Here is a 576,716-nt window from a genome sequence, read left to right on the forward strand (position 1 = left end):
CTTCATGAAAAGCATACAACCATGTTGTATGTAATTTTCTTGAAAACAAGTATTCTAACTTAAATACTCACTTTCAGCAGTCATGCACACAAAGAGAAAGGAAATAAGATAATATCTTTTCCTTTTTTCCAGGAAAAAATGGTCACTGACAGAAATTGTCAGTGCTACCTTTTGCCATAGACATACTTCTCTTTAATGGGTCGTTTTCTGTCCTTTAAAGGGAAAGGAGGCAAAAAGGGAGATAGAACTGGTTGAGTTCTGAACCCATTAGGCAAGCAAGCATAGCAGAGCTCTATCAGTATAATATGACAAATATTTGCATAAGCTTTTGTAAGGTTTTTTCATCCTTGAAGCTCATGAAAGAATACAGAATAGGTTATCAAAAACAAACAAACAAAAAAAAACAAAAAACAAAGCAAAAAAAAAAAAAAAACAACCAAAAAACAAAGCTAGACTCTTCTATTTTCTAAAATATATTTCTTAAAAATCTTTCTAAAATTTTGCATTTCTTTCCACAGCTGCATGCAAATTTACTATGCAGCACAGAGCAATTTATCATGAGCAATGTAAGCCTGTAAGAACAGATGATGACCAACCTTTACAAAACCTTTAAATAGTCACAGCACATATTTCTATGGAAACTGGAAAAGATTTCCTGGCACACAGGCCTGTTTCTAGTTACTGATCGTTTAACAAACTTCAGCTTAAAAAAAAACTATTTTCTTTTTACACATAATGTTTTACCATTGATCATAGCCTCTATTTTCAAAGTGTGATAATTATTTAAATCATAAAAAATAATTAAGTAAGCACACTTGTAACAGCAAACAGAGAAAGAAGTAAACATCTTGCCTCTAAAAGGAAATTCAACAAGAAGCATCACAACAATTCCGAAAGTTGTATTGATTTAACTTTATTATATTTCAAAACAAAATTTTAAATTGAATATCCAGACTTCTTTTCCTCTTATAACACTGAGATGGGGCGAGGTACAAGATTGATACAAATTTTGCTTTTTGTTAGAATTTTACTACTTTTGGAACTGCATAAAGATTTTCCTTTAGTATTCCGCAAGCATGCTTTTGTTTTATGTTTGCCTTTCTTCTCCTGTGACTGAAGTTTTCAGACAGAGTGAAAAATTAAACACTGGAAATTTATCTTGTGGTGCATTTTGAAGATTGATGAAACCCTATCCACCTTGAATGACATACTGAATACATGGAACTGCAGATGTGGGAGCTATGAAGTCAAACAGCTAAGTTATTTGTGATTTATAAGCTCGAGAAGGCCTTACATCAAAACAGCAGGAAAGGCTATCATACGGTCTAGAATGAATCCTGCTTCTTAGCAAACAGGAAAATGCCCCTAAGAGCTAAAGTTGATTTAAAGGACGTAATCTTCCTGCAGGTAAAAGCATCCCCCTATTGCTACTTATTCTAAATGAGGCCTTCAGTTTTCTTCCTAGCACCAAGCATTTCTTGGCTTCTGATGGATTTATTGCTCTCCTGCCTGTTTCCAGCAAACACTTCTCTTCCCCAAAGATGAGATTAGTCGCCTTAGACTTTTAAAGGTGTAGTATTCCATAATGTTGAAATCTTAAGTGACATGCTGGCAAATTACAGTAGGTACAGCTTGTCGTGATCTGAGCTTCAATTACAGCTTGTGTTTAGGCAGCTGCCCAAAAAGCTGACCTTGAGATAAAGAATTTCACTCATTACTCTATCTACGTAGACTCATACAGCTATATGTCTACGTCTATTCTCCATTTTATCATAAATCTCTAAACACGGTTGACACCCTGTCAAGTGATGTGAAACAATGCCACAGCAACACCGCATTGGCTAGTACAAAGTTCTTCACAACACCAAAATGGGAAAAGACTCCTTCATTTTCCTTCTCCTGCTATGTGTCCCACATCTTACTAAATGCACGCATACACACCCTGTCCAGTTTGTAGTTGTTGTTATTTCAAAGAAAGGCGAATTTACCACCACTTGTGTGCACAGACACACTCCTTGAATCCCTGTAGTTCCACAGGGATAACTTCCCATGTCTATACTCCAGTTGTTGTGAAAGACTGCACTGATGTAACTGAAGAACTCAAGTTTTGGTTGGACAACACTAGAGCAGAGTGACAAACAATAGGTACAGAGGAAGCCTCTTTTTCTTCACCTGTCTAAAGCTATTCTGTATGTATTACAGTAGTATTTTCTGTAAAATTGAATCATGGAATCACCAAGCTTAGAAAAGACTTGCAAAATCATCCAGTCCAACTATCAACATGTCACCAGTATTTCTCCACTAAATCGTATCCTTTAGTACAACACTTGTTTCTTGGACGGAATGAGTTGCTTCTAGGATTCGTGAAGTATCTTGGCCTGTTACAACGGCTAGTGCTAAAAACAATAGCCAGCTTCAAAAGCAAACTAACTAACTAACTAACTAATTAACAAAAACCCTATAAAAACAACCCTCACACAAAAATATAAAGGAAACTACACAACGGCTCAGCTCATATAATTAACACTATTTGTGTGACATTTTCCTGTACTGCCTCAGGTGCTTTAAAGGGGTCTCCTATCTCAGGGCGTTCTCAGATAAATTAATAAAGAGGGACTGATGCTAGGCAAGAATGAAGACAGGAAAACATTGCAGCAAAGGACATGCACACAAAAACATAGAACAAGGTATGTGCAGTTGCCACTATGCTGATAAGTATCTTCTTTTCCTACAGCTTTTCAGCATTACTTCCAACTCCTTTTTTTCCAGTTACTTTGCTGGGGCTTTCTGGGGTTAGGTTTCTTGTTATCAGGCTTGGTGTGTTTTCTGGGGGCAGGCAGAAGCGAGTTTTACCTCACGATCTGATGTTTGAGACAATTTTTCACATGATTCTACCATAAGGTTCTATTTAACAAGGTTATGATTATGTTGCCGGGGAGATTTAGAGAAGTCACAGATCCTTATTTAACTTTTCAGCTGTCATACTCAGTACAAAAACTGATTTGATAAAGACTCCGGGGAAAGCCTAAAGCTGTGTTACCTCCCGAGAGCACAGAAGCTAAGACTACTATAAACACTTGAACAGAGTCCCAACAACTTAAAAAGAGGTCACTGTCACAGATAAAAAGGTTGCCAGTATGAATGTTTCTGTGATGGCAATTCCCAGAGAACATGTTATTAATCATAAGCGAACAAGTTACTGTGCTGCTAATTTTATTTTTAACTGAGTGAAGAATTGTGCAAAATTTTTCTTAAGATTTTTGGCTTTGTCTCACACCGTAATTAGTGATTTTTTTTCTTAAAACAATCTACATGTTTCTTACTGTATGTTTTCTCACTTTACAGAAGAGGCAAATGGACTTTTTTATAATATATTGCTTTGATCTAATAGTAATAATTATTGAATGCCGTGAAATTACAAGGCTCTTAGGGCCATGACCTTATTCAACTAATCATATAAGTATAAAACAATCTGCTAAAAAAATTGAAAGTTCCATAATGATTTAGTAACATGGACATAGTAGAGAACAGAACTCTAGCAGTGACCGTAACTACACCACAAAAATCTCACTTGCTGAAAACTGTAGCAGTTCAGTCAGAGTTCACAGCTTCCAGGAAAATATTATCTGCCTGATCGGCAGGCCAACTTGTTGGGAGCATTTTTTTTTTATTCACCTTATTTCAATAAGACATTAAAGTTTTTGAAAACTATTAAGATTATTTCCCTTTGTTTTCTTTTATAAAGATGACTGCACAAATTCTTTCTATTCTACTAGAACAGCAGGATCTACAAGGGATAAATGTGACCAAGAAAATGTGGTCATGGGAGACCTTACCTATTGTGTTGGTTTTTTTTCCTTCATTCAGAGATGGAAGGTAAAATAAGCACATATGCATGTAATAGAATAGAATATCCAAAAATGTCTGAGACCTTCTGTCTCTAATTATTCTGGGGAATCCAAACCTTCAACAGGCAGGTTGGACTAGATGGCTGTCAGAGGTCCCTTCCAACTTCAAGGATTCTATGATTCTATGAAATTCACTTTGTTAATATGGTTCCAATGGGGAAGTATACTAGAACTCAAAACCACCAAATAATAATGCTTTTATAATCAGCAATCTTTGGATAAAATGCACTGTGCATAAACAAATTGTCCCACTGTCAATTTAATTAAGATGCATGACAAGGCTGTGGTTTAAACCACAAAAACATATATGTTTTCTGTCCAAACAGCAAGAAGGGCAGAGTTTCTGCATCTCAGCCCCTTCAGCTGGGTCCATCCAAGTGTGCAAGCAAAAGCATGTTGTGACAGGCTTTCACAAATGCAGCAAAACTCTGGCAGATGAACCTCCATAGCTCCTCTTCACAGAGTGTTAAAGCTTCATAGAAGTGGTAGAATAGAGGTGTGGAGTCACTCATTCCCCCTCAGAAGTCTCATCACTGCTGACATTTAAGACTGGTGGAAAGAAGGCTGGACTAACATACAAGGCAGATGTTTTGTTCAGGTGTCCAAAGCGATATCTTTTGGTTTATGATTACCTTTTCTGTTAATGAAATTGAACTGCAAGATCAGCTTAGGCATTCTGATCTTGAAAGCCAGGATTAAGCAAGTATCAGATTTGGAAATTACAACTACTTGCATATTGTTACTGAGCAACAGGAAAAAAGACTCTGGGGTAAACAGACAACCATGCAAATTCCTTGCGGTGATGTTTCACAGACTTTGCTACAATAACAACTGTTAATTAAATCCATTCAACTATAACATACTGAGGAATCACTGACTTAATTTAATGAGCATTTAACATTTTAAATTATTAGAGAACAAAAGCTACAAAAACAAACAAAAAAACGTTAATCAAATGTGTTATGTTTCTGCCACTAACTTCTGTAGATTTCTTATAAGTAGCAATCTAATTCAGCTTTGCCACTATGGAAAACAAATAAATTCATTCCAAAGTCAGAGGAACTTTTCATGCCTGGCAAAGTTCACACTAATAACTGATAGCTAATAAGTAATAACTATTCTTCTTGGTGTCGTGAATTTATGCAGTAATGGATCAATACAGTCTCATCGTCACTAAGGATGTCTTTTATTTGAGGTCTTTTTTTTTTTTTTTAGGTTCCTTTTAAATTCCTTTTCTCGCTTGAGAAGATGGTGCATTTCCCCATTGATGTGATATTCTATCTGTGACAGACCTTAGCATTCAGGATACTGTACAACTACTGATCACATTAAATTCCACTGCTTGGAGTCAGGGAGCTCTATAAAACTGATGCATCCCTGTAGTAACCACTTACTTCATTGCCAGCATCTAGATGCAAAGTCTGGGGCAGGAAACAGTGGCAATTACTTCCACTGGCGTTGGTAAAAGCTCATAAGAAATTCAGCCTGGTTTGATGTTGCCAACAGCACATTGTTTGGTACAGGAAGACAGCCCTGCAGTGTTGACTCACAACGTAAGTCACCTAAATGTCAGTGGCCCTTTTCTGACATCTGAACATTGTTGGAAGATGTTGGAACTTCATCACTAAGCTTTCAGATGTCAGATCAATCAAGCATTTCAGCTTTTTTCATTGGTACATGTATATCCAGACTGCCCTGGTGAGGGAACGGCACGTCCAGGAAGTCCCCAAAGCTCTGTCTTGAGAGCTGACTGGTCACCAACTGTGGAGAGGCACAGGTTTCTCTGGTGCTGTTTTTATAAACCACTTTGTGCAGTAACAACTAATTTTTCCAAATTCGTGTTTATACAATTTAGAAAAAAAAGTAAAATGCAGACCATTACATATGACACGATAGCTATCTAAGGACTATCCCCATGTTGAATTACATACTTATCTGTCTTGATGGTGGAAGAAAATAGGAGGTTCCGAAAGCCTGTTGTGTCTTGTTCGTCTTTCATATATTTGAGTATGCAGTTAATCTATGTAGCAGTCAACCTAATGAATTAAAGATCACAGTATAATTAGACTGATTTCAAAGAATAAGAGAAAGGCTCCATAGCTTATTAGTATGATAGTATAACATAGGTACCATAAAAAAACAAAAAACAAACAAACAAACAAAAAAAAAACCTGAAAAGTCACAGGGACTACTGTAAAAATGAAGAATAGAACCTCATTTAGTGTAGCACAGATAAAAATCACATTCCTGGAAATCTTATTTTTAATATTTCGTTACATCTTTGCATTCTTCCCAACATTCATGTCTTAAGCTACGTGGAAAATGTACATGTAATGAATATTCACTCATCTTGAAATCAGGGAGAGCACAACAAATTTCATTGAAATTGATTAGTGTTTATAAAGATCATCACTGGTAAAACAAAGTGAAAACAATTTTTTTTTTTTGTTCCTGTAAAATGCAACTACCTTTTATATCCTCAGTGAAGATGTGAAAAAATTACCCAAGATACTGTTATCATTTTGTGGCTGTGACTGTGCAGCAATTGTTAAGTTCCTATTACAGTTAAGCTCATAAAAGGATTTAGTCCTAAAAGTGCATTTTGCAGCTTGCCATGGATTTTTATTAAACTCTGAGAAGTAAATTACTACAGAAAGACTCCAATATTAAACAATTTTAAGTTGTCTGGGAACTATTGATTAGCTTTTCACTAACTGAAATAAAAATCATTAAATAGAGTACAACAAAAAATAAAGGAGATAATATTGTTTTTAGTAGACAAGAATGTAAATATATTGCACACCTTTGTAAATGATTAGATCAAGTCCTTTATTATTGATGGCAACTGATACCACAGCATAAAGTACAATAATCATGAGGGAAGTAGGATGATGGCAAGGGAAGACTTTTGTAGTGGTGCTGGAGCAGGTCCAGAGAAGGTCAACAGGGCTGGTGAAGGGCTTGGAGAATATGGCCTACAAGGAGAGACTGAAGGAACTGGGGCTGTTCAGTCTGGGGAAAAGGAGGCTGAGGGGAGACCTTACTTCTCTCTTCCAATACCTGAAAGGTGCCTCCAGTGAGAGCGGGGTTGGTCTCTTCTCACTGGTGACAGGTGACAGAACGAGAGGAAATGGCCTCAAGTTGTGCCAGAGGAGGTTTAGGTTGGATATAAGGAAACACTTCTTTACAGAAAGGGTTGTTAAGCACTGGAATAGGCTCCCCAGGGAGGTGGTTGAGTCCCCATCCCTGGATGTGTTTAAGAACCATTTGGATGTGGTGCTCAGGGACATGATTTAGCAGAGGGCTGTTAGAGTTAGGGTAGGATGGTCAGGTTGTGGTTGGACTTGATCTTTAAGGTCTTTTCCAACCTGTGTGATTCTACGATTCTATGATCCTTGCTACTTCCAACAGGTAAAGAAACAGTATCAGAAGGGAAAAAAAAAAAAGAAAAAAAAAAAAAAACATACCAAAACAAACAAACAAAAACCAAAACCAACAACAACAAAAAACCCCTGTATGAACACTTATATCAAGTTGTATCAGATTTCTTGAATTTCTTCACCTTGACTTGAGTGCAGAATACTGGGGAAAAATAAAAATGCAGATTATCTTGTCTGCTAAGGCAAAGCTGTTTATGTAGAGCACAAATTCTGAGCTCTCTTAAACCAATTTCAATAGACTTTTTCCAACATTGGTTTGTTTTAGACTTTGTGTCATGAAAAAATTTCTGCAATGTCAGTCAAAAAGCAGCTTAGAAATGGAGAGAGATGTAACTGAAGTCAGCTGCACGTTCTATCATCAGGTCACTCCATCATATCTTTCAAGTCTACTCTTTCCTTTTTCAGGGTGAAAGCATATCTGCGCTTTTTCTGTATTACACAAGAATGCAGATTTCAAGAATGTTTATATATACTAGTAAACCAGTATAAAATAGAACAAAGAGTAGGAAATCCTACTCATTTCCCTGAACTAAAGGAAATACTGAAGGAAAAGCACTGCTGCCTGCTAAGGTCGAAAGCCTTGAACATCAGAATTGCCACTGTGGCAAAGAACACAGCATTTTCTTCTCCACAAATCTTGTAGAATCAGAGCCTAAATTCTACCTTTTTAACTCCTTTCAAATATAATGCATATGCCATTGTAATAGACTACACATTTGCTAACCAGTCATGTAGTTTTTCCAGGTCCTAACACATATTGGTTGTATTTGAGACACGTTCACATAAATATTCTCAACTGTTTTAAAAATGTATAAAAACACCTACACACACACACACACACAGAGCCACTATCTACCAATCATCTCCATGTATATACTTCAGGTAAAAACAAAGTAAGTTCTCTCTTAATTTAATTTTTCAATCCCTAAAATATTAGCATCAGCATATCTGTTAGTATCTGATATCTGAAATATCTGTTGACATTTCAAAATATTTTCTTTCTACTGGATGAAAAATTTTTTAAGAAGGAGCCATTTACTTCCTAATTCCTAACTAACTATTGTAAAATAATAATTTCCTTATTTCCTTCCTTCCTTCCTTATTTCCTTCCTTCCTTCCTTCCTTCCTCCCTCCCTCTCTCTCTCTCTCTCTCTTTCTTTCTTTGACTGGAAACAGCTTATTTCACAATCTGTATTCTTCAGCCATTTATTTTTCATCAACTTTTCACAATTATTACTAAATAATGAATTTAAGAAGATGATTATAGGCATGGCTGCTATTTCATAACAATCAAACTGACTCCCTTAACATGACAGAGCAGCTAATAAAGAACACTAGTGTAAACTGAAGGCTTGTCCTAGGAACAGTGCCCTGATAATGTAATAATTTATTGTTCCCATCAGGCTTCATTACTGTTCCTGAATTTATTCAATTCTCCTCATGACTAGCACAGCTCTGAAAAAGTACCATTAGGATATATCATCTGGCTTGCCACCATGAGAATTATAACCAGTTAACTTCAGTCTAAAAGTAAACTGAAAAAAGAAATCTAAATCACCTTCACCTACTATTTCAATGTGTTAGTTCTTTGTTACAGTTAAAGTTTGTGCCACTCATATAATAGTACTGCAGAGCAACACTGGGATTTTGGAAGTGACATAAAGATTTTTAAGGTGTACACTGTGATTTTTTCTCCAATACAGAGGCTGAAGAATGTAAGTTTTGGAAAACAAAACGAAGATTGAAAATAGCTAAGCACTTCTGGTGAATATTTCAGATTTATATCTGGATTGATTTCTTCTCTTACTAAAGGTTTCAACATGAGAAAACCAAGCAAAACAGTAGTGTTGTAGAAAAAGAGCATTGTATTGATGGTCATCCTTCTAAGTAATAACATAATCAGCAGATTATGAGCATTTTAGGAAAAAAAATAATTACAAGCCCAACACTACAACTAACAAGTCAATATATAGCATCTTTGATGAGTGAAGATGAAAACATGCAATGGTAAATCTAACGATAATCTGTATTTTTACTGCATATTTCATCTTCCCTTGTATAGCACAAATTAAGTTACAAAATATTTCAGTGACTGTGAGCATCTTCCCCTTTATTTTCTCCCGTAGTAGAAGAGTTTGTTTATATACAGACTGCATGAGAAAAAGAAATCACCATATGGCACTTAATTCTTAAAAACAAAGGCAAATATCTTTCTTGTTACGTTCATTCACGTGTGTGATTGTGATCCCAGGGCAAAGATAGATGACAGACTCTTGTGGATCTCCAAAGAGTTTTGATGGAAATTGTAAGTTCAGAGATTTCATTTTTACCAACTATGGCCTGCAGCAATAGCACATCATTTTCAAACAGTGCACTGAATAAAAGATAAGTACAAATATCACCAGGATCAATAGCCTGGGGTTTTATCATTGTACTGTAATTACTAACATAATTTAGCTTAAATGTTATCTAAAAATGAGTTTAATTACCTAAAGGGAGCGGAACAAGGAAATAGAGTACAAGTTTAAAACAAAAACAAAAATATTATTTTCTCCCTTAAAGAAAAAAAACAAACAAACAAAGGCCTCCCAAATATTTAATATTTACCTGAAACTATTTGCTAACCAAATCAGACATTGACATTTCTATTTGATCCAACATGTTCAATTTCATGAGGCAAACTGGAAAAGACTAAGAAAATGTGTTTTTTATATACTAAGTATTTGCTAGAAAACATTTATGTTTTCCATTGATGTTATCTTCCTATCTGATAGTGAAACTATTATGTATTTTACTAAAGAAATTCCATAGATGAATCCCCTTTTGTTATTCCCTAGGTAACTCTGCTTTATATTACACCATCACGCTTCAATCCTGACTAGTAAAAATGGTCTCTTCTAGAAACAAAAGTAATTGAGTCCACATCCTCAGAGGAGTGAAGACTGACAGTTGTCCTAATCATTCTAATTTTTAAAATTGTGTTATTAACTAAGCCAAGTTAATAACAACTAACCAAATCAACTGAGAACACGTTGTTTGGGGTTTTTTGCAGAAGCTAGTAAAATAGAGTACTTGTTTGTTTCATGTAATATGCTTGGAAAACAAACACTGAAATTGCTCAAAGAACACTGAGGCAAATTTTCAGTAATGTGATATAGCTCTTCACCGCGGTCTGATATTCAAAGCAAGATTGACTTTATTAGATTTAGTCTATCTTCATTATTTAGAATTATACATGTGGCAATTAATGCTGCCTATCCCTACTAGAGCAAATATGTGATTTCTACTAAGTTCAGGAAAAAAAGATCCATAAAATAAAATCTTCAATAGAAAGTAATCAGCTAATTAACTAAACTCTATACTACTCATGTAAACAAACTAGAACTATTAGAACAATTCATTAACAATTAATGTATGCTTATCTCCAGTCCTAGCTTTGAAGCTAAAAATTGTTGGCAATTCCAATATTCATGTAAACCTAAAATAACCTTATCTAAATTACTTTTCCATAGCTTGCCTTTAAATACAAACATAAGAACTAAATACACTACTCTATTTCTAGCCATGAATGAAATGCCATAACCTCAATTTAAGAAAAAATGTTCTGAAAGAGCTCACCCCGAATCAAAATGCAATTCAAAATTACTGCAGTAGCAACAAGCAGGAAAAAAAATATAATAACAGGTTGATGGAGCAAAATTCAGATGACAAAATTAAAGAAGATGACAGTGGGAGCTAAAGCAATATATTATCATTCAAAAAAGTGAAATACACTTCTGCATTTTTTAAAATACAGGGGCAGCTGGAATGATTGAGGGATAATAGCTTAGAGATTTCTGTTATCTCCAGACCTTCTTTTCCCACTGTAGCACAATAGGCAGCCATTTCCCAAATGTTTTTACACTGGGAACTAAGCCCTTGGCAACTGGGAGAACAAACTGCTTTGCTTCCCACACTAGTGTTTCAGCATCAGCATAGATAGATAGATAGCTGTAGTATTACCTATCAAGATGCATACACATTTGTTATTTGTGATTTAAATACTTGTGAGAAGGTGAGAGGCAGTTGCCTAATTTAAATAGCAGAGGAGGTAGTGATGTGATTTACTCTTGGCTCTCAGTTATTTTCTCTTGTGATTTCTTTTAAAAAGCACATTGATACTCCATGAGTCATTGATATTTATTGATTTGCAAACAGTTGACTTTCAGTGCTTTTCCCATTTTCTTCCTAGATTTTTCTCTGCATCTGGAAAATATCTGATATCATGGTGTTTCTGTTTTTATTTACTCTAGTTGTCTTTAATACTAAACACTGAACTGAATTCCTGACATCAGTAACATTTTGTTGTTTTGACACGATAAGAACACTCTACATAATTTGCCATGAATGTAACGTTTCATATTTGTTTACTCAGAAGCAATAGCAGAAACTACAAACAGTAACACTGTTTGATAGAACAAATTCTTAGCTACAAAACAATTTTTTGTACAATTTTACAAAACACCACTATTAGCTCTGGATTTTCACCAGTGATGAAAAAGAGCTTGCAGCCTGTGCTTGTAAAAATCTGCATGGCTATCCAGAATATGGCTCATGTTTCATGTTGCTTTTCATAGAATCATGGATTCACAGTGTGGCCTGGGTTGAAAAGGACCTCAAATATCATCTAGTTTCAGCACTCCTGCCATAGTCAGGGTCGTCAACCACCGGACCAGGTTGCTCAGAGCCACATCCAGCCTGGCCTTGAATGCCTCCAGGGATGGGGCATCGACAACCTCCTTGGGCAGCCTGTTCCAGTGTGTCACCACCTTCTGAGTGAAAAACTTCCTCCTAAACACCTCCTGACACCACTGAAACTCACCACCCACCTCCTCACTGTGCTCACATTCACTGTTTGCTCTCCATAAATCAATGAATATCAGTGGATGCCATTCTTTTCTTGTATGAAGGAATTCAGTGACACACTTTTGCTTCACCCACATTACCGTGTCAGACACCATTCTGTCAGACTGTCCCTGCACTGCCATCTGTTGCATGGCAACAAAGTGTAATAGAACATTTGTGGGAAGGTTTGACCTCTACTGCCATATCACCACCATCTCCGTCTGATGTTGTGGACCAACATAATAAAACCAGAGAAATTAACTTTGGAGCAGTCCTTATAAATACCTCAAGTGACAAAGCGCTGACAGAAGGAAGCCTTTGAGATAGCAGATAATATGCGTGAATCCACAAAAGCTGTGTGGCATGATAATATGTCTAGAAAGTGACAGCTTAGTTGCTGTCACTTGTTTGGTTTTCTTTTTTGTTGTTGTTGTTGTTGTTGCTTTGTTTTTTGGGTTTTTTATCTGTTTTTTGTTTTTTTTGTAGGTCACTTTCTCAGTGCCTACATAAGATGATGATGCAGGATGCACAGTTCTAAGCTAAGAGCTGAAGCTTCCTTAGCTCCTGAGTACTTCTGTATTTATAATCACAGAGACACATAAATGCAGCTATTTGTTCTCATTATGAAGAAAGCATATGCATTTCCTCCATCCCCTGAAAAACTTTCACCATTACATGAAGTTTTTGCTGTTTCAAAATAATGTTCTCCCTTTTATGTCTGAGAAAGTCAGTCAATTAGTTTCTTTGATAGAAACTAAGAGTACTTCCATTAGCAGTGTAAGCACAAAACTAGAGATATTTATAACGTTTAGAATTAAAGACTTCATTTATCCAGTAATTTTTCAAATAATTATAAACAATAGAGTCTCCATAGACCTCACAAGTTAGAGCTACTGTCATTTATTTAGACAAGAAAATTAACAAATAATTGTCAACAAACCAGTCATCTTCCCCCCAAAAATATTTATGTATATATTTCTCCTCAACAATTAAAGCCTCTGTGGGATCAAAACAATTTTTGAAAAACATGTTTCTGGAAGCAATTAGATATTAATTTAATTGACAGGATTTAAAATTCATATTGAACATTTAACATTTTCCACATGGTAATTGCAGTTATCATTCATGTCTATCCATGTACATTATTTGAATGGAAAGAAATAATCCATTATGTATAGTAAGAATGATAGCTCATAGACAAAATAGTGAAAAAGAAAGAGAGAAAGAATCCTCCCACATCCCAAGAGAGCCTACAGCTTTAAATTTTTCATTTTATTTCACTTAGTTACTGAGAAAGATAAGCTAATACATTCCAGAGACAGCAATCTATTCACACAGGTCCCTTATGAAAAATATTCATTTATTTTATAACTCGTGTTTGAAGAGACGATTGCTGAAGTTGAAAGCTATTGGTATATCACTGAAATCTGCTAAATGATCTGTATTAGAAGACTGGAAGTTGCCACACGCTATGTTTTATGAAGATCTTTCAACTGTTACTTTTGAAAGGTTCTGTGTCTTTGACCCTTTCTTACCAGTTACACATTAGACCATCTTGTTTGTACAAATCCTCTATCCCTTATACCACTGCTGTCAATGCTTTCATCCTAAGTTCTCAGCTGCATGCAAGTTGTATCCCGAGAGGAAAAAACCACCATCCTCTGAATTGTGAGAGTGAGGCATTCTTGCATGTAAGAACAATAGTTACACCTCTTCTAAGTACTGAGAGAAAATGTGTAACAATTACTACTAGATGGAGACTTAAGCAAGTGTGGATACACAAGACTACTTGATGACTATTTTTGTAGCATATCCATAGATAAACCGTACTTGTTGCATAATCTCCATAGTACGCCAATTTTGCATATTTTTAAATATTCCCTAGCCAAAGGTTGTCTTCTCTATAAAAGGCCAGGCATAAAAGCAAAAGCCAAGCTCCTACTCATTTCTACACATTTCTCTAAACTCTCAGTTACACATTAGAGAAAAACAATGTACAAAGGTAGTTCACAGTCCCAGTATAAATACTATTTCGATACCATCTTAATTCTGCAACAGAGTCATCTATGAGAAGAAAAGTCTGCTCTTTACTTTGGTTTTTGAGGAAAGCGTGTTAACAGAATTCACTGCAAATAATATAAGTCAAACCATACATTCACCAACATGATTAACTAATTTAGAATGCTGTAATGGAACTTATATGAAGAACCGACGCAACAGATGAGAAAACTGAGTGGATGTGAAGAAACATAAGTACTTAAATTCCACCTTTAATTATTTTAATGGAAAATAGCAAGGGTTTCAATGGTTAATAATCTTCCTAGTGTTCTAGTTAGAAAACTTAATTTCAGTATTTTTGCTTTTCTTTTTCTTTTTTCTTTCTTTCTTTTTTTTTTTTTTTAAAGGAACTATCACATTGAGGCTATGTGGAAAAGAAAATAACAGAATGGCCAATTAAGAAGAATACCTGTAAAGGTGCTAATAGAAGTATTTATATACTATTGCAATACAAATTCAGCCTTTAAAATCAGAATTAGCTTTAATTCATTCACAACTTAATGACTGCAAGGATTACAACTATATTGAAACAAGAGATGAAAACTAAGTTATTTGTACTTTCCTTTAGATTTTGTGTGAGTGAGAGGGGTGTTTTTTCTTACCGTCCTCAACTTCAAACCCTTAAGAACTACAGAGAAATATTTAAACAGTTATTCATTTATCACTCTCATCTGTTTCTGAAACTAAAATAATATTGCTGAGTGCAAGTATTCCTAAAGAGTTCCCCTCAGGAATAGCTTCAGACAGGTTCACTTAAAAACTGTTCTAGCACTTTATATTGTTTACTTATATATTTGAAGGGCACATTTAACAGAGTCTATATGTTATTACCACAGTTTTTCTTCCCATAGGTCTAGCATGCTTGTAGAATAAACTACCACAAGTACAGTATGCCAAATTCTGCAGTTTTCTCCTTAAAAATACTGGTCTCTGTATAGATTGCCAATAAACATTCAAACATGATACCCCTTCCACAAATAAAAGCACAACTTTTTCAATGAAACAAGCAAACAAAAAAAACACTATTATGAGATGAATATCCTCTGAGAGACCTTATTGGTCTACAGTATAGCTGAGGAAATTATAGTTGCTATGGTTCATTCATTAGGCAGATACCAAGACAGAAAGCTAGATGACAGAGCATGTATTCTTAAACTGTGGCAGACAATTTACCTCAGTATCATAACCTTCATTGAAAAGAAAAAGGATCATTAAAAAGGAAGATGTGACTTCTACTCTCTTCACAAATCATATTTTATTGTTATTCTTTTCTTTTTTTTCCTACATGGGCATTTGAAAGGTATACATCATAAATTTTTATGATTACATGAAGTGGGTAATATTCCAAGAAGGTAATAACTTTATAAATTGTAGAGAAATGAATGGCAAGTAGATTGTTGCTGCCGACTTTTAGATAAAGCCTCCAATGACATCAATCACTTTAAAAGACTTTTATTCAAATGCTTGTGCTCAAAAACGGAGCACTGGAACAGGCTGCCCAGGGAGGTGGTGGAGTCTCCTTCTCTGGAGATGTTCAAGACCTGCCTGGACGCCTACCTGTGCGACCTGCTGTAGGGAACCTGCTTTGGCAGGGGGGTTGGACTCGATGATCTCTGGAGGTCCCTTCCAACCCCTACAATTCTGTGATTCTGTGATTCTGTGAAAAGTCGTCTTAAATACAGAGCACTCATTGCTTAATGCCAAGTCCAATGGACTCTTCTTTATTGCTGATAGCATTTTCAGTCTCTTACTGTAAATTTTTTGCAAGTTTTTTTCCATCAGAAAACTTAGAGGAACTACCCAAAGAATTCAATCACATGGACATGTGGAAGCACACTTAAGTAAATGGTTCTATCGTTCTACTACAAAAACCTCTCTCATTAATGTGAATGTCTGCTAGTGGCTATGTGACATGTCATTGTTTTGGGTTTTCCTGGACAAATGAGTTACAAATCTGTACTACAATGATCATATTCAACTTTGGTGACATTTTGCACATAGCTGCGTGTACCACATGTTCAGTTAACATAAAATGGTATCTTAAACAGAAACAGGATCAACCACGACACTCGTTAATATTTCTTCTGTTATAAGACCTCTTAACAACACATTTTACTTACTGATAATAAATTAAAGAATATGAAAAATAGTGTTCTCCATAATTTACATAAAAAATAGAGGTGATAAAAAACAACCCTGGGCTGCTGTCTTCAATCCCTTACCTCCATAAAAACAAAAACATACAAATTCCTGCACGACTCCGAAATTTCTCTACCACTCCTCTCTCCCCTTCCAGAGGTCAGCTATCTAGTTTTGGGAGGACACAGCTGAAAGTTCAGAAAGTACATAGACTACAGCCAAACAGGCAAGAGTGAAAAAGGCAGAACAACTATCAGAGGTAAGTTTTGCAGCATCTAAGGAATTTGACAGGAAACCACCAATATGCAAGTGCACAAATTTAAAGAAAATATAAAGATTTCGAATATGGCAATCCAGCAGCAAGGATGATCAGTTCTAAGCAACAACACAAACTAACTCTTCCAGATCTTATCGACTAAAGCCTGACCAATTAGGATTTATTTGATGTCAGAGCAAGCATACTAGTATTTAACAAGTAGCTAGCTTAGTTTCATCTCAGGCACATTTACCAGAAAGCAATTACTTTACAGTTTTACTCATGATAACTTACTTCATTCTCTCTGTCCACAAGACAAGAACTATCCCAAGTGACCTGGACAGTGAAACCTGCACCCAAGATGACTGCCATGGTCAGGATCAAGACAGGCCATTATATTTAACCAAAACCCACATCCCTGTTGACCTCAGTTTTTTCCACTGTTTGCTACATTATGCAAATCTTCGAAATCAGATGGAAATTAAGCACAAGTAAATAACTTGCAGGAAATCTCTAAAATACTCTGAGCAAGATCCAGTGCTGAAATTAATAGTGATACTTGCTTAACACCTTATTTTTTGTGTTTGGTTTTTGTTGTTGTTGTTTTCTTTTGTTTCTTTTTTTATGTCAGTATCTTGGCTTCCTTTAGTAGGATATATTGAAGGTGTGTTAAGATTGCTGTAAGACCATCTCAGATGCCCTGCTCAGGTGCAAGAAGAAATACCATCTATGATGAATAGAAACAGGCAAACCATGGCTTTTCCTATCATTCAGAAGTTTCAAGCCTCAGTTCTACATTAAACCACTCCCAGCAATGGGTAGTATAATGGTGTTGGTCAAATACACAACTGGTAGATAACTGTGCTGTTCTTATAGAAAACTATTCAATGAAGAAGAGACCAGAATATCAAACAAGAAGCTTGGAACATTTTTGCTCATTAGTGATTCAAAAAATGGTCTTTCCAAAAGAGTAAAGAAAAGAAGGGACACAAGGTATTTTTGTACCTAAAATAGACAGCTGAAGGGAATACTAACCAGGAGATACATAGGAATTAGAAGAGCTTCAAATTATCTAACAAAAAGAAAATGGATTTTACTTTGGGAATTTGAGAGAAGTCAGTGAGCTAGAGGATTAAAGAGAAGTCTGTTGGTAGATTCAGGACTGCTCCAGGCAGGCAGAGAAAAAGCATTTGCAGTCACGTAATTATTACAGTTAGTCCTTCCACACTGAGCACTCCTTTCACTTTATGAAACGCTGAAGTAAATTTATGAAGGTCTGGTTCCTGTTTTGCCCTGGCTTCTTGTCTTCAGGGAAAAAAATCTGTATGTGTAAGCCTCAGCTTTTGTGCTGATGAGCTAGAGAAGAAAAAAATGCTTGCAGTTTCTATGAAAACAACAAAAAAAAAGAAAAACAGTTACAACTTTCATTATACAATTTATCCATGTATGTAACCTGCAATATTATGTGAGACTGCATAAAGTTGAAATGCCAAGCACTTCCTTACTCATTTCTGTATATCAGCTGTAAGATAATTTGCAGTGTCAGAAATATATTTTCAGTTTGAATAATGCTAGAATCTCTGCTACGACTATAAGGTTTGAAATCTGAACTCCACTGAGGTAATGAGTGATTTCAGCTCCTCTACCCAAATCCTGTGTATTTCCATGAAATGTACAAGATTACAGCTGTGAATTTTAACTATTTGCACACTACCAGTCTAGCAAATCATTCTATGCAGGATGTAAACTTAAAATGGACCCCTCCACAACCATATTTACAAAGAATGAAAATGCAATTAAGAAGTACCTCAAGGTACAAACTGTTCATGAAAATTACTAATCATCTTTCATTCATAGTATCTCCAACTCTCTTGTTAATTTTTGTTATTAAAAGTCGACTTGCACATAATTTTACAGTCATAGTATCTTACTGCCTGTGTGGATGCATTGAGCAGACCTCATGCATGGTAAAATAAGAACAATATAGAAGATTTGAAAGACAATTAAGAAATGTGGTCACTTTTAAAAATTATATATAGTTTCATAAATCTATTACCTTTCAGAATGCAGTTAGTTAACAACAAATAGGGTTGGTCTGTGACAAACGTTTAATTGAAGCCCTAAGAAATTTGGCAATTTACTTGGATAGAGTAGTACTGGCAACTGTCTCTCACAGAGTAGAATCTATTTTCTCATTCAGTTTGTAATGTTATAAAGCATAAATCACTACAACTGTTGTTCTACTATGGAACACAGTGGTAGCTGGAGTTGTGTTCAGGAAGACAAAAAAAATTAATGGATATGTCATACCTACAAAAGTGAATATGGAAGGGCTAGAGGAATGCTTCAATTCATTTACTATGTAAAACTCCTGTTGGATTGCAGATTTTCTCATTTTCTATATGGATCTTTGACTTTCCTGATAAGGAGATCAAGACGGTTGTACAAACGTAAAATTATAAAGAGTTGGTCTTAACAAAGGGTTTCATTAACTAAAATATTTCTATGAGGTGGTATTTTTACATTTGAAATTTCATCTTCATATGAATTTCAACCAATTTAACTAACCAATCCTTTATGTTGAGGAAATCTTACATTTAGAAGATCCATATTACCCCTGGGAACAGAGATGCCTTAATAGTAAGTTACAATTTTATGCTTCTTTACCAAGAAAATATCAACTAAGCGTATCTACATTTAATTTCAAATTATATGAATAAGAAAAGCTAGAGGGCATGCACAGACACCAAATATTTAATTAGATATAGCCTTAAAAAACATCTTTAAAATCCCTGCAGTTGCATCACTACTTTTTCCATTAAAGATTTTCCTGCCATGGAGCACTGTACCACAAACACTTGTTACTTCTTTTTTAATGCAGGAAAGTTGCTTCCAAGTGCTGTTGTCTGTTGTTTCTCCCACCTGTCCAAAAGCACACTTTGTTTGATATCTTTTATAAATAAATCAACTAAAAAAAAAACAACAGATACCAACAACTAGTAGAACCCCTGATTCACTATCCTTTCAGTCTATATGTGATTCAATTATTAACAGTGTTAAAAGTATCAGAAGTTTTTCAGCACATTCACCATATCCAGAGAATTGCAGACAACATGTCAAGTAGGACTCTCTGAAAACCAGGTTTCTCCCCAATATTATTTTTTTTCCTTAAATTTTATTGTCTCAATGAAATATTTCAGAATCTGTCTTCAAATACAGAAACAATTAGGATTGACTTTTTTTTTTGGTAGAAACTTCTAGTCAACTTTTTTTTTTTTTATTTAGTAATAATATTAGTAACAATTCAGTCTTCAGAATACTTAAGTTGGATAATTTTACATTAATATAAATATGGTGATTTTCTGCATTTTTTAAGCATCAACTAGAGTTCCACACAACACACTCTCATCATTTAATATACTGAGATAAAATATTAATAAGTCTAAGTAATAAAACTAGCAACTGTGCTTCTAAATTAAAAACAACAGCATTACAAAGGTAAATTCATCCTTTGCATATGCTCTACTGCTAAGCTTCACAACGGTCTGGCATTGTTATATCATTAGCTGTGTTGCACCCCTCTAAAAGCTACAATTTATTCTGTAATTCTAAGTTATCTCAGTGGCCAAGTCCTACCAAATCTTATTCTACATACAGTTTTAATATTAACGTCCCAAAAGAAAGCAGTCTATTTCAGCTGTTTAAAGTATTGTTAGAATTCAACATTCAGCAGCTGTTGAGTCAATTTGCATCACATCAGGGTTCTCTGCTCTTCTGCACTCCATAAAATCTGAGGCAGATTTGTTCTTTACAAGAGCAATGACTCTGCTGAGAGCTTGTGACAGGGGGAGTACACACAATGACCAAGTTGTAAATTTTATTTCTTGACTTGTGAAATAAAATCTAATAGAAATCAATTATCCGTATCATAAACAAAAAAAAAAAAAAAAAAAAAAAAGGTAATCTCTGACACTCAAAAATTTAATATTATATATTAGATGTAGATATAATGCATATAATTTTCAGATATTCACTTAAAGCATAAAATATACTGAATCAAAAAAAGGAAAACTTATGGTCCAAGATCACTAGGATGAACTTTGCAGCACTGTGGCTTTTGTTGTAAGCAAATATAATGAAAGCGCAAGAGGCACACGTGAGAAAGGCAGAACACTACAAAAGTTTATGTGAAAAGACCAGAACACACCTGTGACTATGGCAGCACTGCTTATCCACTTCACTTAACACTTCCTTTCCTAGAATTAGACAAGGTTACTGAGAACCATCTTACACCATTTTACTGGCGATAGAAAAGTGATGATATCAGAAGCACTTAAAGAAGGGACGAAAAGAAATATATCTACTACAAAAAGAGAAGAAAAGGAGATTCTGCCAAATTTGTCAATTTTTGCTTTACAAAGCAATCCTGCAACTATCCACAAGTGAGAGTACTGATCGACATCAACTGGTAAATGGATTTGGACAAAGTGTATTCTGCGTACATCATTGAATGCAAGTACTCATCATTAAGATCAAAACTTTCTGCTTGCCAGCAATTAATCAGCATAGCACTAAAAAATAGACTACTAAAGTAATTGTCAGGTTGGTATTTTGATTTATTTTTTTTCCCACTTTCAAATGAAAGCCTGTAGATTCTGTATTAAATGCTATCATAGTAAGCAGTAGGAAGATTGGCAGGGATTTAATGATTATTATACATCTAACAATTACATAAATTCCACCAGACTTACATCCCTGATCTGTTATCCACATTCTTATTGCTAACATTTTTTATCCACTCATTTAGCTGCTTTTTCTTACTCAGAAGCATAATTTTAATGAGATTAGTGGTTTTTAGCTTCAGCTATTTTCATTGAAATTTGAATTTTCATGACTGTAAAGATAGTCTTTTTATGGTAGACTTTCAATATGTTAGTGTGCAAGTTTTCCCTTACTATCTTATTGATATCAGTAATTATTTAGTTCTGCCTACACCTCATGGGAAGAAATAAGGAAAGACGACAATCTTTAAAATATCTAGGACCACATAACAAAAGAAGTGTTCTTCATTAGATAAAATGCAAAGCTCTTTTTAGCTTCATCAGATAATTAAGAGGTCATAAAAAAAAATAAACATTCTGTATACAGATATAATACAGATAACATACAATTTTAGAATGTTATTATTTTGGTAGATCTGAAGATCATGGCAAAGTTCTAAAGGGGCCTGCCTACCTGAGAAGGTAAAGTAAACAGCTAAGCAAATCCTAAAATCATTTTTTGCAAATTATTTGTAGTATACAGCTAGAGAGTGTACATTATTTTCTATCTGACCTATTCCTTTGCATAGCTCCTCTCCCTTGTTTTCCACACCCCTTGCATCCCCAGTACTTATATACTATCTTGTATCGCTTCTTTTTAAATCTGCTTAATTTTTTTTAAACAAGATTAAGCAGGGTTCAGTCTGCATTTCAGCTTTTTAACATTTTATTATTATTATTATTGATTAAAGAAAGTAATATCTCACTGAATTGTCTAGAAAGGAGTTAATTTTTCTTTCTATAGCTGACACATTACAGGAACATTGATTAAGTGCATATATCCCCATGTCTCACTGAAGAAATAAGACTATTCTATTTCAGTGAATATTTTCCCTCAGAAAGGTGTTGCAAGTCTGTCCTCCTTTTAAGGAATACAGATTTACTTCTTTTGGAAATGCATTCTGACTGACTCCAAGACCATGTGCAGTGCAATGCAAAAAATCAATACTCGAATAATTTTCAAGATACTTGAAAGAAAAGCCAAATCAAAAATAATTCAAGTAAACAAAAAACCAATGTATGTTGGTAGGAATTTCAGAAGCAGTATTTTTAAACATAATGAATCATAACTATAAGTTACTTATGGATGTGTACAGAGCTGCATCTTTGCAACCACACAGGATTTGTGTCCAACTACAAGTACATCAGGAAAGAATTTTCCAGTGACTAACAGGATTTCTTCCAAGTAACGTCTCCTTGTTTGTGATCACCTTACACATGACTGTCTTTTATCCCTTCTTACCAAAGCTTTTGCAGCAAGGCACATAGAATCATAGAATCACTCACATTGGGGAAGATGTTAAAGATCATCGAATCCAACCATAACCTAACCACACTACCCTAATTCTAACTAGCCTCTGCTAAATCATCTGCTAAACCCTGACCACATCCAAACAGTTTTTGGCATGGATAATGCTAACGATTTAGTGAGTGGGTAGTAATGGTGATAGAAGGATGGTTGGACTAGATCCTTTCCAACCTTGTGACTGATTCTATGAGTCTATGATTCTTAACTTTTAATATTTAATTAACTTTTTAGCTGTAATATCAAACCACAATTCAATATAGGTGGAAGGTATTTAGTTTAACAGAAATTATCATTTTCTTCAGTAGTTCTTATGTTTTGCTCTTGCCTTTCAAAAACCCTCCAGTCCCAACCAATTTCATTGTACTTGAAGGTTTTATTCCCCCATTCTCCTTTAACTTTGTTTTTCCAAGTTATCACTACTGATGAATAAGGAAATTATACCAAACTTTTAAAGAACTGATTTACATCAAAATCCCTATAAATACTGAAACACTGACAACAGACAATTTGGTGTGCAGCTTTTCGCACATACAGTATCTAAGTACATTTTTTCCTCATTGCATGGGAAAGATACAAAAGCAGTATGAAACACATTGTTTTTATGCAAAGATGGTAGTAGGTTACTGACAGCAAAGTAGGCTTTTCAGACTACATCCAAACAGCAATTAAAGAAGTACAAAACATAAAACATCAGATTATCTAATGCACTTGGGAAAGGAGATCGGAGAAAAATTGTAGCTGTTCAAAATATCCTTCAGACTTTACTCAATCTGCTTTCTAACTTACCCTAGTGTAGGCCAATTGTGCCAGTATCTCTCCTTAACTACCCATACATCACTCAAATTTCTGAGTGTCTCTCAAGCATTTCAAGTACTTCTTTGCTTCAGTAGTCTGATACTTGAAACACTGAATAAAGTGAGTTTCACAGAAGTCAGCTGAGCCAGGAGTTTACTATTTTATACCACAGGCAGCGTCCTCTTCAACTGCAAGAACAAGTCAGCCAGCTCCATGAATATGTTCAGCAGATCAGAAATTTAACTACTATACCCAATTCTGTATTCTGCTTGTATTACAAGTACCTTTTAGCTTTCAGTAAATAACATCCATCTTCTCTGGCCTCACACACACTCTAATGGGAGCTCACAACTGATTGTTTTATGTTGTTGGTAAACTAGATCTACTTGTTAACACCCAGCAACATACTCTACTGCAAGATAATTTGCAGTTCACGTGCTATACCACGCAAAGTCTCAGAATTTGTCTGCTTTAATGGAGATAGCAATATATTGTTGCATTTATTACTTCACTTGTATTTATGCAAAGAAGAGTAGTTGAAGTTAAACTCATGCACGTACCCAGCATCAACAGTTACAGTAAGAAAGTAGCTCTAGATTCTAACATTTACCTATCTAACAGAGGAGTTAAATAGAATAACTTCTCAACACATTTTCATACAAACTATACCACATCTAGCTTGTGACCAGCAGGTCAAGGGCAGTGATAACACAAGTTAAGTGACAGAAAAACGTACAGAAACACATAAAGAAATAATCCTATGGGTAACTTATAGTTATAAAAACAACCATGAAATGGCATGACTCTTTTTCCTCTTAGTTGTGACTTAAAGACATCCATAGGGGGGGAATGATTGTAAGACACAAGAAAGTATTTAATGCCTTTCAATATTCAAATCACACAGAAACACTCAGCAGACATTTAGAACTGTGAGTGGTCACAGCTTTCTATGTGTTCTTCTGTTACTACAAGCAGCTAGATACAATTTATAATTTTAGGCTGTTTAATTAGTCAATATGCATCATGAGATTGTTTCCCAGTGAAAATTTTCTGAACAGACCATTTTTTAGAAACTAATAATCCCTAAATCTTCTTAGAATTTCAAGCTTACAGAGGTCCTAGAAGATGTTTTAATTAGCTTAAATTGAGGCAAATTTGACAAGAGGTGAAATAGATGCAGAAAGAGGACGCTGTCAGACATGACACACTTCTGTGTTTTCTAAATGTTTATTTCTCACAGAGTTTTCTCTCAGGTAATTTTCCTCAATTTCATTAAATTCATCTTTCCCTTACACTGTTTTTCCATCCTAGCATACTTGTTTTCCCTCTTTATTAATAGCATACTTTGCAGTGAGCAGCTAAATAAAACAATGGCTTGGATGTTTCATGGGAAATGATAGAATATATTTTGAAAAATTAGGAAAACATATCAGTATATATAATAAGTTGAACACTGTAAAAAAATTATGAACTTGCACAGATCTTGGGAAATATAGCTTCAGATTACATATTCCATTTTGTTCTGAAAAAGTTAATTAAGTAATTTCCAGTTTTTCTCATGAAAAATAAGTAGAAAACGAAAATAGTAGACTGCATCATGCATGCATGATACAAATTGAATACGTGGGGGAAAAAGAATGACATTTTTAAAATTTGTGGTCAACTGAGCTGCATAATGAACACACTGTTTAAAATCTTCTGATTAAAAAAAATAAGCAAATGCTCTAAGAGATTCAGCTAGTCATTCCAGGATAAAAGAAAACAACTGTGCAGTCAGATATCCACTGGGATATATACAACTCAGTCTAATCCCCTAAGAAAAAAATATATGTGCAATAGGCTACCGTTAAGATAAGAGCTGTATCAAGTATGGAAAAAGAAAGAAACTAGCATTACTATTCCCAGCTTGATTTTTTTCCTTGGAGATGTATATTTTCGAAATAATTATTAAAAAAAGCACATTGAAAAACTAATGGCATATGTTTGTTCCTTCACACTTCACATAACTTGCTGTTTCTGTTACTAGTTTGGACTAAGTTAAATGCTTCTCAGCACTGAAGAGGAAAGCACTGGAAAAGAAAAAGAATTGATTATCTTAATTCATCAGGTGGGAAAAATAAGGCACTGAGTGACAGAGGGCATTCCTGAAGCTTTTACACTTGAATTTGATACATTGACAGCTTTGTGGCAAAGAAAATGCACCACTGTATTTTTAATCAGTTTGGTTGCATCTCTCAAACATCTTCAGCTCAGGCTCTTTGTTTAAAAGTGTTTTTTCAAACACTGCAGAAATAAAAGGAAGGTTTCTCCCTCTGCAACTTTTTTTCCATGCAACTTGTATAAAGATCTTTCTGTTGCCTTACTTGCTTAAGTCCTTCAGAATATGTTTTAAGATATCTTCAGTATCTCCAGCAAGCAATGAAACGAACAATATATATATGTATGTGTGTGAGAGAGAGAAACATGCAAAATAGCAAAGCAACATTAAAAAAACCAGAGAAACTAAACAGTTAAACCAAAATTTGTTTCTGAAGATTTATTCCAATGAAGTACTGAAATTCTTTAAAATAAGAGAACTCTTGGGCTTCATCTGAGTATTTTAATTAAGTGGAAGTGCCAAAATCCAAATCTTAAAATCATACTTCCAGTCCTGAGTTTCCCCAGGTACTAAATGTGATATGATAACATGTCACAATGGAAGGGAAAACAACAGGAAGCAATGAGCATATTGCTGAGCAGAAGCACTCAGGAGTGCTATGCATGCACTTCCTGCACTTCTTATCACATAACTTAAAACAGGACTAATTGAAAAGTGTGTAATGCAATTTGATCTGCCAAATATTCCTCAAGGTTTTAGTGATAAAACCCTTTGCAGATATCTTATCCTTATTAAGGCAGTATATGAGATGGAGTGAACATTGAATTCCAATTTTTACTGTTAACGTCTTAGTATATTTACCTATAAAAGTTCACTTCAGATAATCAAAGTGACAGTCAAAGTGCAAACACAAAGTTCCCAAAACATAAATAAGTCACAGAACTGTATGGGATGGAAGAGACCTCTGGAGATCACCTAGTTCAACCCCACTGCCAATGCACATTCCCTAGAATAGGTTGTACAGGAAAGCATCCATGTGAAGTTTGGATATTCCAGAAAAGGAAACTCCACAACTTCTGTGTGTGGCCTGTTCCCATGCTCTGCTTGCCGTGCATGCTCTGTCACCATCAAAGAAGTTCTTTCTCACACTCAGATGAAACTTCCTGTGCTTCGTTTTATGCTCATCACTCCTTGTTATGCCACTGGACATCACTGTAAAGAGCCTGGCTCCACCCTCTTGACACTTGCCATTTAGATGCTTATGAATAAATATTCACTCAAAGCTTTTCAAAACATATTCTTAAAACTGCAAGCTATGTAAGTTTTTCTTGAATTAGATAAAGTCACAAGCACACTCAAAACCAATGTGATCATGATTACATTTTTACCTCAAAAGCTCATAAAATAGAAGTCATAATAATAATAACACCATATTGGTGAAATAGTTTCTTAGATTTGAAGGCCAACTTCTTTCCTCCAGGTTTAGCTATTGTACTTGCTGCTAGAACATCCTCAGCATCCAGGAAGTGTAATTTTGTATCCTTCATTGTAATGCTGATATAATTCCAGTTTGTCATTTTATCTTTTGTATATATTTTTTTCCACAGGTGAAATTCCGTTGGTTCTGTCATAAGATATATTAGCCGATTATAGTACTTGAGTGCCCTTTGAGCAACAGGTGACTTAGTGGACAATGCTTCCTCTCTCAACTTACAAATCCTTCCAAGTGGATTAACCTACCCAGCCAGTTTTACAGAGCATTCTGACTAAGAGGTCCCACATGCACACTCATGAGATCCACCTGATTAGCAGTCTGACCCTAAAATATTAATAGCATTTGAAAAGTTTAACCTGATGCAGCTTTGATTAGAGACTTACTTTTGCCCTTACTACACATCTTTTATTCTTCTCAGGAATAAAGGTTTGACTGATATCAAAGGGTAGTAGAATGAATAAGATGTAAAGAATGCAAATGAAAAATCACTGATAAAGAAAAGGATTATGCTGGAGCTGCAGACAAAGGTTAAGAGAAATATGCTATTAACTCTGATGTTAAGAAAAAGTGTTGCTCAGAAACAGATGGGCCATACTGCTAATGTTTAAAATCTTCAGTCTCAGGTTTCCACTATACCATGCTAAAACAGCATGTTCTTCCCAGAGAAGATAATGACCTCCTTTTACTACAGAACCCTTACCCTATCTCTTGACAATATGGTCTTCCTCAAATATTCATATAACAAAAATTACTGCAGTAAACAAATTGGGAAAACTTTTCTCCCACCACAGGATTTGATTTTTAGAATCTTTCCCTTTATGAATAAGGTCTCACTGTGAACTACTGTATACTTCTCTACTTTTTCTGTAACAAAACAGGATAGGCTTGTTATTTTTAAAGCTTGTGATCCTAACCCACATTAGCATAGCTGTATCTTCAATTTATCTATCCCTTTTAGGGAAGAAACTACGAAGTTTCATATTTTACTTTGTCTCTGTGAATTCAGGATCAGAAAATAGTTACTAAACTTTAGTGACTCCAGTCACATAAAGAATTACATTTTCTTTCACAGCATTTAAATTGAGTTACTTGCTGACAAAAAGATTCTATTTTCATTGTGCTTACTTTATTTCCTCATTTCTATGGTCATGCTTTCATCACTGCCTACCTTAACCTCATTAGCTAATCTGCTTGGAAATCATTTTGGATCATACTTGTCCAGAACAGATAAATTCCACTGCACGGATCTGATAAATCAAGGGGAACACAGACTTGATTACAACAGATTTTATATCAGATTCTCAGTAACAGTTTTCCTCAAGGACTGTCATGTCACATACATAAGCCTCCGTCAGACAAACACGCTATTTGTAAGGAAGGTTATTCTGTAATCAGTTACTAGGTCATGCTTTTCTGATGGATTCCAGGTGTTCTAGAAGTATTAGTCCTTCTCTACTCCTAGGTCTTTATTTCTCATGACAACTCAAACCAAATCACTAAAACATGAAGTACAAATAAAAGAACAAATCTAGACAGGAACTGAGAAATTATATCATGGAGATACTAGAATACCATTCAGCTCTTCTTAAACAGTATGCCACCATGCTCAGGAATCTGATCTAGGTGGTTGTCGTGTGCCACCAGTGAAGTCTTTATCCTATCAACAACTTGAGCAAATGTTTTAAACAGATCCACCCACTCACCTGCTGAATTCCCTTTTCATCAGCCCAGTGCAAAAATGAAATACACCTCTTCTTTCCAATAAGATTATATATAAAAAAAAAAAAGTCGGATTCCATTAGACAATGCACTGCTTTAGATAGATTCTTACATTTTTCAAAACAGTAGTCAAAAATACATTTCTTGATTAACAAGTTGTTCCATGCATGTTTGCTGTAAACATTCTGTAGCATGCATAAGATTTATTTGTTCAGCATTCTGCGTATAACTCCTTCACAGCTCTGCCAGCCATAAGCAATGTTACTCAATCCTCCCTTTCACAACAGCAATAAACCATAGTTTCCTTCCAGATTTGGTCGCCCATCACCAAATACTTAGCCCGTTTCTAGTAACAAGTTTACTTTTGGGTAAGATTTTCATGAAATAGCAAACTAGGAAGCATTATGAGAGAGGAACTGTGGAGGACTAAAAGAATAATTCAAGAGGGGTGTGTGCAAGGGAGAACTGTTAATTCCACTGCCAAACTACCAAAACTTCCCAGATCTCTCAAACAACAAAGCCAAAAAATAATCTCTGCTCCCCATTCTCCCCCAACTTTTGGTCTGGGGAGGTAGGTGGGAACAGTGAATTTCAGATTTGGCTTACGCCACTGAAAAGTCTCGAACCAGCTTTCAGGAAAGGAAAGTCTTAATTATTCTCTAGTGTCTAGACATATTAAGCCAGGTTGTACAGCAGTGTCATTCTTAAGTGGGGACTCACATCTTTGAATCCTCTTCAGGATTTAAGCGCCTAAATCCTTTCTTTCACTTCAAAAAAAGCTCCCAGAGGATGAACAGGTGATAGAGGTCATTCAGCTAACAAACAGAACAATAATTAAGCCAAGTATACTTATTTTTTATTTAAAAAAAAAAAAAAAAAAAAAAAAAGACTAAGATCTGACACAGTACACAGCAGGAATCTTGATGCAGAATTTTGGATTTCCATTGAAATTCTGAACAAAATAACCATGATAGATTTGTAAACCAAGAAGCTTTGATGAATCTAATCCTCAGCATAATGTTCACCACAACCTAAAATGATATCTGGCCTTTTTTTTTCCCCACTAAATAAAAAGCGAAGAGCTTAAGCATTCATTTAATTCATAAAACATAAATTGCTATGATAATTGTGGAAGAGATCATACTTCTATTTTGTATGGCTGTTTTCTAGTCTTTGCAGGGTAAAATTTCTGAGGCAAGTAAATCCTGGTTTTGACTGACCTAACATGACAGGAGAAAAAGAAATTGTGACATAATTTTCCAGTCAGAACGACATATAAAGAGGACAGCAGTTTTGCTTTACTAAAAGCCAGTCCAAAAAGAAGCGTGACCCTTCATTTAGACTCCACCAAGGTTTTTAACTTGGAACTAAATCCAAGCGTGTCTCTTGATTATGCAAAGGAGGGCATTAAATCCCATGAATAGAACAAAGATCAAGTTCTTACGCACTGACAGCCACAAGAGTGTGTGGTATGTTTCAGAAAAATATTTCTGTTTGCTGCTGACTGTCAGAGAAGCCTGCCTTCCCTAGCTTTCTACTTCATCATCCAAAGAAAGCCTTGCAGCATAGATCATCACTACTGGAACAGCTGAGCAACTGACTATGACCTCCTAACAGAAGAAAGAGTTTAGTGTACATCATAAAGGCATGTTGTTCATTTTACTTGATGAAATAGTTGCCACCCTTCTGACAAACCTGAACAAGCACTCTGACTTTCATTTATACAGGTACTGCGAAAATACACATGAGCTTCACACTACTCTTCAAAGGTATGAATTATATTCCCTCTTTCATGGATATTTATGAGCTTAGCCATCATGCAAACAGAAATCGATATTTTCAACTCTGCCTAATCCTGAAGGAAACCCCTTTGCTGATTGAGGGTACAGCTCCTTTTCTCACCCTTCATATAACAAGGAGAGAAACCTTGGATCAGTATTATCAAAAAGCATTCCCTTAACAGTTTTCCTAGGCCTGATTATGAGCACTCTCAGTATACTCTTAAGCTACATGCATTCATCAAAGGCAAGCTGTGCCCCGAATGGTTTTTCCCTTACGCTAGCCTCATAACTAGAATACTTATCTAAAGAGTTGAAGATAAGACTGAGATCTCTTTTTCAGGAAAGCTCCCAGGTACTTCTACACTGCAGTCAAGATTTAACAGTTGTTCACTTATTTGGATCTACAAGCCAGTTTTGAAAGCACAGAGGTAATCACTGTAGCAGTGTAACTACTCAGTACTTATCCCAATACTGTTGAGGTTCAAAATGCTGAGTTGCATACTGCCAGAAGTTGCTTGGCAGTATCCAGGTGGCCAATTGTAAATGATTTGGTGTACACACGAATAAGTTTTAAATGCATGCACTCTGTTTGGAGGAAGAAAAAAAAAAAAAAAAACAACATAATAAAACATTTACTTTTTTAAAAGGGGTTCCAGATAAAAATCTTGTGAAATTACCACCTGGAAGATTGACGTACACCAGGAAAGGCAGCAGAAACTACCATAAATGGGAAAGTGAGTAAAAACAATAAAGAAAGATCCCCAAACCGCATTAAAAGGAACATTGTTAAGTATGATATCAGACAAAGAAAAACTGTCTTTATAAGGGTCAAAGAGCAATGTTAGGTTTGGGAAGTGTCTTTTAAAATAGTTTTCAAGGTCGTGGATAAGAGAGATCTGGCTGATAGAGTCAGCTACAAGTCTCTCAACAAGATTAGTTCCTAAAGGCTCTTAAAGAAACTAAGTAGTCATGGGATAAGAGAAAGATCCTAACATCATCATACAATTTGTTTGAAGATTGGATAAGGTGAATTTTCATAACAGAGATTTGCTGTGAACAGGATTTGACATGCTCTAGGTTACACACTATTCAACATTACAGATGACTTGGAAAAGGAAAAAAAAATACTGTTGTGGCAGAAAGGATGAAATTATATTGTTCAAAATAGAAGAGCTGAAATTTTTACAAAACCGGGTAATAAACTGGCAAATGAAAATGAACATAAGTATTGAGTGATTCAAGGTGAGGAATAGAAATTCTAGCTGGCTATGCATTGGCAATGTGACTAAATTGGTTAATGCCTAGCAGTAGTCCCTACAAATTAAAGCATTAGGAATTTGGTATATCCTTGATATTACGATATCAAAAATCAAAACAGATCTGAAAGGGCTCAGAAGCCATAGAATGAATTAAGAGCTCAGGAAAATCCACAGTTGAAAGGCACATTCTAAAAAGTATTTTCAGAACACATTAAAAACGAGCTACAAGGAAACACTTCTCCCAGAAACTGTAATGTTAACTTACAAATGATTGGTGAAAGAAGTCTTTAAACATAGTGCAACAGCTTGCTCTGACCATAGAAACCTTCATGTATGCTCTGTGCAGCTCTTACACAGTAACAAGAAACTAAATTTAAATCAACAGTAATCCTTTAGATGTTTAGATGTTGCAAGAATAATAAATAAAATAAGTAATAAAGAATAAAAATAGCAAAAGTGAGCATTGTTTGATTTCCAAAATAATTCTACATGTTCACAAATAATGCAACTCCTTGAATACTTCAAGTGAAACACATAATGTTAGATCTACGTTTTAAAAGGCCTATCTGAAGGACTGTTGAATAATAGAATAGTGTCTATCATTGCAAAAAGTCTTACTGAAATCGGTTGGACCGTTTTGTTCTCAGACTGATAAAACATGAAAAAGGTTCCTTATTTCATTTTGCAGTCATACAGCATAGCAAAGAACACACAGGCAAGAAAAGCATTTGACGCCAACCCTCTCTAGCTAGAGAACAGAAAGTGGGATGGGGAAGGTCACACTTTGACATCTGCATATAGAGGCTTAGAAATAAGCAATACCTTCAAGTTCCTTAAATTACAGTTCTTCTGGATATCTGAACAAAACTCTTTCCCTTTCCACCAGATAATATATATTGCAATTTTCTTGTATCTTCTTGTAATGTAAAAAGATCCCTTACAGACTACCTAAAATTCCAAAGAAACAGAGCTAGATGTGACCCCCAGTCACAGTACAAGCAGTCACCACAAACAATAGTGTTTGCAAAGTATTGATAATTCTAAAGACTCGCAAAACAAATGTGTAAAAAGAATTAGGTATTCTACTGAACTTCAAAGGAACGAAGCAGAGAAGGCAAGACTAGGTAGATTAAGGGATTATGCAGTCTGTTAACTCTATGACACATTTACTTCTGCTATTCTAGATGCAGTAACCTCCACAGTCACCGCAGGAGGATTTGGCTTACCTGGAAAAGCTTTTAATCAAACCTAAGAAGTATGCAAACTTGCAATTTTTTTCCTGTCAGTTGTATTTTACAATAGGAGCACGTTTCCAAGGCTATGATATGACAGGAGAGAACTCACCTTCCTCGCATTCAGGCGATAAAGAGTACCCACCTCAATGCATAGCAAGACCCTGTGATGCTGTCCTGTCTGGCACCAGAAATAAAATACCAACAGGAAAAAAAAATAACATGAGGTGTGATGATTAACACCAGTGAAAGAAGCCACCAACAAAATTAACCTGTGAGAAGCTGGAATCTAATGCTAGAATTACACTGGGGAACACTAGGACTGTAAGTCTGCAAAAGGTCAGTAGCTGAGGCACACTTCAGCTCATCAAATGAGAGAGTCAGCTCAGGTAGAATTTTCATTTTAAATTAATGAAAACTCCAGAGAAATATAGAATTGCTTTTTCCTTTCTCACAAATTTGAGCAAGAGCAAATCCTGGGAAACCTTGTTTCTCAGTCTTGCATCTTTTGTTGTTGCTGTCATCCTTAATAGTAAACTGTGACATGCTTAGCAATCAGTAGCTGTTGTGCAGTCATATGCTTTTACCAGAGGAGAATATTTTCTGTATAGCAGAACTATTCTAGTGCCTGCAAATGTTTTGACAGACACTTAGAAAGAGCCAGACAAGTATTTTCTTTTTTATTTATATGTCCTTTACACATTTTAAGAAATTCAAAAGTCTTGGCTAATCAAAAGACTGATTTAAATACTGTTTTTCCTTTTAAGTCACAACACATTTTTATTGATTCACTCCTAGCCAGAATTCAAAATTATAGAAGCATGATCATCTTTCTTGGTAAGTAGTTCTGTGTTACTACTGATAATGCACACTTGGTACCAAAAAGAAGACTTGAGTGTAAATGCCATACTTAGTGTTCAGACCTTGGTCAAACAGCAACTGAGTGATGTTTAAGTCAACACATAAACTGTAATGTTTGCAGGAAGATTTAGACAAAGTGGTGATGAAATCAACGGGGAAGAATTTATCTTCCTTTAGAGCTCAAAGCTGTTCTTCAAATCAGTGTCTGAGATAGAAAAAAACAAAGCTGAAAATTTCATGGCATAAAGATCCTGTAGCAGTACACAGAACTGTTAGAGTGGGAAGGTACCCTTAAGGCGTATCTTGTCCAACTTCCCTGCAATGAACAGGGACATCTACAGCTAGAAGTGAGAATTTAAATCTTTGCTATTGTTAAATTGAAAATAAACGTTTTTGATAAGAGTTAGATTTCACAGTATTTCTCATAATAAGTAATTGAAACTACTAAGTTCAGGATAGTTTTAGACGGTTCTCTACTTTCAAAGCATGCCTCAGATATTTATAAATCTCTCACAATTTCATCAGAGTGAAATAAAACCCAGGGAATAGTGCTAATCAATGCAGAAGTGTAACAGGGTGAGCTGTCTGCAGGACTGTAAAGGACTGTTTTGTGCTGTAGCACAACTGCATATGCATTTGTGTCATTATGCAGTGAAATGCCACAGATACCCTATTAGACTCAACAGATCACACAAATGTTGTCACTCCCAGCTGGGACAAAAAGTGATCCATATCTTCCAGCTAATATTATTTTACAGAATTAAATCTATGGTACACCTCCAAAACCATCAGCAAAATAACTTGTTACTTTTGGCTTCCAATTTGCAAATATATAACTTTCATAAGTGGTGAAACTTTCTACTACTTCAAAGCTTTGTAATATTTCTGTTTCTCCAGAGTAATTAGTAATGCTGAGCTGTTGTTCTGATAGGTGCTGCTGTGAGATTCAAATATTACAAACATACTCCGATTTTAGTCATAGTTTTTAAACAGGAAGTAGTACGTTGGCTGTTCAAAGTATTACAGATGATTTACTCTAAAACACATTTCAAAGTTTTGGGTCATTTCATCCTTTCACTATAAAATGTTTTTCTGAACACCAAAAATCACAGAATATATCTACTTCCCTAGCCAAAAGAAAAATCATGACCTTAGCTGTGGTGTGTATTAAAATATCATGGCCAGAAGTTGAATAGATTTGCTTCAAGAGCTCATCAAGTTTGAAAACTATCGTAATTTAAAAAGTGCATTATTATAACCCAAGAAAATCCTGTACCTTTAATTGGGTAAACATTATTTGTTAAGGTTACAGTAACTTCAGTACGCAGTAATCAAAATGTTTATCCTTACTTATATTTCAGTGATTTTTAAAACTAATCTATAGGTAAAAGGTTTTTGTTTTGTTTTGTTTTTGTTTATAACTGGGAAAAGGTAAAATTGTCTGAAGAACTGTCTAAGTGTGGATGACAAAAATCAGGTCATGCATGTATTCCCCAGTTACTTTACTGCTTCTCGAGATAAAACCTCTCAAGAGAAAGCAATTAAAGAAAAAGCTCATACTACTCAGTATAAACTAGTCATACATATTTTAGATTTAAGACAGACTGCATAAGATTATGAAATAGCCTTCCAGAGTCACCTGAACAGAGGTTAGTTGTTTCATGAAAATGTTGGCATGATATCACTTCCTGCAGCAATGACACAACTGCGATGTCTTTTCTACTGATGGATGACCTGAAGTCATACCATGAAACGCAGCTGTTGAACTTCTCTTGTGTACATTACGACCAAGAAACCCAGTGCTATGTATAAGATTTCTTTCCTGACTGCATTCAGGTCTGAAATGAAATAAAACATCATTTAGAATTACCTTACCTCACATTTGAAACAGTTATGATTTTAGAGTTTCCTGAATTCATTTACATGGCAATTCCTAAGCAGCAGATACTCAGCTTTTCCTGGAAACACCATAAAATTTACAACTTAAAAAAAAAAAAAAAAGAAATAGTCACTTTTAGAATCCTCACTCTACACTTCACTCGTAGGTAAATCCCAGCACAAAGATGATGTTACTTAAGTTTAACGTTAGCAAACACAAAAGAAGAAGAAAAAAATCTCTGAAAGAATAATAACCACTGAATATTGCAAGCTGTTCAAGGGGAAAAAAAAGCCCTGACGTACTGAGCTGTAATGTTGCACTTTTAACTTACAGTTATAGTCCTGAAATTACTATATTAAAAGATAGCCATCTTCAACAAACTCAAGTGAGAATGGTCTGCATTTCAACTGATCACTGTAATAAGAATAATTCCCAATTAACACAAATTACTATCAAACCAAATAGTTAAAGCTTACTGTGTCATCAGACACAGATATTTTTAGGTATTTCTACATATTTTAAGATATCTTCATGAAAACAGAATGTAAATAAATCCCACTGATATATGCAAGTATCCAGAAGAATTTCAGTTTAAGGGAAAAGCTCCAGTTTCTATGGTAGTTTGTTCTGAGTACTGTGACATTCTAGTGTCTTCCAGATGGAAAAGCATTAAAACATCCATACCGAATGTAAGCCCTAAAGTAAAGGATTACACTGATAAAGTCAAGTAGGTGCCTCTACAGAGGAGTTAAGATAATCCACAGGAAAAAAAAAGAAAAAAAAAAAAGACTTAAACACAAGGAAAAGGACCGCTCAAGTTAGATTTGACATTAGCTACTGAAAACCCCACAAAGTATTAGACTGCTGTGTTCCTTCCTGGGATTCTTACCATGTTCCATTAGATGCCAAAGGATTACTTTGCTGGCAAAGAATACCCAGTAGGTTCTCCTAATTCTGTAGAACATAGATGCTCACGTGCATGAAATGTGGAAATCTTAACCACAATGCTAAAAAAAATAAAAAGTTACCGAACAATACTCACAGTATAAAAGTAGTAAACTCAGGGGAAAGATACTGCAGTAATTTCCCAGTGGCTGAGAAAGAATTGATTCCAGGTGTTGCAATTAGTTCATTGAAATAAGCAGATAACAGTAGAGAATACCAAATTCCAAGGCTGATTTATTCACCATTATTTGTATGCCTGAGCAGGTGTCTTGACAGCAACATCAGCAGCAAGTTTTACAACTCACAGGTGTAATACCCCTTTCAGATCTCCAGCAAAGGCAGCTGTGTTTGAACAGCTTCAGCCTGCCAGCAAACAGCTCCTCATACTCCTGCTTTTCCCAAGACACTGTTCCCAAAACTGCTGCAAGCTTGTTCCACTCTCTTTACAAGTAAACTAGAGGCTCTTTGTGCTTCCACACAACCACAACCTTGTTTAATGTATTCCTTTTTGGCTGCTGCAGAGGTAGCAGAATCAGCAGTTCCCTGGCATGTATGTAAGTATTCTATTTGCAGTCTGAAGTTTCCTCAAATACAAACTGTTCCCAACTGCAGTGAAAAGTTTGGAGTTGAGCACAGAACTTATTAATCCATTTTAGATGCTCATAAATGCCCATTACCTAACTGCACAATCAATAAGGTATCTGCCTTTATGCCATCTCTGTGAAAGACTATTATCCTGATTTTATAGAGTGCGACATGGGAAATTAGAGTCCTGAATGTAGATTATACAACCATGACGTGAGTGACTGTTTCTTAAACAAAGGAAATAATTTACTGGTTTAAACAGTATTAAAAGGTACCTCACAGCTCCACAGAACTACCTACTAAGTATAAAACAAATACAAAGTTTTCTCTGTGGTGAAGTTGCTTCATTTTAGCACATAAGAGAACAGTCTCAAGTTTCAATATGGAATCCTATCCTATTCTATTTCCTGTGGAAGTGAAGAGCCATCAAACACAATTTACCTGTGTTCTCAAACCAACTGCTACACTTCAATTTGTTGTCATCTTTCAACAGCACGAACCGTGTTTAAAAGCTAGACTTTATATTTTAATCAAGTACTTGAACAGTGGAAAAGAAATTTAGAGGAGAAAAAGGTTCTTTATTATATCTCTAATTTAATTATCAAAGAAAAACAGTGCTGAAGCAAACTGAGAATCTATTAAGCCCACCACCACTGACTTACCAGTGAGTGTCAGTGCATCGATTCTGACCTCACTCAGGTAAAGACATGCCGCAGGTTTATCGTTCCACCAGTTTTCATGATCTATCCTTGCAAGGTCCCTCTAGTCTACATACAAAGGCTAAGTGCTTCTTGCTGTTGGATATGTGGCCCAGCTATCCCAAGGAGCGGTGGCGTGAGGCCAGCGGAAGACAAAAATTACTGCTCACTGAAGGTATAGATTCTAAGAAGAGCATTTTAGATCTAGTGAATTTCTTCCTAACACGTAAGTACATCAGAAGTGCAGCTTCCTCCCATCGTTGTGATCTCTGTTCCTCAGATTGGCAACTGACTTAACTTTACAGACAGAGAGACTACCCCTTGTCTCATGTAACTTAAAAGTGAGCCTTCTGGCTGGATAAGAGAGACAGATTCCAATGGGAGATCCATCTGTTCTTACTCAGCTAAAAGGAAGGTATCTCTGATGCCAAGATTCAAAGGCAGAATAATGAAAATAGGGTGATGTGGAGGAGCTTCTTTACACTGAATGATGCTTATTATCCCCTAGGGGATGTCTTTGATGTTAAGCTTCAAATTTTCTTCCCTCAACAGCAGCAGGTTACATGTTCATTAAAATAACTCGATTTCATTATATAATGATATTTTACTATTAAATATGCTCAGTAATTACTATCCAGTTACAATTCATTCAGAAAAATATTGGAAAAACTAAATAGGACTTCATAAACTGACTCTCCCAACCTCCTCCAAATTCACCTCCATGACATTTATATGAAACATGTATTAGAAAATGTTGTAGAGATTGTTTAGCTCCCCAGTGGCTGAGGGGGGATAAGTTAAATATATATTGGCAACTCTCATGTATCCATTTCTCATACAAAATAAGAGCAAATCAAAGGGAAAAGAAAGGATACAGTTCCATAGAAACAAGTCTTTAGAAATTGCTCAGTCTGATATTTGCTATTGCTAAGTTCATGAACAGTCCAAGGCTGGCAACTACAATGAGCATGCCTGAAATATGAATACTGTGCTCTGGCTGAAAGCAAGCCACAAAACTACCTCAGTATTAAACTGTAATACAGTTTCTGAAGCACAGTTCAGCTGAAGTCCTGAAAGGAAAACACCTGTTAATACTTAGAGCTTGAATAATTGGGTTAGATTGAAAGGATAAATGCTTTTATAAATCCTTAGCAAATTTCTCAGTGTGTGGTGTTGTTAGACTTAAAAACTTATTCAAGTCTGTTTTACTTACTTATTTTCCCTTCTTCTTCCCAGGGAGTCCATTTAGGATTGAATTACCCTTCTCTCTTTCTGCAATAGAATGAAACTACTGATATATAGCAAATAAGCATAGTAATCTCTGCTCATCTATTGACCTAAGGCACTCTTGTAGCATTTACTGCTAAAACCATGAGATAAAAAGATTTTTGTTATTCAGAAACTTGTTCTCGCCAACATACATCGCAATCAGAATGAAAGAATGGAATTTTATATTAAATCCTTCACCCTGATTGAGAAAAACAGCTGTCAAAACTCAAGCAGATTTTTGACCTACTAATAGTAACCAAAGAAATATTTATGAGCAGCCACAAGTTGAAAAGCCGACTCATGAAATTTGACTGTTCTTGAATCAAGCAATTGTGCAAGAGTGACTAAGATAAAGCTGGGGAAACAATAAAAACACAAGAAAACTCCATTGGCTAGTCTGACGGTTTGCAAGAAATTTTTGTTTACTTTTTGTATAAATGGGCAATTAGAACTGCATTATTGCTGGAACTTCAGTCTCACAGCAGCAGAGCCCATGCCCTCTGGAAGTGTCCATTTCATGATCTTGAAAACAACGAAGATGATAAACACGTTCACAGTAGGGGATCAGCTGGTCTGCTAACCTGTCCTTTGGGACTCAGCATTCTATTTCTCAGAGCTGTCAGAAACAATGTGGAGTATTTTGAAGGTTTTGAGGTATCTATCATTCACTGTCCTCCAGGACTGCATAGAGAACAGGAACGCAGTTTCATGAGAAAATATTAAAGTTATCATCCCACACCAGAACAAAAAAAAGACCTCAGCAGAAGACACAAAAAAAAAAACAGTTATAAGCCCAGACTGTCACCAACACAGTGGGTTTGAACACCCATCTGAAGCATGTATTGCTGAAAAGCCAGACAGAATGAGAGTTTGGACCAGTTTTCTTACTGCTGACTTCTGCTCACCACATTCCATTGCACTACAGCCTCCAACAAACAACAGTTTTTGTAAAATACAATACATTTCAACAAAATTGATTATTTTCCTGATAAGGAAAGATTTTTCAGTGTAGTTCCTCACCAATTAGCAAGTACATCTTTGGCCCACTCTATTTTGTTGAGGATAGATAAATGCTGTGAATGCCCTTCAGTTTTAAATTTGAAAAGCTTCATGATGGCTGTTACTGTTAAAGGCATTTGGCAGCTGCTGCCTATGATAGAGAATGCTTTGTGATGTTTACTGTGTTCTTCTGTACATATATTTAAAGAATAATTTAAGAACTCGGGATTTTTTACATATCTGTCATAATCAAAGAGTATTTTAACATATAAGTTTACATAAAAGTTGACATAATTAGATTTTTGCCAGTGAAAAAAATGCACACAAATACAAATTGAACTTTCAATCTTATCATCTACTTTCTGTTCCAACTTTTGTTGCTGTTTGCTTTGGGGAACTGATTTTTTTCACTTTCAATTGAAATATTACTTTGAAACATATCAATGTCAGAATAATATCATGGTTCTCTCATACTAAAAACTTTCAACGCATTCAGTAATATTTGAGCATAAATATTTTTAAACGGTACTGTTAAATCCATGCTAAATCAGCTGTATCTACCAGCTTAAATCATTACCAGTCTCTTCAGTACTGCCTGTCAGGCAAAGATCCATTTGGAGATCACATCTCCCAAAATCAGGCATTTGAGCCAGGTTTCTAAACTCTCATCACAGTCAGTAGATAGCCATGAAAGCTAATGGATTATGCAATTTGGCTGACTAGTCGCCACCGTACAGAATGGCTCCAGCTCAGTCTAGAAACAACTGGTAAATCACACTTTTCTGATACTGAAGGGGGAAGAAAAGCACAAACACAAAAACAGCAAACAAAAAACCTAACCACACGCAAGAAGGAACTGGAATCTTTGACAAACGACAAAAAAAGCCAGAGTTGTTATTCCTTTATTCTTTTTTAGCCAGTGAATACTTATAACACTTTTTAATGTACAATTTGAACCATAACCTTATCCATGGGAATCTTTGGGAACAGAAACCTCAAGCTTCTGCCTTTTTATTCCAAGAATATTCAAATTATATTCTGTTAACTACTCTTCAATGAATGCTGTCTCTTTTAAAAAATGCATTACACTTCAAAAATATTTCAGTTAGGCTGGTAAAACATGAGATGCTCATGAAGATTATCTCCAATTTCTTCAACTTTTAAAAATGAAGAGATGTTGGCCTAAAGTGCATTCTTTGTGAAAGCAACATCACCTGAGGCTCTCTTCTTTCTTACCTGGGAGCAAGAGAGTATTTCTACATAGAATATACTCTTTGTATACAGCAACCCTGCCATATGCGACTCCCTGCCATTTAAAAAGCATATTTTATATCTGTTTCTGGCCTCCTGCTTTTAAAGGACATAACTTTAATGGAGATTTTAAATGTTCATTATGTACTGAAGAGTGCTACAAGAGTCATTTGGAATTATGCATCTCATCTGTGGAACTGAAATATGTTTCTTAGAAATAAGAAACACTGTAGCTTTCTCTCGTAAAAGGAAGAATACCAATACACCGTAAGGAGAGATCAGCTCCAGTACAAAATCCTCAGTGTTTTCAATAGATCATATTGTAATATGGTCTATTCAGAAAATTTCAAAGCAAGAAGCATAGGGAAAGGAATTCAATTCTCTTTCCTTCCTTGAATATGGTTAAAAGCAGTTGATTCTGGAATGGGGGGTTGGGAAAACAGTGGAGGAAAAAAAGAGTAACAGAAGAAAGAGAATTTTGATCCAGATTATCCCTGATCTTGACCCCATCTTTCTTCATTCTTATTATAGTTTTGTGAAGAACTCTTGTTTTCCTCCATTTTACTTATTTTTTTCCTTACCAGATTACGTACTGTATGGGAACTGTTGAGTCGCAGCCTGAACCACTGACTGAACACCTGGAGAAAGGAGCCCCTCAGCCTTGGGAGCACAGGTGAAGGCAATTCAGCTGTGTGACCAGAAGGGGTGGAGACTGGCTGCGCCTTTCTTAGACTCCATTTATGGGCTGACTGCCACTATTCTGTAGTTTACTCAGGAAGAATAAATCTTCTTTCTGCAGCTCTGATTATATACTGGTGTGTGATTTAACTGAGAGTTGAAAATTCCACATCACGTGGAGCTTTTGAACAGGTTATCACTATACAAAATGTTTTCAGATATTACATGCTAAAAGAGCTCATTGCACCCCAAACCATCTATACTGCTATGATTTAATTCTTTCTTCCATCTCTGATTGCTTGCAGGAAGGTTGTCAGCTCCATTCTGAGGCTCTGCCCTGAAGCATCAAGCTGTCTTTGGAGGTAGTTTTCTATTTTTAAGAGGTTGCTGTACACTTTGAGTACTCAGACTTAGAGACTGCTAACCACAGGCTATTCAGAACACATTGCACCACTTCAAGTTATAAATAAAGAGAAACCACACTGAAATTCCTGAGAGACACATCAGTTCAAAGGCAAAAAGTTAGAAAAAAAACCCTACTAATTCCACCTAACACTACCTTGATTCTATTGACTCTTCAGAACTATGATCCTTTACATCCTTAAAATCATCAGCTCATATCAAGCATACATTAAGAACTATTGTACACAACATACCTCTGAGTACAATTTAAAGACTAAACGATGAAAGTCTTTCGAAAGTAAAGAGTTAAGATCCATTCCACAACTGTCTTTGCATCCTCCTGTGATAGACTGCATCTTCATAGAGCAGCTGGAACTGTATACTTTGTTCCTTGCCTAACACGAAACGGAAAAATATCCCACCCTACATCAAGGCATGTCAAACTTAAAAGAAAGGAAGAAGTAGCCCTCCTTTCTTTATTTTAAAATCTCAAACACACACAAAAAATCCACCTAAATTGCCTCAGCTGTGCAGACACTCCCTTTCAGGAAACTCATATCACATGAAGAGAGATTTGCAAAGAGTGGATTGTAGTTTCAGGTGGTTCTTACATCCTTTCAAAGGTTTCCATAAGAATTATTTGTTCTATGAAGGGGAAAATAGAAGATAAAACAAAATGATTCCTTAATCCAAATATCTACGTAATCGTTAAACATAATGGACATAAGCTTGCTACACATATCAGTAACAAGCAAGCTCTGTAGTCACATGAAAATACGGTGTCTGCTGGAAGATGGCTATAATGAAGAAAATTTCTGACTACAAAAATTTTTGACTACAAAAAAAAAAGAAGTATATTTTCAGAATCACACTTTCAAAGGAAATTGATTGGTTTCTGTATAACAAATACATACTCGTTTTCTGGAGAGCAGAATAATGCCCAGTAAAAATAGAAGAAACAGGCAGGGGTTTCAGTTTAGCTGGATAAGATTGTAGTTCAAATTTTTGCTTAGCTTTTGTTCTGAGTAGAGTCAAGACCTGTTGTCCCAGGTAGTCCCAGTTGCAGTCACTCATCTACCACCTTACCAGCTGTTCCATTCAGTAGTTAGCTGAACCAAAGAGAAGAATGACCTGTGTGGTCAGAACATGCCTGAGTCAAAGACAAAAATGAGTGTTCTCAATCCACAAGCACAAACACATGAAGCTGTAATAGAAAGAGTATTCTCAGGTGTTGTAGAAGATATTTTTAGCTGTGTTGTGCCCTAAGAACATTATCAAGGAAATTACTCCTAAGGATAATATCATTTGTATTAGGCTTAAAGGAAGAAAATGCCATTAACAATTGGCAATACTAATCGTAATGATGGGAAGGGGAATCATTAATGATATTTCTGAAACCTCTCACTGACAATGCAATAGGGCAATAAAGCTCTTATTAAATAGCAGTGGTCGGTAACTGAGATGGTATATCTTTAATGACACAGTTGTTCTTCATATTTCAGTCATTCTGAATGGGGCTGCAACATGAGCCTTACTGTCTTGACATAATTTCTAGGTGACAGCCTAAGAAACGTGTGTCTCATAAGCAATCAGGGCTGATGCTTTCCTTTTCTGCTGCTCTGACCAAGGAGAGTAAGAAATGACTACCAAATACTTTTGTAACAAAACACTTTGTTAGCAAAAATTCACCTTTTGTGTGCTCCAATATGCAATGACTTTGGTAACATATAGATAGGATATTCTCACTGCTGATACGATGGAGGTAATACATTTGGAGTACAAATCAATTTTGACTATCCAAACTAATGTTAAAAGACTGTAATCAGTTTATTTTTGTTCTAGAAATAGTAAAAACTTTTTCACTAATACTAAAGATTCAACTGATCTCCAGCAGTGATTTAATAGAAGCCAGGACTTGTACTTTAAGAAACACATTAGAAAGTGGGAAATAAGAAAATAATCTTGTCCATGTTCTGATAAGGATTTAGGGGTTTTCTGAATTGTAGATTCTAACCAGAGCTTTACTTTTAATAGTAATTGAAAAAAACAAGGCCCAAGAATACATACTTAACATCTGAATAAGAATAGAAGGGAACATTTTGCTGTTTCCATAAAAAGCCTTCTGGTTCTGAAGTTATCTGTTATAAACGTCATGAAAGGAGAATTAACAAATGTGGCCAATTCCTTGGCTATTTTTTTAGGCAAGTCACATTTTCCAATGCATTTATTTTAGAGAAAATACTCTGGAAAATTCCTAGGGAAACAGAAGCCTCTGAAAGCAGCTGGGGAAAAAAATAATCAAGAATCATTAAGAATAGGGCTGTTACAAGTGTAACTCTCATACATACATTTTATTCTTTTTTTCTGAAGGAATCTGATGGACAGACTTGTCATTACAGCCAGAATTTGCAGCATGTTTCATCATCCAAATGCACTGACTTAATCTGTCTCTTTAATACTTCTCAAGTCCCAGAGGGTTTTTCAGAATGTAGGAAGCTTCTGTTAAACAAATTTCCCACTTATCACTTGTCCAAATGAACTGACTTTCTAGCTCGAATGTACGTTTTATTCCAGCAGGTAGGAGCTGCTAATACTGTATTAGAAGAAAACTCCCCTCAACCAACAGTAGAATAGCAATCTAGTAGTAGTCCTCATTTCTAATTTGCTTATGCTGAAGCACTCCTAAAAGTTTAGGTATCATTCAAATCTTCTGCTATTTTTCATTGTAAATATCAAATGAATGATAGGTGGCATTACAGATCTCAAACAAAACATTATGAGCTTTGTTCCAGCAGTTCAAAAACCAAAGACAATCAGTGCTTCTAAAATTTTCTTCCACTCTTTTGTGCTTTAATATGTGTAGTATGTGTAGTATGCTAAAATGTGTAGTATCATAAATTTTAATTATTCTGAAGGGTGAAATTTAGTATTGACAATCCATTTTTTAGGAGGAATTGAAAGAATGCAGTGAAAGGAAAGGATAAAAAGTGAAATAGTTGTTCTCAATTCTGATCTGGAGGTGACAGTTTGAAAAGGAGATGGGTATGTTACAATCACGTAACACAGAAATGTTACAGCAAAAGTAGAAGACAGCATGACATACAGAGCCAGGAATTTATTTTAAAAATGATGTTAGCAGTCTAATTAAAATACAGCCAACTGATTAGCATGGTTACATTAATATTAACACATAGTCCAAATTCTTACTGAAAAGCCCCACTGGTAATGTCACTAAATTTACTATACGAAAAGCTTACTAATCTCTTCTGCTTTTCTTTCATGTTATACTTACCGATCACACATTTCTTTGGGTCACAAGGCTGGTGTACTAATCTCCGTCAAGGAGAGGTAGGAGAAGAGTTGCAGTAAATCATCAGCATCCTGAGTGGGGTTTTTTTGTCCACTGAGATTTCCGTTTAGGTTTGGGACCCTCCTGCCTTGATACTCGTGTTCACTTCAGGCTGTTTTTGCATGCTTTCTTATTATAGTCTACTTTTTCCTGTGGTTCCCAACCCAAGTTGGAAAGTTGCACCGTAGCCTTTCTCAGATTTATTTGCTTTGAAAGGCTATTGCTCTTTAGACAACGAATGAATACCCAGGTCCACCAGACCTTTACAGCAAGGAGTATTCACAGCACCTATACTAAAAGAAGCTAGGCAATAATCACTAGAGCACCAAAGGACTATTAAAATGAACTAAAATCAGCTCAGACTGAGGCAAGTTCAGACAAGACCAGAGATACTGTACTTATCAGATCAATATGAAACCTTCAGCCTTTTCCTGGTAATGTCAATGGTCATAAATGATGGGCTACAGATAAGGAAAATATTGCAATAATGGTCAGGAGAAGAAAACTGTGAGGTCCAAGAGACAGGTAAAAATATATTACGGCACTTAAAGCACTTTGGAGGCGAAAAAAGATGAAGGATTTATGGATCCCTGTACATGAAACTGATAGATATAAGATTTGCTTTCAAAACAGTCACTTCCAATATCCTAAACCTGAAGATGCATTCTCTGCTACGTTACATAATGCCCAGCCAGAAAAAAATAGGTCGAGTAACAGCTTCACCACTAGATGGCTGCATTGTTTATTAGAGCATGTCCTCTAAGAGATTTTTCTGTGGGAAAGCTTCTTCAGAAATAATTTTCTCTCTTACTGAGCAATAACACATCTTTGTGTTCATGGCTAAATAGAAATGAACATCTGGAGAGAAAAAAAAAAAAGTGGAAAAAAAAAAAAGGATTTAACTTGCTATGATATATGATAAAACTTTGAGAAGGGAAACAGATCAGCTGTTAAACTCTTCTTCCTTTGGTGAACCTTTCAAAATGAAAGGCATATTCCTTCTCTGGTCTAAAACAGATGAAATGTGTAGGTACTAATTGTTATTTACTGCTTGATCTCCCCAGAGTAGCAAGTACTGAGCTCTAGCTTTGCACTTATATACACAGCTTTAGATTCAAGGAAGGAATTCTACAAAGAATGATCAAAGGAGGAAATGTCCACGTAACTTAAATAGTCTATGGTAGTAGATGAGCTAGCAGACAGACCTGGCTAACGAAAGATATCTTAGTTCTCATGGAAATAAGGCAAAATCTGGCATTCTCAGATGCAATAGCAAAGTAAGAAAATAAGGATATGATTCCAAATCCTGCAGGAGCTGAGAGCAGGTGCCTCTGCAGAAAAAGGATAGCAGACGTTTGGCAGTGTCTGTGCAGACAGAACTCCTGGTTCTTGACAAATTCTGCAGTCATCCAGTCCCCTGCATCAGCACAAGACTTAGTTTCCAATGAGGCAATACCTTCCACTCAGTGGGGGAATGGGGAGGAAAGAGGAAAAGGAGGGGAAAAAAAATACCTGGAAATATCCTGCTGATGGTTGTCACCTTACTTGCCTGAGACAGTGACGAAAGCTGCTGCCAAATGCAGATGCCCTTTGGTATCTTGTGCTGAGTGTGCCCATAGATCCCACTGAGTCTTCAGAAGGTTCCAGGATAAAGATGCTTTCTTCAAAATGTCACACTGTGTTTTCGCTTAGCAGAAAAACATGATCCTATGGCACACAGCACTGGGATTAGAGAATATTAAGGGGGGAAATACTTAATCTTTCAGATGTTATAAAACAATGGAAAGCTACCAGAGAATTGCCACTACTGTGACTGAGGCTTCCAATTAGCTGATTAAAACCTTCTTTTATCCAAGTAATACCAAAGTTTTAACTGGAGTCTAACAGTACGAATGTGCCAAATCGAGGAAGCCCCATTTCCCCTGCCCACAGGGCTTTTGTCTGTTTTTCCAGAGATAAGAGACAAGTCACAAGAGTTACTTTGTGTAGCAGAGGAGAAATTTTAGCACTTGCTAATTATCTCCATGAGAGTGGCTGCTATTTCAAGGAAAGAGTGCAAATATCCTTCTGATTTTTGCATTGTCATTTATTTATACTGCTTAATAAGACGAAAACAAAAAGTGACATCATTTCCTGGTATAGGTTTGTTTCTACCCATATTTCTTTTTTCATATGATGTTTTTAAACCTCATGGATCTGAAGCAGTCAGTATTTGCTCAAGCTGCCCTTAGACCAGCCCTGACAGCCATCCCTGCAATCTGCAGGCACTGGCTGGGGATAGCTGTGATTCCAAAGGAGTTCCTCCCCTAAACAAATATCCCTTTCCTCCCCAGTAAAATGGTTGCCCAGATTATACTTATTCTAGTAATGTATGAGTGATGTTGTCTAGATGTTGTACATGTTTTTTGTTTGTTAGTTTGTTTTTTTAAATTCTGTGTGACTGGATTTTGGGTTAGCAGGGCACAAGAGACTTTAGTGCTTAAAGCATTTACATTTTCTCAGAAAACTCTCATTTTTGTGCTGTCACTTCCACATGGTGTCTTATGTGCTAGATGTACAATATATAACAATCCCAAGTCCAAAATTCGGATCCATAAAACCTGTGTTTATCTACCACCAGAAGTTCAGCCCCTAAATTATCCTCTGCATGTTGGCTTCCTCCGGTACATCTTCTGGAAGACAAAGAGCCTGTTTCAGGGCATATCAAGATCTCACTATATTTTAACAGTGCTAAGCAATTTGAGGATTTATTTCAGGCTTAAGTGTCTACAGAGCAGGCCCTTTTTGTCAGAGGAGGGTCCAATTCTTCAGTGTTCTTACCCTGGCTTGACACCATCCTAATAAGAAGTTTTCCAGTCTCGCACACAGATCAAATGAACAAATAGCTGTCCAAAGCATCCACTACACACAAGTCCAAAAGGTGCCTCCTGGAAGCTCAGAAACTGCTGCCTTGCTTTTTTCATTATTTAGTTATTAATTTATTTGTTTGTTTTTATGTTGGGAGGGTAAAATGAGAAAGGCCATCCAACTGATGGCCTCTATGACTCTTCCTCAAGACACTAACTCTCCCCATGCTGTGTTAGAGGAGCCATGCTTCCAGCTGGGAATTCCACTTCTCCCTCCAGTTTGGTGTTGGGACACTAAGTTTTATTTCAGTATAGCCTCTCATCATCTATGCTTCGTTAGAGAAATGCCTTGAACTGTGTTAAGCATGTGCAAATACTGAGATGACAGATAAACCTCCTGATGAATTCTACCTTTTAGCAAGCTAGGACACATAGGTGCCTGTTTCAATTTATTTGGAGAGAACTCTCTAATTTAGCATAACAGACATTCTTTAGTTGTATCTACTTTGGATGAAGCCACCATTTCTTCTTTGTACTGCCTCTGAAACATGTGGCTGAGCTGCACTGAGACATGTTTTCATGTGTTTTCAATCTTTCAATTAAAAGTCTATCTCGGATCAAATACACTTGAAAAACAAAGTAAAGGTAAAAGTTTCCTTTTGATTCAAGGTGCCCTGGCTTTTTTTACAAGTAGTTAAAGCAAACATAAGTATTTTTAACTCCTTTGAGAAAATTTCCTCAGCTCAAACATCAGTGCCCTTTGGAATTCAGTTAGACCACATGGATGGAAGAACTGTATATGATATTTGGTTTGAGATCTGAAACAGATGTTTACTTTCACCACTTAACTGAGCTCAGAAACACTGAGTTTTCTGTGCTGAACTGAAGTTAGTGTTGCAACTGCTTGCCTCTAGCCTCAGTCAAGATGCACTGAGCAACGTGTGTTACTGTTTCCCTGTAATTCTTAGCATCTCAAGAATACAAAATAGAAGGAGGCAAACAAGGGATGGAAGCATTGCAGAGCTTGTTACTTGTTTGCTACTATGCAGATCTTGCCTGATGTGCTGATGTCTCACTTTTACAGAGGTAGGAAAGTGCTTCTTCAGCACAAGACTGAGGTTAGCCAAAGCAAATATAGCTTAACACAGCAAAGAAATTAAAAGCAGTAATCTGTGGAAGTACCATTATGGAAGAAATTGGGATATAACATAATAATGGTTGAGAGAAAATAATATGTCCTTTCAGCTAAAACTAGTTTGAACAACAAATACAACCAGAACAGTCAAGCTGATCCAATGGGAAAGAGCTTCACTGCTGCCATAGCAGTGCTGGAGATTGTCTTCAGGTTTACAGGTAAAAAGAGGACAAGATAGCTGGAATACCAACCCAGAACCAAGCAGTGGAGGAGAGAACAAGGTGGGATAACAGTCCAGGCTGAACTGAGTAAATGACACAGTTCTGCTCTGAAAGAAATATCGGAAGAAAATCTTTGCTTGGAAAGAGTTTCCTGAAGATACATTTGCAAACTGCATCTAAGTACAGTTTGTAAGCATATCTGATTAGCTAATCTTTACAGTAATTACAGAAGAAACAGTTACTTATTTGAAATGTTAATTTAAAAGCACCTCAAAAGCAATTTTGCACTAACCTGGAGACTTAGCTCTTCTGTCCTTTATTTATGCAATAATTTCTCCCTGAGCTATGCTCAATATAAATACAGTCTTTTCTACTTCCCCATTGTGTATGCCTGCATCGTGAGCAGTAATTTGATGAAAATAGCATGATGATTATTCTTTTCATTTTCTATTATTACACTTACAGCTTGTATTATCTCTCAAAGGGACTGTTCATGTTAAAATCTGCAATGCACAGCTTGCACAGGAAGCTAGGAAAAAAAATCCTTTTTCAAAAAGTGACATAATTTTACAGAAATAAAAGTATATCTTTCATTGTCATAACATGATGAATACTGTGAAAAAATTGTGCACAAAGTACTCTGTTGATGCTTTGCTTTAGCGTATTTTTCTAGTTTTAACAAGGTTCATGGGCAATGAATATGTGACAGTACAGAAAACTTGCAGTAGGTAAAATACAGAAATGCTTGAATGAAGGCATGTACAGAGCCAGCTGGGAAAGGAAATCTTGTTTTAGACTAGAAGGAGGTTCTGAGAGATGGTGAGTTATGGTTTATATCTTTTTCCTCAAAAGGAAGAAGAATTCCAAAGTATCAGCAGGAAAACCTTTTGGGTATTCTGTCTTTCCCTTTTCCTTTTCCTTTTCCTTTTCCTTTTCCTTCCCTTCCCTTCAATATATATCCAATTAAAAGGAAAGCGTATACTAAGTTTAAATGATTGGACAAAATTATATAAATGCATATACATAAAATAACAAAGTTAGAGAACCACTGTCCATTCTTCTGCAAAGGTAAAGGACTTACTACCTCATAAAGATTAAAAATAAGAACATTATGACTAATAGCAAGATTCTATTTTTTCTTCTAGTAGATTAAAATAAGAAGAATGTTAATATTCATAAGCTAGAAGAAATGATTTTTCATGCATTACTTCTAAAGAGAAAAAGGCAATTTCAGTATCATTCAGTCTTTTACCAGTAACTGAATTTGTCAAACTTTGTGAAGTATATAGCTTACTGAAGACAGCTTTAACGTCATTTTTAAAATACTGGCACACCAAACATGGCATTTAACCCATTAAGTGGTGACAGATAGAAGAGATTCAAGTGAAATATGTATTTTTATATACTGGTTATGATTCTTTATAAAATAAATGTCAATAGATTTTCCTGTTTAGCACATTGACTTGTTAGTAGTTCTTTCAAGAGTTATTTTCACATTACTATAAATATATATATATATATATATATATATATATATATTTCTAGAAGCTGATTTTAAGAACTCGTGTCAAGGAATGTAAATATCTCTGCCTTGGAACTGTAAAATTCTAGTTTCACTCCTGTATTGCAGAACCACCACACTCTTCTTTCCCCATTAAAAGAATGACATAGATTACTAAATTCTTTGTTGCTAGTACTATGTACATCAATGTACTGATGGACAGTGGGCTGAATATGAGCCAGCAGTGTGCCCAGGTGGCCAAGAAGGCCAATGGCATCCTGGCTTGTATCAGAAATGGAGTGGTGAGCAGGACCAGGAAAGTCATCCTGCCCCTGTACTCGGCACTGGTGAGGCCTCACCTCGAGTGCTGTGTTCAGTTTTGGGCACCTGAGTACAGAAAGGACATGGAGGTGCTGGAGCAGGTCCAGAGAAGGGCAACAGGGCTGGGGAAGGGCTTGGAGAATATGGCCTGCAAGGAGAGACTGAAGGAACTGGGGCTGTTCAGTCTGGGGAAGAAGAGGCTGAGGGGAGACCTTGCTGCTCTCTTCAAATACCTGAAAGGTGCTTACAGTGAGAGCGGGGTTGGTCTCTTCTCACTGGTGACAGGACGAGGGGAAATGGCCTCAACTTGTGCCAGAGGAGGTTTAGGCTGGATATGAGGAAACACTTATTTACAGAAAGGGTTGTGAAGCCCTGGAATGGGCTGCCCAGGAAGGTGGTTGAGTCCCCATCCCTGGATGTGTTTAAGAACCGTTTGGATGTGGTGCTCAGGGCATGATTTAGCAGAAGGTTGTTAGAGTTAGGGTAGGATGGTCAGGCTGTGGTTGGACTTGATGATCTTTAAGGTCTTTTCCCACCTGAGCAATTCTATGATTCTGTGATTCCACTATGTTCTGCTGAATGTAATGTCTTCTCTGAAACAGTTTCTAATGCTAACTTAATTACGATTTTGACCGTTTCCTCTAAATTTAATTATTTTAGTGAGACTATGATGCTTATATTAGTTTTGTTTTTTTTTTTTTTTTTTTTTTTCTCTCTTTAGCATGCCATAACACATATAATCTGAACAGCTGCACTTGGATAGCTGTTACCAAGGACACACTTGGGTGAATGCATTCATATTTGGACATACACTGTCTCAGAGCACTTGAGACCTTATCTACAAGGCTGTACCTCCTTCTTCTGAGCTATTTTTCAAATGCTTAGAAAGGAGCATTTACCTTCATGTATTTCATCTTGGATAAGACCTATTATCAGCTTGGGATTTCCTGGAAGCCAAGAAATATATTTCAGATTTCAAAATGACAATATCCTTGGTTTAAAATGAGATGTTCAGAGCTAAGGATTACAAGTGACAAGATGTATTTCTTTTCCAGGTTTTCTTAGACTATATTTCATTTTAGCCTTGACACCAGGGCTTTTCATTTACTAACATGTAGTTGATTACCTGTTGTACAAGTTCAGTCAGAAACTTAAACTGAACTAAATTATGACTGGCATTATTTCCATTCCCAAATCAGAATCTTAGAGCTATGAGAAAATTCAGGTTGGAAGCTAATAATTGGACTTTTAGATCCCTAGTACAATGCTCAGCTCAAAGCTCCAGTTGTAATCCAGCTGTCTTGAAAACCTCCATGGGCAGAGACTGCACAACAATCCAGTGCTTGGTTGTCCTCACAAGAAAAAACTTTTCCCTTCTATCCTGCCTGAAACTCATTTCACTTTATGCAGCTGTGTCTTGTCATCCTGGCACAAACTGCAATGAAGAATCTGTTTTCATCTTTCTGATAACCTCTCCATAGTACCAGCAGGTTGCTAATAGGTCTCCCCGAATATGTCTCCTCTCCAGGCTTAAAAAGCCCTTAATTTCAGTTTCTCCTCGTAGGACTTTGAGGAGAAAAGTAGAAACCAGGCTTCCAGTTTTTCCTTTCACTCAGAGCAGTGCTTTCACTCTGGATATCTGTATTTAAGAAAGCCTTCACCTGGAACAGGCATGGTGATGACCATGGTGATGAAGCACTTGTCTAACTTCACCAAAATAATGGTGAAAAGTGTGACAATTGGTTACACATACAGTCTGGAAAATATAATAAAAAAAGCAGTATTATTTTTGAAGACAAAGAATAATATTATGACATGGTCAGAAATAAATTTAAGTTTCAGTGTTTCAACAGAGCTTGGAGGGTTATGAATGATTCTATAAATAAATGAAAACATTGGGAAAACAATTCTGTAATAGCAGCTCTATAAACACTAATATTTTGTCACATGCATTCCATCGGATAACAAATTTTAAAGGAAATAAAGCCACTGTTTGTATATTGATCCCAGATTTAAGCATTTTTCTAGTTACTTGTGTGAAGAAGGAAGGTACAGGTTTTTGGTTTGCTTTTAAATAATGTTCACCATAATCTTATCCATAATCTTCTTTATACTAGGCTTACTACTTCCATTAAAGCACTGGATTTGGCCACAATCTATCAGAAGCAGAGTATCATCAGGCTACATTGGTACGTGACGCTTGAATGCTTAGTGCTAAGTTAGTGGGAAGTGGCTCAGGCTTAGGTGTTGCTGCTAAATAGCTGTGGAGTGTACTGCTAAGAGCCCTTTCTGCCAATGGAAAACACTGGGTAACTGCTTAGAGAAGTAGAGAATGAAAGAGACGGTCTAGAGGTAGCTAAGGAAACACAGTGTGAGTTCCCTGCTACGACTTCAGGTTGTTTCTTCTCAGCTTGAAGGAGCCCTACACTGTTCTGGATTTGAGTTGAGAAAACTAAAAATTGCCACAGAGACTCTTTTGAAGGCAAAAGATGTGGTCTTACTTGTCTCTTAAACTGTTGATGCAGAAAGAGCAGGGAAAGGTTTCTTTCTTCTTGTACCCTAATTCAGTACTGATAGCACTTGACTTGATACAGTCTAATTAAAATCCACACATTTATGTGATAAAATTAAATCAGACAAAACTGGTATTTGTTGACGTATAAAAGAGCCTATAAAGCTTATCCAACTGTACTGGTTTTCCTTAAAGTTGTTTGAGTGAACGACTGCCAGAATAGGGGCAATTGAAAATGCTACTGAATACAATTCTTAAAATATTCACTAGGAAGTTACCATAGTAACTAACTGATTCATTTTTCAAAAAAAAAAAAAAAAATTTGAAATGCATTACAGACGTTCTCTTCAAAATATCTTAAAAAGGGGAAAACATAGCAAGTACAAATGATTGATAATAACTTTTTCCAGAATTGAGACCTATCAAATTATTTACCAAATATCCTGCACAGTATCATGCTACTGTTCAAATATAAGTTAAAAACAAATGTCGAAAATTAAACTGAAAATGCTCTTTCATAGAATCATAGAATGGCCTGGGTTAAAAAGGACCTCAAATATCACCTACTTTCAACCCCCCTGCTATGTGCAGAGTCACCAACCACCAGACCAGGCTTGGCCTTGAATGCCTCCAGGGATGGGGCATCCACAACCTCCTTGGGCAACCTGTTCCAGTGCCTCACCACCCCAAGTGAAACACTTCCTCCTAATATCTAACCTAAACCTCTGCTGTCTTAGTTTGAAATCATTCCCCCTTGTCCTATCACTATCACCCTCATAAACAGTCATTCCCTCTCCTGTTTATAAGCTCCCTTCAAGAATCGGAAGGCCACAATGAGATCTCCCCGAAGCCTTCTCTTCTCCAACCTGAACAAGCCCAGTTCCCTCAACATTTCCTCATAGGAAAGGTGCTCCAGCCCTCTGGTCATCTTGGTGGTCCTCCTCTTGGACTCGTTCCAAGAGCTCTGCATCTTTCTTGTGCTGGGGACCCCAAGCCTAGATGCAATGCTGCAGATGGGACCTCACAAGAGCCGAGCAGAGGGGGCGATCACCTCCCTGTCCCTGCTGTCCCCACTCTGTTGATGCAGCCCAGAACACAGTTGGCCTTCTGGACTGCAAGCACACACTGCTGGTTTATGTTCAGCTTCTTATCCACCAGGATCCCCAAGTGCTTCCCGCAGGGCTGTTCTCAAACAGTTCTTCTCCCATCTTGCATAAACACCTGGGATTACCCCGACCCAAATGCAGCACCCTGTACTTGGCTTTGTTGAACCTCATTACTTTCACATGGGCCGACTTCTCAAGCCTGTCCAGGTCCCTCTGGATGGCTTCCCTTCTTTCCATCGTATTGACCACTCAGCTTGGTACCATCTGCAAACTTGCTGAGCTGCACTTGATGCCATCATCTGTGTCACTGATGAAGATGCTGAAGAGCACCGGTCCCAAGACCGACCCCTGAGGGACACCACTTGTGACCGGCCTCCACCCTGACACAGAACCATTGATCACAGCCCTTTGGCAGTGACCAGCCAACCAATTCCTAAGCCTCCGAACAGTCCACCCTTCAAATCCATACCTCTCTAATTTATAGAGAAGAATATGATCAGGGACCATGTTAAAAATTTTGCATAAGTCCAGGTAGATGATATCCGCCACCCTTCCCCCATCCACCAAAGCCATCACTCCATCACAGAAGGCCAACAGATTGGTCAGGCACGATCTGCCCTTGGTGAAGCCATGCTGGCTGTCTTGACTCACCTCTTTATCTCGTATGTGTCTTAACATAGATTCCAGCAGGATCTGCTCCATGATCTTCCCAGGCACAGAGGTGAGGCTCTCTGGCCTGCAGTTCCTCAGGTCTTTCTTTGTCCCTTTCTTAAAAATGGGAATAATGTTTCCCATTTTCCAGTCACCAGGGACTTCACAGCCACAGTTTCTGTTTAAATCAAACTGAGTATCTTTAGCTAACTCAGCAAAAATACGTTTTTATATCAATAAAACCTTTATAATTTGTAAATTGAAATTTTGATACTGTAAAGATGTAACAAAAATGCTGTTTAATAACACAAAGGAATACCATATTCAAACTCAGATGTTTTTTCATAGAAGTTGAATCTTTCCATGAAGAGTCACTATTTAAAATTGAAATCATACAGTGATACTTAAATATTCATTTGCTCTTTATCACTTTTCAAGATAGTCTTACCTCATGATATAGTATGAGCAAGAAGCTCAGTAAAAAATCATATACTTTTAACCTTATTGATATAATTCATAGCAATAGATAGAATACTTTGAAATTTGGGTAATCATTTTTGCTATTGAATTTCTTAGACATGCTGATAAAATGTATTTTTTATATTTGCAAAGACATATTCATTTTGGACTTATGCACTCTACCTTAGCAAAGGAAATTCCTTAATCACAATCCCCGCTGAAGAGCACTGTCGTATCCTTGCATTGTATTTTTCTCAAATTGATTAGCATGAAGAAACACAGGGGAAACTGGGCAGCTTTAACAGAACTTGGTTTCATCCATTTCGTCTCCATTATCTTCAACTTCTTTTCTTTAATCATTTTCTGCAAGGAAATTCTAAATCTCAAAGGTTTATAACAGCTTGTGGAGTAAAATGTAGGTTTGATTTTTTTTTCCTCTGCTTACAGCATCAATCAGAAAAGAGAGGAATTTAAACTAACTTGCTACACCTGGGTTTGTTTTAAGAGAGAGCTGAAATACCAAAGACAGTGTTTGATTTCTCATTTATCATTGGGGTCAGAAGAACTCCTGGACTACAGAAACCTATTTCAATTCCGTAACAAAGGGGAAAGAAACAAACTACGGTCTTTGAGCTATTACACTGGAAAATCAAGAAGCTGGCAGTTTTCTTTACCAAACTGCCTTAGCTAGACTCAGAGATATTCTTAGGGAGGCATTAGAGAAATTGATTTTAAACAAGAATTATAAAGTGATTGGGAGAAATTGTATATTCGATGCCTGTAATATTTTGACATCACAAAATCTGTTAGGTACAGGGGTCTCCTTTTTCATAAAGTAACACGTTTTATCTACATTTTCAAGCTCCTCTGATTGTCCTAGGTTGTTAATACAAAAGAATGAGTCAATGCCAAAACTGACAACAGCTGTGCATTTTGAGATTGATTCTAAGGGATCATGCAACATGGGGGAAGGGAAAGGGGAAGGAGAAGGGAGGACCTTACCTTATAGCAGCCTTCTCGAACCTAAAGGGGGTCTGCACAAAAGCTGGAGAGGGATACTTTATCAAGGAGTGTAATGATAGTGCAGTGTGCAATAGTTTTAAACTAAAAGAAGGTGCCTAGATGCCTAGAAGTGTTCAAGGCTTTGAACAGCCTGGTTTAGGAGAAGGCATCCCTGCATGTGGCAGGGGTGGAAGGAGGGGTGAACTTGCCGGACTTTAAGGTCTCTTCCAACTCAAACCATTTTTGGGATTCTTTGATTCTATGAAAGGAATTTTGGAATTTCTTTATTGTAAAGAGATCCAATTCTTATCTTTAATTGTTAATGCTTACATAAAGAGAGGCCAAAGCACATATATATTCCAAGTAGATTAGTATACACTGAACAGATTGGATAGGGAGCTATTTAGCTGTGCCGCTTGAGTGGCATGCATCTTGGTTTAGGCTCATATGTTTGTACAGCTTCTAGACTAAATGTCTTTGGCTTCAGGACCTAGGCATCAGAATACATGTCTATCTGCACTCTAATTACTTTGTGTCTACTTGATTAACTGATAAGCTTTCCTCTGTAGCAGCCAAATAAAAATTCCAGTTAGTTAAATCCCTCTACAAAATTTTCTTTCCATGTATCATGTATTATGTATTTTACATATATTTGTTTTACACATCAAAAGGCAGATTCACTTCCTTCTACCTTGCTTTCACATAAAATACATGTTAAATGCCACTCCAATGTGGCTACATTGGAGCATTCACCAAAATCAGAACCATTTAAAATTTATGGGGTTTATTCTTCTTTTATCAAGCATTTTCTACATACAGAACATTCACGTGGTGCAAGGTACAGAAGAAAAATGCATGAGACAGACTACTGCAAATAAGTGAATAACGGACAGTTCACACGACTCTTGTTTGTTCACAATGGAGAAAGGTTGTTGAAAAGGAAAACAGATTCAGTAACTAGAAATGTAAGCAGACTCTTAATTCAGTTAAATGTACCTACCAGGAGATTTGCTCAAGCTAAAGAGAGATTTACTGTATCACAAAGGGCAGGATGCTAAATGTACACAAGATTACAATGCTAGAAAATTCCAGATTTCTAAATTTACACAATCTAAATCAGGGTAAAATTTTGTTTAAAAAAAGTATTTTTTTTTTTTCAATTTCCTTCTGAAAAAGGAGGTCAGTTTAAGAGCTTATAAGCATTCCTTAGCAAAAACATAATAAAAATAAAAACACTCCCAAACTTTTAAGTCATTGCTCTAAGTCTGGATAGTTGTTTACTGCTGGCTTTCTTATCCTACTGATTATTGTTATTTTATTTCTGAGAATCTCATTTTTCCCATTTAGATGTTTCCTCATCATTACAATTAGAATTCTATGTTAATAAACAAAAAAAAAAAAAAAAAAAAAAAAAGATTTTGATGGTGGAGGTGGGTTTTTTGCATTTTTTTTTCACTAGTCCAATTGGATGCATGAAATAGAAAATTTGCTGAGTTACCCAAATGGTTTAATAAATATGCATCAATGGTATAATGAATAAGAAAAAAAATATAATCTACTTGTTAACTTCAATTCTCTGAGTTTCCAGCTTCCTAAAATGTACACATTTTTTAAAAAATATCAGTTTTCTTGTCAGTAAAAGTAAAGCTTTGTGTAGTCAGATCTCAGAATTTGGTTACTCTGAATAAGTAAATGCAGCGGTTCTCTGTAGTAGAACTCAGACTCCTTACTGATGGAACTCTGTGACAGCTGAAAAACCTAACATCTATTCTTTTTCTTAAAAAAGAAAAAAAAACACAAACAACCAGCAAAACAGCTTTCTCAATTAAGACTCGTCATAAAGATAAGCTTCTTGAATTTCACTGATCAGAAAACTGTGCACTGCAAATATAATTTCTCTTTTTTCTCTTTCTATGTCCCAAAGCTTGAGACAAAAATTTGATAGTAAATGTTTCTCTCCAATGATAGGCAATCCTGTAGTCACAATGGGAATAATTTATACAATTTCTATGCTTTACCTTTCTTGTGACACTTTCACTTCAAGGCACAAAAATATTAAACAGTGAACTGACAAAACAGGACATCCTATTTCAGTTTAAGGAACAAAAAGTTGTACATCTCTCATTTTGTGTCTGAAGCAAAGCAAACCAATATTTGAATAATATTCAATTCTTCCATTTACAAATGCAAAGTATCATGTTAAATTCCCTGAAGCTTTATGGTTTTTCCTATTTTCTTTAAAGTAATGCATGGTATTTGTCATCAATTTCAATACGTAGTAATTCCAGTCAACCAATACAATCTTGGTTGATATTTAATAAGGCTACCATATTAGCAAATAGCTGTTGCTTTAGTAACTTATGTGGAAATTGACTCAAATTGCATTCAAGTCAAAGAAATATCAGGCATAGAAGGGTCGAACAATTTCAAATGAAATTGGTGTAAATTTAAAGAATGCTATAATTTAAGTGCAACGTACTGTAAAACTATTAATTCAGCAAATATTCAACATAGATTCTTATGCTTCCCCAACCCAAATTACTGTGTTGCCTCTCTCAACTTCAGTGATTTCACAATTTAACTTATTGAGGCGTCCATCCAGGATAAACAGAGATTCCTTGGAAGGGGTCATGAGATACTGACCAAAAAGGCCACTGTCTTTTATAAGACGGTTCTTACTGTTCCAAGGCCATTCGCCTGCCCTGACAGGCTCCTTAAGACTCTTCACCATCTTAACCTTTCCAGAGGAGAGCTCCACAAAGAGAACGTCAGTTTGTGTACTGGAACTACAGTAGATGTTGTATTGATGAGCTTCAGTGAATGATGGCTGAAAAGCTACATCAGATATGTGCAAATTTGTGTGAATGTCAAATGAATCTTCTATTTCTCCTCTCAACGTTATGGTCTGGATCCTCATGAGACCCTTTGCATCATCAATGCTGACAAGGTAGTGTCCATCTGGAGAGACGTGTGGTCTGCCTGTTACATCGCCATTGTATCCAATCACAGAATCAGTAACACTATCCACTATAAGCTGTGGCAGAACAGCACCAGTGGTATCAGGTTTACAGTAGATAAAAAATAATCCTCCAAGATGTGTATAAGCCAGGGACTGAGGAATGCAATTATAATCCTTTAAACTAATTGTCTTGATGTACGACATTGTTTCAAGATCAATCTTCTGGAGCGTGGGCTCATCTTTATGAAGAATAAATCCAAACCTGGAAGGAAAAGCACAAAGTCAAAGAAAGAGGTATTGTATGCATCATGTCCAAATGTGGAAAGGCAACATAATAAAGTACATGAGTTAATACTTGCAGCAGTGTACAAATACAATTTAGCTTCAGATGTTCCAGAGATGAAGCATTTTATATTATTTAATTTTCAGTGTTCTTGTAATTATATTTTAAATTGTGCCAAATAAAATATCTAAAAATCATTTCTCTGCTTAATTGGCAATGTTTTATTTCTATAGACTCTAGGGGGAAAGTAAACATTACTCTGAATGTCTATTCAGTTAAAACTTTTACAAAAGCTAGGTGGAAGAAAAATATTAAATATCAATAGATAATACATCCCACAAGCTTTTATTCACTTCACATTCTTCTTCAACTTTCTTGGGAATCAGCTTTATCCAGAGCTCATTGTTATTCAGATAATTATCCTAATTTTTCTCATTCTAATTCAGCAGAAATGAATATCGTAAAAGGATTTAAGTTTATGCCTCCCAACTACCCAAAACTCACATTTCTTACATTTTTAAATGAATCTTTATACATTTCAATATATTCAAGGAGTTCTCACTGAACATGAATAATATGATTAAACCTTAAAATTCTAGAGCTTAATGTTTGTAGCATTTTAAACATATACTATATGACTATTCTGTGTTAAGCTGTAAGTTCTAACTGCACAATTTTTTGATTGCATGTATGCAAAAGCCAGTGCTCTAAATACTGTAAAGTTATGTCAAAGTTTATTAGTCTTGTTTACAATCTAAGGACCGTTCACAGCACTCCTCTGAAACAGCTGTTTTCCTTTGGCACATTTCTTAACATTTTACTTTGAATCTTTGATCACTACAGTGAAACGTTCTTGCTGCTGTGTGATGACATTTAATCTAAAAATACCTTTCAGATCCTATCCATATGAAGAACCACAATGTTTCAACAACCGAGTGGTTGAAAATAGTTCAAAATTTCACATTATACTTTGCAAGCCCAACATATTCAGTAATCCTTGATTAAGGAAAAAACATGCAGAAAGATTTCAGGACACTGCTCAGCCAGTTCCTCAGATATGGTAGGTTTAATTATATTTGTTCTTCTTCTTACCAAACGTGTACAATTTTCTGGAACATTTTTTAATTTCAGCCCTACTTTCCAAAATCCTTGCATCCTGCTTCAATATTATTGGACCATAGTACTGCAGAATAATTTCTGCCTTTTTTTTTTTTTTTTTTTGCCTGAATGAGTATTAAATCAGGGCTAGCTACCACTGTTGGTTATTAATATTATTTTCTTATAATGTTAACAGTCCAAAGAAATTTTCTAGTTCAAACTTTAAAAACTCACAATTTTAGACACTGATATAACGTGGAAAACTTTAACCTAGAGGTAAGTGCATTAAAAGATCAGCTATGGTAGCAGAATATTAATATGGTGAACTTAAGTAGAAGTTTTAACTTATAAAGCATTTTACAAATATCACAGTAAGTGAAGCAAGAAGCTGAGTGACTTCCCTATGGCTATATCATGATCCGCTGGCAAAGCCAGGGTGATGATACCATGTCCAACACATTTTTTTTTTACTGATCATGATACAGGTTACCCAAACCAGTGCAAATGAGATCTTAAGAGAGATAGATGGGAATAAGTGCAAATAACCAAAACACATCTTTTTTAATAGATCATCACAGATCATGAAATCCTGATTCAAAATTCACTTGACTGTGTACAGCAAGGATCAGTTGCAAATAAATTTTAGCCCACTGTCCAGTAACCTAATTGCTGCCTTCTAACAACCATGTGCATCTGTCTGTACTGCCTTCTTTCCAGCATTATGAACATCTTGGCATGCCAGTTTGTGGATACACTGTGTAGTGTGGTTGACACACATGAATGACATCCAGAGAGACCTAGACAGGCTCAAGCAGTGGGCCCAGGTGAACCTCATGAGATTCAACAAATCCAAGTGCAAGGTCTTGCACCTAGGTTGTGGCAATGCCCACTGTCAGCACAGGCTAGGGTATGTAAAACTGGAGCACAACCCTGCCAAGAAGGTCCTGGGGGTACTGGTGGATGACAAGCTGGAAATGAGCCAGCAATTTGCCCTCACAACCCAGTAAGCAAACTGTATCCTGGGCTGCACCAAAAGAAATGTGGCCAGCAGGTCCAGGGAGGTGATCCTGCCCCTCTGCTCTGTGTTAGTGAGTCCTCACCTGGAATACTGCATCCAAGCGTGGAGTCCTCAGTGTAAGAGAGATGCGGACCTGTTGTACATGTCCAGAGGAGGGCCACAAAAAATGATCCCGGGGTGGAATACCTCCCCTGTGAGGACAGGTTGAGGGAGCTAGAGCTGTGGAGAAGAGAACACTCCAGGGAGACCTGATAGCAACCTTCCAGTATCTAAAGAGGGGCTATAAGAAAGAAGGGAACAGATTCTTCAGCAGGGTCTGTGGTGATAGGACAAAGGGAAATGCTTTCAAAAAGAGGGGAGATTTAGATTGGATATAAGAAAAAAGTTTGTTATGATAAGGGTAATGAAGCATAGGAACAGGCTGCCCAGTAAGGTGCTGAATGCACCTTACTCATTCCTGGAGACATTCAAGTTGAGGCTGGACGGGGCTCTGAACACCTGATGTAGTTGATGTAGTCCCTGTTCATAGCAGGGGAGTTGGACTAGATGACCTTTAGGGGTCCCTTCCAACACAAAATAATCTACGATTCCATGGATTCTAAGGGAAGCTTTGAAGTATAAAGATCAGCTGGAAAAAAGAAAGAAAGAAAGAAAGAAAACCACCCCTATGTAATAAAATAGTATAATTTACCAGATTGTTAAACAATGAATTATCAATACTAAAGTGTTGCCTTCCAGTGGTGTGCATAATCCCAACTCAGTGGGGACGTTTCACAGAACTGATATTAGTGGCGTTTTATTGAGAATTTAATACAAACAGCAAGTGAATGAGCTGAGCTTCCACTATTCCACTGTTTGGTTGTCATTTATCTTTTTGCTTCTTTCACTTAAAGTAAAGCCAGACTATTTTGAGTGGGTAAAGAAGTTGGCACTGGAACTCTATGTTTCATTCTGTCTTGTGGCTAGCTGAATTCAATCCCCAAAGCTACCATAATCTAATAACTTTTCAGAAGCACTTAGTTTTCCAGAAGGATTAAAAAAACACAGCCACTCATAATCATGCAATGAAATTGTGCCTGTCGCCTTTGTGCTCTTAGCCTGTTTTTTTATGACTAGGCTGTTGGGGAACAAGTGATACTTTAGAGTAACTTCACTTTTCCCAAATGATTTACAGATAGATGGTGGTGTGCTTAATGCAAAATTTCTGCGTATAAAGATTGATATTCAGAAGTCTCCCACTGTTCATTAAACCACGATCAATATTTATGAGAATCTCAACCCTCATGTCTCTTCTATGCAGTGAAATCATACACAATATTCAACGGCATATAAAGGCATTTGTCAGAGTGCATATTGTGAACTTGTGCAGTTCAAGCCTTCAAGATACGAGAGCAAATCTTCACATTTCCAATTCTTTATTTTTACAGTTTATGCATGTGGGAAACTGTAGCCTGTGGGCATAACACTCCAATTGGAGTACATACTAGATCTCAGAAATCTGAGATTGTTTCTTACTTTACTTACTGTATATGTATGAATAATAAAGATTTTAATACCAGACTTTCAACAATTTCAATCACATCAAAATTTTTCAATCACATCATGACAAACTGTCAAAAAAGAGAAATCTGAATAATTATGCTTAGCAATTCTACAGCACTTTCCATCTGAGGAATGCACTGGGTTTGGCTGCGATGGAGTTAATTTTCTTCATAGCGGCTCAGATGGTGTCATGTTTTAGATTTGCGACCAAAACAGTGCTGTTAGAACACTGTTGCTATTGCTGAACAGTGCTTATACAGCAGCAAGGCCTTTTCCATTTCATCTTCCCCTCAACAAATAGGCGGAGGGTGGAAGAGTCTGGGATGCAGCCAGGACAGCTTTCTCCAGTTGACCAAAGACATTCTGTGCCATATAACATCATGCTCAGCAATAAAACTCTCTCTGAACAGCCACTGCTTGAAAAACTGGCTGATTTGCAGTGGTGACTCATGCTTTTGCATCACTCTTTTTTTTTTTTTTCACTCCTTCACTTATTAAATTGTCTTCATGGTGAACCATGAGCTTTGTTGCTTTCAGCTATCCCATTCTCTCCCACATCTCAGTAAATAAAAGTGAAGATGTGTGGTGGTTCAACTGCCAGCCAGGGTCAACCCACAACAAGCAGACATTAGCAGTCTGTGAAAACTAACGAGCTTTGCAATACCAAGATGAAGGGAGATGGAGAGAAATAAGTTACATGACTTGTCCAAACTAACCGAATGGAGACAGGAAGAATATCCTAAAAGGTGTTAATTGCAAAATGCATTTTTTCAACAGTGAAGTCCACATGAATGAGTGCCCTATTTTCCTGTTTTTGGAGGCATTGGGGGCAGGTGTGAGGAAGCAATAAAAAAACTACCCTCATAATTAAGAGTGGAATAATTAAAATGAATAAAGTTAAGAGCACGTTATAAAAGATTGAAGAATCACAGATTTGTAAGCAATGCAAGGGACCTCTGGAGATCATTTAGTCCAACCCCACTGATAAAGCAAGTTCCCTACAACAGATCACATAGGAAAGTGTCCAGAAGGGTCTTGAATATCTCCAGACAAGGAGAATCCACGGCCTCTCTGGGCAGACCATTCCAGTACTGTGTCACCCTGAGAGAAAATACTTTTTTTTTTCTGTTTTCTTCTTTTTATTTAGATTTTTTTCCTTTTTATCTGTAAAGGATAAATTTCAACATTCTGCAACGTAAAATATCAGAAAAATTGCTTTCAGGTGAAATTAATATGAAAACTGACATGGAATGTATTCACTTTCTTAAATATTAGTGACATTTTTGTTTAGTAGAAAAATATACAGTGCAGACAAATGACTTCATTTATTTTAATGCTATAGCTAGAAAAAAAAGTCTTGACACTCAATTACTAGAGTGTAGTTTAAGAATGGAATTTAGTATTCAGATTTAGGTAATTGTAAGTCAGTATGTAATGCAAAAGCAGGGAGCAGTTAACTTTAACAAACAAAAATTCAACTACCGTGTTCATCAGCTCTCATGAAAATATTTATGCTCAATTTTAAGAGGAGGCAGCATGCTTAGACTTCCATCTAGAATGGCAGTGACAGAATTTTGTGTATTCTGATAGATTTCAAGTAATACACCTTAAAAAAAGGTGCTTCAGACTAAGCACATTTGCAAAATGATTACAGTGCCACAGCCGCCAGTGTAATTTAGAATTATAGTTTTTTTTTTATAATCTGGTCTTTTCATCAGCGTATTAAAAAAATGATACACAAACTAAGAAAATGTAAGTGACAAAACCAATGCGTGACAGGGTGCAAGATAATACTGAGACCTTTAGCTATAGAACTAGGGAAGATCTTTTTTTTTAACGGGAAGTTCTAGTCAAATAAAGTATGAACTAACAGTGGAATAGATATTCCATACAAAGTTCCGAAATCATGTGAATTCTGACATCACCTCTTCAAAACAGTTTTTTGCAAGGTACTGTTTTTTCCAACTTTCATATTGCACAGGTAAGATTCCATCTCCTATACCCAAAGAATAGCTGAGCAAGAAGCTAGCGTGGAGCTGTCAACAAGAAGCAAACTCACAACTGAGTTTCCCAAACGTTGTTATTTTCTTCCAAACGGTATGCATTATTTATGAGCGCAGCTGTATTCATCATAGAACAGGAAAATGTCTAAATACTGGTTAAAAAGTAATGACAACACAAGGCAAGCCTGAGGAAATGAGATTATTATTGTTGTTATTTCTGAATACTTTAACATAAAAATGTATCTGTGGTTGAGCTCAGAAAAATTGACAGAGTGGAAAATTATGTAAACACTGATATCCTCCTCCTTTTTGTTTCTGGCCCTACATCCACAGATTATTTCCCTTCAGTCAATAGCCATTTTGTGAAAAAGATCTGAGATCAAACTCTTAAGTAATGTTCTCAGAACAGAAAGCAAGTAAGAGGCAAAGCGAACTAGATGAACTACAGTGAAAATTATTTGTACCACGAAGGAAAAACCAGTACTTTGATACAAAGTACAAGTTTTTAACCTGTTCAACTCAATTCAATAAAATAAGAAACATTATGCACTTTACCTCAAGTGAATAACACTGATGTTTAAAACCGTTCTTAAATTCTACTCATTAGGGACCATTACTCAAACTTGTGCAAAAAAAATAAAAATCAAAATCAAATAAAAAAATCAATATAGAATCCATATAGTCCTGCTTCTACAAATCTTGACCAAATTTGCCCCAAGAAAATGCCATTCTCTGCTCACGAGCGGTCTGTTAGATGATTACGATAGGATTACGGTAGACTCCGATTCTATAAAGATCTAATCTGCCAATGTGGGAAAGTACTATTTAAACAAAATTCTAAAATAAAAATGCGTTAAATATCAAATCTCTTTTTTTCTCTGATGAAATTATGAGTAAATTATCCACTGTAGTTCTGAAGAAGACATCAGCAAGAAAGTAAAATGATTCAACACTGACATTACTTTTCTTCATTAAAATTATTTCTCACTCTATATGTATAAATAGATGATTCTCAGGAAGACTGTTTTCACTGATCTATTTATTTATTTGTTTTACTTCATAGAGGCCTTGCATTCAGATCACTGAAATCATCACAAAGTTAATTTTTCTCTTTTTGCAATAAATCTTTAAAATAAGTTTTAATATACATTATTTATTCTTCTTTTCTATATATCTTCTGTGCTATATTGCACAAATAAAATACTTATCTCTAAATATTTTATCCATAAATTTAGATTCAAATTAGACCATTAGAAATCAGAAAGACTTCCAAAATGAAAACTATCAGCATTGCAAGGGCACACATCTTCCCCTCTGGATGAAGAAATTGATTGCTCCCAGAATAGTTCATTGATGACAAGTTGCTGAGAAACATCTTTAATTTCTGCAGTTCAGGAATGGTTGTTTGGATTTTGTCTGTTGGTCAATCAGCATAAAAGTTGTTTTACTTTTGGGTACTGCAACAATTTTTGACCTTAGAACTTTCCCTAATTTTGTTCCAGTTGTTCATCATGACTTTAGGCTTCATATTTCTGTTTTGCAGCAGAATAGGCTCCCCCCTGTACCCGTATTACTCTGTTAAGCACAGAATCTTCCTATCACAGTAAATGAAATGTTTAAAACCCTGTCAGAAAAAGTTATAAATAATACTTTCAGCAGTAACACGTGACTATGATAACGTACCTCTGAAACCTTAACATAGTAGTTCTAAGGAACAGAAATGAGAAGATAACAGAGTCAGAATAAGAAAATCAAAAACAGAAGAAAAGGTTGCGAGGTCACCCTGATGGAAAACGAGCAATTTCTGCCTATAAAAACAGCATCACTTTCATTTTTATTAAATGAATGAAAAGGTCAGTTCAGATATAGAATAAAATTAAATGGCAGGTCTCTTTTACTACTATTTTTTTTCTCCTCTCTCTTTCAGTTTTAGACTGTATCTGCAGAGCATTTAAACCATATCTCACTAGAGATCTACAGAAGTGAAATGGAATGTATGTTGAAGAGTATGTCCAAACAACCAATATCAAGAAACTATTAAGAAATTTCTCCTCCTGCTATGCTGGATTCTTCAAACAGTTTTTCAGGCTCCATTGGAAGAGCTCACTTCTTTTAACATGGTCCAAACAGTCTGGGATTTTGAATCATGTATGCACCACTGCACACTGTAAGAATTGTCCTGGTATTTCAGGGTAATACTTTCATAGGTAGTAATGAGAGTAATAAAATACTCTCCTCAGAGTCCATGAGTTGTCTGAGGCTTCTGTTACAATAGATGTAAATGAAATACATTTTCACTATTGCAAATTGGTTACAGTATTCACAAGAAAATAATCCAGGACATTTTATGACAAAGAAAGTGTATTTTTAGAATCCAGGAATATACAAATTATTTGTGCTTTAACTGAACTAATTCTCGGGGGGGGGGAGGGGGAGAAAAAAAAAAGAAAAAAGGAAAAAAATTAAAAAGAAAAAAAAGAATAGGAAACAAATGTGTTTTTTCCTTGTATATTTTAGAAAAGGTGAGCAAACAGTTTAACAACAACCAAAAATTACTTCATTGCATAAAGAGTGAAAGTCAAGGAAAGACCTAGATACACTGACACAGTGAACAAAAGACATTCCTAAAAATAGCCTTGAATGTCAGTACAAGGAATGACAGAATTAAGATCTGGCACACTAAAAAACACAGTAACAGCATGGTGGGCAGATGTCATAGAGAATGCATAGGAAAAATTACACAGGCCAAAATAAATAGTCAGTTCTTGTAGAAAATGAATAATGAGGTAAAGATAAGGAATTTAAAGGTGATAGATTATTTATGTCAAAACATTCCTCAGAGGTCCTCATTTTCAAAATGAAGCTCACCTACTGTGATATCAGGGGACATAACAACATTGAGAGCAACAACAAACAGTAAACTTTACAACTTCTTTCTTTGGCCCCATATCTTCTCTCTTTTTTTTTTTTTTTTCTCCCACTAATGACCCCAATTAAAATAGCACTAGACTAGACTAAAAAATAGCAGACACTTTCAAAACATGACTGATTTTTTTGGCACATAAAAGCATAAGAGATGACATTTATACTGTAAATATAAGATCAGCATGGGAAGAACTGAGGCACGTTGTGACAAAGTTGCTGTGTTAAATTATTAATGCATAGGGGTATTTTTTTGTTGTTATCATTGCTGTTAAGATGGAAGTCAGAATAGTTTATCTACAAGGAAATATTGCATGTCGACACTTGGGAACATATGGAATGAACACAGTCAAAACAGAGTCTACCACTGCAGATTTTGAAGTTTTCTTTGATTCATATAAATACATAAGCATCTCAGCTTTACTAAATATTAAAATATATAATTTATCATAATATCAAATAGAAAAGAATGTCCTGAATATTTTTTTTCTAAATTCTCGAAGTTACGAATATACAAATAAAATTTTGCAAATTCATTTTCACCATTCCAAATACACGAGCCAAAATACAAAATTATAAGGGCTGCTTTGAAGAAAAATAAATTTCATAACAGGCATACATGGCATGATGTTTGACAATTTTAAAGTAATTGAGTTTTGGAAGTTAATCAGTAAACATACAAAATCTTTGTTAATTCCATTATTTTAAGATCATCTCAAGGTTAGATTAACCCTTATAGATTGATTTATTTGGAATACCAATGAGGATTTAAAGTAAAACATAAGGAATTTTCTATTGCCAATAGTAGCTGAGCTTTCTGAACTGAATCTTTCAATCTGTATGTCCTCCATAATATCTTTAGAACAAAGATGCTGCAAAATTTACTATTTAAAGTAGAAGGATGCAGAAAAAAGAGTTCTTGCTGTCTTATCTCCTTCTTCCTGAGAAGTTCCTTTGAGCTTATTCTTTAAAAAGAATAAACATAAGGACCAAAACAGTCCTTCTTTATGTGGGGGAATACAGAGAGGGAAGGAATGGCTACAGGATTCCCATTTAACACTACCATCACAAAGACACAGGTTACAGAGATGGGAGATAGTACTGCAGGAGCCCCTAAACCTGTGTGTGTGCATTGCTACCGTGAAGGATTTACTGTATGATTCTGCAGTCATCATTAGACATTGCAGTTAATTGCTACATCTTTGATGATTGCCCTGCTGCTAATGACCTGCTTTCTCCAAATCCTCAAGCTTTCAAGTTTTCACTCCTGTAGAAGTACCTATATTTATAGCTTAATGACTAAGAGCAGTTTGCAAACTTCTCTATTCCTGTAAAATCGCATCTTCTTAATTTAATTTCTAAAATATTAAATTATCTTGCATCTTTGAGCTAAATTACATTCTCTACATGAAATATTCAACCTCTTTGCTCTCTAGTTGACTTCACATTTACAGCTTTTTTTTTTTTTTTTTTTTTTGACTTTTGAAACATTTGAATAGGAAGTCCTTTCTGATTACACCAGACTTCTGAAATAATATTCTCTGTGCATACTTTCATAAAAATATTGAAAATTCTCTCACAGTCCTTCAGCTATTTCACATCTTTGTACAGGCTTAAATTCTGGAATTAAATGTGAATTTCTCCATCCAAACTTACAAATGTATTGAGTCACCACCCCACAAGGGCATTTAAATTTCTCGTTGGCACCATACTCCAATTACCTCTTAAAGAAAAGCTTAGTTTTTGGAATGTGCTGAACAAATGAATAAGTATAATTTTAGAAAGAATGCTTCCCTTATTATCCTACATAACAGAGAAATAAGAGAGAGAAAAATTAAAACTGAGAATATTCAGATCCTGAGCCATCTCACCAGTGAGTTGATTGTTCACTCTTCTACTTGTTAACTCAGATAACTGTATTGCATTTAAAATACTTGCTAAAAGATTAAACCATCTAAAAAGTTAGAGTGACTCTATTACAGTGAGTTCATTTAATATTGCTTTTGAAACATTTTACAGCAGTGTAATGATAGACCTTAATTTATTCCAATTATCTTTTGTTCACTTCAATTTATGAACAGTGAAGCTGAAATAATCAGCACTTTTGCTCCTTAGGCTTCTAATAATATATTTTCATGAGTATTGTACAAGTCATCTTTCTACAGCCATCCCACATACTAATTGCAAATGTCTATTTTTATGGTAAGAAATGGGTGTTAGCAGACAACTAGGGACAAGATGATTGGTTGCACTGAACTGCTTTGGCACAAAGAGTACTTCACTGATTAAAATTTTGTTCTCAGTAAACTAATAAGGCAAAATAGGAAAAAAAAATAAAATATGTATTCTCAATTTCTAAACGTTTCAACTACAGCAGGAATAAGATTTGCATGTATATTCCCCAGAAAAGATCTTGGGACTTGTATCACCTACTGCAGATTAACAGACTCCGCTCTGTCCACTTTTGTAGCCACAATATCTGACTACTTTTCAACACAACTGAGTGGGGAGTTGGGAATTTTTTCAAGCAGTCTGTGTTTGAAAACATGGACATAAAAAATACCAAGCTTTATATTCACTCATCCTTGTGCTGTAATTTTTCATAAACTGGCTGTGAGTTCACACGTCAGAGGCAAAACAAAGCAGATGAAGACAGAAGGACAGGTTGTAATAGTCTATGTTTACATAAGCAAACGTAATGAAATTATAAATGTAAATAAGAAATTTAAATGCAAATTATAAATTTGAATATAAATTTCTCCCCTTTGAAATCTTCAGGCTTCCAACAGCCAGTCTAAACAAACTCCTTTCAGTGTTCTTCTTATTATTATTCATTACTGGTTTGTACCATAGCCTCCTTCACTGATTTACCAAGATTTTTGTCTCACTATTAGTGGCTGGAATAAGAAATTCAAGAAAAGCTTTGGGAAACGGTCTGTAAGCAAAGTTAGCATTTTATTAGTTTTGTGAGAAAGAGAAGGATTTCTATGCCCCTCATCAATACTACAGAGCATCCCCTAAGTGTCAACACATGAACTGCTCCTGGTCAAAAAAATATATATATTTAATCTAGAATTAAGCAATCTATATTTTTAAAGCCATACCATGGGGTGCCAAGCTATTCTACTTATATAATATAATAAACAGCAATTTGCTATCTGTAAACATCAGTAGGTTAGTCTACACATTATTAGGGAGGTTAATGGCAATTTTGTTGGTTTTACTAAAACTAGTATTATGTGTTGTTTGTTTTATATATCAACAGTTATTTATTGCAAAAAGATTATAGCCAAAAACTGGCTTGATTTCTAATGGTATTTGCTCAAAACTATTCAGCCCTTATCTCAGCAGTGAAAGGCAAGTTTGACTGGATCTTAAAACAAAGGAGACATTGCTCATAATATCACTCCTCCCCTCAGCTAAGAGGATAAAGAACCTGTCACCATGACCCTTCAGCTAAAGGTAGCTGTGACTCACCACACACAGATGAAAGCAACTAATTGACCTACTTAGACAGAACACCAATTGCCAAAATGATTTCTTCACTGTCTTTGGACTAGGCCTATTTTTCCTGGTCCCTTTCCCTAAATAATGTTTACCCCTACTGATTTCTGTCGTAACTACATGAAAATTAATGTGTCCAAATATCAGTTTTGTTTTACTGATCCTTTTATACTGCATATCACTGTGCATATATCAAAAATAGTTAGGATAGAATACATAGAATAGAATATTACTATTATGATAGAACATGTATCTCATAAACTTATTTGCCTGTACCATATAGAAATGTACAATTAAACAAAACAATCATTTTTAATAATTCAAGACCATTTTTTCCCTGTCATGTCTTTGACTCTCAAAGACTTGCATACATTAATATAACTTTAATTAAATTCATTTAACATTATGTAAAAGCGTCCAACAGGATCCCTCAACTTAAAAGTTGTCGAAGGAGACACTGAAATGATTTTCACTGTAGATGACTACTTGCCTCAACTGTCAATGCAAATCTCAAATGTCAGTGGTGATGGGTAAAGAATCTGCAGGGAGCTACGCAAGTAGGAATCACCAGCTGTACGTTCCTTTCATGATAAAACTCCACAACTTTGTCTTCCCCAGGGCAATGAAATAATAATAAACATCAAATTTAAATAGTAAGAAGGCTAGTCAACCCAGCACTTGGTAATTTATGAAGCAGTAGGTTGCGTTCCCTCAAATCATGCTGCTACAAATATAGCAGGGTGGGTTTTCTGTGGTTAAGAGTAGGGTCTGCAGATTAGTTCAAGGACACAATACGAATTTATCTATTCAGTTAAAGCAATGTGGCAATAATGGCACTTAAAGTCACTTTCTATTCAGCCATATAAATTTACACATGCCTTTCTGAATTGCACATGGCTGATTGCTAATTCCTTGTTAGCTAAGTTCTGTAGAAAATTAAAAATATTCTTTTTCATCAGCAACCTCTTTAGGAGAAACAGAATGTTTTTTTTTGGATACAGAAAAATAGATCAATTACAGATAAATATTCCTAGACTCTGGAACCAGATGTAGAATCACCTTAAATTTGAGGTTTTTGCTTTTAAAGGACTACTAGTCACTGAAATAACTAACTGTATCTTTACAGTTGGAGACACACATTTACATATGACTTGAGATTTTAGTTAAATGTGCATGTTGTTTTCTTATAACTGTAGAAAAAGTGAGATCATCCTAATAAGTATTTCTATAGAAAGTTGAACTTGAAAGGGTGGAATAAGCAAATGTTAATTATATGAAGAGGCCTTTCGAACTGCAATAGGTCTGTGCCACATTGCAAAGAACCTAACAGTCCAAAGCATACAGAGTGCTAATGAATATCAAGGCAAGGTTCAGATGTACAGATGGCAGAATTTTTCTATTCTAACCAGCAGAAATGTTACAGAAAACATATCAAATGAAAATGAAATTATCAAAAGAATAAATTGAATACAAGATGCATTTAATACAATATAGCAAAAGCAAACACTTTCAGAAGTAGAAGACATTGGTATCATTTCCAAAATAAGATCTATGCTCCTAACTTAGAGAACTATCTGAACGTTATGGTTATTAATTCCCCAAGTACACCTCAGATGGTATTACATCTCAACTTTAGTATGTAGAGCAAGGGACTTATGAACTTTCATTAAGATAAGGAAAAAAAAAGCAACAAACAAAAACCAACCAATAGATTACGTCAATAAATGTGTTTATTCGTGTAATTTAAAGAGCTTTCATTTAGCCTATTAGTATTGTATATGAAAAAGGGTCTTCCAAAGCAATACTGAAGGTGCATGGTCTAATATTTTCAAGATTGTTTTTACATTATATTTTTTTTGGAGACAGCATTACAGTTCATTTCAAAGTCAAATAAAACTCAGCCAAAACTTACCTTATATGAGTAATGATGAGGGTTGTAGCAGGAATGAAAAAGTCATCCACTCTGTCAAACTGCTTTCCCACTGGCTGAGTATGGATTGTGTGATGAGAAACACTCCCACTGGCTTGTGTTATCACCTACATAAAGTAACATTATTACAAACTATAGAAATATTCCTTCAAAGTTTAATCTATATCTAAATAGATTTGTAGAGTATTGCCTCTTTATTCCACTTCTGTTTTATTCTTCAGCCATGAGAAGGAATGCAAATGACAGTGAATAAAGCTGATCAGCATTACAGATTTCAGAGAATTGTTGCATGCTAGACAATCTATTCTTCATGTATACTTTTTTTCCTCTTTTTTCCTACCACATTTACATTCTATAGCAGCCTTTAGTGCACACCAAGATTTTTGTCTTTTTTCATACTCAGCACTAGAGTGGGAATGTTTCTTAAGCACTTCACCCAAGTGAAAAGATGAAATGTTATCAGCTGATCTACAGGAAGCTATGGCTACATATGATCCTAAGTCTTCTCAAGCATAAAGAGATCCAACATAGCATATATTGAATATATTGAATTGGTTGCAGTTTATGCATACCTTGAGTTGTTACGAATAAATTTTCTTTGAATTCTCAAATCTTGAATGTCATCTGAGGTAGAATATTATGGGTGAGTAAAAGACAATCTTATATTAATAGCTGCTATGATGTTCATTTTTGCGCATTTGAGACTGGATTTAAAAAAAAAGGAGTTGATCATGCATCATTCAAGGAAAAACAAGACTGAAAATGAATGCTTCCTCTAAAACAGGATATATCTGACTCAATTACTAGTCATTTTTTTGGGGAGGAGTGACAACCAAACTCCCACAAATTACTTTACTCACTTACAGTTACCAGGAGTATAAAAAATCATTTTCAAACACTACTCATTTTTCTGTTTGAGCTCTATGGTTGATTTTTTTTCTTATTCCTTATGCATTTAAAAGACAAATAAGGACTTCACTGACTTCTAAAGAAAAGGAAAATAAATTGAAATAAAAAGTAATTTTGAAATTATAACACAAAGAGTATTACTGTATTCTCATGGGATTACTTTAAATTATAAGAAAGGAGAGGAAAAGCAGAAGAGAAGCACAGCTTCTTGAAATGTTTCTTTGGTGACTGTCCCTAGGCGTGCTGCTGCTGAGGAAGCATGGGAAAAATAAGGATTCTTATTATTTTATATCTTAAAAAAAAAGTCCCAAACTCAAAGCAATCAACAATAAATAATGTTGGAACTCTTAGCTTGTCAACTCCAGAACATCAACATAATCTTAGTGAAATATGAATATATGCCTAAAATCCATGGTATCCTCTGATTAGGAGCAAAATCATCATAAGCAGCATATCTGTTCTCAGAAGACTGGCAGACTGGAAAAACATGCCATTAGTTTTCAGCTGTACTCTGTTACCCTCCATTGAATCAGCACTTACATTTCTAAGTAAAAGCGTAGAAAATCTCTTAACACTTTCCCAGCAAGTTCAGTTCTTTCCGGTTTCCTGAAAACATTTTCCTACCTACATAAATATTCAATTTATTTAGATTTCCTAGTATATGATCAATCTGATCAACATACTCACTTGCAAAGTTGGTGAATTCTTCTCCATGTTTCCCCAGCTCTGCACCCAGACTTGATCATGTGACTTATCATAGTGTAGTTTCACTGGAACGGGATCCGTACTTACTGCCTGCGAGTAGAATAAAATGAAACTCCTTACTCTTGATCACATGTTGAAAAGAAAAATAATAGATGACTATGACTAGACATGCATATCCTGATGTGTTCAGATTATATTTAAAAATTACATTGTCAGATGCTGAAAAGACCTCTGATTAATTCAGCCACTGAATTGCTGAGGCAGTGATTTTTAGTCATTATATTTATTCATTATGTTTATGTCTTTTATTTTTTTCTAATATTTTTTTCTAATAATTCTAAAAAAATATTTTTATTCATTATGTGTATTCATTATGTTTATGTTATTCATTTATTCATCATTTTATTCATTATAAAATTTGGCATCAAAAACATATTATATTGGGGTTATTAGGAAACTGAAAAAAAAAATGTTTTAAATCCAAACAAAAAATGCTAACCTTCCTTCCCTACATTTTCTCATATCATACATATCAATTTAAAATCTATAAAATACTGGAAAACAACTAAAAAGGGAAGACTATTCTCAAGCTCCATACTAAAGTCAATGCAAAATATTCCTACATAGCCCTGCCCAAACAATGTTATTGCACTCTTTTTAACTGGATATGTTTTTTTCAAGTTGGCAATATTATTAAGTACATAAATGTTTTCCTCACAATTTCTACTTTTGGAAGAAGTGATCAGTACCAAGCTGTTTTCCATCCTTGAGTTTTGTATCCAAAACTACAGACCTTTTAGGCATTTAAGGTTTACGCTTTCTTTATTAGGAGAAGCACTGAAGATTCCAGAGATATGAAAAGTGAGGACAGAATATTTCAATAAGAGACATTCTCCATGAGGCAAACAACTGTAGGGACTACTGTTCTATCTTCATCATTAAGGCAGCAAAAATAAGCGGAAATTGCTTTTTAGTCTCACCATTATGGAGCTGTAAAGCACAGCTTGTTTATCAGTTTGTCAAGGAGAATACCAGCTGGCTAATTAAGTGAAGGTAATTTAAAGTAATGATGTAGATCCTCAAGATAATGCTCTAATGGCTGGCTGAGGCTGTTGATGATACTTAACTGTACTCCTGAGGTGTTGCAAGCCACAGATTCATCTGGAAGAAAAAAAAAAAAAAACAAAAAAAAAAACAACCCTACCATTTTTACCTTTACCTTTTGAAAGTGGTAATGAAGCCAGGTTGCTCACTGGCTCATTTAAAAACAAAGATGCCCCTTGAAAAGGCCATTTTTGTTTGGTAACACTTTCTGCTTCAAGTTAGAAGACAAGTAGTCTAAAACAATACTTGGGCCACTGTCTAGTTAATTTGCTGAGGTGTATCAAATTTCCATTTAGCTTCCTCAAATGAAGGTCTGACCCATGCATCGCTGCTGAATGAGCATAAGTTGTGTTCAGGAATTAGGCCATGGTACTGCCTGAAGGAGAAGAAATGCCTGTGTAGTCAAGCATGGACAATGCAACTCCTAAGAGCCTGCTGGCAGCAGAAAGATTCTTGGAGTTTTGGAGACATGTTTTCACAGCTGTTCTGGGCTATCCAGGCTAAACTGCCATCAGCACACTGTACTAAACAGTGATGAGCTCTGGTTACATCGGCACGCCTTGAAATCATCCCTCTTAATTTCCTACTGCACAATTAGAGGTTCCTCTGTTTCAAGAATTTACAAATGAAAGAAAAGTATCTGGCTAAATCAGAAAATCTATGCACCATTCATATTCACAGTTTGGAAACATTTATTTCAATGTAAAATATCTGCTCTAGGATCTTCTTCAAGCGCTTATTTTGATAGCTATATTTATATATCAGAGAAACAATGAACCCTAAAATCTAGGTGTTATACATATGCACCTGATACACACCTCTTTTACATTAACTTTTATAGTAAAAATGAATAAATGTAACATATGCACTCATAATAGTACTTCAGACAAGCAACCATAGTAATCAAAATCAAATCAACATCAATTTTATAAAGAACACAGTTCCACAACTTGCAGCCTTTTCAATTATGCTTCTAGCTGTCTTTGGGGTTATTTTATTTTGCACCTTAATGGAATTGTTACCATTGCATCCTGCTCAGATCCAAAACACAAATTTTTCCCCACGTTTGCTTTTAACATATTTTTTGAAAGTGTGTTGTTGCACAGAAAAGCAATTTCTTCTTTAAGACATACAGTAGAAAAAAATATAGTGTATAGTATCCTCTATGCTAATATATCATATATTTTAAAAAATAAAAAAATCGGAGTCCAGTAACTAAAATTCTCTTATTTATAATTAGCTTAGTATCTATTTTCCAAAACTAATTTGTATTTTGATGTGGGTTTTTTTTTTTGTTGTTTTTTTTTTTTTTCAATACGGGGCAGCACTGTATATTATCAAAATAGCCTGTTCTGACTGAGAAGTTAAATTCCCTTCTTTGCTTCTCTAGCCTTAGTGTACGTGCATATGATAAGCAACATTTAATACCTAGGAAAATTCTTGCTGCCTACAGAAAACAAAACCAAAAATGAACATTCAATATTGAAGTAAAAGGAAGACAGGGCCATGCCTGCTATATAATAAAAAATGGTGAGCAAAGCATTACTTGACTTACTTGTCAGCAGATTCCAAATTTGCTTCCTTTGATTCTGAAAGCAAACTGTGAATCAGCAGTTTTATTTTTTATGCTCTTATTCTATGTATAAAAGATTGTACAGGTTTTGTGCTTTCATGATTGATTCATTTTATTGCAACAAACATTTTTTTTTAAAATAAGTTGATTCTAAATATCAGCGAGGTTAAGCATAGCACCATTCAAGTCCCACAATACTTTTCCCACATCTTTCAGAAAATATACCCTTGGAAATTATTTTCAGTTTAGTAATGAATAGCAGAAATTTTGCTCTGCTGCATATTAAGCATTTTTAACATGTAAAACAACAAGAGAATTTCTCATTAATATCTGAGTATCCTAGAACCATAAAAAGCGAGAATTCCATTTCTATAAAAGGTTCCACAGATGGTATAAACATTCTGTGGATGCCTGGACATATTAAAAGCAGTTTTAAAGCAATGCTATCCCATCTTTTGAAATCAAATTTCTTTTATTTTTGAAAGTGTGAAAGTGGAAAGTAATATAGTTTGGTGGGTTTTGGGATTTTATTTTCTCAATATTATCATGAAGACTACTGAATGAAATGACAGGAAGCATGAACATTGATGTCTGAAGTACAAAATTATAAACATTAAATTTATTTTTATCACATTAATTCAATTTTAAAATCACACTTTGCTGCAAATTCTTTTAAAATTTTACACTACAATATTATACATATATATGTATATATATGTATATTAATGTATATATGCATATATATACATAATCTTTATGTATATATATCATATATCATATGCATATATACGTAATCTTTAAAGATTTTCATTCATTTATTTACAAAGAAGGCAAGAGATATGAAGAAAATCTCTAAGTATTTTTATTAAGAATTTAGATTAGAATTCTAATACAAATCCCTGTTATATTTAGCTAAAGAACATCTGTTTCTTATGAATGTCATAATACTGCAAGTAGCTCTGTAGATGTGATTATTTGTAATCATTTATATGACTAAAATTTGAATCAGAAGACTTAACACGGTGCCAAAAGTTCTGTGTCAGAAAACCTCATGCAAATGTTCTTGTTTTCAGAGAACAAGTTATTAACTAGCTTCAGACTTCCTTGCACAGGAAATAACTTTAATTAAGAAAAAGCAGAGTCCTCTTATTTAAGCACATTTGAAAAAGTTTTATATGACCTGCACTGTACTAAAAAGAAACAAAATAAAAAACAAATGAAACAAAAAATAAACAAGCCCCAAAAGACTGTTGACAGCCCTGAGCTGAAAGCCTATTTATTTTATTTTATTATTTTATCTTACTTTATGTTTTGCCACTGAAAGTGAAAGAGTACTAATCTTTCAGGCAGATGCCATTTGATTAGAAAGACTAAAGACTATATAGTGAAATAGTCTATTGTATGTAAAGAAAAAATAGAGTAACATGGTAAGAACCGTAGGCAGAAAACAAATAGCAAAAATAGTTTGATTTTACCTCAAAACACAAATGTTTTGAGTTTTAAATAATCTCTTCACATTCAGGAAATCTTTAAAAATGTACTGGATTTATGGCTATTACTTGCTGGAGGCATTCTTACACATATTTGGCAATTCAGTATAAATCTGGCTTAACCTCATAGTACAATGATATCACCAATAATGCATTGATGCTATAATAAAAAAATGCACAACACATTAAAGAATTTAAGTAAGTGAGAAGGCAAAAGCACAGTGGTCATAGTTGATTTCTATAGCGTCAACTAAACATCAGTTCTCTTTCAACTCAATGGGACTACTGATGCTCAGGCTCTGAAGCAATCGAACTTCTTCAAAATCTAACAAGATACTGGCATTGTTTCTCCAAAATGTAATGAAGAAACTTGTATATAAATTAGACATTAACTTAAAAACTACGAATAAATACCTGTACAACTTTCTGAGACTGTACATCAACAATAAGCACTCTGTCAAGTGTAGGTTGAGTCACATAAATGAACTTGTCTTTTACATTTACAGCAGTTGCCCAAACACACCGTTGAACAGAATCACCATCAGCTTTGGGACAAACTTCATCCTGCATTTCAATAGAAACAGAAAAGTGTAAGAATCGAAACAGGTAACAATGCAATAGGAAGACAAATTACAGCTCTTTTTTTTGTCCAGATATATGCTGGGCATTTTGTCCAGAAGGATAGTGTGAGATATGGTACTGAAAGAATAGGAAAGTAAGTTCATTAAAGTGGACTTTTTCTTCTTAAATTCTTGTTGGCTGTGACCAGTGACCACGTATCTTTTATGGAACAGTGTTTTCCAGAAGTAGATGATGAATTTCAGTGCTAACTTTTCTGTTTCATCAACATTCTTCGCCTGCTGTGCCTCTTTGCATTTGAGAAAATACACTCTATAAGTCAAAATAAAAAATAAATCAATTTCCAGCTTTAACTGAAGGAGTTTCTTAACAGGACACCAATAGCTTCTGCTTGTAATCGCATTTTACTTAAACTTCAACTAACAGAAGATCTTTCAGAAACCACATTGATAAGGAAAGGTTACTAAACTCAGGTTCCATGGGATGGCACATAATCAGGAACTTAGTCATAAATAAAAAGAGTAGGATTCATCTTGCACTGCTAAAATGTCATACCTTGAAGGAAAATGTTTAAAATCTTTTTCTGATGAATGATAGGTACGGTTACAAAGCAAACTTTTATTCTTAAACATTGCTAAAAGCCTTTCATTGCATAAAGTGAGCTGCCAACATAAACAAGTGTGCTACTAGTATTTTGAGCAATCATCAGATAAATCGCAATTTGCCTTCTGTGAAAATGTCACTTCAGATGGAAGGCTGTTTCACTGATCTCAAACTGCTTTATATTTGCCCTAAATATGCTTTGTCACAGCTCAATTTTTATCTAAACAAATAACTAATTCAATATTGCATGACACAGTACTCTTGCTTCCTTGAAGAGCAATTCCTTCAAATAATGTGTATCTAAATTCCTAACTCTATCACGTGTCACATTTTTCTGTCTTAGGAACTGACCTTAGTTCAACCCATTTTTTTGGTGTTATGATTTCTACAGAGATAAGTTCAACGTATCTGCAAAATAGCACTAACTCTTGTTGGAGAAACCCAAGTTTCTGTCACATCATTTACAGCAGCATAAAAGCGTAATCATACTTACTGGTTCTAGAATATTGTTTATATTGTTATTAATTCTTACATTCCAAAGCCAATTCTTTACACCCAAACTGGAAAAAATTAAAAGTAAAAACAAAACTATGTTTTGACAGTGAAAAATATGCCTAAATTCTCACATCTGAAAAAAAAATATTTTTCCCAGCATTAATTGGTTTAGGTAGTAATTTTTTTCCCTTGTTATTCAAACTCACATTTATCTGGATACTCCAGAAATAGCTTCTATCAATGGAACTCAAATCTTACTTTTGAAAAGTTAACAGTTATCTGATTAGATAGTTCAGATTTCTATAAGTCTCTATGTTAATTTCCCCAGTGGTTGAATTAAAATAATTTCTCCTTAAAATCTAAGCATAAAACCAACAGTTTCTTCTCCTAATTAAAGTATAAGCAATTTGCTTTTTCCTAATTTATTCTCTCTGAAAAAGCTAAAATCTGATAAAATATTAATTTATTTCATTGTTTTTTTTTCTCCCCAGACTTTTTAATAAAAATGTTACTCGCCCAGCATCAAGCCAGCAGATGGAGGAAAATAAATCCTCAAAGAAAGTTTTTCAAAGTAGACTGGGACAACAAATCCTCAGGAGAAAACACATGCTTGCAGATTTATATGTGCTAATTCCTTGTCTATAAATCTAGACTTATCGCACAAGAGTACTCAGTGTTTTAACGAGAATTTGAGTCATGATCTTTGAACAGTATAGTAAAAAGTTTATCCATGCTTCATCAGCTAATGACATCAACAGTTCAGGAGAGTGCACATATTAAGGCTTAAATTTATGTATCACCTATTCCACATTAACTTACAACAATAAATTGTACGTGACAAGTATAACTATTATTCAATTATTTAAAAAAATCAGACTCAGGACCTTTTTGTCTTTCGCTCTCTTTTATTTTCCCTCTACTAATCCTGCACTTAGTATGCTTCCTGCATTGCTTAAGTGTAATCAAAATAAATTTCTATGTAATAACTAGCATGTGTTAATGTCACGTCCGTTGGTAACTTTGTTCTGCTATGTTGTTACATTTTCAAAATCAATTATTATGAAATTTTGATTCCATCTTCCACAGATATTCAACTTCAGGCATTCAAAGTTTCAGTTTATTGAAATATGGTCTTTATGTTCTATTTCTCTGAATAAACAAGAAATCAGGGTATTTTCCGACTGATTTCAAAGACGTTTTATAATTTCTTTCCTTTCCTCCCCAGAAATAGGGATTCACTGGAAGAAGAGAAGGGAGACATCTTTCCATAAAATAAGAATTTAAAGGCTTTAGATAATATATGCAGAAGATAAATAGAGGTTGCATATTAGATAGAGAATATATATATATATATATATATATATATATATATATATATATATATATATATAATAGAGGAAAATGACCCGTACACAACAGGATGAGAAGACACTTAACAGCTGAATGATTGTATTTGGAGCATGTTTAGAGGCATCCATATGATAATAGGTTTAACAGCTGTCAAAGCAGATAACCTGCATAAGAAAATGGAAATATGTCTATTTCCATCCCTATTATCAGTATAAGTAGAATAAAACTCATTTTTTATTTGGTACTTATTGAGAAAATTCCAGTAATTTAAGTAATTCTGGGAAGAACTGGAGGAAGCTCTTTAGAACTTCCTGGGAACTATGATGGTCCTACAAGACACCAAGTCTTTTCCTTCACTTTAAACACAGTAAAAGCCTAATTTATTCCCATTTTCCCAAATTCCATAAATTTATTTAGTCACACAGTAAAGCACTTCACTGTACTGACACACAGTTGCATAAGAGGCAATTAAATATTCAGATAAGAGTTCTCAAGTATATTATTACTGAGAAATTATATTTACTTTTAGCAAAATTAGCATACCTAAATAAGTGCTTGGCTAACTACTACACCATTCATCCACAGTACAATGTGAAGCTAGGCAGAAACACCAAATTCTTTCAAAGGAGTTCAGCTAAGTGTAACTCTATTTTGTTGACAAGTAAACGGGAAAGCAGAGGAAGAACACTGCAGTGTTGTGTGTTTATCAACTGATGAACCTAAACTGCACTGCAAAATTTATGTATGGTCCTAGACTTCAGCAAATATTTGTCAGTGAAATGGGTCTACTGGGCCTTTACTAATCACTTGAACATGTCATTGAGAAAAGTGTGAAGAAATGGAAAAATGATTTCCTGTAGGTATTTCTTAAGAGGCAAGCAATGAAGATTTTATTAGCAACAGACAGAATAGACGGGAAAGGCTGAATAAAGTGACCTAAAAATAAACTAGCACCTCTAATTAGTTAAAGTTGTATGACAGTCAAAGAGAATTAATAGTGAACAATTTACAACATGGGCTCCTACAAATAAATGAACTTGATAAAAATTTGACCTTGGGATAAAACTGAACTATTTTGTTATCTTTGCTTAGAAAGAAAACAAACAAACAAACAAAAACAACAGATTTTCCAAAGAGGGTGAAGAAGAAAAGATATTCTGCAAAGGAAGCAATAGTTATCTAAATCTTCATAGTCAACAAGGTTTTTCAGTAATGTAGTATTATATATAGTAATATTAGCAGCACATGCAGGGAATTCTTTCAAATTCAGATTTTCATATATATATATATATTTATTTTTAATGGAAAACAATAATTTTCCTTTTTTCTTTTACATTATGCAGATCTGTGAATATAGGAATCTAAGAATATATATCAAACATTTCTGCAAGAATAAAAGATCTAGCAACTTTTGTAATAGGTGAAGGAAAAAGTTTTCGGTGTTCAGAAGAATAAGTGGAAATATTATTGAAATTAATGGGTGCAATGTATGCATGCAAACACAGAGTTTTACTTCTGGCTATAAATGTACCATAGATACCAGATATTCAAAATACAAATCTACATCTACTTAAAAATGAAAGCTGTATAGTAGTCTGCTTTCCTGGTCTTTTTTTTTTATAGCAGTAGAAGGGGGAATCAATTGCTATGTTAATTTATGTTTGAAAATAGCAAAAATAGAAAGAAGTCTTACTATCCATCCTGATAATTACCACATTTCAATAAAAATACACTTGCACTCTGGGCTGCACTTCAGACCAATAAAATCTTAGCAGACTTCTTAAATAATCAGCTTTTGAATTCAACAGCCATAAAAAAGCTCTTTGGCTTTTTTTTTTTTTTTTTTTTTTTGGCTATGTCAACCTGATTTCACTTTAACTGCAGAAACCAAGGTATGATTAGCAGTTCAAAGTATAATTATTCACACTAAAATAAATCTTGCTGTTGAATACAGCAGTCTTTGACATCAATAATGATAACTGAAGAGGCAAAAGCCATTGAGACAGCTCTGCTGCTACTTCAGTGTTTTAGGTATTAGCCAAAAAAACTGTGCAGTTATGGGTTATTACACACCTTTTTTTTTTTTTTTTTCCCTCATTTCAAGGACATTCATTTAAATTCAAATGAGAAAAAGTGAATACAGTGACTGGTCCCAAGTTGGTTTGAGAGCATGTATCAAGTCAGTTAATTATTTGATTAGCAGGGAAGAAAAAAAAAGCAAATAAACAAATAATGGAAAATGCTTTCATATAGTAATACATATGGAAACACTTCATAAGTGCACAGAGTTTGATGATATCAGCTGTAAAATTATTGAAACTATACTAACTGTAAGTGGGAGTCAAAGTGTCAATTGTCCCTACTAACTCCAGTGGAGCTCTAAGCATGTTCATGAGGATAGGGAGTTGCCTTATGATAACCAGGAGTTTAATACAGACATCAAAAGACTTGGTTGAACGATATAAACAAACATACAGTGGAGAAAAAGAAACCTTTAACAACAGTGACTACTGTCCCTTTATTTAACAGAGAGAATGTGACTCACAGAAATCTACATAAATGCAGGTAAAAAGAGGTGGGATGGAGGGAAATAACGACAAGAAGATGGAGAAGATAGAGTGCTGTTAAGGAAAAATTATGAAGAAGAGAGAGAGAGAAAGAGAGAGAGAGAGAAGAGAGAGAAAGTGAGAGAAAGAAGAAGAGTACAAAAAAAAAAAAAAGCAGAAGGAAAATATTCAATCTAAAAGATTGAAAATTTGAACTTGACCAAAGACACAGCAAATTTTGAGTCCAACATTTTAAGCTATATATTAATTGGGAAGACATGTCTGAATTTATTAAACAGGTAACATGAAACTAGCATTTCTTAATTAAAGGAAAACTACACTTGAAAAAATACTACCAGGAAATTAAAAAGAAGTTAAAAAAAAATAAAAATAAAAAACAACTTGCCTGAAAACTGAGGAGTTTTTCACTAGGCTTAATATGTCTCTGAAATTCACATTCCACTGGTTGTATGACTTTGATTCCATCTTCATAAAAAACATAAAACATGTTCCCAATTCCCAGACCTTAGGAATAAAAACACATTGAAATGTACAAAATTAAATAATCACAAAAAAGAAAGTCCTGGCATTGAAGTAAAACTCTCATCATATTACTGGCAGAAGATCAGTTTGTTAATATGTATAGTTCTAACACAACCAGTCCTATGGGATCTCCCTTCTGTAAAACTGAAAAATCCCTCTTATGTTATTCAGAATTTTGCATAATTTTCTCCATTGGCAAGAAGGTGTCTTTATGAATACAGAGCTAGAAACACAAGCTATAGTTTGACAGCTGCAGAAATGAAAATTGTCTTGTGAAATCATTTACACTGAAATCAAATTCACCATGTATTTGTATTTTTCCTTTTCCGAGAGAAGAGTTAAAATAATTTCAGTATCACATCGAAACTTCAGTTCTGAATCTTTCTTAAAATTCTTTGTTATATTCTTTCACTTAGAAAAGGATTTATTAAAAGCTTTCTTCTTAGTTTACCATGTGTTAATTAAGATGACTGTTGTTGATTTGCTATGTGGATTTGATGATAGATGATCAGTTGATATACTATGAAGAAAAAATTCATTGTACTTAAAAAATTACATTATAATAAACTCTGCCAACTTAAACTGTGTGCTACACTGATATAAATGTAGATGTCTATTAGGTGCAGGACCTAAACTTCCTTTTGGCTTAACAATATTTGATATAAGATCACGAGAATAAAACCCAGGAAAAAAACATATTTGATTCTTTGCTTATTCTGAATTCCAAAGGGAAAATTATGTGAACAGGAAAGGAAAATAATATCAAAAAAAATAATGAGAACATTAAGGGTGGGAAAAGTTTGTATATACATTCATATATGATATAGGTGTACATATGTGAGTACATATACACAGATTAACAGCCACATTAGAAATCAGACAGATACTGAAGTCATTTAAAAGTCAAGATGATGCACAAGGCAGTCAGGCTATGCCTAGAAAGAGCAAGTTTGATTATCTTTCAAAAATCTTACAGAATCATTCCCATTTCTAGCCAAGTTTTTCTAAAATAGAGGGCAAGTCTCAAAGCAGTTTTCCTAACTTTCCATCAAATACGTCTACTAATAGAACAGCAAGAAGCAAGAGAGGGGGTTGTCTATACTGCATTATGTGTAGCACAGAAGCAGGCTCACGTTCAAAGAAAACTTGACCTCGTGGTTTTTTCTTGAGCATAGACAATATCTTGAGAATATTGCACTTGGTGCAATGTACTCAGTTTAGTTTATGAGATACTTCCATATGCCTTTGCTGGTAAAAAATATAATCTAAGTGATAAAACTTGTCAAAATCTTTCTTTAGAAAATGACTGACAGTGTGTCATAAAAGAACAACTGGAATTGTAGATATGTCTGAAGTTAGGCTAGTTTTCCTAGTAAATAGTAAAGATCAATAGCTTACTGTATCTTTACGATAAACATGTGTAGCTAGTCAGGGACAAAATAAGGTCTTCCCTTCTCTCCTCATTGCCTAAAGCGTGTTATTAGCAGAATGTGAGGAGGAAAAGTCCATAGTGATAGAGATTTAATAAACTAGCCTGAAAAATTCTACATCAGTTGCCAGACTACAAGTCAGGCAAAATAACACAACCCAAAGTTTTATGGCTTTATTTTATTTTTATATCCAGTTGACAACATTCACCAAACTCTTATTCAAAGTCAGAGAAGGAGACACAATAAGTAATGTCTTCTCTCCTGAGTTAGGGCAAAAGTAAGGAACTTTTACCTGTGGATCCAATGAAATAATCCCCATATTTGTTATGACCCTAAACTTTTTCTTTAAGCTTCTGTCTGCAAATATCTATGTAAATCTCACTTAGGCAAATTGCTTCTTTATAACTAAAGGAGCTGCTCCTCTAAAGACATCTGATGCAATTTTGTAGCCCTCCCTTCCTTCCTCCCCAGCAAAACCAAAACGCTTTTATATTAGAGTTTCTGTGGCAGAAGCACAACAATAAGTTTGAGTGTATTTACTACAGTTAGACAAATTTGAATCTACATTTAAAACTAAACTTTTGGGAAAAAAAAAAAAGAAATATATATATATAGTGGCTTTGGATTTGTTTGTATATATGTTAATATACTGATATAATTATTCTTGTGTATTATTGTATTACATCCTAATGTATCTTCAAGTTCCTTTCAGATTTTTTTATATACAATATTTTCTGGTTCTGTACAAGAGAACTCTTTGATGGATACCTGCCAAGTAAGCAGAGGGAACACCACACATTTTAAAAATTTATGATAATTGCATCTGGTTGTTTATCAGTGCAATTGATTGAAATTGAACACATCATCTGCAGTCTGCAAGGCCAACAGAGCAAGAGTGTCATACCTGAACTCAAGCTGTAATCGGGCAACCCCCTGAAGAACTGGTAAAACAGTATCATATATTTAAAAACCCTTGCTCATGTTTTTAAACACATTGATAAATGCTGAAGCTTAGTATGTAGTTATGCAAAAGAAATATCAATATTTGGAATCTTTAAATTAATTTAAAATACATATTTAAGAAACACCTAGAAATAGCATTTTTAGCACTAGTTCACAGCAAAGCCTAGTCCACTATTTAGTATTACCAATATTCCACTGAAAATACTTGAAACATTTCCTATTCCTGAAATACATGAATCCTGAACTGAGATATAAGATCTGGCTGCTTAGAGAAAAGATATGACAACTCATGACAAGGCTTACATTTGATAGTGTTCCATGGTGATACATTTTTCTTAGTTTATGTCAGAAAAGATTTCATATATATATATATATACACACACAAAAATTAATACCTATTTTTGCTTTCCATGCTTTTAAGACTTGATACTGTCTGTGTATTTGTATTTATCCTTTGCTCTGTCACAAAACAAATCACAAACCTTCATTCTCCTCTTCAATACTCAGAAATCCTTCCTGAGTGTATACATATAAGGAATAACATGCCTTGTCTCATTAAGAAACAGCAGAAGCCTTGATTTTAGCAAAAATATTTAAAATTATGATTTGAAGAAATAAGAATGATTCAGAGAAGAAAACCAAGCTCAACAATATATAGTCAGATTTGTTGGAAGATTTATCATATTCGCAAACAAAAGCTTACATTTTAAATCAGATTTTTTTGTTGTCACTCTTTGAGCAATTCTCTAAAAACTTTAATCAGTTTATTTTCTCCACCCTCCTCAAAGGGAAAGGCAAGTCACAAAGATACACATACATACAAAGGATTATTTTCCACTACACTTTTTTCTTAAGACCAAATTCCCTCAAATATTGCTTAGAAAAAAAAAGGTTATTACTGTAACTGTAGTCTATGAACAAGAACAACAAACAACAACAACAAAAAAAACCACACACGAAAAAACACAAGGAACATTAGAAGATCACTTCACTGCAATACAGAAAAATATGAAAGAAATATATTAGTACCTTGCTCTCGCCACAATATATTTGCAACTGCAGCATGAAAGGGAAACAAAGAGCAGAAAACACAAATGAACAAGAAAAAAAGAAAACAACACAAAATGATAAATCACTTCTGAAATAATTAGGATGCTTTAACCTCTGATTCACTAAAATCTGAAAATCAATGGAAACAGTGGATTAACAATAGGATGAAACAAAGTTTTCTGTGCCTAGCAGTAAAGTAAAAAACAAAAAATGATTGAAGTTAAAATGAATCTCATCCCTCCCCATCCTCCCCCACCACCCAAATTGACTCAATTAGCCTTCAATTGTGTGTTTCATGATTCACTATTAAAACAAAACAAAAACACATAAAACACATGGAATTACACATACGTGTATTAGGCACATTAACTGGAGGTGACATAATTTTGGTCATTTCCTTTAAGCACCACTGAATTTTGAGATTCATTTCAGAACATAGTTATGAGAGAAACATGCAAAGCCAACATGCATTTAAAATGTTCTTCTGCACTGCTGTAGCATATCTATGACACTGAAGATGAATTGGTGTATGATATTTGACTCTAACTATATTCAAAAGAACACAGTTTGGGGGGGGGGAAGGTGAGGAATACAAGCTGGCATGGCAAGTATGTGTTTAATATTCAGTTTCCATGAAAATGCGAGTTGCATTTTATCATCTTGTTTGGTGTTCAGATTTTAGACCTTTGAGATCAATGAAAACTAATTATGATAATTTACTACTCTGTAGCTTTTTCTTCCTGAGGAGAAAAAGAAGGATTAAATTGTGAAAATTTTAAATCTTTATAGTTCAGCATAATACGGAACACATTGTTTAAAATGCCACACATGCACACACACACACACACAAACAAACAAAAAAAAAGTGTTTTATAATACAGTAGTCTTAAGAAATAAAGAAAATTTTAAAGGACAGAAATACAGCACAGAGAACACACCACTTAATGGGCAACAAAATTGTGATGTTCATTGAAACACAATGTCACAAAACTAATTAATGTAAGTTAAAAGGAAAAGGTCAGAAAAATTATTGAAAGAGATATTATTAGAAACAATGTTGGTTACTTAAGCCTGAGAATACACACAAGAACCATAATTATTTCTGACAAGCCCCAAATACTGTGGTTTTTCCCAAGCACCTTTTAGTGGGCACTGTTGAAGTCAGGACTTTGTCCTCGACAGGCTTTCTGCCTTGTGCAGTGCAGCATTTCTCTCATTCTCATGCTCTGCCAGAATAGACAGATCATCAATGGATGGAGAGGCCCTTGGAGAAAGTTTCAGTCTACTTTCTTAGAAGCACATGGGTCATAGTCTTGGCTAACAGTCATTAGGCTTTATTTTTTCCTCTGACTCTTCTATTTTTACTTGACTGCTGATTTTGTTTCATTAATTGTCTCAACAGAACTACTTCATTATGTGACCTTAGACATGGTATTTAAACTGTGTCACTCAGTTACTTCTCAATATAGTTAAGGTGACGATTACTTTTTAACCTTAGTGTGTTAAGTGTACAAATTAGAGATAATAATATATAAGTAGAAAGCAGCAGTGAAATGAAAAAGTGCTAGAATAAAATTTTTCACATTTCCACCACAGAACTTAAGTACCTTTCTTTCAAAATGCTTAGTCTGCATTCTGTTTATTATCTTTAAAACAGCTTAATTATATGACTTAATAGTGCTAGGTGTACATTATTTTCAAATGTAATTGTTGCCTTGAGTCACTAGGATCCAATAAACTTCCAAAGGCCAGTATTAAAGCAGCATGCCATCTTGTCTCCAATTCAGGCAGAGCACTACCCCCTTTACATCATGAGGTAGAATTTCTGTTGGTTGAATTGCTGCTAGAATCAAAATGGGACAACATATTTGAAATTTATTTCTCAATCACCTACTTTTCTACTTGCTCTTCTGATTTCAGGACGTAGATTTCAAAAGACCATAACTTTGAATAAAGTATCGACTGCAAAAGCTAAGTATGCATCCTCTACAAATCCAACTTCTCCAAATGAAATTTCATGGTGACTCTTTCTAACAATAGTATGGCTGCCAAATTTAGATCATTCAATGTATTTTGCTCCACGTGTGTTTTGGAACCCCCAATCTTCTTCCCTGTATGCCAGTGTCTATATTCAGATGATGGTTCCATTTTTTTCTTGGAAATCTTATATATGTGTATTGTTGTTGTTGCTCTTTCTGAAATAAAGCAAATTAATTTCCCCAGGGAAAGCAGGAGGATTTTCTATAAAATTAGTTTTCTCTTCACAATATGAGTAAAGAACCATGTAATTACTGTCATTTGATGTCCTATAAGTTTTGCCATTAACATCTACCTTTTATCAGTCTTTTTTTTTTTTTATTTTTTCTTTTTTTTTTCTTTCTTTTCTGGAAGTAACATAGGAAAGAAAATAAAACATAATTGCAACTATTCAACTCTGAGGAACCACATGAGATCAAATCAACTGATTTAAGATTTGGAGTACAGAATGTATTCATGTTAATGCAAAATTAAATGTATGAGGTTCTGAGCCAGATGATGAAAAAACAACAGTTAAAGGAGATTAAAAGGGTGCTTAAAAAGCCTGGCTCATACATTTTAAAACAAACAAATTAGCCAGAAGAAAAATGAGACGTTTCAGAGTACAATATAAAATTACAAATGCCTACTATCACTTTACCTAATAAAGGTCAAGAAACCTCACTTAGTTTTTAAACTGTGCCTATTACTTATATTCATGAAAGATCTCCGGCCTTGAAACAAAGACTTCAATGCTGGTCCAGCCACAACCCCTGCAGATGCTGATTATGTTAAAGAATATATTGTTTTGCTTTCTTTAAGCTTAAAAACCATCAGCATCTTCAAACACATCCTATACTCAATTATCACACATACTTACAAACTTTAAAATTTACATATCCCTGAAAAACTTTCTCAATTTAAGACAGAACACCGCCATCTGCTCTTGTGCCTTATTACCCTAATTTGTTAAAAGAAACATATTCAAACAACATACAACTATTAAATATTAGCAAGGATACATCTGCAGCCTAGCAGAAGACATTGCATTTGAAGACTTTGAACAGGCCACAGCTTCTGTGTTGGGCCTAGTATTTAAAGCCTTGACAAGTTCGTGTGTTAGCACAAGTAGGGGCTGAAACAGAATATGCTGGAGCACCCTATGACACTGGTGAGTGTTATAACAGAGCAGGCTGTTTTCAGTCTCCCAGGTGGAGATATTTGGTTTTGTTTGTGAAGCAAGGTAAAAGCCAACACAGTAAATATATATATATACGCATATATATATTTTTTATTCTATCTTATTGATGTGTCTATTTTAACACACCATTCACAGGCCCGTCATATTAGTAATCATATTTTTTAATTTTGTATACACTAGCATCACTTGCTTCAATGGTAACTACCTAAGAAAATGCTCAATGATCTTTTAAATCTATCTTTTTTTGTTGGTTTCTTTTTTTCTTTTTAATTAAAAATTGCCATTCTTTTGTATTTACTTTATGATCTACAGTTAAGCAACTTGGTCTTCATTTCTTTTCTCCCAGTGTTACACATTCTGAAAGCTAAATAAAAACATTTTCATTGACTGTCACTTAAGCAAAATGGGTATCAACTAAACCTTAACAGCTGACGTATCTCCTCGCTTGTCATGATAAATAAGCAGTGCAGTTCAAAATGGCCTTTGGAATGGGAAAAGACCAGCATCGTATGTCATATATTATTCCAATAAACAGAAGAAAATAAACTCTTTCAAAATATGGATTCCGAGTCATTTACTTTTATTCCACATTTGTTTCATCCAAATACAAGGTTTGCATTTAAAATAGTTACACCTTTAAATGTATAAAAAAGCAATTTCAAGATGTTTGAAGGGATGTGCTCTGCATACTTCACTGATAGCCAATACTAATGGCACGGACAACTAACCTGCTTAATATCCTAGATGCATCATAAGAAGAACTAACCTGTTATATTCCCTTTTTCTCATTCCCTTACTTTAACCTGTTGCATAGTAAAGCCTTGTCTGGCAGCTGAACCACACAAATTTATTACTATCTTCTTTTTTTAAAATAATAGTGCTGAAAGTGAAGATAAGGTTAAGGTGATCCACCTTTTTTTCAGCATCCACTGTCAAGCAGAACGAAAACATTTACTGAGTTATCTGCTTTTAATTTTATTCTTATTCTATGTGAAATTCAGATTTGACGGGTTTACAAACAAAAGCGTAAAATGTAAGTTAACACATTTTTTCAGAGTTATCTACTGACTGCATCAACTTTTATTAACGTGAATATGTCAATACAAATTCTTTGAAATTCTATTCTGTTCTCCTGAACATGCATTTAAATTTCAACTCAGGTTGGGCAAAAATAATAACCAAACATTTTTCTGAATACTAAACTCTTATTTGTCAGTTTGAAGTCAAAGATGAACACTTTGCTTTTGGTCAAATGTGAAATTCAGTCTCAGATGAACTTTTGGACATTCAGCTGATTTAATATATGTAATTTTAGATTGGGTACTCATATAGGACAAAATATTTCTTTATACATCCCTATTTTAATATACACTCTTATAGGAGAGTAAATATTCAAATCTTTCAATAAATGATATCATATGGATTGGTATGATTAGCAGGAATTTGCTCCTTACCTTCAATGTTAATTTTTCTCTGATTTATTTTCTAAAAGAATTCTTTTCTGGTAGCACATTAACTCAATAGAGACTACAATAAAAGGAAGAAAAAATGGCTCATGAGCTGAATTTCTGCCCCATACTTGCAAGCTTGAAATAAAGTCTTTGTCTATGATGCATTCAACAAGTATAAACTTGTTTAGCACTGCCATAAAATAAAATGCCAGCATAAATTATCTCTGAGAAAATTAGGTTAATAGGTATCATTCAGTATAAGATGTGACAGGAAAATTCTATTAAAGTTGCATAAAGCCTTTCAGAGAGAATTTAGGCCATAAATCACAGTCAAAAGGCTTTTAGTCTCACTCTGAGCTTTAGAAAGTGGAGATGCCTACTTGCTTATGATGGCCATAAAACAATGAGACAATAGCATACACATCACATAAACTCTTGCTAGGTGTTAGGACAATGACATTTCATTAAAAAGGCAATGTGATAAAAGCAGATCTACTTAATGGCAAGGCACAAATATATTATTTAGTAAATACAGCACCAAGACATGGTGCATGAGACAATTTTTACACTGATCTGCATAACTTGATGAAAGGATTTGCAGAACTTGCTTTGCAATTTAGTGGGGACAATGACATAGTGGTTGATGTCACAGTTATTCTAACTGAATAATACAAGATCCTGTGATTGATAACCAAGAGTAAAACTTCATGAATATTAAAGCATCATCGAGTAATATCAAATTACTGAAAATGCCTTAACAACATTATTTGATAAGATTTTTATTATGACAGCTATCTCCAGGTGCATGTGTTTGTCACAGTAAAATTTAGAATAAATCTTAAGGAGCAAGCTAAACTATATTTTGGAAAACAAGATTTTGGAAGACATCAAGATAAATGAAAATAGTTCAACTAACAAAGTAAAAAAGAATGACAATTTTTTTATTTTTATTTTTTTTTAGCTTTAAAAAGTTTTTTTAGCTTTCATGATCCGTGATTCGAGTTTGATAGGATTACGCTAAAACAAAATGTAGAGGAAATCTAACCCAAACTAATGCACCTGACAAAGTCAGGGAGAAAGAAAATAAATAAAAGGATTTTTCAAGCTACTCCAGTTAAAAATATTTTACAAGGATGGAAGATAATAATTTTATGTACCTGAAAAATCACTCTGGGAAACATTCCCTTCCCTTGGATGATCTGGTTTTTGGGTTTGTTTTGTTTTTCTCAGTACTGTCTTTTTTTTTTTTTTTTCCTTAGAGCACTAGATTAAATTGATGTACTCTATTCTAGCAATGTAATTAATTTGAATTAATCCCAAGTGAGGATCATTTTTTCTCCCTATCTCTTTCCAAGCTCAGGAAATGGTATTTATATTTATCCTCTGTAACCATGCATTATATTCCCTATTCAGCTATTACTTTTAATAAAATATGAAATACATTCCAATGGTCCAAATACTTCGTAAATATAGCCTAAATACAAAAACAAAGAAACAGGAAAAAAAACAGCAGATGAAAGCTGCCATTGTTGCAGTTTCTCCCTCCTCTCCTCGTGGTTACCATTGCGATCTGCATCTATAAAAAGGCAGTAACAAACTGCCCAGTCCACCTTCTTCAATATATTATTTAGTTACACTGTCAAATTACCTGCTCTATATTTTTGTTCTTCGAGTATTCCCAAAGTGTTTCAGTAAAAGTACGTTGAAAACCTTTACTTGCCTTGTGGGTTCAACGAATTGGGTGGATCCAACCTGCATTTGTGACTACCAAATTAAGGCACTGGCATAAATCAGCACTGCAGCTGTCAAGAATTTGTGCATTCTCACTTTAAACTGCTAAATTCAGTCGCATGGTGAAGAAAGCTGTCCGTTGATAAAAGAATTGAGGGTTCTTTAACGTGCACTTGCATACACTGCAAGCTAGAAAATGAAAAGCCAGTTTTATCAGTTACTGCATAGGTGATTACTATTAGAAAAAAGACCCCACTTACAAAAGGAAAGAAATAGTTTTTAAATAATAATAATAAAAAACCAGCCTTAGTTACACTTAACTTCTAATTATTCTAGCAGAAATTGTTCCAGTAGCTTCGTATTCCTTTACACCAATGCAGCAGTGAAGGCCCTGGATAATTATCACAAATGGCTGCTAGAGGTAAAAGAACACGATCTTGACTCCAGAGCTACTCAGGTTTCAATTCTACTGTTATAAACCAGATTTTGTTAATGTTATCTTGGCAATATTATTCCATAAGTATTTTTATATTATATTTCCATAGAAGCAGGATGGTAAGTGAAAACAGGAGGTTGATTAAATAATTTACACCCTACAAAGCAACAAGAGAAGGTAAATCACATATATATACTCAAGATAAATAGTATTTAAAAACTGGCATAAAAATAATTCCTAAATTAGTTTCCAGGAGGTGTTTGGTCTGCTGCTAGGAATTTTGAACAAATTTGAAGTATATAACTATGTTCAAGCAGAGCACTACTACATGTTCCTATGTTGTTCCCCTTCCATTCCTCCCAGCTCTCTGAAACATCATGATTCAGGTAGCTGCAGCCTAGTTAGACTGGAGTGTGTGTCCTAGACAGAAGAATAGACAACACTCCCACAGAATTCAATTCAGTCAGAAATTAAAGGAAGAAAATATAATTACAGGCTAGCTACTATGTTCTAATGGAAACCAGCTCTTGTCAAACAAATATGATTATATTCTCTGATCTAATTACGATTTTAGAAACATAAAAGTTCAATAGACGCAAATCAGGATTTTGCTTAACAACTAATTTGTTACCACAATTTTCTGATTACATATTAGAGTTAAACAATGGTAGTAATGTACACATTAAGTGTATTAAAAACTGGCAATCTGATTGACCTGAAAAAGTAGTTTTTACTGTTATAATATTAGTAAATATTAGTAAATATACATAAACTTCTGCTGATACTAAGACAAAAGCAAAGGAGTGAGTGGATGTAGAATTCAAACATCACAATGTTTGTATTTCTTCACCTACAACAATAAATAAATAAATAAAAATCCATTCGGTTTTGCAAACAGCCTTGCCTACTTTTAAGAAAATTTTATCAAAACTAATTAACATCTACTAGCCAAAAAGACACTCCAACTCCTATGATAACTGTTTTTCATGAGAAACTTCTACTTTGTGTGAGAGAAACATTAATATTTAGTGATGGTACAAACACAGGGCAAGAATAGTTAAACAGTAATTCATTTGGACAAAAAGAAAGAAATGAAAGGAAGAACTGAATTCAAAAGGGAAACTTTAAACACAGTTCTGCAGTAGTGAAACAGATTTGTTAATAGAGCAAATTAGAAAGAGAAATAGGAAACTCCCCATCTCTGCATCTTTAATTCAGGCCTAGTTGCACTTCTGGGAGGACACACTTTAGGCAAACAAAGGGTTAAATCTGTATTTTGGAGTAACAATTTGCAATTTAATGTCTTGTTAAATGGAGAAGATAGATAAAAAGGTTCTGTTATGAATCCATAAAATATCTCTTCTGAAAAACCAAACTACAGCGGAAAGAAACTAGAACAATGAAACCAAAACCAGATTTTAAACTGGTATTTGTATAACAAATGTAATTATACCAGAGACTCCTTTCAACACAGATGAGTTGTCTCAGGTGTTTGTAGAGGAGCTTGAACGGGCTGCCCAGGGAGGTTGTGGATACCCCGTCCTTGGACGTGTTCAAGGCCAGGTTGGACGGGGTCCTGGGCAACCTGATCTAAATGTGTATGTTTGGTGGCCCTGCTAGGCAGGGGGGTTGGAACTACATGATCCTTGAGGTCCCTTCCAACCTGGGTGATTCTGTGAGCTTGACAACTGAGAAGACTGTAGTCTTCAGTGAGATTTAGACCAAGTTGGTGACTCTTAGAATGTTTTTACTAGATACATCAATGATCATCCAGCTGTCATCCAGCTCAATGAGATCACTTCTAGTTGGTTTTACTGCAGATTTGAGTTAAAATGGAATTTAAAAAAAATGAAAATAATTTCCAGTCCTTAGAGAATTAAAACAGAATAGATAATGCATTTAGTAAATTTTTAGACGCTTCTGTTCTAGGAAAGGGATGTAAAGATCAATTTATGGCGTATGCTGTTTTGTTCTTGTTGACTATAAAATTCATGATACATTAAAATGCACATTGTGAAAAGCAGTTTAAAGAATCAGTAAAGAAGATTCTAGAAAAATAGAAGTAATTATTTTCTTTATGAAACCAATTTGCAAATTACTATAAAAATATGAATATCTAGTGGTAAAATCTGACAGACTGCTTTATGCTTTTATAAAATGCTGTAATGATAATAAAGTTTCTAGCTACAGTAAAGCATTTTCACGAAACACTGGCTTTCAGCTTAAGACCAAGTTTTCACAGGTTAAAATATCATCTTCAAGAAAGATTACAAAATTCTAACATTTCTCAGGAGAGAGGAAAGGAGAGCTAAGATCACATGATAAAACACATGCACACCAGGAAGAAGGATAATGAGAGAACTGAACTTGTACATCTCTGGAAGAAGGCTTAATGGAACCTAATAGCAGTGATCCAACACCTGCAGAGGTTTGCAAAACAACAGAACAAGTCTCTTTGTAACAGGTTCTACAGTGATTGGTATCACTGGAAAAAAGCAGGCTTTCAAACACACAGGCCTTTCTTCAGGTTTTATACAGATACAAAATACCTCAAAGACTGAAAAATAATGACTACCGGGAGTTCAATTTCATGACATTTACACACTTAGACTTGAGAAATCAAGTAACTACTAGAGATGACAAGAATGATACGAGAATAACTAGAAAGATCTATCCTAAATTATTTCACAATATATTCTGTTTCGACATATAATCCTTCCTTTGATTGCATTATCTTTTCATTTTGCTACTATCATCATTCTTTCCACAATACACTAAAGGTTTGCCCTTTGTTTTGTTTCCTTAGAAGACACATACATGCATTAAATGTGTATGTAACTAGTGCTATAAACTTGAAATCCTAACAATCTGAAAACATTTTCAGACATACAGATGAAAAGTCTATTTGTTTATTATTTAAGTCTAATTATTTGTAATTCACTTTAATTCAAATAGAGGTACTGGCGCATGTAAGATTTTCTTTTAGGAGTTGTTTACACTAGCAAGATTTATCCATCCCCAAAGGAATGACCTACCTATGTCAGTTCTGTTGTAAATATTCAATTCTCAAAAACCTGAATACTGAGTTTTCCACACAAAAAAATTGGTGATGTGTTACAAATCAGATTTCACAGATGACATCCAAAAATTTAGCTTATTATGCAAAGTAGCATTTGTAACGAAAAATGTTCAGACACATGGAAGCAGTTGATTGGATACATTAAAAAATGAATGTTTCCTTTTATTCTTAACTATCTAGGAAATAAAAAGATACATCCTGGTAAAAATGGAACTACACCCTTATGTTCACAATGTTGCATATAAAATCACTGTCATGTTCAAGGCAGTGTAATGACAGTTTATATTTTAGAGCACTGCTGTTAAAAATTCTACCTTTTCAATAGCCAATCAAATCAATGCTTTGAAATTTATTTATTTATTTATTTATTTGCTATAAGCTTTATTTTGCATCAAATTTTAGAAATAGGGAACCTCAGATTAACTGACAAGCTAGTCGGAATCTGTTCTACTTTTGTTCCAAAGCAATATTCTACTATAAGAAGGGAAAACACAAACAAATAAAAGCCACCCAGAAAACAGAAACTAACAACATTAATAACAACAAAAAAATATCACCCAGAACTTCATTAAACTTGATTATAAAGATAAATGTCAGCTAAATTCCTTAAAGGACGATAAAAGTAAAATTGGGGGACGAAAAGCCCGAAGTCTCATGCAAGCACTTTTACTTATGTAATTCTCTTCTTTAATAATTCCTACGTTTTTCCATGAACCAATTTTTTAAGATAAATATAAAGAGAAAAGCGTTAATAGTAAAGCCCTTGTACTTCACCATAACAGCTTCCAAAGCTTCCAATTTACAACTAGAGGATGTTAAAGCATGTCTTGCCAGCAGTGCTCATTGCATGGTATGTAATTTTACAGATCATGTAAAGGTAGTTGATCTGAAATTATTGGATCAAACAATACTTGAAAATGGTATTTTGCATAATTATCTCAGATCAGGTCTTTTGGAAACACAATAGTTTAGATAACCACAATATTTGGAACTTGGACAGCTGCATATAAAGGTTTTATCGTTGAGGTCAAACAAGTCTTAAGAAACCATAAACAAATTCTCATTTGTCAAGGCTTTGTAATTCGACAACATTCATAACTCGTTTCACAGATTGCAAAAGGCAAATGAAAGTGACCGATCCACTTCATATCACCAGTATTAGAAATTTAACATGATCAAACAAGTTATTTATGCTCAGCTGCCTTCTCAACTGCCTGAGGAGTCATTTTTGTGACACTTAAAAACAACCGTTAAGAATCATGAAACAACGGTTATAATTAGCATTACTGAAATCAGCTAAATAACGATATTAAAACTGTAGGTATAAAATTTCCTTCCATGGAGGATTTCCTCAAAACATATAAAATTTAATAAAGCTCTGGAGCTGAGCATATGGAACCAAATTCAGCATCTTACGAGAGGAAGTGTCAGACAGATTTGCAGTGCTACTAATCCTGCCTGCAGTATTTTCTGTTGAGTACTCATCACTGTTGAATTATCTTTACTATGTGTATTTCCAGAAAATGTGTGCTATTGATAAAAATAACTGGTTTAAAAGAAAAAGTCAAAAGCATGTGAACTCAGGAATGATGAAGAGAATATGTACACAGACAAATAACAAGTAAAATGGGTTTATAAGTGCTGCTACCATCCCATGAAGGATAAAGAAAAACAGTTTACATTTTTAAGACAGATTTCTATGGCAAAGTGAACTCCTAACTTCATAAGCAAATGCAGTCAACTGCTGCTTCACATTTCTGGAGAGCCACAGTTAAAAGGGCAAAAGACAGAACGGGCAAACTGGAAGTGATCTGGACCTGATTTAGACATGCTGAGTACTCTCTGCAGTAGAGATCAAGTCCAGCAATGGCAAGATATCATGAGGGCAAAGTCTGACTCTTGATACATGTCAAGAACACATACACATTTTTTTTCTTTTTTCTTTGATTTCCCCTTGAAACCACCTTGAAACAGAACTACTGTTTTTCCTTATTTAGGCATCTTTTCCTTCTTAAAAGGAACAAACGTGTCATGAAGAAACCACTCAAACTGTAACAGCAATTTTAAAAAATATGCCAATTCACAAAAGGATTCAGAGATTCAATTTTATTTCTAAATGAGGTTCACACTCTGCCTTTTAGGTATTATTTACCTATTTTTTAATAATAATTTCACATTTAAGTGAGGGCTGCATGTTTGTTGTTTTTTTTTTTTACTTCCCATAGTACTTACGGGTCTTTCGAGCAGAATCTTCTACAAAAAGAGAAGAAATGTCTTCATCCACTCCTGCTTCATTCTTTGCAATGCAAGTATATGCTCCTGTATCTTCATAGCGCACGTTACTAATGTGCACCTCACTGCCATTTGCTGAAAGGAAGGAAAATTCAACGTACAGGCATACTAAAATGCTTTCAGATTAAACACTCAAAAGGCCTTCTCCATTCATGCTAATTAAACTGTTTTCATTCCTGATTTCATTACTTGGAGACGTGCCAAATCCAATCAAAAGGTGTTCAACTGGGTAGTGAACTGCATGCACTATTATTCATCCTATGGATACATGCAATATCTCACTTGATTCTGGAGTTTGGATGTAAACATCTACCTGATATTTTATATAGATTTAAGTGACTATGGTCATATTTAAAATCAACTATGTTTCATTAGGTAGCGTTTTGTCTATTACCACCCTATTACAAGCTTTACAAACAATAAGGCAGGTTTCTATGAAATATAATGGACTACATTTTCAAGATAAATAATACAGAATTGTTCCTAGCAACCAGAAGCCCCTATGATTGCTTTTTTGTCAATGAAGTATGACAGAAAAAAATTGGTACTTTGGAATACCTACATCAGCATAGGAATCTATATGAAACTATACTCTAGAATAATTTCAGGAGTATTTTCAGACTAATCTTGGACAAAGTAAACACAAATGAGTTTTGCACATGCAAAATAAGCATTAGCACACAAATGAGGAGTTGTGCACCAGCTTGAGTAGGAATAGCAACAGAATCCAAATTTCTCAAGCAAAGGTTTTCTTAAATATTGTCATGTAAATAATGATGTGAACAATGACTCACTGCATTGTAAGTGTAGCATGCTTGTTCAGCTGTAAGATTTCAAAAACAACTTTCTAGAAATTCTATAACATGGACTAGAAGGGACACTAGGTCATGGTAAAAACCTCCCTCTGGATCTATGGATAATATGCTATGTCTAATGCATAGACAATTTAGCTCTGGGACAGGAAAAGCTCAGAGAAACTATAAAACTTTATCTCCTATGAGTACATTCAGGAACACAGAATTAAATTGTGCTTTGCTGGTTTGTTTGTTGGTTGGTTTGTTTACAGAAGAAACATTCTAATTAATTAATCATAAATATGTAATATGGAGGCAAGGGAACAAAAACAATCTTTCCACTCAAATCCCTGAAGGGGAAATCAACAGAATGCTGCCATGAAAGATGAGACCACCAGGAAGAGTCTAGCACATTCTACTCATAGTAGAAAATCTTTCTGTTAAGGAAATTGTTCACACATATTCAGGACAGAGAGCTGTGAAAGCACAGAAGACTCTACCGAAGCAGTTGCCATCTATCTGTCCCACTCTATCACTGCAGCCTTATTTCTGTTCTGTTTTTTGTTTGTTTGTTTTTGCAGAAGAATGAGATGATATTTTGAAGATAATACGGATATCATAAGGTTTTTTCTTCAATGGATGATCAAAGTTCACCAGAAGGACTACAGACAAATGCCATTCTGGATAGTTTCACTGAAATCTACAAGCCCTAAAGATGATAAAAACTGGCTTTTACCATTGTTTAGAAGTTAGATTTCCCTTCAGTTGTGTAGGTTTCAATGTTCTTTGGTTGCTTTTGGTTTATTCTAGTTTGCTTTTTTTAATTGTTATTGAGTACCTTTGCATGACCTTTGAGGTCTGCTGAGACCCCTCATAAAAGAGCAAATCCATTTCATATATTTCGCCTGCTGTCCTTTTAGCCATCAGCTCCCTACTTCTCACTGAGATTCTTACAGTCAAAAAAACTCCTGTTTTCAACTGAGCCGCAGTAGAAGTCCAGTATCAATTTAAATCTGGGCTCATGAAAAACAATTAGATTACCATCAATGCATAGTTACGAATAAAATATGCACAAAAACATTGCTTCCTAATTTAAATAGAAATTCTGAATACACATTGAATGGTAGAAATGTACTTGCTGTGACAAACTCCAATATTGTAACTAGAACTGGGTTTTGGGCTGTTTCTTGTACTCAGAAGCTACATATCTTTTAACTAAGAAAAGCTACTGGAATTTACTGGTGATTCTGTTACAGTGTAAACCTCTTATTTTGATTACAAGAAAACAAAGTACATGCATGCCTTAGGAAGAAATTTCAAGATACTGCCTAAAATGTTTTAACTTAGACTTCAACCCTTGTTTAAAACTAGGCAATAAGAATACCAAGTAGAGAAATCTACAAGCCCTCATAAAGCTTTTGCAACCTGTAGAAAACAATAAATACGCCCATTTACCTTGAAGAGTTAGCTGTTTAGATAACTTCGGAGTGATATCAATTCCATTCTTCAGCCAGCCAAGTTGTGGGTTAGGAATACCTTCAGCGTGGCACCGAAGGCTAGCTGTCACTCCTGGCTCCCTTGCCTGACTCTCTGGGTACACTCGGATGACTGGTGGAACTGAAGTTAGAAAACAAATATAATTTAGGGAAAAAAATAAAGTATTATTTTCATTTTAAAAAATCATTACAAGCAATTCTAAAGACTCCTCCAGCTATATACAATGACAGTGCAAAACACAGATGTGACATTAGTCACATATTCACTCACATTCAACACGGAACTCTATCAAGTAAATTCATGAAGTAGAAAATGTTCTGTGAGAAAAATTCCTTTTAACCGTGTCAGAGAAAAGCCTGAATTCAGTATTTGGGAGTTGAGTAATAAGATTTTTTCCCTTAAATTTCTTTAGAAAATACAAATAATTTAGAGCTAGGAAGCAGCCACCTGTGTACAGAGAGGGTCATCGTCTTATTCCACAAACCTTTTATTCAACACTTTCAATCCTATCTATTAAAGAGAGTATAACTCTCTTTAAAACACCTAACAGTAACCCATCCTTGTAAAACACAGATAACCATGGTTATGATACCTATCATTACCTTTAGTTTATACTTAATTACAACATTCTGAATTCATGTGAAAATTCCAAGTCTCATCTAGTAGGTATTAACATTGTAAACTTTTATGCCTTCAAAAAAACTTCTGGCTCACTTAATAAAATGTATGGCACTGAATTCAATATATGCTACACAACTGCAAGAACTTCTAGATCTGATCCTATTTTTCCTTTTTACTTTATTTAACACAACGTTTCTAGAATGAAATTTGAATTTTACACACATACAAAAAAGTAAATATACTGTCATACAGAATACTTGGTATTGCATTCTTTTTTAGGCAGATCAGCAAAACAATAAATTATTAACCATGTACAGAACAGTATATGTTGCCATTTGGGGGATAAATTAAATTAATATTGTACATGCTTTATATGGTAGCTAGATAACTGTGAATTTTACCATAGAGCATCTCACATATCTGAATCTGAGGCTTAATCAGATCAGCTAATCTTACTTAAGTGCTGATACTAAAGCATTTGGCTTGAATGGTTTATTTTTTAAATCTAAGAGAAGTAGAGCTCAGACTAGTTCTTCCCAGCTTGATCATCAGCAAAATGTAAGAACTTGTGACAGCACTTTTAGAAGAATTGGAACCTTGCTGCAATGCATGCTTACCAACAACAACAACAAAAAATCTGCTGCATAGTGCATCAGTACTGGCTTATGACCTGGAAGAGGAGGACATACTCGTATTGGCAAACACTGATTAATCAAGATTTAGCAGTATTGCTGTGTTGAATTTTTATATGAGTAATTGGTGATATTCTTCTTAATTACACATAGAGAAAACTATCTTGAAGTTCTTTCTAAACAAACAAAACCAAACAAACAAAAGAGCAACTACTTTTAATGAACGTTACAGTAGTATGTTTATCATCCAAAGATTTGTTTAATGTAGCTTTAAAAATGTGGAATACTTGGCTGGTGTCAAAAAACACAGCTGGATAGAGGATGAAATATCAGTTGATAATGAAAGAAGATAACAAGATCAAAAATTAAGTGTGTCTGTTTTGGCAAGAGATTAAATATTTTCAAACGCTATCCAACTGTTTACAAGAAATATCCCAGCATGCTGTCCTATTACAGCATAGAAATGCCTCAGATTTCTAGACTGCAAGAAATACACATATGTACGGCATCTCAATTAAGACATAAGAATCAGAAGGTTTCAGGGATATCTTAAACCCAATTATAGATGAGAGTCTTTTCAAACAATATATATGGAAAATTACACATAACTCCAGAAGAGCAAGTACAAAAATATATTAAGAAAATTAAAAAATTGAAAGTTGTGGCTGCTAATTGCTTAGACTACCAGCTATGAGCAGCACGTCTAAAACAGTGATTTAGGATTTCCACTGAGTTTCTGGAAGGGAGTGTACACAGATGTCTCTATTTCTCTGCTCATATCAAGCCTAAATTTGTCATCCATGTTCCCCCTCTAAATGTTCCCTGTTACCACTCTCCTGTGGGATCTGTGTGATACACTGTCCTTCCCACTGTGTTCTTAATTTCAAAATCCTCTCAACTGTATGATTGCCTGGCTTTTTCAGTACCTTATCTCCCAGACTAATTCTGCCTCTCTTCCAAGGGTCCAATCTTAATCTCTGCCCTCTTCAGCATTTCTTGACAGGAGGTTCTTTAATGACCTATGTCCATGTTGCAGATTTCCAGTGCATCAAACCCAAGTGGTTTATTTCTCCATTTTACCCGAAGAAGAGCAAGGAGTTCCATTGCCTTAGAGAGGGTACTGCCATCACTGAAGACTTACAAGCAACATGACAGTTTAAACCACTGATTGCAAGGCACTGCATACCAAATATCTACTGTAAGATACTGTTTGTTTTGTGCCAGTAGAATATTACTATTGCATATGAAAACTTGTGGGAACTTCACCACCATGTTCCAACCAACTTCTACTTGAGTGAATGAGAAAAGAAGCCTTCTATCTGTCTAATTTTGGATTTATTTTTTTTTTTCCCAAGGAATCAGGGAACAAGGAACAGGTGCGACCTGGTGTAGGGAACCTGCTTTGGCATAAGGTTGGACTCAATGATCTCTGGAGGTCCCTTCCAACCCCTACAATTCTGTGATTCTGTGAAAAGAAATTATTAATTTAGCTTGGGCAAAAGGGTGATCGTCCCCCCTCGATTCCACTCTCGGAACACCCTGAAATTAAGCTTTTAGCATTTGAGATTGGTATTTGTTTGTGAAAAGAATCACCCTGACATAAATCCAGCAGTTGGCTCCTCCTTGTTTTCTTCCCGAATCAGATTTTCTATGTTAAATACACCACTTCAATATAGGTTTAATAATTATGTGCTTTTGGAAAAAAAAAGTCATTTTACAAGATTGCACATACCACTGGGAATGCATAACACCTGGACACATAAACCTGAACTTCTAGGCTCACAAAACCTCTTGGAAGAAGCTAACAGTCATATATTGCCCATGAAATGTATATTCCTGTCGGTAAAGCATGAGTTAAACAACTTTCTTAGTATCAGGTAAATTAGACTGCAGGGTACTGAAGTGTAGTAGCTTCAGTCAGTGTAGCTTATGTTGTCAGAAGGATTCATGATTAGCAGAATCATGAATAACACAAATTTGGACGAATCCTGAATTAAGCTCAACAAGACACATCACCTTGTTGCCTCCAACTATGATGAATGTATAACTATTCAGTTATTCTTTCAATTGTTATAAAAACTGCTGAAGACTATTTCAGCCAGGAATAATAGGAAAAAAAAATAGGAAAGAAACAGACTGTTCAAGTTGTCTGGAATCCAGAGAGAATGCATTTGTTTAAGAAAGTAACATAATGTACTTTGTTCATCATATTCTTCCATTGCTCAGTATGACAACTCTTCTCTTTGATTGAACTGATATTTTGCTTTGAAAAACAAAAATGATAAACTATTCCTCAGACACTATAAAACATTGACTTATATCTGGCTGAGGATCTAGACTCTTTCATTACCTTAAGGTACTAAAACTTTTCTTTCCAGTACGCCTCTGTCTTAGCACTACATTGAGGAAAAAATCTTGTCACCTTTCTGCAAATAACTTGCCTTGAGTAAGTTCACGGAGTAGGATACCATCATTAGTAATACACCGAAAGATAAACATTACTGTAGTACTATGTCTGTTTCTAGAGTAGCTCTGAATCTCAAGACAGACTTCCTTTTTGTTTGTAATGTCTAATGACCTTTTATTTCTTTCTCTTTTGCTATAAGCAAAATATTACAATTTATTACTTAACTTCTGATTTTCCATTTAACTGATGTATACTCTTTATTTTGCCTTAAATAGCTGAATATTAACATATAAAGCAAACGAATATATTAATATGTTAAAGGGCATTTTAGAAACAGGTGGCTCTCTACTTATTAAAATAACCATTACAAGAAAATCTGAGTTATTTACAAGGGTTCACTACTTTGTTTGGAAAAAAAACTCTACCAGCATTCCCTAAAAACTTTTTGAAATATGCTGTGGAAAAAAAAGAGTCTAACAGTCACAAAAGAAATTATACAAACATTTGTGAAACAGATGACTCACCTCTGTATTTATGTTCTATTTGCAGAAGATTCTTTTTAGAGAAAAGACAGACCTTAATGATAAATTGTGGAGTTGATATTACAGATATTTTTGGGGAGATGTAATTAGATAGCTCCTCTTTGTCTTCAGTGATATTAAGACCACAACATATCCATCTATCGTTATCTAAAAACAGACTTCCAAATTCATGGGTTTTATGATATATCATGTCAACAACACTGAAGGAAAAGTACTTGATGGCATGAATTTCATTATCACAAATATACAGAAGAGGAAAAAAAATCAAAATGACAGGCTCAGACTCTCATTATTGTAACCATTTGATAAAAGAAAGACTGTGGGGAAAAAAAATGGCTTTTGGTGAAGCTGAAGACTCAGCAATTTCGTGAATGAATATGACCAAATCATTTTAGTTTTTAGAAAGGGCATTTTGAAAACCTTTTCTGTTGAATGACTTTTTCCGTGTTCAATCAAGCAAAACCGGGCTGCTTCTCTTAAATATGTCAGCAGTGTCAGTCACTTAGATCATATAAATGAATCCCTATATAAGTGATACACCTATGGAATTTATATTCTGCATAGGGAATTATTCAGAAGTGCATCATAAATTTAAAGCAGAGATTTCAATACTGCAGATGTGTTTTTGACATAGGAATGTCCATTATGAGTTGACGTCACTATTTTAATACTTAACGCATAGTAGGAAAAATAGTTTTTGTAGGTAGGTGCTATAATTCAAACTAATCTTATCAGCACCTCCTCTATCTCCCTGAACAGAAGAAAAAAATCACATATAAGTCTTAATAAAATGGATCAATAATACAGTCACAAAACTCACATTGTGAAAGTTTTAAGTATAATCTAAATGCTATTAATTAGTATTTTTAATGAAAAAATACTCTTGAACTATTATATCTTTGCTGATATTTTTTTACATACAATTTATAGAAAAAAGTTAGATATCTACTTATAATATTGCTTACCATATTTACTTACTGTATTATTTAAAAAACATTATACAGAACTTTCACTCCAAAAAAACGTTTTCTACAGCACTGATTATCTTTATCTTTTTTAAATACTTCAGTGAAAGTTCATTATTCATACATGTACAAGGTTTGCATTACTCAATGCAAATAATATAAATATTATTTCTTTAAAAATACAGATTTCACAGATTCACAGAGATTCTTTGATACTAATGGAATCAAAAATTTCAAATCTAATTACATCGTTTTCTGTGAACACTCACATTAGATCTTTGAGATCAGAGCCTCATTAGTCATTGACTTTTGTCTAAGTCTCCCGTTAATACTTATATCATTAGTCATTATCACAGCTACAAGTACTGACCACCATGCCTGTTCTTAGGAAGATTACTTCTTAGAAATACAGATCTAAAGTATGAAACAGCTGTTCATTTGACCAAAGTTTAAATCTTCATGGTTTTAACCCAAATTATCTATAATGTTAACAGCAGATGATACAGCTGAGCTATGGGGTTCCTTTCCTTTCTCCCTTACTCTTCTAGAAATCAGATTTTGGAACATAAAGTGTTATCTTTCACCAAAAGAAAAATAGCATTTTATGACAGATATTTTGTCACCAGAAATACCTACAGCTGCCCTCCTTTACCTGTCCCATACTATGGTCCTTAACGTCCTATTTTTACAGAAAAACTTATTTGAGTTTCGCCTCACTGAGGACTGAGTTGAGCCAAGAAGTAAAACATATAGAACACAAGTGTTATAAATTTTGCAAGATTACTAACATATTGGCATAGGTATGGAAGGAGCTAACAGAAGCACAATTTTTTTTAATAAATTAGGGTAGAGCAGATCACACAAAAGAGGAGAAAGTTGTCCAAGGACCTTCCAGTATGTCCAGTTCATTAAAAATCCTGTTATATTTGCAGGAATTTAAATGAGCAAACTGTAGTTCAGTCTTTCTATTAGTCAAGCCAGCATTTAATATCTCTCTTTTTAGATGACAGAAAATTCCTCCAGATAATATGAAAGGAGAAAAAAATGCTGATGCCATGTATTAGCTGGGTGAGAACAGTCTATTTACAAAGTGCTTAAAATAATTCATAAAGTTGAAAATTGGGAAAAAAAAAAAAAAAAAAAAAAAAAAAAAAAAAAAAAAAGAGAGAGATGGGTCAATAGATATTCCAAATTGATTTCCTGGAAAAATACAATTACAAAATTGACATTTAGGAAATAGCAAGCAAGCACTGAATATCCAAGTCATTCAAAGCATGAAGGATGTTAACAAGTAGAAAGTGGGAAAAAACAAGAAGCTGTTAAGAGTGAACAATATAAAAACGCTAGTAAAATAATCTAAGCAACTGCATTTGGTGTGATTGTCAATAAAACATATATGAGGAAAGATTCCACTATTCTCTGACAAAAGATGTCAGGAGAAGTGAAGTATGATATTTGTTAATGCAACTGTCTAATAATACCAAAACCAAGAATGATAGTAGTGTCTACATTTAAGAAGGAGTAAAAGAGCAAAGTAAACAAGCAGGAAAAAAATTGAGCTTCAACATGATTCTGGACAGGATTAAGTATGAACATGAAACGACAAATGCTTTTAGTTTAATGTGGGGAGAAAGGTTTAAGAGCCAGAAAGAAAAATAAGAAGGATAAAGCAATAGAAAAACAGAAGGTCATCCAAAACAAACGAAAAAAAAGATTTAAATTTCACTGGAGATGAAGTACAGCGGGACTAGTGGTACGCCAATGGAGATGAACAATTATTTAAAATAGTTTAGAAGAAAAAAGAAAAAAAGATGTAGGAAAAAAGAGCTAGGAGCACCATAAACAACTGTAGTTACATCTTGTCCAAGACAGATCACCAGTTGTCTCCCTCCTTTGAGATACTCAAAGGATTTCTTCACATTAGCCTGAGCAAACTCAGTGAAGGTGTCCGTTTGAGCAGTGAGGTTGGATCAGATCCATAGGTTGCTTCCAACTTAAGCTATTCTGTGATTCTGTGATACTGAGGCCAGGAAAACGGTCTTTAGAACTTGAACGGATCAACATTTTACATTCAGATGCCCCGAATTAAAAATCATGTTTAGATATCAAAATAGTAAAAGCAAAATATAAGTCAAATTTGCAATCAAATTTTAACTAGGGCATTTTTAGAATTATTTTCCTAGATACAACAGTATATAAATATGGGGGCTAGAAGAAACGCCTTCCATTTATTACAATAGCTCACAATGCAAGAGGCAGATGTTGGCGGTATGGCAGTAGGGTTTGAACCTTCCCACCAACATTCTGTTACACGTTGTTGCCATACAACAGTTGGCAGCGGAGTGGCAGTCTGACAAAATGGAAATGTGTCCATGTATTTCCATCGGAACAAAAAAGGAGACATTACTTCCAGTGTGACCTACATGTATTTTTCTCCTGGTAACATGCTCAGGTGCCCACTGTGAAGAGGAAGTCTACTGCACCAACTTACACTTTTTAATAAATTTTATTCTTACAGAAGTACTAAACGAACGTGATTTGCTAGGTAATTTACAGAACAATAAATATAGGACTTTTTTTCTGCCTAAGGTGTATTAAAAAGACTTTTAAAATAGGCAAGAGCAGATCTGCTTAACAAAATCGAAATTCTAATCTCTTATGACTTAGTAAATAGTGCATTTTCCTTACCATTCACTTGAAGAATATGAGTTTGATAGAGTTTATCATAGCCATCAGCATAACAGGTGTAATTTCCCATATGAGTTGTAGTAACCTTAGTAATGTACAAGGACCCATCATCTCCAAAATCCTACAAGGAAAAATTAAAAACAAGGTTATCATAATTACATCTGTATTTCTACATTAATTATGCTCTTCATTTTTGCAACAAAGCTGTAATGCTAATATCAAATGCTCAGCCAGAATAACTGACAGTAACTGAAATCCTGATTATGTTTGGAAACGGCAGAGGCTTGTATTAGGTCAGTAAAAGAAAATACTACTTCAGTTTCAAATTCAGAAGTACTAAGAGAATATATTTGTTTATTTAGCTATGATAGTTATTTGCAAAAGAGAAGCTATTTTTGGTTTGAATCTAACTAGATAAAAAAAACCTAAACTTCCGCACAAATTAACAAGGTAAATTATATCCTTTGGAAGGAAGTGTAATTAAGCCAGTTTAAAAATAATGTTATCTTAAAAGACAACCCTAAAAGAACAGTCTAGTAAAATCTAGCATCTGTAATGTTGATGTTAAGTATCATTTACTTAACACAAACGAGTTTCCATGTCAATTACTGTAAAAAAAAATATGAAATAATTAGTACTCTCTGTTAATTTTTACTTAGGCTAATAACAATTTGTTTGACTAAAAATACCTTTACAAAAGTGAACTTCTTCATAGTATTCTTTGAAAAGTCTAAGCTACGACATGCTTGTAAAATAGTAATGAGCTATAAGAAAAACTCATCTATATTTTGCAAGTGTGGGCTTAAGCAGTAAAGGGTTGATTATCATAGCTCTTTTCTAATTAAATGGATATCTATGTTATGATCTCCCTTCATTTTTCAAATACACCACTGATAAAACATCTCTCTGGATATTTTACTCAAATATATCAGTTTTCAACAGGATTTGCCCTGTGACGTTGTGATTTCTTTACTCAAAGCAATTTGGCTTTAGAGAGGGATTTTGCTTTTGTTTTAGAACTACAAACTAGATGTGTCTGGCTTACTATTAGTATACTGAGTTCAGTATTTGTTTTGTTAATTAAAGCAAACAATTCATTCAGTGAAAACAAAATACTGTAATCAGTGTTTGGAAAGCAATGATGAAGCATAGACAGAGTTCTCTGAGATTAAACTGTGACACATGCTTAAGTGCTTAATAGAATAACTCACAAGCTAGAGTCACCCACAGAACCTGTATCCATACAGGCACACCGATGAACACCGTTGAATCCGAGGTTTCAAACATTAACATAAATATTACAGGAAAAAAAAAAGAGATGATTTTACCTTTAGAAAAAATATTTGATGACCTTAAAAAGAGGGCTAGAAGTTATGTTTTATGATAAATAAAAAAGCATAAATGTTCAAATATACGTGACATAATTCTTCTAAAATCAAATAAACTAATTATTTTTTTTCATCCAGAAATTAAAAAGATAGAATTGAATCATTATTTTAACAATGATTCCACTACAGCTCTGCTCTGTTGAGGAGCTCAACATTTAAGAATCACGATGTGCGTCACGAATAACAAGTAAAAGAACATGGAAAGCAAGCATTCATTTGGCAACTAATCTTTACTTAGTCACCTTAGTGTGTAGTACAACACAAACCTAGAAGGAAAGGAGGAGGAAAATAAATACTATGAAGAAATTTGAGAATGACTGTATAAGGACTAATCCAAGATATTTTAAGCTTTCCCTTCTGGCTCAAGAGAGAAAACAAAACCTGAATTTCTTACGAAAAAAAAAATGTTGCATACTTTCACTGTTGTATACTGGAGATGGAATAAGGACAAACCAATCTGGTCAGAATCACTTCAATGAAGAGCCAGCCCAACAGAAAACAGTAAATCAAGTCAAAACTTAGAGAAAAAGAACACAGTATAACATATTACATAATTGTAATATACAGTAATATAAACTGTAACATACAGAAAGCTGCAGTATCATTCTGTCAATAAGGAAACAAGGAAATCATGCCGTAATTCAGAACATCAAACTAAATCTCTAACTCAGATTTTGGGGAAATCTTTGTGCATGTCCTAAGCTTGCCTTACAAATACTCTTTATAACCTACCTAAAAGTGGACTTTGTGATACACAGACAGTGGCTATTAGTTGAATTCAACAGGATTTGTTTGCATTCAGCAAACCTTAGAAAAAGATTCATGTTTCTCTTATTTTAAATCAAAATAACTCTGTATTAAGTAACCTAAACAGTGGTGTATGGTTTTTCTGTTATTCTTATGAATACAGTAAGGACTGCTGTTTAATTACATCAGGAAACAGTAACATCTAGCATCAAATGACAGCATTCATTATCCTATGGAAAACCTGCAGCAGCTTTGCACTATATTGGTTTTGCTATTTTGAAATCTGATGAGGTTAAATGTTCCCTCAGAACACAAAGACAAACCACAATAAAAAGTGCCATAAAACTCCACATTCTCATGAAGTCACTTATATGAATCACCACATTATCTTATACATAACTGCCCAGATAGAATTTGTTTGTCATGTACTAAGTATATGAATGTTGCTTATACATCTGAAAGTAATGCCTCCCATTTTATTATATTGGAGCACAATGTCAGAGGCAGATGTTGGTGGCATGGCAGTAGGAGTTGAACCTTCCCACCAACATTCCTTTACATTTTGTTGTCATGTGGGGCAGAGGGGCAGTCTGAAAAAATGGCATTTGACATGGGAGCGTGTCTAAAACAAAGGAACAGAATTGAATCCCTTCATGCAGGAAAAATGGCACCGGCCGATATTCATCAACACTTGTTCAACATTTATGGAGACCAAACAGTGGATATTACTGCACTTCAACAGTGACAACAGCAATGTGAAAGACAAATCATGTTTCTGATAGCCACATACAGCTGTCACACTATGAAATTAAGAGCAGCTCAACTAGCTTATCCATGTAATTCAGTGGATTATGACCAGGGAACTGCGTATTGAGTTAAATATTTGCTTCAGTGCATTGGAGGCAACGTTGTTGGTGGCAACGTTGGAATATGGCATCAGGTGGGTCCCATGAACGGTCAAAGAAACAGAAGGAACATAATAGGCAAGTTTGTCAGGACCTGCTGTACAAATACAAGGTGAAGGTGACAAAAGATGAAGTGACGTGCACTGTCTTTTGGGATAGGAAAGAGGTGATCCTCCAGGATCTCCTGGAACCTGGATAAAACATCCACATTGTTATGACACTGACTAAGCTGAAGGCTCAAACTTCCAGAACCAGGTCAGAGAAGAAGACAATCTTTCTTTTGCAACAAGACAATGTCAGGCTTTATTTCCAATATTGGCTGAACTTTCCTGCCACACCTACCACACAGTCCAGATTTAATGCCTTCTGACTTCCACCTGTTTGGGCCAATTAAAGATGGACTGCGTGGGCAACATTTTCTCAGTAACAATGCCATAATAGCAGCTGTGAAAAAGCGAGTCTGCTCTGCTAGAGCATATTTTCTGAAGAAAGGCATTAAAGCTCTTGCTCATTGCTGGCAAAACTGCTAACACAGCTAACGGTGATGACTATGTTGCAAAAACACGTTCTGTTGCTGAGGAATAGCATTATTGTGCTCAGTATCTATTAAATATCCAATAGCATCATTGCCCTCTTTGTATCAATTGTAGTTTCCATGGAAATAAATAGGAGGCTGTCATGTTTTATGATTTTTGGTTATTGGTATTCTACATCATAACATCATGTAAAGCACTGGGAGTTAAAGAGTTAATGCCCTACCTCTGTGGACCACCAATTTTCTGAATATCTGGCTCTCAGTAGAGAACAACTACATACCCCAGAGGACTTCACAGAGAGAAAAATAAAGTTCCTGGCAAGTTACAGGACTCTCTCTCCAACTCTCTCTGCCTGGCAGGGTGTGTGCGTGTTCCCCAGCTGTTACACCTTCAATTCAAAGTATGGCCTTCGGTTTCAGACGCTCTCTCATTTAATTTGATTTATTAGCCTCAGTTCCAATTATATTGCGTTATCTTGTATTCCGATATCATAGACAGTACATTAAATTTCCTCCTCAGATCGTTGCTGCTTTTCTGTTTTTAGGCCCATATACCATCTCCCTACCCATCCTTTTCCCCTTCCCCGGGGCGTGGGTCCTCCCTTGCCCCACTAGTCATAGAACCAGGCTGAACCAGCCCATAAACCATCAATGCCTCTCCCTCTCCTCCCTTCCCCTTTATGGTCCTGTGGGCCTGCTGTCCTTCAGTCATGGACTCATTACTTTTGGAGCAGTCCTCACATGTATGAAAACAGTACATATACGCTTAGAAAGACTTTGAATGGAGTTCCTATACAAAATACTTTTAACACTACAGACCTAAAACAAAGGGAGTGATGTATGTCCAATGGTGTACTTTGCTCACAAACAGAAATAAAAATACTGAAAGCTTGCATGCTAGCATAGCAGCTTCATTTAAAAGGAGGCTAGACCAGCTTGCCAAACTCAACATCACTAAGAAAAAACTTCTGACATAGAGCCTTTAGGCAAACACTGAATACAAATCAATCTGAACTAAGCACTTAGTATGAGCTGGAGTATTTGGCAAAGGCCGTATTACACAAAAAGTTGAAACCTGCTGCAGTTTTTATAGCAATCTTGGTTATTTTTAAAAATCATCACTCATCTTGCCTTTGCTCAAACCATTAATACAATGTTCCATGTTCATCAGACTAATCTTTTATCACAAGAAAGCTTCACTGGGTAAGGTGTCAGTGAAACAAAGGGCTATTCAGCATACACTGACTGAAACTAGTTATATTGGAACAATTACTTTTTTACCTCTCCATGGTGATCGACCATGATGACGACTTTTAGCACTAGTCTTTGTCCACCCAGGCAGTGATATAAACAAGACGGATCATACAGTGCTCAGAGAATCCGTAAAACGAAGTTTCAGAATACGAAATATGCAAACAGAGTACATACAAGTCTTGTATTTTCTACACATTATGGGTAGTGAGATATTTATGCTTCTTCTTTACAGTACACGTCACATTTTGCTTGATCTACTCTGCCTCCAAGTAATAGAAACAAGAACGGAAATTCCCTATTTCCTACAAGGAACGTGAACAATGTTGTATTTCTGATAACAGTGAAGTAATTATTAACGTTTACTAAAATAAATGTCTTATTAAATTTATTAATCTATATTAACATTTTCTAATATTAATATTTTCTGTTAACAAAGTAAACTGATTATGTTTAGCTATTTTGTTTTTACTAAATACTCTCTTTTGTTATACATGTAAAGTTTGTCATACACTACTTGCAAAATTCTTGACGAATTACATATTATTTTGAGGCAAAGTACTTAAATATATATTTACAATATATAAAAAAGTTGATTTTTTTTTAAAGCAAAAATATGCACTTTCTATTGCACAGTTTGAAACCCATATGAGTTTAAAACCCATAAACTCATAAACCATCTCAATCAGAGTATTGCAATGAGTCATAACCATATTCTTGTACTCTCTGAATTGATACTAAAAGGTTATCTCTTTTGTGAGAAATCCACTGCTTCAATTTCATCACTACATCAATCATAACTTAAGGCCTTTGACATGGTCCTGCATCACATCCTTATCTCTAAATTGGAAAGGTATGTATTTGAAGGCTAGTTATTCATTGGATAAAGGGTTGGCTGTATGATCACATCCAGAGGGTTGCTGTCAATGGGTCTGTGACCAGCTGGAAGCCAGTCATGAGGGGTGTCCTGCAGGAATCTGTCTTGAAATGAGCGCTCTTGAACATGTGTTTATTAAGAACATAAAACAGCAAGACTGAAGTGTACTCTCAGCAAGTTTGCTGATGACACTAAGCTGAGAGGTACAATTGACACAACAGAAGGAAAGGACACCATCCAGAGTGTCTTGGACAGGCTCAAAAAGTAAATACATGATAATCTAATGAGGCTTAACAAGGCCAAGCATGAGGTGCTGAACTTGAGGCAATTCCAGAAATGAGTACAGAATGGGAAAAAGACCTATGTAAAGTATTTACAGATAGACATTACAATAATTCACACTAAATTTAGGAAAATCTCTAGTTTCACCTGTTCTGAAACAGAATAATGAAAAGATTCTAACCATTGAGACTATGAGGTGATTCATATTCAAACAGAAATGTTCTGAATACAGACTTCTGTAAAATAAGTTCTAGAATTCTTAAGGTGGATATATAAATATGGCATAAAAATGACAAGATTGATTACATTTAAATACGGTACATAATTTTGGATGGCAAAAGAGAAGTTAGGCTATACTAAAGTAGATCATCAATAGAATTTAGAAATGAATGGAAATACAGTACTAAGACTACAAGTAGATAGATCACTGAGCAATTTAATTCAGACAAATGTTGAATGCCATCACTTGAAGTGTATCACAAATAGCATCATGTTTTGGAATCCTATCAGAGTTCACAAATTAAGTAGGTTTGATCTAGATAAGTAATTTGCTTTGGTCACTTTGGTGAGTAACAGTACTGGTGATATTATAGGTTGGCGTCAGGTTATTTTGTTTTGTTTTTGTTTCTTTTGAGTATTTACATATTGTCTAGGTATACTAATGAAACACTTCCAGAAGATTACTTTTTTTTCTTTCTGCAGTAAATATTACTGCAGACAGTTAAGCAAAATTCCTAGTAGGTAATTACGCTCTACTTGTCATCTTTCTACCTCCTGGGATGCTTAGGAAGAACAAGCAAAGACAGTTATTAATTAATTAATTTTATGTTTAAGCATTTTTGCCTCCCTGTTTAATAAAATAGACTCTCAGATATCCAAGCACTTCCGTTCTTTCATTACTGGGGATGTGACCCTCCTATTTAACATTGCATAAAAAGGCTTTAAAAGTTAGGAGTATGAGCCACAGGAGACCATTATTAACAAAGCATCTTCATCATACTTTAAAAAAGACTGACCTTAACTACTAGCTGCAGATGAGGCCAGGCTGCTTTCTGACATTGGGGACTTTGTTTTAAAATAATAACCTGAAAAGCCTGATATATTTCCTGCGTTCTTTACACCTATTTCAATAGCAGTGTGCTGCAGAATGAATTGGAGAAATCAGAAAAATCTTAATACGTTTTCAAAAAGTGAAAATCATCAGCTGGCTCAAAATTAAGATAGTCACCATCATAAAAAGATGTATATAAACCTTAAACTTCTGCAGCAATTATGGCTTTGAGTAAGCTAGAGTTACAGAATTTGCATGTCCAGATTATCTTAACAGGAATCAGTACGTTTGAATGAAACCACACTGCAACTTTTTACCTCACTTCATTAACCAGAAGATTACAGATCCATAGTGGTACCTCATTTAAGTGCACCTTTGCAATGTTATATAAATGTTATGATGCACAGCTTACGGTGTTATGATCCACACTCTGAAGTAGCATTCATTAGACGATTAAGGAAATCAGATCTTTTCAATATTCAGAGAAAAAAAATGCCAGGTCTTGCAAGTCTTACACATACTCAACGTTTTCTTTTGGTGTGATTTATCCTGCTACTAAAGAAGTAATTATGACTCCAAATCAGATTCCAAAAAAGAATAAAGAAGAATGGAAGCAAACTCCCCAATGAAATAACTATACTGGTGAGCAAATACATAAATAAGCTAAAAGTATATAAATAAATTAAAAAAAATTAGAGATTGATAAACCTGATCAGCAGCTTTGACAGCATTTTCAGTGCACTTTTAAAATCAAGCAAATGAAATTGGTATTTGATATCAAACAACAGAGAAAAGGTAATAAAGTCTTATCCTGAAGTATAAAATGAGTATAAAGTCATAAGTACAAATATAACAAATTATGTTTTCAAACATTGTCATAAAAATTCCATAATAACAATTTAACAAAACACAAAGAGAAGTTTGTATGTAGGGTCATACTATCTCAATGGAGTAGGCAGTGTCAAAGGGAGATATTTTTTTTGAGATTCCCCTGACAATTTTGCTAGGAATAGAAAAGGGATAAAGGATGGGAAGCTGTAAGTAAAAGAGAAGCTGTCAGAAGCCCTTTCTGAGAACTAAGTTTAATAGAATGGCTTGGGTTGTAAGTAACCTTAAAAATCTAATTGAAGCACCAAGCATCTTGCCATGGGGACAGAGTTGCCACCCACTACATCTGGTAGTAGATCAGCTGCCCAGGATCCTATCCAAACCAGGATTGAGCATCCTCAGTGATGGGGCATCCACAGCTTCTCCGGACAACTTGTTCCAGTTTCTCTCTACTTTCCAAGTGAAAAAGTGCTCAATGATCTAACCTAAATCTCCTCTCTTTTAGTTTGAAACTGTTCCCCCTTGTGCTATCACCACCAGACCACATAAAAATTCTGTCTACCTCCTGTTAATAAGTTTGTTATAAGTACTGGAAGGTGACAAAAAATGCTCTTAGAAGCCTTCTCTTCTCCAGACTCAACAAGCCCAGTTCCCTCAGCCTTTTCTCATTGGAGAGATGCTCCAGCCATCTTCGTATCCCTCTTCTGAACCTACTCCAACAGCTCTACGTTTTTTTTGTGCTGGGAGCCCCAGACCTGGGCACAATATTGCAGATGATATCTCACAAGGTGTCACAGTTTTATGATTTTTTTTATCACTATTCCACATCATAACATCATGTATTTCACTGGGAGTTAAACAGTTAATTCTGCAGTTCCGCGGGTTGTGGATAGTTCTGGGTACCTAGTGCCAGAATAGAAGAACGACCTACAACTCCCAGAAGGCTTCATTATTTCGTTGCCTCTCAGAGGGAAAGATAAAACTGTTTGGGAGATATGGGACTGTCTTCCTACTAGTCTCTGCCATGCATACTCCCTAGCCATCTCTCCTACAGTATTAGAGTATGGTCTTCAGTTTTTGGAAATCTCATTTATTTATTAGCTTCGATTTTAATTATATTCTATCATACTGTGTTATCTTGCATTCCTCTATCACAACTGGTTTTCTCCCTTAGCTCGTTGCCACTGCTTTCCTCCTCTGAGCCCATTTCCCTATCTACTCCCTTCACCTTTTCACATGGCACAGGACCATGGGTCCCTTGCTCCATCCCTTTAGTCACAGAACTAAACTGAACTGGGACAGAACCATGACACAAGCGCTGAGCAGACGTTGGCAATAATCTCCCTTGCCCTGCTGGCCAACCTAGGATGTAGACTTGAATATGATATCAAAAGTAGAAGCTTAATTTGGAAATTAATTTTAATGCAATGAAAAATGAGATGTTTTGAGAGAAAGATAACCTATATGTAACTTCAAAACCACAAATTTTGCCTTTCAAATAGAAATATTAAATGTTTTCAATTAAGGTAGTCTAAAGAAAGAGATCATTAGTTTTCATTAAAAAGTAGATCAATCTACACTCCTTTAAAAATCTACTAATTTAAGAATGTTAGCAGATGTTAAACTTCATAGGTGAGCAAGTCATTTAAGTAGATCTTGTACAAATGTAAGAACAGAGGGCAGACTGCTTGTAAGAGAAGTGCTAGGAATAGGAGAACAACTGAAGGCAAAACTAAAGGAAAAATTCAAAAATGAAATATAAAAAGCATTTTAAAAGCAAATGAATTTATATGAGAAAAACATTAGGCACTGCATTTGGGGAAAAAAAAAATCTGTTATTTTTAATTTTCCCATAAATATGAACTTTGTTCTGCAATGAATAATAGTTTATATATAACTCAAGCAAATTGAAAAGAAAAATCACAAATTTAAGATTCAGGATCACGGCAAGAGAAAGCCCTTATAGATGCATACTAAAATATCAGTAAAAAGTCTGAGTCCATACTGAGTCGTAGCACAAATGAATTACAATTTAAATAAAGTAAAATTTGCAGAGGCACAAAATTTTTCATGGTTTAATTCAGGTTAATGCTGATCACCTGACTTTTATCAGTTTAAATGAAAAAAAAACCAAATAGCAAGGCACACAACTTTCATAAAGTTTAATCATTTATACAATGAGAAGAGTTTAGGAGCACTAAAGACTCCTAAAATTGGCTATTAAATGTTATCATATCATTGTTCATATTTAACCATACATTAGTGGCTAGACAGAATTCTCTAAATTATTCTATTTTTTAAAAAGCAGTGATTAAATAATATTTGTGTTCTCAATCCTTGGAAGTCAAAGACATATTGTTCTGAATTTGTCACTCCCAAAACAAATAATTTAACTTGTATTGAAAATTGCACAGTACAAAAACTTAATTTCCACACTATACGAATTATCATTTCCCTTGATTTACAAAATCACATTGTCACTACTACTTAATCTGATTGGTGCCATATATGCTCACTTCCAGTAACATGATCTCTGATGCATTTTGCTGGAAAAAAAAAGTATTTATCTGCCTCCCTAGATCAACCCCTGTCACTTATTTTTTCCCAAAACAATACCACAACTTACACAAGATTATTATTTTTCAGATGCACACATGTGGTTGTTATATAGCTGAGTAAATTGATAATTCCCAGTGCTAACCAAACATTTTAGATTATAACACAGTCACAGCAAATCACAGAACACATTTCCTCTGCAGACATTTGAAATTATACAAGGGCTTAAAGCATTTGAATGCTTAAAATCGTCTGAATAAGTACAACACATTCTTTGGTGGTTAAAATGCAACAGACTGAAACACGCTATATTCCCTCTGCATTTGTTCTTTACAAGTCAATATTTAAGTACTAACATAATTTCCCATATTGAAATATAAAATAATTCGGTTTTGTCAAATTATTTTTCTTCTCCTGAAGGTTTTATTTTTACTACATTGCTTGAACAGATACTGAATAATAACTACATAAGAACCTGAAATAAATGTGAAGTTGTAAGAGTATCTGATAATCTAATTTCAGAACATTATTGAATGACCAAAGAAATACAAGGAGAATTTTTTCTTAAAGGAAATAAAAAGTGTGAGTTCAAATCAGTGCAAACAGTGGAATGCATAAAACAGATTTTGAAGAAAAGAGACTCTGGGACCCAGTTAATGTTTTTATGCCCAATCTTTTTTTTATTGTTTCTGTTCGTGCTTTGTTTCCAGGCTCCATTAATTCTTTCTTCCACTGTTTGTTGGCTTATCTGCATATCAGATCAGTATCACCTACATTAATTCAAGTGCTACATATTTTTAATGCCTCACCTCAGGGATATTGGATCTGTCACTCCCTTTGAATCATAATTATTAATATTAATGGACTAAGATCTAACGTTCTTCTTCAAAAAGCACTTTCAAGCATTCCATTTTTCTATGATTTTCTTAAGGTATATAAAGAAATGACGAATACATTCACCTTGAGAACTATACTTCTGTCACTGGAAAAATTTACTCCGTTTCATTTCTACTGTAGCCATACACAAAATATACACACAGAGCTCACCCCCAAACTTCTTAAATAATTCCACTCTGTGCAGGTATGAATACTAAGTTTTTTTCCAGAGATGAGCAATACCTCATCTGCTTTTACTTCCACAGCATATTCTAGCTGTCTTGCAAATTCTCTCAGGGCGCAATTTGTCGACCTTCTTTTGGGAATTACCTCTTTGCTTGGTCTATTTATTTGCTTATGTTTATGGTTGTTAAGCCAGTACATTGTCACACAGCCTTTCACTCCTACTGAATGTACAAAAATTCAGCCAATTCTAACAATTTTAATTTTCTCCCTTAGCTTTTGATCTCCAAACACCACTTCAAACTGACTTCAAATTAGGCACTCCGTGAGTCTTCAAAAAATCCATATTGGACTGCATTCCAGCTGTTATAACTAACAAAGAAGCATGGTAGGCTGGCCCTAGCTAATAAGCAAGCTCCCAGTCAGCACTTGCTCATTCTCCATATCAAAGAGAGAGGGAAAGAAAAGGGGAGTAACATGAATGAAAAAATTTGCAGGTAAAGACTGCCTCCTTACTACCATTATGGGAAAATTAGACTTTATCTACTGGAAAACTAGCTTAATTTATAACCAATTAAAGTAAAAAAAAATAATTAGTAACTTAAATTGTAGGAAACACAAAGATGAACTTTATTAAAACAACAACCTTCTTCTGCAGTTTCCCAGGCTCAACTTCATTTCCCAGTGGTTCCCTAGTGCACTCCCTACTGGAATATTTTCTGTGGTTTTTTGCTTTATTTTTGTTTTTTTGTTGTTTTTTGTTTCAATTTTCATATTCAAGATGTTTGTATCAAGCTTTGAAAACACTTGCTCTTTTCATGTTTGCAAAAACATTCAGTAGAACGTTTCAAACCAAAACGAAGTTGTTACATTCATCATTTCCATTCATTTCCCTTTTATTTCTCCCTATATACGTATTACATGTTCCTATTTCTACAGCTCACTGCATGTATTCTAATTACAAGTGGTGAGGAAAGAACTCCAAAATCATTATTTATGACCATCATGAATATTTACGGAATGCTAAAAAATTCTGCAGAAAAGAAACTGCTGAGTAAGGGTAAGACACATTTGAATATCAGTCACAGAACTGCAGGGTTTGGAAGGGACCTCAAGAGATTGAAACCAATCCACCTGCTAAAGCAGGTTCCCTTCAACCTCAGTTGCCCTAACCTTCAGTTAGGCATCCAGACAGGTATTGAATATCTCCGTAGGAGGAGATCCCACAACCTCTCTCTGGGCAACCTCCTCCAGGGCTCCATCATCCTTACCATAAAGAAGTTCTTCTGCATATTTGTATGGAACTTCCTATGTTCAAGTTTTAGGCCATTAATCGTTGTCCTATCGCTGCATACCACCGAAAAGAGCCTGGTCCCCCCTTTTTGCTCCCAGCCTCCCTTTAGATATTTATAAACATTGATCCAATCCCCTCAGTCTTTTCCTCAATCTGAACAGACTCAACTTACTCAGTCTTTCCTCATACAGGAGATGCTCTACACCCCTTACTACCTTTGTGGCCTTTCATTGGAATCCTAGGATCCTTCACGCTTCGTTAATGCACTTCGGGATACCATCTAACTATGATTATACTTATTAAAATAATTAAACTAATGAGTATATAAAAGGAATTCTTCAGAGCACGCTGGTTTCATCCTAAGCCTCTGCAATGGCTAAACACTACCGCTCAAGTGAGCTGAGCTTTGAAACCACCCCTTATTTTATAAAGCATTACTCCACAGGAGTTAAATTAATGAACAAATCTGATATAAAACCAGCAAGTAAAACAAAATGAAGGTTATATGTTAGTACAAATGCCACCTTAGAAATAAAAGCATTCACTAAAAAATAAATGAAATATTTGATTGTGATGATACTCTACACATAGAAGAGCTGCAGTGAACTCAGACACATACTAGTCCGAGCAAGTGTAACCCTATGTTGGTCCACATTTTGTAATTCTTGTACTATAAGATGATAGCCAAAACAAATTGAACGTACAAGAAAATAAAACTCAGCTGAAAACTTGTTTTGAGAGCTCTACCATAACATCTGTTTTTCGTTTCATTTTTTTCCCTCCATATTTGGAGGTCATGGCAAAGTTAGGTAGCAGATACTTTCCTAACAATAGATTTAGAAGTTGTACTGACATTCAGTGGAAATTCCTTCAGTCTGCTGGATACACGGAGGAATGATCAAAACAACCAATTTTGTAGTAGGAGTTGTACTAAGGTAAAAGTATATTTTCATTCAAATATGAGAAGATAATATTATAAAAGTGATCTATTTACACTTTGTTACAATGAACTGCGCTTTATTACAATGACCTACTTGTGCTAAATAATAATTAATTCCTTAAAACATTAACTTCTCCTAAATATTTGAAGCCTATATAGTGCTGAATGTACAATACCAAGTTGCAGTTTTGTCTTCATACGTTTATGCTGTCGTACCTACTACCTTTAAACATTTGGTCTGTGAAATGTTTTCATTATTTTTAACACCAAAAGTTTTGCAAACAATTTCAAAGAAAAACAGTTTGGTAGGCATTTTATTGCTATTATTTTGTTTTGTTTTCCTTATATACAGCCATATGACTAAAAACATACTGAGTAGGAATTAGTTAAACATCAGTTCTCAGTTCTTCGAGCAAAGGTTTTGTAACAAACTGTTAAATAGAACTCTTTTACTTACACTGATATCTTCCAAATCTAAGTTATTCAGAATGACATTGTTCCTCTTCCAGATGATGGGAGGTCTCAGAACGCCCTGGATGGCACAACTTAAGACAGCACTTTGTCCTACTGTTGCTGCAGTAGTGCTTATTTTTTGGTCTTCTGGCAAACTCAGCTGAACTACCTCTGCAAAAGATATATTGTTTGTAAGGTTAATTTGCTAGCAGCTTCATAAGGTTAATTAGTATGCAGCTGATAATTTATAAATAATTTTAATTGGAATCAAAGAAAAAAGACTTTCCAAAAACCGCAGGAAGTTCAGAGCATTTCAAATAAAGGTCACCATGGCATTTCAATTAAATTGACTGACAAGCATGATTCCATAAAGAGAAGCATTTAATATGAAAATGAATTTGAGAGGTAAGACTACAACAAACATAACAGAACGTATCTACAATCAGACTCCATAAGTTATTTAACAGTTAGGCCAATGCAGTACAGTAGCCAGCATCTTCATTTAACTAATGTGACAATACTGCTGTTAAGAGTCATTCATTTCCAGAAAAGAAAAATATTAATGGAACACAGTGTGCAAAAGATACAAGACTGAAGTGGGAATAGACAAATGTGAACTCTGCTTTCAGAATATAAAATTAAGGTATGAGCTTTCTTTTCTGATATACCAGTTTTTATGGAGGATTTCCACTGACTGTGAAAGCACAAGTTCCTGATAAAACTGATATTAGTGTTCTCTTCCATTTGAGTCACAGAATACTCATTAATCATAGTCAAAACATGTTCGTTTACGTCAGTTCTAAAAAACAGTGTAAAAAGAATTTGCACTATGCTTCTCTGGTCAAACATGATTTCTTTTACAATAGCTAGAGAAACCCACAGCCAGAAAAACAGCTGCGTACTTGAATAAATTTTTCCTAAGTACAGACAGAAGAAAAAAATAATGAACCAAAAACCAGAGCATTTCACAGCATCTATTCTGTAACTGTGTCTGCCAAGCAGCAGCAGCAACAATGAAGATGGAATACAGCAACAGCCAGAAGTAAAGAATATAACATCATGTAATGCTTGACAAACATGAATTAAATACAGTACTTCTACTGAAGCATGAGTCATCTCAAGCCACAAATATTCAACATCTACTTTTAACATTTCCAGTGCATCACGCATTAAAATTTGCCAGTGTTAACAAGCTATTTCACAATATCAGGTAAGCCACTTTTGATTTATTTAAAAGAAAGACTCTTGACTTTGACGTCCCATAACACATTTGGAGTCTTACATAAAAAAAGAGTGACATTAATCTTCCCATTACAGCAAAGCAACAACCTATGAGCAAGCTAAGATTATTGGTGCCTGTTAGCTTCACAAATGAAACAATTTTTAATTAACACAATTTAAAAGATTGTTCAGTGTAAAACTGTTTTTTCTTCCTTTCCAAATTGCAAGGAGAAAGGCATTTCAATAGCTTCAGGAAAGAAAAATGCATTGTTTCAGAAGAACGATTTTTATGTGTTTAAAAATATTTGTTTTCTATTCAGAGAAAATTCAAAAACACCCTTTTTCTCTCTTCCAATAGGAACGTAATGCTGTCCACCATTCAATATGACTTTTTTTTTCCCCTAAATGCATGACCTGATGCAATTTGTTAAACCTCTGAAAAGGGAATATATAAATTAAGTTAAATATTGAGCTATCTACTGTTGTTTTAAAAATGTATTTCAGTCATCTGTAGCATTTCAGCTTGTGTGTCATAGGACATGGTTCTTCAGTGACACTGATATCCAGACTTCTTGAAACACACCTGAATGACTACTGAATGATTCAAAACTTCTGATAGACAGCAACAGCATACTAATATTTTCTTACAGAATTCTGTGTGTATAAACCTTAAAAGGTAGATAAACATGGTGATCTATAACAGTAATTATCTGTGTTTTCCAAAGCCAATACTTAATTTAGCGTAGTCATTAAATGATTACCACAAAATGATTATGAAAAATGCTAACCCTCACATGATAAATGAGCTATCTAATTTAAATTCTACAAAATTTCAAAGTCTGTTTCCAATTAGTTCCAGTATTATTATGGATGCCTTTATACAGAAGTCCAGTTCTTTTTATTCTCATTTTTAATTAGAATGCAACTGTGGATAAGGAGACATGTATTAAATGCAAAGTTCAGCATTTGCTACCTTAGTGAAAATTATATTCCAAAATCAAAATACGAAATGGCATTACTATTTTATGACATTAATAATTCATTTATGGCTCGTGTCCACGGACTATTGTAAGCTCTGAGCTTAATGGAAAGTGTATAAAATGCAGCTTAACTTCAAATGAGTGGTCATAGGGCATTAGCTATGGCCTTTTGTTTTACTGTAGTTAACTACAAAGTTTTTGACATTAACAAAGTAGCCTGTAACCAGGAAGGATATGCAAAAGTCACTGCTTTTCAAGAGATACAAAAAGGTTCTCCTTGCCTGTGGCTCAGGTATTACAGATCCTAAAGACCTATAACACCTTAGAGCAATAACTGTATGTAAGCTTAGTGAAATAAACACAAACCAGCCCTAAAACCTCCTAGTCTAGATACAACATATGTATAGGCTGATAAATTTCGGGAAGAATTCAAAGAACTGAAGAAAATAAAACAGAATGTAAAATAATCTGAGACTCATAATGCTTGCTATAAGGAATTTTATGAATAGCAGTTTTCATTTTAAAAAATTCTACGACTCTGCAGTTGATCAATAGTAAGATAAAAACTAGCAATAAAAAACACTAAATGGAAACATTTTCAGTGAACATCAGGATGAGCTAATTCTTCCACTCAACAGTGGAAAAAATCGGAAATGCTGCTATTTGGGTGTGTCAAATCTTACTAAGATATTGTGTCTTGTAACATCTGGAATACAACTACACAAAGTGCCTTTTCCCTTTTCTGGCAGTGATCTCACCTTCTCAAAATGAAATAACAAGAGCCTTTTCATCAGTGTCGTTTTGCTGTTCTTAAAAGCAACTTTAAAATCAGCACGCATCACGATTAGCATGTCTAACTTTGTCAGTTCAAAAATTAAATGATAAAAACTTTGTCTTTTGGCAAAGTTCAAAATGATCTTGGTATGCTAAGCTGAAGAAAGTATACAGAATTTCACTTTTCAGTGTAATTAAACTATTGAAAGAAGAAATCTTCTTTGCTGTGAACAGATGTTATTTTCTATAAATGTAAATATTACATTTATAGACGCAAAACATAGTTCTTCCAGAAATAAGCATTTTGATTGGCTTTTCAAATTGAAAAATACATTAAAAAAAGGACCAAGAGACCGGAATTAAAGCATTCCAGAGGTCGTATCCCAACAGTTCCATCATCTTAGATGATTTATCACAGGGAAAGAATATTTTTCAAGTGCAAATAAGTGAAAAGCCCCTAATTAAAACTTGAAAAAAGTATTTTTTCCTGTACAAAATGATTTCCATCTAACAATATGTCCGTCCATTCATCACAAAAATAACGTAGTACAGAGCTCACTTAGAACAGGGTGCTGATGAGCCTGAATTCCTACTCATGCTGCAAGAGTTCACAGTGATCAGCTCAGATCAACCCACATCATAGAAACATAGAATCACCAAGGTTGGAAAGACCTCAGATCAGCCAGTCCAACTGCTCAGTTGTCACCAATGTTTCTCACTTAAAACACATCCCTCTGTACAACTTCTAAATATTTCTTGAACACCTCCAGGGACAGTGACTCCACCACATCCCTGGGCAGCCCATTCTGTATCCGTGTGATAGAATTACAACAATATAATTAATGCTGTATTAATTATCATTTATTATACAAATTAAGGAAAATGTAGGGCACCACTTCATAATCAATATGTTAATATTTATAAATCTCAAAGATCTATTAAGAACATCAAAAGACCTGCTTTCAGAGTTCTATTAGCCACACATGCACAAGCATAAATAACTGTGTCACTGCTATTTAACACAGCAGCAGAGCTTCTATCAAAATTCAAGATGTTTTCTTTCCAGCTTTAAGGCTAGAATAGCAGAGATTTCTATTTCTCAACTTTCAAAATTCCATTATTTTTCAAAAAGAAAGGATTTTAAGATATTTCATTAAATTAATATTTATTCAACCTTTCCTTTTTTTTAACAAGGAATATAAAAATATTTTTAAATGTAAATTAAAAGTAATATTATAATAGCTTATAATTGTAGGAAGTCCGATAGAAACTAATTCCATAAAGAAAATTAATAGAAACCATAACAGAAAAGAAGCAAAGGCTTCAACAAAATAAAAAAAAAAAGCTTCAAAAGCAATTTTATTTTTGATACTAGTCAGTTAGATTTAATAGAGAACAACTGATAGGTTGTGCTACATTTATTTCATGGAAGAAATTAAAGCATATCTTCAAGATAAATACATATCATTCATTATTCGAATACCTAGAAACATAAAGAATGTTTCAAAATTTCAGAATTTAGAATGAAGTAAAATATTTCACCTGATTGCCTAGCTTAATGAATTCAGCATGTATGTGTATATATATATATATATATATATATATATACACACACACACATGCTGAATATATATATATACACATATACAGACACACTTTCTTTTCCTTGTTTGGTATCAACGCCAGATCTTCCTGGCACAGAATTAGAATATACATATTGAAAAATAAACAAAATATTAAATAGGATGAACTAAAAAATGAATGCAACAGAAAGCATTCTAGTTTCTTCATAGGTTGTTTTCATCACAATTGAAACAGTAATGTCTCGTATAAACATTTGGTAAATTAAAAATAACAGACATATGACACCTTTTATAGCATATATTGAAAATGAAAGTAGATTAAAGGACCAAATACGGGATCTTAGCTTAACTGCTTGTACCATTTAAATGGTTGTGTCCTATAGTTTGAATGCAACTTTTTTCATCTGCCACCTATTCATTCTTAATGCCACTGCACTCTTCATGAAGAATCCTCTAAGTACATACACCTTAAATCCTCTTCTTTGTGATTAAGTTTATCAGATTGAAACCTGATTATTTAAGATATTTTCTTAAATAATGTCTATTTTAACACTCCTTCCCTCACCTCCTTTCAACGGCATTTTGTAAGCTTGGTTTTCAGGATGTTACACCACGGTTTCCTACAAAATTAAGCTGGGAAGGAAACCTCACCTCCTAAATCCACAGCCACTCATATAAGAGTATGTGATAGATTAAAGGCCTCTAGTGTAATTAAAAATAAAAATCTACAGAGTACAACTACCACAGTCGTCCTTTCATTCTAAATTAAAACTAATGCTTAGTCTTTGTTCTGTAAAGTTAGGTATGAAACCACAGTCATTAAAATAACCTACGGAGGTATTGATTCCTGCAAAATTTATTGACTGTGGAGAAAGTGAGGGGATGGAAATTTTCCCTTAGCCCAACAAGATCATGATTATTTTAAAGCTAATAAAGAACTTAATGGAAGAACTATGAGAAATAATGTACTACTTTCACTATTTTAACATAATGGAAGAAATGAAAAGTAATCTGATCTCCTGGCAGAGTAGTATCAATCTAACTGGAATTTGCTTTTTTTTTTTTTTTTTTTTTTTTTTAAACCATAAATTGATATGAAAAACCACAGTCAGTTCCATACCAAAGGCTTGGTGTTTACAGGAACATTAAACACTGAGGAAGAAATATAAATGTTTACATTTAATTGTTTAATTAAACGAATTTTACTTCCTGTGTCCGTTCAATTAAACTGCTCTTTGGTCCCTTGTGTTTCTCCTGAGTCTGCACAGACTACAGAGCTCAACAGGACTCAAGTCGAGTGCCACAAGGACTATAATGATTCACTTAAGTCTTCATAAAAATCAATAAAACATATATTCTCACTTGCTCTGCAGGGCATTAGAATCATTAAAAAATACTTCAGAAACACTGTTCATGGAAGCACAAGGAGTCATTGATTATTTATGACTCCCTTGTCATTGTGTACAGCTGTTTCTATGTAGGTATGGGCTGCACCTCATTTAATGCATCATGCTAGATCAAGAATTATCAGAAGTGCAATGTTATCAGCACTGGGAAGAATCCACATATATTCACTGAGTTTCTGAAGTGACGATTCTATCACAGTGACATCGTATCAACACCTGAACCAACCACGAATTCACAGAACTACTTTCTGGACAATAAATATATTAAACTTGCCAAGATAAAACACTCAAGTCTATCTAAAGCTGCACTGAAAAATAGTACATACACACTCGTATATATATCAGGCGTTGTCTGACATTCTCATGCAATTGGAATGTTAATAGGAGAATGTTTTGAACGTGATGATGATGTATCATCACTTCACTTTGAGAACAGTGACAACAGCACAGATAAAAGGGTACACCCTACAGATTGCCTAGTTACAAGAGTCCACAAAGCCTGCAGAGCCCGTACAATCTGTAGGAGAATTTTTTTTAGCCTCAAAGGAAACAGGCCAGGAAAGCCGCCAACTCATGAAGTGTTTGGCTTTAAACTTTTCCGCCACAGGGGAAACCACTAAACGAGACACAGCACTTGTAGCACTTGAAAGGCTACAGAGTAGCCCTTCACCATAAGAAGAAGATGAAATTCAAACTTCTATGAATTTCCATCTTCTGGGAGATACCGTGAATGAGCTGGTAAAAGATAAATCTCCGTCCCATTTCTATCATCTCACCAGACTGAAACTGCTTCTTCAACCTTAACATCTCTCCCAATATGCTCTGTAACAGATTTTCTGCATCATTCAACGAATCCTAAGGGAAATTTCCAAGTTAGTCTAGCCCAAGTGATGGGCTAGAATTTGATTCGATACATGCTACATAAATTGTTGATATGAAAATAGTCAGATACAATACCTTAGGTTTAAGTACAGATATAAATGTAGAGCTTTTATAGATTATACACTCAAAATTACACAACAGTCTCTTTTGAGCTAATAAAGCTGTAACAAATGAAAACCTTAGGGTTTGCTTCGGGAAGAGGATCTCAGAGTAGATGAAACAATAATTTCCTAATAATTTATTGCCATTTTCAGACTTCAATGTCATTTTAATGGCCATATTCAAATGGGCAAGATATAATTAAAATAGCTGTATACTAAAAAAAATTCTAAAAGCAACAGAAACCACAGCAGTCCAGAAAAATATGATCAACACTCTCATTTACAGTGCCACATTGCTTAGAAAATATGTCCTTCAGAATGCATAAGTAATGATTAATTCTAATTGTAGTTGTCATAATTATATGATATGACACCTATAGCTAAGAAACCTTTCTTGTCCAACAATCTGTATGGACATATGTTCATACATTGCATTCTTAACACTGAAAAATGCATTTGGTGGCAGTCAAAAGAAAAGACAAATGTAAGGCTCTAACTTCTAGGTTCTGAGGGTGTATTTGCTAATTACAGTCTTCAGCATCTTTTTTTGCTTAATAAAATTATTTCTCCTTATGGCCATCATTGCATTAAATTGTCTCATTTGTGCTTTTACTCTTCAGCTGCCTCCACAGTGCTATCATTTACCTAAATTCCAGTTACTGTATTTTAAATCAACTGACATAAACAACAGTCTTACCTAAATAACCAGGATCTCAGACAAATTTACTAATCAGATATAAAAAGGGTTCCATTGTTGGCTATTAAGCTATCTACAATGCCTTGCTTAGTTGGAATAGCAGCCTTTCTGCTGCAGATTGCTATGCATAACACCATGCAAGCTACACGTTGCACTATCCATGTCTCTACTTTTATTTGAGATAGTTTTAAACTTGGTTATTTTCCATTAGTCTAGTACCTGGCAGCATAAATATCCAGAGCTTCTGTTGATACGTTGCCCAGGATGCAATGCATTTTAAAACTCTTTATGACCACAGGATGTTTTAAATCATTGGGAAGCAGAGGACATAGTGCCTAAAATATTATAAAATGTCTTTTTCAGCAAACTGAGTAAAAATTGGTTCAAATACACCACCTCTGCCAATATACAAAGTTCAGCTAAGTGTTCACTGTGTTTACACTACATAAGCTTGTAAACCCTGATCACACTCTAGCTATTCAATTAGAAGCAAGCCTAGATCACAGCAGCACATAAGTCATAAGCAAATGCAGTCAATTCTGATTTACTATTTCCGCGTCCACGCGCTATTTAATATAAAACATAACCCAGTACCAAATCTGAAACTGTCAATCAGCAACCTTCACATGAAAAAGAATACAGCCTTGGGTCTCAGTGAAAGTGGATGTCCAAACTTTTCCACCTTTATGATATATTCCAAAGTATCTTAAGATAAATGTGGTCATTGAGACTACTTCCTTATCCAGTTTTTCAGGTTAACCTTTGAATAGTTAATAGTAGTCTCAAAACTTCCTGGAATCCAGACCACAAATATGTAAGGCAGCCTTGACGAAGAACAGAAGAAACATCATAATGTTATATTATTTGAAAACAGATTTGAAACCAACGTTTGCCATGAGCTCACTTGCATATTGAAAACCGTATAACTTACTCTAAATTATTAAGAGCCAAATTTGAATGAGAAAGGACATTAGGAATAACCAGATTTTATGCATCCTCATTCATTATTATTCATAACATGTTTTCCTCTTGAAAACAGATTTCAAAAAAACTGAAGTTTATATTAAATACAGCTGTCTTACCTATGTAACATGGAAGGGCTAATTTGCTGAAGCAGTGATAATTGGTTCTGGCATTATTTATTGTATATTTGGTGCATCTATCTAACCAAAGAAGATAATTTACACAAAAATCAATTTCAACACGCTTGTTGTGTTTGCATATGACTAGCTCAAACAAAAACATTTTATTTAAATGTTAACAGTTAGCATCAATATTTTCAAGTCATTTTGCTAGTATAGATCCAACTTTAATGCTCCTTATGTTCTCTGCAAACACAGATGCTGAACATCAATACTGCATACTTGCAGTTACCTCAAATGAAACATTTAAAACGCGGCAGTTTAAACTACAAAATATTTCTGGAACTAATTCATAATGAAACAGTAATCATAAAAGGAGAGCTGGCAACCCTCGTAACTCACAGTTTTATGCACAAAGATTTCCGCTTATCAATATAATAATTTGCCAATTTTATTTAATGTTCAGCTCCATTTTATTTCAAAATTTAAAATCTTTTTTTTTTCCCCCCTTAGAGAGATAATAGAATTTCCAAGTATTTAAGACTCCTGGATATATTCAGAGTTTTATAAAAACCCAACCTGGAAAACAGTTCTCTCTGTCAGTACAAAATTCTAAGGCAGTAATTCACAATCAAATTACCTGACATATAAATGGGAGTTAGAAAGCCTGAAGCATAACAGCGCTACTATACTTCCTCTACAAGAAAAGAAAGGCCATGCAGCTGTTATTCAATAGTTTCCTGCAATCTGAAGAGTAGAGTTATGAGCCAGTTACTCACAGAAGTCTACAATGTGGAAAAAGCACAGACGGAAGTAGAATGAAAGTTACACTGAAAAATAAATCAATGATTTATTTAAAAATATAAAATTACAATGCTGATGTAATTTACATGTAGAAGAAAAAAATAAAACAAACCAGAACTTAAGGTTGGCTGTATTACTTGTCTGTACAGAGGCCCTCACTTTTGGTTACTGCCCGAGCAGACTTTTGTTCTACCTTGTAACAAACAACCCGCATCAGATCTGCTCATGGTTTTAGAAATGATTTTTCATTTCTCCATTGAAGAGTTCTGTTTTTAAGTTTCACATGAAGTAAAGTCACTGGTGAAATTCCATCCGGATTGCCTCATGTTGAACCAGCAGGAGAGAGAAGAAAATGAGACAACACATTTCTGAGAACATTTTTGGAAAATAGGTAATCAGATAATTTAGATATGAAACAAAAATTTGCATAAAGACATTATTTATGATACTAGTTTGCCAAGTTTAGTATATATGCAATTGGTTATTCAAAGTATCAAATGCAGGTGAAAAAGGGGACCAAACCTGTCTACAAAGAGATAGGCTCTGAACAAGTTGTTATTGCTTAGGTAAGAGACCTTTAGAATACAATTGGCAGCCTTATGCAAATATGTACTCAGCCTTGACAATGTGTTAATAAAAGAAAATAGGCAGAGCGTTACTACACCACTCTCTAAATCCACGACGACACTTTGTTTGTTTTTAGCCCTTTCCCCTGGGGGAAAAAAAAATAAATAAATGTAGTAAAACTTGAGAAGAAAAAAAGCATCGTAAGAACAATCAAGCATGTGGTAAGCTCTTCACACAAGCAGCTTTTACATGAAACGTTTCAGAATGGAAAAGAGCTGACTGCAAAGATTAGCCAGGAGCTTCAAAAAATCTCAGGATATGGGAGACTGAGAATATAGCATAGTTGCTCACAGTATTTTATCATACATTATAAACTAACAAGAAAGCATGCACGATGTTCAAAAATCATACTTATTCTAGCGTGCAATCATTAAAGTGTGAAGAATTCTGAAACAATGATGTAGATGTTAATTTCAAATGGCTCCAAAAAGCAACCAAATTTCTGAGCAAAGCATTCATCAAGAGCTATTAATCAGTCTCCAAAACAAAAATCACTAGAAATAAAGGAGGTACAATACAAGAATCTTAATACCCTTTTTCTTTTTTTGTAATCTTCCCTAAAGAAAATAAGATCCAAGATACTGGACTAAATGGATCCTTACTGTAATTCAGAGAAGTTGTTGTTATGTATACATTGTTACTCAAATGGATATTTGAGTAGAACTTCATAAGCACAAACACAATAATCTTCGTTTAGCATCAAATATTCCTTAAACAGAGTGCTCAGCAAATTTTAAACCACTTCAACTATTCCCTCCAACAAATACATCTCCACCACATGTCTAGGTTGAGAAGAATTATAATCACAAAGCTAAATTTTTTTTTTTTTTTTAAAGTGTCATTTTTCCTATCATTTTTTCATGGTTGAATGGTAATCAGATGAATTGTTTGGATTGCTTCCATCTTAGACAGTTTCCCAGTTCTTTAAGTAAAGAAGTATATAAAGAAGGTTTTTGTGTCTCCCTCAATCCTCATGTATTTTCATAACTTCACATATTTGCATTATATTTTATGTAATTTTGCAATATGTATATTTCTGCTTGTAGCTTCACTGCCTTATGTGGTGCCTTTATTTTCACTGTGGCTAAAATTGTACCTCCCATATAAATGATTTGCTAACCTACTTAACAGAGCATTTGACAATCTGAGAACACAATTTATTTAGAAAACTAGCTTCAGAATCTACTGGCAAATGCATTCTGTGTACCACATGAACACAGATAGATTTTTTGTGCTTATTTCCTTTGGCAGAAATTCTATTTTATTTCTTAATTTTTAAATTCAAAGTATCTAAAACTCATTTGGATAACTGTACATACATTTTAAACCTGTGAATATGAAACATTTACCAGTCTAACAACTAAATAAATCCTCCAACAATCACAGGCAGCAGAGTTGATGCGATATATAATTTCATTACATATTCACAACCTGTGTTTCCAACTGCTCCTACTGAATTCTGCTTGCAAGCATCTCTATAACAAATTCATAATTATTATCTAAAATCATGAGATGCGTGTTTCTGAGAAGTTCAAAAGATAGAAGCGATGCAAGAAGCATCCTAGCTTAGAATACAATTATCTGAAGTGACAAAACAGGGTTTGTCAGAATCTTCTTCCACTACTTCCCCAGTCATAAGATGGTCAGTGTTTATATGGACTTAAACAGCTTATATCCTAGGGTATCTTCCCTCTATACACCTCCAAATTGTTTTACCTCATAGCATTAACAGCAAAGGCAAAAGGAAGCTTCTTACAAAAAGTTGACAGCTGTGATAAACCACACTAGAGGGTAAAAGGTCAAAGATTATGGAAATTAAATAAATAGAAGTAATTTTATTTTTTTAATATATATGTGTATGCATATCTTCACAGACTGAATAATTCCATTTGAACAGGACTAAATTAATTTCGACTTTCCTAACTTAAAATAACATTAAAATTGCATTTACCTTCATTTAACATACACATTCAGAAAATGTAGTTATCTCCAAGTCAGAAGTATCATATAAAATCATATTAAAAACACCCTTTCATCCAAGCACTTTGTAAATGCACTAAAATACCTAAAACATGTAATAGCAGTTGCTATTATACATATTAGATAATATAGAGAAAAAAAATCACACTGTCCTTAAAGTAAATGTTTTTAGATTACAACATCAATCCCACACAAATAAAATGCGTAGAAGAGAACTTATAAGGAATTTTTAAAATGAAATATTTCAAGTGGGCAGCTGATAAACTCATTCATTAAAAACGTTCTTTTTTATTTGCTCACTTCTTCGTTTTCTTTCATTCATCCTTTTCTTTCTTTCTTTTTTTTTTCTTTTTTTTTTTAATCTTTCTGAGCCTCAAAGTAAACTCTTTGTTAAATTATAAGACCATAACAAACAATTACCCTATCCTCTGTAATCTTTGTAGCTTTATGCCTTTGGAATAAGCCAAGCATTGAATACTTACTAGAGATAGTCTCCTTCCCTTAGCTTAAAATAGTTCAGGAAACACTTTAGTATGATGGATACACATTTCTGCTTTCCCAAAGCGATGCATCTTGAAGGGCCTTGAAAATCACTATTTCACTCTTTTACTCAATACATTTTATAAACAAGATACAAAGAATCTCAGAAGTACAGAGCAAACAGAGCAGGCAGCCCTCAGCTGTTCTGATTGTCTCCCCCCCATTCCATGGCATCTTCTGGCATAGGTGCCTCAGGAGCACACACAGAAATTCAACTTATCCATTTAATCAACCCTTGTAGACTTGGAAAAGGGAAGGAAAACAGAAAATGCAAGTATGCAAACATTACTTAGGAGAAAACTAAATGGAAAAAATTAACTTGAAAAAACAAAAAAACAACTACAAACCACAATAGAACAAAAATAACCTACAGTGATGTAAAATAAGCGACAGAAGAGTGCAGGAAAACGATCTGGACACACTGCAAGCATGTCACACTAACACCCTTGAATATCATTGCAATTAAAATTTAAACAATTTAAACATTTTTAAACAGTTTTAAACAATTAAAACTGCTATAATTGCAGATGTACTGGGAACGGTATGACAGTTGATAAGCAGTACACTTCTCTTCCGGCCTATTAAGCTCCTACTTGTGCTATTTTTCCTATAGAAAGTTGGAAATTGAGATAAAAATACGCCTGGGTGTGTCTCCAATAAAATACTTTTTCTAGTTGTTTCCAATAATTCCTCTCCCTTTCCTGCTCCGAACCCCGTGGCAAAACTGTGCTCACAAAACTGACAATATTTTTTAATAGGAATTCAATGTCTTAACAGAGTGCCTTAAAAAGTACTCCACAGATTAAACTATACACCTACACACTTTTATTTGGGTGCACGTGTGTTACACATAAACATACCTACGTGCATAGAGCGTAACTTAAAAATCAGGTAGTAAGCTTCACCTGTTTACTGAAGCATTTAAATTGGAGCGTTAAGATCAATCACTTGTTTTCATTTCACATCTAAAATATTCAAAACAAATATTTTATCTATTACTTCATATTCTTCAAGGACTTATGCAAATACTTAGACTCAGATATCCCATTCACTCTTTATTTCGGCTGACCAAATACACGGTCTTTCTGAAGCAGTAAACTGCATAAACTAAGTAAGTAAATATACTCATAAGTTATAGAAGAATACTATAGTAAAACTTGAAATTGTAATTATTGTGCTTTGGAAATGAAGTTAGTAATGAAATTCCCTGAAATAAAGACATTTTGCCAGAATGCAATTCTGTAGGAAAATTGGAATGAACTGAGAGAGCAATGGAAGCGATGGGGTTGGACTCGATGATCTTCTGAGGTCCCTTTTCCAACTCCTGTGATTCTGTGATCTGGGACATTTTTCAGCTCTTTTCCCCTTATCACATGCAATAAAAATTTGAAAGCATTCAATCAAAAAAACTTTCCCAGTATAACGCAATACACTTTTCTATAACATTAAGGTCTAAAGAAAAGCACACAACCATTGCAGGGTCGGATTTTTTTTTTAATCCCTATTTACAAATTTCCAATGTTCTTTCATACAATCTAGGTGCAAAACTATAGGTGCAAAACTACTTCTTCAGATTCCCTTTTAAAGTTTAAGAAATTCACAAATCCCAGGAACTACTAAAAGCCTTTTATAGTCTTCTTCTGACTGTAACAACTTATCTGCTTACCTATACATACGATTGGAACCAACAGTAATGAGCAGAGTAGATGAGTTATCAAACAAACAAACAAAAAAAAAACAAATCCCCAAGAGTCTTCTTTCAGGAAAAGATTGATTTGGATTCCAGAATATGTAAAAATATAACAACACCCATCAATTTGAGGAATGAAGTTACTTAGTTTTTAAGGTGAACATTAGTGTTCTATGCTTAAGAACAACTAGCAAACTCAAGCTTGCAGAGAACAAAAAACAACATTAAAACAAAAATCTGCTCAAAAAGAATAAATTTATCCTTCTCGAAATAAATAAATTGATTCTTGGGAGAAAAAGGAATCTATTTAATTCACTCATCATCTGAAATACATAAATTATCTTAGTATTTTAAAGGATCTCCTTTTGATGACTTGAGATCAGATCCAACTTCCTTTTTTTTTTTTCCCCCCCCACTTCTTAAGCACAGTTGAGAAATCAACTCAGGTTCTTATCATGTTACAGTAAATCCACCTCAGATTTCTGGTTAGCAGTGTTTCTGATACATCTTTAAAAAAAATCCCAACATTCAAACAACTGCTAAGCGTTGTTAATCTCCTCTTAGCAAACAGTTACAAAATTTTTACATTCTGCTCTGTATTCAAAGTAAAGCAACTTTCTCAAATACATACCTAAGACTCTTAAAAGAACTGCATGCATTACCTTTTTATTTTTTCCCTATTCATGGCTTTCTCGTTTGTTTGTTTTAAAGAGATGATGACACTATGCTGATTCCTCAATAACTTAAATATGATCCCATTTATTTTTGAAGGAAAAGTAATATGTACGTATATTTTAAATTATGATAATGTTAAATTATTTTAGAATTTTTGCTTAAATGAATATTTATTGTTGGTTAACAGTATCATAGCTCTAGGCTAAAACTACTTCCAAATAAGAAATTCAGATAAAGAGGTGATTTTTATGGGTGCAAAGAAAACAAGTAGTGCAATGGCTATCAAGATTTCTTACTAAATAATATTTTATGAGCATATTAATATTCATTACCGTTGGAGAAGTGTAATTTTGCTGTGAATAATATATTTTAATGTCCCTGCTTTGTGGATTAGCTAGTGATCACCTCCCTTATTCAAGTCATTCCACATTGTGGATAATAATCTGGAAGCATTTTCTCTCCCCTATGCCTTAGCCCCTGCATTGCAGTAAGACTGATTCCCTTACAACAGTTAGTAAAGATAACTGATTATAAATTATTATTTTCAAAGTGTTTTGAAATGTGAACCATCTAGATGAAGGTGTTTGTGAATGCTGGAACATCAATAACAACACAATCTTACAGGTACAATGACTTGCAAAAATGAAAATATTATCTCTGAACTAGCAACATAAAGACATCAGCTGTAAAAAGACTGAAGTTCACCATGGATAGCGATTTACAGCTAAATGTACAGAACAAACAATCATTCACTTATTACAAAGCTGTCATGCATAACTTAATTAGAATTCCATTTCTATGTATCTAAATTTATAAAATAATAGCTTATTCGCACTAAAATGGGATGCAATTATTTTGACACTTCTTATCTATTTTCTATTTCACCTAAATGCGTACAAATATTTTCTGGCCTAGGAGAGACATTAACAGAACTACATAAAATTGCAAACACCACACTTATTCAGAACTTCATGTCAAAAACCAAATCATGTAATATCTTGATAACTTTTCCTTATCCAGAAGAAAAGCAACATGCAGGTTAAATTTTAAAAGAAAAAAAAAAATACTAACTACATAATACCATCACATATTAACCAACGTTTAGAATGCATGCAATAAAATTAAGTTTGTTAAAAATAAACATTTCCTACGCTGATCCCGAACTGAATGGGCAAAAGCTCAGTATTTCCCAAAGGTCTTCTACACTGCCAAGTGACAACATTTAAGGGAAAAAGTAATAATAAATATGCTTATTCTTTTAATATAAAAAACACACACACACACAGTGATCATAAAGAGAAATGCAGGAGGCAAGATGAGCAGAAAAGATTCTTGCAATAAATAATGTGAAATTCTAATTGCAATTTGATTAGAAATGTTTTTGCTCATGAAGTCCTGTGTATTGACCATGTAAAACTGTAATAGTTTACAGAGCTCCAGGAACTGTAACTGGTAGGGCTGTTTTGAAAGCATACGCAATACAGGCTGCATATTGTGCTGGAAGCAACTTGGGAATGGGAATGCACTTGAAGTGGTGGTCCAAGAAGCCTCCAATCACTCAACAGCTAGGCTCACAACCAGCCATGGCCCAATGCACTAATTCCCAAGCCACCTCAAATCTTTCAGCAAGGCTTATCACGCTCCTGATCTTAACATGCAAGGTTGGGCACACATGAAACAGGCTTACAAATGTAAATTGAATATAAATAAGAATATTGCATACTTTAAGGTTTATTTTTTTGTTTTGTTTCGGTTTTTTTGCCATTAAGTGTCTTCTTAAATAGAATTAATGTTCTCATGCATTGTCATAAAAGCATTATCTTCCTAGCCTAGCCCAAAGTAAAACAGTAACAAAACTTGTATCCGTATAACAGAACACAAAACAACATAATTTCTAAAAGTCTTATTAGAGATGAACCAAATAAAATGCATTTTATGATTATGTGGGAATCCCTGGTATCAAAATGAATTAATTAGTAGCACGCAAGAAATTACAGGCGTACTACTTCAAATCATGGAACAACATTTTATGCCTTAAAAATGCACTTCACTGAAATGATGAGCTTTAAATTCTGCCCATTCTATACAAGGGGTTGTAGGTTGTATTCTTTTCCTGCTGATGATCTCTAGACTGAAAATACAGGTAGCACAGGTGGATTATATCGAGTGGAAAAATATTACCACAAAGTTCAATACCTTCTACTCAGTATGTTGTTAATTTGTATTTTCCAAGCCTAGTGCTGAAATATAATTCTCCCCAGAACAACAACCTGATACACACTACTTGTTGCCAAGAAGGAATTAATGATAGCAGGAGACAGATCTTCAGAAACTCTTTCTTCTGCTATTTGTTAAACAGTTTTATTATTGAGGAGTTGTCACAGTTAAAAAGCTTTGACTCAGATTTCACATTAAACATTTTTGACACGATACTGAAATCACTCAAATGTAAATCCAGTGGGTATTTTTTGAGTAAGACTTCGTGGACTTGAAGATATAGACGTAGTGCTGAGTGACTTGATTTAGTGGACATGGTGCTGAAGGATTGATGGTTAAACTAGACGATTTTAGAGATCTTTTTCAACGTTAACAATTCTATGATTCTACTTAGATTTCTTTTTGGGGGGAGAGAGAGGAGAGGAGACAACAGGGAGCGGTAAGTTCTGGTCTTTTTCTTTGGAAAGAGATACACATTTCAAAAAAGGATTTTGGAACATGCACTTGTAATAATTGCAGCTGACAGAATAAAGTAAGAGTGAAACTATGTTAAGTAGAGCAGTGCAATTTTAAAAACAATTTTCAGGAATTAGACTACTTGATAATAATTCTTAACTAAGCCTTGCATTTATGGATACTTCTTGCTGTTTAACTTTCTATATAATTCAACGCAAAACAAAGCACAAGGTTTGACGTTCATATTATGCGCTGGTCACAGATTCACCCAAAAGCTACAGTGAATGGCATTTTTGCATCACCATCCCTGACCAACTAATAACAGTCGTTATTGAAGGTTTACATACAGATTCACAAACATTACCCCAGCAATAAGATCTCAATTTGGTATTTGTGACCTGAATAACGCTTTTAAGGTACTTTTAAATACATAGAGCAATAGCAAGTACATAAAAAAACTGGAAAAGACCTCCAAGATCATTCAGCCCAACAGTCTACCTATCACCAATATCTCCAACTAAACCATGTCCATCAGTACATCTAAATACTTTTTGAACACCTCCAGAAACACACTGACTCCAGCACTTCCCTGAGCAGCCCATTCCAGTGCCTGATCAATCTCTCGAAGCAGTATTTCCTAATGTTCAACCTGAAACACAACTGGCACAAATTGAGGCCATTCTCTCTAGTCCGGTGAACAGTTACATGGGAGAAAAGGTCGATGCCCATCTCTCCACAAGCTCCCTTCAGGTATCTGTAGGGAGAAATAAGGTTTCCCCTGAGCCTCCTCTTTTTCAGACTTTCATTTCATGGCCCCATTTTGGCACATAAGATAAAAATAGTTCTACATTAATCTAAAAAATTTTGGCAAACAACATTTTCTCTTCATGTTATACAGACTATGAGTTGTTAAAGCATTTAGTTCTATTATTATAAAGGACCAATGAAAAGCACTTATTTCCCATAAACTTGTAATTTCTATTTGTTGTATTCAATCAGTTCTATTCATAAATATTTAAATTACCATCATTCTTTCTACTGCGATCACAGAAGGGCCAACGAACACATCTGCAGTGCACTGAGTGAGAATAAGCTATTTACTTACTTCTAGTATCCCTCGAGATTTTGTAAGCCACTATAAAGGCCACCTGAAGTACCTGCTTTGAAATTTCATTTTATAAGGAACTATAAGGGAGAAAATATTAATTTTAGAAAAGAGCAACAGAAGACAGGCAATAAACACAATATCATCTTCATAGCAGAGAAGACATTACACAAAAAACAGAAGGTCCTCGAAAAAGTGCATCAGATGAGTTTTATTTTTCAGAAGAAAAAGCGTTCACAAATCTGTATCCTCTACTTCTCCCTTTTGTTTGGCTTCAGCCTCCTATGCTTCCAGCCACCCTTTCAGACAAGGTTAAATACACCTTGGTCTGACTAAAACTAAAACCACATTCTCTTATATAAAATCTCTTATATAAAATTTGGGACTATGTGGTGAAGGAAAACAAACCAACAAAATAAAATGCTAAGATGGAGCTGGATAACTCTCAGAAGAGAATTTTACATTGTGCAGCTGGAGCAGTGGAAGATTGACCCGATTGTTCAAGATGATTCCCTTCAGTCCCATGGTTGTAAGATGTACAGAGACCTATACTTCCCACTTTAATTATACAAATGGAAAAAAACTATCAAGTACCTTTCTGTATGCTCTATTTTATACAACTTGTTACATCTAGGAAATATATCTAGTGGGTATACGCCATAGCAGCAAAAACAAGCTCATGATATATATGAAAGCAGCTGATAACACAAAAGCCACGTCGGGCTTACTTGTCTGCAAAACACTACACAAGCCAGTAAGCACTTTCAAATTCTTGTAACATTTTGCAGACTGGGACTTCAGTGCATACTTCAAAGGCAGTTCACCCTCTTAAGTATTTCCCTTCTTCCCTTCTTTATTAGTGCCTTATCTGATTTTCTGAAGGAGAGAGGGATTATTAGAGGAATTATTACACCACTGCTTATATTTTTATCTTGAGTTATCCTGCCTATCTCTCTTACTCATTTTGCAAACAAAAACAGATTGACAAAAATAATTCACAGAATATATGCAATTACACATATACCACACAGATACGTATATACCATTTAAAAACGCGTATACATATATATACGTGTGTGTGTGTAAATACATTTACAACAGTCAATGATTTAATTTGCTCTTAAGGAGAATTAGTTTCTACCAGAAAAAAACAAACTTCCTGTTGTCTGTGACAAACAATGAAGCAGTAAAATTTACAACTGTGTTTGATTCTAAATTTACAGTCCTTAGATGACAGAAACATTTCTAATTAAGTATGTCAATGAAAAAAGATTTCTCATCTGCAAGTGCTAGTGTGGCAGTACTGATAATAAAGCCCATAGATATGCAGTCATATTTAAATGAAATGTAATTGCCTAATCCTTTCAAACGAAAAAAAAACTTTGAGAGCAAGCTGGTCAGCATAATAGTGACAATACCTTTTAATTTTGCCCAACTGGGTTCAAAGATCAAAATTCTATAGAAGTGTTTTTAAATGCCAGTTAAAAATCACAGCTAGAAATGCGCGTGGTATGCTTGATCACAGCCATCCCCTTTATAGCTCAAGTTTATGACACAAATACCACTAATGCCTACTCTCAGTTCTTTTTCAGCCTTCTGAATCTTCTGATTCTTTTTGCGTAGCACTCTCCTGCTGAAGGTAGATATCATTTAAAACCCATACTTAGAAATGAGGGCTCTTTAGCCTTCACCACATTCAAATGTCTTAAAATCATATTTTACTATTTATGGTATGTTCTATATTTTAGTTGCTTTAGCTACAAGGCTGTCTTCTAAAGCATCCTTGAAAAATGATTTAGGAATTACTACAGACTGTGGGCCTGTGACTGATATCCCACCTCCTTTTCCATGACACAGTGCTTGTATTTCTGTGCCCATTTAACTGCCTTGTACAAGAGACTGAAAAAAAATTCTTTCCTTCTCTTTCTTCCATTCCCTTTTCTTACCTAAATAAGCAATTCGTTAAAGATGAGAAAAACAAGCAAACAAAGAAACTTAATTCTGCACTGCATTTTCGTATAGGAGCCATTTCTTCAGCTGTATGAACCCAAATTTTCTTTACTACTCTTCAGCATAAATATGAATAACTTTTGTTCCAGCTGTTTGGCAGACAAACTTTAGAGAGAATGAGAGGAGTTCAACAGTTATCAAATCTATCACGCTAATGCTAAGAGGTATAGAGGCAAACCCACTGGAAATATAAGGTACTACACTGTATTTAAAAGTAGATTGAAAATTTGGAAACAAAAAACGAAAAAACAGACAGACATATACTATCAGCTCAAGGAATAAAGAACTGTGGAATGGTTAAAAAAAAAATAATTATGGTTCAAGCATTTTTAATTTAGAGTAATGTATCTTTTAAACTTCTTTTAAAAAAAAAAAAAATTCAAAAATTATTCCCTGCCAATGCTACTGCTCAGTTATAAGACCTCAAGATGTAGTTATGAAAAGTACTTTTTAAAAAATTGGTCATATTTTGATCACTTGGATTGTTTCTTCTACACATTTGAAAACATCAGAAGTGGTCAAAAATCATCGCACAGTGAAAAATAATAATTTCACAATCACAACGCATGCTACCATAACATCATAATATTTTAGGACACCAAATTGAAACAGTGAAATAAGAAAATTCTGAAGAAGGAAAAGTTTTTATTTTGTTTGGAATAAATCTGTTCTGAATTCCTACAGTCTATTAAAGAAAAGTAGAGTTCGACTCTTAGTTTGATTTTAACTTAGTAGGCACTCAAATTATGGAAAATGTGATGGAGTGCTACTTGCATGACTGCGGCTCACCACCCATACTAATTCTTTGTATTCACAAACACACAATTTGCCATTGCTGAACAGCAGGTCACATCTCACACCTCTGGACTGGAGCTGTCATATTCACTTTGAGATTGGCTTGGCCTGTGTGGAGTACTTGGTTTCAGCTTGTTTTGCTGTAAGAGTAGTAGCCTAATAACCAAAAGGCTGCCATTTAATTTTCCTTTTGTTTCACTAGGTGTACTTTCAAAGCAATACATAATTTTTGTTAATACTTTTGATGTGGATTAGAATGACTAAATTCAAGATCTCTGAAGACCGAATGCAGTGGAACTAGAGCTAATCTTTTTCTTTTATTGAAAGAGCACACACTGTGCCATAATTACAGCCATTAAAGCTATTTCACATTCCTCTGGCTGTTGGGCACACAATGAACTGGAAGCTTTTCAAGCTTTTATTTTTAAACAATGCAATGAATATGTACCTTGAATAAAGGAACTAGAAATCATCCCATTTCTTTCTTCTTTTTGATATCATTTTGATCCGTATCCCAGTGGATACATTAAGAAGTTCATATGTACTACAAGCACTTATCCCAGACACCTTTAGCATTCAGAGAACAAGCACCCAGCAGAAGCATATTACAAATCAGTACACCCCTCTGAATCCTAAAGCACCAATAAAAGCAGTACATTTGTTGCTGGGTTTATCACAACTGCTTTTACCAGCACTCAATAAGAAAGGGCGTAGGGAAACATGCTACGATTTTCATTTCTATAACAACATCAAGACTGCACTTGTTTTCACTTCTGCACAACAAAGATTTTTTTAGTGCAGTTGGCATCAAGGAATATCATCTACAAATTCTCCATTACCAAAATCCCACAGAAATAAGGACACAAACAGATGCCTTATCGACTTCATTAAAGAGTTCTCTATAATATCATGACTGCTACATTACGCCTGTTTAAATACAACATTTTGATGTATGAAAATCTAAAAATTAAAAAAAAAAAAAGACATTTTAGGAAGACAAAGCAAGAGATGGGAAAGAAAACTGAAAAAAGAATAGGCTAATCTTTGTACTTACGAAAAGCTCTATAGAATTCTTCCAGACCTAGGTGCTTGTCACTATTATAATCATCATATTTCAGCAAATCGAACAGAGAGCAGTCAGACAGATCCTTGCCAAGCTCATCCCGTTTTATTACCTGACAAGAAAATTATAACCATGAAATTACATTTGGGCTCTTAGAGTTCTCTAGTATAATTAATTGTTTCTAATAATCATTTAATAGATCATTTTAAGGTTGCTGTGAAGCAAAGAACTGAAACCGTGTGAAGTCAGGGATTTTCCAGTTACTTTGTAATTATTTATTGCAGTTTTAAAGTTTATATCCTTAAAACAGACTTTCTGAGATTAATAAAAAAAACTCAGAACATGTAGAAAATATATATAATCTGACTATACAGAAGCACTGTAGAGAAACTACAAATGACAAAGCTGATTTTACTTATTCATGATCGCAAATGGTGATTTAGAAAATTTTGAATATCCACAAGATAATTTCCCAAAAACACGTGATTTTCTCTTCTCAGTAATTCTTAACCACAAAACAAACAAACAAACAAACAAACCACACCAAACCACTCATTTTCAAGATTAACTAAAATAAACACCAATTGCCCTGCTAATTTTTTCAGCTTCTTAGAGGCTTTTGAAAAGCCTATTATCTTTCCGAGGACCTGTTAACAAAGTAGTTGACCTGAAAAGACCACTGTTTCATTATGGGTGCACATCCACTTTGTAAACAATTCATAATTAATAGCTACCAGTTTTTCTCTCAAATGAACTTCTCCACGAGAAGCGTTCTTTAATTTGTGCACCGCTTATGTTTAAAGACCTGGACATCATCCAAGGTATTAAGATGTTTGTATGTGAAGATATTCAGAATTTTAATTTTAGATAGCACACACAGAAACGTTTTCGTATCTGAAAGAACCAAAGCTAATACAACTCTTCTAATCATCTAATGGCTGCACAGTTTTGTACCATTCACAGAAAAATGAAAGCAAATACAGTTCATTCATTTGTAAAATAATTACTCCTCCTGTCCTCTACCTGTATCCCAAAACTAGAGAACTACTGCATTTGCATTATATGATAATTCCTGAAAAATCAAGCAATACAGATGCTTTTGTGTTCAAGTCATTCTACAAAAGAATCAGCAGGAATAGAAAAGAATGGATTCAGTTATTATTCACATAAATACAAAATGTCTAAACATATCAAAGAGAACAATAGGAGTATTACAGAGAAGAGAAAGGACAAATATGTTTTCCTCTGGCAAGTTATTTTCTGTACACTAACATAAACACTTTATAAAAAGATGGCAACCTTGTTAGCACATGAGCAATTATGAAAACCATTCACAAAGATAAGAACTAACACAAAGCAACGTTTAGTTGTTATTAATTACAGAAGCATACAATGCTACCTGAACATTAGTGCCAGCTACTCCTAACGCTTTAAAAGCCCTTCTTTAAGTACAAAAGACTCAAGTTTTCAACACATGCTGTTGCATCTTTTACTGTGATTGAAATCTGAGCTTTCAAGTCTTGAAATGTAGTTAAAATCACAACTGGTTCATGGAAATGCAACACTTAGAGGATGAGAAACACTGCTGCTTTGCTTGTTTTTTCATAAAATCTGGTCTAAAATTGGTTAAAACACTCACTCCCATTAGCTTCAGTTGTACAAACAAGGATTTAACATCACATCACATGAGGCAATAAAATCCACCAACACTTACAACTACTGTCCTGTATCTTAAGGTGTATATTAATATTATCAGATTCCATCTTTTGAGCTTGTAATCTCTCATGATGCTTTCCATCTAATAATTTGTTCAATTTTATTTTAAAAATAGAAATAATCATTCATATTTGATGAATGGTTAGTCCAAATGATTGCAGTAATCCCTAGTATGATACTGTGGGTAGCTGTCATTTCTCCTGCCATTTAATTCTCATCTTTAGCTAGCTGAACATTTGATTACAGATATGAGACTCAGTGTTTGTTTATACACTGCAAAATACTTTGTGCATCTTTAGAAATTTCAATCAGTTTTAATCAATACTCAGAACTCCCCAAAAGATCTGTGAGGTCAAGTTTTAGAAAGTCAAGAAGAGATTTTGTATCACAATTAGTCTTCATTAACTGTGATTTTCTGTTCCAACTGTTGTAGATTCATCCACTTCTAGCCTCTAGATGTGATTGGATTACACTGCCTAATTCTCTGAAAGAAAAACTCATCTCTGTGGAGTTTTGTATGATTTTTCCCCACCTATCACAAGAGACACAGGCCAGAGCAGGCATTAGAATATGGCAATCTGGATTTTGAAAAAGAAAATTGGAACCTACATGTTTTAGTGGAAAACTGGATTTAGATCAGATTGGCTGTGATATGAAATTATAACCTGTGTAAGACTTTGGTAAAGCTGTCTACTTACCAAGTTATTAGCAAACAGAAAACATAACTATTGTTTTAAAATCAGCAGGATCAAACTAACTGTTCTCGGGAGTTCCTAACTCACCATATTTGTCTTGTGGACAGAACCTTTTAACAGATGTTCACTTATCAGTAAAATTCCTTAAGGTGGGATATATTATGACAGCACAAAAAAAAAAAAAAATCTGTTCAAGAAATAAACAGCAGAATCCACATCTGAAGGCTGGATATATTTGGTACTGCTAAGTGTTGCAACTTTTTTTTTTAAACACCAACTTCTAAGAAATACAGCCTGTCAGACAAGCCCATTTCCATTTTCTTTCATTTATTCTAGGGATGTAATTTGCAAAGGTACATTGCTAAGCATAATAGCTTCTTGAATGTATTTTTAATTTCACACACGGTATCATCACAAAAAAACAAGAACAAATTAATCAACCTCTGCAGTATCAATAAAGATACGTTTTTCTTAAATAAATGTATCAGTAAAAAAAAAAAAAAGCATCAATAAGGAACTCAACAGTATTTTGGAGGTCTTGTGACTCATTCTGACTATTTTGATCATTTAAAATAAATACAAAAACCAAATTGGCAGATGGCATATACAGGTGAAGTGATTAGTAATGTGGAGAAGGATAGGGCTGCATAGAGAATGAAATGGATCAACATGGTTAGATGTCATCAAGGAAGGATCTGAGGTTACAGAGTCAAATATAAGGTAGTTACTATAAAAACAAGAATCTAGACCGTACCTAAGTGAGGATAAATGTACCTCAGAAAGCATTTCATCTAAAAAGATTCAAGATTTGCTGTGGTTAAGTCAGCCTCATAAAATCCAAGATCACCCTGAAGCCTAAGCAAGCAGTAGCAATATGATCTTTGGAAACGTAACAAGGTAACTGAAGTTAGAAAAGCAATTTTTACTTCTTTGTATTCAAATGTTGAAACTCACGTTAGAACAGTCAGATTTCCTTTGCACATATTAAATTTTATGTTCAGAAGCTAGATGTTAGATTTTTCAAGTTAGAAGTGATCCAAAAAAGTAACATTAAACCTACTGAAATGCCTTACACTAAGCCTACTGAAATGCTTTACACTGAGATAAGAAAAATCAATCTCTATGATTTTGTTGCTGTTGATTCTTTTTTTCCCCCCTGTTTTTAAAGGAATGCTATCAGCTGACTGTAGTATCAGTTCAGTAGATACTTTCATAGGGAAAGTACAGATGCTCCACTTGACAAAAGTCTATAGGACAAGAAAAAAGAACAACATCTCACATTCTAAAAAATAAAAAAATCTAGTAGGGAAATGAGCCTTAAATTCTAGGACCTGTAGATTCTCCTCGATATCTTCAACATATTTTGGGCAATCTCATTCATTTTGTGTTAACCTGGTAAACAAAAGAAATGTACCCAAGCCTTCAAAATTACAGACATTAATTCATAAGTAAGGATGCCAATATATTTCACTGATGAGAAGGAGAAAAGGTTTACTATTCTAAAATGATAATTCTAGAATCCCTGGGACAAATCTGTTGTTTTCCCTTGCTGTTTCCTAAAGCGAGGGTGTTCCCAGCATTCTTCTCAGTACCTTAGCAGTACATCCCCTTCCTTTATCAAATCTAGTTTAAAGTCCTGATGATGAGCCCCATCAGCTTGCTGCCTAATGTATTCTTGCTCCTGCTGGTCAGATGTGTCCCATCCTACATCAACCTTCCCAGTTTATAAAAAATGGTTCCTAGATCATAGAAAACAAAACCCTGAGCACACCATCCACGTAGTTATTCCATCAACTGATCTGTTCTTCTGCCCAGATTCCAGCCTCCTGTTGGAAGGATTGAGTAGAACACTACCTGTACACCTGATCCCTCAAGCATATTTCTCAAGTGATGTAAAGTCTGTCTCGATATTTTTAAGTTTCCTAGTCACAGACTCGCGTGAGCCAGCTAAAAATACCAGTAGCAGATTGTAACCCTCTGGCTTCAGTCCTACCCGGTACTGTCTTCCCCAGTTCTCTCTGCAGGAACTATCCTGGCAGCAGGATAAATACAAATATTCATAGATAACTAGAAGAGTCAGCAACTTTATTTTAGATTAATTTAAATTCTTTCAAAGAACATTATTAAAATGCAAACAAAATAATAACAATTTAAAATTTAATGTTCACAAAATTTTATTGTAGACTACCTTGCCTGACATTTATACTGTGTAACGAAGCAAGAATTGTTTCTGAACTAGTTTTACGATAGATTACAGAGCCATGAAAAAACCCCAGTCAGATGTCAGAACTGTCTGAATGAAAGAAAATAAATAACAGTCTGCAACACTGAAGTGTAGTGCTAAACATTAAAGCATATGTTTTAAACTTTTTCAGACTTGAAACAGCATTTTTTTTTTAATTAAAAAATAACTGTGTTACTTTTTCTGAAGTGTAGAATTGTTTTCCCTTCCATCAATATTCTAAGGCAAAAACTTCATAATTTCAGACCAAAAATATTTTAATACATTTGTAGTATTGGCGCCTTCATTTCAAGACTCTGATTACCCTCAATTTTACATTAGGGAGTAAAGCTAGATGGACATGTGTCAAAGAAAGTCAGAGAATCTGCACTCATTGCAAAGCAAAATGATCTTCACAAGGACAGCCTGAGAGAACTGGGGCTGTTCAGCCTGGAGAAAAGGTGGCTCTGGGGAGACCTGATAACTTTTCAGTATCTAAAGAGAGGTTTATAAGAAGCAAAGGGACAGAGGCTCTAGCAGCATCTATTATTGTTAGACAAGGAAAAATGGTTTCCAACTAAACTAAACTAAAAAAGGGAGATTTAGAGTGAGTAGAAGTTGTTTTTGTTTGTTTCTTTGTTATGAGAGTGATGAGGAACTGAAACAGGTTGCCAGAGATGGTGGATGCCCCCATCCTTGGAGACACGTAAGGCAGGCTGGACAGGATTCAGAAACCTGATGCAACTGTAGGTGTTCCTGTTCATTTCAAGGCAGTCGGACTAGATAGCCTTTAACTACCCTTCCAAATCAAATGATTTTATGATTCTATGAAAATAGAGGAGATAAAATTTAGAGCACTAAAAGATGAAGTTTTAGTTCAATGTTCATTTGAACAAAAAATAACTTCAGGATCTTTCCTTTTTTTCCCCCTAAAAGAAAAAAAATACTTTCAATAATCTTTGAAGATGATTATACTTTAAGTGCAGAAAAGTAGTACTCACAACATCACTGTGGTTGGAAGGGACCTCTGATATCACCTACAGATCATCCAGACTGCCCAATTTTGACTGTGAGGAAAACTGAAAAACTGTTCTGTTTATGATAATATTTCTGAGTGAAGCAAAGACTCCTATCCAGTCTTAGGGCAGTACCAAGACCTTTCAAACATTTTCTCCCCCACACAGAGAGAAATGCACACATACATGGTAAAATATAATTATCTTTCCAAGAAAATTAATCATCACTTTTTCAGCGCGAGGAAACTTTCTCACTCTGCAGATCAGTCAACTTCCAGACTGGGACTTCTTGTTCCTTTTCTCCTTCTCACAGCAATTTTGATTTTCAGAAATACGTATCACTACTACATACGTAAGGGGGGGAAGAAAGCAGCAATCTAATTTGACTTGACACTGGGTAATAAAAAAACCAAAGCATTCAGTTGGTTGAACTCAGCAGAATACACAAGTCAAGCTTTCAACAGGCACAACCAATGGTCTGAAAACCAGAGTTTTCAACTAAAGATCCTACAACAAGTCCTTGTAATTTGATTTCTTGTTCTGAATCTTTATTTAGATCTGAGTCATATGTTCCGTTCACCAGAATTATGCAGACTAAACACTTCATAAACTAAAATTTACAAGTGCTGAGATTATACGAGAGCTGGTGCTTAACTGCAAGACTACACACTATTCTGGATAACCAAGATGATTTACTGTTCCCCACTTTGTCTTAGGTAAGGAAGACAGAGGTTCTCAGATGAAGCTTCTGCTGTCAAGAAGGCTTCAAGTGAAACGTGTACCATTATTTTTTTTTTCTCTATTTAAACTGACTAAAGAACTTGTTCCGGGGTCAACGTGTTATTCTTTATGACTCATCAAAATATAACAAACCACAAAGAATTAACAATTATTTCATTTTGTTATTTGTTATTCTTTGGATCAGATAATTCGATGTTCTGCTATGAATTTTAACAAAAAGCTCTGTGACCAGAGTTAAAGACAGATGATATTTTTTTTTTCTCTATGCATATGAAAAAAGTGTTGCTTTACCATTGTTACTAAAAATCATTTCTACAAAAGAGACACATATGGAAAAAAATATTTATATTATTGTAACTAACATATAGCATGGTTGAAAATACCACACTGGGATATTTTTTTAATCCATGTTTGAAAGCAAGAAAGAAATAAAAGAGAAGTGTATATAGTGCAATTAAATTTCTGTAACTTCATAAACATTTGGAAACTCTGCAAAAACATTTTTTCTATTGACCTTCAATGCTATGATGGCTACTTAGAGAATAACTTGCTCCCTATTTTATTATGTTGGCCCATAATGTCATATGTCAATGCTGGTGGTACTGCAGTAGAGGTCAAATCTTTCCACCAATATTCTGTTACATGTTGTTGCCATGCAACAGTTAGCAGCAGAGCATAAGTCTGACAAAATGGTATTTGACATGAAAGTGCATATAATGCACAGGTGGGTCACTGAATTCCTCCATGCAGAAAAAAGTGGCACCCACTGACATTCAGCAATAGGAGCACTATGAAGAGGTGGGAGACAGCAAGTCACCTCTACTGGTACAGATGTTTATGAGTACAGCACCCAGGCTCTTGTTCATCACTGATGAAAATATATAGCTAATGAAGACTACTTTAAAAAAAATAGCATTTTATAGCTGAGAATTTGCTTCACCAAATGGAGCTATTGTGATTTTTGTACATGTTGCAGTTTCCGAGGAAATAAATAGGACGCATTACTTTTGGAGCAATGTATGTAGTACTTTAGTCCTGCTCCTCTAATGAAAAGATCATGGTACATTGATAGATAATGATTTTGTAGTAGTGAAAGAAGTTATTTTTCAGTAATTATATGGGGGCTATGGCAAGAAAAAAAAGATACTTTCAAAATGGTAAAATAGGAAAGAATCTAAAATTCAGTTTATTTGTACTATCAACCAACACACTAAATTCTAGCATGCTTTGTTTCAATTGTATACAAGTATTACACGTAAATCTCGTGTACTTACACTTACACGTACAGCTATACCTAAGAGAACTTTGTATGGTACGTACTTATGCAGTACAGTAAGTACCATTTGTAAAACGTATGAAGGCACCAAATTCACTTAATAGCAGAAATTCCAAAAGATTTTTAAAAACATCCTGAAAACACATCTCCACAAGTCTAACACAAGGCTCCATACAGAACCACCCAATTCAAACCTTGTATCTTTCTTAGAGCAGTGTCAAAACACTACTTGAACTCTGGTAGCTCGGGAACATGGCCACTGCCCTCTGATGAAGAACCTTTTCTTAACTCCTCTCCTGATCCTCCCTGACACAGCTCCATGCTGTTCCCTTGGGTCCTGTTGCTGTCACAGAAAGCAGAGCTCACTACTGCCCTTCACTCCCTGTGTGGACCCACTATAAGGGCTCTCCTCAGCTCCTCTGCTCCAGGCTGAGCAAACCCTCAGCTGCCCTTCATAAATCATCCTCTAGACCCTTTACTACATTTGTGGTCTTTATATTGTGGTACCCCAAAACTGAACACAGTGTTTGAGATGAGGCTGCATGGAGCAGAACAACCCATCCCTCATCTGAATGGCAGTGCTGGGTCTGATGCTGCCCAGAGTAAGGTTGGGTCTTTTGGCTGCCAGGGCACACTGCTCACTCACGTTCAATTTGCCACCATCCAGAACCTTGAGAACACAGAGCTACCCTGTCCCCAGATATACATCAGAGCCAAGCACACCATTACGATTTATAATGCAGCCTCCATTCAGGAAAAGATTTTTTTTAGTGGCTGTCTAGTACTCACTGTTTAAAATTTGATGGTTTTTGACAGAGTTTCTCATAAGTAAACTTTGATACTGTCCAGTCAATCAAAATACATTTCCCATGACAACATTCATCAGAGACTTAGCATTCTTAGGTAAATGATAGCTACTGCTGTCATGCTTACTGGTGCAACTATTATTGGTCTAAATCTGCAATTAATTAATAAAGCTTGCTGATTAGAAACACAGTAAAAGCTCAATTAGTATTACTGAATTGCTTTGAAATACTGTTTTGGTTTTTATGTTTTGTTTTTTTGTTTGTTTTTTAACTCCAAGAATACATTTAGACTTCAAGAGTACACAGTGGACAACGGAATATTTAACGGACAAAGCAACCTGTAATACATTCTGCGCCTCCTCATGTATATTTAAAGTAATTGTATTCAAATTTCTCAATAATTATCACAATTTCTGAAAAATGAAAATTTTCCAAGAAAACCTGAATGAAGTTTTCCACCTCAGAGATACACATATACTTCCTAAAGTGAAAGCATCCTGAGACATATTATTCCATACATCTGGACAATAGCAATTGAACAGCTTCTGGGCTAATAGAAACAAATCTAAATCTTACCTGAGACAATTCATTTGTGTCCACAAGTCCATTGCTGTCAGAATCAAAATAATGAAACATCTGATCTACGAGCAGTTTCCTTAAAGCCATTTTCTCACCAACATTTCTATCTTTTGATTGAGCAGCATATCTCTGATTTTGAAGATCCAATAACATATTTTTCACTTTGCTGTATTCAGTAGGTTTGCATTTATCTCCTGAAAAGGAAACACACAACACGAGTTTATTTTGAATTTAATTTCATAGGAAGAGGGAGAAGTAAATTAAAAAATAAGGATAAAAAGAAGAGAGTATTAACTCTTTGTAACAACATCAACAGGGTTTGCCTTATGAGGCAAGGAATTTGTTCTGCTGTATCTTTATCCATGTCATTTCCTTATCTGGTTTTCATTTAAAAACCAAAAATAATCACAGTTCTAGACACTTTGCATAGATAAAATCTTCTGTGTATCAAAGCTAAGGAAAGTCTGAACAGCATTAAGCCTGTACTTCTCTCATTCAAGTCATTCTGAAGAAGAGTATCTGAAGATTTCATAAAATGTGACCTTTAGGAAAATATTTTGTGTAAACTTTCATATTGTCACAGTGCAATATATGCAGGTATAGATGAAAATATTTTAAGAAACCATACATTCCAGAGAAATTGTTTCAGAACAACATTTGACTTCACAAATTAGAAACCGCACTTGAGTATTCATAAATTTCCCCTATATTTCCCCTATATTCAGCACTAGTGAGGCCGCACCTCGAGTACTGTGTCCAGTTTTGGGCCCCTCACTGCAAGAAAGATATTGAGGCCCTGGAACGTGTTCAAAGAGGGGCAACAAAGCTGTGAGGGGTCTGGAACACAGGCAATATGAGGAGAGGCTGAAGGAGCTGGGAATGTTCAGCCTGGAGAAGAGGAGGCTCAGGGGAGACCTCATGGCTCTCTATAACTTCCTGAAGGGAGGTTGTAGTGAGCTGGGGGTCGGCCTCTTCTCTCGTGTCATTAGTGATAGGACCAGAGGGAATGGCTTCAAGCTACGGCAGGGGAGATTCAGGCTGGACATGAGGAAGTATTACTTTTCAGAAAGGGTGGCCAGGCATTGGAATGGACTGCCCAGGGAGGTGGTGGAGTCACCGAGCCTGGGGGTGTTCAAGGAAAGGCTGGATGTTGTGTTGAGGGACATGGTTTAGTGGGAGCTATTGGGAATAGGTGAACGGTTGGACTGGATGATCTCTTAGGTCTTTTCCAACCTTGGTGATTATATGATTCTATGATAAAGTAGCTTTAGCTTTCCATGTACTGGACAGATGAAACACAGGTGAAAAAGAGAATTTGAATTCACAAGAAGAAAAGAAATGATGTCTAGGATAAGATCTACTTCAATTTTTTCATTATTGAGTCTTTCTATGAAGTGGAACTACTTTCTATGAAGTGGAACAACAAATGTCCTGCACACGATGATTACAGTCAGTGATTACAGCTGCTATTTTGAAATACAACGTAATTTACTTCTGGTATACTATTATATCAGATGCTTTATATTTTAAATTGAATAGATAAACTATTTAGGAGTTCTGGGTTTTTGTTTTGTTTTGTTTTTCATTGAGATAAGCTTCATAAAGATCAGATATGTAAATGTGGACCAGTAAAATACAGTTACCATGTACGTGTTGCAAAAAAATAAAAATAAAAAAATGACACTTAGCTACTATTTGCTATCTCTAACATGACAGAAATATGCTGTGTTGATTACCAAAGAAAGCTGTGTTCTAATTATTCTTTTCAGAAAAGACTAGTGTAAAGGAGGACAAATATTTATCTCACAGAAGTTGCCTAAAAATTTACTCTTCTTTTAAATTGGAGATTACCACTTCAGTGAACATAACATCATTGCATTGCTATGAACCCCTACCATCATTTGATAAGGTAGAGAGAGATGAAGTTCATACATGCTTCTTGTAACCTTACAGGGAAATTCAGATCTGAGAGGCCTCCTATGATGGAAGTTAAATGGTACAGGTACAAAAAGTATTTTTAAGAATTCAAAACACTCTAGGTTATCTTTTATTTCTAAAAGCTAATAATAGGCAGTAAATACATGACAAATCCAAATGTCGCAACAGCAGGAAACAAAACTAAACTGTTTTTACTGTTAAACTTTTTAACAGCCTTATCTACATACAGTGTTCGCATGTTTGTCCTTCATTTGCCAGAGGCATGGAGACTGAGGACATGCAATTTGTAGAACTGACTGTAGATGCTTTTCAGAGATAATGCAGGAAACTCAGTAGGGAAACAGAAGAATTCTGTAGTCATGCTCTATGTGTAGCGAGGAAAGTTTGTCATCCAAGTGGATCCAAGCTCCAGGTGATGGGGATGGAAGACAGCACTTGAGCAGACTAATACATCTGGGTGAACTCCAAATAACTGAGCCAGGAAAGGAAGCAGCACTTTGTCTCCCCTAGACAACTTTTCTGGGTGTAATATCCTCCGAGTGACAAATTCGGTATTTTTCTCCAGAGCAGCAGAAATCAAACACCACAAATGACGTGACATGTCATGGTTACAGTCTTACCAGTGTTCGCATTTTTCACCAAAGTATAAGTCCTGCTTATTTGTTAGATAACACACTGGTCATACCTAGTTACTACGTCTAGATCCTAGCCCCAGTAATTTGTTTTCGATCAGACAGTTCCCAGTCTGTTATTCTAAAGCTTGCAAAGAGATTTTTGCCTTAGCAATATGGAACATAAGTAGAGCAGTTTATTTCCTTATAAAATCAGATACATTAGAGTATCTCATTAAGTCATGAAAGCTCTGAGTTAGAAAAAAAAAAAAAGAGGAAAATTAATTATAAAAGAATGCTCATTCCCCTAACCCAACTAGAAGATGAATGATCAAGAATTGAATACAGATTCTTGCATCTATGAAGACTTCATGGTGATGGAAAAAGTTTTACAGGCTGGATAGAGCTGTGAGCTACCTGGTCTAGAGGGAGATGTCCCTGCTTACAGAAGGGGATTGGCACTAGATGATCTTAGAGGCCCCTTCCAACCCAAACCATTCTATGATTTTCAATCAGCTGCAAACAAGGTAAATACAGTTCACAAAGCAATTTCATGACTCTGTTAACCTACCTTCAGTAGATGATTATTTTCAATTCAACAGTGGCAAAACCAATGTTCTTTACGGGGTTGCTTTGATCATGGCTATAAGATAACAGCTGTAATTTGCTCTTGATGTGTTCCTCTTCACTCAGATCAACTCAGAAATACCTTCTCTGCCCTGATAGTGCTCATCATCAATTGTAGCTCAGATCCTTTCAGTGCTTCCCTAACTTGTTTGAAAACTAGTCCTCATGAAAATACTGCCATCACCTTTCTGAAAAATTACTTTTAAAAAATGTTTTAAAACATCTTGTAAAACAGATATTATTTTGCTTCTCTAAATTGTTTGTCTGACCCACATGACACACTTGTCTGTAATACAGAAGCAGTATTCTCTGATGACTTTATCAGAAAAGGGCATCAAGGTCTGCGGATGCGATCACATAGTTTGCATATAAGAGTAGCTCTGGAAGCAATAATCATGTATTTTAACTCAATGTCAACTGTCTACAGTATCTTACAAAAATTGTACAGAAAAAGAATAAAAATGAATATCATCTTGGAGCAGCTTTGATTTATTTATTTGGTGTGTGTGCGATTGCTCATAATGAATAAAGACCAAGTAAGTTTTCTGCTCTTCAGGCATGTAGCTATTTCAAAATCTTGGGAGAGTTAACAGATCTGGGTAAACAGGGCATACGCCCCACCTGCCAGATGGTTGCTCACTTTACCTGTACCTGTCTTATGATATTGTTTGAGATTATCAAGCTTCTTGCAATATATGCAGTAAAAAACATGTGACATACTTGCCATTTTAAATAAAAATAAACATGTAAGTAGCTGCTGCTTGCAAACACTAACTAGGAATGAAAAGGAAAGTATTCACTGCTACTTACAGTACATATTCTTAAATAAATGCAGCCATCTTACGCTGAACAACGTGTAGCAACTCTACCTTGAAGTGTCACTACATTAATTTTCTCTATTACTACCATATTTTTCATTTTGTTTGTCAAAGTAATCTGTTACAATGGAATTGTTGTGCTTAGATCTTAACATCCATCTTCTACTCCAGATTCTAACAAATTTCAGGCTGGTGACAATTCAACCTTCAGTTTATGCTCTGAGCTAATTGCAGCCATGCTAACAGGTGCACACAGGTTTATTACATTAAGACATTTTCACTTTAAGCATGAATCAATGTGGTTTTTGTGCCAAAGGCTTCACAGATCTAAATATCGAGTCAAATATGATTAATGGACGTAACTGACAGGAAAAGGGATCATAAGGAAACAGCGACACACTGTCACCACAGTTGTTTAACAAATCATCCTCTTATCTCATTGTCATGACCACCTTTTAATGTAGTACTCAAGATATAATTGCAGTAGATGTTTCAATTAAGAAGAATGAGGCTCCGTTGATGTATAGAGGAGCACTCCTAGGGTGGAGTAGCAGCACAGGAAAGAACTTGAGGAGCTGTACTATTTGTGTAATCAGCATAACCCACAAAATAGTTGTATGAAAGGCACACTAAGTGGCAAAAAAGGGATTAAAGATGCCAACCTTGAAAGTGAGGAAAAGTAATTTAAGCTTAATGCGAGGGAGAAAGAAACATTCTGCAACTTGTATTACTTCCAGTATTACAAAAGTCAAAGATGGTATATAACAAAACCAGAAAGGATGATTCATCGGGATACAAAATGAACCTCACCACAACAGACTTTCAGATTGTTGACACATTAAGGGATTTATCTGTAATTATATTGTTACATTTAGAAAAACAAAACGTATCACAGTTCTAGTTCTGTTTATGGTTTTGAAGGAAAATCCATAATATATATATTTCTAAAGCTCCTCCCCAATAAATCAGTTAGACTATGTCAGTCAACATTAATTAAAAATTATCATTTATCATCTTATTATTTATATAGCTTATGAAGTCTTGAATAACACTAAAGCATTCAATGTTGAAAAGACTAAGTTGCATATAATTCTATCTATATGTGAGAGCAATCTCTTTATTGAGCATAACTTCATAATTTAATTCAGTTTTCTGATACTTTTTTTTTTGCTTCTTCATTTCTGAACTGGGTTTACTGTACAAATAAGCCATTGAATTTTGAATTCCCACAAAACAATAGTGGTAAGTTGCTCTTTTTTGTTTGTTTCATTCATGGACAAGAGCGATTCCAGTACGCAGAAAAGTTTTACAAAACCACTGCTGTGATTTCTTTTACAAGTTTTCTGCCACCTCCTGTAAAATCTTAGATGTACAGAAACCCGAAAGTAAAACACATGCATTAGAATCAGAATGTCAGTCTTCTGTTCCATACCTTGTAATTTCTGAAACAGTACTAGTTCTATGATTTACTTAATTCAAATTCCAAAATAGGAGAAAAGTGCAAATGTTTGGCTGTTAGTTTCTCTCCATTTGACACAGCAGTTTTGCAGCTGTATCTTTGTTACCTAGGAAACAGTTGGAAATTAGAGATTGAGTGCTTTTGCCATCTTTGACAGTTTTGAACATTTGTCCATAATACAGAAAAATTATTATATTTGACAACTTAACATGCTAGAGAATAAGATACATATGGAAACTAATTGGCTATCTGTAAAAACTCAGCAATACAATAGCACCCCTATTCTTATTGTCTATAGAAGAATATTAAAGATATTCAAGTAGGGTAATAGTTAGGAATCACTCCTTAAAATCAAATTCAAATCTCAAGGTTCTGCATTTCATAGTTTTGGGGCAAATACAGAGAGAAAGAAAGATTATAATTTAATAAACATATAAAGTTAAACCATCTGATTTCTGTTGCCAGTTATTTGCCACTTTCACAAGTAAAGTAGGCATTTTAACCTCTCTTTGCCTTAGCACCCCCATCTACAAAGTAAGAATAACTCTAATTTCAAAGAGGTATAAGACTTATTAATATTCATGGAGTATCTCTACCTGCACAAAAGAAGTTATCAGCTCCTGATACACAACTGTATTCTTATATACTTTATGATCTCGAGCAAAGGTGTATCTATATAGCACAGCTATTAAAAATTTGAAGGAAAAACATCAGCTCTTTCAGAAGAACTACATTTTACTAGAGAATACTGCTACAACTATTTCAGAACTGATATAAGCATAAATCACTTTTCTTTTTAAATGAAATAGACATGCAGCAAGACTACTGTTAATATTCTACACGCATTTTGAACTAAGTCTGAACAATCTAATTAGCCTAAATTCTTCACTGCACAACTACAAACAGTATTCCGTGGAACAAAAGTGATAAATTAATCCAAAATAAGATGTTATACCATATCTATACACAAATGAATTGGATATATACAGGTACAGGCACTCCCATACACAGGCTGAGGAAGTCACTACAGATATGATCTGATCTCAGTTCAATTTCAAACATAGCATGAGAAACAACAACTTGAAGGTCTTAATCCTTCATCCTTTAGTTCTTTTTCATGATACAGTCGCTATGAAGTATGAAAGTTAGAATCTTATTTGTAGCTTTAACAAATAAAGGCACATTTTAAACCCCAAAATTGCCTATGCTTATCTGAAAGACACTTCAAGGTTCAGACAGCATTTCACAGTATTTTCCAATTTAAAATTTACTTTAAAAAAAAAGAAAAAAGTAAAAGTAGAGCTCAACAGCTTCTACCTTTATTCACTGCTCTCCTCACTGAAGGTTTAGAACTGCCCTTCAGGAGTGCTGGTCTCACTTACAGTCTCATGAATTTGTTCAGAGTTTGAGAGGAGGGGAGGGCATTACACTCAAAACACAATTTATAATACAAATTTCCTGGATAAACGTGGATTAAAAAAAAAAAAAGCCTTCAGTTACACAAGTAAAATTTGACATGCAACATTAACAAGATAATTTGTCTTCCTTGTTCTTCCTAGGTTATTAAAGAAAACAAGAGGAAAAAAAACCAAACCAACAACCAACAGCATGTTTCAAAGGCAGACATTGCTAAAAATGAAGACTGAGACAGGAGTTCAGTGCAGCATTTTATTTTCCCCTCTGCCAGAGTTAACCCACCCACTGAAGTTAGTCTTCCTCCCACAGGAGGAATACACCTAAGTATACAAAGTCTAAATTGGGAGAAAAAAAAATATAAAAGCATTCCAAACCTAGGAGGGAAATAATAATGTGATGCAAGCTTAGCCACAAATCTATAGAGAACTCTGCTTTTGTTTCTCAGACAGCTTATTTTAAGAATATATAGTTGAGAGTGATAAAATTGTTTATATTAAATCGCAGTCTTCCTTTTCCTAAAGACTTCTCAAAAACGTAGATTTTTTATGAAGGCGAGGTCCTGAGAGTGAGTTAAGAAAAACTACAGAAGCACTGCAGCTAAAAGGGATGGCTTTATGCCTCCATTTCTATTTCTTCTCATCCTCAGTGATGAGGGGAAACAGGGGAAGAGCAGTGATGTGGAGAAACAGTTAAAAGGAGTCAAGAACAGCCTGGCAACGTGGTCAGAAGCTCTCCTCAGTCTCAGTATCTTTCTATTTTATATTATCTTATATGGTACTTGGTCTCACTATCACTCTCGTTACAAGAATAAGCAGGTTCTAAGTTTGAAAATGGGGAAGTATTTCTCCAGCCTCTGTTGAAGAAGAGGTTATAGTTTGTTAAGCAAAAATCATCCACATATGCCACTGTGAGATGGCTTAAGAAGCCATGAACACTAGCCAATTCTGGAAACAATTAAAATCAGCAAAGGCCAAGAATGATAAGGCAAGTCCTGAGACCTCATCCTGTCAGCAAAGTACAATTTTTTTTTTTTTTTAGAACCAGCAAAAAAAATCACATTCTATAAGGCTATTCATCTTTGAGGTATGAGGTATTATACTGATTACAGTATAAGCTACAGCAGTTCAGAGAAATCCGAGCTACAAGGGATCAAGGTCACAAAGCCTACATGATGCATCTTGATTTTAGCTAGCCTATGAAGGAAATAAATAGCATTCCATAGATTAAACGTGATAGTTTTTATTTTTTTAATCTTCTCTCCAATTTCTCTGTTCTTTCTTCAGAAACAAGGAAATACAACTCTTTGACAATAAAACAATGAAAACAAGATTTATAAATTGAAACTCAAACAAGTAAGCAAGTAATTCGCCTTTGAATCTACACCAGAACGTTACCTACACACACCAGCCTGGCACCAGCACAAGCCTATAACTCATCAGCTTCATACATCACTTCCAGGTTGTTTCTCAACTGTACTGAAGTACAGGCTTAAAAACATGCTATTAGGTTTTAAAATTGGTTTTAATCTCATCAGTTGGTTAGAAAGAATTTCCAAGAGGTTTCTATTAAAATGAGAAATCTTGCAGACAGCTGAGACAAATGCTCAGACCATTTACTTTGTTACTCTGCTTTCAATTTCCTCACATTTAACTAGTCCACAGACAAAGGTAGAAAAGTCACATAGGACAAGATAGTTGTGTATTGTGAAGATCTATAACAATACTTCCTTTCACTATACATGAAGGGTATTCAGCGCTGCCATGATGGCTGCTGGTATTCTTTGACTCCTCATATTATGACTTGCCTTGCAATAATATTATAAGGTTGATGAGGCAAACACAAATTATTGTGACAAACATACATCCTTAATAGCTTCTGTAAAGGATTTACATTAAAGATTCAATGTCCTTTTAATGACCTTTTAGCATTATACATGCTTGTATCCGAAGTTATGCTAATCTTTGTGTATATCAACCCCAGAGAGAAGATAAGCATACATCAGCTCATTTTAGGCTTCTTTTTCACTTTAAGCATGTCTCACAAAGTTGTGGGACACATACAAGTACATTTTGATGAGCCATCCCTAAATAAAATTTGGAGAATGGCATTCTTTCACAGAGAGTCACATAAAAAGATACCTAGGGAGAGTAGATCATTAAATTTTACTCTAGCTTCACTTGAAAGAAATAAATGTTTTAGACAGTTTTCTCTGTATAACCACAAAAAGCTTGCTGACCTAGTATTGTTTCAAAGATGTTACTGCATGTCCTGATATTATTAAACTCCTGCCTCTGATATTTTTTAAGACTTGCTTTCCTTCTCTCTTTAAGCCTTCTCTTTAACATTTAACCTTCAATAGAAAATGTAGCCAATCCTATTAAAACTGGTTTTATTTCTATTGATTTCATATTGATTACGTGTTTCCAGATGCAATTCTACACACACTTGATAAAATATGTCTAGTTAATAATACTAAATTATATCACTAGCTTCTGTCAAAGTGGGACACAATTATTCAAGCTCTGTCAAAATTCAGACAAAGAATATTGAAGATATTTTGTCCATTATTATTAGGGAAGAAACGACAAATATTCAAAAACAATACACACTACTCTGTAGATAACTTTCTTTTGAAAGAATGCAGACTTAAATTTGCTTGGCAAGACTAAATTTGAATCAGTTTATCAGACTCCTGTCCAACTGAGCAAGCTGGATTTCCTGCTTCTTGAAATTAACTACTACAATACAAAGATGCACTCAAAACTATCTTGAGAATTAAACTCTTTTCCCCCACCCTCCTTTATTTCTACCCTTTCTATCTGGGAAACGATTTGGGGGCAGGAAGGGCATAATACGAATATGCTTCGTTAAAAACACATCTTTTGTTAAATTGCTTATTTAAATCTCTAAAGAATCATGTCAATTCAAAGTTTCAGTTCAAGCAAAGCCCTGAACACTCAAAATTAGGGAGCCCTTTCTTTGAATTACTAGATCTTCATTAAGCCTATCAACCACAGCTAATTCAGCAAGGGTGCACTGCTGGGTCAGAGTAAACAGAAACAGCCAGAAGCCCAGATACACATCTCAGAGAAAGTGATCCTCTAGTTACATCTGTCAATCAGCTAAAATGTTGTATAAGCCTTCAAGGTTGTTCTCATTGGTGGGAGGCTTCAGTACAAATTGTTATTCCTCAGAAGCCGACTGAGACAAATGGCCAAAAACTTGGACTGCATGACATCTAGCATTCAATATAAGCCAGCAAGAATTACAAGTCCTTCTGAAGAAAGTGCCAGTAATGCAAGGTGACATAATACTGAAGGTGGGAACTGATTATGAAGTACTTATACTACATACTAAATAACTTATTACCTGGAACAAATACAGTGCCTTACATTTATTCCCAAGAGATGGGGATGTAAAGGAGCTTCTTTCAAAAGGAGCATTTAATGTCAAGAATAGCCTAAACCACAAGAATAGAGATGTATAGAGGTCACTCATGTCAAAGTACTTCTTTGTCTAGGCAGACATTCAATTCTTCAATTAACATTTCATCTTAAAGGTTTGCAGAACATTTTTAATTATCTTGAAGAAAGCCTTAAATTCATTTGTATATGCTATACATCACCAGAAAGAGAAACCCCTTCAACTCAAAACTATTCCAGGTAATGAAGAAATTATGTCACGAAGGAGAGGATGATGCCTCAGTGACCTTAATTCCATTGTTAAGTAAATTATCACATGATAGAGTGAAAAGAATTTACAGTCTGCTTTCAGGGTCTGCACTCCTGATGATAAAGCCAATGCTTTTCAAGTCTGAGTGAGAGTCCAGTTGTCAGAGATTTCCCTGAACCACCTTGGTAAACTCAGTCTCAGATACTGAACAACTGCCAGAGGGCATCAAGAAGTTCAAGAAAAGTAACTGGTGTCAAATGTATCTGAGAAAAGGTTTTAATGTGAGAATTTTCACACTAAGGAGTACTCATAGAAGGAAAAGATCATAGTATTGAATCACATTCATCTAGGAGACCAGATAGCAACGATCACAGCATGGGTACTGACAGTGCTGCAGCCAAAGAATCTTACCCATTCATTAACTCAGTCCAACTCTTCCAGTACACAAGCAGGAGCTTTTGTTCATAAGCCACAATCCTTGGTCCATTTCAGGTTCTGAGAGCATCCATTCTGACTACAAATGGATATCAATTTATATCCTGTTTATGAACATCTGAGAGGGCTAAGGAACTCCTGAGAACAATTTAAATAAATCTTCAAGACTCAAGCTACAAATCCATGTGTACCAGGTGTGCTATGAACAAGTAATTCTAGAGCTGTGAAGGTCACAGTCAAGTTAACAAATCTGTTCTTTCATTTTTTTCCTCTGTGATAAATAGAAACTGAATATCTAGAAACACAACCAGAGCAGTGAGAAAAACGCAAAGAAAGTTGAAGACAGACCTTAATCAGAAATTACATTACCTTCAATAAATGTTTTCACTGAGTATGGGAAGACAATGAAGGATGCGGACTATTCCTAAAAATATGCAAATACTACAATTCTTGCTGTGCCAAATATTATCACTGCTTTGCTACAAAGCAGCTTGTGAAAAGTCAAATTTAGGAGTCGATGCTCTTCTTTTGGCATTAACCAACTTTGTGGTGCATATATATATAAGCAAAAGAGTAAAAAAAAATACTTCAATTCTTCTCAAAAATCTATATTCAATTTAACATTCACAGCAGAAGCATGTTTAAGCATTTTTTTTGATTCTTTAAATTTTATCAACACACCACCATCATACAGCCAGCTGAAAGATTTTGTAGTCAGTCATTCAGTATATCATCATTACAATACATCAATACACTGACGATGCTTGCACACCTCCCAGACAAAGTCAGTACTGTAAGCAGAACTCCACTAGATAATGCGACATAAACATTTCTTGATATTTATTAGGATACTAATATTTTGTCATGACCCAAATATTTGGTCACGAACAGTAACTGACTGCTTAAATAACAGCTTTGAAAAGACATGTGGTTTCTATTACAGTTATTTTGCCGTACAACATCAAAAACAGGGTTATTTCCAAATTTATTTGGATTATTATTACTCAAAGCTAAAAAAGTTGCTCAGCAAATTTGAGTTTTGTCTCTTCTGAAGAATTTCATTCTTGAAGTCAAATTCAAATCATATAATTTGCACATCTCTTGCCCTTGTCCATTTCATTTCTCTAACACTAAATTATCCTTGGCAGCTTCTGTCTTGTTATACAAGTAGTTGTACTCACCACAGTAGAATTAATCATGTTAAAAGCAACAGAGACTTCACACTATTGTATTAGTACCAAATTGCTGAAGTACCACAATATTTTGTTCCTCAATTACTTAACGAATTAACATGCAGAGATTCTCGCAGCAACATACACTGAACAATTCCACAAATGACTGCAATTGTTCTAAATCATCATGCACCCTAACCCCAGTGCTACAGTGAGGAGCAATATAATTCTTTATGTGCTTCCCCCTTGAGCAAAATGCCTCTATAACACAGATTGGTGGATTTCCTCAATTTATTTTTTTTTTTTTTAATCAGAATTAATGGACGTTTAAAAAAGGATTTACTGACTTATGGCAGATGGCTGAAGGATTTTGTGTAGGTGTGACTCATGTTAATTTCAACAGGAGCAAATTCCATGTCTTCCTGTAAACGAAAGTTAGTTCTTCAGTAAACTAGGAGCTCTTCTTAGTTACACATTAAGAAGAATTAAACACTTTTTCAGACAACCACCTAAGACTTCAACTGCCCCTTAAACATCAAACAAATTGCAAACGTACTTTGCATATTTGGAAAGAAGCCAAACACATCATAAAATACTCAAGACTTGAACTGTATCTGCCTGCATGGGTACTTTAAAATTGCTTCCTGCAAGCCCAGCCTCTCTCATGCATTGGCCTCTCTCTTGTCTACTAACAGGCTCTATTGTTTTGAATTCCTCATGAGCAAAGTAAAGACGATGAACCCAGAAGGAAACACAGGGACAGTAAAGATTTTTGTTTCAACATTACTCCATTCTGCTAAGGGTCTCTCCAGACAGAAGATACGTGGAAGCAGTTTCATACTTTCGATCATCTTTATTGCCCACCAAAATCATCCCTTAAGTATAATTCCAGAGTTAAACTCCAGGAGTTAAAGCCAAATGTAGATGATTTCGTTAACTCTACAATAGGTGGACACCAAACAAAGACAGAAGAACATAGCTTGATTAAAATGCAGTTGGTAGAGAACAACTGAACATTTTAATCAGTTTCTATTGATTTCTTAAACAGTGCAACTACCAATAAATAAATAAATAAATAAATAAAAGGGGAGGCACTGTGAATCACCCACAACAAAAACTTTGTACCAAGAGAAATCACTTTGCAACTACCCTTGGAAGAAATATAAGATATCATCAAAAGACTGGCAAACAATATGAAAACAGATTTTTGGAAGAGCACAATGTGATCTTTCACCTAAGCATTACAATTTTCCAAAACAAGTTGTGAAAGAATTCAAGAGTCTACCAAAGGAGTGTGATAAGACAGAAGTAATGCAGTGTCAGAGAACACACACAAAAAAATTATAATAATAAATTTACAGAAAGCTACTTTGGCAAACACCCCAAGCTGGTATGAAACTTGGTATCTGGGAAAAACAAAATAATAATTAAAAAACAGCAACAAAGCCATCTATTGTCTTGATGTTCCTACCTCTCAGAGATTACTTTCAGCTATGGGTATCCTATATCTGACATATTACTTCAACTTCTGCCAAAAGGGAGTAGAAATCACTCCTCTATACTTAGAACTGTAAAACTATAAAATGGTACCATTGAATCACCGATTGTTGACTGCTGACATTTTATTGAAGGAAAAAAAATAATTTCAATCTCAACTGTGGGCCTGCAGAGACATTAAAAACATACAAACAGGTAAGGTAACAAAAAAATAGATGTGATTATCACTTTAAGGACTGCCATTTCTTTCTGAAAATCGTATCAAATGCTCTAGAGAGCAGCATGCTGTAAAGATATAGGAACCAGAGAAAAACATTTTACTCTCAACTGCAACATAATATTTTTGTTGGTTTTTTTTTTTTCCACTCTGATTTTTTTTTTTTTTCCCAGTAGGTTCAGTGAGACTCTAACATCATGAAGACTCAACGAACCTGAATTAATTACACCCTGACAACAGCAGTGCTGGTATCTCACTGTAATCTGCATATCCCTCTGATGTGAAGAAACCAAGTCAACATTCCTAGTTGACTGAGATATTTCAGAAATAGCTTATCTCCTAGATTTATTACAAAGTAATAATAATAATTAAACAATCAAACATCTTCAGAGATTTTAGCACTAAATCTAACTCCAGTTCTCTAAAGGATCAGCAATAGGCACAAGGGTACAAAAGCTATAGCTTTTATCTGTAATGCAGAAAAGTGAAAGTAATACAGCTGAAATGAGCTAGCAGAGGGATAAGATACCTCTAAGCATTAGGAAAAAAACAAATAAACGCTTATGCCATACAAAATTACTCTGCTATCTGACTGCTCTGTGAATTATACTATGAGATTTCTCTTTAACAAGGCTAACAATTAGTGTCCTCTTCTTCATTTTCCTCACATAGCAGTGCACTGAATGACCTTGGGCTTAAAGGCTGAGTTCAAGGGTGCAGAGCAGTTTCACTCTGCTGCTATGGGAAACCACAACCATGAAGGAGAGAGGGTCTCTCATTGCTTGGACTAATCCAAGAAATGGCTTTGGTGGCTAAAACTCGGACCTTGACTTTCAATTGGTATTCGAGTTGCAAGGTGGTGTGCTAAACACATTATAGCAAGGGAGGAGCTGCAGTGCTGACGGATGACATTAAACAAGCTGCTAAATGCTAAACATATTGAAGCATTTCTCAGAGTTGAGACTTTTATTTCTGCATGCAGTTATCTATAATTGAACTTGAGTTACTTCTGGCTCAGCAACTTTAGAACCGCATTTCTTACAAGATACATCATCTTACGGGTAACTCCAGGTGGATTTGTTTTCTTCCTTCTTAATTTTAAGCAGATGTAACTACACAGTCAGTAGCACCACTGAGGATTCCAGAGATGCTCTATAGACCTCATAACTCAAGGACAGGAAATGTTCAATGATCAAAGACATTACAAGAACAACATATTTCTATGCATTTTTGCAAAAAAAAAAAAAAAAAAAAAAAAAAATTCTGCCCTGGAGCTCTGACCTTTGTTGCACTGCTCAGCTTCAGTTTGCTGCGTGTATTCTAGGACCCAAAATCTTTTAGCCACTTAGATTACAGTTGCAAGAAACACTGATCCAACTATATTCAGTATATTGACATCATTTAAGGTAGAAGAGTGAAAGAAGTTGCATTACCAGTATATGCTCAAACTGAGTATTTGATCATTAAAGGAACAAATAGTAATTCATAGAGATATAAATAATAGATGAAGCAAGACCCTTAAAGAGCTGGAGTTTGCCTGTCATTCTATATGCTTGTTAGGTTCACGGCTGGAAGGGAACACATTTTTTTGGAATCAAGTGTAAAAACCTGAAATGAAACATCCAATGAAGGAAAATAAAACTCATTTATGCACCACCACCACCCTTAAGGTGGTAAGCAACAAACAGCATCACTGAAAACAATTTATACAATACAGTTAGGTGTTCCCAGCAGTAAGTGTCTTACACACAACAAAACAGCAGGCTTTGTAGGAGGAGAACCTAACAGAAGGGCTGTTATAATAAGAACCACCTTGTTATTATATAGTTAACATCTGTGCTTCCCAAACAGCAAAGTAAATGAACGTAATGGTTATTGCCCTGCATCCACATTTTGCCACCTGCATATGCATGACAACTTATTGAGTAATCAAACCAGAAAGCCAAGAAATCCCTGTTTCTATCCTTTTCCCTTTCTTGGAACATCATTATTAAATATAATTATATGCAGCTAAACAAAACACTATAATAAACCAACCAATCAACAATAACTAGTCAACATTATTAGTTACAAGATAAGGGAATTAACCAGCAGTGCACCTATACTGGCAAGGCACATTTCAAATGCTGCATCAGGTTCCACTTGCCTGTATATATTTAGCACTTTCACAACAGTAATTCTGTATTATTTGCCTCTGCACCAATGCACACAGCATAGGAAATAACGAAGATGGAAACTGGTGCAATTAGAAAACTATGACCTAATTGTTATCACAGAAACACAGTGGAATGTGTTGCACAACTGGAATAACTGTGATTGAGTGCTACAAGCTTTTCAGAAGAGAGAGGTAAGGCAGAGAGTTGCCCTTTATGTTAAGTGGCTTTAAGTTAAAAGAGGTTAAATTTAGGTTAGATACTAGGGATCTACAACTAGAATTTCAGATAAATAGATGAAATTCACTCTCCTCTTTCAGTTTCTAAGACTGGTAAGTAGTTGAGGTTCCACCTTAGGACGTTACAAATCTTGTGTTCATTCTCAAAAGAACATTTCCCTTTTAATGGACAATATTGCTGTGTAAGTAGTAGAGGATCTTTTATGGGAAACAATGTGATTCAAAGCTCAGTTGCAGGAGTGCTCCTCAAGAATGACGAAACAGTGATGACGCAGTCTTAATGCTCAACTGTTAGAGCAAAACAAAAGTTTAATGGGAAAAACAAGCCTGTTACTAAAACTACTCAGAGCAGTTAAAATACACAGGAAGAACAGTTTTGAGTATCAACATATGAGCCTTCCTTACACCTGGATCTTTAATAAGATTTAGTTTAAATAGGGTAAAAACAGAAATTTGGATTTTTCTTGCTAACACAAATAAATTTGGTATGATTTTTAAGTAAGTTTTAATCTCTACATAAGTGAAAACTTTCTAAATGTTAAGAATAGTCTCTAAGTCAGGAAGTCACAGAAACCTCCAATTGAGCAGACATTTCACTTTCTTACGTTCGTAAAACAAGATCAGCGAACATTCTCTGACACTAGAAGGGAAGGTTTGGGAGCTTTCACTCCATGGAAACTGAAGTGTGGGTATTCCTCCTAAGCAGAGTTGAAACTTTCACATGGCTAAGACAGGCAAAATGTAAAAGCCATTGATCTTTGCTCTATATATCAGTTCCTCAAATGAAGATACCTGCATTCATTTCATACACAAACTGAATTTCATATCTATTTTCTTCCTGCATATGCTTTTAGATAAAGTTTTGATGGAATAAAATGTTCAAAAAATAAAGTGTTATTGACATCACATATATTAAGGATTTGCATATCCTGGAAATCTCAGCGTTTCCAGTAGTCAGTGAAGAATCACTCATGTTTATGTAACACGCATATTATAATGTATTATGTAAGATTATATTAAGATAATTTATATGTGGAAGTTTGACTGCATAGATTTTTTCATGTACTTGGCTATCAAGTTGTATGCATGTTTGAGATTTTAAAATAAATACTAAAATGTGTTGGATCGCATATGCTACTGGAAAGGAAATCTATTAAGCCATATCTGGATAGATACACACTACAATGTCCCATCATCATACTAGAATTTGCTCAAAGTGGATAAAAACTAAATAGAAGGAACAACTCTTGACTCTCTCAAATGAATCTAAGTTTCTTGGTGGATATAAGTAGACAAAATATATACTTGTCTACATTGCCTGGATTGGGATATTAAAGAAAATGAAAAATTTTGCCTTTCTTTTCCCTAAGTTAAAAGAAAGAAAAATGCTTAAATAAGTATTTTATAATTTCATGCTGATGATTTTAATGAATTAATTACCTCCAGAAGGATAACAGAATATAATAACTTGTAAAATTAATGACATTCAAGCAGTAAATAGCGACAGTATGTTCTGAAATTAAACACTCAACAGGGAAGAAGATCATCCCCCATCTTTAGGATTTGTTTACTTTCAGGTATAAATTGAGAGGTCAGCAAGGCATGCTGACCTGGCGCATCCCATTCTTCCCTATGCCCATATAATTTTACCTCCCCCAGCTGGCAAGTTATGGGCTAGAGGAATGTACGTTGACATTCTCCATTTCTATTGCCTTGTACAGACCATGTACAAACCTTTATAATCTCCTTTGGTATTCCAAGTGATTGCTTTATAATCCAGTTCTAACAGAGCTGGCACATTCTAGCCCTCCCCTGGAGGAAGGAGCAACGAGGAGAGGTGTGGCTTTCCCCATAAAACCACTTGCTGTGACATGGCAAGCCGTCCACCTCGTGCAGAAAGTACAGAAACATTCATAACTAAACACAGCTCCAAAGTTTAAATGTGATAGGCTTAAAGACTCAATTTGCACGACCACAGGATAATTCTGTTGTGTTTTTTTCCCCATAGAATCAAAGCTTAGACTTTCAACAGATATTTCCTTAAATAAAGATATTTTAATGATAAGTACAGTTGTAACAGGGAACTGCAAGTCCCTCCAAGACAATCAGTTTATCTCCCTATTTTCTTATTGAGACATTTTGCACATCCACAACTGTTTCTATAAGGAGTCATTAAAGAAGAAAAAGACAACTAAGATCATCTAAATCCACCTATCAACTGAACACCCAAATCCACTAAAACACATCCCTCAGTGTTACCTCTACACTACCACATCCATCCCATCTATTCCTTCCTTTGAAGGAATATGTAACAGGAGTTGCTTTGTATCTATATATGCTTAAATTTTATTTTTTGCACATGTATACTATATAGCATTCTTTTCAATTCTTCAAGAAGTTATATACCATCAGCATTAATACTGCAAACCAAAATTGAAATGGATTGTCCTCGAAATCGCAGAAGCAAATATCTCTACATAATAAACTAAGTTTAAAATTTCTTGTCCTTGATTTTACCTCTGTAAGCTAGTATAGTAGTTCACTAAATACAGTAGATACACGAAACCTACTGCAGTCAAATATCCCTGAACATTAGCAGGTGTGCTGCAGGAAACATCATTTTGAATTGCATCAGCTCTGATCATTAACTTATCATGCGGTGAAAACATATTTCAGACTGACTGTAGTGCCAAGACTTATTTTAGAGGCTTTGGGAAAAGTACTCAAGCAAGAACCAGCAACAGATTTTGTTTACAAAGAGGGACTGACGGAAAAAAAAAAAAAATCATTAACACACTATAGCTTTATGAAAGACAGATGGTAGAACTCTAGGCTTAAATTCAGCCATGTAACTGAAATTGTATAGTACATGCAAGGAGAAAAGGACATTTTGCATGTAATTTCTTTTATTGGTAAACACATGTAAAAGTAGATAGTTAAAAAAAAGATACGTACATCATTAAAATTGTGAAGAATTTGCCTACAACTTCAAGATAAGTGGTAATTTATTATCGAAAACAAAGTGCTTCTCTAATGTTTTTTATGGGATTTTTTTTCCTGTATCTATTTTTTTGCTGTACCAATTTATACTAAGCCCATCAAAACACTGTCAGTTTACCTTTCAGGATGTGCATTAAGCAGTGAAAATGATGCGACATCCATCTTTTTGAATGTGTGAGATGGAATGACATACTTCATTAGTATTTTTCTTTAAAGGCAGGAGTGTTTGCTGTTGCACACACACATATGCTGTTAGATAATGCAGTGTTCAAATAAAGGGCTGAGTACCGGAGTTGAATATAGTGATGCTACCTCAACCTTGGAAAAGGTTCAAACAGAGTCCAGTTTACAGTCTTGAACAGATCTCCAAATAAAGCTGCTTCTGGCACAAATAAGACTGCCACACCGTTCTTTCTAAGTTACTTCCTCCTTGGAAGAGAGCTGTTAATCATTCTCTCTACCTGAGATCACGAGGTAGTCAGTTCCTGATTACCGATATAGAACATACTGAAGCCAAATCCTGGATGTAGAATTCAGCACAAGCTCAACTTTCAGTCTTCATTATGAACATGACATCCAAACCTCAAACCAGTACCTACCAAAAGATAATAGCTGGGGTGATCTAGGTGACAGCACATTCTTTGATGCCAAGTCCTCAAACAGAACATTCTAAAACAATCTTGCATTGCTCCAATCAGAGGGATCTACCTGTATACCAAAGCAACTCAACGTTTTTTTTTAAATCATCCCTTTTACTTATCAGTTATATTCAAACCAAACCAGTTTGAATAAAGATAGAGAATAAAGTTGTATGTCACCTGCATAAGCCAAGTAGTAACTCTTACCATTACAGCAATTGGTTGTACAGAGATTGAAAACTGAGTTGCAAATCTTGGACTGATTTAGTCTTATACTCTTTCCACTGATTAATGTTATAGATTTGGATTTCCAATAGGCTGTGAAATGGCTATAACTGGATAGGTTCAGTGGATTCAGATGGGAGACGAAGCACAGTTCTTTTGCATCAGTCTAACAGTTATTAATAACTCTCCCTGATAAATTCTGGCATGGTTTATAGACCTATTAAGACAAATTAAGCAATTTATTGCCTTAAATAGGCAATTAACTCAGATACTAGGTTAGCTTCAGTGAAGACCATGGAAAGAAGTTATCTGATTCATCACACAGCCTTGACAGAGAAAGTTTCAGCTCCTCCACAAATAATCAGATATCAGAAGTACTGCATCACAAATGACATCAGATGGCTACCCACATGGTTTGCAGTTATGCTCTTCACAAGCACTGGCTCTTCCATGGCTGTCATCTCACTGACGCTGTACTGGGACTTAAAAATAATCTCCTGTTAGGTCAAACAAAGCCAGAGAGGCCTGACATAAAAGTGAAAATATTTACTTCCAAAATGGAAAAAAAATAATAATTCTGATTTACACTCAGACTTATGTTTGGGATTAAACAACATTAAAATCTTAGAATCTTACAGGCAACTTGTGATTTTGATTTTTTTTTTTTTTTCTTTTTGGCAGATTTATTCTTGCAGTTTTTCATAAACTACCACTAATAGTACTTTCAGAATGACCAAAATACAAGTTAGAGTTATTTCAGTGCCAAATAACAAAGTGATCATTGAAAACAAACGTATATGCATACACCCCCTTACACACTTAGAGGAGTACATCTACGAATAATGCTTCAAACTCCAAGTTGATGCAAAAAAGCATTCTAGTATCCAGGAAAATTTTATTGTAATAATAGGTTGTAAGCTGCCAGAAGAAGGTAATTCACAATAGTAGAAGAATTAGAGTAGCAAAGCACTAAGCCTCTGCCTACAGTGCTACAGTTCATACTAAATGAAAGAATGGATTTTTTTTTCACAGGCTAACAAAAGCTCGATCATAATTCAAGTTTCTTTTGATTCCTTTACAGAAATCACATTTACTCAGGATAAATGAATACTACTAAGCTTAATGCTCTTCCTCACAGGGAACATGTTTCTGCAGAGAGCCAGCCCTGGGGACAAATCTTAAGTGCTGCCTATCATCAGAAGATTTTATAGCACTTCATAGAGGAAACAGGTGTAATTTCTTTCAATTTACAGTGAAGAAAAACCATACGGAAATACAGCATGGGTATCAAGTTAGACTCTAAATGATTGAACCACCTGAACATTTTGAAGCACAAAGCTGATGCTAGAGACTAAATCCTAAGAACCTGTAAAACCTCATTATTTTGTCCTGACATAGATGGAAGTAACTTTTAGATTCCCAGCAGCTTCCCAGAAGCTGCACCTCTTCAGTTATACACCAGCACCTTCCAACAACGTGGTAGCAAAGCCAGAAACAAGACTGTAACAATTGGACAAATCAATAGGATGGGAAAAACTGTTTCACCAGAGGTGTAATGAGGAAAGGGTCAGCATGATAGAAAAGTACTACAAAGGAAGGGAAGAAGATTGCTTACCCATATCAGAATATTCCAGGTTTGGAGGGGAAAGCTCCAGGGAGGAATCTCCAGAAAGAGATCATTCCCCAGTCAGCCCTTAAACGAGGTCTAAGAGAGGTGCAGCCAGGCTGCTGGCCGTTCTGATCTTGCCTTCTTGCCTTCACCTGTGTTCCTAGGGCTGACCAGGTCCTTTTCCCAGGTGCTCAATCAGTGGTTCGGGCCATGACTCAACCGTTCCATGTAAGAGACCCAGGTGTCAGACATGTGATAATGATCATCTACCCTCTGGCAAATCTGCTAAAATACACTGATTTACAGATGCCAGTTCAGCCAGCATAATGAGTGACAACATAAATGAAATTTTCCCGGATTCCATTTCCAAATCTCAAACCTGAGTTCAAAGCATTTTTAAAACTAAAACTTCAAAACAAAACCATCTTGAGCAAATCACTGAAATTAAAAATCAACTGCAAACAATGACAGATAGTTGGTAAAATCTTGGCCAAAGTCTTCATACCTTTCCATTTGATACTCCAACCCAAGCTAAATCTAATTGTAGGTATTTACTGAAAGTTAAGCATATACATTGCTCACGCATCCCTTTTTCATTAATTTCACTACAAAATACACTACTGAATATATGAAAGCACCAATACAGGGAGAAAGTGTAAGACAAAAGCTTAGATTGCCACAAATCTTTCTTTTTTTGCGTCATTTCTGTAACACAAATGGACTTCATTTTCACTAATGAAAACCAGATTAGATTTACAGGTATTAGCAGTCACTTTTCAATTCTGAAATACAACATGATTAGTACAGTCAGGCTTCCATGAGGTCTTGAAAAATTTACCTAACTATTGAAAAAGAGGTTTGGAATGTCCTCCAAGATGCGATGGAATGTCCAAAGGGAAAGCAACCCAGAAAAATAAAGACCTTAAGAGTTGTTGGTTTTTCTTTTCCCCCGCTTATTTATTATTTTAGCTTGAAGCAAAATTACAAGTTAACTACAGTATGGAGGTACTAGAAAGGGCTGGAATAAGGGCAAGGAGGCAGTTTCATGAACTACTTAAGTCAATCTAAAGAAACACTGCTGCCAAAAGAGGGAAAAATCCCCATTACTCCTACCAGTCAGCACGCCTCCTCCTTCTCACTTGTCAGCACTACATTTCTCATGCCCTGCAGACAAATCAGAAAAGAATCTGTATTTAAATTTTTTTTATTTTTTATTTATTTTTTTTTTTTTACTCTCAAATGAAAATTTATTTTCACTGGCACTTGTTTCCATCAGTGTTTGGCTTGCTTATCTGAAACTATACACAATTACTGCTGATACGCACGTGAGAATTTATAATCCAAAGCAAGCTTTGACCTGTCTCAAAGTTATGTTGCTTAAGTCAGATGAGATGCACAGAAGATCTTTCTAGCTTTGATAACAGTCAACATACATCTCCTCAGAACCAGACCCAGACGCCTTCAGCTTATAAGTTAAAGCTTGTTGTTTCCAGTGGATTCATGAAGACCAAGAGAGATCTCACTGGTATGACAACTGTGCTCAAGTAAAGACCTCAGCACCTCTTGCTCTATTCCTAGGAATACAGAGGAACTACAGAGCCTAGCACACCCAGAACTGCTCTTCTAAACACAAAGACTTTGACCCCTCTGGAAAAAAATCCAAGGCAAACAAAAGACACAAACAACAAATAAAACCAAGAACATCAACAACAAAAAACACATAGTAAAAACCAGCAGCCAGCAAAGAAAGGCAAGTGATTGCCTTTTCCAGCTCTGTTTATCCTTCGATTTGCCTATCTTTAATTCTGCATTCCCCAGAAATCTTGGAACATTTTACAGGAAACAATGTGTTTATGCCTACTAATCATGCAGTCAGCTGACAAATCTAACAGTTTTCTTCTACCTGTTCTTGTGCTTCTCCTTGTTCAAACAGTGTTTTTGTTAGGGACTTTCTTCCTCCACAGTCTGAGCATCTCTGATGCGAGAGCTGAATACAATTGAACAGACACAGTACATTCCCCATGCACTTATTTCTCAGAACAGGCACACAGATATCATTATTAAACTTTTGTAACATCAAATTTGCATTGGAGGCCTGCATATTTTGGGGGTACTGCTCCCATAAGAGAAGTTTTGTACAACTCTACTGACTTTAGAGAGGCTGCGTTGTTTACGTTGTTAAAGGATGCGATCCACTGTAATTTGAGACTCAAATACAGATACGATAAAATTTAATGTAGCTTGGGAAGGATCTATTCTAGAAACAGCTTGTAAGCACCACATAATTACTCTCTTCAGATAGTTACAAGGGTGGATTAATTTTACATCTTGCTCATTTCCACTTAGCATATGATGCAAATGAGTCAATGCTACAAACAAATAAATTGCAAGAGTGTTTTTCAAAATGCGAAAGAATGTTCACAGTCCTTTGCTGCACACACGTTTCATCACCTTGCTTTTATCTCAGTTACATAAACCGGCCTATTTTTGAACACGTTTCAGAGTGTCGTGCCTTTGAGTGGTCAGAGACACTAAGTAATTTGTCAGACTGCTCCAAAGCAGTGCAAATTAAAATTTTACCTTCTAGAGTACTCAATTACAATTTTATTCTATAAAACACATACCATGAACGTCTGTCCTACTGGTTACAAGAACACAATCTTAGGAACATCTGGTATCTTTCAATTTCCTTTTTCTTTTTTTTTTTTATTTTGAGACATCGCCAAGTTTTTGTCTTCTTTTTTTTTTTTTTTAGCTCTTTCTACAGAAATGAAGCAATTGTTTATGGCTCAAAGCTCTTCTCCCTTTGTGGAGGATTCCTCATACAATTCTAAGACAAAGTAATGGGAGAGCTTTAGATCAGTCATTTTCTTTCCTACCAATTCTATTAACTAAGTGCAGTGCTTTCAGAGTGAAAACTGCCATACAAGAGCTAAATATTATTGCCATCACTTTGTTGCCAAAGGATGGCTGCTATTACAGACTTTCTCTTGATAGTTATTAACACTCTCCATTACATGCCCTTGTTTACATTATTCTGTGTGAAAATTTAACTATTTGGGCTGTGTAGAGTTTGCACAGAGTTATTTTTCTGCTTTTAAAAATCAAATCATTATCAGATGTTATTTTATACAAAATCCACCATTTCTAAGTTCACACTTTTCCTGCAATTTCTGGGGGGCTTATTTCCCATAAACACAAAGCACCCCCATTCACTTGAAATCTGACAGAGAACAGAGGATTTCCCTCTCTGACCACAAAGATACATTTGCAACACTTTCAATAAGTTTATCTGATGCGTACATCAAGAAAAAAAATTGCCAACATATCTTCAATATCTTTTTTATCGACTGTGGTGACTGCATCATACGGTTAGGCAAGCACACCTCATAACCACTGTAGACCATAAAGGAATTTCATTTCTTCCTCAAAATCCATTTACTTGAAGTCAAAGGAAGCTATGGAAGAGATATAGAAACTGAAAGCACGCTGCAGTTCTACAGGAGAAAGCATTCTAATGGGTAGACAGAAGTGTATGGAACTACTGATAGAAATAAGAGGTCAGTGAAAGCAGGCGAGTAAACAAAAGAGAAAAGAGAAACAGAAAGGAATCACTGCATTCGGGTGAGATGGTGAAAGGGATTGTAAAGGGGAAGGGCCTGAGACTGTCAGAAGGAGCTAAACATTAAAGAGCCACTGGCACCAAACACAGACTTCAAGTTCTTGTTCCACTTGTTAACATTCTAGGTAATAACTAAAACCTTAAGGAAAAGTTCCATGCAAGTGACAGCCTGCCACTTCCACTCCTGCTGCCTGTTCTGCTTAAGCATACTAGAGAAATACTCTTTGGGCACTCCAACCTGGCTAGCTGGGAGCTATGTGGTACCACCATATGTGTACTGGGTTCATTTAATAAAAGGAAGTGCTTAAAATACTGGGGGGGGGAAATAATGATACAGGACCCTGTAAATTATAAATTCTAGATATTTACTTGAAACAATTTGACTTCACTGAACATAGTCATTCAAATGTAGCATTAAAGGAATAAATGCCAAATTTGTGTCATTAATTGCTCAGCAAAACTGTTTGTGCTCATCAAAGAAAAGGTCACCATCTCTGCCTCAATAATAATAAACTAAACACTTTCACATGTTCAGACAAAATCAAAACATTGTACTTGGAATGCATTCTGCAGCTTATGTTCCTTTCCTGAGATGATTTTTCATTTTAATAGTGCCTGTATTTCCACTCAATCTCGCTAAAGGCTGAAGATTAGTATGAAGTGGGCTCACAGCTGGAATGAGGAAATCTGATGGTTCTCACAAGTCAGAAAGTATCTAAGTATAAACCTCATACAGAGCATTACACCTAATTACTGTGACTTATCCACAAGCAAGACTTAAGCGTCTTATCTTGAACCGCTTCATGGACATCTGCACTTTCAATGATGAAAAATGAAACAGCATGTTAAATACAAAACTACTTTGGGTCCTGAAAAGTGCAAGAGAGGACTGGATTGAGCAGCACAATTTTCATTGTTTTGTTTGTTTTCCCCTAAGAATATCGCAAAGATATGCTTGTTCACTTTATGGAATCAGGCCTATAGAATAAGCAGGGTCATTTTTATGTCTAAACCAGCCTGGTAGCCTGCATGTAAGTAAGATATATCATCAGTTAGATTAAAATAAAATAGCGTCAACCCAAGCCAAAGGAAAAAGTCATCCAATTCTGTCATAAGTTTCATAGTTATTCAGAAGCGCAAAGGGAAAAGAAAAAGTCACATAATGAACTAAAACATCCTATTTTTGCAAGTGATTTAATACCATCACAGAATTAATTCACTTACTTGGATTCCTAAGGGAATAAAACGTTAATAAACTACATTCAAGAGAACTGGAAGGTACGGTGTGCATTGCACAGTGAAACATACCTTCCTGCATGATACATAAATCTTTCTTAGTCCAAGTACTCAACTTCCTCAGTTATGACCTGCCAAATTCAATAAACAATAAGCTGAGGAAATACACAAATTATACTAACTCAAAGGTAAAACTACGCCAGTGAGACATTTTCAAAACATAATCCGAAAATAACAAAACTGGATTGGATTGGGAAAAATAATTTGAACAGTTGGTGATGAAGAAGAAAATCTCAGAGCAACACAAAAGTTTGTTGAGTTGAGAAAGAAAATATATTTTATTGGTGTGAACTGCTAGCAAGAAAGCCCTTGCTGGGCTAGGCTGTACATGTCAAAAGCTATACACGACAATGTTTAGTTATGTAGTATACTGCATTTTCACAGCTGCCTCTGGAACTGTGTTCAGTTCCGGGCATATTACCAGAAATTATGGCCAAATTACAACAGACTGAAAGAACAGCAAAGGAATTAAACACTTGAGGGAGTTTTATATGATAAGATTTAGGTGAACTAAATATGAATTGCCTTCTTCAGCAAGAACCAAAAAGAAGGAAGGAAAACAGATACAATCAAAATGTATTTGTAAGATTAAATAATATGTCTGGAGAGGAGTTAATTGGAACGAGAACTCAAGAAAAATAGTAATTTAAGAACTAAGAAACAGAATATTTTCCCAGATTCATACTTCTAAGAATAAAATGAAACTATGCAGTACAATTTTCAGTTTATGAGATTGGTAAATTCTTCCTTGGCACATTTAATACTATAATAGTTCAGAACTCTACAAATTACAAGCCAGTCAGAAACAGCCATGGTGGGGACCAAATTAAGATATGGCATAACACGGGAAAATTTTTTTTATGTGAGAAAAGGAAAATAGGAAGGCGCAGGGAAAGGGAAGAAGAAGAGACAGCCCAGGAATGTCAGAAACTCCTAAAGAACGTCACAATTTCTCTTCAAAATATATGCTGACTAAACCACAATTAGTGGTTTCCATGTATGGCATCTAATCGTCTAAGCACTAAGAAAGATTTTCAATACTGGATGCAGGCTGCTCAGAATAATTATGGTTCATTATTTATTACAGTCAAAACACTATCTGAACTAGATAAAGATAACCTGAATCAAAATCGAAGTCCAGCTTTCTTACAAACTATGAAAACAGTTTGCTCATTTGGACTCAAACAAACAAGTTCTGACTATAGTCAAATTATAGTAAGAAATTGCTTTAATTATGGCAAGTAAGCTATCAGTATCCCTCTAGTTTTTGCCTCTAACAGAGACAGTATTTTGAATGATTATCTAGTAACTGCCACAGTCATACCAAGCCATCGGGACCAAATTATGCCCTTGTTTATCTAGTCTAAAATCATTATTAAACTCTCAAAGTTAACTAGAACTCTTCTTAGAAAAGAATTCAGACTTGAAAAACATGGAAAGAATGGAATATGGCTTTAATAAGTAAAGCAGTGGAGAATATTTATTATAACTCAGACGTTCAGAGGAAAAAATGAAAAACTTGAGACGTTCTTTAGACAAATCACATCCCCTGGAAGATTCATCAGCTACAGGACTAGAGGGTATTAAAAAAATGCTACATTTTAGTCTCTGACATTGCAGGCCCGCCTGTTGCTTAGAACTGCAGCAAGAACTAGGACTTGACCCTTCCACACCACAGCTCCAAACAGTAAGCTGCACAGTATTCCTTATCTATCGACTGGAACAACACCTCATTTTCAACCAGAAGACAAGCCTCAAATTTAAGAGAAATGCTGTTGTTGCATGTGTGAGTCGGAGCTTCCACCCAGTACAAGGCAGTTAGGGATGCCCGATTCTTGTTTCCAACATCACTGTCTGATGAATGCATGAGGGAAACCAACATCTGCATTTCAATGAGCTTTACAAGTGGTTCAGCTGAACTCTAAATACAACAAAAATGATGGTCGTATTTTACCTACAGGTGAAATATATAAGCCCCTGAATTCTGACTCCATCAGTGAAAGAGAAATTCCAGGCAATCTGGCTTGGGACAGACTTTGATACCAGCCTACCTTGGCAGCAACAATCTTTGGTTCTTTATCTAAAGAAATATGGGTTTTCTTTTTTCTTTTTTGTTATTATTTTGTATTTTAATTCAAGTGCTAGACTGATATGCCAGAGGAAAAATGAGAGAAAAAAAAAAGGCAAAACAACAAATAAAAGAATGAATCCAGTCTTTACTCTCAAGGTATGGGGATGGAATTCAGATATCCAGGTAAAGACAATTAGGACATTGATTTTAAATTTACATCTATGTCCTTTATATTTTAATATGCTGAAGCTAATTACTAGATTTAATACCATATCATTAATACAAAATAATCATGGTGGATAAAAGCAGTGGGGTAAGAAAAATAGATTTTGAAAACATACACTCTGAGAGAACAATTTCTCAAATTATACTACAATATCTATGGCAAGATTTAAGTTTATATACGCTCAGTGCTTTAGCATATTAATTTATTTTGAGAAAAGCATTAAACAAAATTAACAGAAATAAATTCATTCTGAAGTTAACCAGCAGGCAATGCTTTGCATGTATGTGAAAGACAAAACTATTTTTCTTTTTTGTCTCAAAGCTCACCTTGTGAGGCCTTTTTGGTGATAAGACTCTAACTGACAACTGCAAATTATGTAGGGGGGCAAGTGGTGGGTGTCACTGTGCCACAGTACTTCTGCTTATGATTGTAAAGATAAGCAGAAGCAGACAAGCAGTCTTTTTGGGGGCGGGGGGGGGAGGAGGTTGGGATGACAGCATAAAGGAGCTGACCACTGCAAAAGGCAATAATGCTTGTACATGGCAACGAAGGCAACACTCCCTGCTGGCTCATCTGTTGGGCCAGGTATGTCATGCTAACAGAGAGAAAAGAAGAAAAAAAAAAAAAAATGGGGATAAAAGGCCCTCACTAGACCAAGGACTTTGGAGAAGAACTCCCAAAGAAACCTTCGATGGAAGAATTCCCTGAGGGGAAAAACACTTTCAGAAGAATCCCCCAGGTTTTGCTTGCTGCGAAGCTTCCTGGCTTTCTCACATCCCCCACAGTGAGTGGACAAGTTCCTGAGATCAATGGACCCACAGTGCTGACTCTCTTGCTCTTTACAAAGACTCCTTGCTTTTAATTCCTGTCTTCCCTTCCCCAAGCAACTGGTTGGGCTAACATTGGACCCATTGTCTCTTAACCTCACCATCAGGTGTACATACCCTAAAAGCACCTCCTCTCCTCCCTATAAATTGGAGTGGCACAACATATTACAAAACCATTGTAGGAAAGGATTGAAGACTTCTAAGCAAATATCCAATTAAAAAGTTAATAACAGATTTCTACATAATTAAGTAAAACCTCTCCACCAAAACCACAGCATTTGCCCAGAAAACTTAGGAAAAAAAAAAAAAAGACATTTCAAATTTTTACAACAATAAAGACACAAGTTAATTTAACTTAAATCTAACTCCTACTAACCAGCCATGTAAGAAAGGACACAGCAGAGATAAAATGCTTCTTATAAAGTGATTCAAATTAACATTGAAGCTAGTGATGTGATACTTAATATTGTATTACTTTTGCCTCAAGTCCTTTATTCCCCTCTGTGATGAAATTTACTGGCCATAACAAAGCCAATGAGAAAACGTTGAGTGACTTCAGCTGAGCCAGCTTTTTGTGACTCCTACAGAAGTCACAAAAGAGTGGACAAGAAGATTGAACGTATAGTCTATTAAATTCCACTTTCCTGACAGGTCTAATATGGGAGACTGACAAATTTTAGGGGAAAGAATCTCCAAATTTAGTGCTTATGGTGGCAATGGTGATGAGGAGATGGTTGGACTAGATGATCTTACAGGTCGATTCCAACCTTGTGATTCTATGAAATCTTACTAATATTTACATATCTGCCAACACCAAACCTACTCTTAACTGTCTAAACCAGCAGAAATCAGGGCCCTTTGAATAAGTATTTTACATGCTATACTGTTTTATGTTGATGAAATGCATATGTGCATGTCTGCCAGATAAACTGAATGCAAAATACAAACTTGTCTTATAGTCAGTTATTACTTCTTGAGTCAAAGCAATAAAGAGCCTGACAGCTAACTACCTACAAATAGCCCTTAACTACATAGGTTTCTGACAAACATCTGCATCGTGCACATTTTAAGGTATAGAATATTTGAAATAGTATGAATGAAGTTCTTCAGATCTGAAATGCAGATCAGATTGGTTTTACTTAATTACGTCTAACAGACTTGAAGCAGTTACTGTCACGGGACAAGTACATATTCGATTACATACAGAGCAATTGTAAAAGAATCTCATTAGGAGATTGCTTTCTCAAGCACAGTGAAATCATAGGAAAAAAAAAAAAACACCTATGATATCTTCCATAGCCTATGTTATTAAGTGGCTTCACTTGGATCACTCTCCAGTCAATGATTTTATATAAGTTTCTTTTTCAGTAAACAAATTTTCACAGGTTGATACCCAAACAAAAATTGAGGATATGAACTTGCTGGAAATATCATTGTTAATTCTGTGCAACTGAGGAAGCACCCAAGCTCCGAACATTCATCTCTGGCACGATCTAGAACAAATTCTGTGCTGTTCTAATGGCTTTATTCTCCATCTTTCAAAATAAATGTAGTAAACTTTCACTCCCTTTCCTCTGGAGGCAGTTCTCCCCAGCTTCCGACCTGTGAGCACTGACTGAACAACTTGCAGCTGCTGATCATGTGAAACAAGGATTTTTACTGAAGGTTCCAGAGTTTGTAGTTAAAGCCACCATACCATGTGCAGGAAAAGGCAGAAAGCATGAGGGACCTAAGAATACACAACCAAAAGGACTGCAGGGTGAGGGGAGAATCAAATAAGCTTAAATGTTGCTGAAGATACAAGTACTTCTCTTGTGAAGGTGAAAAAAAAAGCTATGACAAAAAACACTCAACGTTCCTCCTTTGTCAATGCATTATAATGATTACACCAAAGAAAGCACAAATGCTTAAGCAGAGCCATAAAATAAGGACAAGACCAGTGAAGGGGACTGATTTTCTAAGCTATCATTTACTTGTTGTCCCCTATAATAGGCAGGCATCCTGTCAAAGGAGACAGTGCTCAAGAATTCTTTCAGGCAAACTGCTTCACTCTCAAGGATGAATTACAAGGTGAAATTTTTCTATTCTATTTAAATTCCAGCAATAAATTAATCACAGGACACATTTTTGCACAATTCTTCCATCTCTGGACTTCACTACATTCAGTTAGATGAAATCTTCAGAAATTATTTCTGAAGCACAGAAACGATAGGCAAAGCTTATAACAATGCACACGAAACAGTGAGTCAAGGCTGTTTCATTAAGCAGAAACACTGAATTAAGACTTTCTACAAAATAATAACGTGACTGTATTTTACAAACATATTTTAAGATCGTTCTTCATGACATCATCACAGAATACGCACACATTCACTTTCCAGGGATCTTCAATTTCACTGCAGTTGCCATGATGATTAAGTATAATCACATAATTAAGTATGTAAAAATCACCGCTGTTATGACCTCCTCAGGTCATAAACTCCTCAATAAGCAAAACCTAAGTGCGTGTTCAGTCCTTCAAATTAAATAGCACTTTATATTCCAAGTTTGGTTTTATAACTTCAGCCAACTCATTATGGATATTTGGGGTTTATAAACAATTCAGAAATAATGAGAATCGTTAATTCAAACTCCGAAAGCTAATACAGTTTAACCTTGCATAACGTACACAGAACAAGAAATAAATGCTGGAAAAGCACACTTTGCATTCTTTAGACTTGTCAGTCAAGAAGTTGTCAGAATTCTGTTCATTTTTATAGCCTATCTACTGAAAAATAATTCTGCCTACATTTTCCTGCATATAAAATTCTGACACAAAAAAAAGTCAGATAAGTACTATCAAAAAAAAAAATTTGAACATTTTTTTCCATATGAAATAAAAAAATACATAAGTCTGAATGTGCCAAAGTTACTTCTACTTATCTAGAAGACAACTGAAAAAATAAATTGCATTCCATTTTGAAAGTCTATTTGAACTGAAAGGTGCAAGCAACTTTTCCAAAAAGATTGTGTAGATAAATTTAAAATACTGTGTTAGTTTACAGGAAGTTACTGGTACCTGAGTTTAAAGATCTCATATTGTTGTTCAGCCATTATTTTTCCTCTTGGAACTCACCTTCATGTAACCTCCCTTGTCTTGTCTCACATACAATAAATTTCTGCAATACATATCATAATTCCACCACCTTCTGTCCTCCACAAGAACTGTAAATTTCCCTACCATATACAGATTAGAAACTATGTATACTTTTTAGTCCTAGGTACCTACTTTAATCACTGTATTTATGCATCACCAATGTAAGTACATATTTAAAATTGCAGATATTTCATTTGATGGGCTTATGTAGTCTCATCTGAGACTAACACGTAATCATTTATACTTCAGAATTTTCTAAATATTTTAAAGAAATGCCTAGGTTATTTTGAAATAGAAGCTGAATGGGATTTGTTTGGTTTTTGTTTGCTTTTTGCTGTATCTAAATTCGGCTGTGATCAAAGCATTCAATACCCAAATTCAAATTCAGCAACACTTTAAAATAGTATTTAATGTTGTACTAGAGTTCCATACAAGGAGAAAGTCTGATGCATTATTTAATTTGGGAGAACCAAAATAATAAACTTCTTTTTTGTTTTGGTATGCCATTAATCATGTCTTCTGACCTCTACGCTTTATTCAAAGCCAGGTTGGATGGGGTCCTGAGCAGCCTGATCTGATGAGTGGCAATCCCTTAAACAGCAGCAGGTCAGGACTGAATGAGCATTAAGGTCCCTTCCAAGCTAAACCATTCCCTGGTTTGTTAAACATGTTTGGCTAAGTTTGAAACTCTAGGACAGAGATCTCCAGATATTTTTAGTATCAAATGAAAAGAGAAAACGAAGTTTAAGATGATAACCTCAGCAATTGCACACCATATAGAAACAGAACAGCTAGGCAAAAAAAAATATATATATATATATATATATATATATTTATCTGTAGAAGCTTTGGTAACAAAACCTGCTATACTCAGGCTAAACTTGTTGCTCAGCTTAGATATATAAACATGGAAGTAACGTTTCTGATGACTCCTTTCTACTTTGCACCACGTAATTCTTGTGCCACATACAAAACAGAGGAAAATGCACTACACTCTATCATGTTAGGGGGCAGGAAGAACATAACACAAAGCCTGGATTCAACTATAATACAAATACTGAGCTGCAATATTAAAGACCCAACACAGTTTATTTTCCTCGTAGAGCAGCACAGCTACTAAGAAACAACCCCTACCAAGCAAATAAACTCCGTGCTTTCTGCTCCAGAGCCAACATACCTATTGATAAATATTTAAACACATAAACTTGTCCCTAACTATCTTCATAAAGATGAAAGAAACTGTTTTTATTCTAGTGGGAACAATATAGCCAACGCATATAGAGATCTATTTTGCGTGTCACATTTAGTGCATCACACATGTAACCACACAGCAACAGTTATGGTACACCATGGGTGTCCAACTATTTGGTTTGTCTGGACCACACTGAGTGAAGAGGAATCATGGGCAGCAATATGAAGGTTACCCCAAAAGTAACGTCTACTATTGATTTCCACAGAAACTACAGCAAATACAACTAACACGGTAATAACTGATCAGTAGAGCAAATTCTCAGCTACAAAACACTGTTTTTCAACACAGTCACCAATATCAGCTATGCATTTTCATCAGAGATGAACAGAAGCCTTAAAAACTGCACTAGAGGTGACCCACTGATGCTTTTGCCACTGCTCAAAGTCACCACTCACCCCTCACTGTGCTCACAGCCATTGTTTGATCTCCATCAATGTTCAGCAAGTGTCAATGGATGTCAGTGTGCACAAATTCTTCTACAATGACAAATTCATTTCTACCCCCTTGCTTCATGTGTGCTCCTGTGTCAGGCACCATTCTGTCAGACTGCCCCTCTGCTGCCATCTGTCACACAGCAACAACTTTTAATGGAAAATTGGCAGGAAGGCAGCTCTTGTAGCATTACTTGTATTGCAAACTGCAACCAGTCAATCTCAAAACATGTTCTATGCGATTCATTTTCTATTTCTTTGTGTGCTAAATCTGCACTTTTTCCTCATACTGATTTACAGAGATAGTTCACATTGAAAAAACATACACTGGAACTGCACGACTCACATGCAACAAGTTAATTTATTCTGCCTGATAGAGCTCTGATCACATTTCCTAAGGAATTTCCCCACTCATCCGTCACTGATGTTGGTTTCTACAACTATATTCAGTCTTTCTTCCCCTCTTCTGGACATTGGAGAAATAAACCTTTCCTTGTACAGCATGTAAGCTACAGTGCAATAACTTATTATCTGTCTTTCTTCAAATTGGTTCCGATTTTGATTTTTTCTTTTTCAAATGATTACTTAAGTGTAGACATTTTTCTTTTTCAAATGACTAATGACTTACTTATGCAAAATGGTACGTGATCTACTAATACCAGATGATTCTGTTGCACAGTTGCTTGAATATTCCAGATATTGAATTTGATTGATGAGGGTTTATTTTAGTATGTCATTTGTAAATCTCACTACAGAAAAATGTAAGTAAAAACTGAGACAATTTGTCATTTTCTTGTTCATTTCATGGGATTAGCTGGTATCTGATATTGTAAGCCTAACAGTCCAGCAACCGCAAGCACGCTATCCCAATCAGAGCTGCTTCACTTTCTTGTAAGATTCAGATAGACAGAGCACAAGCAGACCTGCTTAGTGACACACACGCAGCTCACAGATGTTTCACTTCTCATAATAAAACCTAAGAGAATAACAGAGAAAGAATAAGAGAGGACACAAACACATGAACCTATGCCATATGCCTATTCTAATCACCACTTACACTTCTACATAAATGCCATTTTTTCTGCTGAAGACTCACTTATTCACTCTAGATGACTGCCATATTCATTCTTTTCTACCTAAAAACAGTACTTTACTACCAAAAAACAGTAGAACAGAAACACAACATTACTCTGAACACACCTTCAAAGATAGTTCACATTTCCAGAAGAAATTGGAAGCATGAAAAACTGTAATTGCTCAACTAAGCAATAACTATGAATCTGCAAAAAATAGAAATTCCAAAGTCTTGTCCTTGTTGCCAGTAACATTTTTTGTACGTGCAAAATATATCTATTGGTAATTCTTATTTTACCTTAATAAAACTCACGATAACTCTGTCACTTCCATACAACTGATGATTTACCAGGAATTATGGTTTTACCATTTGTTTTTTACAATGTAAGTTCAACTAGAACTTACTGTGGCATTCACAGCCACAGTAAAAATGTTATGTTGCTCCCAGAGCTTAAGTCAGCAAGAGGTTTACACTTCTGTGAATGAAATTTACAAATTATCACATGAAAAGCACATCTGGGCAACTGTTTAAAGGTATTGTTTTCAAACTGTGAATGAAGAGAATAATACTATATTTGTTAATACAGACAAATTGCTATAGCATGATTCAACTGTCAAAATAGTAATGGAATGTATTTGAGAGTTGATACAGGATGTCAGTGGAGGGAATTGAAACTAGTTCAATTGATACGTTTCTACCTTTAAGAGGTTTATTTTCTATTAATAAAGGAAATAGTGCTATTGTCTGTAAATGGAGTTAAAATGCCATTAAATGCCTGTGTTTTGAAACACATCCTAAAGCAATATGATGTTTCCTTCTGCATCTTATTAGCAGCCAAGAAAATTCAAATATGCAAAACATCTAAAAACGCTGCCCAGAGCAGACCGATTTTTATTGTCAGCAAAGATTATATATTTTTTTCCCCATAGGCAAGTCTGAACTAGCCTATCACGGTTCATGCTGAAGAAAACATTCCCACACAGAGAATCAAAAACGCAGAGATGGAAACTCATTCTCAGCAGCAAAAGGAAAAACTGTCTAGGTTTCTTTAAAAGAAACCTCACTTTTGGTTTAATTCAGCATGCAACAAATAGCAATCACATATAAATTACAATGTTCTTTACCCCTAAGTACGCTTTATTCCTACTACTTCACCCAAATCTTTTATTTCTATTCAAGTTAACACTTGTTAATATGCAATCATTTTGAAAATATCCTGGAAACTCTGAAATTCTCTACAGTAGGTTATTTCCTGTCATTGTTTCTCTCTACAGTTCTTTCTACAACCACAGGGACTCCAGTGGAGATGACAAGGAGGACATACGGGTTCAATCTTCGGAAAGAAATTGATGAAGGTGGCTTCAAAAAACAGATCCTGAATACTAGCAACAGAATAACGAGACTACAGCAATCTGTCTCAACTGTCACACTTCCCATGTAAAACAGGAACATAGCTCTGATGCAGTTTTCAAATCACAAACAAAGCAAAATAAAATTCTCAAATTCAATTAAATCTCTGCCAGATTTTAATCCCCAAAATATAAAAGCAGGATGGCAGCTTCGCAGAATGGAACTACACCCTCTTCAGCAGAGAAAACAGATCCCTCCAAGGAATTCAGAGAGAAGTTTTTAAACCTAAGACAGTGTATCAGGGAGAAAAAAAAAAAAAAAAAAGACAAGACATGCCAACAGACTTGATCTTTTTTTTTCCTTGATTAAGGCCTGTGAAGTACATCAAAATGAAACAACACCCTTCACCACTGTTCCAGCATAAGTTAATGTTAGCATTATCCAACTCTTCTAAGACTCCTGTGCTCCTGCAAACATCATTATTCCACATTTACCCTATTGTTAATCATATGTGAATTTAAAAGACAGAACACAATTCCACTCCATGAGAAACAGGTAAAAATAAAACAGAATTAAGCTGAAGGAACACATGATATGACAGCACAATTGCTCAAAAAAAGGTTGCAAACCAAGGTAAAGAAATATAAAACCACTACTTAACACAATTTTATTATTATTATTACTTTTACACAAATAATTTGCAAATTTTGTATGAGAAGAAAATACCACATGACAATTCTCCCAATAAGCAGTCCAGACAGCCATGTATCACAAAGCAAAAATTAAAAGAGCAAGTTCATGTCATAAGATACAAAACAAGCCGTTCATTCCATTCTTTTTGCACATAAACATTCCTTGCTACGTATATGAAAAGAATTCCCTTTCTTAATGCTCAAAAACGTGGCTTCACAATACCACAGTACCATTTGCCTAATAACTGCCTGTGCTTAGTGAAGAGATAGATAACTTACCTTTAAGTATTTATCTTTTCTGGAATTATTTTTGTGAACCAACGATGCTTTTCTTTTTTTTAATAAAATTTCTATGAATAGTATAAGAAACATAAGTTCATGTCATTCCCAAAAAGTTATTTGGCATCATCACTTACGTCACATTTATCACCAAAGCTTCCTAACTATTCAGCTCCATATAAAGATAAGTGTTAACTATTTTCCGCATTTTTACCATTAAAAAATTGTGTTCGATTATTTGAGAAGCAAACTTCTAACCCACTAGTCCAATAAGCAAATTAACTGAGTTCAAAACTGAAAATGATTTTCAGTTTTTATTAATAATGGGATCCTGGAGTAGACCAGGTTGGCAGGGATCACAAAAAATTATCAGGTCCTACCACTCATTGAAAAGAGACCCTACATGAAATTGTGCAGCACTCTCATCCAGTCACGTTTTTAACTTCCAGTGACAGGGACTCTATACTTTACTGGGCAGATATATACGCTCACTTTCTCCTTCCCAAAATTCCAAGAATTTAGATCCTTCATTCTTTGATTTCTTTTCTGCCTTTTAGAAATAACAATATCCCATTCAGCTTCCCATACGGAAAATCCAAGCCTTTAAATAATTCAGTATGAAAGATCATTTAAAGACTACAAACACTGAACCATCCTTAAGGTGAATGCAGAATAAATTTTCTGTGCTATCAAATTATCATAGGAGTAAAGCACTACCTAATGTTTAATAAAAACAAGTACAAAGATAGACACTTAAATTATACAGTTTTGATTACTTTTTTTCTCCACTTGGAGTTCTAAAATGGTTGGTAAAGCATTTGTATACACAACTCACAACTGTAGACTGAAAAAGCATCTGTAAGGCACCTTAAAGTCCCACCCAGTCCTTCAGCTGAATAAGTAACTGCCTTTTCCAGAGAAACAACTCTTTAGTACAAATCAAAAGGTTTTTATCTTCCAAAAGTTAATATACAAGAACACCACCATGGACTAGCCCCATCCACAGAGCTTTCACAGTATAAAATACACACTGAGAAACCCATGAGTGTACCCAAAGTGTACTATTTGCAAGCAAAGGAAAAAAAAATAGCAGACAGAGCAATTTATTTTTCTTATACTATTTCTGGAGAAATAGTGGGAAATTTTTTGATGGATCTATGAAGTACATATGCACATGTTGGTCTTACGGTGAATATGCTGTTGTCTTGCTGCAAGACAACAGCAGGATAACAGCAGTTACACTTTTTGTGCAGAGTTATATATTCATTTATTAACAGACAAGTAACGATCTTAAGTTCTTACCACTACATAATTCATTTGAACATGCATTAAGTAGAGTAGGGATGTTGAAATCAAGACAAGATTCTTGCAGGGAAAGGAAAGGGGATTCCTGGGAATGGCACAGTATAAACGAAACCCCTCAACACAGCATACAGCCACTCTGCTCCTTGTGATTACTTTGTTGACTCTGTTACTCACTGGTTATGAGACACCTTAAAGTATATTTCCTACAGAAAAAGTATTTTCAAAAATTGAGAATTCGTTTTTGTTTTGCTGTTCAGTAACTCTGGAACCCTGGAAAGACCTCTGGAAAAGGCTCAGAGGTCCTCATGTCTTAGGAATGATCACATATTAGCCAGCTTCATGAAAAGCCTAGAGTTTCGTGCCGCTCAGTGAGTTTCAGGGGAGGTGAATGCTTTTCTATCTCCTGAGTCGTGCCTCCCCTAGTCAGCAGGAGTCAATACCATGATGAAGCCATTCAAGACTCAAAGGAATAATACACATACATGCATTGAGAACTTTCTTAACAACTAATAGTCTACTTTGAGGTAAAATAGGCTAATTTGCTAATGATCAACAAGGTAAGAATACTTTGGAACATGAATTATTCCTATGCTAAATCTTCTTAGGAAATTGTAGGTAACAGCTAGTACAAGGAGTGAAAAAGTAAAAGAACTAAAAGAGTACAAGGTAGAAAATGAGGAAATAAAGAGACAAACAAATCACACAAACATACAGAAAGAAACAAAGGAACGTGAAGCAGCTCACTACTCCTTGATCCAGTCATATCTTGGTGTCAGAGGTTACTGTCGTTCTGTTCTTCAATAGTGGCAGGTCATCCAAGGTTGTGTTGGTCAGTTGAGAACACATGTATATATACTTAACCATAGTCCAGAGAGTTGAGCCTGCTCTTTGGAATGACACCTGCTTTTGGAGACGTCAGCAGGAGCTCTTTTGTTCCTGCCTTCCGGGCCTTGCAAACATAAATCAGCAGAAATGAGAGGAAGCGAGGAGATGCCAGCTTGTATCTTGCCTTCACATGATGCAATGGTATCATCTCCCAGCCTCCTCTATCAACATGGAAACACATACCCCCAGGCCATGCCTTCAGACAGAAAACATTCTTGGGCCTTCCCTTTCAAAAGCAAACAGCTCTGAACAAATGTTTTCGAATGTACAACTATCTACAAAGTGAAGTATTTTGATTGTCTCAAGTACATTTGAGACGACGCACTCCTTATCAGTCTCAGACACCTAAGATCCTACTTGTTCCTTTAAACCCACTTGGAACAGGCATTTTGTCACATTTCCTCACATCTTTGAGAGCTGAAACAATGCGGCCTGAAAGACTATTTAAAAAAGCATATCCCACAACTGTTATTCTATTATTTCAATTTGAATACTAAAGCAAGACACACAGGTAGCTGAAGATTTAGGCTTAGCGTGATTGAAAGTGATCTAGAAACAGCCTTTACATAATAAACATGATCCTGAATTGACCTCCTTTCACATCTTTCATGCCGTAAATATGCCACTTATTTTTTCAAGTATCTGACTTTAATGACTCTAAAGATAACTCGCAGTCTTTTCATTATCTTCAATGAGTAGGCCTAAATTAAGCCTGAAATTCGCTGAGGTGACATAACAGAGGAAAATCCAAATTAAGTGGAAGGTTCCCCCCACCTCCACTATAATACTAAATACTCAGGGGTTTTTGTTGTTGTAGTTCTTGTTTGTTTGGTTTTTTATTTCTTTGTATTAAAAACAAAACATACAATTTCTAATTTCTTTAATAATACCTTCAAAAATTTTGTTGAAGACAGTTTAAGAAAGCATTAGCATTCTTACATATTTATAGTATCACATATCCTCATATATCTGATATATACTGACTTCCTCTGTTCAATATTATAGTATTATATGGGACTTAACAACTTTTTACCTTTTCTTCCCTTCCAAGTTTATTATTTCAGCAGTCTGTTTTTCTCTAGCTACCATAACTAAAGTATCTGCTGTGAAACTTGATCATACAGTAAAAAAGATGGATATATCCCAGTGTGGCCATTCACCATCTGCTAAAGCAAATACGCTTAAAGATTCTTCCACAATTGTGATAAAATGACAGCAAATCCAAGAGCACACAGAGCTCATATTCTAAAATGATGATTACACAACTACAGTTTGCATCATTAGGGACAAATAAAAGTCTTTATGTTCCATTTGAATGGCAAGGACCTTTTTTAAAGCAAAGCTGAAATGGGAAAATAACAAAGAAATGGTCCATTCAGCATTTGTCTTAAATTTAGGAGCACCGATGAAACAACTTCTTGACCATAATTAGTATTTGAAACTGCAAAGGTATTTTCTCACTTGCAGATTTTATTTTTTTTAACTGATCTAAGATTTGCCCTTTTGCTAAACTTCAGAATTGTTTTTCATTCATTTTACAGGGCACATTAATCACATTAGTACAAGTAAATTCCACACTGTTGACAACACGAAGGATTCCCTGTGTATTTAGAAGGTTTTTACTCAGTTAACTAACGGGTGACAGAAATGCTAAATACACAGCTTTCTACTTGCAAGTGAAATTTCTTGACACACAAAGGATGAATAAAATTTATAACTTGCTATTTCATTAAACAGCCTGTAGCACTTTCTCAATTCCACATGCGTAATATTATTAAACAGATACAAAACTTGCACTGAAATACTGTTATTAATAAAGCTTCAATACGCTTTGTGTTTACTGGAAGCCTCAGTAGTAGTTTTATAGAGATTACACCCTAAGAACCCTACTTGCTTAGAGCCAACGTCAGTAATGTCAGTTTTTGCCAATGTCCTTGGCAAAAACATTTATTCGTCTAGAGATTCAGCAGTCTGTCTCTGAATTGTGAAAAGGAAAAAAAATCCACCATCTGCTCTAGCCCTTAAGGAGACAAACTTTTCTGATGATATATAGTACAGAATTTAACTGTAACCAAATCCAACACAAGAGCAAAAATAAAAAATAAAAAATTAAGCATCATAGCAACCGGAGGTTTCTGTGTAATTTCCCTTCAGGCTCTGTTTTAACATTTTTGCCATTATCTGCTTTCTTTTATTTCTGTTGTTTGTTTCCAATAATTTTAAGAAAACATCAGTGTTACCACTTCAGACAAAGAGAAATCTAAAGGATCTAATTAGATTCCATAGCCCCAAATTTAATTTATTCCATGCTTGAGTATTAGGAAAAGTACATTTGCTCAGTCAACTGACAGAGACTGTTCTTTACTCTCAAGTAATTTTAAACAACCTAATTTCTCCATGAAAAAAAAAAAAAAAGCAGATTTCAAACAACATTAACATCAACATTACTTTGATATCAATAGCAAACCTTTGTGATCTAAAAGATTCCAAGTCCTGACAATAAAGGGAAAATATATGCTACAACATTCAACAATCCCAGGTTTTAAACTAAGACAGGATCGATTTAGGTTAGATATTAGGAGGAAGTTTTTCCACTCAGAGGGTGGTAATGCACTGGAACAGGTTGTTCAAGGAGGCTGTGGATTCCCCATCCCTGGAGGCATTCAAGCCAAGGCTGGACGGGACTCTGGGCAACCTGGTCTGGTGGTCAGCAATCCTGCCCATGGCACAGGGTTGAAACGACACTATCTTTGATGTCCTTTACAACCCAGGCCATCCTAAGCTTGATTCTATGATGATTATAACTACACATAGAATATCTTTAAGGAACTGGTGAAAAGATCATTTTTACATGCTTAATTTTCTCCAGTATTTGAGAAAAAAGTTGCCTCTTCTGTCAAATAGTATACCATGTACTAGCCACCTTGAATTCAACTATTATGCCAATGCCCTGTATATTTATTTAAATATTAATGATATTTAAAAGCCAACAATAATATCCATTAACATAATTTTTCCTCAAAACCTAATGACAAAGCTGACATGATTTTAATTATAATTTTAGAACTTTATTAGATAAATCAGTGTGCATATATGCCTTAGCCTAATGCTCTGTTGTTATTTTGAACTGTGAAAAAATATATAGCATTTAAATGTCTGCCCGAAGACTATATTTCCTTCATTTGTATTAAATATATAATTATAAAGTTTAAATTGTCTGATTTACTGCGTAATATTTTTCGCAAGCCTATAGTCCCTCTTATCAGATAAGGTTATGCTTAATTAGAATAATTATAGAGAATTATAGCTGGCATCAAAACGTATTGAGTTTGGAGAAAATGCAGCCACTGTGGTGACATTAGAGACTGCTGTTGCCTGTTGCTTATGTAGAGATTACCTGTTATTATTGTAAAATACTACAAGGTGCAATTGAGGATGCAGAAAATATTTGAACCAGATTTGTACTATTCTTCGGCAACGTCAGCCCTCTTCTGTAACAGGACCAAATCAAGAGAAGAGCAAAGAAAATACACCCTGTGACTTACAGTGCTCTAGTTGCAACAGTAGGCACAATCAGCCGGTTAGAAGGGAGTGCCCTAGTACTACCTTCTCCTCTGATTGCCTTTTGACAGAACTCTACTACTTGTCTATCTCTTCCTTTGTTGATTCCAAGTCCCCTTCAAAAGTACTTGACGCTACTGGCTGAAGCAGACTAACGTACATCACCTGCTGGCCCTCCAAAACCACGCAGAAATAAGGGTGTTTTTTTTTTTTTTTTCAGATATCCTTATCCACAGAATCCCAGAATGGTTGAGGTTGAAGAGCCTCTAGGTCCATCAGTCGCAACCCAAGCTCCAGCAGGCCACCCAGAGCAGCTGCCCAAGCCCATGCTCAGGTAGCATTAGGAAATCTGCAAGGAGAGAAACTTCATAGCCTCTTTGGCAGCCTGTGACAGTGCTCCATCATCCACAAAGCACACAAGTGCTTCCTGGCATTTAGATATAACCTCTTTACTTCTAGTTTGTGCCCACTGCTTCTTGTCCTGGTACTGGGTACCACTGGAAAGAGCCTAGCTCCATCCTCTTCTCACCTTTTCTTCAGGTATTTTTTATACACTGAAGAGATTCCCCAAGCCTTTTCTTCTCTATGCTGAGCAGTTCCAGTTCTCATCGACTCCTGTCATGTGAGAGATGCTCCAATCCTTTAAACAATTTTGTGAGCACTTGCTGGACTGCTTGATTAAGTCCATGAATCTCTTGTACTAGGGTGCCCAGACCTGGACCCAGTTCTCCAGATGTAGCCTCACCAATGCAAAAGGGAAGGAACACCTGTCCCTAGCACCTGTGGGCGAGGCTCTCCCTAGCACAGTCCAGGACATCAGCAGCCTTCACAGCCAGGGCATGTTTCTGGCTCCTGCCTTTATCTCCTATCATTCCTACAAAGTTCATCTCCCTTCATGTTCCCTTCTATGAAAGGAATGACAAAACTGACGTTCTGCCCTAAAAAGGACACTTAGAAATAGCTACTGCGGCACCAGACAAACAAACTCAAGTTGAACTGCAAACTTCATACAGTATTTGGCGTGTTAAAAAACACAAATTAAGCACTTCAATCAGTACATAGCCTACATATAACTCAGTGCAAGTATGAACATTGTATACATTTCTAACAAAAAAGACTTCAAGATTATCCAGGTGTATCAATTCAGGATAAGTACAGCACTATATCTGGCATACATGTAGGAGTCGAAATAATTCGTAAGGCTGCTCATTAAAATACAGAATTTGCGTTCCAATCTCAAGACACTAGAATCATTCTCTCCTTTCCCAAGCTCGTGCTCCCACTCACATTAGGAAAAGAACACTACGCTAAATGTAGTTTCACTGAAATTCTTAATGCTCCTACACTCTATCATCACAAATAGGTTTCCAACCCAAATAATCGTGTCTACATTCATAATCTTGCTTCTCTAAGTCAGCAAGTTGACGGAGACTTTGAAATACAGCTTTAACTACAGGCTTCCTTCAACAAATTCAACTTTATTACTCAAATCAGAAAAAATACACATCTCAAATTCTTCTACCAGTAAAAATTGGTTATGTCCACATATCCTTTTCCTTACATGGTAACAAACAGAAGCAATGCTCCTACAAGCAATTTCAAACTTCATTAATTTTTGCACAGAGGTGAACTAGAGAATACTAATTCCTAATCACTATATGAATGCATAATAGGTTAGAGCTTATAAACATAATTTATTACAATAGTGAGATAACACAGTCCGCAGATTGAGACTGAAAATATATATTTGCTATGTCCTTAGCCATTCAGAACAATTTCTTCACAATGTGGTTGTGGTTTGTTGTTCTCCCATCCTACACTGCGTTTAAACCAAAGAAAAGGAAAAATAAACCTCTACATGTTAGTAGACTACTAGTAGATTAGAATATTACTATTATTAGTAATAGAGAATTACAACTTCAGTCTTCCCATAGCAGATATTCTACATGCAGACCTATTATTTCTGCTAGTTTAGACAATTTAAGAAGGTTAAGACAATTTGCAATGATTTAGGAAAAATGTTTGTGGCAATTCTTGCACAGATGCATGAGGCAAAAAAAAACCCAAACAACAAAACAATGGACAACCTTCCAAATTTCATGAGCAATGCAACTCAGGAAATAAATAATGTAGGCACAGCAGATTAGAGAAAGAGTTCTAAAACTTAGTTTGTGGTTTCATAAAACAGTAAAAAGAACCAGATTTCCATTAGCTTCACTATCCCTTTTTGACAGAAAATTCTACAAGATCCAAATATTTATCCACCATTAATTATTTTTTTGCATTCAATGGATGAGTAATTAATACTGGAAAGAGTTAAAAATTATGAAATTCCCTGCAGGAAGATAACACTTCACATTGAATGTGAATGAATTCTATACATGAATTCTAACAGTGTTTCACCAAGGGGAATCTATGTAGATCACGGACTGAATTCCTAGTAGAAGTCAAAGCATTGTTATACTCCGACAAACACTATGTGTTTAGAACAAAACAAATATTTTTTCATTCCTTTGTTCTCTGATAGATTTATAAAACATTTTTCCTGGTTCATTTCATAATCCAATTTATGTGAAATATACTTCTGGAGTGAGAGGTAAATTGTAAAAGTTTATCAACAGCAACCTTAAGGGTGTATTCTATCTGCACAGAGGATCAGGTTGCTAGAAAGAATGTAATAATGATGCTTTCAGAACATTAACAGGGAAGTCAGCTGACAGAGAACAAAGGAAAACTTCTTAGAAATTTTGTGTTGCAGCGAAAATACTGCACTAGAGTCTCATTCTAATTAACATATCCTAAGTCTCTTTTGAAAGTCGTTGAAGACCAACACGAGTATGGATATTAAAGGTTGATATTGAAGATCAAATTCTTCCTAAAGTAAGGTTGATAACATGAGAGACTTATGTTTGCTTTCCGAGTATACAAACTTTAAATTAGACAAAATAAGTGTTAGTGCTTGTAAATGAATATGTCAATATTTCAGGAATGAGTCTAAGACTACACTGACTTAGGGCATGGATTACCATGAAATATCTTTGGACTAATCTTGTTGCTATCACTGGAGAGGCTAAATCAGTATTCTAGATATCTCCTGTATGCTATTGCTACGATTTAGTTCACTTCAACTTGCACATAATTATTAAGAGTAGTTACATGGCTTTCCCCTCCTCCGATGGTGCAAATATTAGAAAATGCACAAGAAAAATCTACATATTTGACCCTCGTATTTGCAAAGTCTGACTATGAAATCCTATGTTACTTTCACTCATGCGATCTCCTGTGTACCATACACGATTAAAGATTAAAAAAAAGGAAACCACAAGATTTGGATATGAATTTGCTTCTGTCATCATCCTTGATGTTTTTTCCTTCTTTCATTGGAATAGAAGACAAACCACTTATCCATACCCACCCTCAGCACGGCCCGATGATTTTGTAAACCTTTTTCAGATTCTACATAAGCCATTTCATAATTTGTCATATACACTGTGAACTTCTTCAGGTTGATCTATATCCCTTTTTAATTTGTTCATAGTCAGCTCTTATTCTCACCATCCTTCAAAACTCAGTATCATCAGCAGACTTTCTTTAGTTTCCTAAGCTTCTACTTTTACTTGTTTGTCAGTTATGAACAGAATAGCAAGCATTATAACGCTCCTCAGAAACCTACTCATTTTAGTAGTAGTAGCAGAAATTGAAGCTTAACTGAGTTCAACAGATCAGAAGTTTCTGAAAAGTGAAAGAAAAACGGAAAGGAAAATAAAATGTTAACATCAGAAGGATGATACAGAAACCACTTAATTGTAAAAGTTTACATCTGAAATAACTTTTACTCTAGAAATATTCTATAAAAGTCCTGGTACATACAAGCATGTCTTACAGTCCTGAGAACTCTAGTAAACTGCAGTTTGTCAAAATGATTTAGTGCATCGTTGTGAAAGAGAAAAATTTTATAAGAAAAACTCCTAGAAGATCACTGTGTGAAGAAATATAACTTGAACTGTATCACGAAGTTTTTTGTCTCCTGTTTAGCTTTACTGATCTGAATTTAAGAAAAAGGAAAATGAAGTTAACACAAAAGAGATTAATGAAGCCTAATTGACATCCAGCATGAGGCATTCAGTCCCCAGACTGCACCATTTAGTGAAACCATAACTCACGTAGTTCACAGTCCCATACCAAATCCAGTTCCTCTTGGGAACGTGCTCCCAGGAAGTAATGGCTACAGCATTCTGAATCTGGCACAAAGCTACGATCACATGCTGAGACCTTGTGAAACAAAGAACATAACAAAGGCACCAAGTAAAGCAGTTGTGGGCCTTTTTATTCACCAAATATTGGTGCCAGTTAAAGCTAACATCGGTAATAACCTGAGGGTCCTATTTCTACCTATCCCACTCTGCCCCTTACATTAAGCTGCTCTGAAACACAAAATGCATGGCTCAAGGACACCAAAGACGTTAGAAGCAAAGAGCTCATGGAAACTACTCAGCAAAAGAACTATGTAATCAACAAGCTAACAAAAGAGATGGCAGACTGGGGTTGCATATCAGACTTCATCCTAGCTCACACTATCCATGTTAGGTCTAGTGAATGATCTGTGACCTTGGCATTTCTGTCACTAATATTTCCTTAAATTCTTATCATTCTTATTTCCTTCTCCTCCCACCAAAAAACTGTCCATCACAATACTTTCTCTCTTTTCTTAGAACCACAGATTCATCTAGGATTGCAAAGACATGAAGACCATCAAGTCCAACTATCCCTCTAACACTATCAAGTTGGCCTTTAAGTCACATCACTTATCAGCATCCACATGCATCTTAAATACCTGCAATACCTTAAATAGTGACTCCACCTCTTCTCTGAGCAGACCATTCCAAAGCGTAACCACACTATTGATGAAGGAATTATTTCTAATATCCAATCTAAGCCAGCTCTGGTGTAACTTGAAGACCTTATGTCATATCTTAATACTTGTCACTTGAGAAAAGACTGACACCTACCTCTGTCAACCTCCTTTCTGGTAGTTGAAGGGAGTGCTGAGGTCTCCCTTCAATCTCCTTTTTCCCAGACTAAAACAGCCTCACTTCCCTCAGACACTCCTCAAAAGTCACATTTTCAAGTCCCTTCATCACCTTAATTTTTCTTCTCTAAATACATTCCAACAATTCAAATCCTTCTTGTAGCAAGAAGTCCGCAACCAAACAAGTTATTGAGGTGTCATCCCTCACTGACACTGAGGGACAATCACATCCCTAGTCTTTTTAGACACAGTTTTCTCATACAACATCATCTTTATATACTCCCTTGTTACCTGCCCTCCATTTTTCCCCCCCTATACCTCCCTCTGCCCCCCCCTTTCTCTATCCTTATCCTATACTCCACTGAATGATTAAAAACTAAACTATAACAAACATGAAAATCACCAGGACTAACCAAACTAGCAGCCAGTCAGTTGTTCACTTCCCCATTTCTTCACTTCTGTCAGTGTTGAAACAATAATTTGAAATCACTCTTGAAAACCAAGTTACTTAGATCACAAAGGAGTTCCCAAAACATTTTCTTAAGTTTTTGGAACCATATTCAATAAGTATTTGAAAACATTTTTAAACAGCTGAGGATTCACAAACAACCACATACAGGGCAGTGGAACTTGACAGGTAAAAATAAAAAACAGGAAAACTCTAAAATACAGATGTTTCTAATATGATCATGTTTTCTGTGGATCTAAAAAAAAAATTACTCTGCAGAACACAGGAGGAAATCTAAATAAAAAAAGAACTGTGCAGAATACATTTTTCCTGTACACTAGAAGAAATTAAAATGCATATTCAGTAATTGAAAGAGTCGCATTCAACATCTAATCAAGGCATTATAGGAAAAAACTGTTCAGTTTTTGATGCAAGTTTATCTTCAATACTACAAACACACTAATAAAAAAAACTGATGAAAATTACAATAAGAGCAGTGAAAAACTAATTTCTGATCATCTATAGGCAAAAATCTACAATTCGCTAAGACAAAATCCTCTGTGATGTCCTCGTGAGTTTCAACATATAACCGAAGGACCTCTTTCACTTTGCAAGTCAATATTCTATCTCCATTCATCATGGAAGTTTCTAAAAGGGATAATCTTCCAACTCTTAAACAAAACTCTCACAATGTTTAAGAGCCACTATGAATTATTCAGCAAGTAAATGTGTAATTTCAACAGTTGTATCTTCTAATATATTATTGTGCATAGTATATATAGTATATATAGTATATATAGTATATATATATATATATATATATATATATATATATATATATCAAGTTAATCAAGTATTTGCTTACACATTTTATTTTCCCATCATGGAATATTAAAAACTTTTCTGGCCAAGTTACTTCTTTGAACAAGACTTCTTTTCCAACTTCTCTTATCTTGAACTCAATACTCAAAATTTATCTCTGAGGAAACATTCTTCCTGTCACGGAAATCAACCTGGTATGAAGATCTGACACCCCCCCCCCCCCCCCCCCCCCCCCCCCCCAGTGTCAACGTTAGAGACAAATACATCATTTAGACTACTTAAAATGAAGTCTTTAGGAAAAAAAACATGATTCTACCCTTCAGTAGACTCATTAAAGCTGGCAGCATTGAAAAGCATTATTTTCCAAAAGCTACCTGTTTGTTTTAATGCACACTACAAATCTGCAAACGCATTTAATCAAGGTCAATATAGGCAGAGTTCCAGAAACCTTCTAAGTGTGGGTAAAGTACGTACAGCACAGCAACTGCAATTGTTGACACCTTCAGTATGATAAGCCTCTTGATCTAAAATCCATCTCTCAGCATTCCATAGATGAAAACATATCCAAACTTGCATGCTTTGGTAAATATACAAGTGATACTGACCATCCAAATTCAAAGCAAGCAAGATGCATTTAGCCACGAATAACCTGTCAGTTTACCTACTCATCAACTTTGACATGAATTGTAAGCACAGAAACCTGTAGACATACCAAACCCCTCTGCAGTTTCAAACGACTTTCTTCCTATCAGAGGTTAATACATGTTGGACTTCGGGACAGTAAAGACATTTAGACGAATGCAGTCAATTGCACACCTCTAAGATACTGCCAGTGATGGATTCTGAAGAAACACTTTGCTTATTCAGTTTGAAAAGGTCATCACAGTACTAAGTAAAAATGAAAAGAAAAATCAAACAATGTTTCCGGAGTGAAATAACTTTCTGAGTCGTCTAGTTGCCATGCTTTCCATGCATCTCCTACAGAACTACTTGAAAACACGTAACCAATAGCTATATTTCAGATACTGATCAGCTCCACTTACCTTTGAAGAAGCAATCTTCATTGTGTACAATGGTGACCTTCTGCTTCTTCAGGCAGGCAGCCCTGTGTACCTCACAGTGGTTTTCATAGAACTCTCCATCCGAGCCACACACGGGTTTGTAGTGTGGCTTGCAGTGTTCCATGCAGACACACTCAGCCTGCCCGCTCTCCCCATTCACGACACAGTGCCTACCCAGGCCACAGTACTTGTTTTCACATGTCTTAAAATGTCCATCTTGGCCCGTGTATCCTGAAAGTAAGTAAATAAATAAATAAATGTGGAGGACTGTCACAGAGCATACAAAGCATCTGACAAAATATAAAATACATGTTTTGCCAACAGGCTTTTTTTTTTTTTTTTTTTTTTTTTTTAAATGCACTCTAAGGCTCCTATGAATATTTACAAGACTTTGCAATAAGGACTACCTTATGAATTTAATGAGTTAGAGAAAAACAGTGAAAGGAAGTACATATATTAATACTACAATACATACAAAAAAATTTACTCTAAGTATCACAGCAGACAACATTGTTTTATTAAACAGACTTAATTCTATCTACTCAGTTCTTTCCAAATCTTTTTAAAAGCAAGCAGACTTATTCTGAAGTTAAAAAAAAATACTGGTGAGACTCAGCATGTACACAGATGAGTGTAAGCTATTAAAAACTACTTTCAAGCTACGGCAGGGGAAATTCAGGCTGGACATCAGGAAGTATTACTTCTTAGAAAGGGTGGTCAGGCACTGGAATGGACTGCCCAGGGAGGTGGTGGAGTCACCAACCCTGGGGGTGTTCAAGGAAAGGCTGGATGTTGTGTTGAGGGACATGGTTTAGTGGGAGCTATTGGGAATAGGTGAACGGTTGGACTGGATGACCTTTTAGGTCTTTTCCAACCTTGGTGATTCTATGATTCTATGATTCTATGAAACAACAAACAAAAAATTGGAAAAACATACTAAAGGAATAAAAGCATGTAGATTCATAAACTCAAGAAGAAAAGCACACCTCTAGAACATGAGCCAAGGAACAGCAGAAATGAACAGAACTGAAATAAGGCATTACAATTAAATAGAAGTATATCCAAAGGTCTCTTCCTACCATGGAGGATTCCTATGTGAGAAGGTTCATTTACATATAAAAGCAATATGAATGTAGGTAACTAGGAAGCATAAGCATGACCGGAGAGCCGAAGATACAATCAAGTAACACTAAGTAACATGAGAAGAAATACTGACATTAGCGAAGCAAAGAAACTGCTTTTAAGTATACTGTGAAGTCTGCTTGTAGTAATTTTGCATTTTGGAATAATTTTTTTCAAGAAGCTGATGATCATCTACAATATGGAATCATATTTTGGATTTCTGAAGTGAGAGCTTCCAGTTAGAAACAGATTTGAGAAACAGGCCATTTTCCAGTAACTGCTGACCTGGTCAAGATTACCTCCCAGTACATTAAATATACAGATCCTTTGTAGTTTTGAGATAGTAATTACATTTTGTTTAATTTTATGCTTTATCCAAAAAGCTATTTATGTTACATAAATGGAAATGAGAGCTTTTTTTTTTTAAAAACCACGTCCTGACTAGACTTAGCATAGGTCAGCCTAAAATAAATTTAATTTCTTTATCGTGACAAGTACTTCTAGTCATTTTCACTTTCAATTAACCATAATCAACTGCAACATACAGTAACAAGATCAAGTTTATCCATCATAAAGAGTGTTTTCTTCGTAAATCATCTTTTTAAACTTAAAGTTGAATTGTCACCGTCGGCTTATTGTGTTATTGTTTGTAACATAAGGATGCATTCTCCAGAGTTTAAAATAAACACAGAAGTTGATGTGTAACAATAACTAGAGCTGGGTAAAGATTCCCAGGAACCCAGGGAAGATAGAAACAAAATAAAAAACATCAAAAACAACACTCCTGTGGTGGCAAGATGACAGTTCAAGGAACAGAGCACAGTGGGACAGCAAAACAGATATAGGAAGAGGATGGCTTCTCTAAAGAGTCAAAAGAGTCTCAACGAAAATAATTATATTTCAGGAACAACCAGAGCTTAAGAGGGCTGAAGCAGAGGCAGAGCAGTTCTGCAGGCCATCAGCCCTGAACTTCCTCTGCTCATGCAACAAGAAAATGGGTTGTCCACATTAGCTTCCTAAAGACAGCTTTCTACTACCTATCATTTGTGTGCTGGCGCCATCACATAAAATAGGTGGTATGGCCAGCAATAGCTCTGTAGGAAAAACAGGAGAAGGCAATTGCACAGAAATACATCCCTAGTATAGCTTCTGCTGCGACAGAATGGCACAGGCAATTCTTTGCACAGGAAAATACAGTGAAAAATAATACAAAATTTCCACTCACAATTACTAATGCTTCAATTACATCAGAGGTCTGAGACCATAACTGTATCATAAGTATAAAATCCTAAAATATTACCAGAAGCGGGAATAAACACAGCCCTTCACAATTACTTTTTATTCTCTTAGCGTACACGCCCAACCTCTGAAGCAAACAAGAACTTGATCTCCAAATGACATATTCTCTTTATACTCTTACTCTTTCCAATACCTTCCTCATCATCACAGTCAAGCTGCATCGCCATAGAAAAATTAGGAATGAATATACACCAACGCATAATTTGATAATCTTAGATTTTTTCTACTTGAAAGAACTAATGAGTAAAAACACTAGCTTGGCACACACTCATCCTAACCAGTAATAATCTATATTCTTCATTTCCATGGCAGAAATCAATTCTCACAAGTTCTTCTCACAACTGCAGGATTATTAGACCTAAGACAACTGAACTTAGACTCCTTGCTCTTCCATACAGCACAAATCCCATCAATTTTTGAAGACAAATCTACTACAAAAGCACGTAACCATGAAATTCGGTTTTAATATGACAAATTCTTCTGCTCTATTATTTTAAAGCATTCTGAACACAAAGCTGAGACAACTGCTAGATTGATTTTTGTGCACATGGATGAAACAGGCATACTCAGCAATATCAGCCTGGTCTGAACTTTCAAAAGCACCAAACACGTTTGAAATTTGTAAATTTAGAGGAAAATAAAAAATTTCCAGTGAGCTTTCGAACACATTTATCCCTGTGCCAATATGTCACTATTTAAAGGCAACAGAGATTAACTGACTAAAACTAACGCAGATACAATTTTCTTCCACCTACTGTTCATGTCTGCCAACAGTTTATGGGCTGATTCGACCCAATTCCATGACATGTGGGGTGGAGGGCCTGCAGATCTGTGCCCTGGAAAGGAATAAGGGAAAAAGGGTAGAGAGATGGGCCCCCCCTCAAAAACAGTGACAATGATCTGAGGAGAAACAAAATAATTGACTGAACAAGATATCAGAATGCAAGATAACACAATGCAAAATAACACCATATAATTAGAACTGAAGCTAAAAAATCAAATTAAATGAGAGAGTGTGTCCAACAACTGAAGACCTTACTCTATTGCTGAAGTGAGATGTGAAGTAGGGATGAGCAGAAGGGAGGAGAGCCTGGCCTCATGACCTTGCCGGGGACTTGATCTTCCCTCTGAACACAAAGTCCTCTTGCGGTATGTAGTTGATCTTCTCTTCCGGGACATATACCCAGAACTGAAGCATTAACACCTTAACTCCCACTGACTACATTATGATGTGGAACATGGATTACCAAAAATTATAAAACCCTGACAATGTCCAATGAAATTTTGTCTTGCAAAGTCTAAGAGTACTTCACAGCACTGGACACGTACATGCATTGCAGAATTAATGGACTTCTTTGGAGCAATGGAATTGCAGCAGTTTGAGAACAAAGTTCATAATTTCTGAATTGGTAGATAGAGATCTCAAAATGACAGCTGTTCTGAATTATTAAGGTACGTGGTGACTAAACAACATACAGTACTATACCTTGCTGTGGAAGTAGAAACTGATTCAAGATTTCACTTGGGGGCTTCATTCTAGCACTATAATTGAATACGATACCTGAATGCAAAACTACTACTTTCAGTTGAGAGAAAACTGCTTCCGTTATATTGATACTTATACTGGTATTTCTATGTGTCAGCATATACCTATTACATACATCAATAAACAAGCAAGCTTTTTACTCTAAGAAAAATCTGTCTTAATTTGTTATGAAACATTTCATAAATGCCTCCACTTTATACCATTAACTAATCCAAAACAATACATATATTTGCATATATAAAATTGTAACCAACTTCAAACTAGTCTGACTTAGCCAAGCCCCATCTGGAGTACTGTATGAAGGCCTGGAGCCCCCAGCACAAGAAAGATGTGGAGTCATAGGAGCAGGCCCAGAGGAGGGCCACAGATATTATTGGAGATGTAGTGCACATCTCCTACGAAGAAAGATTGGGGAGCAGGGCTTGTTCAGCCCAGAGAGACCCCACTGAGGTACTAAAATACTTAAAAGAAGCTTATAAACAGGAGAAATAGCAACTTCATATGTAGTCTTATGGGAATAGGACGAGGCTGAATGGTTGTAAACTAAAAGAGGGGAGATTTAAATTTAATGTTAAGAGGAAATTCTTTACTCAGGTGACAATGAAGACCTGGTGCAGGCTGCCCAAATCACTGGAGACACTCAAAGGCCAGGCTGAATGGGACCCTGGGCAGCCTGAGCGGGTAGGTAGCAACTGTGCAGATAGAATCATAGAATTGCTCAAGTTGGAAAAGACCTTAAAGATCATCAAGTCCAGCCATAACCTATATATATATGTACTACCCTAACAACCCACTGCTAAATCATGTCCCTGAGCACCACATCCAAATAGTTCTTAAACACATCTAGGGATGGTGACTCAACCACCTCCCTGGGGGAGCCCATTCCAGTGCTTACCAACCCTTTCTGTAAAAAAGGTTTTCCTGATATCCAATCTAAACCTCCTCTTGCACAACTTGAGGCCATTTCCTCTCGTCCTATCACCTGTCAACAGTGAGAAGAGACCAACCCTGCTCTCACTGTAAGCACCTTTCAGGTATTTGAAGAGAGCAATAATGTCTCCCCTCAGCCTCCATTCCCCCAGACTGAACAGCCCCAGTTCATCAGTCTCTCCTCACAGGCCATATTCTTCAAGCCCTTCACCAGCCCTGTTGCCCTTCTTCGGCCCTGCTCCAGCACCTCCATGTCCTTTCCATACTCAGGTGCCCAAAACTGAACACAGCACTCAAGGTGAGGCCTCACCAGTGCTGAGTACAGGGCAGGATGACTTCCCTGGTCCTGCTCACCACTCCATTACTGGTAAAAGCCAGGATACCATTGGCCTTCTTGGCCACCTGGGCACACTGCTAGTCATGGTAGAGGGTTGGAACAGGGTAGGTCATAAGGTCCCTTTCCAACCTAAGCCATCCTATGATGGCTTATTTTCTCAAGTCTTTCTTGTAAAGAAACTGTTCACAAGAAATATTAAAAAAAAAAAAAAAAAAAAAACCACACCTTTTTAAGGACTGTCCTTCCATCTGAGCATTTAGAATTAGACAGTAAATTATTTTTAAGATTAATCTGCTCAGCATATTCAGTGTTAAGAGACAGTATAAGTAAATCAAATGAATAAATGATCTGCCCAGAAACACTAATTCTTTTTAGCCTACTTAAATGGTATTGCTTATATACAATAGAAGAGTCCAGATTTGATAAACAGCAATTCCTATGGATACAGGAAAACGCGTACCCATACAGTAAACTCAGCATACTCTGCATTTTCACCTCAAAGAGCATAATATACATGAATTCCTAAAGGGTCTACAGCATACTGAAAAACAAGATGTCCCTCGTTCAACTTGAAAGCTCAAATTCTTTAAGTCAGGAAATATTATCACAGCTCTAAGTTTGAAAGCCATTTAAAAATATATTACGCCTATGGCAGCAAGTTTTTTTGATTAAATGCTAAACAGACAAAATGAAAGAGCAAAGAAATGATTTTTTTTTTATTTTAATAACTATAGAAAGAAAAATATTTTGGGCTTTTCTTTTAAGGCAAATCATAATAAATAGTTGAAAGCCATCACTTTGGCTTCCTCATACTTATCTCCTAGTTGAAGGAGCAACACCCAAAGCTGAGTGAATTTCAGGCCACATTTGCTGTGCTTCAACTTCAGAATTAAGTACATGCTTTAATATGCAAAAAAAACTCTCAAGAACACCCAGTTTCTCTTCTAACTAATCGGTTTAGAGAAAATTTGTACTTGGAAAATTTGGAAAGTCATGTGTATGTGTGAATCACTACAATCTCTAGTTGGCTGAGGTCAGAAGGCTTTTTGTATTATGAATCCTCACCCCCAAACACAGACTTCTTTCTTTTGTAACAGCAGAGTCCACATTCAAGTCTTCCATCATAACTTCCAGAATTCCCTACGCAACATTTAAAACAAAATGACAACTATTTCTGGATTCCTATTCAATGTACTGCTTTTTTCTGGTGTCAGCAGTCCATCTGTCTGTCACTCAGCTTTTTTATTTAAAAGGATCCCACTGATGACATTTCCAACTCTACTGCTATATTTTGTTCGATATATTAACTACAAAAAGCAACGCTAGGATTACCATCTTGGTAAATACTCAGTATAGTGTTAAGTTTTGCATGAAACTGAAAGATCTTGGAAGAGATGGAGACAGAAAAATGTAAAACAAACTCATCACCACCTACTGTTAACAATGTAGGTCATCAACATTGAGCATATATATATATATATATATATATATATATATATATATATATATATATGTGCTATATCTACCAAAAAACCTCTAGACAACATCAGCAAAAAAAGAAATAATAATAATAAAAAGGATAATTTTACTATCTCTTACAACATAACAAACAGAAACACTGTTTTAACAACTGTTTTGGCAACAATTATCTGCATTCCAAACTCTGACTTAGCCAAGCTTTTGGTCACACTGTTAACAATTCGTATTTCACACATTCTTCTGAATAGATGAGCTCTGAAATACAGTCACCTCGAAGTGAGTGTGCAGAGATATCTCACTTATGGTCACATTCATGGAGTTGCCTGCAAATTTATCTTAAACTAATGTGTGTCTCATTTAAATTATGCACAAACACAAAAGCATTCCTTCCAAATGCTTGAGGTAACAAAAATATAGTTTTATTTTCCATGTTTATTAGCCTTTTATATTGCAACTGACTTAACAGTGACAGGGCAACTTCAATTCAAACAGTCTTCCACACCACTAACTACTCATTAAAAAGGACTACATAAAAGAAGTAGTAAATATACCCCTTGAAATTCCAAAAATCCCCTTGAAATCCAAGATCTTACAGCCCAAGATTAAGTTTTGAAAATAATTCATTATTTTCAGTCAAGGTAAGATTAAATTCAGAAGTCTCTCTTGCATTTCTACTTATAAAGGATTTTTTGTGTGTTTGTTTCTAAAATTTTATCTAGATGCTTAAGTTTAATTACAGGAGGAAAAATAAGAACTCAACTGTGCAATACGCTCTCAAGTTCTTCATCTATATGTAGCAAACAAGTCAGTAGGACACAGAATGAGGAGGAATTACAAGAAGTAATTGTAGCTGAGAAAAATTACTAAATAATACCTTATTTTTGACTCCAGAGTAGTAAAGTTGAGAGTAAAATAACAGTGTACATTTGCCCAGTCCAAAGCTCATTCTTCTTAACAGACACAAAGAACAACTTGTTTTTCTAAATAAATTTGGTAGGAAAGAAAAGAATAAGATTTGCCATGTCACTGATATAGAAAGGAGGGGGGAAAAAAAGATAACGGAAGACTAAATAATCTAAAAATTATGCTCTTTCACTATAAAGCAAATGATTATAGTAGCAATTTGAACATAGTCGTAGAAATAGTTTGAATTCAGCGACAAGAAGCAGAACAGAGCAATGTCACCTGAAATAGACTCCCCTTTTTAACAGTGCAAGTTTGTCCATGAGAGGCTGATCAAATGAAAACCTTTTCTGTAAGGAATTCAACAGCACACAGAATTATAAATAGGACCTAGAATTTCCACTTCTAAGGCATAACCTCTTAAGGTTAAGGTAACAAAACAGTAGCTATATGAGCTTTTAATAATTACCAGTACATAAGCACAAGAATATGCTACCTCACTCTAATTAGCCACAATAAAACACCTGCATACATTCAGTGCAATGAATGGATAAAACACAAGGGACAACTTTAAAATGCAAAGTAGGATTAAAAAAATATAGAGTTCAAGACAATAGTTGCACAGACAATGCAAGGCTTACTTAAATGTTTTCTACTGTCTAATAGCTTAGAACAGTAAAATAGCTGTGCATCAAGACTCTTCAAAATAAAATAATAACTTAAGAAGAGAAATAAACTTCTGTTGTAATACTCTTCGTCTTCCCAAGAAGCTGTCAGGGTAGAAATGCAAAACAGCTTTGAAGAAGAAAAAACAAAACCAAGTTATTTCCAGTTCCACAACAGAAAGCTTCTTGTGACAGCTCTCCTGATCAATTTCTTCTCATGCATTCTTCCCAATACATTACTCCTTGTAACTGCAAGATCAAGTCACTCACTGAGAGTAGAAAGCAGATAAGAAACTTAAGATCTATATTCTTAAACAACTACTGACATTCAAAGAAATACATTTCATTTAGCTACAAAGTTGTGCAATTGCTTTTATTCCCCCCCTTCCTTACTGGGTTTTCTAGGACACCCTGCCCAACATACACACAACACCCCATACTTATTTTTAAATTAAGTTGGGAACATATTGGTCAGACAAGTGACTAGCACATGCTGACCTTAGTTATCACGGAAAGCAGCGATTTGTAAGTCTTCAAAGTTTCTCAGAAACAGAGACAAAAAAAATTCCAGTAACAGCAACAATTACTTAAAGGTGGAAAGGGAACTATTAAATACATAAGTAAAAGCAGTCAGCATCCCTGTGAAGGGTCACGGTGAGCATCTCCAAATCACTGATCTGAGCCGCAGTCACTCCCTGAGTCCTGCTCCCACTTCCAGAAGTAGTAGGAGTGACTACATACACAGCTGGGCAACAGATTACTGGGCAAGAGGTTTCCTTCTGCAGCAGCAGAGTAGGTTAGAATACTGTATACAGCAGGTGACTTTTCCTGTGCCCACAAGCACGTTTTGGTTTGATCCTATCTTGTCCTCTCTGTCCATCTCATGATTCTCTACTTATAACAAACCAGTTTCAGGATTAGAAGTACAGCAAGATCTTGCACCTCCTTAGAATTTTATTTTAATCTTCTGGTGCTCAAAACTTACTGGCGGGGGCTGAGTGGGCTGAAATAGACTCAGACCCTACTACTGCATACGTGTATTTTTCCCTTTGAAAGTCATGCTAAATACTTAGGACAACACGTGCCTTGTGTATTCAAATAAAGTGACTCTTACTCTCCTGTAGAGGCAGGCAAGGAACAAACTGAGAGAAAATCCCATGCTTCTAAATGAATAAACATAGAAAACTATTGTGAGAAAGAAGAGAATAAGATTAAGGAAATTTATTACTATTGCATACTATTAATCTGAAATACTGAAACTCCCCAAGACAGTGTTAACTGTTAGTCAGAGGCTTAGCAACTGGTTTCACCCTTATGAAATGTCATCTCTTACCAGCATTCTACAGCTCTCTTAAGCAAAATTCATAGGATTCATATCCTCAGAAAAGAGAAAAACTGGATCATACTTCCTCAACTTGAATCCAAGTAAAGACACAGAGCAAAAGACCACGTAGGAAAAGGAAAGGAAGTGAAAACATAACCAAAATTAGGACTGCAAAAAAACATCTACTTACTAGGCAGCACATTTTCTCACCTTTCTGGAGTGCAGTCTTGACCTGCACCTGTCAGAAGACCCTGAAAGATTTCTCTCCTCTTCCAAGCAGCCCTGCAGTTTCTTCACTCCAGCCCCTTACCAGCAGTAATACAAGCATCACCCCCAAACTTTTCACCAGCACAGAAGTGAGCAGGTTACCTCTGATGAAATTAGTGTCCTGATTTTCACACGTGTGTGGGAATTGTTGAGTCATGGTCTGAACCACTGACTGAGCACCTGAGGAAAGGACCCAGGCAGCCCCGGGAGCACAGCTGAAGGCAATTCTCATGTGCAACCAGAAGGGGTGGAACCTGGCTGCACATCTCTTAGACCTCATTTTTAAGGCCTGACTGCCACTTGAAGTACTTCTGATTGGAGATCCTCCCTCATGAAATCTTTCTTGTAAGCCTAGATATTCAGAGATGAGTGAGCACCTTCCCTTTACCTTTATAACATCATTTCATCTGCTCTAGTCCCTTTGCTGTTATGCTCCCTCATCACCTTTCCACTGTGTTAATCTTTCCAATTGTAAGAATATGCTTGTGGGAGCCAAATAAGAAAGAAACCAAAGGAAACAACCTCCTAACAACATGCTAAGCCTTGCAAAAATCCCTAATTTATGTTTGACAGTTAAGTTGATAAAGCCACCTGTAGCCTTAATACATGCTCCTTGCTTTATACAGGAGAGGTGGAACACATGGGTCCAAAGCAAACGACTGAGCAGATCTGGACTGTGAATGCTGCTGGTTCTGTGTGTACACAGAATTATGTCCTTCCAGCAGTTTCAAGCCAGCAATTCACAATTTTCAATTACATTTCTAGCTGGACCTAGCATTTACTATGTTTTCCTTTCTTACATGTTATCTTTAAAAATAAAAAGGCTGTTATTCACCTACAACAAAGCTGTTTCATACACAGTATCTTCTCAAGCACTGTGGGAAATGACTTGCTGGCCTCATCAGGGATACGTGGCCCTGTACTCAGATGGCTGACTGCTTTTTGATAGCAGTGCAACAGGCAGCCTGAGCTCTGCCAGCTGCACTACCAGTGTCACTGCACAGGAGCAGACAGTGGGCACCACAATTACTGCTGGATTGAAAAGGCCATCGCTGGAACAACCTTTCACACATTTTAACATTTATGTTAGAAATCACAATGGCTTAGCTTAGTTCTCACTCTGTCAGAACAGCCTGAGTAGCATTCTTTGCTTGTCATTTGAAAAACAGACAGATGAGCTTTAGCAGCAGTGGTCATAATCAGCAGAAGTCTCCATTAAATTACTGACTGGAATTTCCATTTTACTGAGAGCTTATCTAAAAATTAAGTAGGCTATTAGGATTTGGGCTCAAGATCTAAGGCTGTAACAACCATATCATGCAGCAATATGAACACTTCTGCGATAACTTTTCATATGACAAAGAGATTTGCCAATTTTGAGTTAATAAGTTCTTAAAAAGACTACTGTTTTCTCCACAGGCTTTCCCTGGGATTAAATAAGCTTATATATCAACATGAGGAGGACTCATCCTCTTCCATAAAGCCTCTCACCTGGAGTAGGAAGGAAATTTCTAAAGCGTTCCTTCTTTCAGAGGGTTCTGGTAGGCAAGGTGCTAGTTGCTGTACAACTGGCATTCTGATATCAGGGTCCCTTATATAGGGGTCAGGAGGGAGGAAAGCTCCCTCCTGAAAGTTGTCCTAGTTTCTTCTAGTGGGATTTGTCAGGACATCACTTTTTGGATCAGTTCTCTTAAATTTTTTCACCAATGACTCTAATAAATATCTTGGGAGTGTTGACACCCTCAATGGCAGAGATGCATTGCACCAAGACTTTGACCCATTAGAGGGCAGTCACCACTTGCATGAAGAAGAGCAAGAGCTGGGTTCTGTAGCGAGAATGGGACAGCTCTGTCTCTATGTACAGACTGGGAGATGAAGAGATCAAGAGTAACACTGCACAAAGGTATCTAGGGATTCTGGTTGATGGCAAGTTGAATTGGAGCCAGCAGTGAGTCCTGGCAGGCAAAAAAGCCAACCATACTCTGGGGTGCATTGGCCCACTGCTGCCAGCAGGGTGAGGGGAGGGATTTTCCCACTGTGCTCTGTGCTGTAAAACCTCACTTTGAACCCCGCGTGCAGTTTTGGGTGCTGCAGCGTAAGAAGTAGATAAAACTATTTTTGAGCTTCCGAAGTAGGGCTACAAAGATGGTGAAGGGTCTGGAGAGCAATACGTGCAAGGAGCAGCTGAGGTTCCTGGATTTGTTCAGCTCAGAAAAGAGGAGGCTGAGGGAATGCCTGATGGCAGCTGCAGCTCCTCCCTCCGTAAGGGGACTGGAGGACAGGACCTGAGGGAATGGCATGGAGCTGTGTCAGGAAGGGTGTTAGGTAAAGGATCTTCACCAGAGGAGTGGACATGGTACAGATTCCCCAGGGCTGCAGTCATGACCCCAGGCTGCTGGAGTTCATGGAGCATTTTTTAGGTGGTCCTGTGAAACTGGGGATGGATTCAGTAATTTTTGTGGGTCCACTCCAGTGTGGGATATTCTGTGATTCTATTCTAGGATCGAGCAAATTAACAAACAGAAACTTTAACTTTGTTTTCTTATTAAGTATCTGGCACCAAAGAGGCTCTTCAGCAACTCACCGTATAAACTAATGTTAAATCATACTGCACATATTGAACAATTCCTGTGTATGACATTAATGGTGTTTTGTTGTGGGTTGTTTTGTTTCGTTATGGGTTTTTTTACTACAAAGCTCTCCCTGAAGAACAGAGCTGTGACAGTTTTCTGCTACCTTCCCCAGGGATCTCTACTAGAGAAAGTGGCATAGGCATTGAGCTGCATTTAAACCATATGGTTGAAACGTAGCATCATTACTGTTCAGGGAAAACTGAAAAAGAAATGTCAAGTATTTTCAGTCTTACTGATTAGAAACATTCGCTCCTGGTATACTTGACATCGCTCCCTTCTTTTAAGTCGTTAGGAAAGAATTACAGTGGGCTGGCCTTGGTTTCCTGGCAAGCCCCCACCGGGTGATGGCTCAACCTCACACAGGAGTAGGGCAGCTATTCCTTAAGTAATTTTTTTACTACTTCCCATCAGTAGGCAGGTATCTTGCCAGACAAAAAGCAGGGCTTCAGCGGGCCTCTAAGGGGCTCTGCTTTATCCACAAATGTCTCCTCTTTTCTCCTCTTTTCCCCAACATCAACCATGATGGCTTATGGTAAGGGACATACTTTTGATCAGCTGGGGTCTGCTGTCCTGGCCATGTCACTGCCCAAGCTTCTTGCCCAACCCAAGCCTCTTTGCTTTGAGGGTGGTGGCAAACAAAATCTTTGATGCTGTGAAAGTACTGCTCAGCAGCAGCTAAAACTCTGCTGTGTAATCAGTGCTGTCTTCAGCATGTCTGCAACACAGCTCTATGCAGGCTGGTAGGAAAAAAAAAAAACAAAAAAAACTCCCTCCCAGCTAACCCATAACAGCAACTCTGTGAGCTTAACAAGTACTGCCCATTTTCAGGCAACAGGAAACCCTGCAAGAACATTAAGGGAAAGGAGAATAAAAAGGACACAAAAGAAATAAAGTAAAACGATGAAAGTGTATAGGTAAAAAAAAAAAAAAAAAAAAAAAAATCTCAAAACTCCTGAACTGCTCATCAGTGGAAATTTTTAGGAGATAAATTATGCTTAAAAGACTATGATAATATTTTTTTTCTATACGGAATTTCTCCTTCCATTTCTCTGACAAAAGTACTGAGAGTACAAAGGTACTACTATAGTTCATCTCCTATACCTATGGGAAACATGAACATAAATTTAATGATGTAGCTACTACTAAGGTGGCCAATGGTCTTCATAAGCCCTTCCTAAAGAACAGGAAACCACTGTATACTTGTATCTTATCTCTTTGTACACTGTGCCCATCTTTGTATTATACACAGAGTAGGCAAGCTCTTTCAAAATGTCTACAGCAGTATCAGCAAAAGCTCACAATTGTATTTAAACATGACTGTGGATATCAGCAGAAGACTGTCATCTATCACCAAAAAGTAGATATGTACTTCAAGCTGCTACACTGGAAATTATCATACATTTAAGGAACTGCTCGTCAATTAAGAAACACTTGAAAATTATTTCTGATAGCATTATGCAGGCTTTGAAGATCCCAGCAATGATCATCAGTACAGTGGATAATCGGTATTTTCCATTCATCTTAAGCAAGATGCTATATCCATTCAAATAAATATAAAAGCCATTTCTTTCACTAAGAGAACATAATGCCCCACTGAGACTCATTTAAGTAATGCAACTACTGAATAACGTATTTTCTAATTTCACACTTAAACTAATTATATTTTTGTAGTTTAAGTGTGAAATTAGAAAATACGTTATTTTTGTAAAATATAATTCCTTAAAAAAAAAAAAAAGAAAGAAAGAAAACTAGAGAAGTGCTTTACTGCCAAAGCATTGCAAGACAGTTTAAATTTTATCAGTCTGGTACTATTTCTTACTACAGAGTTCATTTTTATTCCTTTGGTTCTAACAAATATGTCAAAAGCAAGTTAAATAAAAAACACCATGAGTCCTATCCCCCACACTGTGGAAAATCACAGAAAATGCATACATACCTGCATGGAAAAAAGAACATTTAGCTTTCGGCAGGAAAAAAAAAAGTTCCAGTCAGATATTCCAACTGCCATGGTTTTTGTAATAGCTGATAGAACTTCCATCTAGTGACAAATTGCCCGTATTACAGAAATGAAAAAAATTGGATGATATTAGCAGTTGACAAAACCCTCTAGAATTGCTGCACATGAATTAATTTAGTGCTATGTATTAGAATCGTTAAGCGTTTCAGAAACACAGGCTGCAGAATTAATTGTACGAAAGAGCAGACTATCATTCTGAAGTGCTGTTTAAAGGAGCGCTGGCTACAGGAACGTCAATAGTGATTCATAACCTCTGCACCTCTGCTTCAGTTGCTCCATTTCATTCCATTGTAAGATGGAGAAAGGTTAAACTGTAAATTATGGTAAGCACAGCTATGGAATCTCTGTCAATCTTTCAAAGTTTTTAGATATTGATGTGGAAAAGATTTTCAAAAAGAATGAAAATCCCATTATATTCTTTTTACATGTCATTTCCGAAAGGAAATAATGTGTAACACATCCTACTTTCTTCAGTGACTTCAAGAAATTTATGAAACATACAGGCATCAACTGACTTTTTAAACTGGAGAAACACACACTGCTGTGGGAATAACTATTTCGGGCAACTCAAAGCAAGGCTACTCAATTTACAATTTACATTGTATTATACCAAATTGCAAATTACTAGAGGTCAGCACATCACGCTTATGCTTGGCATCTGTAAGTCCTAAACTGTAATGCAAAGAAACATTTCAGTGCTAACACCTTTTTTTTTTTCTTATTTCACTGTTTTTCTAACTAAGCTTTTACATTGTTTTTAATCACAGATTTTAGTTTATAATTATAATGCAAAATATATTTTCCTCTGTGCTTACGGGTCACCAGCACAACAGTTTGAAAATTGGTAAAGAATTCTGAGATCTGCGTGATGCGACTCATTACATTAAAATTACTCAAATGATCTACCAAATTTGATAAAGCTTCCTAAACATCAATTAATTGCATCTCTGTACCATTTGGCCTTATATACAGACATAGTTGAAAACAGTATTAGTTTCTTCCTACTGCTGCAATGAAGGGTAACATTCATATAATTCCCACAGACATTTTAAATCATGGCAGAGCTTATTTTAGTGTCTAATTTCATCCTGAGATATTCCCTGTGATGAAAAAGTGATACAGTGCTATGGTCCATTGAAAAGCAAGAAAGGCACAAGTATGCACTTCTCTTTAATCCATAAATTGCCATACTTATTTCTGATAAAATTGGATGTCAATATAGTTTCAATCACATTAGTTAGCACAAACCAAACCTTAAACGTGTCCTTAAGCTCCTCTACTTTTTATACACAATGTAATTTCTTAAGTACCCACCCAGAGGTAAACGGCAGACTAATCAGTGCTGCTACAGATGGATTCCAAGAAGAGTTCCACAGAATTCTGTTAGTGCTCTAACATCCAGCAAAATTACACTTATTGTATTTGTGTGTACAGCTCTCTGGAGCTCATATATAGTTTTCTCAAAAAATAATTTGAAATCCAATCACCCAGGGAAAAATGCTTTTTATTTCCTTTATATTTATTCTTAATTTTCTACTTGAATTTGATTGCCAGCGTAACGAATATTCATAAGTATAGATTTGTCTAAATCTGTTTCAGCAGATCTTAACTGTATCAGAACGGAGTGATTTTATGTGAGTATGTGTGCCACAACATACAAGCATTTAACTCAAGTTCATGTTCCTCCCTCGAGAAGAATTACCCCTTTCCATCCTATATTTCTCTTCTGGAGAAAATACTTCTAGAGGACAACTGTCTTTGCACTAAAACTGCATTGACAGGAGCATCACAGACTAACTCCATAAGCAAAAATTATAAAAGTTTCCCAATTCTGCAGCACAATCAAGTCAAATTGATTCCTTTTTCACATACATGCAGGCACACGCTCCTATATAATTTGTTACACGTGAGCTACAGTAAAAACAACCACAAAATATTTTCAAGGTAGTGATACGATCCAAAACTGCTAAGTGCTTGCTTTGTAGCTTGACTCCCTCACTTCTAATTGACCAGTTTATCACTCTTAATTACATGTTTCTTTCTGCAGTACCTGCAGAACTCTTTTAGCGCTGTTGATGAACACAGTGACAGAAACTAAGCAGATAAAGCCTGACAAACACGCTGTGTAGAAAAATACAAATCACGGCCTGAACAGGCAACAGGTAAAGGTATCTTTACAAGATAAAATGCTCGCGTTAGCTTGGAAATGCAAACTTTCCCAGCCTGTACTATCCTGCACATAGCTGTAAGAAACTTGTTTACATGAAACAGTTCTGTAGCTGTAATTAAGTATCCTTGATTTCCATGAATTACCCTTGCTTATCCTGTTAAATAACACTTTGTTGCCTTCTGCTATTGTATATATGGCCAGGGTATTTAGGGAGTGGATGGTTAATTGCCTTGGTAATTAGGCTTCAGTAGAGTCTGCTGCCCTACCACTCCTGGTAGCAGGAGTAGCTCCCTGTTAAGCTGCTGAATATTGTCTCTGTATGATTTTGTTGGGAATGGTAAACGTTGCATGGAAGGCTAGTGCATTTCAACACATGCATTCACGTAGTCTGTATTAGTTCCATTATAGAAACTTTGTGTTAAATTTTATGCAGTACTATACAGAATGCACATACACATGATTCTCCAGAATATCATTGATAACTCATAAAACACAAAAGTCTAAAAAGTATTGTCACATTCTACTTGTTGGAAAAGTACTGGCGAATTAAATTGTTGCTAAAAATGGCTTTTTTAGAAAACTAGACTTATGATCTCATTATTTTGATTTGCTGAAGTTGTAAATCCTGTAACACTCTGTTAATGAGTACATAACATAAACCTTTCATTGAGTAATGATTCTGAGTTGAGATTTTCTGTGCTTTCAATTGCTGTTAGAAAGTTACTGGGAAGCTATTTATTTTCTAACTTCAACCACTAACAAAAAGTTTATTTTGGAGGCAGTAATGCCATTGTAGCCAAAATGCACTTATGTATATTGGGAAGCACTATTCAGAGAAGGCTACGGCAGAGATTAAGATATTCACATTCTCTACTATCAGGAACCTGATATCCTTCTCATCTCAGAAGACAGTGTTAAGGAGGCAGTTTTCACCTACAGATATATGGGCATTAAGTAATTATTGATGAGAGGCACATTCAGGAGAAAATGACCAGATTATGTTCTTCTTCATATCTTTTTTTATAATGACTTTGTTGCAGTTGTTTTTTTAATATTTCCATAAAGATCATCTTTCAGCATCATCCAGAAAGAGACTGATTAGTCTCCTCTGGACAACTCTATGTGGTGTGAGTACTGCTGTGAGACTTAAACCTGAAGCTATATCCTAAACAATCCCCAACAACTTCGGGGGTTTGCTAGATGTGAGATTAGCTCATAAATTCATCTTATTTTCTGCTTTGGCATTAACTAGACGCAAATGAAACAAATGGCAGAAGATGCATTTTCTGCTTTTGATTTCTTTTTGTTTTTCTGTGCTGATCTTTTGATCTTCAAGAAATCGAGTAAGACATTCAGTAACACCAGCAGCTTGAGACTCTATATAATAAATATTTTCTTTTTCTTCTTCTCTCTCTTTCATTAACAACAAATAAAACCAAACACAAACAAGGGTACAAAAAATTCCTAGAGAGAAGGCCTTTAAAGTATTTTTCCTGAGTAAAAACACATAGCAATGCTAAAAATGAATTATAGTTGAAAAGAGTCTCGCTAACTTTTAAAGTCTTAACTTTTTTTTAATGTTTTCCTGAATATTCAAGAAGTTTAACATATCTATGTTGGTTCTCAGTAGTGAGCTAGCCTCTAATGACTGGACAAAAGTCATTATTGTCATAAAATCAAGCTATGGATTTTAACTGTTTAATAATGAAATATTAAACAGAGCAACTGTTAATAGATATAAAAGCACTCTCTAATCACCCCAGTCTATCCTTTGATACACACATCTCAACATTTGTAAGAAACACTGTATTTCCTTAGGCTTTTATAAAAAAAATTGTGAGATATAATTGTAACACCATGCAGAATATTCAAAGTGCATACAAACAAAGACACGAGATCAAAATGATGGAGCCACATGCACATTGAACCACCTGAAGTTACACTGATCTCACACAATTCCTGCATTTAACACAGAAAGCATCTATGACTAAACTTAACATGTTTTCAGGGCCTGAGTTTTGTTATGTTTTGTCACTTTTCAGTTTCCTGCCATTGGACTCCTCATTCTAGTTGAACATTTGCTCAACTTCAGGACTACAAAAATGAGAAGTCAAGCTGTGTGTTGTGTGCCTCCATCAGTTTCTGTTTATAGAAGACAAGGGAAGATCATTTTACAGTACAGACATGAACAGATAGCTCAGAAGAAACCTTTCCTACTATTTAAGCAGAGTGAGCTTAAGGAATTCACGTATGGTGAACCATGGATTTACATAAACTATATATTTATGTAATACCCAGAGAAATCAAAGTTCACATGAAACTTAACAAAACAACTGATAAAAGGTGTTTACTATTTTTTTTTCTAACTCATATTATTGGTTAATATCTTTTATTTATAAAATTGAAAATGTGTTTTGAAATTTCTCAGTACTTAATGCTTTTCATTCTGAAGTACTGTACAATTTCATAACAATATCTAACACACTCTTTAAGACAAAATAACACACATACAAAAAAAAAATTAAAAAAAAAAAAAAAAAGAAAGTGTTACTTTGTTCCCCCCCATTTTCTATTCAATTTCTATAATCTGATCATCAGGAAGGGCACATTCTCCTGTTTCTTACTTCTGAACTCAGCCTCAAGATCACTCTGAGTACCTCAAATTTATTTTCTTTGCTCCGGTGTGTAGGAAGAAGGAAAAACCTTCCCTGGAGTTCAGATTTCTTGGTGGTAGCTGTCAGATTGAAAAATAAGTCAGTGTGATGCTTTAAAAATGGATTTGTCATAATTGAACTTGAGTTTGATGGAAGATTCAGAGGCATTTTAAAAACAGTGAAATATCTCAGGTATGTCTTTTAAGTTCCTAAATTTTCATCTAAGGGTAGGGTATGCATGAAACAGAGCTAAAGAAACTGTGAAAATATCTGATTAATTTTATTGGGTTTAGTCAAAGCATTGAGAAGAAAAGAATGCCTGTGCTATGATGCTTTAATAACAGAGGTATGCACCATGACTTGCTTTTGATACCAATTTTGTTGCTATGTCTTCCAGCAGTCAGAGTATGCTCCTATTCATATGAAGTACCATTCAAACATACACATAAAAACAAAGAAGAAACCTGTAGCCAAAACCCAAAACAATTCACATCTTAACCTGCTGTAATTTGAAACACGTATGTTATAGTTGTATCTACTGAACTCTGCAAAGCATTTTGTGATCACGAGGAAAATAATTCTGCTTTAGAATACTCCATGAAAGTGAGGGAACTGAATAATAAAACAGCAAAACAAAATACAACACAGAAGACTTGTAATGAAGGGTGAACTTAACCCTCTTCAGTGCCAAAAAAGGAAAATTAATTTTGCAATGTAAAGTAATGCATGGATATGGGTTTCTGTTCTATTTTTAATACATCTTCACAGAGCTATGTTTTTCATGGTTCTGTTTTTCACCTATCCTAACTTTGCTAGTATTTTGCATTTTACACTTTTTTTTTTGCATATTAATTCAAATCAGGTTTAAATTCTGGGCCTTGAATAGACTGCATATCTACTTCAGGCAGAGAAAAAGTTACCTTAGCAGACTTGGAGATAACAGCAGAAACTGCTTCTTGAGGTGATATGATTTTCTATGCAAGATGAATTCCTTCAATCATGGCACTTCATTTAAAAAAAAAAAGTAATAAAAGGTGGCAAGAAATGAAAGATGAGGAAAGGCTATCATTTCTGCATCTCCCCTATGCTAAGAGGAAGACTGTAAAATCAGCAGTTATCTAAATAAACTCTTGGCTTATTTTACCTTTAATTTTTTTGTCCCATTCTGATACAATCTAATTAGAAATGTAACTTTTCTAACGAACTGCCAATAGGGGAAAAAAAAAATAAAGAGAAACACTAAATATTAAAGGCGTGAACAAATAAGAAAAAAAAGTATACAAACCCTAAACTGAAGCAGAAAGCAGTAGAGTGATGAAGCGTTAAATACATAAAATTATGAGGAGAAATGAGATTTACTCTAAAGCGAAATCTACTCTTTAAAGGACAGCATTGCAAATATGCATAAAATAATACATAATTCATCTTACATAGCATCTCACAAAGTAACAGAAATATCATTAAAAACATAGATTTATTGTATTTCTAGTGCTGACAGTCTTTTCAAAAATAACCATCTACATGATCTGAGGGTAAACCGCACAATTTATTTTATGAATGATTGTGATAACAACTGTCCATCACCAAGCAAATAACTCTATATCAATCCATTACTATATGCATCCAACTACTAACTAAGTAAATCGTGAGTTTCAAGCTACTGCACAGTTGACATTTAACACTGACACACTTTTAATACTCTTCAGAGTATTAAAAAGTAATCCATGCCACTCTAAAGAAGGGAAAATATCAAAGGAAAGTAAAATGTGAGGTGACAGAATCTGTTTCTGCCAACTTCCAGTGTTTCACCACCTTCACAGAAAGCCTTCTTCCTTCTGTTGTGGTCTACCTAGACCCACCATCCTGACAATGACTCTTGGACAAAAGGCAGTGACAAGGGAGTTCTTTGGTATATCTTTCGTATTGCCTTTGTGCAAGAAGTGCACATACACAGTATAGGTAAGATTTATATACTGAGGAAAAACAGAACATACCACAACTTAAAAAATAAATAGTGTTGATTTACAGAGAGAGGGGGGAAGATACAAAGTGGGATGTTTCTGACTTTATTTAAAAGAAGACTAGATTCAGAACGATCTTCCAATGATGCATAGACAAGTCAACCTCGGAGGATGTGAAACAGCTTCAAACTTAAGAGGAATTACTGCTATTTCTCCTTAAGTAACTCCATTGTAAAATGATGCATCTATACAGTTAAGTTTCAATCTATAATAAAATTTCTTTTTAAAGTAGGATATTTTGAGGGGGTCAGAAGTTTAATTACAAAACATACTGATGTGTTAATTGTGCTTAAGTGTCAGCTCCTAATACAGTTGAAGAAGAAAATATTGATCGTTAAAAAGTTGCATTTTTTTCCTAATAATTTAAGCAAATATCAGTAAGGACATTGAGAAAAAAGAGCCCTGAAAAATCAGTGGGCAGAGTCCTCATAAACAGGGTTCCTCACAATTGACTAAAGGACACAACTATATGCCATTTCATTAGAGGACACAGACATGTCAGTTAAATAATATGTTACCCTACTATTGCTGTCCTTACGCTGAGTTTAGGTTACTTAGCAGTATCTAGTCTTTATAGTGTATGGAGTGTGATTCCATATAACCAAATTGAACTTCTACTGAAATGACACTGTATTTAGCAACAAGAAAGAACAACTGAAAGTCAATGTTCAGAAATCAGTTCTTCCTTATACTGGTATACTGGTGAAGAACAATAGAAAAAAATCATTACAAGCCTTTGTTTTTTTGGATATTTCCTAAAGTCAAAAGAAAATTAACAAAAGCATTGAAGAATCAAGTCCTCTGGTGAATAAGAAAACATTTTTTCTGCCAGAGAGGACATGAACTTGAGATTTTCAACTCTCATCACATGTTTTCCAGCATGTGATTAAAAACGCTGCTTACAGTGGAAGCCATCTCAAGAACTCTATACTATTCAAGGAGCGAATAGAAATCACCTTGAAAGAACCCAAATAGAAAACTATATTCTTAGCAAAATTGGTTGCAAAGTTTTCCTATTAGAAAATAAAAAATGGCTGGGGGGAAAAAAATACATAGGATGATACTCAGTTGAAAAAGTGACAAGTTAAGTTGGTTGAGACTAATAAAAAAGTTTGATCTTTTTTGAGAATACCAGGTCCTAAAGCAACTTGTATTTGAAGTACTTGGAGGCAATAAGGTCTGTTGAAGGTAAAATTGATATTGCAGGCCCCTCAGCCCTGAATAAACGTCAAGTACATTCTAAGAAGTCCCAGTTCACCATCGCCACAAAATTTTGATGCATCTCTGAAACATAACAGGACAAGAATCTTCAGTCTAAAAGTTCATCTGAGTTTGAGAAACACCTCTGACTTTTCTCCTAATTGAGGAACTTTTTGACATGTATGTCTGAAATGCACCATCTTGTCATTAGAAAGCAATTCCTATTCCCTTCATAGCTTGCTTTTCATTAATACCACTTGAATTTATGGTACTCAGTAGTAAAAGCTTCCTTATAAAGGGCACACCTAGAGGTTAAGTTCTACTACATTAAAAAACTGATAATAAGATGACAGAGTACAGAAGTCTCATAAGTCTGTAGAGAGCCCTCATCTCTTCCACCCTCTGGCAATGAAATCAGTATTCTTTTTAGTGTCATTTCAGAAAAGGAAAAAGATTAATATTGCTCATTCTGAACTAATGCACATGTACATCTCTTCTGTCATTTGCAATACTTTAGAAAAGAATCCTGTCTTATTAGTCCTCAGGTATGAACCCAGCACTTCTTTCTTTCCAATTTTCCCCATGTCTTCTACTCCATCTTTACATAATGGCATGTCCTGAATGTCATCTGCTATTTCTTTCAAGTTAAACTGGAAAACATGCCAAAACATCATCACTCCAAGATAATTTTTGTATGCATATGCTGAAGCTCAGGAAGGGTAAGAAAAAAGAATTTTATTAACTTAGTTCTACAGAATATTTTACCTTTGTAGCTGTTCTTACACAGTAATGTGTAAACAACGTATTAAAACCACAGTAACCATTTATTTATTTAGAAACCACATGCTTTCTAAATAATGAAGCGCTGTTACAGCAGCACCACATGCAATCTGACACTAGATGACTTTGAGTAACATTTAAAGATACATTTAACACAAATCAGTCAGAAGGCAGACTTAAGCCATGGTACTACTTAGTTCTGTAAGCACCAGGAATTCTATTTGGTCAAAACAAAGCAGCTGACATCACTTTACGCATCAGTAATAAGATGTCTACGTAGGTTTTTACTCTGAGGAAGATGTGGAAACAAGGGAGGCAAGGAGGGCATATAACTCTCTGTTCTGTTGGCTAATAAATAATTTCAAGCAGGTATTCAAAGCCCATCTAATTCAGACCCCAGATAAATGGAAAGAAATGTAAAGGTCCTTATATATGCTTGTATTAAGATCAAATACTTCAGAAAAACTTAAATCCTGAATGCTATCCTATGCCACATCTGAGGTAGACATTGCAGCAAGCTCTTTGTCCTCACTTTACAGGAAACTAAAGTTTCGTTCAGTTTCTTTTTCTTCCTTTATGAACTTTAATTGTTTCTTCATTGAGAAAACAACAATCATTTGGTAATGCCCAATAATTTAAAAACAAACAAAACAATGACTTCTTACATATTTTTCTTTTACTTCCCGTCTTTTCCCTTTACATCTCTTGTCCCCAAATATTCTCCTCTCTGACATTAAATGCACATGTCCTATAACATGCCACAAGATTACAGGCAGATCACGTAGTCACCGGGCCAAATCCGTATGCCAGCTGGCAGATCATTATCCTCGTGGTGATGGGCCTGCCATTATGTATGTGCAGACATACTGTGAATATGTTCCTTCTTCTCTCAGAGAGATACTAAGTACCTTTTTTTTTTTTTTTTTTTTTTTTTTTTTTTTTTTTTAATTAAAGTTGCTGACTTCTACAAAACTTTTAAGATGTATTTCTGAGACTCCCATTGATCCCTTAAAGTTTACTTAATCTGATCAAGGACATAAATAGCTATTGTAAGAGGACTGACAGAAGAACAGTTAGCTGCATAAGCCCCATTTTCTAAGTAAAATGACTATGAAAGAAGAAAAATAAAAATATAAGGCATCCTCAGGCAGTTAATCAAGTGTTAATGATGTGATGATAAGGAAGTAGTTAATTTACTTCTGGACAGAGCCAACTATTAAAGTACAAAAAAACTATATGACATAGAATAACCACCAGGAAGTATACTGAGATGATAAAGGGTTTCACAAAATTTCGAATGCTACCTAAAATAGATTTGACAGTAAAATTTCTTTGAGAAATCTGTAAATCTTCTCATAGGTAAAGAAATCAGCAATGCTAGCAAGTAGTAGCACCACACTCATGAAAGGGCAGTCTTTAAGAATATAAGATGAGCTCAATTCAGCACTGTCACTTGTATTTTTTTTTTTCTTAATTCCTAGTTATATTCAATAGTGTATGATTTGGTTTATAATTTCCCTTCAGGATTTATTACCTGGAGCCTCTTCCAACTAGCTGATTACCAGCATTAAAATCCAAACTCCTGCATTATCTCAGAGTGCGTAGGTAGCTAAACTGTTTTAGCTAGGACTCATTCAAGGTGTGGGAAGGTCATAGCTACAATCACACAACTGCATGCATCCTAAAATTCACGTATCTTGCACATGAATCACAGGTGGCTTCTGTGGGCAACGTTCCTGCTATGTGTTAATAAATACCCATTGCTCATTTTTCTTTTGAGTACGCAAGATGTAGAATTTACATCTTATCTCTGGTAGAAATAAAACTTCATAAGCCTGATGCTATTTAAAAATCAGCGCACTCTAAGTGTGATTCCTGATCATATTAAAATACACGGAATGCACTTTGTTCTTCAAAAGGAGATGATGGAAAGAGACCCAAGTGGTTTCGAGTAATGCAGCACAAGAACTTGAACATGTTGTAAACACTGACATTAAACTTTTGAAGCCTGAAATTGCAGGAAGGCTGAGTTTATCCTTTAGTATTCAAGGTAGATCACATTTTCTTATATGATCAGTTGTGAAATCAGTCACTGAAAAACTACTGTTGAAAGCTCATATTGAAAGTCATATGTCAGTCTGGGAAGTTCCTCCACCTGATCTTCAATTTTCTCAGCACACAAACATAAAATCCTCCCAAATTTTCTCATTTCTCCTCAGGGTTAGAATTTTTTTTTCCTGTGCTCACATTGTGACTAGGCTATGGATATATATCTGCTCTAATCACAGAGGGATAAATATTCATTTGTAGGCCACAGAAGCAAACCTAGAGTGATCAAAGTAGATGACAGAACACAGGAAAGTTACATCTACAAAAATTTATCAGAGAGGGGATAGAAACAGATCCTCCATGTTTCCTCATTTAACTGTTTTCATTTTCCTTTTTGCACGGCCAGAGACCTTGGTACAATTCAAACTTCCCAGAAAGTTCCCTAATTAGTGTGGAATGTGAAGAACGCATTGTATACTTTGAGTACATAATCGTCACTTCAGTAGTGGTGCTGCTGAGGAGAATAGGCAACTGTTTGGGCTTAAAAATCACGCATTCCTGCTGTATGGTGCCTTGTAACTATTGCTAAAAAAAGGCATAGAAGATTCCAGAAATCAGAATGTTTCTATGTATTTCTGATGAAAAATGGAAGTAGGAATACAGAACTCACCCTAACTACTGAAGTCTCACCAAAAGAAATCCAAGTACATATTAAGTTCCAGTTTTTAAGTTCCTAGGTTTCTACATGAAGCTAATCTATTTTTCGCACCCAAAAGCATAAAAAAAGCAATTTGCTTCCATGGTTTTATCTTACCAGAAGTACAAATATTTAAAAATTAAATGTTACAGTCCATTTTCTTTGAAGTGAAAACAACAGGATCTATCAAAATTGGGGGGGGGGGGGGGGCTTATAACATCAGTACAGATATGGATGGAACAAAAGAGACAGCAGAGCAAATGCAGCATAAAACTCAAATTAACTAAAAAACACATACAGAAAATGTGTTTCCTATTTTGGTAACATGACCAATTGGTAGGAAAAAAAAGAGTTCGTATCATACAGATACTCGCAAACTATGAAATTAAAATTGTTTTTATCTGTATAATACCCAACCCAATTCCAGCTGATATATACACACATAAACATATGTGTGTATGATATTGAGGGAAAAAAAAAAAAAAAAAAAAAGTGTTCCCAGTTCTTCAAAGTTCTCCACTGTTTTTCATACTAATCAAAACTTTGATACCTGTAGATATGTAGACAAACCATGTTATCTAGGTTATGATAAACTGAGTGAGTTCTAGTGAATTTTGTTGCATTTCTACCATTGTTTCTGAACAGTTAATTCAAAATCTTTGTTTCCTGGGTTTTTGGCTTTTTGTTTGTTTTTGTGTTGTTTTCTTTTTTCTGCCTTAAATTCTCTGAGATTACACTCAAGGCATACAGGTAACAATGATCATAACCAAGCCAATGCAAGCATATGCACCATTGTACTAATACATGCCATATTCAATAATCTAACTGTATAATCAATGAATATATGGGTGCTACAATTAAGAAATACACAAGAAAGTTAAGCTAAACAGGTTATCAAGCTAAACAGATTATCAGGCTAAACAGGTTATCACGCCAAAGAAGAATGAACGGAAAGCTTACCTTTGACCAGGGCTCACTGAGAAGATTCTAAGAGGAGCCATCTCCAAAAACAGAGATCCTTCCTTACTACTAGTCAGCTCTTAAATGGGGTCTAGGAGAGGTGCAGCCAGGCTCCACCCCTTCCAGTAGCACAGGGGAATTGCCTTCATCTGTGCTCCCAGGGCTGACTCAGTGCTCACCTCAGGTGATCAATCAGAAGTTCAGACCCTGATTCAGCAGTTCCCATACACTAACTCATACTACAAACAGCTTTTGGATAATTATTACTTTTTAGTTTTTATACATACCTCCCTAGAGGCAAGAACATGATGATTAATGTGTAAGGATGCAGCAACATCCTAAAGCTTTTAAGAAGGAATACATTTGATGTATATGAAGTGCCTTATTATTTGATTTTTAGCACTGCTTTGTATGTATGTCATGGTTGCTGCTAAGAGCAGTCCTTCCATCTTCTCCAAAAATCTTTCCTCGCTTACACGTGCTCTGTGTTGCAATTGCGAATGCAGTCATCTTGTTGTTTCTGGTATACGAGTGAACTTTATACACAAGACTAAACTTCAAAACAAAGGCTGATGCTGTTGTTGCCCAGTTATCAATAGAGAAGTTCATACGGAACATCATGAACTGAACTGTGATCTAAGTATCTTTAACTTCCAGGTAAAATTCCATAAATCCACCAAAGGTAAAAACCAGAAACACCAAAATCACCTCTCTTATCTGTGATACAGAGCCACAGACCACAAAAACAGAAAGAGTAAAGTAGATTCCTGCTCGTGAACTGAATGTAAACAACCAGGAGGTCCACATTTTCAATTCAAGTTGAAGATTATGAAATTTTGTGATCCTCAAGAAAGCTTAATATCACCAAGTAATTTATACTTTTTCCAGACATCTTAAGCTGTAATATGAACATTCAACAATGGCATGGTCATTTTTTATTATATGAATGGATATTGAAACATATAATTAGACATTTCAACTGTATCCAGATGAATCAAGAGGGTTTTTCATGAAAACAGAGGTGTGTTTTCAAAGTTCAAGTTAAAAACATTTTTTTATTATTATTTCTGGCATTTGTTTTTCTTTTGAGTGCTAAGCTTGAAACAAACTCAGAATCTTTGTAGGGTCATTTGACCATTTTCATTTTTGTGGTTTATTTCTCTTCTATACTCTTCCCTGCCCAACCATTGTCCTGTTAGCTGTAATAGCATTTATTCCAAATAAGGAAATGTTAAGGAGAATCACTAGCCAGTAGATGTGCCCTAGATAAACAACAGAAAATCCCTGAACAGATTAGTGATTTGCAAATATTTTAATGGTTTGCTCTGAGAGGAAGGTCTGTACTATTTTAATACAGGAAAGGATTACAAACATAATCTTGCCCAGGGACTAGCTCTTCAGTTCAAAATCTGCAATGAAGATATCTGCTATGTGCACAAGAATATGACTGGATCCTAAGTTTTTTAAACATGAACATACTACAGGTTAAGGAAGTACAATGATAAAGGCTGATAGAAGAAACTACAGAAGATAATAGCTGTCAAACTAAAACTCTTCATGATATGAAAGAAGGACAAGCGAGGTCTGTCCACATATGCTTTTTAAATTATTATTAATTTATTTATTACATAGAATGCAGTTTCTCCATGAATAAGGTATTTGACCAGGGTGGATGTGCTCCACAACGCTTAGTTTGAAGAATTTAGATCTACAGAAAGTCTGTAACTTTTGTAGATCTCTAGAAGTATGTACTAGTTATGTAAGAGTACTGTGTCATTTAAAAATAACTTCTACATTTTGGAACCACTGGACTATAGTATCTGAGGTTGGGCTACCTATATATGTAGGAATCTTCAATGCAGAGGCATGTGTGAAATAGCAGCAGATGTTAAAGGACGCAAATTTTTACAGAGGAATGACACGCATGATAGTAAGAAACAGTAGTTGTACTGCTGCCTAATATATTTCACATTGTTTTTAAGATTACAGAACCATGGACACTAAATCATGAAATATGTGCAGCTGCTTTGTGAAATCAACTGCAATCTGAATAACTTGTGATCAGGCCTTGTTGACATATAAGTTTTTCCAAACTCTTACAGTGTTAATGCCAACAGTTCCATAAATTTAAAAAAAAAAAAAAAAAAAAAAAAGTGAAGGAAAACAGTTGTGTCTGTTTTGTTGGTGTTTTTTTTTTTTTTTTGTATGGACTAAATTTTAACCTACTGACAATCAATATATTCTTAAGATCTTGCTAAAAATTAAATGCAAGCAACAAAAGTACAGAGTGTGCCTTTACTGCAATGTTTACCTTATACCAAAGCTGTTCAGTATGATACGGTGCCATACCATGAAGCTCAGCCAGATACCAGGTTGTCTTCAAATTCACAGCTAAACCATAAACAGCAAAAGCAATACCTTAAAAATGTCCTAAGTATGACTACTAAAAAAAGAAAGTCTAGCATTTGAGACGCCCTTAAGACAGTCAGGATAAATTTGCATGTCAAGCACACAAGTCTACGGTAAGGTGTGAACTGGAAACAAGGTAATCCTAATCTTGTAGATAATAATTATTGAAAGAACAGGAAATATTATACTATTAACTCGTTAAAATACAAACAACTAATAAAGTTTTACTATGCAGCAACGAACAGTTGCATACTTTGAAGAGCTTCCAGGAATTATTCATACTGTCAAGTGGATTGCAGTCGCACTGTTACTCATCCACGGGCCATGATAACACACCTTCAGCTTTCAGATATCTATTTGCAACAATTATTTCTGTGTTTGGATGTGATTAGATGATACGTATTCTGCTAACATTCATGGTTGTGTTGCTGAAGAAAGAAGCAGATCAAATCCAAATGTTTAGTACGTTTTCTGTAGTCTGAATAATGTAAAAACCACCAACTAGTTATCAATTTTTCAGATAGCATAAAATGGAGTGGTTTATTTTTTCGTTATAGGAATTTCATTATTTAGTAGAAGAAAATGACTTGTCCGTTATTTATCTCTGGCTGCTTATTTATTTAGTATAAGGCTAGCCAAATATTTTGGCGCAGCAGCCGAAGAATCAGTTTGACATTCTTGGACGGGTAGCATTCTTGCTAGCTCCAGGAAAACAAAACATTGAAGTATAAAAGGTGAATAAAAAAAGGAGCAAGGCATCCCCTGTTCCCTTTCTTTCAGGAATACTAGAGAAACCAACCAAACAAAAACCCCACAGAAACAGAAAAGCTGGAACTACGGAATATCTAGCAGTGAGAAAACAGTGATGAGAAGGAATATACCACAACAAAGACATTTTTATGCACTTTTGAAAGTTGAGCAGAAGATTACTACACGTGAACTGTTGCAGATTTTTCCATTCTGAAGCCGTGCTTCAGTTTCTGTTCTCCCCTTTCCATGACCAAGTTTCAGAAATTAATACTGAAGCATTAGCGTTGAAATGAATACAGAATAGGTCTTGATCATAAACTCAGCAGGTAGACGTCTGCCTGTCCATCATTTCACCAAGGTCTTTGCACGGCTGCAACAAATTCACTTAACGCAACATGATTATGCTCCCGGTTCTGAAAGTTCAACCTTATCTCACAGAGCTCTTGGGAAAAATAACCAAGATGTCACAAAGTCATTTTCAGTGACTGGATTACGTCCATGCTCCATCACTTGGCAACAATAGATATTAGCCCTAGTGTTGCTATAGTTGCCTTCACTGCCTCACAGCATGAGTGTTCCCTCAAATCAGAGAGCAAAACATCCTATAGGCTATCTTAAATGTAATAATACTCCTGTGGCTTCTGCTGTTGTATTTCTTGGCTGATTAAATGCCACTTCATTATCATCTTTCAGGATCTCCTGTCACTGATTTACAGAAAAGTTTTCCCCTCTGTTTAGTGGAGAATCTTTAAATCTTTCTCAAACTAGCATCACCATCTCAAGTTGGAAAGTTTTCATGACAGAGCAAAAAGTTATGATTGCACTTGGTCCTTCTGTGTGTAAACCCATTCGCGTACACCCCCAACGTAGAACTTAAAGGAGCTCGTAAGACACAAATAAACCTGGGAAAATATTAAGCTCTAAATAATGTCTTTGGTTCATTGTTCAGACTTGCTCTCCTATCTTGTCCACATAGGTCAAGATCTCCTTGTCAGTATCTCAAAACATTACCCTGGTTGAGCTGATGTTCAGCTCCACCTTCAACACGTCACCTTGGATGATGAATGCAAGCTCAGATTGGCTTGCATCAAAATATTTAGCAGACAAGTATATGTTTCAAAAGAAAATGGCAGGATATTAGACACTATTTTTGCATTAATCACAGACCACCTTTCCTATCTCAGCTTACTGATTTCAGAATGTCTTTATGCAAAGTTACCCCATCACTAAGTGGCTTCGTAATGTAATACAGGAGTCTGCATACCCAGTATTTAGAAAGTAAGAGCAGGTTTGTGAACTGAATCAATCTGAACAGAGCTGCACATTTCTAAGTGGCTGATCCATTATTTTCCAAAGCAAAAGGGAATAATTTAGTAAATGCATCGGCTTGATACCTTCATGGATTTTTGAAACAGATTTTTTTTCGTGTTATAAAAGCTGCCAGAATGATGTAGTCTGATTTAAGTCCCTGTCTGCAGCCAAAATCCTGTATGGCTTCAGAACACCACTAATGTCAACCAGGCTCAACATATGTATTCAAGATGCTGCCCACACAGAATGTATTTTAACTGCATTGCCTATAAAACACAATTGCACAACTTCAAAGTTTTGTTGGTTTTTTTTTTGTTTTTTTGTTTTTTAATGGGAACTACTTCAATTAGATAGCTTTTAAATCACTTAAAAAGCAGAAGGCTGTCACATTAATATCTGCAAATAAATGAATGTTTTTGATAATGAGTGTGATTCCAGGGTTCTTAGTAAAGAAATAAATAAACATCATATGAACTAAAATAATAGCTTCTCTGGATACACTTAATATTCTGTGAGCAAAAGTTTTTTTTCCATATTTTCCTTCAAGTTGTCCTTCTAGTGCCCTAGCTGAAATTGAAGAACATCAAATTCTAAGCCTGTTTAATTTAGAATAGCAAAGAATTAATCCTTATAATGAAATAACTCCATACAGTGTTGTCTTTGAATCATTAGAGGATTTGCAGATAGTATCTTGTGAATGCAAACAAGATAATAATACAAGCAGAGATACCAAACAGCCCTTTTTCCAAACACTAGTGGGCATGCATATTCAACAAAATGCAAATATTGACTTTTCTGATAGCAACTAGATCAGATTGCTAAAGTATCTAATGGGACCCTGTAATCCCACTGTGAGAAACAGTACTGACCTTCATGCTCTGTATGGTTAGCATGTAGCTTGCTTGCATTTATGATTCCCCTAACCTCTAAGCATTTGACACAATTGGAAGAATAAAGTAGACATGTGGAAAAGGGCATTCTCAGACAGTACAAAAAAAGCTTGAAAGAAAATAAAAGGCCTCAAGTCTCATAATATCTCTCTAGAGACACAAGGGTAGGAAGAAATGGCATTTGAAACTGACTGCTTATAAGTGGGTACATAAAAAGACTCATTTTTTTCTTAATGAGTCAGGAAAGAGGATCGTAACAGGTCACATGCCTGAATGCTTGGCAGTCAGTATGACCAGCCTGTATGTTAGAATATGCAGACATATTAAAACCTTCCGTCCTGTTCTGAAGAGCACTGTTCCCAACTCAGCAAATACAGTCACATGGATAGTTGGTTTTTGAATGGCTCTGTTTAACAAGAAACTTAAAAATAAAAAAAAATTTTAGAAAATAGACAAACCGAATTTTAACTGAGAAACACCTCAATACAACCACTACCAGAACCATATGGTACCGATTTACACTTCCAAATCTTTCCTAACACTTCAAATTGAAGCCAAAATAAAGAAATGGATAGGAAGAGCCTCAGCATTTTCTGCTTATTTGCAGTAAATGACAGGATACCTTCAAAACACAGTGACAGTGCCACTCCTCACTGTGAATCGGTAGAGGCCTAAATTCATTCTTTACTCTACTTCTCCACTAAAAACCATAGATGGAAAACCAAAGCCCCCCTTATCTATGGCTTAGCACTGCCATTTTGTGTGTGTTCATTTCTGTGAACGTGCATTTATTTCTATTACGTTTGCTCCCCCGTGTATTTATACGGAAGTATATTGAACCGCTTTAGAAAGCCAGTTTAAAGAACATAAATATTTTAATAATACTGTATGACTTACGCCAATTTCATTTCATGATTTGTACAACTCTGCACGCTGCTTTTATTTTGAGATATTAATGATAATTATAAATTGTAACAAGATCTCTGAGTGTTTCTGGGGAAAGAAGGTCAGGTTACTGCTAATTAGATCAGAGTGCAAGTGGCATAAAGGATCCTTTGGGCACAGAAATTATGATACCAGAATATCTTAGTGGATTTTTTTTCCCCATTTGTAGTTCATTTTTAGTGTGCAATTATCCTTAAAGCTACAAAAACACAGCTTTCACATTTTATGAGGAAGAGTCCATGTGTGCTAATTAGAATCTCAGTGGCACTTACAATACAAAGGGGATTTTTGTATGCTTTTCTATTTGCTGAAATTCTTTATTATTCTCTTCCTCCTGAGAAACTTCATTTAGTCCGTTCTATGAAGAGTTTTACAAAGCTAAGGAAAATGCTTGGTTTATTGTTCTGAGATTTATCTTTGAGTCATAATAAAACTTTTTCTTACATTCCTATTCAAGCAATGCCATCATTGATATTTATGGTATTTCAAGAGAATTAAAATATCAAAATTTAAATGATTACCAGTGTGCCAACATTCACAATTATATCTGTGTTCTTTTGTGTATAATTTGAATTCAGAGTAATTTGAACCTTACTAACGCAAGTTTTTGTACTGAGCCTTGGCCAGTACAGTAATCTAAGCCAATGCCTAGATTGTTGAAGTCTAAATGAAAGCCAAATGTTTAAAACAAGCCAACAGTTTTTAGCCAGCATATAGCACAGGTAACTAGATTTTATATGCCACAAACTCCAGCAAGCACGAAGAAGATAAAGAATCCTACTACATCATTTTTGGATGTTTTTTTTTTTTTTTTTTCAATAGAACAGCAGATAAGTAATAATTCTTTCTCAAATCATTTAGATTATTTAACCAAAACTTCATTAGAATAGGTTACTCACCACTAGAACCCTGTGGACAAAAATCTTTGCCAGGTTGGAGAAACCAATAAACAGGCTTATTTGGCTATTTTTGGCCTAACTAGCCAAATATCCCCGCAGGGCCTTGGAGAATAACAATTTGTTATTACTTCCCATGAAACTGGTTCCTCTTTCAGTAACTGAGCAACATAAAATTTGGCAATGCATATTCTCAACTTGGCTTTTTCTTACCCCATGAAGTCCTCCTTGGACTGTAAAACTGAAAGTTGTGTTCTATTACTACAAAAAAAATAATAAAATGAAATAAAATAAATAAAGCATCACACCTAGAAGTGAATTCAAATATTTGATCTCTAAAAGCTTTGGAGGTTCAAAGGCATATTTCTGTCCTTGGATATGCAGAGGAAGTTGTATATTGAAGAAATGAGAAAACAAAATAGCCTGTTATCTCCTGAGAGCACAGCTTACTTTCTGCATAATCAAAGATACGAATGAATAGCACGGTATGAAGAACTAAGAGAAGGTTCACACAAGGGGCAGAGTTGGAAAAGAAGCTTTCAGTCTTCCATGCTGTTAAGAAAACAATTTCTTGAATTTTTCACATATAAAAAACTGTGTGATCACTGAAGTAGCCATTCTCTGTATTATTTCAAGACTCAATTTTATATGAAACATGAACATTTATGGATACAGCATGTCAGATGAGGTTTAAATAGTGCCATGTATAATACTTGCTATTCTTTTCCTCTCTCTACTAGAAATACCTTCCTTGATAACGTTAAGAAATCTAGAATTTGAAGTCATGTTGGTTACTCAAGTCATCTAACAACTGATCTTTTCCTTTGTTATTTCAAAACTACAACTTTGATTATAACATTAAAAAAAAAAGTAATTCTAGTTTCTTGAAATTTATACCAACAAATTTCATCTCATTTTCACTATAAACTTGAAAATCATTCAGTTATTTCAAAGATATATACAGCTCTATAACTTAGTAATTCTACCAGAAATTTCTTGCTAAGAGAGCAGTTGCCTTCATGGCATGTTGTGACTTTTTATAATTCACGTGGATTTAAAATAACAAAAAACACAATTTTTATTTCTAATGGGTGTTGTTGCTGCTGACAGTATCTAACTCATATTAGCATTTTAACAAACATTAAAAAAAATGTATTTTCAAAGAAGCCCAAAATTCAGATGATTAAGATAGAAAGCTGGGCAGAAAACAGAAAAGCATACGTTCACTCCTTATATATGCATCTGAATAATCAGAGGTTTTCCATCTTTTTATACAAAAAGCTTAAATAGCTATTGTGTCCTGTTAAAAAAAAAAAAAGTACAGCATGTTTTAGTTTGACAAGAGATAATAAAATTTTAGGCTATAAACTGATTAACCAGTGTTTTAATTAAATTACACTTTAAGTACTTGAATGGATTCTGGTTTTATTCTGTGCAATATTTATAGCTAGCCAACACCTACATGGTCCAAAAAGTATATCTTCACAGGATACAACTGCCTCATTTAAAGCCCATTACTGTTGCTTTGTACTGAAATTATTTTCTAAAGAAGTTGTGCATAAATGAGGACCAGTTCCAGTGCACATCTTCAGGGGAAAAGAATGGCTGTCTACCTAGCAACATGCCTTAGTTTAGGAAAAATGGAAACAAAACAGCTCTAAGCGTGTTCCTTTTAATTACTGAATCAGGGATATTTCTGTAATATTAAGAGCTGCATTAATTTGTTAATGCCCATGGGATGTTGCTTATTCATATATCAAGGTACCAGGGTACGTATGATACCAGGGTATCATTAGTGTAGTATCAGATAGGCAGACAGATATCTGTACTAACAACCAACTTTTTTTTCTGAAGATGCTTATGTTCTTCACAGCAGGAATGATGGTACAGAATCATTTTCATATTTCTACTCTGTAGACAAAACAGCAGGAAACTGTTGCTGTTCATCTGGGAAGAAAGCACTATTTCTTTTAATAAAATTCTTGAAAACTCTTCTGAATCAAAAGAATGGGAAAAAGGGAAAAAACAAAGCATGAAGTTGCATTAAGTCGTGACAGAATAGATTTTGAAAGGTTATTTTTAAAGCTCAGGGCACTTTAGTTTACATCTAAGAATTAGGCTTTCAGGCACTCATGGAGCTATTTACATTTTAAGGATCAAAAATTAACAGGAGTTTATCAAAGAAACCTATATTTACATCTGTAAATTGAAAAACAGAAAGACATTTGATCAACAGCAACCTCCAGTTGGGATCTTCTCAGAAGAGGGTCTGTTAACCACATTTAAACACATAGTTAAAATAGATGCATTCATTCCTTGCAAATTCTCCTTAGGAGCATTAGACTTCCAAGCATAATCAAAAGAGGCAGATGGGCCCACCCTTTATGATAATGTGCCATGCAGCTTTATTAATCTGACCTTTGGAAATAAATGAGAAATTTAATACTGCCCCACCATAATTGTTAGTGGCAGGCATTTTAGCAGTCTTTAATTTGCACTTCACTTTAATATCTGCTTTCAGTTATGATGTAAATGTTAACAGGATCTGACACTGCTAATCGCGTTCCTGTGTCTGAAGCAGTGGCAAAAGAGTGTGTTTGGAGTAAACTGGGACGTGACCTTAACGGATAATGAAATGCATCAACCCTGGCTCTGCAAAGAATAAAACAACAAAAAAATGAATGCTGTAATTGTTTCAATTGACATCTGAGTAATATACAGTGCTGCAACTACTGGGTAGGCCTGAGGATGTGGGGGAGTACAAATCACATTCACCAGACTCATATTTCAAGGTTACATGAGTTCTGACTGTCTTTTCAGCTGACTGCAAGAGATATATGACACAAAATACCATTCAAATAAAGTCAATAGCATTTTAAAGAATTCACAGCGAAAGCAAAAATTCTGTTTTTCAGATGGTATGAGTAAGAAAATTTCTTCTGCATAACACAGATCTGTTGTTCTTTTCTGCACAAGTGCACTTAAAGGTTTTACGATCTATAAGCAACACAGAAAAACAATCTGTAATCTGCAAGTCATGTTGATAGCTATCAAACTTGTGTTGTAAGCATGCAATAGAAGGTAACACAGTACTTGAATTTCTACAAACAAGCAAAAAAAAAATAGGAAAACAGCTACTTACAGGTATCTAGTGTAGAAAAACAGTTTATTTCTGAAATACCAGTATGTACGATCTGTCTCTTTTGAACATCCTGTACTCTCCTCAGAATTCACTTTTTCTTTTAGGACAACCATCCCTGACTTTTAAACACTTCTGCATAAAAAATGTCCCATAGGAAACTGTATTTACTGTGTTGTTTTGGTTGTGGGGTTTTTTTTGCCCCTTTTTTTTTTTTTTTTTTTTTTTTTTTTTTAAGTCTACATCTAAAAAACGGATGATTTTAAAGACCTGTGTGGATTTTTAGAAGGATCTTTATCTTTTTCATTGACATAAATATCAGACCTTTCTTCCTCTTTAGGAGAAATTGTATCTTAGAAGGCTATCTTAGATCAACTTATACTAAGATAAAGCTGAGATCTGATAAAATGTTATACAGTAGAAGAATAACAACAAATAATAAAAGCTGCTTTTCCTAAAATGAAATCATTGATTCTTTAACTATTACATTATATACTTATATACAAGAAAAAATGTTTCTAATGTAACTACTTTACAGCAGTTTCTAACATTCAGTATTCTTTCTGAAAATCCATTCCAGAATCTTTTCAATCGGTAAGATGTGAAGACTATCATATTTCAACATTCAGCAACCTTAAGTCGTTCTTGCTCTGATTCTATCGCTTGCAGTCAGAACAATCACCTTCTACATCACAAGTACTGTGAAACAACTTGCCTCTTCTGGCTATTATATATCAATGTTAACTGAGGCTAACCAATGGCGCAGGTACAAAGCCAGGAGAGTTCTGAGTTTGACAAGCAAATGCCTCTTTTACATTCTGAGAATTCCATTTCTTGTGTAATCAAATGTGTGTTTGCTACACATGAACAACTTGACATGCATCCCCTGCAAACACTGCACTAATGATATTATTATGAATAGCATGGCATCCAAGAATGCTTCATTGTACCGCTTTCTCTTTGAATTCAGTGCAGGTCTTTGGTGCACAAGAGCTACTTCAAAGTCCTTCAGAAGCCATTTGTGTTTCCCATGCTTCTTTCAAGGAGAAGGAAGGAAAGCAAATGTAATATTTTTTTGAAAACAAATCTACTTCAGAGTATTTCTTTTTTGGAGGAGGCGGTTAAGGGCATAAAAAAAACCTAATATATGAAATTACATAGCTTTAGCAAAACTGCGTGACTCACAAACTCTATGTCAGTAATAAAAGATAGACTAACTTAGAGAAAGTAAGGTTCCCTGTTTCATTTTCTCTCTTCACCCCACACTAGAAAGAGCATAAAAGAACTCTCCAAAACATTTGCTGTTGCATTCAAATTAAGTAGGAGCTACTTTCACACGGGAACTTCTAAGAACTCTAAACACTGTAAAATCAGACTGCTAGTCAAAATGTACTTCTATCAAAAATATTTTGTGGGATTACACTATTATAATTCAGACTACAAACATATTTAAATAAGCAAAACTGTTACATTCATTCTTTTTCTATAACTAATAGAGTCCAACAAGGAAGGAATCTGTGCAGCATTGACTATTCAGGATTTTTTCTTCTTTTTTTTCTTTTTTTTCCTTTCTGATGCTGAATCCCTTCTCTATGTATTTAAGTGAAGTTTTTGTGCACCACAGAAAGAAACTTTATGAACACCTATGTATGCATAATAGGCTGTGCCTATTTTCTCCAGTCTACTTCTGAAGGTCTGTCTTGAAATAGATTTCACAAATTAACAAAATGTAACCTAAATTTAAGGTGGACATGGATGAATTAAGGAAAAAAAAAAAAAAAAAAAGATAACAGTTACCAATCTCCTGCATTAGCTCTACAATACTGCTACATACCACAACCATTATATCTGTTCTGTGTGCAGATACTCCGTTTTGCAGAATTATTTCCTGGAATTTCTATCCCTCTGAATATTTTCCTCTGCAATAGCATGAGCATTACACATGAAAAGAAAAATAAATGTAAATGCTCATTTTTTTTCCCCTGAAGAAAATCAAAGTTGGAAAAAAAATATCTTTGTATATTTAACTCCTAAAATATTTAAAGGATTTCAGAAAACATCTCACCCTCAAGTAGCTCTAGCTTAGTGGCAGAAATAATGACTACCTATTCAAGAAAAATTACAGATATCTCGTTATTCCAATGCACTTCTCAACAGGCAGGAACTACTGAGATTTTTTTTTTTTTTCACGTGGCTTAAAACAATTTTTCAGACTCATTCTAGCTACCTGGTTTTCTAGTTAGCTTTTTAATGCAAGTTCTTGTCAGGGCAAAAGACTTAAATTTTGTAGCCATCCAACATGAAATCAACAGTTTCAGTCAGCTGAATTGAGGACATAATACTCACTGTTATCAGTTAAGAAATTCTACATGATGTCACTCATCCCCAGATGCCACCATGCACACTTAACAGCACTGTCTGCTAGTTTTTGTAAGACTATGGACAGGAAAAGTAAATGGAGAATTTTTTGAACGGGAAACGGAGCTGCATTTCTTATGGCAATTCTTAACAGACAGAAGGGATGAGAATTTGAGCTGAGTAGGCACTAGAGGAGAATGCAATAGGATGCAAGTGTCAGTATTGGCTACAATGAATATAGAGAATCCTCAAATCACCTCTTAAAAGTTCATTCAGCTAAATCGGAACATAACAATAAAGAAAACATTTGGAAAACAAGGATATTTAGTAGCTGCATTCCAATGTAAAGTACACTCTTAGACATACATTTACCAACTTGCCTGCTGTTACATATACTCTCTAAAACGCTATAAATTTTTATGATATGTCCTGGTCTACCAGAAAAGAATTACTGTATTGTGACAAATGAAAATATGAATCAATTCATCCAGTAGGACTGCAGTTCAGATTCCAACCATTTTCACATAAAACCAGCCTGCTGAAATATGAATTTAGAATCATGCGATCAAGCAGACATGATGATTCACTGGATACATACATTACAGAAAGTAAGCAAAGAAGTGGATTCTTTTCCATAGTTCATAGGTTTCACATAGCATAAGATCCTGATGCCATATATTCTCGTCAGGACATACACAGTTTTCTTCACTATCAAAAGCAATACCAGACTGTTATACTGCAGAATAGACAGTTCACTCACCCACTGGCATGTCAAAGTATCCTAAGTTACATTGACACCCTACAGATTTGTTGATTTAATTAAGGTGTTGCTGAATCTGTCTCTTAAATTCTTTCCATTTTGAACAGTGTTTAGCTTTTTCTCCATCTTTATTGCCTGATGTTTTTCTGGGTATGGAAAAAAAGACTACAGTACTAATATGGAAACCCAGACAAAGCCGTAAGTGCTGTGCAGGTGTGTTGTGTTACCTTTTAAGGAGCAAACTACCAGTAAGATGGGAGAGCAATGCCCATGTGGTATCTCTTTATTTTCTGGTAGCTAATGATCATAAAAGATATCTGTAAATATCTGAAAAGCAGGGCAATATGTTCATAATAATAAAGTAATAAATTGTTTTCAACCGATCAGTCAATAATGATTTCATACTCATATTATTAAAGTAAGCATAAAGTTAGAGGGATTTAATATAACTGAAAGCCTGGGTTATAGTTGTGGTCAGTCAATATTCTCCTGCTCAGTTTTGGATGTTAATGATGTTCAAAACTCAGATCAATAATTGCTAGCAAAAATTTTACCAGCATTTTGCACAAGTAGCCCCCTAAAGCACAGCTAAAACAAAGTAAAACCATATAAGTTAATGTCATTGGAATCATCTACATACATATGTCACAGAATCATAAGGTCTGTGTTGGAATCAAGGTCTGGGTTGGAAGGGACATTAAAGGCCAGAACTCCAACCTTCCCATCGTAATCATTTGCAAATTATTATTATTATGACCCTGTGTTTGCTTTCCAGATCTTTCCTGGAAAAAAGCGTATATCTTTCAGTAACTGTTCTTGATGTTGCTAAAATGAATGGGCAAAGATAGACAAGTGGTACAGTGATATGATACTTGACACAATATTACAAAACTGATGACCGTACTCTCAGTCTAATTTCAAAATTGTTTTGGAGGTTTTTCAGTGGTTTTGTTGTTATTGCATGGTTTGGATATTATTTTATATATATATATATATATATATATATATATATATATATCACACAGTGCTTTGCTATTCTGAAATTAATACATAGTTTTTAAACCTACACACTTTTGTACAATAATTCAAAGTAATGGGGACCAAATTTTTCCACTGATCATCCAAACCATCACTAGTTAAGTGAATTATTTTGTGACAGCGTACTGTAAATGTGACTCTGTGCTTTCTCTTAAAAATGATTGAGATGACTTTGAAGTTTGGAGAAAAAAAAATTGTTAAGTGTCATTAGTCAACTTTCTGATTCTTGTGATTTCTACATTAAAGATAGTAATATATTCTATTCTAAGTATTTAAATTTCTCCGAAGCTAAGCATAAGCTAGGAATACTATTCTGCACATTGCTTACATACATGCTTTCTAATATTGCTGGACATATTCCCTATTTATCTTGAAATTATCTATTTTATCTACTATGGGTGTGGAATAAAATGATATTAATTTGTGTGCAGGAGTTAAGTTTGGAAAAGAGAGGTAAGGCCAATTTGTGATTCCAAACGAGCAAGGTGATGCTGTGCTCTGTTACTTCTTTCAAGTTAAAGAGGTGCTTTTGGAGAACCAAACCAATAATTAAGATATTTTTAGTATCTATTAACAAATGCTAAATAAACAAGCATTATCTAAGTATTCAAAATTTGAATGCACAGCAGGTTATACAAAACACTCTATACCTCTAAATTTCAAGTGCTTATGTTAAACATAACTATGAAATAAATAAATAAAGTTAAAATGTTTAAAAATTCATATGCTGTAAAATATTTCATATTCTTACATGGCAATCTTTTCTTAAATCACCCTACCTTGTTCATATTATTGTTACTGAACAGAAGGCTTGTGTTTTAGCCTGATGATAACAATTTTAACACAAAGAAAACTCTCAGAAGTATAACGAAGTTTGCTATCACACAATTAAATTTAAAATGTGTGTTGTATTATTTTATGTAAAAGCAGTGTTTCTTTCTTAAACAGTGTATAGAATCTTCTGTTATATGTTGCAGAAAGGGAAAGAATATCACAGATCAGAGAGAGATTAGATTAGTGTCAGAATAGGGCATGTTTGAGTACTGGCTTCTGTTTTGGTGTGAATGACTTAGTGGTTGGCAGCAGAAGTAACAGATGGGAAAAACAATTGGGTCAGAAAAACGACAAGACAAAAACCAAGCACTGCAAAAATAATAACAGCATCATTAGAAAAACATAAATAGAAATCAGACATATTTTACTTCATCTATTACTTTAAATGGAATAATGCCCATTACTAATATATTGATCCTTGAATTCTGCTACAATATCCTCATCTTCTAAAAAATACAGTCCCAAAGAAGTACTGAATTACAATTAGATACTAGAACATGGATATACATGGAAGTTACAAGGCACACCAGAGCCTCCAGAGTTTTATTAGGCTAGCCTGTTTAGCATGAGCTGCAATTGTCCTCCAAATTAAGATGACAACATTCAATTTCAAAGTTTCAGAAGATTTAAGGATCTGCAAAAAGCATTTTGTCCCTTTACTGTATTTAGTAGCTGCAAAATACAGAGAGCACAAGGAAAAAGCTTTGCAACCTACACCAGGGAACCTGCTTTAGCAGAGGGTTGGACTAGATGATCTCCGGAGGTCTCTTCTAACCCCCACAATTCTGTAACTCTGTATGTGAAAAAGTGGGATCATTTTTCTAAAGCCTGCCCTGTGTGCCTACGAATACTTGGTAATTCTTCCAGACCACTGAGATCTTCCATGTTGATTTGTCAGCTTAGGTTGCATGCACAGCATACAGGAAGTTCAGTTGATTAAAACTTTACTCAAGAGATGTTACAGATATAATCACAACAAGTTTTGTGCATCTGAGTACCAAACTCACTGCCCACTGGGAGATGATGAACATCTCTCAAAATAGTTAAAATAGTTTGATACTTTGCTTTGGCTGTAGTTGCTAGCAATACTAAGAAATGTTTATGTGATTAGTTAACAGCTAATGAACATGATGAGCACTCCTGACCAGCTCACAGTTGGCTCCTACTTTTAACTGTTCCTCCACATAATGACCATACACCTAGACAGAGTAGGGGGAAAACCAATCAAACAGCATGATGATACAACTTTGTAATCACAAATGTCCATAAAAAGTGACATTTCAGTACCTTTCTTTGCAAGTATGGATTTAAAGCTTGCAATTCCTCAAATTTAACAAATCTCTCGTTTCTGTGATCTAATCTCAGTTTTCATCACCTTTTTATATAACTTATGTTAAACCATAAAGTTAGGTTTTTGAACAGTGTATCATGGGTACACTCACAAAATCTCAAGATAATTCACCCAATAACTTCAGAAAAGAAAACTTAGTTCAGATGCTATTTAAAATTGGAATTTTCTTTTTGGTTCATCATACTGTAAACATTCTTTAAAAGAAGGACTTACGGTCCTTGAGATGATATAAATTATATGACCAAGAAAAACACGACACCACTCCACACAGTCATCAGATTTGGCTTCCCTTTAGATGCCTGTGTGTAGCCTCAATGTGAAGAAAAGCGAGGAAATAGAGACTAATGACCAGTGAATTAATAACACGGGTGATATGATTATGCACTGTTTTCTAATGTAATAAAAGAATTAGGCTAGTTTGTCACTTAACTCTCTCTCAGGAACCTTTAGTATGGTATTCTTTTCTTTTCTACCCTCCCTTTGCTTTCATCTTCAAAGCACTTCACAACCTACATCCATAAGTACCTACAATATCAAGACAACATTCTCCGCGTGTGACAGAAATTTCACCTTTCATTATTTGCAAAACAAACTTTTAACAAAGCGACTTGGGTGTTCTCTCTCTTAACAAACGTTATACTAGAAAGACACATGAAAGTCACATCTGGGTTTTGGAACATTCTGTTTTATTGATACGAGGCTGTTTCTTTAACCCAGATATTCTTTTTTGTGTAGTGCACAAAATACGCTGTAGTGAAAGTATAAAGAGACTTAGGCAAAAAACACAAATGACTACTTTTGTAAGGCATCCCACTAGGGATGCAATTCATTTGTGAATAAATTGTAATCACATACAATTACAGATGAGCAGAATGAAAAGCTAAAGTGACTGTACCAGTGCGTCATTAAAATATACCAAGCTTTCACAATCTAGTTCACAAATACACTACGAAGACGGAATAAATCTCATATAGAATATAGCAGTCAGCCTTATTTTTCCCCTCTATCAAAGTTATTTAAAAATGGTTCCTTAGAACATTTTATTCCACCTTCCTGGATATATTTTTGCCATTTCAAATATCAAACACTTAGCAATCATATATATACATTTTGTTATTACTAAAAATGAATGTTTGATTTTTTTAAAAGTTACAAGAATCAGCACATTTTGAAAACAATTGGCACTTACCTTCACTTCTTGAGCTCTCCTGATTCTTTTCCTGCTGCAATTAAAAGAAAAAATGCATTATTTTAAGTTATAGTTAGCATGTAAATCAAAGACACACAAGTTCAAAAGAACTCAGTCTAGTTCATCCTCCTTCCTGTTCAGCTGTACTGCAGAAAGATTATTATACTGCCTGCTTTTAAAATCCCCTAATATGTTTCACAATGACAGTGATTGAGCACCAGAACACACTACCCAGAGAGAACACACAGTCTCTGTTACGCTACATCTATCTTGGGAGATATTCAGAATTCACCTGGCTAAGACCCTTTCCATTGTGATGTTACTCTGAAGTTAGACCTGCCTTAATCAACTGGTTGAACTAGCTGGGTGTCTAGGTGACCATATGCCTAAATGATTCCATGAGCTAAGGAGGGGTTGTCCAGAACCCCAGAAGCAGAGTTAAACTGTTATCAGAATTATAAAGTTTCACCCCAACTGACAAAATGGCTGCAGGACACTGATAAGAGAAACGTTTGCTAGCCTGGGAAATGCAGTCCTGGCAGCTCAGCCTCCATCCTATTGAGTCAGCAAGGGAACCAAGGACATCCCTAAAGTGCATATGGACACCAGAGGGCCAGAGACGTCCTGAAGATACTACTGGTGAAAATGAAACAAGCATCATCGGAAAAACTTATGACCTCAGAAGGTGAAAAATAGCCTGGGAAAGAGGAAATAGGCCTGAAAAAGTGAGTATTGATGTGAGAAAGTTTAGTTTAAAGAAAAGAAAAGAAGAGACTATCATCTATTGGATGTCTTAAGAGGAAGACCAAAACTAACAGCAGCTATTGGTTTCCTGAAGTGATCATAGAATCATTGAGGTTGGAAAAGAACTCTAAGATCATCCAGTCCAGTCATCCACCTACCACCAATATTGTCCACTAACCACATTCCTCAGCATCACATTCACACAATTCTTGAACACCTCCAGGGACAGTGACTTCACCACCTCCCTTGGCAGCCTGTTTCAATGCATGACCACTCTTTTAGGGAATTTCTTCCTAACATCCAACTTGTATCTTCCCTAGCACAGCTCAAGGCTGTTCCTTCTCATCCTTTCTCTGTTATCTAAGAAAAGAGACCAACACTAGCTTCGCCACAACCTCCTTTCAAGGAGTTTCAGAGAGCTTGTTGTAAAGATACAGAGGTATCCTATACCCTTTTATGTCTCAGTGCTATAAAAAGGGTCTGATTTTGATCCAAACTGGAGATTTCCTCTCTGAGAAATTTCCTGTGCTGCATGTGCTCGTTTCTATTAGTATTTTTTTCTCCACAAACAGATGGAATTTTCACTGGAACACTGGGTTAACTCCGTGATATTGCAACAACAGCTCTGCAATGCTCCACACACTGGCTGCCGTATCATCTTTGAAGTGAGGCTCTGTCCTTTACTTTGAGGCCTTTCTGAATCTATCTCTAGACGTTCCCCTGAAATCAGTTTTAGACTCTGCGAGATCAATCCCTCTGAGATCAGTTTTCTTAGTAGGATTTCTTTGAGTCTACTTTGGCCTAGACCCCCCTTCTGCAATTGGTTTGATACATTTGGTACAGCTGATTTTATGAATATTTATAAATGCACATAATATGTACAATATAGATATGTATAACCTATCATAAGTGTACCTCCTGTAAGTTTGGAACCTGCAGTATACATGTATGTTCACTGCTGTATAGCGTTTTGATAGGTTGGTTGAACCTATAACTCTATACTAGTTGCTGTATTACTTATTTTACTATGTCTAATTGCCTTCCTACTAATCCTAATTGCTGCTACTTCTAATTAGTAGTATTTCCTCAGTATCTATGCCAGATATACACGCTTCCAGGTTATATCTATGGATAACAAGTTATTATATACATAGTTACTTTATTAATCACAATATACAACGATGGTGATTTGTGGTGATAAATTGAGATCTTTTGAGATAAAGTTCCTATGTCTTTGTGTATTACAAAATCTTATGAACTTACTGTTATGAACTTTATATAGCTGGGGGCTGGGTAATCTGCCCTGTTGGATCATGCCAAAAATAAACAAACTTTGCTGCACGTTCAGTATTAAAAATACTAAGCTAGTTGTATTCAATGACTGTAATGAAATAGAAAGTGCAGCAATGACAGCATAACAAAGTCCTAGGCTGCAAAAAGTGAAAACTTCTTCAAATGCAACAGCCATAGACACAAAAACAAACGAAAGAACCTACTCACTTTCAGAAGACCTCATGTACGTAGGCAACTCCAGTGAGATATCCTCACCTCCACTGCCAACCCTTAAATGAGATCTGGGAAAGGGTGAATCCTGGCTCCACCCCTTCCAGTCACACAGCTACACTCCACACACCTGAGCTCTCCTGGGTTGGCTCTGCCTTCCCACCAGGTTCTCTACCACTGGTTCAAGCCCTGACTTAACATTTCTGTTACAACAATACAAGAAAAAGCAATGTGAACTTAAGGCAGCAATCTATCCCCAAAATTTTACACAATAATTGCTCAAGAAGATGCTCTCTATATTGTATACTGCAAAACACTCTTCAAATACTTTCTTCTTTATAAATTTGTATCAGGAAAATGGTGTTGAGAATATGCTAAACATTTTGGTTTTGTTTTTCAATTATGGGAGACGTTTATTTTAATTATTTTGACAGAACAAGGAGACATTTATTTTTGCTATTACTGCAATTTCTAAGTAGTATCTTTAATATTATGTAAACTATTGTTAACAAAGTGAATGTAGTGACTACTATCCAGGCCTAATTGCCCTATTTTATTTAATCTATAAGCTCCAAAGATCTATCATTAGGGTGAAGTATCAGCTTTACTGTGCCTTAAACATGCCGAGATTATACGTATGAAACTACGGAAAGGCCTTCGGACACTCTCACTTAATTTGATTTATTAGCTTCAGTTCTAATATCATATTATAGTGTGTTATCTTGTATTCGATATCTTATTTAGTAAATTAGTTTGTTTCTCCTCAGATTGTTGCCGCTGTTTTCTTTTTAGCCCCGTATCTCTACCTTTTCCCCCTTTTTTCCCTTATCCCTTTCCCTGGGTGTGGGTCCCCTCATCCCACTTGTCATGGAACTGGTCCGAAACCAGCCCACAGACCACTGACATTCTTGGTGGAGAATGAGAGCATAGGCCGCTTTTCGACCTTTAGAATGAATCTTTCTCTGCTCTCAGAGAGCTCCATTAGAAAGTTTATCTCTACTCCAGGGTCCCATAATTGGAAACACAACCTTGAAAGTCCAGGTGTACTTGCCAATATTGTGGGATATTTGTAAACTTCTGGACGCTGCTATCTTGATATTGTAAAAAGAAAAAAAAAAAAAAAGCTTTCCCTTGTAAAACTGCTCTTCAAGGGAATGCATTCTATCACTTTTTCTCAGAACGTGCCAAGACTTAGTTAAGTTTGCCACTCTGTTCTATAGAGCTAGAAGTACATGTAATTCAATTGAAAACACTGACAGAAATACTTACCTGGTATCTGCATACAATGTGGCATACAACTCCAGAGGGAGTTGCTAATTCTACAGAACTTGTGGTTTTTAATCAGTTTCCCAGTCTCTCCTTTGAATCATTTATTCGGTTTTTTAATGCTCATCCGATGACCATGATGCCAGTCTTCACTGGTATTTTTATTTATCATATTTTGAGGAAGCCTTCCTCAAAGCCAGAGAATACTGAGTGGCAGGGAGTGTGGAGGCACTTGGAGAGACTTTAGAGAGATGGACATCCCCGGTGTCATGGAACTTGAACACCTGCAAGATCCTGGGAGCCTAAGCAGATATTTGAGACAGGGATGTTGCAGCTCAGGCAGATCTGAGGATGCACAAATGATTTAGGGCCTTACTTATGCTTATTGGCCCTTATTCAATAATATCCCAGAGAGCGAGAGAGTCTCTGAAATTGAGAAACAGAGTCTCCAAACCAAAAGAGAGAGCCTCCAGGAGAGAGTCCTGACTGAGAGACTGAGACTGAGAGAATCTTCAATTCCAGAAAGTATTCTCGCTTAGAAACAGAACCTCCAAAATGAGCGAGGGAATCTCTGAGTTGAGGACAGTCTCCAATCATAGAGTGAATCTCCAATTCGAGAGCCAGAATCTCCAATCTGAACAAGACACCCTACAAAATGAACGAGATACCTTCCATCCGAGCATAACGCCTTCCAAACTGAGCAAGACGCCCTCCAAACAGAGCAAGTCAAACTTCAATCTCAACGAGACCTCCTCCTAACTGAACAAGTCAGACTCTGAGCTGAAATGGAGAGTAAGAACATTGAAACTGACTAACCTGATCAATCACAGGAGGCACTGTAATCAATTTCAGTTGCTCCTATAAGAGGATGAAAAACGAAATGAACGTCACCTTATTTAGCACAGAAGAGGAGGAGGAAAAAGTAGACAAAGAAGGTCCAGTGGAACACTAAGACTGTCGCATATTGCCTTATGGCGTTACCTTCATGACTAGGGATATGAAGAAGTGACATAAAAAACCCACTGCTGCACTTCAAGCATGTGTAAAAGAATTACAAGACAGATCAACTACCAAGGTGAACTTCTTCAAAATGGTGACTGCTCCAGTTGTTGTGGGACACGGCAAAAGCTATAAGAACAATAGAGATAACAAATAGAGGAGCTCTGCCCCCAGCCAGGAGGGGCAGACCATTGAGACAGCATTAAACTGAACAGTAAAGGAATCTAATTTCCTGTTCTAAAACGATATGGCAATGCTCCTTTCAACCCAATCCTGCAAATCTACATCAATGCTTGTTTTTCTCATGTTGTTTTATAACAACAAAGTGGGTCAAAACCTGCACCTATCTGAAAAGCACATTTTCAAAACATTCCATGTCTACAAGAAACGCATTGGTCAGATTTAAAGAAAAGAAAGAAAGAAAAGCCCACACATACTTCTGTTTTTATTGACTATAAAATGTGAGCTACCTGATTTTAAAGCTTTTTCACAAACACGTCTAATGTTTCCTGAATACAATAAATGGTATTCCTTGATTACAGCCTAAATTTTAAGGTAAATCTAAAGTACTGATTCTCATGTCATCCCAGGTTTAGCAATGCTTAACTCCTCTGACATTACTTTTTAATCTCTCGTCAGCATTTGGTTAAAATGATCTAGCCAGTTCTTCCTTTTAGTCTTCACAAAGGAGAATATTTTCCTTTTCATTTTCTGTCTTTTCAGAGGTCACGGAGCAAAGCTCAGACTTTGCTCTAACAAGCCAGAGGAGCTCAGAGGAATCTTATTCTTGTTCAGCAAGATGGACTTATTTAAAAAGAAAAAAAAAATGTGGCAAGAAGTCAGAGTTATGTTAGCATTCAGACACTGCAGCGTATGGGCTCAGAGGACACTTTGTCACCCCATGAGCCTGACTGGTCTTAATTTATGCTTCCTCCATTCTTTTAGTCGTAATTATAAAGAATGGCATGTTTTTTTCCAACAAAGCTGCAAAGCCTGTGTCTGCTGCTCAGTCTACAATAAGCAGATTCTGAAGACTAATCCAGGCACTGATTACAAAAACACTGTAGCCTTGTAGGAAAGCAATCCCAAGAATCCTGATTTCAAAGAAGGAGGGAAAGAATGCCAAAAAGAGAAAAGAATGCAGCAAGTTGGGCAAAGCTGGGAGGTTAAAAAAGGATATTCAGATGAAATTTTAAAATGAAAAAAGAAAAAATATTTTTTTTTAGTCAAATCATCTGGTATCTATGTGATTCCTTTAAAAAAAAAACCTAGGAAAGAATGCATCAGTCAAAAACGGCTTTCATTCATTTTCTTTAAATTTCATACTTTGTTTATTGTCGTTATTTTTATGTCAGCTGGAGATTATTGAGCAACATTGTATGGCTTCATTTTCTCAAAAGACTCCATTTGCTAAGACAGCCTTTGCTAGCAGATCACAGAACAGCCCCAGCGCAACACAAGACCCTTGCAAGACCCTTGGCAGCAGCCAAGAGCATAACAGACAGGAGAAGTCTGTAAACCTGAAGTTACTTGGTGGCTAACCAGTGATTAGAACAGGTAGAGCATGTCTGAATTACAAAAATGAACCCTCTGACCAGGAAAGGCCTGCCATCGTGACAGCCTCTGCAACTGGAAACACAGCGAAGAAAATACTGAAGTAAAACATATACTGAAGGTGAATAAGATACAAATCACTCTTAATGGTTATTAAAAGAAATGAGAATGCGGATTAACATACAAAAAGCCATTAAAAATCAATGATTTATGTTACTGAACAAATGTTATAAGCACCCATAACTTAGGAAGTAAAGGTTTGACGTACACTGAACTCTTCCTTAATGAAAGGAAAAATATGAGAGAGGTAAGCAAACAATCATCAATTTTAACTTGCATTTTTGCAATGTGCTGGGGAGTTGGTGCTCATTGTCCCTAAAATTAAAAACATTGTTCCATGTATTCCATTAGAAGCAGTGCATTTCAGCAGCGAGGGCAGTGATGTGAAAGACAAGCCACGATGCAAACAGCCATGCAAAGAACACCATGAAATTAAAAGTATCTCTATCACCTCATCCACACAAATGCACTAATGGTGGCGACTGCGTTGGAAAAGAAAAAAAAGAAGTGCTCTGAAGCTGAGAATTTGCTCTATCAAATAATGTTATTGTGCTCTCTGTACCTGTTACAGCTTCCAAGGAAATCAATAGAAGGCATTACGATGGGAATGAACAATGTATTTAGTATTCAAATAACAACAGAATGATTACATGAACCACAGTTTTATATTATGATCTAGTGTTATAAGACACCTGTAAGTAGACATCTTGCATCTAGGTATTTTGGATCTGCTTCAATGTATCAGAGCCAAAATCTAACAAAATCAGATGAGTTGCATGGCTTTGCATCATTTTATTTTGCGTCATAGTGTGTCAGTTTGATGAAATGTTTCAATGCATAACACACTAGATCTGTAAATAAGCCTTTCTTATGTGCCCAACAAACTGAATACAACACAAACTTTTCAAAGCACAGTGAATGAAAGCTGAAAAACCATCAACATTTCTGCTGTGGTTGTGAACTAAAAAGACCAAGGATGAATGGCTCTACACATTGCTATTCTAGCAAATCATAACTTATAAGGTACTTGCAATATATATCAAACTAGGCTATGTTAAAGGGGAAAAAAAAAATAAATGTCTTAAAGATAGAGAAATGCTCTAGGTAAGGTTAAAAAAAGCACAAGAAAAGGTACTTTTTTATTTTCTCTTTGTCTCAAAACATGAATAACATCAGTTTCTCTTAAAACATTCTGAGATTTTGACAATGAACAACGTCACTGATCAGATATGATGTCCTGTAAATTGTTTTGGCATTAGGTCAAATTTTATTATTAAAAAAGCCTCTGTATTACCAACAGGGGGAGCAGAATAGGATATTCAAAGGGACTTTAAATGACAGTTATTCAAGAGAAGATAAAAAGACCAGAGCTTATCCATATAGGTAGATAATATTCTGGAAGTAATAGAATCCCCTAGACCACATTTGAAACAGTAGTTTCTTAGCTTCATTCAGGTACATTTGGTGCTCTTTCTGTTTTTTTTGTTTGTTTGTTTTTCCCCTTTCTGAAAAGAGTTGATATTAATAAACCATGGTTGTTGCACGCAGCAGGAAGTTGAATTCCAGTTAAATCTGCTCTTAAAAAGCAAACTACATGCTGACACTGCATCTATACCATCACTCATCTGCCTGCCAGAGACATCTGCCTAGGGTTTAGGTGTGTGTCACAGCACATAAGTGATAAAGCAGAGGAGCCTTCTTTGCTGTTTTGCAAAACTCAGGCCAAGTCCTCTTTTCCCTATTGACAGTATTTTAAAAAATAACTGATTAATTGAATTCCTAAACAAAGTGCAAGATAGTCTAAAACATATGGTGGATCATCCTTGATAGGAGACAGAAATTAAAATTATTTGATAAATATGAAACACTAATTACAGAAAACTGAGGAAAGCAGAAGCATAAATCTAATGCTTGATTAACATTTTATAATGAAAATGTATCACTAGTCATATCATAAAACCTAGCTAAAACGCAGAAAAATACTGCTGTGTCATCTCTCATAACAGCCTTGCCATGGAGGTACTTTTCTACTACATGTTACTTTTTATTACTTTTTTTTTTTTTTTAAGCATTTAAGAAATAATTGCTATGAAATAAAATATTTCAGAGGGAGATACTACCAAGATAATACATTTTTACTGTGTTCCTGTAACATACGCAAGCTCACGTAGTTGAACAAAAACTACATATTAGCTTATATTAATACAAGGAGTTTAATTACAAGAAATTACAATAAACTTGAAAGTCACAGAAACTATTTAGCACAGTCTCTGCAAGCAGAAAGCCAGTGTACAGCAAGCACAACTTGTTAGGCAGCTCCCTTTTACAAAAATATAACAAAAATACAGTTTCTGGTCATTAGTAGGATCATTTCTTACCTTGCTGTCAAACCCATGTTCAATTCTAAGCAGTTTCATAGTACGTGAGAGAGAAAAATTAAAAATATATATATTCTAATTTTAGATGTAGCGTTGGTTCTTTTTATGATGCTTTAATCATTAAAATACTTAGTGCAAGATTTAATTAGTGGAAGAGGTATAGTTCATTGAAACATGTAAAGAATAGCGCAAGACCATGTCCAGGTACTTTTTGGAGATCTCCAAAGGGGAGATTTCACAGCCACTCTGGGCAGCCAATGTCTGGGGTTCATTAACTGCACGGCACAGGAGTGCTTGCAAATGTTCAGTTTGTGTCCATAGCCTCATGGTCCAGTTTGTGCCCACAGCCTCTTGCCATTAGGCACCACTTTAAAGAGTCTGGCTCAGTCCTCCTTGTACTCTGCCTTCAGGTATTTATAGACAGTAACAGATACTCCCTGAGCTCCCTCTTCTCCAGGTTTGAACGGTCCTGATTCTTCCAGTCTCTCCTCACAGGAAAGTGTTCTGGTCTCCCTTTGTGGAATGTTACATATAATACATACACACACAATTAGACTTATCTTCCTTAATAAAATAGCATTTACTGTATATATTCATTTTGGAATTATCTAAGGATGCTCCAGATTTGCATAAACAAAGAGGGAGAGAGATCTCCAAAAAGCAATATTTTAGTATACCAAATCGTTACTGGAAATTCTAAGGGCCAGTATGAATACTGCATAATCTTCTCTCACATGTGAGTTTCTAAAACTGCAGGTACTCTCACAGTTGTGGAAAAGTATTATAATTCATTACAATATAGTGCTATTTTTTCCCTCAAAAACCCACACAGATGGATTTTAGCTGTACAATTCCCATTGACATTAATGGGAGTAATTTGCCTAAAACCTCTGCTCATTTTTTAAAATCTCATAGATGGTTTTTAAGTGTAATTTTCTAAAGTGTAATTTTCTAAAAAGGACATGATGTGTGTTGCATTTTATTGTTCAGCCTGTCTGAGGCTCATTCAGATCTTATCTTTCCTCCCTGCAAAATTCTGTCTAGATAGAAGAATATCTGCAGAAAGAATGACAATTAGAGAGAACAGATACATTGGCATCAACATCAACTACTTTCTTACAATCCAGGAACACAAGAAATATTTAGTCCATGTTAGGACATAATTTTGGGTAAGAATTGTAGTCTGTCTACCATTATTGATTAAACCAACGCGTTGAGAATTTTCTAACAGTACACTGTTTCTACTATTCACTTTACAAGGGCAGATAAGGTAGTGTTGCAAAGGAAAAAGAGAAGTTTGTGATATGAATATAAATCAGCTGCATCTGCCCATAAAACATAAAACTATATATTTTAGGAATATGTTCATTTTAGCAGACATATCCATATAGGAAACCAGAACACAGAATTAAGATAGTACTTTTTTCCACTGAATAATTTTTAAATTACAGAACTTGGAAAAAAAAAAAAAAATCAACATAGCAAAGCAACTATTTCAGCTCCCCGATCCCAACCTATTACTGATACTTGGATAAACAAAGAGAAGTTAATAACTTCTATTAAATAACGCAATATTAGTTCTTTATTATTTGCACTCATGTACAAGTACAACGTCTAGAAAAGAGTAATAAAACCCAACAGCATTTCCATCAATCACTCTAGAGGAGAGTCTGCTGATGTCTCAGAAAAGTATCAGACTGTATAGCACCTTAGAAATTACTATTATGGATTGTTTATTCAAGGTTGTGTACCCATAATTATAGGCTATGCCTTAAACAAATGGCCAGTAAATTTGGTTTGGTTTGTTTTCATGGGAAGAAGGAGTAAAATTGCTATAGTTCAAATTAATATTTTGCTAATATATTCTTATTCGGAGAATTCAAGTGCAAAAAAGAAAAAAAAAAAAAGTTATTTGATAAAATAAACATTAAACAAATGTTTAATACCAAAATGCTAAAAAGACAGTTCAAGTGAAACGATCATCTCTTGCTCATTTCTCGTGTCACTTTCAAACAGCAACAATTTTTTAGCCATCAAAGTATCAAAGTTTGGGAGATACTTGTTTTAAATTTGATGTTTAAATCTTTAATCTTCGCTGTTCTTAAAAGCATTTAGGCATAGCCATATTGACACAACCAACACAGATACAAGCGGCAAATCTTTTCATTAAGGCCTCACTATACTCTCCACTGTCTTTGTGCATCAGGCCCAAACAGAGCTACCAAAACCATCAAAGTTTTTAAAGGGCATACAAACATCCAACTCCCTTATTAGAAAGACAAATAAAGTCAGCATGGGTTGTGTTTGTTTGCTTGTTTGAAAATGAAATCCGGAACTAAAAGTCAACTGAAAGCTCATAATTCTTAGTTGAAGGAAATTGAGCACAGCGACAGATGTAAAATTCACCTGATGAGATTTATCCCAGAAGAAGTTAAGACAAACAAATAAAACGTCCTAAGCTTGGATTATCTATGCAATGCCAATAGTAACTACAAAAGAATAAAAATGACACATCACAGAATCACAGAACATCGCGAGTTGGAAGGGACTCACAAGGACCACAAAGTCAAACTCCCAGCTCCACTCATGACCGCTCCAAATCCTTCTTCCTGCCTTTGCCCTTAACTTAATCTTGCATCCACTGTGCATCCCACACCCTATATCTTTACTCCTTCAACCTGGACCCTTCCCACCCTGCCACCGAGGTGACATCCATGGCCATCCTGGCTTGCAGCAAGACATGAGTAGGGACATCCTGGTCTAGGTGAGTCCAGCCCGAGGGTTTTGGGGTAGCTGTCAGGACTGTACTAGAGTTTGACTGTGTGCAGGCTGACTGGTCTTGCATGAGGTGAGGCCCTCTGGTGCAGCACTGCAGTTCCCTGAAGGCATGAGTGAGCAGCAGTCCTGGAGAGTAGGGCTGATGCACTGAGAGGTGAGAAGTGTTAGGGAGGGTGCTTGCGGTGAAAAAATTAAAGCTGATCTGGTGGTCAGGCTTCTTCCCATGTCTGCCAGGACCCTGAACCTCTAGGTGCAGGTGAGAGGAGTGGATTCCATCCCGCTGCAACAGTGGAACAAGTCTGAGATGTCCTCATGAAATTGAATGTATACAACTCCATGAGGCCAGATAATATCCATCCTAGGGTTCTGAGAGAGATGGCTGATGTGGTTGCTGAGCCACTCTCCATCATACTTGAAAAATCATGGCTGTCCAGTGAAGACCCTGGTGATCGGAAAAGGGAAACATTGCTTCCATTTTTAAAGGGAGAAAGGATGACCTGGGGAACTACAGGCCAGTGAGCCTCATCTCTGTGCCTGGGAAGATCATGGAGCAGATCCTCTTAGAAGCTATTATAAAGCACATACAAGACAAAGAGGAGATCCGAGACAGTCAGCATGGCTTCACCAAGGGCAGATTGTGCCTGACCAACCTGGTGGCCTTTTATGATGGAGTGACAGCACTGGTGGACAGGGAAAGGGCGATGGATGTCATCTACCTGGACTTCTGCAAAGCCTTTGACATCATCCCTAATCACATCCTACTCTCTAAATTAGAGAGGTATGGATTTGGAGGATGGACTGTTCGGAGGATTAAGAACTGGATCATCTCTCCTATGAGGAAAGGTTGAGAGAACTGGGAAAAGAGAAAGCTCCAGGGAGACCTCACTGTCTCTTTATATGCTTCCACAGGGAGCATATAAACATGAGGAGGAACGGCTCTTTACAAGGATGTTCAGTAACAGGACAAGGATAAGAGAACCCTAAAACTGAGACAGGGGAGGCTTAGGTTGGATATTAGGAGGAAGTTTTTCACACAGAGGGTGGTGACACACTGGAAGAGGTTGCCCAAGGAGGTTGTGGATGCTCCATCCCTGGAGGCATTCAAGGCAAGGCTGGATGTGGCTCTGGGCAGCCTGTTCTGGTGATTGGCAGCGCTGCACATAGCAGGGGGGTTGAAACTAGATGATCATTGTGGTCCTTTTCAACCCAGGTCATTCTATGATTCTACGAAAATAAATGGTGGAGCAGTATCTCATATTGCAACAAGCACTCTTAGTACTTGTTAAAGACAGTGATATTTCATGAGAAGGACAGATAGACTACCTAACTTGAATTGCTCAATAGCAATTCAATAGTGAGATAACAACAGTCCATGCTACAAAAGCAAAAAAACCCAAATGTCCTAATACATGGTTTTATCCAAATTATAGCTGATATATGATAAGGCTGCATACCCTGTTCTCAGAAAAATTACCACTGTTCAAAGGCAGTACAATGCTCAAATTGATTAAAAACCTAGATCTGAAATTATAAGAAGGAGAATAGTTTTCTGTGGGGATTTATTAGTGCATGGCTGTTATCAAATTACTTAGAAAAACACTGTTTTCTGAACTATACTTTGAGTAATGATGCATGTAAAATAATAATGGTAAATATAATAATTGTTGTTAAATATTTGTACATTAATAAATGGCTTTATATATTTATATCTGCCAGTATAAACAAATATACTTTAAGTTAGAAAACTGTCTAGACCATTTCTCTGTGACAGAAGCATGATTGCACTATAATGATGTCTACCTTGACTCTTCTAGAATACTGGATATTACTAGGAAGAAAAGAAAAAAAGACAAGTATTTACAGTCTGGAACCAGATAAATTTCATGAAGTACTACAGAGGAAAGCAGAATCTTTGAAAGAATGTTTTACTATGTTATGTCACCGATTAATCCTCTGAGCACACAAATAGAAAGAGAGGAGAAAGGCTGCACAACGATAAACACTCAAGCCAGAACCCTTTGTGACACTTTTTATGAGATCTTAATAAAGGCTTTTATTCTACATCAATTATTCTTTCCTTAACTCGACTTTCATTCCCTCCATTGATTCAGCAATCCTGAATCAATATCACTACATGGAGGATTCCAGATGATCAGGAAATTGTTTCTCCATTTTATCGTTAGTCATGGCCTAATATAGCCATATTAAGGCTCATCCTTGGATCGTAACAATTTCTGCCATCTATGGAGGTGGCCTGAATGAATTAGGGTGGGGCTGAAATCCTGATCTTTAATATGGCCAGACATACACAAAAAAATAGGCTTTATTTATGAACTGAGATCTTGCAAGCATTTCTAAAGTTATTACTCAGATCATATCATATTCATAATCAAATTCCAAGTCCATCATCAAACTGTTTTCAAAGACACAGTGTTGAGGCATTTCTACAACTTTGTCATTTTTTCTGGAGTGCCTTACAACTCATTCCACATTCTATGACACAGAATCCTACTGCTAGTGAGGAAAACAACTAAAAAACCCAAAATGTTAAGGTGCAATGTAATAGAATACTCCTATTAAGAAATATTACAAGAGTTACTGAAATGTGGAGTGGGGCAAAAGGACAGCTAATACTATTTGAATTCAAGACAAAACAGTGAAATAGTCATGAAGTTTCAAGATCTGAGATAACGACACTTGTATTTGCTAGGACTGCAAGAAAGGAAAACACTTGGAACAAAATCCAAGCATTTTCAAATGAAGTACTTGCTAGCTGGAGTACATGATTATCACAAGGTGCTATTTGGTTTTGTTCTGATACAACGAAATCAGTAATTGAAAATAAGCTTACTTATAAAGGTAGGTATTAAAAAATGGGACAAATTTACCCTTGAATAAAGAAGTGCTAAGCCAGACCAATTAGTTAAGCATTTTTCCAGTGTTGAAAGAATCTTTGTTTGCTGAACTATTTTTCCATCTCAAAAAGTAAAGGACTGAAAGGAAGTATCACTGATATTTTAGTATAAATAGATAAAAATATAGACCGATGCAAAGTCTAGTATTCGGTCAGTCTAGCTGGAGCCCATTTAAAATGGTTATTGCACCTTAATTTTATACTAAAATATAACACAATTAATAGTTTTCTTACAAAAGAATTTTTGCTATCCATCAATGCTACATTTACTGAATTAAGAATATAATGTTGTACAGATGTAAACTGGTACTTAAAATAAATGTTTAAAGTACATCATTCCTCTACCAACAGAATTCAGGTAGCGAATTAGAAAGGTCAAGAGGAAACAAACTAAGTGGATAATTATTCAGTTTACAAAACATTCCAGTTTGTCTGCGCACCAATGAAACTTAGTGCTTGTCATCATTATATACTATGTTCATCATTATTTAATATTTTTACATTGATTTTGCATACTCCTTTTCACTTTACAAGTACTGTCTATCCTACAGGGCATGACTTCCATTTTAATGAACAAAGATGATAAAGGTTAATAAAGATGATACAAGTCTACATGTATCATCATCTTCCAGGCTATTAAAATAGGTATTAAGCTCTTGGGGAAAAATGAGAAGAAACTGCAAGACAGAACAAAATACAAAGTTTGTGTGACAGAAAAAAAAAATGTATGATTTAAAATTGTACGCAGTCCAGTTTATAATAAAAAGATTAAGAGTTGGCAAGGAAGGCATAGAAAAGAGTTAGACCTCTTAAATTTCTGTAGCTGTATCCACTTTAAGTATTCAGCCTCCTGGATCTTAGAAATTCAAGTGGTACGAATTTGATCAGGAGCAAAGCATCTCAATTTTTATATATAACAAATCTCTTCCAGCTTTCTGTTGCTACTGTGACAGGAATTTGTGATGATGATCTAACATGGTAATAGAAAATGAAAACATACAGCTATCAAGAATCTGAATTTGTAGCTGATAGCACAGCTGCAGCAGCTGATATGAGATACAGATTGTGGTTGTACCAACTCCCAAGCATCATTGCCTTATCCAGTCAGAGGCTAACTGGAACTCCTCTTCCTGGACAGCAATATAACGAGGTCAACTTCAGTGGTGTGGTGTCAAGGATAATTACATCACTGTCACATACCACTACTTTTTTGGTTGTTTTTTTTTTTTTTTCTTCATTCTTTACTTCCATGCTGACACATCAAATTAAAAAGGTAACATTAATTAAAACCTAGGTGATGCACGTGGATCTCATCACCCTTTGAAACAGTAGGGTGAGATTAATTGCTTCCACAATGGTGATCTTTGTATTGGCCACACACAAGAAAAACGTAGCAAGAGAGTACAATGGAAAAGATGTGCCTTCTCTCCCTTGCTAACCCCAGAGACTTCTTGACTAAAAACCTTGCTGCTAGACGTTGCAAATGAGCTAGCAATGGAAGGAAGCATGAACAGACAGCTAGGAGAAAGAACTTCACGCTTGCTTAAAAGCCAGCCTTCAACATTCCTTTTTCCCCTCCCAGGGAAAGATGTTTTGGAAGAAGCAATGTAGAACAAATTTCACAGAGAGATCTTATAAGTAAAATTCCTAAGACTTGTAAAAAAAAAATTTTTTGAGTGTGTAAAAAGAGATAGAAAATATGTTTACTTGATATCAGCTTATTAATGTACAATGATACTAATGAGAATTTAAACAAAACAAAACAAAACCTGCCATGCTTTTTAAATGCTAGTAGCCACAGGAAAAAGTAGAATAGAATGTAAGTCAATCTCCCTACAAAAAGCAAAATTAAAAATTATAATTTTCTTTAGACTTCTTTACCACAGTTAAATAACTGGGGGAGGGGGGAGAACATTGGGGTTGAGCAAGTCTTGTTATTTAAGGGAAATCCTGGAATTTGCATAGGACATAGCCATTACATTTAAGGAGCCTCAGGAGGAAGAGAATTCTCTGGTTACCTTAGAACTGGGAGCAGCAGTGACACGCTCAAGAGAAGCTCTGTTCTCAGTCTTCAGCATTCAGTGCTGCATCTCACTGCAAAGGATTTCCCCCTGCACTCCCCCCTCTCTAGGACAGCGGATTTTAGAGGATCAAGTTTTATGACTTCTCAGAGCCTGCAGGCAAACAGCATTTCCAGATAAACACTATGAACTATAAACCTCCAGTTGTCTGGGGACCAGACCACACAAGAAAAGCTCAGATTATTGTTGAATCCTCAAGTACTACTTTCTTCCCATTCCCTTCTTGGTCTGTCTGAATTTTACACGTGTTTCACTGTAGCACAGAATGCACTATTAATCGAGGGAGAATATTTCACAGCCTTTGAGCAAAAAAGCTAAGTGTAAAAAATGTATTCCATGCCTTGTACTCATACATTTAAATTCATCTTGAGCAAAACGAGGGAGCCTGCTTAAGACATTACATGTTTTTTTCTTACTTTGTTTCATTAAAAAAATCATTATTTCCCAAGGATCTCTAAACTGGACTTAGTTTAGATTTATTCAGGCCTCAGTTACTGAGAACCAGGGGTGAACAGGCTAACAGCAAACTGACTGTAAGAGAGAGAGACTAAAAGGGAAAGAGGCAGGTTTTTCACAGGGTTTAAAAGAAGTACTGTTATCTAGAAAAATTACAGAGAAAATACTGATCTCTGTGCATCTGGCTTTGATCCCATTAAAACTTCAGCTAAACAAGACAAAATAAGTCCAGGGCTGGAAAGAGTTCTGACCAATGCAGCAGAATCAGTTCTAAAAGGCATCTATGAAGGAGACATTTGTTAAATGTTAAAAACAAAGCACATCCCTTGTGTTGTATCCTCTCTACCCACCTGGACATTTTGGAAAACAAAAAAAACCTCAGCTCTTCCATAATAAAGCACTCACCTTGCCACAAGCACAGACCAAATTCTGAACATCCTGATTCCTTTCCTCCCTCCTTTAGTTCACCTGAGCTTTGCTCCACCTACCCTGCCCACTCTCCCAAGCCAGTGCTTGCTCTTAATTAGGCATTATAACCCTGTCTAGCCTGAATTCCCCAAATCACAATCAGGCCTAAATAAAAGGTATTCAGCTGATGATGACAAAATAAGCCATAAGAGGTTGTTTCTTGAAACAAGAAACAAACAGTTCCATACCCATAATGATATCATATACTGTTAGGCACTGTTGTTATTATTACTGATTCTCCTCCTTACCCCATATCTGATGTGTATTCATCTGGCTGTATGTGCCAGATATGTTGGGGGGGAGGGCTGTATGCATTACATATGGGGACTTGGAATGCCCTGGAATATAAAAATGAATGTACAGACTATATCCCATATTTCTCAGTCTCCAGCAATGAATCAGAAACTGGCAGTCAGTGTTCTGTTGGCTGCCTTCTTCCTGTTTGTACCTGAAAATTCACAGTATACATTCTTTCACTGAAGGAGCTGCATAAACATTGCTCTCTTAGTAAGAGCCATGCAAATCACAAGAATAAAACTCATTAGAATGCTAGGAATACTTTCTAACGATTTCAGGTGGGAACCTAAGTGTTAACAAATTGCTCACAATACCCTCAGCAGCAGGGTAAAAAGAATCCCAAATGAGAAGTCCCTTACAAACTTTTTCAGTGCTTTGATTAATGAAGCACAGAGGATTAGCTGGCTTGACAAGAAATGCACGTGAAATTCACACATAATCTGATATTTTCCTGAATGACTACGTAAATGAAAACAATGGCAGTTTGAAGGTGACTGGAAATAAAATTCCCGGGAGTGTTCAGTAATAGCCTTTCTCCATCCAAGTCCAAGACAATGGCAATAGATTATACCACAAAAAAAGAGGCAGAACTGGGACAAATGTCCAGTTGCTGAGAAAAAAATACTTGTAGTCTATTTCCAGCATGGCTGATGCTCTTGAGTCCCAGTTTGATTTCCAAATAAATGACTCCTGGAAGTCACCCTGTCCTATCCAGGCAGCTTCTGAAGATCTCCTAGGAGACTCCCCAGCCTCCCTGGGCAGCCTGTGCCAGTGTTCTGCATATTTTTCCTTATGCATGGAGGTTTTTCCTAGTTTTGAAGTTTTTCCTGCCAGACTACAATTCATTCAGACTAAATATTTACTCGTAGTTTTTGTGCACAAGGAGCCAAACTTGTTCACAATCCCTTTTAAAACAACAAAACCCTTATTACATGAACACCTGCTATCATCATGAACACAACTGTTTTTCCAAGATAATACCTGAGTATTATCTTGACAGATAAACAAGAGGATTGTTTTCCCTGCAGTATGATATTTAGAGCTGCTATGGTCGGACTACCATCCAAGATAAATTCTCCTGTACTAGCACAAAACTGTTTATTCATCTTTTTTAATCCACACACTCATAAACTTGCATACACATCACCTGATCAAAGCAAGTATGACTGCTGATATTCATCATCTTCTATTTGTAATAAGTATTTTGCTTGCATAACAACCTAAGCATTTGAAATATAAAATGCTTGATTGAAGAAGAAAGTTTCCTCAATGGTTACTGTTTACACATTTTGAGTGTGTCTGTGCCAGAACTGTTTTTAAAAATTGACTTTAGAAACATTCTGCTTTCCTAGTTGTTGTACTCTAGCTTGTATCCCTAATATCAAAAGCTGAACTATCCTAAACCATTTTCTTCATCTGAACATATTGCCTAGGAAAAAAATGAAAGCCCAGATTTTCCTTGTTTTTCAAAAGCATGACCTGACATTTTCATTGTTTTTTCCTCTTTTGAATTCTCCTCTATAATTTCTTCTCTTATCCTTTAAGCTTTACTCTAAAAAAAAAAAAATACAAGACCCATTTACAGGATGCCATTTGCTTCCATTCTTTATGTATGCTTTCTTTTTCATTTTGTGTATAGTTTTCAAAACCATATGATTAATAAACTAATAAGAAATGAAAAACAGAGGAAAAATATGAATCATGTGTGTGTATATATACATGTCCACATACATATGTGTGTGTGTATATGTGATCCACCCCAGTATTAATCTTCTAATGCTTGTTTCAAGTGTTATCAGGGGATCAGAAGTATTATTGAGAAATAGCAACATTCTACTAGGTCCACAAATAATCTAATATTCATGTCAGAGATTGTCTGAATCTTAGAAAAAATGTTTGCTGTATCTCATATCCTGTTCTTGAATGTTCTCAAATTCTTTTTTGTTTTCCTTACATCTCTCACAGCTCATTCTACAGACACTACAAGCCTCTCATTTCTTCTACATTTCAAAGTTATTTATTGCTCTGTTTTGTTTTACTTTGTTTAATCCTGGCAGATGAAAATAAACTGATAAAGTTTCTCATTTTGCAAACTATTCAGTGCAAAGACTTCTGTGTGGTTAAGCAAATAATACATATTTCCTTGTATGGGGTCCGGTACCTTATGTCTTTATTCTGATGGAACAAGATTCCCAAGAGGATATACAAAATTTTACAATGAATTATAAATGCTTGTATTTTATTTTCCATGTGGTACAAAACTCTATATTTAACACACATCATATGCAATAATTCACTAATGGGCAGATATCATGTTTGAGCAGATATCAATGGCTTCAATGATTCCTTATATGCTGAGATAGGATCACATAATACAGGATTGTTTTTCCAAACCTAGGACCAAGAAATATCTTGGTATTTTATAAAACGTATTCAGAAACTAAACTAGCCACATCTCAAAACATTAATAGAAATTAACACCTAACATTTCCAGCAATAATCTGGACTTTCTAGCTGTAACCTCAAATTCAAAAGAAAAGGGAAAGAAGTTTTTACTCTTCTTTGTTGTCCTGATCACAGGCCTTAGAGTCCCCTTGAAATTGGTCCTGTGACCACCATGCCAAGCAGTAACCAACAAGTTAATTGGATATTACAGCCTGCAGCTCTCCCAGTGCTGCAAGGTCTGAAATCCAGTTGGTCCTGGAACATGTCTTTGCCTTTAGCAGATGATAACAGTCACTTTAGGAGACAGCCCTTCTGGTTCTCTCAGAGCTTCTGTTGATACATGCAATCTCTAGCTTCTGAAACTAGAGTAGAGCTTAGCTCACTATATTTGAAAAGCTTCTGGGGTTTCAGATACAAACAGTTCCTGTTTACTTGTCAAATCAAGTCTAGATTTCAGCAGACAATGATAGCAAAAAAGTTACTTTCTAAACATCACTCCAATAAGTAAAAAAAGACAGAGCTGGTGCATATTTTAACCCTTGACCATGGAACAAAAGTCAGAAGTGCTAGAGAGTCATCAGTACCTTGTGGCGTAACCTTACGAGGGGCTGATAGGGCCTAAAGTCATATCCTTCCTTGGCTGGCCATCCATCTGCTCCCAGCAAAATGCATCCAAGAAGTAAAACAGCCGACCACCACATAAACATCTTTACAGGTCTGTTCCTGTCAAAATAAAATGGACAACTTCAGTGACAAATTTTAACCATTATTTTAGCACAAGTGATTTTCTTTTCAGTATTCAACACTCATATAAGATTTTGACTGATTGATCAGCTGCTCTAAACTCAATCTTAGCTTTAAGAGTAATATACAATACAATGTTTCACACCATCTTTGTGTTTCACTAAGACTAATCCCATTCGGAATCTCCCTATCAATAAAATTCAAGGTTTCTTCTTGGTTGTCATTGCCTTTCTTATTCTAACAGTGCCAGTTACATTTATTTTGTATGCCAGCTCTTCTAATTTACTGCAAGAGGTAACTCTCAGAGGATATCTCTTGAAGAATAAGCTAAGCAGTGAATGATTTGAAACAAACAATGTGCTCTATTACAGACAGACATTTTACACAAATAAACTAAAGTTTGGTCTTTTGTACCTGTTCAGTAACTGTATTTTAAAATGATCATTGAAAGTTCTCTTTTTGAGGTCCCCTCATGTCAAAACAGAACTGCTAACGTTTCAGTGTACCTTTGACTATGGGGCTATTAAAACAAATCTATCTCACTGACGTGAAAGACTGGAAAAGATTAATCTCAGAACTCTGAGATCTCAAGTTTACCATGGAATGGCATTTTTCTTCACAGACTCTGTGTTAGTTCTTAGTATCACTGAGAAACAACAAATCTATTACAAGAAAAAGTAATTAAAAGAAAAAAAACAGAAATAAAAAAAAAAAAAGGAAGTATGAAAGAAGAAAAAAAACACTTCTCATCTTGGCTTTTAATCTTGAAGAAAACACCCTTTTATTTCTGTTCATTGAAAAATATTTGAAAATAGTTTATTCTTAACTTTCTAGGTCAGAGTCAGATTTTTTAGCAGGTATGAACACTAAAACTAGCTATGCACAGCTGAACCTTTGTCCCTTTTTTTGCACTTTTGGTATCTCTCTCTGTCCAACGAAAATTACTTTGGAGAACAGTCGTTCCACAAAAGATGACGAGGGCAGACACATTCCCCTACTCATCTAAATTTTAGCTTCACGTGGTGTAAAAGAATAGAGGTTGTACAGTTTGGGAAATTGTTTGACCTTGAAAGCCTTCTCCTTTGTACTTGTCCAAAAGAAGAAGTAGTTACTGCATTCTCAGTCTCTGACTGCACTGCCTGGTGCTTGGATGAACACAAAAAGCTGACTTTTTAAATTCAGATTTTAAGACTCCATCTAAAATCCCAAAGCAGTGTAGGGTATCTACAGTTCTTATTTGCCTTTTCAGAAATAAAAAACACATTTTTTCAATATAAAAATTTTCTGTTGACCTTATTGCACAATTTGCGTACATACTTATTCTCTAAAACGTACTACCAATATCACAGTTCTCCATAAAATAATGCTATTTTTATACCTGAAAGACTTTGAAATTTTGCTGTTTGGATAACTTTCTTCCATACTTTAACTTCACGTGTTACCCATTTGCATACTTCGTATCTGAGTTTTTCACAGTATGACAACCACTATTTTCAATTTCATTTTTCTGTTTATTTAAAGTAACATGGATATATTGAGTTTTCAGCTGTCAGAAGCTTTTTAATAAATCGTAACATCCGAATATGTGAATGACTACATTTAGCATGCTGCTATTAAGAGCACAGGATATTATATAAAATAATATGCTTTTTACAGGAATTGGAGGTAGGTGCGCTTCAGCAATTTCAGGGTCAAATGAGTGATGAATCATGTGTTATAACCAATGCTATGCAAAAGTATTTCTCATCAGGAGCTGCTGTAAAGATTTTAAGCATGAATAAAATGAAATTAAGAAATATATAACAAAAAACAGAATTCAAAAAATACACCTCTTCTAGAGCCCTTGAGTACAAGTAACTTTCAGACTTCTGTGCTGTTCTGCTAACGCTGGCTGAAAGAGTGGTGATAAAGTTCTACTTCCCTTTTCAAGACAACTCATGTACTTCTGAAAATTTTGGAATGGATGGGGTAGGGCCAGGGGTGGGAAGTCTCAGACAGCTATTAACAATAACTACCACATCACGTACCCTATGAATACAAATAGATAATTTACAGCTACTTGTAGCATGTAAATGATTACTGTGTTTTCTCTTTTTCTGAGGTACATTATTTTGCTAATTAACAACGAGCTTCACCTGCTATTTTATAATTAAACTGATCATTACTGTGGGATCTTTCTATGCTATTTTCCATCAACCCGAGATTTCCCTGAAGAGGAGGAACGAATTTAAAGATGAGGAACAGAAAATGGCTGTTCCACGTTTCTGAATGTACATTAAGTTCTTCAAATTTAGATTTGCCTTTCTGATTGTCACAAAGCAGTCACATTCCTTTCTATCCCATTTCCAGAGCAATCACAAATCTGACACACAGCGCAGTTTTCTTGCTGTTGACTTCTCTCTATTTAAATTACTTCAGAAAAGTTTTCATAAATTATTACTCATATGAGGATTCTTTAACCCAATGACAAATTTGCTTCTCAAAACTTTCAGGCGAGGAACTCTGCTGGAACAGCTGTACCTTCTGAAATGGCAGTTGGATGGCAGAGGAAATACCTTAGGGCATCCCTGTTGCCTCATTTAGGTATGGGAAGACAATGTGGTCATTCCTTTAGAAAAGCAACGTGCTCTGCTCCATATTATTTGTGCTTTTTGTTACTGTTCTGTTCTCCTCCTTCCATAGAATGTCCAAAATAATTACTATACTGAAAATCTCTGTCTAACAATATCCACTCTTACATTCAGTTTGCAACCCTCTGTAAAAAATATCTGGCTGTGACTTATTTATCTTATGATGGTATACATATTCTTCAAGACGACTCTCATCTCTAAGGGATAAAACAAAAACATACTGTTCAGACCAGAACTGCAAAGAAGGAAGATTCGGTCATGGCTTTCTACTAAAACTTAGAAAGCATAAATTGATTTATTTTATTTAATTACAGATTATTTTGCTTTGTAAAATAAGCAAAACAACTAAAAATGTGGTTATTCACTATGTTTGGCACAAGGCAATTAAACACAATTTTAGTCTGCTCAGTAGAGCAACAGGATGTTGGTAATCATCTAGCCTTCAAACTTTTCTGACTCTCTCAGAAGTGGTTTATGCAGCAGGTTAGTTAAATCACTATTATGTTATAGGGTAGTTAAATCACTATTTTAATTATAGACAAAATACCATGAAATTGTAAATTACCTCTTTACTTGGCATAAGATATTGATTTCACAGAATTAAACTGTGTGTACGTTTCCAATTCTTGTAACTGATGCCAAATAATCTTCAATGTTTCTATTGCACTCAAACCATCAAATAGTATTAACAACATGGATGGGATTCAAACACGTATTTGAGGAAGAAGGGCTTCTCTAAACTGAATATCCAACCTGTTTAAACTTTAACCATCACTAGCAATTTCAACATAAATTCTTTAATCAAAGGCACCTTCGAACAGATATACATCAGGGCTTATACACTAGCTTCAACATACACATGTACAAATTATAGGTATTCATGGCATCTGTTTCTGACCCTCATCGCCTACTTTATCTCAAAACTAATGACAGCTTTATGCACATTAAGTAAAAAGGGAAAGTGCTTTGAAAATAACAAGTTTACTGATAAAGCCACCAGCAAAGAACAAGTTACACAGTGTGGGAAAACACTGCTTGTATGTTCTTATTTTTTTTGAAAGGGCGTGTGAAAAAGCAGTATACCAATGTCCAAAACAAAACACACACACACACACACACACAAAAACAAACAAACAAAAAAAAAAAAACAAAAAAAACCAAAAAAAAAACATACACACCAAAGAAAATGAAACAAGCAAACCAAAACCAAAGAAAGTTACAGGAAAAGTTCACCAAATGGCCACAGTGATCCTTCCTGATGAGTTAATCATTCCTGAGAAGGAGAGCAATGTTTAAAATTCTTGAGAAAATGCAACATTTGTCTCCATCTCCCTTTTCTTTCCCCTTAATGTTTCTCACTGTTCTACTTTCCAGTATTTTGCAGAAAACAAACTAAACCTGGGTTCCGACACCTTCCTTATAAACATCTAATCATGATTAAAGTATTGCAGAATAATTTATTTCAAGTTTACTGTGCTTTCTAAGTCTTCTCAGCATTTTAGTGGTAATTTTTATTCTTTGACTCATTCCTCATTTGAAATTGATGGACTAAAAGAGATATTGCTACTGTAATAACTTATAAAATACCGTTTAGTATATATTTGCTATCTCCCCACGATGTAAGCTTAACAAATAGAGATTGAAAAAATATTGTGTTATACTCAACTAGTTCCAAATATGATAATGTATCTATATACAGTATGTAAAAGTTATAACAAAAGAAAGCATACTTAAACCATTGTTTATATGCTGACTAAAAACATATCTAAATATGCAAATACACCCCACTTAAAAGTGCGTATGCTTAAAATTAGTTTTTCTTTCAAAGGAATTGTTTTCAGAATTCCTGACATTTATGCTATTGATTTGTGTTACTAAAATGCGTCCAGCCAAGACATTCAGTGTTAACAACTGAGACATAACTCATTTGAAAATACAGCCATTGTATCCAAATAAACTGATTTAATCAATACATCTACGTAGGGTAATACATGAAATTGGTAACAAATTATATTTTAAATACCACCTCGAATTGTGTTCCTACCACCTTTTTTTTTTTCTGAAATGACACATTATAAATTAACCTGCCTTTATTTAAAAGGTCTTTTTAGCATCAGAAGCAATAGCATAGTGTACACTCATGACCCCATCAGTCTTCTTCACATACTATTCATATGAAGAAAAAAAAGCCAGGAAACTGTAATCAGTTGTCTGCTTGGTAAGAATCAAGAAAAAAAGCCCAAGTTCCATAATCATATTCAGTGTTATTAATAGTTTGGTAATATAGCTACAGTAATAAATATACACCATGCTTCACTGACTATGACTTTGAGCACTTCATTGTACATACTGATGGATACACATACCTGACAGGAAAGAACATACAGCTACCCTTCTTAAAATGCTTTCAACTACCATTATGGTTCCATGGCAGAAAGATATCTGCAAACAGGGTAATTTCAGTATAAAGTTTAGGAATTGTTCTATTATTACATGTATCCTATATATAAAATTATGCATTATGTGTATATGATATAGAAAAACATGCATACATAACAACAGATACACTTTAAACAAGCAGCAGGTGCTTTAACCAGCTGCATGTCTTCTCCCATCAGGGACAGTCCCTTCACTGTACCACAGGTCTGTGCCTCCACATCCTCATGCCCAGCCTCCTTCCTCAAAAACCCCACAGCAACCAATGCATCCAAGCTGATGCATGTAGGAACCGGAGGTTCCTACAAAGCAGGCACAGTATCAGACTCTATTAACACAACCCCAATGTGTATCTAGCACAGTTTGTTCTCTTTTTAAAACGCTTTGGGGGAAACAGATCTGTGTCAGAACAGCAGCTCCCACCACCAGGTCCTGCTGCCAGCTTTCACTAGAGCACATACCAAGCTGCCACCCTGCAGTTCTTTTGCAGATGTGGCAGCCATATTCTGAGTCATGCTCCAAAGTTGTTAGGTGACAACAAAGTACAGCAGGCTTAGGGCTTGCAACTGTGAAAGGCAGCGCTGCCAGGGCAGCCAGTATCTGCACACCAGTCTGTTCTGTCTCTTAGCAGTTACATACATTGTGCCTTCATAATTTCCTCATCCGCTGAAAAAAGCTGGCACAGTTGTTTCAATACAGCCAGCAATGCTGCTCATAGTTCATGTGCCAAAACATACCATAAGGGAAATTATTAGTTGTTAAATCTCATGAAAAGGTTTCAACGTGCTTTATGGATCCTGTCTTCTGTTGACTCTTGTCCATCTCTCCCTTACTTTTCTCTATTTAAATCTCAAAACTGTCAGGCTGCACACATGGGAGGAGGAATGCAGACCCTCTCAGTCTTGATCCAGTACTATTATGCTCAGTCTCTGCGCAGACACAAAAAACATTTCAGGAGGCTCTGAAATATATCCACCAGAATACATCTGTGGCAAGCAGCCAGCGCAAAGGCCAGGTGGTCCTTGTCTTCTGCTGTTGTTCTCTCTGCCTTCATGCTGCTCTCACTGTGGGGTGCTGGCGGGTGAGGGGAGGAGCTCTGGCCCTAAGCATCACGGGGAGAATGGGGCTGAGAAGCACCCAAGGCTGGGTACACACTCTGGAAGAGCTTTGCTGGAATAGAACTGAAAGGGTTACAGGTAGCTGTAGTAAACAAGTAGCTTGAGTATGGGCAAATTGTAAAGGCCCTGAACAACAGATGCTTAGATGCAGCAAGGATGCATCTCTTTGCAGCAGTTCTCAGGAGCAGAGGAACAGCAATGTAGACTTGGGTAGATGGGCTACTCGGCAATTACTAAAACAGGACACGACTCGTGGGGATACACAGCAGCATGAACGCTGCAAACAGAATAAGAAGCTTCAATTTATTTGATTAAATCTTTGCTGCTAATTTCACGCTCTGATTTAGCACTATCATTTTAAGTTTCCTTCTTTATTTAATGGCTGGCACCGTATTTCTTACTATCAGTGACCCAGGTTCAAATGAATTGCAGTGAAATGAGAAATGGTAAATTTAAGCCTTTTTCATCATACTCTTAACACAATCTCACAACTACAATCTCACAATTACTTTACTTTTATAGAAAGCAGAAGAAAATGAAGGAATTATTTTTCACATATCTCAGAGATGCTTCTTACAATAGCAAGGAGTTGTACCAGGTAATCTAATTTTTTTCCTAACTCTTCAGGATCAGTCTCAGGAAACGGTTAAATTTACTGTCACCAACACATAATGGCTAGTTTGTGGAAGTCATAATGTCAGCAAGGCAGCCTCCTTCTCTCCTCATTAAGGAAGATTGTTACTGCTGATTCTCCAGTATTCTAGACGACTAATGTTTATCATCGCGGCAGGCTCCGAACTGATGGGAATTCAACTGCTTTGTGTTATATAATCAAATCTATAAAATCTACCAGCTTTGAGCTCAGATAAATATTTTGGTACTGTTGACATATTATCCAACTTTACAATTCCTCATTCATGAAAAAAAGATATAAGTAAGATGTAACACACTGCTGTGTAACCATTGTGCTCTGCTCATGATAGAAAAGATTAAAAATATAAAAAACAAAATTTTTACTCTCAAATAAATTTCTACAAGCATTAACTAAATGTAAAAAGACAACAGCTGTTGACATTTCCATAATACATTGCTAAGATAAGTTTTGAGGATACATGTCATCCTGGAGAAGGCAAAATAGCCACTCATGATGTAAACTTTTTTAAAACAGGTGAGCTGGTAAATTAAAGAATGAAAATCCTCCTTCATATTTGCTATGATTTGCTAATCTACCATTCCTTCTTATCTCTGTTATCTATGAAATGTGCTTTGCTGAAGTGCTGTAACAGAAATGGTTCTCAGACATGTTACCTGTGAAGAGGATTTTCAGTAACTCAAATGGTTTTTGTGATCTCTGCCAACCTAACGTCAACCTGCCAGGAGTCTGTGGCTCAAGGCCACCACGAAAGTGTCTGAGATTGGAACAGGCAGATTTTTTCTTATCTTTCCTGGCATGTGAAGAAGTGGAAAATAAAATAAAATAAAGTAAAGGACTAAATGAGGAATCCAGATGCTAAAAAACATGCATGTAAAGAGAGAAAATAGGGGAATATAAGTGCTGCCTCAGCAGACTTCATAGCATTAGAAGATAACTATTAGAAGAGGGAATTGAAAGAAAGGAGATTATGACACACAAGGAACCAAGGAGCTCCTTGCCTCCTTCAACACAGGCAAACAACGCAAAAGCATACTAGATTAAAATGAAATGGTGTAGGTGCACTCTTGGGTGATGGAGAGGATTACACACAGAGTGCTAACACTCAGTGTACACCATGTATCAAACTGTAGAGAAAAAGATGCACATGGATTTGAATATCATTGGATCTATCCACAGTTCAATCTGTCACCGAGACAGACAAATATTGCAGCCATTTAAATGATTTCTTGAAACTGAGGGCAGTTTGTCCTCAGCAAGATTGAACCAAAAATACATTCGCCCTCCAGCACTCAGCCTCAGTGCCCTCGTTACTGTAATTAAGTCAACTACAGATAAAATCCTGACCTAATTGAAAATAACTCTAAAATCATCTTTTATTAACTTAGGTACAGCATTTTACTCTGTTTAGAGGACTTAGGGATGATGCAAGTTCAGAAGGAAGGAAAGGAAGCACTAAAATAACATCATTAACTAAAATGAATGAAATTTCAAGTTGATCCTTATTGTCTTTAAATAACACATGTATATAAAACATACAGATCCTTAGAAGTATACAAACAGTTTAAAGTGGCCTGTGCTTTACTAGCTGAAATAGCTATAGACATTTTTTTCTTTCAACTTACATATGCTGTGTGTTTGTCACTCTTCTTCTTTGCAGTGACTTGTTTTGGTTTCCATTGCATTGTAACAAAGGCCAACTTTTTTTCATGAGCTTGAATTCAGTGCAGTCAGAAAGAAGGACAAGAAAACTCCAGTTGTTCTGTCAATCAAGAGCTTTCTTAGATCTGTCAGTTGAGGAAACGTCCAGAACCCATCAGCTCAGCTGCATTCTTTGGGAACACTCTACAGGAACAAGTTTGAAAATATGCTTTTGACCCCAATTTGAAACAAATCTCTGATATGTACTAGACTGGCTGTTTCACTTGGGCATGAAATTCCATGTGATTAAAATAAGATCCTTTCTCCTTATGTGAAATGAATAGACTGAGCAGGGTATGAAGCAAACACAGGCTGTTCTGAGGTTTTGAAGAAAAAAGGCCACCCTGAACATTCACATTGGATGAAATTATTGTTTGTTTTTTTTAAACTGAGAGCTTTGTCATTTATCTTCCACTATTTATCACAGATTTATTGCATCATTATAGTTGTTTTTAGCATTTCATTGAACTGCAGCCTTGTTTAAATTTCACAGATATATTTCTAACAAAACAATGTATTTCTCTTATGATCAGAATCTTTGTTTTCTAACATGTTTTAACTATCTGATACTATTTAGAAGTATTTATTATGATTTTATAGTGCTCTAGAGCATCTAGACAAAAGCCTTCCAAAATGGATGCTGGAAATCTTACAGAAAGTAAAATATGAAACCTACAATGGCCAGATGAAGTTATAGTAAAATGGATTGTGAAATAAGATTTTCAATAATTCACTACTTAAAAAAAAATAATAATTTCTTAGAAGAATGGATTAGATCTGTTACAAAATAGAAATTTAAGAAGCTGCCAGTAGGTAGTGATAAACACAATTCAACAAGAAATTCAAGCTCAGGTGTCTTAGGTATTACCGTCAGCAGATACCATGTGTAATACCATGCAAGAGGATCCCATCTCCTCACATAAGTTTATCCCTCTGAAACTGTGACCTCGTTTAATCACTCCACGTCCATGAGAGCTGTTTGTGCACCCTTTTTCATCCCACCCTGCCACCATTCCCAGTTATCGAGTTAACCACCCAGACTGGGATTATCTTGGGCACCTTTGTGAAGCACAGCAATCTCCGGCATGGAGTCGGGACACACAGTTAAACATTGCAGCATGTTCTTACTGATCAGCCATAAATACTGATCACATAATTGGTGGCAAATGTCCTGCAGCTTACTCAAACTCCTCAAAGGCCCTTTACTGATTAATCAGTTACCGCTGGCATGAATGCATCCTCATTACAGACTCAGGTAAGCATCCCTACACAGTCAGAATCCAAAGAGCTTCTCCTGCTTCTGTCCACATTTTGAAGGTCTGGAAATGACAACCCTACAATAATTTGAAACTTTTATTGTAAACCAGACAATGTTTTCTGCAAACCAAAATCAAAACAGACGATTAAAAAAAAAAAAAAAGTCACTTTGAAAGTCAGTTCAATTATTCTGTGAGAGTATGTATGCAGAAAATAAGTTTTCATCTTGTTCAGCAACATGCAATGCAGTCTGAGAACTATTATGTTTAGACTCTTGCAGCTCTTAGGTGACTACCAAGCACAGGAAAGGGCCTCAGTGGATGCTACTCAGATGAAGCAAAGCCTCTTTTTAGTCATTAATTAAACGCTCTCATATTAATCAACATTATATAATCATTCTCACAGTCTGAAAATCTCTCATTCTCGCCCATGTGGAAAACCAGGATTACTTTGCGCAGACTGATGGAAAAATTCACCTTTCTTTTCTCCTTCATCATTTTAAGCATACAGTTGAATGAATGAGGCAATCTGTGGAATCATAGAACCATTTGTGTTAGGAAAGACTATTAAGTCTAACCAACAACCTAACAATGCAAGTCCACCACTGAACAATCTCCCTAAGTGCCGTATTCACACAGCCCATTTCAATGCCTAATCACCCTTTTCATCAAGACATTCTTCCTGATATCTCATCTAAACATCCTGTATAGACATTTCCACCAGGAGAAGGCTGTGTGAAGCACCATCGAATGCCTGGCTGAAGTCAAAGTAAACAACATACACAGCCCTTCCAAAGTCCATTGAGTCTTGTCATGGAGATCAGGCTAGTCGGGCATAAACCCACACTTGCTGGGCCTAATCACCTGGTTGAACAGTACATACTGTTTGATGGCGCAAGATGATATGCTTCATGATATTCCCTGGCACTGAGGCCTGTAATACTCCAGATCCTCCTTCCTGCCCTTTTTGGGGATGGGCATCAAATTCACCAACCTCCAATTAATTGGCACCTCCCTAGTTAGCCAGGATTGCTGACAAACTATGGAAAGTTGATTGGCAAACGCTTCTGCCAGATCTTTTGCACCCTTTGGTGCAATTCCTATGCTGAATGCTTTGAAAGAAAACAGAAGTACTAACCTAATTGTACTAACAAATACTAACCTAATTGCTGGTTGATTTGGGTAGCCTCCTGTGCTTAGAATCAGCCCTAAATAACAACCTAAACTCCAGTATGGAGGGCTACCACTATCTACTGCTCCCTGATCATTGCCCACAACAGCCTGAGTAATCCATGGCTCTGAGTGAACGACATGATACCATTCAATGCATATTAGGGGGGGAAAAAAAAAAGAAAAGAAAAAAAAAATTGCTGTACTACTTAAACAATCCAAAAATTATTCCTTCTTTTCAAAATTATTGGTCTTCTTTGAACATCTTACATGAAAAAAGAAAGAAAGATTGGTCAGGTGGTCATTTTGGCCCACTTTTGCCTACTCTAAGAAGAGCCTAAGGAAGATGTCTAAAAATTACTTGAAAAGAACCATTTTGTATAAAGCTAGGCAAAACCCTTCTCAGAATACATATGTCTTTTTCTTAATGGGTCCTCAGAAACATGCCCGGGAGTATAAATGTAACTATAACACTGTTCACTCTCCAGTAATCTCCATACAGAATAATATTCCCATAAGACTATCATCACCCAGTTGAATTTATGCCACAGGGACAAATTATCCCACCAGAAGCCCTGACAGGAAATCTTACAACTATATCCCTTGGAGGAAAAATAAATGAATTAAAAAAGCAAAGAAAATAACTTAAAAAATAGTGGTTACATGCAGTTCAGGGACTCAAGTCAGAGAACAGTCTTGTTCTGTTCCACTCTTATCTTGGATAATCATTTTTATAACCTACTGTACGTCCATGTCAACAAGCAAGTTTAATTCCTTTTCAAAGAATTTTAAAGAAAGCAGATTTGTTAATTTTGGGTGCAGTTCCACGTGAGATTTATGCTGATCTCAGGCACTGAGTGGTCAGGCACTGGAATGGGCTGCCCAAAGAGGTGGTAGAGTCACCAACTCTGGATGTGCTCAAGGAACATTTAGACATTGTGTTGAGGGATGTGGTTTAGAGAGAACTATTGGTGATGGATGGACAATTGGACCGGATAATCTTGTAGGTCTTTTCCAATCTTGGCAATTCTATGATTCTATGATTGTGATGAAAATCCCATTCAATTTCCAACTGAAAAGTAGTAAGGGGAAGGGCAGAGAGGAAAATTTTTTTTTTTTTTTTTTTTTTTGCCAGTTCATCTCCCTGTTCCAGCTCACCACCTACTCATATGACCACTGTTGTTAAATAAAAGACAGAACAAAGAGTCAAAAGAACGGGAGGGATACCCAGCACAGCTCAATTAATACTCTTCTAGAAATTCACTTTTAGTTTTACTAACACCATCTCTCCGTAAGTCTTATGTTGAGGGAAAGCTTTTTTTCTTTCCCCCTTGTCATAGTTTCATGATTTTTGGTCATTGGCATTCCACATCATAACATCATGCAGTGCACTGGGAGTTAAAGAGTCAGTGCTCCTGTTCTGGGTACCTGTCCCAGAAGAAAAGAACCACATACCCCAGTGGACAGTTCTCTGTTCCCCTTTTTCTTTCCCTTATCCCTTTCTGAGGCATGGATCCATAGGTTCCCCTGCCCCGCTAGTCATGGATCCAGGCCAAACCAGCCCACAAACTGTTGTCACCTCTTTTTAATTTAAAAGGAAAATTCAGCTAATACATTCTAATATTAATTCCAGTACATGCTGTTTCATATTTTTTACCATTTTAACGATCCTTTCTTTTTCAGTTTTAGGTCTAGACAAACTGGTCTCCAAATAAAACAGTTGAGTAATTATACTGTTTGCATAGCTTCGTGCATGACACCACTTTTCTGAATAACTTCAGACAACACTAGAAAAACATCTTCACTTCTACTAGACAAAGACTGATTTTAAATCATCCCAACAATCCAATTTAGTGTTTGTCTGCAAAATGATGGATTAGTATAATACTTTCACCTTTCATTTTTCTTAAAGATATCAGAATCCAATATGGACTTATCTATCGAGGTGCACTGTAAAAATACATAGCTTATTCTCTGATTCACTGCTTTTCTTGCTCTATTATTTCAAATTAAACATAATAAACTTTAAATCATCGTACTGACAATGTAATTGAAATGCTGCTTAAACAAGCTTAGTATATGGACATCTGTCTAACGCTGTTGTGATTATAAGCTTGATCCTGAAAACCACAGAAAATAGAAAGACATTTCTCTTTTCGAGATGGTCTGAATTAACTCAACAAAAGTAATACATTCCCATCCTGCAAATGACATTTGCAAAGCAACGGGCACAACGCGGCACTAGTTTATCTTGAAGTTACAAACATCCCTTCTAAAGCAGCATTGTAGGTGGTGAGCTTTACTATTATTATTTTGTTACATAACAAAGGGATATTAATGTTGGTCATAACAGCACTTGGTGAGCAGCTAGTAATTTATTAGGCTTCCTTAGTAATATAGACTTCTACCTTTAATGTTCTTCTGTTGTTATTGTTGCCCAGAGTCTGAATTAATAATAGTTCCTACAGATGGTCAGAAATAGCGTACATGCAAACATAGTAGGAAGCAAACTGCAAAATAATGACATAGCCTTCATTACAGAAGCGTTCTTTTAATAATTGTGGAGTAGCGCATATGGTGTCTGATTTACCCTCATTTTCTGTCACGTAAACCTGCTACGAGATAAATAATGTGATGTACCATTTTTCAGTCAGTTGAGAAGCACAGGTATTTTTTTTTTCTCTTCTTTTTTTTCCACAAGTTACACAGTTTTTTCCAACTGAGACTGGGAGAAAGAAAAGTAGTCAGAAAGTCACAATCGTAGATATAAAGGATTTCCTTCCTTCTTGTCTTTAAAGAAAAAGAAAATAGCTACCTCATTGTTCCCCCCCCGCTCCCCTCTTTATTATTTTTTTCTTCTGTGTTAGCACTATTTCATTGCTGAGAGAAGGGAAAACACAAAACACGTAAGTATTACAATACCTAGCATACCTAGCAGACATGAGCAAGGTTTCTACTTAGATATGCCAAAGGCTTCTGCCTACCTATTTTACAATAAAATTTATGTCCTACTCAAGAGAAAAAAGACAATTGTACATCACAGAGTGAGAGAAATAAAATTTTCCATCCATTAAATATTTTTCCAATGATATTTCCTTGAAATTCTGAAGTTTTTATTTATTTTTATGCACAATTCCTTTACTTTCTCCTCCTTCTCCACTCTGCTCTTTAAGTCCAGTTTTATCAAATTCTACACCTTCATTTATAAGCTACGAGGCTTCCTCTGAGCACAGATTTATAATAGCACAAGCCAAAATGAGTAGCAGGATTCTTACTGTCCAACTCCTAGACAGCGTAGCCTTTTTCTGCATGTTTTTTACTATGAGAGAGCCCTTTTCTAGACTGTTTCTCTTCAATTTATGTTTATTAACAGATCTCAGATTTAATATATTTGCCTAGATACATCATTTCCATTTTGAAGTTTCAACTCAAAAGCCTCACTTTCATCATTCCTCTTTGTAAATTAACTTAACCTTCACTTCACAAGGCATATGGAATCATCTTTTGTATTCCGTGTTGACTGAACAGACTGCCTTCTTTGTGTCTCAGTTTAGTGTAGTCAAATGAGGTTTTTTAATTTGTTAAGTTTTACAGTTGACATTTCCTACTCCATATCACACTGCAAGATCAACACACTGGAAATTGTTAAAAATTAAATATACTACTCCTATTGAAAAAAAAAAAAAATTGCTCTATTCAATTCAATTCAGGAAGAGGACATTTACGAAATAAATGAGTAGCAAAAGGAGCAAGAAAAAATAATGTAAAAGATAACATAGGGAAACAGAAGGGTATAATTACTGCTGGACATAAATGCCAGAAAGAAAAGAAAATTATGTGTTATATCCAACTCACACAAATAACTCTGATGCAATTATCACAGGATTGTGATAGCATGGATTCCTCGACATCAGTCAAAAGCTATGAAAAAACTTGTAATGCCTATTGGCTTACAAACCCAGTTTACAAGCACAACAAAGTAAAGCTATGGAGCTCCTTGTCCCTAAATACTCACTTACAGGTGTGATAGCAGTAACTCTTTTCAGGAAATGGCATTCCTTCTTGCCATCCCTAAATACCCATATCTTGCAGATCAACAGGCTTTCCAAAATGCCACCTCAACAATCCAGTTTCAGTGAGAAACACCAAGGTAACACTGAGCAACTAAAAATTTACCAAGCCTTTTCCTGTATTAAAAACCTAACTGGATATTAAAGGGATATTAAAAGATGTAAAACAATGTGTCACAGTGCATGCTGGGTCAGGAGAACTGATGCTGAAAACAAAAATGACAATCTGCAGCCTTAAGAATTGCAGATTACGGGAATTTTAAAGAGAATCCTTCGCTCTGAACATTATTAAATATATATATATATATATCAATGTATTTTGCACTATTTTCTATACACAGCATTGTAGTTTTTTTTTGGAATAAATAACCCCATTTAATACACAAGTAGGTTTTCAGAATTTGAAACATCTATGCAATAATATAATCTGCTGTTCATGCTCTATTAGAAAAACAACAAATATACAAGACTCCTTGCCTACGTTTTAGCCATTAGCATCTTAATGATCAGAACTTGAAGGTTTCTTACAACTTTAATGCACACTGTGACTCCAGCAACAAATGCTCAGTTTATCAAAACTATGAGACTGACTACACATGGATCTTTTGTCTCTCACTAGGCAAACAATGAGAATGATAAAAAGAAAATTATTAGTTATTTTACTTTGCATGGCTCATTAAAGACATGGATGTAGCACACGAATTAATAAAAACACTCTTAACTCACTACAGTCAGTCTATGACCCAAACTTTCATGTGTATCTTTTTACTAATTTGAGACTATCATAGCACAGAAATCATGACAACCTGGGGAGATTGGGGAAGTTATTTTTGATATTCCTTTCCAAGGCTCTAAAAGTGTAAGTTAAATCATCAGTGTAGCTTTATTAACTTTTCATGTAAAATGTATACAGTATATGTAAAAATAAGCATGGAAATCCCTCAAAATGTTTACTTATGCGTGGAAGACATTACTGAGTGCCTACAGCAGTAGATGAATGTGACCATCATGCAGAAAAGATGTAAAGGACACAGATATATTAAAACATTAGATTTTTTGTTCCATAGGGGGGATCAATTTTAAGATCTAGTGCCTGAAGCACTCAGCTAAAGCTTCAAAGAAAACCCCACGGTGCAGCTAACACCACTACTAGTACCTCCCCTGCTGAATGCAACAAGAACATACAAATGGAAATTCTTCAAATATTTTTGTGACAATAATTCTCAAAGCACAAAGGAAGAGAATTGACGTCTTATTAGACAGTAGAGTAAAATGCAACTATAGCTAAGCAGAACAGTGTCAATTCACCTTAAAAAACTCTTTTCGAATTTGAAGAATACTTTGCATAATACGAAATTAAATCTCAGGAGAGGTATTAATTGGTTTTCTCTTTTTTTTTTTTTTTTTTTGGTGTGTGTGTGTGTGTGTGTGGTTTTTTGCTGTTTTTGTTTTTTTTTAATTCTCATGTTTCGAGAAAAGAAGTCAAGTCATGCATCAACTTGTAGAATACTTTTTGATGAACACTACTGTTTATCAAAAGCAGCATGGAGCAAAAAACATCAAAAATAAGATAGAATTTTAATTTTTATTTTTAAATACTTCAGTAGCACTAATTATTGCTACATTTCTAAATGACCTAAGAATTAAAAGGGAGCAAAAATGGAAGATATGAGTACAACATGCATTTTGGAAGCCTGAAGAGTTCAAAATTAGTATTTTACTTTTCTGATATTGTAGCTGATGTTCATTCATCTCAAAAGGCATAGAAAGTAAGTGAAAAATATGGTCTGTTTTCAAAACACTATGACTTGGTGTTGTGAATCCTGTAGTTTTTTTTCTGAATCAGAGTAGTTTCTGCCAAAGGACTAGTAATACATAAGAACAGCAATGAGATTAACTGTATTTCAATTTTAAAATCAGCACTCAAGATTGAAAATACCGATTTCTCATTATAGGCAAACTCATGGCTAACCTTGACTGCCGCAAAGGGAGAGAGGAAACATGGAACTTAATTCCATTTTACAAGGACATGCCAAAAATACTACTTGGAAGAGCCTTTCTTCCTTCTTTGTGGACTTCTCACTGTTAACACAGGTGATGAAAATTAACATCTTCAGCAACAACGAAGAAATCGATTACTCACTGTTAAAATAATGTTTCATTTTAATATCACGATTTGTATTCCCATTAATTGTGTTGGCCTAACTGAGCATATGTTTGAAAGTAATACTGTCTTTTTTTATTATTTTCAAAGCCTTCACCTCTAGAACGTTATGAATACCTCTGATAAATTAGAAGGGAGAACTGGTCTCCTCAGACATGGAGAAGGGTGAGGTACTTTGCCTCAGTCTTCAAGGCCAGTCATGCTTCTCATATCTCTCATGTCCCTGAACTTCTAAGCTGGGGGAGCAAAATACCTCCCAGTTTAAGCAAGATCACCTCATGTGGATGAATGACTACAGGACCAGATGACTTGTAACTGAGGGTTCTGAAGAAAGAGATGTTAAGGCATGTGAGATGAGGTGTTGAAGCACCACTTAGACAAGGGCAGATCGTGCCTGACCAATCTGGTGGTCTTCCTTGATGGAGGACCAGTATTAACAGACAAAAGAATGGCAACTGATGTCATCTGCCTGGACTTACGCAAGGACATTGACAAGCTCCCACACCACATACTTATTGCTAATATGGATTTGAGAACTGGGCTACTATGTATATAAAGAACTGGTTGGATGGTGGTAGCCACAGCATTGTTACCAACAGTAGTATGACCAGGTGGAGGCTGGACACGCATTGTGTTCCCCAGGGGTTTGTCTTGGGACCTGCGCTTCACAAGATCTTTATCAAAGGCACAGATAGGGGGATTGAACATATCCTCAGCAAGTTTGTTGATGACACTAAGCTGAGTGGTGGAGTTGACGCAATAGAAGGAAGGGACACCATCCAAAAAGACCTGGCAGGCTCAGAAAGTGGGCACATGAGAATCTAATGAGATGTAACAATGCCAAGCACAGGATCTTGCACTTGAGTCGAGGCAATCCCAACTGTCCAGAGAGATCATGGATGCCCCATCCCTGGAGACATTCAAGGCCAGGTTGTATGTGGCTCTGGGCAGCCTGGTCTAGCAGTTGGCAACCCTGCACACAACATGGGGGTTGAAACTAGAAAACATGCCATTCTATGATTTAGGGTTTAGAATTAGTATTCTATGATAGGAATACAGAATGGGAGAAGAACTCATTGAGAGCAGCCCTGCAGAGGACTTGGGGGGGGCTCCTAACGGACAAGAAGCTGGACATAAGCCATCAGCCTGGAAAACCAATGGTATCCTAGGCTGCATCAAGAGAGGGGTGGCCAGCATGGTGAGGGGGGTGGCTGACCCCCTCTACTCTGCCCTTGTGAAGTACCCAAACCTGGGGCCTTCAGTACAGGAAGGATATGAAGATTTTGGAGCAGGTCCAAGAAAGGGCCATGAAGATGATCAAAGGGCTGGAGCATCTCTCCTGTGAAGATAGGTTGAGAATGTGGGGTTTGTTTATACTGGAGAAGAGAAGGCTTTAAAAAGATCTCATCAAAGATTTCCAGTGCTTGAAGGGAGCTTGCAAGCAGAAGGTGGACTGACTTTTTACACTAGCAGAGAGCGATAGGACGTGTGGGAATGACTTTAAACTGAAAGAAGAGAGATTTCAGGTAGATGTTAGGAAGAAAAGTTTTTACCCAGAGGGTGGTGAGGTGCTCAAACAGGTTGCTCAGGAGGTTTTGGATGCCCCATCTTTGGAGGCATTCAAAGCCAGGCTGGTTTAGTGGTCGGGAACCACTGGGCAGCCTGATCTAGTGGTTGTCAACCCTGCCCAAGGCAAGAGGGTTGAAACTAGATGAACATTAAGATCCCCTTCAACCACAGATATTCTGTGATTCTATATCTGCACAAAAAAATAAAAATAAAAAGGAAAATCAGCCTTTACCAGAGGTACATGGTCTCAGATTTCATTCTACAGGTTCAACAATCCCGTCTTTCACAAAGGAAGTGAACAGTCACCTAGATGTTATACAGATCTAATGTCTTATGAAGGTTTCTGCCTCCTGTTGACTTAGGTCCTTAGAAGGGAAAAAGTAGATGCTGCTAGGAAAGGTGATGAAAAAGTGATGAAAAAATGAGTCACTAAACTGAACCAGAAGAGTTCTTTTGAAATCAAAATGCAGATGTAAAAAGCGTTTACAGAATGAACATGGTGCATCTCTTCTTCTACTCATGTTTTCTGCTGTTTAAATAGAAAGTCAAGCTGCTGCATCTCTCATGTGCAAACTGGTCCATGTGCATTTATATGCATATGCAGCCTTCTATGAAACAGAAGTTTCTGAGAATTTGTTCTCAGAATGGAGATACTAGTCTTTTCAGTCCTCAGTGCCTTATGCCAGATTACACATAGAGTACTGTATCTTGTTTTAGGCACACAATGCACAAAAGATACACATAAGCTGCAGAAAACAGCATAACGTGCATAAACTGCAGATTCAAGGAGGAATCACTTCACAGTCATTTTGCCTACTTTTTTCACAGTTTATTTGCATGTTTTCCTAAATAAATCTCCTAGATACCTCAGCATTTCCATTCTTCACACTATTGTTGCTCCTTACTGAATCTGCTTCTTGATATCACTATAGGGGAATGACTATCACCATATACAGAAATCTTACTATAGGATTATTTCTGTAATCATAATCCTGGTGATACTGTTTAAAGTCACCAAAGGAAACAAAAGTTTTATTTATTTATTTATTTTTACTATAACTTATAAACTTATAAAACTGCACATAAGTTAAACATTTCCATTACATTGCATCTGATTAATGTTACAAGCTGTTTTAAAATTATTCCATTTCTTTTTTTTTAATGTTAATAACTTCTTCAGGAAGAAACTAAGAATGTACTTCAGAAAGCCTTTAATATGCTGATTTGAAAATGATAGTGGCTTTTAACATAAGAATACCCATTCAGTGCAAAAATACTTCAGAGTAACAATAGGCCTTATTCTAAGAAAAAAGAGAAAAAAAAAATCACTGCGTGAGTGGAAGAAAAAAAAAAAAAACAAAAGTATTTTAAATATCCTCCATGATCTTCCAACTAACATTTTCAAGTACTTTATTATACAATAAAGTCTTTCTGAAGCCTGCTCTGAGAAGCACTGCTGGACACTAATCTCAATTAATTCAAATGCAAATAAACTGTGAACTTCACCCTACTTCAAGCAATCAGCACAAGTATTGCCAGATCTCCCCTCATTTAACTCTTTACAACTTGTTACTTTCTTGAGATTTGCACAATTCAGCAAAGGAGAAAAGTGATTCACCACAATTTCATTTATAAAATGTTATTAAGTAGACTTAGTATTTTCATCGTGTAAATATCCGCATAAACATTGCTATCAAATAAACCCTGCTATCAAATCAAGCTAAAAATAGGTAGCAAATACATAACTTCAAGTAGTTTCCACACAAGTGGGCAAGGAGTTATTTGTGGCTAGATAACAACAGTTCAGTTGACTTCAACTGATTTCATTACATCTCTCAAGGCAGTACACTCAGCCCGAATAACCAGAGATATTAATGACACGGAGGAAACGGGAGATAACAGCAAATGGGGAGCAGTTTCACTGCTCTTCTGCCACTATAAGTGCACAGAAATTTCTTTATCTGCGCTGACCCACCCTTACTGTGCCGGTAAAACCAGAGCAGAACAAATGAAAACATACGTTGATAAATGTAAGAGCCGGAAGAAGTGCTACTTTTAGGAAACAAGACTTTGTAACCAGAGGTTACTCAATTAACCCAAAACCCAAAGAATTTGTAAAATAGCATAGAGGAGAGCTAGGTCACAGATTTGATTCCTTTGAAGGTACAACTGCATTCCCTGCTTATTAGCAATCTTTGATTTTAATGAGGTTGTTCAAGGGAATTTCACTCAGCAGTGTTTTCAAAGGCACCATACAACCACAACTGACATTCAATGCTCAGCCTTTTCAATATCTGTTTATACTGAAGTTTCAGTGTACTGTTGTACTAATGTAAAAGGAACGTTCTTTGTCTTTTCTGTCTATCAAGAGGAAGGAAAAGCACACTGTATTAAATATGTATAATATCTCACGTAAACAAGTTGCCAGACTTTTGATTTCTTGACAGCTATTCCCTACACATTGGAAAATAAGTAAATAAATAAATAAATAAAGCTTGAACTATAAAACAGGTGTAAACAGATTTGCAAATAAACTTCCTAATCTATTTACTTTGCTTAAAAGTTATGTAACATTCTAGGTCAAGCTACACTGAATAATTAACAATTATTTCGCTATGCTAACTTAGAAAAAAAAGAAAAACAAAGAGTGGCATTTGATTCAAAGTTGCAACTCGCTCTTCAAATTTTTAATATCCTGTATTATTCCACAGAATTTGTCAGTCTGGAAAAAAATATTAAGAATTGGCCACCTAAGTTTCAGTTGACCTTTCACTTTAGAAATTTCTAAGCTAAATTCAGAACTGTCATGAGATAAAAAAACTCGTACTGGAGCTCCACCTTCTTGCTTAGCTTTGTACAGCCTTGCTTTCATTAGAACTTTATATTCTCTAGAAATCAAGGAAGAGTGACGCAAAACTTCTGAATTTTTATAGAAAATAACAGTCTAGAACTGCATACATTTATTCCAAGAAAATTTGTTTTTCAAATAATTTTAGTGAAATAATTTATATTATGGTATATTTTTCTTTATCTAGTGTTGAATATCCTTGCTTTTTTAAATATACACTGAAGAGTATTGAGAAAACTCTCACCAAAAAAAAAAAAAAAAAAATTAAAAAAAAAACCACAATGACAAACTGGCTTATTATATCTAGAACACATCTAGAACCAAAGTAACATTAGGAAAAAGCAACCCTAAGCTAAGTACCATTTCTCAGCCCCACTGATGACCTACTAGCCTAAAAGTTTTAAAATGTGTTGGTGCAATCAATAAGCATATGCCAGCACACGCACATACCCATGTGCTGGTCAATGTATGCAAGATCTATTAAAGCAGCACTAATGCAGTGGGTTTCCCTGAATACTGATTTTATGCCAACAGTTCCCCCTGAGTTTGCAGCATTTTTGCAGACAACTATTTAGCTGTGTCATTAGTGTTCTGTTGTATTCAACTTTTGACTATTAAGGGTCTTGGAACTTCACGTTTCCTTCCAAGTATACAGATATACTTGAAAAGGATTACTGCTGAAGACAGTAGTCTAAACTGTCTAAACACTTTTTACAACAACACATGAGCAGAATTGTTATGAACCACAATGTAAAAATTCTACTTGATGTAAAAGCATATTTAGAAAAACACTTTGTCGAAGTACAGTAGTGCCATTTTATTTCCTCTAGAGTCTACTTATCATTCCAAACCTCTCTAGTTTAAACTTGATTTATAAAATAAAACAGTCAGGTGGAAACCAAGACAAAACATCGCCCAGAAGATACAAAAATGCGAGACAGAAATTAAGGTACAGAATTAATATTTCAGCTTCAAAGTTTATTATCTGATTGATGCTGGTAAAATGACTGATCTCAGCAAGATCAATGACTTTCACTCATGTAATAATGGATGTAGTCGCTCTGCAGTTAACAGGACTGTTTGTATGAATAAAGACTACTCAAGTGAACAAGGATTTGCAGATTCAGTTCATGAACATGTCAATGACAGATGAAAACACCTGTCTTAGTTATTTGGTAGACTGTTAATGAGAATTTACAGTAAGTGCTGTGCAAGAAAAAATTTTCCCTATCTTTTTGAAAGAGGAAAATGAAGCTGTTTCATAATTAGTGGGAAAAAAAAAAAAGAAAAAAAGAAAGTAAATCATCTGCATTTCCTAATACTATTTAAATGCAACAAAAGTCTTAGCAGCCTATATTCACCTCAATTTTCTTGCTTTCAACTTCACTCCTCAGTATTTCTATGCTGCTACCAGATTGTTGTCTTTGTATTCTGGCTGATAAAAACATCCAGTACAAACACCTTAACATTAAATAAGTGCTACAGGACCATAAATAAATAAATAAAATACCACAATAACATGAAACAAATCTGCTATGATAAGCTTCATACCACCAACAGAAGTTTCTCCATGCTTACAGTTACGACAGCTGCTAGTTCTTGAACAAGACAACCAAGTAAAGAAAAAACGTGTTTTAGAGGTTTCCAATCCAAAGAAAATTTTCCAGAGCTACAAGAGTATAAAGCAATACATCATGCTACAAAACGCAGGGTGAGGGCCTCATTTGCTTGTCTGTTCCATTCAGTCATCACAGTTGCACTGCTACAGGCAGCAGATTCGTTCTGGAATCAACCTTTACCTCAGAGAGAAGTCCCTGCATGGTGCTCTGCCCTGAGTGTGCAGAAATCCCTGCATAGTGTTCCATGTGTGCAGAACTCCCTGCATGGTGCCTTGCTCTGCCTGTGCAGAACTCCAGCAACTCCCAGAAGCAGTAGAAAAACCTTCTGTGAAACACAGTGCCTTACCAAGCTTATAAAAGGTTAAACACTTCTGGAATAGCAAGACGTTTCAAATAGCAAGGCATTTCATCTGCCCACACTTTCCAGTTCCATTCAGCTACCAACAGCAGCAGTGCTGTAGTGCAATATACTGTTGCTTTATTAAATATGAGTTATGCATTTACACCTAGCTACAGTCTGGAGGAAGGCCTGACATTTGTCAATCAATAGCAGAGGAAACAACTCACAACTTTCATGGGCTCACACACACTACATTGCACACACTGACCTTGGAGTCAGCAGTCGGGCTGATTCCTTTCAGAAATATGCTATTTCACAAGTTTCCAGTGTTACAGCCTATAATTGTTAATCACATATAGAGGTCCAGCTGTCCTTCTGTATTACACACACACAACAAGCACACAGATGAACACGCAGCAGCATGAGGCCATGCTTTTAAATCCTCTTTAATTCCTACTTTGCTCTCTACTTCCAAGGATGACCTCATATATCCCTTCTGGATCCAGACAGATCATTTAGGGCTTTTCTTGTTCCCCCAAACCGATGTTTACTCAAAACAGTTTCCATAATGTCTCTTGATAGCCCATTAAAATATTGAAGATGTTTAAAATAAAATAATCACATACATTTAAACATCCCTGTAAAAAACAAGTTTTCTAGGAAAAAAGAAAGAAAAAAGCCTCTAACTTCTTGTTCCGACTCCATCTTTTGTATCCAGAATCCCTTTTGCCAATGCATGCCTCTTTCCCAAGTGTTGCCCCTTCACTGTTCAAAGGACAAACAAGCTCCCAACTTTGCTCAGCATATTATTACCAGCTTCTCCATCCCTTGTCACCCCAGTACTACTTGTAGATAGATATCAACCAAAGGAAGAAATAAATAAATAAATAAACGCTGCTTACCTTACCCAAGAGTCACTAAAGTCCTCGAGGAAAGGAGAGAAAAAAAAAAAAAAAAAAAAAAGCAAAACAAAACAAAAACAAAAAAAAAACCCAAAACGAAACGCCGGGTCCTCAAGCACAAAAATCGCGAACACCGGGCGATACTTCTCCGTTCCGCAAAACCAGGCGCAAAACCGAAGAACCCGCGCAGCGCCGCGCGGAGAAACCCGCCGGCCCCAGGCGCCGCGGGAGGCGCGCGGGGCGCCCGCCCTTCAGCACCGCCGAGCCGCGGACAGCACCACCGGTCGCCAGAGCCGCCGAGCCCGACTGCCGCCCGCAGCCGCCGCCGCTCCGCCCGGCCCGCCTCCGACCCGCCCCCGCCGCGGCCGCCCAACTTGCGCGCAACTCCCTCCCGCCCCCTTTTATTATCATTAGCGCCTCCTGCGGAGGGGGAGCCGTCGGCTCAGCTCCCCCGCTTCTTGTCTGTCGGAGGGCCGTCGTCCCGGGGGAGTTCGCCCGTCCCCCTCTCCCCTCCCTTTCCACCGGCCACCCCCACCTCGGGAGCGAAGACCCCAGCCCTCAGCCTAGACTACAGCCAGCAAGAAGCGCAACTGCTGTGAAGCCGAGAGTGGTTCCCGAATCAAACGTGCTCAGAGGATTAGCGTGCTTCCATGTTCAAAGCAGGGCAAACGCCGTGCACTATTTATAAGCTTTAATATACCAACCTGCTAGCAAAACTCTCAGGTTTTTCAGAGGTTCGGCCTCACCCGTCTCAGTAATCCCTGCCATTCTTATCAAGATCTACTATTTAAGTTTTGAGGTAAAGCTCCTCACTGGTAACCCATCTTAGAAGTATACACTTGCCGCTCTGAGTCTTCTTTACAAAACATACCCTGAGATGAGACCACCAGTCTGTGTGTAGGATGGAGGGCAGGCACCGCCATATGAACAGAAGCCAGCACTACCCCCACCTGAGAAAAAAGATTAACAAAAAAATAAAAATTAAAGACAAATAGCCTGAAAACCAGAAATATTCTTATGCAAAATCAAGCCAAGAAACAATAGTTTTAAGTCTCAGTTGAACCTCTTTTTTTCATTGTGAGATAATAAGTTCAGTTACTTGATTTATTACTTTCAGATAAATTTATCATTCATTCAAACACTTTCAAAGAGTGGCTACTTAATCTTCCATGTGAAATCATTATGAAAATTATCTACTCTTCGAGGCATTACAGGTTACATGCTTCCAGTCTTTTGGGAAAATGTGCTACAGATTAAAGTATTCAACTGCCTTTAAATCATCCATGGCCAGAGTAAGAAGGACAGAGGTCAGCTCTTCTGATCTACAGTAGCAGGTTACTTTAATTACACCTGCATCTATAGCAACTCTTCGTGGAATAAAATTGTAGGGACGAAAAAACAAGGTAAAAATCCAGTACTTAAAGAACTGAAATAGTTAATGTGAGAAATAATAAAATGGGATACATTGGATTTAATTTGCTGATTGCTATTTTGTAAGGTTTTTTTTTTTTGTTTTTTTTTTTTTTTAAACAGGACTGCTAATTAGGTCAAGGCACTACAAGAAGAAACAATTAACTTTTACACTTTTATACATCACATGTACAATATAAAACCAAATCAAACGGACTTTCATTGATACAACCTGTTATAATTGCCAGTTACCATAAGGCCTGTTTGGCTGGCAGTTAACATTACGTGTATAGCTGTGGTTCTGTTTCTCTCCTCATTTATTCCAAAGCCCTCTCAGGTTGCTTGGCAAGTACCAACAGAATAACATTTCATTACTTAATGACAGTTTTGAAGGTATAGAACTGAAGTTGAGTCAATTTAACTTCCTACTAGGATAGCTGGACCAGAAGTTCTCTTGAAAGACAAGCAAACCTAGAAATGACTGGTTTCAAATCCAATGGAAAATAAAGTCTTCTGAGGGCAAACATGGACCTTGCCCACCCACTTTTCTTTGCTATTATGAAAGTACATGAAACAAAACAACGGAACAGAAGAAGTGTTTTGTACAACCCAGTTCATGAAGTAACTGAAATCCATCAAATTACGCAAGGTCTGACACACTGGCTTTCCAAATTGGTAGGGAAGGCTCTGGGAAGAATTCTCAAAGTCTTGTGAGGGAAGAGTTTGACTCTTTAATTTAAATACAAATAAGGATATAGCGTAATATAAAACTTGATATTTTTTGTATTTTTTTTTTTTTGAGATCCAATCATGCTCATCTTTCTTCTCTGGACGCTCGCTTTGACGTCTAGTTTATGAAAAAGTAATTTAATTAAAATATTTTAATGTCTTTGATGTAGTAAATGCAGAATATTTTGATAGAATATGCATTTTCTAATGTTTCCTCCATTTTAGCTCCGAATACGTAGCTGTCACAGACAGTTGATACAAAATAAATCTTTTTTATACTCATCCAACAGTTTTCTGGCTTCTACTCAATATAGTATAAAGTATAACTTTTTGTGAATTAAATTTTGTGTGGCTTGCCCTACTTTTCTGCAAAATAAGTAAATAAATAATCAGTGAGTGAACTTGAACTATTTTGTGACCTAGAAATTTCATCATTCCTGTTTTTGGCCAAAACCTTTCAGTCCACAGAATACTACAGCAGACTATTGCTTCCCTTTACTGTGATACAGACCAAAGTACAACAATTCAGTAAAGAAGATAACGTGTTTAACAATTAACTGTTATTCGGGAAAGACTGGTGTTTCTTAATAACATGGCCCTGATTTCCATAACTTCAATTTGGATAGTTAGAACAAGCTGTTAGTTACATTAAGTTCTCTTTTTCTTTTTTTTAATTCAAAATCAAACAGTCAGAACTAAGGTTTTCTTGCAGAGGTGAGCAATACAAAGGAACTTCAAAGTTATTTTACGCCTATTAAGACTATCGTTATTAATAATAAAGATCTTCCTGTTCTGTATTTGTGAGGTAGTTTAAAACAAGATCCAATACAGCAGGAAAGCGCGTGCAGGACAAGGAGAAGATCAAAGTCTCAATATATTAAGGGCAAGTCACTGCAAATAATAGTTGTTTAGTGAGCTATTCAGTATTTGTCCAAAACATTTGCTCTCATAATTTAAAACCTATCCCTTATCCACTGAATTTAGAATAACAGTGGCTTTCTTAGTCTGAATAATTTGGATCTGCTTTTCTGCCACAAGTAACCATTTCTCCAGAACTATTTACCTCCCAAACAGCCTTGAATGTGAAACGAATGCAGAATTAGAAAGTAAACACATTGTGTCAGAAGTGGCTATTTCCCTCCTCCTGGCTTTTCTAGTGCTATCACTTCTAAAGCTATTTAAAATCATTTTTATGTGCTTGGATTTTTGTATTAGCAATTTGTAAAGAGAAAAAAAAAAAAAAAAAAAAAAAAAAAAGATAGGAAATTTAAGAGAGTTTCACCATTACTACTCACTCTTTAAATTATTCCACCGACTTCCCCATAGCTTGGTACCACTCAGCACCTATGCAACAACATACTATTTTCTGGTGGTATATCTTCAAGCATCAAGCATTCAAAGGGAGAAAAGGGATCACCTGATTTGCATTATCAAATTAGCAGACAATCCATGCTCCTGAAATCTGATACTGCCAAGGATCAATTAATTTGTTGTCCTGGCTAAGCTGACAGAGTAGAACACAAGACTAAAAATAACCTGACTGCACACATAAAAGTAGTTTAATTTATATTTCTTTTTGAAACATTATTCCTTTTATTTCATTTTTACTAGAAGAAGACAGCTGCCCCTTCAGTGGCAGCTGTTACTAGTGAAGGCCATTGATTAGCTTGAAGTAAATGACAGCAAGAGAACTCTCAGCCTGCTCTGATATGGCATGAATTAGCTTCCCAATCTTACTCTCTCTCACACGCATGTACAGCAAGAACTTTGGAAACAACCATGTTTTCCTCAACTTCTGCTGGTCTAATACACTCAGTGTATAATCTTTTAATGAATTTGAGAAGTGATAACACATGCATTAGAAACACGGCGCTGATCAAAAAGCATGATGAAGTGTGCTAGATCTGGCCTGCTGCTTTTGTAACAGCAGGGCATCATGAACACCAGAATGGCAGACACTGGCAAATGGCACAGAAGAAAATTAGCTTGCTTGTGGCTTGGAGAGAGGTTGTGCCAGCCATCTGGCGCAGGAGATCGGCCACATGGCATGAAAATCATCAAGGCACATTAAGGTTACCCCACATCCCCTCAAAGCCTGTTCTCACAAAGGGACTCTTTAAATAAAGGCAATATGCAACATTCCAGTGATGACAATACACCTACCTTTGAAATGTATTAAAGTAATTCACAAGACAACAGATGTAAAATCAAGAGGTGGGAGGGAGAGGGGGAAGCCTAGATTTTGAGGTTAGATACGTAAATTTCTCCATTATTTCTAATTCAGTAAATGCTATAGGTTCATTTAGATACGCAGCAACTTTGCAATGATAATGATTCTGACAAGACAACGTTGTTTCCATTCTCCTCGTGTGATTATAAAAAAAGCAACTGATTAAAAAATAACAACGTAATTCACTACAGAATTCATATGCACATTAGAAAACACTATTGAAAATTAAGTGAGAAATGAGGACACATTTAATTTCTTACCATCCAGCCTTTTTCATTTGTAATCAAGTAATTTCAATATTCTGGAATTTGAAATCTGTAACACCGTTTCACAGAAAATAATGGATTCTTTTAAACAAATAAAGAGCAAGCTGAAGATACTTGGTTTCAGTCCTTCACAGTGATGTTTATAAGAGATCTCTTAGGGCATCTATTGGGGAATCTTAGTATTGCACTCTAAGCACAGGGTAAGAAAGAACTATTTCTTCTGCTAGTAGATTTAACAAGAAATATTAATTCTAACATTTTTCTCTTCGAAGTGGTCTCATTATATTGAGTAGAGAGTTCAATAAAAGCCAAATAAGAATGGCATTTTAGCACTGATCTTGAAATCTTCACAGATGAAAGTATTCACTAGTGGAATTAAAGAACTAACATTCTACATTTGATCATTTGCCATCTCACTGAATCTTTAGTATTTACATTTGTTCTGAACTAAACATACCATGTTTTAGATAAATACTAGACTGATTTCTCCTTTTACATAAAAAGTTCACTAAAAACCATAGTGTGGAATTCATTTCATAACGATTAGATTTTCTGAAGAACAGATTTTGGTTTAGTGTTATTTATTCTTGAAGTTGGTTTTCTCACCTATTTAGTTGTTTTTAATTTTGAATTTTTACTTACGGAGCTGTGGTAGTAATCCTGACATCTCTACACATTTGTCATGATTTATGTCTGTTTGCTAAGTTGCAATATTCTCTTTTCTATAATTCATTGCCTCTGAGCCCCATGTAGAGGACTTCTCTGGAGACAGATGCTAGTTCTAGGCCTAGACAGGCTTGAGCAGTGGGCTCAGGTGAACCTCATGAGGTTCAACAAATCAAGTGCAAGATTTTGCACCTGGACAGAGGCAACCCCCATTACCAACACAAGCTGGGGGATGCAAGGATTGAGTGCAGCCCTGCCAAAAAAGATCTGAGTGTACTGACGGATGGGAAACTGGTTATGAGAAAGCCAACTACATAGTGGGCTGCAACAAAAGAAGTATGGCCAGCAGGGGGATGGAGGTGATCCTGCCCTCCTGCTCGGCACTAGCGAAGCCTCACCTAGAGTACTGCATCCAGATGTGGAGTCCTCAGCACAGGACAGACGTGGACCTGTTGGAGCACATCCAGAGAAGGGCCACAAAAGTGAATCATGGAATAAAACACCTCTCCTATGAGAACAGGCTGAGAGCGCTGAGGCTGTTCAGCTTGGAGAAGAGAAGGCTGCAAGGTGACCTGAGACATCCTTTCAGTATCTAAAGGGGAGCTACAGGAAGGAAGGGGACAGTCTCTTTAGCATGGTCTGTGGTAATACAACAAGAGGAAATGGCTTCAAGCTTAACAAGGGTAGATTGGATATAAGGAAAAGTCCTTCACATTGTGGGTGGTGAGGAACTGGAACAGCTTGTCTAGTGCTGTGGTTAATGCCTCATACCTGCAGACTTTCAAGGTGATGCTGGATCAGGTCCTGGGCAACCTGATCTAGTTGTGGTATCCCTGTGCACTGCAGGGAAATTGGCCTAGGTGACCCAGAGTTCCCTTCCAACTTAAGGATTCTATGATTCTAGCTGGTCTGCAGTAGGACAAAAAGAACCGTTTGACTTTATAGAAATGGTAGCTTTTGAAATTTTATCAGTGAAGTAGCAAGCCCAACCCCATCCCCATCTAGATGGATTTGTCTGAAAGCAAACGCTCTGTCAGGGGCTCTGCTTCCCCTTCCGTTGTGTTTTGCAACACACTGACCTGTAAAAGTCCTCTGTAAACACTGGGTAGATCCGATACACTGTTTAAAAAAAAAAAAAGAGAGAGAGAAAGAAGAGAGAAACAACAGGGGGCCTAACCTGAGGCACACTGACAGATTGTTAATGTCACTGCTACTACATTGTAGTTATCCGGGTAACTTTTCTCCCAATACAAAATCCCTTGAGCAGCAACGGATTTGATGCCTCAACAACACACAAAGATAGTTTCAAAAAAGAGTTTCAAAAAAAAAAAAAAAAGAGTTCAAAAAAGTTTCAAAGAAAGTTTCACAACAACACGTCTAAAAATTTAACATCATCATTCTGTTTGTGTCCAAGCATTACAGAACTAGAAAACCATGCCTCCTACAATTTTAGAGTTCCCTCGTTTGTCCTAATTTCACATCACAGAGTTGAACCATGCTTTCATGAGGGTTTTGCTAAGGAGTAAGCCAACCAGAATAATGACTGCAAGTTTGGAATACAGCTCTAAATGAGCACACTCAGATACATAGCTCTAGCCATAAGCCCTCTCATGTATCTGATTCTATTCCAAGTTGTACTAAGAACATAAGGGAACCTAATCTTGCAGACAATGTGCTTACTGACTTTGAAGCAAGTCTGTGAACTGTATGTGGCACAAGGGACTTCCTACAGTTTTAGAGGGCAAGAGGAACGTTCAGAGGCACAACTCACCTTGTGTCTCCTCGATAGTGATCAGCCTGACAGAGAAGAGCACAAGGAACGTTCAAAGAGGAAAATATTTTGGCCAATTCTGATTATATTGCAGAAGTTCGTATTCCTTTAACAGATTAATTTCATCAAAAGTTCATAATGATATTGCACCAACTAGATGTAGTAAAGAACACAGTGCACTTTACTACTGGAAGACAATGTTATAACTTCATACACCACTTAGTCCACAGCTCTACACAGTCAGAGTACTGCTTTGCTTTTCCTGAGAACACCATTAACAATCTGTTACAACCATAGAATAAAAAACAAACAAAAAAAAAGCTAACGAACTCAAGGAATATGGAAATTTTATCTCTTGCATCCCAAGTCTCTCCTTTTCACCTTGCAATTAATTTTTAACCACTTTGCCACTGCTGCTATACAGAGGAATGGGATGATACGAAAGGACCTGGTGTGCTGGGTTCACTTAGGTAAATCCTAATGTAAAAAGGGTATCCTTGTGCTTCTTCCACCCTGTGATGTAGTTCATGGGAATGAAAATTAAAACTGTAGGCTCATATTTTGCATTCACTTTGTCTTCCTTTCTTTTTCACTGCTCATCGTATGAAATCTAGCCCCTGTTCCCTGCAAGCAGTGTAATAAGGTAGTAAGTGTTAAAAGATACACACTTAATATGAGGGATGGGAAAAGGTTACTTGAAACTCTACACGTCTCGCTCATCTCAATGAACCTCATTCCAGGATCCAGCTAATTCTCTTCCAAAACTCAGCCTATTTCAAAATGACACACTTTCAATTACATATGACGTACTATCCTGTTGAATTCTGAATTTATTCTCAACAGTACAGTATTATTTGTAGAGCTGGGATTTATAAAAAAAGAAAACAGATTTTCTGCAAAAAAAAACCAAGAACTAAAAAATGAATGCATTACATAATAAGCCTGTTAAAGACTCACTTTACAAGTTATTTTTATTATTTTTTGCAGTGTCTTTCGTATTATATCACCATTCTTATAGCTTCTATAAGAGAAAAAGAGGAAGAGCAGGCTTCTGTTCTTCATTCATTGCGACTTAATGGAAAGTTGTTTTAAAAGTATTACCCAGTCTTATATCAATATAATAAGAAATGGAAAAATAAAACACCAGGAAAGAGATCTTATGTTTTCAGAAGCAATTAGAAATCAATAGTTAAAATCCTCTATACCTGATAGATATGCATTCATCCTCACCACGAGTTTGGTTACCTTTCCAGTGTCTAGGAATACAGGAGATGTGACTCCTGTATTCACAAGGAAAGAAAACACAAATGCCCTCTTTTTGTTTAAATGACCAAAAGAACACCAAGAAGCTAAGCTGTTCAAGCAGTCACAAAGGAAATATGGGGCAGTGCTGGGAAAAGAGGTTTCCCATTTCTTATTCACTCCTTCTTATTCACTCCTAATCATATGATAAATCTTTCCTTATCAATCAACATGAATTTAAAAGCAATCGTTACAGATTATCAGTAGTAATGATATAATATCTGAGTATAATAAAGGCATACAACTGAATATCAGGGAATTCAGAAGAATCACAGTATGCACCTCTTTTGCCACAAATGATATCGCTTGATTGATATACTCTAATAATATTGATTCAGTGCAACTACAAATACACCTGCTGTGCTCACTTGCTCAGCATATGCTACAGAACTTACAGAATTCTCTCATTGAAAAAAAAAGTCCAGTGATGCATGCAGTACTTTTGTACAGTCAACATTTTGGAACAGGATCAAAATACACGCAACGCTTCTACACGTTTGTGTCTTATTATGTCTTCTTCTAAGTCAGGAAGTTTGAGAATTCTTAGATTTACACAGTTCATAGTATACTTTAATACTAGGTGCTATTTCCACGTATAAAATACTTGAAGTGCCATTCGTATAAAATTACTTTATAATGCTTTAATTAAAGACCACTCATTTGAGTATTAAAGCACGAGTTTAGAAAAATGCAGGTGCAGACTTCATTTGTATTTTTCTTTGAATATGCATTTTCTAGCACAATTTCTGCTCACAAAGATCACAACTGGATTTCCATATCGCTTTTCAAGACTAGATAAGGATAAGTCAATGTTTATGGTATTTTACTTTTGAAAGCTACTTTCTTCAGTCCCAGCCTATCTATCCGCCACCTAAATTCTGATCCAAAGTTAAAAATTACTTATAAAATTAATCAGAAATGCCTGTTAATGGATGGACACATTCTGAGACGTGCTGCCAGTTCTTTAAGCTATTTCACATACTTGTATTTCCACATATTGAAAGCAAATTTTCTATCAATTCTGACTTGGGACTGATGTGTTTTCTATTTGTTGTCCAAAAAAATAAGGCACATGTAATTGCTAATCATCATTTAGGAGTTTGTTCTCAGGGTCTTACTGAGCATTGCAGAGGCAGAATGCTATAACCAAGGCAGCAGCCAAGAGAATAAATCCAGAAACTCTCTCCTCACTCCTCTTGCAATCATATCATCCCATTTACAACATAAATCCAGACTACTGCAACAAACACATTTCATACAGAATACAAACTTTGTTCATATCTTAGCTCTGCTAAGGAAGTAGGGTAAAATAATTTCTCTGTATATTTACATTTATATTCTAATTAAGATTATAATTCAGTTTTAAGTACTAGCATAGAATTCATCATGCAGTACACAAAAAAGCCCTCAAAATAAATCTCTTTCATGACAAGAAGAGCTTTCTTTTCAACAGAAGACAGCAGATGGATTTAGGGAAGACTCTACAAAGAAAAACAAAAAACCAAGCACTTGAAATAATAAGGGGCATTAATTAATTAGAGTCTCAATGAATTATCGCCAAACATTTCACAGACAACCTACAACAGCATCAACATTTTTAACAGATGGCTTTTGTGGTTTTTTTTTGTTTTGTTTTGTTTTTTCTTTTGAAGAATGATTTTAGTTAACTTTAAAAATATTTTGGGGAAAACCATTATTTAGAAAAACCATACTGAGGAATTTTACAAATGCTTATTGAAAAGTTAGCAAGTAAGTTTGAGTGTGACTGAAGGCAAAATAGGAAACAATCACAGAAATGGTAGTAGGTGCCTTACAAGTAAAAGCAAACAAAAAATAAAAGCACAGCTGGAATAGAACAGAAAAACAACATGAAAAAGGAATTTTCGGGTCAATAGGGGTCTTTTGTTTTTTCAAAAAGCATAGACAAAAAAGATGGTATTTTGACTATAAAAACAAGATGCAGTATTAGACAAACTTCAGGTAATTAAATGCTTAGGAAAAAAATTCATTTTAGTGACAGAGAAGGCTGCACCTTAAATTGTGCAGAAAGAACCTGCAACATTTGGTCTGGATGCAGGATAATGACACTGAAGATGGAAGAGATGAAAACATTATATGACTATATATAACTATATATACAGTATAACTAACACTGAAAAAGTGGTACAGAGGTATTCAAGAGCCTTTTTAAATGCGGACTGTATCTTACCTAAGTCTTTAGAGTGACAGAGGAAAAATCTACAGTTTAGACAAAGCAATTTGGAGTAGGAAGATGCAACCATTTTTGAATAGGCAGTGCTAGAAATGGGAAGATGATAAGGGGGTGAAAGACAGAAACACTGGACTCAGAGGCAGATCTTGAGGAAATGTATTCTCAGAGAAAGACAAAACGGGTCAAATGGCAACACTAGATCACAGCCAAAAAGTACCTCCAGTCGTTTGAGTCCAGGAAGCAGGGATAACATGAACTGACAAAGGAGCAAAAGAGCTGAATATTATGATATAGCAGGTGAGAAGCAGGGAAAGAGACAGACGGTGATCAAAATGTGATTCCTGGAACAAGTGGAAGGGCTAAAGGGAAGAGAACAGGTTCAGGACCTGCAGTTCAGAACATACGGTAAAGGAAAAACAGCTGTGGAAAGGTTACCTCATAATCTCACCTGACGTTTTTGCAAAGTCCTTGGCAAGATTTTGTTTCAAAGGAAAGTGAGAAAGGAGAAAGTCTGAGGGACAAATGATTAATGGTGAGAAGATGGTTTGACTGGATAGCAAACTGCAAACAAAAGCTATTATAGCGAGTTGTAGGACCAGGGAGACTAGATAGTTACTCAAAATGAAATTATTTTAAATTCAAATTCTTTTGGTTCCAAGCAATACAAAAGCACATTAGGAGAACCATTTAGACTAAGCATAAAGCCACAGCACAGGACCATTGTCATCTAAGCCTCTGTGGATATAATCAGTGTTACATTCTTATCTATCTCAGCTGTGGCTGCTAACCCCATCAGTGCAAGGTGGCCATGCCTGAGTAGCTCAGTTAACAGTAGCTCAGGTACAGATGTCAATCTCATTTGTAGAAACCAAGCAGACTAAAATGAGATACAACCTATCAGCCAGCTTTATTTAGCGTAAGCATCTCTGAAGGGCAGCTTTAAAAGAAAACACAGCATTAAACTGTGTTACAGGCTTTTGTCTAAACTGTTTGCAAATTCAGTGATGCTATTATAGTCAGTATTTCCACTGCCTATTTTTAAACCAAAATATGCAAAGGAAAATCAACTTCAATGTTGTTAATATACTAAAGCATCCCATCAGCAACCTAAGATGAAGTAGATTTAAATAGCTCAAGAAAGGTCCATATTAACATAAAAATAATAAAACTTCTCCCTGTTCTCAAAAATTAAAGCAGTATTACAGCAAGCACTATTATTTGCTGCCCACAGACCCATTTAATGAAGTACACAGTAATGAAGTACAGTGGATCTATTTGACTATGTATGAAACAGTATGATGACTGCAAAATTGAATACTAGCTGGAAAGTGACAGCACATTATCATATACTCAGAGTAGTCAAATAATTGAGAATATTTAGCTCTATTATGATGTATTAATATTATTTCTATCCAAAGCTGTGAGGTATTTGCTAACTGCACTTTTATCAAGGATTAATTCTTCACATTATGACACAGAGGTGCCATTTAAAACCTATAGGCAATAACGGTTCAGTAAAGCTCACCGTAAGGTATGGCTAACCTGCTTAAAATTCTATACTAGTCTTGAAGTCTTGCTTTCAAATCCCAGATTCATTACCCATTTGAAACAATTAATTGATTTAAGTTAAACCCAATATAAGGTTACAACACAACTTGCCATCATTTGCTATACAATTCTAAAGTTAAACAGTTATTCTTAACTTACTAGTAACCAGCCTGCAAAGAATAACTTGTCAACAACTCAACTCATACAGCCTACTTTTCACAGATGAATCTTTACATAGCACTACAAGAAAACACCATGAGGCATTCTTCAGTTTATACTGGTTGTCTGTGCTGTCTTTGAAATAATGATGTTGAATTCCTACTGAAATAGGTGGTGGCTGATTTCTCTGACTCCATCTTACAGATTCGGTTCTCGTTTGGTAGGAACTCAATATACAAAAGCATTTCTTGGCAGCAGTATTTGTTTGCACGCTAAACATTGTTCCATTCTTACCTACCAAACTTAATTTTAAAAATATTTATAAATAAGGGAGAAGAAGAAAAAACTCAGTTTAGGAATGAAATAGTTACAAAAGATAAAGGAAACATCTGCATTATTTTGAACACTCATCTGTTTTGCCTGTATTCCTCAGTGTAAACTGCCATCTATTTAGAATTGGATTCGTTGCTTTTTTTCAGGTGACACACATGTCAAGAGAAGAAATGGATCTAAAATGACACTATAAATTAGCTCTCAAAGCAGACTTGAAATTAATCATGTTCTGCAATGCCTTTCATAATTGCAGGGTGGTTTAAACACATACTGAAGAATTAGAACAGTCAAAAGAACTTCGAAGGCATCTTGACACTGCAAAACTGAATATGGGCAGAGTGATGTCAGAAATGGTGAAAATGAGTAAGAAAAAGAAGAAAGAAAAGTTTAGAACCATACGTATTGTTTTTCTATAGTCTCTCCACCAAAGCAGCAGATCTGGGCTAACTCAGCCCACAGAATTTCAGCTAAGGCTGTTTCTTGCATTTGACACCTTGAAGTGATGCTTTAAAAATTGTTGCAGGACAGGCAAATCCACCTAAGTAGTTAAGATTGGCCCTGGAGGTCTTGAATCTCTAATCAGATTTAGAACATCATAAAGATCACCAGTGAAACTAGAAAAATTTGATGTCATAGACATGGCTTGTACCCACATATAAACAAAGGTTGAATTACAGAAAATCTCTGAACTGGCTTATAATGGAGTCTGTCCTTACTAAAGAAATGACTGTGGTGAAATTTAAATTCCTCACAGGGTATATTCTGGCAACAGAACTTAAAGCTGTGTATTTCTATTAGCATCAAACCCATTAAATTATGCCTAGAGGTGCTGGAGCACATCCAAAGAAGGGCAACAAGGCTGGTGAAGGGTTTGGAGAACACAGCCTGTGAGGGGAGGCTGAAGGAACTGGGGCTGTTTAGTCTGAGGAAAAGGAGGCTGAGGGGAGACCTTTTTGCTCTCCCCTCTTTTTTTTATTGAATCTAGTTCTGGAGACACCAACACAAGGACAGGGAGCTGTTGAAGAGCATCCAGAGGACGGACAGATGATCAGAGGGCTGGAGCACCTCCCCTGTGAGGACAGGCTGAAAGAGCTGGAGCACTTCAACCTGGAGAAGAGAAGGTTTCGAGGGGACCTTACAACAGCCTTCCAGGACCTAAAGGGGGCCTACAGGAAAGCTGGGGAGAGACTTTTTATAAGAGCAGGTAGTAACAGGACAAGGGGAAATGGTTTTAAGCTGGAAGAGTGTAAATTTAGACTAGATATTAGGAAGAAATTCTTCACAGTGAGGATGATGAGACATTGGAACAGGTTGCCTGGAGAGGTCGCAGATGCCCCCTCCCCGAAAGCATTTATGGCCAGGCTGGATGGGACTTCTAACAACCTGCTCTAGAGGGAGATGTTCCTGTCTATAGAAAGGGGGTTGGAACTAGATGATCAAAAAGGTCCCTTCCAACCCAAACCACTCTACGATTCTATTAAATACCTGAAAGGTGATTGCAGTGAGAGCAGGGTTGGTCTCTTCTTACAGGTGACAGGATGAGGGGAAATAGCCTCAAGTTGTGCCAGGGGAGGTTTAGGTTGAATATCAGGAAACATTTCTTTACAGAAAGGGTTGTTAAGCACTGGAATAGGCTGCCCAGGGAGGTGGTTGAGTCACCATCCCTGGATGTGTTTAAGAACCGTTTGGATGTGGTGCTCAGGGACACGATTTAGCAGAGGGCTGTTAGAGTTAGGGTAGGATGGTTAGGTTGTGGTTGAACTTGATGATTAAGATCTTTTCCAACCTGATTTCTATGATTCCATGATCTTTATAGTAGACTTCATACTTTGAAACCTCCAAATAGAAGACTTTTTGCACAATTAATCTGCATTTTGATCCAATTTGACGTATTAAATCAGACTGTTTTCTTGAGCTTCTCATAGAGATTCCAAACTGAAACAACCCCACCATAACCCTCCAGTTAACTTGACGTCTACACTCCTGCAGTTAAGATTATCCACTAGCTTACCTTGGCTGTAATTTTAGCAAGAAATTATATGAGATTTTTTAAAACAAAAAAATAACATTTATGTAAGTACGACCTAATATCTGTAGGCAGTGAAACAGCATGAACTTGCTTTCAAGTAGTCAATAAGGCATCATCATTCAATCCACAGTATACATGCACAGTTTGTCATATTCAGTTTTGTACCAATAGGAAGAATAAATTAGAATCTGCAACAAGACTTAGCTGTAGATGAACCATACAATTGCTATTACTTGAATATGTATTTCTGAAGTATTAACCAGCAAAGTGACAGCTGACTGAAACTTCTTAATGTATTCAAACTCAGTTCTTTAGAAATCTTGAAAACCTCAACATATTTTGTTTCATACATTCTTTATGTTCCCTGATGCATAATGCGTTAGAGTCACAGTAGCTATCAAAGTTGTCATATACCAGAAAACTTCAGATAAAATCCTAGGTGTAGTGAGTGACTCTGTTGTCATTTTGTCATTGGAAATTATGATGGTGATTTCTCCCCAAAAAATTATCCTTGTTTTTTGGTTTTTGTTTTTTTTTCCTTGTTTTCTTCTGTTTCTACTCTACTCCTCATTAGAGTCAAAGCAAGTATTGGCCAGAATCTGTTTTTGTTATTTTACTTAATTGTACACAAAATTGTACCACAATTTCTGTTTTCAAAGTCACATAGAAAAACATGAATTAGCAACTCACTTGGAATTACAGATACTCATTCACTTGGTAATATCACAGTTAGTCAAGGCTGTCAACTATAATAGTTTTTAAGAACTTCACATACATTGATAAAACAGCACAGCTACTGTGAAATAGGTAAGGTGAATTAGTAGACCTGGCCATGACAATTAGAGATAAACTCAAATATAGCAATTAGAGCAGCTGTGTAGGACAAAGAACAATGCTCTCAAGTTTTCCCGATACAAAAGTGTTCCCTGTTAATCACTACCATTTCATAAGATATCATTTTTGTCTCATACTTAACATCAACAATTATTTTCACAATAGAATTGCAGCCTTAGCAATCACCTCTGATTTTGGCTGTCTTGTTTCTTAAGACAGAAGAACAAGAGAAAGGATTGAGAAATGCAATTATTTCTCCAAGGTCACCCAGGACTTTGATGAAAGGTACGGATTCATGCACCAACAAGGCCATTCTTGATACCCACAGCTACTTAGAGCTAAATAAACTGAGGCATTGTTTAGCTGCCTTTTATATCAGTAAAATCATATCTTACTCGGAACTGCTATTTTAATGTGCAATTAATTTATATTTTTAACAAACTACAACCAGCTGCTGAAAAATTAAAAACTTAAAAAATATACATATTCCGGATCATACTACAGCAAGAAGAGCAGCTCATTCTCATTCCCCACTGACACACAGACAAAATCTTGATTTTATTACACAAAGACACCAAAGATTTGCATATTTACTTATTTTAGTAATTACACTACTCCTCCTCTGAAGTTACTTTTTATCTTTGCACGTCTGCACACTAACCAACATTTGGTCTCACGTATTACAGCCTTGTGCATGGTCTGACACCAACCCACTTGCTCAAGATGTTAGCTCTGCACAAATCTGCAGATACTTCTGCATCAACCAAACCCACCCCCTTTTATGAGTCACTACTATCTTATATTCCTAATATAATCTGATGTAGACCTCTGAATTTCCCAGGAAGGAAAATCTTTAGCAAAGGTTTGTTTTCAAAATAAAATGGAGGCTATTTTTGTGTTTCTGCTTTTGAGGGACTCAAAAGGAAACGTTCTGATTTGTAAGAATCCAACTCTCAATTTGCATGTTAGCATTATGTTAATGCAAACAGCAGGTAGCTTCCAGATACCTTAGAGTCTAACTGAAGATTTAGACACCTAATTTTAAGCATCAAGACTGGAAGAATAACCATCCTTGTTCTACTTGAGCTCTTTCAACAGTGTTTGTTTTGATCAGATAAATCTAAAATAATTAGAAAACTCTCAGTATGAATGTTTAGCTGTGTTCTGAAACACCTTATCATATTCTATTTTGTCTTGCTTCATATAGCTCAAAATTTCTTGCTAGCATTAGCTGCTGTGCTTTTGGTTTCAAAACTGAGTTTTCCATTATCTTTTGTGCATTTTTCATCAAACACGAAACAGGAGAGAAACTATATATCTGTCATATGCAGTGTTCTGCATAATAAATGCAGAAGCACAACCTGAGGTACTGAAAAAAATTAACTCATGGAGCAATCTGTAGAACACTGAATATTCACTGAATGTTGTTTTCCTCCCTTCCTCTCGTGACTCAGAATGTGAGCAGCGTGCATAAAAAAAGCTTTATGTAGAGCTGTAGAATGCCAGTGAGCAATTCAGATCAGAAACTTTACTAAAGTACTCTTGAGCAATGTGGGAATTTCAGATTTAATTCCCTATCACAATCGAATCCTTTTTTATTCCAGATGAAAAACTGAAGTTGTTTCCTTTATAGAACTTGATATGTACTTAAAATGAATCATCTAATCACATATTCTTTCAGTGCAGAACACAAATAATACTTCTGATTTTGTGAGTTGTGGCTAACAGAAGAATTAAGGAAGTTTTTGATCTATTTATCCCCCAGCTATTTTAAAACAGTGCTATAAAAAACACTATTGACTTTGATGGCATCTTGGTAACAAACATTAAAAAAAAATCAAGTTTTAATAAACACAACAAATATCAAAAGCAATTCATTTTCGCAATACTGAAGAGCAATCACTGGTAGGATTGTTTTAGTTGAATAGTCTTTACTTACTAACCATGTATTTTTTTTCCCCTCACTTTCAATGCAAACCTCAGTTCTACCTGTCCTGCTTTCACTTGCTCAGGTTTCTCTTGAACCCTTTTATAAAGAGTTATTTTGAGTTTTGTTAAGTAGAGAGTATCCTGTGTTTTTCCAGGAGCGTTAATGCTGTTATCATGGCAGCATCTCCCATCCAACTGCACCAGTTATAAGCATCACTGAGTTTCGGTTCACTTTCTCTTCCAAAAAGCAAATTTATGGGAATGCTCCTTAAAATATGTATTCTGAAAACGGTGAACTTTTTTTTTGTGGAACATCAGTAAGTGGAATATTTCATTTCTCAAAAGCAATTAGAGTCATTTCCATTAAGGTCAGTAAACCACACTGAAGAAATCACACTGAAACAGATATTTATTTATCCAATAAGAATTTAGATCAAGTGATTATTACTAAAACTACTAAAAAACAAGAATTACATTAACCCTTAAGGAGGTATCCAAACTGTGAACATCACAGAAAAAACTTGGTCTACACTCAACATCAGGAATCAATAGAGAGAAATGCAAGGCAGCACTCAAACTGATCTGCAGTGACCATTAATACGGCACGTAAATGTGGACATCTCTTCTGGTAGTGATGGCTTAGGACGTGTTGTATTTCACCAGTTGTGTTACTCCTATGGAGATATTAAAAAACTTTTAAGGAGATTTGAGTTCGAACTGAGAACAAAGTGCTTATGGAAACTCATCAGCATTCTTTTACAGGAAAAAAGAAAGAAAAAGGTGGCAGGCAGGAGAATGCAGAACTCTGATTTCACTCACATTCTTCAACAACAGCAGATATTTCTAAAGTATCACTGATTTAACAAAAGAACTGCCAGGCACGTCTAGCAGTCATCAAAGATCCACCAAATACTTGAATACGAGTATGTTTTACTTTTTAATCTATTTAGATGGAAAATTAAAAAAAGAGAGAGAAATAAACCACCAGAGCAACTGGAAGAAGCACATGTAATCACTGCATTGTATGCAGTGCTGTTTCGAGTTGCACATCTCTATGGCGTTTGCTAGACTGATGTTTTGTAGTTAAGCCAGCTGAGTTATTGTCACTATGCTCTAAGTTCTGCTTCTTTGTTAGTTTATTACCCAGAGATCAAATTAAAGGAAAGCAGACTCTTTCCTTCCTCACGTCAGTCCCTGTGGTAGCAACACTGAAAAAGCAAAGGTCTGAGAAAGGCAATAGAAGGAAGTCTCAAAGGAGAGGAGAGCAGGAGGTCAATACAATTGGTTAAGAAAGTAAACAACACTAAGACGATAATGCAGCTTACTGAACAGACACATCTTGCTCTTGTAAGAAACAGTTCCTTTCCAACCACAAATCTGTCATAGGTTTCTTAGAGACTCATCTTTTAGCTATAAATAGACAAGATCTTTGATAATCTATAATTCTTTATGAAATATCAACCTTCTCTGGTGTCAAGTTGATTTAGAGTGATACTTTTTTGTATCTTTCTGGTTTCAAGTACAGCTAGCTGGGGAACTAATTCAAAAAAGAAGCGGGACAGTTTAATTTTATATGAGAACACTTTCTATCCTTAGATTACAAAACTTGCTTTACTTTTGCTCGTGTCCTTAAGCAAACTAATTTTAGAGTTAATGCAAATTAATACAAAACTTTCATCAGGTATTACAAATACCAGATTTACAGACACTCAGCTCCACTTTTTACATTTTACTGATCCTCCTCAGCATATTTGATATCCTGTAACAGAGAAATCATTAAATCAAAAAAACCCTACTTTCCCCCCCCCCCTCCCCATCTATGCCCAGGAGAATTGTACTTTGCTACCTACAGGTTTGGGGTATTTTTTATCTTCCCCCCCCCACCAGAACTACTTTCCTTATGGAAACGCTTAATCATATTTTAATCTGATAAATTATGACATGTAGAATTCTTGTGTTAAGGATGTTTCAACTGTACAGTGGCAGATGTAAAAACACCATTTAATTTTACTAAGTTTAACTTGATAATTTCCAGTTTGTTCAGTCATTTCTTATTCTATGAGAATGCTTAGAAACTGCTGTTTTGAATGCCTCTGTCAACCTTCCCTCCCTCTTGTTAATCTCTTTTCATCAAAACAGTTACATGCCTCTTACCCTGTACTTTTCAATTCCCTTCAATCTTGTTAAATCCTGTGCAAGAGAGTATAATGGCCAGATGATTCAGTGGTTCCCATCTGTATAGCAAAAGCTTTGGTAGCATCAGTGAGGATTTCTACTTAAAATCCTCTCATCTGGGCAAGATTATTATGCAGTCTATCAGGGAGACTTTGAAATCATAATTCTCTCAAATTCAGAGGGGAAAAAAAAATCTCATATACTAGGAAGAGTAGAATTTCACCCATTCTGAATCTTGCTTTGTTCCTCTTATGAAACTAAGGCATTCTAATTTGAGAGATATAATTCAGAATTCCTTCACTGGAAAATTCTGTTTTTTCATTTTCTAATCCTGCCCTGCATCAGTAAAGAAGGAGGATAAATTGAGATTCTATGTATTTCTTCCAAAAGGGTTTTATTCTGACAGTTCTATGTTAATCTTTTTTTGCCCTTTACTCTTCTGAAACATGCACTTGATGTTCCTTGAATACATACGCTGTTTGCTCCTTCATTTCTCCTCGTTTTGTTGAAGGCTGTTGACCACAAAACAATGCTGATATTTCAGAAGGCACAGATTTTTCAACATTATGTTATTCGTCAGATTCAAATGCACCACTTCTAAATACTGTGTTTTCATTTTCCATCGCAAATCTTAGCTCCACAAAGACCTGTATTTGTTTTTCTTTGCTTCTTAAGTATTATTTGTGCCCATGAATGATCCCTACCATGATAAAAACTATGATTAGGTTAGCATGTTTCAGCCTCAAGGCAGTTTTGAATAATGATGAGAACTGTGCTACTAGGAAACTTGAAAATAAGTACTGCTTCTTTCATTTGATCTTATACATTACCTACATTCTAGAAAAGGAAAAAATAATAATTTGTTTTCTGCTACCAATCCCTCTGCAATGCAGTCAAAGTTTAGACATGGTAAACTTGCATCAAATTACGTCTTAAATGAGGTTTGAACTTGGTGGCATCCACATGATCAACAATATTCTCCATGGAGGATGCAGCTTTGGGAGTTGAGCCTCAGCCCTCACCTTGCACTGCTTTCCCCTGACAACTCTCATGTCCTCACAAGCTGCAGTCTCTTCCCACAAGCTCATCTCCTCAAAACCACAGCCGTTCCTAAGGGGAACTTTATATGCTGTGCCAAAAATACTATCAGGAAAATGCTGGCAGGCTTCTGCTCTTTGTTAAGACTTCTGCCAAAAAAAAACTAGCACTCGCAAAGGGTTTCTGCCTCAATGCTCTAAGGAACTTCTGCTTCTGTGTTAATCTCTTGAAATTTTTAATATGAACCTGAGCTCCTTTTTAGTTTTCTTTTCTTAGCTCTGAATTCATGTTCAAGCAGGCACTAGCATGCTAAAGAAGCTGAATTATGATACCACAGAAAAAAACCTTGCAGAAACAAAATTAGAAAACAGTAAACCACATTTAAACTTGGGAAATGAAATTCTAAGTTGAGCTCCTACCTAAAGAGAAAGATGGCTATATACGTAATTATGTGTCACAAAGACAAGGAACACTAGTATAATTTCTAAAATGTGAAATGACTTCGAGAAGAAATTTAACAGAAGGCTACAGTTCCAACAATAAAAACATATAAATGTTTACTAAACAGAAGAATAAATTGAGTTTATTCAGCAAACCAAATAGAATGGTATAAAGTTATACTATACAGTAGCTACTTAGTAAAGCTGACACACTGAAGCCAACGCAGGTGTAGAAAGCAACAGGTTGAAGCTAAAGAAAAATACTGCCTACAAATACGCTGAAGTCCTAGTCTGTGCCTACATTCATCAGCTTCATCCACATCTTCTGTCTCTTCTTCAAAACCAGATTTTAAACACTTTTCTAATAAATTTGAATTGCTACATTAATCTCTTTCAACATCAGACCGTACTGCTCAGATGGATTTTTCTACTTCTCATAACCTCTGCTGATCTCTCCATGATAGACAATGAATACTTAAGGTTTTGTATCACGCCTAGCAAAATGTGTTAGCTAATTAAGTGGATACATATCTAATCCAGCAATGTCTATGCCAATGTTACTTCCACATTCAAGACACTAAGCGTAAACAGAATGGTACAACTAATTAATAGCAACACCATCTTTAATAGCACTATTGACGTTATTGCTGAAGTAAGCCCTTGGCTCACCCCTTCCTCACACAAACACAGCACTGACAAAGGCTTCACTGTGGCACAGCTATTCTTTCATGCTTAGTATCGCACTAGCAAAACACAGAAGAGCAAGAGAGTACTATCACAGAATCACAGAATTGTAGGGGTTGGAAGGGACCTCCAGAGATCATTGAGTCCAACCCCCCTGCCAAAGCAGGTTCCCTACACCAGGTCGCACAGGTCAGCATCCAGGCAGGTCTTGAACATCTCCAGAGGAGACTCCACCACCTCCCTGGGCAGCCTGTTCCAGTGCTCCGCCACCCTCACCGTAAAGAAGTTCCTTTGCACATTTGTGCGGAACTTCCTATGCTGCAGTTTCCAGCCGTTTCCCCTTGTCCTGTCTCCATTCACCACTGAAAAGAGTCCAGCCTCGCCATTCTGCCCCCCATACCTTAGATATTTATAGACCTGGATCAGGTCCCCTCTCAGTCTTCTTTTCTCAAGGCTGAACAGACCCTGTTCACTCAGCCTTTCTTCATAGGAGAGATGCTCCAGGCCCTTCACCATCTCTGTGGCCCTCCGCTGGACTCTTTCCAAGAGATCCCTGTCTTTTTTGTACTGGGGAGCCCAGAACTGGACGCAGTGCTCCAGATGAGGCCTTACCAGGGCAGAGTAGAGGGGGAGGATCACCTCCCTCGACCTGCTGGACACGCTCTGTGCAATGCACCCCAGGATGCCATTGGCCCTCTTGGCCACAAGGGCACACTGCTGGCTCATGGCCAACCTGTCGTCCACCAGGACACCCAGGTCCCTCTCCGCAGAGCTCCCCTCCAGCAGCTCATCCCCCAACCTGTACTGGTGCATGCAATTATTCCTCCCCAGATGCAAGACTCTAAACTTGCTTTTGTTAAACCTCATCTGGTTTTTTTTTTTGCCCAGCTCGCCAGCCTGTCCAGGTCTTGCTGAATGGCAGCACAGCCTTCAGGCGTGTCAGCCAAGTCCTACTATGTTCTACTTATTATAGAATATTACAAAATAATATAGAAAAAGACAACCTCGGCAGCATAGCCAGCTACATCTACAGATTTTTAAAGTTTTTTGAATCAGTATTTCAGCTTTGGAGTCCTGGGAGACTCGCTGCATTCAGTTAAGATAAACAGACCCAAAATAAAAACCACAGTCTGCCATGGTTCAGTGCAGTTCTCATTTTCAAGCTTCTGTATGCAATAAAGATTATACATTATCAACATTAAGCCAACTCAAAGCATTTTTTAAGGATCTCTAATGCTTCCGCTGATACAAAAGGTCCCCAAGCAGGTTCCTGAATCACTACTTGTGCTGTTTTAAATATGACTGCCAAAAACAGGACAGGAATGATAAAAGAAAAAAATACATACAATTTAAAAACTACTCAAAAGAGCAGCATCAAGATCAGAATGCTTTTAGCACAAATACTGGTTTTCACTATTTTTTAAAATATGTATGCACGTGTAAATACACTCACTCTGTACACACACATTTTCACATGGAGGACTGTGTCAAGATTAGTGAGTGAAACCTCAATTAAATGCAATTTTTTTCAAGTTTAACAAATGAATATTAAAAAAAAATCTTATTTCTTTCACAATGATGTTCATTTTTGTTGTTCAGATCCAGTTAATCATCCTTTAAAGTAACTAAGATATTCATCACTGTATTTGAAGACTGAGGATTGAGGATTTGAAGACTTAGGACTATTAGCATATAATGTAAGCTTAATTCTAATTGCTATACTTAGAGAAGTTAGAACATTGATAGTTCTAGAAATTTCTTGTAGAGTAGCCTTCGCTATGATGTACATAAACAACCACTACTGAAGCTGCCATTCCATTACTACCCACCCATCTTAATAACTTCCTGAGCACTTCACTTCACCTATTGCACTTATTCATTATCATTGTATTTTTTTCATACCTCCATACACAATAATAATGAACAGTGCCAGTACAAGCTTGACAGGATGGCTGAGTAGATAGGATACTCTGACATAACAAAACAAGACTTAAGTCTCTAAGAGCTCTTAAACTCGATATCGTTTCCAGCTTCACTACTGGATTTAGTCTTAGTGCAAACAAGAGAGTATTTTATACTTTCCCATTCTCTTCAGTTTTTTTCTAAGAGAATAGAATTAATTTTGATCAGTGCCTAAGGCCTCAATCTCAGTCCTTTTAAAGTTACCCAGTGCTCTTCCCTTCATGTGAAGGGGAACATTTGACTAAACGTGCAAACGACAGAGAAGCTAATCAAGGATTAAGTCTGTTTATTCCATTGCTAAAAAGAACTACATACCAAAAACTTGTGTGCACCTTACTTAGTTGTAAGACAAAATAAAGTAATAATCAAGCTCTTGGCTTAGTGCTATTCCTCATTTGTGTAATAATATGCTTTTCAGTGCCAACATGTTGCTGAAAGTAAAGGACTTGAATAAAGAGTAAATACAACAGAAGAGACGGAGAAAAAGGGAACTAGAAAACATGGAAACATTTCTCATTTCACATCAGCTCCCACTATCCCTTGATTGCCCATCTGAATATTTGTTTTTGTAATACATTTTTTGTACTTGCTTTCATGACGTGTTACATCATAGGTTAATATTGCACCGACCAATTCAAAAATAATCCTTCCACTGACTTCATTTGAAGAATTCCACATTTTCACCTCAGTCACTGTGACAAAATGAAGCTGGCTCTTCTGAACTTTGAGCAAGTATTTTATTCTGCATAATGGTAAACGTGTTTGGTTTTTTTTTTCTGCAGTCTGAATGAGATTGTAGATGAAGCATTGCAAAAATGCGTGCCATAACCTTTCAGTCAGAACAGTTCATGGTATATCTTCTACAAAGAGATGAGCAATTGAGACGAGTAGTTGTATTTCTGAATTCAAAAAACATTAATCAAACAAAAACCACCAAATAAACCACCTGAAGAAAAAGAAAATTACCTCAGGAGAATAATCAACAGCAAATATTCATAATGAAGCCATTTTAAAAATGCAATTTATAGAAGAACAGTATAAAAACATACTGTGTTTTTTTTTTTTTAATATGAGATCAGAAGCATTTCTGTTACAACAGAATTTGATTTGATATAAATTGTACTAATTTTCCCTGAGTAAATCTGATATTCCTTATAGTATCTATTCCTCTGTGCAAATGCCTGATGGTTTCTAGCCATATTTAGCAAACCACATCAACTGTGTTTTCCTTTTGAACGTGATGGACGACTCAGCTCTGTTAGAGTACATGAAGATCTACACACTTTCCTTGAAGAAACTTAAGTGCAAGGCCATGTTACGTTTATTTTTCATCTTGTATACGAACCCTAGTCAGTGATAAATTTCCCATCATTTCCTCCTCACACCAATTTGATTGCTCAGCAAGCTTTTATATGATTCCTTGAAGTACTTAACTTTAGATCTCTTAAGTCTGTTAGTACCATCTACCAAACTCAAGTCAATTGAAAATGATTTTGCAAAGTTTCATGATGCAGCACATTAAATGCCTAAAAAAAAAAAAATCTAAGCATCACATCCATTGTTTACTTTCCATCTCTGTAGTTTTATAACTGAACTAAAACCTAAATGCCGTCCTCCAAAACTAGATATATAAAAACAAACTTCCACATAACTCTGCCTGAAGTGTAGGTGTCCTTTCATTAGTGATAAATTGAATTTGCCTGTATTTCAAATTGTTAGGAATTGCCTTTTATCTTTTTCTTGGCAGTCAAACTATGTTTTGCAATGTGTAAATATCTATTTCAGCAAATCCTTAAGCACTTTACAGAAACAACCCAACACCTAGCTTGTGTCAATGGGGTTGCACTAGGCCTGTCACTGTACTAACTGCATTTGAATGTATGTTTAAAGAAGGTTTTAAAGCACAGCTCTAGAGCTCTTTTTTTTTGTTTGTTTGCACTCGGCTTGCTTTGTTAGTTTGAAAGCCTCTAGGCAGAGAGCACTGACTAAAGGGAATCTCTGGAGAAGACTGCTTCTCCCATGGAGAGGAATAGAGACCAATGTGGGATGAGCACAAGCAGTGGCCTTTGGGAATCTAAGCTTCTGCAGTCTAACAAAGGGTCAAAAAGGAGCAGGCCCATAAGGACACCTCCTGCAGAACAGAAAAGCACAGTCCTATGGACCAAACTGCAGACTGGACTGAAAGAGCTGAAAGTTAGAAAGCTGACAGAAACCAGGCCTGGAATTGAGTGAGATGTTCCTCTTCAGGAAAAGATCTACAAGCCTTTTTTAAACCTAATTCTTTTCTTATGAAATCATAGTAAATTTTAATGTTAAAACTTGAAAATTTTCTATATTCTAAATAAGGCCAGGCATTTGAGTTTTGCCTCCCTTTTGAGATGCTCATAATCAGGGAAAATTACATATGCGCTTTAATGCTCTGGCTGTTACAAGACCAATCTAAAGAGCAACATTAATAGCAAATTAAAAGAACAAAACTACCTGCTTTGGCATTAAAACACATTACAGACAACAATTTTTTAGACACTTTCAGGAAAAGGTCAGAAGAATTTGAGTTGTTATGTAAAAGGAAAATGGAACTATGAGAACGACAAGAAGACCTGATAGTACCAGCATATGATATTCCTGTACCATAATCTCCTGGAAAAAAAGGGAAACTGCAGCTTCTGGGTGGAAATGAAGCATAGCTCTAAGTTCAAACACAAACCCCCAGGCAGTAGCATATGCAGACTCACACAAAAGACTGCATAATCACTTGTTTTCAAGAAAGATAAATTCAGACTACAATAGAAGTAAATAAATGAGTCCTAGGCTAGAGAATAGTACGGCTAGAATGCTGAAGGAGAAGATCTTGCTTTGCTTACTATAACCAAAAACCAGTCCAACAGGAAAGATAACTCATATCTATTAAAAAAAAACTAAAAAAACCCCAAAGGAAACAATATTCTGTTCCCTTGTGAATCGAAGGACAATACTGTTGTAAACAGAAAAGATACACCCTGGCTATAAATTCAGTCCAAAAAAGCCCTCATTCCAGCAGTCTCAGGAGTAACACTTTTAAAGTACGTTTTGACTGAGAAGTCCTCACAGTCCCATCCACTTTTAATATGTTAGTTGGTCACCCTATTATAATGATAATTAAATGGCTTTCACTAGTCTACCAGGGGATTGGCATAATTCGTTCCTGTGTTACTACTTCCCGTGCTTCTGCACCAGTTTGGGGTCAATTCAGTACAACCAAATAATAGGCACTTTTAAGAATCTTTGCAATGTTTATTTGAAAAGCAATTAAACATGAAGTTTAACACGAAATTTGCTTCGTGGAGTGAAAGTCTCAACAAATATTTCAGTTTAGAGATGTGCTGAAAAACACTGGTATCAGAAGCATCACATCATTACTTTTTCCTTCTAATACAGCATATGTTTGAAGACATACAAAGAGAAACCACAACGCCAAAGCACTTTGGTTCTTGAAATGTTCTTGAAAACTAACTTGAAAACTCACTTAAAATCAGATATTTTTTCCATTCTCTTTTTTTTTTATTATTATTTGTCTATTTCTATCAGTGAAAAGGAGCATCAGAACTTAACACACAATAATCATACTGAACGGATGCAAGGAAGTTATCCTTCTTTACTGAAAGGTTCTGGGAACTTTTGTGAACCTACTCACTGCTATCAGACGTGTGCAAGGAGAAGATGAGAGAGGTGGGTCTGGGACAAGCTCAGGGGATGTGGAATTACTGTCCCTATCTGCCTACAGGGATTTAGAGAGAGGACAAATCAAGACTCTTCCAGAAGCACTCAATGAAAGAAAGAAAGGCAACAAGAGGAAATTAAGGCAGAGTGAACTGTAACTAGTTGCAAGAAAAAACTTCACAATGTGAGATGTTAAGCACAGAAGCAGGTTTTTTAGATCCCTTCCAACCAAGATGACTTTGTGATTCTAAAACTGATCTATGTTTCAGCATCTTTTGCTTGGACTGGAAGGAATAGCTGCAGCTCTTGAAGGAAAGTACATCATACCTAGTTCAAGCTTGTATCTTTCTCTTTAAAGATCAAATCAGAAACATTACAGTTAGTAACTTATCAACAACACAAAGCAGATCACTAAAAAAAAAAAATAAAAAAAAATAAAAAAAAAAAAAAACCACCACAATATTTTCTCCACTCCAAAGAATTAGATAAACTGAAGTCTGTGGAGTAAATTTAAAGGTTTAGAAATTTGAACGTGCTGAAAGTATAAAACACTTCAAGCTCAACACTTAGTGTGATGTTACGTCTTCATAAAAGAACTCACCTCTTGAGCAGCTGCAGGTTTTGAGTTGAAATAATTAACAACTTCTTTGTTTTCTGTACACTTAAAAAAGAACAAGACAGACTGAACCCGGGTAATATTTTTCTCAGCAAGGTTTTATCTAGAATTCATTAAGCTTGGTGTAACATTGAAAAAAGCAATTTTCCCCAAACACTACCTACTGCTGCCATATATGCCAACTGCAAAATGGTGTGAAAGAACTGTTTTTACAATAAAGACTTTCTTGACGTGACTGACTCAATGTTTAATAATTTATTCTGATTAGAAACATGCATACTTCAGTTTGTGTCAACATTTGCACTGATAACAAATAATGTAGTTGCACAATTAAATAAGATCCAAATATCTAATCCAAATAAAATTTGACCAGTAGCAGCATTGTTCAGATTTGTCCTTTCATAAAGCAGATAAACAAACATATATATATATAGCCCTATAGTTCTGTACAGTCATCAGCAGTAGCAGGACACAGATTTTGTATTGAGTTGGGCAGATCTCAGACATACCTGATTTCTTTTGCCTGAGCTTACCTTGACCCACCTGGGTCACTTGGTTTATTTATAAAAAATAATTTTTCAATGACCAGGTAGGTATTCCTAACTTGCTTTATATACATTTATTTTGGTATGTTACTCACACAGTAGTTATACAGAGAGAAATAGCCATTAGTTATTTTTTGTAGTGGGCTTTCTGACCTCAACAGAATAAAAACGTAAGCGAACAAAGATTTTCCATGATAGCAGAGACCATGAGAAGCAGCAGCACAGCACAGAGGAGTACGTGGGATGGCAAAAGATAAGGTGAGGTCTTGCAGTGGAGACCCTGGGGCTGCAAATGACTTGCAAAAGTCAGAGGAAGAAACCCAGCTCTGGACAAAACCTTTTTTGGGGGGAAATAGAACAAAGGAATAAGTATCAAGGTGTGTAAAATGTATTGCACATTTGAGAATACCTTTTTATCTCTCTGTTGTTAAGCTGCAGTAACAAACACCCCTCAAAATTTTGTATGTTCTAATCAAGGAGGAAGAAAACATCAGCGTCAGACTTCATCAGGCAAAAAGGATGCTGATGGTCTGCTGCAGTTTCCCTCCCTTCATATTCCCTGTTCCTGGCTGCAGCGAAAGACTAAGAATGCCAGGGAACTGATTAATTATTAGGGAGTGGGCACTTAACTGCATTATTTACTGTACTATTTAACTCTACAGTGTGGTTTTTTTTTCCCCCCCCTCTGCAATAGTACTCCCTACTATTGTTTCTCTTGCTGTAATAATTAAATCTGAACTACCAATAACTGCTGATCAAGCTTCTGGGATTTCAATTAAAATAATAAATTTTGACTTCATTTAAAAGAAGTGTTTCCCTTTCGCCTATAACAAGATGTGGAGCATAATATTTGCTTTAACTTTTTCAAGCCTAGTGACAATAGGATTATTATGGACAATAGCTGAATTGTGCATAGAACATTGTTCAATTATTATTTATTAATATAAATGTTAAAAAACTGAAGTCAGTAAGCAGTCTCTAATCAACAGCGAACAAAAAGACCCCGCACATCTTGAAATGAATATTTTAGCACTTCAATTCTAGGTGAACACAGCCACCTCTTAAACAGCTTTCGTTGTTTTTCTTGTTTCACAATCCTCTAGCAGATAATTTTATGATTAGATTTTTTTTTTCCTGTTTTCACAGAAATTCTTTAAGAAAAATAAACAAGATTATTAGTTGTTCTGGAAATCAGACCTTTAAAATTTTCATCCATCTGTACCTATAATAATTACCTGATAACATAAATATACTCTATGGTTATTTAAGAAAACGTATTTTTAGATGATCTCTGAATCAAAACCACTGAATGTATTTTTGTCCTTCTGAATTGTTTAACACGCCATGGAATTGTTTACTAAATGTAAACCATGTAATCAAAAGAGAAAATCTAGAAAGATGTGAGAAACTGCACAAAATTCCTCTTTCTGCCATAGGTGATTGTATCTGATGACTGCACATTACGCCATGAATATGCATAGCATATTCATAAAGCAGCCTACACCTCAGAAAGTAAGAGTTGTGGTCATCTGACCACCTCAAATACCTCAGCTCAACTCCTTTCATTCCCACATGTTGCCTTCTTAACTGAATTTAGCTATGCACTGATTAACACAGAGTGTAACATATACACATCTGACAGGGAGCACTACAGTTTTGCCTGTAGAACTAACAGCACAGCTTCAGTAAGCCCAGCTTATTTGTATGATTTCATTTTGCCTTTGATATGCAGAAGCCTGTGCCTTCCATCAAGCAAATTGCAACAGGGTTCATGTTATATATATTTTTTTTTGGCTAAGCTTTTACAGCATCTCCAGGAGGGACTGGAGAAAGAATATTTTAGCATGCATGGAGACCATTAAGTTATTTCCCCCCCCACCCCCCAAAGGGCTGTTCTCAATCCAGTCTCCAGAACAGATGAGCCTGAGCAGAAGGAAACCTTTGGCTCTAACATAGAACATTTAGAAGCATCAGAAGACTGCTAAAATGTTCTTGAAAACTAACAATTCAGTCATTGTATGATGGGGAAAGAAAGTTGAAATCTGTGGAGATCTTGATTTACAGCATGTATTGTGTCAATTACACCCCAAAGACTGATATTAGAAAACCAGTAGGTTATTTCAATCAGATATTTTGCTAAGCTGTAACTTCCCATCTTGCAAATCCTTGCTTTAAAAATACACTACTTGTGTCACTATTGTGTCCGTATGAAATATATGAAAAACAGCCTTCCTGGACCCTTTACGCTTCAAGACTGAATCCCAAGGGTCTCTCCCTACCAGTGTCCTGAACGGTTCAAAGCCCACCCTTCAGAAGTCTAAGGTAGCAGTTCCACTGCCCTGCTTCTTGACATCACCAAGCATTGAGAACTCCACCATTTAATGGTCACACTGTCAAGACAGTTTCCAACCTTATCTCCCATCAGTCCTTCCCTGTTCGTGAATAGCAGGTCTAGTGGAGCACCTCCCCTGCTAGGCTCTCTTACTAGCTGCATCGGGAAAATCTTCCATCCGCTTTAGAAACCTCCTTGACTATTTCTTCTGTGCTGCACTGTGTTTCCAACATATATCAGGTAAACTGAAGTCCCCCATGAGAACAAGGGCTGGCCTTGCCTCAACCTCAACGCCATTATTATTCCCCCAGGTTCATTCCTAGCAGGCTTGATTTTATCCTCTTCCCAGCAAGCCCTGCCAGCTGTTGGGCTAGGATCTGTTTCCACCTTTCAGACAGGTGAGATCCGCAGCCATCAAGCCAGGTGAACTGCCCCAAGCAAAAAAAAAAAAAAAAAAAAAAAAAATTATATATATATATTTAAAAAAAAAAATATATATATATATACATATATATATATGAAAATCCTTGCATTTGCAACAGCCTCTCAGCCTCGTATTTAAGAGACAGGGTTTCCTGCTCCTTTCCATATTCTACCCTGCCACTGAAGTGATAGAGGACAATACAACCTGTATGCCTGCTCCATCCACTAACTGCCCCAGTCCCCTGATGTCCTTTTTGATAATCCTCAGGCTTCTCTCAGCAACTTCAAGGCTGCCAGCCATAACTGTCAATAAATATATTTTAAATATAAATTAAATTATATTTAATTAAATTAAATTAAATATAAATAATCAGACAGGTGAATCAGGCCGGGATGTTTTCTAGAAATATTGCTGACCCAGATGCGTGTAGGATCAGGCTGACGTATAGGGCCTTCCATTTCTCTCAGTAGGGAGTTGGATCCAATTCCCCTCTGTCCTCCTCGGCAGAAAGTCTGGAGTTGTGAAGTCTGCCACCTCACCTGAGACAACCTCAAGGGTGGACCTGCCACTGCATCCTCACTCGCCTCTCTTTCAAGTTCCAGAGCCTCAAACTTATTATGCAGGGACACCCAGGGGAACCGAGGTAGATCAAGAGAGGGACTGCCAAGCTGGGACCTGTTTCCACTCCTCCTCTCTCCTTAAATCACTTCCCTCTGCTTGACGACGGCAGGGGAGGAGATCCACCACTGTTTGTGGGCTATCACCCCGGTGTCTTACAAGTCCAACAGAGTTACTCCACCAATGTATCTCCTGCTTGCACTCTCTGCTACTTCATAATCTTTTCACCTCCTCCTTAAGCTTCACCACCACACTGGGCAGATCCCCCCCCTACTCACACCTCACACAGGCGGAACCCCTGCTGCCCTTCACCAGCAGCCACAGGCTCAGGCACTCGCTGCAGCTAGAGATTTGAACTGACACATTTTCAAACACTCTTGTCCCAGCCACCATATTCTTTCATGCCTGAGCTCTCTGCCTCATGGAGACCACCGTGAAGACGTATCCCATCTGACAGATGCAAAGCTCCAAGCACTTAGTGAACACAGTGTCATGAGCTCAGCTAGCACAGACATGGTTTCAGACAGTAGTAATCTCAGAGATATAACCTAGACACATTCAAATGGCCTAGCTACTGGGTTAGATTTTATGGGTACACTGAAAGCCACTAATACCTGGTCTGTGTCTACACAGAGAAGCTCCCTGAGACAAAACAGATAAATCAGGCAGCAGAAAGTCTAGCTGCAGCTCTGGGCAGACTATCTCCAAAATGAAAAATTGCCCTGTACAAAATAATTCTTAATAAAGCTGAGGTACACGATGGACCCAAGAGTCTTCACCACACAAAACTGCATACAATCAAATTAAATAACTGCAAGCCGAACATCATCCTATGTAGTGAAATAAAAATATCTTTTTTCCTCTAAGCCCTAACGTGCTTTGAATTAGATCACAGTAAGAGTGACTAGGGGTGGAGAAGAAACCTTCAGTAATAATATATATCCTGTTCATTGCGAGGGGGTTGGTTTGGATAACCCGTAAGGGCTCCCTCCAACTCAAACAATTCTGTGATATCATACTAAATATAATAAACATTACTTATTTTAAGAGCTTAAATTTTGTGTCCGTGCTTGATGGCACTCTTCTAGCATAGTGAAAATAATTATAATTTTGCATGATGCTGGTAAATATCAATTGATATTTTATTTTAGGAAAAATAAAAGAGAAAACAACAGTGCAAAAAACAATAATAACAACCAGCCTCTGGGAAATCAGAGTACATGTTTACTAGGCATTGGGAATTTTTTTAAATGTAAAAATAAGGGATGTTAAATAAAATTTCCTTATTTGTTTCTGATCATTCTTTCTGCACAGTCTAAGCAGATTTATTCCACTGAATTAACTGAAAACAGTATTAAGCTAAAATATATATCGAGGTTTATCTAAAACTACAACACCAAAAAGTTACTGAATATTAATACATTATTTAGATTGGAGTTCCAAATCCCACACCCTTGTTATTGTATACCTACAGCATTTGGTTCTATTTAATAACGAAAGGTAAAAAATTAATAAAGGTAACACATTGGCTCTTCTAAGCAAGACACAAATGCATTCAAGTGCTTGATCTAAGATAATGATGCCACTCAGTTAAGATAGTGTGATAGACGAGCATATGTATTCCTGCAGAGCTGAAAGAATGTTTTTGACTTACTTTCCTACTTTTCTCTGCTCCCTAAACAAAGCACCTTGGTTAAGGGGTTTTACCATTCAAAGACAGCAACATAATCGTCTCAGAAAAAAAATAATATTGAGAAAGATACGTTGTCTAATGCTGAGAATTTTAGGATATTATTGTTAATGGTAATAACAAAACATAGAAAAATATTCTGTAGTTACTTGATGCTTACTGGATAATACGTTCATATCTCCTATATTTCCTCAAACTGGATGGACTAGTCTACCAATGACCAAAGCTTTAGAAGATTCTCTACTGAGAAAACAGAAAATCTGAAGGCAATATCTCTTAAAGACTGAGGAATATTCAAGTCTTTTGCTCCAATTACTCTCAAGGAGCTAGGAAAGGACATGATCTCTATTCCTGAGGGCAGGCAGTACTGGAAGAGGTAGCCCAGGGAACGATCAGCCCCTAAAAGGGCTAAGAGGTGTCCAGGAGGGAAGACAACAACAGCATGCAAAAGGAAAGTCATGATTTTTAATGAACACCACAACAACATGTAATAACGACATATAACATCAATCAATCTCGTAAATCTGAATATCTCAAAAGAAATGGAAATTCCAGCCTCACTTAATGGTGAGGATTATAGGATACCCCTATAATGCTGTAAAGCTTGCTTTAAACTGGAGAAAACTAGAAGTTAAGCAAGCAACCCAACAATACAAAGATATCTGTAACAGCCCATAACTTACTGACTGTTAACATTAGGCATAGTTTGGAAACAGCTTTCCAAATAAAACTGAAGATTTTATTCTACTACTACTTGTACTCTAAAGCAGATTTCCACATAAATGCCATGAAACTGTAGCTCACAAAAAATCCTTCTCAAGGTACATGTTCTGCAATGAAGCCCAATGCTAGGCTGGAGGAAGGGAAAGGAATTTAATTGACTGAAACAACAAGAACACCGGCCAAACACTTTATGACAAATACCAGTCTCAAGGAAATACTTAACGAAGCCAGCACTATTTGAATTCCTTAAATAGGCATTGCTTTCACCTTGGATGACTCTCTCAGCTGCAAACATTTAAAAACATATATGATTCTGGAAAGGTCACGCAGTAACAGCCTTCCCTCCACGCTTCCATCAGTCTTACTCTTCCAGTGTTCATTGCCCAACAACTACTTCTTAGATATAATGATTAATTTTACCAAAGATTGCCCACCCATTGCTTGTGACTGCAACAAAGAGAGACAAGCTTCACAGAATGTTAACACAACTACATTCTCTCATAAGTCATGAGAAAAACGTTATGTAAAAGAAATAAGGCAATTCGCCCGTTGTCTTAATACTTGTTAAGGTACAGAAAGATACCAAAATCTTTCTGATACTCTCTTTATAGGAAGTTTTATTGTAGGCAACTAAGTATGACTCATTTGCAAAAAACACATGAAGTGTTTAAAAGTAAAAAGTAATATTATTCAGAAGGCTAAGGTATCTTCGGAAATATCCTTGAGAACAGTTCTAGCACTCTTCTTGTAAATTAGAAGCAAATTCTATAATCTTTCAGTAAATAAACCAACTGTTTCAGCAAAACCACATCTACATTTATTCTGTGAAAAAAAAAAAGACTAGTTACCTTTAAATTGTTGTTGAAATTGCAATCTCCTGCGTATCATTCAGCTGTCTTCTTTTCACAAACATCCAAACAAGGTCTGTAGATACAATGCTTGTGTCCTGTGGCTCACTCTACTGATAGCCTGACCATTCTGTCTAGAAGCATAAATCATATTCATGCCCTTTAAATATCCAATTTCAGCCAATCTTTAAAGAAAAAAATATAATAATCACAGAAAAATAAAACTATTAAATGGTATTTGCTTCTTAAAAGCCACTTTGCATACTACATCGGACATTAATTATTTTTTCCTCTATTTGCTGGAATGCAGTGTTAAAGTACTGTCACTGGTGAACACACAGATCAATTATATTTCTTATCACTCACTTTCTCCATGCCTGGGTCGGAGCAATAAATGTAGTTTATTTACAAGCCGAAAACCAATTTAACAGATGACCAGAAAGACCTCAGGTCAGAAACACTGAAAGAACTAATTTTGCCCAACCAGTGTAATTCCATTGAAACTGATGAAATTATTCAGATATATGCCTCTGTAGGAAAGCTCAATCTGTAACACAGTATTCCTTGCACTACTCTCTCTAGAGCTTGGGGTGGAATTCTGGTGCTATGAATCTTGAGCAGCTCCCATCAAAGCCAAAAAGCTAGAGGGACATACAGCACATGTAAGAGTGAAATTAGAGCTGGATATTAGTTACAGGCCTCCCAAAAGCAGTATCAAGTATAAATGTTAAATAGCCATGCAAAACTGATTTCTTCTGCAATGTCAAAGAGCAGTGTGCCAATAAATATAATTCATTGCCTTCATATCAACATACAATATTTCCAATGAGGTTTCATTTATAGCAAGGACTGCAAAATTAATCTCAGATTTTTTTTCTGCATTTTAAGTTCAGATATATCAATAAGTAAAGAACTTTATGAAATAGATAATCAATGGGCTACGATACAATTTTTCAAGAAGAATCAGAAGCCAGCAAGTTTATACCTGTGCTAGAATACATAGATTGTTGTGGGTTTTTAAAGCATACTGAGCAAGATAAATCAATGTTTCATCCTACAGTCTGCCAAATGAGGGTTGTTTTTTTTTTGTTTTTTTTTGTTTTTTTAAGGTTTCACATACATATGGATTTTTAGAAAATTCACCACGTATGAATACCTAAAGATCTCACTCAATTGCTTAAAAATCCAGAAGCCTCTTATGTACTCAGCTTAGTACATTCTTAGCCAAATTTTAAAGACTGCAAAAAATAATACTGTACATAATATATTTCAAGCAAGCATTTCTAGTTACCAGTGCAGAGCAGAGAACTGTTAGCTCGTAGTAATCAGCAGACAAACAGGCACGATAGCTACCAGAGGCCCGCACTCACAAGGCTACTTTCCCTTCTGGAAATGAAGTTCACCCCGTATTTTCTTGCATCATGTGCTACTCACAAGTAAGCTTAATTCTCTGCCTTGAGGAAGCCTTCCAGAAACTGAACCTTCTCTTCCACCCACTTCCCCAGTGGCCTGTTCCCTGCATGGGACACATTGGGAGCAACCCAGCTTTCCAATGGAGATGTGCCTGTTCTTTAACACTAAATAATGCCAGTGCTTTGACTGGCATGGCTTCCAAGCAGCTCAGAGATGAATGTGGAACATATAATAAGAAAACTGCTGTAGAGCAACTTCGCTTTATAGCTTCTTGTGTATGAGCTTCTTATCCTAGCAGTATTTACAATATGTGCTCAGATCTTCAAACACACTCAGCAGTTCCTTTACAGTGCAAGTTTAACAGCAGACCATGAATGCCCCAACAGATGCTAAAAGCTGTCAATTAAATAGAAAACATATCTTGCTCAAGTTGGTGTTGTTTTGTTGGATTTTTTTTTTTTTGTTAGCCTGAGATATTCACCTGGTAAGCAGATGAAAATAATTTGTCATTGTTATCATGCTAGCCCATAGTTAAGATACCATTACTAACCCCTAGTATTTCCGTTGAAATCCATCTCTTAGTAATGTCAGTTTGTTTAACAGAAAAGACCAAGGTGAAATGGCACCAAAGGAGCACATGCACTGAAAAGAAAGCAGAAAACCTCCTCCGTACACTGCACTTCAGATAGGGTGAACATCACAGCAAAAAATACAAAGATTACTAAAACAAAATATATGCCATACTGCTACACATAGTGCAGGTGATAACGCTAACTATTTAGTAATACATTCATTTTGTTAGAAATAGGCTTGGGTGGTTTGCGCTTTCCCTTCTCCTCTCAAGTTCCATCATCTTGCCAGCATTACTTCACAAATTTCAAATTAATTTACAAATTAAAGAAAGGAGCAACAGATGATTAAATGCAGTAATCAGCATAACTATTCTTCATAGAATCATAGAATTGCTCAGGTTGGAAAAGACCTTCAAGATCATCGAGTCCAACCACAACCTGACCATCCTACCCTAACTCTAACAGCCCTCAACTAAATCATGTCCCTGAGCACCACATCCAAATGGTTTTTAAGCACGTCCAGGGATGGTGACTCAACCACCTCCCTGGGGAGCCCATTCCAGTACTTAACAACCCTTTCTGTAAAGAAATTTGTCACGATGTCCAACCTAAACTTACCCTGACACAACTTGAGGCCACTTCCCCTCATCCTGTCACCTGTCACCATTGAAAAGAGACCAGCCCACTCTCGCTATAACATTTCAGGTATTTGAAGAGAGCAATAAAGTCTTCCTTCAGGTTTGTCAAACAGGATCTACCATTCGTAAACCCATGTTGACTGGGCCTGATCCCCTGCTTGACCTTTAACTGGTCCACGATGACTCCCAAGATTATCTATTCTATAACCTTTCTAGGCATCAAGATCATACTGATAGGTCTGTAGCTACCAGGATCTTTTTTCTGGACCTTTTTGAAGATGGGTGCCACATTTGCCAGTCTCCAGTCCACCAGGATATCCCTAGATAGCCAGGACTGCTAAAGTATGATGGATAGTGGCTTGGCAACCACATCTGCCAATGCCATCAGCACTTTAGGGTGAAATCCATCTGGCCCCATGGACTTGCGAGCACCCAGCTTTCAGAACAGGTTCAAAACCATCTCATCGTGGATTACGCAGGGCCTGCTCTGCTCCTCATCCCTATCTACTAGCGCAAGCAGCTGTGATCCCAGGGAGTAACAAGTCTTACTCTTGAAGACTGAGGCAAAGAAGGCAGTAAGTACCTCAGCCCTGTCCTGATCCTTGGTCACCAATTTGCCCTCAGCATACAACAAGGAATGGAGATTCTCTCTACCCCTCCTGTTCATGTGCTCATAGAAATATTTATTGTTTTTCTTTACCTTAGTGGCCAAGTTCTGTTCTAGCTGGGCTTTGGCTTTTCTGATTTTCTCCCTGCACAGCTTCACTATATGCCTGTAATCATCTTAAGTTGCTTGCCCACTCTTCCAAAGACCATCAACTTTCCTTTTGTTCTTGAGTTCCAGCCAAAGGTCCCTATTCAGCCAATCCAGCCTCCTTGCCTGTCGGCTTATCTTCATCACTTGGGGATGGTCAGCTCCTGCACCTTCAAAATAACTTCCTTAAAGTATTCCCAGCTTTCCTAGACTCCCACTATCTCCAAAACTACTTCCCATGGTCCTAAAGAGCCTCAAGTCTGACCTCCACAAGTCCAGTGTAGCAGTTCTGCTGACTCCTCTTCACGGTTCAACAAGCATCGAGAAATCTAGCATCTCATGATCACAATGCCCCAAATGGCTTCCAACCTTTATATCCCTCACAAGACCTTCTCTGTTAACAAACAGCAGGCCCAAAATTTTGCTTCCCCTTGTTAGCGCCTTCACCAGCTGTGTCAGGAAGTTATCTCTCACACAACCTAGGAACCGCAAGGATTGTTCCCTATCTGATCCATTATAAATCCAGCAGATGTCTGGATTTGAAGTCCCCCACGAGGACAAGGGGTAGAGACCTCGAGACTTCACCCAACTGTCTATAAAGAGTCTTGTTGACTTCTTCATCCCTGTGACAGACTCCCACGATAATGTCAGCCTTACTGGCCTTTGCTTTTATCCTGCCCATAAGCTCTCAATCCTATCATAGCCATTTCACAGACACTTCTAGCAGAGTTACAAGCCCAGAATGGAGAAAAGGAGAGGAAAATCTAGGCAGATGGAGTATACTGATTAAATTTTAATGAAACTTAATGTAATCAGCACTTCTTAAAACTACTGCCACATAATCTCCCTCCCAGGTAAATTTTGTTCCTATTTACTAACAAATTTAGCAGGTTCCAGTGTTGCAGATTGAGTAACTTCTCTACATAGCAATGAAAAATGATTTCTCTAAGTCAGGAACAATGTTAATTGGTTAAGTATTGTTTTTCTACATACTGTTACTTCCATATGACATCCCAACCTCTGGATAAATTAACCATAATTAATGTTTCCTAGAAGTAACATTTTTGCAGCCTGTTGTTACTGCAGCAATTTTGCAATTTAAAAACAATGCTTTGGAGTATTTCGGGGAGCAGAGCTGATGGGGGAGCACTGTGGAATATAGACATCAGAGACTTATTCTTACAGAAAGAAACAAACAGATAATGGCAGCGTGACTGCTAATACATACTTGGGTCACTGAAATGTCACTCAGCACCACAGTACTAGAAAGTAGTCGAAAGTCCACAAACAAACAAGCACAAGACAGAGCTTTGATATGTTATTTATCTAAGTATATAGCTCTGGATTTACATTTTCCAGATAGCAAAATGATCAAATGCACTTTAAATCAAGTGTGACTTTAAATGAAAATTTTACTGCTAAGGTAATGACTATAAAATAACGAAAATCTGGGATTTAACATCACTTTCTCGTCCTAATTAAAAAGAGTGCAAAAACATTGTTTTACATAACAATTCTATAAGTTTATGGTCGTAATGCTATAGCATAATGGAAAGCAAATCAATGACAGCAGGGTGGCAAAGTCTTTGACTGCAGCAAATGAAAACAAACCCAAACGCAGCAGCCATAGATGCAGAAATAAAGGAAGAAAATTTGCTTACCTTTGGAAGACCTCAGGTAGGCAAGGAGCTCCAGCAAAATATTCTCACCTTCACTACCAACCCTTAAATGAGGTCTGGGAAGGGGTTGAGCCAGGATCCACCCCTTCTGGTCATTCAGGTGCATTGCTTTGCATGCACCTGAGATCCCCTGGGTTGGCCCTGCCTTCCCACCAGGTGCTCAATCACTGATTCAAGCCATGACTTAGCATTTCTACTACAGCAGTGCACTATTTACAAGATTTTCACTAAACTTTTTTCATTAAACAACATTTTAATGATTTATTCAGACTATACTTGGGTACACTTCTTTCTGCAATTTTAGAACTCTCCAGAGCTCCAAAAGTCCATGAAGAGACTGGAAAAGTATAGTATTCAGAAGTAGAAATGTAAATCACTAACTAAAATTCTTATAAGAATACATGCAGAACAAGTTCTCTGACCAATGTATGTTGGTATATTCACAGTGCTCAGATTAGTGACTGAACTTTCATACTCTGCTAGGCTCACAGAAGTCATACAGACCTCAGCATCTGAGGACATTCCACAGATCTGCCAAGTAACACATTCTGAGAGAAATGAATGCATGATGGAAGACCGAATCAATAACCTACTCAGAAAATTATCCCCATGACATGGCCGCATGAAATAAAGCATATGTACACAGGAACAATAACATTAAACGCTGATTCTTACAGCAGCCTTCCTCCTCAATAGGTGCAGAACACCTTGTGTGTGTGTACCACTGAACACATGCACTTTTTTTTTTTTTAATTTTTGAGTGGCAGAAGAAAAAGGCACGAAGCAATAAAAATGAATTGCAAAAAGAAAGAAAAGCAAGTGCTTCAACAAAAGTTATTTTGCTTCTTTGAGTTCACAGGTATTTTGATTTAGAATTTAATCCACTAGACATAAAACCAAAACAAATAAATGAGTTATTCACCAGTAGTTGGAAGATCCCCTAAAATGGGCCAGGGTACTCCTAAAGAAAACGCTGGCACTGAGGTTCTTCTCTGCCACTTAACTACAATGTTAGAAGCAAGAGGTGTAGGAATACACAGCACAAGTTGTGTGACTTACATGCCATCATAAGAATTACAAATAAATAAGGCAGCTTGGCTAATGAAGAAGCTTGTGGAAGAACATCAAGTCCAAAATGTCTTAAAAGAAATTTAGGATGCTACTATAAATAAATATACTTCTTCCTTTACTTAAATTGGGTTTCCAAAAGTAATTGCCTCTTAAAATATTCACGTAATTAGAACATACAGGAATCAACCAATTTCAGTTTTATCAAGATACAGATAATTTAGCTTGAGTTATGTATTAGCAGAGCCAAGTGTGGTGCTTACAAAAATGGTGTATATATTTTCTCTGTTTATGTGAGTACCTCGTAAGAATGTTGTAAAAATAAAGCAGCATAGCACGGATTGTTCATTAGATTCAAGTGTTTACTAGGAGGTGAAAAATGTCATGTTGATCATACTAAAACAATGAGAAAAGAAAGAGTACTTCAAAGATACTCGTTAAAGTTATTCATATGCACAACAGAATGGATTTAAAAGCAGCAGATTCGTTTGTTCTTTCTAGTCCTTAGACTCCATAACATTTTGACATTTAAGCTGGAGATAGTATTTAAAAATTATTGCCTCTTCACTGCAATAAATCTAACAACATTTTGCTTTAACTGGAGTTACACATTAGGGTTAAAATCAACTTACTCATGAACAGTACATGGAAACTTAATTAAAGATCAATAAATTATTCATATTTAATGAAATTGCCAGGAATTCTGTAGAAAAGTTCAACAACATTTATCATATTATTACACTAATGAACTTGTTCTTTCTAGTTAATGAATAAAAGTTCATAAGATTTCATAAAAACTCCTTAAAGGTCGATGTATCTTCAGTTGTATTAAAAAGGCACACTTAAACACATTCTCAAGTCTTACAGAAAATACGTATGAACTTTAAAAAATGTTCATGAAAGCAACATAATGAGCAATTTTTCACTTTTTGGTGGGAAAATAGATAGGTTTAGAACAATAATTAAGACTATTTTTAGAAACAGCCTAGAAAAACACACATAAGATGTTTACATTAGAATGTAAAAAATGAACTGGAAAGAACCTTTGAAAAGGTAATTTATCACGGGAATTTAAATTATCCCATAACTGAACAAGAAAAAAAAACCATAAATATGTATACATTTATGATCAGAATAGCAAACTTACTACCTCTTGGTCCCACCATTACAAATAACCTAAATAAAGAGGAAAAGGAGGATATTCTTCTTCTCTCAAATAATTTTAGTTAGATACCGTGACTGACTTCCAAAAGGTAATAGAAATAGTCAGGAAACAAACAGTAGCAGTAGTTGGAATAAGATTAGTGCTTGTTTCTGTGACAGACATACTACAGCATTTGCAAGATTTATCCTTTGTTTGCTGTAAATAAATATCAACTATGAGAAGATAGGAAAAATTACGGAAACAGTGTTACACACATCGTGCACCTGATCACCACAGCAAGGTTTTACTGTGGTTTTAGTGTAAAGTATTGTGCTCCTGTGGTATTACTCCTTCAGAAGTACTATTCTTTCAGAATCTCTCTAGTATATGGCTGGAAAGGAAAGGGAAGAAGGGAAGAACACTAACCCAAAGAGTAAAAAATGAATGATTTTTTTTTTAAAGGCTTAACAGCTATTGGAAACAAGCAGGTAAGGTATGGACAAAATTTGCAAGCAAGGTACTTTGCTCATATTTTTCCCCGTGTGTAAATTGTGTAATTGCAATCCCTTGAGATACTGAATGGCCACGCACATGTACACAGTAAGACCTTCTTTTATCCTAAAGACTTTTTCAGTAAACGAATAAACCAAAAAAATCCAATGTTGTCGGCGTCACTTAGACAGAAATCCAAAACAAATTCAGAAACACTTTTAGCTTCCATAAAACAAAAACTGATATTTTACAGTCCACTAACTGCTAAAGCACATTTATGGGTTAAACCCAGATCACCAATGTTAACACGTGTCTACTAACAGTCTTCCAAAAGACATACTTCGCCCGGTGTTAAAGAAAAGATCCAGTTTTCATAAAGCTTTCCATTAACCTCAAAGTGCTAGAGGATGGAAAGCAGAACACCACACTCATGCCTTGCACTCTCTCTGAGACAAAAGGCTGTTGTGCCATTCTTGAAGACAAGACTCCCAAATCAGGGAAAATTTTACAACAGAACCTGAATAGTTATTCTTATCTGAAAACGCACTTTGTTCCTCTTCAACCACAAAACATAGGTGGGCACTTCAGAGACCTGAAATATGGACTAGCCAGCTTTGATTTGTTCTGAAAGAAGCCGTTGATCAACTGCACCCAGGAACAACCTCTTTGTTAGAGGGACGGACCCAGATCTTGCAGTGCAACAGAGGCTCATGCACCAAGGTCCAGCCACGAGCAAGACTAAGCACGCATTCACAAGCACATTCATACAACAAATATACTTACAGCTGGCCACACTGAGCATCTACAAAAAACCCACACAACTTAATAAGAAAATAGGAAAGACTGCACCAATCAGGAGCAGGGAATGTCTGACAAGTATACCAAGCAGCAGGCTGTACATGTATCGAGCTCTTTTTATCCCCTTTCCCATCCATTTTCCCCCACACTAGTTCCTCCTGAAATCAACTGCATTCATCTCTTTCCCTGCCTCTGTCTCCCCCCATAAATCTAGCAGTAATCTCTCCACTGTTCTCAACAGCATCACTTAACATGTCTCATACCCCCAGGCAGTGGCTTACTTTGTCTGAAAGTTGTTGTGGTGTTGGTTCATCATTCTGGGTTTCACACCTGGAACTAAGGCTGTGCTAAGACAGCCTGGAAGGAACCCAGACACTACATCCTCATCCTCCTCCAAGCTCAATTTGATTTTTTACCCATCCCTGTGCCCCCCTGGCTCTATGGAGGTGGGCCTGGGAGGAGCTGGGCTTCCCTCCTGGCAGTTTCTTTGTTCCTTGGTCAGGATGCAGCTGAGCTTTCATGTGTTGGACTTAACACTCTACATCTCTTTTCCTTAATTAATCTTCCAAAACCAAGCAATTTTTCACACCTACTCTAAGTTATCAGCACTGAAAACTAGGCTCGAAAAATTATGACATAAAATTACTTGTTTAAAGATGCTAAGCACAGGCCATTTGCTGAAACGATGTGAAGAGAAGGCAAAGCAAAAATCACCTCCTTCTCAAACTGAAAGGCAGAATAAATGCTTGGGGCTTGTCTGCAAGAATAAATGCTCTGTATATTTGAAGTAGCATCTTAGCAAGTCTTCCCAATTGCCTTAGGATTACACATTTAAGCCAATTTTTTTGTTGAGACAATTGTTTTTTTCCCACCAGTAACACAAAATTTTACTTCCAAGAATAGGGAATTACAATGAACAGCTCTTTTCCCCAATCTTTTTGACTGAACAAATTAACATTTTATCTAACCTATCCACCTCCAGTCCTCCAAGTTCTCTTCCAGCAAGTCAAAGGACGTGTAAGTTCTGAACTGAACATTTTATGTAAAAATTATGATAAAAGGTATCAGATAATGCTGCATTTTATCACCTTACAAATATATACACTATGTGTTCAAGTCTCAGCAGGAATGCTCAGCTCTATTTTAGCAACTCTTGCCAATCTGCTTTAAATCTCAATACAAATAAATAAAAGCAGTCGTTTTTATGCAAGATATTAATCTGAATCAGAGCAGCTACAAAATCTCATTTGATATTCCTTGTATCAGTAGGAGTGTTAGGATTGCACAAGAATGAGAAACTCTGAAGCCTCATGATGTCATTGAGTTAAATCTCTTTTCATCTTCACTAAAAATGCCACAACTGATTGTGTTTGCCCTTCCCAAGCCACAGCTTGTGGTTTGCGACTGCTTACTCTTACAACTGCTGCAGATGTGAAATTGTAGTTGGATAGATCATCTTCAGATGAAAAATGAACTTAAATAAAAACCACTAGTCATGATTTCCTCTCAATTTCTGTTGCTACTTTTCCACAATGTGCTTTGTTTCAAAGCCAAAATAGCTGTCATTACAGAGAATGAGCTGTGCATAAATAAAAGTACTGTTGCCAGAAGCGTGAGACTTTGTAAACACTCATCAAGTATATGGCTGTTTAAGAGAGCTATTTTATGCAACTCCCTGGGATAGATCAACTTGGTATCTGCAATCACCTGGCCTGACATTAGTGTTTCTTAAGCCAGCAATTGTTTGGACTACAGTAAAGGCACATACAGGTTTTTAATCCTCAGGGTTTTTACAAAGTTTGAAAAGGAAAAGCTTAGAGAACAGATAAGCACAGGATTTCAAGCAAGGAAGGAGTAGAAAACAATTGCCATAATCAGGCCATAACGAAACCTTCAGTTGGAAAACATACGAACCTACAGACACGAGAAAAAGGGAAAGAATATCAACACTCAAGAGCATTCAGGTTCAATCTGAGCATTAATTCTGTGCACTATTGCAGTCAGAAAGCTTATGCTATATCATTTCCATTTATAAGCATATAGAACTTTAGATGCAAAACAGAAATAATGAGCATTTGTACACATCTTCTTAACTACTTCAAAACAATTTTAATAAGCTAGAGGGACAATTCATATTTCATCCTTCAAAATGCAGGTAGCAGAATCCTGAAAAATAACTTGAAAAAAATGTATTGTCTCATTTTCTTAAATGTTCTACAGCAATTCTTTTTCCCTGAAGTTCAGTTTATATTTAATTTAGTCAGAAGTTCCACTACTTTAAATGACAGATAAAATCTATTCTTTCAAGACCAAAAAATTACATTAGAGTTACACTTTCTGTGACAAATTAATTCTATAAATACAGAAGAAGTTCTGTAAGTTATCAAATAAGATGCAAGTAGAAGGGAAACTTTTAAAACACAGCACTTCAAAGGCTAACAATTTCATATTTATCCACAATAATAAGAAAAAACAACCAAAACAACAACAACAAAAAATCCAGCAGCAATGAAAATAATAACAAAAAAAAAAAAAGAGTCATGCTGGTTTCCTCAGAATCTGAAAACTTTTCCATTCCTTTTATTTTTAAATGCTCAGGTTGGATGCTTTAAATTTTAAATTTCCCTGCACGTTGCCCTTAGCGATAAAGCTTTAAGTCTTTATGCCTTTTTCATCTAGCTTTACAAAACAGACAGTTATTTCAGGGTTTATATTAGTTTTTTTGAACTGTGTAGCTAAAACACTGAGAGTTTTTCAGGGAGGAAAAAAAAAAAAAAAATAAAAGCTAAGCAGTCAAATATTATTTGGAGTTTGCAGGCAAATAAATAATGTTTACCTGTTCTCAGCAAACAGCAAAGGCTTGCTTTGTGCTCACAAATTGTGCAGCCAGAAGCAACTTGAAAAACAGTTTTAAAACTCTGTTGATTTTGTGGGAGACATTGGGGAGAAGAAAAAGCAAGCGTTATGTAATGGGAAAAGAAAGTGCTCAGTGGAACAAAGGCCATTGGGAGGAGAAGCAGGTGCATGTAGCACTAATTAGCAAGTGTCAGGGCCATTGGGGACTGCCCTGACACCTGTGCTAGACGTAGGCCTACATCATCTCTGCAACAGAGCCAAGTGCTTGCACAGCCAGGCAGCTGCTGCTAGGTGGTCTCCTTCCATTTCCATCTCCTTCTCCTTTCCAAAATGGAGCAGGAGCACGCATAGTTGGGCAGTGGTAGAGAAGCTCTAAATGTTATTTATTAGTATTTCTTCCTATGGCCCCCAGAAAAGAGTAATTAACTCAAACTCCTTCAGATGTTCAAATGCAGAAAGGAAATCAAAAGTGAAAAAAGAAACAATAAAATTGCAGTACCTTGGTGTGCTAAGTACAATGCCTTCCCAGAGGTTTTATCAAATAAAACAGGAATGGCTCATTGTTTGTTCATTACGTATAGCATTGTTGCTATAATGAATAGACAACAGTAACAACTAGTTCTGAAAGCATTATATTTATCCATACATCTCCTAGCAGTATCGTAATAGAGTCAACTGCTCGATGACCCTGGGGAGTATATGTGTGAGTGGTTTGTGATAATGAAACACTAGTTACATTATCAGAAAAGTGTAATTTAACCTCTGCAGAAAATAAAACATAGCAATAAAGAAGGAGCCCCAGTCATCCAACCATTAGATAACAACAGAGACCCCAGAGCGCGCAAACAGAAATTCAGAAGGTTTAGCTGGTTGTTGATGAAGGGATGCAACCTTAGCACTAATGTGGCTTTTTGAAACACAACAGAACAAAGGGTAGGTACCTACTGTAAGTGAAAATCCCATAGATGGGCTCAGACAGCACAGAAGTTGAAAACCAGTGAAGAAAAGGAGCAGGTGATATAAACACTAGGACAGAGAATACATACGCATTACCTCAGCTACACCAAAGAGTGGAGAGGAAAAACTATTATACACGTCTATTAAGAACTGCCTGTTTGCATAACCAAACAGACTAAAAATCTATTACTGCCTCTGTAGGTAAGAACATTTCCTTAGCACAGAAACAGCATGTGATTTTCATTTTCATACCCCACCCTACAGGCTTGGTTGCAACATTTGCCCTTCCCACAGAGTCGAATCACATCAAACTGCAAACCAAACAAGCCAATATTTGTAAAGCTGCACATCAGTACTTCACTAAGAGCCCTGCCTGATTTAAGTAATGCTAGGTTCAGCCACAGGTAATCCGTGGAGGGATACAGCTGCTTATGCGTTCATGACAAGTAATACTTTTCTGTCATTCACATAAAGTCACTTATTTTTTGCAAATGAGCCTACATTATCTTTCCACTACACATACAAACGTCTTTTATTTTTTACATTATCAATTTCTAACACATTTTTCTCCTCGCTGTTTTCCTTGCAGCCTATCTAACTCCGTTTAACTGTTTACCGTAGCATTTCAAATTCTATTTTAAGAGAAACCTGCTTTCAGAACGGTTCTGTTTAGTTTGGGAAGTGATTCTCCAACAGCATGTCTCTCCAGCAAATGCTGAACAGCTGGAAACTACCTAATTAGAACAGGGAGGGAGGAAAAAAAAAAAAAAGAGGATGTTTGAGATGAATAATAATCACATTCATCACACTCAGACTTTCTGTTTTATGTAGCATACACCTGTGTCTCACTGGCACTGAAAATTACTGTAAGATGAGACATAAGGCTGCCCTTCTATCATATTTCTCTGTCTGTGATCTTTAAATAGCTTTTGCGAGTTCCTTTAATTACATAGGCAGATTTGTTTACTGAAGCATTCGTGCTAAAGCTCATTTCAAGAAAAGGGGCAAATTATATTTTTAATTACATTTCTTTGGGAGGGCTACATAGTTAAGATGATTTGCTGTCTTTTATTCTCCACAGACCTTCTAGAAGATGATAATCACGGTAACTCAATGTAAAACACAGTTGCATAAAGTTTTCATACAATGAACATGCATATATTTTTAAAGGAGTAGCAGTGTATCAGGGTTTCCAAAGAGCCCTGCTCATTTACATATTTAGGTAATGAAATACTTGTGATAAATAGGGCACTCAGAAGACACTAACATTTATATTGAAAGACGCCCATTAACACTGAAGAAATGAGCTCAGGTAGAATGACTCACATGAATAATATTAAACAAATAGGGAAATAGAAGTGCTGCATTCCTGATTTTCTGAGGCTTTGCTGACATCTTAACAAATTCACTTAAAAAGAAATAAATCATTTTAACGTAACTCTTCTCTCTGATGATTACAGAATAAACTCTGGAGCTCTCATCTGTGTGTATGTTAATAGATCAAATCTGAACTGCAAGAACAGAAAGTCAGGAACAGATGTGTATGGGAACACCTGAGTCATAGCCTGAACTGCTGGTTGAGCACCTGAGGCACTGAGCAAGTCAGCCCTGAGAGCACAGGTGAAGGCAATTCAGTGTGACCAGTGGAGTTTCTACTATAAGCCTCGCTCCTTGGAGATGGGAGAGTGCTTGTCTTTTTTCTTTTGGAATATCTTCCCATCATGCTGATCTTTCTACTGTTACAAGATGAAAAAAAAATTTGGTTTTTTTTTGGGGGGTAGGGGGCAGGGGAAGCATAGGATGTCTTGAGTGCATCTAAAGAAGGGCTACAAAAATGATCTGTGTAATGGAACACCTCTTCTACAAGGACAGGCTGAAGGAGCTGGGGCTGTTCAGCCTGGAGAAGACAAGGCTGCAAGGTGACCTGAGAGCACTCTGTCAATATCCAAAGGGGAGCTACAGGAAAGAAGGGGACAGACTCTTTAGCTGAGTCTGTGGTGACAAAACAAGGGGAAGTGGCCTCAAGCTCCAAGAGATTAGATATAAGGAAAAAGTCTTTTACAGTGAGGGTGGTAAGGCACTGGAACACATTGCCTAGTGATGTTGTTGATGCCCTGTCCCGAGAGCCTTTCAAGGCCAGGCTGGATCAAGCCCTGGGCAACATGATCTAGTTGTGGTGCCTCTGTTCATGGCAGGGGCTTTGGACTAGATGGTCTTCAGAGGTCCACCTCTAAGGATTCTATGAAATTACATTCTTATCACAGAAATACTGCAATCAGATTTTCCAACTCCATTTAAAGTGCCTGGGAGCAGTTATATTCTTCAAATTGCCTAACCCAGTGTTCTATCATTTTTAATTCAGGTAGTAACTTTCCAGCTAAATTTGAGAAGAGATTATCTTGAAATAAAAAATGTACTCATATATATTCATCACTAATAACAGTTCCTAGTTAGCTGGGAGCCAACTATTCTCATAAAAGAGCTAAAGCATGAAATACTCTAAAAGCAGCAAAACAAAGCAGACATAACACTGAAAATTGAACTTCAGTAAACTGAGACAGGATATGCTATATAGTTTGGCAGAATGAAAGGCTTACTGCGCCGCTTGGCATGGCTGTGGTAATTTAGAGTAAGAATACTGGTGTTCACTTCGTAATGCACGGTGCAATATTTTATAAATAAAACTCAGGTGAGTTCAATACTTGATCCTTCCTGAGGAACCTAGTGCATGGAACATGTACTTTTCACATATACATCTCTGGAAATGCTAGTTGAAGCTTTCTGCCATATTCCTATTCCATGCTTTGATGACTGGTGCATTTCTTAGTGTTAACAGAAACTTCTATTTCAGTTTGGGGCTTTTTTTTTTTTTTTCTGCCAGTTTCTGGTGATTTTTTTTTTTTTTTTTTCCCCCCCAGATTTTTTTTGTGATCTCAAAAATGTGAATTTTGCTCTGCCTTCAGCATAAACTCATGCAATTCAATTGCCATAGTTACTCTTGATAATAACGTTACTTATGCATTTCAAGTTTTTGGCTAGACCTACAAGGATATAAATAGGTAATTACTAATTCCCTTGCAGTGCTTTCTTGATTTCCCATGACAACTACCATTCAAATCTCATTTCCACTTTGTTAGGGCAATGTGCTTCTCCTCATCAAAGCCCATGATTTCTTTTAGCATTAGAACTTCAGTCTGCATCTCTTGCTATGCGTAGTTGAGGTACTGTATGTTGCTTACATTGTACAGTACAAATGCCACGGCTTGCAGGCTTTTGTGGTCAGTGATTCTTAAACAAATATATGAGAAGTATCTGAATCATGAATTTTATTAAGCATTTTCCTCCAAACAAGAGTAAAAATGAAATCTACAGTAGCAGGAAGTGAAGTCAAGGAGTCGGGTAGTATATCAATTCAGTCACCTCTGCTTTACTTGTTTTAAAGGGACAGAATAAATAAAATTTTGCAAAATGTCAATATCTCTGCCAGTTATTACCAAGCACTAATTTCAATAAGAGAAACCAGCAAGTAGGCTAGAAAGTCCTGTCAAATGCTTGTGTTAGCATTTCACTTCACGACACTCCATTTGTTTGACTTCAACTCTCTCGAGACTGAAAACAGACATACAGTAAATTCAGCCTAATGTTACTCTCCTGTTCCTTAGTCAAAGAAGAAAATATTTTTAAGAAACACTGATGCTAAACGTAATAGTTGTAGGGTTCACTTCCAGCTTAATTACACCTTGCAAAATACTGTTTAGCTTCATGCTGGAAGATACGCAGCTGTCACTATTTTAATTTGACACAGTAGATACGAATATTTTTTCCCCTCTTACTGAAATCAGCAGTCATAGCAGCTGCTTGGCACGTGAACTTTTTTTATGGCTTGCTTACTGTTTAAAATCTCAAAGTTGATGAAGCTCCCTTCGGTAGCTGTATCTCTAGTAGCTTAAAGTTAAGTACGTACATAGAAAATTCAACGAAGCTTTCTGCCCTTGAATCCTGGTGGTGGTAACTAAAGGACTGGTGCCAGATTTCATTAGCATGATGCCAGCGTATAGCAAGAGTTAAATCCAAATTAGAGTTAGTTGTTCATTTAACCCTTAGCTAAGCCCCAAAATGAATTCACAGAGCTCTGCTAGCCATTCTTCTTCCTGCCTGGACGTACCTTAGTTTGCAGTATTGTTCCTTATTCAACTCAGAACCATTCTAGGTGTGTAATTTCTAACTTTTTCTTCTTTCACAATCACAACCTTTGTAGTCCAAACTCCATATTCCTCTAGCAGTCAAAACCTTGAGTTTGAATTCCACATTAAGCTCACCACAAGAAACTTGACACCTTCCATGAAGTTTTAGTGCCAGTAGTTGAGAGTAGTCAGTATGTAAATTACACTTGGAAGTAGAAAAAAAATCAGAATAAAACAAAATAAATGAAATAAAGGCACTTGAACAGAGATCTTTCTTTATATTTAAGTTGGTTATCCTGAACGTTTCAAAACACTTTCCTTGTTCATCATATAAAAATACAAGAATATTCCTTAAAAGCCAGAAATTCCAAGGTATTTTTTGTCACTGGGATTTATTTTTTTTTTTACTGGTACCAAACAAAAATTTTATAGACTCCTACAATATGACTTCTGTTGATTTCATCAGCATTGGAATAACTGGGTATAAGTAATAATTTTTTTTTTTTAAAAAAAAAGTTAATTTCACAGAATTTCAGGAGTTGGAAGGGGTCTCTAGATATTGAGTCCAATCCCTGTGCTGTAGCAGGTTTCCTATAATGGATTGCACAGGTAGGATTTCAGACAGGTCTCGAATATCTCCATAAAAGGAGAATTCATAACATCTCTGAGCAGCCTGTTCCAATGGTCTGTCACTATTTCTTCACACATTTTATCACAGCCTTCTGTGATGTATGAAAGGAAAACATGAGTGTAGCTTTTAAACTTTCACTCGCATTTCAATGTCTTCTCAGCAGTGTGAAAACATCCACGTAAAAATATTGAAAAACTCACCTTCCACAGAATCGACAAAGAACAGAGACAAAAAAGCTTCTGTATAATGGGAAAGTGTCTTCCTTATCTGAGTTCCCCAGCTCTGATGCTTCAGGATGAAAGAATATTGGAATTACTGATTTATTTATTTATTTTTAAGAAGTATGATGCAATTCTCATTTCTTCAGTACATCAGAAGTAATACTGGGGGCAGGGAAGGGAAGAGGAAGAAACATCAGATTTCAGATGGCTAATTAGCAAGTACATCTTTAGGCTTGCATCTTTATGACAACTAATTATGTTAATAAACTGCATAGTGACTGACTTCATTTTTAGAAAGTCAAACAAGTTAAAATTCGCTCTATAGCTACCATTTAAGCAAACAGCTGTTGAGGGATACATTTACAAAGCTGTTTGTAAGAGTTACAGCGAAGGTAACGCTGACCATGACAGCAGCTTTCACAACCGTTGATGTTGTGGATCTTTTTATTCAATATTAATAAATCCTGCATACAATTATTTTACCATCTGTCCCCTGTAGAAGTACTTATTTCTGTCCTTCAAGTAAGTAAGCGGAGAAAATATATTGACTAATTTCCTCAAATATAACTAATAAATTACTGTACCTAAAATATCATTATAGTATAAGAAATTAAAGGTATTATTAGTATGACTTGTTATATTCTTTTAGTGTGCAAGGTAAATTACTTAAGATGATGACATCATTATCTTGAAACATACACCAACAACTTATAAAAATTAACTATCAGTATGAATTCTTCAACTCAAGCTCAATTGGTTCAAATTCTCTTTCGAGTTTTGTTAGTTACTGTTAATATTTCTACAGCAAAGTTAGTATGCGTTAGGTGTTCAATTAGCAAGACCCAAATATAGATATATACATTAAAAAATTACTTCTGTTGGAACATAGGCTTATGCTAACACTACCAAATGTAACCAACCAAAATGTCTCATCCTGCTCTAAATATTTGCTACCTAAACGAATCCTTGGTAAATGCCTACGAAATAGAAAAGTGAGCGAAAATATGAAATAAGAATAAAATGTGTTGAACAAATAAGTATTCATGCCCCCACCACTCCGTCTTATGGGACATATCAGAACTGGGACCGCCATTTTAATCAAGACAGAAGCTCCAAAACAGCTAATCAAAGCACAGAGAATTTGAATGCTGTACCTTCTATGTACATCTAGTCCACTAAGGGCGTAAGTGGCAGTGACTGACAGGAGAACCTGGCCACACTCTTGCACCGTCATGAAATGGTGACATAAAGGAAAGGCAAGATGAGGGGAAAAAGGTGACTTTTTATTACACCTTCTTTCTATCATTTGTATATTTTCTCTTTGTAAGAATATAGGTTATTTTTCCCTATTGTCTTTAACATATTGAATATTAAGCAATAGCTTTTCACACCCAGAAAACTGATTTCAACTGCCTATTATCATCCTGGCTTGAAAAATACGAGCTTGCATTAAAGATATCCAGAAATGAGATTCTGATAATTGTAAAGCATTTCTGATAAAATTGTAAGCAATTTCAGAAGGATAAGGATCAAATATATGCCTCATGTAAATAAGTAGCCTTGAAGTGCCGTGTCATTTTTATCAAGGGCTGGTAAAACAGAAAAGCTAGAAAAACTTTTTTAGTAACTACTTTGTAGTCTGTTGGGCTATAAACAGCTTCACTTTCTAATATCATTGGTGAATTAAGAAGTTATTAACTTTACTTCACATAACAATTAAAATAAATTGATTATTATTCAAATCACAGCTTTGATTGCCTGAGATACATTTCAGTTTACAGATGAGATTAAAATGTTTGCTTATTATATTGCCAGCTCATGAATACAATTACTTTAAAGCAACAAAGCATATTAAGTTGTATTTTTCCTGTCAAAATTGATAGCTTGCTTTAGAAAGTTACTTTCCTAACTTCTGTGCAGTTCTGTCACGACCTCAATGCCACCATCTCAAAGCAGAATATACAGAATATTAACAGCTTCAACCCCTAAGTTTCATTAAGTTAACACCAAAAATGAAATGTTACACTAATTATGCGGCTAAAGTGTTAAATTCTATAGGGTGTGCATGTCTGTGAGTTAGTTATAGGAAGCAGTGTAACAGAGAACCTGTTATTCAGACCAGACTTCTTATATCTCTCTTTTTCAAGAGGCCATTCCATCACTAGGAAGCAGTTGTCATTCTGGTCACAGATCTTCTCTATTTTGACAGCTTGTGGCAGCACTCACGAGAAGTCAAAGTCATTTCTAGTATTTTCTTGCTATTCTGACCTGAATCACACAAGTGAATCCTTTAAACAAAAAGAGGAGTCTCCTCTTTTCCTCACCTGACACAAGTTTTGCTACAGAGCTCATCGTTGCCGCAAGGCAAGTCAAACACTGCACCAATCCTATCTACAGACAAGGTATATCTTTTAATTGTGCTTTTTTGTCTGATTGTTGTCACTGAATATTTTGCCTGTTGCTTATTGGAGGCATTTTTTCCCTTGTGAAATCTTTATGTTGCCCCCCCCCCCCCCCCCAAAAAAAAAAAAAAAAAGTAGTGTCCTGTTGTGGCAGTCAGCAAGTACTTTTAATTTGCCCTTCAGTCCAAACTTTTGTAATTACAGTTTCAAGAGTGCAGGTTAAATTCATGCTGCTAAAATATAATTAAAATTATAAAATTATTTGAGTAAATAAGTGTCAGATATGCAATGTACCTGTTTGAAATATGATTCTTATATTAAAGATTAGTATCCTTCATCAGCATATCACTTCACCAGTTGATATTTTTCTCTTAAATTTTATAAGCATGTTTATAGTTAAAATTTCAGATAGGGAGCACTAATGAATAACACCCTGAATTTGTTTCAAGATTTAATTACTTCAGTGTAGTACAAACTAAAAGGAAGGTCTCCTTCTCCCTCTGTTTTGTTCTGCACTCTCCAGTTTAAGGAAGCCACATACATGCTATTGGTGATAAAAGCTAGAATGAAGCCTTAGAAATCAAGCTCATTAAAAAGAAGGAAAAACATCAGTCACTTTTAAGAACTCTCTTCTCTACCTGTATTTAAACATATAAGCTGCAGTTTGAAGTAAAAATACCCACGTGCATGCAACAAGCTTATATGTAGTCGATAAGAACTGTGGATAGGAAAGAAGACAGCTACTCCTTCTGTTCTTTTCTGTTCTTTTCTTATATGCCTATATATGGGAGACAATTTACTGAAAGAAAACTACAGAATATGTAGTACATGTCGTACCTACCAATATACCAATAGTAGAGACGACAGCAAATCTGAAATTCTCAGGAAAATCCACTGGTAATATATGAATAATCCTGGTATTGGGTTTTCTGTGAGTAATAAACCTAGATTTTAACAAATGGCAAAGCCCTTACAGAAATCTACCTCTGTATAAAAATAATTTTAATAAAACATCCTCTCTAGTACTCAATAAAGATAGGGAAAAATTCACCAAGAAAAATACATACAAATATTCTAAGTGGATGTCAGTAGCCATTTCAGCAGATAGGTGACAAAATGTCAAAGCGCCTGCAGAAGTGGGAGCATTCAGCCATATCCATTTTGTTGCAGAAAGCTAGGATGGAGATTTATCAGAAAACTAGATTACCTGGGGTTGAAGTGTCCTTGATGTATGGCATGGTTCAACATGACTTTCTCTGCCATTTTTTTTTTTTCTATCTTCCCCTCTTCCTCAGTACTTCAAGTTTAGGAAGCAGGGGAAGGAAAGCAAAGGCAGCCAAGAGAGCTGCATATTCCAGAACCAGTACCATTACTGGGTTGATAGGGATAGCAAAGCAAAAAATACTGCAGACCGTTAGGGGGGAAAGCAGGTTAAGTGAGGTTTGACAGAGAATTGAGAAAAAGAAGAAGCAGAGAAAATAACCACCTGTGATAATCTGACCCCACCAGTAACTACAGAGTTTACCATGAAGGCATCAGAGAGAATTTGTTACAGATATCTAAGCATTGCTACATTTGCTGATAGGATTCTGTTCTTTTTATCCCAACCTGTTGCTAGTACACATTTAACTGAATGTACACTGCAATTAATTAGTCTTTCTTTTTCTTTTTTTCCCCCCAAATAACCCATCATAAACTCTCCAGGCATCACTGCTGTTGTGTCCACAAACAACGGAGGCTCTCAGCTTGCAGCAAAGAGGCGCAGGACTCATTAACAAGCAACAGCCATCAGCAAACAAGGCAATTATCTGAGCAGATGCTGCTACTGTGCTCTCACGATGGCTTAAATTAACCTGGTTTTCATCTGATGGAGATAGGAAAAAAATAATTCAACTCTCAGGTGGAAGGCAGATATTCAGCTAAGACTGAAAACCATCTAACTTTAAGATCCTTTCACCACTCAGCTCGTAGGAAACAGAAACTAACCTCATTATTTCTAACTAGCATTTTTTCAGGGCATAGAAATCTAAGCAGCGTATGTACCTTGACTTGTCATTTCATTCATTCAAGAACAGCATGTTGATTTTCTCTAACACACAGCAATCAAAAAGTTCTCAGACCCACTTTTGGAAGTATGAATTACAGTTCAAATTTGGGCTCTGGCTTAATTTCAATTGAATTAATTTATCATATTTATATTATGTACACCCAAAGATAAAAATTTACTAGGAAAGCCAAAATATTATCCTGATTTTCTGGACAGCACAAACATCTTGAATTCAGTTAAATTACCCTTTTTCCTTCTTTCTCTTTGGTGACCATATACAGCTAAAACATTCCATTAATGAAGTATGTGAAATTTTTAAATATAATAAGACGACAAAACACCAACTGTGGGCAATTTGTTCTTGAAGTCTCAAGGCAGGAGCAGAAGGGTATTTCAAAGTTTGAGCACACTACAGTTTATAATTCCCACAGCTGTTCTCAAACCTAACTGCTAATAGAATTACCTCACTTTGGTATAGGTGGGCAAGTAACAGAGCTAACTCTCCTCATTCACAGCTACAACCCATATAATAGCTTGACACAGACGAGCTCTCTTCAGATTTATGAGGCTTTGTTACTTCACCAGAAATTAAGCTCTTTTCATTTGAGACCCCAGGGTTGAAATAGCTTCTTGCACATCTACAGTTCAAAGCTCGTTTGATCTAGAGATATTCCTTCAGAATTGAAGCACCATGTTGTCTGACTCACAGCAGATATGAGAACAGTGAGCATCCCTATTCCACGTGTACTCATCCTACTTTGTAATAACACAACCCAAAAGGAATCCTGCTTGCTGAGTCAGACATTAATGCTGAAAGGTTCTTCAGCAGGTGAAGCATTCTACACAGACATTACTATTTTTTGAAAACGTCTGAAGCTGTGTGCACTCAGGAATCACAGAATGGCCAGGGTTGGAAGGGACCTCAAGGATCATGAAGCTCCAACCCCCCTGCCACATGCAGGGCCACCAACCTCCACGTTTAATGCTAAACCAGGCTGCCAAGGGCCCCATCCAACCTGGCCTTGAACACCTCCAAGGACGGGGCATCCACAACCTCTCTGGGCAGCTGTTCCAGCACCTCACCACTCTCTGGGTAAAGAATTTCCCCCTGATGTCCAACCTAAATCTCCCCTCCGTCAACTTAAAACCATTTCCCCTCATCCTACACATATCTCCCCTTTCAAAGAGCTGATTCCCTTCCCTTCAGGTACTGACGGCTGCAATGAGGTCACCCCGCAGCCTTCTTTTCTCCAGGCTGAACAAGCCCAGCTCCCTCAGCCTGTCCTCGTAGGGGAGGTGCTCCAGTCCCCTGATCATCCTAGTGGCCCTCCTCTGGACTCTCTCCAACAGCTCCCTGTACTTTTTTGTATTGGGGGCTCCACACTTGGACACAGCATTCCAGATGGGGCCTCACAAGAGCAGAGTAGAGAGGGACAATCACCTCCCTGTCCCTGCTGGCCACCCCTCTTTTGATGGACCCCAGGAAGCAGCTGTAAGAATTCCAATGTCTTGATATTCTATTTGCCAGTCAATAACAAATTAATGTTTATTTTATCAACTTACCTTCTTTGTAACTGGGCATGTTTGTGACATTAGAAACAAAGGTTAGTAAGCAAAATAAAATGCAGGGCATTCAAATATTAAGTAGTTTTATTTTCTCTTTTGTTCTGTGTGGTTTGACATAGGTAACTTATATTACACTTTAAGAACGGAAAATGATTTTTGTGTTACTGTATAACCAAAGAAAATTAGGATGTTATAATCACAAAATAAACAAGAGAATTAGGCAAAGCAGACTATGACAACAAAAAAGAACAAATAGAAGGCTTACCCCTATCCTGGGCTCACTCACAAAACACCAGCACAGCAGATCTCCAGACAAGATCCTTCCCCTCTGGTAGCCAGCTCTTAAATAGGTCTAGGAGGGGTGCAGCCAGGCTCCACACCTTCTGGCAGCACAGCTGAAGTGCCTTCACCTGTGCTCCTCTGGCTGACTCGGTGCTCGCCTCAGGTGATCAATCAGAGGTTCAGGCCGTGACTCAGCAGTTCCCATACAGTTACCGTGCCCAATTTGATATTCCATTTCCAACATGGAAATTGTATATCAAGTCTTGTATGTGGTAGTCCTAATTTCATCAATAAAATTATATTAGGGAAACATATGTCATTCATGCAGGCAGCAATGTCAATTGTGTACAGCTGGACTGTGTTGGCAATGATAGTCTTAAAATGCATTGTGCACTCTAATCTGCCACCTGTTTCCCACATGAGGGTTGAAGAAAATAACACATTTGATGTACAAAATACTTGAGCTGTGAAGACAAAGTCTATTTGACTTTCTTCACTAGTATTAGGACAATCCAGCAACCTTTTAAAATTTCAGTGGGGACAGAAGCGTTCCCCTCCCATACTGTCAGATTAACCACGCAAGTCAATTTTCCCAGCTGTTCTTATGGAGTCTAAAGATCCTATAATGTAGTATTCTTCCACGTTCACATACTGAGACAGAAATCTACCTAATGTAAAAACTTGTGTGTCTAAATCTGTCACATTCTTCTCAGAGTATCCCATGATGTGTTCAGATTTTCATGTTTTGTTCACCAGTCATAACGCCCCCATATTCAGTGAACAACACAATACACATACAAGAATTACAGTTTTTAAAAACAGCCTAAAGCCATAAGGAAAAATAAATACACAGGGATTGCTACGTCCGAATTATTATATTATCCAAGAATTATCCATTGTACCTTTTTGAGCTGAGCAACTCTGTATGTAAAAGTTACACGTTAACTGAATCACAATAAGGGGAACTAATGCCATCTAATGAATTCATTTGAATTTGTTCTGGAGAGTAACATAGAGATGCAACATCCTAATTATTTTGAATATTTAAGTCAATAAATATAACTTTGTCTCAGATATCTGTAATAATGAATAGAGTAGTAGTGACAAGGATGCGGTTTATTTTAGGACACACACACAACAAAAACTGATTTTGTGGTTTCTGGATAGGTTTCCTATATAGAAAAAATGAAAACAGTGTTTTCTTCTATCTAAACTTGGCATAAATGCAGGTGTGTAGAAACATAAAACTGAGGTCAACTTGACAGCACTTAGGAAGATGCATTGGGTTTATTTGTTTCCAGTCATTAGCTAAACCTCTGATCAATCAGCTTAATCCCATCTGGGACACCAGAGTTCTCCCTGTGGTGAACCTGGTGAGAGAGAAGTAGTAAGCGTTCTCCTACTATCTTTTATTTCCTGTGAAATTTCCCCTCAGTTGAGAACATCTATCAGCTGCCACAAAGCTTATGCTGCCAGAAAAAAAAAAAAAAGAAAGAAAAAAAAGAAACTGAAAAAAGAACAAAGTAAGACCAATGAGAGACCTGGCCCAAATAGTGAGCACACCACAGAAAGAAATCTGTTCCATTTTAAGGAAGAAGTTTTACTTTTCATCAAGACCCTGAGAGATTCAGAGCCTCTTTTAATTTTAAATCTATTAAAATTTCATATTTTTAAGAAATAATTTATCTTTTCAATAATCTTCTGAAATGAGGAATTCTGAAGTGAAATTTAGGAAAATGTGAAATTACAGGTCTGTATAAGGAAAGGTGGATATGCTGTGAAGACTCCAAATTTGTATGTGTTGGAGAAGTAAGCGTAGCACAGTCCTGGAAGAAATCCTGATGCTTTGAAGGCTGAGACAATCTTGCCTAAAGAACTCTTCCACAGCTCAGTAATTTGGCAAATGACAATTAGACAATCTAGCTCAGATACTTCTCACAGTGCAACAGAATATATTCGGGGGGAAATACATAAAATAGAGGAATACATAGAATAGAGGAGTATGTTCATGATCTCGGGGACTACCCAGCCATAAATGAACTGGTATCACATTTGAGGACTTGCAGATAACACAAGAGATAGTGTTTGCAAAAGGCACTGGGAAGAAAAAAGGAACACTCTACTGCACATTTAAACCAGCTGAAATTGCAAACTACCACTGCCTGTCTGAAAACTGACACCTAACTCCCTGAAAAATCTCACTGGCAACGAACATCTCCATGGTAGCAAGAAACATACCATGACTCCATATCTGTGCCTCTTTATCTAAGGTAATTTAACAATTATTCACTTGCTTGCCATGGTGGGAAGCTTTGCAATCTGCTTTTCGTTTGGCGCTTATGAAAGACTTGCATGAAAAAAAAAAAATACCCCAAATATTGCTGGGAGGATTTATGTCTGTGAAATACATGAAGAGTCTGTTTGCTTTGACAAGATTTGTCTGTCAGGAGGCATGGTATACCCAGAGTTTTTGTTAGCCTTCCACTGCTTAATTTGTGCAGACATGCATATATAAATCTACATGAAGGAAGAAGGGAAGGGATATTTTATGCATTTTCCTTTCATTGGTGATGTACATCTTCTCATTCCAGAAGAAGAAAATTTGGGCAGGCTTTCAAGAAGAAAACGCCCAGAGACATCTCATTCCCCATGGATTCTAACATACTTGTAATCCCTATTGAAAACCTCTGCCTAATACCAGTAAGAAAAAATACTTCCCATATAAACACTCAATAAATAACCTGTCCTGCTGCTCCTGGGCCAGAATGACATGTATTTCTCTACTGCTGGTGCTCACAATCAGGAATTCTTATAATAAGGAAATATGTTTCACCATCCTTGGCAACCAAGTATTTCAAGCTGAACAAATGTTCAGAGCAAATGTAAGAAAAAAAATTGTTGATGGCCTAACTCTATATAGAACTACAGCTCCTCTGGCCAATCTGTTTATCACCTTCATACTAAATAGTTTCTTCCAAAAGCCTAATCAATGCACTCCCTGATTAAGTGTCCTTCTTCAAGAAATCACTTCCTGTCAGAAAATAAATGTCACATATCTGTACAATCTAGGGAATAATTCTGAAGCAACATCTCTGAATTCCCTGCACAGTAATATTTCTGATTCCTCTGTCGGTACCTGACAGAGTAAATTAATGCTTGGCTGGTCTTGGGAATAAAACATGTATTTAAATTCAGGAATGGTAACACAGCTCACCACTGTCTTTTGAGAAAACCCATGGTCACTATCTAAGTATACCTACGACTTACTGCTTTGCAACTGGACCTAGATTCCAAGAAGAAATTCTACCAAGAACAAAAAGTGCCTTGGAAAAAGCCATAAGAAAATGTTAGTATTCATTTGAAAATTTGTTATACTTCAATAATTTTATCTATCAGCACATCGCATACGTTTATCTAGCATCATATTCTTTGGAAGAATCCCTGCCACAGAAAGGTTCTTAGTCTCAGGTATTTTGTAGTTAAAAATAGGCATGTAGACATGATTGAATTATTGTGACATTCATTTTGTGTTATATTTAGGAATATAAAAACTACATATTATATTACATACTGCTATTCATTGTATGCACAGATGAGCACAGATTTTGCCAACCAGAAACACTTTTTCTAGTTAGGCTGTTGAAAAAAAAAAAAAAAAAAAAGAAAGTGCTAGCACGAGAAAATAAATTTCCTACGTACTCAATTTCTTGATTAACTCATTTAATAAGCATTACTGAATCCCTCAGAACACAATAGGAGCTACACTTCTTGGTGATTCAGGCAGTGTGAGTCAGGCTCAATTCTGAGGAACAACTGGGCTCATATCAAAGATTCATTCCTTAGTCTGCATCCCATTACCTCTGAGTCTGGCTTGCCTTGATCTCATATAGTAGCAACATCTTTTATTTCCTTTTCTGTGAAAGAAAGAACTACATACCTCATGAGCAATCTAACAGAACAGGAAAATTGCTTCAACAAGTCTCTGCTTCTATTATTGCTCCTATAATGCAACTGCTAGGGGGAAAGGAAAAAAAAAGAAAAACTAAGAAATATGTTAATAATCCTTAATTGAAGGCTAGCCAAGATTTTTAGAAGTTTTAATAAAGTACTTGAACAAGAAAAGGTATTACAGTAGCTTGTATAAGTATTAGTTCAGAAACATTTCCATATGACCAAAAATGTCTTAAATACTTGAAATATCCTTGCCTCTGAACATGTGAGTTTAGTTGATGCATTATAACACATGGAAATCAAAACATGCAGTACAGGCAATATAAAGTTGCTGCAGAATCATGCTTGAGGTCAGGCAAAGACCAAATTTGCCTGTGTTCAACAATGAATAAGAATATGGCCACATGAGTGGACAAAGAATCAGCACATGGATGGGCTTGGAAGTCTTCAAGAACACAAGCCTGGTTACCAGGATGCTCTGATAATTTTCTACAAAGTTGAAATCAATCACTTTCCCCCATGCACACTGTCTACATTGCAATGACACAGAGAACCCTCTCACCACTCTTAACAGAGAAAATTGAAATCTGAAGTGGCCTTTAGTGACAGTAGGCAAGCAACTCTTTTTTCCTTGTCGTTTTTTCTTTTTTGCACTTCATTTTCCTCATCTGAAAAATTGGAGAATGATGCTGCATTCACTGGTAAACAGTTTTGAGATCAACAAGTGAAATAACTGGAGGGGGAAAAAAAAAAAAGAAAAAAAAAAGATAAACGAATGAAATGGCAATAGAGAAAAATAGAGAAAAAGAGAGCTTTTAGAGCATTTGGATCAAGTAGCTAGTTTTTGAAGAGAGTGCAGCTAGTCAATTTTGCTACCTGTCCTCCATCTTGATTTTTCAGGCAAATCCAAGAAAGCTCAGAAATATCAGTAGCCAGGGTAAGTGAAGGTGCCTATAAATCATTAAATCTTCTTGATTCTAAAAGATGCATTGCTCGAATAAGATACTGATTGGTCCTTAGTAATAATGAAAAGAGAAATAATAGCTAAAAGGAAGAGAATGGTCTTTGTCCTATGGGAACAAATATTTGTCCAGAAAATACATGAAGAAACAAATAAATAACACTCTTCCTCCAGCTAAAAAAGGAAAAAAGAAAAAAAAAAGAAAAAGAAGAAGAAAAAAAGGAAAAAAGAAGAAAAGGGAAAAGGAAAGAGGGAAAAGATTATTTATACTAAGAAGGAAAGAATAAGGCAGAAATACTTTCCTATGTAAAGCTTGTTTTCAGAAATTTCCTCCTGATTAGTCTGTACAACTTTGACACTGGTTAGGCAGTCAAACATGAAGGAGAATACAATGACAAACAGCAACAGCAGATGCTAAAATACAGTCATGCAGCTAGGAAGGTGTTTGCTTGGCACCACAGGAGAGAACAGACAAAACAAAAACTGCACACCAGAAGGACAAACATCTTAAACTAAAGATGTCTGTGGCACAGTGATAAAAACATGCCCTAGCAAGAGTAACATCTGTAATTTATGTAGATACTTATTTGATAGGACATACATTGAGGCTGGCTTTCTGTTATACTCCCAAAGCAGCAACAAAAAAGAAATACAGAAAAGAATTGTCATATTCCAAGTACTTTTTGGCTGCTACATGCTCCTTTCCTTCCCCATCTGTCAACAGAGTTTTATTCCCTCCTTTTGTCCCTTCAGATTTTTATTTTTAATTCAGGCTGCTGAATTGTGAAAGTCCCAAGAGAACAAGACCAAACTTTGTTTAAATATTCAGTGTCATAAACAAAGATTTCTAGTGTTATAAAATTATAAGTAAAGTATTTCAGTGTACATCAAATAAAGTTTTTAATCATATCTACTGTAATAAATACCCTAATTTAAATGTGTCAAATGCGCTCATTGAACCTATCATATCACATACCAAAATATTTGTTTATAAGAGAAGAACAGCTCAACATCTGTTGACCATCTATAATTATGCAACTACAGATTAGATAGCCCAAGATAGGTTCTACTTTAAATGGCATTTTACAATTTTTATCGTGGAAGAGTAAATAGAAATGAATTTTCCCCTTCATCCAATTCTCTTCTCATCCTGCTTATTTCAGTCAAAACATAACGCAAGCTATAAATACAGTTCATTACACTTTTTTTTTTTTGATGCATGGCTAAGCCAGTTGCTGCTATTTTCATATTCAGGTAACATATGTGCAGGCCATATTAATAACTCTCCTTTGACTCAGGAATGTCACTGAAAGTTCATTCCTCCATACATCACTTGAAGCAGAAAAAGACCAATAGGTTTAAATTTCAGAGAGATATCTATTAATCCATATGATTCCCAAATGTAATCATTGCTGCATTGTCTGACTTTTATTCTTTATTTACACAAGTGGGAACCCATGCTGCACATCTGAATCTCTCAGCATCTTTCATCAAGGTTCTTTAGGAACAAAACAGCTCAGAAGAAAAATTGAAAGCGGGATATATTCCTGCAATATTAGAAATAGCACAACCTGTTACATGGTAACCCTCTTTAATTTTTTAATTTTTTTTTTTCAAATAGTTATCTGTAAACATTTAATTTATTGTGAGCAGTCTCCATTCAGGGAAGGCCAGACTAATGGGAGCAGAAGAGTGCTCCTGTACAGCTTGTAGCTATTCAGGAAAGTGTCGCTATGCTTCTGTGTTAGGATTATGCTTATGTGACACAGCAGATTACAGCTATCTTTTTGATATACCTGTGTATTAAGAAGGACATTCAAAATCTTAGCAAGATTATTGATATATCACAAAATCCATATGGGACTCTCATTTCCCAGAACCTTAGGTAGTACAGTGTGATTGATAGCATGAGAAATTAATCTAGTGAAGTTCTGAACTATTTTTTTTCTCGATATTATAATATTGCTGGTGACTGCACATTCTGTTCCCTCTGTTGGTGAAGAAAAGACTGTTATTTCCATCTCAAGTAATTTTATATGGCTTTTAAAAAGCTTTTAGACTCAGTAGCTGCATTTATGTTGGAATAATTTTCAAGTGTTATTTGCAGGTGATGGAGAAGTAAATGATGAATGAGACACACTACTTGCTTACCTTCCCTACGAAGACAGGCTGAGGGAGCTGAGCTTGTTCAGCCTGGAGAAAAGAAGGCTGCAGGGTGACTTCATTGCAGCCTTCCAGTACATAAAGCAGTCTACAAACGGGAGGGGAGTCAACTCTTTGAAAGGGCAGATAACAGCAGGACCAGGGGAAATGGTTTAAAGCTGAGGGAGGGAAGATTTAGGTTGGATGTCAGGGAGAAGTTCTTTACTATGAGAGTGGGGAAGTGCTGGAACAGCAGCCCAGAAAGGTTGTGGATGCCCCATCCCTGGAGCTGTTCAAGGCCAGGTTGGATGGGGCCCTGGGCAGCCCCAGTATTAGATATGGAGGTTGGTGGCCCTGCATGTGGCAGGGGGGTTGGAGATTGATGATCCTTGAGGTCCTTTCCAACCCAAGGCATTCTACGATTCTACAATGCTACTTTCATAGGACATGTAAATGGTGACTTGTATTACTTGTCCTAACTGCACAACTGAGATTTGAATAATACACTCTGTTAATTTCAACAGCAAATCATATTGAAATTTAAGAGTTATGAAAGGCTATGAAAAATATATTTCACATAGTACAAAATAGTAATCATAATAGTAATAATAGTAATAAAGAAAGCTTTCTGCATGACATTGATAATTTCTGAACTGATTCTGTTAACTCCTGTTTTTTCCTGTTCGATGTTTGTTAATGAAGCTTGCTCATATTTCAACTGCATTAGTTACCAATTGGTACTGAAATGATAGCACAGCTGCTATTCTACACAAGAGATTTGAACAGAAACGTAGATAATTAGCAGTTCTACATACTATCTCAAAAGTAATAAAAGTGATTCTGATTAAGAGTTTTATATGTATGTATTTTCTAACACAAGGTATGGAATAATATCCAAGGACTGGCAGACAATCCATGAGATTTCTGGAGTCTGTTGAGGATAATTTCCTGGTTTAGGTACTAGACAGACTGACCTGATGTGAAGCTTTACTTCACATTGGACCTGGTGCTCGCCAACATGGAGGAGAGCATTAGAGAGGTTAAGATTGGAGGCAGCCTGGGCTGTAGCAATCATGCCAGTAGAGCCTGTGATCTGGACGAATGCAAGCCTGGCATAAAGTAGAGTCAGGACCTTGAACTTCAGGAGAGCAAAATTCCAGCTGCTCAAGGAACTGCTGGGTGGGATCTCCTGGGAAACTGTCCTCAAGGGCACAGGAATAGAACAGAGCTGGCAGCTTTTTAAGGACACCCTTCTGTGAGCACAATGGACCTCCATCCCCCAGCAGAAGAAATAGACCAGGGGATACAGGTAATGGGCATGGTTGAGCAAGGGCCTGCAGTTTAAACTGAGGGAAAAAAGACAAATGTACAGGAAGTGGAAGTGGGGTTTTGTAGCTTGGGAAGAATATAGGGACACTGTCTGCATGTGTAGAGATAGGATCAGGAAAGCCAAGGCATAGGTGGAGCTGAACTTGGCAAGGGATGTGAAAAATAACAAGAAGGGGGTCTACAGGTACATAGGCAGGAGGAGACAGACCAAGGAGAGCGTTCCCCCTCTGATAAACGAGGACAGAGAACTGGCAGAGAACTGGCTTCAGACATGGAGCTAAGGTACTCAAAGCTAAGGTACTCAGTAAGTGCTTTTCCTCAGTCTTCACTGGCGGTCAGGCTTCCCATGTCTGCCAGGACTCTGAAGCTCTAGGTGTGGGTGAGAGAAGTGGATTCCATCCCACTGCAACTGTGAAAGAAGTCCGAGAGCCCCTTATGAAACTGAATGTATGTACGTCCATGGGGCCGGATGGCATGCATCCCAGGGTTCTGAGAGAAATGACTGATGTGGTTGCCAAGCCGCTCTCCATCATATTTGAAAAATCATGGCTGTTGGATGAAATATCTGGTGACTGGAAAAAGGAAAACATTACTCCCACTTTAAAGAAAGGGAGAAAGGACAACTTGGGAAACTACAGGCCGGTGAACCTCACCTCTGTGCCTGAGAAGAACTCGGAGCAAATTCTCCTAGTTACCTATTATCTCCTATTATGTTAAAGCACATACAAGACAAAGAGGAGATCCGAGACAGTCAGCATGGCTTCACCAAGGGCAGATCTTGCCTCCAATCTGGTGGCCTTCTATGATGGAGTGACAGCACTGGTAGACAAGGGAAGGGCGATGGATGTCATCTACTTGGACTTCTGCAAAGCCTCTGACATGGTCCCTCACCACATCCTTCTCTCTAAATTGGAGAGGTATGGATTTGAAAGAAGGACTGTTTGATGGATTAAGAACTGGTTGGCTGGTCACAGCCTAAGGGCTGTGATCAATGGTTCTGTGTCTGGGTGGAAGACAGTTACAAGCGGTTTCCCCCAAGGTAGATCTTGGGACCGGTGCTCTTCAACATCTCCGTCAATGACACAGATGATGGCATCAAGTGCAGTCTCAGCAAGTTTGCAGATGGCACCAAGCTGAGCGGTGCAGTTGATACATTGGAGTGAAGGTAAGCTACCCAGAGGTACCTGGACAGGTGTAGAAGTGGACCCATGTGAACCTAAGGAGGTTCAACAAGGCCAAGTGCAAGGCGTTGCAATTGGGCCGGGGCAATCCCAGGTATTTCTACAGACTGATGTAAGAACTCCCTAAGAGCAGCCCTGGGGAGAAGGACTTGGGGGTCTGTCTGAATCCTTCTTTGTTTTTGGTTCAAAGCTTGCTTTCTGAGGCATTTCTTGCTATAAGATTCTGACTTAAGAGCAATGGGAGAGGAGAGGAGAGGAGAGGAGAGGAGAGGAGAGGAGAGGAGAGGAGAGGAGAGGAGAGGAGAGGAGAGGAGAGGAGAGGAGAGGAGAGGAGAGGAGAGGAGAGGAGAGGAGAGGAGAGGAGAGGAGAGGAGAGGAGAGGAGAGGAGAGGAGAGGAGAGGAGAGGAGAGGAGAGGAGAGGAGAGGAGAGGAGAGGAGAGGAGAGGAGAGGAGAGGAGAGGAGAGGAGAGGAGAGGAGAGGAGAGGAGAGGAGAGGAGAGGAGAGAGAGGAGAGGAGAGGAGAGAGGAGATCCAAGGGATGGAACACCTCCCCTGCAAGGACAGGCTGAGAAAGCTGGGGATGTTCAGCACAGAGAAGGCTCTGGGGAGACCTCATTGTAGCCTTTCAGTATCTAAAGAGAGGCTATAAGAAAAAAGGGAACAGACTCTTTATCAGAGTCTGTTGGGACAGGACAAGGGGAAACAGTTTGAAACCAAAGGAAGAGAGATTTAGACTGGATGTAAGGAGGAAGTTTTCCACAACATGGGTGGTGAGGCACAGGAACAGGCTGCCCAGAGATGTTATGAATGACGTGTCCCTGGAAGCACTCAAGTCAGGCTGCACAGGGCTCCAAACACCTGATGTAGCTGTAGGTGCCCCTGTTCATTGCAGAGGGGTTGGACTAGATGACCTTTAAGAGTCTCTTTTACTAAAAGATTATGTGATTCCATTATTTGTTTCAAATCCTGATTGTGCCTCTCATATTTTTTAAGACTTTCTATTAACTGCAATTCACATCTCCAGAAGAAACCAAGAGATTGACAGAACTACAGATCTGCAATATTTTGCTTTCAAACTTGCTATGAAATATAATTAATATGCTTCTTTTCTCTGATTTACTATATAGTCATATATATAGCTGAAAAATTTCCTGGTTCATATTATTTTCCTCTCTTCGTTTTTTATCCATCAACAGCTACTCAAATGCAGAGAAGTCTAGGTCATGTGTTGAAAAACTTACTGCTGGCTACTGCAATTCTTCACATTTTTCCTCAAAGATTTAAGCTGTGCATGCCAAGATGTCTTTTCAGAATGCAAATTTGATATGTCTCCTTTCTACTAGGCTTTTTGTAGAGTTACTATCATTGTTCAGCCTGTGAAGTGGCTCTGTCTGCATCCAAATCATAATAGTTCCATTGCTCTAAATCTCACCCATTGCCTGGTGAAGACTCATCAGGCTACATTATAATCATACCCATCTTTGCTTTTTTGCAAATAGAGCACAGCTTTTCAAAATATACCAGGTATTATGGCATTATAATTTGCAACATTCACTAGATAATCATTCTCTCTATTTCTCTGAGTGCATATAATAATCCATTGTGCCACTTCTGTATTTCCCCTTGCCTTCCCTTTATATCTTCTCACACAATAGAAATTTTTTAATGCGCAGCATTTACATGAGGTGTAATCTTCACCAGGCAGAAAGCCCTGAAAATGTCTTACATACCAGTCTGCACGATTTTCTCTTGTGGGTAAAAAGGATTTTACAGTCAGACAGTTATTATGCAGCACAGTGTAACAGATGAAATGACGTACTGTAGAGCTCAACTTTCTCATAAGGTAGGCCACTAATAACAGCCACAAAATAAATTACCAATATTAGAGTCAAATTTCCACATGAACTCATTGCTTACATATCAATTTAACGTGATAGCATTTGTGAGCTTACAGATTTTTTGCCTGTTGTCTTACTACTGTTCTCTGCATCTACACCTTCGTCTCTCAGATTATTCTGTATTATTCTCCACTTCCACACCTTTGAAGTCTGATACATCTTACAGCACTTAGTGAATTTAATGGGTGTTCCTCCCTATTGTTTGGGTTTTTTTCCTCCCAAGTTTTGGGCTTCACTTGATTCATGGAACAATGTTTAAATTATATGTATATTATGTTAGAATATTGCATTTTCAAGAATTTAGGTATTTCTCGTTATTTTGTTTAACACAGGCCCCAGTGGCTATAAATATTCAAGAGCCAACCAGAGGAAGTCTGTTTATTTATTTTTGTTGAACTGGAGCAGGCAATGCTTCAAAATATAACATACACAGAAGCATTACTTCTCATTTATTCAGCACCACTCAAAATAATTTTTTTCTAATTCTTGCCATATGGTAATAGGATGCCACTTTCTTTCTGCTGCTGCTGCTGCTGCTTCCTATAATCTCTTCTGAAAACATCTCTGTTTTCTCTCCTTATATCGCTTAAATAATAAATAATAGATGTCAAGGGAGAAATAAACTCCAGAAGACATGATAAATAAAGTTAACAGGAAAAGTTTTGGTTTTGCTTTTTGTTTTGTTGTTGTGAAAGAAACCTGTCTTTGATTGTTAACGGCTTCTGTGATCACAAAGTTAGCAGATTCTTCTCTTATTAAAACGAAGCACTTTCTTCTCAGTCTTTATTGTTCCAGCAAAACGTTTTTCTAACAGCAAGGGAAGTGCATACAGTGCAGAACATCCATCAACAGCACCATCCATGGCCATATAATCAGCTTTCCAGCACTATAAAAGAGAAATGGCAATTGTCCTTCTGCATCAACAGGAACACATGGGGACACATTTTAGGGCAAAAGACAGTCTTTTAGACTTGTCATCTGATGATCCAAAATGTTGATGTTTCCAAGGACTCCTGAAGAGTTCCCTGAATAAAAACCTCACTTTTTAGCAGATTTACACGTTAAATAAATGAAATAATGCTAACTAGCATTGTTTTACTAGTAATTCCAATTCTCAGTAAAGGAACAAGTTGGCTGAGACTAAGAAGTAAAAACAAGGTACTGTATTTGAAAAATAATTGCATTTATGTAAATACATGCGATGAGATCATGATGGAATAATGTAGAAATAAGGAAACCTATGGAAAACATATTATTTATTTTTAAGCCAAAATCATTAACTTCTTATAGTACCTGTAGGAGATATTCTAGGAGCAAAATCATCTCAGCGGGACATCTGGTCCTCTTCAATAGCATTTGTAATTTACAGAAGTGACTTTACGGATGTAGCAACTAACCTCTCCCAAAACCCAACTGCACATTTGAATATATGATATATAGAACAGCAGGATTTTTTCTATTCACCCACTGAGATTTTAATTGTGCCTGCACAGCTTAGATTTATCTGTCTTGCCAATGTAAGGGATTTGTTGTTACTGGGAAAAATGTCAGATTTTAAAAATATGTAAAAAATTTTGGATTTTCATAGCATAAGCCATAGGAGCATGAAGAAACAAGGGAAGATCTGCAAATCTGAACAACTGGACTGAGAATGTACTGTTCACACTATATGAATTGTCTAGGCTATTTCAACTAGCACCAGTCCAGCATCAGTTGGTGGCTGATGTGCACTGAGGACACTCTTGGTCAGCACCTATTATTTGGCTTTGTTTGATAGAAGTCCTGACCGAGTGCTCAGAAAGTCTCACGAGGTGAACCAAAAAGAGTAAGCAAATACAATTGTTCTTTTCATTCAAAAAGCATGCTTGTTAAAAAAAAAAAAAAAAAAAAAAAAAAAAAAAAAGCCCTAAATTTATATCAGTAACACTTTCCTTGATACATCAGACTTTTCCATAGATGAGAATTCAGCTGATTAGAAGCACATTTAGTCAGGGATAATTATTATGTTAATGACTTAGAAATGTAAAGCTACTGGGAGTGCTACTCTGGAGGAACTAACATATAATCAGAAAACTGAATGTTTTTCTCGTCATGAGAGGCAGCAATTCTTGAAAGTCATAGTTCCTTCATCTCCCTCATCAAACAGATATTAAATAGCTAGCTCTCACACTTTTAAATCTCCAGAGATACCAGTTTGCAGTTCTAGACCATGTTAGCACTCAAACAAGTTTCACCTTTTCTCTGAAAGAAAATTTCCACTGTTCCAAGGGCATTAATGAATAATTTTTATATTCATTTTTTACATCTGATGGAAAACAGTCTCTTCTGTCTTTCATGTGGACGTGTACAATGCTTCTTGAATCCTTGGTTACAAACCAGCTCTATTTCATTCTTCAGTATACAGATAAACTGAACAAACCCAAGATGAGTTATGCTTTGCTATCAATAACTTTCCATTTGGATTTACCAACTCTTCATATGCAATACAATAGCTTATCAAATTGAAGAACATTGATCAACTTTTCCTCAGTGAGGAAAATAACTTTAAGACATGGTAGAATCAATAATATCAATTAAGTTGCACGTTAATAACAATTTATTAGCAGGAAATAGAAGCTACCCTGATATAAATGGGGAGATGCAGAGTTCAGGTATGTCATTGGGATGGGCATGCATAGGTCTGCTTGTCACTAACAGAGAGAATTGCACAGTCTCTGTTAAATCTAGCTTCACAGTTAGCATTGAACTACAGATCTTGCGAAAATAGTCCATTACAAGTGGAGCTTTAAATAAAGTGAATGAAGTGTAGCTCCTATTACATATGAATTGTATCTTTTTCTCAATGCCAAATACTCTATTTCATATCTAAAAGCAGAATCTATTGTACTGCGCTGCAGAAATGGTACTTGAACAAAAAATATCCATCATTTTTTGTTCCAAAAACTGCTTTGCAGCTCTCTGAAATGTCCCCAGAATGACTTGTCCTTTTTAGTGCTGAACTACAAAATGGTAGCTACATGGCATTCATATCCTCACTAACATGTACAGCATAGACTGCATTTTAAAGAAGAGCAGGAATAGGATGGGGTATGTTTGAACAATCTTTACTCAGAAACGGCTTTAAAAATGATTTTGTAATTAAAAACTCTTAGAGGTTCTCTATTTCCAATTTTCCATAGCAGCAGGTGGACATTTTGCTTCTAGATTACATGTGCCAGCCCCAAATGCACTTTCCATATTGCTCTTAAGAATGAAGCGGTTACAGAGCTGACATCCAGCCCGTTGAAAAGTTAGTATTACCATCTAGCGGCAGTTTGAAGAATTTCAGGTCAGACATCGAATGTTTTGTTTATTGCAAGAACTATTCCTGCAGATGAATTCTGCCACAAATTCCACTCATTCGAACACATCGTGTAAATATTTGGATAGCGCATTAATGTAAAATCGTGTTAATAACAGCTTCATCTGTATTTTTTGTAACATCACAAATGTTGTGATTTTTGCAAAAAGCTTCAGATTATTTTTTTGATCCTAGCAGTTTGCTGCTCTTCTCTTACATATTCTTTCAGTAAGTTTGGTAACACATGTGTACGCACACTGTATAATAAAGGTTAAGAATCTACATTCTTGGGCCTTAATTCCCACATTTTTTCATAATGAATTAACTGCACACAGTTATTACTGTATTCTCTCATTTCCTTCAATTTATGTCAGCTTTGCAGTCTCCTAGAGGAAACTGTGCAACACTGCTTATACTGTACAAAAAGATCTATAGAAGATTAAAAAACCCCTTAACTCAGGTAAAGAAAAATTACTGTTGTCCAAATGTGTGTATATCACCTGTGTAGCCTATTTTTTTTTCTTCATCTGAATGTCCCTATTTAAAATATTTTGGCATAGATAGAATAAAAGCTTATTTATTTATTTTACAGGGAAAACTACGGTAATCACAAATTCTAATAAGCAAGCACAGCTCTTTTCGGTAGATGACACTTCCCAAAGTTACTGTGTAATAGTAAATCACTGAACATCATTAAATACTTATTATTCAGAGTACGGAGATATTGGTCTTTGTTGTTCTGATATACTACTTTTCCATTTCAATTGCAATAAATAAAAACAGAGATCGATTGGACTTATTAACTACTTCTCTTCTTTGACAGCACAAGAAACCAAGCTTTTACTATCCCAGTAAGAACACAGTGGCTGTTCTGCCAATCACATCAGCAAGTCATTAGAGTAGATAACATAAGATTCAAAATTCATCCCATCTACCTCAGTTCTCTAAAAGTTCTAGCTTCCATGGAGTTCTATATTTTCTCTCTTCTCCAGTTCATTCATGACATTTCTCATTCTATTTATGTTTTATTGATTCCAAACAAGAGAAGAATCCTCTGTATTGCTCTGAGAAAATTGGGTTCAGTTTTACTTGTTGCCAAACATCTTTACTTCCATTCTTCGGAATAATTCTAGCAACTTACTCCATATAAGAATTCTTTCTTTGTGCGATTGCCATTTTTTCCATTCTCCTTTTCCTCTGTTTGTTCCCTGTGCACAAAAGATTCTGCCTGGATACTTTATGTCTCCAGCAAGTACTATGCAATAGAGATTACTGCTGATCTTATCAAACTATTAAACATATCCTTACTTCAATGCACAGCATTTTTTGTACTTTACAGACGGTGACATCCTATCGTTACAAAATTGGAATGGACAGAATAGCCACAAATGCTGTAAACTGTAAAAAAGAAAAAATCCTAAAGACCTGCAAATTACAGTGTAGAGACCCCCATCACCAGCATATAAAAGCTTCAGCTTACAACATTAGGCTAGACTAGGTTTTAAAAGCCAGAAAAATAGGAGGGCCATTGCATTTTATTGTGCAGTGTCCCAGCTAACAGAAAAAAAGAGCACCTCTGGCTGTCAGATCCTGGGTGTTTTATATTAGAGTGGCAAAAAAGTCAGTCAGAAAGGAAAAAAGAAAAAAAAGGAAAAAAAAAAAAACCCAAAACCCATAAACCTTTCAGTCAGGGAGAGAACACCGCAACGAGATGGAAGAAGCTGCACTCTTTCTCCATTTTCTTGGATGGACAGGATATTAAAAGGGAAAGAGACAGGTGAATTTTCCACTCTGTCACAGGTGACACACTTTGAGCCTTCGAGCATCTATGGTTCAGTCCACGAAACACAATTTAAAATTGCTAGAGAAAGTCATTCAGCAGTTACAATACTTTGATCCACAAAAAAGTGTCAGCTGGTAAAGTGACAGGGGGTTCTGTGTGTTGTTTAAATTGCTTTGCTTTTGGAAAGCCAGCAAATACACAAAACACAGAAGGTACTTAAACTCGCATTTGATATCACATGCTCTTCAAAGGATAAAATTAAACACATCATGTACTGAAATACAATAAGGACATTATGGTCTTGCAATAATGCAGTTCCTTGTGCATTGTCAAAAATACTGATAAACAGCAAAATCTGGTAGCAACCACAGATAAGAAAAAAGGTGACTGTAACTAGACAGCACAACCTGCTGCTATTGACCAAGGATAGATGCCATTTGGCTAACATCATAGTGGGTCATTATAATAAGCAGTCTTTTTTATAGCAACCTCTTCAGTTATCACAGCACTACGACATACAAAGATGCTTACAGGTCTCATAAGAGTTAACTTTATTCATTGTTGGCAATCTTAAAATGATTGTAGATTAACTATTCATCAAATAACAGAACAATTTCAGGCTCATACACTTGCAGAAGCTACTGCTTTGGGAGGATGCACCTTTGAAGCCATATTTATTCCACCTGCTCTATGTGTATTGTTGTATATATAATTATTATTATATATATTATTATTAAAAATAAGCACTTTTTTTTTTCCTCATTCACTTTCTCTTAAGTTAATCTAAGTCATAATGACTCTGAGAAAGAAATTCTCTGCATGACTTGCATGACTTTTCTGCAGAGACAGTGCAGTGTTTGGCACCATGCTTTGGAAACGGGTGACTTGGGAAGAGAAGGGCAGAAGGTGGGAAAAGAGGAAGCAGCAGGTATCTCAACAGGTATTCAGAGAAGCCTTGTTGAATATGAAAGTTAAGATACAGGACCTTGGCAGATGATGAGGGCAGAGGTATTTGAGAAGTTTGTCTTTTGTTTTAAAGATGGACATCCCTCTCTCATACTTCCAGCCAGTTATAGAAAAATGAAACAATTTTCCTTTACTTACCAGACACAGACAAGGCCTCACAAGGTAAACTGTTGATAAAAGTTGGATTTTAAATAAATCTTTTACCAAGTCAGACCATCATGAGGCAGTTCAGTTGAGAAGGTATAAAAACAGGAGTTATTAGTGGTTTAAGCCAAGGCAATGGCTGCCCCTTTTATAATTCATTGTTAGTTTCCCTTGTTGCCAATTAACAGAGTTTGTACTACTGTTATAGTACATTATCTTTTAAACAGTGATGACTATTGGCCTCATCTGAGCAGTGTTTTGGGCCCTTTTTCATTCCCATTCCAAAAACTGGAATTTCCTTTTCACTTTAGGAGAAGGAAAGGGCATTACCTGTGGCACTGTTAAATGACTGAGTTTGACAGTTTATTAAGTAACAGGTTCTGAAACCCAAGAAATGGCTGTGGTCATGCAGTCTCACCTTCTATATCTCACAAGCCATGAAACATCAGCACACCACCGCAACAGTTCTGTATCAGTGATCCCCAAACTGAAATTGAGCACTGCATGAAAAAATTGGCAGTATGTTTCACTAAAGCTTCTCTTCCCATATAAAATCATAGAATATATCATATCTTTTTTACTATGTGCAGCTGCAGAAGGTAGAATCCATGGCCAGCTACTGGGTAGCCTCAGTACCTAGGCCTAGATGCTATGTATATTATATCTATGCATATTGTATACACACTATATATATATTATATATATATACGTATACACACATTGCCCATTAATAGAGCTTCATCCTGACCAGCCAGAGGGGAAAACAAGTTGAGGATATAAATGCTGCTGAGTGCAGGATGTTACTTCGCTGTGTTTGCAGATGTGTGTATATTAGGAATATGTGCACAGCTCTGCAACCAGCTAGACCAGGTGGCATATAGACACAAATGCCTATATGAACTCCAGCCCAACTGGACTGTGACCAGCTGGGTCAGAACACCAGATCAAAATCCTGAGAGTTCTTCTTTGGAAGTCTACTTTTTTTCCATAATGCCACATAAATTCTTAGTTCCCTTTTGCACAATGTCTTAGAAGAGTTAGGTATGACAAATCCACTAGTTGGAATAACCTTTCTCGCCACAACTATGAAGAAAATCTTTTTTAAGCACTATAATGAGATCCATACCTGGACTGTGAGATTATAAACATCAGACGCCGAAAGACTTCTCTAGCTGAACTACTCTGCTGTTAATATAATTACTTTATATCTTACTTGAAGAGAAGTTATCACACAGATAATCACATTTTTCATTTCAAAACCTAACACATAAAGCCTCTCATGCATTTTCCTGTTATTTATATACATACATCTCTTGACACTTACGTCTTGGTTTTCTGTTTTATAACTTCCACTGGTATTGCTCAGTCATTGGACAACTTTTTCTTCTGTAAATGTGAAAGATGTCTGTGCACACAAGAAAAATCAGATGCATCATTTCTTTAAGAGCTACTGCTTAAATATTCTTTGTTAGAGTTTTCTCAATTTCAAACAGTTTGTTTTTACTGTTGGGATGATTTCCTTCTTATATGTGCTATGCCAGTTTTTACTTTCAAAACCATTTCAAAGGTTGATTTAAGGTGTGTTTCATCCAGCAGGACCTTTTCCTTCCATACCTGACAATTCATGATTCGTTTTGGTGACTTTTTAAAATATCAAAGTGTCCTTTAATAAATGCCTTTTCCATCAATGTGCACCACATGTGTCAAAGATGTCCCGAAATCAGAATAAGGATGGCAGAGCCTCCATGAATTCATCCCTCTCTAGATGGGTGTGAAAGCCTGCTACTGGGAGTGGATGACAGTAAAGATCTTCTTGCTCCCAAACTTGAACAAGGAGAAGCAGGACAAAATGTCACTGTCACCTTCTGGGTCTTCCTGAAGACTAGTGGCACAGCTCTGGACAATTTCTCTGCTCTTGTGGGATCTAGCCCACCTCAGGGAGAACTTGCTGAAGTGCTTTGGGGCATTTTGGAAACATTTCACAAGGAACAGAAAGGAAGGCAAGAACAGTCTTTCTCTCTTGGGATCATCTAATCCATTGCGATAATAACTTCAGGCTGGTTGTATACACATAGCTATCTTTTTCCAGCATCAGGAAAGCAAGTAACCAAACCAAACCAAAAAAGAAGTCAGTAGAAAATCAACAAAAGCCACATCTGTTGGCCAAATGGTTTGAAATACAGGTAAAGGTTTGGGACCTGGCAGACTTCAGCAGAGACCTCTCACACACAGCAGCTAGTAGATCTCCAAACCACTTTAAGCAGTCCAAGTGGCATATTAAGAAAGGAACAGTAGAACTGACAAGTAAGTGTACACTTAATGAAAGAAGGAAGAAGAGTCATTGTTATTTGACTAGTTGGGTTTGATCTGCGCACACAGAGATGGTAACTTTAATAGACTAAGCTTACACACAGAAAGGAGAACTGACCTAAAAGCTTGTGACCCACCACTGCTGTCAGTGAATATTATTATTGTACACTAGTTTAAGAAATAAGAACTTTAAGGACCAGTCCTTACAGAACAAAGCAGCATTCAGTTTACTAGGTGCCTTATTGGAACTGCTTGAACTTTTGACATATTGCATGCATGAACCTTTATGCTAAAATACTGAGTTATTTTCTTACAAGTATAGTCTTATTTGAACAACTGCTTGGTTAAATTAAACATTTGGCTCCTCTCTCTGTGCCACAAAGTGTTTTTAAGCTCCTTTGTTAAAGCTTTTTTTTTTTTTTTTTTTTTTTTTTTTTTTGGTCTAATGGCCTTTGTTAACTCTTTTCAAATAGGTAGTGATAAACAAATCATAGAATCACAAGGTTGGAAACAACCTGCAAATCATCTAGTCCAACCGTCCTCCCATTATCATTGCTACCACAAGCCTCAGATGGTACTCTGCATTTCTGAATGAGCCTTCAGTGTACATGAAGATTAGCCTTCACTCAAGCAGCAAATTCCAGGGAAGACTTGCATACTGCCAGGAAGATACAGAAGCAGTGGTACCATTGGAGCAGATAAATGTTATTTTTTGTGGACAATTTTAACAGAAGGGGAGGGGAGGGGAGGGGAGGGGAGGGGAGGGGAGGGGAGGGGAGGGGAGGGGAGGGGAGGGGAGGGGAGGGGAGGGGAGGGGAGGGGAGAAAAAGAAAAGAAAAGAAAAGAAAAGAAAAGAAAAGAAAAGAAAAGAAAAGAAAAGAAAAGAAAAGAAAAGAAAAGAAAAGAAAAGAAAAGAAAAGAAAAGAAAAGAAAAGAAAAGAAAAGAAAAGAAAAGAAAAGAAAAGAAAAGAAAAGAAAAGAAAAGAAAAGAAAAGAAAAGAAAAGAAAAGAAAAGAAAAAGAAAAAGAAAAAGAAAAAGAAAAAGAAAAGAAAAAGAAAAAGAAAAAGAAAAAGAAAAAGAAAAAGAAAAAAAGAAAAAAAGACACTGAATGTTGTTTCTGCTATACATCACAAGGGAGCAGCAAAGCGTAAAAACAAAGATCAAAAAGTAGCCACTGAGGCCATAGAGGAGAAGGTGGAGGGAAGAAATAGAAGCTTTAAAAAGTTGACATATATCCTTACAGCCCAGTTACATTCATGTATACATTCAAGTATACATTCAAGGAGGTCTAACTTGATTTAATTTACATATAAGGCAGAACCCAGGTTGAAGTTTTATCTGTATGCAGTTTTAATCAGACAGTGAGCTGCAGATCTCCTTTTCTTCCCAAACCCATGGTTTTATCGACTCATTGTTTTCAGTAGCCTAGCTAAGTTATCATCACCATCACTGCTCAACAGGTGTGAGAAACCACGTATTTCTGATTAGGACTGATCAAATCAAGCATGTTTATTCCTGTATTTTCCTGGATTTCCCTCTCCACACTTCAGAGAGCAGGAAGGGTAATCACACTCCTTTGTGACGCTTTATGGTCTACACACAGATTGTGTCAACATTTTGTTTTCCACTTGGATTTTTAGTTCTTTATATGTCTCTTATTGATATGAAGGTATTTGGTGTAACCAAAATTAGATGAACTTTACAGACCTGCTTCTAAGTGAGTACTCTTTTTGCCCACAATTAATAGCACGTGCAGCCAAATGAAGGCAATACTTGATGGCTGAACAGCTCTCGTTTAAATATCTAGCCACTAGATGGCAGATGTGCCCCATCAGACTGACAATATTAAAACTCAGAAACATTTCAAATGTTTGAGTTTTCTAAGGCTTGTCAGCTCTGTTCTCTTGGGCAGCTTTTTTAAACCTGTTATTCTGTCAGCATAAAATACTATCCTGTCTGATTGGATGGGACAGAATATTTTTCATATTACTTTCAAATGAAAGTTTTTTGCACTTCTGCAGCTGCTCTGAATATCTCCAGTCAAAACATTACTTCCATACAAACGTGTGTCATAACGTTGACTCATTAACAGAAAAGTAGGCATAAGAAATAAGTGACAAGATTTCCTTGACTAACAGAATAATATTTTTATAAAATGACAGTACCTGCAATTAAAAAATAAACTAAAATAAAAAAGAAAGAACTCATGAATACTAACACTACTCAAATTCTACTAACCATTCCAGAAGCTCATGGATATATTCCTTGCTTTTGTCACTTGTGATCACTCAGTAAATCATGATTTGTACACCTGTCCATGCCACCTAGCAGTAGAAATGGTAGATCCTTTCCTAAGATGATTACTCACTCATGTAACTATTTTGTTAAAGATGGGAATGGGGAGTGGGTGAAAGTTATGAAGTTACTGATATGGAAAGATATATAAGCTGCCATATTACCAATATAGAGAAGTATATCCATACAGCACCATGTTGACAAGACAAATATAGTCACAAAACCTCCCTCAGGCAAGAAGATCTTACATCACAGTAATAAACTGATCTTCTCTTAGAAGCTGTGCAGATATATCTAATATAAACCAAAATCTGAACTACAAATGTCTGATAATGGGCTGTCATTTTCTTCACCGTCTTCCATTTTCCAAGAGCTTTCACAGATAGATGGTATTAAAGCCATTATCCTGACAAAACAGTTCATAAACAGAACCTTCCTGGTCAAGCAGACAAAAAAAATAAAACAAAATAAAATAAAATAAAAATAAAATGAAATAAAACCTTCTAAAGCAAAATTGATTCTGGCAAACAAATCACAGAAGAGTACAAAGGCACAAATATGCTATTTTGCTATTTTCCATCTTGCTGTTGTAGGTTCTGCATTTCAGATAACTTTTCTCTGAGATTTACAGTCTGGTCAGCTCCAGAATTTTAAAACAATTATCAGCCAATAACAGAGAGAGAAAAACTGAGTGTCCACGACATAGAGGAAAAACCTTCCCCTTCCCCAAGACTTTTCACTCCTGATTCCTGCAGTTTGCCAAGTGCAATGCATCACTTTTTCTCTGTACATGAAGAAATCAAGAAAATATGTCACATGAACTATCTTCCAATGTTACAGTATTTCTACTAATTGCAGATTTTTTTCTTTTGCTTTTCTCTCTATTTCTTGAATATCTGGATAAAAAACTGTGAATTTTATAACCACGATCAATAAAGCGACATGCTCAAAATTACTTGAACATTTCTCAGTACTTATAAAAGCATGAAAAAAGTGGAAGCATTCCATCTATTCACATAATATGGATATAAAATGCACTGATGGTCAGTGTCACTCTATTCACCACGCAATTTTTTTCTTGACAACAGGGGCAACTCTTTTAACAACCAAAATAAATTCAAAAAATCACAACCAACCAACAAAACCCAGTAAATACTCTTACTTCATGTTTTTCTACAGCAGTTTGAATAGGCTTTTTTTAGCTGTAGTGTGTTAAGAACATTCTCACTGCAACTATTTATTATTCATAGAAGGAAAGGCTGAAAGGTTTTGAGTAATACATTATTGAAGAATCTGATTGGTGTTTGCTGAGTTACTCACTAAGAACCTTTTTTGTAAGATCTGTCTTACAAACATAGGCAACAATTTAGAGTGGAAATGATTGGCTGAAATAACTGGTGGAGGACACCAAGATAGCAAATTTGTTGTCCTTTAGCTAATCCTATTATATTCACCTCTTGAGCTTCAAGAGATAATTCAATGAACAAATCACATAGCTCACTGAGGAAGCAATACTACACTGCTCCATCAGCTACTCAATTCATCAGCACTTATCATCTCAAACCTACCATCATAGGTCACAGAGCAGTAAATTACCTTTACTTTCAGTCTCAGTCATAAATAAGTAATTAATTCAATTTCTGTATTTAGTTGTTTGTATCTAGCATATTTAATCATGCACAATTTTCTAACAGGAAGCTCTCATATGAAGATATTTCACAACAAATGGTTCTTTACACTGAAAGTTAGAAAACAGTTTTTGATGAAATAAGAAACTTTTGAGTAGTGATATCCCAAAGTAACATGAGTAGAGTCCTGACAAAACAACGTCTGTATTTTCAGATGAAGAACACATCAACACATTCCTCAGTTTATTTTAAAGCATGCCAAGCTGTGTTTTCTCCTTTGTTTGTTAGTTTTTCCTGAAACAGATCTAAATAATTTTGTAAAGAAGAAAAATGTTTTTCTGGATCTTTTAGGAGCTTCCAGTGAAGCTTTTTGCAATAAAATGCAATATGCATAAGCCATGACATGAAATGTTCCTCCCTTAGTACCTACACTACCTAAGGTAAAATAAATTGAATGGCAGAATCTCCAAATAAGTGTAATAAGGAGTTCTTCATAAAGTCATTTAAATACTAGAGCCTAAACTCTGCTTAATCAAAAGGATACATCTTTTATTCACTGATTGCTTTTGTCAAGAAGAATGAGTATGTTGTCAGTTTGAATGCTGCATTCCAATAGTTTATACTCTGTCATAAGTACAGACTAGGAAGGAAGGAAAAGTTGATGTTCATTCTGTTTATTTATGTCTCAAGACTCTTATGATTTTACCCACCAAATGGAAACTCACTTAAAGACTAAGTTGCTGGTCATGTTATGACATCAGTCTGGGAGGGAGTATCGACCTCCCTGAAGGGAGAAAGGCACTACAGAGGGACCTGGATAGACAGGATCAATGGGCCAGGGTAAACTGTAGGAGTTTCAATAGGGCCAGGTCCTGCATTTTGGTCACAACATTTTGGGTCCTGCATTTTGGTCACAACTACCCCAGGAAACCCTACAGGCCTGGGGAGGAGTGGCTGCAAAGCTACCTGATGGAAAGGGACCTTGGTGTGCTGATGGACAGTGGGCTGAATTTGAGCCAGCAGTGTGACCAGGTGGCCGAGAAGGCCAATGGCATCCTGGCTTGGATCAGGAATGGAGTGGTGAGCAGGACCAGGGAAGTCATCCTGCCCTGTACTCAGCACTGGTGAGGCCTCACCTCGAGTGCTGTGTTCAGTTTTGGGCACCTGAGTACAGAAAGGACATGGAGGTGCTGGAGCAGGTCCAGAGAAAGGCAAAAGGGCTGGTGAAGGGCTTGGAGAATATGGCCTGTGAGGAGAGACTGAAGGAACTGGGGCTGTTCAGTCTGGGGAAGAAGAGGCTGACAGGAGACATTATTGCTCTCTTCCAGTATCTGAAAGGTGATTGCACAGAGTGGGGTTGGTCTCTTCTCACTGGTGACAGGACGAGGGGAAATGGCCTCAAGTTGTGTCAGGGTAAGTTTAGGTTGGATATCAGGACAAACATCTTTACAGAAAGGGTTGTTAAGCACTGGAATAGGCTGCCCAGGGAGGTGGTTGAGTCCCCATCCCTGGATGTGTTTAAGAACCGTTTGGATGTGGTGCTCAGGGACAAGATTTGGTTGAAGGCTGTTATAGTTAGGGTAGGATGGTCAGGTTGTGGTTGGACTCGATGATCTTTAAGGTCCTTTCCATCCTGAGCTATTCTATGATCCTATGATTCTATTTTGACTTGGGTGTTTGACAGATTTTCTACAAACTGGAGATTATTTACTAACAGCTAAATTCCTATCATTCCGCTCTTGAAAATTAGAAGTTAACTGTCTGTTCTCAATCATTCTGTTCAGTTTCCTTTCATGAAATACTGAAGACCAAATCAAGTACTAGATTTTGAAGACTCAGACATGACCAAATGTGATAAGATTAAGTCATATCTCTATAAAAAATAAAAACAAGTAATCATAATTCCAATCACATTAGTCATGGGCAGAAATAGATCCAAAAGTTCCAGAAAATCAGCAAATTTGAAATACTGTGCTACCTTGGCAACATGTATTGTGCTTGTGACTCTACTCATGTCAATGGCTTTCTAAAATATGCATATGCATATTTCAGTTGAAAATTACCAAAATAGAAATGCCTGAATAAACACGGCTCTGAAATTAAAAGTAATCTCTTGCATTTTATAACTTATTCCATAGCCTGCAGAACTACAAATTTGAAACTGTAATTTTGAATTGCTATTTTTAAGACTACAAAATTAAAACCACTCTCATTGCTGTCTAGGTGTTTGCTTGAACATTTTCAAACAATATGACCCTAGAGAACAAAGTGCTCATGCATAACTGTGCAAATTTTACAAAAAATAATTCCTGTTCTCATATTCAGTATATGAATATCTTTTAAAAGAAAAGCATCTGTAAGTTTTCTGTCAATTTCTGTGCCAAAACTTCAAGATGGGAGCTGTAATTGTGGCCACACTAAATGGATTTCTTTGTTATTATTTGGTGTGTTAGGATTCGTTCTTTGTTTTTGTTTGGCTAGCAGGTTTTTCTGTTCTTTTTTTTTTTTTTTTTTTTTTTTTTCTTTAAAAAGCAGCCAGCAGATGGTCACCATTTTCAGCCATTACAGCCTGATCTGACCTAGCCTTACTCTAATAAAATTTACAACCATCTTCTGAATGGTTATGGCTGTGTCCAGCTCTTATCATTTAACTAGATGTTATTCACAGCATCAGTCCTCCTGCACTGCTGAGCCTGATCCCTGTGTGTAGCTACCCAGAAAATGAGCTGCTTTCACAGAAATCACATTTTAGTAACACTGTTGTGGTTAAAGCACATAATGAGAATATATTAGTGAACTTGTTGGGCTAAAAATTGCAAAATCATCTCTGATATTTTGTCACAAAGATTAGAAAATGACATCTATGAACAATTTTAAAAACTAGAAGTCAGCTTAGATTAACCTTCTGATCTCACTAATGGCTTTCAATTAAAAAGGGGTCAGAATTTTAAAGGGCACTCAGTGCCAAGGGTATCCATTTAAAAGGATAAGAAGTTCTAAACATCTTGAAAAACAAACCACATGCATTTAAGCATTAGTTAAAAATCTTAAGTCCAGGCTTTTAATATTCTGGTTAGGCTTCTTAATATACATAGAGAAATAAGTAAATATATTGCTATTTTTGTCTTTTTTATCTAGAAATCAATCTTCCACACCCAGATGCATCACTCTGTAATGTTTAAAATGAATGGCAGAAAGTGCTCCATTACAACATAATCTACAGAACCCAGCATTCCCATTCACATACAAACAGGAGTACAATATAGAATTGTCTTTTACTGCAATGGCAAAGTAAATCCTTTCAGAGGGAGAAGACAGAATCCCTAACCAGTGTGAAGATAAAAGTTTACCTGAATACCTCCCCAAAACAGCCAAACTGCTGTGGGTCATTTTACAGTGGTTCCATCCAAATAAAAAAGAGTATCTGTATGAGGTAAACACTACTAAACTCAGTTCACACGCGCTATTCATTCGTGTGGAGAAAAACCCATAAATTCAATATTAAAACCAACTGATGTTTTGCAGTCCTCACTATCTGTTATACCAGGCTCCATATAGGTAGGTTGCCCTGAAAGTAATGCCTCCTATTGATTTTCATACAGACTACAACTGATGCTATGAACTGATACAAAGAGCACAATGACACTACTGAATACACCAAATGCTCAGCTACAGAACACTGATCTTCAGTCACCACCATTAGCCATGAATTTTTGCCAGCGCTGTGCAAGAACCTGTGTGCCATGCTCATAAAAATCTGCACCAGCAGTGACCCTTTGTTCCACAGTTGCTGTGACAGCATCATTTCTGAAATGTACTACCCGCTCACTCTGCTTACACCTACTATTTGGTCTCCACGAACCTCAATGGGTGCCATTCTTTTTGCATGACAGAATTCCATTACGCACCTTTGCTTCATATGCACTTCTGTGCCAGGTATTATTTTTCAGACTGCCTTTCTGCAGTCATCTGTCACAAAGCAACAACATGCAATGGAATATTGGTGTAAAGGTTCAACTCCCACTGCCATACCACCAACATTTGCCTCTGATATTGTGGGCCAACATAGGAAAACAAGAGGCATTGCTTTTGGAGCAGCCCTTATCTGTTTTCCCACAATGCCATTTTCTCATTCTGCCAAGTAAAAATTGTGTTTTGTTTCTCTTATAGGAACTACACTGTTTCAAAACATGAGACATTTTAACAGCTTACCACTCAGATATTTAATGGGCTTTCAGACCCCAGCTTCATAAATAAACTTCAGCTTTGGACACTTGTTCAGTTAGGGATTTCACTCTACAGAAAGCAAAGGTGTCTTATGTTATTTGCATATTTTCCTACAAGATCATTTCATTTCTTCGTAGCTGCAGTGCAGAAATTTTATTCTAGAGCACAAATGGTGAGTTTTCTTTCTGTGACATTGATCATCTGAGTATCTCACAAGAATGTCTAAAACATTTAAAAGTCGAATGTGGAAGCAGTCTGTCAAAAAATTCTGAAAGAGGACTGGTCTTTTGTGTTATGCCACTGTCTCTATTTTCTTTTCCCGTTTTGAGATCTTGAAAACACGCCAGAAGTGTTGTAAGTTTTGCCATAATAACAACATTCAAGTAGCTGAAGAATGAATTGATCAAACACAAAGTGACTTTCATTTTATCAGTAAACAGGATTGGAGATAAAAGCATGGATCTCACTGTGGGAAATGCATAGACCTTTGCAGTTACTGGCATCCTCTCTCACTAGACACACATCACTGAGCAATTCCTCACGACCCATGAGCCGACATTTGTCACATAACACAGATTTTTCTACTTCTGTTAGCACTGCTTACCCTGCCTTTTCTGCTCCCTTCACTTTGTCTCAGGCACTACACCCGAAACATGAGGCCAACTCGTACCCCCAAGAATCACCAGGCTCTGATATGAAAAAAGCACAGATTCTCTGCTTCCTGCAGGTATATCTGACTGGCATAACGGCTGGGAAAGCTGGAGGAAATCTGTTGTGTAAGAGACTACAAGGCAGCCAAAGAATCATAAAGATGCTTTTAAATCCATGGCACCCTATGTAATTTTTTAAAATTCTTATTATTTTTATTTATATATAAATATATATATATTCACCATTAACAGAATAATGTAAAGAGTGGCTGTATTTAAAAAAAAAAATTAATTGCTCTTTGATTAAGTATCTCTGGCAACACGTTATCTTAACATCCACTATTTGGGGTCTCAGTGCTTGCTCTCAGCCCTGAGAAAGTCAGAGTTCACACTGATTTGAAACAAAACTACAACAACAAATTCACCCCCACACCATTTCCTTCTCCCCACCCTACCTCAGCACAGACAATGCTTTTTTTCATCTCATTATGTGTTTGTAATAATTTAAGCTTGCTATGAGCAATCTTCAATATAATTTATATTGTCAGTACTTTCAAGTTCATCTGCAAATCTGCACTAACTTACTACCATTTACACCCAGGGAGGTGGTGGAGTCACCGACCCTGGGGGTGTTCAAGGAAAGGCTGGATGTTGTGTTGAGGGACGTGGTTTAGTGGGAGCTATTGGGAATAGGTGAACGGTTGGACTGGATGATCTCTTAGGTCTTTTCCAACCTTGGTGATTCTATGATTCTATGATTCTATACCATTTACTTATTTACAAACAACTTCTGAAGCATAAAATGAACTCAAACCATTCACCTGGAAGTCTGGTCCATTTAGAATTCCAATTTTTGGGGCAAGCACTCATTAAAAGCCTGCTTTCAGAAACACAGGTATTCTGGTCTTTCATCACATAGATAAACATACTGGTTCTTAAGTGAAAATGTGGCTTTAGGACACCTCCTACCATTTTCTACAGTAAATATTCTACATCCATGTTTCACTCCTTTTGTGCTAACATCATAACTACTAGGAACAAATCATTTCAAATCTTACAGAAATTTTAACATTCTTGTCACTACAGGAAAAGCATCAGCTATAGCAGCTATAAAAAAAGTAGTTATTCACAATGCTACTATGTAATTTATTGCTGTTTATAGCAATTCACACAAAATAGTAACCATGCATGGAATATTAAAGCCCATGTCAATTGGAATACTGTTCCTTAGAGGAGGCTGACAGGGGGCTTTAGCAAAATGATTTTTAGTTAGAAAAGCAGATCTGGTAGTAAGAGCACTCCTCTCTTGGGAGAAAAAGACAGGAATTACAAAAACTACTCTCTCTTGATAGGTGATGTAACTACTCAGATACTTTGGGATGGTTTGCACACCTCTATTTTCCTCTTTAATCTACACAGGAATACAAAGAATTTATTTCTGTTGATACTGATTGAAAAAAAATAACTGTCAAAATATTTCAGAAGTCTTTGCAGATTCCTGCTTACCTGCATTGTTAGAAATACCACCGCACTTCAACAGCACAAGCAACTTTCCATAGGTCTTCCTTATAATAATGATGTTCTCCTGCAGAGAAAAATTACGTATTTCATAATTTCCATATATAAAACTATTGAAAAGGCAGAAAACAAGTTACAATTAAAAAAAAAACAAACAAACATAAAAACAACACACGAAGTTGAATGTACATGTAAGATAAATATAGCGGTCAATACACAAAAAGCTCCCCACAATTTCTGGTATTGTTTCATATAAATGTAAGATACCATTGGACAGCATGGGTCCATTTTAATAATTTGAGGTTTCTGTCTCAATTTGTCACAGTTCTAAGGTCTGGTATTACAGTCTACTGCAGAGCAGAGCTGTGTGAATACATTTTTCGTTGCATTAGATGTAAAAAACATCTCAGATCAAAAAGAATATTTCATCTTCTGGTTTTGGTTTGTTTTGTTATCACTGGTATTTTCCTTCATTGAGTTTCTGAATACATTGTGGTTTGTTTGTTTTTTTTTACCTTCGTTAAAAACGTTAATACTTTTGATTAAAAGAAAACCCTAGGATATTTTTCTCCTCCTGCAGTATTTACCCATTTAGTTAGTTGTATTAAAAAGGGCTTTTCCCAGTTTTATTGCTGAGAAAACTTCTTTTTTTCATGCCATTTGAACAACCTCCAGGCACAGATAAAGGCAGCTATTATTTGGCTTCCAGTAGTAGCAGTTGCAATAAGGTACAATTTTGTGGGGCATCTTCTCTATGGCAAACTAATTTTGGTTTCCTTTTATAATTTACTATCCAGAAAAAGTCAAATGAATTATAGAGACTCGGTTTTCCAATTTATTTTGCTGGCATAGCAATAGTTTATACTTAAAACATTTTTTCTCCATCATACTTAGAACTCCTTTCTTGGGCCAGGTTAGAACAAGGTGTAACAAAATGGAATATATTCTTTTGAAAAAATGAAGGGAAAAAAAAAAAACTAAAAAAAAAAAAATCTGTCAAACTCATTCTCCATATTTTCTGGGAACAATTGCAAAAGAGCTATCAACCAAACACAGCCACTTCACATGAGCAACTCTGTGAATAACAGCACGTGTTATTGTATGTATTGACTGAGTTGCAAATAGAGTTTAAACTGGGAGATCGGAAGAGTGGTTGCAATTTCTTCTCCCTGACACTCCCTCCCCCCCCTCATTTTTCCAAATTCTGAATACTCAATACTGGGGAAAAGTAAAAGCCAGCCTTAACAGGAGTAGAACTACGCATTGCATTGTTGCCAAGCAATTCATATATTCTTTCCCTATTGCAATCACTTCCAAAACTTCCTTCATTTTTTAAATGCTTATTCAAAATTAAGCTTTCAAACATCCATAATTACAAACTCTTCCACAAAAATTAAAAAGATCAGTGACTTTGTCTGTTTTGGGAAAGATCAGTTCAAATCCCTGCTAAAGGGATCAGAAGGAAAAAAACAGTATTAGCCTTTTGGTTTCCCAGCTACTGGTGATTGGCAAGACTTGTACTGACTAATGAGTGCTGCTAATCATTTTGCAGCCACTGAGCTGCCAAGCACCATGCCTTCATTGCACAAGGAGCAAGACACACTTCTTACAGCCCATACTCTGAAATGAGACAGCAATCAAGAGCTTAATAGCAAATTTGCTCTGTTTTCAAACTCATAGCCTGTATGCCTAATGGTGCTTTACTGCATGCACATAAAAGCTCTCTATTATGACACTGCAGTATCTCAAAATTTATAGTTTGTCCAGATTAGGTGACTTTAAATGGAGAATCACTTTCTATTAAATAACATTTCTACATTTTTCAAAGAAAGGTCACAAACTGCTTTAAGAGCTGGAAGCTGACACCTAGCAATTTTCAGCAAAACATGTTCGTTCTAAACACCTGAAAAATATAGCCTTGATTTTTCAAAGCTAATCTGCTGGCAAAATAGATCTATAATCAACACACAATGCATCCCAAGGTGTTAAAAATCCTTCTGAAGAGAGATGTTCAGATTTCTTCTATGCTGCTTTGCGCTCACTTTCTTTTCTGATATTTTCATGAATTCAGAACTAATTAGGACAGAGACAACATCTGTAATGGAATTTTGACACATACCAGAGCCTCTCAGAACTGCTGTTGGGAAGGTTACCCAATATGCTGCTAACTACTGAGCAGCACTACCTCAGTTTCATAGGAATTACCAATAGTTGACACAGTCTGATTGGTGGTACATTGGTGGTCTGATTGTAGAAAATGTGCTGGCACATTTGTTACAATCAAGTACATGCAGAACACTGTACACCTTTGTCAAAAAAGACAGACAATTTTATTTAAAGACAAGAAGCAGATGGAGAGTCAGAAAAATAGATACACAGACAAATCAAGCCTCCTTTTGAAGCAAGATTAGGCCTTACATATGTGTTGTTTTGTATTATTGTAGTAGAAATAAAAATGCATATATATCCTTACAACTCTTTTCTCACTGCTGCTGCTAGTCTCACGATCACAAGATTATATAATAACACAAGCTTAAAATTTCATACGTTCAAACTTCACCATTATTCACTAAAAGTCAGTCAAATACAGCAACACCCTTGAGATAAACTGGCGTTCTATCTTGGCATTGAAAATTCTGTCCTATTTACCCTTGAAGTCAAAGTTGAAATACAAATTCTGCTGCAGCAACATAAATCAAAACTTCCAGTGTGAGTAATATATTCTTATAAGTGGAGGAGAATCAGGTCACAGAATATTGAAACAAATGAGACATTTATAAGTCCGTAGGTCCTGGACAAAATTTTTTCAGTTCTCAACCCAATGTACAGTACTTCGGGCTTCTTATTGAATGCAAAAGGAGAATTATCCACCAAACTGTGAAATGCTCTAGACTCAGATATTCAATTGACCTAACTCATAGAACTGGAGGGGAAAAGACGTCTAAGATCTTGCTCTTGTTTCAGAGTTTATGCAATTAGTTTTCAAAAGCTTTTTGAGACAAAACAGCAATAAAAAACTTCATGGTAGTTAGCACATTCACCAGTAGTAGAGGGAAATCCCTCAGTTTTTGCCCTATTTAAAGGTATCTGAAGGCTACACGCTTTGCAAATGAAATCACTGTTAGATTACCTATGGATGGGGACATCAACACAACTGAGTAATTTTATGGAGCTAGCTTCTTCATATTTGTTGTCTGCATCAGAGAATGTTCAAACCTACCTCCATTACTGAAATATTGTGTAGCCCTGTAAATATAATTTAACTCATTAATCCTAACTAAAGATGTTGGGCAAGTGGGGAAGATTGGAAGGGAAAACAACTTTCTGACAAAAGTTTTCTGTTAATATAAATTTACAACGAATTTTCTGTGCTTTCCTACTCTCATTTTCCAGTTGCCACGTGCTGTATGGTTAATATTTAATATGCCTGTCACCCAGATATCAAGGTAAAAGCAAGCAAGGGATCAAGTCTCTTTCTACCTCCCTAACATCGCACAGCTAATCCTGTGAGCAAATACAGGTATTCTTTATCATCCAAAATAAAAGGGTGTGTAGGACCTACAGAGATTAATAAAGGACGGCCATTGCTGTCTCTTTTTTCCTTCCTTTCTTTTCACAACTAGACAAATTATGTTCATGCCTGCAAAGAATAAGTTAGGGGAGAGAAAGAAAAAAAAAAAGCCAAGAACACCATGGAAACATACGCAGAGGAGGTTGTCATGGCCTGAAATCTGATTGCTTCCTTATTAAGTTAACACAGATAAAACCAGAAATATGCCGTACATTGGGCACTGAGTAAAAGTTTCTTTACAAACAGCTTCAGTTTTCTTTCTCTACTAATCCATACTGTGCTCAAAGCAACATCATTTTGCAGAATTCTGTTGAAAACTGCTGTCTACAAAGACATTCAACTCCGTCAACTGCTCCTGCTGTTTCAAACAACCCCCAGAACCACATCAGAAGATTTCTGATTTCTGTCAGAGAGGTTCTTTGTGGGCTTTTTTTTTTTTTTTTTTTTTTTTTTGGCTATTTTGTTTCCTAAAAATGCAGGAAAAAAGAAATTCCTAGAGACAGCACAGGCTTTAACTTCATTCAAACTGAAAACTAAACACCTAGCAGCAGAAGGTGACCAAAGAATAACCTGGCTCCACTGCACCTGGGTTTCCAGGCATCATGATAAAACCAGGACATACAATACAAGAAAACCAGAGGAGACTGAAAAGAAGAACACTCAAGCCTTCACATTTAAACTTGATAAACCAATTAGAGTTAATACTTTTGTGCTTTATTGCTATTATTATTGAAGAATCCAGTGAAAACTGGAAAGTATGAAGGATCATCCTATCCCATCTCCAGAGTGGATAAGCTATAACAAATAGTAGCAGAAGCCTTTCATTACTAATACAAGAGAAAAAGTATCTATCTTCAGGAACCCTAGGATCGATGTGCATTAGTAATTGAGTCTAAGACTCAGGACCAAGATTTAGTTGTTAAGCCACTAGTGAACTTAAATGTCACTGCTGCAGCAACAAATAATGTAGTCAGTTATTTTTTTTTAAAAAAATAGGCTATGACAGTTTTGCACAACATCTGCTCATCTCAATGGAATTGAGAAACCAGTCAGAACTTGCGTGTCACGGGACTCAAAATATATTTGCTCAGGCTCACAGGGCAGCCAGTGGCAGACAAACCACTGCTGAGAACCACACCGGCCTTGGGACTCCACACCAGTCCAATGGAAACATCAAAGATTAAAGCAAGCTTATAAAATTTGCATGTGATCTAAAGTGATTCTTCAAGCCATTTCAAAGGCAATATGTACAGCCAGTAAATTTTTTTCTGCTAGAACAGTAAGTGTCAAGGGTTTACGGGCTGGTTTGGCCCGGGTCTGTGACTAGTGGGACAGGGGAACCTATGGACCCACAGCCCAGGATAAGGAAAAAGAGGAAAATGGTAGAGAGATGGGCCTAAAACCAAAACAGAAGCAATGATCTGAGGAGAAAGAAAATAATTTACTAAGTAAGATATCAGAATGCAAGGTAATGCACTATAATTGTCTACCTTGATTTCAGCAAGGCATTTGATACTGTCCCCCATGACGTCCTTATAACAAAGCTGAGGAAGTGTGGGATAGATGAGTGGACAGTGAGGTGGGTTGAGAACTGGCTGACTGGCAGAGCGCAGAGGGTCGTTGTTGGTGGTGCAGAGTCCGGTTGGAGGCCTGTAACCAGCGGTGTTCCTCAGGGGTCTGTGCTGGGTCCGGTCTTGTTCAACATCTTCATCAATGACCTTGATGAGGGGATAATGGCCACCCTCAGCAAGTTTGCTGATGATACGACGCTGGGAGGATTGGCTGACACGCCTGAAGGCTGTGTTGCCATTCAGCAAGACCTGGATAGGCTGGAGAGCTGGGCAGAAAAAAAACAGATGAGGTTTAACAAAAGCAAGTGTAGAGTCTTGCATCTGGGGAGGAATAATTGCATGCATCAGTACAGGTTGGGGGATGAGCTGCTGGAGGGGAGCTCTGCGGAAAGGGACCTGGGTGTCCTGGTGGACGACAGGTTGGCCATGAGCCAGCAGTGTGCCCTTGTGGCCAAAAAGGCCAATGGCTTACTGGGGTGCATTAAAAAGAGCGTGGCCAGCAGGTCAAAGGAGGTGATCCTCCCCCTCTACTCTGCCCTGGTAAGACCTCATCTGGAGTACTGCGTCCAGTTCTGGGCTCCCCAGTACAAAAAAGACAGGGATCTCTTGGAAAGAGTCCAGCGGAGGGCCACGAAGATGGTGAAGGGCCTGGAGCATCTCCCCTATGAGGAAAGGCTGAGTGAACTGGGTCTGTTCAGCCTTGAGAAAAGGAGACTGAGAGGGGACCTGATCCAGGTCTATAAATATCTAAGGTGTGGGGGGCAGAATGGCGAGGCCGGACTCTTTTCAGTGGTGAGTGGAGACAGGACAAGGGGAAATGGCCGGAAACTGCAGCATAGGAAGTTCCGCACAAACATGCGCAAGAACTTCTTTACAGTGAGGGTGACGGAGCACTGGAACAGGCTGCCCAGGGAGGTGGTGGAGTCTCCTTCTCTGGAGATGTTCAAGACCTGCCTGGATGCCTACCTGTGCTACCTGGTGTAGGGAACCTGCTTTGGCAGGGGGGTTGGACTCGATGATCTCTGGAGGTCCCTTCCAACCCCTACAGTTCTGTGATTCTGTGATAATACAGTATAATACAACATAATTAGAATTAAAGATAATAAATCAAATAAAGTGTGAGACCATCCAAAAACCAAAGACCTTACTCTAAGCTGAGAAGATACAGCACCTGCAACAGAGATGAGCTGGAAGATTGAAAGGGAAAAAAGGAAGGTCTTGTGATCTGCAGTTTTTATCTGTCCCTCTGAACAGAAATGGTAACAGAACAGTGAACAGTCCTCTGGGGGATGCAGTTCTTCTCTTCTGGGACAGGTACCCAGAACTGGAGCATTAGCTCTTTAACTCCCAGTGCACCACACGATGTTATGATGTAGAATAACAATAATGAAAAATCATAAAACCATGACAGTAAACCCCAATAAAAATCCTCTGGAATGTACTGGACTAAAGAATATGTGTTACTGTGTCTCACAAATTGGAGAACTGAAAAATAACACTTTGTGGGTTTTAAACTCTTATGTAAAAAATAATAATAATAATAATAATCTAACAGGACTTAAAATAAATTTGTGAACGCTGTACAAGTCTTATGGGGAGCGGCTGAGGGAGCTGGGGTTGTTCAGTCTGGAGAAGAGGAGAGTTGGAGTGACTTCATTACTCTCTATGGTGATCTGAAAGGAGGCAGTGGCAAGGTGGGAGTCAGCCACTTCTCCCATATAACTAGCAATAGGACTAGAGTGGTTTTAAGTTGCACCAGGGGAGTTTCGGGTTGGATATTAGGAAATACTTCTCTGAGAGAGTGGTCAGGCATTGGCACAGGCTGCTCAGGGAGGTGGTGAAGCCACCGTCCCTGGAGGTGTTCAAGAAATGTTTAGATGTTGTACTGAGGGACATGATTTAATGGGAAATACTGGTGATAAATGGACAGTTGGACTGGATGATCTCAGAGGTCTTCTCCAGCCTTGGTGATTCTGTGATACTAACAAATACTTTAGAAAATCCAAGGGGAAAAAGTGAGAAATTGTCTTCTTTAAGACTTTAAGGACAATACACACACAAAGAAATTAGCACGTAGACCAGCAAACTAAAAGAATGAAATCCTAATACTTCAGCGATACTTATCAGAGAACAGCACTACCCAATGCCATAGCATTGCTCATTTCAACAGTACAGAAAGCTCAACCTTCAGATTTCACAGACGTGCCTGAGTACTCCAAAGGTGCAGTCCAATTCTCAGAAAAACCTGCAAGCTTTGAGGATGACACCTAGAAAACAGGTGAGGTCTGTCTATCTGAAGTAAAACTTCTATGGAAATCTAGTTGTTCTGGATGGAAAAGAGGATACATGCCCAGTTTTCTTATGAAACAGATACAGGAGCACTGAGCTATGGGAGCACTGAGCTAGTGTGGCACTGTTATAGCACTGGAAACTCATACATTACAGTGTTCATCTGAGAAAGCCTGGTTCAGATCTGCCATTTTAAGACAAAAATTCAAAATGAAGAGTTTCAGCTTCTTATTTTCCTCCTAATTTAGCTTTGCAGCTTAGATTAGTTAACATATTTCTCAAGTTCAGCCCAAACTACAGAACACTGTCAGTCACCTCAACATTATCAGCCTTTCAGTATCAGCTGACAAGATTATTTGCTACAAAAATACCTGAAACTCAGACAAAAGAATGTTCTGACTTCAATTACAAGACACAACATTGCAAAGCATGAATACACCACCATTTCATGACAATAATTTTCTCAGTCCCCATTCCAATTTTTATTGCATCATCTGCAATGGTCATCTTTAGGAAATTTAAGAAGTTGTACACATGAAGAAGTTCTGTTACCACATTTTATTGAAGGTATATTTAGACTGAAGTAACCTAATTGAACAGTTAGTCCTCTAAAATACATGTTTTTATCATTATTTATTTTTCCCCCAAATCTGGAATGATTATTCTTTATGATGTACCACAACACGACAGCAACTGCTCAGTCATTTAAGTATCACTAAATTCACAGTGCACTTGAGAAAATAAAAGAGAGATCCTTCAGAAGGAATAAAATAAGACAAACTGCATCTACAATTATCAAATACGTTTTATATGTATTTTCATCCAAGTGCAGGGGATCAGAGAATATATATGCATATTATTTTGCGCATATAAATGTACACACACACCCCTACAAATACCACCTCTTGGAAGCTATTTTGAAATATCCTGCAAGTTCCAATAATATTCTGGAATATTCACAGAAGTTATTTCATTGTTGAAAAAAGACCAGAGATTTCTTTTTTGTATAGGTTTCCTTAGATCAAGAAAGGCATCCTAGCTTTCAGTGTACAAGAAACTAAGAACATTTTAAAGCCTGGTTTGTCACTGAAAACTCTAATAAACTTGAACAGGCACAGATCACAGCCAAGGCTTTATTCCTTTTCTTCCTTTTCAATATTCCTGCTATATTATCAGGCATGGTTCTTGATAGCATGAAAATCCCATCTTTCCAAACTAATTTTCTTCTTAGTAGATGTTATTTAACTAAGAACAAAATATGTGGTAAATGACTTTTATTGTGCCACGCAGTCCTCAGACAAGTGAAATAACTGTTTCCTTATTCATAGCTTCAATTTCAGACAATTTCAATTTATTACATTCCCCATACGTTTTTCCCCCCAAACACAGCATGGATTTTTCCACAGCCTCACTTGCAGCTGAGCTGCAAATATTGTATCTAAGGGTCTAATCAGATTCTTATTTGCTGCAAATAGTATGACATGTATTTAATTTATTCCCCAAGCCATGTGATAAAAGGATTGTATTTTTCAAGTTTTTATGCTGTCTTTCCCAAGCAGGAGAATGGATTTTTTTTTTTTTTTTTAATTTTTTTCAGGCAGAAGATTAAGGTAAAAGGACGCTGAATTTCTTCTGTAATTGTATCCTCAACCTACTAAAGATCTGCTCTGAATGCATAACTGCTTAGAAAAACATGGGGGTGCAATTTTACAAATACTGGCAGGAGATGTAAATTTAGACGTGCCATTCATTATGTAGATGGATTTTGCTTTATTCGAAAGTATATTCAGAATCAGATCTCAGAAGTTAAAAAATATGAGGAAAAGAATGAACCTTCACTAAAAGGATTTTCATCACAGAGACAGGCTGATCTTTTTAAATCTAGCTTCCTAAAATACACTGTATGTTTAGGAGAAAAGACCAAGACAGAGCAAAGACCGCTCCTACCACTGTTTCTAGTCACACTGCCTCTTCTCCTTCAGGAATGTGCAGCTATGAACATCTTTCTAGGATGAGATATTGAACTGTGAAGCACAAGAGAACAATGCCCTACCCTAAGCAAGAGCCAGGAACGTGGGACCTTTCTGTTTAGAGGAATAATTCACAGAATTTGAAATCTAAGTGGTTTTCTGTTGCTAGTCAAATGTTCCTATGAAGATAACCAGGCATTTAATCTAGCTCAATACACGAGGGAAGACAAAAACGTGAATCAGGGCCCTCGTCTGAGAGGCTGAGATGCCTCTTCATTACCTCTAAGAAGCATTTAGAATGATTGTTAATGATCAGCGTGACAAGTCAACATGCCAACTTGAAAAAAGCTTGACAAATCTCAATAAAAGAAATAGCTAGTGCTTTTCAGGAATATAAAAGAAATTATTCAACTTCAAAGCTCATTTCTTTTGCTGGTGTTCTGAATTGCATGAGAAAAATTAAAAACGGGGAAAGCATGATTAGATATCGTTAAGATCTCATTATCTTAGCACGGTCATTTAAATTGTAACAAAGACAGGATTTCCAGAGTAGTGTAACTAAGGGTAGGAATGCACCGTGTGTTAGAAATACGCCGTAAGAACTATATTTAAAATACCACCAAAACAATACAGGTTGATCTTAAACAGTTTAAATGAACAATTTCAGTAATGGTAACGCTTTTCATGAAAAGTGTAACAGAACAAGTGAAAGCTCACAGTATTTTGCAGGCACCTATTTCATAGCATCAAAGAACGATTTGGTTCTCCTCAGTCCTGATCTCAAGCCATTTTCTGCCCAACCTGTATCTGTGCTTGGGGTTGCCCTACCCAAGTGCAAGACCTTGCACTTGTCCTTCTTGAACTTCACGAGGTTGGCATGGTCCCACCTCTCCAGCCTGTCCAGGTCCCTCTGGATAGCATCCCTTCCCTCTTGCACATCAACTGCAGCACTCAGCTTGGTGCCATCTGCAAACTTGCTGAGGATGCACTTGATCTCAAGGCCTGTGTCACCTACAAAGATGTTAAATAACACATACCCCAGCACCAATCCCTGAGGGATGTCACTCAACACTGTTCTCAACTTGGACATCGAGCCAATGACCGCAACTCTTTGAGTGTGAATATCCAACCAATTCCTTATCCAATAAGTGGTCTACCCATCAAATCCATTTTTCCCCAATTTGGCAACCAGGATGTCATGCTGGATGGTGACAAATGCTTTGTGCAAGTCCAGGTAGATGACGTCAGTTGTTCTACCTTTATCCACTGACGCTGTAACTTCATCATATAAGGCCACCAATTTTGTCAGGTATGACTTGCCCTTGGTGAAGCCACGTTGGTTACCACCTGTCACTGCATCTTTATTTTCCATGTGCCCAAGTAGGGCCTTGAGGAGGATCTGCTCCTTAAGATCTTAAGGTCTGCTGATCTTAAGTTAAGCTCTTTACATAGAGAGTGGTGAGGTGCTGGAATAGGCTTCCTAGAGAGCTTGTGGATGTCCCGTCCCGTCCGTCTCTGGAGGTGTTCAAGGCCAGATTGGATGGGGCCCTTGGCAGCCTGGTCTAGTGTTAAACGGGGAGTTTGGTGGCCCTGCATATGGCAGGGGGGTTGGAGATTCATGATCCTTGAGGTCCCTTCCAACCCATGGATGGATCTCTTGAGTCTTTTAGTTCCGTGAGCTTCTGCACCTTCTGGCAGATAGACCAGTCAATTTTCTACAAGTTTAGGGAATTTATTGCTCCGACAAGCAACTCTGTGACAATTGGCCCTTAGCACTTTTTTTGTGCGTTTTTTTCTTCCCCCTCCCTTAATTTAAGACCTGATGCTTCAAGTTGATTTTTCAAATTATTATTATTTCAAAGCTTTGGCAGTATCTCTCAGTCAACTTTTCTCAGAAAGCTACAAAGCAGGTACTGCATAAAATAATGGCGACAACTATAAGGATTTCATGGAAACATGGAAAGGAAGGCTCCAATGCAGCGTGTGGCAGCTTGCAACTTGGACAAGCGCACTCTGTAATATCGTCTCTGCAAAAGAAGTTCAGTCTGTATCAGAAAAAATTACATTCAATTTGCCTCAAACTTTTATTTTTTCTACTTGTCAGGTTATTAAATCTTTTTCTGTTCTCCTGAAAAAGAGAAGACATTTGCTAGAAGGCAGTATATTAATTTCTCTTCCACCTCTCTGTGCTTTTACTTCCACAATGGAAGAGGTAGCACTTCTCTATTCTACTGCAATAAGCATACACTGCAGCATCCTATCAGTCAGACATATGGGTGTCACTAAAGAAAAGTCTTCTTGCTCCTTAGATACATTCTGTTCCTCACTCATTCATAAATTAATTTACTCTTGCTGGTAACTAAATAGAACATATACATATTATCTTGTACACGATAATCAGATATTATTTGATTTTATTTTTGCTTCCCCACCAAACTGTAGTTACATGTACAAATGTATTGAGAAATGCAACTGCAAATGCTCACGTAGAAGAAATCCTCTTTCTTGGATTCAACTCATTCTTTTTCTATATACAAATGAATTTCCATCTATTTCAAACTAGAATTGGGAGAAGATGTGTTAAGGACTATTTAAAAAAAACAAGCTCTCCTCCCAAAACAAAACAACAACAAGAATAAACCCCACAAACATTAAAAAAATGTTTCTTTTATCACTCTTATTACAGGAGGGAGGATATCTATATACAAGAGAGAGAGAGAGAATTTACCTCAAAACAGCTGTAGTGATGATTAGCATGATCATATGGATGTGGGGAACATGATCACATGGTTGATCCTCACAAATGGAACAGTTTTTGATGGAAAAACTGTGAGAAACCAATTAAAGAATACCAAAAATTTGATATTAAGGACACTTGTCAGATGCATGAATGGCTCTGATTAACTATCTTGGCATGACTGTAAGAGATGAGATTTTAAGTCATTTCTTTCACAGTGGTTAGCTACCATCTGACAAAGTTGCTCCTAAAAAAAGCTTCACAAGCATTCACTTCTCCCACAACAGAAAGAGAGCCAAGGAAAAATGAATATCAAAATTTGCAACTGTCTTTGGTGGAAAAGAATTCATCTTTAACACATTTTATGGTACTATTTAAATGAAAAAATATGACATTCTCAGTAACTATAAAAAAAAATAAACAAATAAATTATAAACTGGCTTGATTTTAATTTCATGCGGTTAGGATAAGCTTTAGTATAGGCTTATTGTTGTAAGATCAAAATGCCTTTACTCATTGGTTGGGCTGTATTTAATGCTTTGTTACAATTTAAAAGCTCTTTAGTGACAAAAGTCATATTGAAGAGAAGATAAAAATTTCAGTTCTTCAGTCTGGGCAAAGAGCCTTTTGCTTTAACAAGTAAACCAATGATTGTTTAGGCCAACAAGTGCTACATGATTTAAGTGGAAGAAATAAGTAAACTCATTTCATTTCTTGTGTTTGTGTTTTGTTTTTCTTTTATTTTAATTTTGTTTCATTACGTCCTTTTTTTCCCACATAACAGTGAGAACATTCATAAGATTATTTTTATTAGAAATTTACTTCCTCTAGAAAGACTAGTGCCTTTTTAATTTGGCCCAATTTAGGAAAGAGACTAAGAAAAAAAATGTAATAAATAGCAATGGTTTCCTGAACTGGTAGAGGAGATTGTGTTAAATTATCACTCAGTATTTTGCCTTCTCCTTCACTTCACTAAAGAGAGATTGTCGGAAAGAAATTTTAAATTAAATTCTCATTATTTCTGCTGAGCTGTGAAAGAATTGACTGATAAAGCAAAAAATTGGTTGAAAAAGCAATGATGTTTTCACTGCAAGGAAGCTCATCACATGCAAAAACACTGCTGAATGTCACTGAGAAACCATCTGGTTTTCTGTTTCAGAACTCCTCCGTGACAAAGTGACTGAGGGATAAGTTACTAATTTATCTGAAAATTCTAATCCTAGACCTACTTCTGATGATTCAGAACTTTATTATGTGAATATTGTTCTCAGCTTATCTAACATTTCAACCTTCTATTAGGGTTTTTGTTTTAATATTGTAATCCCCTCACAGCACTGGAAATTTTAGTAACACTGTAAGGTCTGTGACTTTAGGTATCTCATGTTTTTCTAGAGATTCACAAAGGTTCCATTTACATAAGTAACAAAAATAGTTACAGGGTGGAAACAGGAGCACTGCAAGTTATCATGGAAGTCTGAAAGAGGAAAATGTTCATTTTTCTGAAAAGAAATAATCATACAGCATAATGCAGGGGACTAAGATTTGACTAGCAAAGTGCTTTAGATGCAACTAGGGTAAGATCCTTAGGAATAGACAACTGTCTATTATACAAATATGATATATGTGCATGGAAACAAAAATGTTCTTTACTTCATCTATTAATGGTAAATATCATTTTCATGGAGTAAAATATTCACAGTGGACATTCATTAAAGAAAGATGATTTTGGAAAGAAATAATATTCAGGGCATATGCAACGTATCAGACACTGATTTAAAATAGCTAGTGTTCCCAAAAGAAAATAAGAAGTGGTGCATGCCTTTTTTTTTTCCACTCTAAATGGGTGTCCCCATTCTGTCATATTGCACTTGTAGAATTCTGCTGAATTCACAGTATTAGACGTAGAATATCAGTGAAATGAATTTATTATTGTGAAAATTCAAGAAAGAAAGGAGTAACAGAAAGGAGAGTAAAGGAAAGGAAAGAAGCAAACTTAAGTTCACTATAGCAGTAGACTGAGAAAATGCTTGCCTTCCTGAAAATTATGACTTTACTTTTACTCGTGACATCAATCGATCAATTGTGTGCCCCTGCTAATCTCAATGTAAGAAGAAATGCATTTAAATTGCACGCTTGCCTTTCATCAACAGCAAGAATTTGCAAAGCCCAGTGAAATGATGGACGTTTTCCTCATAACCATCTGCCAAAGACACGCAAGATTGATTTCTAATGTTCTAAACCAAAATATAGGAGTCTAGGTGTGCAACCTTAATTCTCAATGTATAGAAATCAAGCAGCTCTCTTCAGTTTCTGTCACTTTCAAAAATGATGATTATCTGTATTAGAGTGCAATAGCACATAGGCAACTCAAAATCTAAACCAGTGATTCTCACACTGAATGTGGTCATCCTTCCCATATTTCAGGGACTGAGCTATCCCAATTCAGCTGACAGAGATTGAATTTGCACAGCAGTTGGAAAAAAATTTAAGTAATAGGAATATCTTGAGTTTCTTACACATCCTTAGCCAGTAGTATTCACCTAGATTTGTTATTTAATGTTCAACTCCATTTTCACCTTTCACACAATAGGAAAAAAACATTCAGAATACACTTTTTCTGCCTTGCAAGCACCATTCACTAGACTCACTAGTGTTAAAGTTGCACAAAGACAACACTTGATGATGTTTCTGGTTTCTGTGTTTCCACAGTTACCTCATTTTTTTGATGAGCAATAAAAACATGTAAAAAAACAGTGACTGTCAAAGAATGAGGTTCATCTGTGACACATTTTCCTTCTAAAGGCAATAACAGAATCACAGAATTGTTAAGGTTGGAAACGATCTCCAAGATCATTCAGTCCAACCTCCCACCTACCACCAAAAGGGTAAGGTGATCAGCCCATCTCATCACCTCCCTGGTTCTGCTGGTAGTTCTGTTTCTGATACAAGCCAGGATGCCATAGGCCTTCTTCACCAAGCACTTCAAAAAACTGATAGTTATTTAAACCATCAGCTGGGAATACATCTCTTTTCACATTCAGCTTCCTCCTGTGTTAAGCTACAACGCACCCAGAAAAGAAACATGAACCTTGCATACTTTATGCACTGTAGGATACGTGGTATTCCTCAGTCCTGCCATTTCCTAGAACTGTTCCTAGTCTGAGACCTACTGTTGTTTTGTGAACTGATATAATTCCTCATTCTGCCATCAGAGAGAGGATTTTCTTCTTCATCACCTGGTGTGCAAAGGGTTTTTCCCCCCCATTGCGTCTGATCCACTGCAGCTGCAAGCTCACTGCTTCCCAGCTGGAATGTAAATGTGTCAGAGCCTTCAGCAAAAACGGCTTAATGAGCTTTCTCTTCTTGTGCCCATAGGGTTCTGTCATTTTCTTATTTACTGCAAATTCTGAGGTAAGAGATCAGTGATACAGAAAACAGACAAGCAGTTGAGCCTTACTGCTGGTCACCAACTTGGTAGAATGAGGAAACAGTCCCTCTTCCTTCAAGACCCAGGCAGCCTTCAAACACTACTAAGGCTGACCATTCCACCCTGCCCAAGTATTGGAGCACTCACAGACAATGGCTCAAAATCTTTCTAAAAGACCTGCGTAAGGCTATGTGAGGAATAATACAGAAAACAAACCAAAACCCACATCCAAAAAGCTTTTGCATGTGCTTTAAGAACAGCAAGAAGAAGGTGAGGCACAGCAAGTGCATGTGGTCACTTAATCCTGTGGATTGCTCCATAGATGGTGCTCTGTTTGGAATCTCATAGAGCTTGCGTGCAACTACTAAGCTTTTGGCTGGCCCTAAAAATAGGCAGCCACTGAGCTCTGCTTTTGTGGAAATAGCTTAAACGTGGTGTTGGAGTGCTCCAGAAAACCGTAAATGCAAGAACCTGCTTTGTAATCAAGTCCAGCTGGGCACCCATTCAACTGCCTTTGTATCACTGCAATACTGAGCAACAGAATCGGTTTCTACGGTTTATGCCCCTGTATTCCTGCAGTAGCTTGTACCCTTACAATTCTCAGTGCTGCAAATCCTACACTGCTAGGAGGTGTTTTACTGCATTTTATGCTGAAGTTTTATTACAGTTGCAGTTGGAGATACAAAAAGAAAAAAAATAGAGACACAAAACCACAAAACTATAATGGATAGTGCATGAAAAAGTAGAGCATTATTTTTGCAAACTGAGAAAAAAATGCTGGAGAGAATTAATATGCAAGAGATAAGACTTCTACTATAATTTTTCAGAATATAATGTGACAGCAAAGACCAAAATCCTAATTCAGAGATAGTGTTCCATTCCAGTGGAACCTGCACTAATTAACTAATTAACTTAGCATGAGTTATTCAGCATAAATTACATAAACACTGCAGAGGGTCCTAAAAGCTCCACATTTATCAGACAAGGATGCTTTACTGTGCCATTTCATACTCTGTGCTTAGAAAACAACACCATGTTGGCATGAAATTCAGACACTACAATTTTTGTTATTTTAATTTCAGCTACTTGTAAGCAGTGCTGGATGCTCATATATTTTAAAAGTTTCCTTTCTGGTTTCCATGCATCTAATTACCAACTATATCACAGAATCAGACTGAAAAGGATTATAATCACTCCTTTATCAGTGTTATCAGAGTGCCAACAGCTACAAGTCTGAGCCATTCCATAATATTCTTTAACAGAAACAGAAGTTACATGCACCAATTCATAGTAAAATTCATATCCACAAATTGATGAAAATAGATGTTAGCTGCACAAAAGCATAAAGATTATTAAATTACTGAATATTATTGTGCTTCTCTGTTTATTGAGACTCACAGGTTAATCCACCAAGACAACAGTGTCCTAAGAACAGAGTTAAAAACAAAATTAATTCATTCTAAAAAACATGGTGGTTACTTTTCTGAACTAGCCTGCTGTTAGCCCTGTATTTCCGCTGTTAATAAAGTTCTGGAAACATCCTTCTGTGGTGATACACAGTCTATTTGATTCAATCAATAGCCTTCCACACGGTTCTTGTTTGTCACCCTCAAGTACTGGAAGAAACTGTAATTTTATGCTCCATCTGAAAAATAGGTGGCCTGACTACATGCTGACATTCTGGACGAAGCTCCTATTCCACATCTGGGCAAAAACATACTTCTTGGAAATTTTTGGCCAATAAAGTTCTGAGTAAGACATAAATGCTAAGGCATTTACGAAGAAGAAGGCATACCATGACAAAAAGTGAAACACAGCATTCGAAAACAGATGATAACAAAAGAATTGCTGAACACTGTTCATGTTATTTTTTGATTAATTTCAGCATACTGAGTTTAGCTGCACATCCACGCAGTTGCTAAACAAAGGGAGGTTTGGCAGGAAGGTTTGTATCTACGCACCCTTAAGGTTATCACTTTTAAAAGAAAATCATGTGTTACATTTCCATGAATTAAAGATTTTGCTCAGCAGTCCCAAATTCCACATTTATCTTTTAAAGGACACAGTACTTGTTTATAAACATATAGCTTGAAATTAAGCCCCCAGTAAATAAATAAAAACATAAGACAACAAAGAAAACACAGCTATGCTACCCCATGTTAGCCTTCATTTGTCATAGTAATGACACTTCGGGAGCATTCATTTATGACTATTGCTATTTGCTATGGCAAAAAAACATCAGCCAAAAAATCATTTAGCTGTATGTAGCAAAGCTTGAATTTACAGAGCCTACTTTTATGCTAGACTTCTGTAGTTTGAGTAGTACTACACTAATGACTTCTGGATGGGAAAATATTCATGTCCTAATGGAAAGAGAGCAGACACAGTACCTCTTTTTGTGCCTGCAAAGAGAAACACCCCCTATTTTTATTGTTTATTTAGGGAAGAGAATATCATACCATCTTTCACTGATGTTCACAATATAGTTCTGATAATAACTGAATTCCAAGAACTGTTTTTTTTCTCCTACCCTTAGACAACTATGAAAGCTTATAAAGTTCTTATCCTCACAGCAAAAATACTATGTTGTGAACCAGTAATTGCTAAGCATCAAGTCAAAAAAGATGTACAGTCTAACATACAAACAAGTTGAGGCAGTAGTATAAACAAAGGCAGGACAATGAATACAGCGATTAAGCTCTTACCTACCTTGAAATTGTCTGTAGTGGAAATGAGAAACTTCCAATCCAAGGACAGCCACTATACTGCTCTATAGCACTCAGTTAAATCTAAACTCCCCCACTTTGAAGGATTTCAGCTCTAGGGATATTCACATTGTCTCTGCTTAAATAAACAGGCATAGATTGCATTTGTACGGGAACAGCTGAATCACAGCCTGAATCACTGATTGAGCACCTGGGGACAAGACTGGTCAGCCCTGGGAGCACAGGTGAAGGCAATTCAGCTGGGAAACCAGTAAGGGTGGCTGCACCTCTCTTAGACCCCATTGGGGGACTGCCACTGGGGTAGGATCTCTCATTGGAGGTCCCTCAGATGTGGAGTTTTTATTCTGCATCTAGATCCTTAGAGATAGGGGAGTGTTTCTCTTCTTTCTTTTCTAGCGTCCTCCCATTGTGCTGGTCCCTCTGCTATTATAGTGCTGCATATTAAAAATATCACTTAGTGTTAGCAAAGGCTTCTCTCTGGTGCATTTATCGTCTTAGTATGAGCTAGAGTGTATCCTGTTTCTTAGCATGAAATTATTTATTTTTCAGTAAATATGATCGCTTAAGAACCATTGGTAGCTTATTATTGAGTGTACCTTTTCGATCACAATGGAGCTTGCACAAATATTTTTGCAATGTTTGTTCTACGATGCAAAGAATGTATTTTACAATAAAACTGGCGTGTAGACTTCCCTGGGCACGCAGAAGGAATGGTGTTTTACCTGCTTCTTTGTGGGGGGGGGAAAAGAAAAGATAGACAAAACTACATCGGTAAAGGGCTATGACAAGCTAAATAATAATGTGGACTGAGTGGGGAGGTGCAAGATAAACATTATTAGAGACTTTTGTCTGCAGCTGAATTGGTTTGGGTGATTAAAAAAAAAATAAAACAGTGAGAAGAAGTATTAGAAATTGTACTTTTTAGCCCTTGGAAGCTTGGCAGTGCTCAAGTCCACCAACTCAACTTTCATTAAACAAGGGTTTAAAGGTCAGATGCATGAATCTTCTTTCCTGTTGGGGTTATAAGCAACTGAAAACGTGGGATCATCTTCAATTAACTTAACTAGGAAGATTTAAAAACATCTTAGAACAGAATGGATGTAACTGAACGTCAGATGTGCAAAACACTAACAACACTCTTGCTGTTACTTTTCATTAGATCAGTCAGTACGTATCTAAAGAAATAATGAACACTCAGTTAACATGTTTTTATGTCTTAGTGTATTCTCTTACAAAAAAGAACTGTACTTTTGCATGGATGCTGCTGAAATGTCAATTGGATCTAATGATAATTAAAATGTTATTCATCCCAATGTTCTGGAAGATTATTTACAGTATTTACTGCTGAATATTATTCTACTCAACTGATAGGTAACTGTAGAGTTCAGGGAAATCGTCCTGTAACTCAGTTGCTTCTTCTCTTGTCTAAGACAAGGATTTTAAAGTTTTCAGACTTAAAAGTCACTATTTTAATAGCTGAGGTTTTTAACCTTTTCATATAATTATATGAAAGAAACATGAAACTCCTGTTGAATTATACTAAATGAAAATGCCAACTGAAAAGTCACTGAAAGAAAAATCTATTTTCTTCTCCTTCTAATAAAGTCAACAAGCTATAGAAGCTTCAACATAAAAGGAAAAAAGTACAAAAGGAACTAAAATAAAAAGAAATATTATATTTTTTCAAATACAACAGGTTGCAAACCATACAGACATGAAAGCCAAGATGAGAAAGGTGGAGGGCTGTTTTTTGCTTGTTTTCTTAATTTGCATATGTCATGTTTAAGTTTCCTAAAGCTCCCTAACTAAAATGCTGTCCAATTGCATTATGCAGAAAGACATGACAGCTTTTAAAAATTAAACTGTCACTATGCCTCTGTTCAGTTTATCCCTGTATGATTGTATTTTATATTCTATACTCACTGTTTGGAGAAAAAGAAAAAAAAAAATCTGTCTGTAGCAGCTGTAACAGCTTCCATTGCAGTTTTTTCAGGACACTAAGTATTTTTAGAAGTTGTTTTACATTAAAATGCATGCTGTTTATTTTATGAATCAAACTAAGCAGAGTTTTGATAATTTGGGGAAAAAAATAAGAGCTTTTACGTGCATATAAGGGAAAAATAAAATTTCAAATGCTTGCAATGAAAAATCAGCAACTTCAATCTTCACTGTGCAAATTGAACATGTCAGAGCACTGAGAAGTATTGAAGAAAAACAGAACACAAAGTAAAAGGTCAGATCTCTATCACCCTGGTCTTCGGCAGAACGAAAGAGCCATGTGAATTATTCCCACTGCTTGACACTTCACCAGGCCACCCTAGACATCCTTGGATTTTTTCATGAAAAGGCATATGACAGTGGGATGTGGCAAAGTTTTAGCTCCAAACCTGGGAAATGCAGTGCAGGTGCTCCTTCCACCTTCAGCTGCAATGGGGGAATCCTTCTGTACACTTACTGTACACATGGATAGAAATTATGGATGGATACGTCTCAAGGAGACAGCAGGTTTATTTTTCTTACCTAGCACTATGAAAAACAGAAAATACTATATTGTTTCTCTTCTGACTTCACAGAAAGATAAGAATGCCTCCATGTTTCCATAACTACAGCAACTCAATGCATAAAAAGCACATTCCCAGTCTCCTGTACTTACGATGCAACCTAACTAGACAAACCTGTTTTGAAGAGGTTTAACAGTAAGATACCATGGAGAGTTGAAGGATTGGGCCTGTTCAGTGAAAATTTGAGAGTAGCCCAACAAATACTCAAAAACTTCAGTAGATCTGATGCTATGTTTCTTAAATAAGTTACCTTTTATGGTACCTGACTCACATTGTCTCAAAAGGTATACCATAATTACCCCAAATATCCTTTATAAATATCCTTCAATGCTTTGAAAGTTATTTTCCACTGAAAACGGTGGAAGGGGAACCTCAAAGAGTGAAAATGTCCTTCCTTCAGGACGACCCAAAGTACATTTGAAAGGAATAAACATACAAGAGAAGCTGGAAAGCAGAAGAGGAAATACCATTCAGTAAATTTCAAGGGTCTAGGCAATTGTTGGTTTTCTAACTGCACACCCTTTTAGTCTTAGCCCTTGATTATAAAACACAGTTTTGAAATTGTCTTTGTATCTAGTTGCTATTGCTTTAGGCAAAGTAATGCATAGCAGCCTACAAGTGAACTAGATCATAGGGGGAGAAACATTTTTTTTTAATTTGCAACCCTTTTTAGAGTAAGCAGAAGTGGTCTCATCAGCTGCTATTATGATGGAGAACGTACTCCAAATGCACAGATGCGTATCATGGAAACAAATTAGGACAAACAGCTTTTTCTTCTTTTCATAAGAAAAACTTAAAGAAAGAAGACTGAATTATGCACTGATTTTAATAATGAAAAATATTGGATGTCATTTTTCACTTGACAGTGGAATTTCTTCCTAGCTTTTATTTTAGCCTGTGACTTTTAGAAAGCATTAACCCACTGGTAACTCCTATCAGACAGATAACTCTTCTAACAGAAAAGCACCACTCCATCACAAAAGCTGCTTATCCTTCCCAGCAAGATGACCAGCCCAAAATGATAATTCCTCTCTAAAAGCTACTGCTATTAGTATGTATTAGTGTTTTCCTTTTTCCTTGCAAGAGAAAGCATTTTGACCAATCATTCACCTCCTTCTCATCTGCAAATAGCTAATCACTTGGTATATCAGCCAGCTCAAAAGTAATAGAAATATGAAGACACTAGTTCACAAAAAAAAAAAAAGAAAAAGATTGCTGCTTTTACTTTAACTGGACTCTTTTATCCCTGGGCCTCAGAGTGATCTGCTTAATATCAAAGCAGACAGCGTATATCAGGGACAGTGAAGCTCACAGGTGCTAATACTCCTTGTGTGAAATCTGTTTTACCCTTGAACAATGTTTGAAAAGGGAATCAAACTGATCAAACATTATTTGCCTGATGCAAATCAGAGCATAATGGTAAAATAATAGTTAAGGGGGAAGTAAGCAGCAGGAACAGAAGCAAGGGGAGACATTCAATTCAAATACGTGCCAATCTAAAACTCCCATGTTTGCTCGTAACTGGAACAGCAATTAATATTTCATTAGTATTGGTTTAAAAAATCCATAGATATTGTGAGAAGTTGTTTTTAAAGAATATCAGAAATTAAAAAATATATCTTTGATAAGGTGATGCTACACCTTTGATCATTTTGCTCGTTGCTGATCAATTCCCACTTCATGTATTCTGTCATTCATGTAATTCTGTCATCTGCACATACTGCCACTTTGCTCCAGGCTACGATTGCCAATGAAAAGCCACTGAAAATTGTACTTTTTGCTGAATTCTGAGCAAAAAGGAGATTTCTTCCCTTTGATCTTCATTTCTGATCATCCTCTGGGGATGATTCCTAACGTGCTTAACCTGTTTTCTTTGAACTTCCTAAATTCAAGTCATGTCAGCCATTCTTGTACTGTTAGATATGATAAACAGATTTGCATTCAGGAGACAGCTTTTTATCCAGAAATATTAGAAAATCTCCTGTTCTCCCCCAAATTTGGCAATAACTAGTGAATGAACGCATTTTCTATGAATAGTTACCTATGGTTTGACTACAGAACAATAGTATAGTCTCCCACTTTACTACTACAATGACTAGAATTATAGATTACTTAAAATAAAACAAACAAACAACAACAAAAAACAACCAACCTTCTCTTTACTAAAGTGTTGAACAGAATAAAAACTGGTATTCTTTTTAGCTGGCCTGGCCTTCTTAGCTGTTCAGATTCTAAACTCCCAAAACAGAATCAGTAATTCACTGGCTTGTTTCATTACTAAGGTAAACATTTCTATCCAATTCAACAGGACTTGTGATTTTATAATCCTTTATAAACCCCAAGAACAGAGCTACAAACATTAAAGGGAGGATAACCTCCCTTTTTCTTTTTCCAATCCCTTAAGTATAAAATGTCATATTGTTTTATCTTCTCAATGATATTAGGTTTTCTTGTAAGTAATCAAAGATTAACAGTTAATTATGGAAACACATCCTGTTCTATTACATATTTTGAAACTACATATTTCATGTATGCTTATTACTTAGTGGCCATTAAATCTGTATAAACATTTGGTTTAGGATATCATTACAACTTGAAACAGAAAAAGAAATATTTCACACTCCTGGCATTGCAGTCCCTCTTACTGTACTGCTATTTCCATAACAGTAGAGGTAAGAAATCTTGCAAAGATACTGTTGTTTTCCTCATTGGGGAGTAGGATGGACGTGTTTGTTTTGGTAGAAATCAGGAAAACCTACTTAATACTTTTTCAAAATACCCTCAATATTTCTTTTCCATATAGTCCTTTCCTAAATAAAACACAGATTAAACCAGGTACTGCTGAGGAAAGCAGTTTTCCCAGTAATCACAGAACTGTAAGGGTTGGAAGGGACCTTTAGAGACCAATGAGTCCAGTCCCCTGCAAAGCAGGCTCCCTACAGCAGGCTGCACAGGAAGGTGTCCAGGTGGGTCTTGAAAATCTCCAGAGAAGGAGAATCCACAACCTATCTGGGCAAAATGCTAAATATTGCTTCTCTAAATGACACGCTTGTGAGAACACAGGCTCACTGCTTTACTGAGCCTTCTGTCTAGCAATATGACACTTGCTCTCAGAAAATGCAGTTTGATCATTTCTGCTTATGGCCTCAGAATTGTGGGATCTTGGAGAAGGCATTGTAACATGAACACTCATAATGAAAATTCACTTGTACACTGAAATGATGTCCCAATGATGTCCCTCTATGTTCTTTTCAGTCATTTGGTGGCAGTATTTGCAAAGCACATCTTTTTTCTGCCATGTGAAAAAAATTATTCTGAACTCAGGCTTCATTCTTACTTATATAAAAAGCAATCTCGATCTGCTTCATTAAGATGTGCTTTAACCCACTAAATCCCTTCCATTTCCACCAAAAATAAAGCTTGTGACTGGTACATTAAGGACAAAAGTACTTTTCACTACTAAATCTGTAAGATATGAACAATTTCTTGAGAGGCTGCAACTTCCAGTATTGTGCCATTCATGCTCTTGTGGCTCCTACAGATCTGGAACAAAGCTGCATTCTGTCTTCCATTTCCCTGGGAGTCTCCTTCCCATCCCTGTTCTTCCCAGCTGCCAAAGGCAATCGTAGCCTGGAGCAAAGTGGCAGCGTGTGCAGATGACAGAAAACTGTCTCTCAGTAACTCTCTTCTGTACTTCAAGTAGTCCAGACTGTCCTAGCAGCTCCCCTCCCAGAGTCAAAAATATGACTGTGAACCATATTGCTGGAGAACTGTTCAATTATAGGTTTCTGCCATTTTCAAGAGTAATGGTTTTCCACCTTTTTCTGCAAACCATGTCAGAAAGTTTCAGTAAACAGTGAACAAAACATATATATTGAAGTGCACTCACAGTGTAAGGCACGTGTGCACCACAAAAGTATAATAAGCATATATAAGTATTTATCTGTTTCTGTGTAAATTTTAGTAACTTTTTAAACTAGAAATATCTTCATAAAAATATTTATGCACTGTAATTTGACAAATATCCTTGTTATCGAATTTGGCAAATATAAGGAAGATTTCAACCATGTCTTTTCTGGACTGAAATTATTTAAGCTGATGAAGTTCAGGTTCATCTTGGTTTTCTGCGAGTCTCATCAAGAAGTGTGAAATCAATTGAGCTCTTCCTACTCACAGAATTGCTGATTCCTCAGGCATTCATAAAAAATCTATAAATTCATCTACACTATGATAAAAAATGCAAAACAATCTATTACAAGATTAAGAAACATTGAACAAGAAAGGACTTGGAAAGGTCAACATACAGCATTTTACAAACAAGCACTCAGATCTTTAAAAATTCACCCTAACAAAAATGAAGCCTAAAACAGCCTGAAACACACTGGCAAAACTACTGCTGAGCTATAATGTTAATCTTTTTTTCACCACAGGGTGCTTTTTAAATAAAGCAGTTTGGCAGTACAATTCATCTACAGCATTTTAACCCAGCTAATTACACAATTTCTTATTTCACCACAGAATTTTGAGAATTGAAATTTGTGATGCTTTCACAACTTATGTCGATTATTTTCACTTACTGACGTAACAAGTAACAGGGCCAGTAAAAAATAAAATACAATAAACAGCTGCAAACAACTAATGTGCTGACTAACCACATCTTTCCTTCCTTTCCTCATCTAGATGCTGAAAATCTGCAACATGTCAAAATTACTCCTGTTTCTGTGATAAATTTGGCAGTTAAACAGCTGTATTGCCGCATGGAAAGCTTTCTCACCATCAGGTACTTTGCCAGTGTTGTCCATTTTCATTTTCAAGTGGTTTGTTGTTTGTTTGTTTTTTTTTTTTCTTTTAGGCCAAGGATATCTTAACTGTGCTGTAGATTTATGGATTCAGAAGCTGGAAGCCTGGACAGTTCAAAATAAGACAAGAGGAATGAGAGAGGTTCAGGAGAATGGAATCACATACAGGTCACACTACAGGTTCTTCAGTCTTATGCCAGGGCATGTGGCATCCTTTCTATAACAGTGCCATGGTAATAGCAAGCACATTAGGTTAGCAAGCTAGGAGCCAAGCCAGCTCGCCAAGAAACTTGAAAACCTAGAAATTATATCATGCTATGGATCCAAATCTTTAGGCAAATAAAGATAAGAATGTCTGCAAATAAAACATGTAGATAAAAGAGTAGATTGTGCCTTTCTTCAGGAGCCAGACAGAAAGATATAAAAAGGCATCTGTTACCAAATGCCAATACAAGCAGCTCTTAACAGAACCTTTCTGAAGACCAGCACATCACTTACACCAAACAAAATGTACGTAGGTTTCTTGCAAAGTAATACCTTCTATTGATTTCTATGCAACAAAGAGCACAATAACACTATTACATAGAGCAAATCCCCAGCCACTAAACTCTATTTTTCTAACATAGTCACCACCATTAGCTCTACATTTTCACCAGCAATGAAGAAAAGCCATGCTTGTAAAAATTTGCACCAGTGGATGTGAGCCCCTGTCCCTGTCAGTACTGCTGAAATGCAGCACCCACTGCCTCACTGTGCTCAAACCCACTGCTCAGTGTCCATAAATTTTCAGCAAACATCAATGAATGTTAATAGGTGCTTTTTTTTTTTTTTTTTGGCATGGAGGAATTCAGTGACCCACATTTTCTTCATACACACTTCCATGTCAGCCACCATTTTGTCACTCTGTCCCTCTGCTTCCATCTGTCACACAGCAACAACATGTAACACAGTGCTGGTGGGGAAGGTTCAACATCTACTTACATACTACCAACATCTGCCTCTGATATAATGGGCCAACCCTGTAAAATAGGAGGCATCCATTTCAGAGCAGCCCTCATATTTGTTTTGTCCAATCTCACCCTATCTTAGAGGTTGATTGTGTTAGTTTGGCTTAGTATTACTGATACTTTGATTTTAATGTATATGTATATACACACATATATGTGTGAGTGTTTAATATTGTTTTCACACATTATTGGTTTATTTTTAAATGCCTAAAACAAAGTAGAAATAAATAAAAGTACCTTTTCATGAAATAGAAACATTAAGTTGCTACTAAAATGACAAATGGACCAAAATTTGGACTTAATGGAGTTAAAGCAAGCTTCTGTTTTGCAATCTGGAAACAGTCCCATCAATTAAATCTTAAAATTTTGGCTTAGGCTTAGCTCATGCATATGCCTTCAAATTGCATTTCTCCTATTTTCTTTCTGGAAAATACTTCTCATTTGTACATTTTCTTGTATGTCTCAGTTAATTTCAGTGATCTACATATGTCACACTTATGCCTTAGTAATATCAGCTAATATCAGCTAATTCTGCAGATTTCTAACACTTGGTATTTGAGTTCAGTAACGTGACAGAATGAACAGGAACAACATACTGTCAGGATAATCCCTTTTCCTTCCCTCCTCTTTCCACCGAGAAAGAAAAGTTCTATTCAGAGCCTGATTTTCTCCTGCTGTGGAAGAGAACTTTCATAAAGAGATTCAGTGCTTTCATTCACTTTGTTCTCGAGGGTGTTTGATTTATCTAGATTCTATGATATATTTATATGACCAAGATAACAAGAATATCTATCTCTTTTGAATGCAACCATAGAAAGCCTACCTTATTTTCCCCCAGGTGTTTATGAGAAAAAAAAAAAAAAAGAAAAAAAAAGGATTAGCTTAATTAAAACTCTGTCATATTCACATAAAAAGATAATATAATTGATTCTCATTCAATGTTATTTCTAAGGCAAGGAAAATGAGAATTTGGAGAACTGGAATTTATTAAAATATAGTGCATCTAAAGTTAGCAACTAACTCCAAAAATAAACCAGAACTGCACAGGTGCCTGGATGTTCTAAGGAGCAGTACTTAAAGCATGCAAGTTAGGGGTGGTCTCATTATCTTTGCAAATTAGCTGTCAGCTTTTATTACAAGCTGCATGAAATAATTTTCTTGGCACAATCACTGTTGAATTAAAATCTGTCTGCAACTTAAAAAGAAATAAAAATACGTAAGTCATCATTCTCAGCATGCATAAATCAATACACACTTAATATGTGCTCACTCATATTACATTTTGGGAAGAGGCTATTTGGAACTGATGGAATCACCTGCTATTAGGATTCAGAAATAAGTGTCAGACTGAATTTTCTTTAGCAAAGTTGGATTTATCCTTTGCTTCTGCTTTTAGCAGTGCAAAATGTCCTCTGGAGGTTTCATACAAGTTAAACTATTCTGTGATTTAAATAATGTTCTTTTTACATTTCTCACTTAAATCTGACTGCAGGTTTTTAAAGACTTTCTTCTAAGATCAGTTTTACATTCATCTGGGCTGCCTACAAAATGTAGCATGCTTAAAAAGGTGAAGCAAACTTCAACAGGCCATTAAAAATAAATCGAAGATTTTAAACTGATATGAACTATACAATATTTTGTATAACTGCTAAGAATATTTCAGCAAACCACTCCAGACGCTTCAAAATACAGTCAAAATTTGATGTGAGAAATACTGCAGACATACTGAGACCACTTTTGGAGGCAGTATTTCATGTCCAATGTAACAGAAGTTACAAAAAGTCCTCAGAGATTTCTAGATGCTTGGTCAAGTGACAAGTATGCTTCCCTTCTGACACTATATGACTCACCTTCATTAGCAGAAAATCATAAATAGTCTAGTTAAACATAGAACCTTCTACATTAGACATGTGAAATGTCTAGAGCTGAAGCTCATTGATGTAATTACTTCTCATAACAAAAGTATCACTAAATTAACAATCACATCAAACTAATCGAAAATAAAACCAGCCAAAATTTACTTGCTTTTTAGCAATTGGCTGAAAAAACAAAGCTTGAAAATAGGTTCTCTAGCACATATATCTGAAACGTGTAGAATATGTTCTGTGCCTGAGGCACTTTTTTTTTTTTTTGTTAGAATTTCAGATTTTTAAATTTCTACACCATTTCAAAACGATGAGAGAAACGTATTTCAGTAATTGTTAAAAATTTCTGCTCAACACTTATAGAAACAGGACATGTGGGACCACAGCTGGAGTTGTGAGAACTTCAGTAGGCCTAGAGTCCAATTTCTTGCTCAGAGTATCCTTTTAAGAATAGCATTAATGGGTACATTACAGAATATCTTCATATAAGAATAACAGCAGTAATGAAAGGTCATTCACTTTATTGCATGAAGCTTACTCTGTAACTGCAGATCTATACCAATCACAGCAGTAGCTTCACTAATGTGAATGATAACACTCATTTTCAGCCACTGCTCTAAAGAGAGAAGAATCCTGGATGCTTAATACAACTGTGCATATTTATCACTACAGCATCAACGAAAGAAAATCCGTCTAGCCAAAACTGAATCCAATGCATGTTTATGTGTGACTTTGATATATACGGGAAGGTCATGAGGCTCAAAGAATCTTAAACTGACAAAAATCAAGCTTCATGGGGTACTATCACATTGTTGCAATTGAACTGCACTTCATTCCCAGTGCTAAGCTGTGATTCTGAGGTAATATTCAGTGCTCCTCTCCGCCTCAAATTCCTATATGTAAGAACAAATATTTTACTTTGAATTTTACACTTTGAAAAGCTGTGTGCATATCATTAAAGAAAATATTTGAATACACATGTTATTGCAAATAACACTATCTCATGAGTTATTTGAGCTGTGGTCTTGCATACACAATAAAAATATTTTCTTGACGTGTAAGATTCTTGTCTGTTTAATCTGTATATTGAACTAAAGTTATGTACATGAACACTTCAAACAGTAACTTTATTCAAGTCAGAAGCTGCTTTGTGTAACATTTTTCACTGTTCGTGTATTGTACGCTTCTCTGAAGTAATTATCAGACTGCTAGCTTACTCCTTTTGGTCACTTATCAGAACTGGACTCTTATCAGAAGAAACAATACAAATATGAAAGTCCCAACATCACAAGCACTTAATCAAAAACTGTGAAATTGATTTGCTTTTCTCTTTTACAATGCTTAAGAAAAAAAAAATATCATCTGACTAAAGTGTAGCTCAAGGAATTCTGACTCACTTACTTGTCTCAAATTAATCCTTTTCTCAAATTCAATATGTTTTCCTTGTATGCTATATAGTTAGATTTACGTTTGAAGTTGTAGGTAATTCTTTACTACTCTGACAGCTACCATACATACAAGCATGATTAGCCTTATCCATTCTTTTGTTTTGGATTTACACCATTTTTCATCCATTCTCCCTCCTACCACATAGGCTTCCCAGTTCCCCTGTGGCAGATGGGTTTATGGTCAATGGAGCAGCCCATAAGAAACCTACATTTCCCACAGGAAAGCCATTCACAACAGCAGCAATAAAAGCGAGTTTACCTTTTTTGTAACACTGCCTTCCATCCACTTGATATGCTCCTGGTGAATGCCCTTCAGCAAGGCAAAACATTTCTTCACATCAGTGAAGCACATCAGTGATGGCATCAGTGCACGGGGGAAGGGTGATGGATGTCATCTTCCTGGACCGCTGCAAAGCCTTCGATATGGTTCCTCACCAAATCCTTCTCTCTAAATTGGAGAGGTATAGATATGAAGGATGGATTGTTCAGTGGATTAAGAACTGGTTGGCTGGACACTGCCAAAGGGCTGTGATCAATGGTTCTGTGTCAGGTGGAGGCCGGTCACAAGCGGTGTCCCTCAGGGGTCGGTCTTGGGACCGGTGCTCTTCAGCATCTTCATCAATGACAGATGATGGCATCGAGTGCAGCCTCAGCAAGTTTGCAGATGGCCCCAAGCTGAGCGGTGCAGTCGATGCATTGGAGGGAAGGGAAGCATCCAGAGGGACCTGGGCAGGATGGAGAAGTGGCCATGTGAACCTAATGAGGTTCAACGAGGCCAAGTGCAGGGTGCTGCACCTGGGCTGGGGCAATCCCAGGTATTGATACAGACTGGGAGAAGAACACCTTGAGAGCAGCCCTCTCTCTCTGTGGAGAAGGATTTGGGGGTCCTGGTAGATGAGAACCTGGACATGAGTCAGCAGTGTATGCCTGCAACCTGGAAGGCCAACTATTTTCCGGGCTGCATTAAAAAAGATAAGCAAGGTGATGGTCCCCTTCTACTGGCTCTTGTGAGGCCCGATCTGCATCCAAGCCTGGGACCTCCAGTACAGGAAGGACGTGGAGCTCTTTGAATGCATTCAGAAGACCACTAAGGTGATCAGAAGACTGGAGCACAGGAGGGGAAAAGACCGTTTACAAGGGACAGTGATAGCACAAGGGGGAATAGCTTTAAACTGAGACAGGAGAGGTTTAAGTTAGATATTAGGAGGAAGTTTTTCACTCAGAGGATGGTGACACACTGGAACAGGTTGCCCAGGGAGGTTATGGATGCCCCATCCGTGGAGGCATTCAAGGTAAGGCTGGATGTGGCTCCAGGCAGCCAGGTATAGCGATTGGCAATCCTGCACATGATGCACAAAGCGTTATAATTTCAAGTTGAGTAATACATTTGGTTTATCCAACTCTATATCAATGTTGCTGTTAATCTGACCTGATAAAAAAAATTACGGTATTTCTGCTGGATCAGGTGGAGGCAGCAAATCTGATAGCCTTTTAATGGGAATTATCTTGTTCTTCCCTCTGCATTCTCTGAGTTGGGCTTTATGTTGCCACTTTTAATTTTCTCATCAAATCACACCATAGGCTTTAGCTGCCCTCATCTCAACAAAGACTTCATCTTCACAAAGATTGAAACAGCAAGAGATTCACTAGCATTCTATACATGCTTCCCAGAGTAACAGGAAAAGGGTAATCCCACAGGCACCTGTGGAGAGGCTGTCATAATTGCTGCCAGTGATCTAAGTAGGAGAGCTATGTATAGCTCCTGCAAGAAGAGCTTAGAAGAGGTAGAGAATGCTACCTGCCCTGAGAAAGGGCTAGCAGATGAGCTAATGACTAGATGTAAGAGGCCAACAGAGCACCTGCTAGAGTGACACAAGTGGCTAACAACCACCAGGATGGTTTCAAGCATTATTCTTATGTCACTGTGCCACAGTCATGAAGGTGTTCATCTGTTTCACTTGGAGGAACATTTACCACACTGTGGCCTTGCGGCCTCCACGATACCACTTCATGAAACACACTGCATCTGAAATAGTGTTGTCTTTTTGGCTTTTTTCTATGGGTGTCTAAATTAAGGATGCCTCAGTGTGGTGCTGGAGAATATTCTGTACTGTAAAGAATGCCAGAAAGTCAAGATACGCTGTTCTGACCACATTAGCATAAAAGGAAAATATGCTTGGAAACTTAGCACCATCAGAAGAAAACTGTTAAAAAAGATTGCTCTTGTTCTAAAAGAAATAGCTGCATAAAAGATTGGGTGAAAACAGATGCAATTTTAACAGTGGTATGCATATAGAAATCCTAAGTTTTCTTATGATACACCAGGGTAAAAATTCACATTCTGAACTCAACGAAAATATACTGCCTTTTGTTAAGAAAGACCAGTGAAATCTGCCACATCAGCACTACAGCAACATAGATCTTGCTACAGCGCCTTTGGCAATCGTTTGACAGACTATTTTAGTGAAGAGCTAGATTACAGTGTTTTATGTATGAGTATAATGGTGCAATTTAAATCTTTCCCTTTAATTCCAGGCAAACTTGATTTTATGACTGCGTATCTTTTCTCTTCTATATTGGAAGAGAGGTCCATTCCCTGAAGGAAGAGGTGATTATACATACAAGCCATTACAAGAAGAAAAATGAAAACAAAAAAAAAAAAGAAAAGAAAAGAAAAAGGAAAGAAAGATCCATCTGAAATATAAGGCAGAAGAGATGCTTATGCCCTGCTGTCCAAGAATGAATTTCTCTGGAGGGGTGATTCTGAACAATAATAATTTTCTAAAATGTTCCATCCTGAATAAAGTACTAAATAATAAAAGAATTGTATCTGCTTGCACTATTAAAGGATAACTCCAGCTTCAAAACGTTAGGAGATTGAGAGCTCCATGTTAAACAAAGAATTGAACAAGATTTTTTTTTATGATAACAAAATACTGTCTACAGCTTGGATAATGAGTAGGGCAATTTAACAGCACTCCTAAGAAAAAAAATCAGCACACAAATTAAAGAAAAGTTGAAACATGACCTGTCTCCTAAGTTTGCAATGAATCCACAGCCAAGGAAAATAAAATTCAAACAAGAAAAGATTTTAACTTACAATAATGAAAAGATAGTCCTGCAACTTTTAAGGCATTATCACAGACCTGTATTCTGGTGACAGCAGCAAATCCATGCTAGTATTACTAGGATAGATAATTGCAATTTATTACCAGAATACTATAGCTTTCTGCTGACCATTTTCCTTCAGACTTTCAAAGCACAGCATTTTCATGAGTCAGATGAACAGAATAGTACTGAACATGTAACCTAGTGATAAACCCAAGCTGAAAAGTCAGCCATGGCTGAAGTGCTTAACGGATCAAATTTCTCTCACTTAACAGCTATTTTGTGGCTTTCATTTCCACACTTTGCTTGCATTTCTGTGCTATTTTCGCTTATAAAGATGCTTAAAAAAAAATAATGGGGGGGAGGGTGATATCTAAGGAAAGGAAGCAAAGCAGATGTGACAGAAAAATGAGAAACAAACAAACAAACAAGGCAGGTAGAAATAGGAAAGAAAAAAAAAAAGTGACTATATTCAACGTAGTTTATAACTGAAAGGAAGCTAGGAAAAGGGCCAGAGAATGATCAGTAGTAGCAAGAACATAAAGGAACAGCTGAAATTGAATAAATAAACCGTCCTTATGGCTTGGATAACAGTAGGATTTGCTATTGCTTTAAAGATCACAGCCAATTCTAATTTCTCTGCAAATAAATTGAAGTTAATCTTTTGGATTAGTAGGCTAAAAAAATCTCAATAAAGTCTTTGCTGTATATCCCTGAAAGCACATGTATGGAATAAAGAATAATTTTCATGTGATTAAAAGAAAATCTCTTATTTTTCATTCTTCATCTACCTGTATAGAATATCTCAAAGTTGAAAGGACAGACAAGGATCTTCAAGTCCAATTGTTTTGGTGTGCAATATTAGCCAAAATAAACATTTAATATTATTTGAGAATTTCTGCTCTCTAATCTCCTATTCTTACAGTGTGATTCAAAGTTCATGTATTACAGAGGAATTTGATATTGTGTCCTTCATTCAAGTAATTCACTAGATGACACTCTTGTATAATAGTAAGCTTCCATGGCATGCAGGATATCAGATTGGCTCCCAAGAATGAAAATGCATTTTAATGAAAATAATTAAAGGCACTTCTTTATTTTCTTATGAATTGATTTGTAGAGAACAAGTCTTATCTTTAAACTAATACTAAACTAAGGTTTAAAAAGACTCAATACAACTAGCACTAGGAAGATATTTTAAGTCTGACATCAGAGTCCTGTAGCTGTACATTCATCTGAAGCTGAGCCATCATGCTCAAGGCAAGGTAAAAACACAAGAATTCTACTTATTTCCTCTGATTAAGTTATTTCAAGTATTTCTCATTGTAAATTCCAGGTATAGTAACAGTTTCTGCAAGAGCGAGTTACTATTTTTGCATATGGCCTGAAGTAAAAAGCAAGGAAAAAAATTATAAAATGCAAGTAACTGCCTTTGGCCACAGACATTTCTCTCACCTAATTAAATTGGGAGACTGAAATAATGAATCCTGTTACTTTTTTTTTGTCTCAGGGTATACCTGAGAGTTTATGATTCAAACAATTTCTCCAGTGATATACGAGAACTTCTTCCTTACTAATGGAGATCACATTGAGCTCAGAATGATCACTAAATGATTTAACAGTTCCAGATTTATTTCTCCAGCTACTTTGCCAGTCCCCTGCACATCTAGAGACTTGATTCCACCTCATTTGTGATGGTTGCAAAAAGATAAATTCAGCACGCTTCATTTCTGTGCGTGAAGTCTACAAATACAGAAACACCAAGTGCTTGGTGTGCCATATAAGTAGCAAAAGATTTATACAACATCCTGTCCCTCTAGAGTTGTGGCACATATATAACCTGCAAAAAATGCTTCAGTGAAGAAATCTGCTGTCCCAGACCTGGTCCAGCATGATGGCTTTAGTGAGATAACGTAGAATGAAGAATACTGTGAAAATTGTTCTCAGCAAAGGACATCAGCAAGCAACGCTGTCACATATATGTATAGATAATCCATAGATAATCACATAGATAACCCTCTTAATTTTGGAGTTTAAGAGTTAAATGCATTTGATCCTATAAAGAAACGCATTGCAGAAGCCCACTTCTGCAGAGGCAAACATGGTAATCGGAGATTAGACCCTTGCTTTCTTTGTACAGTGTTTATATTTGTAAGAATTATGTAGGCACAATTTTTTTTATAAGCATTATAATACTTTCTAAGAACTACATGCCACTTTGTTTTCAAAGTGAATGAAGTATTTCAGAACAGTATTTTATTTAAGGTTATGTTTCCATGAAGATTTCAGTTCTGTTTTACACTGGAAAAGGTTTGTAAGAAAGCCTGCCAAAATAGTGATACAAGTAAAATAGTTATTTTAGAGAGAAAACGTATGTTAGACAATCTATCCTGTTTTCAAACAGAAAAATGTGCTTGGGATGTACTTGGAAGTTGTATCTACACTGTAGCTTTCATCATTATATGTAGTTTGCCCTGAAAGTAATGCCTCCTATTTATTTCTGTGAAAACTACAACAGATACAAAGAGAACAACAGCATTATTGGATACACCAAATTCTCGGTTACACATCACTATTTTTCAACACAGTCCCACCATTAACTATGCATTTTTGCCAGCAGTGAACAAGAATCGCCATGCTGTGCTTGTCAAAATCTGCATCAGCAAAGGTGACCCTCTGTCACTGTTGCCACTGTTGAAACACAGCACCCTCTGCTTCACTGTGCTCACATCCATTGTTCAGTCTCAATATCAAGCACCAATGAATGTTAGTGGGTGCCATTTTTTCTGCATGGAGGAATTCAATGGCCCACATTTTCTTTGTACACATTTCCATGTCAGGCACCATTCTATCAGACTGCTCCTCAGCTGCCATTTATCACAAGACAACAAAATATCATTGAGTATTGTTGGGAAGCTTCAACCTCTACTGCCATACCACCAACATCCATCTCTGACATTGTGGACCAACAGAATAAAATAGGAAGCATTACCATTCTAGCAGCCCTTGCAGTTTTGTCAGTCAACAGAAAAAAAATAAAAAGATTTTCTATTTAGTTAGTTAGCTTTCTGGCAGGAATTGTTATCATCTTTCCTAAGTTTAAGATGGAATTAAAAAAAGAATTTTGCATTGGTTTGGTAGCAATACCAGACGGTCTGCACACTTACTTAGAAGTATATAGATGTCACACACTTGTAAAATATCTGAGAGTTTCTTTCTGAATTCAAAGAGGCACGTGGTTATTTGTGTGTTTAGGAAGTGGTAGATGATGGATGTAACCTAACAAGCATAATTGCCTGAAGAATCATGTTTAAGTGCTGAAATACTTTTTCATGGCTGTGAGATGGAGAACAAACCACACAGTTTCTTGGACTTGCTTCTTATGCAGAAAAATAACAGAACACATACATTATTTTCTAGTCTACGTAAGTATAGAATGGGTAGTAGTCAGCACGTAACTAATATAACATTGTTCTGTTCAAGTATTTATGAGGAAGGGATCGTTCTGTGTTCAACTCACCTCCTACAGTTATAAGAAATTAAAAGCAATAACAAAACATCTTACTCTTTTTGAATCGTTTGTGTAGTCAGCCATTTTAGACTCTTAATACTGAATTGAATGCTATATTGCTCCAGAGAACAGCCAAATGTCATGACTGCATGATGTTTCTGTTAGCTTAAGAAAAATGTCCCTATGAATTAAAGTATAAGAGCAAGTGTACGAAATGAAAATGTGTGTTCTAGGTAGGGGTGGCTGATCTGCTGGGCTTTCTCATCTTTTGAACACAAGTACACAACAAACAAATTTCCTAAGTTAATTCTAAAATTATTTCCTAGACCTTCACAGAGATTCACATTTTTTTCTCTCTCATCTCTTTTTTTTTTCCTTCTCCTATCAGACCAATCACACGAGTTCTACTACCTTTGTAGCTATTTCTCCTCATATTAGTCTTCCATGGAATTCACACTTAGACATAGTTGAGTCTTACTTGGAGACCAGAATAACTTCGTTTCTGTATGTTTCCCTGCCGATAAAGGAGATTCCTGAACAAATTTTGAAACAGACTATATCCAATTTCTACTATATCACACAAAATCTTTCCCATTAACTACTAGCCCACTGCAGCTAGCTGTACGTTCTGTACTTTAACATAGCTGTGCTTTTCAAAACAGGGACTTATATTTGAAAATATATTCATATTAATTTGTAATTATTTATAATACCCAAATCCAGATGCTTCAGACAGTTTACCAAACTGTCCATCTACACTGCTTACCTTTCTGATCATTCTCAAGACCGTTGCTGAAACCTTTCAAACCATTTTCCACCACATGAAAGTCGTTTCTCTTGGCCTCCATTCCTGGTGGATAATTATATACCATTAGTGTTAAGCAGAAAAGTTCTTGATCATCTTTCTACAGAAAGGTATCAGGTAACTTGTATGGGAAAACTGAACACGTTGAACAGTAGAAAGAAGAAATGCACATGGCAGGAGAAACAACTCAAAGCATCATTAATTCCTCCTGCTCCATTAGATCAATTAGCTCATATAAACATATGCCAAGCAATGGACTTTCTTTCTTGACCCTGTACAGCTCTCAGACACCTGTCTTCCTCTAAGACAGCTACTTATACATGTGAGTGATGTATGATTTTAAAGACAGCGCTCAGGTTAATGGTGCAAGCAGATGTCTCAAACAGTGACTCAGACATCAGCTAAAATGTCGATAACTGAGACCTACTCTAAATCTGCTATTAAAATGAAAGTAGCACCAGACTGTGAAGAAGAAAAGCTCATTTACATTTGTATTTGTTCAAAATAGGAAAGAAAAACAAATAGGAATAATTTAAGCTATTAGAAAACAGGCACAGAAGATGCATTAGCACAGGTATTTCATCTTTAGACTCCATTGTCAGCAGCAAGCGTCAAGTGTACGAGACAAAAACCTGGACTGTCAGTTATCACAGAGGATTAGATTTCTGCATTAAATTGCTCTGCTCTATAAAGTGTTGATTGTTTAAAAAACACAGTTATGCAAACTAAGATTTGTAATTAGTTAATTACACTGATTCCACACTGGTACACACTTAAACAGCAGGAAAGAGAGCAGTCAAACTCACAAAAACATTTTCAGGATGAAAAAATGCATCCATAATCTGTTATATCCACAAACATGAAATGTCATCTATTTTAATGATAGTTGTAGTCAAGGCTTTGAAGTTTAAATGCTACGTGGTGATAAATATCACAAAATATCTATCATTAAATTGCCTATTGCATTATTCCTCTAAATTAAAACACAACATTTGTATAAATGGGTCTTCTGCTTTTTGTTATGTTACATTTTGTCTTTTTAGGGGCTTTTCTCTGTATTAATTCACTACTCCTGTTGCTGCATTTTGCCTTGTTGCAATGCTGCTTGTCATGTGTTAGCTGAGAATAAACTAGAAAGCTTTTAACTATTACAATTAGTATGTGTATTAGAACCTCACAGATACACAAATAATACAAAAGCACCCCTCTGTCTCCTTCAGCAAACCTAAAAAAATGAAGCAGTCTTAAGATTTAGAAAGCTAATTACAGTTGTAATGGACAGAGTGGGAAGAACCTGCATGTAGAAACAAGATGGTCATTTCATGTTCTTTCATATTGTTTACTACAGCAGGAATCTGGTAGAGACCAGGCAACTCTCCTTTTTAAAACCAGATGCAAGTTTCAATTTTATTCCACTAATTCAGACGTCAAGAGTCATGTCATTACCTGGCATCACAGACCAGAATTCCCTTGATCCGGAGACTCGGATTTTACCAAAATATTATGAGGAAAATATTATTTGCACTCCTTGAGGCAAACCTTGTTTGATTTCCTATCTTTAAAAAAAAAAAACAAAACCTCACAACAACAAACTGATATCTTGCTATTGAAATACAAAATAAAATCTTGCTTGATTTACTGGCAACATGTTTTTAAAGTGCCAATATCTGCAGCAGGTTACATTAGCTGAAATGTTATGTTGCCACAATGCCTCAATTTTAGGTAAATAATTTACGACCTACGGAATGCTTCAGAGTATGAATAGGTTTTGTTATCCTTCATTTCACCAATTGCACTGATAATTACTATTTCGTTGTCAGAGAATAATCAACAGGGAATAATCCAGGCACTGGATGTTATGTTTTTTCATTTTGCAGACCATGTTAATATTATAACATTAGGTTTCAGCTTAGCATATTCTTTACCTGCTTTTCTTGTTATACAGAGGGAGATACACAGCACAAATTGTAATCACTTCTAGACTTTACAGTTTAAACAAGTTAGGAACAGGAGAAGCAGGGACAAATATTTTATTCATACACTGAAACCTGCTACCTCTTCTAAAGTGTGTGAAATAGGGCAGGGAAAAGCTCAAGAAAACTAAAAACTTCCACCTAAGTGGCTCCCTTAGATTCTTCAGGCTGACAAGTATAAAAAGATATATATTGAAATAGGGAGGTTGCAATTATTTTGCCTGCCAACCATGTCTGTGTTTTAAAAAAAGTGGACTATAACATCATGGAATTGAATCCATAACATTCCACTTCTACAAGAGCACTGCAAAGATAGTTCTGTAAGCATTCAGAACCATATTTATTTCATTTTTGCCCCAGCACGGTCAGCTGGGGAATGTAGGAAGGATAGAAGCATGTAGCACATTTCTAGACTGGCTTTTTCTGACCAATTCTACCAACTTTGAAATAAGCCACATTTTATGATTAATATAAAAAATTTACCTTAAGAATTCTTGGAAGAAAAAAAAAAAGTCAACAAAACTAAAGCCAATTACTTTAGGTAGAGATTCAGCTCTTTTTTCCTCTCAGTTTTCTCTGGAAAGTACATACCGGTCACCCACTGCCTTCTCTCAGCTCAGAGCAGAGAAGTAGCAGGACACTACACAGCAGGATACAGCTTACTGACCTCGCAGACCATAGCATCGGGGAGCAGCAGTAGCGTTCTTTTTGCACTTGCCTTCAAAGCTTCCTGAAGCAGTTTTGCAGAATCCAGACCCACACGTATGGAGCTCTGCAGAGTTTGGACTTTATCACAATCCGCACCCAATGGCCACATTTGTCCTGCTGCTGTTTAAAACAACAGCAACACAACTACAACAACAAAGGAATAACAAAATAACAAGGAAAGCATTCTCTACCAGAAATTCTAAGCAGAAACTGCACAATAGCCAGTGATTACAGGTATTTTTCATTACTATGTTCATGTAGGTGTTTTATTGCATTACTAAGTATTTCGACTGGATGATCTTGAAGGTCTTTTCCAACCTTGGTGATTCTGTGATGTAAGGTTTGAAGAGAAAGCAAAATTGAACTTTGTACTATGAGAAAGAGCAAATAGCAAGCACCAGCACTCCAGAGAATTAGGATTATTTAAGATGCTTTGTACTTTTTTTAGGTTTTTTTTAGGTTTCTTTTTTTTTTTTTTTTTTTTTGAGGAAGGAAAGATAGCTATCTAGAGGACAACTACCTGTACATTTTCATTGCCTCCAATGTTAGGGGCTTCTCCAAGTAAAGCTCTGCAATGAAATTTTCTGCCAAAATATATTAGGAAACGAATGGAGTGGAAAAACAAGGACGTAGTTTTAGAGCTTTTCCTTCTGCGTTATTCTTCAAAGGCCATTTGTGACCTCTCCATTTTTGCGTGAGGTGCCAAGAAGTGTTTGCTCACACTGCGCCCACTCAAGATTTTGTGGTGAAACAATAGGTGTATGGGGTACAAGTGAATACAGTTACGTAAGCAAGTCACAGGGTTGTTCTGATATTTAACTGAAGGTGAAACTTTTCAAAATCACAATCCTATTAATTGCTGAAAGCTTAGCATCTTATCACCAATGTCTAAAAGCTTCCAGTAGCTTTTGCAGTCTGAGCATAATATCAATTATGAGTGTGAAAGAAAAATAACAAAACCTCAAGTCAAGTCACATAATCACTTACATTATATTATATTAATTCACCTCACCTCCTAGTTCTACCTCTTAGTTTTATGCCTCAATGACCTTAATTGTGAAAACTCAAATGAAACAGATGTAGCTCACAGCATGCCATGAAAGTCGGGAGAAAGAAATCAAGCTCTGTACAGACAAGGGAAGGTGCACCTAATGAACAGAAGACTGTTCTGAACACCCCAAAAGAAATTTGTCCCTCCAGTGCAAATGAGATGAGTGCCATTCCTTCCTCCAGCCACATCCCAGAGCAAGCAATACTAGAAGACTTGCCTTACTGGATTAAAAACAGACATATCAGACATACTGACATCCTTCTATCAATTGCTGCCGAGTAAAACAAAGCATCGTATTTTTTCTGCATACTTTGAGGAATTTATGTTTAATAAAAATTTTCACACACCAAGTAAAAACCGAGAATCAAATAATAGAACTAGGGAAAGTATAAAATGACAGACCCAGTACAGCTGAACAGTTTGGAAGTAAACTTTCTTTACTTCCAAAACAATGTCACCTTACAATAAACAGATTCTCAACTCATTCATTCATTACCATAATATCATAACATTAACTTACAGTAAATTATATGCTTGAGTTTTCATTTTAGCAGAATATTTAACTGTCTTTTTTAGAAGGTCATAAAAATGAGAATTAAAAAAAAGAACTAATTCTTCCAAGGGTATTTTAGTCTTCAAATTGCCTATACACAGAAATTAATAAAAGATCAAGCATCATCATTTAATGAGTTTTCCACATGGTCAGTTATCTTCACATCTCATAGAATCACAGAATCACAGAATCACCTGGGTTGGAAGGGACCTCAAGGATCATGCAGTTCCAACCCCCCAATCTCTTTTTCTTTGCCTTTTTCGTCTATTAGTCTTCAATTTATCAGTTACAAACAGACAAATCAACAAAGCAACATACAGATTATTTGTTAGCAAACCACCTTGAATGGCACTATCATCTCTGATTTCCAAAAGACATTTAAAACATATGTAACCCATTCCAAGAATTGCCAGCTGATCAATATAACTTGTTAAACCCATGAAGCGTAGAGTCCCTTTTTACTCTTCTTTCTCAGTTAGCTGATAATGAAAGCCATTTGAAGTCCTGTTTCACATCTCTAAAAGAAAAATCTCTCCTGAAAATGGATTTGGTACAGTAACTCTGATCCAGGAAGTCACAGAATCTTGCCGATATGTTCTGCCACTATTTTTAACTTTCCAGAAATATGAAGAGAGAAATTTCAGGATGGAGAATTTTGATTGACACAGTTTTGTTGATTAGGGATACTATTTTTGCTCAGAAGTTGCAGTCAACCAATAAACACGGAATATACATCTTTTTCATTGGTACATATAGACTCAGTCCCTGTTTTAGTGCCCAACATTTCAATAAGCCACTTGCAAGGTTAAACTGTAATTATGTAACCATGGTAACATTGTTGATGTAGTAGATATGTAAATATAAAAGATCGGTCTTTAAAGCCAATAAGAATCAGGCACCTGATGTACTAATTACTGTGATTAGGAAACATTTGAAAAATTTACACATTAATTAAGATAAAAGGTTTATTTAAGGGAATTAAGGCCTGGAGCTATTTTCTGCCAGGAAACTGGTTCATCAGATCTTCCTTTTCTGCTGGTGATCTTATGAGTTCTATGTAGATGAAAACACAACTAGTTAAATCACAAGCACTTATTTAGCCTTATTTAAATCTGAAATTTATCTGGTCCTTTGGATGTAACCTGGTTGAGGGACAAATGGAATAAATACAGGCAGGAAAAAAGAGGCAATTCTTTTTTTCCTGAGCACTCTCACAGCTAGGAGGGCCCCAGCGCCTCACATGAAGGACGAGATTTGATTCTGCAGAAAAAGCACTCAGTCAATACCGCATTGCTTCAGAACTCCAGAGGAAATTCAGGATAGATTCTATCTGCAGTAATAATAGGCTGAGAGAGAGAAGTAATCATTTAAACAGAAATGTTTTTAAAAACTTGTATTGGATAGGTTGATTTGCTTGCATGGTCTACGTATACAGAACTGACTTATGAGAGTCAGAAAAAGATTAAATACCATTACACAATACTTAAATTTTTCATAAAGAAAAACAACTATATGTTACAAGTACTAAGAAATGATCTGCAGTTAGTATTTTGTAGCACCCTCTCATTGCTGAATAAGGATTGTTATTGAACCTACTCACTATTCCAGAGTGTCACAGATTCACAAACCGGGGATGAATTGGTTTTTGACTCCTAAAAGACAACGTTGCTTTAACTGTTGCTCAGAGGTCCAGTTTTTTCTCCTCGTATTTAGTTTTTCTTCAATTTTCGTCCGTTAAAAAACATGAAGAAACTGAGTCACAAAATGTGTAATATTCTTTAAGATCGTGAAACATGGATAAAGAGTTTGAGATTTTCTGGAGTTTTGCCTTAGAGTCCTACTCTAACTCTCACCCTTCTGAATGCAGAACAAACAAACAAAAAAAAAAAAAACAAGAAAACATCTATTTTATTGATAAAAAGTACCATAATAAGAGAAGCTGCACTTGGACATTCAACTCCTTCCATAATTTGCCACCTGCTCCTCATCTTCTGGACCAAATAGCGAGCTAGAGAGAAGACAGACAGCAGGGAGTACAAAGACAGGTGACATCATCATCCCCAGAGGAAAACAAGGGTCTTCCAAGAGTTCACTGCTGAGTGTGCAACTGCATCCAAAGTGCTAAGATAAATTTGGAGTCGCCTGTTTGAAATGTAAATTAGCTCCAGCTATTTTGATCAGTCTGCTGCAGCCTGAATTTAAGGGTAGCTGTGCGGTTACTATAAAACTGAAAGAAAAAAATCTTGCTGTGCCTTATTATAGTTAAATATAAATATGTGCTTGATGTAATAGCTTTTGAGAATATTATTTAATTGTCATATAAAGGGAGGTGCTGTTGAAGCTAAATTCTGGAATTAAGTAAATATTTGGTATAAGGCGAGAACAGATCTTTGAAATTGTTTCTAATATTTTTTCTAACTTCTAATAAATAGGATCTTTTGATAGAAAAAAAGAACAAGAATGAATGGAGTGTACCATGACTAATGTCAAGTTATAGATTATAGCCTAAAAGTGCCAGAAGACCCACACTGGCAACTCTGAAAAATATGTTATAAAACTTCTGAAATAGGAAAGATAAACACAACAACAAAATAACATTACTTACACATCCTGTTGTGAAAGTGCTGCCCAAAAGGAAATCTTGCAGATATTACTCGTAAGCCACAATATAAATCCTAGACTCTTTCACCAATTTTATGGTATAGATTATAATACAAATTCAGTGCATAACATTGTTTACAATGTTCCTGAAAGTGAAAATGCAAGAGAACTCCAAGGGATTCAGTCTCAAGTATCATTTGACTGTTAAACAAGAGAACTTATAATTGCTACTCTGAAATGCATGCCAAAGAGTCTGCTCCAAATATACATTTCTAATTTAGGCTATATGTGAAAAACTGAATGTTCAGACTGACATTACGGTTAGAAGAGAAAACTTACAGTATGTGTGTGTATATATATATGTGTATATATATGGATGAAGGGTGAAAGTTACTCAGTAAAAGCCAGTCTCAGACTTGTGTTTCGTAACTATTTTGCATGCACTTAAAAATTTAAATATTTCCATATTGATTGATCTACTACACTGGAATACACTGAACTTTTTCTTAAAGCATAATAGAATGGATTGGGTCGAAAGGGCCCTCTCAGATCATCTGTTCCAAACCCCCTGCTATAGGCAGGGACACCTCCCTCAAGACCAGGTAGCTAGGAGTCCCATCCAGCCTGGCCTTGAATGCTTGCAGGCTATACTTGTTTTCCTTTTTGACCTATTCTCCTTAGATTTGTTACTTACATCAGTTACAATGTAAAATAAATTGATCTCGAAAAAAAGAATCAATAAGACAGAGAAAAGACTAAGACCTTTATATGTTTTCCAAGATAAACAATAACAAAGTGCTATTTTCTGAGCCAAAAAGTATGAAATGTCCATCTAAAGTAAGACTAAAATGTGGTTTTCCCCTTCAGCCTAGGAAATATATTTACATGCTTATTTTCCCCAATTACTCTGAATACCTCAGTTATAAAATACTGGAACCTGTATTCACATACCTGAATGTGCTATTACACTTCCTAGTGTAATGCCTATAGGCATTAACAATATGGAAAAAATTTAGGTTTTTTTTAAAGTTGACTGTAAAATCTAACCAAATGCAAAAACAAATGTCAAACAGTAGAGCAATATTGCCATTATCATCACTAGGTATTATTCTGCAGGTAAAAAATTTCAGCTACACTTAGAAGCTTCACATCTAAAATTGAAACATACATAATTTTACATGTTCATCACAAATAAGGCATTGATTTATTTTCATATAGAGAGTATTTATGTCCAGGAGAACAAAAGAAATATCTTTTCTCCAGTTCTCTTCTGAAACATTTTATACCATGTAGATCTGAGCGTTTATGTCATTCTTGCATCAGTTACATTCTCTGACATCACATGAAATAAATACCTATCTGCTGTTACAAGACAGCCACAGGAGAAATGTAACTGGAATCTGAATCCTTTTTACCTCCATCCAAACAAATATCATTCTATGAAGTGACTTGAAAATCTTTAAGTATGGATTTAAACAGAACAGCACTTCTCCCATTATGAGCAAGCTACCATCACTACTTTTTATAGACTTCCTAAATTCTCACAGAAGGAAGATCTGAAAATCCAGTTTCCCTTTCTTCTCATCTTTTGTTCTGAAAACAGACCTACTTCATGCCTATGTGCTCTCTAAACCCTTGATTGTGTCATTTTACCCCTAAGCCCAACTGCCTTTCTACCTGTCACTCAGCTTTGTGTCTACTGCCTTTCCCCTCCCACCCTCCTAACGATCTCACAGCCAAAGGTTGCATGGGCTATTGTATTACCACAGCCAAAGGTTGCATGGGTTACTGTATTATCAAGCATGTAACAAAAACATAGGTAGATAATGGAGTCATGCAGCACTGCAGATCATACTGTCTTAGAAAGAATTACGGCAAAATTCACTCTGTCTTTTCCAGGACTTAAATACATTTCTTTGAACTTCTCTTCTTCCAATTAACATAAATGGTCGTGAAGGTTGGAGGTCGAATGATCCGCTTACAAAAAGACTATCTGCTGCACACATTTTCTCACTTTGGGAGAAGATGCAAGAGCACAGAGCCTGAGACCTATTTTATTCACTTTGTTGATTGAACAACATAGAAGGCGCTCAAATAATGAAGACAATGGACTTTAATACAGAAAATTTTAAGAAGGCATTCATCTTTTGGCTACTATCTAGGAAGAAGCTTCCTCCAACCCTAGTTATTTTATGAATTCATATATTCATTTTTGTGAATAACATCCATTATTTTTGATTAATAATTATTTTATGAAAAACAAGTGACAAAGTATAAGTCATTCTGTTCAATGCAATAGTAGCCTTGAGATGTGAAATAATGGCTGCTAATCTAGAATACAGAACTACTGTGACCTACTTGTGTTTCGTAAGAGTATGTATGTTTACTTATGTTTTGCAAGAGTACAACTGTCTATTACTTCAAAATGTCAAAGATCAGAATCATTCCAACTTCTAAAGTACTACACTGACTTCAAATGTTGTGTTTCAGACAAGTACAGTAACGGGATGAAATACACAACCTGAGAAGTGCAAGGGCAGAAAAGTCACATTAATCAACTGTTCAATAAATACAAAGCTCTTAATGCTGTTAAAAATCTAAATATCTCAGAACTTTGTATGCTTTGCACAAGTTTACTAGTAGTTAACCTGGCTCTGTTCATTACCATCAGTTTCTGTTTTTATAAATTATGGTGCTCGTTTTTTTGTTTGTTTGTTTGTTTTTTTCCCCCACATGGCAGCTAAGAATAATAATTCAACACTTTGGCTCCAAGATGATTCAAAATACATAAACACAGCTTTAAATCAAGAACTACCCAGCCTGTGAGTCCTGGGACTCACACTTTATTCCTGAATTCAGAATGCTAAGTACTAATTTTAATCTTAAAAAAATAATAGTAACAACTCAAACATTTGGTTTCCTTAATAGGAAAATGTGCCTCTGACGAGGTCAAAGAGCAGATGAGAAGTAAATAAAAATGAAATAAAGATGTAAAATACATATGCTACCTTACTACGCTTTCAGCGTCATAATGTTCAATACTCCTTGTATGGTAAAATTACTGTTTAGTTTCATTAAAGATTTTTCTATGCAGTATAGTTGTTAATTGCTTGAAGAGTGTATAATCAATGAAAATACAAATGTTATAATTATGAAATAAACAAGAGAGTTTGGCTAAGCAGGTTATTATACCAAAAGAGAATAGATAGAGTGCTTACCCATGTGCCAGGCTCGCTGTAAAACTCCAAAGGAGGGATTTCCAGTAGAGATCCTTCCCCACTGGTAGTCAGCTCTTAAATAGGTCCAGCAGCACAGGTGAACTGCCTTCACCCGTGCTCCCAGGGCTGACTCAGCGCTTGGTGATCAATCAGATGTTTAGGCCTTGATTCAGCAGTTCCCATATGAAGAGTTATATGGTTTCAGACATCAACACCTTTAAAACAGTAGTTCAACAGAAACCATGAATCGATCCTAGGCCACTGCATTAATCAGTCATTCAAAACCTAGTAAAAAGTGAAATATTTATGAGCACTAGAAATAAAAAAATTGTGAATCAAAATTATGTGGGAAGGGTAGATACCTAATAAGAAAGTTTCTAACACAATCTTTAAGGTCTATCAAGCTCCGTAAGAATCCCTATTTCCAGTACTCATTTCCATGTGTTACAGAATTATAGAATCAAAGAGTCACCGCTGTTCAAAAACACCTCCAAGATCATCCAGTCCAATCATCAACCCACCATCACTATGACCCCTAAACCATGTACCTCAATGCCACATCTAATCTTTTCTTGAACACCTCCAAACACAGCAACTCCATGACCTCCCAAGGCAACCTGTTCCAATGCATTATGAGTCCTTCTGATGAGGAATTTCTCCTTACATCAAACTTCAAATTCCCTTGGCACAACATGAGGCCATTATTTCCAATCTTATCACTGTTACTTGAGAGAAGAGACTGACCAACCCAACCTCCCTACAACCATACTGTCTCCCCTGAGCTGCTTCTTCTCCATTCTAAATGATCCCAGTTCCCTCTGCAGATCCTCAGAACACTTGTTACATTCCAAATTTTCTCCTCTTTTTGAATCTGGACATTCTTTTTAAAAGTATGAGCAAAAAATGAAGAAGTTACCTCTCTTCTAATACTTCACTCTCTTGAATCTGGAGAACATATACCATAAATGTATTCAAGTCTGGGTTACTGCACATCTGCCTGAGCACCAATACAAGGGAATTTATTTTCATAGAAGTTCAATTTTTACCAAGGCAAGGTATCTGAAATCACTGAAATCATTCTAGTTTTTTTTTTCACAAAGACTGTATTCCTATTGAAATAGTTTACAATACACCACATAACATTAATATTTACTTAAAAGAGAGGGCAAGATTTGAGGACAGAACAGTAGACTATACCAGTTTCTTCACACATACTTTTTCATTGTATTCCATTCCTCCATATAAAATAGTCCCTACCTCTCCTTCTAAACTATCAAGAGAGTTGCTTCTAACTTTTAAAAACAGACTCGAAATACTTTTATCTGTTTCCTTTTTGAATCTATAGAGAACAGAAAATGATTAAATATTCCCTTAATTAAGAAAAGTATTTCCTAAAAAGATTTCTAATCACAGATTAGAAAAGAAGAAAAACTGTTTGGTAAAGGATGTGTGCTAGAAACTGATAAAACACTTTTGGAACTCTTTTGGCGTATGGATAAGATAATTGGAAAGTTTTGAACAAATGACTATTTCCTTGACGTGTAAATTGCTATATTAATTATTGCATTAGATGTTCATAATTTATTTATTTTTCATATTAAATCAAATATCATACCAATTGTTGATGAGTACCCAAAGGTAGGTTTTCTCTTAGTCTCAAATGATAGCACATTATCAAAACTCAATCTGATTTTTGTCATATGTTCCTTTATTGTATGTGCACTGCTTGAAAAGCAAACAATCCTTTCTTCCATTTTGACTCAATAAAATAAATAAAAAAATAGAAACATGAATAGCTGGATAGTTCCATGGTAGGAAGTCATGTAAGTATATCCAAACAGATTTTTTTGGATCAAATACTTTATTTCTTATCCTTAAAGAGAGCCTATTACACTCTTGGCAATACACAAGGTAGACCTAGGCCTGGACCTAGAGCTAAAACGATGTGACTTTCTGTCATAAGGAAACCAAAGATGTTTCAAGTATTATTTCTTGAGAAGTTTTGCCAAGACTGTTTTTCCGAGCCACTTCCATTGCATGATACTTCACTTCTAGTACTTAAGAGAAAGAGTAGGAAGCCTCTTCATGATTTACCGTTTGGAATATTTATTGGTATAATACTTATCTGTAGAGAAGGAAACAATAAAAGTGAGAAAATTCATGAGTCAAGTTCATGTTGACACAGGGTATATTTTTTCTGGGTGGCAGCAGAGCTGATCTTGATGCCAATTTGTAAAATAAATGAGCTTTGGTATTAAGTACTAATATCATGGAGCTCATCTCCTGGCTCACCCAAAATTCAAACACTAGGTCTGAGAGTGTGTTACAGGCACGATGCTGTGACTGCTGCCCTGGGTAACCTGTTCACCCTCTGGTGAAGAACCTTTTTCTCAAACCCAACCTCCATGCCATTCCCTTGGATCCTGTCACTGTCAGCAGAGAGAAGAAATCAGCATCTGCTGCACCTCTTGCCTGTTATTACAACACATTGTATTTTAGACATATTTCCTGTTATAAGAGTTTAGACTTATTCTGTATTTTATGAAAACAACAGCATCAAAATTCCCTTGACTTTAGAAGTGACAGAGAAATAGATGAAAAAACTTCTAGCAGGACCATCCACCTTTCATATCATCTGAATAAAATACATTTTTTCCCCTGCATTTAGCATCAATCTATTGGCAAAATCTGTTCTCAGTTGTATTCCTAGCTCTATGGCAGAAATCAAGGCAGACAAAATCTGCTTGTTAATACACACATGAAAAGGGGAAGAACAACTTCACAGTATAACAAAATGTAATGAACATCTCTCTTCCCTTTCTACTTTGCAGAAGTTAATGCAACCATGCAATTTTTGTGTCACTTAGTGATTTCTGTTCAGGACAGTACCATCATCTGTGAAAGCCTTGAGACTGTCAAACACATATGAATTAGATCTGAATGTGTGGGCTTTTTTCTCTCTAAGTGAAGACAATCTACGTATCACCAACCACACCAGCAATTTGTAGCTATTCCCTCATATGAGGTAAAAGCAGAAGGGTACTTTAGATCACTGATGTCAATGACTAGCTCTGTTTCCTATCTGTAATTGTCAGCCAGGTCATCTTGGGTTTTAAAAAATGACACAGCATTAAATAACTGGCTTTCAAGGGTGAAATCAGAGTTTTAGTCAACATCATTTAAGTTTAAACAGTAACTCTTGAATTTCACATAGTACCTTCTGCTGCAGTCTCTTTCAACACCTATTGCCATGAAACACCAACGGTAGGTAGTAGCCTACATTACGACATTGCAGTTAATTGCCTTGCTGTATGTAATTTTCCTCCTAGCTGTTTAAAATGCAATTATTATTAAACCATTGCATTCTAGTAGAATCCAGATGCTCACACTGAAATCATAAGCCCTTTCGTTAAGAGACTTACAGTATTCTTAAACTAATTTTTGCCCTCAAGAATTTGGAGTCTAAACACAAAGTAGGCAAACAAGCTCGTATGAATGGAAAAATACTCTCAAATGGAAGAGAAAGATCATTAAAAATAAGTTTCTTAATAAGCAGAATGCTCAGCAGTAACTCCTTTCAGAATTGACTCCTAAAACCTGACCTTAATAATGAGAATATTTTAATGACAGTTAATGACATTTTTCCAGCTGACTTCAAAGAGACTGGGATTTTACCTTGTGAATCCAGATCATGTAGAAATCTGATCTGCATTTCAAATGCAGACTGTAATTGTCCTCAGGTATTGTTGCATGGATTTTATGGAATAAATTCCCAGTAGGTGGCTGTAATTTCATCTTGATTTCTTCGGTTGTTCTTGCACTTGATTACTTCTATGGTATGGCTTGAGAGGAAATAAAACACTGACTGAATTAGAATCAGTTCGTATAAACACCTGGGATTGCCCTGACCCAAGTGCAACACCTTGCACTTGGCCTTGTTGAACCTCATTAGGTTCTCATGGGTCCACTTCTCCATCTTGTCCAGGTCCCTCTGGATGACTTCCCTTCTCTGCAATGCTATCGACTGCACCACTGAGCTTGGTGTCATCTGCAAACCTACTGAGGGGATTGCTTTAAGAATCATCAAGTAGAACAGATCCTACTGATTCTATCATTGTGCTTAATTACACACACCAAAAAAATCAAATTTTATGATAATAAACATATACGTACATATTTATACCTGGTGCTATGATATGTTCAGTATCTGTAAGAAAAGAACTTCAGGAGACTTGATATCAGTTGATAGTTTATCCTTGCACTTCCCAGCTTCACTGATTATATAAGTGCTTTTTCTTTTGTTTTAATAACAGGCAATCATAATACAGGTTAATGTTTTGTAGTAAATGTATTCAAGATCTGATGTCACTTCTGTGAGTGAAATGAATGGAGAAGCCATCAACTGGCAAGGGTTAGGAGTTTTCAGGAATGATTTATTTAGTTTTGGTATAATACACTGACTATAAACTATCACATCGCTTAGCAAGAGCACGAGACACTTGTCTTTCTCACATGGGAGATTTTACAGACACAGAACTGCTTTCCTGTATGCAACGTTTGTTCATCTTTCTGTTATCTTATTTCTCTAGGATCAGCACGTTCAACAAATCAGTGCTGATTTGAAACCTTCTGAATCTCTATCATCTGTTTCTATCATGACTGTTTCTCACTTCTCTGTTTTACGTGAGCTATTTCAGTCTCAAATCCTGTGACAGACTTTACTTTCAGGTAAATTAACAGGAAACTGTTCTGTTATACAGCGTTTCCTCAGTGATGCCTCTGCAACCTATTTTGATCTAGAAAAGAGGACTAAAATAAAACAAACTCCATAGTTCAATTACATAATCAGAAAACCCACGGTCCCAGCTGCTGCTTGTAGCTCAGCTTTCTGTGGGCAGCAACTGGTGACTAATTCATTGCTTCCTGTTCTCCAAAGGCTCTACCAAAACCGTTCTGTTTCAGTAGGTTTTAAGAGACTTGTGTGTAATTTGAAGGTCTTGTCATAGCAACTCTCCTTAGAAACTACTGAGTTGAAGCCTTCACTCCTTTAGGTCTCCTTTAAAATATCATCTGCAACACGAGATTATTCATTTTCTGCTCATAAACATAGCTTGCTCCTGGTAATGATGTAAATCTTCATAAATTAACGTTTTCTTCCTTCCTGAGCTAGAAATTGAGCTTTACTAGTATTGCTACAATACAAGGTCACTATAAAAGGATGAAGAGGAAAAATAAATTCACCCTCATTGAGCGACTCCGTTCCCTCTCAGTGAGACACTACCACTCAGATGTCAGCACTCTGAAGCTTGTGGGTTCACAAACACAAAGGAAAAAAACAAAACAAAAGACAACAAATCATAATACACACAAGTTTACTTTGTCGTGATCCATACTTCCTTAGATCTCAATCATGCATCCCTGTGCTTAACTGTAGGAATTACTGTCTAAGTAAGGGAAATCTTTGAGAAAATAGCACACTCTTGCATACCACCTATTGGAAGAAAGAAGAAGACAGTAAGCCTACCACCAGCTCCAGCAGCAGTATTCCAGCCTGAAGGAGTGCTGAGTGTCTTAGCTTGTGAAACACTGAGAACTCCAAAGATGGTGAATTTAACAATCCAATAGTAATCTATTCTGGCACTTAATTATCATTATTTTTACAAAGCTGTCCCAAATTCCTTACGCAGCTTACTGTGGTTCAGTCACTAGACATTAATTGTGCCTTTCTCTGCTGGATTTAAGTACTTTCTATTAACCACTATAAACATATATGCTGTAATCAAGTGATATCTCAATTGCATAATGGATACAGCAAACAGATTGTGCTCAGCTTCTCACAGCAAGCTGTCTTCTAAACTTAGGAACATGTCAATGATTCTTTTCTTCGCCTGCTGCAATTTTTCAATACTTTTAAAAAATATGGATTTTAAACAGCAATTTCTCAATATCATGTACAAATACCTAAAATATCACTTTTTTTTTTCTTTTCTTTTCTTTTTCATTATTTCTTCTTCCACAGCACATGGAAATAGCTAGCAACAAGTTCTACTCTGTTCTGAATAGAAAATATTAGAGCAGAGACAGGTGCAAAAACTTGGCCAGTTTAGTGAGGTTGTAACTAACTACAAATGCCTCAAAAGCCAAATAAGTTATCATTAAACAATGTTTAATTAAACATTCAGCTGCTCCTAACTCTCTAGATACTGGGAGTACCCCACAAAATAAAACCACGTTATCAGCCCTGAAAGACAAATGCAAAACCATACATTCCCATTCCATGCTCCTCCTGACTCAGAAGGATTTGAGACTGACTGCTAACAAAGCCCATTTGTTCTCCTTTACTGCTAACAACTCCCACCTGACCTTCCTTAGGAAAGGCTGAGCAAACCTTGCTGTTTAATCCCTTCAGTTTCAGATTAAACCTTCAGCTTCAAGTAGCTTAGCTGTGCATCTCTGAACACAAGCTGGGAACTCTGCATTATGTACATTAAGTAAATATTAATAGGTATGGTAACTGTTGAGTCAGGGCCTGAACCACTGATTGAACACCTGGGGAAAGGACCCAGTCTGCCCTGAGAGCACAGCAATTATAACTATACTGGAGTATGTTATCTTCATGAACAATTAAAAGTTTTACTGGTTCTACAGGTTTTGAGGGTACCTAATCACTTTTCCTATAGTTAAAATAAAATAGTATGCCTGTATCATAGGCATATCAGGTAACAAGTTTGGACTGTTTGATCAAGGGTCATTAAACACTGGACGCTAACAGAAACTCCTCTGAGGTGTGAAGGTGTTTATGTACTTAAAAAACTCCTAGAATTGACAATGGTCTATAACTAACAAACAGTCATTTGTACATTAAGTAAAAATACAAAGTTAATTGCAGAATTGCAGGATTGTGTTGATTCACTAATCTGAGAATGCCAGATATACATTCCTCAGGTGATATCATGCAACAGGGCTTGACAAATTAACTGAGAACCATGTTATTAAACTAAAGAGCCCTTCTAAATCAGATAACATTTCAAATGTATTACTTAATTTCTAATTCATCTGTTTCCAGATAAAGCTTCCCAAATCTTTGATTTAATTTTCAGATACTACCACATCATAGAAATGCTCTTTCCCACCCCACACCCCCATTTGTATCTACCTTTGGTATTGCAGATTTCCTCTTGGTATGGCACTAAATGCATTCTCAAAAAGGTTCTTCAACTTTTTGACAACTTACAGAAATATTAAAATACAGTTAAAATAATTAGAAAAGATGAATGTTTCTTGTTCCCATCATGTTTCCAGTAAGTAAACCCTTGTGCTAAGAGTAAACAAACTAACCTTATCAAAGCTTCTGAGTGATTTAACTTTCTTCAAGCTTCCAATCCACTATGTCCCTCCCACCCAGTGCTCTACTTCCTCTGCAGTTTATATTTATCATTTTCTCTTTGCCTTTTGCTTTTGAAGGGAAAAAAAAAAAAAAAAAAATCAAGTTTATTCAGTCCCATTTTGTAAGACAAATTATCTTTTGCCACGTTCATCTCAGTAGCCTTTATTGATCTATTCATGTTTTAATTCCCCTTCACTGATGAATTATAGGAATTTACAGGTTTTGAGAATATATTCATATCACTTAAACTACTATTGCACTTGACTTAAATGAGCAATTTAAAGTTTTTTGAAGTACTTCTGATTTTCTACCCAGGACATGACATATAAATGCTTTTATGTATCTTCCTCTCTACGTATTTTAATTTATTTATTTTGAATTGGATGTTGTGAAGATTCAAGTATCAGGATGTTGTTACTATACTTCATTAGTCACAAAATCATGGATCTGGAAAGGCTAACAAAATATTAGCAAGTCAATCTGGCCACCAAAGGCCATGATCTCTTCAGAGCAATTTCTGAAAATCATAGATAAAATGGTTATTTAAATTATTTTACAGACAACAAATGGCAAGGATTGAACAAATTTCCTTCTGACTGAACCCAAAATGAAAATGCCAGGAACACAACTAATACAAATGCATGGCTAGAACTGGCTAGAGTCACTTCAGCTTCCACGTGAACCCAGCTCAGCCGAGCATTACAAAGTCTTCAGCAGCATTAACATACTTGTCCATGAGTTTTTCATCTGCAGCAACTGCTCCCTTTTCCCTGAAATAGGCAAACAGGCTTTTTTTTTTTGCCTGTAGCTCATAAAATCAGATTGTGACTTAGAGCTGCTCTCTGAAACTTGTATAAGTAGGAATAACCCGGCCAGGCAAAAATACAAGATAAAAAAGCTCCTTCAGAGACAGCTTGAAGCTCACCCAGAGTTAGCTACCTCTGATTTTTTATTGCTTTTTGTTTTGGAATTCCCATTGTTGGCTCAAACCTAAGAGCTGACTCGGAAGTCACACAGCACGTGAGATCAAATTTGACTTCCCTTCTCTTCCAAAGTCAGACTACTGCTATTGTTAGTGTTCACGCTGAAGTATTTTTTATCGAGAGCGTAAATCCAGCAAAAGGCTAGGATTTCTAACTGAAGAATTAGAGGTCTTATTAGCTTTTCTGCATTTGCAATTCAATTAAGTTCATATTTATTTAGCTTATAAACTAGCTGTGATTGTGTTGCCTGCTCTTTTGCAACCATAACTTGAGAAATTTCACTGACTTACTCTAAAAAATGCAAAATGATATTCCTTTCTAGGGCATACAGTGTTTGAGTTATGAAATATCTTGCAAGTGCGTACCAAGCTGTCTTTTCAAGTCGCCTGACTCAAATAATTTCATGAATCAAACTAGCAGTTCATCTCAAATTAAACTCAGATTTGTTAGAAGATAAAAACGAATGCTTTGAATACAAAATTGTGCTTGAAATGTTTCACTTTTCACTTGACACACGCTGTGACATTTTAAACTAACTTTCAAGTATTTTGCAAAAATGTACAACAAATGCTTTCACTTGGTTAATTTTTGTCATCACACTTACAATAATATAATTTGGTAGCAATAGAAATCTGCATAGTGTTCCTGTAAGAGATAAGGATGTGAGGTAGAGCAAGCAGAGAATCAACACTAATATTAATAGTTCTTGCAAAATAAATAATTGCATAACAAAACATAACATATAGCATCATGGTTCTTAACACTTTGATTCTATAAATAATATATCCTAAGTTTTAGTTCAGCATAAATATGAATGCATTACTTCAGTAATCTCTGAATTTACACACTGCAGATGTTTTCATGTTCAACTGTTTACATCAAGCCTAATTCTTATTTCTATGTAATATAAACATGAAGTAAAAAAAAAAAGCAATAAGGCTACAGTACAAAGTGCCTTTCAACAATGTTTTCTATGAGTGTGGTAGTCATACCACATTCAGAAAGCATAACTTGCCATCAATCAACAATATCCGTGTTTGTCTACTGACGAAATCAAAATGTTAATTTCAGCATGGTGAAAAGTTGTCTGCATTTTCTGGTCTGAACAGTTGAGTGGCATTTCTTGACTTATTTAGGGGAACATTACAGTATGAGGAATCAAAAAAAAAAAGTAAAAAAAAAAACATCTATGATAGGGTACATCACATCCTCAACACTTCTCAGATACCATTCTCCTGCTCTTCACACAGAGCAGGATGAGCACACTTAGAGTTCATGGAAAGGGGTGATCAGAGGCATAATGATGGAGAGTAGAGTATCTTTTAGACTCACATCAAAGTTGAGATTAGACAAAAACTTCTTAGAGATAAGAGGTTAGGTTAAGTACGGAGTCAATTGCCAAAACGGGATTTCTTAAAAGTAGATTCCTTGCCACAAGTCTAGAAACTGGAACTGGATACCTCTCTAAAAGATTATTTTTCATTTTATCACCTTTACGATTTGAACCTTTCAGTGGAAATCAAGATTTTACTGGCTCATAAATCAGAGAAGAAAATTATAGCGGTACCTTGTGACTGTAAAATCTACAGACATGTGGCATGCATCTAAAAGAGCAGAAATTGTAGCAATAAGACTAGTTCAAAACACTTGTTTCCCGAGAGGGATGGGCTATACAAAAAAGAAAAACACAGGAGTAATATGTATGTAAGTAAGCATATATGCATGTAGATTTATAGATGATATATATGATGGCTGTTCCAAAAGTAATGCTTCCTAAGTTATGATATTGGGCACAAGGTCAGAGGTGAATGTTGGTGGTATGGCAGTAGAGATTGAACCTAACCACCAAAATTCCTTTACATGCTGTTGTCGTGTGACAGATGGCAGCAGAGGGGCATTCTGACAAAATGATGTCTGATGTGGAATTGGAGCAAAGTTGTGCCACTGAGCTCCATGCAGGAAAAAATGGCACCCACTGATATTTGTTGACACTTGCTGAATGTTGATGGAGACTAAACAGTGGCTGTGAGCACAGTGAGGCAGTGGGTGGTGCATTTCAGCAGTGGCAATGGTGACAGCAATAGTGGAACACCTTCACTGGTGCAGGTTTTTACGAGTGTGCCATAGAGTTTCTCATTGCTGGTGAAAATGTACAGCTAATGGTGGTGAGTATGTTTGAAAAATTGAGTTTTGTGGCTGAGAATTGACTGCATTCAATAATGTTTTGTTGTTGTTGTTGTGGAAATAGATAGGCATTACTTTCAGTGGAACATACCTAAATGCATATCCATACAAAGAAAAACACAGAACAAAAGGTCTGTGGGTATGTTTTTGTCCTGAATGATTTTTAATGCAAGAACAAGAAAAAAATTATTTCAGAAATCATCATAAGATAGTAATAGGGAAGATAGGGAGCCTATAGAAAATGAGTTCATAATAAAGTTCAAGAATTAAATGGTAAATTGCATGTTAATTTGGTTTTGACTTTATTTCAAAAGCACAAAGTTATTCTTATGGGTGTTTTTGTACTGACTATCTCATAGTCCAGCAAGAATTGTAAAATTAAGTTTATCTTGAAAAAGCATTTCCAGTGGGATTTGAAAATGGGTGCAACTTTGACACATTCCTTTTAATACTTATTTGCTAGCTTTTTATGCACGCTAGTTCAACAGAGATCTTCTTGTTTCTGAAATGTATACAAATGAAGGTGTATTGATCTTATTCTGAAAAAGCTAGAGGCTCTCCTGAATATATTTTTTCTCATTTTGATCTTTTTTTTTTTTATACATTGTTGCGGTTGTGTTTAACATAAATTTCTGCTTTTGCTATGAAAGCTATCAGCCTACTGATTTATTGCTACTAGCAGAGTCTTGTTAATATCAATACAGACATATGAATATCAACTAACAGAATTTGTCTTTGCATGGCAGCTGGGACCATCTTTACACTATTTGAGCACACACAGGTTTCCATCAAAGGCAAAGGAGCAGTGGGTGCTGAGTTGGGCCTAATGATATCAAGGGGCACAAGGACAGATACAAGGATGGATTTTCATGTGATGTGAACTGTTGAGGAAGACCAGGCTACTGAGCACTTGTGATTCAATTTCCATCTGTCACAGAGCGCTAAAATCAAGGGAGCTGCTAATGCACTTAAAAGGCAGCAATCAGAAATGGAGAAGACAGAAAAAAGCTATTGCTAGTCACACAAGAGCAACAGCAACAAAGACAGATAATCTTCTCTGAAATCATTAAGGATAACTATGTGTTTCTGTAACCATCCAAAATGGGATAGCAAGCAACAGGGAGGCTTATTCTTATCTTGATCTCCTTAATAGCTCTTCTATAATAAGTGAACATAACAAACTGCACTAAGTTGTCCTCTAAGCAATTTTGCTCCAGGCATACTCTCAGCAAGAAAATAAAAGGCCTTTCAATTAGTTTCATTTTAAAAAACTGACTGCTGTTCAGATAGGTTTTGGTTAGTGGCATTTTAATTCAAACAAGTTCTTTAAAGGATTTATAACTCTTTTTAATAAGTGCTCCAACTATTTCACAAAAAAACTCTCTGGGAGCTCATGTCACGTTAACAGCAAATTAAAATAAATGAATTGGCAGTGTCAAAGCAGACAAATTTTATTAATTTTAAACGCCGGGGAAATCTTAAAATAAGGAAAATAGTCCAAACTCTAAGTCAAATCTCAACACTTAAAAAGTCTGCCATTAAAATTGCCACAATAGGCTTAATTTCCAATGTTCCTCAATTCATTAACTATGTGCACTCTTTTTCCCTGTGTGGTTTGTCATACATATTGGACCATACATCATTTGAAACTGTGTCTGTTATTCTAAATGTAATAGCAGTATTTTCCCTATTTTCTATTCTAGGAATTGTTACAGCATTCATCATTCTTCTATTACAGTATTGGATGCTTTATCTAATCAAGGCAGGCAGCGAAACCTTGTGATTCATCTTACCTAAGTTATTCTTCTTACTTAGCATATATTTGTGTCTAAGCTTACTATTCTACACTTACCGAGGACAACTAAGATGTCTAATCTGCATGTAAGTCCTGTGATATTCACTTCCATAACTTAGTTTAAATTTTGTACATCTTATCCATAATGCTTTGCTCTCTTCAAATCATCAGCTGAGCAAATATCTAATCCATTCAAAAAAAAATCCATTCAAAACCAATGCCATTAAAACAATTGAGACCTGCAGACTCCTCCCTAGCCAAGAGTCCATGCACATTTTTCTGCTTCTCAAAGTCAGCAAAGCTGTAAAGGTGCATGAGAGATTTACGTCACTGGGTAGTCATGCCATTGTATTCTGTTGGATTGAGCTGCAAAAGCAGGCTTCCAGCTTCCCCAGCCCACGGATAAGATAAAGAGAATGACATGATTTCACATGATTTCTATATGTCTGTCTTTAGAAGAAGTTAACCTTAGTGTTACAGAAGTCTACTGCATTTCTGTGGGCACTCACCTCCTACTCCTGGCTCTATGAAGCCAGGTCTTTACTGACAGCCACTGCTGCAAAGCTTCAGCAACAGTAAGAGAGTTCTTGGATGTTTTCAAAGGATATGTGGAGATAACGATCAAATTCACAAACCCCATTTCTCATGTGTGTCTTCTCTAAGTTGCTGCTTGGGCATCTCTCTATACTCTTTGTTCAATTGTGGCAACTTGGACATGTCTGTAAATAATGGAAGAAAGTAAATATTACTCCTATCTACAGGAGGACTGCAGCCAGGCAGACTTGCCTTGCTCCTCTAAGAAATCATAGAAAAGCTAATCTGGAAAACGTTTCCAGAGAAAATTGTTGGGAGAAGTCAGCATGGACTTGCCCATGCTGATAAGCTCCTACAAAGGAACAACCAGTTTGAGAGATGAAGGGAGAGAAGTAGATATTCTCTTCCTGAACTTCAGTAAGTCCTTTGACACTGCCCTTTATATCATCCCAATAGAGAAGTGGTGAAGGCTGCGTGAGCAGATAGCTAGGTGGATTGAAAGCAAACTAAACAGCCAGGCCCAGAGAGTAATGATCAGTGGTGCAAGCCAATAGGGAGTACACCAGGGCTCAGTGCTGGTTCATTTTGTGTAACATCCTCATGAGTGATCTGGACAATGACGTAGAGTCAACTTCCAGTAAATTCACAGATTACATGAAACCAGGGGAGTGGCTGACTCACCAGAGGTTCGTGCTGTCATCCAGAGGGACCTTGAAAAGCTGGATAGGTGTGCTGACAAGGATTTCAGGACACTCAACAAGCAGTTCAAGATGAAAGTCATGCACCTGAGGGGGGACATACCCAGGCATCAGGACATGGTGGGGGCCACCCAGATGGAAATCAGCTGTGTATAAAAAGATTTAGGAATCCTGGTGGGCACCAACTTGAACATGAGCCAGTGACATGCCCTTGCTGCTAAGAAGGCACAGTATTCTTAGCTGCACGAAGCCAAGTGTGCAGAGTGTTACCAGCAAGTCAAGAGAGGTGATCCTGCCCCTCTACTCTGCATCGGTGAGGCCACATCTGGAGTAATGCGACCATTTCTGGGCCTCTACTACAAGAGAGACATATTGGAGAGAATCCAGTAGAGGTCCACTAAGATGATAGAGGGACTCGATCACCTCTCCTTTTGAGAAGAAGCTGAAAGAGCTGGAACTGTTCAGACTGGAGAGCTTGGTGAAGATCTTATCAACGCTTATAAATACCTGACAAGAGAGTGCAAAGATGGAGCCAGGCTCTGTTCAGCATTGCCCATGATATGCACAAGTGGTAGCGGGAAGCCTGAACACAGGATGCTATGGCTAAACATCAGGAAGCACTTATGTGCTGTGCAAGTGACAAAGCACTGGTACACGCTGCCCAGAGGAGTTGAGAGTCTCTCTTGGAGATTTCCTAAACACAGGACATGAACCTGGGCTGGGCAGACTGCTCTGGGTGGCCCTCCTGTAGCTGGGGTTGAGCCAGATGGACACAGAGACATTCTGATCCAGCCGTTCTGGGATCCTGTGAAGATAAGCAATTCTTTCACAGAAGGTTACATCTTCTGAAGTGCTAGGGAAACTTAGAGGAGAGTCCATTCAGATTCAAGTACTAATAGAGTCAGAATCTTTCAATTTCTCTCTACAGTTTACCAGCATAATCTTTCTGGTAATTAAATTTTGTTAACCTTTTCTTTTTCAATGACCAGGAGTAAAGGATTAAAGAGAGCCATTCAGCAGTTGTGCCTGCTGGCATCTTCTCTTTCTAACTCAATGCATTTAATTGTGCTCCGATCCCTCAATCCCCTTCAGTTTCCTGTTCAATATGAGAGGGAGTTGGACAACATGACCTTTAAAGGTCTCTTCCAACTCAAACAATTCTATGATTCTGTGATACAAAGGTGTGCCACAAATAGGCATACTGTCATTCCAGCAGTGAAAACAAGCTGTAATCAGAGCATTTGAGTCAGCATGATAAAGACAGAGGAACAGAGACAGCACATACATAAATCACTTCAAGAAATCAACTGGGAAAAAAATGAATGATCCCTTACTCTTTCCAATATGGTGATCGTGTCCAAAACTCCTGGGATCTCTAATTCCTTTTTCAGCAAAACATAGCTTTCAGACTCTGCTGTGTGGAGGACACCCATTATTACTACTGAGTTTGCTACCATGCTGTGTTTAAATGTGGAGCCTGACTGTGGAATACTTGAGAAAGTGTAGGACCTGACACTGCTAAGATGCAAAGCACGGAGAGTTTTCATTCAAGGGACTTGATCCAATGAAAGGACTGCAACTCTGCTCTTCTGATATATGTACACATGTGATTAAGACAAATACGCTGTTCGAGGAGGGTTTTAATTTCCTATGGAGAATGTTTCTACTACACAAGCTCTTTTTCCTTACCAGTAATTTTGAATTTAGTTGCCAATTTTTTTTTCCAAATTTTATAGACTATTTAACACTCTGAAAATTTTCCTTCCAGTGAGCCATAAATAAACTTATTTCCTTAAACAAATAGTAGTAATCTCAACATTCAGTTTCCTTTCATTTACTTTGGAATAAATCTATAGTAAAACAAATTATATTTATATCAAATTATAATAACAAAATTACCCTAGGTAAGTTAGCAAGCTTATTATTTAGGAAATTTTTCCATGTTTCTTTTTTGACCTGAAAAAAAAAAAAAAAAAAAGTACTGCAAGTTCCCTTCTAGAGAAGAACCCATATTCTACAAAAATATCAAAGTTCCAAGTACCAGACTTTTCCTTTGCTCCCCTTTCACTGCCTGTTCACTTCAGTATTGCCTTTAATTTGTCTTTGTTTTCAAATTTAATAACTGTCGCATTTGTCTAAATGAATATTTTTGTTTGTTAGAGATGACTAAGTTTTTAGCATATTAACATCCTTAGTTCATGACATCAGCAAGCAGCTGGTAATGAGGAAATTACTGAAAATAAACTAAAGCCATCAAGTTGGTCTTCTGCTAAAGGACAGAATATAGAGAAGTTACATCTTTCCTCATCTTACAGACAGGGAAACCCACAAATGCAATGACATACATATAAAATGGGCACAATGAAAATATTGTTCCAAGTGAATTTGGAAGTAATTGAAGGTACTATTTTCAGTGCTACACAATCTTCTGGTCTAATTGAGCCAACCGATGATAATCACTACCCATCTGCTTCCTTGAAACTCCCTTTTAAGGGTATCAGAACACTTCAGATGCACTATGTTGCAGTTACTAAGGCAACCAGTGTGTGAAGCAGGCAGAAGCCATGTTTATTCACATTAGTATATTCCTCTTTCAAAGCAACCCTATGAAATGATGCATCTCAAAAGCTACACTTTTATAGACAAGGAATATCTTTAGAAGATCTCTATTCTCTTTTCTTTTTCTTTCCTCTTTTTTTTAAAAAAAAAAAAAACATGTTCACAGAACAAGGAATGTGAATTTCATAGCAGCCCTGGTCCTTGGTAGAAGTACGACACAAGGTAAAAGGGAATATTCCAGCCAAATTATCACATTGTCCAAGCCTACAGCAAACACAGAAGTTCCCTCAAAATACGAGCCACTCACAGTGGGTTGAAACAACACAGATTTGTCTCCTCTGTATAAGGTTTCTCCCACACTCACCACAAAGTGCCAACATGAACTCCCATGTCACTGTCAGACTACTCTGTGATGTGTGACCTGGAAGTTCTTTACACAAGTCCTAGGTTTGGATGTCCTACATTATTTTAAATTAGGCAGAAACTACGCTCCATCCTTTTCTTCAGGATCAGCCTCCTTCAAGAAAGAAAGGCAAGTAATTTTTATTAAAATATTACAGCTTAGTTTCTGCTTAACTAAAGGGGCAAATTCTTCCAGAAAGGCAAAAGGACAAGGTATCGCAGGGCTTGGCATTACCTGACAATAAACCTATTCTGTTTCATTCAGCAACATTTGTAAAATATTATGCCCTGATCTCTATTTCATTTGGCATTAAAAATATAAAATCTTCTCTTCTCTTACTGCTTTCACTAAGTGCAAAAACAATTAGACATCTGTGAAGGAATCCAGTCTCTGGGGTTAGCGGGGGTGAATATTATGATGAATTAGCTGAAATATTAATGTAGCAGAAATAATCATGTTACACACTGATGGCTGGCACACTAATTATGTTTTGCACCTTTATATAAATAGCATACAGCATTTAAAAGGACGAAGAGCATGGATTAGAAGAGGCAGCATTCCTTACAGAGAAAATGGGAAACCCACCCCAGTCTGAATGGAACTGCCAATAGAGCTTGTTTTTGGAAGAGTGCCTCCTGCAATGAGATGTTAGCAGCTTTGTTTCGAGGTAGTCAGAAATCTTCCCATGAAACCAAGTCCATGAAAAGTGCCAGTTTGTTGAGCTTCAACTTATTTGTTTGATCAGCTGTGTTTGGTCCTGTGTGTCCAACTCGGAAGACTAAAAGTTCTATTTTAAACAGAAAGGAGAGTTCCACTTCCAAATTATTCATCTAAGCCTCCTTTTATGGTCATAAGAGACACTGACTTTTATAGAATATTATTTATCTGCACAGCTTTAGCCCTGCAGGAAGAGAGGAGTTATGTCCTGCTCTTCCCCTATTTTTCTCCTGGAATGCAATGGAAACACAGACAGCTGGCTTATGTCCAGGCATCTACAACATTTCATCAGACAGTTTGTGCCTAAACGTCTGAGATCTACTGCCTCTTCTCAGCATATTCCCAGGCCCAGAAAAATCAGAAAAGGATTACTGTGACCAACGTGAAATTCCTCTATGAGTTACAGGGGGGAACTTCAGTATTTGAGCAACAGACTTAAGAGAAATCCTGCAGCAAAGGACAAAGGTACAGGGTATTTCTGCCAGCCTATAAATGTAGCAGAAAGAAATACTAGGAAAGTGAACGTCAGGGAGATGTATTTACTACCCTGAACCTTAGATGGCAGCAAGTTGCAATTCTGAGTTGCACAGCAAGGTTGAAGAACATCTCAATCCCATTATCTCACTAATTGTAAACAACCAGATGTGCCCCACTGAACTTTTTTCTTTTCAAAGCCAATCTGATCCAGACTTTGTAAGGATCCAAATTATTCAGGCCACCAAGAATCAGAAGTTATATTAATGTATGAAAAAGAGAATTATTTATTTCCACGTGGCACATAGGAAGCTTGTGCGTACACAACTTCAAGGGAGAAACAGTCTGACTAGGCTTTAACAGCTAATTTTATCGTTTGTTTTACACATCATAGTTAAAATAAAAATCCTGTGTTAAAAATTACGTAAATATCTTTAAAAAACAGTGATGTAGCATCTGATCATTTACATAGCCTACATGAACAGGTTGTTTTTGACCCTGTTTGTTCCGATTATGAATAACACTAACCAGCATCTACACTGAAGCTGATCTGACTATCTGAATTAATTTAAGATTAAAAAGAAAATTGGAATGAAACCTACATCAACGCATTGTAAGATGCAGCTTGGAAAAAAAAAACAAATAATGTTTTAAAGTCATGATCTTGTAATACACTCCCAATTTTCTAAATATTTATATGTATGTTGGTATTGTATGCCTGAAAATAATTAAGTAAAACAACACAGCAACACTGTTTAGAATCATAGCTAAGATTCAGAGGATCTGTGTAATTTCTCCAGCACACTTCAATTCATATGCAGTCCATTGCTCAGGATTTTTCCTAGCAGATTTTCTAGTCATGCTTTTGCCTCTTGAGCAGCAACTCTTTTTCCTATCACCCTATCTCTGGTAGCCTACATGTAAGATACATTTGATACCTTTATTTTTGACGGAACTTCCAAATCTGCATTTCTTTCTTAGTGACTGTCAAGCAACGTATTTACTAGTGAAATCCTGTTAAATTGTAAATAATAGTTCAATCTGCTATTTAATCTTATCTTTTAGAAACATAGCTCCAAAAAGTATGGCAATATGTGCACTGTTCCCATTATTTTCTTGGCAACAAATCGTTTCAAAAGTTAGTACATGTTGTAATGTTTCCTGAGCCTGGAGGTGCAACTCAGTGTAGAAACAACTAAATTCTAACACCTAGCAATGCTCTTCCACCACCTGTAACTTGCTGACTTGCCCAGAAAAGCTGTGGATGCCCCCTCCTTGGGAGCATTCAAGGCCAGGCTGGATGGGGCTGTGAGCAACCTGGTCTGGAGAGAGGTGTCCCTGCCTATAGCAGGGGAGTTGAACTAGATGATTTTAAATGGACCTTCCAACCCATACCACTCTATGATGTTTCTGTCCAGGTCAATCAGATACCACTGGAAATAATTTGCACAGCTCACACTTGACCATTTCAGGATTTCTGAAAGTAGGAGATACTTCAGGGTACAAAAGAGTTTAAAGGTATAAATCAATACATTTTTCTTAAATTGGATTGTAGCCCAGTCTTGATGAACGCAACAAATCAAAACTACAGTATATTAGCAGTTAGGGCACAGACAAATTGTGGTCTTAGCTAATTGAACGCTTGTGGAACATCAGATTTCTGTCATAGACTAATGAAAAGAAAGAAGAAAAATGAGACCATTACTGAACTAATGGCATTTGAATCAGCTAGGCTAGCTGTGCAGTAGCTGTTCCAGCATGACAGTGGGTTAGACATAGAGCACAGTTGTCCAGAGCACAGTTACATTACCAGTGAAGAGCACAGAAGAGCAGAAAGACATCAGAAAGATCTTCACTTTCTTTGTCTCAAGTTTAACTCTGACTTGGCAAGTTTTATAGTCCACAAAGAATATTTTACACTTTTTCTTTATGAAGTAGGATGAAAGCATTCAGAGTGCCAGTTCACAGTGGTAGAGCATTATATTTTTCCCTTACAAGTGCAAATGACAGACTCAAAAACGTATGTACTGCAAGCATATCATTTATATCAACGGTTCTTAGGTGTTGCTAGTAGCAGACAATACATACACTGAGATGATTCTGCTTTTTCCATTTTCCAAGTGGTTGCATTTGAGGCATGTACTTCAGATGACTCCATGTCACTGGTCCTGATCCTCTGCTTCCATAAACTGGAGAAAATACTGAATCTGCAGCATGAGGGTACACCAATGGTCATGAAAGGAAAAAAAAAAAAAAAAAAGCTAGTGAAAGCAATACAAGCTGCAATACCTTTGGGAGATCATTATTCTTCAAAGTAGTTCACAAACATACAGGATAATGATAATTATTTTCTGTGAGATACATACGTTGGAGTATAATTTGTGTTTCTGTGCAAGTATTATAATTATTATTAAAGACTGCAAATAGACTTGGAAGATAAAGCATAATGATTTCCTTAAGATGCTAAAAAAAAATCTGCCTAGGCTGCATCAGCAGGTCCTATAAGATTTTATAAATACCCTCATGACAGCAGAAATTCATTAAACAAATACAGCAGGTTAGCTGCTGTGTCATTCCAAAGTTTTCATTGCAAAAACACAGATCTAAAATTTACAGCCACACATGATGAACACACAGCCACTACATATAAAAAATAAAAATAGATCTGATTTTGAATATTCCCAGGGAATATCTTGAGTAAACAAAACACTGAGAATTATTTAATAAACAAGACTGGGCCTGTGATCTAAACTTTACATACTTCCAAAGACAGAAATTTCCCTTTGATCCCTTAGTTCCAAATTTCAGTGCACTGATTATGTGTGTCTGTCCTCTCTCCCTATTCTCAATAGAATATTTTACGTGATGTCTGAGGACTGCAAGCTTAACACAATTATTGCCAGAAGGCTTTAGAAAGGATTGTCCCTTCATGCCAGTGGTTGCAATTACAGGGCACTCATCCATCAGAAACCAAGCACTGGAAGAACAAGATTCACACCAGTCACCTTGGTCTGAGTTTTGCCTTGCTGTGATGTGCAGGGAGCAATAGCACAGTTGAATGATATGCACAGTTGCAAATAAATGGAAGGAAATGGCAATCCCATGACAGCTCCAAAGAAATAAGACGTTGCTTCATATCACCTCACATAAGCATCCAGTGGTAGCAGCTGCAGAAATAGATGGTGATTTCAATCCGTGACTACTGTGCAAAGTGAAGTCTTATTATAAGTCTTGGAAAGAATACTGTGTACACCTGTGTACATCCGTACATTGTATATTCATAACTTATTTTCCCTCAGATTTTCTTTGCCAGCATGCAGGAAAATAAATGCAGCTAATTTGCTCTGTAATTCATAGTTCTGCACAGTGAGTCCAATGAGTCACTGCTCCTACACAGCAAAGTCAGAATTTTTTGTATGTGATTTACCAGACCTGCACACATCAGCTGCCTAACATACACAGACTAGGTCAGATATGCAGCAGTCTCTCTCCTGGCTATTTGTCCAGCAGCTCAGTCACTAAGAGTTCAGGAAATCCTAGGCAGGGGTTATCCTAGAAGAATTTCTGACTGAAAGAGAACAGAAACATTGGTGATGTTCTCAAATTAAGAAATCACATGAAAGACCAGAGTCACATTTTACTATTTCATTCTTCAAAGCTGACTCACAGCAGCAAGGAAAGAATGTCCAAAAAATATTCAATAGCTGACACAGACTAAGATGATTCTGTGACAAAAACAGATTAAAATGCCATACCTCCCCAACAATACACGGAACACTAATTGCTGGCAAATTTTGAAAGGAAAATTAAATACTAAGGAAATGAAAATTCTTTTTCTTATAAAATTGTCTGTTACACACCAAAAAAAACAAAACCCACAGTAATGGAGCACAGTGAAGCTTTAGTTCATACAAACTATGTAATTTTTATTACCACTTACTGTCCTCCAATAAGCACAGTCTTATATGCTCACTGGTAGATTAAGTGGTCTACTACATTCCTATAACTACCAGGACAGTTATCACAGTTTTACAAGTTTAATTTTTAATTCTATCTTTCTCTAACTTTTTAAAGAATTCTTTCATACAAAAGATAACTAGCTGAATTAGATGCATTTCAGGTAAGAATGTGTCTACACAGTCTGCAAAAATTACTCATTCCATACATGAAATAGACAAAAAGAGAGACCAAATATAAATCTGAGGGAAGGGAGAAGGAATGAAAACAAACAAACAAACAAACAAATCCTCATCATTCAAAACCACGTGGTTCTGGGGTTTTATAGTTTTCAGAAAATGAAAAACCACCAAAAGCCAATAAATAAATGAAGCAAAATTACATTCAGTTTTGGGAAATTATCTTTAAAACTGAATTTCAGAACACAACAATTTGAAGAATTAGAGCACTTTGATTAAGAAACATTTTGGAAGACAAATTCAGAAAAGAATTCATCTCAAGACAATGTGTCAGTGCTGACGTGTACACAAAATGCTTTGTGTGTTTGACATGATCATTACTTTTGAATCAAGAAAAAAAATCCTTGACCTCCATGAACCGAGCTGTAATGCACTGAAGGGAAAAATTAAAAATGTATTTTCAGTGTTCTGCTAAGACATCGTCCTTCTTGAATTCATAGGAACTGGAGGTCAAAGACATGATTAATTTATTGACTCTGTCAATGTTATCTTGCCAGACATTGAAACCAAAACAATAAACCTAGAGAGCATATCCCAGAAAATGCTTCAGAGCTGGTAGGCAGGCTTCTTTCCTTATTTGGAAACAGAAATTTGCTTCAAGATTTTCATTTAAAATCTTGATTCTAGTTTAGAATGGTAAATTCTGATACAATATTCTTACTTGATCTCTTGGCATCTTAGAATATCCAAAATACTGCCAAATATTGGAGAATGCTTTCAAGATTTTCCATGAGAGGCAATCTGTACTTCTTGTTTGCAATTATCAGGGGAAAATAAGGCAAGAAAAAAAATGCAGATAAGAATATTTTTATATGCAGCACCCCTAAGATTAGGACAAGGTAGGTATATATCAAAGAGAAAATAACTCAGACAACAGAAAATGAAATAGATGAAAACAATGAATATCCTCCTCTAAGCTAGCAAGCACTTTTTTATTTCGGTTTCTTACAGTCACGACCACAAAGATTTGCTTTTATCTCAAAGGTTAGAGAAAATAGCTCTTTATAGCAGATGTCACTCTCACTGAATAAACGTGCTGTCATTACCACACATCTATACACTACAGGGGTGAGCTTCACTGCTTTGTCTCAGTTATGATCTGCAATGCCAAGAAATACATTTCTTCCCCTAATAATACCATACACACTATTATTACAACTTTTCAAGTGCAGATCAGTAACACATATCTCACAATCAACACGAGGTTCAGAGGAACCCTTTTGATTTATACAGCAAGTTCTTCTATCATATTTTATTTTGTTCTAGTCCAATTGGAAAGTGATTATCTTGTTAAGAATTGCATATTATTAAGTCCAAATATGCCTCAGATTATAGCAACAGCTTCATACTAATATAATTTCAGATCCTGGAAGCATGGCATTTAATACCATTGCAGAGGGACAGACAAGAATCCATCTAGAAGGCAATTGCTACATTCAACTCAAGAAGAAAAAAAAAAAAAGGTTACTGCACTATGTTAGAAGTTAAGTGAGTAAATGGGTGATGAAACAACTCCCTGCCTGAGCTCTCTGTAATTCACAGTCTTTATAACTGCATGCATAGAGTATATCTAGCTTCCAGAGGGGCTGGGAAGAAGATGACTTGTAAACAGTAGTAAGCACTCTCTTTCTCATTTCAATTTGATTTCTATTAAGGATCTTTTGGAAGTTACAAGATATGCATTTTAAAAATTGTTGTACCCTCCAAAGACTGATTTTTGCTTTCAGCTTAGCGCAGTTCAGAAGTTCTTGATGCCAATAAAATTCGTTGTTACTTTTCAGTATATGTTGTCACAGACTTAGATAGTGTACATACAATAATAAGCAGAAATTAATGCTCACTAAAAGGTATTTAATGATCTTCAACAAACTTATCTCTAAAAACCACTTATTTCCTGCTACTTGTGAGCACATTTTTGCAGCTTAACTGGAGTAGATGAGCATGCATCCATTCAAACAGCACCAGGTTCTCTCATTGCCAACAGCCTAGTTCTCTTACAGGAGTTACTATGTGAACTCATAGCTGTCTCATTCTCCTTCATAGCAGTGAATGTTTTCTTTGCTGAGAGATGGTACCTCTACAGCAATTCCTCCTATCTGAGAACTACATCTTCCAAAAACTTCCCACAAAATTTAGTATGCATTCACCATCACAGTTCTTCAAGAGTGCATCAATCCCTGGCTCTCCCTTGAGCAATGAATTTGCTTCATTCAGAGTTGATTTTACAGTGTCTGTACTGGGTTTCAAAATGTGTGTGTGCAATCTTTCAAAACAATATTGGAAAATCTAACTAACCTGGGAGGAATGAAAGCACTTCTATCTTCTCAAGTGTCTTGAAGTTCATGGGATCCACAGTAAGGAAACAACAAAGAACGCTTTTAAGAACAAATTAAATGCAATTAAGTTTTTTTCTGAACAAATTCTTCAGGAGTCTACAACATCAGTCAGAAACAAACGCAGACCTAAAGGCAGATCAAACCAGTTTTCTGTAAATTATTGCAGCTATTTCTTTTGCAAGATTAGTGATGAGAAAGACCGTTCTGTTCTTTCTATTTTAAGCACATGTGAGTTGCACAGAAGCCAAGTGTAGGCCCATCTTCATAATTAAAGATATGTTCATATCTTCACATGTTCCATATAAATAAGAGAGAAACTCCTGCTCACATTCTCCATGGTTTTAACCTGGCTGTCATACGGTTAACTGTTTTACTTAACTATGCTAGGTGTGCACAAGCCAGTTTGCTTACAAGCAGCTGATATACAATTATTTTCCTATGTGCTTCTTAACTATTTCTTGGAATCATCAAAGAAAAAAAATGAAAGGACAAAAAAAAAAGTGCTGGTAAACTTCAGGCAATTCTCATAGCTAATCAAGGGAAATTAGCAAAATTTCCAACACACTTTTGTCACATTACACGTGAAGATACAGAAGTATTATTAATGACAAACAGCAGTAGCTTCTCCAGAAAAATTGCTCATAGACACTATTGGTAATCACACCTCTAACAAAAATGAGCCATAATGTCATCTCAGCCTATAAAGCTGTGGTCTTGTTTAATAGCAATGTGTTTGCACTGTTATTCAGTCTCTGTAATGACTTCTTATATGGCATCTTACACAGTATCAACTCTCTTTGCTGTTCCTTAAGCATGCTGGGAAGCAATGTGGTTAGTAATGGTAATTATAATGAATGAGTACTATAAGTAATATTTCACTGCCAAAAGAATCAACAATTATGATTTGTGTCTGCTTTAATTATACTTCCACAATGTCTGGTAGATAACTAGGGCAGAAAAGTAGTCTGCAACCTGTGTGTAGTAAGCCAAGTCAATTTAAAGTCGTACAGAACACAAAGGAGAAATTATGGTGGCAGCACTTTATGACACACATTCTTGCAAAGATTCCAGGCCAGACTGGAGAAGAGATGCCAGTATTTTGAACGAGCCTAAAGATGCCTGAAACTATCTCAGTCAAAGTGCTCAAAGGGAGGTAGCTCTCCTATAAGAACATCCTGCAGATACAAGCCTTACAAATGCTGTCAAAACCAGCACACATACAATCACCAAGAAATACCTTCCTACAGCTGCCCTTGCCCTGTCATTTGGAGGTAGTTAATGACCAAAAAAAGGAATCAAAAGACATGCAGAAGTAGAAACTAGGGTTAAGAAATGGAAATGTGCATCTCCAAATGTGATGCATATGCATTTTATTGAGGAGTTATTAACAGCACACAAAAGTTGAGGTACATTCGAAATTCCATGGGAAAATAGGTTTTTCTTCCCTCTTGCTTTTCAGTCAGAATACACTCTTTCAACTTAAGCATCAGCTCAGTACAACAGATAAATGCAATAATCTTGTCTACTGAATAATACCTGGATGGATCAAAGATGCTACAACATGCCAGCATGTTTTCTTTTACACCCTTCCTATCTAACTGCCATAAAACCAGATTACAATGACTGGAAATGTAGTTTAGTAAGAAACAAATCCTGCAAATTCAGAGAAGCAAATGCACTGAATAAAGTTGCTGCTTTACATGATAGTGATGGAAAGTCTGGATAGTGATGATCTGAACAACTATTTATGTGAAGTCTATCTTCCCTTTCTCATCTGATTTTCTACAGAGTCTTAAGGGTTGATAATATTTGAACAAGATCTGAGATCACAGTGTTATATGAGGATACCTCAGCTATAATTCCAAAATACAAAAGAGCACTAGGGTTACAGATGGAGATTTTTTTTTACCTCATTTTACACAAGTAAAAAAAAAATTACATAAATATTTGCCACCTTGCCTATTAACAGAATGCTTTGCTGCTCTTAGTGACAGGCTTCTAGAAAAGTAAATTTCAGCTCCTATTAAACTTCTCATGAAAAAGTGAAACACACATATATATGTATATCTATACACATGTGTGTATATATATGCATACACAAATATATATACATATGTGTGTATATATATACACACACATACAAATTTTATTTCATTTTAAGCCACAAATAAGTCTCACTAGAAGCAGGTTAGAGGAAAAAGGAGAGAGAGGGGAAAAAAAAGCAGACATAACACTTTCTATATTCCTTAAAAGAATGCGAAATCATAAACTAAGCATATATATAAATACTCATAGAGAAATAAGCTACTGAGAGAGTGACAACAGCTACTTTATCTTTCATTCATCAAGCCATAACAGATACGTGCATTCTTCCTTCAGAAAACAGTAATGAAAATAAAGGAGAGCAGTCACTGAAATGAACATCCAGCACTGTGATTCCATTTTTCAATTTTGAGACCTTTTCACAGCACCTCCATAAAACTTCAGCCTGCTAACACCTCTCGCCAGAGAAGAATAAAAAGAATATCTTCTGAGTTAGATGCGGCTGGCAACTCAATCTAGCTCTGCTCTGGTTATAGACAATGTCATAAATCACACAGTTAGCCTCTCCTTAATAAACACTTTGCCTCATTGTCTTCCAGTTTCCCAAGGTTAGGAATATATTGAAATAACATATTTACCCACTCTGAAACTGGGAACAGAAACGCTTCAGTGAAAGAGCTTTTGGGAGAAAACTGTTGTGTGTGCTGTTTCACAGCTTACTTCTCTTTTCACTTCACCTTTAAACTCATCTCCTGAGAAACACAGTTTTCTTTGTCTCCTTTTAGAAATGATGAAGAGGTGGTACCTATCTTGAAAAGATGCTGAGAAAATGTCTGAACACAACAATTTTGCAGTGTTCCCTTTGATGAAGCAGTTCCTCTTTGAGATTTGCCCAGTCCCTAATATATACGTCACACAGAATCAATTCAGTGATGCACACCCCAGTATAACAGGTACACTGTGCATATGTAAAGCCAGATAAAGGCAAGTATTTAATCTTGTTCTCATTAGCATAAAAATAAATTGACTAATCAGATTCTCCCAAAACATTTGGAAGTAAATAGTTTTATTCTATTCACATTAGATTATGGAATATTTCCCTCTTGTGCAGTTATATAGAATATTTATTTTGTATTGAATTATCTTACATATATCAGAGTATTAAAAAAAAATTGAAGTTGGATAAAATCAACCTCCCACTAAGTATACACTGAGTTACTCATTGAAAGAACATAAAGGAATACTGAATCTTTCACACGGATCCAAGTAACAATAACAATCGTGTGCTTTTCTGCCTCTAAGTCCTTCTATTGTTCATCAGCCCACAACAGCCTTGATAAGTCATTTGTGTAACACTGCATGTCTGCTGCATGTTGTCTTTCAACAGCATGAAATTCAAAATCAGTTGGTCATAAATTGCATTCTCCACATCCCACTCCTTAAATGACTGCTAACTTCTGAGTTCCATAGCTTTGAACAGAGCTCCTTCGACAGTCCAGTAGCCAAGGTAGCAAGCCACGTGAAATCTTAATGGATAAAGGTCACCCCAGTCCAAAGAAGCCTTGGCTGCTGGTGTAAGTAATGAGATCTGGTAAGTGAAATTGTTAACATTTCTATTTGTGAAGCAACTATGAACCTGAGAAGGGCATCTGCTTTAAAACAACGTGGAAGAAAAGTGAAGAGTGAATGAAAAGATTCAGAAATAACTGTTCTGAGCATGACAAACAATGATATCTTCCATAAAATAGAATACAAAACATTGGTCAAAACAGCTTGTCTACAACATAATATAACATAGGAATATAAAGAAAACATATATGGCTAAAGGTCTTCAATGTCAAACTAATTGGAGCACATTTAGGGAAGAGCTAAATATATGTGCAAGAGGAAAACAGTCATAATATGGTATGTATTATTATTTGGTATATTCAATAGTTCTTTGAAAAACTACAGTTCTTCCTGTATCCTGAATTTAATGGCATTGTTTTGCCAACAAGTATTCCACAAGAGACAGCAAATTCTATTTTTTTCTTCTCTCTCTCCCTGTTCTCTTTTTTTCCTCCTTTTTTAATTGAACAGTACTTTGTAATAAAGAAAAAGACTGTGAAAGATGACCATGGCAAGAGACTTCAAGCAATCCTGAAGAAACGTACATGATGAGCAAAACCATAATGAAAAAAAAATAGTTCCTTTTGATGAAAATATTGGATCTAGGGGAGAATTTAACAGATTTCTTTGTACAGATATACCACAGTAACACTCAAACCATCATTAACACAATTCCCTCTAGATGCCAGCACACGGTATAAATGCTCCTCGATGGAACCATGTAGTAAAAAAGATATTTAATGATGCTCTCTGTAAAGGAAATGTATACACTGACCTACAGAAGAATTTCCCAAAGACATGGAATGAGGATCTCAGAAAACAAATAGAATGAACGAACAATTACTATCTGCAAACAAAAAGAAACCAAAACCCTCCAATATTTTTTACAGTGCAAAACTAAGAAAGAGTAGGGGAGGAGATTTGATAATTGCAATTAGAAAACTGGAAAACAACAACAGACAAACCCGTGATCTTGTGCTCTGCCACCACTTTGCAAAAGGCAGGCAGTGCACATTTCAGGTAGAAGCCAGTCACTATAACAGCTGATACATAGTGGAAGCACTGACCCTGCGACTGCAATCTCATCCCCACAGAGGTGCCTAGGAACTGCTATTTCCAGCATCAGGACAGTTTTAAAGCAGAAACTTTACAGATATTCCTGGAAAGATTTGTCTTAACAACAACAGCAGGCTAAAGAGTGAAACCAGGAACATAGAGCTCCCAGAATAAAAAGATGAACTGGCAGCAAGGAACACCCCCAGCCCATGCTGCAAAACCACCCACACTGGGGCTCCTGTGCAGTTCTCCAGACAGAAACAGGGAAACAAAAAAAAAAACCAACAAAGATGAAAGAACTAAACAAGGAAAACAAAAAGCTCAAGGGATAGCAGACAGGCTGTCCCTAGAGAAACATGCATTTAATTTAAAAAAAAAAAAGGCAAACTGAAGATGCTTCTGTAAACCATTTCAGTTCAGTCTCAGTGAACAGCATTTATAGATTTTTCCAGGAAGGATAAGGAAGTTTGTCTTATAAATACACAATACTGCCCCAGCAATAGTGCATTTACCCCCTCCTCACTCACACCATCTCTATTCAGCCTAGAGCCAGCAGAGGTTAAGCACATACAGCAAGGGCATCTCCAAATTCATCTGCCTAAGTGAGTTTAGCTGAACTGCTGCCAGGAGGAACTGGGTCAGCAGCACGGGAACGCACTGTCATATTGCAAATATACATCTAATTTCTGTCCTCAGTGTCCTCTTGATGCTCCAGCCACACTGCAGAACACCAAGCAGAATTTAATCACTTTCTGCTCTAGTAATTTTGGCTGTTTGGGAATAGAGATTCATTTTGGACTGAGAAAATCCAGTGTGAGCCTGCTGTCACTGGGAGGTGGCACAAAGGAGTAGTATGTATTGCAGCAGCTACAGGGAGCCAGATCACTGGCTGCACCAGGAGCAATAACAGCATGGAGCATGATGCTCAGGTGCCTGCCTTCTCTGCATAACAAAAACATTCTTGATAGGTCCTTCTAACTGTTGCAGTGAACACTGCAGACTTTGCTATCTCGTGTTTGATATGAATGGTTTTAGTATTTACAGCTACTTGATTTTTCTACTGGCAGAGACAGAAGGAACAAAAGGGGAAGGGGAAAAGGGGGAGAACGGCAGAGCAGGAGAGGGGAACGCAATCTGGCAGTTTCAGCTTATTTGCAAAACAGACAAACAGAAGGGCAATAACTGCACCATTTTATCGAGACACCAGTAGCACAGTTCAAATTTGTTGTCTCCTCTCACAAGGGAAAAACTTAATGCAGTTGTTGAGAATTTCACTTATGTAACAGTGAACATTCTGGACTTGGCACAGTATGTATTACGGTTTTAGCTTCCTTTTGTTATTGTTAATCTTGGCATAACGCATTCAGCTTTAGGAAACCAACATTTTTGAGATGTTTGGACTTTGATATTACCATTAAACAGAACTGTCTTTTTTTTTACACCTGGTGATAAAATGGGCAAATTCTGAAAAGGTTCCCCCAAATGCTATGATGCAATTAAGAAACAGGACGCTTATTCTTAGCTCACAACCACATAGATCTTGAGGAATCGATTTGACTCAGTCACAGAGCCCTCTGCATTGAGTGTCAAATTTTTCTATATTAATCAGTCAGAAAGAATCACACAGAATCACAGAATGGCCAGGGTTGGAAGGGACCTCAAGGATCATGAAGCTCCAACCCTCTGCCACACGCAGGGCCACCAACCTCCCCATTTAATACCAGCCCAGGCTGCCCAGGGCCCCATCCAGCCTGGCCTTGAACACCTCCAGGGATGGACGGGGCATCCACAGCCTCTCTGGGCAGCTGTTCCAGCACCTCACCACTCTCTCTGCAAAGAACTTAGTTCCTTAAAGGAGGAACTGCTACATATACTGAAAGCAACAGAAAAAGATATTCAAGAAATAACTGAACCCTGTTAGGAGATCCTATACAAATGATATTGAGTATAGTCTACTTCATCTCTGAATATTAATGACTGAAATTAAATAAACATGACATTATCACTAGTTTGCTTTAAAAATTTGCTGATCAGAATGCGTTATTGATTTAAGAAGTCAAAAGTTATTGTATTAAATAGTACAGCTTGACATTGCAAAAGAAAAATCATCCCTCTTATGCATTTTTGTTACTAGATTATCATTGTTAAGACAAGGATGCTTTACAGAGTAAGAAAAATGGGTTCATTTTCAAACCCTTCTACACTCCTTACTTGAAATGACTAGAATCAGTGTTATCTTATAAATATATGCTGGTTATATGGTTATTTTTACTAAGAATTAGAACAGGTATATTTTGAACTTCAAAATGCTTAAGCAATAGCTGACAAAGTCTGTTATCATACCTCTTCCATTGATAAATTCTATCACAAAGATTTATAACGAAACACAGGTCAGTCCTTCGTGTGGCATTTGAGGAAAATCTATTGCTTAGATCTCACTTTGAAGTATTTTACATCTGTGAAGTAGCCTCATTTTTTGAAATATTTTTATTTTTTAAAATCATCTTATATTTATTTACAGAATGAATATAGAAGCTTGGTATCTCAGAAATGCCTCTCTGACCTTATTTCAAAAACAAGGAGCTTGGATACAGTAAGCAATTCATAAATCAGGTTTCATACAAGAAGGGAAGGATATCTGAAATATTTGTTCCAGTTGTGGACTTGGAGGCCACATTCTTGCACAAGCCCAGATAACAGGATTAGCAGTACTCTCCAGAATCTCAGTTTTGCCAAATGCAAGATGTCCATGCATGCCCATAAAGGGAAATGATTCTACCGAATAGGGACAGAAATAAACCGAGAGGACAAGTATGCAGTTAGAGAATAATTTTTGTCATTAATCCTAGCAAGGCTTTTTGCGTTTGCTAGTTTGCTTTTAATACTGAAGAAGCGAACATATTTTATAAACATATTTTAGATTTTCTTCCAGTGAAACGTTTGAAAGTGATTCAAATCAGCTCAATTCTGGTCCCCTGATTTATGCCATGAAACGTGGCAGGAGAATTCTCCTTCACAATCCCAACACACATCTGCTGCTTCTGCCTCCATCTCATCTTCAAGGCTTGCTAGGGAGGTGCGTTGCCTTTACTTTCAAAATGGCTGACTCTGAGCATGCCAAGGATAGAGCACATCCCCTGCCAACCTGGACTGTCATTCTGCCATTCTCTGGTAACTGACCTGTTCTCCAAAGTTCTCCAGTTGCAGAAATACACTTTTCTTTCTTCATCCTTTTCTCATTAGCAGCCTTTAATGGCTCTTATATATCATCCTGGAGACAAGGCTTTCTTAAGTAATTATTTGTTCCCAGACAGTAGCTAAGAGCAAGGAACTACGTTGATTCTCTATAAAAATTGCATTAGCAAAGAAAATCAGATACTTTCTTTAGTTAAGAATCAATGGATAAAACCTCACAAGGAACTAATATATAGATTAGATATATTATATATATATAGATATATTATATAGATAATACTACATCTGTGTGTCATAAACTGTGTCTCAAAAAGATTCTGATACAAATTTTGCATTAATACCCGAGTTTCCAAACAACAACAGTTGTGATGCAACCTGGTAAGCAAAATTTATGCATTTTTCTGTTTCACAGTTGCATATGGTATGTCCTTAGAGTAAGCAGAAGCAGTTTGGAAATGTGGAAATATTATTCTGAAACCTCACCATTGTATTTGGAATACAGATTATTATATCAATTAGTAAATGGAAGATGTAAAATCTGGATGGAACCAGTAGCTGAGGAAACAAAAGCCAGACTCTGTAAATACAAACTGAGCTGCCTCTTCCTCACTACGCCTTCTGTAAATATAAACCCTAATTATTAGCACTTAGGACTCAGCGATGTCTGATACACAGCATCCCATATGTTATAAACCTAATTAAAAATGAATGGTCCCTTAACACATTAACACTTAGCCTTTAAATGCTTTCAAGAGGCATTTTTTACTCTTGGTGCTTTGAGAGGCAATCAAGAGCTTCTTTTTCTCTTTAATTACAATCTTTTCACCCTTTCCAGGAACATGTAATTGACAAAACGCTTACATCCTGCTGCAGCAACAAGGCAGATTATTTTCCATATTCTGACGTGTTCAGACCTTAGATACGATGGCTGTAAGTCTCCAAGGAAATGCTGAATTGAAGTCTATAATGAAATTAAAAATATTTTTGAGTGTAGCTTTCTTTTTTTTTTTTTCCTTTAGGGATCATGAATCTAATTTGCTCCATCACTACTCCTTCAAAACCTTAAAGTTACTGTGACCAGTAACCTTGGTCAAAATCTAGCTGGGTAATTACCTGGTTTTGTATGTCTGGTTGGATGCAGAGGCTTCATTTCTTATTACACAATGTATTCAGCTTCTCTGATGCAGCTACTGCTGACGAAGGGCACTTTGCCCCAAAAGCACATATATTTCAGTGTACTTCTGGCTACAAGCTAAGGTCCTTCGGAATCCCACATACTGAAAAGTTTTGAGTAACACTAAATAATAGCCTCTCATTCTGAGTACTATGGGTGTACAATCAATGAATGTACACATGTTACAGCTATATCTGTACCAGAGAGCTCGGCTGCGCAGTTATTACTCCAAAGAAGAAAAGATAGGATGCTTACCCGTATCCTGGGCTTATGAAACTCCAGAGGAGTGGATGTCCAGAAGAGATCCTTCCCCACTGGTGGTCAGCTCTTAAATGGGTCTGGGAGAGGTGCAGCCAGGCTCCACTCCTTTCAGCAGGGCAGGTGAATTGCCTTCACCTGTGCTGCCAGGGCTGATTCATTGCTCACCTCAGGTGGTCAATCAGAGGTTCAGACCCTGATTCAGCAGTTCCCATACAGATGGGGTTTTTTTATCCTTCAATATTTTTGTATGATGAATAAAAGATACAGAATAAAAAGAAATAGTAACTCCTAGGATATCACATAGATGATGCGCAGACCTAGAGAGCGTTTATGTTTGCAGCTGATATCAAAAGAACTATACTTACAAAGGTGACTTACATTCTTCTGGACTGACAGAAGTAGATACTCATAAAATATAATACCTGATCATGAACCTACCAGCTTGTCAGGGTTACAAATGACTCAGCAATCAGAAAAAATATATGCCACATGAGCGTGTCTCTTCTGTGCTCCAGTTATCTGCTGAGGGCTTAAGATACAGAGCCTTTTACCCTTTACATCTTCTAAGAAATCTGTGCAAGTGCATACATCTACAAGACATTAGCCATTCCAACATCACTGCTACCACACAGTTGTTAAAGAGCATCTGGTCAATGACTGGAGTAGAGAGACCTCTGAACTGACTGACCCAAACGTACAGCTGTTTTTAGGTACGTGATGGGAAGAGAGAGGTAATGTTGAATTCTCTAGAAGTAAGCCACTTCAGTGAGTGGTCTTTGTATGGCAAGAAAGCCACAGTACTTACGAGCTGTACGCCCAGGAATCTGACATAGAAATGCATAGAGTAGGTTTCAGAAAACAATACATGATGGGACAAGAAGAGGAGACTGTAGAAGACACAAAATAAAAGCCTGGTAGAGTCTTAGTTGGAGGAGCTCATCCAGAACAGAGGAAGCAGGAATAGCCCAAATCTGAGGTGGATCAACATGATCACATTGTAGAGCAAAAAAATCAAGATCCATTGCTCACTCTTGAAGTGGGGGGGGGGGGGAGTAGTAATAATAATAACAACATTTGGAAGTTTATAGAACTCTGAAAATATCAGAGTATAAAGATGCTGTATTTTTAAGTACAAAAGCACACTCAGATAAGCTCAAGATAAATATTCACACATTCTGAGTTTCTAGCAACTCATTACCGTGTCCTTGTGTCCTCCTTTTTCTCCTCACATCTGCCTAGGGTTTCCAAACATCAAACTGTTCTTAAACCTAGACTACTCAATGAACACTGCTGTGTTCCTGATGTTGGTCATTAACAAAACATCAAGCAGTCCTGAGACTGGATTAGAAATAACTCACTTATATAATCACTATGTTCTATGAGCTATGTTTTCTGGCAGTAGCCAAGAATTAAGTAGGAATGTAGAGAGATACTATAACTCTAGAGAGCCACTGGGGAGGGGGAAAAAAAGAAAAGAAGGAAGCAGAATTTAAAATTAAAAAAAAAAAAAAAAGAAAAAAAGAAAGCCAACTAGAAAAAAAAACAGTTTACACAGCAAATAAATATCATCAGAAAGCAAGGATGTTGTTAATATAGGAAAATTCCTCCAGTGATATAGCTTGGGTGTTTATTTGAATAGTCAGTCCCCTAAAAACATTGTGGTTCTGTGGAAACAGAATTATGAATTTGCTGTGCAGCTCCCTTTTTATTTTTTTGTGGCTATATAACAATATAAGTACTGGCAAATAATAAACAATAATACATCTTAGAAAAATATTCATGTTGAGCATAGTACCGACGAAGAGAAAACATTCACTAACAAATCCAGTCGTATGGCTAAATTTACCACATTTAACAGATAGAAATTTTGAGCCTGATTTACTTGTTGGTCTGTTGGCAATTGCTGGCTAGAGAATAGATAGATCCACTGCGTTTTATAACCACTCTTTTCCAACTGGAAACAAACAGAAAAGCTTTTTACCTTCGGAGATTTCTCATAGGAAGTATTCCCATGAGACTCTTTGCAAAAGTAAAGTGATTTCTCTGTGGTTTATTAATCTGAAGGCTTAAAAGGAAGACGATCTTTTTACTGTCTGGATATTTTTTATTTCATTTTTAACTTGAAAATAAAGGGGTAGTGAGCATTGGCACAGCTGCCCAGAGAAGCCTACATCCCTGGAGGTGCTCAAGGCCACGCTGGATGGGGCCCAGGGCAGCTAAGCTGGTGTAGGCAGTCCTGCCCATAGTAGGTGTTGGGACTGGGTGAGCTTTGAGGTCCCTTCCAACTCAAACCACTCTGTGATAACAAGCAGGATTTTCCAAATTACAACCATGAAGTTCCATAATTATTGGATTTGCTGATAATTTTTTTTTTTTTTTTTTTTTTCCAAAAAACCCAGATGTGCAGGTCATGCGTCCAACTCCGATTTTTTAAAGTTGATGAGTTTTCTTTAAGTAATAAGTGACTTCACCAAACACAATTACTGTCTGTTCATACTGTCTGTTTTCAAGTGTGTGTGATCTCTGGTGTGATCAGTTTTGCTTGAACGCACTTGTGTTTGTAGCACAAAGCATCACCAGCAAGAACAGAAGTCTTAAAATAAAAAAAAAAAACACCAGAACTTCACAAGAAAACAATTTAAATACAACTCCTGTAGTCTTTACAAGCATCTGCAGTCAGATTATTCTCTCATTCATAACTACTGTAAAGAATAATAAGAAAAAACATCTAGACTTCAGGCAGAACATCCTGCCTTCCTGTCAACGTCCTCTCACTGCTCCCCTCACCTTGCAAAGCAGTCTGCACCCACTGCTCCCAATGGACAAGCAGCTATGCAGTGCTTACAAACAGCTAGAGGAATTATTTTAGAAACCACTTCTTAAAATGCAGGGTCTCTCCTTCCTCGGCACATGCTTCTCTCTCTTTCTGTTGTTGGTTGTTTTTTTTCCACTTTGTGCTCTAATTCCAGCTACACTGTGAGGCTCTTATTAACTTAAATGTACTTTAGAAGCCACATGCATAGCACTATGCTTGTCCTTTCATGTATAGCACAAGCTCTTCAAGTGCAGCCATTATGCAGCCACAATGACCTTCAATTACATAAAGAAATACAAGCTTTGCACAGTTTTAATGGGGAGGGGAGGAGAAAAAAAATATATCCTTTTAGCTGCAAACTACAAAATGTTTCTTAGAAAAAAAATGCAAAAAAAATTAAAAACGACTTCCCTAATGCTAAGAGATTAAGTGATGGGAATACAAACTTCCCTAATGCTAAGAGATTAAGTGATGGGAATACAAAGCAAACCCTCACTGCTCACGCACACACTCTAAATATCCTGTAACAAGGAAGCCTTATTTTGTAATTTATAATAAGATCCAGCAAATACATTTGGTTGCACTGGGTGTGATTATACTGATAAAAGCATCTGATACTGATAAATACTGATAAAGATACTGATAAAAAGCATCTTACATGAATGCAGAGATACGTATGTGTGCATGTATGTGTCAGCTGACATTTTGCACAGAAAAAGTATTACTTCAAATTTCTAATCTGCTTATGAAAACTATTGCACATATTTCCTCCCAATATAACCTCTAAAAATGTTTTCATAATTTAACACGTGAAGGTCTCAAGCAGCAGCTGGACACCATGATATTTTATCAAGTGAAGGTGTTTCACTGAGAAAAAAATTATGTAAGTATAACATCAGGAGAAAGAAAATCTAAAACTACAAAGGAATGTAATGATGAAAACATGAGACTAAAGCACTGGCTTTTTTTTTTTCCCCCCCTCTCATACAAACCTTGCATGCCATGCATTGTTACCTAACATGCTGCACTGACCTTACTGAGTTGGGTTCCAGGAAACTGCTTTGGCGCATGCACCACAGATTAGTTCTGTGCATGTCTCACCCATTAACTTCTAACTTTAAAAAAATATAGTCCTCTCAAATCACTTAAAACATCATTAAATGAAGAACTAAAATATTGTTCCTACACTTCACACCCATAGCAGGTGTGCTTTTAATAATTTCTTTCACCTTTAAATCCAGCAGCAAATGTTGGAATTCCTTGGAAAGCATTAGCAACCCATAACACATAACCCTTTATTTCTATGGAATGTTGCTTATTAGGGTGTCTGGAAAGTCCACCACTTCATTTATTTATTTGGTGGCTGTGATAGGACAAGGGGGAATGGCCTTACACTGAGACAGGGGAGGTTGAAGTTGGAAATTAGGAGGAAGTTTTTCACCCAGAAGGCGGTGAAGCACTGGAACAGGTTGCCCAAGGAGGCTGTGGATGCCCCATCCCTGCAGGCATCCAAGGCCAGGCTGGATGTGGCTCTGGGCAGCCTGGGCTGCTAGTTGGTGACCTGCACACAGCAGGGAGGTTGAAAGTAGATGAGCACTGTGGTCCTTTTCAACCCAGTATGATTTTAACTGGAGGAGGGAGTCTCATTAGAGTGAGTTTATTCAGTCCAGTGGGGCAGCTTAAACTGGCAACCCAGAGCTAGACTTGAACTGGAATTTTTGGGAGAATCCGGAGCAAAATCTGAGCTTCAAAAAGCTTGATGTCTAACCATAGGACCAGAATGAGATGCTCCTTCGTTCACTTGAATGGCTCTTTCTCACATGAAAATGTTTCAAGGACAGACACATGCTTGGGTAAATACAATTTATATAATCACTGTCATTCATTATTTGCAGTTGAATGTGTGCAAGCAATACATGGCAGTAAGTATTATTCAAATCTTTAATTATGGAGAATAAATGGTTGATAACTATTCCATTACTACTTCTTCTATAAATCTTAGCAGTATCTTTAAATTTCCAACCATACAAAAGATGGTCATTTCACTGAAAACAGCAGAGTATCTGTATAATCAATGAATACACAGACGTTATAATTATGAAATAAACAAGAGAGGTTGGCTAAGCAAGTTATTATACCAGAAACAGAATAGATAGAATGCTTACCCTTGTCCTGGGCTTGCTTATGAAATTCCAAAGGAGAGATCTCCAAAAGAAATCCTTTCCTACTGGTAGCCAAATCTGAAATGGGTCTAGGAGAGATGCAGCCAGGCTCCACCCCGTCCAGCAGCACTGGTGAATTGCCTTCACCTGTGCTCCCAGGGCTCATTGCTCACCTCAGGTGATCAGTCAGAGGTTCAGGCCGTGATTCAGCAGTTCCCATGCAGTATCAAACTGACTTATTTTCAACACACATACTCCTTACTGTTGCTGAAATAATTGCTGAATACTTTTGCCAGTGTCAACTCATGCCCGTTCCTTTTGGGAGGTTTTTGCAGTTTTATTTGTGTAAGATCCTTCAGCTGGCACAGAGGAAAAAATCCAGCTTTGGTCTGTCTTACAGGCTTAGCACATCCAAGACAAAGAGGTAGGAGGAAAAAAGAACATGTTCAACTTCTTTCACATACTTCGTACATGTATTTGTTACCTATGCACTATATGTGAGAACATAAAACATTTCCAGCAGTTTTCTTGCACAAATAAGCAAGAAATAATTCTATCACTGCTCCCTGTGATATATCTATGCTGGTTAAAGTCTAACTATACAGATATTTGGTTTTCATCACAGCAAAGTGCAAATAGATCAATTGACTGTTGAAATCCTATTTGATTTCTTGACATACTTAAGACTTTCCTCTGCATGTAGCCATATGGAAGCCCTCAGACACTTTAGAGCAAACCATGCATCCAACAAGAGGCTGGGTTAATGCAGAAGCTGGGAACGACCATAGTCCCTTCAACAGAGACAGGTTCCCAGCTGTCACAAAATAAGCCCAGGCTGCAGCTCATCTTCACACTCCGTGGAGCCACTTTTGCATTTCCATCTCTCCTTCCCCACTTTACAACAAACAGGATATATTTAGCAATTTACTTCCTCTGTAATCAGGATGACTGCAGTATCAGGCCCACAGCAAGCAGCACAATGTGATGCACTTGCAGAATATTATTTCCAGCAAGACTAAATGAGGAAGCATAAGGAAGAAATATTGGTGGGAAAACTGAATTAATTAGCTGAATCTTTAACATGATATGAGCAGTGATGCTATATTCTCCGATTGTGCCAAGGAAGCTCTGCTGGGAAAAAAACCTTCCATAACCACATCCATAACCTGGCACTACATCTCGAGGAAATCCACCAATCACTGCTACCTTAAAATCACAGAACTGAGTTGAACGGGACCCTTAAAAGCCATGCAGTCCATCTCACCTGCAATGAACAGGGACACCTACATCTCAATCAGGTTCCTCAGAGCCCTGTGCAGCCTAAGTTTGAATGTCTCCAGGGGTGGGACACCCACCATCACTCTGGACATGTACAACTCCAGTGCACAGCTTTGCTCTCATGAACGTAAGCTTCCTGGCACAGTGTCAGCATCCTGAATACAAGCAAAAATTGCCATCATGCTTAAGAGTCAGGGAATTGATGCTGAGTGCCTGGAAAGCACACCTGGAAAGAACCTATAAAAGAACCTAATGATCTGGTAAATTTTATTTTCAAGACCTACATGAGAACTAATGCACTAAAACCTGAGACTGAGATTGTTTTTTAATTTGACCTGTTCATGCGTTTCTTAGAGATACAGCAGCCCTAAATACTTACCAGTCACAGAATCCTATTCTCATCAATGGTAGAACGTTATAATTCTTGATTTTTAATTATAAACATATATGCTTACACCTACATAAGTTATATTTATGCAAATTTAATTTACACTTTCATAGGATGCCATGAATTTTTTAAAATGATTAATGTTCTTTGATTCTAGTCCAAAGGTTTTCACACTAAAAAACAATTAAGAATTGCTCATTTAGATCTTGCTGTTGGTTATAGGAGGTTTTTTTTTAATTATGCTGCAGAAATATAGGAATATTTTTACATTAAGACATTAAAAATAAAATTGCAAGTGCTAGATGCTTTTAAAAACAAGTAGCTACACATTCTTGTTATATTTTCTTTTTAGAACTCTGAGTCAGTTCTGAACTTTCACATCTGCAGCATAAATCATTCAGCAAGATATTCCCAAGAGTTCAGTGTGTAAAAATGACTATTTCATAATCAGAGAAATATGGTGCACCTCTGATTCTATTGTCTCAATTAAACAGAACTGTTATGACCTCAGAGCAAGCAATGGACTTTGGTCAAGGTACAGAATTAAAACAAAAGGCCCCAACGCTTCTTCTTTGTTGAGAGTGTGTTAATGTGGAGTACTCATGGCACTGGCTGTTCAAATAGGTATTGCAAATGATACATTCTCAAGGTTTTTCTCTTGTTCATTTACGAATATGAAAAAAGGAGTGCGCAAGATTGCAGTTGCGGTGCCTTTTCTCTTATTATTTTTTTTTTTTTCTCCAAAGAAGAAAGAATTGTTCATACTTTTGTTTACTTTTTGGTTACGCATTATTATGTTCTATTCAAAGCTATTATGGTCATCTAGCAACCATGAAAACAGAGCAATCAAATATTTGCTGAGATAATTTATGTCAGGCTATTTATAACAGCAGTGTAAATGCTACTGCGATAATCCATCCTTTCATATGCTTATATAACTTTGGTACCAATATATAAATGACCAACCATTACTTCTCACCTGCTAACAGCCGAAATAAATATCATCAATTTGGTATTTGAAACCATATGATTCCTCCTTTGTACGTTACATGAGTTATAAATTAAGGCTAAAAAAAATGCAACGCAGACAGTAGACACCTGTGCTTCATAAGACCTTAGTTGATAAAGATATGATAAAACATAAATTGTTATTTTAATCCAAATATTTGTGCTTCACGTCACCTGACAGAGAAAGTTATTACTGCCTTAGCAATACATATGTGAATGTTTTTCCACTTACCACATTCATCTGGAAAAGAACTACAAAGCTCCACCATCCCTAAGTGCAGCATTCCGAGCAAATAAAGGTCCAAGCATCCGCAGACGAACCAGCAGTCAGCTGCTCTAGAGCTGGGGAATATAGACCAGAAGAAAAGTGCTAAGTGCATTTTAGCAATCTGACCCTAAATATTCACAGGTCTGACCTCATTAGGCCAATAATGTAGTGAAATATCCAGCCCACCACCACAGCTCTTTTTTTCCCCTCTTTTTTTTTTCCTAATACTGGCTACTGCCAAATAAGAGATGATTCAGCCAGCAGTAACTTATTTAAAAGACAAAAGGAAAGGGAAAGCAGAAATCTATGAAGGCTTTTAACCTCTTACAAAAACTTAAGAAAACATGAAAAAGAAACAAATGTGCCAAGAAAATACTATAAAATAGCAATATTTCGGGCTGCTAAAGTTTAGAGATACTATACCACTGTGTTCTTTTCTGTGAGAATATATTAGGTATAATGTCTAAGATGTCTGGAAATTGTTACAGCAGTCGAACATTTAATTTTGAACTGCATGATTCAAGTAAAAGTGGGATGTAGTGATGCGGAGTTTTCATCTGTTTCCCCATATTACAAATGTGAAGCTACTGAACTGTGCCAAAACAATTCTAGTTCCTTCAAGTAACATTTATTCTTCTTTGAATATTTAATGTCTATAAAAAGGTTAGGAATAAAAATCTTGGAATAGTAAGTAATGAAGACATTAAAGAATATGTTTATGAAAGAGTAAATCTGCATAAACATTGGTTTTACATGTGATTTCTGAATTCAAGTAACAGCAAAGCGTCAAATAAGATTTTTCTCTTCCTACAGTAAAACACTTTCAATATGAAGAATTTTCACATTCTGTAAATCATTATAACTTTGTCTTTTTACAGTCAAATGTGAATGTGTTGGAGGGACTAGTGAACACTGAACGAAGACAGCAATGGCTTAATAAATAAATAAACAAACAGATAGGCGTGTAGATAGATAGATAAATGGGGCACAGACACCACATCTGATTCATAAACATGTCAACTAAGTCAGAAATAACCTGTGCAGCTGTTCTAAGAGCTACAGATAAAAGAAGCAACACCAGGCTTGCTAATATAGCATATTTCTGCAACCTTAAGCCAGACACATAGTATTTAATGCATTCTGTTCGTTTCTCTAAGAAATGAATGGTTGTTCACATTTATATGAACAGCATGCATAAAAATCTAATTATGCACAAACAAGACAGCTGCCCTACCCGTATTTTCTTCTTAATCTGAAACTGCAATTGTTCCACTTATGAAGATGCTAAAATACTGAGGAAGAGCAATCTGTCTTGTTATAAATGGTTTGCGTGTTTTGAAAGAACACAAGCTTCCTTGACCTGCATGCAGCATTATTGGCATAAATGAGAAAAGAGATCCAGCTGGGTCCCACTGTTTCTAACGTTTTCCACTTATGGCTCAAACAGTAGAAGGAACATTAGCTTAGATTGAATATGACGTTTTCAATCACAGAGTGAATGGACCTTTCATTCAAGCACAACTTCATATAATGTCACAAGTAACTTTGCAATCCTGAGCTTGGAAGATGAGAAATTTCACGTTCTACCCCACAACATTAGCATTTAACTGACCTGTTTCTCATGTCATCGGCTGTTCTGGGAATGATCAGTGCTATCCCACAATTGGCTCTTTCTAACAAGATGAATGTTGAGTGCTTGAAGAATAGAAACATAAAAAACAATATATGTGAAAAGTACTAGAGATAGCAGACAAAAAAAAAGAACTCAAATACCAGAAAAGTACAGACAGTGTAGTATAAAATAAAGGTAATGGAATTACATATTTCAGATCTCTGATTCAACTTCGTACGTAGATGGTGTCTGAGACAGCAAAACCAGATAACCATTATAACCGAGCTTTTTGTGATACTACTCAGTTGTTACAGCCACAGTTGAAAAAGGGGGAGAGTGAGAGAAAAAGGGAAAAAAGAGAGCGAGTTGTAAGCTCTTCTCTTGGCTTGCTTTCTTCGCAGGTTTCTCCAATCAGAATGCCATTATGAATTCTGAGATTGCAATATTTCTTCTTTCTAACCGAAGAGTTCTCGGAAACAAAACACTTGGTTTTCAAGCAATTCTGTTCTCCACATAGTTTCAAAAGCTTTCGTTTGTTTGGATGACCAGTAATAGGAACAGAAAGCATAAAAAGCCATCAGGGAACAGCCAGTAGTAGCCCGTGGTTTCTTCTTGATCTACAACTGCAATCATTACATTTACAAAAATGCCAAAATATGGCAGTTACTGCAGTCTTCAGTAAGCATGCCTGGAAGGTATGGGTAGGGTACAGAGTGGAAGGGTCAAAAATGCAACAAAGAGAACCAATTGTGTTCAGATATATACAAGTACACCTTTGTATGTATAGATAGATCGACAGACAAGTAAACAGTTTGTTTTTTTTTTCCTAAGGAAAGTGGGGTTTTTGTTTTCTTATTGCTGGCTTTGTTTTTTGCTTGTGCTTTTATTTTTTTTTTCAGTGCTTATTGACTTCAGTGTCCTTGGTGGCACTGCATGGTAGGGGACTGTAAAAACTACAGCAACAAAATGTGATGGAAGAAATAAAAAACATGCAACCCCATGTACAACCCGGTAATAAGAGAAAAAAAAAGATTTTTCTATAAAAAGGTTAACATAAAAATCAGTAAGAGGTGGCTGTTGACAGGCTGGATTTATTTACACTCATGAAAGAAAAAAATTATTTCCTCTCCATTTTTTAAATCACTGCAAACTATATTGCCAGCCTTCAGATCCCCAGATTTGTACTGTAAATAGAGCTGGATTTCATGCATGCTGTAATTTGTTCTTTTATCACTCAGCTAGGACAAATAATCAAGAGGGACGTAAAACCAAAGAGTCTCTGCCTTGACCATAGAGTTCAGCAAGCTGACAGGCAAAGCAAGGGGATTATTTTAAACACCTGAGCCATAAATATTTAATGTTGGTACATTTATAATATTAAAAGAGCAGACCATAAAATATTATGTTGCTGGAGAGACTGATTTTATTTTACTTTTTCTTTTTTTATGGAGCTCGATTTTCTTACATAGTCTATTTACTTTCTGTCTGAATATTTTTCAGTGAAATAGCTGTAAAAAGTTAACACTCTTCACTAAAATGTCTATGTGTACTGCCCCAACAGTCCTTATGAAAGCAATCTCAATAAATCTGTTGTGGTTTTCTGTTGAGCATGCACTCGTGTTCTTCTACATTAGCCAACCAGAATCTGTTAGAACATGGCAATAAAGAGGTGTGATAAAGTGATAACATAATAAATCATCAAAAAAGTTTTTTGAACTTCTATGTCTCTTGTTAACTTCTGGTTTCTTTACATTTTAATCAAGGTCAGAAAAAGTTTTAAGTCACCAATAAGTACATTCCTTCATGTAAATTTCATTCAATTTGGTATTTAGCATGCAGTTAGTATTGTATTTAATTTTATTTAGTCATGCTTTCATTCTACTACTATCTTTAGCTCTCGTATGCTGTATCCACACAAGGGATGCTGCTCAGGTACAGTGCAATGCAGAACAAAGTTCTGAGGCACAGCAGTAGAAAGTTCTTTCAGTACATTCATTGACTATAAGAATTAGTTTGCTGATGAGACTTTACTCTAGCACACTGAATGAATTAATGCACTGATGTATCCCAGGAGCCTCAGAAATTGGAGAAAAAGAATGTCAGAATCAAAAAAAGAAAACAATATTCTTTGAACTTAGTATTTCAGGATAAATGAAATAAAAGGCTTTTTCAGAACTCCGACTTGAGAATTCATCACATCCCAGAACGACAGAACAACAGAACCACAAAAACAAACCCTCAAAGACTACAGAAAAATAAAATCTGATCACTAAAATGGTTATAGTGCATTCCAATATAGCTTCAGCTTAGCTAAGGGAACCACAGTGCATTCCAATATATTCCAATATAGCTTTAGCTTAGCTAGAGGAACCATTTCTGAGACCAATCAAAATAGTAGCTATTTTAGTACCTAAAGAAAATTTATCCCATCAGTTATTCAGTCAACTACCCGCTTCCTGAGGCTCTGTACAGACAGCTGGGACTGAAAATGAAACTCAATCTGGCTTATATGCATATACAGTAACATGACTTATGTCCCCCTTCTCAATATACACATGACAGTGTTATCTATCATAGTAGCATCCCTCAACATTGCTCCCAAAAGGAGGGACTTGGTCTGTAGGATGGTTGCAAGAAATGCCTGTGTATAAATTAATTCCGTATCACTAATTATGAGGAAATTTAACATACTTAATCCTCAGCCAGTAGAAATCAGTTACCAGTTGTGCAACTGCAGCACACAGAGGTCTTTCTTTCTGATAAATGGTACTTCTATGGGACACGGTTAAACAGAATTGGATAATTGACAAATATGCCCTTAAAATAGGCCTGAGACTTTTCAAAATTAAAAAAAAAAAAAAAAAAAAACAACAACAAACACAAAACCAACTAATTTTTCTAGAGATTTGTACTCCTTACAGTTTGTGGCAGTTATTGACAGCCGCACTTAACTGAGCTGTCCCATTTTTTACTTCCAAAGCTTATTCCAGTTATTTCTTTCTCAATTTAGTGAACAGATCCTTTCTACACTGCATCAGAGCAGCTCAGAATAAAAAAAAAATGTACTGTCTTTCCAGACAATTTTAATGCTACAAGAATCAACAAGGAAACACTATTTTGAAGCATTTTTCACTCTTAGTGACCTCCTTGTCAAGAAAAGGAGCAAATATCATCTCCTATTTAAAAATATATTTATTACTTTCTATACATGTGTAACACACATTTCTGGATGCTCCTCAGAATTTCAAGGAATGTGTGTGTGCATACACAAGTATATTATACACATACATGACATGTACATTGTATATGCACACATACTACTTTTTACAGCATCTCAGCCTCTAAAAAACCTGATGTGGCCAACAACCCAACTCATGCAAAAGAAATTGACAATACCCCATGTCTAAGGGTACTATTTCACTTCTTTGACAGACATTTAACGGTCCTATTCTTTGAAAACCCTAGTAGGTACAGACAGAATAAAAAGAAAAAAAAAAGGAAAAACAATAATTATACTTCTCATTTACCATCATTCCTTTAAAAAGAAAAAAAAAATCATTGCAGGACTTTTGAGTTTTGTGATTCCAAGAAATGCTGACAGAAAAATAAATCTCTGCTGCCTGGAGAAATTACTATTTAGATATGTCTAGAGACTGCATCGAATTAGAAACCATTTTGCCTACACTGCTGTAATGTATCAGAAAATAACTAATGCATTTGGTATGTGAATAAACTAACAAGATGCAAGTCAAGCTGTCCTGCTTCTGAAAATCTATGATGTCTTGAAGCAACATCTAAAAATCGGTTCTCCTCCAGCAATGCACATTTAGTACTTGATACATCAGACACGAACTGGCACACTTTCAAAGACTTACTTGTCCCTCATGTTTTCAAAGGCTGTGCCCACTCATCAGTGTGCAGTTGCTATTGCATGATTTGTTCCAGCTCCAAGCTTCAATTTTTGTACTTCTGCTCACAGGCTGTTCACTTGGTGTAAGGCACTTCTCTCAAAATGGGTGCTACTCATGAGTGCATAAGTAGAGTTGATGGAAGAACTATTAACTAGGGGAGAGGGGGAGAAAACCACCTGAAACTGCACCAAGGAGAAAAAAAATCATCTTTTTAAATGCTCTGCAGTTCAAAAATATGTTGGTTATAAACATATAAGAAGAATATTAACTTAAAAGCTTCCACAGAAATATATATGAACTGTGTTCACAAATGACCTCCGCAAGCCCAACACAAAAACTTGTGGGTTCATCTTACCTAGGAGAGTAGGAAATCATCTTAAAAGGTAAACTGGTATAAAGAAACTGCACCATTCAGGAACTGTCTCTGAAATAAAAAATAATAAAGTTTAAAACAAACTTTGCCAAAGATCATGTAAAATTAACACTGCCCATCATAACTGCATCTTAAAGGCCGAAATAAAAGCTTATTGTTGTTAATAGGGTCTTTTAGAATCACAGAATGGCCAGGGTTGGAAGGGACCTCAAGGATCATGAAGCTCCAACCCCCTGCCACACGCAGGGCCACCAACCTCCCATTTAATAGCAGCCCAGGCTGCCCAGGGCCCCATCCAATGCGGCCTTGAACACCTCCAGGGATGGACGGGGCATCCACAGCCTCTCTGGGCAGCTGTTCCAGCACCTCACCACTCTCTCTGTAAAGAACTTCCCCCTGACATCCAACCTAAATCTCCCCTCCCTCAACTTCAAACCATTTCCGCTTGTCCTGTTGTTATCTGCCCTTTCAAAGAGTTGAGCAAGAGTTGTGCAAACATCTCATCCCCCTCAGCTTCTGCCATGTGAAACTGTACTTCTGTATCTCAAGCCCTTTGTGCAGAATTTGGAATTTCATCTTTTCCTTCACATTCTCAGTTGTCTGAAAATACCGTTTTATTATTTATAGTTAAAATATTAACTTCAGTTCTCTAACATACTGCAGAACTGGCTTTTTTTTTTTTTCTTTTTTTGCTAATGAAGTTTACTACAGACTGTCAAAATGGATAGGTAAATCTCTTGAACTAAATGAGACCTACATTGAACTTTCAGCCCTGTGGAAGCCATAATTCACTCAGGATCCTCTTGAAGCTCTCCTCCTGCCTTTCAATGACACGGTCTGCTCTGTATGTAAACAGAGAGCTCTTGTCAGTCCTTAGCTACCATGACTTGGAATAAAATCCACCTATCAGCTATCTCAGTGTTGGTATTCTCGAGAGCACACTGCAAAACAATCACAGGGTTTCCATAAAGCAAGTTAGTAAGAGGCATGAAATCATCAAAAGTAGCTCACATTTCATTGGTGATTCTTACCAACATCAAACCAGACTCCAAATAAGAAAACTCTTTCAAGAAAAACACTCAAAGGTGCCAAGAGTCAAGCAATCACTAAAGATACTTAAGCTTCCACTTAAATCTATTACACACTTTTCTTCTAACATAAAATTCAGTGTAAAAATAGCCTTGACCTAAAGAGGAAGATGCTGATCTCTAAAAAAAAAAAAAAAAAGCCAGCATCTCCTCTTCAGAATTAAGACAGTTCCTGGGTGATAAAGGAAGCCTCCCCTAATAACACTGCATATAAAGCAAAGGTTTCCCTTACCAGAGTTAATACAAACCTTTCAGCAGCAATATCTCCACTTATTTTCTTAATTTCCATATAATCAGAAACAGATATCTCAAACTTAGCTTTCGAGATAACAGGTGTAAAAGATGAAGACAAAATAAATCAAAACTTGGTAGGCATGAACACAATGATAAAAATTTTTAAAGGATGTAAGTTACAAAGATTTTTATGGAAATATAAGCTTCTTGACTGAAAAATTAAGAGCTGTATATCAGCAAATCCCACCTATAGAAAACAGAATCACTATAACCTAATCCCAGATAAACAGGCAGTGTATTTTCTGTGTTTCCAAAATACTAAAATTGCACCAAAGATCAAAAAGGTGCTTACTGCACTGATAACTTAAATAAAAATAGTAAGACATGAAAGCATCAGGTGATTTAGTAAAAACAGTAAGAGTCAACTGAGCATGAGTTCCATAACAGCATGTATTATTTTTGCAGAAGACAGAAAAAAGCAAAAAGGAAAAAAAAATAGGATGTAATTCACTGGGACTTGCACTGGGTCTTTGGAGAAAAAAAAAAAAGGGTCTTCAATGAAATATTAATAACCACGTTAAAAAAAAGAAAGATTTAAGATGGACCCCTAGCTCAGAAAAAAAGAATGATAAGTGGCAGCACAAAAAAGAAAAAAATAATTGCGTTTTATACCAGAGTTGAAGGATGAAGTAATATTGTTTAAGCTTTTTCAGTCAGATACATTAGAGTTGAACACTGATAATTGATTAGCTAGGGGAAATAACAGCCAGTATTGTCAAATATTCCAAAAAGACTTGATTTAACAACGTCAAATTGAGTGACACAGCAATAAATTCAATCTCATTTGATTTATAAAAGAAAAACCTATGGTATGTCAGACAAGGGGTTGTGGTAAATGAAACATCACAGATTGTGAAAGAGATGATTCAAAGATACATTGGATCTAGAGCAATATTTGAAACTCCAGTATACCAGATACCGAAAATATCAGTTTCTTACATTATGATGTTTGTTAAGAAAAATTATTCAGAAGCAGCAAAGAGAATTAGTCTTTAAAATACATCATATTAACGAAGCTGGGACTTCAGATTTTAAATCCTTGTTAATCTGTGTGCATTATATTTCTTTTGCTAGGGCAGTGTGCTTAGATTTATTCTGTGTTAACTGTGCCACATACCTGCTCAACCTTGGAAGACTCTCTTAAAAGAAGGATGTTATAAATTAGAATAAGATCCCCTGTGTATCCCTGTGGATTTCTATCTTAATTTACTTTTCATCTTTAATATCCCCTAAAGTATTGAAGGAAGTATAATTTAAAATAAAAATTAAAATAAAAACATGAAAAAATATGAAGGCTACAGAATGAGAGCTGGAACCTACAGTTCCTACAGAATCCTCTGTCCAGGTAAGCTTCCCTTCAGTATGAAAGGTTTAAGAAAAAATAAGAAACTCAGCTAATGGATTTCTTGGCAGAGCACATTTGTTTTTTTTTCCAGAGTAGCATCATTTTACATTTACATTTCATTAACAATTTTACCCTCAGAGTTCAATTCTAATTAATTAAATGTGAAAAAAGGCCAGGTAACTTTCACCTCTTCAACTGCAGCGTGAATTTAATCCTTTAAAAGCAAGCATAAGCACCAGGTCTAGAATCTAATTTTCCTACCAAAAAAAGCTAAACTCAACAGAATAGCCCCCAGCTGAAATAGCCCTAGAAGCACTGGGTGACATTTGAATCCCAGTGCAAGCACCAGGTATGTGTCAGCAGTCTTAACATTTTTCTCTTCATAATTCTTTTTATTATTATTTGCTTTTAGAAGCACAGAAAGTTTCCAAGACAACAAGCTTTGACTACTTAGTTTTCTGACAAGATTTTCATCCATGCAAAAGCATTCATAATGTTCCATGATAATTCATAGCTGAACAGTTGCAGTTCTTTTCACTCTTCATTTATAAAATAGTAGTGTTGAAGTTTTCCATTACTTATTCCTAGCATGCATTCATCCTTTTCAAAAGGAAAGGCAAAGCTACAATTGTTTCTTCTAATGAGACCTTGCTATGGCAGCATCCTTAGCTTATTATTACTTGCAGCTTATTGTAGGAGCTATTGACAGCAACTATCGATGTGTGAAACAACGACTGTAAAACATAGCTTGTCAAGAAACTTCATCCTGCAGAAAACTTTGATATTTGGAACACTTCTCTTTATAAATGAGGCTTTGTAAATGAGGGTGCAAAGCAGCTGCAGAGATTTTTAATAATGATGATAACAATAATAACGTTGCTTGTATTCCAGGCACATGCTAGCTAGCATTCAGCAACAGGGACAAACTGGCTTTCTATGGCTCTGTTGGGCAAATGTCAGATTCTCAAGAACTATGCTACCAAGAAATAAGCCTCTGGATCTGTGCACAGGCATACATGCAATATTCCAACAGCAGCTTTTAAGAACTGAAGAAGAGAACTCTCCAGGGAGACTTCACGGTGGCCTTCAGTACAGTGTGTAAGTCCTTGGGGGAGCTTACAGGAAGGAAGTGGACCTTCTCGGTCCTTGTAAAAGGAACTTTTCGATGGTCTGATAGCAATAAGGCAAGTAGGAATGGCTTTCAACTAAAACAGGGGAGGTTTAGGGTAGATGGTAGGATGAAACTTGTTACTCAGAAGGCGATGCGGCATAGGAACTGGATGCCCAGAGAAGCTGTGGATGTCCCACCTTTGGAAGTGCTCAAAACCAGGTTGAATGAGGCCCTGAGCAGCCTGACCTGGTGGGAGGCAGCCCTTCCATGGCAGGGGGGGCTGGAACTAAATGTTCTTCCAGGTTCCCTCCAAACCAAGCCATTCTATGAACTGTGCCAGAACGGTGGGGAAATCAGACTGTTTACTCAGCTTCTCTAGTTGTGGGTACAATAAGCTCTTTTTTCCACTATATTTGATAGAAAAGATGTGAATTACCCAGATACACTCACTTTCTCAGCAGAACCCAGCAGAAAGTATGGGAAATTAGGTCTTTAATCCAGTAGCCTGAGGCTCTGACTGGAATCAGCACTTGGAGAAAATGAAGAGGGGGCAGACAGGCATTCCCTTCTGAATTTCAATGCAGCACTGAGTGAAAAACGGTGATAATGGAATGACTTCTATTCAACAACCTGAAATAAATTTTGCTTACAAGTTTTCGCCCTTGCCTCTATAAACACACCCGTAACTTCCTTGACTTAGCAAGTAGCACTTGCTCCTCAGATTCTTTTATTACTGAAAAAAGCAAATCCACTGAACTGGGGTCAGGTGAGCAGTATGGTTTCTTGCCTTCAAGGTGGCTAACCTCTTTATTTCAAGAATTTGGGCTGCAAGACCAACAAGCATTTTAAATTTAGAAATAGAATGCAGCAGATTAGAAGAAGCTCAAATCTGGAAGATGAAGGACAGAGGAACAGTTGAAGGCAGGCAAATATGCAACCACCACTTAGTGCCGTCTGTGAGCTCTGCTAGCAAGATGCTTCTGTGATAACAATATCTGCAGTGTTTTACTTCAGAAGGTCTTTAAAAAGAAGCCACTTTTGTGTCACTGGTATAACTCAGAAAAGTTCAGGAACTTCAAGTTGTGAAAATTACATTTCAGTTATGAGAGAAGACAAGAGGTGTGTTCTCTATGGTTCCTTTACGCAGCTTGTTTGTCAAGTTTAAGTGTTCCACACACTTTTCTTGCATTTGGCAGCATCCAGTCCCCTTCGTGCTATTTCCTGGGCATCAAAGCATACCTAATTCTCCAGAGTAGCATGCAATTCCTCATGTGCTTCAGGGAAGGAGAAGATGTTGTAATGTTGTACAAGTACACTCATCTGCTTCCAGGGTGTTTTTGCTTGAGCATGCCATCTTTGAAATGTCACTAAGCTGCTTACCTTTAAAGAAATAGATATGTGCTATGACTCAAAATCAGGGGTCTCATAAATACAGCTAACTAGGCCATAGCAAAATCGTGCACGGCAGAGAAAGAAGCAGGATTCTATGATTTGAAAGGACCTTTCCAGTGTGACAGCCCATGTTTCTATTGTTCAGAGAAGTCAATACTGCTGCAAACATTTTATTTCTGATACACACCTAACAATTTACCATCAGGAATGTTCCTTTTTGCAGTCACCTCCCTTTGACATTTCTGCATAATGCATCTAAGAAAGATTTCTGCTTACCTTCTGTTTTCATGTTCTGTTGCTCAAGGTCACAATTGCAGAAAATATACTTCAATTCACATTTTGACATCTGTGAATCTGACAGAAGCAGCCTTCGTACCTAAACCTGCTTAAATGCAAACCGTATTTCAATAAATAGTGCTTTAAACTCGTTTAAACAGCATCTTGCTTTTTATTGATAGGACTCACGAAGACGATCCCCAGTCAAAGAAATTCTTCAGAATTAACAAAATAGAAATACGTTGGGTGGAAAGAGCCTTCTATAACATGTTTAGTTATAAATTAGTTGTGAAAATTATGTTTCTGCATGCTTTTTTAACCAGAAAACCTTGAAATTCCTATTTGAGAAACAAATACAACTCCTACTATTTGAAATGCAAGTTAACAACATGTGTAAGTGTTCTTTTATCCAAGAACTTAACAAGAGAAAAAATATCAGGACATGCAGTAGAATTTCGCAGCTATTTAAGTTACTGTAGATGCACACAGAAATACAAATAGAGAACTAGGAATTACACGGGAACAGCCCCATTTGACCTTAGCAATGTGATTTACACCAAGTAAGTTTACAGTGTTGTACGGGAACTGTTGAATCACTGCCTGAACCACTAACTGAGCACCTGGGGAAAGGACCCAGTCATCCCGGGGAGCACAGGTGAAGACAATTCAGCTGTGTGACCAGAAGGGGTGGAGCCTGGCTGCACCTCTCTTAGACCTCATTTACAGTCTGACTGCAACTGGAGAAAGATCTCTTTATGGAGATCCTTCTTTGACGGACTTTCCTCTGCAAACCTGGGATCTTCTGATATGGATGAGCAATCTTCTTCCCTTCCTTTATAGCACCTTTCTATTGTGATGATCCTTCTGTCTTCCACTTCTGGTATAATGCCTTTCCCATTGTTCTGATCTGTCCAATTGCTACAAAGGTAAACAACAACTTGATTAGAATTTCTTCCAAGAATTTCACAGGACTGTTAGTTCAACATAATTATTTCTCATTAAGATGCTCTAATAAAAAACAAAGTTCAATCTATATTTTTGTTCTCCATTTCACAACACAGACTACACATAAACCAAAAAGCATTACTTATGGCTCACTTTGCTATAACTGTTTACAGAATAATCAAAAATAAATATGCTTAAAAAAAATAGCCTATGACTAACTAACAACACTCATAGGCAACTGATCTTTCAAGTAGAAAAGCGAAGATTATTTCCATGCTGAAAAGAGTTTCTTTGAGCGAGGACCAAGGCAAAAGAACAAATTCCCTTATTGCTGATTAAAGAGTACAAACCATTATTCCCAGTCCCAGACTCATTCCCTTGATTTGCCACCTCTTATGAAATGCCAACCACAGATCCATAAATCAAAATGTCTGCCAAGGGAAACCAGCAAACCAAAAAGTGTTATCAAAACTGGCCGCTTCACTCTACTTCCTATTTGTGACAAAGGAAAAGAAAGTAATAAAGTGCACGGTCAGATACAAACCCTACTACTTCAGGTACTACTAAGATATTCAATAATGTTACACAATACAACAAGGAGTAAAATAGGAATAGGAATTATAAAAACAGAAGATGGACGAAAGATTTCCCTCAATTCCCATGCTGCATGTAAACCTCAGGGAAATGATTAAAAGCCATTGCTCTTTCCACTGTTTATTTTTGTCTTCAAGCCATTTAGGAGTAATAAAAACAATTCAGTCAGAGCAAAGTCTTTTTAAGTAATTAACTTTTCATACATAATTCTTTCTTACTAGTCAACTTCTCCAAGTCAGAGAAATCACACAGCACACAATAAATACCCTACTAACTGCTTGTAGTTGAGGGCTGTAAAACTGCATCCCAAAATATATTCATCAGCTCTGCGTTGTGGTATATCTGAGTTACAAAATTGATGTTGGGGTCTGTAATACTGTAATGTGATGGAAAGTACAGCAGTAGTATTGGAGTGGCACAATCCCAGGCTGCAACAAATGAGAACAAATCCAAATGCAGCAACTGTGAACACAGAAAGAAAAGAAAATCTGCTTAACTTCAGAAGGCCTCAGGTAGGCAGAGACCTCCAGCAAAACCCCTCACCTCCACTACCAACTCTTAAATGAGGTCTGGATGGAGCCAGGATCCACCTCTTACAGTCACTCAGCTGCATTGCAAGCACCCAGGGTTGGCCCTGCCTTCCTGCTAGGTGCTCAATCATTGGTTCAGGCAATGATTTAGCATTCCACTACAGGCTCCTGTTTTCGCAGGCTAAAACAGCTGACCCACAATCCAATGTAAACAAATAACATTATTTTTCAAATAATTCAGTACATTGAATCTGCAGATTGCCATGAAAGAAATAAAGATCAGAGAGTCTCATTTGGGTAAAAGTGGTGTAAAAACAAACCATGCTCAAGGACAATAACACTCCATAAAATAGGTAACAGCATCTTTTTGATTTCATGTCAGGCTCTTAAGGAAGGTTATATTTGAAATATGACCATTTTAACGTAATTCAGGTAACGATAATATACTGAGGACTAATGTTCCATTCTTTGTTCATTTATCAAGTGCAAGAGTGTGACATCTGAAGGCTTTTTAACAGATGAAATATTGCCATTGTGTGACAAATTGGAGTTTAAAATTACATTTTTTAGTGGGGAATAGTAATCCTCTTCTTCCAGTAGAAGCTGCAATTTCTGGGGGAAAAAAATGAAACAGCCAGAGGTTTCCCTAAGCAGATGTAGAGAAATAAGAGAAAGTGACACAGTTTGCTTCCTGCTCATGTCCTAAGTCCTTTTATATTTATGTCGCTCAGGAATAGAACCTCACAGCAGGTCTTCTTCCAAAATCACCAGGTGAAATTTAGTAGGATAAGTCTTTTTGGACTAGCCCATGCGGAGAGCTGATTGCTAACCCCAGCATGCGTTCTCCAAAGTAGATGGCAAAGTTCATTAGAGTCTGTTTTTCTTAGCGCTGCCCTTCAGCAGCAAGTTCACTGGCTTGTGCCTACGACTAACCCATAAATCAATTATTCACCTGTCACTTCTGAGCTCACACCGCACTCCTTCCTTAAAGCCTCATTGTTTTCAAAGACCTCCTAGGGATTACTAAATTTGTAGTGCAACAAGAAAAAAGAGCTTGTTTTGTTTCGGCTTAGCATATAAAACACAAGGACATTTTTTTTGAAAGAGAGTTTGGCAGTTAAGCACACGCTTCCCTGGAATTAGACTAAACGGTTACTTGGGAGCTTTTGGTTCAAACAAATTGCCTGCCTCTTGAGCAAGGAGCTGCAAAGTGGATAAATCACAATTGTGCAATCGCACTCAAACATTTTCATCGGTCTACAGCAACCACTTGATATACTTGATATCTGCAAAAACATCACAGTGGTTAAGAAAAAGCTGCAGTATATTGTGGTATTTGTGGGATAACTTGTAGGGAAAGGTGGCCCAGAAATAGCCTGGAGAATCAGGACCAGAGATGTAGATAGCAGTAAATCAGATGTCTGGGGAAATGCCATAAGTTACAACTAACATGCTCGTGTATATAATGTATATGGATATATGTATAAATTATATATGTACATATTACATACAATTTCTGTATGTAGTATATACATTAACACATAGAAGTACAGGAAAATGTATGTTGCTACGTATATACAAATCATACATATTTGTGTAAAGAAACTGTGCAGAGAAAATCAGAAAAGCAAGTGAATAAAAAGAAGAAATAATGCAGAAATAAAATCTGACAGAATGCCATCAGATCATGGATTAGAAGAAAATAAATAAACAAATAAGCACTGATCAAAGCCCATCGCCTGGAAAACTGGATTGGTTTCCAAAAAAGAATGTCGCCTTTGACTGGGTTTGTTATTTCTATTATTTATCATCAATCTGGTTTTTAAATTTTCTTCTTTTTTTATTTCATTCACCTCTGATGCAGCAAATAATATTTTCTTCCCTCTTGTATTTTTTCATACTTCTAACATACAATTGGATCTTTAAACAGTCACCAAACTTCGTGTTTTTCACAATTCTTCGTACCTACGTCTTTAGGTAAAAATAGGAAGGTTATCATTTTTACATTTTGTGAAAAGCCTAAAGCTGAACAGATAGGAAATTTTGCTTTTCATTAAGCAGTCAAACATTAGCCTTAACCAATTTAATATCCCTCAGAGCACTTCTGGGTCATAAAAATCCTATACGTTTCATTACCTGACCTTTCTGACCGTCTTCTCTGCTTTGTAGTGCTGCTATATAAATGTTAACAGTCAAGTTCTTCTTTTTCTTTGTAGTCTTTTTTTCCAGAATCTGCAACTTCTCTGTGGAGAAACTCACTAAAAATTTCCATAATCTTGTCCTTCACAAGATGTACTTTGCTACCAGTTACCATTATGGTCCTATTCCAGTGGTGTTCACATTTGAGTAACCTGCTGGTAGTGTTCAGTCAGATAACTTTTGCTTTTAACATCAACATACCGTACAAGAACACAATATAATACCATACTTTTTTGCATACCTTTTTTTTTTTTTCCCCCCCATTAACAAGAAGCTATTGCTTGAAAAAGTTAGTGCCAATGCTTTGTAATCAAAAAAACTCCTGGAATCATTTGTGCCTCAGACTCCAAGTTGAAAAATTCATTCAAGTTATTAATAGAGGTTGCTGGTATTTTGTAGATACAGCTGTTTTATCCCGATTTTGTCCTTTTCATAAAGACAAAACAATAGCATATTCAAACTTACTGAAAGCTATGATGTTTCTTTCAATAACCCGCTGTTCGTAAGAGTCAGATAAATTCTTTCAGTCTCTCCCCAGCTTATTCCTTCCATGGTGCATGCAGCAGAAATGCCATTGGTAACTGACTGTGAGGATCTTAAAGAAGTGAGACAGGAAATAAACATCACTGCTTGTGAGCCAGAGGGACAAAGAGCAACCACTTGTGGAGCGAGAGAAGGGGGGAATGAAGTGGGACTACCATGCTTTGTAAAGACATACGCCAGGAAGTGAGGGAGGTGAAAGCAGGAGGTTGATGTCCTGATACGAAGGAAGAAAGAAAAAACTGAAACTCTGCTATGACAAAGGTAAAAAGGAGGCAGGCATATGTGATGGGTTAGGACTAACAACATTGCTTCTTCATACCAATGCTATCTGAAAAAAAAAAATAATAATAATAATAATAACAACAACAACAACAAAAGAAGATAGAGGTCACCTGAATTAAAGCTTACTAAATTTCAGTTTTCCTCATTTTACTTACCATGCCAACATTTTCTCCTAAAACAAAATATATTCCAAGGCTATAAAACTGTACAGACTCAAGCACTTGCGAGGGCACAAGTGGGTCATACTCTGGTACATTTATAGCACACAGATCCTATTCAGAACATCAAGGAAAAAAATAGAACCTTTCCTCACATCACAATGAAAAACTATCACGTTCTCAGGAGACAGAAACTCATAATTTTGGTCATTGCTACAAGCAGTCAGATTTATACACAGTTTTACAAGGTATCTCGGCAAGACTTACAGTGCTTCCTGTAAAGTCAAACCATAGCTTATATGACTTCAATAGGATCACGACGAACCTGAATTTAACTCTTATGTTACAGTGTAATTCAGGTCTAAGCCTTAGTAATTACTTGCTTAAGTTGGGAAGACATAGGAAAAAAATGTTACTTTTGCTTTTGTTTCGGCTATAAAATTGATAATACTTACACTCAGCCTCACAGGAATCATTCAACTCCTTTAAATGCCAAGACTAGATACCTTTCTTCTACAATGGCACAACTTGGAGATTCAGTGTTGTTGGCTGTTGTTTTTTTAAAGTAGAAATACTACAGCTGTGATTGTAATAAATTCGTCATTGACAGATTGCTCTCAGTCTCATTTAATGCTAACTATAGACACAGACTTCTGTATTTATTAATTCTGAGTGCATGTTCTACCCAAACAAATAAAGATACCATCTAAGATATGTCCTTAATTAGACCTGCATAATTAAGAGCTAATCACAACAATTTTAAAGGGACCTCTGCATTATTGAATTTTTAATCTGGTACTGATATTCAGTTATGTATTTAACTGCAAACTGAAAATGTGTTGCAAGCAGACAATTTCATTGCCTCTGTTTTAATAGACACAGTAAAAACTTTGCTTACTGAGAAGAAGATGACTCTCTGATAACAACTAAGTTTTGGTTGGGAGACCATTCAGTTGCAGTGCATAAAAGCTATACGAGGATTAGTGTCCATTCCTGCTTAGGAGAGGGAAAGGTAAACCCCAGCAGAGGTGGGAGCTCCTTCCTGTACTTTTTAATATAATTTTTTAATCATAAACAGAAGTAAAACTCCCTTGTGGTGCATCTAGCATGTTTCTTTAGAAATTTTAATTTGCAAACTTTATCTTTTTTTTTTTTTGACAAAATTTCAATAATTTTGTTCATGTCTTTTTCCTCTTTGGCACAAAACAATTTGCGTCATCAGATTTATTCCAACCTGTGGCTAAAAGAGAACAGTTATGAATAAATATCTTGCTTTTATTTTCTGCATGGATGTTTCTATTTCTGCACGGTCAGGGAGTAACACAGATATTATAAGATTATAAGTATAGAATTGTTCAAGTTGGAAGGAACATTAAAGGTCATTTAGTCCTCCCCCCCTGCAATGAACAGGTACATCCACAGCTAGAGCCCTGTCCAGCCTCACCCTGAATGTCTGCAAGGATGGAGCCATCCACCACTTCTCTGGGCAGACTGTGCCAGTGCCTCACCATATATTCTGTTAAAAAATTCTTCCTTATATCTAATCTAAATCTCATCTCTTTTACTTTGAAGCCTTTTCCCCTTGTCCTATCACAACAGAACACGGTAAATATTCCGCCCCTTCCTTCTATACCTCCCTTAACATAATCAAAGGATGTTACCAGGTCTCTTTGGAATCTCTTCTCCAGACTCAACAGCCCCAGCTCTCTCAGCCTGTCCTTGCAGAACATGCATACCATTCCTTGGGCCATTTTTGTGACCCTTCTCTGGACGCACTCTAATAAGCCCATGTCTTTCCAGTGCTGAGGACTGCACATCTGGACGCAAGATTCCAGGTGAGGTCACACCAGAGCAAAGGGGCAGGATCACCTCCCTCGCCCTGCTGGCCATGTTTCTTTTGATGCAGCCTAGGATACAGTTAGCTTTCTGGGCTGCATGGGCACAGTGCTTGTTCATGTCTGTCTTTCCATCCACTAATACCCTTAAGTCCTTTTCAGCACGACTGTGCTCTATCCGTACATTCTTCAGCTTGTACTGATAGTGGGTATTGCTGAGGTGCAAGATCTTGCATTTAGATTTGTTGAACCTCATGAGGCTCACCTGGGCTCACAGCTTGAGCCTGTCTACATCTCCCTGAATGCCATCTAATTCCTTGGGCATGTCGACTGCACCCCACAGCCTGACATCATCTACCAACTTGCTGAGGGTGGACTCAGGAAGATGCTAAAGAGTACTGGTCCCAGTACTGATCCCTGAGGGACACCTCTCGTCGTTCATCTCCATCCAGACACTGAACCATTAGCCACCACTCTCCGGGTATGGAAGATCAGCTTTCAATAGGATATTACTTTTATATACCAAAAAAAAAAAAAAAATAGCATCTTGTTTGAGCAATTTAAATCCTTCATTGTGTCTCGGAGAAAAATAAAATGTTGATATTATCTCTCTCTGCTAATTACTATGTTATGTGCTGAAAATAGCAATCTGTGGTATCTTTCAAAGATGCAGTTCAAGGCTGCGTAAAACCACAAATTATCCTAGCTTGGATATGAAAGAGATTGCAGGTGTGGCAGAAGAGCATTCAATGCATCCGCCACAAACACACCCAGGCAAAGTGCTCGACATCAAAATTGATCCTGAAATTAAGCTATAATTTTAAAGCTGATCCACCTCTAAAACAGAGGTTTCTGTTTCAAGTATGGTGTCTTTTATATCTGTCCACTGCAACAGAATACTAAATAGTAAGGGAGGAAACTACCTTAACAGAGAGAGGTGCTATTAAATAATCTTTGAACATTTTAGCTTCTAGTAAAAAACACTGATTTGTTTTCTCACTGCGTGACACATCACGAAAGCTGGGATAACACACACAGAGCATAAGCACAGCCATTAGCAGTACTTCTTATCCATACACGCTGTTACAGAAATAATAGGGCTTTTGATTGATTTAGATTCATTTAGTTGCAGAAGAACACTTTACTTTGTTTGCTGCTAAGAAGCAGTGACTATTTGTGACACCACTGGAGAACATGTTTGAGATGAACACATGACTAATACCTAGTGGTTGTTGACACAACTCCTCCTTTCAGATAGATGTGCTTTTGTTGAGAAAAGAGCCCTGTGCTATCGTAAATTCTCTTTGCACTTTTATTGCTATTATTACCCTTAGCTAGTTGCAGTTCAACCAAACAAATGACTGAGTGGATAGCTAAGGAAACAATACACTTGTTTTCTGTCAGGTACGCTTACTCAAACAGGAAATATGAAATCTTCACACAAAGATGAAAGATATCTAGCTGGAACAGAATATTGAAATGTCTTCAATAAGACAGTGGCCCTAATAAGCCTGTCCAGAAGACACAACAGCACCTATTGGGCCTCAATTCATTCAAGTTCTAGACCACCAATGCAGTTCATATCAGTCACCATCACATTGAATGCAATTGCTGTCATGCCACTAACATTTCAATTAGCATCTTTCAATGTAAATACTTCATCACAATTAAAAACACAAGAGTGGCAGACCAAAGATTTGCTGTTCTAAAATTAATTAGTGGCTACTGCATCATTAGTATCCTTCAAATCCACGTATTCTCATTATAGCACCCCAGTGACAATGCAATGAAATTGGTTACTAACTTTATGAATAGAAGTGTTCAAGAATGTAACAGTTCAGGTTTTCATTCATAATTTTCCATCAATTTTCATTTCCAGTTCCTTGATATTCCAGTTGACATTAAAATTAAGCAATCATCACACCACAAGAGATCACATAAAATAAATAAAACAGAATCCCCCAGGCTCACTCTTGCACACGTACTTATTCTTTCCTTCTTTTTTGACATGCCTATTTTGGAGTAAATTTTCACTGACCTACTTCTGCATCTCACATGCACATGGTTTAGCTTCAGTAAAACATTGCAGGAGGGAGATGAAGAGATGTGATGACCTATCATCTGCTATCCTCACAAACTAACTTTCAATTTTACGTCTTTTCAATGTTATTTACTTAAAATATGTAAATACTTAAAATATTCATGTCTTTTGTGATCACTGCTGCAGATCCTTGGGAATCCCAAACATGGAACAAGAGTAGAATATGTAATAGAAACCTGCAATGCAGATAAGAGTTACACACGTCAGAGAAGCCTGCCTTGGAGAAATAATGGTGATAACATCTATATTCATTTCAACTAGCCTTATTATTCATTCTAATAAAAGTAGTAATTATTTCTTCTGCTAAATTAACTTAATTGCCTTGTAGGTAAATCTTTATTTTTTAATATTTTCAATTTAATGCATAATTGCATTCTAACTTTCTAAATCCATCTTTTCCGTATTGCATGAATGTCTGAGAACATCTTTCACTGAAATTAGATTGCCTATTTCTGTGGCATAAATTAACTTTGAACTGGAAAAAAAAAAATCAATTTAAACATTGTGTTGCACACATAAGGGGGAGGATGGAAACTTATGGAAAGAAAACCTTGATCTTCATTATGCTTTCACTGCTTTCAATTCTAATTCAACAAAGCTCTCGATCTTGAAAGCTTGGGGCTATTTTAGCTTTAATTTTTATTTATTTGAAAGGCCACCTGATTTTTGAATCAGTCGGCCGCAGCATCACTTTTCAGCCACAAGGTCTTCATGAAATTAACATCTTTTGACCTTCCCTTCTCCTGCTCATCATACTAACTCATTTAATCTCATCTTGAAATATTTATAATACTACAGACTTTTAACATATGTCTTGAAACTTCTGCGTATTTCCATGCGTATGTAACCCAGACGAAAAAGTACACTGTAAAATCATAAGACTTGGAGGCAGCACAAATATTTGTACACTTTGCGGGCTGGATGTGTAACAACTGCTGTATATGACACCGCTGTAAAGGAAATGTCAAATACTTTTTAAATCATAGTAAAGGTAATATTGAGCAACACCTTCTAGCTGAGGTAATTGGAGCGGAACTTTCCCTTGGCGTCACTGATACTTTGTTGAGCTTTCTGGAAAATACAAAGCTTATCATAAAGGTAAGTATTACACCTTCACTTGAAATCCAAAATTCATTTCCAGTCATTGCATCTCAGAGATACAGCATATCTCTTAAAAGGTTTCAGCGATAAGCAATAATAATACAGGAAATAGGAAAAGCTACAGCATAAAGAAAATTAGAAGGAAATATTCTGGATATAAGTCAATAAAAGGAGGAAAAAATAACAAGATACAAAACAATTACTGGGAACTGACTGATTTCAAGCATTGTGTGACATTACTTTATTCCAAGGGGTGGAGGTACGAAGTGGGATCAAAGTAAGGGAGAGAAGATGTTAGCTGACTTAAATCTTAATTCTGTAGTTATTACCCAGGTACCTAGAGGTTGATTCTGGCACAATTTCTTTTCACTCGCTAAAGAATAAGAGAACTTGTAATGAAAACAAACTCTTGAATACTTCCTATGATTCCTTCCATTTCTAAAGTCTTACAGAAAGAAACATTATCAATTATTAAATTGTATTAAGGTTTCCCTGATGTCAGGACAGCATTTTGGTCTGCTACTGCAGGTGTAACCTGTGACTTCCAAACATCATGTGCACAGGTAAATGGATTAAAATGATTTTCATGTGTGTGGTTGGTCGTGTGGATCGTTTTATTTTTGGTGGAGGGAGCAGTGGATATTTCTTGAATTAGATTATACTAACGTATTTGGCTGTCTTCAGTTATGGCCAATAACCTCGTGTGGTGACATGCAGGCATATTTACCATCAATGATGATATTACACAGGCCAGAATAAGTCTAAGAAGGCAGATTCCCCAGTGGCCAAGCAAAGCCAAATTTATGAAGCATCAGGTGAGATGCCATCTGGAAGCCATAGAAGAACAGTATAGATATTCTTCTGATCTACCTTCCAAAGTCTTCCATCACAGTTTCCCAGACATGACGACAACTGGCGCACATTCCTGACAGTTCCTTGGCAAGATAAATTACAGCTAGTGGTGCACAAGAGGATGAACACAAACACAACAAATGTGTGTGGGCCAGCAGGCAGCACCCAGGCAGAAGGCATTGCAGATCAAGGAACAGAGCTTGCTTACCAGTTCTACAATGACCAAGTGTCTTATTAAGTGTGCAGCTCAAGATTTCCACAGTGGAAACTCCCAAGAACTCCCAAGCAGAGAAGGCCAAAAAACGCACTGTGTTCATAAGTTAATTTCTCCTTCTCGAGGAACGAAGCATTTCATTAGCAAAAGCAGTTTTGCTAACCTTATGGATGCTACCAGAATGTCTTTGCGTGGTCTGTACCTGAGGTACTACCACTTCAATTTAAGTGGGAGCAAAGGGGTTCCAAGGGGAATTGTTTCTCAGCTGTGCCAGTATGCTCATTAAAAAACAAAACTAAACAAAACAAACAAAACAAAAAAAAAAAACAAAAAAAAAAAACAAAAAAAAAAAAACAAAAAAACAGTTTTTTGATGCCTTTTCAAAAAACAAAAAATTTTTGGCTTGGTTCTTACAAGGCTGATGGATGAGACAGCCAAGTAGTGGGGGATTTATAGAGTTTCTATCAGTATTTAAGTCACATATATATAATGTGTTAATAACAAAAAAGGGTAATTGCAGCTTTTCAATTCTGAAAGGAAATGCTTGCCCAAGCAGTTAAAACCTGCTTAGGAGCCCTAATTTTCAGTTCAGCATCACCTATTGTAGATAAATTCACAAGACGTGGCTGAAGCATTTTCTCAGTCCTTTGACTAAGTATTAATAATGTCTTTCTACTTATGAACCATCATTTAATTAATCAGCAATTAATTAAATAGCATACATTTTCATGGAGAATTTACACCCTTGAAATTCTCCCAGGACTGTCTAAGCTTTACAAGCAGCCTAAAAAGCCAAGTAAACAAGCTTAGCATTTAATATAGAAAATGAAGTTTTAAACTCATTTAAATATTTGCCATTCAGGAAGTTCAAAGTTTGCTGAACAGTGCTGCTCAGTGAAGAATTAAGACTTTTCTATGTCAAGAAAACAAGAAAATTATACAGACTTTATATGGATGGTCGCAAAAACAAGCATCTAGAGATTTTATCTGATTAACATACAAAAATAGTATTCATACCTTTACTTTGCATATGCTTTGTTATTTTGGTAGTGTGCAAATTCAGGTAGTTGTGTTCCCACAGATCCACATCTGTGTTTACATGGGCATCAGTAACTAACAAAAGGTGCAATCTTCTAAGTCACGTGCATTAACACCAACTTCCAAGTTCATACTGAATGCTGAAAGGGGCCTAAAATAACAAATGAATTGTTAAAAGCAGACAAAACGTTCATTTCTCTTCGTTAAAATCCTTTTATCTCAATGTTCAGAATAACATTTTGTCATCCCAGCTGAAAGATACCACCTATTTTTAAATAAACATAGCCCAAACTTATTTAGTAATGGCTCATTTTCTGAAATGTTTGCAAATAATTCACAAAACTATTTTTGAAGAGAATAGTTCTATGTTCTTCAAAGCAATTGTCTGTCTCAGAGTAGCAAGACACATTTTCATGTCTATTTTTAAATAGAGGATTCTGATCATTCCCATAAAATAAATTTACATCTATTAACTACGTTAGCAAGCTAGCTGGTGATTGCTGTGTATTAAATGCATTACCAAAGCAAATATCCCCACGGATCTGTCAGCAGTTATTTGTAAATCTAGGAAATTACACAGCACCAATATAAGGCAGATATTTTGCAGTCCTGTAGCATTTCAGGAACAAAGTTTTCAAGGTAAATATCAGTTTTCTCAACAGACTGCTTAGGCAGCCAAAAAAAAACCCCACAGTTATTATCACTTCTTGGGACACAACCACACATTTTGGACCTGAGTTCATGATGGTAGAAACAAGTACTCTTTCTCTGCCTCCTTGCTTGGAAACATATGAAGTAATAACTACTTTAACTACCTGATTTTAGACTGATGAAAGAAATCAGTGAACTAAAAATTGATAGAAAAAAGAAAAAAAAAATAGTGAGCTACGCTATTTCCTGCATCATAGAACTCAGTACTAAATGTGATTTTTTTTTGGAGGAGAAAAAAAAAAAAGAGGAAAAAAACAAAAGAAACATCATACTGTCACATATACAGGATATTCTACTGCACTTCCTCTATATGCATACTACTGTATCACACCTTCAACTTCCATCTCTGGACTTAGTTGCTTTAGCTCTATTTTATAACACCATGAAATTGATGTTATTATTGACTGAAGCTAAAATTAGACCAGCCTTCAATTGACTTTCATCAACAGAAATGACTACATGTTAAGTGGGAGACCATTAGAAGAGTCTGAATATTATACCATTAAAAATAATTACACGATGCCATGGATACTAAAGCTATTACCTGGCAAAAATATCTGAACATGATTAATAATAATAATAATAATAATAATAATAATAATAGTAATAATAATAATAATAATAATAATAATGAGTCACCATCCTGAATTTCCCTTTATGTGCAGAAAATGCATTACCTTCAGGAAAGCTACATACATGAAAGCGCCCAACACTTGCATTTCTCTTTGATTCTAGGATTGGGTTGAAATTGAATCTTCTAGCTTCCGAAAGTCTTGAAAAAATAACACCACCCCACTGAGAAGCAGCATGACATTGCAGTCACATATCAACTGATCTACTCTGCAGAAATCTATAGAAGAAACAGGGCTATACTGACGCAGTAACTAAGAGGTGTACAGCCTCAATCATTCTTGCCTGAAGGTAGGGTGCATTCAGCCAAAGATCCAAGAATTGACAACATGTGCTTGAAGTGTGCAGTGGGAGAGTCAGACTTGAAAAAAGCTTGGTACCAAAAATACATCTTTGTTTTATGATCTTGCTTACAGATCAACAATCTGAAAATGTAACGTGCATTTCTTTGCACTACACAGCATTAATTCTGCTTAGCGATTGAAGACCTCCACTGAGAAATTAAATCAGTTGAACAGAAACCATAAACTCACAGTTTTAATTAAGTCAGATTACACCAAAAAGAAAACATTTTAACAGGCATAGCTTTTCCATTAAGAAGAAACTTCAGAGGAAAATCTGCATTTCCTTCCAAAATACTTCTTTACTGCTATTTCAAAATAGTCTACGTAATTTACTCTTGTGGATTAAGATTTACTCTACAACTTCAGACTTATTCTATAAATATAGATGAATTTCTCCTTTCTCTAATCTTTTTTAGATTTACAAGTTGTTGGTTTTGTTTTTTTTTTTTTACATCTCTATAATTCATGATGTAATTTCAAATATTAAGTCATGATACATCTTGAGACAACTCACACGCCCCTCTCTGTGTTTTATTTCCATTCATTTTATCACTCATTGCAAAGCATTAGAAGGAATAAAAAGGTCCAGAAGACCGTGCCTGAGGGGTCCTATGTGAGCTTGAATTTATTGACATTAGTTTCTGTCAGGTACAGACAGAACAGATAAAATAAAGCAAACTGATTATTCTCTGAGAATTATAACTGCTATAATTGCTTTGATGCAGCAAATAACAATAAAACAAATGTTGGGTCTTGTTTAAATATGTACTAAATATATACTATAGAGATATGCACTATATACATACATTGGCAAAATGTTCATTAAAATTCAGGCATAGTGAATTCATAAGGTACTAATGCTGAATACTGATGACAGAAAGGCTAACAGACTGAAGGTGCCACTGAGAATTTAGAACGACCTCCTAAATGCCCTTCTCAATATTTTAAAATGGCCAAAATCATCATGAAATTTATTCCATTAATCTCCCCTTTTCTGGTCTTCTACTGGCCAGAAAATTGAAAGGAAGCATCTGTAAACGCAGAGGAAGCTGGCAGTGAATTTCAGAAAAATCTTTTGATATCTTCCAATTTTTATCCTATGCAATTTAATGTGATGAGTGACTAAACATTCCATGTATTAATATCATTTATTTCTGCAGACGGAAGTTCAAAGGTCTAGTACTTTCATTCATCCTAAAGTTTCTTACCTTCTTTCAGTGCAAATAAAATTTGCAAACAAAAAAGCCACCTTACAGACCCTGTTATTCCTCTGTTGAAATCCAGCAAATTGCTGTCAGAAAGTGACAATCCAGAACAACTTATTTTGCTCTTTGCTTAGAGAAAATGTGAAATATGCAGAAACAGAATATAGTGGAAATCGAGAGGACTAATGCCAACAACTAGCCAAGTGGGAATTACATTCTATCTTGCACTGTTCAAAGAATATTAAGGTATAATCAGTGAAATTCTGTGGGGAATCTGTCCATTGTGGATAGTCCGTTTCAGTTCAAAGTATTTGCTGTTAAATATGATAAAACTGTTAGTTTGTTGGTGAAACATAGGTAATAGTAAAGAAGCCAAACTTCCTTCTCCATAAGCCATCTCCTCGTTCTGCCAATACAACAATGCTTTAACACCAGCTTGAAGACAAAACGATTTAGTAAGCTATGAGTAGATTTTCAGCATCGTGTATTTCCAGAAGTCCAGGATTCTTTTGACTAGCATTATTTTTATAGTTTTGAGAAAATGTATTACTGAATGATATATATAATTGAATGTAATTTATTCCCTCTCTCCCTCCTACCTCTACCACTCAAGAAAAAAATAATTAAAAAAAAAATGAAGTGACCTGAAAAGCAGGTGAAAGGATATTAACTCATTTACATTTATACACCTGTGCCAGCTGCTGTCATCCTGTCAAGGTTTCTGGATGAAATGGGGAACTGGAACACAACTTCCTTGTTTGTTCAGAAGCATATTAATGCATAAGAAAAGATTAGTCTTTTGCATACTGAAATATGCATTTGTAAGAAGATTAGCTTCCAGGGAACGTTTTAGGAAAAAAAGAAACAAAAGAAATGGCAATTTAATTAAAGATTATTGCCCATATTCTCTTGGGTATTTCTGATTGGTGCCCCACAACCAGAGAATTTTAGTGAGAACTAGATATTTAAGTACCCTTGAGAAATGAGGCTTAAGTGCTTTCTTTCTTCCCTATTTATTATGTATAACACCTATATTTACATTGCAATTACCTACCTGTTCCTGTTTTTCATTTTTAAATAAAAACAGCAGATGGCTCATCTCATCCTTTTACTTCTTTTTTTAGACCACAATTTTCAGTACTCCTCCATGAGTGCAGCCAGTAGTATTTCAGCACACTCCATTTATCTAAGTTTGAATGGTGAATAACTTCCCTCCACCGTTAATCACTGGGAGTACATCCCTGAAGAGTTTTTCTACTTACTAACCCAGTCCTGAGCATCCACCTGCTAGACCATACACTTTGCACACTGCTCTGAATTCGGTGTAGTGATTAAGAGTAACTCCAGTTCCCAAAACAGCAGGAGAGACCCTAAGAACACTTGCTGGCCAAACCTCAGGCTTTTCCAAGAGCAGTTCCTCCCTCCCCAGCAAAGCGTGGCCGCACTGTCCCATTGCCTAGGTTGAAATGCTTTTCTTGGCATAAACCACACATGGCTTTTTCACATTAACCAAAATTACCATCACATAATTTGAAATATCTAGAGAGAGATTAAAGTATTACATTCATCCTTTTATGTTATGGTCTAGTAAACATATACTGGTGTTCAGCATTCCATCTTTGGCATTGCACCTGTTATACACCATCTACTGAATATACTTTCAGTACACTTAGATAAAGAGGTACCATTCCAGACATTGACAACTGCTGCCAGCAAAACATTAGCAAGAATCTCTAAGTGCTATACTTTCTTCAATCTATTCAAGTTTGATGACCTGCCTAATTGCTTTCTTACACATGTCTATCTTCCATTTGGAATTTACCTTCGCATTCTGGGAGCTCTGGATGAAAACTTGCATTCTATGCTCAAAGCAACATGAAACTGAACAAACCTAAATGTTTTACAGCTTTTTAAGTAAACTTATTTTCTAAATTTCCTGAAGTGTGTAACTACATATGGATGCTGCTGTTAAAATTGTACCCTAGCACAAGAAAAACAGTACAGATACTTAGCATCCCCAATTTAATATTTTTTTAAACATAATTGGTAAAACGACAATAAAGTTACCCAGTAAAGCATGAAGGCAATTAAAAAGAAAAGCTGTGTAAAATAGTATTTGTATGCATTGGAGATGCTCTTTGCTAACAAAATAACCATATACTAGAATGTCTAGAGAAGTTATCACCTACTGCTGTATCCTACACAAATGTAATGAATCGTATCCTGTAGATTGGGCAATAAGGCCTTATTTCAGTTCACTTAAGTTTGCCTTTCAGAAAGCTATGCATACTAAAATACTATGAAAAGAGAGAAAATATAAAAAGGTTGAAAATTCTGTCTCATGGAGAAAACTATGCCAATAGAATAAAAGTATTGTTTTCTCACTCTTGTTGTGGTGGTGCAGTGACTTCAAAAGGTACTGGAATTTATTGTATAAAAAAAACGTAACATAAAATGCAAATAGCATATCGGAAACTATTAAACTCAAACCACAATATAATCAATTCTAAGAAAATATATGTTACTTTTTAAGAACGCCTATTTCCAAATATACCTGGTGATCAAGCCTACAGAGCGAGCAGATTCTAAGAGATTATTTACAAAACCTCTTGGCAAAATCTCTTAGCAAAATCTCACTCAAAAAAAAAAAAAAACATAGAATTTGCATATATAAAATTGAGTGAAGCTGGTTTTGTTACCTTTTGAATAGGCCACATCTGCAACAGGCGTAAAAATTGAAAGCTCTTCTTCCATTTCTAAAAAGAAGGAATTTCATAGAATTACAGAGTATTCTGAGTTGAAAGGTACCCACTAGAACCAAGTCTAACAACTGACCAGCAATTTAAAGAGTATTTAAGAACATCACCTAAATGCTTCTTGAAAACTGGAACGCTTGGAGCCTTGAACACTTTCCTGGGGAGCCTGTTTCAGTGCCCAACTTCCTTCTCAGTGAGGAAATTTTCCCTAACCCCCAACCTGACCCTTCCCTGACACAGCTGCATGCTGTTCTCTTGGGCACAGTCACCAGAGAGTCATGCCTTGTGGTCCTTTCACCATATTTACTGCCCTCCTTTAGACACACACTAGTGCTCTTACAACTGTCTTGAATAGTGGAACACAAATGCACGTGCTACTTGTGGTGAGACTGAACCACTGTAGTGTGCACCAGTACACACTTCAACAAATTAGCTAGACTGTGCTTCATGCACCCCAGGGTACAGCTGGAGACTTCATTTTTAGAGCACAGACCAAGAAAAATCTGCTCTGCTAGTTTTCCCTTACTATCGGTGATGGGCCCAGTAGAAGGCACTCTTATTGTACTGTTCTCTGAGAAAGGACAGCCTGGCATATCAAGCACTGGCTCTGCTTACTGGATATAGCCATTGCTTCATGACTTTTTGCAGTAGACTTTTCAACACCAGTTAATACGCAGCACGATAGTGGTCTTTGAATGCATCTCTTAAGTACTAGTATTCGTAGCTGCTTTAGATCACGTCTGTTATTTTAACATTATTCTCTGTCTCAGATGTGACCACTGTATCTACAGGGTTTGGAAAAGAACAAAACACATCTTTGGAGAACTGAGAATCCAGTATCCCTTATATACACGTCTTATATACACACATATCCTCATAATTCTCACAGTTCACAGGATAGTGATGAAAAGCATGAGTTTCAAAGGTTCTTATTAAAGGTACTAGCTGATGAGTGACCTACAAAGGACACTCATGAGGACATAAGCTTATTGACTAGACATTACATATGTTAGGATCAAGGTTCTTAACAGTACCCAAGGAGTGGTTTAGATAATTGGTTAATGAAAAAAAATCAGCTATTAGAAAGCTAACTAAATGGAACAGAAAGAAATGTGTAAATCTTCATCTTTTATGCAGCCATAGACAGTCCAGTAAAGCAAAGATATCTGAATGATTTAATATCTAAATGATTCCCATGTAAGCCTCTCACAAAGCAATGTTAATCATTTAAAAATTAATAAAAAAGGGATAATATTAAAGTGATATTAAAGCCCAAAGCTCTCCTCAGAGTGTATCTGTGTATAAGAGGAGTCAAAGTAGAAGAGTTCATTGTTATCGTCTACAGTAAGATTACTAAGAAATGGGATAGAAAAAGTTTACAAATAATTCTCCACATTTGCAGGAAAGCCTCTTAAAATACATAGCTCCTTCTATCAAATTGATTAAATTCTGGAGTTCTTGAATACAATATTTGTATTTGCATCTTTTTTCCAAGCCTTCTTGCCTTTAAGCTGCACTCCAGTATTGATGAGTTCTTCAATCAGTTATTCAGTCTTCAGTTATTCTATCTTGAAAATATTTTTTTATCTAAACATTCATGAACTTCGAATATTTACATCCATTTAACCAGATTTTTCTACCTGTTGTATTTGCAAGCCATCTGCGCTATAATTAATTTATACTACATTTAGGAAGATGAAGCAGCATAAATAATTACCTAAGGACATGAATTTTTCATTTAAAACCTAGAGATAAATTAGGCTTTAACTGACATCTGTTTAGATGCACTGTTGCACGTTAGCATACTAAAGCTTCCTTTCTGCTGCAAGTTATCTAGTTTAACAATGAAGAGTCCAAATACATGAGGCAGGCAACATTCTTCTACAACAAGCCCCAATCTCTGCATTCGTGAGACAAAAGCAGTACACCACAATTACAAGAAAAGGACATAAATAGAAGAATAGAATAAAAGAAAGAAGAATAGCAAGTATCAGAGCTTACTACCAGTCTTGGAAAGCATTTTTACAACTGAACTTTAGCATTGGCCCTGGCATGATGTACTGCAAAACACAGTTGTGCTGAGACAGGTTGAGGGCAGGCACTGAATTTTTTTTTATTTATTTATTTTACAGGAATTTGGTACTAGAGGAGTTGGGGAAAATCAGGTTTAAAAATACCTCAAAAATTAGTGCTTCTGGAATGAATTTTTTCGGTTATATTAAATAAACGGTTTATTTACTGCAATCAAGAAATACGTCTCGTTCCAGAGACACAATTTTCTGTAACATTTATCCTCATTTACTTTCAGCTTCTGCTGCTGGTGGAGGAACAGGGTCAAAATTTATTATCCTGAATACAGAGCAGCAATGAAAATATTCCCGTTAGGAAAAAGGATGGCTAATGGTTATTGCTAAAAACAGACACGCTGAAAAACAAACTAATAAAATTTGTACTTCACCTAGTGAAGACAAATTAAATGCCACAGTTACATAAAAGACAATGTTAAGTGAAGCTAGCACAGCTGACACAACCTTGACTTTTAGTCGTCTCTTCAGAAAGTTGAGTAACTGAGTAGAGATTGTGGACTCATGTCTCTCTCAGGATAAGCTTCAACACCCACCATCAATAGTCTGTGGTGCCTTAAGAAGGGGGTTGTACAAATCTTCTGCCTCTTGTCATCTCTCATGCCCCAGACGATGAAATTTTGTCTTCCTTTGAATTCTTAGCTAACAAGTTTTATTATTACTTGCTTAACATACCAATTGCATTTTCATAAATGTATTCACTCTTCAACATGTCCTTTCCCCTAGAGCTGTTCATTTCACACTCTCCAGAAAAATTCTACTATTACAGGTTGCCATCAAAGAGCCATAATTTTAAGATTAAACAATTCACCTCTCATGTCCTTCAGTACTCCCTGACCAGTTCATCCACTGAAAAATTTAATAGTTCCTTACTTTTGAAAATCTTATTTGAAGAAGTCTATTAAGGAAGTGGTGGCTTTCTAAGGAAGCAAACGATGCAAAAGCCAATTGAGAAGATTTTGCCTTAAGTAGAACCTTGCTTCTTGATTCTCATTGATTTCGTGGCTGCCTACAATTTCACAATCACTTCACTCAAAGAATTATAGGAAATAAGCAAACAAAAATATGCTTGGCTGAACGCATCTATGCCAGGGACACACTGAAGACATTGTGTCTTCACATAAATTGATAAGACATTATCTACTTCCTCTGGCAACATGAGAAAAAAATACCAACAGCAAGTAGGCATCTTTTCTAAGCTACCCAGGACATACAACCCAATTTAGCAGTTTTGTGGGGTGAGGAATCAGCAATGAAAATAAAATTAACAACAAAATAAGCAAATAAACAAAAATCTGAGAATTGTTGCTTCCTCACTAGACCTCAAAGCTAAGACAATGATCTGAATTCAGATGCCACCACTTGTAATTCACAGATCACAATTACTGAATCATAAGGAGTACAGAATTATATTTTTTCTGTGCTGTGTTCTGCACAGGCTTCAATAGCCCATATGAGTTAACAGAAGGGCTTGTTGTGATTAAAAGAAAAATTGAAGCTTGCCAAATTGTAACTAAATCAAAACATTAGAACAGCAGATTCTATTTAAGGTTAATTTTCAGACTGCCTCAGTACTGCTCTCAGCTCAGTTTCTTTCTTATTATATTCAGGATTTGAATCTTGGCTTAGATTTTGCTAGATCTGGAATTATGTGGGTTTTATATATAGCTGTTCTTCCTCTGGTAATGAGTTTCCTATGTTTAATCATTTGCATTATACCAGAGCTTATGTATGAAAACTGACAATTTATGCCAGGTCAATTTGCCCTGGGCAATCTGGGCAAGATCTGTATATGTATATGTACATACACACACACACACACACACACACACACACACACCAGGCAACTGAGTTGTTTACTCAGATTGAAATTCTATGGGGTTACAATTTTATTTTTACAGAATATTCAACAAAAGCAATTTGTCCTATCTGATTATTTCATAGGTAATCCCAGAGTCTAACCTACAGGATGCTTAAGTTCTCAGTAGCTCAGCCTGATAATTCACTTTCTTCCTTTTTCCTACCACTTTCTGATGTGACAAGTTCTAGTCAATATCATTCAATGAACTAAATTTAACAGTTTTCACACCTCTGGATTTTCTTGTTGTTTGCTGTTGATAATGGGAAGGTTATATCCAAACTCTCTCATGGAGAGAGAAACCTAGGCTACAGACCTGCGGTCCACATAATATCATTACATCTCCTAGACAAAATCTGGGAGGGTTTCTCCCTTAAATTACCTAAAATAATATATAGAGCTGTTTTTACAGTCATAGTTCTTCACTGAGGATACAGCCCAGGCGTAGGGCAGGAGGGCTTGGGGTCGTAGCAAGCAGGTAGCCCATCTGGTCCAAAGAAGCCATGTTGTGCTCTGTGTGTCTGAGACAGACCATGCAGTAAGCTCTCCTGCCAGAACAAGCTATCTCAGTTTCACATATATGTTTTTGTTTGCTTGTTTCACTTCAGAAGGAACAAGGCTGCACAAATACAATGCAGATACTCATGAGATCAGGATCAACAAATGAAAGAACATTAGTTCTCTTGGCAGTACAGACCATTATCAGGTCAATCATCTTTAAATTTATCTCATCTTTTACCTAGATGACTCAGGAAGATTGTCACTAATGAATTTGTGTCCTGGAAACCTCTGAGAATGATGGCTGCCACATTAGTTTTGCCTCTAATTTCTTCACCAGAACTGCAGATTGCTAAACGATCTCCTTCTCACCTTCCAACTTCCACTTTTTTTTTTTTCCTGAGATGCAAATCTTTGCAGTGGAAAATACAGCTTTAGAGCAAAACTGCACATCCAGACTGTTTAGCCTGTGTTGCAGTGGAACACTTACAGAGAATTTTACTAAACTGTTATAGCTTGTTCATACCAACACAATCTCAACTATGGGAAAAAGAGACTTGCCATTTTCATATCCTCTCCTAATTATTGACACTTACTTGCCTTTTGTGGGTGCTCTTTTGTGGGTGGTCTGATTTAATTAAACTTACTTAACTTCAATTTTAAGTGACTTGGTTAATCATCAAGAACTTCACAAGCAATATCTTATTTAAAAAAGCGACCTAACATCCTTCTGGATGTTCTAGGAAGAGCTTAAAACATCTGTGTACCTGCTGACCTCAGAAGTCTTTTCTCCTCACAGATAAAGCATGGACGGATCTGCTCCTTTGAATAAAAATAGATTGAAGAAGTTCTGGCCCACTGACAGTTCTTTTTGTAAGAAAAGTGCAATTGGTTGCTTCTGCCTTGAGATTACCACTCACCCTATGTACATTGCCTATTGTTGTTTTCAAGTTCTACACATTGGGAGAGAATGACACGTACCTGTCTTCGCTAAGCAGCCAACTCTTGAAAAAAAAATTTTAAAGCTTTTATAGTAATTACTTTCTCTCCAGATTTCCTTTTTAGAAGACAGGTGCACTAGGACAACAGCAAATACAATACATTTTTCTTTTGCATCACATTTTCCCTGATAAAGCCCATTAAATTCTACTAACAATCCCTGTTACAATTACACCTTCAAACTAAGCAATCCCTTCTTTCTGCCTTATTCAGGAACCTCACCCATTATCCCACCTCTGTATTACATTGTGAACTTCATTCAGGTAATGCCATAATTTCTTCCAACAAAGAAAGAATTGCCCCCAAAACTGTTTGAAAGTACAAATGTTATTTACTTGTTTTAGCTACCTTTCAGTCCACTGGGAAGGTTAAGGGGTCTCTTGCATTACCACATAATTTCAATCCTGTAAAGAAAAGCTTCACTGTCACCTGCGTGGTCAAATATTTCCACAGCTTGATCAATTATTCTCCCATTAATTCTAATTGCAGAACCTTCAGAAGCAGCATTGTATTTTCTTCTGCCACCAAAACCCTTTGAACTTGGTGCCCGTCTCTTCATAGTCCCTGGCTGCAGTTAGCAGCCTGTCTTCATAGGAGCAGGAGCCTGTTCTGAGATGTGCTGGAGTCAGGCAGGGCAGTATTAAGTCAAGCTGAGAGCACAGTCTCTGGATTTTTCAAAGGAATTCTATTCTAGGCAAATTGAAGAATGTTAGATTTAAAAATGTCTTCTTAAAAATCAGTGTCTCTACAAAGACTGCGAAGTTATAATAAATTCACTTAAAAAAAAATTTTACTTCTTGAGATAGAAGCCAGACCTTGATGTGAAACGGCATGAATTTAAATTTCCACTTACATTCAAGCCTTCTTTCAAATAATTGCTCTTCTCAGCAGTACAATTCTTGCTTCCATCACTTGCCAGAAAAGTTCTCAAAGCCAGTGCTGAACTTCTATTGCAAAATTGCAATTAAGAGATTGGAAGAGATTCATCTTATTCCAAGGACTCCTTTTTCTTTAACATCTATCCTCATTCACTTTTTGTTTCTGCTGCTGGTAGAAGAACCAGGGCCAAAGTTTATTATCCTGAATGCAGGGCAGCAATGAAAATATTCCCCTTAGGAAAAAGAATGGCTGATGATTATTACTGGAAACAGACACTGGAAAACAAAATAATAAAATCAACTAGCAAAGGCAAAGCAAGCGCTAGAATTAGATGGAAGGCTGAAGTGAAGCTGGCACAGTTGACACAACCTTAACTCTTCATTGTCTTTTCAGAGAATTTAATTGAATGACTAGGTAGTGATAGTGGAATTACTCCTATGAAAGTTTCACTCTTAGGATAAGCTTCCATACCTGACATGAGAGAACATCAGTTGTCTCCACTGCCTTCAGAAGCGGGTTGCACAAATCTTGTCTCTTCTATGCAGGCTATCAGCCTGCCCACATATGAACAGAAACCCCCTTCAGCATGTGCCAAAGTAAGCAAGAACAGACCTCGCTTTGCAATTTGAAGGTGTTTGAAGAAAAACCTCCGGAACTGACTCGAATTATCCACAAGTCTTTACCATCCTTCTCATCTCTCCTTTCTTTCATAAGCACAGTCAATCAATTGAAATGCCCCCACGACAAAATGTGGATGCCCTAAAACACACTACGTAGATAGCTCCAAAGTAAAGCCTCCCATTTTTTCATTTTTTGTTCCAGGGAAACTGCAACAGACACAAAGTGCACAACACCGATATGTGACAGACAAAATTCTCAGTTATAAAAAATATCTTCCAACAGTCACCATCACCATTAGCTCCGCATTTTCATTAGCAATGAACAAGAGCCTGCATGGCCTCCACGTAAAAATCTGCACCAGCAGAGCTGACCTGCTGTCTCCACTGCTGAAATGTGCCACTTCGCTACGCTCACACTCACTCTTAGGTCTCCATCAATGTTCAGCAGTGTCAGTGGGTGCAATTTTTCTCCACGTGGAGGAATTTAATTCTACACCTCTGCTCCATACACGCTTCTATGTCAGATACCATTTTGTCACTGTCCTTCTGAGCACAAGGCAACAAAATGTAACAGAATGTTGTCGGGAGGGTTCAACCTCTACTGCCATCTCACCAACATCCACCTCTGCCATCGTTAGCCACCATAACCAAGTAGGAAGCATTACTTTTGAAGCACTCCTTGTACTTCAGGCTTTCCTTCTCTTTCCTTAAAATCAGATTCTATAATCGCTCCCTCATTTTTTTTATTGAAATGCTCCCCAAAGAATTCAAATTTTTTCCCTTGAAGAAAAACTTTTATTTCAAAATAAAAATATGGCGATCAATTAAACTATGGTGATCAATTAAAATATACTGACATGACAGTAAATTTTCAAAAAAAAAACTGAAGTTTCCTCTTTACATGAAATAATGTATTGCCATGTAGTTTTTCTATCTCTCCTCAGTGAGCAAAAAGAGTATCAGATCTTCAAAGTCAGTGTTCCGTAGTAAAAAGATTATTTTCAGTTATTATTAGAATAGAGGTAACTTGAAAAACTGTTTTTCTTGGGCAAAAGGTTATTGATGTACCTTTTGAAAAACCATTGAATGCTACCTGTAATCTTTTTTGTTTGACACTTCTACAGAACAGTGTCTTGAAAATCAGTGTTTAACATTCTGACTTAAATTTTTGATGACGACATGATTTTGATGATGATTCTGATTTTCACTGGAACAGGCTGCCCAGGGAGGTGGTGGAGTCTCCTTCTCTGGAGATGTTCAAGACCTGCCTGGATGCCTACCTGTGCGACCTGCTGTAGGGAACCTGCTTTGGCAGGGGGGTTGGACTCAATGAGCTCTGGAGGTCCCTTCCAACCCCTACAGTTCTGTGATTCTGTGATTTTCAGTTTCACAGACCTTGATTACACTACTAACACAAGGAATTCAAAGATTATGCAGAGCTATACCTGAAGTATAGGAACTATCCAGCTGCAAAGCATGCAGCGGGAATGCAAGATAAAAAGATTTACATAACTTTTCAATATTCAGACAAACAGAACAGAGATTTATTAAACGAAAGCAAACGTCTTGAAATTTTCCTGCAAGTTTCTGAGCTTGTCTGACCATTTTACTTATTTTACAAGTGCACTGCCTAGAAATGCTTCTCCACAAAGCAAAGATCATATTTCCCCAAAAAATAAACAATCTATACCATTATTATTCTTATAAACACCTAAGATTTAAATGGTTCAACAAATAGGCTTATCTTATCATAGTCATAAAGCAGTATTATGCTGTTTGAGTTGTGTTGCAGGGGAAAAAAAAAAATCTATATCTAAAATTCACCTCAAAGTTTATCTCACTGCTCAATGCAGTACAGCATAAACAGATTTGACACGGATGACAAACTTCAGATATTTGCGTGCCCCTACACTCACTCAAATATCCAGCTCCTTCTCCAAAGTTGTCTGAATTGTACATCGTCTATGTGGTTAAAAAATAAAAATAGAAGGCTATTTCAAGGACTTCCAAGGTGAAAAAAAGCCACAGAAACATGTCAGGTGTTGCGTTAGGCTGTAATTAGTAAGGTTTCATGCACTAAATCATACAAGTTGTGATATGGATGCATATCCACATTTCCCTGCAGTGATAGAAATTCATTTTCTGTCTTCACCCAAGACTTGAATAAATAGTCATTTACAGACCTGACGATGTCCATTACCTACAGTTTCAAGACTACCTCAGTTCTACAAGGAAAAATCTAACAAAACAGGTCATAGTGCATTACAAAACCAGAAGCATAAAAGCTTAAGCAGAGTCTAATTATCAGAGCTATCAGATGCTGCCATTTTACAGTATTTCAGTTTTCCCAGCCTGCTATTTTAACAGTATCTTGAGAGACGAAAGAAAGAAATTAAGATGACAGCTCAAATTGTGCATCAAAAATAAGTCATGCTATATCAGGACATCCACTGAAGAATCTCTTTTTATCACAGAGTTTTTTCCTTTGTAATCTTAATATGTGGATTTCCTTGGTGCCAAGAAACAGTCAATAAAAGATTTTTGTTCTTGAAAAGCACCTTTGCTGTTCCCAAACCTTCTCAATAGTTAGTTACTTCACAAAAGTAATAAGAACAGAAGATGAGGACAGAGAGAGTGCAGAAGAATTCTTTATTGCCTACCTGAGTCCATCTTTAGTCTCATATCTGTCACTAAGCTATACTGTGTAAAGAAGATGAGTGCATTGGAAGTAGTTCAACTTATAACAACCTATGATTATAAATCAACTACAGTTTCAGAGACCACTGTTAACATTAGTTTCCAAACTGCTAAACTTTACCCCTAGTGACAAAACCACTAGAAACAGTAAAAAGCATCTCCCCTTTTCTACTGTTTATTTCAGGTCATGTCGCTTGCTTGAGTTAAGCACTGTCTGATGTAAGTTTTCTGCAACTATAAAAGATAGAAATTTTTAAATTGGATTCGTTGGGCTGAGCAAGCTCTGCTAAGTAGCTAGATCAAATACAGGATATTAAATTTCCTTGCCAGATTTTGTTGAGAAATTCATATTCAGACCAGAGAGCCATAACACAATTGCCACATGCAAAGCTGAGGAAGGACTAAACATTTCTCAATCCTCAGCCAGTAGCTAAATTAAATAAGGTAACAACCATGGAGTCATCCCCTCCCCCTCCCTGCTGGCCACCCCTCTTTTTGACATGGCCTGGTAGACTGCTGACCCACCAAGCTGCAAGAGGGCACTGCTGGCTCACATCCAGCTTTTTGTCCACCAGAACCCCCAAGTCTTTTCATTTCCACAGGGCTGTTTTTCTCCCAGTCTGTACACCTCCGGGATCGCTCCAACCCAAGCGCAACACCTTGCCCTTGGCCTTGTTAAACCTCATCTGATTCTCATCAACCTTGTTAAGCACGGCCAGGTCTCTCTGTATGACACCTCTTCCTTCTGTCATGTCAACAATATATGCTCAGGCATATATTTGATGAAAAGAAAAACTCAATTATCGTTCATCATCTACATGGGAAGAGAATAGTCAGAATAATCGGAAAATCCAAAATAAAATCACAGTTATAAATTCCCTTTCCTGACAAACAATCAACTCATGAAGACCTCAGTCAGAACCAATACATAAAATACTTACTAAGCAAGCTTTTATTTCTTACAGAAAGAGTGGCATTGTTTGGATTCAGCTGAGACATGGTGTCCCGCTTTCAGGTGTTCTGGTTTCCAAAGGACTACCATCCTCTGAAGTTTACCAGATCTTCAAGAGATTTTCATGCTCCTCTCCGCATGTACTTATTGCCTCTTCAATCTTCTGCTTCCTGGTAAACCATCTCTTCATTCATGCATACAGATAATTATCACTTCCACACAAACAAGACTACTGACACAATCTGCAGACAAAAAAAAATACTGGTCGGCAGAGAAGAAATACGTTTGAGTCAACTTGATAGAAATAGATGTTGAAAGTAGTGCATTCTTCTTTATTTGACACTTTTTGCATCAAAAGCAATTTAAAAAAAAAAAAACAGCTGTACTAAAAAAAGTGAAAAAAAACAGCTAAGTGAAAATTCTTTGAAAGATTGTTTTTTGTGTTATACTGTAAATCACAGCAGAAGGATAAGCATTCCAGGTTTTAAGGCACATAAATTTAACCATGCAGACTGCAATCTAAATTAGACAGATTATTTATACTGTTCTCTACAAAAATATCCACAACGTTATAGCTAGAGGTACATATTTATATTCTTTTTAAATGTAACTGCGAGGACTCCAAATGAATGACCCCAAGAAATCATTCTCCTTGCTTCTTACAGAGAAATTATTTCTCTGTCCCTTTCTTAGTGGTTGAGAGTATAGTGGGTAAAATATAACAACGGACTGGTTTTACTTTTGATAACTATGAACAGTAGCCTCAAACATACTGACAATCCACTAAGCTTGTGATAGTAAATTTCTCGATTACTACCAATACTGAGGGCATCAGTTTCTTCCTTCAACATGGGAATTTTGATGAATCACTGCCTCATAGGAGTTGGGGTGAGTTGGAGTGATAGTCCAGCTATGGGATGGCCAGTGACTGAAAGCTGCAGAGTGGGTTTTGGTATTTCCTGGGGGGATACTTCAAATTACACCAAGCAGATTAAGAAAACAGTTCAAAACTTTCAAAGAGAAATTGCTACTTACACTGACCTCCAACATAGTCTCCAGAGGTTTAAATTATTTCACTATGAATTTAACTAGCTTATTTCACATGGGTGTGAAATTATGATTCTTCCTGAGCATCCTTTCTATTTGTCAGCAACTAATGTATGTTCAGAGTACAACCTAAAATAGACTTAAAAAGAACAAGGATGCCTCTGCTGAGCATCATTCAGAGTCTCAAAGAGAACAGCAGGAAAGACATCTCTGGGGAAGGACTCACTCTCCCAGCAACTATTTTATTACTAAAATCCCTTTCAAGTACAGAAACACGATAACTCTGCACCGCTCCTGGTTACAACATGTCATGGTTTTATGATGTTAGATTATCAGCATTCCACATCATAACATCATGTAGCACACTGGGAGTTACAAAGTTAACACCCCAGGTACCTGTCCCAGAAGAGAACTACTGCATCCCCAAGAGGGCTGCTTGACATTCTGTTATCACTTCTGCTCAGGTGGAAAAGATAGAAGCCCTTCGTATGCTACCTGGCAGTCCCTTTCTCAATCATCTGGCTCATCTCTATTGCAGGTGCAATAGAGTAAGGCCCTTGGCTTTTAAGACACTCTCTCATTTAATTTGATTTATTAGTTTCAATTATAATTACATTGTATTTTATTATCATAGCATGTTATCTTACATTCCTATATCTTAATAAATTAGTTTATTTCTCCTCACTATTGTGCACTATGAGAAGAGAAAAGCCTGAAAACCAGGGAAATCACTCAAAGCGAATCCAGCATCTGAAAAGAAAAAAAGAAAAAAAAAAAAAACACCCTGGGATGGTGGTTTTACAAATTCAGAATTAAAGGATATCCGGGGTTGGAAGGGATCTCTGGAGGTCACCTTATCCAACTCTCAACTTCAAAAAGGACACCTGAAATGGGTTGTCCAGAGCCACGCCAAGAAGGCAGTTCAGACTGAACTGAACATGTACCGTATTGCCTGTAGATCAAGAACAGCAGCTGGGAGAAGATTGTTGGTCGACACTGCCAGTGGTCGATAGGCAATGGACGGATGGAAGATGTCTGCAAGCATCAGAAGTCTGTATTGTTTCTAAAGGTATAGAGTCAAACCAACTAACTCAGAATAATGAGCAATACTTAGTAGGTTTATTCAAATCAGTTACTACTGACCTTTCCACAGAATGGCTCAGGTTGGAAGGGACCTCAAGGATCATCCATCTCCAAACCCCCCTGCCACAGGCAGGGCCACCAACCTCCACATTTAACACTAGACCAGGATGCTCAGGGCCCCATCCAATCTGGCCTTTAACACCTCTAAATAGTTCCACCTTCAATAAGCTACAAATCCTCAAGTAGACACATGCATTTGCAAGTCCAAAATGTTGTTTCAAAAATTTGCCAGCTTTCTTGATATTCTCCTCTGAAATATCCTACATGTCTCATTACCATTCAACTGCAAGCCTGGCATGCTTTTCTTCATCATCACCCTCCCTATGCTCTTCCATTCTTCCAACTGTTTCATCAAGAAATGATGAAATTATTTATTCTTAATTCCATATAGTATCTGTTTCTGATCGTGCCAACCCACACAGAGATTATACCAGCATGACCCACTTGTCCATGTTATTTTATAGCAAAGTTATATCCTCTACACAGATACACTGTATGTACTCCTCATAATGCCACTTGGCTGTAAATTTAATTTCTCCCAAGTTTATATGGAAGGATGGTTTCCTCCTTCTGAAAGGAAGTAAATAACTTGAGCTACACTTGGTTCATGTGCCAAAAATACAGGTACTTCCAATCATAAACCAATGGTTAGACTGGGTTCTCAAACATCACATGACTTATTAGACTGATCAATTCCTTTTTGGGTAAGGTGTGCAGCTGCTCAAATTGTATAAACAGTGATGACTTTCTGTCCTTGATTTCATACAATATGAATAAGAGCATCTCATATGCAAAACCGCAAAGAGATTACATGCATAGAGAAAGGAATGATTAAAAAATCTGCATGACACCAACTCAAAAGTATTATGTGAAAGCAAAAAGTTTTTGGAACCTGTCAGAAAACATAACAGAAATGATCCAAGATTCTTTTCAAGGTGAAACAGCAAAGAATTTGCCTGAAACCTTTCCAAAGACTTTTGTGAATTAATTCCAGCTCTACAGCACTTTCTTCTAGTATTAGATGTGCTAGGGTTCTGACCTACCAAATGTATGATAACAGATGTCACTCCTTGTATTATTGGATGTTAACCTTTCATGTTTCTATCACGATGAGGGGCAGATAGGTCACTTCCAGATAAGTACTAGGGGACATGTACACAGAGCTGTTCCTCATGCCTGTGCTGCAGAATGCCCTATTTTTGCTCTAGCAGCCAATCTAATGGGGATTGCAGTAAAGCAAACACACTGTGCTATCTATCACAACAAAGCCAATAAAAAAGAAACACGATGCACATGCACTTGTCTGAGGAGTCAAGAGACGAGTACATCTGCTGTATCTCTGCCCTTTTCTAACCAAGCAAATCTCCCAGTCTTTTGATTCTGAGGAGAGCTGGCTTCTTAAAAAGAGCTGCAGTTGCTGTCTGTGAACCCTACTAGCAAGCTTAAGCACATGAACCCTGCAACATATACTGTGTGAATAAACTGTCAGCAATGAAAAATTTTCACCATTCTTATTTGTACACTCTGGGCACAGTGTGAAATGAATAGCACCTAAATAGCATGTATACACTTTGTGCATAAACGCATGTCAAAATTCATCCTCGCTAGTGTCACCATTATTAGCTGTTTCATCAGAATAATCAAGGATTTAAATGCAGAGAGATTAAGAAGCTACAGACTCCCAGTAGCATTACCAAGGTCAGGTTACCATCAGAAGATGGGAAACACATAGGTAAACATTTTTGGAAAATATTTCTTCTTTGAATCTATCTTTTGCCTTCAAAAATGCTTGGTTTCTTATGCTAAACAAAATTGAAGTGATTTGTTTTACTTTTTTTCAGGTTCTTTATCCACCTTGTCTGAACACCCGTAGACACAAACACAATCCAGCTGGACATTCACAGTAGCTTGTTGTCCAGCTTAAGCTCATTTCTAGCGTCAGCCTGGAGACAATACAAAATTGTTATTCACTCATGTAAAAAGCAAGACCTCATACACACAGCAAAACCAAAACGAGCAGCCCGTCCAGTTTCTAGGAGAGAATTATCTAGGAGAGAAATGATATAGCTAGGTATCTTTTATGTCATGCTGAGGGCATTCAGCCCTGAGAAAACAGCAAACTTTGCTGATATTTTGAAGCCCAACACAATAATTGCCTTCAGTCCTGCTGCTTCTCTGTTGTCTGTTCCTTGCCTCAGAACACAAAATGGAACCTTAATAAAGACAGCCTATGGAATAACCATGGAAATAACCTTTGTTACATATTTTTCCCATGGAAAATATTTTAGCTTCTATCTTTTGCACCAAGTGCTCGTAAATTATCAATCATTTATCTTTTAACTGGAAATATTTTTAATAGTCTTGAACCACCCTCTGTAGCTGAATCAGAAGAACATATTTTTAACTGCTAATGAAATTATTTTTACTCTTGCTAGATTTCAGTCTACCCAAAACAACCCCGTGGGATCTTTAAAAGTGGCAAGTTTAGAATATTGAGCAATCACTATGGAAAGGTTAAAATATTTTCAAGAAACTTACAAGAACTTGGCTTCACCATTCCACGAATAAATTGGAAAAATGTTGGGACCAGACTTACAGACAAAAGAACAAATCCTACAAAGGACAATAAAACAGACGTCTGCCTCACACCTCACAACAGCAAATCCTTGTTCAGGACTGAGAGCCTGAATACACAGGAGTTTGGCCTTATGCTGTTAAATAAATAAAATAGGTTTCACAAACTAAAACATCTTTCTTTTTCTTCTGGTTCAGAGTAAGAAAGTGCATAAGAGCTATTGTTCCTACCCACTTGGATTTAGTGGCCTTCACAAGCCACGTAAGTTACGACCTTTTGCTCTATATGCTGAATAAATAACAAATAAATGCCAGTTCTTATGAAATAGATGATACTAAGATGCCCACAACTGCTTTGATCAGTATGATTGACCAGCTAAGAAATCACACACACTCCTTCAGAAAAAGGGTTAACTTTAATAAAATAAACTTCAAAAAAAAAAAAAAAAAAAATTGCTGTATTTGCTGCAGATGAATAAGCAGAAATCAGTGACATCTGCAAAGTACCTAGAAGCCCCTAAGAAAGTTCTTGTAAAAATCTGGATGAACTTCTCAGAACAAAAAAAAAAATCCCAATCGTGTCTTGAATTTACTTTTTCTGCTGTATTTGACACAGTGTCTTGCTCCAATTTATAGGAGGGAGATGAGGTTCTTTTAATATCTGTATACCCGGCGTGAGATTAAGAACCAACGGTTCATATGTTGGTCCGACCAGTTTGTTACAAATCCTAATCAGGGAGACGGGGAAGGGAAGGAGGGCGATAGAAAAGATGGGAAAGAAGCAAGAATTGCGTAAAGCGGGGATAGTCACCAGCAGGATCCAGCAGCGTCCAGCTGCACGGCATTTGAAGGTCCGAGGCAGAAGCAGCGGGGAGCAGCAGCGTGGCGGCCTTGGGCAGCAAGCAGGCAGCGCAGGCAGGCGCCGAGCCGATCCGGGAGGAAGCAGCAGCGCTCAGGCAGCAGCCCAGCAGAGTTCGACAGCATGCAGGCCTCACTCCATGAGGAGCCTGTTGTGAGAAATCCTCTGTTCTGCTTCATGAGGAATCTGTTGCCAGAACAGCTCTCCTCATGGTTTTCGGTTCCTCTTTTATCCTCCTTGTTCTCCTGCCCACGTGACAAGGATGGGCCTTGAGCAAGAGTCATCGAGCACCCCCTGAGATGGCCATCGTCCTGAGGTAAGGCCACACAAAGGAGCGCTTCACAGCCATTTAGCTGCAGCTCAGCTCGCTCTCGTTGCCCCTGGCCTTGTCCATCTGCGTCCCCTACACAAAGGATCTCACAACCTTTGCCCAGGACTTGCCTGGACCAGCCCATCTGTGTCCCCCGCAAGCTTTGAGTGTCCACACAGACGTTAACAGAATAATCTCTTACACTCATCTCTAACTGTGTTGAATCAATCCCTTCCCAATAAGAGCATGTATAACCAAAGAACATTAGGACATTATAATCACAAAATAAACAAGAGAGTTAGGCAAAGCAGACTATGATAACCAAAGAGGATAAATAGAAGGCTTACCCCATCCTGCTCTCACTCACAAAACACCAGCAGAGCAGATCTCCAGAACAGATCCTTCCCCCTGGTATCCAGCTCTTAAATAGGTCTAGGAATTGCCTTCACCTGTGCTCCTCTGGCTGACTCGGTGCTCGCCTCAGGTGATCAACCAGAGGTTCAGGCCATGGCTCAGCAGTTCCCATACACAGCAGGAAAGAGAAACTCTGCTACTTGAGGCTCCAGGCAGGTAAGACTGAAGAGTCAGGGAGCTTGGCAACAGCAGCACAAGTTATCTTTAAAATTTCATCCATTTAATTGCTCAGCGAGAGGACTCTTCAAGGGCTGAGGTTGCAGCTAAAAGTGATAGTAAAGCACCTATAGTAACTGGTCAATTTAAGAATGTAATAAAAAACAACATTTAGAATGATTGAAAGTAGTATAGAACTCCCAATAAGATGTTTTTTTTTTTTCTTTTAGGATTACTCTGATTCACAAGTTAGCAATAAATATCTGTTACCTAGAAGACCCCTGGAGACTCATTTTTAAACTATTGTATCGTCTTTATTCAGGGTCAGCTTCAATTCCTTATTATTTCCTTGAAACACTGGCATCTCAGTAGAGACAGAAATAAAAGTAAAAAACAAATAATCATCCAATATTTCTCAACCTGTGAAAAAAACAGAGGCCATACATAGCAGAAAAAAGCATTGAAAACACTGCAGAATGTTGAGTGGCGCTAATTCTACCTTGCTTCCATGCTCAGAGATGCTGTGTTCAGAATTAAGCTTAAATTTAACCTTATGAGTATCACATGCTTTCATTATACATATTTTAACTGTATTTTTTTCAGAGTCTACATAGCTAAAAATACTATTTCATATAACGTTGAGTGAGAATTTTACCTGAGAGACTGATGGAGAAGATACCCAAACTAAACCACCATTGCTGGTGTTAACAATCATAGACCTTCTCCCATGCCCAGACAAGAAATTAACCCCTAAATGTAATTGTTATATACCAATTATTACCTGTGTCTTGCAATCCTTAAATTCTGACTTTTAGACATGTGTCTTTTTTAGACTCTTCACTGGGTGGATGGCCAAGTCCAGAGAGAAGTAGTTAAAGGAGCTAAATCCAGCTGGTGACCAACTACCAGCGTTGCTTCTCAGGGGTCAGTATTGGGGTTAGCCCTGTTTAGTATCTTTAGTGATGATCTGTACCCTCAGTAAGTTTGCAGATGACACCCAGCTGGGAGGAAGTGTTGATATGCATGGGGATAGGAAGGCCCTACAGAGGGATCAAGATCAATGGGCTAAGGCCAATTGTTTGAGCTTCAGCAAGACTAAATGCCTTGTGCCTTGGTCACAATCCCACGCAGTGCTACAGGCTTGGGGCAGAGTGGCTGAAAATCTCTCAGTATAAAAGGATCTGGGAGTATGTTAGCTGACAGCCAGGTGAACATGAGCCAGCAGTGTGCCCAGGTGGCCAAGAAGGCCAGTGGCATCCTGGCTTGTATCAGAAATAGTATGGTCAGCTGGACTAGGCAAGTGACCATGATTATCTCCCTGCGCTTGGCACTGGCAATGCTGCACCTTAAATATTGCACTCAGTTTTGGGCCCCTCGCTACAAGAAAGGCATAGAACACGTCCAAAGAAGGGCAACAAAACTGTGAAGGGTCTGGAACATAAATCTTAAGAGGATCACCTGAGGGAAGTGGGGTGATTTTATCTGGAGAAAAGGAGGCTCAGAGGAAAGAGACCTTATCACTCTCTACAGTTACCTGAAATGAGGTGGTGAAAGGGAAAGGGGTCAGCCTCTTCTCTCAGGTAAACAGAGACAGGGTTAGGGTTAGAAACATGTGAAGAAACATGGTACGGACATGGTTTAGTGGGCATGATGGGTTGATGGTTGGACTAGATGATATCTCTTCCAACCTTAATGATTCTATGACTTACGCATTTGATAGGTAACTTTGCATCTGAAAGGTGCTAGATAGAATTTGTATTTGTTTAAAGCAGTTTTTTTTCTTCCCACATTGGGAGAGAAAGGGAAGGGAGAAGAATAGGTTGTGATAGTGTGCTCCCCACTGCCACCTTCAGCTTGGCCACTATGCCAAGGCCTTGAGAACACTGTCCTGCTAAGAGAGGCAAGAACATCCTATGTTAAACTGGGTGAGGTTGAAAGAACCTGCTTCGAACTGAGGGCCAACTGTGTGTGCTCAGTACTGAGCATATGAGTCAATCATCTTACCCCATCCATAGTGAGCAACCCAAGAGCCCATAGGGATTTCCTGCATGGCAGCAGAGTGTGTGAAAGGAGCAGATGTCCCTTGAGCAGATGTCTCTTGAGGTTACACCTGCTGAAGAGATCCCTTACACTTCGACATCAAGATACTGCTCATACAGATTCTTGGTAAGTGAATAATAGTTTAAGCTCTGTTAGCTTTGGTAAAACCGCATCTTTGATTTTGCACATGCAATGCCTCAGACACATCGTTGACCAAGTCTAGGACTAAAAGTAGATTCAGCTACACCTCGGCTCCTTATCTCTGTGGCTAAAGGAGTTTAGGAAGCAAAACAGTCTGCTCTGAACCTCATCACACAATCGGAAGGTAATCAAGCGTACCAAGTCGTCTCAAATCTTGCTAAGTCACTGCCTTCTTTGATAAATCACTATGTTACATCAATAAATATTCCTGCATCTCTCTTATAAGTGAAGAGTATAGTTTTTGCTTGTGACAAAGCTGAACTCAGAGGAGCAGTTGAATAAAAGCAACCATTTTACCTTTCTCTGCTGCCTTCCCCCTCATCAATTCATGCAATATCTTCTTCAGATCAAGAGTAGAAATCTCTGCTTTATCTCCACAGCTACCCTCTGCCATTCCTGTCCAGAAGATAAAGAGACCCACCTGCTCTGCCTTCCAGCCCTGTATGATACCATGCAGACACAGAACTTCTGCTGCCACTCAGAGAACGCCCCCAAGCCTCACTAGAACCATTCAACTCACAAATACTTACAAAGTTGGTAGCAGCAACTCTAATTAGTACCACTTCAAAGAAGTATCCTTGGTGAATTTAGAGCCTATAAACAAGTAGAATATGAGTGATATCACTGTCACTCCTAAAAAAGATCAAATCCAATGTATCAGCTATGCGGGGACAAAAATATCACAGTAGCAGGCACTTTAGAACTACATCATAAAGCCTCTTTTGTAAATATTATGGGTTAAATCTTAGTCCTATTGAAGTGAAAGCTCATTCAAAAAATCAAAGAATGGACTAGTAGTGTACTTTTGGGAAATAATTTCAAATCAAATCAAAGGCTTTCCTTGCCAGCAGAGTCAGGCCTTTTCTCACCCCTTCCTCTGCCATCCAGCAGGCTGCACCTGCCTTAAATAATTTACTCGCTTCTCACCTCTGGGCCACCAACCTATTTCTCAGGCCACAGCTATACTTCAAATAGCAGAAGCTGGTCAGCTTCTACCCAGTACCCAAAAGCTGCTGCCTTACAGCCTCTAGTAACAACAGCAAAAGTGCTATGCCTGTTTTGTCTTTAGGGAGATGGGAGATGTGTTTGTATTGTTGCTGCCACCCTATCAACAGTATCTTCCTTCCACTCATGAATCCAGTTGATGTAGGAAAAAAAAACCTGCCTAACAAGAAGAGAAGCCATGAAAGAAGTCACAGATCTAACTACTATAGCTAGGCCCCTCTGCTGTAAAGCAGAATGACAGCACTTTCAAAGCTGAAGTAGTGCATTCTGAATTGCAAAAGAAAAGCAGATGGTTTTTAAGAAAACATCATGGAGGAAATGCCGTTAGGAATTATTTCAACCTCCAAACAAGCAGCAAATTAATCTCTATAAAACCAGGCAAGGTCACCCAAAGTTGGCAGTTTCTGCTCACTCACTGAGCACACAGTTCAGATGCTCTTGGAGCAATAATGAGTTTCACAGAATCACAGAATGGCCAGGGTTGGAAGGGACCTCAAGGATCATCTAACCATCCTGCCACAGGCAGGGCCACCAATCTCCACATTTCATACCAGCCCAGGCTGCCCAGGGCCCCATCCAACCTGGCCTTGAACACCTCCAGGGATGGACGGGGCATCCACAGCCTCTCTGGGCAGCTGTTCCAGCACCTCACCACTCTCTCTGCAAAGAACTTCCCCCTGACATCCAACCTCAATCTTCCTTCCTACAACCTAAAACCATAAAACCAAACTCTTGTCCTGCTGTTATCTATCCTTTCATAAGAGTTTGTACAAGCAACCAAACAAGAAGCATTTTAACAAAGAAGCAAGTGCTGGAAAATGCAGTCTGAACAATGTGATGAAAATCATGGCAGTAGCACCACATGGAGCAGAGCCTACATTTTCAATAAGTTTTTACCTAAGCAACACTGCCACTACAACTACAACCTGAGGCCATTCAAACCTGTGGAAGAACTTCACTCAAAATACCCAGCTACAGAACTGAATTATTTTCAGTTGGGTGATTATTTTCCGTGACAGGGCATCAATCTAAAAACCCGTTCGCCTGTCTAGGAGGTCACATCCCCATACATAGTAATGACATCTATTGAGACCTATGTACGTAGCATAGCAAGAGTGATAATACACAGGATTTAGTGCATAACCTCGTAAGTGAGCTTACATAGCCATAGGAAAGGACACCAAACTGATTGATAAGCAGCTGAAATGGGAGATGGGGAAATCTCACATCACTGGAGTGGGACTGGTAAAGAAGGGTGAATAAAAATTAACTCAGAATTAAAAATGAAATGAAAAAAAAAAAGTCTACCTGTTTTGTTAGCATCTTTTTTTTCCAATTCCTTTACAGTTTGAACTTCCTCAAATTATGACAAATTTGGTTTTTAACTCATAAGAAAGTCTCCCTAACTATCCTGCATCTTCTTTAAGTCCCAAGACTTGATCACTTCAACGAGAGTCACTTTACAGGTATCATAAAGATACTAGCCTTTAAAATGATTTTGTTAATAATTTCTCAAGAAAAGAACTTGTTCTCTGCAAAGCAGCTGAGGGTATTATAAACAGGAATACAAACAGTATTTAGCTGTAAAGCATCACAGAATACTTACATGGTGGGCAGCTCTTCTTCTGCAGTTGCCCAGGAGCAGCTTTATTGTCCGTCAGCTTCTCCTTAATTATTATTATTTTTTTTTTATTCTAGCATCTGTTTGTACTAGCAAGGGGCTAAACTCATCTTTCTTTCCCTCTTCCTCTGTTGACTACAGTACATTATATTACATCCTTGTTTCCTCAGATAAGGCCTCTATTCTTTTTTTCCTTAAAATATTTCAATAGCACCTTCCTGCTATGCTTCATTTGTTTGTTCTTTTCTTGTATTACACCTACAGATATCTTCCCTGGAAGTGTCTGTAATAGTAGATGTCAGTTCTGGTTTAGCTTCACCTAACAAAGATCTCTGAGATTTCTAAGCTGTATTTCTCACCTCTGGAAATGACGCTCCTGAAAAACTGATTAAGCAAAATATTATTCCTTTACTTCCACTTCTTTACGAGGGTGAAAAAGTCTGAAATAGGGTCCTTATCCAATACAATATTACTTTGGCCACAAAGATGATCAACATATACTTTCAAGACCAATGGAGTACTGATCATTCTTGGCAAAACTTGGGACAGTTGTTTGGTTCTTCTCATAATTAACTGCCATTTGCTTTCACCAAAGAGCAAGTAACACTAGGAAAGAAAGCACTGATGCCTTTTATGGTCAGACAATGGCATACATCACCTTATGGCACTGTCATAAGATAATAAGGTAGCATGAAAAAACATTCAATATCACATGAAAAATCAAAATGTATTAAAGTTAGCTAAAAGCGATAGCTTATTTTCTTTCATTCCTTAGACATCAACATCCACCTCCTGGTCTAACTCCTTCAAAGAGACTTGCTTTTGTACTTAATTACTGTACACAATGGAAATCAATGTATTTTGAAACATCTATTTTTCTTTATTCTAGTCTGTCTTTTCTTTTTACCACTTAAAATTACATAATTCCCAGTCTTTTCTGTAGGGAGCAGGAGAATTTACACGGTTTATTCTACAGTTAGTATGATTTCCTCTGTATTGCTCCCCATGGTTCAAGCAGGAAGCTAATATGCAAACCCAGTTCCTTTGAGGTAGAAAGCAAAATTACATATCAAGTCAGACTTATTACTTAATAGAATCCTATTTCTAAACAAGATAATAAAAATAATAATGTTATATCTTTTCCACACTGAGAAATAAAATGTGCTTATTTCCCAGAAGGTCATAGACGTGAACAAAGGTCTAGTTTCTGTATTTAGAAATTCTCAAAGCTGTCACCCCAGAGACCCATATGCCAAGACAACAAACATGGTCTGTTTCCTTTCTTTTCTTAGCTGTACATCTGGCTCTCATGGTTCTTAGTGGATTCTGCAGCTCAAACACTGCATGCATTAATGCCTACCTGCCAGACTCTCTTCAGTGGCGCGTGGCAACAGGACAAGGGAAAATGGCCGCAAACAGAAGCATAGGAAGTTTCACCCAAATGTGCATAAGAATTTCTTCCCAGTCAGGGTGACGGAGCACTGGATCAGGCTGCCCAGAGAGGTTGTGGAGTCTCCTTCTCTGCAGATGTTCGAGACCTGCCTGGACGCCTACCTGTGCGACCTGCTCCAGGGAGCCTGCTTTGGCAGGGGGGTTGGTCTAGATGATCTCTAAAGGTCCCTTCCAGCTCCTACAGCTGTGATATTCCTTCAGACTGTGAACCCAAAAGCATGTCTACCTATCATTTTTCAGTTCAGCTGAAACACTGAAGCACTTACTCAAAATGATCATAACAATCATGTTTTCAAGTTCTTACCCTTGAGAGATGAAGGCAATTCATAGTTAAAGGCTATAAAATATACTTTCCTAATGTTATGCATATCATATTGCTTTTTTTTTTGTTTGTTTAGAAACATGCCAAGATCTAACCAGAAGCTAGATCCCATTGATGAACATTACTGACTATAGACACATTTTGTTCACTCTGCTGAAAGCACATTTCCTTTTTCTCACTGCCTGCATAAAAGACAAGACATGTGGACCTGAAGCCCTTGTAGGACATTACTATTTATTACCTATTAAAGTAGGAATAGTATTTGAAACAGCCTGAACTCCGGAAGCATTTCTATAAACATCAGATTTCTCAGATCTTCAATACACGCCTATCTTTGCATAACCACAAGATTCTTCTTCAAGTTACACCTACGTGCAAGAAAATCTTCCTCTAAACAAGGTGTTTAAAAAGAAATAAAGCTGCAACAGTAGGAAATTACATCCTGTTGTCATCAGCAGTTGAAGAACCATGAAGATTTCAGGAACCCACCACTTGTTTCTCCAGAGAAGACAGTCTGTCAGATACCAAAGCACATAAGTGAAATGTTATTTCTGTAAATACATAGATGAAAACTGTCAATAACTCATAGTCAGAGCTTTTACTTTGAAATTCAGGTTAAAATTGAAATGAGGCCTATATCAGAGTGAGCATTTAGCTGCTTGTTCCCATATAACTTCGCAATCATCACGTATTTTTATCATACTGACTTCTTATCCTTGGATTTAGATGAAAAGTCTAAATGCATTCCACAAATACTGTTAGTAAGAACGTAATAAAAAAAAAAAAAAAGGAAAAACAAAGGAAAGGAATGAAGCCTCTGCTGTGAGAACTCATACCAGAAATAAAAGGAAAAAAACACACTAGTTAAATCACGTGTCCACTGTCAGTTTTCATAAAGGACTAAATAAATAAAGCTTTCCTTAACTGCCACTAGTGGCCATCTATGAAGACACATCTGAACTCCTTTCAGCAAGTAGCTCCTGTGAGAACCACATCACGTTATCCATCTTTTTACATCCTTGTTGCCAGTTACTTTTTATTTCCAAGAGATAAAAAAAAGAAATATTGGAGCTTTGCCGAGATCCATGTGTTCCTGGCAGAGCACCCACTGTTATGTTTTTACCAAAGCCAACAACATGAGTAAAGGATGGAAAATAATTTGTCAGTGAATTCAACCGTAGCTTTTGCATTGGCTATGTCACATTTTAAAGAGCTTCTCTATTAAAGTCAGAACCACTAGAGACTCAAGTTATGTGAGGGACAGCAAGTTCTTGTATCCTAAACTACATACCCAGAAGTATTTAATTGGAAAAAAAAGAGAAATCAATTTAGAGAGCCAGAGAATCATAACTTCTTATTTATAAAAGACTTGCAAGACAGGTGAATCTGAAACATAGGAAAATTTGAGCTTAATACAAATGCTAATAAATTTTAATGTATATGAATACTAACGAGTACTGAATACTAATGTGAATGCGTACTGAATCTTCCTTCAAACTGTTACTAATTTACTTTTTTTCTGTGTACATAAATGCTATTTCTTGTAAGATTACCATGGATTAGTTCCATGGATTTCTTCCTCTTACGATGTATTCCAAGTAGAACAAATATCCAACACTATTTGAGACATTCAATTTGTTCAGTTCTTGTTCACAAGAGCTATGTATGAATCATGTTAATTCTTTTGGATAGCATGCAAATAAAGAGCTCTCTATCTTTCATGTTTATGCCTCACATACTATTGTTTCAGAAAGTTATTTACATACTGAAGATGTGAGGGAAAGAATTTATTTTAAAAAAAAATTGACTTTGTTTCTGCTGCATACAAAGCAAAACATATGTTAAGAGAGGCAAAATTTCATTCTAAGTGGAATAAAAATAGTTTTCTCTCCATACTGAACTTTTAAAGTGTACTTATGTGCTACTTTCTCTTTAGATTCTGCGTGATTTTGTAAGTCAAAATATGAAAATACTTGTCAAATGATGTTTTTAATCATCAAGATTACTAGAACATTGAGAAGCATTGTAGATGCATCTGAAAGATCTCAAATTGCTTTGAGTTTAAAAACCTAGCTCCTTACAATCACAAGTTCAACGGAATTTGAAATGCAGTAATACACGCCAACAGACTTGAGCATAGGAAGCAAGCTATGACAGGAAAACCAAGGAAATCAGTGAAGTTCCAGATTCTTATTTTTCAATTGTTGACAGTTTGATGGGGCTGATAAACTGAAAATACATATTTACATACGCACGCACACTCAACAATGAAATTAAAGCTTGAAAGACGTGTGGATGTGAAGAAATTCAGGATGTTAATAGCTTCCAAGACAGTACAGTAGGCTCCACTATGACTGAGATCTTGATCTTTTATTGGTAGATGTGCTCTTCAACTGAAAAAGAGAAGCTCCACTGAAAAAGAGAGAACCCTTATTCACAGAAAGAAAACCAAGAACGTATGGAAAGACCACAGCCAACTTTTCAGTACACTTTTCCCTAATTAAATGCTTGTAACACCATACCCAAATATGAAAAAAAAATGAATGAAAAGGCAAGCAGACAACTCCCACATGAGAGCAAGGCCCCACTGTGCAGGCACATCACATCAAGTGAAGTTACTCAAGCAAGAGGAACATCGATCCCTCTATCTAGTCACTTCTCGGGAAAACATAGCTTTTATGCTTTTAAAGTGTATATATTACAGACAGTTGTTACATATTCATACACACATTTCTTCATATTTATACTTTTTTTTAATATGTATACCAGAAATAAGACATTAGAAGATATATAAGATGAACTATCAAAACAGTCTTCCCTGATAAATAAGGGATCTGCTTCCCACGGTTACGTCTGAAAATCAGTATCTAAACGAAGCATAAAGCGTAGTCTCTGACTACTAGAATGATCTTCTGCATCTCTTCTTTTATTATATCACAATAACCTCAGAGCCAGTCATGAGCCTTTGTTTACTCATTTATGTTCTCTATCCTGAGACTGAAGCAGAACATCACAACCAGATTAGTGATTAGCCACCTTTAGGAACTCAGCCCCATTTTTCAGTTTTCCACTTCAAAGATTAATAGAAATGCTGGAATAGGCCTAGAAATCTGACAGATAAGCAAAGAATGTTTTCCAGCTATGGCTGCTAAGCTGGAAAACAGTTTGATACTAAGACACCTGCAGCTCTACAGGTACGCATCTAGGACTGATATTTACAAAAGTACCTTGCTCATGGTTCAGCATCTCGTATCAGTGCTACAAAATCTCACTCAGAAGCACTGAGGTGTCTGAAACAATTTTCTTAAGCTCCAAACTCAGGTTATAGTTGCTCTTCTCAAGTCTCTTGGCACCATAAAGCATCTATAATAATTTTACCCTTAGGTTTGCTTGGTATTAATCATATTCTATGAAAAAAGAAGTCCACTGTTAAAGAATATCATAATGGTCACTCAACAGTAAAGCATACAAAAATTATTGAATGACAAGATTAAGCATGTATTTAGAGGCAGACACTTCATCCACAGGATGCTAAGGAAGAAGTTCAAATAACTTTTCAATTACAGATTCACAAGTCCTGCTTATACCATCATAGAATGGGCTGGATTGAAACGGAGCACAGTGCTCATCCAGTCCCAACCCCCTGCTATGTGCAGGGTCACCAACCAGCAGACCAGGCTGCCCAGAGCCACATCCAGCCTGGCCTTGAATGCCTGCAGGGATGGGGCATCCACAGCCTCCTTGGGCAACCTGTTCCAGTGCCTCACCACCCTCATAGAAGTTAAAAGAATTACTTACAGAAGTCACTCATCATATTTACAATTTAACAATGTGCCATGGCAACATACTATCTCTGAAGTGCACCATGAAAAGGTCTAAGATTTCTCCCCAAGATGCGCAGTAAATGAATGATGAAAACAGGTAAATCAGTTTAGTCTAATTTTCAAAAAAGGAATTAACCCCCAAGAAGTCAAATCAATATTCTGTATGTCAACAAGTCCTATATTTTCAAGTCTCATTTGCCCCTGCATTCAATGCGAGTCATTATTTTACTGACATTATAAAACAAACAAAAAACCATCTGATTTGTCTAATATTTTAAATTACTTTTGTATTCGTCTCTCCCAAAGCAGACTATGGGACCATGGGGAATAAAAGTCAGGGGATTTAAACGTATTTCCTATTAAACTTTAAGGAAGATATAAATCTAAATCCCTTATACTTTTAAGTATAAGCTGACTTAATTTGCTTTTCTCAGGCCTCAGATAGTGCTCATCAAAGAAGTACCAGCAATAAATCAGCTTTTCTACTCCCCAGTGTTTTCCCTCACACATCTTTCACGCTCAACAGCTTTCTTAATTCAACGGAATAAATGACAAGTAAATGTCAAGTAATACACAAGCCAGAACCATGAATTAGCTTAGTCAAACTAATATAGAGTTTAAAAGCTACTGAAGATATTCCATCCTCTGGAGATAATGAGTTTTTGTTGTTGTTGTTCCTTTGTTTCTGCTTGTTGAATCTATAAGGATGCTACATTAAGAATCATGGGATGTTATAGTATCCAAGAGTTAACTTTATTAACTAAGTTATCTGCAAAAATAACAAAAAAGAATTACAAAATGAAACAATGCACAAAGATGAGCTTTTAATAGTTTACCTGATTTAGATTCAGCAGCGTGGGAAAAGAGGAATCCAGTGCCTCACTAAGAGTTCTTGCCTGAAATACAAATTGAATTTCTCTCCAAATCCCCCATTTGAAGTTTTCCAAACATCCATTCTGCCATTTGAATGAAATCTCCAAGCCAGGCACAGTGCACGAGAGACAAAGACCTAATTTGCGACAAGACTAGAATAAACTTCTCACTAAAGGACAGTCACTCTATGGTTAGCTTGCCTTCCATCATATTGTACATACCAAGATGGAACTTCATACAAAATATTTTGCCTACGAAAGTATAACTTGACAAATACCATAGCTTTTCACTGTTTTTCCCTTCCTGCTTCTCTATTAAAAGGAATGGCTAATTTACCTAAGAAATTGAAGGTTACAAGTTCATGATTTAAATGCCATAGTACCTCACACCAAAAGCCTCTCAATTTTGGGGGGCCATGCTAACCCCCCTTCCTGCTAAGGTCACCACATCTTGCTTCTTTCACCAGACTGGAGAAGCAAAATAAATAGCAAACATAATTCTCTACTTACAGACAAAAGAGCATAATGACCTACATAACTTACCCAAGGCTCTATTTTCCTCTAGAGTAGAGAAATCATTTCCACCTCACACTTTAATATCATCACTTAATCACCTTACACTGAAAATGGAAATCTTTGCAGGCTGAGCAATTTCAGGGCCAGAAGTGTACTAACAGCAAAACAAAGTATACTGTAAAGAGAAAGAAAACATACCATTTCCACACTAGATGTTAGATAAGGGAAAATATAAGCAACCAATGACCGAAAAGAGAATTACAAAAATAAAACAAACATATAAATGTTGGATTCTTTAACCAAGACTGAAGATTAAATACGCTGCCATCTGGCAAAGTAAAGCTGAAGGTTGTCAAGCATTACAAATCAACACAACAGTGTCTGGGAAATAAAGGCAATGTGACAAACAGCATAAAAAAAATAAATACTGACCGTGATTTCTTAGAAAACTGGTTGTTAGCATGTCTCTTCAGACTTCGGTTGGTTGGATATGAGGGGGCATATTGTTATACAGGACAACCTAGGAATGGGCAAATTCAATAGAAAAACATGTTTTTGTGGCATACGGCCCAGATATGCTTTTCACTTGTAAACTGAGTATTGTAGGGAGCCTGTATTTGGTCAAACATTTAACTACAGGATGCAGTTGAAACCACTAAATGTACTCTTTTCCTCAGATCTATCTTGAAGGAATTATTTAATCATTTCAGACCTCAAATTCACATGATCCTCACAAAATAGGCCAAAAGTCACCGAATTTACATATCAAAAACCAAATAAAGGTTTTTAAAAGAATACAGGTAATGATATTATCCTTTTGTTTTCAGGAAATCTTACTTACATCACTTCTGTTCCAGAAACAGACCTCAGTGGAAAGTTAGTCTCAAATTAGGTAGCAGATTGTTCTCAGTATCAAGAAATCTCCATGTAATTCCTTTCCTACTTTTCACAGCACCTAGCAGCCAAAGACTTCTTGTTCAGAACACGATGCAAATCATAGCATTTGAGACTTATTACGCGCAAATGTAGATACTCCATAATCATCAGCACTCCCTACAGTAGTTTCAGCATTATTTTATGGCTGAGGAAGGTGTACTCAGATTACTCCTCAGGCAGGCACAGAAAAGCCAGAGAGAAGACATTCCATTTCCCAGTTCAGAGGTAGAACATTTGACTGCTCCCTGATGCTGACTCTGCATACAGGTGTCTGAGTCTGTGCTAATGGCAGGCATTAGGCACTATTACTCTCTGGTTCAGACTTTAGAAATTCTAATGAAGTATTTTTGTTTAATCATCACCCGGAAAATGTGTCAGATTCGCAGACAAACCAACAATAATACTCTTCCATAGTTACCAAAGATTTAATTTACAGCAAATGAGTACTACTCTGCATCACCATTCAGTAACTTTAAATACACTCAAGTGACTGACAAAGAAGTGCATTATTTGTTCTTTCCAAAATCATATATTCACCCCAAGAGGTAAGCTGCACCGGACACGTCTGGTGCTATGCTTACAGTAATAATTTATTTGCCATGTCATCTTTGGCAGGGTCTTCCAGATGTTTTCATTTATTACCCCGGTATGCTCTACGACCAACCGTTCTGGGCACGCTCAACAATCCTTGTTACTTTCAAGGCACATTACATACATCACTAAATTTACTAAACAAAAATAACTGACTATACCTTTAACTTGCAAAGTAATAAAAAAACAGAACGTGAAAATAGCTAAATATTACTCACAACAAAAAAATCTGCTTATTTATAGTTTTCATCTATGTCACACCATTATTCATATTGTTACGAGTACCCAGCAGGACTCAAAAGGTCTTCCCTCTGGCAAACATCCCTGTATTAGAGAACACTTGTTAAAAAATAATTCTCTTTTTTGTTTAAAATGAAACATTTTAGGTACTGTTATTCATTACACCATTCTCAAAATAAATCGCACAGTACAACATGTTTTACCCCCTAAGAGAAAATGACAGCAACTGAGACTTTCATTAGCATTAGTTCCCAAACAACTAATAAAGAAACAATTCTTCAAATCAGCTTACATCCAGTGAAATAGCAGTCATTATCTTCCACAGCAAGTCCAACTTTTAGCACAGCATGGATGTTTTAGATATAAGTATCTGCAGGATAACGAAACAGTACAACAAATGAAAAGCCAGCCTTCCTAAACACCAGATATTCAGATTGGACTACTCATGCCTTTTAGTATTTATGGACAAAGTCTCTAGTAAGAGGACAGAATGCCAAAAGAACGACTGCAGCAAGAACAACTCGGGTTGAAAGGGCCATCTCAGTACCCTCTGGTTCAGCTCTCTACTGCAAGGGAGGCTGCCTTGGACATATGCTCAAAGTCAGCTTTGGCTGAAGCCCTCTTGGAATGTCATCCACTTCTCTGAGCAACCAACGGCAGCGAGCTCTCCCCCAACCCCCAGCACCTTTCAATGCTTTCCTTCAAAGAACTTGGTTTTTTTTTCCCCCTTTGCACCTCCATCAAAAGCCTCACCCTCCTCCACCAGCTCTTGATCAAACTGGATTTAACAGCCAGCAAAACACCGATGTTGATTTTTAACTTAAAGAGCCATGTCACCAGCTATGTGATTTCACTTCTCATTTCCCCATGTTACCATAGTTACAATCATTTATACAGCACAATAGTTTACCACACCCATACTCATATTTATAAATCTCAACCTTTTCAGTAATTGCATCCAACTTTCTCCCTAAGCCTCTGCTTCTTCTTGACTCTGCTCTCCTGCTCTTCATTCAACCCATGCTTTAAGCCATCGCTACAAAGCGAAGCTTACAAAGAAACGTTAAATCCTGTGAAGGAATAACAAAAAACATTACAGAAGTGGCATAACTCCATTGCAGCTCTCCAGGCTAAATATGAACAGGTTTTAGTCATAAACGGAAAACAAAACAACTGGACTGCTAAAAATCATTACTTAATGACTTGCAGCTGACCCCTCACAGCCCAAAGCCCAACAGTCACCGAGCAACTGACTACTTTTGGCACCTGATGAAACTCTCCCCAGGACTAAAAACTGATGTTGACAAGGCTCCACTCACCTTTCAGAAGGAGAAGCAGCTACAAAAAACTGAAACAAACAAACAAAAAAACCCCAGCATTTTATCTTGAACTTCCCATCCTTACTGAATGAAAACAAACCACAGTGAGTTCCTAATAGGCAACAGGACTGGATGCCATCAATAGCCAGAAGGAAAACATTTTAAACCTTTCTGTCTTTATGTGTCTGTAATAGAAATATTAACTCTAGTAGCATACAAGCATTAAAGCTATACAGCAAAAAAAAAAAAAAAATTGGTTAGATACAAAAAAATATTTCATCATATTTCATTCTGTTTCAAACTCAGCAACAGTACCTGGCTCTCAAATAACTTTATCACGAAAAAAGTGATAAAGTGAATTCCAAGCAAAGGTCCTGCAGCGTGACAGAACACCCATAACATTTGTTTCAACAAAAACCACACATTCATACACAAAAACACTACTGCAGATGATACCCAAGCATTAAAAACCGAACTTAAACCATAACAAAGCTCTACTACACTGTGTAACCTACTTACACATGCATTTTTGCATGCAAAATCTTTTTAAGGGGAAACAGGATAAACTTCACGTAACTGAAATCTGAACAGCTTGAATTATTAGTCCAGATCAAATGACTGCAGAAAAGAAATAAAGAAATGAACAGTAACACGTGTTAAAAAAAACTTAATAGTATTAACAGTTAATATTAGCGCACTCATACTTTCTACTGTCTCACTCCTTTTCCTGACCTTACATTTACTCAACTGCTTCATTAGATCTTAAGGCTCACAGATGGTTTTAGCCAATGGTGTAGAGCAAGTCATCAGCATCCCAAAGCCAAACATGATGATGAAGGCTTCCTCACTCTACCATCCACTTGGAATCACTTCCAAATTCGCTCACGCAGTTGTAACACATTGCTCTTTTCTTATCTATCTGCACATACACAGAGATGTAATTTTGCTGTACATGGTGCATTTCCTGTTATATTTGTTTGTTCTCTTCCAAACTGCCAAGGCTGAACTGCCTCAAGAGCAGTTTGCAATCTATGGCCTTCCACTGCCAGCCTGTGCTCTCTGTTGATACCTTATGTACTCCTCAATACTGCATTCTGCAAGCACATCTCAAAGCCTTTCCTAGAACACCAGAACTGTACTCCATTAGTATAAATACCCCATTGTACACAAAATAAATACTTGTTGCTACTAGCTACACTAAAAGTGTGATACAGTACAATTAAGAGTAGATAAAACATTATTTCCATCCATTAACAGTTTGCTTTTATAGCTACACAAAGCAAAAAGTAAAATTCCAGCTGAGTTAATTCAATCTCAGATAAACCAAACCTGATGTAACCTGCAGCTATATTGAGAATCGAATACAAGGCTTAACACCTGTAGCTCCCAATAGCAATACTTGGGTTACAACTTAGAAATTCACCTCCTCCATCCCTCACAGAATGTATGCATTTACATTAAATGAATAGAGAGTCTTAGTACAAAAAACCTGCAAGAACCAAACTACCAAATGTTCTGAAAAAGAATATGATGCTGCTGTGTATATAGACCTTTCCTTCTGTTTACTATCAATCATACTTGAGATCTATGCAGCCTTCTCCGTTGAACAAATTTTAGAGAGCTGATTTCAGTAAATAAATCATGAATTAGAATTTAATTCCAGATTTAACAGCCTCTTTATATGACAGTACCTCATCTACACGTTAAGGTTTTGCTTCACTCTTATTTGGAATTAGAAATAAAAAGCAATACCTGCAGAGCTTAATTAGCCTTTAAACATGTATCCAAAGAACCTAATGAGGCCAGTGAGTCTGAGAAAAAAAAAACACTCGCTGCACAAGACTAAGCACTCTGTTCCATTCTATAACTATTAATATTTTCAGAGTGAAAAAAGCCACCTTTAAGATCCTGCCACCCCCCCTTATACACAGTGAAGTTTTCTATTCTAGCCATGCAGTCAAAGAGACTGCACTTGGACTCTCTTCCTTGGAGACTAAGAAATTGCAACTGCAGAATTGCAATTCTGGCCAGGAAGAGCTTGGGCTTTGCTTGACAATTCCACCCCCGCCCAGAAGCAAGCTGAAAAAACCTGGTCTATCCATTGCCACATACCTTTTATGTCCAAAATGCAATCAATGAGGTTCTGAAATGATACACCGTCTCTGTAAGGTCTGATCATTTCTTCTTAGAAAGGCTGACAAAAGCCTATGTGCATCCATGGGCATTTCTGCACGAGGCATAAAAACAACCTATACATATTAACACAGCCTTTAATGTTCCCATTCTATGCAGTTACATCCTAATATTGTCCTTACAGCTACTGTAGGATACTAGATCTGACCAAGTAATTTACTGCCTAGTTCAAACTCTGATCTAGCTACTCTAGCTAATTAAAACAGACTATCCAGCTCCATTCTTTCACTTAACATGAAATTAACGAGGTGTCAGAAATTGAGTAGCAGGCATTTATAACTTACATAAACAGAGGTAAATCTGGATTAAAAGGATAAAAGGAAGTACATCTGCATTTTTATTTTCCTTATAAATAACTTTAAAATTTGCCAAAATAAAAGAGACAGTTTAGTCTTACATCTGTTATAGTGCTATGCTATTAAAAACAACACCCGTGATTACCACAAAACAGCAGTTATATAAAATTCTATTTATTACTGAATAGATTTCAACCACTACATAGCAGTCTCCAAAAAATTTTTATTAGTTAGCATCCTAAATTGGTAAAGTTATAAAAATAAACCATTATTTGATAATTGATTATTTTTTACCATACAGTTTTCTTCTTTGAAACAAAAAGAACATAGAAAAAATATTCTGTGGACATCCCACAAAGTATTAAACTCTGCTTTTGTTTCATTCTTGCAGAAAAAGATAACCATCTCCAAAATAAGCAAATATGGCCCAGGCAGCCTGTTCTTCCTCCCCTTAAACAGCAACATTCTATACACATTTATGGAAACTTAGTAAGGCCTGAACTGAGAAGGTTGGCTATCTGGAGGAGGTAGAGGAACTGGCATAAATGGATACAAGTTGTACATGTTTGGGTCTGTGCAAATCATATTTGGATTTGAAGGCGGATGGTGAAACTGATGCATCTCATTAATGGAACCAAACACTGGAGGAGGAAAGGGATACTGTTGCATCATTAGATGTTCTTTTCTATGAGGTTGTGGAAACGGTGGAGACTCCTGGTGTATCCTGCTGTCTGAAGAGTATGGATGTGGTGGTCTAGGAAACTGTGGGGGTCCTGATGGAGAAAAAAATGGATCCCCAGAGAATCTTTGGCCGTGGTATCCCCTTGAATAACTCGAAGCAGGCTGTAGCACTGATTGATGAAGTCCTTTATACTCACCTTAAAAATAAAACAAGAACACTTAATATTTTTGAAAGTTACAGTAGTCCTCACAAATCCTTCAAGGTTCTCTTTCGTCTTCAGAAATGAACACAGATAGGCAGCCTGTACTGAGAAATCCACAACTGGGTAGAGACGCATCTCCATTAAAATCATGCATAGAGCTGAAGTCAAGGAAAGAGTTACCTTCTCAAACATTACTGATAAATAAGATTAAAAAAAAGAATTACTGACAAGTTCACAGTTTAGTACCTCATCCTGATCAGCTAAATAAATACAGAAAGAATGATCCTGAGGGTTGCAAATACAGTCATTAAAAATGGACATTTCATGTTTTTTCCCCCACGTGCTTTCCTCCACATTATCAAGTGAATACTCAAACTGCAAGTATTTTGAAGCTTCAGTTTACAACAAGATTTACAAGTAGCACATTCTCAAACTGAAGATAAATCAGTAGTCCTTATTCCATCTTGAGATTTTCAGATTTTCCTTCTGCTGCAAAATGCTTCTTGTCTTTTCATTCTGCTGCAAACTGTTATAGCACTGCTTTTTGTCAGGCTAGACCAGGCTCTGAGCAACCTGATCTAGCTGCAGATGTCCCTGTTCACTGCAGAGGGTTTGGACTAGATGGCCTTTAAGGGTCTCTTCCAACTCAAATGATTCTTTTGATTCTATGATTCTATCACTTAACCAATATAAAGCATCTAAGTATAAAATTTTCAAGGATGTGAAAGGAAATATGTTAAATTAGAACACATTATGCATGTCAAAACCTACATGCCTGTAGCATTCTGTCCTTCTGCATAAAGTTATAGCTTAATACTAACTCCTTAAGTAAAATGTCAAAAGCTATCCTTACAACAATTTACTATTTAAAACATATCTAGGCAGACACATGTGGAGACAAAATCATTTACCACCATACATCAGGCCTTGCATCCCGCTTTCTGACCTGAGTTGGCGTTACAGCATAAAAGTCAAATTTAATGAAATTAACAAGTAAATTAATCTAGGGAAAAAAAAAAAAAAAGAACAGACTGTATGTTAAGCCAACTCATTTTCAGCATTTGTCTTTTAAAGAATTTTCTTCCTATTGAAAGAGTCAAGTAAGCATTTATTAAATGTTCATAATAAATGTACTGCTACTTGGTATTCCTGTTCTGTCTCCTCCTAATGAAGGCTCTAACAAGGAGCCAACATTAAGTTTTATGACAACACAACCAAGCTAAACTCCAGTTGTAACTGAGTTTATATTACAACTTGCCAGCTATCCTTGCAGCTGAATTCCACTGCCGTAAGTAAACTGCAGACAAGTTTTAAAGCACGTCATGTACAGAAAAACACAGCTAATCATAACCCATACTCCCTTGATATACTGAGACAGTTCCTCTTCTTGTGCTCTCACTCATGTAAGGTAGTACACTAACAGCCTCAGAAAGCCCTGGGCAAATGCAGCTCTGCAACCAATTTGCAAGATAGGAATGGTGAAAACTACACCAGATTCAATACAGAGAAGCAGAAACCAGGAGAGAAAATAACCATCAGCAACGAAGGGAACAAACTGTGCACAGAAGAAAGCAATTAACAAGGCAGCTGCTGACCTCCCAACTAAGGAGAAAAGGAATTCAGTGGAGGTGGACTGTCTAGCAGTTGTACAAAGGAAAAACAGCAGAATCCTGATGGCAGGAGTCAGTCTAAGAAATATCAGTGGGGAAAAGCACACCAGAAATGAAGCAATCAGAAGCAGTAAGCCCATGTATGAGCACAGCAGCAGAGAAGGAAGAAGGGAGATGATGTGGGTCAGCAGTATTTAAAAGGAGCAGTACTGAAAACGTAACAGAAGCAAATCAGTAAAGCTAAAGGAAAGAGCCATTTTTCAACCAAAAATGAAATCCATTAATATGTTTTTATCATTAGAGTTACATTAGAAAAGACACTGGAAAATGTGGTCACTGCAAACAGTGCAGCAGCAATTACAGCCCATTTGTCAACAGCTGGAGAAAGAAACATAGAGATGACTGTGCAATAAAATGTATGGTTTTTCATAGATAAGCTTCTAATAGCTTCCACTGCCTAATGACTATGACAAGTGAAAAGACAACTTATTTCTAAAGGAGAGGAATTAATTAAAAAAAAAAAAAAAAAGAACTTTTGTCAGGTAAAGGAAGAAATTCCCCATTGAAAGTTGTACCTGCTCCCTGAATCTCAAAAAAAAAAAAAAAAACCAAGATTCCTGTATATTCTCCTTGCATTCCAAGACTTAGGATGAACTTGGACCACAATGATCTCTGAAATAATTGCAATAATCTCTGCAATTTCCAAACTTCAAAAGGTGGTATCTGTTCTAAACCCTCACTGTCTTAGTTGATACTGTCTTTAAATCTCTGCTGACAACCTTCCTGCTCTGTACTGTTTCCCTTTGCCATGTTCAAAAAAATTAAGCAATATAGCCACAAATTCATAAATACAACAACTTTGAAAAGAATAGAAACATTGATTAGCTGCAGGAAAGCTCAATTTTTTTTAAGGCAGATAACACTATTTTTCAAACAGCATAAGAGATGAAAGCACTGCTCTATAGTATTCACTCACTTGTTGCATTTGTATCTGTTTTGACTTTCTTCCTTCCTTGACTCTGTGGCTTCTTCTTCTTTTGTTTTGCCTCTCTTTCTTTTTCATCATCACTGAAGTCCAAGGCCTAGTTAAAAAAAAAAGTAAAACAAATGTATATAAAACAAACAAACAAAAAAATGCAGATCATTTCAGATATCAAAATAAATCATTATATAGAAAATAATCCATCCTGCAGTCAGCTGAGAAGAATATTGCCAGTGCACTTTGATATTGTGCATTGAAAGAGCCACTGTATTCAGCTGGCTCCTTAACACAATCAGAAACTCAGCATTCCATAAATACTCAGAAGGCAGTTACACAATTCACAATTATACCTTGCAATTTTCTTAAAAAGCAGCAACATTCATACACTGAATACTTGTGGTTTTTATCATCTTGAATGAAAAGCAATCTAAAAAATGCAAACAATTTTTCGTGTGCTCCTTCCACAGCTTATTGCTGAAAGTGCAGTGAAAATTCTAGGAACATGCAGATAATTTAACAGAAATCTTGAAAAGATTCTATTGTACTCTTCAAAAGACATTCCAGCAAGTAAGGGATTTACATAGTTCTCACCAAAACTAAAGGGAAAAAAGCAGCAGCTGAGTGAATCTGGCTAGTAATTATTATTAAAAAGCTTGCAAAAGTGTACAAGTTCACCTAAGTGTGGTGTAGGTGAATTATGGGTTTCTGTAATAATTTATTTTATGACAGCTGTTAGATTTATGACTCAGTTAAATTTAACTTCATTAAAACCAACAAAATACAGATATACTGACTAATGATATTGTTCCTGTTAAACTTTCATAAACAACATTATTCCCAAAGAATTTTCAGGTGAGAAGAACATCATCATTTACAACAATCTCACTGCAACTTTGTTCCTTTCATGTGAGGGCTTGCTTCCTTTAGAGCAAGGACAAAGTTATTAATGTTAGGAAAGAACTCTGTCAGTAACTGAAGAGCTCTTTTTAGTGACTCAAGGGGGTAGGGGCTTATGCTTCTTACCCCCCCCTACTTCTGAAAAGAAGAACAAGCAGCAAAAATTATATATTGTTTTAGTTCATTCAGAGCAGACATAAAAAAAAATGGCACTGATACAGTGGTGAAAAAAGCTTCTTAGAAGTCAATTCTGAATATAACCATTTCCCCCTCTGCATAATTAGATTATACTCTACAAGAAATATAATGATATATACCATGCATCATGGAATCACAGAATGGCCAGGGTTGGAAGGGACCTCAAGGATCATGAAGCTCCAACCCCCTGCCACATGCAGGGTCACCAACCTCCACATTTCATAGCAGCCCAGACTGCCCAGGGCCCGATCCAACCTGGCCTTGAACACCTCCAGGGATGGACGGGGCATCCACAGCCTCTCTGGGCAGCTGTTCCAGCACCTCACCACTCTCTCTGTAAAATACTTCCCCGACATCCAACCTAAATCTTCCCTCCCTCAACTTCAAACCACTTATCTCCTCTTTCAAAGAGTTGATTCCCCTCCTGTTTGCAGGCTCCCTTTAGGTACTGCAGGCTGCAATGAGGTCACCCCGCAGCCTTCTTTTCTCCAGGCTGAACAAGCCCAGCTCCCTCAACCTGTCTTCATAGGGGTGCTCCAGTCCCCCGATCATCCTCGTGGCTCTCCTCTCCAACAGTGTTTGTTAACTTCTATTTTTTCTAAATAATGGAGTATACCATCCTTGAGTAGAACAGAAATAACAAGTAAGTACTTCGTGCTGCTAGCTGCTTTTTTGTTGGACATCCTATAGAAGCTACCTCAAAGACATCAGTTACCTACTCTTTCTGGCCTCACAGCAAATAGATCACACGCTATCATCCTCCCACCTCAAAGACGAGGCCTAGACAAACCATACTGAGTCTAGACTTCAACAAGCTGCTGAAGGAGGAATACTTAGTCCACACCTTAAAAAAGGTGCCAAGCATAAAAGGCCTAAAACACATTCATTTAAGACTTGTGCAAAAACAAACCTTCACAGCAACACAAAAAGAACCGACTCCAGCACTTACATGCAGCTCATGATGCGAGCCTGCCAGACAAGCTTTAGAATCAATTGGCAGCAGAAGGCTCTGAAAGAGTCTGGCTGTGTGAGACAATTTCAAGCATCAGTAGCATAAAATTTAATCTGCACCCTCGTCAACGTTTACTGTCTTGAAAGCAGAAGCTGCTTTCTACCATCTCATTAGCTGTCACAGTCTGCTTATCTTGCTGCAAACTGTAACTGCTAGGACTGCACAGAGTCTAAGGATTACAACATGTTAGATGTGTTTTCTACGAAACAGCACACATGGACAACAGCAGAACAAACAAAAAGGTGTCACAAAAAGCAACTAAGTTGCATATCCTCGCCATTACTGATTTCTTTCAAATCTTCTTCCTTTGCTCCTATAGTGAAGAACAATAAATAAAGCTCCCTCAGTACTTCCAAGTTCTAATGCTCAAAGAGACCAGTATTATCTTAATAAAAACATCTCCTAATAAATAAATACTAACTTCAGGAAAAGCAATGTATCCTTATCTGTAGAAGACTTGATTGTTTCACTATACATAGCCACATTTTTGAAGTTACTCAGGTACCCATAAATTCAAGCAAGCATTTACATACTGATCTCCTGAACAGCTTTAGAGGCATGACTAAGAAACAACAGAAGAAATCAAGGTGGTATTTCAAGATCCATTGTACATCATACTAGAAAAACCAACATTCTGGGATGTTGTGTGATGATGTATCAGTCTGTCATGTCTTCAAACGTTACAAAAGCTTGAAAGGCTTGAGCCACATCCCTCCTTCAAGCCAGAAAATCTGGCTTGAGATAAGGACTGTGAATGCAGCATTGGTTAGAATACTAAGAAAAAGACCCCACCCAGAAACACTAACAAATAAATCCTTTCCTATTTTAGAGTTTAGATTAAGAAGCTGATATCAAACAACTACAGTAACCATTCAAGCTTTCACTAATTACAGAAAAATCAGCTAGACAGATCTTTTCACAATACTGCTCAGGACAGCATTTTAGCTATTCTGGATATAGCAATCTGAAAGTGGAAACTGCAGGGTAAAACAGTGCAAGCTTTGAGCTAGAAAATCTCACAAAAACACACCAATATGTTCCTATTACAATAAAGAGCAGTCATGAGGAGTACAGTTTCAGTGGAATTAAGGAGCACTGGACAGAAAGCCTGAGTGTCACTAAAGAAAACTTTAAGAGATTCCACAGTAAGCAATGTCATACAACTGTCATGAGAAACCCTCACTTGTATGGAAGCAGCTTAAATCCCAGGAAGCTAGCCTAGCATTTTACAGTAAGAAACAGTAAAGAAACCTCATCAAGGAGCCATTCAAATAATGCAACAGAAGAGATGTTAAATTAAGAGATGAACATCCAACACTGCAGGGCACTAGGAGACCTTTACATACAGACAATTGTTTACTTGCAAGATCAAGCTGCAGTAAAAGAACAGCAAGTACAAGAACTCCCTAGCAGACATAAAAATATTAGGCAAGACAGAAGCACTGCTACTCAAAGTTGGTCATTTAGATTGACAAACATACTCCTGAAGAAATGGAGGTACTGAAAATACGTATTTTCAGTTCCAAAAAGCAAGTTAAAGAAGAGGACAAGATCTCTCTACAGCAATTGTTGGGCCTCTCTTACAAAAGCAGATTCCCTTAACAATGAAGGAAAGAACAAGCATTAGTTACTCTGCACAGAAATTTGTCTTTATTTTCTGCAATCAAAAACAATTAAAAAAAAAATGATAGTTACCTCAGGTGGTGGTTCCTGATCATTCTTCCAAGATGCATCTGACCCCTTTTCCCTAAAAGAAAAAAAAAAAAGACAATCATTTTATTTGTGAAGAAAGATTAACATACGTTAACTTAGAACTTTACTACATACACCACTTGAAAAACCCTCCTCTTCTGAGTGGACTGAACATATTACACAGCTAATATTAAGCTCTGACTTAGGTCAAACTTTCTTGCCCAACAACCAAAACTAATTTTGAAGTAGTACCAGTTATTTCCCCAACCACCACTTCAAGACAAAGGTGCCTTGAGTGAGAGCTAAAGGTGCTTACAGCAAGAGCAGGGTTGGTCTCTTCTCACCGGTGACAGGACAAGGGGAAATGGCCTCAAGTTGTGCCAGACTAAGTTTAGGTTGGATGTCAGGAAACACTTCTTTACAGAAAGGGTTGTGAAGCACTGGAATGGGCTCCCCAGGGAGGTGGTTGAGTCACCATCCCTGGATGTGGTGCTCAGGGACATCATTTATCAGAGAACTGTTACAGTTAGGGTAGGATGGTCAGGTTTTGTGGTTGGACTCAATGATCTTTAAGGTCTTTTCCAACCTGAGCAATGTTATGATTCTATGATTCTAAGAACTCCAATAAATAAAATTTAAATAACTTCTTTGACAAATAGCAACTTTGTGGAACAAGCTTAAATTATGCTGTTTAAGACTGCAGAACACACTCCTCCTAAATTTAATATATTTTGTTCTGAAACGTTGAGACAATCTTTATTTATGCAAAATACATAAAATCCTGAAATGGTGAAAATTATTACTTGCAAAATGGAACCAGACGTTTACAAGGTGTTCTATGTTATCAGCACTCTAATTGCCAAGGGTTATGTTAGAAACAATCAGGCGGCAGCAGCAAAGTACAGGGCAGCCAATGACACCAGGCAGCCTTGCGCCTCAAGCCCTAAAACTAAAGCTCAATCTTTATGCATCACTAGAAAACCAGAAAAACTGCACTTTCATCATCCCAGCAAATTCTGGAATGCAAACCATTTTCAAGTTTCATTAACAGGAACTGTTACAGGAAAGGCAGGATAATAAGAACTTTCTATATGATTAATTTCTTCTAGCTTGCAGATAACACTCTACTTAGGCAATAAACAACATTGCTTCTCCTCATTAAGAACAAGCTTCTTTGTTTCTCCTTCTCATCTTGTTATTTCAGGGTAATAAATGCCTTCCAGAAATACCAGAGCACACATAAAACTCCAAAACCTGTGATCATTAGGCACTATGCAAGACTCAGTTTTTGAAGTTAGTAGTCTTAAAACTTAAGCTGTCTGATGAACAATTATTTGAAGTCTGCCAAATCACCCTTCATTATTCCACCAAAATAAACATTTTTCATGCTTTATTTAATTACCTCTTGCAAATAATAGCATATCTTAGATTTCTGAATTCAGATATTTTCAAGATCTGAAAGCCTAAAAGGTGGCTCAGAGGAATCATGGAAATACATGAGCCTGCTTAGAATTATTCCATGCTTCAGGCAATGCAGGCAAAAACCCACCGTTTTGAGCAACGTATTACGTTGCATTCAAGAAGTTTTAAACTACCCACTGAATAATGGCACTTCCATCTATTTCACTTGAAGTGTAAGGCTTATTCATGTCAATACAACTTTGTGCAACGCAAGCAAATAGCACGCCAGATCTCAAAAATGCTTCAAACGCAAGGTGTATTTCAGATCTCAATCCTGTTTACTTCTCTTTTCAAGATACCACAGTTTTAGGTAGCATTTTAAAAACTTCAGGCTCATCCACAGAGTCCAGAAAACTAACAAAAAGCAGACATCCAAGTCACCAAATTCGCAGTCTATTAAGGTTCAAAAGCCCTACTGCGTGTGTGGCATTGACTGAAGCTCAACTTTCCTATGGTGTCATCTTGGTTTCTTTATGCAGATACAGTAGCAGACATAAGACATGAAAATTGTTCATCGTTTTCCACTTGACATGACCAACCCTACCTGCCTTGTGAAAAGGTAGCTTCAACAAGAGATATCAATTATGTCACAAAAGCTTAAGAACCTTCCCTGAGAAAAATGAGGAATTACAGAAAAACAATAATCCATGAAGTACAATACTGCAGACTACTAGTGACACTACTCATTTTTAATGCAAGGCAAGAAACAAAGTCTGGTACATTGTTCAGTTGCCAATGAGATGTGGAAGTGCAAAAACTCTTAGCTAGTGTTCAATTTTGTACCATACATGAGAGAAAAGTTCTACTGAAAGACAAACAGCTCCCAAAACTACTTGCAAAGCATGCAAACTAAAACACAAGTCAGCCATCTCACACACTGAGTATGGACTTCAGTTATAGATGCAGAAAGCAGATGCCTCAAGTGTGTGCAGTTACTGTGCTAAGCAACAAAGTTTAGCAGCACAAATCAAACACCAGCTGGCACCCAAAAGCTGCAGAAAAAGCAAAGCAGCAGCACAGTGATACTGTATTTTTAGTGGTACTCACTAAAAGGGAAAAAATAAAGTTTAAACACCTGTTGCTTCCCCAGGGAAAAATAAAAAGAAAAAAAAGACTCCTGCAGATACTCAAGGCGCAACTAACGCAGACAACAAGCATTACTTTTTTCTTTTTATGAAGTAAGAGGTCAGATGAGAAATAATATTAAGAGACTAAGTCACGTGTGACAGACTTCCAAAGTATAGCTGTTTCAGGCAATTCATCAATAATTAAGGTAATTAATGTTCAGCAGTCCACTATTACACCTTATTTCTTAATCCTTACCTTTCAGTCTTTTATCATTTGAACGGCAACAAGTCCTGTTATTATACAGTCAGTGGATAAAAGAAGAGCAACCGACAACATCTACCTGAATTTGTGCAAAGCATTTAACACTGTCCCACATGACATCCTGGTCACCAAATTGGAGAAAAATGGATTTGATGGATAGAACAATTACTGGATAAGAAATTGGTCGGATGGTCACACTCAGTGTTGTGATCAATGGCTCGAAGTCCAACTCAACACTGGTGATGAGTGGCATTTCTCACGGATCGATGTTACTTAACATCTTTGTAGGCAACATGCACAGTGAGATCAAATGCACCCTCAGCAGGTTTGCAGATGGCACCAAGCTGGGTGTAGTTGACACACTAGAGGGAATGGATGCTATTAGAGAGACCTGGACAGGCTGGAGAGGTGGGCCCATGCCAACCTCATGAAGCTCAACATGGACAAGCGCAAGGTCCTGCACCTGGGTAGGGACAACCCCAAGCACAGATAAAGGTTGGGTAGAGAATGGCTTGAGAGCAGCCTTGACATGGTTGCAGTGTGTGCTTGCAGCCCAAAAGGTTAACTGAATTCTGAGTTACATCAAGAGAAGATGACTAGCTGGTCAAGGGAGATGATTCTGCCCCTCTGCTCTGCTTTAGTGAGACCTCCCACCCAGAGTACCTCTTCCAGTTCTCAAGTCCCTAAAACAAGGAGGACATGGAGACGTTGGAGTGGGTCCAAAGTAGGGCCACAAAGATGATCAGAGGGCTGGAACACCTCTGTTATGGGGACAGGCTAAGAGAGCTGGAGGTCTTCAGTCTGGAGAAGAGAAGGCTCAAAGGAGACCCTTATAGAAGCCTTCTAGTACCTGAAGGGGGTCTACAGGAAAGCCAGGGAGGGACTTTTTATAAGAGCATATACCAACAGGATGAGGGGAAACAGCTTTAAATGGAAGAAGATAAATTCAGACTAGATATTAGGAAGAAATCTATATGTGGGTGGTGAGAAACTGGAATAGGTTGCCCAATCAGGTTGTGGATGCCTCTCCCTGCATGGGGCTGTGAGCAACCTGATCTTGTGGGAGGTGCAAGTGCCTACAGCAGGGCTTGGACTAAGCAATATTAAAGGGCACTTCCCAACCCAAACCACTGAATAATTCTATTTTCCTCAGGCAGGCAAACACTAGTGGTTTTAAGTTGAGGGAAGGAAGATTTAGGTTGGATGTCAGGGGGAAGTTCTTTACAGAGAGAGTGGTGAGGTGCTGGAACAGCTGCCCAGAGAGGCTGTGAATGCCCCGTCCATCCCTGGAGGTGTTCAAGGCCGCGTTGGATGGGGCCCTGGGCAGCCTGGGCTGGTATGAAATTTAGAGGTTGGTGGCCCTGCCTGTGGCAGGGGGTTGGAGATTCATCATCCTTGAGGTCCCTTCCAACCCTGGCCATTCTGTGATTCTGTGATATTGAAAAGTTTCTGATCATCATCTCCCCAACGAAAAACACCACCAAACTGAAGCAAGTCATTTCCATACAGAACTGTTCTTGTCCACCTGCTTAAGACATTTTTTATTTTTATTTTTTTAAATTATTAAGTTTCAGTTCTGGCCTTGTAATTGAAAATAGTAAATACCAGCTTGTTCAGAATTCACACAAGTTTATAGAAAGGATTAAACCACATTAAGCTACAAAACTTCTTAACAACAAAATGCAAGACAGTTCATCTTGCCAAATTCATCCAGAGGGTGCAGGTATGAAACTATTTTTTTGTTCTTGTACAAAATAACCTAATTTTGGTTATGGTATTTGTTAAAAAAAAAATAATTAAACTTAAGTATTAAATTGAATGAAAATCTATCAAACCTCATTAACTGTAGTGCTTTAGAAGCTTGCAGTTGTTCTGTACTTTTCTGAAAATCAGAACTGTACAATCCTGTTATTACAACACAGTTGAGAATAACCAGAAATGTTAGCAGAGTCCTGTAGTTTCTCACTCAAGCCTAACTTTAATTCATAATTCTCAGCTATGTAAAGTAACACATTAAAGAAATGCATCATAAGCAGATTAGAAAAGTAGGACTCACTGTTGTAGTTTCTCTGCAAATATGTACTGGGTGAAGTCCTCCACTGATGGAGCAAAGTACATGATGTCTTGCACATTAATACCTTTTGCTTTAACATGTTCAGAGCTGTTAAACCTTAACACGTAAAAGGGATGCTGAACAGGACCAAACACCTCAAAGACCTGAAACACAAAATTTAAGTAAATGACCACGTTAGATGCTCACCTCACTGTACACAACCCCAAATCTTTAAGACACTTTGTATTTAGGAATTTGGAGGTGTTTTTAAATTGCAGCAAATGAAGTTACCTTCATGTCATACCCTTATTACTGCTCTTTTTTTGGCAATGTGTTTCCCTAGCTACTGTAAGTCATAAGTTTTTTCATGTTGATTTCACCTTCATCCATTCAAATGCACTGCCTTCAATGTCAACTTCCTTTACTTCAGTCACCATTACCTTCGTTAGTCCCCTGATTTTCTCTCTCTATTTTGCTTTCAAATCTGAACAGCTCAATAATCTCCTGATTGTTTATTTCTAAAATTTCCTTTCTACAAGATGCCTTTTTGTTAGTTCCAATGTCCATTCTGTCACTCCACGGAGAGAATTCTGACTGATACTGCATTGAACAGCTGCAATTTCATGCTAGATTTTTCTGTATTCCACTCAAATCTAGCACAGACAGATGTTATGGCAGTGATAGTTCCACACGATGGCTTTCTTTCTACAGAAAATATACAAAATTCAAAGCAACGCTGTTCCCTGCATTCTTCATCACAGTCACATAAAGCACACGTGGGCCTAAGACTACAACATCAGAGCACAGCTACGCAGACATTCCCCACATTTCCTAAAAGTCAACAGAAATTCTCCTGGCAATAAAAGAACACAGCTTATTATTGAAGATATCTAATACCTGAAAGCAACCACAAGCACATTCATCAAATGGCAGAAATTCAACACACCGTAATTCCAGAGGGATGCAATTAACTCCAAGATGGAATTCTTGAAATTAAGAAACCTAAATGATGCTAACAAGAGTCAAAACCACAAGGAAAAGTCGTGTATCAAGGAAGCATTACATTTAGATGACTTGGACAGTATATTATGTTGAAACATAATAGCTTGTAACACTAGAATAAAAGGTCAACATGCTTTACACACACATACCTTTCCTGCTGCTTGTCGATCTTCTTTAAAAATTATGCTTTCCTCATTTATTGGAGGTAGGCCTCTCAGAGATTCAACTATTACTAAAATAGAAAACAAAACCAAATAGAACTTTAAGTTGCAACAGCAGTATGAGTTAACTGCAGGGAAATAAAACAAATCACACAATAATTTTCAAAGCAAACACAGAGAATCAGCAAATGGCCTGGGCTGAAAAGGACCACAGTGCTCATTTAGTTTCAACCCCCTGCTGGGTGCAGGGTCCCCAACCCCCAGACCAGGCTGCCCAGAGCCACATCCAGCCTGGCCTTGAATGCCTGCAGGGATGGGGCACCCAAAACCACCCGTTCCAGTGTGTCACCACCCTCTGTGTGAAAAACATCTGCGCTTCTCCTAGAAATTCTCGTCCACACACTAAAATACTTACAATCATTAAGTCCTTCCCCTGTGATGGCGTGACAAAGTTTGCAGAATTACTGCTCTCAAGAGATGAAGAGACTTCCTTTTTGCACCTAACACTTACGTAAAATACTGTTGCAGTTCCCCGGGTTGTTTCTTAGCTGAGTGCACAGCAATTTTAAGTTTTCTTCTGCCCCCTTAGTATTCCACAATAAATTCTCCCCAGAAAAGAGAATCGAAATAGCTGTTTATCCTCTTAGTAACTAACAGAAAGCAGGCAAGAACACAAAAGATGCCCAGCAGACCAGTCACAGTAGCATTATTTATGTGTGCAGGCACATAGTTTGAAGTTTCTGCACTTCCAGGTCACATAATAGATCCATACTACATTTGGGCCCAATTCATGATAAATGATGGTGTAAGCAGCCAGATGGTGCAGGTTGTTTCAGTACCTCCAAAAATGAAACATCTGCGAGACTTGAACACTTACAAAGAGACACAGAAGTAAACACTTCATGTATTAAATAATTTGATACATAGGCTATGAATGAATTTCTTTTTTCTGTTTTCCAGACTCAAAGGGCCCATTCTTTAAAGAAACTTTTAGAATCATTTACTCTCACCTGTTTTCTCCTTATTTCTATTGCATTAGGCAACAGAAATATTCAGTCTTGACTTTCAGCAGGAACTAAACTTAAAGATGTCAAGAGAAACAGCAGCATTAAACTCAATTCTGATTCTGAAGGTAATCTTCTCCACCCTAAAACATAATGCTCAATTAAGCATTATCCATGCCTCCCAATCAAAGTCATTCAAGCACTGTCAACATAAGACTTTATCAAAAGCTAATAAAATTCTCTCTTCTAAACTTACATAATAGAATTTACAAGAATTAAATGCTTCTCCAAGCTACGCTCTTCAAGCTTTGCTCTAATTTAAGTTTGCACACGTCTTGTGATGTGCCAAGCAACAGCGCTACACACTTAATAGTTCAGTGAATTTAGGCAGCGAGGGAAATAAACAGTGGAAGAACTGGATGTGTTGCTTAATCCCCACTGGGAATATACCTGAGCAATAGTTCAGCAACACAGACTCATAGAATTGTTTGGGTTGGAAGGCCCTTTAAGATCACCTAGTTCCAAACCTCTGCTATAGGCAGGGCCATCTCCCACTAGACCAGGTTGCTCACAGCCCCATCCACAGCCTGGCTTTGAATGCTTCCAGGGAGAAAGCATCCTAAACCTCACTGGGCAACCTGCTCCAGTGTCTCAGCACCCTCACAGTAAGGCATTTCTTCTTAATATCTATTTAAAATACATCTTCTTCCAGTTCAAACCTATTTACCCTGTTATTATCTGTACTTGCAAGAAGTTTCTCCCCAACTTTCCTAACTATTGTTTCAGCAGAAAGCCATCTTTAGTATGAACGAGAAAGAACAAGTAGAAAAACAGGACAATCAATGAAGAAACCACCACCTTCAGCCAGCCTCTAGTACATGAATGAGATTAATCCTAAACCAGTGCAGCAGAAAATTGTTGTCAAGGAATTGCTTTTATTACCTAGAGTCTTTTATGATAAAAGGAATTTTAACAGCAAACGTTATTTACTTCAATTTGTTTGTTTCCTACTCAATATAAATGCACTGTTTTTAAACTTACTTCATAAGCAAATTGCTTTAAAAGCAATTCAAACAGCACAGAGCACTTCAAGTAAGTTTAACACAAATAACAGTATAGAAGTTTCAACAATATCAACTTTTGCAAATCTTATTTCACATGCCACATAAAGGCCATCCAGCTGAAAGTACTTGTCTTTACATCTGTTCTCATTCAGAAATCTGCTGCCCCTTTCCTGAATAGGGGCATAGAATCAACAGAAAGGTTTAGCAGTGCTGTGAAGCACAACGCAGCTGTGCTGAAACTTTGGGGTGAGGGTTCACAAACAACTTATGTAAAGATATATTAGAAATATTTTAATTATTAAAAAAAAAAAAAACACCATTTATTTCAACATATCTTGCCTACCTAGCTGCTCAATGATACTGGAAACTGTCCCAAAAGGCTTCAGTTCAACATTATCAGGCAGAATTACAGTTAAATCTTCAACAGGAGGCAGTTCCTGAAAATATCAAGTCATTATTCAGTACAAAGCCACACATTCACCACTGAAATAGAGAAAGAGAACACATTTTAAACTATTAACCACATACTGGATGTCTGAACTAGTGCTAAAGTGTGCATTTAATCACTGTTGTTTTTTTTTTCTTCCTGACAATTTAAAAATACATAAATCACTTGAAGTTGAGTTACTAGATTAGAGTTTAAAAAGACACCACTTCTTACTTACATCAAGGGGCAACTCATCTTTTGTTCTAACGCAGTACGTTCTGTTATCCTTCTCATTTGGGTGATCATCGTCATCAGACACCGCCGAAGGAGAACATGAAGAGGACGACGTAGTTGACGAACTATCCGAATCTGTGTCACTGAATAAAAGAAAAAAAGAGTTAAAATACAGACCCCTACATTAACGTGCTGCTAGACTACGCTTTGTGCAACTAGCTTTGGACAGCACACGTTTTCTTAAATACATCCAGCACACAGAAGAGATCTTCCCCTCATCCTAACAAAGTCACCGGACGAGACCATAGAAAAGCATCACCCTGTCCAAACTCACCTCTCCGAGTCCGAGGTGGCAGCGTGCGGCTCGCTGCGAGCCTCCGCGGGCGGCGGCGTGCCAGAGCGCGCCCCCTCAGCCGAAGGCGCCCCCTCAGCCGAAGGCGCCCCCTCAGCCGAAGGCGCCCCCTCAGCCGAAGGCGCCCCCTCAGCCGAAGGCGCCCCCTCAGCCGAAGGCGCCCCCTCAGCCGAAGGCGCCCCCTCAGCCGAAGGCGCCCCCTCAGCCGAAGGCGCCCCCTCAGCCGAAGGCGCCCCCTCAGCCGAAGGCGCCCCCTCAGCCGAAGGCGCCCCCTCAGCCGAAGGCGCCCCCTCAGCCGAAGGCGCCCCCTCAGCCGAAGGCGCCCCCTCAGCCGAAGGCGCCCCCTCAGCCGAAGGCGCCCCCTCAGCCGAAGGCGCCCCCTCAGCCGAAGGCGCCCCCTCAGCCGAAGGCGCCCCCTCAGCCGAAGGCGCCCCCTCAGCCGAAGGCGCCCCCTCAGCCGAAGGCGCCCCCTCTGCCGAAGGCGCCCCCTCTGCCGAAGGCGCCCCCTCTGCCGAAGGCGCCCCCTCTGCCGAAGGCGCCCCCTCTGCCGAAGGCGCCTCGGCGGCAGAGCCGGCCTCCACCGTCAGGGTCTGCAGCCGCACCACCACCTCCTGCTGCTCCGCCATTACCGCCATTATCCCGTGCGGCTTCCGGCCGGTAAGGGGCAGGGCGCATGCGCAGGAAGCGTGCGCGCCTTCGCTTCCCTTTAAGGGCTGGTGTAAAAGGTGCCGAGTTTTCAATTAAATTTACTTAAATGTGGCTGGTAAATTCCGCGATTAGATTGAAGGCGCTAAGGTATTCGCCTGCGTGAGGCTTCTCCAAAAGGCAATGCTGGCGTTCCTCTGCATGGGAGCTCCCTGTGGGCTGTAAGATGTCGTGGTGCTGACAGCTTACAGAAGGCATGCATGTGATTCTAAGTAAAAACAAAAAAAAAAAACAAAAAAACTTACTAAAAGTTAACAATCTCAAACTATTATAACATCCAGCTCTATATTAGCAACCCTATAATTGTATCTACCTCCACAACACCGAACTTTAACATGATCAAAACGTTCCTCACCACATAAAGGCTTCTGTTATAGGTTTGCCATAAATGCCACTGTTCTGGTGTCCATCAGGTGCCTCACACAACTTGCCAGGGGTCACTTTTTGACATGCAATGATCCGGCAAAGAAGCAGCTTTCCTGTAGGAAAGAAAGAAGAAATTCCTTCTGCCCTCACCAAGCTTAAGAGAGAGCTACTGAGGGCTCTCCCCTATGACAGTGACTGAGGAGATAAAATACATGCCTTACATTGAACATCCATGGAAAATAATAATAATAATAATAATAATAATAATAATAATAATAATAATAATAGCAACCTGAAAAAACTGCTGTGGTCTGGCTCCCAAACAGAGTGTTTTCACTCCCAGTGAATGAATGAATGGCAGAGTGCAAAATTATTCTAAAGGGGAAAAATCATAAGTAAAAACTTAAGATACTACATGGAGAGAGCACAAAAAACAACAACAGCAAAACACCAGGGATTCGAATGATGGTGAGAGGCAGAGGAGGGAGCAGTATGTTTCCCAATTCGGAAATTCCATGCAATGAACTTCCCCTCCAGCTCCATATAGAGTGTACTCAAACACTTGCTTCTCCTTCAGACTGTCTGAGCAATGTTTAATAAAGAGTCAGAAGTGTGCTTCACAAATACAGCAGGCAGGCTAAAGTAAGCAACTGCCAGAAAATAGATCTCTTTTTCTGATTGTTCCATTCTTTATTCACGATGTGTAAGACCAGATGCTACGTGAGATTAGTAGGAAAATTAAGCATCTATACAAAAGCGTGTTTTTATTTACAGCTACCTAAAATAAATATATAGGCTAAGCAGGATAGACATACTGAGAACAGTTTCCACAAGAAGTTTAACATCACAAGCACCTAGCATTTTTTGTACTGTATGAAGTGAGGAGCACGTATAAAGTATAAACAACAGGCAGATATAAACTCTGCCATTGCACAATTACTCAGAACACCTTGGTTAGGAATTGTAACGCTATAATGGGATGGAAAGCACTGCAATAGTAGCAGGATGGCAAAGCCATCAGTTGCAGCAAATAAGAAGCCCAAATGCAGCAGCCATGAATGCAGAAATAAAGGAAAAGAGCTACTAACCTGTGGAAGGCCTCTAGAAAGCAGAAATCTCCAGCAAGATAGCCTTGCCTCCACTGCCAAGCCTGAAATGAGATTTGGAAAGAAGTGGATCCTGGCTCCAGCCCTTCCAGTCATTCAGCTACATTGCATGCACCTGAGCTCCCCTGGGTTGGCCCTGCTTTCCCACTAGGTGCTCTGTCACTGTTTCAGGCCATGACTTATCATTTCTGCTACAGGAATCTTTTCCAGTGACTACATTCAGGTCCTGAAGTATGTGAAACATATGGTCTAAATATCACTGCCCTGTGCTGTGCTCTATAATAGAAAGGATCTATGGAAAATCATACAAGGATGATTAAGTCCCAAGAATTAAATATTGCACGTTCGTAACATTGTTTTATATTGAATCTCAGTGGCAAATATGTTCTCATCCCTGATAAAATGAGTATGTATATATAGAAGCAGAGGCAGAAACCTACTTAAACCCAATGCCACAAGAATTAATCCTGTAGTAGTTTAATTTAAGAATAAAGGAAGAGAAGATTATTATTATTTTGAGGGGGTTTAAAAATTATTTCCTTTGCTTTTCAGAACTGAGACTGGAGAATTACCTGAAACGGACTTCCGTGGAGGATTCGAGAGTCAATGCGAGGAAGCTGGTTCGTGTGGCTGGGAAGGAGTTATTTCCCAAAGCAGACAAATCTTTATATGCATCAAATCATTTCCTAGCAAGAGGTATAATAATTGGTGTTAATATGGGGCAGATGTAGTTGAGTAATGAAATAATGAAAATTAATTTTATCTGCTAAATATAAACTTCTTATCAATGCAAAAGCATACTCAGGTTTCCACTTGCCCTTATATAAGTAAAATCATTCAGCTGTCACAGTTTGTCTTTCCTGCTTTTTGAAGTGTTTTAGTTAAGTGTTTTGTAGTTGTACACTGGCAACTAGATTGTGTTTTGACAGATTCCTCCATATTCATGCAGAACTCACTGCATTTTTCCAACAAGAAGATACTTCATTTCATCTAAACACTACAGCTTAGCCTCTATCATATAAAATAGCGTTTATGTTAGAGTGAGGGTAGTGAACACGAAGTACGGTAAACATCATCATCCTTTCAACCAGGATATTTTTAAGTAATCTTTGATGTAGCAACGCAGGCATGAAGATGTTCTGTGAAAAGAACAATTTCGTAGATGAACGCTTGAATCACAGTAGCAGTAAAACTAATTTTCACGATTTAGACAGAGAAGAAATATTACTGCTAGTAGTGGAATTCAACGTCAGCTGTCAAGGCAGGGCTAAACATGACTGTAGGCCTGTTTTCTGCCTGCAATTTCTTTGATGAAGCTCTCTGGAGGTGTTGTTTTCTAGATTTGTTTGATAGATTCCTGCTGCTAAGACAGGTGTGTATAATTGTCTCCATCAGACTTTTAAAGCTAAAATGACACCGCTCAAATTATTATTGTGTGTTATTAATTTCCTTGGTTGCAGTTGAGGAATCAGTTAAAAAACATAGCTTAATCCCAATATTTCTCCTGGACTTGAAGGTTGAAAATTGCTTGGAGGTTTCAGTATACTGTTTGTTATGCCTTCAGTGGAAAATAAATTTTACAAAAAAAAAAAAAAAGAAAAAAAACACATGATGAAGAAACTGTGTTTCTTAATATACCTGAAACGTGGAACCCAATACTGTTGTGACATTTATCATTTATGTGTTTTATGCTTTCTTATTCTAGTCAATCATGCACATAGATTAAATGCAGTATATGAACACTGTACTTTAATTAATAGAGGGAGCACAGTGAATTTGAAAAATGTACTTCTGAAAATATTTTTTCCTAATTTTTGGATCAATTTATTTAGGTCGTCTGGCAGCATTTTGTGCATAATTAAATTCAGTGTTTCATCTCCATAATCAGCAACTTAGATCTTCCTTGAGATTCTTGTGTCAATTAAGAATTATACTTTTCTAATTAAATATGAAGGAAGTGAAAGAATACCCTGGAAATATTGTTTCAAAGCTGTATCAGATCAGAATCTGAAAGGGAGTTACAACAGTCCTGATGGTTTCGTCTTCCATATACTCTTCCTTTTCTTATTACCTCTAAATTTACCTCTCACCAACTATAGCTTTATTAGCTGACCTGCAGTCAGCTCATAGTGACAGATTGCTCCTCACTGCTCTGAATACAATCTCTGAGAAACATGAGGCCTGGGAATTCTGTCTACACATTCAGAGGCGGTGCAGGAATGGATTAAAATATAATTTTGTTTCCTTCTTACCAAATATCCTGGGGTGGGTCAGAGGAAACCCTTCAGACGATCATTTCTTCTTCTCATTACTGTTTCGGGTCAAGAGATGTCTGAAATTCTGTTAGCATTGATTCAAGTATAAAATTTGCACTGAAGAACGGAATCGCATCACCAAACATGCTTTCATATAGGCGGATGTTTAAAAAAAGACTTTGGCCTTTTCATTAGGACTGGTCAGAGCAGAACGTACTGCTCCTTCACAGGATGCGAGTACATACAGCTTGTCAGCCTTCAGCTTAGGACAGCACCAGTCCCTCTGCAAACGTAGGGAGAAAAGAGACAGAATGTATCAATTTGATGAGTACAGAAATAATAGTACTGGAAAAAGCATTTGATACTCATAAAACTGCAGCCACCATATCAAAAAATCACATCTATATATGTACTTGCTTCAAGTTACTCCTTAGATTTTCCCCAAGTGGTCCAGAGCAAAAGGATGGCACTTCACATACCTTCTTATAATGCTTACCTTTTTAAATTGATAAAGGAAAGAAAATTGTTCTTATAGTCCCTGAAATTGCTTTCATTCTTACCTACAAAAATAGCTACCTACATGAGCTGAATGCCTTGTAAAATGACCAGCAATTTTGAATGCTGACATCTGAATTGTCACACTGACATCTGAGAGTAATTACTCCAGGAAACTCAACAGATCACTTTGAAACTTCCTCGGAATTCTGTTTGCAGACTCTAAAAAAAAGAAAAAAGAACCCTCAGAAAACTATTTCTTGCTATTACAAGTAGTTGTCTTAAGCTGCATGTGTACTCCATCCTCTGCAGAACTGACAACAGAAAGACTAACTTACTATATCTCTTACCAAACAAGGTCAGAAAGAAATGACAGTTTCTAGTCCCTCTTGTACCGGACGTCCTTGGTAGTACAGCCATATAATTCATGCCAACTTGCAGGGAAGGTTCTGTCCGAGAATGATTGGCTGCTCTTATGGAAGACAGGATATTCATCATTTCTGGTAGTAATGACTGTAGAGCCTGTTTGCCATTATATTCATGTTGCTTCTTACACATAGTCAATTTTTAAGGGGAAAGTCTAGCCTTAGATTTGCAACAATTTTGAAAATACTGATCAAATCTCAGCATTTTTTTCACCCATGAGTTAAACTGCAGCAAGGGAGATTGAGATATTCCTGGTCAGGAACAGTGAAAGGAGAAGAAATCAGATTAACAGAACTTTTTGTATCACTGTTGCTAGTTGCATTTCAGGTGAATCAATACTGTAGCTTGAGACATTTTGTACAGTACATGTAGCTGAGACATTTTGTTCTGAAGCAAGATTAAAGTAGTTATTATACAGAATGATTTACTCGCCTCACAGTTTCAAATTCCTGTACAGATTTAACACAAACTCTTTACTTTTATGTAAAGCTATAACAAGATGAAAAGAGGCAATGATTTCTAAGCACATAATGTTTTTCCCAAATAATGCATTTTTAAGTACAGAAAAACTTCATCTTAGAGTCCTATATTCTTCTTTTACTTTATCCTTCCAAATATAACCAGTAATTTTCTGATAATTGAGCTGTCCACAGTCAATTTCATCAATAGCAATTCAAATCCATTCACTAATGGGGCTGACTGCATCACCTCCAGTTATTCTCTTAAGAGTTTGTGCAATTCATTGATCAACTTTTATTAATTGATTACATTCTTTTTCTAGTTATGATTTTATTTCAGTGTTCGAAGCATAATTTAGTTAGTTGCCAAACCAACTGCATGCAAGCTGCATCCATATATGTCACTGATTCTAGTATACATAAATACATAGCAGAAATTTCAAATATCTGCATAGCTGAAATCTGCAAATTGGACACGGGGGGGAATCATGTTTAGAGGGAATAATATCCTTGGCTTCCATATAATGACCTGAAGATAAAAAACTAAGAGCAAGAAAAATTGCATGTTTGTCTGACTATTGTATGTTCTTGTGTATGTTTTTATGACATGTGTCCCACAAACTTTCACGTGAAGCTTTTGTAGCTTTAACAACATTTTAACTGACCGTCTCTGGAACGTGGAAAACCTTTTTTTTTCCTGTCCTGACAAATGTTCTCTACCAATCCATTTCATTTTGGCTGCACAGCCAAGTATTCTTTCAGTACTTACAATAATGTTTTTGGTAGACAGGCGTTCATTAAAGCATCAGTACGTGACAGACATTAGGCATGAAATTGGTGAATAAATTAAAGAATGCAGTTTTTAATCCACTTATGTAATAATTGAATCTTAAAAGGTCTTTCTGTATGTGGATGGCTTGCTGTAGATTTCTGTACATCTCAGTTTGTATTTCTTACACTGTAGTTTCAGAATTTTAATGCAGCATAAACTGGCACTGCTGACAAAATAGATGGCTTTGCCCTTCCCCCAGTTTGGATTTGCTGTCCTGTTCCTTGTGCCAACACTAATGTTCATGCAGACACGAATGACTGAGGGTAGGGAAGTGATCCAGGAACATTTAACACACACAGGTTTTTGGGTTTTTTTGCCAGATTGGTCCCAGACCATTGTAGCTCTACAAATAATAGCACCCACACGAAGGGGCTTCAGGATATGATAAGAGCAGGTAGGAAGGAGGCAAAAACATGACATTTGTTGCCAGAGCCAATCTGTGCAGGATTTCATGGGGGAAGGGAAGGGAAAAAGGGAAGGGAAAAAGGGAAGGGAAAAAGGGAAGGGAAAAAGGGAAGGGAAAAAGGGAAGGGAAAAAGGGAAGGGAAAAAGGGAAGGGAAAAAGGGAAGGGAAAAAGGGAAGGGAAAAAGGGAAGGGAAAAAGGGAAGGGAAAAAGGGAAGGGAAAAAGGGAAGGGAAAAAGGGAAGGGAAAAAGGGAAGGGAAAAAGGGAAGGGAAAAAGGGAAGGGAAAAAGGGAAGGGAAAAAGGGAAGGGAAAAAGGGAAGGGAAAAAGGGAAGGGAAAAAGGGAAGGGAAAAAGGGAAGGGAAAAAGGGAAGGGAAAAAGGGAAGGGAACCCACAACAAGAAGAATAAATGTAACAAGTGCTGCACAACACAGTTTTCACCAATTGATGCCCAGCCAGTCTCCAAGCAGCAGCAGCACCAGCAGCCGCCCACTGGCCACCTCCTCCCACTTTTATTGCTGAGCATGACACCATATGGTATGGGGCAGCCCTTTGGCCAGTCTGGGTCAGTCAGCCTGGTCTTGTCCCCTCCCAATCCTTGTGTATCCCCAGCTCCTCCCTGGCAGGGAAATGTGACAAGTCCTTGACTTGGCTCTGCTCAGCAATAACCAAACAATCAATGTGTTATCAATATTATCCATCGTAAATCCAATGCCATACCATCTACTAGGAAGAAAATTAACTATCTCAACTAAAATTAGGATTATGTAGCTAATAATCTTCCATCAAGGCACAAGGTATTTAAGAGTTAAGGAATAATATCCAAGCTTCTAACACTGAAAATCCTGCCTCCTCCCCGTCATGATGACCTAGCCTGTTTATTTATTTTTTTCCCCCCAAAGACCATGTTAAGAAACAGAAAAACAAAAGGACTACGAAAAATTCTAAAACCTTTCTTTGAGACAAAAACTGTTTTGTATAGAAAACCACAAAAGACATGCCTTTGAAGTTTTTGAAGAAAGCAATCTAACCTAAGATAACAAAAAGGTTCAGGAAATCAGCAGGTGAGAAAATTGCAAATTTAGACTCATTGTTGGATACTTTTGAGAAACTATTATGTATTTATGAATTTTATGCATACTTACTTGTCCTTTACCTTCCTTTTGGTACTCAGGGAGTTCCTTTCACAAAATGTACTGATTTCTCCATCTATTTGGCGGGTGTATGATAATCTTTCCTTTGCACTCAGAATTAACCACTGGGACGACTGAGAACCAGTATACTTTTGACCTTTTGCTCTATTACTGTAATTCTCTGTGTATACCAAAAAAAAAAAAAACAAAAAAAAAACAAAAAAACAACCATACAAAAAGAAAATATCTCAGAAAACAGAAGCTCTTCTACCTAACAAAAGCACATTGCCTTAGTGCTCAAATCTCGTCGCTGATTCCTCATTAGCAGGTAAGGTCTACATCACACCCTCTCCAATATGAGAGCAACAAGTGAATAGTCAAGCTCCCCAGTAAGGCTTCTGTCTGTAAAAAGCAGCTTTTTTGGAAACCAAACTGAAGAAACACACAATTGGCTCCAGAGAGAAATTTCGATGCCTCTGAGCTGAATGCCATTAGATAAAATTGAAAATCTTGTAGACAGTCACCTTCCTACCAGTAAAACACACTGGAAACAAACATAGTTCAGAGCAATGATTTTTCAGAAATAATTGAGAGAGAGAACAAGCAAGCACATTTCACATTAGATACATGATTTGTACCCAATGTACCACAGCAATCTAAAGAAAGCAGAAAGAAAAATTAGGCTAAGCATGTTACACAGAGTGTTAATTCTACCAGATGAAATAATATCCAGTATCATTCATTTAAAGTGGCTAGAGGGAAGTCTGCATACATATTATGATTTTGACCATTTTTGCTGCCCTTAACTAAGGAGTCGTATGGTTTGTTTCCCCGTGAAATTTACAACAGTGAGTTGCATTTCTCCATTTCTTTCCAGAGACAAATCTACATAATTGAACTACCTTTATGATGAGCCTTCATCCTCAGTAGCTGCCAGGGGCTTTCTAAAATTTCTTGGGAAACCATGAAGAATTGCAGATAAAATGGCAGGAAACGTATATTGGATTTTGTGTTGAGGGACATGGTTTAGTGAGAGCTGTTGGTGACAGGTGGATGGTTGCACTGGATGATCGTGATGGTCTTCTCCAACCTTGGTGATTCTGTGAAAAATTCAAAATCAAATATTGTAAAATCATATGTATGAGAAAAAACAGTGCTAATTTTATATATTCTATAATGGGTTTGGACCTGTTTACTGTAAATCTGGAAAAAGATTTTAGGCTTATGACAAATTTACTAAAAATCTAGCTGAGCATTCAGTAAAAATGCAAAAAAAAAAAAGGGAGGGGGGGGAAGAAGGAAAGGGAAAGTCATAAAGAATGACTGAGACTAAGAAAGAGAAAAAAGTAAAATAAACAGATACAAACCAGAATATTGCAGAAGAAATCCACTCTGCTCCTGCATCTTCAGTACCCTACGCAATTTCTCATCTCAGAGAGGATATAGAGGAACTGGAACAAGTGTAAAGAAGATTCTGTACTAAAAAGACAGGTTTTTTTTTTCAAGTCTGCAAAAAGATTACCAAAACGTAGTCAGAGAGGGTTATGAACAATATGAATAAGAGACAACACTTTACAGTGACGAGAGGCATTAAGACACTTAAACCTGCGTGAGACAAGTTAAAATGAAAAGAAAAAAGAAAGAAAAGACAGAGAAAGGTGGTTCTTCAGCTACGGAGCTCCTTTCCATGTTTTTTGGGGGGGGGATATCAGAAGTTTGTGCTTATTGGAAAAGTCACATCACTGCCTCAGAAATTTCCTGAGCTACAGACTACCGCAAGCTAGGAACACCTGCGCTAGCTCTGTTAACTGTATTTTACTTCAGACAGTCAACGTCACCCATTCCAGTCCTGTAACCAGCAGGAAGGTTATTCAGCTACATGAGTCTTTGGTCTGAACAAATACAGATGGTTTTGCGTTCCTTCTCAGCTCTCTGGAGAGCTACAGCTTTGAGGCTTGCTAACAACCAGAAAGCCTGAAGCAATGGCTACTGCATAGGAACTCTGTGCCTGATCTGCTCTCGTACAGATACAGAAGTGATGCTCTGGTGTATTGTACACACCCAGGTCAACTTATTAATATATTCACAACTGTCATGACATTGCCTAAGAGTCACATGCACTGTGTGTGTGCTGCATAGGTTATTTTGTATTATTTCTGTGCAGAATTTCCCTGAGACATATTTTGCTTTTGCTGTTCGAGATAGAATCAGAAAAACACTAAATAGGTATTTGTTGATGTATAAACTAGGCTAAAAAAACAAGAAGTTTATGTGGTAGGAAAGGTTACAGTTGTACAGATCTGTCCTTGTTCACCATCTGCATGCAGTAAGTTTCTATGGCCAAGAGGTTGTTCATACTTCTAGGCCATCTTGTTTTGCTATCAAGTAGTTATTATAAACATAGATATTCTAGTACTTTGTCTTCCCTATTTTATGTATGAAATCCTTCATAGCAGTTTGTTATACTTCGTCAGAAAAAGCTCTGAAGAAGTGTGGAAAAAGCAGCATAACTTCACTAGAAGTTCCCTCTTTTCTACTCACAGTGAGTGCATTACTACTCAAAGTGTTCAGTGTGTACTGCTTCAAGATCAGATTTTGCTGGATATAAGAAACTAGGCCACTTTTTTTTTTTCTTTTATCCTGTTTTCTTTGAGGGCAAGAAGAGAAAGAAATGAGAAAGAAAGTGCTTTAAAAGCAGACCAAAATTGTGAGTAGAGAACCAAAATGGAACAAAATATTACAAGATACGGCATCTGATTCCGCACATGACAAAATCCTGGATAAATAGAGCTTAATCCCATTGCTGAGAAAGGTATAATCCTACAGCCAGAAAATGACACTGTTGAACTTTAAAAAAAAACAAGGCTCTCTCTTTTAAAAGTGAAAGCTGCCTCTAATTTCCTTAACCAGATTTGCTTCCTCGAGTAACTCAATATATTCAAAAGAAATACAATACAGAGATGCTCATTTGTTTTCTGTTCACCTGGGAACATCTGTCTACTGGAAATTATTTAGCTCCTTATTTTCATACGGGTGAAATCATGCATACACAGAAGGGCCACATGCATATGCATCACAAAGGTAAGACCTCTGGGTGCCCCTGCTTTTTAGGCAACCATCCCATTTTTCAGTGCCACGTAGTGGAGGGAGTTGCTGTTGCAGATGAGCTCATGGGGGAAATAAAGAGTAGATAGCGACAGATGGAATTCACTGGAAGTAAGAGAGATTAATGACAGCGCACAGATCAGACTAGGTGAGAAATGTGGTTAGAAAGATGGAAAGAAATGAAATAACACTGAAACACTGACAATTATTTCCACAGAGGCTCCGCCGACATCAAGCACTACAAAAATACTAGTTTTGGTAGCAAGGGGTAATGTGGCTGCTGGTAAAAGAGAAGCAGAACTCCGAATGAGAAGGCAGTCTAGGGGCATTAGTTATTAGACTGTGACATTGTGATGTATGTGACATTGGCATATGAAGCTGTACTTTGTGGACAAGTTCAGCTATTTGGGAAAGGGTGACATACAAAAGCAGAGGCGATCTGTGTTAGTGTGGGGTGAGAGGAGGACAATAATCAAGAAGTGGAGTTGTTTTGGGTGGTCCACATACCCATAGTAATTTCAAAATTAAAATAATAATAATAATAAAGCTAGACAGAAGAATGAGTATATTTCAAGTAAAAAAAAAGAGCATATATTTTTGCAACTGTATTATTTCAGTGCTTACCTTTTTATCTTTTTACAATCTGTTGCATTTACTCCTACTGACATCAGTATGGAAAATAAGAGAATAAACTGCTTGAAGGACAATTACTAAAGCAAATAAACAGCATGTTCCTCATTTTATTTAGTATTTATTGTCTCTTGCTACCAATCCTTTCTGCACTCAATTCCTTCTTTATCGTTGTTCCTATATCATACATTAAAATTAATGTATACCATACATTAATGGTATAACCATGTTGGGGGGGAGGGGAGGGTTCTCATGTCCTTCTTGAAACTGACCAATAATGAATAAAGGAACAGCATTAACAAAACATTTACCACATTGAAAACAGTTTATTTAGGTAATGCAGTGATTAATCTGCTAGATATTCTTAGACTATTCTTCTCAATTTTAAGCTATAAGAAAAAGCTAGGGTTTTTTATGTCAGGCAAAATTTTCATTTCTGTGCAAGGTATATTCTGATGTTAGTCATGAATGCAAAATAAATAATATGTAGATTACAGCAATATCAGTAAATTTTATAAAAATAGTTGATAATTCCATATGGTACAGTCCTATCTTAAGTATTTTCAGAATACAAGTGCACCAATTACAGTTACTTGTTCTGAATTAAAATTTTTTCACAGGCAAAGTGTTTCGTTTTCTGATTTCCATTTAGTTAACCTATAATCTGGATAAATTTACACCATCTGTTGCCCTTTTGAAGAAAGGCAGTATTTATATATTAATGTACTTACCATATTTTTCAAATACTGTGTTTCCTGGACGTTTCAGTTTGAGAGATATAAAAATTGGCTGAGAGGTTTTAACAAGTGCAGTTCGTCTTGGTGCTTAACAAACCCAAATGTGTACTTCAGACACATATTCGCTGACATTCATAGGCATTTGTAAGGCCAACTTACAAAGAATCATGGAATCACAGAATTGTAGGAGCTGGATGGGACTTCTAGAGATCATCTAGACCAACCCCCCTGCCAAAGCAGGCTCCCTAGAGCAGGTGCACAGGTAGGTAACCAGGTGGGTCTTGAATGGCTGCAGAGAAGGAGACTCCACCACCTCTGTGGGCAGCCTGTTCCAGTGCTCCATCACCCTGACTGGGAAGTAGTTGTTATGCACGCTTGTGCAGAGCTTTCAGTGCTTCAATTTGCAACCATTTCCTCTTGTTCTATTGCCACGCACCACTTAAAGGAGTCTGGCCTCATCCCTTTGCCTCCTGCACCCTAGCTATTTATAGACACTGATCAGATCCCCTCTGAGTCTACTTTTGTCTCCTTCTGAACAGACCCAGGTCGCTCAGACTTTCCTAATAATAGAGAAGCTCACTTGTGGAAGGAGAATTTTGGCAAGCAAGCTTGGCAGTGACCAATTGCAATTCCTAGCCTGCTTGCACACCATCATGAAGTTGTAATGTAGTCTGTAATGATCTGCCTGAACAGGAGCTCCAATCCTGCTAAGTGTTTTACACTCTCTGGAAGGATTTGGTACTCATAACAGTTGATTTATTTTCAACAGAATACTCATACTTGCTAAGCATAAACAATAGTCCTTTCCACTCATGTGGCTAAGTATTCGCTTAGACTCTCCAATATCTATATAAGGTTTTGGTTTCCTTGTTTCTTTTTTTTTTTTTTTTCTTGGGTTTTTTTTTCCCCCAATGTATTTCAGTGAGAACTCACCTGCTTTCTTCCTGAATTCAGTATTCCTTCTGTTACCCCACCACAGAAAATGGAGCAAATCAGAAATATTAATAATTACTTCTAGAAAGTTACATTCTCAAAGAATATAAACAGCTTTATCTCTTTGCCATCAGAAATACTGATGTCATGAATCAAGGTCACATACTCAACTCCATACCTTTTCTCAGCTCTTTTGGGAGATTTGCAGTTTCATAATAGAAAGGTCTTGTGGTTTTTGTTTGTTTTGTCCATAAGCTTTTCTTGCAGTATGATTTACAGATAACATTCCTTCAATGGCAAATTTGCATCCATTACTTCTCAGAATTTGTGACCTTTCTCTGAGTATGTTGTACTTCACATCAGCCCACAACTATACAGTAGCTGGGTGTAGGTATTAGCAGGATGCGGTGATATAAAATGACAGAGAAAAGTGTTTTCATTGCCCAAAAAAAGTTTTTCTCATTTTTCCCTCAAATAACACAAAGCTCTTTCAGTAGTGGACGTGGAACCTGTAGGATAGATTTGGAAGTCTGGGTAGTCTAAACTGTTGCCTCAGTATTGACACTTGAAGGTGCAAGAATGGGGAGCAGGCCCATGAGTTCGGGGCAGAGCTCCAGGACATCTGCCTAAGGGTAAGGGTGACTACTGCATGACTTTGGGAGATGCTGGCTGAGAGGATGAGAAAGTTCTAAGTAGAAAAAGAGGAGAGGCTCAGATCACACAGGAGCCTCGCTGACATTTTCCCCTAGTGGAAAAGAAAGTAGAACTATATGAATTCTGAGATAATCAACCCTTCTATTGTTCCTGACATTCCTGGAAACAGCAGAACCTGCTGGTTTGTGTGCACTTGCTACAACGTATGATTTTAAGCACGGCACTTTGCTTCTTACTGTGAAATTTCAAGCATTCCAAGTTGTAAATGGGCCTTGCTGATGGAACTGTGTCCTGAGATAATCACACTGTTCAAGATTAAAAATCTTTTAACGTTTAAACATTACAGTGTGCACAGAAAGCCTTGAAAGAGTCATTACTTCTGGTCAACTCAATGAAAGGAAGAAATGAGTGACACTTTAGATATCAGAAACATTATTCATGAGTAAAAGGGCTTGCTAAAAGCCCTTGAGAGAAAAACAGATTATAGGCTCCTTGAAAGGGAATATCAGCTTCCATTAAATAAGGCCATGAAAGCAAATTTACGTAACTGAAGTTCTAAGAACTGATGACATGCATATTTCACATCAGTAACATCGGATGTATGGGTTTCTAATTGGCACATGCATAGATATGGAGTCATACATCACTCTTAGGACAAGTTGGGATTTATGGAAAGCATTATGTCCAGTGGCACAGTCTGATTGTAATAGAACTGCTTTATAAAGCAGTGAGATACGGACTCGCATCTTAAACCACAAGCCAAATCTGATTGTAAAGATAACAACACCAGGAGATGTTGGTTCAGCAACCGGCCTGAGAACGCTTTAGTTAGATTAACTAGTCCTGATTTTCAGTTTCCTTGCAAAATGAGGCTGAGCTGAACTACTAAGCACACTGCAGCAAACCTGCCTCTCTTTATTGATAAGTGGAGAATGTGCTGATTTGTCAACGTGACAAATGCTGCTGGCCATTCCAGCCGTGTGTTGGAAAAGAGCACAAGAACTTTTTCTGTTCTGGTATTCTGACTGCTTTTCCTTCACTGTGGAGTTCATTTTCCCTATAAAATCATGGTATACTTACTACCTCACTTCACTTTCTTACACCAGCAAGAAGAGAAAAATAGCAGGCAAGGCAAAATTATATCTTCAAAAAGACTAAAGCCCAGTTCTCCTCAACTACATACCCCTGGAGTAAAGTTACTGCCTCCGCTGGTGTGAGATGATTCATATTATCCAGCTGTTCCTAGTCCTGGTTTAATAAAGAAAATTGAGATAAGCAAGCTATTTCTCGAAGCCTGTGTGAGGTACTGGGAAAAGGCAAGTCACTGTGCATCGCCATATATTTCAAGATTCATAATTTTGGGATGAAGCTTTTACGTAGCATAAGAAACATTGCATATGCTTTAGCTAGGGTAAAACTGTTTTTCGGGTAAAAATTTGTTTCTGTTTTAGCCATAAATTAGTAAGTGAAATCATCCTTTTTTTTTTTTTTCCTATAACCTCAGAAATACTTGAAGGCAGCAATTTTTCCCTCTTCTCCCCCCCCCCCTTTTCTTTTTTTTTTGAATAATTATTCATTTCTTCTAACAAATTTAGATTAGGAAAAGACCTTGAAGCTCCATTCTGGTTTTGGCTGATGGTAACAATGACATGAACTACTACAGAAATCTGTGCTCTATTGCAGCCTCAATTGAGAGAGCACTGTTTTGAATTTCTATTTCTCCAAAGCGGTTACAGAATTCTTTTCAGATTTATATTAAGCTATACTTTACAGGTAATTAAATGTGGACATGAAGCTGCTGTATGCATTACTTAATGTTGGCACCAGGTGAGCTTGTAAAGAAAACATTTTTCATTTATGCAATAATCAGAAAAGCTTAATAGTGACTCTTAAAATATGCTTCCAGGTTTCTTTATGAAAATACTTGTAGGTTTTCCTCTCCTGTTTCTCACGGTCTCAGTGAATCTTATTGCAAAGATTCAGCACACAAGGACTGAAAAAGAAGGTTTTACTCACATAGTCTTTGAATAGATCATCCCTCTAATGCTCTATTAGAATGTGGGCACTTTGTTGCACAAATTGAAGTGTTCCACACAATTTAAATGCTCTTTCTCATGAGCATAGACAGAAAATTTGCTGTGTTCTAAAAAAATGTACACAAACTGCCTATGTGATTGTAGCACTACACAACAAGCTATGTTTCCATTAATTCTAATGAGCATTTCACTTGGTTTCCAGATCCAAAACACAGCTTTTGTTCCATTAAACGTCCTTTCAGGTGAAAGATAAGCACAAAACAAGAAAATTCATGATAACTTTCCAACAGATGCATCCTGAGATAATCATATATTCTTCCCATTCCTTTCTAGAGAAAGAAACAGTATGCAGAAACTGTTCATTCTGACAACCCTGATTTTGAGTCATAGATCTGTTTTCAGCATTTTCTCACTGTCCACATAAGGCTATTCCAAGAGTCAGTGCAGAGCAGCAGAACATCAGAAGTAGCAGCAAACTGTTAATCTCATTGTCCATGGATGATCAGTGGCATCCCATAGCGATCTTTGCACAAGATTGAAGTGGCAGTGCTTCAAAAGCATTTTGAAGGATTATTGGATGTAAATGTTTACCTTTCCAGACAGACTCAAGCCACATAACACTACTGAATATTTTCAACTATTCAGATGATGTATCTCATTTAAAGTAATGCCCGTACTAATTTAGTTGGATTTGAAGATTGTTGACTATCTTGGAATAAAATGTAATAAGGATTCTTCACTTTTCAGTTTGAAAAGCCCAAGCTAAATGCAAAGGTATTTTTTAATGGTTAAAGATGAGTACTGCATTAGTGATGCTATAGGAACCACATTGACACAGCATCTAAGATTTGAAATGTTATAATGCACAGCAGATCTCTTGGACCAGATGCAATACTGCTCAGATGTAAGATCTTAAAAACTGTAAAAGCTTCCCCAGAGAGGCTTCTGGAGAAGGCTATGTGCAACACTTGTGTTTTGATTAGGAAAAAAGGCATCACATTGCTTAACACTTGACACGACCACAATCCCAAGAATATCTTATCAGCTCTTCTATAGACATCACCACTGTAAAATAATGGGCATACAAAACAAACAAACAAACCAACCAAAAATCATTCTAAGCAGCCACAGAGAGATTAATGCATCCAAATATTGCACCAATACAGATACAGTTTGGGAAAAATATCTGTCTTAGATGAAGTCAGGAAAGGCAAAGAGGAACTTTTCTGAACAGTTAATAGCTGTTCTGCTATTGCTATGCTAATAATCTGAGCATAAGAAACAGAAAAGTGGCCTATCTAGGTAAACATTATGACACAGATACAGGTATAAAAAGATAACGTTTACTCCCTGTTGTGAAACTCCAGTTTGGCACAAGTAGAATTCAGAGTTCTGACGCTAAGAAAACGTTCAGATAAGAGCAAGAAATTGAATAAGCACAGCTTGGAAAGTTCTTTTCAATATGAAGATTACTATTAATGTGCCAAACTGACCATATTCAGTTTCCTAGTCTATTGTAGCATGAAATTAAACAAAATTTTATGGACCAATTCTGGGCTCCCTTTGAATATGTTTCTGCATGGTAAGGCATAAGAGATTTCATAGCTTATTCACACATGAGAATACCAAGTTTAGGGGTGTCAGATAATTAAGAACACAGAATTGAAATGAGTCATCAGTCAAATTAGTGGTTTCGTGGAGAATTACAACGTACAGAACAATACAAATCTGCTTCCTTCCAGTTAGAAGTTCACACCATGCAACATCAAAGACATTTTGGAAATCTCAGTAACTGTATGTACCGTGCTGTGCTTAACATGAACCCTAAACTTCCAGGAAATGTTTTTGAGACTATATCTCATGCTAAAAGCAATACCTTGTTCATAATACCTTGTTTCTGATTCCTTCCTTCACTTAGCATACGCTACAGCTTACTGAGTGAACGAGATACAGGTATCAAC

General features: G+C 36.5%; 2 protein-coding genes across 2 annotated transcripts; both read right to left on the reverse strand.

Moving 5' to 3' along the window:
* Positions 1-60,381: 60,381 nt before the first annotated feature.
* On the reverse strand, positions 60,382-275,385 carry FSTL5 (follistatin like 5; the record flags this gene model as incomplete). Its single annotated transcript, XM_079534468.1, has 15 exons — positions 60,382-61,084; positions 75,105-75,229; positions 76,719-76,826; positions 81,318-81,467; positions 86,883-87,001; positions 90,442-90,468; positions 102,609-102,743; positions 104,918-105,079; positions 112,815-112,935; positions 126,985-127,151; positions 149,660-149,780; positions 158,716-158,912; positions 209,795-210,043; positions 254,736-254,769; positions 275,263-275,385. The coding sequence occupies 15 exons, from the start codon at positions 275,383-275,385 to the stop codon at positions 60,382-60,384; spliced, it is 2,541 nt and encodes an 846-aa protein (XP_079390594.1).
* Positions 275,386-542,603: 267,218 nt separating this feature from the next.
* Positions 542,604-559,114, reverse strand: NAF1 (nuclear assembly factor 1 ribonucleoprotein; the record flags this gene model as incomplete). The annotated part of the gene is made up of 8 exons (XM_079534644.1): positions 542,604-542,995; positions 545,588-545,693; positions 549,396-549,447; positions 554,239-554,399; positions 555,387-555,469; positions 557,810-557,903; positions 558,132-558,270; positions 558,462-559,114. 8 exons carry the CDS (start codon positions 559,112-559,114, stop codon positions 542,604-542,606), a joined length of 1,680 nt encoding a protein of 559 aa, XP_079390770.1.
* Positions 559,115-576,716: the final 17,602 nt, after the last annotated feature.

This window comes from Tetrao urogallus (assembly GCF_951394365.1).
Source record: "Tetrao urogallus genome assembly, chromosome: 4".
Taxonomy (NCBI): domain Eukaryota; kingdom Metazoa; phylum Chordata; class Aves; order Galliformes; family Phasianidae; genus Tetrao; species Tetrao urogallus.